Raw genomic sequence first — 550,066 nt, forward strand, 5'->3', positions numbered from 1 at the left:
CAGCATGTGGGAGCTGTGTGGTGATGGAGTATGTTCACTGCAGATGCAATCATTGAAAATAATGCAGCCTCTAACAAATCTCGCCTGAGCAAATGTGATCTGCATTTTTTCAGAGGTTTGTAATCCTATTCTAGGGAGCCGCTGAACAGTTTTAGCTGAAACTTTCCAAAAAAAGGCAGACACCCTGCACAGAAAATTCCAGCTTGAAGAGTCAAAGTTTGGCAAAATTATAAACAATTGAAACAGGGCCTTATCACAGAAATTGTTAGGCTAAATTAGCCAGTTACCAGTGCTACCTATAAGCAGCTGAATGCAAACCGAGGCACCTAACAACCTTTTGGATGATTCCTAGATTAAAGACAATCTCCAAAATGGTAAACCTGTGATACAAACTCTGCTCCTATATATGATTCATGCTATTTAAAGGGAAAATATATCTTCAGCCCTGTGAAATGAGAGACTGACAATTTTATGTTAGTTCTAAATACATTTTTTTCGAAGACCAAAAAGTAAACGCAAAGATCATACATAGTCGTCTCTTTGTTTCTCTGCTGGCCTCTTGCTGGATGAAAGCCACTATACAGATGTAACTCGTTATGATCATAATAACCACCCAGAATGGGAGTTTTCAATGGAAACACTGATGCAACAGAAGAGACAGATTGTGACTTTTAGGCCATGGTCCATACTGGAGAGAACACAAAGGGGCTGCACTGCAGAGAAAATTCCTTCTAAGAAGCACATGCTGTAGCACCAGCTCTCAGCGCTTGTCTATACACTTAGTTTGCAGCAAACTGGGCTATAAATATATACTAGCCTGCCGTGCCCTAAAAGCTCCATAATGCACTTTTATCTACCCTGCCCTGAAACTGGCATAGATTAAAGCGCACTACTGAACTTTTAGTGTGTGGCAGCAGGGTCCACACAGACACCAAGTGTACGACAGGTTAGTGTGGGGTAGAGATACACCCCAGCCTGCCACAAACTACGTGTGAGTGTCGACAAGCCCATAGCTGTATTATAATAGCAACTAAAGGTGCAAGGTGAGAACAGAGCCTCACTGTTAGACACTGATGCGTGTGCGAGAGAATCCCTGCCCTAAAGAGCTTACAATATAAATCAATAGACAAGACAGAAAAGGGCGGGAGGGGAAACAAGCACAGAGAGGTAGCTGACTTGCCCAGAGCCATACAGCAGGTCAGTGACAGAGCCAAGAAGAGAATCAGTATCTCCTGACTCAAAGTATGTCCACAGTGCAATCAGAGGTGTGGCTGCAGCACGCATAGACCTACCCAAGGCAGCCTGAATCTAGCTAACTCAAATAACAATAGCAGTGAAGCCACAGCAGCACAGGCTGTACAACCCCACCTGAGACCTTCGGTACGTACTTGAGTGGCTAGCCCGTACTCTGCGTCTTCACCGCTATTGTTATTCCAGCGAGCTACATCAAAGCTAACTCGGTACATCTATGACTACAGTCACACCTCTGACTGCAGTGTAAACATACTCTTCGAGTCCGGTGCCCTGGTCATTAGACTGCACTAGATTCCCACTCTGCAATCCCTCCTCCAGTGTTAGGTTACTTCTGCTGGCCACTGATACTTGCCCCCACCCTCACTGACACACTCCACCCCTTTTGGGGTAACTAATGTCTTCCTCCCCTAAGACGATCGTGGCTGTCTGCAGCACAGGGGTTGAAAGTGGGGAAGTTTGTTGTGCCATCCTAATGGTGTCTCCTTATGTTTCCTCCGACTGTTCCAGAACATCCACACAGGCACAAGCAAAAATCAAACCCTTAACAATGGTTATCAACATTGAGATACACAAGGGAAAGTGACTCAGGAGTTCAGATACTGTGGTGTTGGGATGCATAGATGTAATTTGGTGTGAAGAGTCACCACTTTTCTACAGCACGTTTTTTTTAAGAGATTATTATAGCTCAAAAAAGGCATTGAGGCCCATTATTTATCATTGTGCAGACTGGGCCAGATCCATCCCAGAGTCAATGCCATAGGAACCAATAGGTCTATTTGGCCCACCATTACAATAGGAGAGTGTGTGAATGCCAAAAAGTTTTCTTGTGCCTTGAAAACTGTTTGTAAAAAAGCTACCAAAAGAGCTGATGTTTGCTGACCTTTATTTCAGTATTACCAAATCCTGAAATTCACTGGCTTTTGGAAGGAAAATCTACCATCAACTGTATTTTGCACACAGGTTTTAATGCAGGAATGACTTACCTCCCAAAAGTGCAGCAATGTGAATGGTTTTGCAGGAGAGGAATGTGCAGACATGGAACTCAATAGCAAGAAATATAATATCAAGAATACATTTTTTTGCACTTTGATGTTGGTAAGCAAATCATTTACACTCTTTGCTTTGCACATAGGTCTCAGTGCATGACTGCCATGACAATGAACAAATGCATTAACAGAATAAATTGAAAACTGAAGATAAATGAAAATGGAGTATCAGAAATAAAGTATGCTAATGTCTGATTTAATAGCAGGAAACTATTTCTCCATATGGCTTATCTTCACTTTTACAGTATAAATTGACCACACACTGAAACATCAGAAAGCCTACCCACGGCCAAAATTTACAGATCAAAGATCCCATGGAATACAGAGGGCCCCTGCCTGGCCAAAAATTCTGAGATTCAAAGGGCGGGGAACAGACTGCCTTTCTTAAAGGATGTTTATGCACAGGATTGTATGCAATGAGTCAGATCCCAGCCCTGGCTATAGCTCATTTGTACAACTCCAACAGTGCAAAAAGGCTGTAAATCTGCCCTATCCATGCAATTGATTCCAAGGCAGATATAGCGGGCATGCCTCAGGAGCGTATGCACACAGGTTTGTGCTCTAAGTAGCCCTTGCTGCTGTATTGGCCCCTTTAGGCTGTTACCAGTTGCTGCGAGTCAGAGCAGCCCTGAAGCAACTCTAACTTGTGTCAGGAGCAAACCAGCCCCTACCTGACCCTAGGGGCTGCAACAGGGGCACTGGAACAAGGGGACCAAGGGGTAGGGTTGCCAACTTTCTAATTTTTCAAAACCCGACAATACAGGTCTCCCACTGGGTCTCTTCCCACTCCCTCCCCACTGCCCCGATCATTCACTTCCCTCTCCTCCAGGGCTCACCTGCCACTTCCAGAGCTGGGCTGGGATGAGCTGACATGGAGCCTGCCCAATCGTGGCGCACTAGGGGGAGGCAGGAGTTGGTCCTCAGAGTGAGGGGCCAGAGAGAGCTGGGGCCCTGGGAATCAGAGACAGCAGGATGGGCCAGCACAGGCAGTGAGCCTGGCCACCAGTCCCAGTCCTCAAATGCCACACATTGTCAGGATCCCTCCCCTGGGCGACACCAGTACCTACCTCTCCGCCAGAGCCAGTTCCTCAGACTAAGCTTCTCTCCATCAGCTGAGCTCCTTCAGCAGCAGCTGCTCTTCCTGCCCTCCCAGCAGAAATGGCCGATTGTGGTTACTGCGGTAACTGGACTTTTGGTGTCCAGTCAGCAGTACTGACCGGACAGTGCACAGGTCCCCTTTTGACCAGATTTTCTGATCAAAAACCGAATACCTGAAACACTACCAGGGGCCATGGCCCCCTCACTTTTAAGGCCATAGGGCGACCAACAGGGGAGGGGGCAGAGAGGAGTGAGTGGGATGGTGGGGTTTTGGGAAAAAGAGGCACGGGGCAGGATCTCGGGGGAAGGGGCAGCACATGAGCAGGGGCTCAGGGAGAATGGGCGGCGCAAGGGTGGGGGCTCGGGGAGAAGAGGTCGTGAGAGGGCTGGGGTGGGCAGTGGAGGGGCAGGGCCACGGTTTGGGCACTCATGGCCCCTCCACTTTTAGGGCACTTCCACTGCTCCTGGTCAGGGGGTGTAAAAGTGGCATAAATTTGTACCCCATACCCATCTCCTCTGATGCTACACAGAACAGTCAGGCAGACTCATGCCTCCCTACTTGCTGTTCCCCCAGTGGATCCAGAAGAGGAAGCAGCAGCAGCAGCAAGCAGAACCCAGAGACAGGTGAGGAGTCCAACTCTGGCCTCAGGGTCCCTCCCCCAGCAGCAACCAGCTGCCTGCCACCCAGCACCCCAACCTCAGCTCTCCTGGAGCAGCTCCCAATCAGTTACCTCACCCATCGCCCAGACACCCATTACTGTCCAATCAGCTTCTGCCCAGCAATCAACTACCTCCCCAGACAGCCTCTAGTCATCCACAGTACCCCTCATCTAGACACCCCTCAGCCACCTGTCACCTAGGTACACAGAGATTCCCCACATACTCCCCACCAACTGTCCCTCCAACAGCAATCACACCCCTCCCCCAGCCACCCTCCAGAACCCACCTGCCACAGCTGCCAAGTCCTGTGCAGATCCAAGTGCTAGAGCCTCCATTTAAGCCCTCAGGACCATATTCAAAGTTGCAAGTAGGGATTTAGCTGAGCTACTTCCACTGACAGATGGGAGCTACGCTACTAACATGCCACAAAACTCCTTGAACAGTCAGGGATTACTGAACTGGACTATTTTCTTCATACTGATTTGTACGCAACAGCAGTTTTCAGATATAGGCTTTTTTGTTAGTCTTTTTATGAGTCTCTTAGCCAAGCAGACATAAGACCACATTTTCTAAGAAAGGCTCCTCAGTAGCTCATGCAAAATATGCACGTGGATTCAAACAAAGAATTGTATATGTGATCACCGCAGTCGTGGTCAATACACAAAGGAATTACCAAGGACCTTAGAGTCAAAATCATGAGCATCTGCTGCTTCAGCTGTACGGCAATGCACAGCCTCTGTGGTTCAGGCAGGAAAGCAACACCACTGGACAGGCCCAACAAAGAAAGTAACAGAACGCCACTAGCCGTCACCTTCAGCCCCCAACTAAAACCTCTCCAACGCATCATCAAGGATCTACAACCTATCCTGAAGGATGATCCCTCACTCTCACAGATCTTGGGAGACAGGCTAGTCCTCTCTTACAGACAGCCCCCCCAACCTGAAGCAAATACTCACCAGCAACCACACACCACACAACAGAACCACTAACCCAGGAACCTATCCTGGCAAAAAAGCCCATTGCCAACTCTGTCCACATATCTATTCAAGGGACACCATCATAGGACCTAATCACATCAGCCACATTATCAGAGGCTCGTTCACCTGCACATCTACCAATGTGATATATGCCATCATGTGCCTGCAATGCCCCTCTGCCATGTACATTGGCCAAACCGGATAGTCTCTATGTAAAAGAATAAATGGACCCAAATCATACATCAAGAATTATAACATTCAAAAACCAGTTGGAGAACACTTCAACCTCCCTGGACACTCAGTTACAGATCTAAAAGTCGTAATTATTCAACAAAAAAACTTCAAAAAGAGATTCCAATGAGAAACTGCAGAACTGGAATTAATTTGCAAACTGGACACCGTTAAATTAGTCTTGAATAAAGACTGGGAGCAGATGAGTCATTACACTAACTAAAAACTATTTCCCCATGATAATTTTTTCCCATACTGTTACTCACACCTTCTTGTCAACTGTTTGAAACGGGCCATCCTGATTATCACTACAAAAGTTTTTTTTCTCCTGCTGATAATAGTCCATCTTAATCACTTAGTCTAGTTAGAGTTGGTATGGCAACCCCCATTCTTTCAGGTTCTCTGTATATATATCTTCCTACTGTATTTTCCAGTGCATACATCTGATGAAGTGGGCTTTAGCCCATGAAAGGTTATGCTCAAATAAATTTGTTAGTCTCTAAGGTGCCACAAGTACTCCTCGTTCTTTTTACTGACCAGTGGGTTACACATTCATAACTGCATATTTTGTGTGCACATTTGTTTGTCCTTCAACATGCATATTTAGGCTTATTTAGGGGAATTTGCCAGGAGATGGTCATAGACCCAGTGCATATATCAACTTCTGTGTCTTGTAAAGGACCAAAATGTCAGATAGAATAACAGATACTCACTAGAAGATAACTCTTTAGCAGCCTGAACTCTTGATCTCCATGGATACTAGCCATACATTGCGAGCTATGTTCAAAGGCACAGCAGAGAGCTTGACATCCAACTCGTATTAAAAAAAGTCTGGGAGGTAGCTTGGTAGAGTTTCATTTCACATCCAAAGCAGTTTGACACCTAAATCCCCTTTGTGCCATTGAAAGTCTCCCCCCTCTCCGAATAATACAATATAGATGGTCATGCCACCTATAAAGGTTACTTAACACTTTCCATTATACGACCCTGTTTTCAGTTGCTTATAACTTTGCCAAATTTCAACCACTTGGACTGAAATTTCCAATTCTGTGTGTCTGCCTTAGGCTGAATTTTTTCAAACATTTCAATAAAAACAGACCAACTGTTTCTTAGAATGAGGTCAGAGAAAAATACATTATTTTACCCAAGTTAAAAAATTCTTACAATTGCTTCATTGAGAAGCTCTAGTACCCCCATGTTTTGGAGCTGGGACTTGAAATTTGCAGCAGGTTGCCCTAGTGTCGGGGCTATGCTTTTTTCTGCCCCATGAAAATCTGTCCAAATATGCAGAGTTATAAACTTCTGTGAAACTGCAGTTTGCACATGCTCAGTAGAAACTTGTTTGAGTTTGGCAGCTAGATTACCAGGAGAGCACACCTGCATTAAGCATGCTCCAGCCCAAGTTCTGCAAGAGCTGAGCAACCCTTTCCCTGCAATTGCTGCTACTGTCCGGGGTACATAAAGTGAATGCAGAAAATCTGTCTGTTCCGTGCTCACAAAGCTCTGGCTGCTAGCGCCCAGGAGATGGAGGAACCTAATTTACTGGAATGCAAAGAGATGACAGACAAATTTCCTCAATCCCAGACCAGTTCCTTAAGCACAAGGCCATCTTCCTCCTGCATTATGCATGTCTGTGGCATTCTTGTGACCAGAATTTCAGGGTCACTTTCACTTCCACTGAAGTCAAAGGAAGTATTTCCATTGACTTGAATGGGAGTTGGGGGCAGGGGTTATTTAACTTTAAATAATAAAAAGACTCTACATACAAGGCTCTTGGTGCCATACCACATAATTAGTAGTACAACACTACAATTTTAAATTCTCAGAATTCTCAGTGTATCATTTTGATACATTTGATACATATTTTCTGCTAACAAGAGAGGAGCAGACCAACAAAACAAGATGGGAAACTCAGCATGCTCATGTATCACCTGCAACCCAAACACACACTGGCAGTGAGTTCTTTAGCCTACCAATTCACCAGTTTCTATTTAATGTTTAATTGTTTATAGTAAGAATGGCAGGACCTTGAAAATGCAAGCAAATTCCACAAGGCTAAATAAATGATATAATCAGAATTATTATTTCAATAAATTTACATGAACTCACATCAACACATACAGTTCTGAGCATACAATTACTGACAGCAATAACAGATGCATTTCTAATTACACAATTTCTTTAATTGGCTCCTGCCAACTCATGTTTGTATCAATCGGCAGGTCTGGCAGCTTAGCACCATTTTAAAATGGTAATTGATGTAATTGTACCTATTTTTATTGGGGAGTAAAAAGTCAGGAATTCCAGTTGCTGCATTTCTGCATTGTATATTGGAGGCGGTTTGCTGTAAGTTATTCACTTGCAGAACATCTCTGGAAACAAATGAGAAATTAACATGTCAGTATTTTCAGCTCCAGGGAACATGGGATATTTCACTAACCAATTAGCATTTATACAGCAGCAGTGTAATTATATCTTTGTAACTTAAGTGAAAATCCATTTTCACACATCACAAGTGGTATTGTTAAGTATTGTCTGAGATTGTACATCAGAACAAATGGCTTACCTTGTACAAGGCTGAGAGCCTCAAAATTGCCTCTGATGGACAAGGATACCCAAGAGATATGGGTGATGACTCAGTAGTGATGACTCAAAAGCAGGATGAAACAGAGAAGGAGAAAGACATACCTACAAAGACATCAGATGTGACCTTATTGTAGTTAATGGGAGTTTTGCCATTGACTTTAATTGCACCAGGATTGCCTCCTATGTGAAGGATTTCCACTGCTTAAGAATTAAGAGATAGTGGTGCTGGTGGTACAGAAAGAAGCAAACCAACATTCTTTGCTGTGATGAGTGAACAGGTTAAACAGAGTTTGCATGGTTATCACCCCTGAAATGTTTTTAAGGGTGCATCATGTATAGCAACACAGGGATGATGCAGTCCTTGAGGATAAATCAGCACATGCAATAATTCACCCTCTCCAAAGATACGGCTACTTTGCTAGCATCCCTGTCACATTATATTTACAGCCTTCGGTTAGCATTAGCTCTTCTCTGCTACTTCCTACCAAGTAGGATTTCTGCTCTCACCAGCTCCCTCCACATCTGCATTTCTTACCCATGTCAGCAGAACCCCGAACCTATTTTCTGCTGCCTGTCCATGTGAGGAAGGCTGTGAGAACTGCTCATTCTGAGATTAACAGATGCAAACCCTTCTAGGGAATAACAGCACATTTATTGGGGGGCTTGCAGCAGATAGAAAATAAGAGATTCACAAAAAGAAAAGGAGTACTTGTGGCACTTTAGAGACTAACAAATTTATTTGAGCATAAGCTTTCGTGAGCTACAGATCACTTCATCTCACGAAAGCTTATGCTCAAATAAATTTGTTAGTCTCTAAGGTGCCACAAGTACTCCTTTTCTTCTTGCGAATACAGACTAACACGGCTGCTGCTCTGAAAAGAGGTTCACAGACGCTGCCGCCCTGCAGTTAAGAAGGCAGTGGCAAACAAACAAGTGATGGATGAACATCAAGTTTTGTCCATGTAAGCCTCTAAAATACAGATGTTCATGGCATGTAGTGTTACTATGACTGCTGGTGACACCTCATGGTTGGCATCAGGAATTGCATCAGATAAGGAAAAGGATGCAAGAAGGCAGAGATCAGGTCCAGTTATTCTGTGTGTTTGCGTAGTGCAGGACCCAAAGTTTGTGAGCAAAGGTTTCTTACAGACATCCTGTAAGAATAGCCAGGGTCAGATCACTCCCCAGCATATGTTAGAACAGTGTCTCTAACTTACATTGACTGTCAACTGCTCGCAAGGGGCTGACTAAGCAACTAAGGATCTCCAGAGCCCAGAACATTCCAGCCATGCCCCTTCCCACTGCACCTCCTGTACATGGAGGGGACTGCATATAGCCAGCACACCCCACTCTGCATCAGCTGGGGTTTCCCACATGCTGAAGGAATCCCCAGTTGCTTTGTCAACTCGTGCTGCAGGAGTGGGGTGTGTGCATAGCGGGGGAGACAAGAATCTTGCCCACTCTGTGCCATTATTCTGAGCTAATCTCTTATCCCTGTAGTCTAGCTTTCATGTTTAAGTGTTACTGTAACATTACTGTAATAGTAATAATAATAGATTGGTCAGCTTCATATTCTGTTTCATTTTCATCTCTCATGCACTGCTACAATGATCTTGTGGTTTAACTTTCAGTCCTACGGAGCCATATTTAAATTCAAAAAGAAAAAGCAAACTAAAATCTTTTCTCTCGTGTTTATTTTTAAAATTAGTCAGTTCCCCATCTGCAAAATGGGGATAATAAAACTGCATTTCTTCTATACTTTTTCTGGTCTATTTAAAGTATAAGCTCTTCGAGGCAGGAATTCTCTCTTACATCTGTACAGTTGCTTATCACAATGGGATCCCCATCTTAAGTGGGATTTCTAGGTATGGATTCTAATAATTAAAAGCCAAATTCCTATCTGGGTTTGTAATGTGAGTAGAATCACAACTCATTGTACTTCATATATCTTTTCAGGAGCATGGGTTACCATCTCCGTGGATGAATAGGTCAGCAATGCACTTCAATTACAATTCTCTCTTCACAGCCAGATAAATGAGGAAAGAATCTTAACCAAAATCTTGGGTTCCACCAGACATTAAAGTAAAGTCAAAAGACTCCCTAAATCTGCAATACCCTCCCATTGGTGAACAGTGGATTTCCCTTGTTGATATTGGACCCTGGTGGAATATCAGAAAAGGAGCACTGATAAAAGAAATCAATTAGCAAATTAGCCACTCCTTCGACTCTCTGCTTTGGAACCATACTTTCAGGATCCTTTGAGAAGGAAACTAAATGCTGCCACGTCAGCCCCATGTAGATAGCAGTTATCTCCCATCACACAATGTACATAATTAAGCAGTTTTCTTTAGCAAGTAACATCTGCTGATTAAAGAAATGTAAGTCTCAGCTAATCAAAATGCCTCATGTGCCTAAAATCATGGCTTCTTCAAGGTTATAGTTTTAAGTTCTGAACAGAGTTTCTATCATGCTCATCAGTATAAACTGTTATATATTTATTCAGAGTTACCTAACATGTATGTACCTCTGGGCACATGTATAAATAAAATCCTTACAATATACACATTGGATCAGTGTCCAGAACTAAAAGCCTCCCTAAATATCACCCAGACTAAGTCCCTGATCCTGGAAACCATGCATAACTTTGCTGGTGTGAGCAGTCCCATTTAACACAGACAGTGGGACTGTTTGTGTGAATAAAATTAAACATATACTTCATTGTTTGCAGGATAGGGTCAAAGACTCTCCACATCACCCATTTCCATCTGCTCAGTACCTCACCTCTGCCCCCAGACAAAGCCTGGACAAATATATACGCCTGGTAATTTGATCTGAAGGTCAGCAAGTTCTGCTACCCTTATTGGTGCCATACTGGAGAAAGGTGTTTCAGAGTCAAGTTCTGCTCATTGAAAAAGCCCTACCTCTAGCATTCTATTATTTAAACTGGAGAGCTGCTTGCTTCACCACCACAGTATCACACAAGCAGTTTTGCTCCAGTACCAAAGTCCAAAGCCATTTAAGACTGGATAGACTTAAAAACTCATATCTAGAAATGCCCTGGAAGTCAGTAAGGATCAAAGATGACAGCTATAGCTTGTGCCTGGTGGGAATAATCACTTACCGAGCCGGCAGACACATGCTGTGCCACTGAAACTTCCAAGCAGATAAAGTGTAAACCCCCGTAGGGCAGATTGCAGTAACACAGGCTGATGGAGGTGACTGCAGAGATAATGGCAGGAAGGTCCACACAACAGACATTTTCTTTATGTATATGGACCTGTCCCTGTTCTGAAAATAATGGAGTATTAACATATGAAAATGGGTAGAACGTCCTTTGAAACTTAATGGGCCAAATTCCAAAGAGACAATGAAGTCTAGTGGATCAGGCACTGGACTGGGATTCAGGAGCCCTGAGCACTCTAGTCCTGGTTCTGACATGTGCCTCAGTTTCCCCTCTCACCTTTTGCCTGTCTTGTCTATTTAGGCAGGAACTGCCTCTCTTACATACAATGTGTATGTACAGTGCCTAGCAAAACAGGGTTCTAATTTTGGTTGGAGGCTTTAACCTGCTATAATACAAATAAATAATAAATTCATTTCTGGTATAAGAAGGCATATCTCCATTAAAGCTACTGGAATTGCAGCTGCTTATGATTTAGTCCAAAGACCACAAGCTTGCTTACTTGAGAAAAGGCAGCAAAGTGAGATTTATTTAAAACAAGCTGAGCTAGCGAGAAATCCCTTTTTTACAATGGGTTGTGAGATTAAATGTCTCTTTCCTTTGTACATACGTTTAACTGTGTTATCTGTTAACTGCTGGGATTTAAACAGTGTCTGTTTCATAAAAAGACAAGTAATTTTTATTGATCTGTTGGACTCTTCTATAGTTGCTGTATGTCTGTGGTTCATTAATCCAATGTAAACACTTTTGTTGCAAAAATTAATTTCACATAAATTAAGTAATATATTCTGGAGTATGGAAGAGGCTGTTGTCTTTGTAATTCATTTACATCATATCTGTAATGTTTTGATACCTGGTGGTTTAATTATTTAATCTCTCTGCCACATGTATTTCTATAGCGCCGATCATTGTACTATCTGAGCTCTTCACAGTCTGCCATATTTATCCTCACAACCCTCCTGTGAGGTAGGGCAGTGCTATTATCCCATTTCACAGATGGGGAGCCAAGGTTCGGCAAGACTGAGGGATTTGCCCAAGATCGCACAGAAAGTCTGGTGGAGTGGGGAGATGAACATGGTCTCAAATTCCCATGGTACTGCCCAAACCACTGCACCATCCTTTCTGTTATTTTCAGATCCAGTCCTTCAATGAGCTCCATGCAGGTGGACCTTTGAGCACAGCACAGAGTTCATTACACCATCATGCCCTTCACCAGTATGTTGTCCTTGCAAAATGTATACCTCCTAACAGTGTTTTCCATTTAACCCTTTCTGGATTGAATTGAGGTTCAATCTTCAAACATTCAGTCAACCCTATTCTACTCTTATTTTGAATAAAACTGTTGATTTACCACTGCAGTATGTTTGCTGCTGAGGTTTTAAAGAAACGGGAATCAAATGTATACAATTAATTTATTCCCATTTTTATATCAGTTGTTTTTTTCATTAGTGTGTCACTCACCACACAAAAACAACAATGAATACTTGTGGCACCTTAGAGACTAACAAATGTATTTGGACATAAGCTTTCGTGAGCTAAAACCTACTTCATCAGATGCATGGAGTGGAAAATACAGTAGGCAGATATATATACACAGTACATGAAAAGATGGGAGTTGCCTTACCAATTAAAAGTGGCAATTCTTCAACAAAAAAACTTCAAAAGCAGACTCCAACAAGAAACTGCAGAACTGGAATTAATTTTCAAACTGGACACTATCAAATTAGGCCTGAATAAAGACTGGGAGTGGATGGGTCACAAAAACTAATTTCCCCATGCTAATTTCCCCCTACTGTTACTCACAACTTCTTGTCAACTGTTTGAAATGGGCCACCCTGATTACCACTACAAAAGTGATTTTTCCTCCTGTTGATAATAGCCCACTTCCACTTTAACTGAATTGTCTTGTTAGAACTGACCCCCCACTTTTTAAGGCAATTCCTATCTTTTCATGTACTGTGTATATATATCTGCCTACTGTATTTTCCACTCCATGCATCTGATGAAGTGGGTTTTAGCCCACAAAAGCTTATGCCCAAATAAATGTGTTAGTCTCTAAGGTGCCACAAGGACTCCTCATTGTTTTTGCTGTTACAGACTAACACAGCTACCACTCTGAAACCATTAATCACAGAGTTACACTGAAACTAACACCCAGCAATTACAATAACTGAAGAGGGAGGTAAGAATCTGCTTTATTTCCCAGGGCAGAGCTACTGCTCACCTAGCAGCAACCAATACATGCAAGACTGGCTAACAATGCTCCTCCAACAGGTAGGTATCATTTACAAGGAGACACTAAATTTACACTCAGGACACCTGGGTCCAAATTCCTGGCTCTACCACATCACCCTGTTTGACCTTGGGAAGGGTCACTAACAGTAAGTTTACATGGAAAAAACAACAACAACCCTTTAAATGCTCGTGTAGACAAGCCCCCCAGGTCAGAACATCTTGTTTTGCCTGTTGCACATCTATTAACCTGGCTGGTGTCTTTATAGCTGTCCTTTCATTTTCTCCTAAGCAGCAAGTTTTCACTAGTGTAATGGTTTTCATTCTGTGGTATGCGTACCCCTGATGGGGAGAGGATTCAATGTACATCATCTAGCTAAGAATCTACTATAGTTACTCTGATTACAATTATGAAGGCAGTATTCAAAGTGCTTTTAAGACTTAGATGGGATATGCTGGGTCTTAAAGTTTAAGAATTGCTGCACTATTATTATTTATATTATTGTAATATTCAAGAGCCCCATTGTGCTAGGCACTGTACAAACAAAAAAGCATCCCTACCCCAAAGAGCTTACAATACAGACAGGGAAGTGCAAGGAAACAATGAGACGCTATTGGTCAGCATGACAGGCTGTGGTCTCAGCACACCAGCAGCCCAACCATTATCAAGTTTTTTTAAGGCAACAAGGAAAAGGAGAATTTTAAGTACGGATCTGAAGGAGGCCAATGAGAACACTTTGTGAATGTTTACACAGCTCCTCCCAAGCATGAGGCGCAGCACAGGAGAAAGCACAAGGGTGCTTGTTGGAAAATTTAACAAGTGGGAGATGGAAGCTGGCTTCATGGGCTGATCAGAGGTGGAGTAGGTCTCTCAATTTAGGGAGCAATGATAGGTAGGATGGGGATAGGCTGTAATGGGGCTTGAAAGTGAAGACAAGTAGCTTATGTTTGATACAATAAAGAGGGAGTCAACAGTGGAATAAAAAGAGAGGGTGACATGATCAGAGCGACTGGTTATAAAATGATCTTTGCAGCTGCATTCAGAATTGATATGTGTGGGGCAAGATTGCATTGGTTGATACCAGACAGAAGGATGCAGTTAAGATGACCAGATGTCCCAATTTTATAGGGACAGTCCCAATTTTTGGGTCTTTTTCTTATATTGGCTCCTATTACCTCCCACCCCAGTCCCAATTTTTCACATTTGGTGTCTGGTCATCCTAGATGAAGTAATGAAGATGCGAGATGATGAGCCTGGAGAAGAGTTTTAGTTGTGCAGATGAAGAGGAAAAGCCGTATCTGAGGGATAATATGCAGAATGAATTGGCAAGATTTAAACATAGCCTGAATGTGAGGACTGAGGGCAGTCCAAATTGAAGATGATGCCCAGGTTATGGGGCTGAATGAGAGACAGGATGGTGGTGTTGTCCACAGCAATCAAGAAGGGAGACAGAGGAGAGGGCTTGATGGGGAAAGATTAGGAGCTCTGTTTTAGCCATGTTCAGCTGGAGCTGGTGGCTAGACATCCACAAGGAGCTGTCAGAGACAGGCTGAGACATTAGTTTGCACAAAAGGTCTGGAGCAGAGTGGCAGATCTACATTGCTCCAAAGGGATGGTAGTTGAATCTTGTCAAGGTTCCTTCCCCACTATGAACTCTAGGGTACAGATGTGGGGACCTGCATGAAAGACCTCCTCAGCTTATTCTTACCAGCTTAGGTTAAAAGCTGCCACCATCAAAGTGTTACACAAAGAACAGGGGAATTGCCCACTTGGAAATGTGTCCCCCCCAAAATATCCCCTCAAGCCCTACACCCCCTTTTCTGGGGAAGGCTTGACAAAAATCCTCACCAATTTGCATAGGTGAATACAGACCCAAACCCTTGGATCTTCAGAACAATGAAAAAGCAATCAAGTTCTTAAAAGAAGAATTTTAATTAAAGAAAAAGTAAAAGAATCACCTCTGTAAAATCAGGATGGTAAATACCGTACAGGGTAATCAGATTCAAAACATAGAGAATCCCTCTAGGCAAAACCTTAAGTTACAAAAAGACACAAAAACAGGAATATACATTCCATTCAGCACAACAGCCATTTAAACAAAACAGAATCTAACACATATCTAGCTAGATTGCTTACTAATTCTTTACAGGAGTTCTGACCTGCATTCCTGCTCTGGTCCCAGCAAAAGCATCACACAGACAGAGAAAACCTTTGTTTCTCTCCCAACCCCTGCTTTGAAAGTATCTTGTCTCCTCATTGGTCATTTTGGTCAGGTGCCAGAGAGGTTATCTTAGCTTCTTAGCCCTTTACAGGTGAAAGGGTTTTTCCTCTGGCCAGGAGGGATTTAAAGGTGTTTATCCTTTCCTTTATATTTATGACAAATGTGTTCGTGGCTGAGCTTACCCAGAGATAAGGTGTAGGAGGAGAAGAAGGTACTGTAAAGATGGGCATAAAAGTCTTCATCTATTTTGTAAACTTGTTTTGTTTGGAATTAAACCATGCCTCTTCTCTCCTTGCTTGCCAGAGCAGCTTCTCTGTCTTTTATTCTGAGTCTGTCAATAATTCAAGGACCTCATTTCTTCTCTTGTGAAATTGTAGTTTAAGCCAGTGGAGAACTTTTTCCATTTTCATGATAAAAATCACATTTAATTGGCCTCAGGGAGTTGCAAGTTGTTTGGGGCAAAAGGAGGTAGGATGAAGATTGTTATTAATGTTGTTTTAGAAATTTCTGAATGCATGCCTGGAGTCTCTCTCTTGGCATCTTTGTTTTTTAATCCCAGAGGTCATTTTAATAATCATCCTCATTATTGCTTTATAAGCTTCCCATATATTTGTGGCTTCCCCATCTTTATTGCTCTCAAAACATTTCTTAATCATCTCCTTCAAAGGAGTTGAAGATAAATTTCATCTTTCATAAGGCCAGTATTTATTTTCCACCTCTTTTGCATTCCCCACCTGTTTAATCCGATTGTCACCAATACCAGGGCATGGCCTGTTCAAATCAGTTGGTCTAGGTCTCCTTCAACTAGAGCTGGTCTCGGGTAAGAAACTGGACAACTGATCCTTATTTTTCTATCTGAACCCCTTAGTGCTCTATCTTATCATAATTACATTCTTTGCTATTCTTCTGAAAGTCAGTATGTCACTGGTGGCCTTCAGATTACCAGTTGTTGCCATATAAACATGCCGGAGCAGGGTCCTGAACATGAACAGAAGGCTAAACTTTCTTTCCCAGCTGTCACTTCCATTGTGCTGTATAATTGTATCCTTACCATAACTCTTTGATACAGTGCTCTTACATTCTACACACATGCAATCTAGCAAAATTGGCATCACAGATTTTTCTGTAATCATTTCTGCATTGGTGTACAGTTAATCTGCTGGCTCCTTTGCATGGAAAGTATGTTATTTCTTTATGTTATTATTACTATGCTATTTACAAACGGTAGTAGCCCCAATGTGATGGCTGCTTTCCAAACAGAAAAAAATCAGTACTTGTCCTGAGTAGCTCACTTTAATTTTGGCTAAGAAAAAAATCACACCTTAAAGAACACTGCTTCCCAATTTGTCACATTCAGGTTTACAGTACTTTGTCAGCTAAAGCTATAATCTAATACTGAACCATAGATATACTTATTAAAACATAATTCAAGATTTGCTCCTCCAGCTGCCAAGTACATCACAGGTGTAAATGTAATTTGTGTCTTTGTTGCTCTAGCTGGAATAAATAGCCGTACAGGAGGAAACCTCAAAGGAGGTACTAACTTGCAAAGAGGACTTACATTGAACAAGTTGAAAAAACTATTTTCTTAATATTGTTTACAACTATAAAATTGGCATAAATAGGGCCCTATCAAATTCTCCAGTCATAGGATTTTTTAAATAGTCAGTGTCTTATTTTCCCATGTTTACATCTAAAATTTCACAGTGTTGTAACCACAGGGGTCCAGACCCAAAAGGGGATGGTGGGAGGTCGTGGGACTGCCACCCTCACTTCTGCACTGCTGCTGACGGGGGTGCTGCCTAAAGCTCTGGGCGGCCAGAGAGCAGCAGCTGCTGGCAGGGCACCCAGCTCTAAAGCCAGCACCACCACCAGCAGCAGCGCAGAAGTGAGGATTGTAGGGTACGCAGGGGTTGCCACTTTTTGCGGGGGCAGGGCCAGCTTTATGGGTGGGTGGCCACCCAGGGCACCATGGTCAGGCGGTGCCAGGGTCTCCCCATTTCCAGCCAGACCAAGATCCCTTTAACCCCCGAGCACTGGACTCAGAGCCAGGGAGGGGCAGGGCTACGGGGTTAAATCGTGTGCCAGGATCCAGCTGCTACTCCCAGAAGGGCTGGGTAGAGACAGGACTTCCTTTTCCCCTGAACAGGCCACTCCCAGGGCCAGGTCAGACCCACCTCCAGGGAAGAGGAAGTCCCATCCTGTCCTTCCCCAGCCCAGCCAGGACTAGCAGCTGGAGCCTTGGGTACATAGGAGCCCCCTCCCCTACACAAACCAGATTTCACAGGGGAGATCAGATTTCACAGTCTATGACTCATTTTTCACAGCTGTGAATTTGGTAGAGCCCTAGCCATAAAGTTAGAAAACCAAACATGCAAGCAAGAGCGCACAGGGACCCCCTAAGTTATAGTTATGAGGAAGGTAGGATAGTTCTGAATCACAAAGAAGTTTGGCACCAAGTGATAAAGGCTGTACGATAAAGGGCCTGATCTCAAGTCAGTTGGAGTCTTTCCACCAACTTCAATGAGTTTTGGGTCTTGTCCTTAATACTTGGTGGACTATCTGCAAATGTAGGTCAATGTATTATCCAGTCACAGTAAAATCCCAAATGCAATCAATGAAGGAATATATGAACAGCAAGAGCTAGGAGACAGCATGAGGGCTACCCAATATACTACACAAAGCACAGAATTTAAACCTACTTCATGGATTGACTTCTGAGTCATTCTGCAAAGCACAATGTGGTTTTGATCCTGATTGGGGCATTTGAACACAAGGCTAATAACAAGGAATTAATAATTGCCTTCAGGCAAAGTGGTGCCTGTATGCATCGGGTACAAGCAACCCATGGCTTTCAGTGCCAAATACAGCATCTTGAGCCCAGAGTTGCTGAACTGGAAGACCAGAGATGGCATTATGGAAACCGTATATAGAGGCAATGAGGAGTAGGTCTACTTCAGAGTAAGATCAACTGAGCAACCAGTTGGGACCCTATTCTCATGATGGGAGTCCCAACGTATAGTATAACGGTAAAATTTTTGGAGGAAGGGATGAAACCAGACTGCTGGCACAGAAAATTAATATGGTTTAGGAGATTATTTAAACTAGAAGCTGTAGGAAAACAACTGGTTTGGAGGAGTGCCCAAGTCAAACATTGCATTGCTAACTTCATTAGCAGATGTCATAGTTAGTCTGAATCAAGTATTGAAGGATAGGATAGCAATCACTGCTGAAATAGAATGACAGGATGAGATCAGAGAAAAATTATTCCAGAAAAATAGCATTGACAGGATAAAGGAGTTACATTGTGAATCACAATGTGTAAAGCTTAAAGGCAAATGCAGGTGAATTTAAACTGCGGGCAATGGAAGGAGGATTTAGACATAGAAGAGGCATTTCTGAAATAAGGTGGAATGACAAATCAATGGGATATTTGGAGCTGCATAGGAAGGGGAGTAGCAGCATACCTGAATGATTCTATGGAGTCTAATGAGAAGTTCTGCATGGAGAGGACTTCAGCGATACAAGTACACTGTACAAGTATACATATACCAGAAGGTTTATACTACTGGCCTCGAGAGCTGGAAAAGGGATTAAAAAGACAACCAGGGATTAAAATAAGGGAAGAACTTCCCCTCCTCAGCCTTGGGTGAGCTGCACCCTCCCTCTATGCAGGCTGATGAGGACTCAGCACCCAATGATTCTGAAGTGGGAGCAGCAGGAACATCTGCTGCTTATATGGGGATTTCACAGGTCTCTGTGGAGCAACACTGGTATCTGATGAGAGAAGTATTGCTCAAGCCAGCCTCCCTTGTACAAGTTCTCTTCCCTCTATAGACGCAGAAAGGTTCAGAGAGAGACCCTGTCGCTGGCTTCCTCCCTTCTAGGAAGGATGCAGGGGAAACAGAATGGTGCTGTCAGTTCTTTCTAGCAGTCATGGGCAGGTGCACGGGGACAGGTGGCTGGGAACTAGAGCTGTTTCCTTACAGTATCCAGCAGGTGCATTGCTATGCTCTGGGCACAGCAGGGTGACAGCCACCTTCTGCTGTCCAAAGTCCTGGATACTGACAAAGACAAATAATTTAGGATTAATTTGCAAAGCCCGGGACTATGCCTTAACTACAGCCTATGCTAAACTGTTCTATGTTGCTGTGCAAAGCTAAGCAGCTACTGCGCCCATCCAACAGACTGCTGCACTTCAAAGGTCAAGTGAAATATGTTTGAGACTCTTTGGGGATATATACATATTGGCTATTACACTGCCCAGATTTTTCAGTATCAATTATTCAGGATCACTTTATTCTTTTATTGACTACAGAGTTACCAACCTATACTCCTCCCAGATACAAATATCTGGCCTGTATAAAATCAGTGTATTTTGCTACACACAATATAGCAATGCCTAGTGACAATCACAATATTCTTAAACTAGAAGCAGTCTATGGCAGTAGCATTCTTTGCACTGTGGAACAGGAAGTTACACTAAGTGACTTGGCACGATGAATGAGTTGCATTGTGCCGCCCTGGTGGGAAGATGATAAATGCTGTTTTTTCTGAAAAGAAGGTAGTGGTAGATAATTACTTACGCCAGAGAAGATAGAGGCTGCTAATGGCATTTCTCTAATTTCTACTCATGGTCTAGATGCATTCTCTCGAAAACAGTTGCCATTAGCACCAAAGGAAACGCTTATTTTATTCATGTAACATAGTAACTTATCACAGCCAATAACAGTTTTTTTCCAAAAAAGCACAGGAAGAGCTAAATAAATGTGACTATTTCCCAGGCCTGTGCTAAGTAATAGAACCAGAGTAAATATAACTTTCCTCATGTTTCCAGTCAGCCTCTGCACACACAAAGGGTGAGAATCTCAAGAAAACTCAGCGCCCAACGGGCTGTGCGACTTTGAAAATCCTGTCCTCGGAGCTCAAATTCTGCTCTCACTTACTCAAGTAAAAGAAGGCAGAGAGTCTTGTGGCTAATTCTCTGAACTGGGACTCAAAAGATCTGTGTTCAGTGCCCAACTTTAGCACAGACTTCCTGTGCAACTGGGCAGGTGTGCCTTGGCTCCCTACGTGGAGAATGGGGACACTTCTCTGCCTCACAGGGCATTGTCTGCTCTTTGTGAGAGGCTCAGATGCTATGGCGAGCATCACAGAAAACTCTATAAAATAAAAGAAACACTACTAAAGCCACTGGAGCTGCACCTATGTTATTGAGAGTGGAACGGGGGTGGGTCAGGCACTAACCCAGGCATGCGTTGCTAGAATTTGCCATCCAGGTGCTTTTCACATTCTGATAAGTACCTAAGGAGAGACTCTACCCTTAAAGACACAGTGGCAAGGGGTCTTCCGCTATTTGCACGTGACTCTAAGGCTGTGATATCTTAGATGGTCACTTACCACTTCTGCAGCTTTCATGACAGATTAACTGGAGATTCTGGTGTCAAATTACTGAACTACAAATTGGATCATGAAAACTAGCTGTCTCACTACCAATTAAAGAGATGCTGATTGAATTCCTATTGCAAGGGGAAAGAGGACACCAGATATATCTTCCAGTGAAGACTTCAAAAGGCAAAGCAGATGTTGAAGTGGAGAAAATGGAGAGAATGAAGGTTTAGCGTTTAGAAGAAAAACCTTTAATGAAACCTGCAGTCATTTTGCTGCCAAGTCATGTGAGTGGACCCTGCAGGACCAAGATGTAGATCTTTGTGGAGCAGCTACTAGAATCAGAAAATAGAATCAGACCTGCTCCAGCATGTGATTATTTGCTAAATGCCAATAGTACACTAACAGGCACATTGCTAGAGGTATGAAAATAATGGGTCCTCTTTGACTTCTAAGAAATTATGATGATTTACACCAGCTAAGGATCAGTTGCAATTAAATTGCTTGCATGCATGTTCTCAGGCAAGTTTAGAGTCAGTTTCATTGGTAGGTTTCTTTTTCAAACATTCCTTGGAATTTCACATACATGATTGCCGTGTTGGCAATCTCTTTTTACCCCTTTCCTTTGATATTAACAAGCATTTTCCTTTTAAACTGTTCTCTTCCTGGTCACAAGCTTGTTTTATAGAATACAGTACAGTTCTAATTTGCGTAATGTGATCAGCTACCTCATGACACCTTATCTTCTTTTCCCCAAAAAACTGATGTGCGTGTATAGACTGTTCTAGGGCCAGATCCTCAGCTAATGTAAATCAGCAGGGCTCCGCTGAGGTCCATGTATGCCAGTCCACACCAGCTGAGGATCTTGCCTGTAACACCAAAAGAAAATTGTAGGAATAGATTGAACCCCTCTAGGTACCAACAGAAGTGGTGTGTGTAAATAACTCACAGGAGCCCATTTTCAGCAAAGGAGGAAATGAACATATTTGAGTATAACCAATAAATTACAAGTTCCCAAAAACTGCGTGTTCATTCCTGCTTGTGCAAACACTGCTCTGGCACTGATCCAGCCAGGAAAAGACAGCAGGGTGGATTGACTTTCACAAATGTAAACCCTTCAACATTTTCTGGCAGGAAGTGTTTACATCAGTCAATAACAATTCTGCCAGGACTTCTAAACATCTGGTGAGAGTCCACACAATGAGTTAAGTTAATGTAAGAGATTCTTAGTGGAACGACAGAGACGAGCAAGTATACACATCAGGATTTCATTGGAACCACCAACAATTTTAGTGTTGGGCAGTTAAATCCACGTTTAGACACCTATATTAAGTGGCCTGATGTCTGTGGTGCTGAGCACTCATGACTCCCAGTGACGTCACCAGCATTAGAAGGGCAAAGGTATTACCTATCCTGCATAGGCTCTGCCAAAGGTGTCACCTATCCTGCATAGGACTCCCTGGTTAGCCCTCCACAGCATTGTGGGTTAATAGCTGCATGGGCCTAAGGGAACCCTGGATCATCTCCTACAAAGACTTTATTAGCTATTACACCACCATGCTCCCTTTTGGGGGTTGTACTGAAGCAGCAGCAGCTCGGGGAAGCCCTGGCACCACGGAGCCACAGAACTGAACTTTCAGGGGGCCAGAAGTGAGAGCAGGAGGTATAAGCACCTTCATGGAGACACAAGCAATCCATGGGAATGGCTCTGGCATCCTGCAGTTCCCCTGGGATTTACATGGCTCCTCAGGGGAGCAGTTGGTTTGAGGGGAACTGTTGGCCATTCTATACCCCAATCCTTCCTGACAGAGGAGAAAGCTCCCCAGGGGAGCTGGACTCCCATCTGCTGGGGATTCCCACAGGAGAAGATCGAGAGTGTCCAGAAGTCGATCTGGGCTCTCCCTCACCAGTGCTGGAGTCCTAAAAGAGAAGTGATGAAACAGAGGGAAGTGGAAGGCTGTGGGAGGGTGCTAGGAGTCTTGGTGGGGCTGAGAGGAAATGGAGGCAGTGGGGGAGCTAGGGAAGACCCAGGGGAACAGGGGGTGGATTCCCTGCAGAGCCCATCCCCACCTCCCTCCACCTGTGCTTGGCTCCTGCTCCCTGGGGGTGCAACCCAGCTCCTGACATTGCCTGGCTCCAGCTCTGCCCTGGGCTCCGCACAGCTCCAGCCCCCATGCTCCCCTGCCTGATCCCAGCTGCAGCATCCCTTGCTCCTTCCATGCTTCCACTGCTGAGCAGCCCCCATCAGGGCTTGGCACCAGCACCTGCCAGTTCATAGGACAATCTGCAGCTGGGGAGGGAAAAGAGCCACCTGTTTGGGCTCCTAGAAAAAGTGAGGGGACAGTGTTCTGGAACACTCCAGCACTGCTCGACCGATGCCTTCACCAATTACGACCAGGCCCAGAGGACAAGCCGGAGAGATTTTTAATTTTAATTAGATGAGGGAGGTGATTTAGTGATTTCAGTGGTGCTACTCAGGAGAACAAGATTGGGCCAGTCCAAGGGTTTGTAAGACTGGGTCCTTGACCTCACATTTCTCCCAGGGAGGATGCCAAGCCAGCACCAAAAGCAAAACACACGGTTGCTTTGCTGGATAATGAATAACTCTGTCAAACACAAATGTAGTCAAAGTGCACTATTCAAGTTTCAGCTTGGTATCTTAAAGGCTCAGTTTCACTGTGGGTCACTCTGGGACAAATACTTAATGACTACGTGGGAGCTAATAGTGTTTGCAATTTAAAGACAATACCAGTCACCAGTTGGATGAGAACTCCTGATCCCTTCTGACCTGGCTCAAATTCCAAGGTGAAACTCCCAGTACAGGGAATTACTTAAATCCACCACTGGAATATAGATCCTTGGGGAGGAGGGTGGAAGCTCAAAGGAATGTTCAGAGATGGACCAGCGTTGCCTCCAGCTGACAAGCAATATATATAAATATCTGATCTCCCTGAAGGTATTCAAACCATAGGTGCTGACATGGTTTTTATGCTTTCCCAGTAGTATCCTCTCCAAAAACGATACCATAAGACAGAGCATCCACCAATCCTTCCAATGCCTTAAACAGCATTATTTCTAGTGACACCCACAAACTTCATATTTAACTTGGCTATGTAAACGCTGTCTGGAGAGGTACAGGGCATGTCAATCTATTTGTCCTGTTACAATTTTTATTTCAGTAGCTGCTAGGGAGCACTGATATCAGGGGCCCATGGTGCTAAACACTGCACAATCATTCAGACAATCCCTGTCCCAAAGCACTTACATTCTAAACAGGCAAGAAAAAAAGAGGAATGTGGTGAGTGGAGAATAAAAGTATTTATCCCCATTTTACAGCTGGGTAACTGAGGTAGAGAGTTTGCCCAAGGAAGGACAGAAAATCTGTGACACGGCCAGAAATCTAATCCATAACCACCATGTCCTACTGCAGCGCCTTATCCACAAGACCATTCTTTCTCTCTGCTTTGTGCAAGAAAGCTGCTATCATAGAAACTAACACTTCAACTCCAAGAACAAGTAGTTAGTTACTGACCAAAGTAGTTAGACTCCACAAATAGGCCGGTGTACATTTTCCTAAGAGAGTTCGGGGTGTACAGGTGACATGCCATTTCAGTGTCAGATCTCTTTGCCATCATCAGCAAGTGACCTAAAAGGCCTCTATCTTACACAATTGGATGAAGTGACTGTATGTGCTACATTTAAATAGGAAGTGCTAAGGTTAGTGGCTGGCTGGGTCTGCTGATAGCATTTTTTTTAACATGCATAGCGCACAATAAGAACAATTCAGAGCAAGATGAAAATAGCTCTCTATCAAAGGGGTTGGAGCCTTATTTTGCCTCCAAGGGCAGATGAACATGCTGGTAAATCAATTTTTCTTGTGCAAGATTGTAACAGGGGCCCACTCCACACATACCCCCCTTCTTTTTCCCTGCAGAAATTACACAAGTTCCACCAGGTGTGCACTCAGTGACCTTTTATTTCTAGTTCCCTCCACCAATATCTTCACAGTCCCCATGAAACAGTCTATTTACAAGGTTAACTGAGCTTTTGGCCCTTTCAAAAGGACCTGAGGGGAGCAGAGGTATCCCTACTCTGAGCCCTCTGTGTGATTAGCCCCAGCTAGCTCTGTTCCCCTCTCTCCCCCTCTCCCTAAAATTCCTTCCTGTGCCTCTTTTTATCAGCCGTGGGCTGATGGGGCCAACTGAACGTTTACTTTACCCAGCCCACCAGCCTGATTAGGTCATTACCTACCGACTCACCTACTCACTCCCTGTGCTCTGTCCCAAAGTTTCAACAATTCTCCATCAGATACAGACTATGCCAAATCAGATGCTGCCAGTATCAATAGCCACATCAGGGATCACATATTTTGGGGGGAGAATATTTTTGTTATCATTTGACTTGGTTCACAACTCTCAAAGTCTAGCTATGTATAGCAATATTGCTCTTCCTTCCTTGACAGTGGCGAAACTTCCCCATTTGCTGCACAGCTCCTGTTTCTTTTCCTGCAACTCCAACAATTGTTTTTAATTAGTGTCCTAACCAGCTTTTTTGCCTTTGGTAAAAGCCACTGCTTCTGTGTCTCGACATGGACGATACAGTTTTGCAGCTGGCACAAGTAAAATACTCAAGCTCTTCTTGTAGCTGAGTGAACAGGTACAGTAGTTCCAGTTATGCCTTCTTAATACTTATGGGAACTGGGTCAGACCTGGCATATGGAAATACACTGAATTCCTTCAAATGAACATATGCCTAAAGGAAACAGAAAAAACATGCCTGGGGATGGACAAACTCAGAGGTTTGGTTCAGATTTGAAGTTTGTCCAAATTTACCTGAACCTATTTTGTCCTAAAACTTGAGTTCTGGTTCTTTCAAACTGTCCAAATACCCTGGCCACCCAGGTACGTTAGTCTCAGCTGGGCCGTGGGGGGGAGGGGGAGAGAAGAAGGATGGAGATGGAATTCCCCCTCTCCCTCCCCTGAATGGAGCAGATGGGGCTGGGTCAGATCAAGTCCCAGAAACTTCCCCTGGCTGCAGGAAGCTCTGCGCTGTAGGGGGTGGGGGGGTTAGGATCACGAGGGGGGTTGGGTGTGGGGAGGGTCTGGATGCACGGGGGTTGGGCAGACACGGGGAACAGCTCCCTATACAGTGACCCCTCCCCCCACCCATGCACCCAGAACCCCACCCCCACCAAGCCCCCTCTGCATCAGGAGCCCCCTGCACCAAGAACCCCCTCCATCAAGCTCCAAAACCTCTACCCCTCTGAGCCTTACCCTCTGAATCAGGAGCCCCCCACACCCAGACCTCTACCCCACTCAGCCCCAACCAGCTGCATCCTGACCCCCACTCCAACAAGCCCCACTCCTGCAGCTCCCCTCACCCCCTGAGCCCTAACCACCTTCACCGAACTCCCCTGCAGAGTCCCATTCCCACTGCATCCAGACCCCACACCAAGCTCCCCACACCCACACACAGAACCCTGGTACTCTTGAAGGAATTTTGCACCAAACAATTAAAATTTTGCAAAGTTCTGCATCTTTTAATTGTCAAAACAACCCAGAAACACAATAACAATATAATCACAGCATTTAATTATTTTGGTAATTTATTTCAAAATACTTGTCAGCAAATAATTTAACATTGTGTGGTTATACTGTGTTATTTTGACAAATAAAATATGCAGAATTTAAAATATTGTATGCAGAATGTTTAATTTTTTGATGCAGAATTCCCTCCAGAGTACTATTTAGATTGTAAGCTCTTTGGGACAGGACAGCCTCTGTGTTGTAAAAGGATCAGTACATTGGGCCACAATTTTGGCTGAGTCAACATCATAACACAAATAACTACAACACCTACTACCATCAGAAACAGTCGGAGAAAAAACAGGCTTTGCTGGGTGTGTCCTGAAGACTCGTAAATCCGGACTAAAGGTAGAGAGAGTTTGAGAGTTGATGACCCTCCACAAACTCTGTCACCAACTCCCTCCCAATTTACATAAGTGGTTGACAGCTCAAACACCCAAACTGATTACAACTCCTGTAGCATCTGAAGGGAAGAGAAGCTGTCTCTAAAGTAGCCAGGTCCCAAACCAATTTGAACTCTAAGTAGTTGTGTTTCATGTAAAATCTTCACTTAGAAACCAACTGGAAGCCACTGTGCTGCCTGAGCTGGCCCCTAGATTATAAGGATCACCATAGGGAGTAGCTAGATAAAGGAGACGATGTAATGCTAGCATGGGAGTAACTCTGAAAAGTCCATGCTCATTCCACATTGTAAAACCAATCTACAAAGTTATACGAGGCTGATAAACTGAGGCAAAACTCATTCCAAATCTAGTCAATAAGGCTCTGAAAGCATTGCTGGAAAACTAGCTGGCATTGGGAAGACAGACGTCAATGGGCAATTTACCTTTAAAAAAGTAATCACCAATGAATGCATCACCCAGAATCCAACGTACAGTGCCAAAGATACAGACATTATAAATTTGATAAGGAACTACACAAAACATATATATTTTAGCAGGCCAGTAGAAGATCAGCACTAGCAGAAAATAATGCTGAAGAATATTAAATGTATGTAGTGATGGACATGCTCATTATCACTTCCAAATTAGTAAAACTATCTGGTTTACCAGACTTTTTCTGGTTATGCACCCAGATGTCTGGATAGACTGATAATAGATCTAAAATCAAAGAAAAAAATATTTGCAATGTGATCTTGTGCCCACCAAATTCAGGATCTGAGACTGCGTAAGATGGAAAGTTACAAGGATGGGGGTGCTCAACTGAACACCCAGCTGATAACCTCAGTGGAGTCCCAAGCTCTGCCAGCAAAGTCACCCAAATTAAATGTCACTAATGCCTTGAATTGCAGCCGGAGTACACACTCACACGCACCATCGTGAAGGTAAGCCTGTTTTCTGCACAAAGGTTGATGCTTCCAGAAGCTCTCTAGAGCTGCCCCATTAGACAGAATTGGTAAATACCAGGGCATGGGGAACAGTGGGCAGGTCCGCATAAAAAAAGGTCTCAACAGCCTCCCCAACCCAGCCCCAGATAGAAAGTCATTACAAGACATCACTGCTATCTGCAGATTCATAATGGAAAGGTACTAGCAGGAGAACCAAAAGCTGCAAGCTATAAAGGGCAGAATGCATAGACTAGGCAAACTTTTTTAGATGTAAAGTCTAGGATCAGTTTAGGTTTTGGATAAAGGTTTGGACTAGTTTTTTTTTCCATAGATTTTAAAGCAGGGGAGGACCATTGTGATCATATAGTCTGACCCCCTGCATAACAAAGGCACTTCTTAGTGCATGTTTCAGAAACACATGCCATATAGAGTCACTAATTAGCTAGTCACTGTGCAAACATAATAAGTGACAACCCGGCCCCAAACTGCTCACAAGCCAAGTGTTCATTTTCCAATCTTTGTGAAATACACAATATAAACAGACTAGTCAGTGTCACATAGTTTCTCCTAGGTTAATGGAATGCTACTAATGTTTGCCTTGCAAACACTGTAAAGGAATGTTTATTTATTAAAATAGAATTGTTTGTTTGAATTTTAAATTAGTGTGGGGAAACTATTGGGCTTTGTTTTTTTTAAGACTAGAAGGATTTTGCAAAAGCTATCTAAATTTCAAACCAAATTAGACTTGGCCCTTAAACACGGGTGCAGGGCATATCATTAGTTGCAACAAACTTGCCTTTTCTTAGGTGCTCAGCAAGGAAAGACAGCCTGCCATGAATATTGGGGGAAGGGTAGCAACCTTTATGTATGCCAGCCCATTCAGTAGCATAAAATCCCTCCTTGACAGCTGTACTGGATGGCCTTACCTGTAAAGGGTTAAGCAGTTCAAATAACCTCGTAGGCACCTGACCAGAAGGACCAATGAGGAAAGAAGATACTTTCAAATCTGGGGGGGGGAGGATTTGTTTGGTTGTTCTGTGTGTTGTTCCCTCTCCAGATGGAGGGAGAAGTCAAGCAGGTACAATATCTCCTGAAAAATATACCTGGAATAATCCATCTAAATCCACAGAAACCATGAGTAGGGCAACGAAATGTGTTAGGTTATCTTTTGTTTTAGCTTATGAATTTCCCTATGCTAAAGTGGTAGTTTCATTCCTGCTTTTGTAACTGTGAAGCTGAGCCCAGAGGGGAATCCTCTATGTTTTAAATCTTTTTATTACCCTGTAAAAGTTACCTTCCACCCTGATTTTTAAGGTGTGATGCTTTTACTTTTTTTTATATAATAAAAGTTCTTCTTTTAAGAACCTGAATGATTTCAGTGTCCTGAAGACAAAGGGTCTGGTCTGTACTCGCATTGCTAGGCAACTGGTTAGTATTTTATTCTCAAGCCTCCCCAGGAAAGGGGGTGAAGGGGCTTGGGGGGATATATTGGGGGGATAGGGATTCCAAGTGACCCTTCCCTGAATTTTTGTGTAAATCACTTTGGTGGTGGCAGCAATATACCATCCAAGGACAAGGGAAGGAATTTGTACCTTGGAGAAGTTTTAACATAAGCTGGTAGAACATAAGCTTAGGGGGTCTTTCATGCAGGTCCCCACATCTGTACCCCAGAGTTCAGAGTTGGGAGGCGGGGTACCCTGACACAGCCCATGTGCAAAACCTGGAGATACTGATCCCTTTTTAGGTATTATACCAAAATATAGCATTATGCAAAGTAATGTGGGTATTCTGGTTTAGATCTACTTAGAACATAATGGTATCAAGCTGCATTGTTAACTGTGCTACTGTCCAGTTGGTAGAGGATGGGAACCCAGCAACAGGAAGCCCTCTTCAAACTTCCTGTAATCTGCCCCGTACACGAGGCAGAGGGATAGAATTCCTCCATTGTTGCTAGGCCACCGTGCACTGCATCCATGCATGTACTCAAGCCATCATCAATAATTGCATCTGTTTGAAGCCGATGCCCAAAATAAGTGTGACTGACATTGCCTTTACTGCTCCTGCCTGTCAGTGCAAACTATCTCCTCTGCCCCCTCGCCAGCGCAGAGCATTCCCATGTGGAGAAGGCTGCGTACCTTCCTGGATATGGTGATAAGCTGTTATTAAGCATCTGTAAATTTATCATTTCTGGGACTTTTCTTTTCGATGAAAACTGGAATCCCCTTTTGGGGGGGAAAGGGGAGGTGCTCTGACAAGTCCTTTTTAGATCCCCAGCTGATGTAAATCAACACTGAAATCAGACACTGATCTCACCAGACCCTAAAACCTCCCAGGTTTGCTTTATCAATTCATTCGTTTTTCTCATTTTCCCTCCATTTTTCCCTTTATCTAGTTGCCTTCACTTAATTAATGTTGCTTTCTCAATACACTATCCCCTCTTCAGGGCAATAGCTTGACTCACAGGTGCTGGAAACATCTGAAACAAACAGCAAAAACTCATGTGGGGATTGAGCATGCCATGGACAACATTAACTTAGATACTAATGGATTCCTTATTAAAAATGGCCTTGCCACACATATGTTACTCTGTTAATTATTTCTGATTATTAGTAAATATTCCACTAACATTTTGAATCCCATTCACTCACAGATGGAAAATGAGAGCAGCTCCAGTCTCTGAAGAAAACAACCTCGAGCTTCTGGAACTTGTTGCCTGATCTTAGTGGTCTTATTTTTGACTAACTTTTTCTTGCAGCCCTATCCCCTACCTTGAAACAGTGCCAGGGTTACAGTGGCTCCATGGAGCTGGGCCCATGCTCAGAAGGGGCCCCGGCCTGCTCTACTTGCACTGCGCCCCGAGACCCCGCTGGCTCCCCCCGCCCACCACTTGCTCCTCTCGGCCTGCCCGCCGGCTGGCTGAAGGCTCTTCTCTGCTCCCTGCTCCCACCCCCCTGCTCCTCTCTGCCCCCTGGCCAGACCCCAGTGCACTTCCGGCTCCGGGCAGTCTCTGCTTCCCACCACCTGTGGGGCCTGCCTGTCTCCCCGGAGCTGAGCCGCCTGGGAGTGGTGCAGAAGCCTGGCCAGTCTCAGCCAGGTGTGGGGGGGACAGGAACAGCGTGGGGGGCTTGGCTGGGCCCCTCCAGGCAAGTGCGTCTTGAGGGAGGCAGGCCCTGGCCTGGCTGATCGTGCCACTCCCAAGGGGCCGGAGCAATTCCCGGCCCTGGGACCAGCCCTGGCTGCGCTGCCGGCTCAGCCTGGCCGACACAGTGGCCTCCCTGCAAGGCTGGTGAGTGTGGCCAGGGGGCAGGGCTTGGGGGAGTGGATCTGTGGGGAGTCTAGGGGGGTGCTGGGCTGTGAAGGGGTGGGGAAGAGCTATGTGTGTTGGGGCACTAGGGAGTGGGGATTCTGTGGGGGGCTGCTGGGCAGTTGTGCTGGGGCTGAGAGCAGGGGTGGTGTTATGCAGGGTGCTGTGCATTTGTGGGTGGGTCTGCAGGGGGCACTGGGAATAGTGGGTCTGGGGGTCCTCTCGCCATAGGGAGTTAGGAGGTGTTGGGTGGGGGGGCGCAGTGTGGCGTTGCATGGACCCATCCCCAAGGGGAATGGGCATGCTGGCAGCACAGGGCTGGGCAGGCCACTGTGCTTCTGGCAACTGCCAATAGTGCCCTCGCACACCATGCCCCGTTTCCTCTGCCTGGCCCCTCGCTCTGGGGACTGACCTCCCCACGCCATGCTCCATTGCCTCCATGGGGGCCCAAAAATATGTTTGGTGCTGGACCCACAAAAGATTAATCCAGCCCTGCCTTAAAATCCTCCACTTTCACTCACCACTTAGAGCAAGATTCTGCTTGGCCCTTAAACAAGCATGCAGGGAAAGCACAAGGACCTTTCTCCCAGTGCAGATCCAGGGTAAGCAGCAGCTGGCACAACAGCAGTCCCACCGCCACTCAAAACAGCACAGAGGTTTGTCCATTTCTATTCCCCTACAAGTGCACAGCCCTGCAAACAGAGTTGGGAGAAGACAGGTCATAGCCCCACCTCCTCACACCACAGCTGACTCAGGCGTAGTGAGTAAGCTGCTCCCTGGAAAGGGGGGTAGTTGCAGGTGCACTGTGTGTGTGCGCCAGGAGACATCCTGAATGCCTCTAGTGCTCCCCAGGTGCAGTTCCACATCACTACTTACTCTTTAGTGCCTACCAGTGACAAACCAGCCCTGACAGACGACAAAGACCCATGGCTTGATTTTGCCACCCCTGCCCCAGGCTCTTGTAGAAAGGCCACTCAGCATGAGTTAGGAAGGCAGAGCCCAGGCCCAAAGGGTTAAGGAGCTTCTGAAAGCACTGTTGGAGTCTTGCAACTTCTCTGCAATAGGCCGGAGGATGATATATATGCAACTAGATTGTAACTCAGCTCTACCAAGCAAGGCTGTTCCAAGCTATAACTCTTTGCTGCCAACAGCACAAACCAACTGAGGGAGCTGGACTGATGTTTTTGGCTTTTGAATCTGTCATGGGAAGCTCAATAGTGTGTACAGTCAGCACAGGTTCATATTATTCAACCTAACTCTGTATCACTCCAGTAGTCACTTCAGAACGAGATGTGGGCCAGATCCTCAGCCATATCAGTACGTTGCAGTCATTAAGGCTATGCCAGTTCATAGCTGCTGAGGGTCAGTACTGGCTGGTCCATCTATAACACTGGAGACATTCTGTGAGACTATCATTTACATATGATGCAGTCAGAGGATATTAGAGTTATACCTTTATTAACTCTGTTTTCAGGGCACAACTCTCACAGTGGAAGAAATGTGAAATCCGCAACAAGCAGATCACTAAAACTCTAGGAAGGTGTGTCCATGCAATTGGAAATCTTTGTGAAAGAACTTTTCATAGAAAATACTAACATCCCTAACTAGGAATCCTTTTCCTATAAGGTGCCCGCAGGAATCATTGCAGCAAGGGTGTGACACGAGTGCTGTTTAGAGGTTGATTTCTGTTTCTGTACCCCCCACCCAGTCACATAGCATAGATCAGGGTTACAAAAGGTTATGCCCTGTCATATGAGAGGGGTCAACGCCCACTCACATCAGCACCTACTGTTAAATCTCTTTTCCCTTGTTTGAAAATTAAATGCAAATAACCCTCCCTTCAAACTAGTACAACCAATTAATGAAACATGAATAGCATCATCTATGATGGAGGTCAAGGTATTCAACCCCTCAGTAACTTTCAGTGTTGCCACATCTTGCAACATAATCACAAGCCTCGTGATAGTTGAGTCTCATAAAGCTTTAGCACCTAGAGTCAAGTGACCAGATGAGAATTGCTGTTTTCATTTTTAAGTTTCTAATCCTTGTGGCTATGTAGAACAGCTAGAAAATGTGACAGGAGCATAGCCTAAAGCCTTAAACCGGAAGGCAAAGAATCCAAAAATTGGATAACTTTTCATAAGTCTCTTGCTTTGGAGGGACTGACTCATGATTTCTGAATGCCTGGGATTGGCAACACTGCATCTGGTTTTCAAAACATGTCCTTCAATAAAGGCCACAAATGTAGATTTGTCACCTGCTCCCTGTCTCTGCAGCTCCGATTGTTTCACTACGAGAGGCTAGGTGGGCTTGCGTTGCTTCTGTCAGTGCAACAGTCAGTAGCACTTTGGATGGCTCATCAAACAGGAGTGGTGCTGACCTTTGACCGATGCCTGTTGCCAATCATTTGTCATTTAACTCTCCTATTTGCCATAGAAGTACCTGTTTAGCGCTGTTGTCACTGGGTGCGTCTACATTTCAAGCTGGGGTGGGATTCCCAGCTCATGGAGACAAACCACACTAGTGACAGCAGGGGCTGGCCACCCCAAGTATTTACCTGGCCCCTGACGTGGACACACTCAGCACTCCATAGCTACACTCTAGTGTTGTAGTGGCATGCGCTCTAATCACGCAGGCACACTGTCTCCTCAAGCTGGGAATGACATGCCCAGCTTGACAGGCACACATACCCTTACCATTTCTTCCATCAGTGCCTCCCCGCCTTCCCAGATTGACAAATTCCACATTTTGACAGCTCTTAACCCCACACCCTACCCCTGTTTCTGGCAAACAAATCTAGCAACCTTATTTGCACCACCCAGACGTTTGAAACAGAAGACTAGGGCCTGACCCACAGCCCCGGAAGTCAATTAAGAAATATCCGTTGACTTCATTGTTTTTTAGATCAAGCCCTAAATGACAATGGTTCTGTTCTGGAAGCTGACCTGCTACACTGTAGCAATTTTAAGAGGTTACTGTGGCAAACTGGCCCAGACATCCACCATACAGTCACCAGGCTGTTATGAGTGGACTCAGTAGCTGGGTCCACAAGTTTCAAAGCCAACTTGGTCTGGTCTACTCACTCCTTCTAGCTCCAGGATCCGAGGGCACACACCTAGGACCCCCAGTCCGATACCCTTCCTTGGGATATGGGAACCTGAAACCAGTGTCTGAGACCACCAAAGGCCCCCACTTGCTTACACACATTCCCTCATTGTTCCATCTAGGTTGAGGCATTTGTGCTTCCAGTTTAACTCCTTCAGAGACACAGGCTTAGAAGAGAAATTTCTTAACCACATTGACTTTGCTCTGAAAGCATTCAATTCTCTGAAAATACCAAAACCCCTGAATCGCATTTCAGGCAAGGCCTTCCTGCAAGTCCTCCTTCCATGTGACATTTAGCCTGCAGCACAGGGCAGCACTACACTCTTAAAGAGGGCCTCCATCTCCATGCCACATGCTTCAGCTGAAGTTCCATATCCACCAGTCATCCTTGCCCCGCATTTACAGGCCCCTTGTGCCATGGGGGTGGGCCAATAGTTGAGAATCAATGTTGATAACCCCAGATTGCAGCCTTGATGGCGCTCAGTGATGGTCCGGCAATGCAGTGTCCAACTTTCCCAAACAGGGCAGCCGTTTGGCATGCAGCATAACAGGCTGCCCCCGGGCAAGTCCAAACTACGGTGGCCACTTACCAACATTCCAAAACAGACTTCATGATTTAATAGTTAAATCCCACTTTGTCAGTTCCACTGTACTTCAATTTTAAATTGCAATTGACTATAAAGGAAAAATGGGAAAGGTAGGCATTGTAAAGAGAAACAATAGGAAAACACCGCATACAAGAACCTTCTGCCACAAATATGTGTGCACCCATAAGTGCCACACCCCTTGGCTTCGAGGAGTTTCCATTATATGCAGGGTTTACAGTTTGGCTCTCAGCACCCACCACATACACATGGTTCCAGAACCCCTGTGTGCACATACTTACTTCCTTGCCTTGCAAAATGCAGTGTGCACCCAGAAAGACAAAAAGTAAAATAACAAACAAAGCATGTCAACAACAACAAAATCAAAGTCTCAGTTCTAGCCAGGACGTTTCAAAACATGTGCAGAGAAGCGGTTTCTGGCCTGTGCATCATGCCTGCTGCTAGCTGAGTTAACAGGTTCACCTCTAGCTACTTGCACATCTTAACTGTATAAAGGGGAGGGCAGCCCTTTTGCCTATATTTCACATTCCTTCTTAGACTCCTTTGGGATATATTGTGCAAAGTGCAGGAGGCAGATGATGTAGAAAACACTAGTCACTAGAGGCTTGTCTTTACTGCAGCGTTAACTTGAGTTATAACTCCAGTGTAAGGTTGCCAAGCGTCCGGTTTTCAACTGGAATGCCCAATTAAAAAGGGACCCTGGTGGCTCCGGTCAGTAAAGTCCAGTTGGCCACAGCAGCTGGCTCCGCGCAGCTCCTGGAAGCGGACAGCATGTCCCTCCACGCGCTGGTGCTGCCCATGGCGCAGGCACCGCCCTGAGCACCAGCTCCGCAGATCCCATTGGCCGGGAGTCGTGGCCAATGGGAACTGCAGGGATGGCACCTACAAATGGGGGCAGCATGTAGAGCCCCCTGGCCCTGGCTGCCCCTACGCCTAGGAACCGGAGGGACATGCCAGCCACTTCCGGGAGCTGCCTGAGGTAAGTCTCTCCTGGAGCCCACACCCCGAACCCCCTCCTGCATCCCAACCCCCTGCCCCAGCTCAGAACCCTCTCCCAGCCCCAAACTCCCTCCTAGAGCCCGCACCCCACACCCACTCCCGCACTCCACCCCTCTGCCCCAATCCTGAGCCCCCTCCTGCACTCTGAACCCCTCAACCTCACCCAAGAGCCCCCTCCTGAACTCCAAACCCCTCATCCCTGGCCCCACCCCAGAGCCCAAACCCCCAGCCAGAGCCCTCACCCTCCTGCACCTCAACCCCCTGCCCTGGCCCAGAGACTCCTCCCATACCCTGAACTCCTAATTTTTGGCTCCATCTTGGAGCCCTCAACCCCAGCCCGAGCCCTCACCCCCTCCCATACTCCAAACCTCTCAACCCCACCCCACAGCCCAGAGCCCCCTCCTGTACCCCAAACCCTTCATCTCCAGGCCACTCCAGATCTCAAACCCCACAGCTGGAGCCCTCCCCCCAACCCCCTGCCCCAGCCCAGTGAAAATGAGTGAGTGAGCAAGCGAAGATGGGAGAGACCGAGCGATAGAGGGAGGGTGGATGGACGGAGTGCGCAGAGTGCGGGGCCTAGGAGAAGGGGAGGGTGGGACAAGGGTGTTTGGTTTTCTGCTATCAGAAGGTTGGCAACCCTACTCTAGTGTCTCCCCTAACTAAAATCCTGTCCACACACAAACCCTTTAACTTGAGTATGGTGATGCTTTTAAATCTAGCTGGCTGGCCCATCAAGGGAGTATAGATGAATCCTTGAGTTAGTGCAATTAGTCAGTTACTTATGTAGCCCCAATAGTGTAGATGCAGGCTAGCTCCACTCAAGTCCTCCAACACCTTGCCACAATTCCCCCCTGTGCTCAAAAAGGACAGACAAGTTCTCCCACAATTGACTGGGAAAGAATTCATGCAAAGAACCATGAGATATGGCCCCAGAAGTCTTAGTGCCATGCATGATGGAGTGCAGCAGCAGTGTGGACAAAGCAGCTCAAACGTTATTTCACAGTGTGTCTGCTATTGCTCAATCTACAGTAATTGGATTTTCAGATGAGCTCAGCTCCCAGTCAAGCACCACAATAAATGGCCAGATTTTCAAAAGGGGTCATTACATTGGGTGCTGAGTTCTCTTGAAAATCTGGGCAGAAGTGTGACAAGAGGAGCTGCTGGATTCTGAGCACTCTGGAAAACTTTGCGCAGTTGTGGATGCTGACCACTTGAAAAACTGGCCCCAGAAAGGCTCGGTGCTACAAGATGCTGAGTACTCCAGCCTCAATCCAGCAATATATTCATCCACTGACTTCAGTGGGACCACTTGCATGCTTAGAGTTAAGCATATGCTTTAGGAGTTTTAGAGCATATGCTAGTTCAGGACCAGAGTGCAAAGCACCTTGCAGGATTGAGCCCAGCATAACTCTGTTTGCATGGCATCTCTCAACAAACCAGACACAAACTTGGGATATGCCACAGACAGCAAAAGCTTGTGCAAAACTGACATGGACCTCACTTGAAATGAGCCATCAGCACCTCACAAACATAATTAAAAACTAAAGCAAGGTGGGGAAGGACTGAGGGTAGTTAGCTTCCCTGAAAGGAACACAAGCCACTACTCTCAGACTCTGGTAACCACTTTAGACTGATTTACTATAGGAGGACCCAGGTTACGAGGCTATAGCTTGCAGAGAGCCTTTGCCTGATGCTATGAAACACCATCCCAGAATTCGAGTGGTGACAGCAGCAGTCACTAATATTGTAAGTAAATCTTTAAATAATGAGCCAATTAACTTGAAATAAGTGGAATTTTTATAGAAACTCTTATTGCACCCACATTAATAACAAATGAGTGCATTATAATTAATATTAGAGTAACTACCAAAGAAATTAATGATTAGGCCATTATATCTATGTAACTGGGTTGCCATTAATTCTCACATTTGAATGAGGCAGATCATACAGTGACAATAGAAAAGAACAAGGAACTGCCTCGCTTGTATTACCCTAATTCCTTAGCTCATACCAAAGGCATACACCCAAATTCCTACTAATAAATATCTTGCTTACTGCAGAATTTTCTTTCCCTTATTAAGTGTAAAACTAAATTTACTGCTCTTATCACAACTATACTCCACTGGAAGATTGATTACAAAAAAGGGAATTCATTACATAATGCCAGAAGAGACACACGTATGGTCATGGGTGGTGTTTTGGGGCCCCAGTTCTAAAAACAACTTAACTTCAGACACAAGTAGTCCCATTGAAATCAATGGGGCAGATCAAACATGAAGTTAAGCTTGTGCAAGTCTTTGCAGGTTTAGGGCCTTATGAAAAGCAAAAAGGCAAATTGACCTCATCCCATACACTATCAGTATAGTGCCTGTAATCTTTAAATGGGCATAAGCAATATGGTTTTGATAGGAATGTATCCTAATTACCAGTTATAGTATTTGACGTACATCAAAAAAATGTAAGCATTGCTATAACATCAGGAAGCTGAAAAGCTGCCTATTTGGGAACAAGGGATCAAAAATTAAGATGAAAACATTTATCAGTGTTGCAAAATCTCCCCATTTTATTGTGAGTCTCATTTGTTTTTCTTAAAGCCACAACTTCTGGAGTCAAGTGAACACATGGGAATCTTTTTTTAGAAAAAAAGAAAGGTTGAAAGCTTCTAGCCTCCTGGTTTTAGAGAAAAACTTGGGGGATATAGACTATAAAGCTTCAAACTGGAAGGTAAATCAAACCCAACATATTTTTAATCTCTTTATTTTTGAACAGTTGGGGTTCATACTGCTGCTTTATTGAGCACATGCTACTGCCTTTAATTAAGTCATAAAAATGTTACTACATAAACATCAGAACTTGCCAGAGATCATAGAATAGAATCATAGAATATCAGGGTTGGAAGGGACCTCAGGAGGTCATCTAGTCCAACCCCCTGCTCAAAGCAGGACCAATCCCCAATTTTAGCCCCAGATCCCTAAATGGCCCCCTCAAGGATTGAACTCACAATCCTGGGTTTAGCAAGCTAATGTTCAAACCACTGAGCTATCCCTCCCCAACAAAATCCACACTTCCGAGCAATGCAGTTAAATCTACCTAACCCCCAGTATAGACAATGCTAGGTCAATTCCTAGAATATCAGGGTTGGAAGGGACCTCAGGAAGTCATCTAGTCCAACCCCCTACTCAAAGCAGGACCAGTCCCCAATTTTTGCCCTAGATGGCCCCCTCGAGGGCTGAACTCACAACCCTGGGTTTAACAGGCCAATGCTCAAACCACTGAGCTATCCCTCCCCAAAGGGACCTTAGGAGGTCATCTAGACCAACCCCCTGGTCGAAGCAGGACCAATCCCCAATTTTTCCCCAGATCCCTAAATGTCCCTCTCAAGGATTGAACTCACAATCATGTGTTTAGGAGGCCAATGCTCAAACAACTCAGCTATCCCTCCCCGACATCACAGCCACATTTACAGGCAGAGTGCTATCAGCTAGTACTTTCATACAAAGTGTAGATGAATATTTTCCAGATACCAAATTTTGTTTGTGCTTATAATACATGTTGCTGTGGTGCAAAGGTTTTGGTGGCACAAGTTTGGGATGATCACATTACTGACAAGTGGCAAAGCTTTGAATTTTTAACATCAATGCCCTAAATTGAAGTCAAAATCACAACCCTAATAGTGAAAAATGTCAGTGTCTGTTTCTGTGTCAAGCAGAGACGATAATGGTGGTGAATAGTCAGTAATTTTCATTTTTAAAAGTTGAACACTTGTACATGGGCCCCAATTCAGCCAAGTGCTCAACTGCATGCTTTACATTAAGCAGACAAGGAGTCCCAACTGAAATCACGGGGATTATTCACCTGCAGGAGGACTTTACTTGGTTAGCACTAGTATGGTCAGCACCTTGCAGGACCAAGACCTACACTGTCATTTTCAAACACTGCAATAGTGTCATGAGAGATTGGGTTACAGACACAGACTTGGAAAAGGAAAGGCAGAAAAAATGGATCAATTTTAAATAGAAAATACATGGGCCTGTAAGTAAATATTGCATTACAAAGAACAAGTAACATGAAAGTTTCCACTTCCCAGCCTAACCAATATGAAGTCCTGAGATCACCTCTGGAATCCCTTGACTCCATGGCTTGCTGCATTGAAGAGGGAGGGAGGGGGGGGGGAAACAGGAAAATATTTCCTCAAAAATACAAAGGGTCGAATTTCAACTAGTTGCAACTTTGGAAGTATATTGGGGGCTGGCCCTTTAAAGAGGCGATTCCAGGCTCCATTGCCCCATTCTGCGTTCACTTTGAAACAAGAAAATTCTGGGAGGTGTCATTCCCAGAGGGACCTTGGAAATTACAGGCTGTTGCATGGCATGCTGAGGAGTGCCAGAAATGTACGCCTCAGTCTTATCTCAACAGGGAGAGATGGGGCTTGCTGTGGGTCCCTCTGCAGAGGAAGGAGGGACTAGATCTGGAGTGGCTCAGGAAGAGGACTATAAAGGGCTAAGGAAGAGGAGGGGCCCCTGGCAGGGCTATGTTGTAGTAAGTTAATACTGTGAGCTCCACATTGAGGGATGAAGATGCAAGAGCTGTAGTGAAAGCAAGAGAGAGACAGTCTGAGGTGAGATGAGATGAGAGATGTGCTGTGAGTCTGAGGTCCAGGCATATGCTTACCCTCTTCTGTAGGAGTCTGAGATCTAGGCATCCCCAGAGAGGCTGGTGGCCTAAGGAGAGCAAAGGACTGTTCTGTTTCATTGCTCATCACCCCCTAGAAGGAGAGGACATTACGCTTAGGGTGGAGAGCTAAGCTATATCAAATTCCTCAAGACCAAGGTAGGACGACTGAAGCACAGCTGCATCCTGATGTCAGAAAGGCAGAATACTTGATGAGGGCCATTGATGAGGGAGGCTTACTTGATTGCAAAAATGCTTCAAGATGAAAGATACTATATAGAACTGCAATTCCGTGAAAAAATATATTTACTCCTACAGTAAGGAAAGCACTTAAAGAAATTACAGAAGCAAAATCCATCTAACATCATAAAACACCCCCCTCATCTGACTCTTCTATAGCTGAATGCACACTGCTGTGTGAGAGATGTTCACTGGGCGAATACTACTAGCGAGAGATGTTTCATGAGAGATACAGATAAGCTACAGCAGCCTGAGATTGTTCAAATTGATGTAGGGGGCCACAACAGCCCTCAGGTCCTTCAGCCCTATGGGCTGAAGTGGGGACTCTCTTTCCTCCTGTCAGCTGCTCCTCTGAAGATTCATGGCACACAATCCGGCTAAAGGTGGCTCCTACTTCCAAGAACATTCTGAATTAAAGTTCCTCCAGGACCTTTCATCCTTTGCTCCCCTCTTTCATGGGCAGTGCTACACAGAGGGCACTTGGGATCTCACTCTGTCCTAGGACTCTCTAATTAAAGCCCCATATGTGCTGCATATGTGCTTAGCGGGGAGCGGTTACAGGCTCAAACAATTTCCATAACTTTTGAAAATCTATTTATATTCTGTCTGATTCGAAATCATTTAACAACCATGCCGAACACAGCAGTAATGAACATGTGGCAACATGGCTGCTGTTGGGGATAGTATATAAAAACAAAAACACAACAGCTTGTTTTTCATAAGATTCAATCAGCACGGCCGAGAGCAGGAAAAGGAAGCTGAAAATGTGTATGTTTATTACGCTAGCAAAGCCACGAGTCTTTATCCTGCAATGGGAAAGGCCTTTTGGGGGGGCTGTAGGTCCAGCAGCCATTGGGGAAATGCTTGTCATCATGATGGGCTTCCTAGATGTCCTTCAAGGATGGGACTGGAGAGAGCAGGTCAGGATCTGGTATGAAGACATGATGCCTCTGCATGGTACTTTTTATACTAAAGCAATTTAAACACTACTGTTGCAAAGTTAAGGGCTCAGGCTAGGAAATGCCAGTAATAAAGGTGCCCCCTTGTGCATTCTATTCAATATTTTGCTTCATTCTAATAGTTCAATGTGTAACACCATGCCTGATTTAGCACACATCATTCAGAGCCTGCTGTGAATATAGAATTTTTTTATTGGCTATTCTATGGTGCTCAACAGTGTAGTATCTGAGTTCCGAACACACATTAATTGTTATATTTACACCCCTGGGATGCAAGATATTATTCCCATTTTAGAGATGGGGAACTGAGGCACAGATTAAGGTCAAAATTCCCCAGTAACTTCAGGGGTCCAACTTGAGCTGCTATTGGCCTAACTGTTCAGAATACTTAGCCTTTTTATAGCCCTTAATATGTTCAAAACACAGCTCCTATTCTCCTGTAATTGGGGGCTCAGCACTTCTGCAGATCAGGTCCCAGGTGTCTCAAGGTGGGCACCTATAATATGAGGAACACACAATTTGTGGCCACCTAGGCCATCAGCATTACACAAGAATTCTGTGGCAGAACTAAAATTCAGTTCTCCAAGATAGCATTCCACTGTCTTAACCATGAGACCACATTCTCTCTTCCTGCAGTTCCCTGACCTGTTCACTACACACCCTCCAAATTCTGCAGCAAATGAGACAAGGGGTCTTTCAGACAACAGACTCATTCACCTCATTCCCTGAGCACCATCCACTCTACTGCTAGCTAAGGAAGGCCCACATATTGCTAGTGGGTTGCTCATTAGGTGGTATCAAGTAAATAGGCTTAATAGACAATTATAAAAAAAAATTTTACTTGGGAAAAACACCGTTTCCTTAATCTTTTTCTCAGCAGTGGCTGAACATTTTTGCTGAAACTTCAAAAACATTTCACCTGGAGGCAGAGACAGTCCAGAAAATGCCAGTCCAAACTGTGTCAGTTTGGCAAAGTGATGAGGTCTGTAAACGAGGTCTCATAATGGGGAGTGTTAACAACCTTAACTTTAGGAGGTGCTGACAGTACATCCTATGATATGGCTTGCATTACCACAGTATCTGAGCTCCTCACATTCTCTAATCTATACATCCTCACAACACCCCAGTGAGATAGGAAGTATGATTATCCCCATTTTACAGATGGGATCCATACACAGACAGCCCAAGGTCACACAGGAAGCACAGGCTGGAGTCGGGAATTGAATCTGAGCCTCTGAAACCCCAGGCTAAAGCCCTAACCACTGGACCATCCTTTCATTCATGTGGCTGGGACTGAATCCTCTATATAGATCATAGTGGAACTATTGATTTTAGGAGCAGAACACTGCTTCTGGCTGGGTAAAATCCTCCTCTCACCCCTTGCAGAATATAAAGGGAAATACCTTAAGAGAAATCTTACCTTCTTGCCCCCTATGCAAAGGGCATATGGGACAATATGGTCCCAAGTGAGTAATCCACCAGTACCAGATCTTTTCTGTGCTGCCCAAAACTTAGCCAGCTGTACTGGTTTCATTTTGACTGCAAAGGCAAAACTATTATACTCTGATAGAGCTAGGGTGACCAGATAGCAAGTATGAAAAATTGGGACAGCAGTGGGGAGTAGTAGGCACCTATATAAGAGAAAGCCCTGAAGATCGTGACTGTCCCCATAAAATCGGGACATCTGGTCACCCTAAATAGAGCTACTGTATTTATATTCTGACAGGTTTCAGAGTAGCAGCCGTGTTAGTCTGTATTCGCAAAAAGAAAAGGAGTACTTGTGGCACCTTAGAGACTAACAAATTTATTTGAGCATAAGCTTTCGTGAGCTACAGCTCACTTAGCTTATGCTCAAATAAATTTGTTAGTCTCTAAGGTGCCACAAGTACTCCTTTTCTTTTTGTATTTATATTCTGTGAAATTAAGCACTGCTTTTATATTGAGGCTATACTGCCAACCCGTAAAAAAAACTAATCCATAAAAAAACAAAGTTAAATATACTTATGATTTGAATTGAAAGATCAAGTACTGTGATTCAGGAAATTCCAGAAGTTAAAGTTGCTCTGGCAATGCCAACTCACTCACACGGCTCAGCCAGTATATTTTGGGCCAGACATGGCTCCCACTGAGTTCTGTCATTGACTGAAGAGCATTATTTCTGATTAGGAGTCAGAAATGAGCAGGAGAAACACCATATGGCGTATCCTTTACTCCTGCAGGAATAAACTATCTTTCCTCTCCTCATAACTGGCTTTTCTGTAGCTGTACACAAGTACTGATTTTCACACTTTAATAATATACAATAGGTCCTATTAAAAGTTAACAGTTGCCAAATGTTACCATAGATCTCCTTGTGATGTTGCACTCCATATGTTTATGGAAATATGCTTATGAATGTAAATATAATGTAACTGGAATATACTTTATGAAAAAGGTTTCTTGTAAGGTTTAATTACAAAGTTTATAATCTACTGAGTGTGTTTATCCTATTTGTATGAATGTATCATTCTCGTATCTGAAGCTAGAAATATGAAGTATTACTCTGAAGTCCTATTGCAACTATGCAAAGTGTGGGCCATTAATGGTGGCTTAGGATCTTAATGGCTCCCATTAACTAGAACAATTGGTTGTAAATGGCTCTGTTTACTTGTTAGCCTTCCTGTGTTCCTCTGAGTCAGGCCGGAAAGAATGGAGGCTTGGGGGGTCTCACAGGACATGTGACCATGTCACCTGGTACTGGAATCCATCTTAAACCTGGTGCTTTTCCATTTAGAAAGAGGGGTGGAACAAAACAAAGGGGGCTGCCACTCATGAGAAATCCCCTAGTTACCACCTGAGCTGGAACTAACAAGAACTGTACCAGGGGAAAGAATTGGGCCCAGACTAAGAAGAAGTCTAGTCTGTGAAAGAAATTTATTGGAACATCTCTGAGGGTGAAATTTACCTGTATTCAGTTTCTTAATGTATTAGGCTTAGACTTCCGTCTTTTATTTTATTTTGCTTAGTAACTTATTTTGTTCTGTCTGTTATTACTTGAAACCACTTAAATCCAACTTTTTATACTTAATAAAATCACTTTTGTTTATTAATTAACCCAAAGTAAGTGATTAATACCTGGGGGAGCAAACAGTTGTGCGTATCTCTCTATCAGTGTTATAGAGGGTGGACAATTTATGAGTTTACCCTGTCTAAGCTTTATACAGAATAAAATGGATTTATTTGGGGTTTGGATCCCATTGGGAGCTGTCTGGGTGCTGGAGATAGGTGACTCGCTGAGTAGTTTTTGGTTAAAGTCTGCAGCTTTGGGGATGTGGACAAGACCTAGGTCTGTGATGCAGCAGGCTAGCGTGACCAGCTCAACAAGGCAGGGTTCTGGAGTCCCAAGCTGGCAGGGAAAACGGGCTCAGAAGTAATTCCAGCATGTCAGGTGACAGTCCCAAGGGGGTCTCTGTGACCGACCCCTTCACACTCCAATTCTACACATGGGTGTGGAGGGATGGGGGAGGAATTATGGTGTATTCGGATGCCGCTGTGTGGTAATGGTTAGGAAAATGTTGATTTCTTAATGGTGGGAACCTGGGCTTTGATCCTGCAATGAGTGCCACATGAATTATTGCAAAAGCAGGTCTATAGTCTGTATTTAAAACCTGCTTTACTCTCTGAAACACTGTGGTGCCCTAGTATTGCAAAGGCCAACTTTGTTGCTGCAGCTCCTACCTGATATTTTGAGGCTTCCACTTGCTGATCTTCATTTACAGGTCACAATTCATATCATTATTTTGGGCCTGGGTCTTGTTCACAACCTCCTCTGGATCAGACCACAGGGCAAAGTAAGTCCAGCTGTGTGCGAGGACTATCTCCGTCCACCCTGGTGCGAATTTATGGGTGAACTGAAAAAACTTCACTCACTTGAGTGAGTGGTGTGAGCTGGTGCACTGGGTCACTATGCCACTGAATGACCCTGTGTAGCAGGTCAAAAAGACACTAATTCAAATTTGGCTGCCCCATGACAGAGGAGCAAGTAGGCCAGATCTGAGTAGCGTTGTGACCCCATTTGCCAGGTCACAATGCCAGTCACTCACTTAAGGGAGTGAAGTTCTTTCAGTCTGTGCATAAATCCGCATCGGTATAAAAAGTTTGGGCAAATTTGGGCCCCAGGCACGGGCCTAGTTTGCCTGTGTGTTAATCTGGCCCTAGTCATGCATGACCAGTTTGTCCAGGCACAGCATATAACAAGATCACCAAACAACTACAAAGAGGAAAGCAGCAGGCTTTGTGCAGTACTCCCGCCAACACACAGCAGTAGCTGGATGCAACCTGACTTCATATGTCCCAATGCTAAGTTCCTCATAGTTTCCAGGAGAAAAACTCTTTTTATTCTGGCTTTGCTCCAGGGTAGAGTGATATCATTTGATTATTTTTTTTACAAAAACATTCATTTACATTCAGGTTCTGTGAACTTCAAAAGTTTTGCTATGGAAACACTTGGGCTACTGAAACTTTAGTTCATTATAAACTGTAATCTAAATCATAAATGCTGTCGGGAGGGGGAAGGGGTTATATGCCAGTACTGATCAAGTATTTTATAACAGTTTTGTAAATTTCAGATAGAAAAAAAGCAAAATATCAAAAATTAAGCCTCTGATCTTGCAAACAGACACATAACTTTCATCACATTAACAGCCCCATTGTGGGACTATTCTGTTTAGAATTAAGCATGTGCATAAGTGTCTGTAATACCAGAGGTTAAAACTGTGTTTAGTGGCATAAAATCTATTACTTTAAAACAAAATTGCTTTAGTGTTAAAGAAAAGTTCTTCAGAATTTCAGTACATTAACAAAGTTGTTATAAACTGTTATACACACAGGCTGGAATTTTCAAAAATAAGAATCTAAAGTTAGGATACTAAACAATTTAGCATCACAAATCCCATTGATTTCAGACTGCAAACTCTGGTGAAGTATAATCTGGCTGCAACATTTCAGCTTCCTGAACTTGTGGAAGCTCAGTGTATCAAAGTGATGGTGATTGCAGATATAACACACACTATTTTCTTTACATATGTGTTTTGAGTTTGTGATAGTCACAGAAAAGGAGAACATCAAGATCTCACTATCATTTTAGGCGTGAAACTTCTAAGGAGAAAGAATTTCTATGTAAAATCTTAAATTATACTAACAATTGAGGAAACTAGTTAAAGAAACAAGAACAATGCATCCACTTTAGCAAATTAAGACTACAAAATGGGAAGAAAGTAAAGAACTAGCAAGATGTAAAAAATATTGGATGCAAACTTTTACAAATCCGTCCTCCTCTGCTCACAGGCTCAGAACTGGGCCCTTAGGCACTGGCTTTTATCATTTAATATTAAAGATGCAACTGAAAGTGACATCATGGTTAAGGCCAAGATAGTGAAGACTCCTACTGGGAAAATGAGTTGATATAGAACTCTTAAAAAATCTTTAGAGATTTATTTGGTCTTTAGGGATTAAAGTCCCTAAGCGACCTATCTCTATCTAAGGAGCAGTCTGAACACCAGTGCTCTTTTAATATCTTGATTACTTTTCTGACTTCATCTCTACCTGCTCTTCAGAACCCCTCTCTCTTTTTTCTAAGTTGATTTCATACTGTTGAAAGATTCCAGCAGATTGACGTCCTTAACCCAAAATAGGTAACAAACTCACAGGTCTGACAACGCAGGACCCTGACTGTGTCTCTCAGTCTGCCTCAGTCCTAATTTCTAGGGCTAAGAAAATAGGTCTCAGTGCCTGTTCACTCATTGGCCTGTTAGCTGGGAGTGCCAAAAAGGGGGTCAGCTATAATATAATAGATTATAAAGTCCTGTCCACTGGGAACTGGTTTGTGCCCATCAACTCGAAAATTCCATAATTGAAGCAGTCATAGTTCGTATGTGTCATGGTATGATCTACATGTGCAATTCCGTATAGCTATGATTAATCAAAAGGGATCACTTGGGCTATTTGTTTAAAATTAGAAAACAGATAAATACTAAGATCATAACTGAAATATTCAAATTCTAAAGACATATCTCATGGTTATGCCTCCATTTGGTTTTCAGAAATGGATGGACGTTGAGAAAGAGAGAAGCACATCTCTGTGGTGCTTGCCATCTTTTGAGAGGTTCTGACAGAGGTGAAATGGAGAGAGGTAGGGGGAAAGCCCAAGATTTCTTGATAAAAGTTCACTGGAAAAGACTTCTTTGCTTTCAGGAGGCATTTGTCTTTTGTTGTGAAAAATATACCCCATTTGGATTTCCTTAAGACTAAATCATATTTCCCTAACAAAAAGGAATTCCAAGGAGTGGGAAAGAAATGAAGGGCCTCTAACCAACTTCCAAAAAGTCCATTCTCTTATGTCCCAAAAGTTTTCAAGCATAGTGCAACCTCTGGGCTAATTGGTGACACCAGCTACAAAATCATGTTTCTGTCTACATTGTTTATCTACTGTGACAAGTAACACCCAGGGCTGGAGAGAAAAATATTGCTTTACTATGTGATTATTTTATGCATATGATGTGGCTTTATGTATAGTCGGTTTCATTGTTTCTTTTGTATGTATTTAGGCTCTGATCCTGAAAAAGCATGTGCATACCTATACTGATATGAGTGGTCCCATGGTGGAGCAACTCACATGCACAGTTATGCAAATGATTAAGCGTTTGCAGGACCCGGGCTCTAATTTTGTCAGATTGTCTCTGTTTATGTAGTGCTTTCACAGAGCAGCAGGAGAGAACATTTTAAGAATGGGAGAATATGATGGTAAACCCACAAAAATTGCAATGGGACGTTGGGGCAGATTAGAAGGGAAACATGGGGCTGAAACTGCTCGTAAATCATTCTTTATCAACTTGAAATCAAATCAAACAGTTCCTTGATGTAAAAACATATGCTGGCTGGACATCACTGTCTGGGTGTTTGCACGTATTTTACATAGATTACCTCTTTGCACGTGTATGTACCCTATAACAAAATTCAAAAAAGAAATCCCATCATTTACTGGATTAACCAGAGTGGATTGATTTAAATTACTGATTTTAATCATTATGTAAATCAGCAAGCAGGAAACCTTGATTTAAATCACTGATTTTTAATCTTGTGTTGCATTTGTACTTTTAGTTATTTTCCTAAATAATGGTTGATTCTCATGGTTGGTAACCATTAAAACATGTTGATTTGCAGCTAAATATAGCCTTTACACTAAATTAGGTGCTTCTTTTTGCTAACCAGGAGGATATACTTATCTATACACATTTATTTAAACAATCATATACCTTAACTTACATTTATTCAAATTCTTAGTTTTTACATTTTTCTTCTGTGAGAAGATGTGGAATGATGGATTTCTTATTTATTAGGTGATTAATTTTTTACTTGTGATTTGTATCAAGCTCTATTTGGATGGAAATTCAAATTCAATTAAAAATACACAAACCAATCATTTTTAAATTCTTTTTGTATTAAGTCAATACAACTACCTTAACTGTGCTGAACACATAAGAAAAAAGTTATCAAACCATGTTTTGCATTTAAAAATAATGGATTTATTAAACAAAGGAAGATCTGTAGTTAGTGAATTGAACGGATTGATTCTGGTCACCATGTCCTTCAAGATTTTAGAACTAGTAGATGTCATCTTCTCACACTAAGTTTTAATTCATAGATTGGAAGACGAAAACAAGGTTTCCTGCTTTTTCAACTCCCCATGTGTTTCCTAACTTTGAGTGAACTAGACATTAAACTGAACTAGTTGAATAAACTGAAATGAAGAAATATTCTCTCTGCACCTGCAGAAGAGGCTACTGCTGTCAAAAGCTGGTTTAGTGCTTCGACAAACTCTGGTTCCAGTGGCTTAGCTAATGATTTAAACCACTTCAGTGGTTTGACTCTCCTTAAAACTTGGCAGCAAACATGTCCTGCTTAATATTATTTTTATTTAAATTAAATTATTTTAATAGATTACAGTCAATTTAGGTTTTAACATAGGTTGTAATCATTTCACATTTAATTTTAAATAGTTTTTTTATATAAACCTGTATCAAATCAATTATTATTATTTTGTTTTGTAAATCACTGATTTTTATCCACCCTGGGATTAACACACAGCACAAACCACATTGCACAACATTGGCTAGTTATAAGCAAATAGGTCATGAATTAACTGTCTACAAGAGTGATGTAAACTCTGTCTCAAATTACTTTTCGACTCTGTCCTGTAGTTTGTAACTATGTGTTACAGTTAATGGGGACATGAAGCTGCAAAAAGTGCATGGGCCCAAACTGCACAAACATTAGGAGAAAATTATGTCAGTTTCTTATAACAATGCAATAATCCTGGAGGATTCCTTTTCTCTCTCCAAATCAGAGAGCTAAAGTGCCTGCAGCAGTGGGAAGCTTCTCCCTTTTTGTACTCCCAAGACTCAATTCCTGAAATTCTGCAGAATAAAGAGAGATCTTAAAATGCCTTTCTAATCTCCTTCTAATCTTACTGCATCCAGTTGCATACTTCCATTGGCTCAGTAGGGAGAATGGTTAGTACACATTCAACTAAATATTTGCATTCTGATAGCCCGCAATAGGCTGTGGGCCCTATTGTGCCGGGTGCTGTATGAGCACTGGATTGGAGTGTGACTTTCCCAGGCTTCCCCACATGCTTAGTAAGAAAGTCTGGAGGTCGTTAAAGGTGAAGCTGACTGGGTGGGTGGAAAAGTGGGAGAGTGTTGGCAAAGCAGGGGGGGTTGATGTTGCTGCTGAAGTTATTGAAGCAGCAAGGTAGGGTAGAGCTAAATTGTGAAAGGGCTGAAAGATTAACAAGCTTTTGTCTGTGTTGAGGCAAAGGGGGAGTCAGTGGAGGAGCTGAAAGAAGGGGTTGTGGTCAGAGCAATGTGCAAGTAAGATCTTAGCAGCAATATTCTGAATAGACTTGAGAGGAGCAAGGGTGCAGGAGCCAAGGCCAGTAAGGAGGAAATTGCAACAGGCAAGATGTGAAATGAGGGCCTGGATGATAGTTTTTGCAGCATCTTATGCGTTTGGATCTCCCTCCTACAGAAGGGAATCTTCTAAAGCATCTGCTCTCCAGGTACTAGCCGCTGCATAAATGTGATGCATCTTTAAAATACCCTATTTTCACAGATAATTGTAGTGGGGCTCACTTTCCTTTTAGGCCCGTACAGAACAGATCATTCTAGGAAACTATTTTTGAAAATGTACATTAAAGCAGTTTCAGTTACTATGACTTTCTTCTTGGCACAAGTGACTCATACAATGTGGTTAAAGTAGAGAAAACCATTCTCATGACTAAACAGTGACCAAAGTCTTGAGAATGTCTGTCGGGTAACAATAGCCCCACTGCACAATCAGCTGGTATAAACAAGTTATTTAACTGTCACTTTCTAAACTGTCCAATAACTGTAGTCTAGTCCTATGCCCTGTCTGAGCTGATACAAAGCCGTGGTACCAGCAGCTGATGTAGTTTTAAAAACAGTTTGACACTTTCCTAGCATAGTCTTGTTTGACAACCTGTAGCTCTTGGCATTTCTCTTCTAGTCTTATAACATCACTTGCCCTGCAAAGAGTAGGAATCAGTTAAATCAAAGTAAGATCCCAAACCTTCATCCATTCTTCAAACTGCACCAAATTATTTCTGACATTTAGAAATACCAGCCCTTCACTTCCCTCCCAGAGAGGAAAATATGGCCTATATGCTTTACCACTACCTCCCACTTACATGTGAGTTTGGGGTTGTTTTGAGGATGTAAGCCAGTGGCCTCCTATTGCACTCTGCTTTGATATCAGTTTTCTTCAGAGGATCTCATGACATCCTGATCACACAACACAGATCTTATCCTCTAAGCATACATGTGGACTATTTCACTGCACCAATGCACTAATGCCAAGTAACACATTCTGTGCTCCCATTCATCTGCCACTTTAAATATTAAAATGCACTCTGGTACACCACTCTTGTACCCCACAGTATTGTGAAATCCCAATCCATCCCTTTATTCTTGTCAGGCTCTCAGTTATCACACAAGTAAAGGGAGGGTACCTAGGTAGACAAGGTTTGGATAATGGATACACTTCTGCTAAGCATCCAATCACTGGCAGACATACCAAACCCATGAAAAAAACGCAGAAATTGGGCTTGGTTTTGGCTTAATTGGCTTGTGATTTGCTTGTTGGCTAGTTTTTGGCTTGTAGCTTGTTGTTTGTTTGGCTTGTTGTAGCTTGTTGCTTTTTTTTTTTTTGATCGGTTCCCGGCAAGCAGGGGCAAGAGGGGGAGAGAGTCAGGGGTGCACAGCAGGCCCACCACAGTCTAAGACTGCACGCCGGGGGGATCTAGTCACACAGAGTGTTTGGGTTCTTAGGGATTGGTTTGTTTTGGCCTTGTTTTGAAATGGGATTAGCTTGGTTTTTGGCTTATTGTGAAAGTCGGGGTGCTTATTTACTGCATGAAAGTTGGCAACTGTGCCACTTGGGTTCTTATCAGAACTAAACTCAAGCGCTGAACCATTTGAGGTTCACCCAGCACTAGTAAATAGTCTGGTCTCTCCAACAAGATCACATAGCAAATACTTCAAACCAAAACATCTTTCCATCAACTGTGCTGATTTTATAAATAGCGAGAAGCAGTTTCCTGATGAAATATGTAGTCTGTAATTCAATCTTGGGGACTGGTCCCATTCCTAAAACCCCATACTGATGACTTATTACATATTGACATGAACCGGTGCCAGCCGAAGAGGATTAGGAAGCACAACTCTAATAGGGTTTAATAATCATTTTTCATAAGTGATTAGAGGCAGGAAGGAGGGTTAATTCTATTTTCAGCAAGCCTGGAGATTTAGGTAGATGGAGCATTTAAATTGGGGTAAACTTGCTTTAAAAGCCAACAAAGTAGCCAATACTTGGCACTGATCAGAATTCAGGACAAATCATTCTCTGCACTCTTAGCAAAATCACATTAGTTTTTCAATCACAAATGGGTATTTGAAGCCAAAACACAACAAGCAAAGAGATGCGCAGGCAACTTACTATAGATATGCCCAAATCATCTGCCATGCTTCAGTTTCACTCCTGGAAACGTTGACCAACATTTTAAATCTTGAGTCCCCCCTGATGCGAGGCACCTAAAGTCGTATTTAGGCCTGAGTTTAAGAGGTGCTGAACATGTGCAGCTCCCCCTGAAATCCCAGACTGAGGTATTGCCTGCTACAGGCGAGGACTTCTGAGACTCACCCAGGCCATTTTAGGAATCTAACATTCCCTGTACGCTCGGAAACGTTTAATAAGCACTGAGAGTCAGGTTGTTTGAACAGAAGGCTCCGCATTTCCCTTAGCTGCATGAGCACTCAGCTCAGTCTGACTCCATGAAGGCTCCTGGAAACTTTTAATCTATGCTGTGCATGCTCATCTGCATTACCATAAACATACACATCGTATTAGCATAGCGATTCCTGTTCTAGCAACTTGATTCTTTTTATTCATTGTGGCTGTGGCTGAACCACAAACGGATCTGAGGCTTGTTTGGAAGAAGCACCCAGAAGCTTGGGACTGTCTGACCCACTGGAGTGTGCAGATTTGGCCATATGAGAAAGGACTGTTTTATGATTAAGGCAGGGATGGGGATGCAGGAGATCTAAGTTCAACTTCTAACTCTGCAAAATGGGGATAATACTCCCTTTTTCCCACCTCTTGTCTAGGTAGATTATCATTATTAGCTGGGTAAAATCTTGCTATGGACCAAATTAAAACTTCACTGAGATTCCTGGGTGTGAACTCTCCCTTCAGCTAACATAACTGTAAAGATAAATTAATCACAAGCCCCTACTAAAGACCAAAGGGGATTGTGAAGCTGCCCAGGACTTTGGACTGAGTGGGCGGAAGGGTCTGGCTGACTATTGTCAGTGTTTGGGGGCGGCGGAGGAGGAGAGGGAAGGCAGAACACACAGAAACTGAGCGAGACAGAACAGAGAGAGAGGCAAAGGCAAAAAAGCAAGAAAGCTGTGGAGCAGCCTGTGAGCACACCGTGACCCTGGAAAAAGCTAGAGAGAGCTTTTGGGTATGGTGTTGGTGAAACAGGCTCAGGGACTGTAAGCTACGAATCTGTTCCTTTTGTTCTTGGCTCCTCCTGCATTCAGAGACGCAGAACTTTGTACATTCCTGGTAAATAAACAAGATTGCATCAAAGAAAATACCAGACTCCATCAATTTCTACTTTCAACTGGAACCCCGGGGCCCCGAACTTTGACTAGCTAGTTCGGTCAAAAAGGAGCAACACTATAAAGTCCTTGCACGAGAACTCATATACTATGTTTGTACTGTGCCCAGCACAATGGGGCCACAATTCAGCTGGGTCCTTAGGCACTAGTGTAATATCAATAACAAAAAGGGTTCACAGGTTCTTTCCTGGAATAGCCTGTACATCCTGCTTCCTTTAAGCCACAAATACCAGGAGCACACCCCTCTTCACCATATTTAGTACTTACACCTCTGGCTCAAGGTGGAACCAGGAAATACAGACCCAGGCAAAAATGGACAAAAAAATCACAGGGATGGGATTAGCTGAACTCCTTCAAATTTCAGAAGAAAGTGTGTGGCAAAAGTTCAAGTCTGTGAACTCCAATCCATTTTACTTACTGTAACCTTTCTGTACATTTTTCAGGGTCTGCAGCATACTAAATAGCCTTGTAGTTTATCTTAAACAGAGCTCCTTGCGTGTTTTAATGCACTCATTAAAAGCAAGGAAATGCTGTTTAAGAAGTGAGTGGGCAGGGAGCTTGTTTGCAACACTCTTGAGTGTTCTTGACTATTCCAAAGGGAGCAAATTCTGATGGAGCTCTCAGTAGCATATTGCATCAGAAAATTAATATTGCTGCCATTTTAGTCTAAGAGCATAAGGAAATAGCCTTAGGGCTGAGACAGATGTTTCTGAGAAGTGCCTTCTTCTGGGAACAAAGGAGAGGCAGGTGAGGCCAGTCAAAGGTCAGCTGAGAAGAGTTCTAAATGCCAGGAATGGCATATTGATTTTGTATTTTTTGCCTTAACCAAGTAAAACCATTCTTAATGTGTTCTCTCCAGTCACTGACAATGCTTATTCTAATCACTGTCTGGAGAAAATGAATGTGAAACCCTATCAGAGAAACTTGCGATGTGGAAAGTAGACTCTTCTTTCTTCAAGGAAAAGAGGGTTTTGATAGTAATGATTAAAGATTTCTAGTGCGTTGGTTTCTGACAGAGTGGTATTCTGGTGCAATTTCTAAAGATCACTTTTTAAATTAAAGCATCAGTAAAACAAAGCTACCGATGTCATTCTTCTATATGGCATTGTTCTGTCATGAAATAAAATATAAACTTAAGTGAGTCCTGTTAAATGAACGCTTTTGTGAAATACAATTTGTGTTATAACATTCCAGGTGAAGAAGTCCGTTACTGTTTCAGGAAATACAGGGCCAAACAGCCAGAAATGCATAGATCTTAAAGCCAGAAGGAACCATTGTGTTCATGTAGTCTGGCCTCCTGCATAGCAAAAACTATAGTGTCTCACCTAGTGATTCATGCATGAAGCCCAATAGCTTAATGTGATTGAACTAGAGCACCTCTTTTGGGAAGACATCCTATCCTCGGAGCACACATTTATACCACCCAGCCTAAATAGCCCACACATATTCATAAGCTGAGGTTTGTAGGTGTACATAGCTATACTACATATGTGCATATACACCAGCTTGTGTGCATGTCAGCTTTTAAAGACTATAAGGTCTTGTCTACACTAGGTATGCTACAGCAACACAGCTGCAGCTGAACTGCAGTAGCACTTCACTGTAGACACTATCTATGCTAACAGGAGAGGTTCTTCCGTCAACCTAGCACTGTCTACACCCAGGGTTACGTCGGCTTTCTACGTTGCTCAGGGGTGTGGATTTTTCAGACTTACTGTACTATAGCTTCAGGTTATGAGCAGGGTATTCTGAAGACCTTTTAAGATTTATCTCTTCTCTGTTATAAAATAATACGGTTTAGTGGAGGAGACCCAGATCTCAGGGATCTGACCTGAGGCACAGAAGGGGATGAGTGCTGGCTCAACAGGGTCATTCCCTTTCTTCTTGTGATGGTAGGCCCTCCTGATGATGCTGCATGGGGATTGGGATCAGTGGGTTTGGAGAGATAGAGACCAGAAAGAGCACTAGAACAAAGGATGCTATTCCAGTTCTTATGCTGGAATAGTGTCCGCAGAGGATCTGCAACCTAGAAGTGATTGATCCCTCCACCATATCTTTTGCCCCTTCTTGCCACCAAATTATTTATTCAGCCTGAGAAGAGAACAAACCGCTTCTTCTCTTGCGCTAAAGCCTGGGTTGGGATTAAGGAGTGTTGGATACCTGCACTTTCTCCATCCACTCTCTCTCAGCAAAGAACTGGGAAAACCAAATGACTTGCCCACCCTGTGCAGAGCCAGGAATCAAACCCATGTCTCCTGACTCCTCAGTAAAGTGTTCAAACAGGTAAAATCCAGCCTAGCATAGTGTCTTTTGGAACCATATTACCACTGATAACCTTGTCTTGTTTCCTAAGCCTGATCCTACTCCCACACAGAAATCGGTGACTAGATTCCCATTGACCTCAACACAGTCGGACAGAAACTACAGGCCAAATTCTGCCTTGACTTACACCCCGTGCAACTCCATATCTTTAGACATCTGTAACTGAGTAACAGTTATAGCTTCTGATCATTACTAGAAAAAATAAATGTTATGCTTCACAAAATTTGAGAGTAGGCAAGTGTAACGCTGACAGACCCTGGTCCTCGGTGGGTGGGATTGAACCGGGGACCTCTGCAGCTTAGTGCATGACCCTCAACCGCATGAGCTGAAAGTTAACTGGCTGTTAGCTAAGGCTGTAGAGCAGACTCATTTAACTCTCCCTAAGTAGTCTCGGTGCCACCAGATGGGACACAACACCACACCCGGAAGGTGTGTGGGTTACATAGTTCCCCTAGCTGAGGAAGTGAGTCCCGAGCTTCAGAGTCTTCCCAGTTGAAATCTGGGACGAGCCCCCACTCGTAACACCAACAAACCCCAGGCGTTGGCTCGCGGGATTGAACTGGGGACCCCTGAAGTTTAGTACATGAGCCTCTAGTGCATAAGCTAAATCCAACTGGCTATTAGCTAAGACGGTAGAGCAGACTCATTTAACTCTCTCTAAGTGGTCTCAGTGCCACCAGATGGAATACAACACCACACCTTGAAACTTCATGCTTAGCTGCAGAAGACCTTGACTAAATGACGGATAGTAATGAGTGAAGTTTGGTTTCAACCATCTATAAGGGTGGGTTGAGTGAATATGTAACTAAGTAGCAATAAAGGGTATTTTAGTAGATTACAGGAAATTTGAAGCCTGATTCTTGCAGCTGTGAAAACTTATCAATTAACTAGATAGTTGCTAGCAGCTATGAAAAACCTGGGTTCAAATAAGCTAAGAAATAGGTTTAAATGATTATCCTATGCTCAAATGCTCTATACTCAAATGACCCTGAATTCTTTGTGTACCTCAAACGTCCATAAATGCCAATGCAGAGTTTTAGGTGTGAAAGAAATGCAAAACTAGCCTTAATTTAACTGTAAAAGTACAAGTAAAAACTTAACATATAATTGTACTCTGAATCAGCCTAATGGTGCCTCCATTGTCTTAGTATTGTTGGTGCCTAATGGAATTAAATATTTCACTTACTTTCATACCTTCAAAGGATAACTCACCCCATCAGCACCTTAAACTTCATAATCTTTTTTCTTTAAATTGCACAGGGAATCATTTCTCAGAAAACTTTAGCTAAAATACTGCTCTATGCTTTAACTGTTCTATTACTGTACCTAAATTTACACTAAGGGCCTGATCCTGCCGCCAACTGAATGGCAAAACTCCCACTGACTTCAATGGGAGCAGTCACGCCCTTTGTGTAGCTGATACTATAAATGTAGAAGAAGGAGATGGAACTCCTGTAGAAGTGTACATGGCCTGCATGTTTGATAATCAGTGAGTTCCAGACAACATGTTACTGATTAGACTAAAACGTTCAAAGGCTGTAAGAGAATTATCACTATATTTGGCAATTCTGTTTGGGTTTTGGAGTGCTGAGGTTTCTTTAAGTTCTTTTGTGGGGTAGGAGGTGGAGGGGGACAACCAAGAATCTCTTTAACGGAATCAGTTACATGTGGCTTGAGAAGCTATCAGAACCCTGATAAATTATGCTTGCAATGAAAGCAAGAGATTCACTCCCAGTGCATTACAAAACACTTCATTGATTCTAGTGTTTGAATATCAAAATTATCAAACTTCTGTGTAGGCTATGGAAATTTACATTGCAAATGATGCCATGTGAGAATTATTATGCTCTACCTAGAAAGGTGAATTCAATTTTGTATTTTAGAGATCTCCTGTGATTTGTGATTACCCTGACAGGGGTGTCTGTCTTATAGCCCTCCACAAAATCAATGAATAGTACCCCTTTCTTACTATTTGTTCATGTGCTTTCTTTCAACAGCATTATTTATTTGCCAGATGTATTTAGCCTAAAATTAACTGTCCTAAAACTGTTACTAATTTCCTTTAGTGCCACACAACCAGTAGGTAGGATTCAGGATTTAATCCTGAATTAGTTGTTGTAACCACCAAACAAGAAATCACTCCTTACATTTATTAAAATTCACACAAAAGGAAAACCTTTTAAAACTTAAAAAACAAATCACAAGTCTTTATTTAACCCCTTATTCCCTCTATATATTCATGTAGAGCCTTTCAAAAGGGGAAACTCTTGCTTTAATAGTCAAAAGCAATAAACAGATCCAGAGCAACAGTGCCTATGTGAATGGAGAATTTGTGGAACCACTCGTTCCCCTTTCCCTCCGTGCTCACAGCCAGTCTGAGAGAAAAGTGAGGGAGCAAGGGAAAGAGACAAACAGAAAAAGAGAAACATGGATAATACTCTTTCCCTCTCTCCTGGGGGCTTCTTGGCAGCTGAGGCTTCTAAAGAGAGCTGACGTTCAGGGAGCTATCAGATGGAATCCTGGCTCCCAGTCAGGCAAGTCTGTGGCAAGGAGAAGTACTTGTGGAGAAAACAGGTTAACAAACCGTCACACTGAGTTTAACTGTCTAAATTGACCCAATCAACTTCTTTTTGAGCATAGAGTGTTCCACTTGAGTGACAGGCTGGCAAGTGCTGACCTCATCCATTTGCCTTCATTAGAAGATTGTTGTGGTGGGTCGGTGCTCCAGAACATCTGGTATCTCCAGACTTGCCTCCTCTTCTCTACCCATTTCCCTTTCATCACAGGACACAGCAAGGTTACCCTGCTGCCTTCTGGTATCTACCACCATTTTAGAGCCTCATGATAACAGTATGATAGTACCCTGTTGTGTGGTAGGGCATAGAGTACTGCCAAAGGGGAGCCTGGGTTGGTACTCTAATGGCAAGATCCAATGAAGATGTGACTGCATCCTTGTTGAACCCACGCAAGGAGGGCACAAATTATGATTTATATTTCTATTACAGTAGCTCCTAGAGGCCTCAGCCAAAATCAGGATTCCATAGTGCCACACTGTCCAGAATGAGAGGCTCTTTTCACTCCCACCGAGCTTACCATCTACAAAGGTAAGCAATAAAGGTTAGAGGGGAAACAAGCATAGAAGTGAAGTGACTTGCCCAAAGTCACTCAGTATGTCATTGATAGCTGGGAACACAACACAGTTCCAGTCCAGTGCTTTATTCACTAGACCATGCTGCCTCCCATATTTCAACTTGTTACCCCTCCTTTCCTCCCTGATACTTCTGGGATCGTCAGCCATTGTGTATGTTCAGTATTAGGATACATCTGAGTAGCTAGTGCAGGAACTGACAGCTGCAATCACTAGTTTTCACTCTAATGGCTGCTGGTACGTTATTTGGGTTTTAATGTAAATTTCCTAGACTCTGATACCTGGGGATCTATTTGGAAGAGTGATCCAGGTTTTAGAGACAAGACAGCACAATGCAGCATGGCTGGGAGAATCTGACCATTAGTATTTCTATTATACTAAGATGAGAACTACTAACTTCTTTTTGAAGCATAACAGTCCTGCAGGAAGCTTGCCAGAAGGGTGTGTTCCTTCCCTATTCCCACTTCTCATTATTTATTTCTGCAGATAAATAGATATTGGATGTGCAACTAATGTTTTAAAATTCTCCCTCATCTTGGGAGGAGTGGGGGCATTGCCAAATCCTGCACACCAGGGGGAGAGTAGGGGCCAAATTGTGTTCTTACACAGTTCTACACTGGTGTAAATCCAGAGTAACTATTTATGACTGTAGAGTTGCTTTGGAATTAGACTGCTGTAACTAAGAGCATTTTCATACACAGGAGACTGGCCCTTGTACATTCTGGAACCCCAAGGGTTGCAGGCACATTTGTGAACGTCTGTATCAGTCTGCCCTAGAAGGAGAAGAAATTACTCTTCTCATTCTGACTCTGAACATTGTGCCTGATAGCAAAGTGCAGAATGACCGCTGTTAGCTTTTTAAACTTACTGAAAGGTAGTGGCAAGTCCAGTTCAGTGAAACCTACCCTGAAAACCACCTCCATTAGACAACCTCCTGTACTATGCAAGCACTTTAAAGTGCCCTCAAATTTTCCATTGCAAATCTGGACCTTTAGTTAAAGGCTCTACAAATCTACTGCTTCTTATTGGTCCCTTGGGTGATCACCTAAGACAAGTTTTAATATATCTTCAAATAAATTTACTCAAAGGTAAGGCTGGGGTCTCCATCTCTTACCTCCCAAACAAAGGATATCAAATACAAATATTATGGGAAGGAAAAATAGAGAACAAGTGACCTCCCCCCAAAATGTATGAACTTCTCTCCGTTACTCCTATATTCTCTTCTCTTCCTCCTTCACAGCACACTCAGAATGGAGCAAAGAGGCAGGGAATCACAATGCAGGGACTGTTCAGAGGAATCACTTGCAGAATGGGATCCTGCTTGGACCAGGAAACTTGCCCTCCTCTCCAAGCCTAAAGGGCAAGATTAAGGACAACCAAGGTCTAGTGATTAAATTACAGGGGAAGCTATTTGGGTAAACTGGGTTCTATTCCTGATTCTGCCCTGACTTCCTATAACACTAGGTAAGTCATTTCACCTCTGCCTTATTTTTCCTGATCTGTGAAATGGCAATAATACGGCATTTGGCAATATGGCAGCAGCAACCAATGACTGTAGCATAAAGGGGCCAAAAGAAAGGCTAGGCAAGCCCTCCCTTGTCCTCATTTCTTGTGGAGTGAGGACTTTAGGGGTATGTCCCTTTCCAAGAGGCAATGACTTGAAGCCTAAGAGCCCTGATGATCATAGAATCATAGGACTGGAAGGGACCTTGAGAGATCATCTAGTCCAGTCTCCTGCTCATGGCAGGACTAAGTATTATCTAGACTATTCCTGACAGGTGTTTGTCTAATGATGGGAAAGCTGCACTGGAAAAAGGGTGCTGCACTGTGATTAAGGCAGTGCTGGGTTTACTTCCTGGTTCTGCCACAGACTTCCTATCTGACTTTGGAGAAGTCATATAATCTTAGTGCCTCAGTTTCTTAACTAAAACAGTGTGGTAATACTCTGTCTTCTTGAGGCAGGGGTCAGCTCTCACTATGTGTACATGCAGCACCTAGCACGCTGGAGTCCTAATTGCTCCTGGGACCCCTTAGCATGACTGCAGTATAAATAATAAACAACCAGAGATTATGGCAAGGTGTTTTGCAGGAGCCAGTGAAAGGGTAAAATCCATTCTCTACGATTTAGAGAGAGGAAAACCTGGTGCCTCTTTGTAACTATTTATTGCTCTATATCCATTTTAATATCTGAGAAGCTTCATTTCATTGAATATAAAATTATATACTAGCCACCTATTTTGAAGGCTGTGCTGGGAAGTACGTGTGCTATTTACAGTAACGCCAGAGGACATGTGATTATTATTAAATTTAATTCCAAATGAATCAATTACCTGCCAGTCTCTTTCCACTCTGCCACTTTTTTATAACGAAAGACTCCTCTAATTTGTGTTTATTCGTAGACTAAAAATCTGAGTCAATAAATGTATTTATTGACTTCAACAGAGATCAATATTTGATTAACATTAAAGCGGCTGGATTAAGAGAGGGCTCTGATGAGAAGTGACTGTGAACACTATAAAATGAGTAGATAAATGTTTGTGAGCTCTAAAGTGCTGGTGGAAAAGACTGTGTGAGATTTAATCTGCTGTGTCTTGAATCTCCTATTGCCCTAGGGTGTGATTCTCTTAACTCTCTACTCCACCCTGCCTTTCTGTCCAGTGGCTAAGAATTTTCAATTCCGTATTTTACTCCCTGCCATTAACTCTTTTGAAGAAAGTGAATTTGTCACATGTGACAGTTATGGGAGTTTGAGCAGTAGATTATGAAGATATTTTAGTAATCTACACGTCACTTTGGAAGCCGATGGCTGTAGAATGAACTCTCTCAAATATGGGCTGGTGTCCACCGAAAACTTTCATTGGCATAGCCACATCTCTCAGGGGGAGAGATGTAGCTATTTTGATCTAACCCCAGGCATAGATAGTGCTAGGTCAATACAAGAATTCTTCCATCAACCTAGCTACCGCCTCTTGATGAGATGGATTAACTCTATCAATGGGACTGGGAGAACCCCTCCCCACTGCTGTAGAGATTGTCTACACTGAAGTGCTACAGCGGCACAGCTGTACTGCTGTAGCATTGTAATTGAAGACAGACCCTAGGACTATTCTCCAGGGGCAGCTCTGATCTAGGATTTCACCACCAGCTAAATTTTCAAGGTCATCATGTCCCAACGCACAGCAGCATGTGTAATGCTGATTGTTTCTCGCACAGCATTGCTTCTCTGGGCCTTTTGGCAGCTCAGAATAAAACTTCCAATCTCGTGTTGGTCAGCTATGCTGGCTGAGAACAACGGAGAGACATGATAGATTGAAGAACTGTGTGTCCCTGCCCAGGCCAGTGGAAGCTGTAAGGTTTAGAGCCCTGGAAGGAGTTAAGGGGCAAGCGGAGACAAAGAATTGTGTGCAAGTAGCCACACTGTGTGTTGGGAGCTCTTCTGGGAGGGGATGGAAAGGAATTCTGCTCATTCACCTCTATCCCCAGGCCCACCTCACAGGCCAGGGAGTTGCAGTGGTCCACAGAGCAACCACTTTTGCAGCCTCAGCTCCCATTTCCTGTCCCCACAAGGAGAATAGTGGTTGAATTCATGTAACAGCAGGCCCACCCCACATTCCTCCCCTGCCCTGCTCCCTCCGGTGGTGATGCAGAACCTCATGGATATTGGCCCCACATAGGGCCCCAGACAGCAAATGTGAAAAATCGGGACTGGGGGTGAGGGGTAATAGGAGCCTATATAAGAAAAACACCCAAAAATCGGGACTGTCCCTATAAAATCAGGACATATGGTCACCCTGGCCCCACACCACACCACATCCCTTGTAAGCTGTCAAGACATCCATTCCACTGTTCCAGGGGACATCATTAGTTACTCTGCAGATAGGTTCCCTTGGAGGCATGGAGGGCCAAGATTTGCCCCAGGATGTTTAGGTCTGCTAGCAGTTCTAATATAAGGGCTCAGATTCTGCAGTGTGCAAAAGGAGCCACTAAGGGCCAGGAAAGAATTCCTCAGTGCAGGAGCAGCATAGAGTCAATTTCAGTACCCCAAGCTGCATCCCTCAAGCCCAAAGTAAAGGCAATGGTACCATGGCATATGGAGTGGCCAATAGTGCTTAATGCTGCAGAGGCTTTGCCCCTTTAAGTAACCTGGGCAAAGTTGCTGTAACTTCAAGCCATCGTTTGTCCTCGGGGTGAGGCTTCCATGCAAGATTTCTCAGGAGATGCACTGTGCAGTCAAGCCTAAGATTGAAAAACTGCTCTCTGTGGTAGCAGTAAACGCAGGCTGCTGTACCTGTTATCTGGTTAGAGTGGTTTTGGTTATGTTGTGGTGGGTGAATTTACACAAGCTGGTTACTGTAAAGCTGTTATTATCAATACAGTGGTTCCACACACTAGCTAGGTGTCAAAGTTGATGAAGAAATAGCTTATTAAAATTAATTCCTGATATGACACTCTCCTTAAAGGGCTAATCATTGCCAGATAGCCTCTTCAAGCCCAGGATCTGCTTTGGAAAACACAGCTGCTGCTGCTAGAAAAAGTACTGAGACTGGAGTTCTGAATATCAGAACCTTGACCACGGCTTTTCTCTTTTTTCGTTGTGAACAGGATCCGTGAGCACAAGGGGCCAGGTCCTGTACTGCAGCCATTTAGTATCACACCACCATCGCAAAGCAGCCCTAACACCCCACGGAAGGCTTAGTCCCCACGTAGAGGGGTATTCAGTAGCACGGGGCCAGCATGGCTCCCCCTCAATATTTCTGACTTAGAGGTGTCGCGGGAGTGAAAAGGATAGCATAGATCATAGATTTTTAAGGTCAAATGGGATCATGATGGTCATCTAGTCTGACCTGCTACATGACCCAGGTTAAAACTTCAGCCAGTAATTTCTGCATTGTGCCCATAACTTCCGGGTGGGATTTTTATAGTACTTTACAGACTGACCGAGTCACCTCTTAAGCTTCTCTTCAATAAACTAAATAGATTCAGTTCCGTAAGTCTCACTGTAGGACTGGCTTTCCAGCACTCTAATCTTTCTTGTAGTTACTTTCTGAAACCTTTCCATTTTGTCAGCATCCTTTTTAAAGTATAAACACCAGAACTGGACACAATATATGGATAGTGGTCTCATTAGTGCCATATACAGTGGTAATAAAATCTCGCTTCTACTTAATATTCCCCTGCTTACACATCGAAGGACCATATTTTTTCTTAGCCACCACATGGCTCTGGGGATGCACATTAGTTCATTATGCACAGTGACCCCAGGTTAATTTCTGATTCACTGCTTTCCAGAATACATGCTGCAATCCTGTAAGGGTGCCCTGTGTTCTTGGTTCCTAGACATGACCTTGCTTTTAGGTATATTAAAACACACATGTACAAGCGAGGCAGCTTATCATGTGACCTATATCACTCTGTAGAACATCCCTGTCCTTATCAGCTCTGTAGGAGCCCCAAAGTTACCTGTATGCTATTCCCACTTCATGTTAGTTCCCTACATTTTTTCTGATTTGCAAGAGCTAAAGGTGGGCAAGGAGCACAACTCTCCTTCCTGTGTTAAAAGCAGAGGGGAGTTTCCACCTCCTCTCTCTGGTTTAGGTAAGTAATGCTCCCTCCACAGTGTCCCTGCTTCCTGATCAGTGCAGTCAGAATTCCTTGTTTGAATCTCCTTTTAACCCCTGCTGGGCTCTATGAATTGGAAAAGGGCTCGTTAAGTTTCAAACTATAAAATTCTTGTGCCATTTTTATCAAGAGCAGAAACTTTTGTTAGCCAATCAAATTACACTCTTATTTCAGCCTTAGATTAGAGGATTGGAAAGTCAACCTTACAGTGAGAAGCTAATGTAACAGAATCTATTTAGTTTATTCAAAAGAAGGTTAAGAGGTGACTTGATCAATCTATTAGTGTAACTATTCTGTGGCCACCTAAGAACCTTATGTACAGAACCTAATTCAGCATGCTCTGAAAGTACAGACCTCTATTTCTGCTAATGGAGATCCACCTTCAGCTATTAGCTTTATGAGGCCTATGACACACAGCTGAGTAGTTCTGACTCCTTTCTGCCATAGGTACTGGTATTCGGACAGACAAGCCAGGTCATGACAATAGCATCACCATATGCTGGCATATCTTATTGTTTTAATACATTCAATTATGTTATTCCCATTTAAAAAAAAAGATGTATTTGTGTTTCAATTTTGGTTAAATATGAGGCCCACAACGCTATTTCAGCAAGGCTACAAATATTATTCTATGGCACATTCTCCATAGCCATCTTGACTTAACTGACCCCTGCTATAATTGGATCTTGAACTTTCATTCCACTGTGTCAAGTTAGCCCACTCATTCTCAAATGTCACCAGCCTTCATTCCCCTTGCTGTTTGCCCTCTGAATTTCAAGCTCCTCTCTCAAAAAAATATAAACTCAGCTCCACCTGTTCTACAGCTGAAGACACTGATGAAGACCTGCTTTTTGAGAGTGCTAGCATCCAACAACTGGAGCTTCTTTAAAGAGCAGAGCTCACATTTAGGCAGCTAAATGGAGTGGCCAGACTTTCAGAAATACTCAACACTCTCCAGCATCTCATTGAGAACAACAGGGGCCGCTGAACGATTTTGAAAGTGTATCGACTTCATTTAGATGCCTAAAAGGGGCTGTTGGGTGCTGAGTTCTTTTAAAAATGTGGCTGTCCATGTGAACACTATAGAGCACTTGCCAATGCAGTTGTGCAGAAGAAATCCTAGTTCTGCCATTGAAAGTAAGTACTGTGAATTATTTAGAATTTACAGAACTAGACTTTTCCAAAATACTGTCAATTAACATGTAATTTTGTACAAAGTTTTAAAAAGCTGACATTTCTTAAATACACTCCATTTAAAACAAACTTGCCTTTGATTCTAATAAACTGGGACTCAAATATGAGAAGAATTCAAATTACTAACGGCCATCTCATGCGGCTCACTGTAGAAGGGGAATATCCCCTGACCCACGAGTCACCACCACAGGCAATTATGGAGCAGTAAATATGCTGTTTTTCTACACTGGGCACACCTAAGAACTCCAGTCCTCTACTCTCTTCCTAAAAGCTTGATCAAAAGCTCATTGAAGTCAGTGGACAGATGACCATTGACTTAACTTGGCTTTGCATTAGGCACTTGGAATTCAAAAGAAATGCGATGCCTTTTCCCACACAGCAGCAGCCCATTCAAATAGGAGAAGAAAATGCCACCAGATGTGGCTGCATTTGCCCATCTTCACCCTTTCCATCCCTAATCTTTCTTGTATGAGTCCATATGCATGTGTGATTGATCGTGCGTAGCTATGGAAGTTGTGGAAGTCATGGAATCTGTGACTTCCAGCAACCTCTGTGACTTCGGCCTGTGGTGGTTGGGAGCTGCAGGGTCCCCCGTCCCCTGCGCTGGCAGCTCCTCTGCAGCTTCTGGCGCCAAGGGGTACACCACAGTTGCCGCGGGCAAACCCCCAGAGCTCCCGACAGCCAGGTGCAGCAGGAGAACCCCCAAGTTCCCATCTGCTGTGGGAGATGAGGAACCCCCCACCTGCAAGGACTCCCAATCTCCCAGCCACTGGGAAACTCCCAAGCTCCTAAGCAGTGGGAGTCCCCAAGCTCATGGGCCACCATGGGCAGTGTGGGAACTCCCAAGCTTGTGGGTGCCAGGGCAGCTGGGGAACCTCAAGCTAACAGGCAGCGAGGAACCCCCTAGCTTGTGGGTAGTGGTGGCAGGGGAACTCCCAACCTCATGGGTAGCAGGGGAACCCACGAGCTCCCAGCGGCCCTGGGTGGCGGGGAACCCCTAAGCTCATGGGCAAACCCCCAAGCTCATGGGTGGTGGTGTTGATGGAACCCCCCCCCCAGCTCCCAGACACTGGGGGCCCCTGGAGCTGCGGGCAGCAGGGGTATGCCTCAGCTCCCAGCTGACATGGGAGGCGGGGACACCCCACAGCTCCCAGCCCCCACAGGCAGCAGGGGACAACCGGAGCTGCAGGCAGCAGGGGTAGCGTGCAGCCCCCAGCTGCTACAGGTGGCTCCTAGCTCCTGTGCAGCTACCCTGCTTCAGGCAACGTGGGGATCCGCAGAACCCCATTTTGTCACAGGTATTTTTAGTAAAAGTCACGGACAGGTCACGCCTTCCCTGAATTTTTCTTTTTTGCCTGTGACCTGTCTGTGACTTTTACTAAAAATATCCTTGACAAAATCTTAGCCTTAAACATGTGTCAAACTAACAGAGATGAAAAGGGAATGTGTTTATTTTAAACAAAAAGTGGTTCCTAGGTCAGAAGGGAATTCTGAAATGTAAGTTCCCCACCACAGTGTCTCAGGAGTGCTAACTTCTGTCTTTCCCACCTCAGCCAGGAGGCTTTCAGTTCCCACATACCTAGGGGTTATCATATTTCAAGTGCCCAAATAAAGGACATTGCTGGGGGGAAGGGGAACTGTAGGGGGAGAAGGGGCAGTTTCTATTGTACAGTTTCTTTCTACTTTGAATATCTAACATTTATAAATAGCAAGTACAGTGGCCTCAAATGCATCCGATGAAGTGAGCTGTAGCTCATGAAAGCTTATGCTCAAATAAATTTGTTAGTCTCTAAGGTGCCACCAGTACTCCTTTTCTTTTATTCTAAAATAAATGTAAATCAAATTTAAATGTACCTTTTTGCATGCAGTCAGTCTTTTCCTATTGCACTGCTTCCTGTTGTACCCATGCATATTTCTCTGTAGAGTGTATCTTTCTCAGCAAAAAAGAAAAGGAGTACTTGTGGCACCTTAGAGACTAACAAATTTATTTGAGCATAAGCTTTCGTGAGCTACAGCTCACTTCATTGGATGCATTCCGAATATAGTCGAATACAGACTAACACGGCTGCTACTCTGAAACCTCTTTCTCAGCAGTGGTTGATTGCTCATCAATTAGCTATGAAAGTCTTTGCAAGATGTGTGCCTGAAGTTGTAGTGTACAAGCCTGATCCCTTTCAGTGACTCAAAAGTCAACATTATACCATCCTTACCTCTGTGCTGCTGCTGACAGCAATGCTGCTTTCAGAGCAGGGTGGCCAGAAAGCAGCAGCTGCTGACAGAGCACCCAGCTCTAAAGGCAGTGCCACTGCCAGCAGCAGCACAGAAGAATGGGTGGCAAACCACTAAACAGGCACACTCCTATTAGGGCACGCTGAGAATTGTAGTTCTACCAGAATTGATGTTGGAAAAAGGACAAGTAAAGAAAAATCACAGACATTTATTCATATTTCTAAAATCTGCCTGGATGGCGATCAGAGGACCAAAAAAGAGGTCATGTCCAGGAAAACCCAGACATTTGGTAACCCTGCAGGGCTGTAATGCTGAGGTGAAGGCCAGAAATATCCTTCCCTGGTTCTCATATTAAACAGAATTGAGGTCCTAATTCTTCCCTTTTTGCAGGAGACACTTCACACAGTTAAGTGTTACCTCTTCTGAGTATCTTTTTTTAGCAGCTCCCTGACCACTTTGCTGTTGAGGATCACTCCTGTGCTGACATAGTTGTATGGGTCTGGTGCCTTATGATTTTTCAGATTCCTGTGACAAACTGCATAATGGGTCAAATACTTATTCCCTCTTTCCAACTGTTTAACCCAGGAGTCGGCAACCTATGGCACATGTGCCAAACACGGCACGAGAGCCAATTTTTAATGGCTCGCTGCTGTCTGCCGGACCTGGGCAGAAGTAGTGTGCCACTAAAAATCATGCCCAGCCTGGCCTGCTCTTTTCCTCCCCCCGCCCACTGTTCTCTCCTTGCAGGGCTGGCAAGCTTGCCCCTCCCCCTGCCTCTTCCCGCAGCGTGCTGGGTTCCTGCCCCTTCTTCTCTCCCTCCCTGTGGCCGATCAGCTGACGGCCCTGGCTACGGAGGGGGAGAGGTAAAAGCAGAGCCGCAGTGCGTTCTCTGCTCTGGGACCTTGGGGAAGGGGGTGGAATCAGGGCATATCCCCTCCAGCCCCCTGCCATAAGCCGCTCAGGGCAGGGGTCTGGGAGCACCCCCACGACCCCAGCCCATATCCCCAGCCCTCTGCCCTGACCCCTGCACCCCCACACACACCCCAGCCCTCTGCCCTGACCCCTGCAGCCCTCCACACACACCTCCAGCCCTCTTCCCTCACCCCTGCACCCCCCCACACACCCCAGCCCCGTGCCCTGACCCCTGCACACACACCCCACAACCCCAGCCCTGACTCCGGCACCTCCCACACATACCCAGCCCCCTCCAGCCCCCTGCCCTGACTCCTGCACCCTCCTCACACTCCTCCAGCCCCCTGCCCTGACTCCTGCACCCCGCATACATACCCAGCCCCCCCACACCCTATGCCCTGACTCTTGCACCCCCCACATCCCCACTCCCACCCTGAACACCAAACGGGAGCTCCTGCATACACACACACCCCCATTCCCACCTGCACCCCTCACACCAAATAGGAGCTGCTCAGGTAAGCGCTCCACACCCAAACCTCCTGCCCCAACCCTGAGCCCCCTCCCTCATTCTAGCTCCTGGCCAGACACTGCACCCCAACCTCCAGCCTGCTCCTTCACCCCCAGCTCTGTTCTCAGCACACTCCCACCCTCATCTCAGTGCAGAGAGAGGAAGAGAATGGCTAGAACCAGGGAGAAGTAGGTACCTACTCTATGTGGACAGGGCCAGGACTCCAGACCAGCAGCAGGCTGAATGGGGCCAGCAGCCAGGACCCTGGCTGGCAGGAGCCGGCGGACAGAACCCCAGACAGACAGCGGGCTGAGCGGCAGCAGGCTGAGCCGCTCAGCCCACTGCCAGTCTGGGGTCCCAGCCGCTGGCCCCACTCAGCCACTGCCAGTCTGAGGTTCTGGCTGCCTGCCCCTTGCCAGCCAGGGTCCAGGCCGCAGGCCCCACTCAGCCCGCTGCTGGCCTAGGTGAACGTTCCTGGAACCCCAGGCCGGCAACGGGCTGAGCGGGCCAGCGGCGTAAGATCAGCATTTTAATTTAATTTTAAATGAAGCTTCTTAAACATTTTGAAAATCTTGTTTACATACGACAATAGTTTAATTATTTATTTATAGAAAAGGAGTACTTGTGACACCTTAGAGACTAACAAATTTATTTGAGCATAAGCTTTCCACTGAATGCATCTGATGAAGTGAGCTATAGCTCACGAAAGCTTACGCTCAAATAAATTTGTTAGTCTCTAAGGTGCCACAAGTACTCCTTTTCTTTTTGATAATAGATAGACTTATAGAGAGAGACCTTCTAAAAAACATTAAAATGTATTATTGGCACGCGAAACCTTAAATTAAAGTGAATAAATGAAGACTCGGCACACCACTTCTGAAAGGTTGCCGACCTCTGGTTTAACCCATGATATAGCCTGCTCTTGGGACAGTATCACTTGAGTCTAACAGTACATGGGGTTTGTTCTCTGGTGGACCCAAAACACTAACAAACTTCATTGCTTACCAATACTAAATTTTGTATTCTTGTCTCTCTTTGGCAACTATCCCACCTTTTTTTGCCACAACTGTAGCTCAAGAATATCACCTTAGAAACAAAAGAAAATTTGGGAGTATACAACTATTCCTTCTAGTTATTGTTTTCCTTTATTCCATGCCATAAATGTTGCCCTCTATCACAGAAGACTATAATAGTCCTGGGGAGAGACTCTCTGCCCAGCTTCACAGCCTTAGCACAGCTCAGTTGCTGCACATGGAGTGGACACTGGGTTTCTCTCCATTGGGAGGCGAAGGGGGGGGGGGGGGAATTCTCTGAAAATGGAATCTCCAGCTGGCATGTAATGGGGGTGTTAAGATGTGGGGAGGGTGTGGTGCTCTGCCTGTCATAGATGGCAGTGGTCTGTTGGAGACCTTTGCTAGCTGGTGCAAGTTAGAGCAGCCCATAGGCTGCTCTTACTGACTCAGTGGCCCGGTAGGTAACTGAGAAGGAATAGCTGGCTCTCTAACAGGGGCTTCCTGATTCCTGGAGCATAAACTCTGTGAAGCTAAGAATCTGGCTCACATTTTAAGTTTTCCTTCAAAACACTGTCAAGTTAGCTTCCCAACTCATTTTTAAACAGAGAAGCAGTTTGAAGTTTCCAAGAAGGTCTTACAAACAATGGACATGGCCCCTAAAAGCCATGGTTAAAAAATAAAAATATTTGGCAGTTGCCATTTAAACAAGCCCACTTTGCCAAAATGTGGTCACACTCCATGAGCCTGAAATAAGGATTTAATTTAAATGTAATGAGACAGGATTTTGTACACTAATTAAATACAAATTGATGATTAAAAATATATTGAAGTTTAGCAACGATGCCAGAAGAGATGCACTTATAAAAAGAGATGCACTGACATAGCTTTTGAACCTCAGTGACTAAGTTCTTAATCAATTGGTAGTTATTTCATGTTCAATAACTAAAACTGACTTAATCTAAATTAAATGCAGAATTCAGTCTATTTAGAACACATAATCTAACGTGCTTCCCAAAAATGTTTTTTTTATCAGAACTTCCCACACCCCTGGTGTTCCTTTGGACTGAACATGATTAACTTACTGGGGTTGTTTAGAAAAAGGGGCTGTAGAAGCAGCACAAATGGTGGTTAATTTGATGAAATGACTTGATTTTTTTCTTCTCTGTGTCTATGGCAGATAAAATTGTGGGACGGATATGATGCTTAATTAACCCTGTAATTCTTACATCTGTGCTAATTAGCATATAAATTAGGATTTCTTTTGGATTATGTGCCTGATGCTGTAGTCTGTTCTTGTATGCAATTTATTCCTCTGGTGGCAAGATAGTGCTGCCAGCTCAAATGGATTGATCATATTAATATTAAAATAATACTAGGTTTGCATTCCGCCTTAAATCCAATAATATGTCTACAGGGACCTATTTATGCAGAGTTCCACCTACGAAAGAGCCCATGCTTGGAGGATACATATTACCTATGAACATCAATGAGTTTCTCTGGTGGGGTTTGTTCTCTGGTGGACATGGAGTTTGTTCTCTGCAATACACATGGAGTTATTTCTGAACTACATGAGTAACTGGATGTGGTCACTTAAGTGCTCTGCTGAATCAGGGCCCAAATCCCATTGAAATCAACAGGATTAAATACATACCTTGCTGAATCAGTCACTCAAAGCAGGTGTTTTTTAGTCATTCAGAGCAGCTCTCCCTATTCTTATATTCACTGTCATGAGCTGTCAACTTAACAGTTAGTTTCTCCATCTGTGATCTTATACTGTACCTATTCAGCTTATTAGCGCTAGGAGAATTTGAGGAAAACCTGACTGGAAAGCAAACGTGGGTTTATATTTTCATAAGCCCCTAAAAACATTAATTATGATGATCTCACAGACATGATTAAGTACTTCCAGAAATGAAGTTTGTGCTTTAACACCTTTACATCAAAATATGAAAGATACTAGGGGATATTTTGTATATTTAAGAGTCATACTGGTGGATAAATAATATTGTTAAAATGCAACTACCTTTTGTCCTTAGCCATTACGGTGGTATATGAGTATTGCAACTTTTAATGCATTTACCCTTGGAACAGCTCTATAAGGTAAGGTAGAAATATTATCCCCATTTTACAGAGGGAGAACTGAGGCATAGAGAGAATAAGTAGGTGTAAGGTTACCAGGAAGTCTGTGGCATAGCAGAGAATTGACACCAACTTTCCATCCTGGTGGCCCAGAGGGAGTTATGAGAGGGAATTAAATGGATTAATCCCGCTACTTTAGCCTGTGATCTAAGAGGAGATCTTTAAAAGTAATCTAAGTGAACATTTTTCTTTTGTAAACTTTGTCTAAGGGTACATGACCTCAAGAAGGATGACAGCCTTGTGCTTAAGGCTCTGAACTGGGACTGAGCAGGCCTGGATTCAAGTTCCAGCTCTCCTACAGACTTCCTCTATGACCTTGGGCAAGTTACAATCTCTGGACCTCAGTTCCTCATCTGTAAAACAGGGATAACCATATATCCCTTGCCTTGTGTACTTAGATTGTAAACTGTTGGGGCAGAGACTGTCTCTAGGAGACCGTCCTTACCTCAGTGCCTAGCACAACAGGACCTAATCAGATGGTGTCTCTAGGTCAGGGGTGGGCAAACTTTTTGGCCCGAGGGCCACATTGGGGAATGGAAATTGTATGGTGGGCCATGAATGCTCACAAAATTGGGGTTGGGGTGCAGGAGGGGGTGTGGGCTCTGGGGTGGGGCTGGGGATGAGGAGTTTGGGGTGTAGAAGGGTGCTCTGGGCTGGGACCAAGGTATTTGGAGGGCGGGAGGGGGATCAGGGCTGGGGCAGAGGTGCAGGAAGGGGTACAGGTTCCAGCTGGGGGTGCGGGCTCTGGGATGAGGCTGGGGATGAGAGGTTTGGGGTGCAGAAGGGTGCTCCAGGTTGGGATCGAGGGGTTTGGAGAGTGGGAGGGGAATCAGGGCTGGGGCAGGGGTTTGAGGCATGGGGAGAGGCTCAGGGGGTGCAGGCTCTGAGCGGCGCTTACCTCAAGCAGCTCCTAGAAGCAGTGGTACATCCCTTCTCCAGCTCCTACACAAAGGCATGGCCAGGCGATTCTGCATGCTGCCCCATCCGCAGGCACCGCCCCTGCAGCTCCCACTGGAGCACATAGGAGCCAGAGCGGAGCCATGCCGCAGCTTCTGAGAGCTGCGTGGTGCAGCCCCCAACACAGCGCCCTGGCTGTAGCAGGGACGAGCCGCGTGGTGCGGCTTGCGAGCGGGCTTAAAATGGCTCGTGGGCCAGATCTGGCCCGCAGGCCATAGTTTGCCCACCGCTGCTCTAGATACCATTTTAATATAAATGTGCATCACCTACCCAGTTACCCCCACCGCAGACACCAGACCTGTAAAATGCCCTCCATGGGGCCCAAGGAGATAATGCCCCAAAGATCAATGAGCTGCTCTCTAGCCTGGGCCCCCCACGCATGGATCTTGGCAGAATGATCCAGGCCAAAGACAATTAAATATCAGACAAATCTCTGCCTGGTGGGAACGGGTTCCCGCCTATCTACAGCTCTTTAAAGATAGTCTGTGTGACTGGAAACAAATGGAGGAATATCCTTTGAATTCTTTATTTATGGAAGTGCAGAAGAGTCCCCATGGTTCTTCCTGGCCATGCAGTACTCTGTTACAGGCCACCGCTCTGCCTATCTAGTGTATTCAGGTATTTGTGCTGCCCTGGTCAGAGGTATCTGGGAAAGATACAAATAAATCTCCATTCCTTTGCTCTGCCATTGAGGCTGTCAATATATATAAGCTGTAAGTCATCAGATGGACAATCAACCAACACAAGTGAACAGTATGCAATGTCCCTAAAGCTGAAGAGAGCAAAGCTTAAAGCCTGTATATGTCTCACTTGCTGCAAGGAGTGCGGGATTCTTTTCAGGAGAGCTTTGGGTTCCTCTGTTTGGAATGAAACTGTCTGTGAGCTCTCCTTTCTAATGAGCCCCTTGTGTAGAAACTCTTGGCCTAATTTCCCTCTGTCAGCTGGCAGGCCTGCACCAAGCCTGCTTTTGAATCAACTGAGATGTGGTGCGTTGAATGACTGCAAGAAGCTGGAACTCCCAGAGAGGAGATGAGCTAGCAGAGAGGAAACTATCTGTCACTCGGCTTAGAGGTTTACACTGTTCCAAGAAAGGAGGGAGGGAGGATTTCTGCTCTACTTGGATGATTTATGTAAATGTCAGCAAACCCCTGAAAATTAATCTGGTGGCCATGATGCATAAGTGATACAAAGAGCATGGAGCAAGTCTGAGAAATCCCAAACCTAGAGAGGGGAATGCTAAGAATGCCTGTCACAGACAGGTTTCAGAGTAGCAGCCGTGTTAGTCTGTATTCGCAAAAAGAAAAGGAGTACTTGTGGCACCTTAGAGACTAACAAATTTATTAGAGCATAAGCTTTCGTGAGCTACAGCTCACTTCTGTATTTTCCACCAAATGCATCCGATGAAGTGAGCTGTAGCTCACGAAAGCTTATGCTCTAATAAATGTGTTAGTCTCTAAGGTGCCACAAGTACTCCTTTTCTTCTTGTCACAGACAAGCGTTGGCTGGCTGGATGATGCTTGACACTTGGTCAGACTGGGAGTGGTTGGGTCACTACACAAACTAAACTATTTCCCCATGTTTATTCCTCCTCTCAACCCCACACTGTTCCTCAGACGTTCTTGTCAACTGCTGGAAATGGCCCACCTTGATTATCACTACAAAAGGTTCCCCCCCAGCCCACCCCCACTCTCCTGCTGGTAATAGCTCACCTTAAGTGATCACTCTCGTTACAGTGTGTATGGTAACACCCATTGTTTCATGTTCTCTGTGTATATAAATCTCCCCACTGTATTTTCCACTGAATGCATCCGATGAAGTGAGCTGTAGCTCACGAAAGCTTATGCTCTAATAAATTTGTTAGTCTCTAAGGTGCCACAGGTACTTCTTTTCTTTTAAAGAGAAAAGGGTTTGAAGTAATGAAGTCAGAGAATTTCTCAAAATGGCCCCACTGAGTGAGGGGGAAAGTGTCATGGTATGAAGGATGACTGACTTAAAAGCCCAGGCTCCTCTCTTATAAAGGGAAACACAATTGTGAGGCAGAAGGCAGTTAGCTCTGCTCAGTGTCAGAGCTCTCATCCTCACTCACTTTACTGATTCCCCATTAGCAAACTTTACCTGGTCACAAAGAGCTTTTTCAAGTTCCAGGGATTGACCCATCTGTTCCCCCCAGATCAGCACAGCTGTGAGAGAACATAAGCAGCAAGTGCAAAAATGAGAGACAGTGATGCTCTGGAGAAATATTTTCCATCTTTCTATCCTATTCCATGCTTCCTTGTTCATAGCAGATTTGTGACTTGGGCAATCCTAGTGTTAGGTGCGAGTTGCTGTCACTTTGCACCCAGGAAAAAGATGGAGTTCAGAATCACCGTTGCCACCTTGAGCAGCACTGTGCAATTGCGGACAGCACATTCAGCGTGCAGGTAGCAGCAAGCTTGCTGCCATGCTCAGGGAAACCAGCAGAGTCTGAGGAAAACCCTTCACCAGCTTTTGAACTTCATGGAAAGAGGGAAAAATGAAGCATGGGAGGAGCAATCTAAGAAAAAGGACAAGACGTATTGAAAAGAACAGGAAGGGGGAGGATCTTTCAGGGTATGTCTATACTACGAAATTAGGACGAATTTATAGAAGTCGGTTTTGTAGAAAGCATTTTTATACAGTCGAGTGTGTGTGTCCCCACACAAATGTTCTAAATGCTTGTAGTCAGCGGACTGTGTCCACAGTACCGAGGCAAATGTCGACTTCCGGAGCTTTGCACTGTGGGTAGCTATCCCACAGTTCCCACAGTCTCCACCGCCCATTTGAATTCTGGGTAGAAATCCCAGTGCCTGATGGGGCTAAAACATTGTCACGGGTGGTTCTGGGTACATATCATCAGGCCCCCGTTCCCTCCCTCCCTCCGTAAAAGCAAGGGCAAACAATCGTTTTGCACCTTTTTTCTTGAGTTACCTGTGCAGATGCCATACCACGGCAAGCATGGAACCCGCTCAGCTAACCATCACCATATGTCTCCTGGGTGCTGGCGGACATGGTACTGCATTGCTACACAGCAGCAGTTTATTGCCTTTTGGCAGCAGACAATGCAGTATGACTGGTAGCCGTTGTCGACGTAGTCCTAGGTGCTCTTTTAGCCGGGCGCCTGGGCAAACATGGGAGTGACTCAGCCGGGTTATTTCCCTTGTTTCGTCTCATGGTGATTGAGTCCTACCGGCAGTGCACTGTCTTTTAATTTGCAGCCAGCAGAAGACGATGGCCAGTAGTCATACTACACCGTTTTCTGCCGAGCACCCAGGCAGTGATGATGGCTAGCGGTCGTACTGCACAGTCTGCTGCCAGCATAATGTATAAAGATAGATGAAGTGGCTCAAAACAAGAGATAGACCAGATTTGTTTTGTATTCATTTTCTCCTCCCTCCCTCTGTGAAATTGATGGCCGGCTAAACCCATTTTGAGTTCTATCCTTGAGGTTCTGAGTTCTATCCTTGAGGCAGCCATTCAGTTTCTCGCAAAGCCACCCCCTTTGTTGATTTTAATTCCCTGTAAGCCAACCCTGTAAGCCATGTTGTCAGTTGCCCCTCCCTCCATCAGGGCAACAGCAGAAAATCGTTCCTCACCTTTTTTATGTGCAGACGCCATACCACGGTAAGCATGGAGCCCGCTCAGATCACTTTGGCAATTAGGAGCACATTAAACACCACACGCATTATCCAGCAGTATATGCAGCACCAGAACCTGGCAAAGCGAAACTGGGCGAGTAGGCGACGTCAGCGCAGTGACGAGAGTGATGGGGACATGGACACAGACTTCTCTCAAAGCATGTGCCCTGGCAATGTGGGCATCATGGTGCTAATGGGGCAGGTTCATGCGGTGGAACACCGATTCTGGGCCCGGGAAACAAGCACAAACTGGTGGGACCGCACAGTGTTGCAGGTCTGGGATGATTCCCAGTGACTGTGAAACTTTCGCATGCGTAAGGACACTTTCATGGAACTTTGTGACTTGCTTTCCCCTACCCTGAGGCGCAAAAATACCAAGATGAGAGCAGCCCTCACAGTTGAAAAGTGAGTGGCAATAGCCTTGTGGAAGCTTGCAACGCCAGACAGCTACCGGTCAGTCGGGAATCAATTTGGAGTGGGCAAATCTACTGTGGGGGCTGCTGTGATGCAAGTAGCCAACACAATCAAAGATCTACTGATATCAAGGCTAGTGACCCTGGGAAATGTGCAGGTCATAGTAGATGGCATTGCTGCAATGGGATTCCCTAACTGTGGTGGGGTCATAGACGGAACCCATATGCACCGGAGCACCAAGCCAGCGAGTACATAAACCGCAAGGGGTACTTTTCAATAGTGCTGCAAGCACTGGTGGATCACAAGGGACGTTTCACCAACATCAACGTGGGATGGCCGGGAAAGGTACATGACGCTTGCATCTTCAGGAACTCTGGTATGTTTCAAAAGCTGCAGCAAGGGACTTTCTTCCCAGACCAGAAAATAACCGTTGAGGATGTTGAAATGCCTATAGTTATCCTTGGGGACCCAGCCTACCCCTTAATGCCATGGCTCATGAAGCCAGACATAGGCAGCCTGGAGAGTAGTCAGGAGCTGTTCAACTACAGGCTGAGCAAGTGCAGAATGGTGCTAGAATGTGCATTTGGACATTTAAAAGCGCGCTGGCGCAGTTTACTGACTCAGTTAGACCTCAGCAAAACCAATATTCCCACTGTTATTACAGCTTGCTGTGCGCTCCACAATATCTGTGAGAGTAAGGGGGAGACGTTTATGGTGGGGTGGGAGGTTGAGGCAAATCGCCCGGCTTCTGGTTACGCATAGCCAGACACCAGGGCACTTAGAAGAGCACAGGAGGGTGCGGTTCGCATCAGAGAAGCTTTGAAAGCCAGTTTCATGACTGGCCAGGCTATGGTGTGAAAGTTCTGTTTGTTTCTCTTTGATGAAATCCCCCGCCCCTTGGTTCACTCTACTTCCCTGTAAGCTAACCACCCTCCCCACCTCCCTTCGATCACCGCTTGCAGAGGCAATAAAGTCATTGTTGCTTCACATTCATGCATTCTTTATTAATTCATCACACAAATAGGGCGATAATTACCAAGGTAGCCCTGGAGGGGTGGTAGAGGAGGGAAGGACAAGGTCACACAGCACTTTAAAAGTTTAAAACTTATTAAATGCCAGCCTTCTGTTACTTGGGCAATCCTCTGGGGTAGAGTGGCTGAGTGGCCGGAGGCCCCCCCACCGCATTCTTGGGCGTCTGGGTGAGGAAGCTATGGAACTTGGGGAGGAGGGCGGTTGGTTACACAGGGGATGTAGCGGCGGTCTGTGCTCCTGCTGCCTTTCCTGCAGCTCAACCATACCCTGGAGCATATTAGTTTGATCCTCCAGCAGCCTCAGCATTGAATCCTGCCTCCTCTCATCACGCTGCCGCCACCTTTCAGCTTCAGCCCTCTCCTCAGCCCGCCACTTACTCTCTTCAGCCTGCCACCTCTCCTCCCAGTCATTTTGTGCTTTCCTGCACTCTGACATTGTCTGCCTCCATGCATTCGTCTGTGCTCTGTCAGTGTGGGAGGACAGCATGAGCTCAGAGAACATTTCATCGCGAGTGCATTTTTTTCACCTTCTAATCTTCGCTAGCCTCTGGGAAGGAGAAGATCCTGTGATCCTTGAAACACATGCAGCTGGTGGAGAAAAAAAAAGGGACAGTGGTATTTGAAAAGACACATTTTATAGAACAATGGGTACACTCTTTCACGGTAAACCTTGCTGTTAACATTACATACATAGCACATGTGCTTTCATTACAAGGTCGCATTTTGCCTTCCCCCACCGCATGGCTAACAGCGGGGAACATTTCTGTTCAGCCATAGACAAACAGCCCAGCAGGAACGGGAACCTCTGAATGTCCCCTTAAGAAAAGCACCCTATTTCAACCAGGTGACCATGAATGATATCACTCTCCTGAGGATAACACAGAGAGATAAAGAACGGATGTTGTTTGAATGCCAGCAAACATACACTGCAATGCTTTGTTCTACAATGATTCCCGAGTATGTGCTACTGGCCTGGAGTGGTAAAGTGTCCTACCATGGTGGATGGAATAAGGCTGCCCTCCCCAGAAACCTTTTGCAAAGGCTTTGGGAGTATATCCAGGAGAGCCACAAATGCCAGGGCAAATTAATCATTAAACATGCTGGCTTTTAAACCGCGTATAGTATTTTAAAAGGTACACTCACCAGAGGTTTCTTCTCTGCCTGGTGGGTCCGGGAGGCAGCCTTGGGTGGGTTCGCGGGGTACTGGATCCAGGTCCAGGGTGAGAAACAGTTCCTGGCTGTCGGGAAAACTGGTTTCTCCGCTTGTTTGCTGTGAGCTATCTACAACCTCATCATCATCGTCTTCCTCGTCCCCAAAACCTGCTTCCATGTTGCCTCCATCTCCATTGAAGGAGTCAAACAACATGGCTGGGGTAGTGGTGGCTGAACCCCCTAAAATGGCATGCAGCTCATCATAGAAGCGGCATGTTTGGGGCTCTGATCCAGAGCGGCCGTTGGCCTCTCTGGTTTTCTGGTAGGCTTGCCTCAGCTCCTTAAGTTTCACGCGGCACTGCTTCGGGTCCCTGTTATGGCCTCTGTCCTTCATGCCCTGGGAGATTTTCACAAATGTTTTGGCATTTTGAAAACTGGAACGGAGTTCTGATAGCATGGATTCCTCTCCCCATACAGCATTCAGATCCCATACCTCCCGTTCGATCCATGCTGGAGCTCTTTTGCGATTTTGGGACTCCATCATGGTCACCTTTGCTGATGAGTTCTGCGTGGTCACCTCTGCTGATGAGCTCTGCATGGTCACCTGCAGCTTGCCACACTGGCCAAACATGAAATTGAAATTCAAAAGTTCGCGGGCCTTTTCGTGTCTACCTGGTCAGTACATCTGAGTTGAGAGCGCTGTCCAGAGCGGTCACAATAGAGCACTCTGGGATAACTCCTGGAGGCCAATATCATCTAATTGCATCCACAGTACCCCAAATTGGACCCAGCAAAACCGATTTCAGCGCTAATCCCCTTGTCGGGGATGGAGTAAGGAAATCGATTTTAAGAGCCCTTTAAGTCGAAAAAAAGGGCTTCGTCATGTGGACGGGTGCAGGGTTACATTGATTTAACGCTGCTAAATTCAACCTCAACACCTAGTGTAGACCAGGGCTCAGAAAAGGAGAGAACGGACCAGCTAGAGAAAGGACAAACTAACCAAAATCCCAGCATGGGCACAGACTGAAAAAATTAGGGGTGGGATTGAGGGAGGAAAAAGGGCATGTGACACTCTATACCTCAGGGGGAGCGCCCTGTAACTCCCATATTCATCATTTATATATAAAATTGTGATATTTCATATAAAGCAGGCCACGTGAGGTATCAGGGAAAGGTTATGATCCGCTGAAAGCCATGGTTCTATCCAAATATGTGTATCATTAGTGCATATGCACTTATTGATTTGAGAATTGTGTTGTATGGTTGTCACTAAAACATCCTGTGAGTTGGGGAATTGCCCAGTTATTAGATCCCCATAGACAAGGACTAGGGAGCTAACCAATGTCCAGACTGGTGTCGAACAACCATCAACAGCCATTGTCCAGCAAGGGAGTTACAATGCAATAACTCACTTGCACAAAGCCACACCAGGGGAATTGCTCAACCTAGCCTGGGGATTCAGCAATGCCCACCAGACATGCCTGGACTTGTCTTCTCCAAGCACATGGACTAAGGGTATATAAAGGAACACAGTGCCCCCATGCTAGGTCTTTCTCCTCCCCCCACCTATGCAGCAAGCAACAAGGACACTGAGAAGACTGAAGACTACCACAGAGGAGACTGGCCCAGGTTTCAAGGGTGAAACCTGTGTACTATGAACTGCAATATCCAGTGAGATGAGAAAAACTGCGTAATCTAGATGCTGCCCAATCTAATAGGGTTGAGAGTTTAGACTGCATGCTTATAGATAGATAGATAGATAGATAGATAGATAGATAGATAGATAGATAGATAAGATTATTTGGTAACCACTCTGACTTTTTGCCTGTGACTTATAATCACTTAAAATCTATCTTTTATAGCCAATAAACTTGTTCTACTGTTTATCTCTACCAGTAAGTTTGCCTGAAGTGTTTGGTAAATCTGCTCAAGTTTACCAAGGCTGGTGTATATTCGCTTTCCATCCATGAAGTGGTAAACCAATTAATAAATTTGCACTGATCGTCTTGAACAGTGCAAGACAGTATATTCCTGAGGTACAAGGCTGGGAGCTGGGGGGATTTGGCTGTAACCTCTCTCTGTATGATTCATGAGTGGCTCCGTGAGCATTCATGCAAGCTAGCGGGTGTGGGGCTCCACATGCGGTTGTGCTGAGTGATAACAGCACCTGGAGGGGTTTGCTGTTTGTCACTAGCAAAGCATTGTGACAGACAACCCAGGCTGGAGAGTTAAGGAGGCACAGTGGTCCCACAGCCCCAGGCTGCACCCCAGGGATCCCATCACAGGGCACTTCAATTTGTTCCATGGCCCTGTATATTCTGTCTGTCGCCCAGCACCTAGTCCCTATCCTGGCTACGTAGGCTCCAGTCTGCAATTCAAGGAGACTCTTGTCACTACTGTAAAACCAGTCAAGCTGTCATTCCTTGTTCATAGCCAAGATGGAAGTCAGGAGAACAAGACAAAGGAGAGGAAGAGGAGGAAAGACTCATTTCCTCCTTTCCGCACAGCAAGCCCTGAGTCAAGTTGTGTAGACCTTTCAGAACAAGACCTTGGAACCAGGAAGATGCAGTTCTCCCCTGTTCTAAACTTAATCCAAGTTTACTAAAAATACTGCTGTAACTCTTCAGTGAATCTGGGTCATTCCCTCCCCATGCATGCAGGGAATGGATTTAAATCTTCCTCAGGAACAAAAAGAACAAGGAGTACTTGTAGCACCTTAGAGACCAACAAATTTATTTGAGCATAAGCTTTCGTGGGCTAAAACCCACTTCACTGGATGCATGCAGTGGAAAATACAGTAGGAAGATATATATACACACAGAGAACATGAAAAAATTGGTATTGCCATACACACTATGATGAGACTGATCAGTTAAGGTGAGCTATTATCAGCAAGAGAAAAAAACCTTTTGTAGTGATAATCAGGATAGCCCATTTCAAACAGTTGATAAGGTGAGAGTAACAGTAGGGGGGAAAGAAGCATGGGGAAATAGCTTTACTTTGTGTAATGACCCATCCAATCCCAGTCTTTATACAAGCCTAATTTAATGGTGTCCAGTTTGCAAATTAATTCCAATTCAGCAGTCTCTCGTTGGAGTCTGTTTTTGAAGTTTTTTGTTGTAATATTGCAACTTTTAGGTCTGTAATCGAGTGACCAGGGAGATTGAAGTGTTTTCTGACTGGTTTTTGAATGTTATAATTCTTGACATCTGATTTGTATCCATTTATTCTTTTACATAGAGACTGTCCAGTTTGGCCAATGTACATGGCAGAGGGGCATTGCAGGCACATGATGGCATATATCACATTGGTAGATGTGCAGGTGAATGAGCCTCTGATAATGTGGCTGATGTGATTAGGTCCTATGGTGGTGTCCCCTGAATAGATATGTGGACAGAGTTGGCAATGGGCTTTGTTGCAAGGATAGGTTCCTGGGTTAGTGTTCTTGTTGTGTGATGTGTGGTTGCTGGTGAGTATTTGCTTCAGGTTTGGGAGCTATCTGTAAGCAAGGACTGGCCTGTCTCGGCTAGTGGTGTTCTGTTACTTTCTTTGTTGGGCCTGTCCTGTAGTAGGTGACTTCTGGCTCTGTCCATCTGTTTCTTCACTTCAGCAGGTGGGTATTTTAATTGTAAGAACGCTTGATAGAGATCTTGTAGGTGTTTGTCTCTGTCTGAGGGGTTGGAGCAAATGCGGTTGTATCTTAGAGCATGGCTGTAGACAATGGACCGTGTAGTGTGGCGTGGATGAAAGCTGGAGGCATGTAGGTAAGTATAGCGGTCAGTAGGTTTCTGGTATAGGGTGGTATTTATGTGACCATCACTTATTAGCACTGTAGTGACCAAGAAGTGGATCTCTTGTGTGGACTGGTCCAGGCTGAGGTTGATAGTGGGATGGAACAAAGACGATCATCATCCAAAGTGATTTCAGATCTCTAATGCCCAACTTAAAACATGTAGTGCCTGACTTTTAGGGGTACAGTCCCCACAGCTTTGATTGGCTTTCTTTGCTCTGTTCTTCTCGAGAATTAATTAATAATAAAAATTCAAAAGCTTTGCATGGGAGGTCCCCAGTCAGTACATAACCAGAATGAGCCATAAACAGAGGCAGGGAGGTTTCTCTAACAATGTTATGGTGGTGCTACACTATGAGCTGTGCACATGGTGCATTTAGAATATATATAATATTTGAAGGTTGTAATTGGCTTATTGATGTTTGCAGTACTGTTTTAATCTGCTGTTTTCTGAAGTGCCATAGGATGTTAAGGACAATGTTTATTCTCCCTGCAGACTGTCCAGTTGGTGGCTGTCCATGGTAGCAGACTTATAATATAACCTTTGAGCATATTTTGGATAAATACCTATTTTCAAGGGTCTCTGTTGTGAGTGAGCCTATTGTCCTCTTTGTAGGAAAGGGGACTAAGATTAAGTAGATCCCAGCCTGCCTTCTCCACATGATCTCTGCCTTCCTGTGACTTTCATAGAAGCCCTTTGAGAGAAATATCCAAGGGTAAGGCAGGGGAACAGGTTGATGTTGGGAGGGGGCAAGAAAGGGCAAGGCTGGAGGGGCAGCTGTAGAAATGGCAGCATACCCCTTCTGTAACTCGTGGGACTTTGAAAGCCGGTGTCCCTGGCACCTCCTGAAGAGAGCTCCTGGCAGCTTCACAGAGCAAGAGTGGGGAAAAGCAGGCACCCAGCATAGAGATACAGGGTTCCTGGAGGAAATGGATGGCCTTTGGTCTCTGCAGATCTTGGCATATGCAAGATTAAGGTTAGGTTATAGCTTTTAAGCCACATCCCCATATTGAGGGCAGTGTGGGGTTGTTGTGGTCCAGGAAAAGTACCTGGAGAACATACGGGAGAGAATATCAGAGTGCTGTCCCTGAAGCACTGGTTGTGTTCTGCTGGCCAGCACAGGGCCATGGCTCCTCTCTTCCCCACCCCTTTTTGGAGTCCCACTCTCCAAATTCTGTGGTTTTAGTGTGATTTTCAACAAACTGTCCCAAGTCCCAAACCCAGTTTCTCTCTAATCTAGGTGCCACACAGGGATGTTCCTGCATCCCTAGAGCTGTAGAAACTCTTGTAGGCTGCAAAGTCATAACAAGAAAAGGGATGGCATCCAGGACTGTGGACCATGGAGCAGAAAAGGCAGGAAGCTGTGGTGTACATGGCTATGACTATTTGGTGCTTTAGCAGTTCAGTCTGCCTGCGAGCCAGGGCACAGGGCTGTGGGAGTTCCCCAATGGTGCTCCTTACAGGATGAGGGACAAATATTTTCTATCTCCAATGAAGGTTTTATTTGCTTTTTTCCCTAAGTCTAAAGTGTCTTCTGGGCAGGAAGTGTGATAGCAATGGACTTTTCTTTTGTTCTGGATCTTTATTTCCATAATACTGTTGCCCCTTCTTCCAACACCGGTGGCCTGTACTGACACCAGCATCACCCCTCTGCAGAGCGGTACTGGATGTCTGGGCCTTGCAAGTCATCTTTCCAATGGAAGAGAAATCAATGTCAAGGAATCTGAGTCTATTCTAAGCATAACTTTACTTGCACAGACACTCCAGTCCTGGAACAGAGATGTAGGTACTCTCTCCTTCTAGGAATTTCAACCTAACACCAGTACCCAGTTCCCAGGACACAACTCTGCTCTCTGGTCTCTATTAGAGTTAATTATTTTTGTCAACTCTCCTGCCATTCTCATAGTTTCCTCTGCCCAGAACCTTTTATAACAAAAACTAACACCACCACAAGCATTTCTTCCAAGACTAAACACTTGCTTGCACACTTAGTATTTAAAGACTATGTAGTCATACCAGCTGGTGACACCTGCTACCATAACATTTATTTGCTGAGACAAGGCAGTATTTTCTGCACGTTCTCTACCTGAAAAAGGTTGCAGTCTGAATGCTTTTTACAAATGTGGCAGCCATCTGTAAATATGACACAGCTGATGGAACCTGAAAGCTACACCTTTTCTCACATTTATAAGCAGATCCATTACAAGCGCCAAAAAATGATAGGAATTCAAATGTTAAACATATAAAAATTGAGGTATTTTGCTACTAATCCATTTTCCAAACAAAGTGCCAGCGAAAGATCAAACTTCTGTATTGTGTCCAGGTGGACTGTCTGTAACAATGATTATAGCACAAAGGTTCCTGGAGCCAACTTATGAATTAATTCATTAACAAAGCATCTAGTTTCACAGCACAGAAGAATTACAAAGGCCAAATATGTAGACTGGTTTCCTACCAATGAGGAAGCACAGCCTCAATTTGCATTAATGGTGTGGTTTTCTGAGTGAAGAGATTTTATGCACCAAGTTCCGTGACTAAAAGGAGCCTTTTCTATCCTTAGTAGCTTACCATGACATGTGTCTAATTTCAGAACCACATACTTCCAGACTTGATGATTAAATTAAGATCAATGTCTTGCAACAAAGATTTTTGTTTCAGCTTATCTAAACTATAATAACCAAAACGAACATACACAGATACTGCAAAGACTAAAACGAAGGTGCTGATATCAACTGAAAATTGCTTTCTTACTGTATCTATGGAAAATCAGCATTTCTTAATGCATTATTTATCATGGACACATTAACTCTGGATGACATCACAGCAATTCAAGAGCAATTTGGTGAAAGTATTGTCTAGGAATTCATGCATCATTCCCTTCAACAACTGAAATGAAATAGTTTAGCTGACAAATACGCAACACATTGACTTTTTTATTTACTTTTCTAAAACTGATCAAAAACAAAGCTGCAAAATGTGAAAACTGAGATTAATCTGTCTAATATACAGGAAAATAGTGCATGGTATGAAAAAAGATATATATGTGTGCATATTACTTATTATAGGCGAGCCTGGGAGCACTGCCTTTTATTAAGGTTGCTTGACACTCCCTATTATAGAACTCTATTTTAAGTTGCTTATAACTTTGCCAAACTAACTGCCTGAGCTGAAATTCTCCATGCTGGGTGTCTTCCAGAGGCTGAATATTTAGTAAAGTTTTCAGTCAAAATGGTTGAGTCATATCCAGGAATGAGGACAGGGAAAAATACATTGTGCCCATTGTAAAAATTTCTGGCAACCTTTTCTTTGAAAAGCTCTTGCTCCCACAAGCTTTAGATCAGGGACTTTGTTAAGCATTTGTGTCACAGGTATGTCTTTCATCTTCCCCATGAAAATCCACCCAAATGTGGCCAAGTGATAAGCCTCTGAAAATTGCATTTTGCACATGCTCAGTAGAGGCTTCTTAGATTTTAACAGCTAAATTCTCTGACGATTCCATCTGAATGGGGTGTGCTCCAGCTAGGGGCTGAGTGGGATTTTCCTTACAATTGCAGCTCTGGGTTGCTGCAGACTATGCCAAGTCTGGACACTAAAAAAGAGAGCCAGGAGCTTGTCTTTCCTGTGCTCTCAATCAGTACCAGGTTTACAATGGTGCCAGTGGCACCGGGCCCATGCTCAAAAGGGTCCCCTCCCCCCGCCCCGATACTCCTGCGCTGCACCCCAAGCTACTCGTTCCTCTCTACCCCCTGGTCCCGCCCCCTCCACTGCTCGCTCCTCTCCGGGGCGTCTCTCCACCTCTTGGCCCCGCCCACCAGCTCTTGCCTGCCGGCTCCTCTCTGCCCCTGGTCCCTGCCCCTCACCAATTGCTCACTCCTCTCGGCCAGCCGCCGGCTAGCTCAGGGCTCCTCTCACTGCCTGCCAGTGACACTGGCAGAGAGGAGGCCTCAGCCTCTTCTGCTCTGAGCCTCCGGGCCGGTGACAATCCGCTTCAGGCTCATCTCTCCCTGCCACTCTGCAGAAGCGACAGGTTGGGGAAGTCAGTGGCTCCTCCTGCCCCTTCAAGGGGATGCCTCATCTCCATCACCAGCGCCAGGCAGGCAGGGCTGGGTGGGGCCCAGGGAAATGGGGCCACAGCCATTCTATGCTCCTGAGCTTCAGCAGTCCTGTCCCCTAGCACTATGCTGGGAGGAGTTGTGTTTGGCAACTGCCAGTTTGTAAACAGTGCCCTTGTGCTGGGCGGGGCAGAGCGGGGCTGCCCCTGCCATGCCATGCCCCACTGCCCCGGCTTGCCCCTCGCTCTGGGGACTGACCTCCCTGCGCCATGCTCCTTTGCCCCCATGGGGGCCCACAAATATGTTTGGCACTGAGCCCACAGAAGGTTAATCCATCCCTGCTCTCGATGAATCCTCCTCCCCAGCAGCATGTAGGAGGAAGCTGCCTAATATGAATGCAGAGGGGACAAGAGCTGAATCTGCAGGGGAGAGTGCACTGGGACAAGGACCTGGTGGAGGGAGAGATGGGGAATAGAAACTGGTTTGGATAGAAGGGGAGGAGGAAACTGGGAATTGGAGTGGGAGGGAGACTGGGACTGAGAATCAGTAGGGCAGGCAACGAGGTAAAGAGGGAGGTAGATCTGATGGGGCTGGCTGGGCAAAGAGATGGGCAAGGAGCTAGTGTAGGACAGTACATTGAGACTGGATAAGGAGCCCGGGAAGGGAGATTGGGACTAGAAACCAGTGGAGCTGGGGAACAAAGCCGAGGTGGAGGAGAGACAAATCTGATGAGAAGTCAGAAGGGGAGGAACTGTGACTAGCTGGGCAAGGAGACAGAGACTGGGATGAGAAGCCAGGGTGGAAAGAGACAAGACAGAGACCAGTTCAGGCCCCAAGGAGGCATGGTGCAGATTGGATCACACTTGGAGGGAATAGACAGAGAAGTCTATACTCACTAGAGCATACTACTCTGAAGACCCTGGAATGGAACCAAGGATGCCTGAGTTTCACCATTCCTCTGCTGTCAGCATATATCTCTGAAACTCGCAGGCAAAGTACCCCATCCTTCCTCTAGTGCTGGTCCACAGAAGATGACAACCTACTATTGCTGCCATTAGCTCAAGTGGCAGAGGTCTGTTTGGTAGATATAAAGGTTCCAACCCTGCTCATGACCTATGTTGGTGTCAATATGATGCCACATGATGGAGTTTGTTTTCAGCTTGCTTTATTGAAAAGCTAGGAAATTACACATGCAGAAATACAGTTAAAAGAACATTATTAAAGTTGCAAAGTCAAGCACACAAGTTAGGAGATGTCAGAATTAAGGTTGCTCGTGGAATCTGAAATTCAGATTATTTAGCATTATGCAGCAGTTAATGTTCAAACACAGTCCCCACTGACTTCAGTTATACAGCTGGACAAATAATTTGTTTTTATTTTTTTATTTGGGCAGAAATATGAAAAATCAGGGAAAATACTCAGTTCAAAACATTTTTTGAACTTGTCAGCAAAATGTGTGCGTCTTTGTAACCCCTCTCTGAATCAGGCAGAAAGAAGATTTTAATCCACATCTCCTACCTCTTGAGTGAGTACCTTGATCATTAGGCTAAAGAGTCATTCTTGGTTGCTCTCTTTGGCACAATGAATATTTAAATATTTACACAAAGTGGAACAGCTTCCACAGGAGAGATTAAAAGCAACCCAAGAATAGTCTATAGCCTGGTGAGTAGGATGCTCATCTGGGAAGCAGGTAATCTGAGTACAAGTCCCTACTCTCAAGTGGAGGGTCTCTCACATCCCTGCACAGTGATCTTACCAATGGGCTAAAGGTTTTAAAGACACACACACACCCTCTGTTGCCCCTGAATAACTAGCAGGTCAAATTCACCAATAGTTTCAGGTTGACCAAAACTGCATTTTTTGGGAAATAAACTATTTGTCACCCACCTCTATTCAGCCACAGCTGTGAGTGTTCAGCACTTTTGCAAATCAGAGTGTAGGGTCTCAAAAAGAGGAATGCCTGAAAAAGAGGAACATAAAGCTAATGACCACCTGTGAAAAGTTTAGTTTAAGTGACTTGTCCAGTCCAATTCTCAAAGGCAGCATTCAACTGCCTTAACAATGAAACCATCTTTTCTCTTCCTGCAAATCCCAGCACACACCTTCCAACTTCTGCAATAAATGAGGCGGGGGTCCTTAATTCAACCCCCTCACGCATGTTCGTCATGATACAGTCTTTAATTGCCTTGATACATACTGTTTTTCCACAGGCCCTCGGCTTCATTCAGAACCCACGATGGACTACACAACTCTGATTCATCCCCAGAGCAGGTCCATTTTGTGCCCCAAGTGAGGCAGGGTTCTTCTGGCAAAACAGTATGTGATCATGTAATTAAAGACTTTATCATAGAGCATCTGCATGAGGGGGCTGACCAAAAATAACATTAATTCTGGCATTCCCTAACTTAAGTGCTTGACGTTGCAACCTTAATGTTCTCTTATCGTAGCTGGTTGGTGTGCTTGTGTGTACGGTGCATAATAACAGAGGTGCCTGGACAATCTCAATGAATCTAACTATTCCCAGACTTTGAAGAAATTCATGTTCAGATCCAAAATGTAAACAAAAAGAAATCAGCTCTGATCTCTGCAACTCACTTACCTCCCTCTCATAGAGTGTCTACCTGCACAAAGGGTCCATAAGCCATCCTAAACTGAAGATTTCCTCCAATGGGGGGAATCCCAGGTGGTATATGGCTAGCTACAAAACTCCTGCCAGGGTTCCCTATCTGTTTAGGGGTGTACTAGCAGGATGTGGCTGGAGTGCTGCTGTATTCCAGCAATCCCCATGAGAGTCCTCACCAGCTGCTGTCAATCAGAGCAGCTCTAAGGACTAGAGAACCATGCATGCCAATCCCTACTATGAGTCCTGTACTCAGCATAGCTCAGCTGGATCTGAGGATTGGGCCTATAGCTTTCCTCTCCTTCTATTGTAACTCTGGAGTTCTAATGTTGTGTTTATCAAATGTAAATGATGCATAAATGAGTATTGTCACAAAGAGTGGGAAAACATGCATATTAGCCACACATTAACTGCTGATGTAGAGCACAGTGGGCCAGATCTTACGCTGGTGTAAGTTGGCTTTGCAATTCTGAGGTCAGTGGAGCTACATCACCTGACTCCAGCTGAGGATGTGCTCCAATGGCTATAGAAGAGAAACATAAGTGTCAGATGAATTATGTAAGGCTTCAGATACTGTCTCACATGACCTTCTCATAAGCAATCTAGGGAAATGTTGCCTAGACAAACCTACTATAAAGTAAGTGCACAATTGGTTGGAAAACCACACTCAGAGAGTAGTTATCAATAGTTCACGGTCAAGCTGGAAGGGCATAAGGAGTGGGGTCCTGTAAGGATCTGTCCTGGGTTTGATTCTGTTAAATATCTTCATCAATGATTTGGATAATGGCATAGACTCAGACTACACTTATAAAATTTGCAGACAATACCAAGCTCGAAGGAGTTGCAAGTGCTTTAGAGGATTAGAATTCAAAATAATCTAATAACAGGTTAAACAAACACCTGTCTGGGATGGTCTTATAGATAATACATAGTCCTGCCTCAGTGCTGAGGACTAGACTAAATGACCTATTAAGATTCCAGTCCTACATTTCTATCATTCTATGTCAAATAAAAATACATAAGTGAAGGGTATTGGGATATAGCTAGCAATTTGAATGGGTGGATGCTGCTTTGTCTTTCTTCCACTCCAAAAATATCCATAGTTCTTCAGCACAGACGTGAGTGAACCAAATTCATCTCTGATGTATCTCCACTTAAATCAATGGCCAAGATTTTTTTTAAATGCTGACTAGTGATTTTGGGTGTCTCCATTTTTGGGTTCCCAACTGGCAATTCTGAAAAATCAGGCCCTTTTAAGATATCTTTGGTTGGGCACCCAAAAATATGTAGTCCCTCCTGAAGATCATAGGCAAAATCAAGCCCAGGCATGAATTTGGCCCAAGTTGGCGACACTAGCACAGCCAATAAAAATCAGACAATGGCCTAGCATACAGCTATTGCTATAAATAAATAGCCCAATTCTTCAACCCTTACTTAAAGTGAAGCTAATAGGACTACTCCCAATAAATATTAATATCTATATCTAATACTATTTCATTATAAAGGACACAGTAAATAAAGCTATTGGACAGATCCTCAGCTGGTATAAATAAGCCTCTCTACATATGTCTACACTTCAAAGACCCACAACATGGCTGTGTCTGGCCTGGGCCAGGTGACTCGGGCTCAGGTTCCAGGGCTAAAAATTACAGTGTAGACCTTCAGGCTCAGACTAGAGCTCAGGCTCTGAAGGAGGAGGTGGGTCTCAGAGCCCAGGCTCCAGCCCAATCTTTAACATCTACACTGCAATTTTAGCCACACAGCCCATGCCCTGCGAGCCTGAGTCAATTGACCTGTGCTCTGAAACTTGGTGCTGTGGTCTTTTTAACACAGTGTAGACATACCCTCTGCTGCAGCTGAGGATCTGATCCTAGGGACATTAGTTTAGGTCTAGTACTTTCACACAGGAAGTAAAATGAAAGGAGATAGTGCAAAAACTTTATTTTCCTCTCTAGGATTAAAAGGAAATATCCAAGTCAATCCATACTCTTGGGGGCAAGAGGGCTAAAAATAAAGTTCAATCTTTTGGCACTGCCATCTTTTCACTCTGTAATTATTGTATAGTCAACACACACAGAGGTTCCAATAAGGTGCTAGTGCTGTGGGTTAGGGTATTTAGGCATTACCCAGACAATGGTTTTGATGTGCTGAGACTCCTTCTGCATCTTCCTCAAATGCTGCAGAAAGACTTGTGCTGAAAACACTCTGAGCTGCAAAATGAGCATATACATGTCATGGGCATTCCCCATGACCACTTTCTTATTCCAATTTTTTATTTAAATGATACATGCATTAAATCTGGCATGCAACTGTGCATGTGAATCAGTGGGAAGATAGAACACCAGCCACAGCAGTGAGCTATACAGCGGATCTACTGCAATGCCAACATATTATGTGCACAGATCTACAAGAATGATGGTTTGATTCTCCACCAGCTTACACCTGGCATAGTCATCTGAGCATAAATGGGTAAAAGACTACTACTGGAGTAAATGAGAATTCTGATTTGGTTGTTTTATACCCACTTGGTTCAGGTATAAATGACTGCATGAGGTGCCAGGCAGTAGAGAATCAAGCCCAGTGGATCTGATTCTTTGCTCACTTACACTAGTGTAATACAGGAGCAACCAGTGAAGTCTATGTAGTTATGCTGGTGTAAGCAAAAGGAGAATCACACCCACAGCCTTATCCTACCGATTTTTGTAGGTAGTGCTTGTTACACTTGGAAACAGGAAGGATCAGAATATACCTGTGCAACAACACATCACTAGCTCATTGTAGCATTTGTTAGAGAGCTAAAGATCCTGCCTGCTAAACAAGTACTTGCCATGAAAGGGGAATTCAATATGAAATATTATAATAGACTAAAATATCCATGCTCTTAGCTACACACTGAAATTCCTTTTTCTTTCAGCTTAGCGTGGAGTTCAATGGAGTTTGGAATGGAGACAGAGTACATTAGTTCTAGATTAGGGGTCCTCTAACAGCAAACTTCACTGTGAGGGAACACTGTACTTTTCTCCATTCATTTTAACAAAGGGGAGAAATTATTTAGGCCACATTCATCTACCCATCTCCCTTCACCTGCTGACAGAGTTTTGCATTCTATCTCCTTTTTCGTTTAGTGATTTTTTTTTTGTTCTGCTGAGAGAGACACAATATTCCAAATATCCAGGTAGTACAAAGGAAAGCTGATCTTGCACTAATTTTTTAATCCTTTATGCTCTGCTTTTTAATTAAAGTTACTGAAATAAAGACTTGAGGATGAGAGAAGACCTGAACTTTAAAGGAAAGTATCTGCATGAACAAGGCACAGTTTCTTCTTCCTTTTCCCAGTTCAGACGGAAGGAAATTGTTTGTTTGATAGGGTTGTTGGGGGGAGGGGGGAATCAAATTCAGAGATGAGTCTAAACTAGTGTAATTTATGTGCTGAGGAGGACAGAAGAAGATATGAATGATGAGTTTAGGTTTCTTTCAGACTCACCAAGGACTAAATCACCAGCCATAACAGGTCTCCATTATGTTGCTGTGGTGTCACTGGGGGAAGGAGACCAAAACCCTGAGGTAAGTGGGGAAGTGGGATACCAGGAGGAAGCACGAGCAGGAGCGCGCGAGAGGGCAGGCCTCCTTCCTCATACTGAGAAAGAGGGACAATCAGCTAATTCTCAAGTGCCTATACACAAATCCAAGAAGCCTGGGAAACAAGCAGGGAGAACCGGAAGTCCTGGCACAGTCAAAGAATTATGATGTGATTGGAATAACGAGACTTGGTGGGATAACTCACATGACTGGAGTACTGTCATGGATGGATATAAACTGTTCAGGAAGGACAGGCAGGGCAGATAAGGTGGGGGAGTTGCATTGTATGTAAGGGAGCAATATAACTGCTCAGAGCTCAAGTATGAAACTGCAGAAAAACCTGAGAGTCTCTGGATTAAGTTTAGAAGTGTGAGCAACAAGGGTGATGTCGTGGTGGGAGTCTGCTATAGACCACCGGATCAGGGGGATGAGGTGGACGAGGCTTTCTTCCGGCAACTCACAGAAGTTTCTTGATCACAGGCCCTGGTTCTCACGGGAGATTTCAATCACCCTGATATCTCTTGGGAGAGCAATACAGCGGTGCACAGACAATCCAGGAAGTTTTTGGAAAGTGTAGGGGACAATTTCCTGGTGCAAGTGCTGGAGGAACCAACTAGGGGCAGAGCTCTTCTTGACCTGCTGCTCACAAACCGGGAAGAATTAGTGAATGGGAACCTGGGAGGCAGTGACCATGAGATGGTCAAGTTCAGGATTCTGACACAGGGAAGAAAGGAGAGCAGCAGAATACGGACCCTGGACTTCAGAAAAGCAGACTTTGACTCCCTCAGGAAACTGATGGGCAGGATTCCCTGGGAGAATAACATGAGGGGGAAAGGAGTCCAGGAGAGTTGGCAGTATTTTAAAGAATCCTTATTGAGGTTACAAGAATAAACCATCCGAATGTGTAGAAAAGAATAGTATATGGCAGGCGACCAGCTTGGCTTAACAGTGAAATCCTTGCTGATCTTAAACACAAAAAAGAAGCTTACAAGAAGTGGAAGATTGGACAAATGACCAGGGAAGAGTATAAAAATATTGCTCGGGCATGCAGGAGTAAAATCAGGAAGGCCAAATCACACCTGGAGTTGCAGCTACCAAGAGATGTTAAGAGTAACAAGAAGGGTTTCTTCAGGTATGTTAGCAACAAGAAGAAAGTCAAGGAAAGTGTGGGCCCCTTACTGAATGAGGAAGGCAACCTAGTGACAGAGGATGTGGAAAAAGCTAATGTACTCAATGCTTTTTTTGCCTCTGTCTTCACGAACAAGGTCAGCTCCCAGACTGCTGCACTGGGAGCACAGCATGGGGAGAAGGTGACCAGCCCTCCGTGGAGAAAGAAGTGGTTCGGGACTATTTAGAAAAGCTGAACGAGCACAAGTCCATGGGGCCAGATGCGCTGCATCTGAGAGTGCTAAAGGAGTTGGCGGTTGTGATTGCAGAGCCACTGGCCATTATCGTTGAAAACTCATGGTTATCGGGGGAAGTCCCGGACGACTGGAAAAAGGCTAATGTAGTGCCCATCTTTAAAAAAGGGAAGAAGAAGGATCCTGGGAACTACAGGCCAGTCAGCCTCACCTCAGTCCCTGGAAAAATCATGGAGCAGGTCCTCAAGGAATCAATTCTGAAGCACTTAGAGCAGAGGAAAGTGATCAGGAACAGTCAGCATGGATTCACCAAGGGCAAGTCATGCCTGACTAATCTAATTGCCTTCTATTACGAGATAACTGGCTCTGTGGATGAGGGGAAAGCAGTGGATATGTTGTTCCTTGACTTTAGCAAAGCTTTTGACACGGTCTCCCACAGTATTCTTGCCAGCAAGTTAAAGAAGTATGGGCTGGATGAATGGACTATAAGATGGATAGAAAGTTGGCAAGATTGTCGGGCTCAGTGGGTAGTGATCAATGGCTCCATGTCTAGTTGGCAGCCGGTATCAAGTGGAGAGCCCCAAGGGTCGGTTCTCAGGCTGATTTTGTTCAATATCTTCATAAATGATCTGGAGGATGGCGTGGATTGCACCCTCAGCAAGTTTGCAGATGACACTAAACTGGGAGGAGAGGTAGATACTCTGGAGGGTAGGGATAGGATACAGAGGACCCTAGACAAATTAGAGGATTGGGCCAAAAGAAATCTGATGAGGTTCAACAAGGACAAGTGCAGAGTCCTGCACTTAGGACGGAAGAATCCCATGCACCGCTACAGACTAGGGACCAAATGGCTCAGCAGCAGTTCTGCAGAAAAGGACCTAGGGGTTACAGTGGACGAGAAGCTGGATATGAGTCAACAGTGTGCCCTTGTTGCCAAGAAGGCCAATGGCATTTTGAGATGTATAAAGTATGGGCATTGCCAGCAGATTGAGGGATGTGATCGTTCCCCTCTATTCGACATTGGTCCAGCGGAGGGCAAAAAAAATGATTAGGGGACTGGAACACATGACTTAGGAGGAGAGGCTGAGGGAACTGGGATTGTTTAGTCTGCAGAAGAGAAGAATGAGGGGGGATTTGATAGCTGCTTTCAACTACCTGAAAGGGGGTTCCAAAGAAGATGGATCTAGACTGTTCTCAGTGGTAGCAGATGACAGAACAAGGAGTAATGGTCTCAAGTTGCAGTGAGGGAGGTTTAGGTTGGATATTAAGAAAAACATTTTCACTAGGAGGGTGGTGAAACACTGGAATGCATTACCTAGGGAGGTGGTGGAATCTCCTTCCTTAGAAGTTTTTAAGGTCAGGCTTGGCAAAGCCCTAGCTGGGATGATTTAGTTGGGGATTGGTCCTGCTTTGAGCAGGGGGTTGGATTAGATGACCTCCTGAGGTCCCTTCCAACCCTGATATTCTATGATTCTATGATTCTAAAACAGCCACAAAACTGTCCTAAATGGGCATCAGTAGGTTCCACAGCATGGAAAAACACCCTCCCACCACCACAGCACAGGGGAGTGTCAGGGGCATGGGGAAAAGGCATGGCCACAGCACTGCTTCACTGTGGCAAACGTTGCCAAGTGTTGCAAAGGAGAACAGCCCTGAGGATGTTCTAACATGCATTGAGGACTACACATATCTGCCCAGGATCACAGAGGTGTAAAGACCCCTTTCCCTGCCCCCTACCCCACAATTGCACAGATCTTGTGCCAAACACAGCTGGGTTAACATCTAGCAGTTAGAAGGAAGAAAGGAGTTTGCCAATGATTTTTTAAGACAAGTTTCATTTTCTTTTATTCCGCTGTATTTGTAGCTCATTAGATACACTATGATTAAAAAAATGCACTGGCCAGAATAAGTTTTGTTTTTTGACTATATTCTATGCCAGTACTCTAGGCAGCATACATATTCTTAGAAGCTTTTCATTATGTACCAAAACACAGGTGTTATAGCCTTATGGTCAAAGCACAAACTGGGACTTGGGAGATCTGCATTCACTTCTTATCTCTGCCATAGACTCCCTGTGTGACCCTTGGCAAGTCTCTTAATCTGTCTGCCTCAGACAAAGGAGTGTTGTAAAGAGGATGGTGATCAATTGTTATCCATGCCCAGTGAAAGTAGGAAAAGAAGTAATGGGGTTAATTTTGCAGCAAGGGAGATTTAATTTAGATATTGGGGGAAACTTCCTAACTATAAGGATAGAAAAATACTACAATAGGTTACCAAAGGAAGATGTGGGATCCTCGTCATCGGAGGTTTTTAAGAGCAGGTTGGACAAACACCTGTCAGGTATGGTCTAGGTTTACTCAGTGCTGGCTCAGTGCAGGGGGCTGGACTAAATGACTACTCAGGGTCCTTCCAGTCCCACATTTCTATGATGCTGTGAAAGGGTGGGAAATAAATAGGATCCTCTTTTTACAGATTGGGACTAGTTTTGTCCCTTTAAATTGTAAGCTCTGCGATAGTGACAATCTTGCAATATGAATGTACAGTGCCTGACAATGGTCCCCAATTTTGGTAGCAGCCTCTGAGTGCCACTATAACAGAGTGGGGGTTAACCTCTCCCTGCTAACACTAAACTTCCACTGTTCTGTCCAGGCTTGGTTTAAGTAACTAGTGGAAGTTTCTCCTACTTCCCTTGGGAAGTCTGGTTATTTTAATAAGATGTTATTTAGCCACAGCAGGAGAAAAGCTGATTCTGGAGGGAACAAAGCAGAGATCTATGTCCTAAAAAACACTAATGAAAATGGTTTGATAGAAAACCAAACTTCTCCTTGCAGGACATCCTTTGAGCTTGGTGACCCGTTTGTGTTGGAAATGAAGCAGCAGCAGCATTGATACCAACATCACAGCACCCATCTAGAACTGCCCCCAGTACTGACTAGTCCATGTAGGTGCTCCCTTCAGCTGTCCCAATGCAGCACTGCAATTAGTCCCCAATTCAGAAAGGTACTTAAAGTTAGGCATGTGCTTAAGCATGCAAGAAGCACCATTAATCAAGGGGCCTCCTCACATGCTTAAAATTGGGTATGTGCTTAAATACCTTCCAAACTGGGGCTTTAGAAGCCTAATTCCCTCTGTTCCATTGGGAAAAAGGTACTATCCTTGAGGTGATGTCGGCATAACTCAGTGCTTTTGGACACAGTCTTATCTTTAACAGTGAGTTTCTTTGGGGACAAATCCTGGGAGTACCTGAGCAGCGGCAGAGAGGTAGCAGCTTCCAATGAAGTCATGGGGAAGTCAAGAACTCTCATCACTTCCTGCTATCAGCTCCTTGCTGAGCAGTTGGACTATCGCTCTATAAACCAGTCAGAGGGCTGGGGCATTGAATTGCTTTAAAAAAAAAGACATTATGCCAATCAGATTCTTAATAAAAGAGGAATACTACTTTTGATAAATGGGTAAGCACAGCAGGTTTGTTATTATGGGCTCTGCCACCAGAATGGGTTATTTCCTGGGCCAAAAGTTAACAGTCTAATTAGAACCCCCATGCAAAAGGCTTGGTAACTGTTAAACTCTATGGGCTAGATTCACAGTTGTTTTACGTATGCTTGGTGGCTTAACCAGTCAGTTATGTGGGGTTTACAACTCCTTTGTAACAATGCATAAACGTCAGTGTGTTGGTGAATCTGCCCCTATATTTCTTTATGAAAAATATTCCTAATGGGTAGAATGTAATCTGCCAGAACCATCTCTCTCCTCTGAGGGACTTCTAGTACAAGCCAGCATCTCTTGAAAATGGATTCCAATTGGGTTTTGCAATAGATAATCACTTCAGCCTTATTCCCTTTTTAAGTTAGTGGGAACATAGCCATTGACTTCAGCAGGAACAGTAACTAGTCATAAGTTTGCTGGTTTGCAATCAAACTTGAAACATTTTTCTTCAACTGTGCCAACCAAATGTATTTAAGCCCTAGAAATACATTCGGTTGGCACAGTTGAAGAAAAATGTTTCAAGTTTCAATATTTCTGCTTATTGATTTGATTGTAATGGAGATTCATTCTGTGCCTACAGTATGTCTACAGTACATAGCTGTATCTTCAATATAACTTTCCCTGCCACCTCCTTGCATCATTCTTCTGAATTCAATCTTAAAGCTTTTGATACAGCAAATACATTTTTTATAAATATGAAGCAAAAGCTCTCTAGGAAAGGACTTTGTTTCCTTCCAGCTGACAGATTTTTGTTCAGTAGTTTTTATGGGACTGGCTTAAGAGTTCCTGGCGCACACACATATGACCTATGGGACCACAGTTGCTCACATCTTTTGAAAATAAGAAAAATGAAGAGAACCTAATAGTCCATTTTATTACTGTAATCACATTACGGAAAATTCATTGCTGCTCTTACTATATATCTTTCTTTTGCATGAACAATAAGGGGCAGCGCTGTATGTCAGAGGGTAATAAATACTGATAAAACCCTTAGTCTCAAATTAGCTAATGCTTTTTAACATTTTTATTAAATAAGCGTGAGGTGAATGGTGAAGGGATGGGATATGAATTCTAGTGCAAATAAGCCTTGGTTATAAAAACTGCGTTTCAGAACTGCTGGCTCTGCTCTGCAGCAGATTGTTCCTTGGTTTCCACATGCAGTGCAGTATTTTTTCCCCCCTGTGACTTTTTGTTAAGCAAATAACAACATATTCACTTGCCAAATGTCATTAAGTTTGAAGTGTTTAAGATGCAGAGATATGCATGACAATGTGTTTCTATGTTTTCCCACCCAGCACAGACATTTTATAATATCAGCTATATACATAATGCTCAGGCAACTGCTGCAATAAATATTCCATCCTGCAAAACACTGAAGGGAGGATGATAGAATGGGTGGGCTAGCAGGAGACAAATTTTGGTTGTATAGACTCAGACAATAATTCAGGTTTTTAGAAAGTAAGTTAATTATCACAAACTGTTGTTTTTTCTTGGAGGACAGACAGCCAAAAATTGAGGCATTAGCTTTTTAGGCATTGGTGCTCACTCCAAATGTCACTTTAAAAGATCCAATGTGTTAAACCTTTAAATAAAGGAACATTGTCAAGCAATAAAGCTAAAAACAACAACATCAGGCACTAGAAACAACAATTTTGGCTCCAATCTTGCCATCAGCTACACAAAGGCAAACCTACTAACTCTGATGGGACTCTGTAGAGGTGTGGGGATCTACCCAGGCAGATCCAGCTGCAGAATCAGAGCCTCAGAACAGTATGCTTGCAGTTTCCTTGTGGTGTAGATTCAATTTCTGGGTCTGATTCCTATGCCCTAACCCAGTGCTGCAGGGTTTGGGTGCAAATGTTGCACGGAACATTTCAAACAAAACCAAAATCACTTTTGGTAAAACCCTTTATTTAAAGATAAATCCTTGACACTGTCCAGAATCCTTGACACTGTCCCTTTAAAAAAAAAGAAGAAGAAAGAAGAAGAAAAGGAGACCCACAGGGAAATGAAGGGTTTGAAGTTAACTGTATGAACACCACAGGCTTTTTTCCAGGTTTCTGGATCTCCCATTAGGAAGAATAGGCCTTAGCATGCTGCACAGCTTCAGAAAAACACTGCATGGAAATGAATCTGCCCCCCAAGATTAGAGGCACCTCTCATTTTAGCTCTGGCAAGCTGTATCTGTGCTTCAGCATTAGGCTATATCTACACTACACAGCTTTTAGCAGCATGGCTGTGTCGCCACAGCCGTACCACTAAAAGTCAGGCAGTTTAGCTGCTGTTTGTCCGCTCTCCTGCCGACAAAAAACTTCTGCCCACAACGAGCGGTGTTTGCATTGTTGGCAAGAGAAGGCTCCGGCCGACAATGCGTTGTTCACTCTGGCACTTCTTGCAGCAAAACTTTTGTCTTTGGGGGGGAGCAGTTAACACCTCTGAAAGACAAAAGTTTTGTCATTCAGTTGCCAGTGTAGACATAGCCTTAGACTGGAGCTGTTCATCAGCCTGCAGTGCCATATTCCTAAGATGTAGGTGGTTCTTATTTTAAAAGTTAGCCCCAATCCCCAACTGCAGTCAATGAGCACGCAGTTCAAAAGGATAGAAAGTTCAACCGTGGCCTTAAGGATCCTTTTGCATTCCTCTAATCCGGGGCCAGGTTAACGACATTGGTCCATAGCCTTACTTTAGAGCAATCCACAAACTGCTCTAAATGATGCCAAAGTTATGTCAGCTTCCAACAGCCCAAAGGGGCCAGCCATTATAGTAGCTCTAGATATCCAAGGCACAGAGCTCCAACCTGGCCCTCTACAACCACTGCAGCACCGCATGCAGGAGTCATCATAACAGTCCTATATTGGGGTGATCCTCTTAAGAAAAAAAAATAGTGGGTCCCCAGCACTCACTGGCAGCCCCACGGATCAGTTCCTCCCCTTCCCCCCCAGCACCTGCAGGTGGGCCCCACCATTCAGCTCCTTCCCGTCCCTCCCAGTGCCTCCCACGATCAACCATTCAGCAGCGTGCAGGAGGCATTGGGGCAGAAAGATGCAGGGCAGGAGGCAGAGCCGGAATGGGAAGGGGCAGAGCAGGGCAGGAAGAGGCAGGGTGGAAGAGGAGGCTTGGGGGAAGGGGTGGAGTAGGGGAAGGGTCTGGGGCAGAGCAGGGGTCCAGCAGCCCCTGGGAAATCACACCCTCTGCTAAAAAGGTATAGGAAAGCCTGCACCAAACTTTCCCCATATCTGTCCTGAGAGGGTCTGATCCAGAGTTTGTCCCCTGACTTCAATGGGCCTTGATCAGGCCAAGAGGATCCATCTTTTCTGCAGTCATATGGTCTTAGATGTATAGTAGCCAAAGTTGGAATGGCTTAAGGTAGCCGGTTGGAGAGAACAAGGGAAATACACAGACCAAAATCCTCAGAGTTTCCAGTGTAAGTTAAAATCTTGAACTGTTCCCCTCCCCAGTGCCTGCTAGAAAAGTCTAGGCCTGAAACCAATAATTCACTGGGAGAGTAATTTTAATGGGAGTTGTATGGTTAAGCCCCCATTGGCTTTGAAAATCTCATCTTTTGTTCCTGGAACTACAAATCTGTTCAATCGCACAAACAAAGCAAGCAAAGCAGAGAATCCTACCAAAACAAATGTAGAAACTGGAATTAAAATAAAACTATTTCTGTGTCTGAGTTGAGCCAGGGTGTATACACAGAATGAGAAACAGAACGCAGGGAAACTGGAGTCCTCTATTTGTTTTCAGGGCCCTAGGCCAGACATTCTGAGGAACGCTAGTATTCCATAGAGTGTTTTTCACAGATTCCAACCATTTACAGAAACATGAATTATGAATTGGCTCCTTTCTATCAGAGTGTGTGTGTGCGCACACATCTCAGCAAATACAAAAGCATTTGTAAACCATTGTCATGATCCTTTTATTACCATGAGTGGACGGTAGCTTTGCTTTCCTCAGATCAGTGAAGATTCAGTTCTATTTTGTACTGTCTTTCTCAGTACTATTTCTACTAATGTCTTATACACATTTTTTCCACTGGATAGGAACCCCGGTACCTGTTTGAAGGACTAAGTCTATAGCCTTCAGTTCTAGAAATGACAGAATTGTGAAGTGCCAGCTAAATCACACTGAGATCAGTATGGAAAATCTGGCCCCAACTGCCTACTGCAAAGATTTTGGGGGAAAACTTACAAGACTTCCAGCGTATGGAGCTCTTTTGAAAATCTCTCCACTTTGATGCCTTAATGAGAACTAAACGTTTTTGAAAATTTCCCCCTACTTGTAGATGCTGAGCTCTTTTGAAGATCTGGTCCTCAAAAGTCATTGCACCTCAGTGTATTTGGATTTTCCCTGAATTCTCTTTCTAGTGAGCTTTGTCTGTGGAATAGAAACTTACTGGCCAGCATCCTAGGAAAATCCTGTTTTACCAGAAAACAGGGGATCTGCCTATCTTCAGATGACCCACTCCTGAGATCCTTGAATGTTTTCCCAAAACATCTTTTTTTAATTTTTAAGCAACTGATCTTTGGCCACAGGGGAGTTAGGTTTGGAAATTCTTTATGTAAAACAAAACAATCTTTTTCTGGGCTTGTTCCTCAGTTCTCCTGGGAACTGTTAACTCAAGGCTATAGCCATACAGAAACTATATACAATGCAGAAATGACACACAATTAGGATTCAGATATCCAGATCCAGACCATGGTGACACCTTTCCTCTATGGGGAAGAAGCAACTCTGCTTCCACACAGACTTTGCTGGATGTGGGGCTTGAACTCCAAGCTGACAGACGGGGATGGTGGTTAGACTGGGAAAGCCTTTGTTCTACCATGTAAAAGTTTCAGGTGCCTTTTAAACAGTATTTGATCATTTAGGTTGGGATTGTCAAATGGCCTGGAAAGTGGGCATCTAACCCCTTAGGCCCTACTGCAAATCCTAGCCATAGCCTTATGGCCCAGCTAGCAAAGCTGTCCTTAGTAGTTGACTAGGCAGGTTTATTTTTTATCTGTTAATATTGTCACTCTGTAAATTGCCTGCACAGTCTGTTTTCATCTAATGCAACATGGCTGGAGTCTGGAAAGCATTCACTGAACAATTAATACATTGCTCAGAGTGAAAAGGCAATCTGGGGAAGTAGGCAATAGTTTGGTGCAAGCAGCAGGTAAGGACTTGGTAATCTTGGCAACGACGGAGACCAACATCTCTATCACCAAACTGTACGGCTAAGTGGCTGGTGTGAGGTATCATGGGCACAGAGAAGAGATGGATACTAAGCTGAAGCTATTAGGCCCAGTTACAGATCTGTAAAACAAAATCTCTTTGCATATCCCATCACTCCCGTTGACTAGTATTTGTGTCTGGTTTGGGGGCATTGGTATAGTCTCCCTCCTAGGAATGAAAGAGCCTATCTAGATTACTCAGTTGCTCTGTCACCTCTGATTAAAACAGAATTAAAGAGATCTTTGTCCCCACAGGGCTACTTTAGAGTGTCAGTCTCTTGAGGGAAGCATAAACCCAAGAGGTCACAAGCACTTTGAGCAGTGAGACCAAGCAGGTTTGCTGTTGGATCTCTCTACTGCCCACCCATACCTGGGGAGGTGAGCTTTTGCAGTTCCCCCACACTAGTGTACTGTCCTCTGGTTACACTTTTATGAAGAACATGCTTTTTCAACAGTTGGTTTCTCAGTCGAGCTGATTCTCAAATTCCCCTACAGTCAAATTACACTCCCCATGTGGCAGAGAAACTCTATTTATTCCATGTTAATCCCATCATCCTTAATATCCTGTGTTGTAGCCACCACCCTTCTAGAGGAGGAGATGGACAGGATTCTCTTTGGAATTTAGCAGTTCTGCTACACAGGGACTGATCACCCTGTGCCCTGCAAACGAAGGACTGGGAATGCAATCCAGAATCTCATGATGCCAGTGTAGAGTCCTATATCATTGAGCTACACTACAGAGCCACTGTATATTCTAGATCAGAAATCACTTCAATTAAAATATTGGATTTTCTACACACATCATCCCCCTACTGGTTAGTATTAGTTTGAAGGCATGACTGAAAGGGACGATTTTAAAACTTCTGAAGTCCCCATTGCAACTTCTCAAAAAATTAGAAAAAAATCGGTGCTCCTGCCCATCCCTGCATCTGTCAGTTTAATTATGAGCATGTTACAGAGACAGTGATGTTGTTCCCAGCTGGCTGCTTGGAGTCTGGAAGATACAGAAGAGCAGTCTGCAACAGAGGGCCCAAGTTTACCTAAGCTACCTCTTTTAGAATTGCCAGAGGGCTTCATAATGAGGAGGTGGGCGAGGAGCCACAGGACAAGACAAAAGATGGGAAGAAGGGAGGGTGGTATAATTCCTACTTTACAGATGGGTAACTGAGCCAGAGATTAAGTGATTTGCCCCGTGAGTCTGTTGCAGAACCAAAAATTGAACCCAGATATGAGACCAAGTCCAGTGCCTTAATCAGAATTATTCTTCCTTGCTCTCAGCTCACATTCTTGGGTCAGCGACCCATCTTCTCTGCTGATAATTGGAATCTCTTGGATAATGCCCATCCAAAACATAAAAGAGGTATGGGTCTCATAGTATATTAAATAAAGGGAAATGTGTCAATATTGCTCTGTATTGACGGGAAGCACTTTGTGAGGTACTAGCAAAGCATGCCCTGAGAAGCCTCCACCGACTTGATAAGAAACTTAAAACAAGTATAATTCCATTCTGACGTGTCCCACATAACCAAAGCTGTGCACGCATACTGGAATCAAGCAAGCACATATGCACAGCTGTGTTTATAGCTGGTAACTTATCAATAAATCAGGATCTTATTTTTAAATACCATGCTGACAGGAACAAGGTCAAGGGAATCCTCCTCTTCATACTTACAAGGAAGAGTCTATTTTTAAGATGTCACCTTCAGGGCTTGTAAGGCAGCTAATATTTATTCCTCATGGAGGGCTAGGTTCTGCTGCCAGGGCAGTTAATGGGAGTCTTGCGTTTAGCTTCAGGATAGCAGGAGAGAGTGCCAAAGCAGGAATACAGGATTGACCAAGCCCTTCAGTCCAATATTCTTCCAGCAGCGGCCAGTTCTCATTATACTGAACAGTGACCATTTTAATGGCCTGATTTCCCATCTCCCGCACCCCCTTCACTTGTATGCACACGAAAAGGTGCATGCACACAGACGCAGGTGCAAACAAGATTTTAGCCCAAAGAGGTCTTCAACAAGAGACAGACTGGGGTGGATTATCATAAAGCAAAACTGATAACATCTGCTAACTGGCTAACATCTACCCAATATCCACCACAGATGACTTAATGGCATGTTGTGGTCAGCAAAGTATGGGCCCAATCCGGTACTTCCTGCCAACTGTCCTCATCTCCCATTAAATGTACTAGGAGTTGAAGGCATTCAACGCTCAGGCAGTATTCAGTGTATTGAAAGATTTGGCGATCTACACGCACTATTGATAGCACCAAGGAGCACAGAGATAGTTTTGGTTAGGGATTCTGTGACGTCAATCTTTTTAACTGTAGGAGGTTTCTGCTCCTCTCTTACGGAATGAACAATGGACCCTGGCCTCGCAGAGGCTAGTGAAAAGGATGGATGCATTTGCTGTAGCTGTCAGGCTATCAGCAATACAGCCATTGGCTAACAGCATGAGACTCTTTAGAAGGCTTATCCAAGACAAATGTCAAAACTAAGAAATACCATTTTGGTATAGCCCAGTGTCACATCTGGGACACAATGGGGAGTGATTAAATTAAAATGGAGGCAACCAAAATGGAAGCTAGTGGAACTACAGTAGAATTGTAATTATTTTATAAATCTGCTGCAATATCCCATTCTCCCTAGAAAAGCCCTCAGCTTCTCATGGACTTTAGAGATGAGAAAACCCAGGAAAATGGCATAAAAAGCCCCTAGATTCTCTGTCCATATCAAAAGATCTTGGTAGATCACTGCTTACGAACCCAGGTGTAAACTGAACTGAATTTGTGTTTGGACACTACTTCCCACAGCACTAGCCTGTGCCCCACTAACTAGTCTGCCTTGTGTGGCAAGTGCAGAAACTCTAGCCTTATTTATATGGAAGGGAGCTTGAAGTTGTGACTGACTCCTCTGCAGACATGATTACATTGCTTGCATGGGGCGAACACTGAAATACTATTTTCTTTTTCAGCATTTCTATTCCAAACTGACCCGTGTAGCAGGGCAAAACACAAACATGGATGGGCTTCCATTAAGAGCAGCTTAGATGCTGCTCAACATAGTCTTCTGAGTGTGAAGGACAGAATGCAGTAGGGCCACAAAAGAAAAAGGTTGGAGGTGCGGTGAAATGTTTGGTTGGCTACCTGGTGGCGTCATGGCAACCAGGAATGCAGGTAGTACTACATAGTCCCATGATGGTTGGGTGGGCAGCCACCTCCACACATACTCCCATAAGGGGATACTAGGGTCAGAGATGGTCAGGTAGCTTTGAAAGAGGCGCTATTGCCATATAATATGCAAATCTATTGCTGTAGTATTAGAAAACAACACTGCTCGATAACATTTCTAAATTAAATAGATTATAGGGTTAATATGGACACTGAATGTTTGCAGAACAGCTACAAACAGCTAAATAAAATATTTATCATGAACTCATGGCCTAGGAGAATTCAGGGTGGGCGGCCACTTACACAGAGCAAGAGCAGAGAAGTTTGGCAAAGAACTCTTATGACTGACCAGATTTTATAAAAAAAAAAAAAAGAAGAAGAAGAAGAAGAAAGGAGGAGAAGGAGAAAGGAGAAGAAAACAGTCACTGTAGTCATGGCTGCCTTATTTGGAGCTAAAAATAACTAACCAACCAGGACTCTAAAAAATTGCTTGTGCTGTGTTTACTAGCTTTCCCCCACCCACTCCAGAAAGCTGGGCTTTTAAGTACAGTGCCAGGTTTGAAGATTGATATTTTTACTGTACAAAATGGGCTGTTCTAAAACTTAAAATAGGATGTAGGGGAGGGATGTAAACTTTTTGGTGGGAGGGGATGAATCTGTCATATGCAGTTGCTAGCTAGCTCTTCACTATACAGTAGGATGCCAGTAGGCAATGCAGCTTCATCACTACTGTGAAGGAAAACATTTTAAGATGAAACAATACCAAGAGATGAGCTCTCGGACAGGAAGGAAGGATTGTCCAGTGGTCGGGTGCTAGCCCAGAACTCTGGTAGAGTAGGGAATTTAACATAGATTATCAGACTTCCACTGTGCAATTTAGTCTGTGCCTCAGTTTCCCTATATTTAAAATGAGAATAATAGCACCACTCTGTCTCGCAGGGGAGAGAAGAGGATACATACACAATAGCTTGAGGCACTCGGATACTATGATAATAGGATCCAAATACCAACGAGAGACAGGTGCCAGCACTGGTTAATTACCAAACAGAAAAATCCAGGTAAAAAACTGTCCCAGGCAGCAAGCAACATGCATTGAAATAGCTATACTTTACTTACCCAAGTGATACACCTGCTCTTGGGAGGGGGATCTGACAGTGAATAGAATCTATCCATTTCCTGCCATAGCCTTCTGTAATGTCTCCATTTTTCTGCCTTCTTCCCATTTGGAAGGAAATGACTGCCATATTTCACCTCAGGCTTAAAGAAACCTCAGCAAAAAAAGAAATTGGAAATACTGAAATAGATAAAAGTATAGTTCTTCAGCACTGTTTTACACCTGCAGCCCATGGAGATTTAGTACAAAGCCCCCCCACCCCCACCCATTAGAAAGCCATTTTACCTTCTGAGTGTAGAGAAGTCTGAGCTACGATTTGATTCCCCCCCTCCCATAAATTCAAGACAAGGCGAATGAGAAAGGTGAGAAAGCTTAAGTCTCTCTCTACAATACTGGCCTTGCAATTTGCAGATGGGAAGAAGTTCTCTTAGGCCTTGTCTTCACTAGGAAATACGGTGTTTTGACCACCATGCATTGGACTGTAAGGGTGCATCAACCCTAGGAAAAAGTATTTAGCACAGGCTAAATGACCTTGGCCTTTCAGGGCCCCAAAAGGAATCATGTTTTACTATTGTTAGTCCTCCATGTAAGAGTTAGGTAGCGTAAATATAGATGGGGTGTATGGTGTAAAGGTTTTAATCAGCAGCAGTTTGGGATGACCAGCCAATCCCCCTCATGAACAAGCTGCAAATTCCAACTAGAGTCAATAAAATGTGTTGCACTCTTGTGTTCTGTATATGAAATGTGTTTTCAGGTTAGGTTGGGGAGTTTCTACACGTTTTATAGCTTTTGCAGACCTCTTCTAAAGCCAGGTACTACAGTGACCAGGAGGCCAGATCCTCAACATAGTTTGTTGATGTCAATAGAGCTATGCCAGCTTACACAAGATAAGTATCCAGCCCCATCTCTCCAACTGTACAAGACTCGGGGAGAGAGAGAGAGAAGTAATCTGAAATCTCTAAAAATATTGACACTTGCTCCCACAGAAAAACTAATTTAAGTAATTTAAACCCCAGTCACTCCGGCTTTTCCATGGCTGGGACCAAGTGCTGCATCCTCTGCTGGTAAGCTGTGAATCTCCCTTTTCCAATAATAATGTTTTAGCCCTGCTGGTTACAAAATACTGGGCATTAAACTGCGCTTTAAAAAAAATTCCACATGCAGATTTCAGACTTATCTGAAAACTTACTTTATTACCAAGGCAAGAGCTATTTAAGGACCGCTGCTGCTGTCAGCTGCATGCTAGTTCAGCTTGTGTTCCAGTAGGGCACAGTGGCCTGCAGTGTAGGAGTGATAATGCCAGATGGGATGATGAAATTCTTGGAATAACAGCAGTTAAAATGTTTGTGTAGATTGGGTAAGTAATACCCATTGGCACTGAAAAGAAATCTGGTGGTAACCACAGAGGCACCATCTGATGCCCTAGATACAACCCCACAGGAAACTTCTGTCACCTCACCCTGGCACTGCTCTTCTTGGCGCCAGTCCCCTGCTGTGACCACAAACCTCATTTGGGAAGCTGGAAGCAGTGACCACCCACATGAGAGACCACTGCTATGGCAGCAATAGCCCACCACTAGTTTTCAAATTGGTCAGAAACTCTCTCCTCTTTGACCCATGGCCAGCCTTCAACCAGAGAAAGAACAGCAGGACTAGTCTTTCACTGCCTTTCTGCTGGGTGGGCTTCAGTTTCCCTCTTCTCCAGCTTATTGCCTTTGAGCAGGTTGAAGTCCATTTATGATGCACAGGGCCTCCCCACCCCACCCCCCCAGATCCAAGCAGAGGACCTTGTGTTGAGGGGGCGGGGGGAAATCCCATGCTTGCTGAGGCAGGGACTACATTCATGGTTTTGCCCTGCCTGGATTTGCTAATTGCTAATATAACAAGTTCCATACAATAGTTAAGTCCATTAAAGCAAAGTGAAGATGAATCTTCAGAGAACTTAGCTACCAAACCTCTACTGAGCAGATACAAACAGATACAGCAGTGGGCAGATCTCATAACTCAACCAGATTTGGGTGGATTTTCACAGGGACAGCACAAGATCCTTCCTTGACCCTAGAGGACTCGCCTCACCCTTGACAAATTTAATGTCTTGAAACTCTAGAGCTGCTTGTCAAAACATCTTTAAGAATTTAACACAGAGAACATTTTCCCTACCTGCATTTTTTGGAAACAGGTGAACCAATTGTGCTGAAGCTTTCCCCCCCCTCCCCCAAAAAAAATATCCAGCCTTGAAAATGTCAGCCCATACAGTTAAAAGTATACGGAAAAGGAGCCAGTCTTACAATGGAAAGGGTTATGAAAGCTTAACTACAGGCTTGATACAACTGAAAAATCCAGTTTTCCTGACCTGTAATTAAAAATGATGCAGCTATTATCTTTAATACTTTGCAGCTATACAGTATACCTTTCAGCCAAGAAACAGAAATTGCTTTACTAATTATAATTCTATATAGTCTCAACATCCATTAAGTTATAAGTTTTATTTTAGCTACTTTAGATAGGTAAACTGAGGCAGAGGGGTTAAGAGATGTTGCCAAAGACTGCATAGTGTATCAATGGAACAGCTGGGAATAGAACTCAGGATTCCTGGCTCCCAGTCCTATAAACCCTAAATCACACTTCCTCATCTACACAAGCAAACTTGTACATAGGGCTGCCACCGGCTGGTGCTGACTGGGCTGTTAAAAGTCCGGTCAGTGGGGCAGCGGGACTAAGGCAGGCTCCCTGCCTGCCCTGGCTCTGCTCAGCTCCTGGAAGCAGCCAGCATGTCTCTGTGGCCCATATGCAGAGGGGTGATCAGGGAAGCTCTGCACGCTGCACCCACCCCCAGCGCCAGCCCCCATTGGCCAGGAACCACGGCCAATGGAAGCTGCAGGGACAGCACTTGAGGGCACGGGTGGTGCGCAGAGCCCCCTGGCCCCTCCACCTAGGAGCCACAGGGATATGCTGGCCACTTCCAGGACCTGCATGGAGCCAGGGAGCCTGCCTTAGCCCCACTGCACCACTGACCGGTAGCTACCTGAGATAAGTGCCGCCCGACTAGAGCCCATGCCTTGATCCCCCTCTCACACCCCAACCTTTGCCCCAGGTAGGAACCCCCTCCTGCACCCTAACTCCCTCCCAGAGCCTGAACCCCAACCCCCTGCCCCAGCCCTGCACCCCCTCCTGCATCCTAACTCCCTCCCAGAGCCCGTACCCCTGCCCCAGCCCCTTCCTGAAACCTGCACTGCACCCCACCCCACCCCCCGCACTCCAACCCCCTGCTCCTGTAGGAGTCTCTGCCCAGGCAGGGGCAGCGAGCTATCTGGGCCCGTGGTGCCCGGGCTCCGGCAATATTCAGGGCCTGTGGTGCCCAGGCTCCACCAATGTTTGGGGCCGGGTCTCTCCCCTGGCCCCACCTGTCGCCCCCACGCACCTCCCCCAAGTGTCCCCCAGCTAGGGTGATCAGATCACAACAGTAAAATATCAGTATCAGGACACATTGAGGCGCCGTCAGCCCTGCCCACAGTTCACCCCCGCTCCTCCCAGGCTCCACCCCCACTCTGCCCCAGGTGCCACCCCCTCCCCACTTGGGCCCCTGGGGCCCGCCACTGCACCCTTCCTCATCCTCTAGCCTGCCGCTGGCTTGGTGCATCCTTCCTCAGTCCCCAGCCATTGCTCACCTCCTCACACCCCCTGCCCATCGTGGGCCAGCCGCTCGCCTCTTCACCCTCCCAGCCCCCACCTGCCACTCGCCTTTTCACCCCACCGCTTGCCTCTTCACCCCCCTGCCTGCCACTGGCCCGCCACTCACCTTTTCACCCCCACACCCACCGCTCACCTCTTCACCTGCCCCACGCGCCACTCGCCTACTATGGCACCAACTTCCCCTTTGCCCGGTAGGTTCTTGCCCACCCCCCCGTCTCTTCCTGCCCCTGCAAAGACCTCCCCCCATTCCAACCCCTTCCCCCAAAATCCCCACCCCTGCCCTGCCTCTTCTCCACCTCCTCCCATGAGCGTGCCACATTTCCGCTCCTCCCCTCCCTCCCAGAAAGTCCTAAGCACCGCCAAACAGCTGTTAGGCAGCGGGGGGGGGGGCAGAAGCGCTGTGGGGAGGAGGCGGCAAGGAGGTGGGAGCTTGGCTGCTGGTGGGTGCAAAGCACCCGCTAATATTTTCCCTGTGGGTGCTCCAGCCCTGGAGCACCCACAGCATCGGCGCCTGCCTCCTGCTTGCCTCCTTACCTGAATATCAGGACAAATGGGGTCCTGATCGTTCATTGATCGGGATGCGGGACAAAGGGTTAAATATCGGGACATCTGGTCACCCTACCCCCAGCCCATACCTGCCGCCTGTGTGCACCTCCCCCAGGCCCCAGAGCATCCGTGCTTCAAGCCAGCGGCTGCCCCCTGCAGCTCCGCACTGTGCTCCGCTCTGCCAGCTCCCGGTGTCAACTGCCCCCACAGGGTCCTTCAACCACTAGTGCCAGGGCAGGCTGACTCTGCCCTGCCCTTCTGCTTCAGACCCTTCCCTTTTCTGATAGGACCCACCATCAGCACAGGGGACACCCCTGCCCGCAGTCACCGCTCCTGCCCCAAGCTGGGCAAGGGCAGCCCCATCCCCAACCCGCAGTGAGGGTACAGTGAGGAGCAGCAGCAGCAGTAGGGGAGGAGGCACCTAGGAGTACGTGCAGTGACAGTGGTGCGAGGTGAGCGTGCTGCCAGGTAGGGGGGAGAGGGAGGTCCCTCCCCCGGAGCTTGCTGCTGCCAGTGGGGAGAGGGCTGGGGGAGTCCTGCTCTCGGGCCCCAGCCCTGGGGCAGCCGGCCTGCATCCCAAACTCCTCATCCCCAGCCCTGCCACACCTCAGAGCCAGCACCCCAGCCAGAGCCCTCACCCCCAGCCCTGAGCCCCTCCCACACCCCAAACCCCTCATCCCCAGCCCAAGCCCTCATCCTCCTGCCCCAGCCTAACCTTCTGCCCCAGCCCTGCCTCCCTCCTGCATCATGAATCCCTCATCCCTGGGCCACCCCACAGACCCTGCACCCAACCCTCTGCCTGAGCCCCTCCCACACCCCAAACCACTCATCACCAGCCCCACCCAAGCCCTCACATTTTTACATTATTTTTAAAAAAAATCTATATCGGCTTACAAGGCAGGTGTGCGGAGAGACGGGGGGGCAGACTTGGACCTGTTTGGGCACCACCAAAAATTATACAAACCTGCCACCCTTGTGTCCAGGGTCCCTGCGGAATGAGAAGTGAATTTGATCTAGAGGGTACAACTTTGCTTTGTAGGGTGTATATTAGTATTGTGATGTAAAAATATAGTTCTAGGTATCTGTGGTTTACTGAGGGCTAGACTATGTCCTGGACTGCACAGCTGGGGAGGCAGGTGTCAGAACACCCCTGAAGCCTCATGGCAGTCTCGCTGGACCTCAGCGTTGGGCCTTCAGGAGAGTACCGGCCCATGCACATACTATTCCCCCTTGTACTCTAAAGTCAGTGGGTGGGCAGTGGGCAAGGCAGAGCTAAGCCTGTGCAGAGGGGAAGTTAATTTGCTACTGGTCTAGAACAGCAGCAAGTTAGTTCCTTTCCCCTGAAGCAAAGTGGGGGGGGATGATCAGGGAGGGATTTTTGTCTGAGGAACAATTCCTTCCCTGAGCTGCACTGTCATAAATATAAAAGGAAGGGTAACCACCTTTCTGTATACAGTGCTATAAAATCCCTCTTGGCCAGAGGCAAAACCCTTTCACCTGTAAAGAGTTAAGAAGCTAAGGTAATCTCGCTGGCACCTGACCAAAAATGACCAATGAGAGGACAAGATACTTTCCAATCTGGAGTGGGAGGTGCGGGGGGACACAAAGGGTTTTGTCTGTCTGTGTGATGCTTTTGCCGGGAACAGATCAGGAATGCAGCCTTACAGCTCCTGTAAAGTTAGTAAGTAATCTAGCTAGAAAATGCGTTTGATTTTCTTTTGTTTAATGGCTTGTGAAATAAGCTGTGCTGGAGGGAATGTGTATTCCTGCTTTTGTGTCTTTTGTAACTTAAGGTTTTGCCTAGAGGGATTCTCTATGTTTTGAATCTGATCACCCTGTAAGGTATTTACCATCCTGATTTTACAGAGGTGATTCTTTTACCTTTTCTTTAATTAAAATTCTTCTTTTAAGAACCTGATTGCTTTTTCATTGTTCTTAAGATCCAAGGGTTTGGGTCTGGGTTCACCTGTTCCAATTGGTGAGGATTATCATCAAGCCTTCCCCAGGAAAGGCGGTGTAGGGCTTGGGGCGGGGGATATTTTGGGGGCAAAGATGTCTCCAAGTGGTCTCTTTCCCTGTTCTTTGTTTAAAATGCTTGGGGGTGGCAGCAAAGTTTGTACCTTGGGGAAGTTTTAACCTAAGCTGGTAAGAATATGCTTAGGGGGTCTTTCATGCAGGTCCCCACATCTGTACCCTAGAGTTCAGAGTAGGGAAGGAACCTTGACATGCACCAACACAGTCTCTCATGCACAGCGCTTGTGGCAAAGCCATAGCTGTTTACATACAGCGTAAGGAGTAGACTGTGCAGTCCTTGAATGTTGGTGAGCACTTGGACACATGAGTAGTCCCGCTGTAGGTTTACTCTTGTGGTCACATGCTCTACCAGATCGAGTCAACACAGCACTATCTAGGCCTAAGAAGTGCTATCTGGCCGGACTATCTGGCCTGGGAACATAGGAAAGGGGAACTCACTTCAGATATCACAGGGGCTCAGTAGTCTCCTAAAGGTCCAATGCCTGGAGAATCTTGTTGTAATTATTGACTTAAAAGGTACTTAAATAAAAAGTAGCATCATGCATTTGTTGAGCATTGACATGGGCACATGATCTATGACAGCCCACAGGAAATCCAGTCCCTGTCTTCTATCAGCTACAGGTCTGTTGACATCGGCAGGAATTGTGAGCATACTGTGCCTTGTAGGGCCCTGATCCTTTAAACATCAAACACAAGTCACTTTACTCACATGAGTACAGTGGTTGTAGAACTGGGGTCAAAGGGCTTAACGGGCGGGCAGGTTGAACAGCCACAGGCATATAGTCATACCCACATGGCTATTAATTCTAGAGTTCAGTATGTTGAAAGGAAGGGTGCTGTCATTTTGGTGTACAGAGATTGTCCTATTTTACCTCCATTTTAACAGCAACAGGATTTGGTCTGATTAAATAAACTCCTTAAATTGAGGGAGACACATACTGCAAAGTCTATCCTGCTGAAGACTGTGTTGGAGTAAAAATCCCAACCTGCCCATGTTTTAACTTATCGCTTTGTCCAACTGCTTGAGTTGGACCTTCTTCTGAAATGTGTTGCTGAATTACTGGCAGTGTGATCAATTACAGGCAGACTCCATGTGCTTATGATTTGATTAGGAGGGTTTAAGTAGTGTGGGGTTTACTACCAGAGGCTCTCTTGTCAAACTTTAAGCCCATTAAAAGCACTCCAAAATTATCTTTGCATTCTTACCAAATGGCAAATTAGATTTTATTTAGCTGCTGTTAAATCACTTTCAACTTCTTGATTTAATAAAAACTGGAGTGCTGCCATGTTCATAAATATGCTGGGAAAGAAATCAGAGCAAAATGCTAAATCCCTACAACTGTGCAGCAATTATTCCTTTTGGAGAGTTAGCAGCACCTCTTAAGTTTCACTTCACTGCTAACACTAAAATTCTGCCTTGTTTACGGCTGACAAAACATGAAGCATGTCCTGTCTCTACTAGGTCATTTGTGTACAAAGAGATTTCCAGTCATTGTTAAACACCAGTTCAGATCCACCAGGATTAGTAGTGGGGAGAGCCCAGGAATAGACAAAGTTCCCATCGCTGCCACCACAGTGTCATTTAGACCAGCTCTGAGCCACATTACTAGCAATAGTAAAGGCACAGTTTAGACATCACAGCTGGCATTTCAAAACTGTACCACTGTTTGCAACTTTGAGACATTTTTATTAGTGCTAGGGAACACAGTGCTGCAGCAAGTGCTGTTTCAAAAAAAAAAAATCAGAAACTGTGGTCCTCACCAGCGTGTTAAAATACTATTGCGTGTTTCACAAGGGTAGGCAAGTCCTGGACAGTGTCTAATGTGAGCCATTGCATCCTGCTTACCTAAGTCCCCCTGCAATTGTCATTGGATGCTTCAGTCCCTGACCTAAACTCTAATAATGCTGTGGCATTGTTCAACTCCATATACAGTGACACTTCAATGGCCGGTGAAGCACTTACTGTATGTCCAATTGGTATCAATTACTTTGGGAAGAAAGGCATAATGGTAGGGTAAGAGGATTCAGAATTTCTGAATAGATCAAAGTGTAGACACCTACTGGATTATAAGGAGTTTAATCGCAACCCATCATTTAAAATTCACTTTCCCTTAAGTTTGCACTATGTTTTTCACCACTCAAGAGATATTATTGATCTCCTTAAATATTACTAATAACCTAGTCACTGTGTACTTCACGATTCCATGGCAGGAACTTGCCCTTTGTTAAACAACTGTGCTGCAGGATCTCATCTTTAATTTTCTCTTTAAATTACATTTCTATTCATCCTCATAGTTGGGCAGGGGAGTTGTGGGGTGCTTGAATATGTAGACCAAGTAACCAACACAGCAATGGCTTTGAGAACTTGCAGACAACCTGACAATAGCTGTGAAGCACTCCATGCACCTTACTGGATCATAAACTCTGAAGCCTAGAAATCAGTCAGAGCACAATGAAAAGAGAAAATGTGGAGAGTGTATACAATTAAATTGAATTAAAATATACAAGGGCTACTGCAGCAAAATGTATTAGTTTTTAAATATGCATCCAATAACCCACATTGTTTAACTTCATCTGAAGCTGCCACAGAATTAGGTCCACTTTGCCATGGTACACACGTCCTTGTTAGTGGATGTGCTGGCACTAACTCTATAGCTAAGGTAGTGCTGAGATTTCCATTTTTATTCAGGTTCTTATACCATACCTCACAGTGATGTCAGAGTCCCTTGCGATAGCCAAACAATTCTGCAACTTCCTTGGTACATTTTCTAGTATTTGACTTTTACAAGTGGAAACTCAGTTAGAGCAGACTTTCTAAAATTCAACTTAGCATACATTACATTTAAATCCTGCATTGTGACAGATCACCGACATCTGAACCCTCATGCAATAGTTGCATGAGCGGTTGTATCATGACTGAATGTCACGTGAGTGCTCCATACCAGGTAAAATCTACTAAGCAAACAAATCATTTTAAGGAATAAGCTTCTCCAAAGAGTAAACCAACCACATACTAAACGTAGGTACTGAAGAGTTCCTTATTGTAATACCATTAATGTAGTACCTAGTAAAAATCAGATAGCTCTACCATAGTCCATAGGGCACTATCTTAATATGATACGTGTGTTTAAAAATTAAAACATACTGATATATTACTTGTTTTTAAGAATTGTTAGTCATCAAGATCTTTGGTTTTTCCACAAACTTTCTCCAGCATCCCTGGGTCAGCCTTGAGGATTTCTCCCCCGGTTTTCCAATAAGCCATTGATTTAATTAGAATCAGGATGAAAATGGCTCAGGAGATGAGCAAATGGCCTCCCAAATAACTGCCATGCCATCTTGTGGCAACTACAAAGAGCCTCCCACCGCTTACTGCACAACACAAAAACAAAAGTCCTACTGCATATGGGCAAACCAGTTCATTTCTAATGTAAGAGAACTAGTTATAACCATTCAATATGGTATACACTACTGGACCCTATCACCCTTTAAAAAAGTACTATAAATTAGAGTGGCAGGTATCCGGTTTTCAACCGGAATGCCCAGTCAAAAAGGGACCCTGGAAGCTCTGCTCACTGGGCCGTTAAGAGTCTGGTTGGTGGCGCAGCGGGGCTAAGGCAAGCTCTTTGCCTGCTGTGGCTCCGTGTGGTTCCTGGAAGCAGCGGCATGTCCCCCCTCCAACTCCTAAGCATAGGGGCAGCCAGGGGGCACCACATGCTGCCCCTGCCCCAAGTGCCAGTTCTGCAGCTCTCATTGGCTGGGAACCATAGCCAATGAGAGCTGTGGGGGTGGAGCCTGCACACGGGGCAGCACAGAAAGCTGCCTGGCCGCACTGCAACATAGGAACTGGAGAGGGGACATGCCACTGCTTCTGAGAACTGCCAGAGGTAAGTGCCACCTGAAGCCAGCACCCCTGACTCCCTCCCACACCCCAAGACCCTGATCCCCCTCCCATCCTCCAAACCCCTTGATCCCAACCTGAAGCACCCTCCTGCACCCCAAACCCCTCAGCCCCAGCCCCACCCCAGAACCCACACCCCTAGCCCAGAGCCCATACCCCCTCCCACACCTCAACTCCTGCCCCAGCTTGGAGCCCCCCCCCGCACTCCGCATTCTGAACCCCTCAGCCCCAGCTTGGAGCCCCCTCCTACAGCCCAAACCCCTCATTTGCAGCCCCACCCCAGAGCCCGCATCCCCAGCCCAGAGCCCATACCCCCTCCCACACCCCAACCCCAGCCTCAGCCTGGAGCCCCCTCCCATATGCTGAGCCCTCACCTCCTCCTGCATCCCAACTCACTGCCTCAGCCTGGAGCCCCCTCCTGCACCCTGAAATCCTCATTTCTGGCCTCACCCAGAGCCTGCACCCCCACATGGAGCCCTCATCCCTTCCTGGAGCCCAACTGCAGTGAAAATGAACAAGCGAGTAAGAGTGGGGAAAGTGAGCCACAGAGGGAAGGGGGATGGAGTGAGTCGGGGGGGGGCAGGGCCTCGGAGGAGAGCCAGGGCAGAAAGTGGGGCAAGGGTGTTCAGTTTTGTGCGAGTAGAAAGTTGCCAACCCTACTACTATACTGAAAGTCAGTTAGGACTCTGGGGAAGTTAGAGAGACTTGATCATCAACTTAAAGGGCCACTTGGGTGCCTGAAGAGCTTCAAAAATTCAGGCCCCAGTTTTCAGTGGTCTAGGCATATTTTTTGAATGTCTTCATTTGCATCAGCAGTATTTTACTGTTCAATGCAATGTGATCTTGCATTCGTTCAGACCACTGGTTATAACAGAGTCGCCTGGCTTTCAGCATCGCTCTTGCCAAGTGGCTGTACCATAATTTAATCATTTTGCAAACTGCAGACAAATTTTAGTTTTGCTTTTGGTGGGATTGCAAGATGCATGTTTCATTTTGAGAGAGTTTAAGAGCAAGATTGACATATAGAAACAACGCAAGATAACTAAGCTTGCTGCAAGGGCACATGTGATTCTCCAAGAGCTCAGACTGTCCCTGCAAAGAGTCTGTAGATAGATTGGCTGCACAGAATGCCTCAGAGTGTTAATTCTCATGCTAATAAGTCAGTTGCCCACTCGAGATTTAAACTGGTACTACAATGAAAATTTAAAAATAGTTGAAATACCAGAGATGTCTCATTTCAACTTAATCATTTCACAAATGAAGTGCAGAATGGATTTAATACACATGATGGCATTAAAAAAATATTAGAGATGTGTCTAATGTGGTAGAATGCACCTTTGATAGTTTGTTCCTAGTTAGCATTTATGCCCATGGCACATGAAATCCAAGTGATAATGTATGACATTTGTGGACAGCGTATGTCACAGCGTATGTCACCTTTGCACTAGACCTTGAAGGATAGTATTGAAGTGATTAGATAGAGAAATAGTAAGATGAGATAAGTTTCCACATTTATTTTCTTAATTCTTGCCTTGAAAGAGACTATCGCAAATGGATTAATGACTTCCAATGGTTTAAGTGCATAAAAACTTATTTATTTACTAGCATAAATATGGCAAAGCATTTTAATAAGATACTATTAGAAAGCTCAGAGAACAGGGGGAAAGATAGATTTAGTGAGCATATTCAGGAATCTAATTTGTTATTTGACCAGATACTACTTCTATTTGCTTTTCTATAACTGTTTGGCCAAGAGCTTGTGTTTGCACAAAGACAGGTGTTTTCATATGTGAACAGTGTATTCAAGCTGGGAGTGCTCATCTAGTCACCTCTGTACACTAGCTAGATCTGATCAGGAGTGAGATCTTGTCTTTGTCTTCACTGCATGCTAACCTTGAGCTCAACCCCAGTTTTCCTCCTCAACATGGTACACAGTCACATATCCACACACTGCTATCAGTGTTGCCTTGCAAGGCAGCCATTCTGAGTCATAGGGCAGACCATGAGATAATTTTTAAATGAATGTTACCACCATGAGGTTAATGCAGTTATGGGCACCCACAACAATCAAGATATCATGGTCCCACAATCCCTTCCCAGAAAAACCCTCGGCACCCATTCGTGTCTATGATCTTGCCCTCTGTGTTCTAGTGCCTGACCAGAAATGGTCTAACTTCATATCTGTCTGGTCATCATACTTGCAGGTTTTCCAACTTCACCCATCTCTGGTATTCAAGATAGCAGACAATCCCTGGATAAATCCATGTATCAGTTATAACCACCTGGCTGAATGAAGACACCAGAATCTTGGTGCAGCTTTGGGCTCATCCCATGACTGGAAGAGTACAAAAAGAGGAATGTTCAACTATATGAAGATATATCCGAGCAGCCGCTGGCTGGTCGCTTGGTCCAGTGGATTGGACAGCAGTGCAGTGAGAAGACAAAGGCAATCAAGGCAAGCTACCAGTAGGCAGGGATAAGAAGAAGAAATCCAGTGGTAACAGAACAATCTGTTTTATGATTAAATGGGCCACGTTCTTAGCAGCTACACCCAATAATTTCAGGAAAATCTCCAACTTTGACAAGTCTCAGGAATGGCACTGCATTAGTTACTTTGCAAACCTCAGTGACCACTGCACCAACCATTTCTCAAGCCCAAAGTGACTGCCAGCAGATCAGCAGCAGTCTGGGGTTACCGGTTTCCACAAGGCGATAGCAATACATTTCTGGTCTGCTATTGGGCCTCTCGTCCAGGTGCTCTGCTACTCAAGTGCCAGGGCAAACTCCACACACAGCTCCAGGAACGTCAGTCTCTTCATGTGAAAGTTCTGGGTCCCGCAGCATGGTCCCACCAGTGTGTGGGTGTGTTCCTGGTTCAGAAGTTGTAGTCTGTGTAGGGGTCATTTGCCATTAAAAACAGCATCATCTGAGTGCTTCCCTCCACGTCCACATGATCCCCTTCCACTGCTGTTGTTGTGCTACTCCTAACTACAGACTACTAGCCCCCAAACAGATTCTGAAACCACTGCCAATGTCACAGGCAGCAGCTTCTTGCCAAGGGCTGAAAAAGAAACCGTGCCACCATAAAAAGCAGCAGCATGCAGTCCTGGTAATTACAGAGTGCAGGATCTTTGGCAGGTAACAGCACACCACCATACACCAACAGCATGGCTACTGCCAGGAAGTGAATTTTGCTGGCTGGATCACCACAAGCCCCACCCTCCATCTCAAGAGCAAAACAGACAAATTGCCCCACAACACCCTGCACGTGAGCCTAGAGTGACGCAGTGAGTTGTGGCACTATGAATCTTGGACTACAAGCCCAGAGTGCTTGTCATGGCTACAAACCATACCAGTGCAGACACAGAGCAGGACAACAACATGCTAACACCAACAATGCAGTCGCACAGTGTGGGGTAGGCTACCACACGCTGACAAGCAGCAATTATTTACCCTGCAGTTAGCATTCAGTGAAAACAAGGCCTTACAGGCAGGAAGATGACAGAAGAACAAGACAGTGACAAGCTAAACACAGCTCAGCATGAGTAGCAGTGCGGGAGCAAGGAAGGGCAGAGATGCTAGATCAGCAAGTGATTTTTTTCCTGGAGACTCTGAACACGTTTAGCCCCAGAACATGGCAAAACGTGGCAGCCGTGTGGCCAGATACCAAGGCAGGGCAGAACAATGCTAGGAGATAAATACCTCATGCAACATCCTTTATACATTGCACAGGGCTGTGATGGTTCTTTCGCCACTCAGCACAGCATTCGAGGGCTGATAGGAGAGAAAGGAGCAACGAGAAGTGGGATGGCATCAAGTAGTAGCGATAGCACAGCAACAACCCCCTTTGCTACTAGACAGACATGACAAGAGGTCACAGAAGCGAGACCTCCATTTTTCCATTTTTCTCTACTCCCTTAGTCAGAAAGGAGGACTGCAGATTTTTAAGTCTGGGGTCCATATATATATAGCCAAAGCATTCTCTCATGCAGTAAAGGACAGGAAGAGTTTTTAAGTGTCCTAAAATTTCAGAGATCTCCCCCCTCTTCTCCATTAGATATTCAGTAGCCCCGTGATTTCTGTAGGCATTCTTCCTGTTTATGAATAGTAAATCATCAAATAAGAGGTGGGGAAAAACATACCTTATGTCATAGGTAACTAGAGACCCCATATCAAAAATTCCAGATAGTCACTGTTGTTAACAGTTCAGGAAAGTGACACGGCCATGTATTGTTTGTAAAGGTATTAACTGAAGATATAAAAATATTGGACTCCTGTAAGTATAGTCTGAAGAAAATTCACAGGCAGAATAAGAGAGCCATATCCAAATAATAAATTAGAGCTGTTGATTAATTGCAGTTAACTCACAGGATTAACTCAAAAAAATTAATTGTGATTTTAAAAATTAATCACCATTTTAACCACACTGTTAAACAACAGAATACCAACTGAAATTTATTAACTATTTTTGGATGTTTTTCTACATTTTCAAATATATTGACTTCAATTACAACACAGAATACAAAGTATACAGTGCTCACTTCATATTGTTTTTATTACAAATACTTGCCCTTTAAAAATGATAAACAAAAGAAATAGTATTTTTCAGTTCACCTCATACAAATACTGTAGTGCAATCTCTTTATCAGAAAGTGCAACTTACAAATGTAGATTTTTTGTTACATAACTGCACTCAAAAACAATGTAAAACTTTAGCACCTCCAAGTCCACGCAGTCCTACTTCTTGTTCAGCCAATCACTAAGACAAACAAGTTTGTTTACATTTACAGGATTTAATGCTGCCTGCTCTGATTTACAATGTCCCCTGAAAGTGAGAACAAGCATTCTCATGGCTCTTTTGTAGCTGGCATTGCAAGGTATTTATGTGCCAGATATACTAGCATTTGTATGCCCCTTCATGCTTCAGCCACCATTTCAGAGAACATGCTTCCATACTGATGACGCTCATTAAAAAAAATGCATTAATTAAATTTGTGACTGAACTCCTTGGCAGAGAATTGTATGTCTCCTGCTCTGTTTTACCAGCATTCTGCCATATATTTCATGTTGTAACAGTCTTGGATGATGACCCAGCACATCTTGTTCATTTTAAAAACACTTTCACTGCAGATTTGACAAAATGCAAAGAAGGTACCAATGTGAAATATCTAAAGATAGCTACAGCACTTGGCCCAAGGTTTAAGAATCTGAAGTGCCTTCCAAAATCTGAGAGGGACGAGGTGTGGAGCATGCTTTCAAAGTCTTAAACGAGAAACATTCAAATGCGGAAACTACAGAACCCGAACCACCAAAAAAGAAAAATCAGCTTTCTGCTGGTGGCACTTGACTCAGATAATTAAAGTGAACATGCATCAGTCCACACAGCTTTGGATCATTATCGAGCAGAACCCATCATCAGCATAGACACATGTCCTCTGGAATGGTAGTTGAAGCATGAAAGGATTAATTAATCTTTAGCACATCTGACACAAATATCTTGCAATGACAGCTTCAACAGTGCCATGCAAACGTCTGTTCTTACTTTCAGGTGACATTATAAATAAGAAGCGGGCAGCATTATCACCCATAACTGTAACAAACTTGTTTGTCTGAATGATTGGTTGAACAAGAAGTAGGACTGAGTGGACTTATAGGCTCTAAAGTTTTATATTGTTTTATTTTTGAAATCAGTTACTTTTGGTACATAATTCTACATTTGTAAGTTCAACTTTCATGATAAAGAGATTGCACTACAATATTTGTATTAGGTGAATTGAAAAATATTCTTGTTTTTTACAGTACAAATATTTGTAATTTTTAAGATATAGATATTCAGGCCTGTCTCTAAAGGCCTATACTTTAAGAATGTAGGTATATGTTTATCATTTAGCTAGTTATAGAGGTATAAAAGAAAGAATCTGTGGAAGGACCTTTTCTTACTGTGACAGTCTGAAGCCCTGTTCTTAGGCTAATGCCTTTGGCTAAGCAGCAGAGGCATCCATAAATTGAGAAGCATGAGGTCACAGCCTTACATTCCAAACTAGTCACATTGAAATAAGGTGCTCTTAGGGTGTTAGAAATACAATCCTGTCCTGATAATGCCCATCATCTCCAGATAAAGGGAAGAACCTAGAATATGTAAAAGGAAACTTAGTTTGATAGCATCCTCTCTGGTTGTATGTTTTATCTTTATGTCTGGTTCTCTAACTGTTTCTGTCTGCTGCATAATTAATTTCACTAGGTGTAAGTTAATTAAGGTGGTGGGATATAATTGGTTGGATAATCATGTTAGGATTGGTTAGTTAAATTTCAGTAAAATGATTGATTAAGGTATAGCTAAGCAGAATTCAAGTTTTACTATATAGTCTGCAGGTTTCAGAGTAGCAGCCGTGTTAGTCTGTATTCGCAAAAAGAAAAGGAGTACTTGTGGCACCTTAGAGACTAACAAATTTATTAGAGCATAAGCTTTCGTAAGCTACAGCTCACTTCATCGGACGCATTTGGTGGGAAAAAAAACAAAAAAAAAAAAAACAAAAAACCACCAAATGCATCCGATGAAGTGAGCTGTAGCTCACGAAAGCTTATGCTCTAATAAATTTGTTAGTCTCTAAGGTGCCACAAGTACTCCTTTTCTTATATAGTCTGCAGTCAGTCAGGAAGTGGGGGGGGGGGAATGGGAACAGGGAATGGGAACAGGGACACAGGCAAGGCTCTGTGGTGTCAGAGCTGGAAAGGGGGACACTAAGGAAGGAAATTGGAATCATTGCTTGCCGGAAGTTCACCCCAATAAATATTGAATTGTTTGCACCTTCAGACTTCGGGTATTGTTGCTCTCTGTTCATGCGAGAAGGACCAGGGAAGTAAGCGAGTGAAGGAATAAGACCTCTAACAGTAATAAAAAATAAAGTGTGTACTGTACACTTTGTATTCTGTGTTATAATTGAAATCAATATATTTCAAAATGTAGGAAACATCTAAAAATATTTCAATAAATGGTATTCTATTATTGTTTAACTAGGTGATTAATTGCACAATTAATTGTGATTAATTTTTTTAATCACTTGACAGTCCCAGAATAAATCCTTCTGTTGTCTGTTGGCTTGCATGTGGGTGTGGGTGTCCTTTCCGTGTGCTGTCCCAGCTCTGTGCAGATAGCTGGTTCAGCAGACCTTGATAGTGCTACACAGTGTGGCTAAGTGCTGGAGGCTGAAGTATCAATGCCTTGGTAGCACTGTTTAGGGTGCTCACTGCTTCTGTCCTTGAAGCTTCAATGTTCTTAGTAGATAGTGCAGCGTGTTAGTTCAGCCAACCTTGATGTTACTCAAACTAAAAGCACAGGCATGGTTTGGTGGTGAAGATGCTCAGCCAGATTTATTGTCAACAAAGCATGGTGCTAGCTCCCTGGATCAATGTCTACAGTTACACTAACATATGTTGGCTCATTATAACGGACACAACTCAGTCAGTGGTGGGAGTTTCCGCTTCCCCTTAGGTTGGACAAAGGGCTCAGACGAAGTACCCTGACATCTATCGGCTGAGGCAAGCAACTGGGATACACAATTTACACACCACCTTACATATTTTAAACATCTATTTGTTACCTCCCCTTGTTCCGGATATCTGAGACAAAACATCCCTATGCATTACTTTGTCAAACCATCCTATCTTGTACTAGATAAAATATATTTATGTAAATATCTAATACACTAGCAACAACTTTGCCAAGTTCATATACCAGATAGTGAATTTGTAATCATCTGCTTTACTACATGGCCTGATTTTGGTTCATAGCCTCTTGTTCAAGCCTCAAATCTTGCACCAGGCCCAGTGCTCCAGGCTCTCTACTAAACCTTCAAGCAGCTCTACTCCAGTGGATTAACAATAAAGTATATTATTCTCCATCTACCAATTGCAAACTATAAGAATAAAGAAACATAGCTCATCATCTTACTGCAAAATCTCTTTTCTTACACATTTTGCAGGGTCCATCTAAATGACAAAAAGCTAGGTACAGGTAGTTATGCTGTCAACATTTTTTCCAGTTGTTTATCTGCAAGGACCTTGATTCATGAATTCTAACTTCAAGTCTCACATATACTGCTGCAGTTGACCTTTTGTCACCACTAAGAATCTCATGACAAGCGTCTCTGCTATTAGACTGACAACCAAGTGTCAGTGAAAGGTGAGTGAGTGGCAGGAAGAGCTGATAAGCAGCATATCAGGAAAATGAAATGTTGACAAGGATTAAAGCCACTTGCCCTCCAGCCCTCCAGTTCAGAGGGTTATTCGGTCAGAGACTGCAAGCAAAGTTCTGCAGTTCAAAGGAATATTTGTCACTCAATAGCAGGTATGAATTTGTTAATTCCATTAACTTTTAATGGAATGATGTCAGATTGGAGGGAGGTCTCAAGTGGGGCTCCACAGTGATCCGTTCTGGATCCGGTGTTATTTAACATCTTTATTAATGACCTGGATGTAGAAATAAAGAGCCTACTCATCAGATCTGCAGGTAACACAAAGCTGGGGATGGGGGCTGCCAAAACTTTGGAGGATAGAACTAAAATTCAAAGGGATCTTGATAAATTGGAGAACTGGGCTATAGACAAAAAATGAATTTCAACAAAGACAAATGTAAGGTGCTACACTTGGGGAAGAAAAACCAAAATACACAAATACAAAATGGAGGATAACCGGCTTGGCAGTGTTGCATTTGCTTTTTTGGGGGAGGGGGGCAATTTTAGGTTGCATTAACAGAGGCATAGCATGCAAGTCACAGGAGGTAATAGTAATGCTCCACTTAGCGCTGGGTAGGCCTCAGCTGGAGTACTGTGTTCAGTTTTGGTCACCAATGTATAGAAAGAATAGAGAGAAATTGGAAAGGATCCAGAGGCAAGTGAGAAAGATGATTAAAAGGATGAAATCCAAGCCATATGAGCAATGGCTGAAGGAACTGGGTTTGTTTAGTTTTGAAAAGAAGACATTAAGGGGGGGGTACATGATAATGATCTTCAAATACTTGAAAGGCTGCCATAAAAAACATGGGGAAAAGTTGTTCTCTCTTGCCACAGACAGGAGGACAAGAGGCAATGGGTTCCAACTACAGCAGAGCAGATTTAGATTAAATCTCAAGAAAAGCTTCCTAACTGTAAGAACAGTAGGATAATTGAACTGACTGCCAATAGGTTGTGGAAGTTCCTTCACTGGAGGTTTTCAAAAGGAGGCTGGATAGCCATTGTTCCTGGATGGTTTAGACACAACAAATCCTGCATCTTGGAAGGGGGTTAGACTAGAAGACCTTTGTTGTGTCTTCTAACCCTAAGGTTCTATGATCTCTTTTGGAATAAGTCTCAGCTTTGATGGATGCCCTTCCAATACATCTGTCAATCAGCAGGTCTACTTCTCAGAAACTTCAGCAAAAGAGCAAAAAGCAATCAACTAACTGGAGAACACAAGCCCAAGAGGCACCATGGCCTAATAGACTTGGTGCAGGATTTGGAGTCAGGGAATTTCTGAGTTCTAATCCCAGGCCTTCCAAGAGCTCACTGAGGGCCTTGAAGACAATCATTTACCCAGTCTGTTTTCCCATCTTTAAAATGGAAATAATACACATTATTCCATAGGCAGTTGAGTAGTATCATGCATAAAACTCTATATACTGGTAAGTATCTGTCCACTCCCAGGACCGTACTTGGGGAGTTTCTCTGGGAGATTAAGCCCACAATGAATCCCTCCTCTTCTCAGCCCTGTGTGGCTCTAACTCCCTAGTCACCTCCTGTATGTAGAGGGCCCTTGGACAAAGGAGACAACAGTGGGGGAAGCCAGCATGGTGGGGGGATTGGCCCAGGCTGGGCCTACACTCATCCTATCCACCTTCCTCAAAGACACTAATACAGTTATGTCCCAGAGCCATTCTCTAGGCCCTCCCCAAGAACTTCAAGAGGTTGGACCTCCTTAGTCACCAGTGGGGTGAGCAATGAACTTTCACAGCCCAATGGAAGCTCCCTGTGATGGTAAATGAAACTTCCTGAATGGCGGATATTTGCAATGGTGACTTGGAGTGGCGGGGAGGATGTGGCAAGGTGATTAGAAGAGTGGCTAGGGTGTTGTGAGGGGAAAACAGGGGCAGAAATTTGGGGTGAAAGGAAGCCTGGGGCTATGTTGGGGGGGCACTTTCACTAGGGTATATGAGTGTTTAATAAATAGTTGCAGACTGAAAACAGGGCTTTTGAGTAATAGGTAAATGGCAGAGGACTGTGAGTTAGGATCAGTGAGGATTAGGCCATGGTTGAGAGCTGGCAGGAATATTACAAAAGCAAATGGACTAGGGAGGGAAAGCATGTGAAATATCTCCCTGGTCTCTCACTCTCTGCCTGCCAAGGACTACCATATTTTTAGGCCTGCAGTGGGGCAGACAACTCCGCCTCCCCCCACCGCACAGCAGCCAGACCCAGGATAAATAACTCCTGGGATTGCAATCAACCCCAACGTAGGTACTAGTGAGGCTTGTAAGGGAGCCCTTTTTAAAAAAAAAAAAAAAAAAAAAAAGGAAATCAGTGTTGTTGGGGTGGCACTCAGAAGCAAGGCAACCTGGGCTCAGAGCTCCCAGACTGGGGCCTCTATGGCACTAACTGACCTGTGGCTGCCCAAGCCCTCTGAGTAGAAGCATGGGACCGGGCTGGTTTCCTTTGTTGAAATACCCCCCTAATTAAGCACTAAGATGTATTCACACGGAGGAGCAGGAACTGAGGATGCCTGTGGGGCCGGAGAGAGACTGCTCTCTCCCCCTTGCACAGGGAAGGGGCTCAGGGAAGTATTTTCCTTTAGTTGGACAGCTTTACATTCCCCAACAGGATGTGGCCTCACTAAGAAGCACAGCCAGAGGGCTCTATCCCGAGCCCCAGAACCAGATCACAGGGTTGCAACTGCCCAGAGAATGGCATGGGCTAAGAACAGGCATCTCACTGACCTTAAGGAGGCAACCTAGAGACATTAGTCTTTGACAAGGTGATTTTTAGACGTAGTTGTAATAATAAAATGTCACATCTTTAAATAGTCTTATTTCCATATAAACTCTCTCTGGGAACCTTCCATGGCTGGTACTGCCCAGGTTCAGGAGAACCTAGCTAATAGCAACATGGCATTTGCTGGAACACAGGTGATTTTTTCAGATCTGGTGGATGGGGGCAAGGAAACCCCCCCAGTATATTCTGCAGATCCCTAAATCTTTCCCCCTTGAGGGGATACTTCATGGAAGTGCCAGCTTCTCAACTTCTGAGATTTCTCAACCTTTGGCGTCTTCTCATCTTCATGGGAGGGACCATTTGCAACCAATGCAGAAGCAGACCAGAAAGAGCAAAGGCCTCTGTCTCCAGAGCCCATCTCTATTTGTAATTAAGGTTTTGTATTTTTTCTTCCCAAAAGTGGAAGTGAGGAGATAAAGCTATCTTCTACCAAGGTCCATTTAGTGCAAATAGTAGTCACCCAACCTCCGAAATGCTTGTAGAAACTATACAAGGTAATAAAGAGTTCAGAAGTGATGCAGTGGGTAACTAAGGTTATTCTATCACTCTTATCAATGGTCTGCAAAGGCAGGGGAAATGGCTTATGTGTCACAAATGGCTCATACTAGAACTACTTTGGTGGTATGATACCACAAGTGTAAGCCGTTAATTGCCACTGCAATATCACTATGTTCCCATTATAGAATATTTTTATAATGGAAGCTGGCATTTAGAATCCTCTATCTATTTCTAACCTTGTGTCTTCTGCATACAGATATCCCTTGTTTGGTACATAGAGACTGAGACTACAGCTCACAATGTTAACTGAAAGCTTTACCCAAGACCTAACTCTAGTTCTGGACAAAAAAGTTTCTAAAGGAGAATGAATAAGTAAAATTAACAGCATCTAAACTCCAAGTATAACCCAGTTTAATTCAATGGCTTTGTTTCAGAACACACATTAAGTCACTTCCAAGAGGATACCATACCGACAACCAATTTTATTTAGTTAGATTAATTCCATTTTAATATTTCCATTAGCCACTTAATTCATTTTAAACTTGGCATTGCAAAGTAATAAAACCATTCAAATATTGACAGATAGAAAAGTAAATGTCACCCAGCCATGGCAATCTGTTTTTCAGCCTACCTCCTGGAGACAGAATGGCCACTATCATAATTTATTTATATATTAATAAAAGGCCAGGTTTTATCACCAGTTTCTCTCTTCCAGCAATTAAGGCAAAAATGATAAAATTTCCACTAAGTCAACATCTTTGTTTGTTAACTTTTTTAAATTAATAGCTAAAATCTTGATCCTCTTCTTCCCAGCCTGCAGACCATAAAGTCTCTCTTGTAGAGCATGAGAAGGAAGCAAAAAGGCAAACAAAAGAAATGGATTTTTTTTAAGTTACCCCAGAGCATTAACACAAGTAGAGCTCCACTCAATTACTGGAAGTACTTACAGGGTCAGCCCACACTTTGGGGACTGTACTGTCTTGCATCACTGAATTAAAAGTACCCCATTTGAAGTGCTAGTGTAAAGCCCTGGAACAAGCCACAAAGCAATGCATGCTTTATCGCTCCCTCCCAATTAGACTTTGTTGCGCCACCTTGTCTCAGCTGATAGAGGCAATCCCAACCACAATTCTGAGCATTCTTGCTGGGATTTAACCCCCCAAAATGTAAGTCATTGGCAGGGAGTAATGGAACAGAGCTTCAGAACACACTCCATGGAACACCAAATGGCCACAACTCCTCACATCCAGCATGGCTTCATTGACAAGGGCAATAGTTAGTGAGAATGCCAGTGTCAAGAGATTTATTTATTTTAGTAGGGACTACACCACTAGTCACCCAGAGAGTGGAAGCATGGCATCCTGCCCTCTCAAAAGGAGGCACTGACAATCAACGAATAATGGCCCCAACATCTGGCTCCTAGAGCTTGCTGTCAGTGCATCAAAATTAAATATCTACTATTTTAATATTTTTTGTATTTCTTACAATTATAGAGATTTTATGAATCATATATATTTGAAATATGGAACATGTTCCTGAATGCCTAACACTTCCCTGGAATTGCTCAACTATACATTTAGTACCAGATCCTCAGCAGGTGTAGGTCAGTTTATCAACTGATGCCAGTGAAGCTACACCAATTTACACCAGCTAAATATCTACTTGTATGATGCTTGCATCTAAACTACTATATACCACAAGGGGCCACAACAATGGTTCCCGTAACCCACCCAGCAATATTGTTAATCTATCCAACTATACTCTTAGCCCAGCAGAAGAATCTGTCCTATCTCGGGGCCTCTCCTTTTGCCCCTCCACCCCCACGAACATGATACAGTTCTGTGGTGACCTAGAATCCTATTTTTGACGTCTCAGACTCAAGGAATATTTCCAACACACCTCTGACCAACATATTAACCCACAGAGACCTTCCTGCCAACACTACAAAAAGAAGGATTCTGGGTGGACTCCTCCTGAAGGTCGAAACAGCAGCCTGGATTTCTACATAGAGTGCTTCCGACGACGTGCACGAGCTGAAATTGTGGAAAAGCAGCATCGCTTACCCCATAACCTCAGCCATGCAGAACACAGTGCCATCCACAGCCTCAGAAACAACTCTGACATCATAATCAAAAAGACTGACAAAGGAGGTGCTGTCGTCATCATGAATAGGTCGGAGTATGAACAAGAGGCTACTAGGCAGCTCTCCAACACCACTTTCTACAAGCCATTACCCTCTGATCCCACTGAGAGTTACCAAAAGAAACTACAGCATTTGCTCAAGAAACTCCAGGAAAAAGCACAAGAACAAATCCGCACACACACACCCTTAGTACCCCGACCTGGGGTATTCTATCTGCTACCCAAGATCCATAAACCTGGAAATCCTGGACGCCCCATTTTCTCAGGCATTGGCACCCTGACAGCAGGATTGTCTGGCTATGTAGACTCCCTCCTCAGGCCCTTCGTTACCATCACTCCCAGCTATCTTCGAGACACCACTGACTTCCTGAGGAAACTACAGTCCATTGGTGATCTTCCTAAAAACACCATCCTAGCCACTATGGATGTAGAAGCCCTCTACACCAACATTCCACACAAAGATGGACTACAAGCCGTCAGGAACAGTATCCCCGATACTGTCACGGCTAACCTGGTGGCTGAACTTTGTGACTTTGTCCTCACCCATAACTATTTCACATTTGGTGACAATGTATACCTTCAAATCAGCGGCACTGCGATGGGTACCCGCATGGCCCCACAGTATGCCAACATTTTTATGGCTGACTTAGAACAACGCTTCCTCAGCTCTCGTCCCCTAATGCCCCTACTCTATTTGCGCTACATTGATGACATCTTCATCATCTGGACCCATGGAAAAGAAGCTCTTGAGGAATTCCACCATGATTTCAACAATTTCCATCCCACCATCAACCTCAGCCTGGACCAGTCCACACAAGAGATCCACTTCCTGGACACTACGGTGCTAATAAGCGATGGTCACATAAACACCACCCTATATCGGAAACCTACTGACCGCTATTCCTACCTACGTGCCTCTAGCTTTCATCCAGATCATACCACTCGATCCATTGTCTACAGCCAAGCTCTACGATATAACCGCATTTGCTCCAACCCCTCAGACAGAGACAAACACCTACAAGATCTCTATCATGCATTCCTACAACTACAATACCCACCTGATGAAGTGAAGAAACAGATTGACAGAGCCAGAAGAGTACCCAGAAGTCACCTACTACAGGACAGGCCCAACAAAGAAAATAACAGAACGCCACTAGCCATCACCTTCAGCCCCCAACTAAAACTTCTCCAACGCATCATCAAGGATCTACAACCTATCCTGAAGGACGACCCATCACTCTCACAGATCTTGGGAGACAGACCAGTCCTTGCTTACAGACAGCCCCCCAATCTGAAGCAAATACTCACCAGCAACCATACACCACACAACAGAACCACTAACCCAGGAACCTATCCTTGCAACAAAGCCCGTTGCCAACTCTGTCCACATATCTATTCAGGGGATACCATCATAGGGCCTAATCACATCAGCCACACTATCAGAGGCTCGTTCAACTGCACATCTACCAATGTGATATATGCCATCATGTGCCAGCAATGCCCCTCTGCCATGTACATTGGCCAAACTGGACAGTCTCTACGTAAAAGAATGAATGGACATAAATCAGACGTCAAGAATTATAACATTCAAAAACCAGTTGGAGAACACTTCAATCTCTCTGGTCACTCGATTACAGACCTAAGAGTGGCTATCCTTCAACAAAAAAGCTTCAAAAACAGACTCCAACGAGAGACTGCTGAATTGGAATTAATTTGCAAACTGGATACAATTAACTTAGGCTTGAATAGAGACTGGGAATGGATGAGTCATTACACAAAGTAAAACTATTTCCCCATGTTATTTCTCCCCCCCACCCCACCCCCCACTGTTCCTCTGTTATTCTTGTTAACTGCTGGAATTAGCCTACCTTGCTTGTCTCCATGAAAGGTTTTCCTCCTTTCCCCCCCTGCTGCTGGTGATGGCTTATCTTAAGTGATCACTCTCCTTACAGTGTGTATGATAAACCCATTGTTTCATGTTCTCTGTGTGTGTATATAAATCTCTCCTCTGTTTTTTCCACCAAATGCATTCGATGAAGTGAGCTGTAGCTCACGAAAGCTTATGCTCTAATAAATTTGTTAGTCTCTAAGGTGCCACAAGTACTCCTTTTCTTTTTGCGAATACAGACTAACACGGCTGCTACTCTGAAACAAGTAAAATGATTGTTACTGCATGTGAATCCACAGAAAGACAGCTGCTGCTTGGTGTTAGTACACCTACCTCAAACATACCCAGACAGCCTACACTCACAAAACACTCTGTTCTGGGATTTCTAGCCTGTGCCATTCGCCCTTTCATCAGCCCTATGAATGCAGTCATTTTTAATGTTTACATATACAGTATTGCTCAATACATGGCTCTTTGCCCACTACATGCCATTGTCTGCAGAAGTAGATATGCCATTATTCTTAACTATTGCAAACACAGCAGATGCAGCAAGATATAAGTATCTAACCTTGTGCTAATAAAATATCCTGGTGAAGAATCTAAAACCTGCTAGTCACTATTGGTAAAACTCAAAGATTCAGTATGATTTTTTGTATATGTGTTCTTTAGAAGGCTTACATACTTAAAGTTTGTCTGCAGTTGGAGCTGGGGTTGTGATTCCCAGGAGACACTCATGTTACCTCTCATTGAGCTAACATGCTAAAAATAGTAGCATAGAGGTAGTAGCATGGGCAACGGAGAGCTGTGGGAGGGACTAGCCAAGTACAAACCTGTCCAGACCCCAGGGGTATGTACTTGTGTGTGGCTAGCCCAAGCCACTGCCTGTGCTACTGCAGTTATGCTACTATGATTAGCTAACAGAAGTGTGTCTTCCCAAACTGGGAATCAAACCCCCACCTCCAAGTATAGACACACCATTAACAGCTAGCTGTTAAGGGTCCAGTGGATTCATGTATGCTGTGAAGGAAAGGCGTTTAAGTGCAGACTCATTGCTCTATTAGCAATTTTCTAGATTTGTTATCTACGCATTGGGTCCTTAAATTATCTCAAGAGGCCCTGCTGACATCATCTTCAGAATTAATGTGGCTCTGTTTAACCTGAAAGAGTTGCAGCTAGCAAAAAAAGTAAAGATTTTTTTAGCCAAAAAAGAAGTTCATAAATTTTCATTAAACTACTTCATGGTTGTAATTTATGATTAAGCCACAATGGTTCAAGCCGCTGTAGAACTATGAAATGCCGTGTGGAATAGGCTCAATAAAACAAAGAGTGACTGAAGTGTTACTTTGATAATTGTGTGATTCATCTGAGCACTAAGACAATAGGGCTTGCATTATTCCATCATAATAGGCTACCTCAGGGGCATTATGATGGTCTTGTGCTTTCAACCACTCAAGCAGCACATTAATGGTACAATAAAGCATGCCCTGAAGGACATTGCTGCAATTGTAATGTGGGTTTTTGTTGGAATTGTTTTCATTTTGAGATACACTATGTTACTTTACTGAAAACATTGCTCAGGGAACAATTAGGCACAAATATCATCAAATACAGCCTTATGTGAAGCCAGCCTTAAGAAAGGCCTTGGGAGAGAGAATAAGAAAAGTAGAAATGTTTTACTCATCTCTGACATGTATACCTTTTTAAAAACTGATTTATTCAATTGCAAAACCAAAAAATAGTGTGCAAGACATTTACATAACCCCAATATCAGGATAAAAAGAATTATGCATGTAAAAATGCGCTAGGCATTTGACAAACATTTCATCATAAAGACCCAAAGAACTTAGCCTATATGTGGGGTTTTTGTACCAGTGTGGCTATACCAGAATAGCTACACTTGTGCACATTTCCCTAGTAGGTAGGCTCTGAGGCCCTGATCCTCCAAGACACTCATAGGCAGATTCCTGCATCCACACAGTTTCATTGACTTCTGTGGGGCTCCATGCAAACTGTATTGCAGGATAGGGCCCCAAGGCCCATTGGGTTAAATAGGTCTTCCTGCATGCATAATATTAGATGCGTTTGTAGGATCAGGGCCTGATCACATATCATCTCCTACTTTGCACCTGCCAACTTCTGTCCCCACTTTCTGTTCGTTTTACATTGTCAATATCACTTCATGATTTAACATTCTATTTTCCACTTTCTTGTTCCCCTTCTGAAGTGTTAATCTTCCCCCCAGGCCTTTCACAGAGCGACCCCATAGCCCTTGGCTCTTCCCTTTCTGCAGGTGAAACCCTAGAAGTCAGCTTCTACCTTTCCTTCTCTACTGATCCCCTTTCCCTGAGGAGACGCACTAACAGCAATGGGCTGTGGAGTCAAACTGCTGCTCCTACTGACCCCTAGGGAGTCAGTCTCCCACATGACAGCGTTCACCCCAAGGGAAAGGCTAGTGTGCCTCCTACCCCACACAGTGCCAGCATGGGGAAAGGCTCATGGGCGCTGGGTTTGTTGTATTTTTGGTGGTGCCCATGCAGAGCTGCCCCATCCATAGGCTGAACTAGGGCAACCGCCCCGGGCCCTGTGCTTCAGGGGGATGCAGGGTCCAGGGCAGCCTGGGGGACTAGCGGGGGGCCTGGCACCGGCAGCAGCGAGTGACCCAGACCAGCCCGCTCTACTCCACCCCTTCCCCCGAGTCCCCACCGCTGAGCAACGTCGGGAGCCAGCAGGATGGAGCGGGCTGAGGCCAGGTCACTTGCTGCTGCCAGCACCAGGCCCCCCACTAACCCCAGACCCCGCATCCCCCTGAAGCGTGGGGCAGGAGTAGGCACCACCATGTTGCACAACGGACACTTGACAAAATTACCGGACTTAGTGATGAACATTGGGGGGTGGAGGGGAGATTATGTCATTCAGCACACAATTTTCCACACTGGAAAAATACAAACAAAAAAAAGTAAGCTAGCTAGCTAATAATAAATAATAAATCCAACTCATAATTAATGAAAAATGTGTGTATACTGTATATGAGATTATTAAATGAGAAATGAAAATGAGCTTGCTTTGGGATTTTACAAGGCACTAAACACATTTGGTACCCTGAGTAATAACACTTCTTGCAAATCACATAAATAGGGAATCCATGGTCCCCTTCCCTCACCCCCATTGCAAAGGCGTATGGGTTATTTCTGGCTTCCCTAGGGCGGCAGAAAACCCTATGGGCAAAAACATATGGAAGTAAGGGGATCAATTTATACAGAGGGCTGAAGGGAGACTCCCAAAGTGCATTAATTAACACTTAATAAATACATCAAAATTAAATACATTACAGAGATAAGAACCCATAATGACAGACTTTACTTCATGAGAAGCTCCAGAGAAAGAAGACCCAGAGGGAGTAATGGTAGGGAGAATCCTAGGAAGGCCAAAGGGGTTGGTAGAGGAAGCAGACAGAGAACAAGGGTAGAGGCAGAGTCACTGCAGGGTTGACCCAAGGAGATACGTTGGGCAACTCTCCCAAGGTTGTGTGTACTATTTAAATCTGTAGCAGGAAGTCTGGGAAGATTCTAGGCTAATGCTCTGCAGTGAAGCAGAGTGAGAATCAGACAGTTTTAGAGTTGATACCATTTCCCTAGTCCAACAAAGTTCCTTGTGTTATACCCTCAATGTCAATTTCTTCTGTCTTCACTACCCGTCGGATCAGCGGGGATCGATTTATCGCATCTAGTCTAGACATAATAAAATCAACCCCTGAGTGCTCTCCTGTCAACTCCTGTACTCCAGTGCCATGAGAGGCACAGGCAGAGTCGACGGGGGAGCATCAGCAGTCATCTCACTGCGGTGGAGACACCACGGTAAGTCGATCTAAGTACGTCAACTTCAGGTACATTATTCACGTAGCTGAAGTTGCTTAACTTAGATCGATCCCCTGCTCCCAGTGTAGACCACAGCTGAGTCTAACATTATCAGATAATACCTCCTTCACCTGATGCTGGGGAGGGAGGGGAGCCTGATGTTCCAAAGCTGTGCCCAACTCCAGCTAGGATTTGAGTGGTGGTGGCTGGCAGAGAGCTTGTTTGCAATGTAAACATACATATCTGTTGTTCTGTGCCACTGGTATTCCATAGGCTTCAGCACAATGCTGGAATCTAAAGTAGCCTTATGGTTTCAGAACCTTTCTCTCTAGTATCGGGGTTGCTGTTGGCAGCATTTCACTTATAGCTGTCCCAAAGATTTTTTAATTTATGGTGCAAAATTTTGGAAAATGGCCTATTATGACAGGACATAGTATGATTGCTGTACCATAATTGCACAGCTATTACTTACCATCAGCCATGCATATTGCTCAGCTTTGCTAATGGCATTTTATAATTGAATAAAAAGATACAGCAAAGTTAGGCATGTGCTCTTGAGCTATAAAAGCTATGATCTCATAACAAACACTCCTTTAGAAGTTCGCACTGTTATTAAAAAAAAAAAAAAAGAAGACATAATTGTGGGAAAAGGACTCCTGGCAAGAGATGAATTTGCAGTTAATGCTGCTGAACAGTGAAATCAGCAGGCAATTGCATACATTAATCTCGCTTGAGAAATCTGTTTCCTACCAAGATTTTGTGGTGATAAAAAAAAGTGACAGTTTGGGGGAATTTTAGTGGGAGCAATGGTGGCACTGCAGACTGGTCGCTGGTGCTCCATCAGTTGGTGGTTGACTTCAAAATTCATGCTCAACTTGTAGGAGATTTACCAGGCTATGTGAGGTTTTCAGTACACTGGGGACAGATAGTCCCTGATCTTGCAAATGACTCCAAATGGGTGGATCTCTCTGCCATTCCTGGAACCCCAGTGACTTTAGTGGGGAGGTACCCACACACAAACAGCTGAGCACAGATAAGTAGTAATTTATACCTCCCACCCCACCCCCCAACACCACCTGGCAGCAAGGAGCCAACATGAGAAGAACTGTGCATGAGCGGGATGTCTTGAGGCACAATACTCGCTGCATAATCCTCTCCACAGCCCAGCTGGGCTGCCTTCTTGCTGCCCAGCCCCATTCTGCCCTCACCTCTTCTTCCCTCAAGCCCACCTCCAATTCTACTGCCTCTCCTGTTGTCATACCCAGTTCTACCGCCTCCTTTCGCATAGCACACAAACCGAGCTCAGGCCTCTAAATCCAGCTGCTAGCTCTGAGCTGTGAGCCAGCATAGGCTGGGCCCAAGTTGTGCCCACTTCTGCTCACTTTTGGAAACAGGGGAGCTCAGGGCAGCCCAGAGCTCTGCTCCCTTTCATTCAGGGGGAGGAAAAGGCAAGCTGAAAACCAGCCTCTCTCCCACAAACAGTTTGAAGCCAGCCACCCTGCTTGCAGGCCAACTTCTGAAGTAGTAGTATTGTGATTACACCTGGAGGCCCCTACAAAGGATCAGGGTTACATTGCACTAGGTACTGTAAAAACACAAGGACAAGATGCTCCCTTCCCCAAGTCTGATAATACGAGACAATAGGAGGATCCTTAGATGGGGGAGCACAAAACAGACATTCATGACTGAGGTAGTAAGCAGCAGCCACTGTGTATTAATCATTAATAGCATTAGATTGAAGAATGTGAGCCTTGGTAACACAAGAGGTGGGACAATGAATCCCAAGAGTCCTCAGAGCCCCCTGGACACTCCACGTTGAGGACACGCCCTGAGTTATGCCTTCAATTGACTTTTATTTTTATGCAGGCTAAGGCTTCCATTCTGACAGATTGGAAAAATCCAAGTGTCATTAAAATAATCTAAAACAGAAAATCCTAAAGACACGGAAAGAATCTGGAACTACAGTAAACCTGGCCAGGCCTTTATTTTTGATCACTGTACATCATTAACTAAAACTGTTTGCTGTCCCAAAACTCCCATGCAGCTATACAATTGCATTACATTTGAACTCCCTGAAAGCTTTTTGCAAAGCGAAGTCTTTTCTAAACAGACATTTCAGAAGACTTAATCAGGCAGGTTAGAAGGCCTAAATCAAGTGTGTTGTATGACAAAGATGGATCTGAGCAGCATGTTCTCAAGTGTTCCCCATAAATCATCCCAATGGAAAGTCATAGTTATTCTTCAGGCGGGGGAAGGGAGGGGGGAGATTTACAGTGTTGGAGGCAGGGCTGATCACAATACTTGGCCTTTCCATTGCTGTGCTTTTGGTATGATTCTCAATCTAGGACACTCATTATCAATGCTGGATTATTCCTTTAGAAATATTGTCTTCTAGGTAACTGTCTTCTCACCATCTAGCTGCTCTCAATTGCCCATAGATTATACCAACTGTTCTCTCTCAGCCTCGAGCAAGTGCCTTACGGGATGTTGTGAAGCAGAGGAATTATTATCCAGGAACAAGTTGTGCCTAGCACTGGGTGGATGCACAAAGGAGGAGGGGTCTCCAGGAACCACCTCTCGCACCCTCCACAGCACAAGCCTGCCTAAGGCTACTGGTGCTGCTGTGACACTTGCCTTAGCTATTGTCTGCCTGAGTCTGCAGACAGCTTGATACATCCCTGCATCCATTTGTGCTATGTTCTTGTGTGTGTGGAAGGGTTTCTTCCTCACACAAGAGCTACAAAAATGGAATCTTCAATTCTGGAGCATAATTCTATGGCAAGAGAGTCATGCAGTAAAACCTGCAGCCATGGCCTCAGTGACAAGACTCCAATTGTTAAATTATTAGTGTCGTGCACGGTATTGGAATTTTTCTCTCATGAGAGTGAGAAGGCCCTCATAACTCTCATTGTGAGACATATATGCAGCCTTCTTGGACTAGAAGAGGTCAGAACTAGAATAATCCTATTCCACTAGTTAGTCTTGGAGGTGGACAGTAAGACTGTAGCCCCAGTGGCTAAGTAGACTTCCACCTGTGACAGGACAGGAATGCCAAGTATTGAGATGTGAACTCATTGCTTTTCCAACTGAAAAAAAAAATCTAATTCTTTTTCAAGATTTCCATTACAATAACCTAGTTACTGGGACAGTGAGTTTGGTCTCTTCACTGTATATCAGTGTTTTTGAGAAAAATTTGTGTGTCAGTAGTTATGGAGAAAAAACCCTTTTAAAATAAAAAGAATTAAATAAGGGACATGTGGATTCATTTCTCCTCCCTCCTTCCCACCAGAAACTCCAAGTCATATTCCAGGGGCAGCTATCAAGTTACTCTACAACCTCACATTCTGCTCTAGTCAAGGAAAACAAAGATTGAATCCGACTTCACTTACACCGGCAAACACCGAGATTAATTCTATTGATAGTATAAAACCTGCATAACTGAACAGAACCAAGCCCCAAGTGTCAATATCATCCAGTTGGCAGCAGTCTTACTTCTTAATCAGAAGAACAGAAGATTGATGGGAAGACCTCAGCTCATACTGGATGCCAGTGTTCCAGTGCATTACTGGAGGCGGGTCTGGGCTGCACAGTTAGACACACTGTCTGGGAGAGTTTCTAAGCCAGTATCTGTCTGGACAGCTACCCCAGAAGTCAGAATAGACATCAACAAATAAATCCTCTTTGACCATTTTGAAAGATGTAAAGAATAACTCTAGTGAGCTGTTTTCAGAGTAGCAGCCGTGTTAGTCTGTATTCTCAAAAAGAAAAGGAGTACTTGTGGCACCTTAGAGACTAACAAATTTATTAGAGCATAAGCTTTCGTGAGCTACAGCTCACTTCATCGGATGCAAAATGCATCCGATGAAGTGAGCTGTAGCTCACGAAAGCTTATGCTCTAATAAATTTGTTAGTCTCTAAGGTGCCACAAGTACTCCTTTTCTTCTAGTGAGCTGGTCATCTTTGCCTCTCTCACTAAAACAAGAGCTAGCGTCCAAGACTTTGTGTAAGCTATTGCTACGTGCACAATGGCTGCATACATGACTTGTCCCCAGTGTTACTGCTCTGCCAGTATTTAAATTCTTTGCTTTATAAAAAGCCTTGACCACCCAAGTACGGAAGGTCACATGTAAAATATTACTTTAGCATTGCCACTGTAAACAGCTGATAATTTGACCGAAAGATTTTCGTTTAGATTGTTTCTCTCACTTATCACCCTCGCACATTCCTTTGTTCAGTTTTAGATATGCAAACAGCCTTCCAGCTGTTATAAACTTAGCATGGTTCCCACTGGCTTGGCCAAAGGAAGGCTCCTTTTAGGATTCCAGCCCCTACTAGCTGGTTAAGCCTGCCCTAGGGTCCCCAGTTAGTAGAAACAATAGGCAGAATATTAAAGAGACACAGTCTAAACAAACATTTTATTAGAAAAGAAAATCCTCATCCTGATAGACTGTTCCAGGGGTTTAAAAAAGAGTGCTGTGTATGTGATGTTTATTGCAGTAGCACATAGGAATATCGGTGAGGGATCAGGATCCCATTATGACAGGCATTGTACAGACAGACGTTACAAAAGAGAAACACCACACAAACGGGGACCAGGGTAAGAGCAAGACAACTAACATTGTGTAGTAAGCAGTAGGCAGTGCATTAAATGACTAGTCAGTGTTGCAAGCAGTAATGAGACCTGTTACTGACACCACCTTGGAACATTAAAAGTGACATTTCAAAAGATATTTATGCTGTTTATGTTTTCACTTAACTTAGACAACAAAGCTAGCCACAGAACATAGTCCATTGGTCCACTCTGGTATATCAATTCTTATCTAAATCCAGTATCTGTTTGGCAGTAGCCGGAATCAGTTGCTTTAAAGGAAAGTGCAAGAAGCCACATCATGGACAATTATTGAACAATTTGCCCACAAGGAAAGCTTTTTCCAAACCCTTAGGCAGTTAGTGGTTGGCTTATGTCCTTGAGCATAAGGATTTAGATCTCTTATAATGTTTTATCCTGTCTCATATAACTGGATGTCCTCATTTCTCATAAACTATTTCTTTTTTGAATCCTGCTAAGCTCTTGGCATCAGTAATTTAGCCACAAATCCCTAAGAGAGATGGGGGTGGTTTCTGGTCCCTGACTGAAGCAGCACATCTCCTAGAACCAAGTTTCTGGTTCATCTACTTGTACTTACAAGTTCATAGTTAACTTTTATCAGTTTTAAAGTTATTACATTTCTATAGTTTGTTGCCTTTTCATTGGGTCCTAGTTGTAATGTTATTGGGATGCTCTTGTGTTCTGGTTTCCAGCACTAAAGAGGAATAATTAAGTCAAACAAACCTTCTTTTCCTAAAAAGTTTAAATATTAAGAGAAAAATTCTATTATTTTATATTAAGTTTTGTAAGCGTCTTTGAGTGAGATTTTTCAAAGCCACCTTGGATGTCCAATTCCTAGTCAAATTAGTAAAAAGTGGGTGTCCAATTCCCTTAGGCAGTTTTAACTGCCACAGGGATTACTACCTGGATAGAAGCACAAAGGGGAGAGAGACCAGCATGAAATTACCACTAATGCATTTTCCTAGCAGAAATCTCCATGGCTAAGGGGAGAAGGCCACAGAGCAGCTGTGCTCCAGTGCGAGCCCACTACAGAACCAGACTGTATTCCAGACCCACGAGATGGCTTCTGCAGACACCTGGGATTGGCAGGTAGGGTGACCAGATGTCCTGATTTTATAGGGACAGTCCTGATATTCAAGGCTGTGTCTTATGTAGGCGTCTATTATGCCCCCACCCCCGTCCTGATTTTTCACACTTGCTATTTGGTCACCCTATGGGCAGAAGAGCACACCATTAGGTCATTGCTCTCTCCCATCATGAGTTTTAGGGACTTCCTTCTCCCCTCTGTGGTGCAGAACAGAACAAAACATTGGGCCCTATCTCACTCAACTTAAAGAAATAAATCTAGCTGCCAGAGGTACTGTATCGTAAAGGATAACCAATCACTAAAGTTGTATTGAGGCAGAGATGACCCATAGCTACCGATAGTCGGCGGGGGTGGGCACAGTGAGGACAATTGCTTCAGCAGATGTTACTGAGCATGTTCAATCCATGTGAGCATGCTCAGGACAAGCCAAGCACAATGCTCGGGGGAGGGGGGGACATAACCCTGTGTACCCCTCACACACACACACCCCCTCTGCCCTGAGGTATGAATATCATCTCATTATGACATTTCAGTAAGGGCTTGACTAAGGCCTTGTCTACACAGGCAAGTTTCTGCACAGTGAAGCGGCTTTATGCGCTGTAACACACTGCCAAGCCACTTAGTGCACAGAAACTGCACAGTTGCAGTGCCGTAAAAAAACCACCCCAACGAGAGGCGTACAGCTTTCTGTGCCAGGGCTACAATGCCACAGTGCCAGTGTAGACACCATGGTTGATTACAGTGCTGTGATTGGCCTCTGGGAGGTGTCCTACAATGCCTGTTCTCACCTCTCTGGTCATCAGTTTGAACTCTACTGCCCTGCCCTCAGGTGACCAACTGTCAGCCCCACCCCTTAAATTCCTTGGGAATTTTGAAAGTCCCCTTCCTGTTTGCTCGGTGATGCGCAGAGTGGTCTCAGCACATCTTTTCAGGTGACCATGCCTGCTCCACACACCAGGCGATCACCCGCTCAGAGCAATGCTGAGCTGCTGGACCTCATCAGCCTTTGGGGAAAAGGAGGCTGCCCAGTCCCAGCTGCACTCCAGCCGTAGGAATTATGGTACCTACGGACAGATTTCACGATGCGTGACAGAAAGGGGCCATGACCAGGACACATTGCAGTGCAGGGTCAAAGTGAAGGAGCTGCAGAATGCCTACCATGGGCATGGGAGGCAAATCGCCACTCAGGTGCTGCGTCCACGAGCTGCCAATTCTACAAAGAGCTGGATGCGATACTTGGCAGTGACCCCACCTCCACTGTGAAGGCCACTGTGGATACTTTGGTTGCTCGCATGCCAGTCAAGAGTGGACCAAGCCAGGGGGAGGAAAACTTGGACGAGGAGGAGGAGGAGGAGGAGGGAGACCCAGAGGCAGAGAACGACTCGGAGGTCAGAGATGCATGCAGCCAAGAGCTCTTCTCTACCCTGGAGGAGGCTAGCCAGTCACAGTTGTCGGAGCTTGGCAAAGCACAAACAGGACAGGAGGCCCCTGGTAAATGGCTTTGATTTTGGGAATTGCTGAAGCGAGTTGTTGGGCATGAGTGTTGCAGAAAGCAGGCTCCTAGTATGATGCACTTACCACCACTTGCTTAGTCTGAGTGGTGGAACAGTGTGTTGATTGACTCCCTCACGTCACAGGAATCTGCCTCAGATCTCCAGGAAACTCTCATGGAGACACTGGGCAATCCACTGTCACAGGTTCTTTGGCAGAGCTGCTTTGTTTCTTGCCCCATTAAGGATAACTTTCCCACACCACTCTGCCATCACTGGGGCAGGGACAGACCATTGCTACACACAGACGAGCCAGGGCGGAAACCACAGTCTTGGAGAAGACCCTCTCTTGATTCCCTGCTCACCCTCATCAGTGAGGTATCTTCCATAATGAACACAGCCTGTGGAAAATGTGGGGACAGGAATGATTATAAGGCCCACTCTCTCCCCAAGAACCATGTGCTCAGTGTACAGTAGGGTCCAGGAACACTGATTTCCCCTGCCCCTGTGGCTACTCACCATTTTGGGGGTCTTGTGGCTCATGTGTGCTTGCCTGGGGTCAGCCAGTTCGTGAGAAGTATGTGAATAGTGGCTGTGTTTTAAATCACTGAATCAGCGGTCTGTGTGTTGCAAACAATACAGCTTCTGTAAAATGTTGTGTTTTGGCTTCACAGATATGACTTTGGGAGCCCAGCCTCCCTCTCTGTTATCGCCAGTTGAGTGGCTGTGCAGAATTAGAAAGCGGCCACGAAGAACTAAAGAGGACTTTCTGCGTGAGGTTATGATGCACTCCACTGCCAAGAAACAGGAATTGAAGGAGTGGCGGGACAGCAAGAAGAGGGACCGAAAGGAGAATGCGTTGTGCCAGAACAAAGGGGCTCTTAAATGTTACGGAGCACCAAACAGACATGCTCCAGGTGCTCCTAGCACTGCAAACCGAGCAGCTCCAAGCCCGCCCTCCCCTGCATTCACTGTTGCAAAACTCTTTCTCATGTGCCCCCCAGACACTGCCAATACACTCTTATCAACCTCCTGGCTCCAGTCTGTACCCACTGCATTCCACTCCTGCCCCATCACAGTCCAGCCCTGTGGATTCCTAGTACCCACTGCATCCCACACTAGTACCGCTGCAGTTTAGCCCTTCTGAAGTACAGTACACACTGCAGCGTACTCCAAAGGAGAAGGTTGGATAGGATACCTGGATGACCACAAATCTTTAACCATCCCTGGACTCCACCTCCTCCTGGGACCCTCCCTTCCCCCATCCCCCTCAGTGCTGATGTGTTTTTTTGTCTCTCTCCCTCCTCTGGTTGTTGTTTTTTAATAAAATAATTGTTTTGGTTTGAAAGCAATCTTTATTCCATTAACTGAAAGGAAACAGAGCCCTGCAAAGCAATATGCAATTTTCTTACACCTTCATAATGCATCATCTGCGCCAATCACAATCACCTCCTGGCATTACAAGCACTGCACTCCCAAGCATAGCAACAAATATTAGTGTCTTTCAGCTTCAGATTGCTGCCTCAAAGGATCCCGGATCCTTATGGCCCTGCGCTGCGCCCCTCTAATAGCCCTGGTCTCTGACTGTTCAAATTCAGGGTCCAGGCTCTTAGCTTCAACGGTCCAGCCCTAAGTGAAGCTTTCACCCTTCCTTTCACAAATATTATGGATTGTACAGCACATGGCTATAAGCATAGCAATATTGTCATCAGCCATGTCCAGCTTCCCATACAGGCATCGCTAGCAGGCTTTTAAATGGCCAAATGCACACTCAGTCATTCTTCACTTGCCAGCCTGTTCTTGAACCGTTCCTTGCTGCTGTCAAGGTGCCCCATGTATGGCTTCATAAGCCATGGCATTAAGAGGTAGGCAGGGTCTCCCAGGATCACAATGGTCATTTTGACTTCCCCTACAGTGATCTTCTGGGATGGGAAGAAAGTCCCTGCTTGCAGCTTCCTGAACAGGCCAATGTTCCGAAAGATGTGCTCATCATGCATCTTCCCGGACCAGCCTGCTTTAATGTCCATGAAATACACATGGGTGATCCACAAGCGCCTGGAGAACCATTAAGAAATACCCCTTCAGATAAATGTACTTTGGTGGCTAGGTGGTCTGGTGCCAGAATAGGAATATGTGTGCAATCTATCACCCCTTTGCAGTTAGGGAAGCCCATTTGTGCAAAGCCATCCACAATGTCATGCACGCTGCCCAGAGTCATGGTCTTTCGGAGAAGGATGCGATTAATGGCCCTGCACACTTCTGTCAACATGAGTCCAACGGTCGACTTTCCCACTCCAAACTGGTTAGTGACCAATAGGTAGCAGTCTGGAGTAGCCAGCTTCCACAGTGCAATGGCCACGCGCTTCTTCAATGACAGAGCAGCTCTCATTCTCGTGTCCTTGTGCAGCAGGGCTGGGGCGAGCCCATCACACAGTCCCATGAATGTGGCTTTCTGCAACCAAAAGTCCTGCAGCCATTGCTCGTCATCCCAGACGTGCATGATCATGTGATCCCACCACTCAGTGCTTGTTTCCCCAAGCCCAATAGCAGCATTCCACTGTGGTCAGCACCTCCGTGAATGGCGCAAGCAATCTTGTGTCATAGCTCGTACACGTGGCAAGATCAATGTCAAACTCCTCTTGCCTTTGTAGTTTAAGGAATAACTCCACTGCCACTCATGACATCTCAGGGAGAGCAAGGAGCATATTAGTCAACAGCACACTATCCATTCCTGCAGACCAAAGAGGCAGGGCATGCAGTACACAAACAGTTGAAAGATGGCACCAAATGTGGATGGAAGCACAGGGATTGCTGGGATGCGAAGCAAAGCATCACGAGGCATTGGGACAAGACCCAGAATGCCCTCTGCTTTCCCACAACTCTTAGTGGCAGAAGAGGAAGAGATGCTCTGAGGGATAGCTGCCCAGACTGCACTGCTCCAAATACTGCTGCAAGTATGAACACACTATTGCACAGGCAGCTGACAGTGTGAATACACAATAGCGGTTTCCCTTCAGCGCTCTCTGAGCGGTGCTGTAGCTGCTGGCTCTGTAACTCTGCCAGCATAGACATACCCTACGCCATATGCAGTGGCAGTGCTTCATTTATATAGTGCATTTCGCCCAAATCTTCCAAATAACCTGACCAACATTAATTAAACCTCACAACTCCCCTGAGGTAAGTAGGTATTTTATAATCATTTTAGGCAAGAGTGAACTAAGAGCACACAGTAAGTCAGTGGCAAAGCTGAGAACAGCACTCGGGATTCCTGGCTCCCCATCTAACCATTAATCAACACCACCTTTTTATGTGTTCTATGAAGAGGCAAGTTTTCAACCAGCCTCCAAAAATGCATGTACAAGACATTAAAACTAACAGCTTACATTGCACCTGGAAGCCAGGGTAGGTCATGGAACTCTGGTGAGGCAGCCTTCCTAAGAGAAGCACCGCATGTCAAAGGGCTTCAGTTTCCAGGTGGTTGTAAGGTTTAGCCCCACACAGAGCAGACTGCAATAATCTAGTCTTAAGGTGAAACAGGCATAGAAAACATGTTTGGAAGCAAGATCTGTGTCTGAGAGATTAGGTCATAACCTCTTAGCCAAGCACAGATAACAGAAAACTTGTAGCCACTGTTCTACTTGGATTTCCAGGATCAGCTGTGAATACAAGAGCTACACAGATTTGTAACTGGTCAGAGAGCTGGGAAGGGTAATGAAAGAAAAACACATCCTTCCCCTAAACTGAGAGTGCACATTTCCCCCAGCCTACCAGAATATCCTTAGACTTGTCTCCGATGAGTTGCAGCCAGTTTGCCTCCATCACAACCCTGATCTTGACAAAGCACTGAGTAAGTCCAGCATTAGGACCAGATCCTCATCTGGTGTAAATCAATGTAGCTCCAATGAAGTCAGTAGAGCTCCACTGATTTACACCAGCTGACGATCTCTCATAACATCTAGGATAAATATTTATTTGAGCAGGGAGGGGAAAAAGCTGACAATAGTGATTAGTAATTGCAGGTAGGGAAAACATGAGAAGGGACATTAAACTGGAAAAATCCATCCATCCCCAGAAGGGTAGGACAACCTATTTCTCTACCCTCCAGGGTCCAGGCAGACCCATCAGCAAGCACAATTTTTAAAAAGTGATTTTTAAACACACATTGGGCTAAGTTCATCCTTGGCATAACTCCTTGACCTCAGTGGTGTTACAATAGGGATACATTTCACCCATTTTTCTACTGATTAGATGCTTGCTTCTAAAAATCTGCTGACTCTAGCTATAACTGGCAACCACAGAGTAAAACGGTGTATACCACCACCCTGCAATGCTAGCCAACAAATTCCATGAAACCTACTGCATCAGCTAGCCATAAGAACAAATGTGCTACCACTATATGGTGACTTTTCCCTCCGTCCTTCCCCTCCACCCCCTTTTTTATTTTGGAAGGGAGAAAGGAATTGATTGAAGAGACCCATTTAGCTACCTCAGTGGCCAACTAATTGAACTAGTCAATGTCTGCACTACTGCTGCAGAACAGAGTGATAAGCAGAGCTGAAAGAAACGGAGTACTTGTGGCACCTTAGAGACTAACAAATTTATCTGAGCATAAGCTTTCATGAGCTACAGCTCACTGCATCCGATGAAGTGAGCTGTAGTTCACGAAAGCTTATATTCAAATAAATTTGTTAGTCTCTAAGGTGCCACAAGTACTCCATTTCTTCCTCTTTTTGAGGATACAAACTAACACCGCGGCTACTCTGAAAGCAGAGCTGAGAAATCCCAACAAGAGCAGAATAACTCAGCTAGAAATAATTGTTATTGCATACCTAGTACATTTGGGGGAAGGAAGGGATAACCCAGATATGTGTAGTTCTCTATTATCTATAGAACAAAGCTGTACTCGTGAGCTGAACAGATCCTTTTTTTTTTCTGATGAGATCCTTGCGTGCCAAATGTAACTTGTTTCCTACTGTATTCAAAATGATTGGTGTGAAACTTTTTTCATAGCAATGAAGTCATTTGCTTGTCACACATCCAGCCTTTCAACTGGAGACTTATGACTCTAGGGGCATCTCAATGTGACTATAACTGCCACCAGGAATCCTGGTTGCAGAAAGTTTTGGCAGCAAATGTTCAAGCATTAAGCTCTCATGTGACAACAAACTCCTCAGTGTCATTGTCAGAGCTCTTTCCAATCACTGAAGCACCAAGAAAAAAGTCTGTATTTGTGATAATTACATTCTATTCATAACACATCAGCCAACATCTGCCTCCAAATTTTGCATTTCAACAGTTAAGGTTTGTCCAGCATCAGTCCAGCCCGATCTGATGAAGTGGTCTTGTGTTTAACGCACTGGATAGAGATTCAAGTGAACTGGAATCAATTCCCACCTCTGCCACACTCTTCCAGGGCAAATTTAGGCAAATCCCTGTTCCTCATCTGCAAAATGGTGATCACTGCTTCTCTCATACACTTTGCTTTCAGTATTTGGATTGTGAACACTTTGAGGAGGCACTTCCTCTTTCTGTGCTTTACACTGCCTAGCACAATGGGGCCCAGTCTTTAGTTGTGGTTTCCGAGAACTACTGTAATACAGATTGTGTGTTACAAGCCATCCACCCGCTTCTTAAAAAAACAAGAACACTGGACTGTCTCTTTCTTTTTGGTTTTAGTTCAATTTATTGTTCATGCAAGTGGAGACTAACAGTGGCTACAAGCAGAAAATGATAGCTGGGTTTTATTATTACTTTTGGAAAGACATCATTGGGAACACTTTAACACTTATCAGTGGAATATCAGATTCTAATATAAACACTAGGAACTTTGTCTCTAGATATTCAGTTGCACCTAACCCAATTCCACTTCCCCCCAAAAATGGATTGTTCATGCCATTTTGCATGTTAGTTAGTATCAGATGCAGAATAGGAATAATTTTGATTCTAGAGCATATTAGAAGTGTCCTATTGAACTAAAAAAAAAAAAAGTAAAAATGGGGAAATAGCCCTGAAAGCGCAGGGAAAGGTGTTAAACTCCAGTTTCAAAACTATCCCTTGTCTGAGAGTCTTATTAACTTAGTATCCAAAAAAAACCCCAAAACAAACTCTTTTACAAGTCCCATTGCCACTTAGTCCTTTTGGAGCACACCAAACTCTGTTGCTGCATGCACGCACATACACACACACACACTGTCCCCTTTGACCTCCTCAGCAGATCTTCACTCCTTAAAAGCACAGGTAAATAACACCTTGGCATTCCCTTATGAATGCTACAAAGGCGATAACATTGAAGAGAATTAATTGAATATTGTCCAGCCTATGAGACTGGTGCTATTTCCTCCCATCTCTTTGCTCCTGTAAGGAGTGAGGACAGAGACATGAAGCACTCCTGAAATTCCGCTACGACACTTCTCAGGGTCTGCCAATGAGCGAGGTCAGTCTCTCTAATGGCACAAACTCACTGCACTGATCTCGCATTTGACTTATGCCAGCAGATAATCCAAGCCAACACAATTTTGTAACAGAGTCCCTCATGCTATTAGGCCCCCATCCAAACCCCATCGAAGACACTGGGACACTTTCCATTGAAGTGAATGGGTTTGGGATTGGGGCCCTGATGGGAAGTATTTTTAAAGAGTATATTTCCAAGCAACCTGCAGGATTGTGCTATGCTATAGACTGTGGCACTAGCCCAACACTGCAGTTTTTAACTCCCATTCAGAACTACTTGTTAAATAGTATGCCAAGGAGAAAATCTTTCATATGCTAGTAGCATTATTGTTAGATACTAGGGGCCTGATCAAAAGCCTGTGGAAGTTAATGGGAATCTTTCCACCAGCAAATGAGTTTTGGATCAGGCTATAGAGGTATTTAAATATAACTCAGTATAGAAAAAGATGACAAAAGGGAGGGCATGAGAGATCTGGATCCTGATATTTCATTCCTGATGGGATATACTCCCATCTAGAAAAAGTTCTACAAGGAACTCTGCCCACAAAACATGCCAAGGACTCAGGCCAACCAGTGAGAGATGTACCAGGTGTAAGCCAGCCATAAATAGTCTCTGCAAAATATGTTCCCTCTTTGCCATCTGCTTTTCATATCTTTTTAAGGAAAACGTTCCACAGAATCTAAGCATAAGTATCAAACAGAGTGCACAGGGATGTAGTATTTTACTGCAAGCATTGGCAAGTTTGCCCCGTGTTTTATAAATAACCTAGTTCCCAGCATGTTGTGATAGTTCAGAAAGGCACCAAGGGCTAAGTCCTGCTCTCCATAACGCATGCAAATCCCCTCACAGTCCAGGGGAATTGCACCTATATAACAGAGCACCCAAGTCTGGAAAGTAATTCAAACCCTTTGACACTTGTGCTCAACACCTGGCCAATACTCCACACCTCACAGTAGATGCAGACACAGATCAGGCATTACTGCTGCTAAAAGAATCATTAGCTTTTTTTCAGAGTAGCAGCCGTGTTGTAAGTATCCACAGGGCCTCATGAAGAACAGTTGTTCCCCAGCCAAACCATTAGAACACTCTCATTGCCTAAGTAAGATCAATTGCATGGAGCTACAGGAGGGAGAGGGGAGGTTGCGGCCTCCTCCCACTTTTTCATGCTTTAAACTTTATCTGCATGCTTTTGGCTCTTCTCTAGCAAAGTAAGGTAGGCATCAGGCATTTATAATGGAAAGCACTCACAGTTGCATCCCCACATTGCCTCCCACCCCAAATGTAAATTCTAATGCAGAAAGACAGTATGGAATCTCACACTCCTCCTGCTTAGGGTATGTCTACACTACAAAATTACGTCAAATTTATAGAAGTCGGTTTTGTAGAAAGTGTTTTTATACAGTCGAGTGTGTGTGTCCCCACACAAATGCTCTAAGTGCATGTAGTCAGCGGACTGTGTCCACAGTACCGAGGCAAACGTCGACTTCCAGAGCTTTGTACTGTGGGTAGCTATCCCACAGTTCCCGCAGTCTCCACCGCCCATTTGAATTCTGGGTAGATATCCCAGTGCCTGATGGGGCTAAAACATTGTCGCGGGTGGTTCTGGGTACATATCATCAGGCCCCCATTCCCTCCCTCCCTCCGTAAAAGCAAGGGCAGACAATCGTTTTGCACCTTTTTTCTTGAGTTACCTGTGCAGATGCCATACCATGGCAAGCATGGAGCCCGCTCAGCTAACCGTCACCATATGTCTCCTGGGTGCTGGCGGACATGGTACTGCATTGCTACACAGCAGCAGTTTATTGCCTTTTGGCAGCAGACAGTACAGTATGACTGGTAGCCATCGTCAACGTAGTCCTGGGTGCTCTTTTAACCAGGTGCCTGGGCAAACATGGGAGTGACTCAGCCAGGTCATTTCCCTTGTTTTGTCTCATGGTGATTGAGTCCTACCGCCAATGCACTGTCTTTTAATCTGCAGCTAGCAGAAGATGATGGCCAGTAGTCATATTGCACTGTCTTCTGCCAAGCACCCAGGAGGTGACGATGGCTAGCGGTCGTACTGCACAGTCTGCTGCCAGCAAGATGTATAAAGATAGATGAAGTGGCTCAAAACAAGAAATAGACCAGATTAGTTTTGTATTCATTTTCTCCTCCCTCCCTCCCTCCCTCTGTGAAATCAATGGCCTGCTAAACCCAGTTTTGAGTTCTATCCTTGAGGCGGCCATTCAGTTTCTCGCAAAGCCACCCCCTTTGTTGATTTTAATTCCCTGTAAGCCAACCCTGTAAGCCATGTCGTCAGTCGCCCCTCCCTCTGTCAGGGCAACAGCAGAAAATTGTTCCGCGCCTTTTTTCTGTGCAGACGCCATACCACGGCAAGCATGAAGCCCGCTCAGATCACTTTGGCAATTAGGAGCACAGTAAACACCACACGTATTATCCAGCAGTGTGTGCAGCACCAGAATCTGGCAAAGCGAAACCGGGCAAGTAGGTGACGTCAGCGCGGTTACGAGAGTGATGAGGACATGGACACAGACTTCTCTCAAAGCAGGTGCCCTGGCAATGTGGGCATCATGGTGCTAAGGGGGCAGGCTCATGTGGTGGAACGCCGATTCTGGGCCCGGGAAACAAGCACAGACTGGTAGGACCGCATAGTGTTGCTGGTCTGGGACAATTCCCAGTGGCTGCGAAACTTTCGCATGCGTAAGGGCACTTTCATGGAACTTTGTGACTTGCTTTCCCCTGCCCTGAGACGCAAGAATACCAAGATGAGAGCAGCCCTCACAGTTGAGAAGCAAGTGGCAATAGCCCTGTGGAAGCTTGCAACGCCAGACAGCTACCGGTCAGTCGGGAATCAATTTGGAGTGGGCAAATCTACTGTGGGGGCTGCTGTGATGCAAGTAGCCAACACAATCAAAGATCTGCTGATATCAAGGATAGTGACCCTGAGAAATGTGCAGGTCATAGTGGATGGCTTTGCTGCAATGGGATTCCCTAACTGTGGTGGGGCCATAGACGGAACCCATATCCCTATCTTGGCACCGGAGCACCAAGCCAGCGAGTACATAAACCGCAAGGGGTACTTTTCAATAGTGTTGCAAGCACTGGTGGATCACAAGGGATGTTTCACCAACATCAACGTGGGATGGCCGGGAAAGGTACATGACGCTTGCATCTTCAGGAACTCTGGTCTGTTTCAAAAGCTGCAGCAAGGGACTTTCTTCCCAGACCAGAAAATAACCGTTGGGGATGTTGAAATGCCTATAGTTATCCTTGGGGACCCAGCCTACCCCTTAATGCCATGGCTCATGAAGCCAGACATAGGCAGCCTGGAGAGTAGTCAGGAGCTGTTCAACTACAGGCTGAGCAAGTGCAGAATGGTGCTAGAATGTGCATTTGGACGTTTAAAAGTGCGCTGGCACAGTTTACTGACTCGGTTAGACCTCAGCAAAACCAATATTCCCACTGTTATTACTGCTTGCTGTGCGCTCCACAATATCTGTGAGAGTAAGGGGGAGACATTTATGGCGGGATGGGAGGTTGAGGCAAATCGCCCGGCTGCTGGTTACACACAGCCAGACACCAGGGCAGTTAGAAGAGCACAGGAGGGTGCAGTGCGCATCAGAGAAGCTTTGAAAGCCAGTTTCATGACTGGCCAGGCTATGGTGTGAAAGTTCTGTTTGTTTCTCCTTGATGAAACCCCCTGCCCCTTGGTTCACTCTACTTCCCTGTAAGCTAACCACCCTCCCCACCTCCTTTCGATCACCGCTTGCAGAGGCAATAAAGTCATTGTTGTTTCACATTCATGCATTCTTTATTAATTCATCACACAAATAGGGGGATAATTACCAAGGTATCCCAGGAGGGGTGGTGGAGGAGGGAAGGACAAGGCCACACAGCACTTTAAAAGTTTAAAACTTATTGAATGCCAGCCTTCTGTTACTTGGGCAATCCTCTGGCGTGGAGTGGCTGGGTGGCCAGAGGCCCCCCCCACCGCGTTCTTGGGCATCTGAGTGAGGAGGCTATGGAACTTGAGGAGGAGGGCGGTTGGTTATACAGGGGCTGTAGCGGTGGTCTGTGCTCCTGCTGCCTTTCCTGCAGCTCAACCATACCCTGGAGCATATTAGTTTGATCCTCCAGCAGCCTCAGCATTGAATCCTGCCTCCTCTCATCATGCTGCCGCCACCTTTCAGCTTCAGCCCTCTCTTCAGCCCTCCACTTAGTCTCTTCAGCCCGCCACCTCTCCTCCCGGTCATTTTGTGCTTTCCTGCACTCTGACATTGTCTGCCTCCATGCATTCATCTGTGCTCTGTCAGTATGGGAGGACAGCATGTGCTCAGAGAACATTTCATTGCAAGTGCATTTTTTTTACCTTCTAATCTTCGCTAGCCTCTGGGAAGGAGAAGATCCTGTGATCCTTGAAACACATGCAGCTGGTGGAGAAAAAAAAAAGGGACAGTGGTATTTGAAAAGACACATTTTATAGAACAATGGGTACACTCTTTCACGGTAAACCTTGCTGTTAACATTATATACATAGCACATGTGCTTTCGTTACAAGGTCGCATTTTGCCTCCCCCCACCGCGCGGCTAACAGCGGGGAACATTTCTGTTCAGCCATAGGCAAACAGCCCAGCAGGAACAGGCACCTCTGAATGTCCGCTTACTAAAACCACCCTATTTCAACCAGGTGACCATGAATGATATCACTCTCCTGAGAATAATACAGAGAGATAAAGAATGGATGTTGTTTGAACGCCAGCAAACATACACTGCAATGCTTTGTTCTACAATGATTCCCGAGTATGTGCTACTGGCCTGGAGTGGTAAAGTGTCCTACCATGGTGGATGGAATAAGGCTGCCCTCCCCAGAAACCTTTTGCAAAGGCTTTGGGAGTATATCCAGGAGAGCCACGAATGCCAGGGCAAATTAATCATTAAACATGCTGGCTTTTAAACCTTGTATAGTATTTTAAAAGGTACACTCACCAGAGGTCCCTTCTCCGCCTGGTGGGTCCGGGAGGCAGCCTTGGGTGGGTTCGCGGGGTACTGGATCCAGGTCCAGGGTGAGAAACAGTTCCTGGCTGTCGGGAAAACTGGTTTCTCCGCTTGTTTGCTGTGAGCTATCTACAACCTCATCATCATCGTCTTCCTCGTCCCCAAAACCTGCTTCCATGTTGCCTCCATCTCCATTGAAGGAGTCAAACAACATGGCTGGGGTAGTGATGGCTGAACCCCCTAAAATGGCATGCAGCTCATCATAGAAGCGGCATGTTTGGGGCTCTGATCCAGAGCGGCCGTTGGCCTCTCTGGTTTTCTGGTAGGCTTGCCTCAGCTCCTTAAGTTTCACGCGGCACTGCTTCGGGTCCCTGTTATGGCCTCTGTCCTTCATGCCCTGGGAGATTTTCACAAATGTTTTGGCATTTCAAAAACTGGAACGGAGTTCTGATAGCACGGATTCTTCTCCCCATACAGTGATCAGGTCCCATACCTCCCGTTTGGTCCATGCTGGAGCTCTTTTCTGATTCTGGGACTCCATCATGGTCACCTCTGCTGATGAGCTCTGCATGGTCACCTGCAGCTTGCCACACTGGCCAAACAGTAAATTGAAATTCAAAAGTTTGCAGGCCTTTTCCTGTCTACCTGGGGGTCAGTGCATCTGAGTTGAGAGCGCTGTCCAGAGCGGTCACAATGAAGCACTCTGGGATAGCTTCCGAGGCCAATACCATCTAATTGCTTCCACAGTACCCCAAATTCGACCCAGCAAAACCGATTTCAGCGCTAATCCCCTTGTTGGGGGTGGAGTAAGGAAATCGATTTTAAGAGCCCTTTAAGTCGAAAAAAAGGGCTTCGTCATGTGGACGGGTGCAGGGTTACATCAATTTAACGCTGCTAAATTCGACCTCAGTGCCTAGTGTAGACCAGGGCTTAGTTAAGGGTTTCAGGTGTACTGAACTGTGTTTAACTGAAGAGACTGCTTCTCTTCCCCACTGAAGACCTATATTCCTGTATGAAGTTACACATACCTCATTTCCATAATACACAGTGTGTAAGTTTCACAGGTCCACTCACCACTAGGGTGCCTACTTCTGGCAGCATCTGGGGATTAGCTCCACTCTGGTCCAACACACCCTATTACTGCATGGTCTGCCACCTTCTCTCTCTCAGACTCAGGCAGCTTGCTCTGTCTTCATGGCTGGATTCACAAGCCAGGTCACTGTGTCTTTCCCCCCCACCATCTGGCATATCACAGTCTCTTTCTCCAAGAGGGCATGCTGCCCAAACCATGCCACTTCCCCAGCAACTGGTAGGGGAACCCAAGCCCACCCTCTACTCTGGGTTCCAGCTCAGGGACCCTCTAATAAGCAGCCAAGGCTTGTACCACATTAAACCTTGCCACCTTTTCCTATACCCTCTCTACCTAGTTTCCCTTCTTTCCCTCTCTACTGTCCAGAGAGTAGTTACAGGTTCCCTTGCTCCAGTCCCATTCTTCTGCCAGCTTCCTGGCTTGAGCCTAGCTCTGCTTATTCCTTCTCAGCTGGGTTCTATCATTATCCAAGGGTTTCTTAGACTAATTCCCCTTAACTGCAGCCTATCCAGTTAATTGGCCTCTCTTCAGCCTCATTAACCCCTTCTACACTGGTGCGAGGAGAACACCCCCATCACAATAAACTATGTATAAAAGAAGGGGGTTGGTCTTTTTGATCTTGATTTAAGCAGAATAATGGGTAAGAAAGTGTTGTGATGGAATAAAGTATTGCATGCATCAAAAGTGTTTGGCATTGCAATAATCTGGATTCTAAAAAGGGTTTGAAGAACATGCCCATGTTTACTTGACCAGTTAATTTAGCAGTTACATGGAGAAAGGTAACTTTTGCTGTTTTGCATAATTTTGCACAACCTTCTGGCAAATATACTTGGTGGTAACAAGCCTTAGAGAAAAGAGGTTAAATTGTGTATTCCTTCAACTGTCTTTCTATAGATACATAAGGCACATCTGCAATGGTGTCTCACTGTTCACCTGAGATGTTGTCATAATTCCGTGGCTTGATATTAGTTCTGCTCATTTTTAACATTTACATAGACTAGCACTGGATCTCAACATCTTAATGCAGTGATATTCTTTCTCTTATTTGTTGCTCCTATAGGGGTTTGTAGTGGTTTTGATGACCAATATAGTGTGTGGGTTCAAACTGGTTCTAGTTACAGAAGACTTTTCGCACACAATGCTCTTGCAAATTGGTATAATACTTTTTTCAAATGTTAACACTTTCCTTAGCACTACTGGAAAAGTGTTGATATGAAATCAGCAATACAATTCAGTACATGAGCAGTTTGGTGCACAGATCATTCTTTAGCAGATCCTTTCCTTGCCTAAGTATTAAATTATACTTAAATATTATACTTTGCCTCCCTTAGGGAAGGAGTGTTTTCATCATAAGTTCCAAATAATGACAACCTTGGAACCCACAGAAGAGTTTGTACCAACACTAGTTTCAAAACAAATCTAGTGAAATACAGTATCAGCTTTCCACTGTGGCACCTCCCCCCAGGGCTATGCCATTTATTTCAGATCAAATAGTTTACAGTACATTCTGGATGTGCTTTGTGCAGATGTAGAAAGCCATTTGTACTGTGTCAAAGAGTTTGCACTGCACTGCTGTATACTTCTTATTAGTAAAATCAGCTTCAATGCATGCTGGGATATATGGTGAAATATGGCCAGCCCCCAACCAGCCAGAGTAAATGGGCTTTTTACAGATGTTCTGCAGACGGCCTCAGGGAGACAAAATCCACTTTTCCATCCCGGTGCATACCATATATTTTCAGGACAAACTGCAGTCTACTCCAGCCTGTAAACTGGAGGAGGAGCTGCTGTCCTTCCACGGCCACTTTGCAAGTGTCTCCTCACAGTCTAGATCTGCTTAAGTGCAGAGGCTCCCTACACTGCCACACCAACCCATCCCCATACAAGTGGGGTTCTGCAGGGCTTCCACTGCACAATTCTACAGGGGAGTGAATTTCACCCTGTATAACGTTCCGCCCTGTGCAGACAGCTCTGCACCACTTAAGCCCTCAAAATAGTCCTTGAGCTGACCCCTCTGCTGCAGACGGGCAATTTTCACCCATATGTAAGGGGACTGTTGCACCTTTACTAACATTCAGTGGCGGTGTTTTAGTTCCTAGCTCCCAGTTCTAAAAAGGGGGAAGGGTCGATGGGGAATCAGGACCCTGAGATTGACAGCCCCCAGGAACACTGGGGAGGGGCCAATGCTCTAGGTCAGCCTGAATGACAGAGTGAGCAAGCCAATCAGGGAGTCAGGAGGCCAGGGAGGTCCCATCCTCCCTGTGAGCTCAATTTGCCTCGGTCAGACAGAGTGGGGCCGAGCTAAGGAGAAAGCAGTGACCCAAACTAAGCTGGGGAGCAGAGCTGTGCCAGATCCAGAGGGACCAGAAAAGCAGCCCAGAGAGAGCAGACCCTGTCCTGGGAGCAGAGCTGCAACCCCAAAGCCAGAGGCACAGGCCAGAGAGAGCAGACTTGCCCTGGGAGCAGAGCTGCAGCAACCAGAGCCAGAGGGTCCAGAAAAGCAGCCCAGGAAGCAGGTCAGTGCTGGGAGCAGAGTCACAGAAGCAGCCTGCAGAGCAGACCTGTCCTGGGAGCAGAGCTGTAGCAACCAGAGGCAGAGGGGCCAAAGAAGCAGCCCAGGGAACTGGAGGCGGAGCAGCAGCAGCAGCAGCGCTGAGACAGAGTGGTGGAGCCGGGGCTGGAGCAGTCTGGAGCTGGGTGCGGTGAGCAGCTGGGGAGACCGAGGGGGACCCTGGGCAGCGGGCCCAGCACAGGGAGATGCCTCAGCCAAGGGGCTCTGCAGGCCAGGCTTGGATCGTAACCCCGACAGGGCGGGGGCGACACTGGGCAGAAGGGTCCTACCACTTAGAGCCTGAGAGCGTGTGGCCACCACCAGACCAAGTGTCCAACCCACAGCATCCCTGCAGCACAGCCAGGGCCTGAGAAGAAGGCCTGGGACTTACAAGGAACAGCCTGTGAACTGCCCTGACATTCCAGAGACACTGTTTGTGATGTTCCCTGCCACAGAGCGGGGTGATGTGTTTCCTTTAACCTTTCCCATTTTTCCTTTTTCTATTTAAAATTAATTGTTGATTAAATAACTTGCATTTGCTTTAACTTGTATGTGATGGTCAGTGGGTCAGAGAAGTGCCCAGTGCAGAGAGAGTACCCCGGAGTGGGGACACCCTAGCCCCTGTCTTAGGTGATCACAGCAGGGTTGGGGGTCGAGCCCCCCAGGAATCCTGGGCCCAGCCTTGTTGGGGTTACGAAGACTCTGCCAGACAGGAGCGTGGAAGGGGAGCCCTCAAGGGCAGGGAGGCCACTTGGTAAAGGAAGTGGGAGCGAGGACTCGGATCCTTTCGCTAGCCCACTTCACCGGGGTAGTGCAGAAGCCAGGAGTGTTCCCCACAGTAGCGGGACTATTCCCCCGCTTACACATAGGTAGCGCAGTGTGAAGCCCAAGCCTCTTTAACACCGTGCACTTCACATCAAGAGAACTCAGGCCCTGGCTTTTCACAGTGGCTTTTTGTTGGATGCTGTACATAAGGCTCAGAAAAGGTTAAACATTCTCTTGTTCCTCGACTAAATTCTCTGGTTGAAATGAAAGATTTTTCCTTAATTTCTATTCCTCCTTCTCCATCACTAATTGAGTCATAATTTCATGGCTGTGGCCTTTAAGTTGGCCACAATATTTAAATTAAGCAAGATAAGGAACAAAAAAAAATTAACACAATATTGAAGCTTTTCATATCTCTGCTATGAACATATTCCTTAGGGCATGAATTATAGGATCTGATGAGAATTATAACAAGATCCCATTTTAAAGCTACAAGTGACCAGAGATTCCATGAAACCATGAAAAATGCATCACAGACGGTCAAGATTTTTAACCTACACAGCAGGCAGAATTACTGCTGTATTAAGAAAAATGCAAATGGCTTGAAATATGCAGATTTATTTTGAATTAGTGTTACAAAAACTGCCGATCGGATAAAAAGTAGAATAGACTGTAAAATTAGAGAGAGCAGGTGTACGGCATAGACAGCTCTTACTGTGAGAGCAGGTGTGCAGTAGATCAATTGTGAGGATAGTGTTTGAAATCACACTGAATGAAGATTCGTAACACATTAGAAAAATTGAAACAAATATAATCAGTTTTGCTAATAATGTGTGGGAGCTGGAACACTCAGTCTTCCACATTTAACTCAGTTTGTTTTATATCTTAATTCTTGTACAGAAATTAAGGATCTAATCGTGAGGTTTCCAGAAACAAAGGATTTAGGAGCATAAATCCATGGAAGGTCAATGGAACTGTGGAAATCTCACCATTGGATCTAGGAACAGGAGGAGCTGGCCAAGCACTCCGCCTCACTGGAGCTGATCTAAAGTCCACTGAAGTTGACAGAAAGATTCCCAATAACTTCAATGGGCTTTGGATCAGTCCCATAGCAACAGACTGGAAGCCTATTGCAACACGCTGTCTCACAAGACTTTGAAAAGTGCAGAGCACAGCTCTGACACAGAATCTGGTGGTGCACAGCTTAGAACAATGGCAGAAATCCCCACAGTAACCAAAATAGTCATTAGAAATGCATTTGTGCACTTCACAAAGGTCACAGTGCTTTGTAGCACCTAGTGAAGCTTTCAGCTCTATTTGTGAAATATATTCAGGGCCAAATCTTGGTCCCTCATCTAAGGCTGAGTATCCCAGACTTTCAGGGGACAGCTATGCAGGGACACAGACAGGGTTGCCAATCCTCCCGGATTGGCCAAGAGTCTCCAGGATTCGGAATCAATCTCCCACTATTGAAAGCGATCCAGGAGATTTTAATAGGCAGCTAAAAGTCCAGCCAGCAGCACACCAGGGCTAAGGCAGGATCCAGACCTGCTCCGGCTCTGCGCAACTCCCAGAAGCAGCTAGAATATCCAGCTCCTAGGCACATGCGTGGCCAGGGGTCTCTGCACGCTGGCCCAGTGCCGACTCCGGAGCTCCCATTGGTAGGAACCGTGACCAATGGGAACTGCATAGGCGGTGCCTGCAGGCAGAGCACAGAGCCGCCTGGCTGCCCGTGAGTCTAGGAGCTGGACATGTCAGCCGCATCTGGGAGCTGCCCAAGGTAAGCGCCACCTGGCTGGATCCTGCACCCCAACCCCCCTGTCCCAGCCCTGAGCCCCCTCTCACACCCAGACTCCCTCTCAAAGCCTGCACCCTGAACCTCCTCCCACACCCCAACTCCCTGCCTCAGCCCTGAGCCCCGTCCTGCACCCAAACTTCCTCCTAGAGCCAACACCCTGAACCCCCTCCTGCACCCCAACCCCCTGCCCCAGGCTCAACCCGGAGTCCCTCCCACATTCCAAACCCTTCAGCCCCAGATCAGAGACCGGACCCCCTCCTGCACTCCAACCGCCTGACCCAGCCTGGTGAAAGTGAATGAGGGTGGGGAGAGCGAGCAACAGAGGGAGAGGGAATAGAGTGAGCGGAGGGTGGGGCCTTGGAGAAGGGACATGGCAGGGTGTCAGGAAGGGGTGAGGCAAGGATGTTTGAGTTTGTGCAATTAGACAGTTGGCAACCCTAGACACGGATGGGGGGGACAGAATCCTCACTCTAAACCAGCTGGGCACTTAAAACACATGCAGCTACTCTGCAGAATCTAGTGCAGCCTATAGAATACAGTTGTTCCTGCTACTCTCCATAAATAGGATTTGTCAGTGAATCTGCATAGTTAATTCAGACCCCATCCCTTGATGCCCCAATACCGTGGAGGTCAGTTGTATATGTCCGGAGAGTGCAATCTACCTATACAGTCTTTCCATGTCCTGTTCCCTACATTCAGCAGATGTGTGGCATGTCCACTGCATCTCAGGCCTTGTGCAGCTGCAGAGGTGGGGAGAAGAACTAGGTCCTGTGTTGCAATGTTGCCAACTCACGATTTTATCATGAGTATTGCAACACATGGAGTTTGTCTTAAAGGCCCAGCTCCTGGAGTCATGTGATTACATTTCATTAAATGAGTTTCTAACCTTTGTGGCTTCAGAGAAAAGCTTGAAACCATGAACCCTCCTAAGGACTCAAAAACCAGAAGGCAAATAAGGACCCAATATTATTTAAATTCTCATTATTTTTAAGCTAGTCTCATGACTTTTGGGGGGCAGTGTCATGATTTTTTCAACACCTGGGGCTGGCAATAGTGTGTTGCCAGTCAGGATTATTTTAGCCAACATTGCCTCTCTTTGCCATAATAGGTTAAGAAGATAGAGATTAAATAAACCAAAATAACTTTGAAATAAAAAAAAAGACTTAATAAAAGATTTGAAGTAAATGCATGCAAGGTGTTCACTAGATCCAAGATGAGTGCTAATCTATTGCTCTGTTACTAAAGCGCTGCAATTATACAGCAGTGTTGATTTAGCGGGTCTCGTGAAGACATGCTAAATTGATGGGAGAGCGCTCTCCCATCAATGTCTGTAATCCTCCTCAATGAGAGGCGGAAGCTATCTTGCCGGCAGCACATCTCCTGTCGACATAGCGTAGTGTGGACACCACGGTAATTCAATCGATGGTACATCAATTTAAGTTACGTTACTTACTAAACTTAACTAGCATAACTTAACTATGATCAATTTACAGTGTTAGCGTAGAGCAGGCCTAACTGGCTAATTTAACAGGAGGAAGAGCTTATCTAATGTTTGCTGGAGCCTGTGTGCATTATAGGCTCAAACATGAGGAGGTTAGAATCCTGTGAACTGGAAAGAGATATTAGCACTATGTAAAAAGGTCTTAGAGCATGTGCAGTAGACATTGTACTCTCCACTCAAAAGCCATATGTTACTCTAGAGGATCAAGCAAAGTATTTGGTATCTCAGGGACAAGAGCAATCTAACTAGGAATTTGTAAGCAGACTTAAGAAAAGCTTCTGGAATCTACAACTCAGATCTAGATCTAGAGTCAGCAAAAATACACCTCTAAGTTCTGTGCAGAGACACAAACATCCTGGAAAAGGACCTATAGCTCCAACCCTGCAGACACTTAAGCACTTTACTCATCTGAATAGACCCATTAAATGTGACTCAGTGCAACTGCTTATTTAACTACAAATGTGCTTTGAGCCGCAGACCTACAACTGGATCTGTGCAGTTGGGTTCCTGTGTTGGGTGTTGCCAGTCACAGGATCAGGACCTACATACATGCTAAACTCAGGCCTATTTGCGTAGTAGTTTATAGTCTGGACTGGGTTTCCACAGCGTGGAAGGGGGGCAAACTATATTATATTTGTTATTATTATTAGTTTTCCCTTGATTGGATATTGGTTTTTCTATGATCAGATATGGTGTTACATGTATTCCAAGCAAAGCCCACTTGATATCTAACTCACACATATATTTCTGGTTTCAGAGTAGCAGCCGTGTTAGTCTGTATTCGCAAAAAGAAACTGAGTACTTGTGGCACCTTAGAGACTAACAAATGTATTTGAGCATAAGCTTTCGTGAGCTACAGCTCACTTCATCGGATACGCATCCAATGAAGTGAGCTGTAGCTCACGAAAGCTTATGCTCAAATACATTTGTTAGTCTCTAAGGTGCCACAAGTACTCCTTTTCTTTTTACATATATTTCTAACATTTCTATAGAAGTGTTTCCACAATAAATCCAGAATAAACCTTCAGGGGAAAAATGTATAACCAAAGCCATAGCCAACAATATCTCAGATAGGATATTAATCAAATATTAATTGGGTTGGAGAAGCAGAAAAATAAAGTATGCTTCATCTCAGTGCCTGGAAGTTGTTAAAGCAAACAAGACACTGTGAAAATGAAGTCTTGACAGACTAGATCACAAATGGAGAGATCATACACAAAGGCTCCTATACAGAAGGCTGCTAAAACCTTATCAAGGGAATGATGCACATGCAGTGTTTTTGACTAGTTGTGAAGTGGGAGACCAGGACGCCCTGAGGAGGAGTAAGCCAGACACAAATTATACATATGTTTGCGTGAGATGCCAAAATGACAAATATTGCAACCATGTGCAGCAACTTTGGGAACTATATTGTATTTGATGGTTAAAGCATGAAAACCTCAAAAAGCCATTATATTGAGATGGGACAGATTGTATGAGATGTAGCATAGTCACAACCCTTTGTATAAATACAAGTGATATGTGTTTGTCTGTTCCTAAATGAGGGTGACTGGGGGTGGGTGATCTGGCAGAATCTGAAATCCTTAGGAGGTGATTAATGCAAAATCCCAGGGGCTGCTATGTAAATTCCCAGCTTGATCTCCTGGGGAATAGGAGGAGGAACTGGTTTTACCTGTTTTCAGGAGGCTGAGGCTGGAAGAAAAAGAACTTTTGATAGAAAAGGCTCAGTTTAAACAGACTTAGGGTTCTTCCTTCGGATCAGCAAATGGACAGGGCATTGGTTCTAAAGAGACTCCATCTCTTGCTGAAGGGTCGGAAGGGAAGCTTCCTTACCAGACTCCCACGGGAGACTGCTGTATGCATATATGAATGATTATTGTTTTTATAGGTTTTCTCTGGGATGCTTTTGCCCTAAGAATAAATTAACTTTGCTTTGTGAAGGTTGTTTGGAAACTGGTGTACACTGTTGTAGCCCCTGGAGAAAGAGCAACCCAGGGGTGCTGGACCCCAGCAGACCTGTTGTAGAAATCAGGTGCAGGTCTCCACTCAAGAGAGTTGATGGCTGGAAGCCTGAAACCTTAAGTGAATGCCCTCAAAGAAAACCAAGTGGGGAAATGTGGGAGGAAAGGGGAAGGTCAAAACTGCAGCTAACCATGTAAATGTGACAGACAGATCTTATCATCACACCATTCTGATTAGCATCTTGCCTTTCCCTCACTTATTTTAGTACTGCCAATGCTACAATTGTTAGATTCAGTGCTGTGAACTATGTGAAAGCATTGTATAAAGCATTAGACACAAGATTAATGCTAAGATTTTGGGAGAACTCTCAGGTTGGCAGAAGGATCATAGCTGTGCTTGGATGGGGAGGTCCCAGGCACCTGCACAGGGGTGAGCAACAGTTCCCCCCCCTTCTCCCAATATGCTGTGCCCCATGACTTCCACATCCATTTCCTATTTACTGCTTTCCTGGTGTCTCCCTCCTATTGATTTGATTATTGTTTCAGATTATTTTCCTCACATATATTAACTTGGATTTTCTCAAGCTGAATGCCATTTGCCTGTTTCCTGGTTGTATTTCCAACCTTTCTAGGACCCTTCATATTTCTCTCTCATTGGAGGTTAAAACAAATCCGACTTTTGTCTTGTCAAGGTGTCCTGCAGTGGCTCAAGAGCGAGGGTACCAAGCTCAGGGAACACTGTTAGGAACCAGGGCACAAACCCCAAATTGATTGTAAGTTCTATACTTAGATTTCACCAACTGATTATCAAGTATAAACTTCTCAGGCACTATAAAAGCCTAGCCACTGAGTTACAGACAGTTTCCTTGGGTACTCCGATCTGTCTTGTCACCTAGGCAAGCTTGACTTTGTGATAGATGGCCCCTTACACCAAAGATCACAGCAATATTCACATTTCTCCCAGTCCCAAGGGACCAGTCACTTACCCCAAGTCATTCAGAAAAAGAAAAGGAATGTGGCACCTTAGAGACTAACAAATTTATTTGAGCATAAGCTTTCGTGAGCTACAGCTCACTTCATCGAATGCATCCGCTCAAATGAATTTGTTAGTCTCTAAGGTGCCACAAGTACTCCTTTTCTTTTTGCAAATACAGACTAACACAGCTGCTACTCTGAAACCCAAGTCATTCAGATCTCACACCAAAGACAATACTTTTCCTATAAAAAAAAAAAAGAGAGGGAGAGAGAGTTATTTACTAGGTTAAAGCAGGTTAACACAGAAACACAAAAATGAGTTCTAGTCTTAAATTGCAAAAAGTACTCGAAGCTTCAGTAATATGCAAGTTCTATATGTTCTTTAAGCCTAACCTAGGCTAAGTACTGGGAACCTTTTGCTTATGTTTAGTAATCCTTGCTCCTCGGAGTTTAAGCAGTAAAAAGATACAGTTCCTCCTTGATAGGGCTTTTTATTCACTTCTCTCCTTGTGCTTTGAGCTGCAAACTCAGTTCATGGAAGGAATTCACTTGCACAACACCTCTTCATGGAGGAGAGGGAGAGAACAATCAGCAAAGTCTTTTGTCCTCCTTGATGTTCCACAGTAGTTCATCTGGTGCCGATGGGCCTTCCCTGTGGGGCAGGACGTGATACCTTCTGTTGGAGATCAGCACTTTACACTAATTAATGTCTCTCTCCTGTCTGGTGATTTACATGGTCACCAAGGTGTATAATACAAACATTTAAATATTATCTTTCAATATGGGATACAGGTGTTAGAAATGAGATTAAAGCTCAGTTTACAAGCATTCAACAAAGTCTGAACGCTACGCACACTTTATCATTCTAATAGCTATTTTAACCATGCTAACGCCAGGTGAGCCAGACTGGTTCCACCTGTGTATTTGTCAGTCTTCTACTGAGGCCTGGGGTCCTTGGCATGAGCTGGCACCTGCTCTGCCAGCATCACATGTATCATCTGCAAATTTCATTATGGTGAAGAAAAGCAGAGAGCCTTCGACTACATATGTTGTACGCAGTGCAGCTGTAGCCATGTCGGTCCCAGAATACTAGATGACAAGGTGGGTGTGGTAATATTTTTTATTGGGCCAACTTCTGTGGTCTCTCTCACCAACAGAAGTTGGTCCAATAAAAGATATTGCCTCACTCACCTTGAGACTACATATGTCAATTCATTTAGTGCTCTGCCTTCTCTCCCAAGATGTTTTGGGGCTTCTCCCCTCCCTCTAACCTAACAACATTCTCATTGGGGGGGAAATGCTTCTCTGCATTTTTTGGACCTCAAGGCAAAATTAAACCCAGCACCATACCATAGTTTTTGCACATTTTTCTAGAAAATGATTTTGTGTCCCTACCTATTAACATTATTTTTGCTATGTGTGTTTCCACCAATTACAGTATTCGGTTTTATTTAAGCATATTTATTTATGCTCATTGACAGAGTATCAAAATTACAGTAACATTCAGTGTCTTTTAATCTATGTGGTTGCTAACCTAACAACACACACACACACACACACACAAATCTTGGTTATACTAGGGTAAACAAATCCTTCACATACAGTCAGTTTCCAATGCTGCCGACAAACAGAGCACAACGGCAGTGGCGTGGGCTGACTGGCGAAAGCTCTATCAAAGGCCTAGGCTACACTTGCGAGTTAGAGCGCATTAAATCAACCCCGGACGCCCTAACTCCTGAGGTGTCCACGCTGGCAAGGCACTTTTAGCTCCTGGACTCTGCAGCTGGAGCACTCCTGGTAATCCACCTCCACGAGAAGCATAAAGCTTGCTGCGCCCTAGCTGAAATGCCTGCGTGTCAGTGTGGATGATATGTGCATTACTGCGCTGTGATTGGCCTCCAGAAACGTCCCATAATCCCTTGAAGTCATGTGGCCACTCTGGTCATTGTTTTGAACTCAGCTGCAGGCATGCGGATATCCCCTTTCAAAGCTCTGTTTCTGACAGCCGGCATGCTTATCTGCTCCGGGACAAAGCAACCATTACTGTGGAATGCTGCTGCTGCCGAGACAGGCATGTGAGGGAGGAGGGAGTGCTGATGTCGGGGTTTCCCCCTGCTGCTGTCTGAACTTACAAGACAGCATGCTGACACACTCTCTGCCCCCCAAACACACTGTCTCTCCCCCCACATACACACAACACACTCCCTGTTACACTCCATCCCCCTCCCCGATTTGAAAAGCACGGTGCAGCCACTTGCACACTGGGATAGCTACCACAATGCACTGCTCTCTGTGGCATTGCAAGAGCTGCTAACATGGCCACGCCAGTGCGATTGCAGCTGACAGTGTAAACACATGGCAGTGTTTTCCTTGCTGCGGTCTCCGAGGGCCGGCACTCTACATCTGCAAGTGTAGCCATGCCCAAAGGAACTGCAACATTTGACAGGAAAAACTTTACCTATCCTTTTCCAGGGCCTTTAAACCGCCCTTTTAAACAGCAGTTTATCTTTTAATTGGTTTGACCTCTGATTCACCTGTTAATTAAGGGAGTTCATCTCTTTGCCCAATCTGAAGAGTAAAAAGCTATATGGTATGCTGCCTGAGCTCTCACTTGGGAATGGTTTTACTCTATGTGAATTGGGCTTCGTTTTAATTCCTGGACAACATGCTGTTATAGCCAATGCAAAAGCCTCTACAACACCATTATTAAAGGGGTTTTTTAGATCCTTACAAATTAGAAATAGAATTTGACTTTCTACAATATTTAAGGGTAAGTCAAAGATATTAAAGCATCACAGAAGATAACTGTTTTAAAAAAAAGAAAGTACGTACTGTGCTAGATAATCCATTTAAAGACGTTCAGAAAGGATTGATAATTATCCTGGCATTATAATAGCTTAGTTTCTACAAGCTTTGCATCTCTTAATTTTACATTACTTTCGCAGCTACTACTTTGAAGTATTTATTTTAGGGTAATTTTTTGACAAGACTTCAAAGTCTTGTACCTGATAACCAGCCTCTGTAAATCTAAATGGGGATGTAATTCCCAATGGGAGGCTTATTCTAACAGACTCCACATGGTACTGTCTTAACCAGAATTTTTCACTTCATCTGCATAAACATGTGGGAATGTCAAGCCTGTGTCTCACTTTAACCAATTCACTGGCATGGGGAGTGAAGGAATTAACTATTGAGCGATAAATTCCTTCTTCATTGGGTAGTGTGAGCTAAAGGCCTGACATGTTGACCAAATCAAAAGCTGCTTTGATGTCAATATATGCCACATGAAGTGGGTGGTTAAATTCTTGGTGCAGCTCAGACAGAAGCTGGAGGGTAAGAACACTGTCCATTGTGGACCATGCATCAGTGAAACCTGATTGTTGAGTATAATTATGTCCATTAAGGAGTATCCTACCAAATGGAACATGAGCAAAGACCTTTTTAGGGACTGATGATAATGAGATCATCCTGTAGTTGCCATACTCATCCCTCTTCCTGGAGTCAGTAATAGCAAGAGCTTTAATCCTGGTTCTGTAGTCTCTGTGGTCCCGATGTTCTGCTAAATCTGGTGCACAATGTTCACACTAGTACCGATGCAAGTGTGCATACTGGTTCAAGGCTTTTGCTGCATTTCTACACAACCTCAGGTGCGCAGCAGGGATGCATTCTTGCTCCAGCATTTTTCTGTTAAGCTACTGACTGGATATTAGGACTTGCCTCTCTACACATCAGAATCCAGGTTGGCCAAGAAGTGTTCACCGACCAAGACAATGCCAACAATACTGTCTTGCTTGTAGAGAAATCAGAGACTTTCAGCCCCACCCTCCAACGTGCTGCCCACTCAATGAAGTTGAATGTCTCATGGTAGAAGACCAAGGTCCAGAACCTCTGAGTTGGGCCACAAGAATCCCCACTGCAAGTGGACTTGAGTACCGTGGAGAGTACTGACAAGTTGATCTACCTTGGCTGCAAGCGGAGTTCAAACAGTCACAGGAAACAAGATGACAGGTTTCAGAGTAGCAGTCGTGTTAGTCTGTATTTGCAAAAAGAAAAGGAGTACTTGTGGCACCTTAGAGACTAACAAATTTATTAGAGCATAAGCTTTCGTGAGCTACAGCTCACTTCATCGGATGCATTTGGTGGAAAAAGCCTGGCTTTTTCCACCAAATGCATCCGATGAAGTGAGCTGTAGCTCACGGAAGCTTATGCTCTAATAAATTTGTTAGTCTCTAAGGTGCCACAAGTACTCCTTTTCTTTTTAGGAAACAAGATGTTCTTCAACAAAAATCGTAGATCGTGCCAAACCAACCTAATCTCCTTTTTTGAAAAGGTAACAGATTTTTTAGATAAAGGAAATGCAGTGGATCTAATTTACCTAGATTTCAGTAAGGCATTTGATACCGTGCCACATGGGGAATTATTAGTTAAATTGGAGAAGATGGGGATCAATATGAACATCAAAAGGTGGATAAGAAATTGGTTAAAGGGGAGACTGCAACGGGTCCTACTGAAAGGAGAACTGTCAGGTTGGAGGGAGGTTACCAGTGGAGTTCCTCAGGGATCAGTTTTGGGACCAATCTTATTTAATCTTTTTATTACTGACCTTGGCACAAAAAGTGGGAGTGTGCTAATAAAGTTTGCAGATGATACAAAGCTGGGAGGTATTGCCAATTCGGAGAAGGATCGGGATATTATACAGGAGGATCTGGATGACCTTGTAAACTGGAGTAATAGTAATAGGATGAAATTTAATAGTCAGAAGTGTAAGGTTATGCATTTAGGGATTAATAACAAGAATTTTAGTTACAAATTGGGGACGCATCAATTAGAAGTAACGGAAGAGGAGAAGGACCTTGGAGTATTGGTTGATCATAGGATGACTATGAGCTGCCAATGTGATATGGCTGTGAAAAAAGCTAATGCAGTTTTGGGATGCATCAGGAGAGGCATTTCCAGTAGGGATAAGGAGGTTTTAGTACCGTTATACAAGGCACTGGTGAGACCTCACCTAGAATACTGTGTGCAGTTCTGGTCTCCCATGTTTAAAAAGGATGAATTCAAACTGGAGCAGGTACAGAGAAGGGCTACTAGGATGATCCGAGGAATGGAAAACTTGTCTTATGAAAGGAGACTTGAGGAGCTTGGCTTGTTTAGCCTAACTAAAAGAAGGTTGAGGGGAGATATGATTGCTCTCTATAAATATATCAGAGTGATAAATATAGGAGAGGGAGAGGAATTATTTAAGCTCAGCACCAATGTGGACACAAGAACAAAGGGGTATAAACTGGCCACCAGGAAGTTTAGACTTGAAATCAGACGAAGGTTTTTAACCATCAGAGGTGTGAAGTTTTGGAATAGCCTTCCAAGGGAAGCAGTGGGGGCAAAAGATCTATCTGGTTTTAAGATTCTACTTGATAAGTTTATGGAGGAGATGGTATGATGGGATAATGGGATTTTGGTAAGTAATTGATCTTTAAATATTCAGGGTAAATAGGCCAAATCCCCTGAGATGGGATATTAGATAGATGGGATCTGAGTTACCCAGGAAAGAATTTTCTGTAGTATCTGGCTGGTGAATCTTGCCCATATGCTCAGGCTTTAGCTGATTGCCATATTTGGGGTCGGGAAGGAATTTTCCTCCAGGGCAGATTGGAGAGGCCCTGGAGGTTTTTCGCCTTCCTCTGTAGCATGGGGCATGGTTGACTTGAGGGAGGCTTCTCTGCTCCTTGAAGTCTTTAAACCATGATTTGAGGACTTCAATAGCTCAAACATGGGTGAGGTTTTTCATAGGAGTGGGTGGGTGAGATTCTGTGGCCTGCACTGTGCAGGAGGTCAAACTAGATGATCAGAATGGTCCCTTCTGACCTTAGTATCTATGAATCTATGAATCTAAAAAGGTTTTGCCATCTCATGCATGAAGTCCATCTCTCACTTATGGACACAAAAACATCTTCGAGCTGAGACAAAGTTCAGGAGCTATCAAAACCTGTGTACTACTCTATTGCTATAAGGGTCAGAAACCTGGACCTTCTCACAGGCAGATTTGGAGTTGCTAGTAGCATTCTATATGCACCATCAGCACCAAATCCTGATCATATAGTAGTTTGACTTTATGCAAAATGTCATAATCTTTCAGATTTGACCTTCCTCTAATCACTCATTATATTCAAAAGTGGCATTGCATGCTTTTTGGCCATGTCACCAAGATGGACAAAAACACCCCAGCATACCGTGCTCACAAGCTCTCCATTGACGCTTAAGAGGTTCACAATCTGACCCTAGCTGGGGCTGCATGCGGGAGCACCCTAGAGATTTGTGGATTCACAGGATTGAGCCAGATCTGGGAACTTCACAAGACAATGCCTGGTGTGATGCCATCAACAGCTATTCTGGCTGTCACAATGGTCCTCAGTAGACTGTGTGTTTGATGCATGTTTGATATATTGGCTAGGACAGCAATACAACTTGATACTAAGCTTGCAAGAGCAGACCTTGGATATGATGAAAGGTCAATGTCTTGCAACACTGGAGTGTGACTGTTGGATTAAGAGTCATGTTTGTGAGCTCATAAAATGGAACCAAAATGAAAAGTGTGCCAAATGGTCTGGAAACAGGGCCCCAAAGCTGTTTTTCATTTTCCATTCTCCCTTGATGGTACAGTCGTGCAGAGAAACTATACACTTATTTCATGCAGCGGTAAACAAAGTAAACTTTGCCTTATCTTTCCAGACCCAGAGTTAAGGACGAATAAGTGCAGGATTTGTTTATGTGCAGCCTACAATACCCAAAACTGGAAAGGTATGGAGGAGAGCAATAGAGATTCAAATGGTGGCAAATCTGTAGGCCTGACACTTTTGGACAGCTTTTCAGCTTAAAATTCATCTTATTTGACCTTTGGTAATCCTAAAAGTTCCCAAGGCCCAATTACGTTTCTTTGCTGCTCAAAAAGAAATGAAAAGCCCCTTCTTGTCTCCTAGCTCACTTCTAATGGGACTGGATGGCTCAGGGAATGGTAACAATTGCTTCCAAGCAGGTAGTTAAAAGAAGCTACCATTCTTTTATCCAGACAGAGACTTCTTAGGTCTAAAGCAAGAATTTGTTGGCTCAGATAGAGCAAACAGTGCCAGAGGAATGACCCTATGGCAGCAGTATTTGCTCCATCTAATATAAGGAGTTTCAGGAGAGCTGTGACTGCAGTGTGCCAAGGCCATGTTCTCAGGTCACTCCTCTGGCTAATTTGTCACTTAGGCACACCAGAGGTAACGGCTTCCAGTGCCCTTGGCCAAGGGGAAGTTGGTCCAATATGGAGCAGCTTCTGAACAGAGTTCCGCACCACCACTAACACGACTGGAACAAAGAACTCTGAGAGCGGCTGACAGGAGAAGGACTATATAAACATAGTATCAGGGTTCTGCTCATATTATGCCAGGGATCCCTTATCACATTTGCCCTGATTATAGGAAGAGTGGCTGTAACAGCCAGATCCGCGGACTCAAGCTGGGATCTGAAAGTCAAGATAGGGCCTTTCCTCCTTATGCATCATCCCCAGTAAGGAAGATTGGGCTGCCCAAATAGAACTTGTGCTACTCCCACAATCAAAGCTATGTCCTCAATTTCACCTGCGCCATAGTTTACATCCTAGGGCATAATTTATAGACATTAAAGTGTAATTTAGGACATACTGTAGTCTCCAGGCTCTCCGATCACATACAAAAACCACCCCGATTCACTTTTAGATCCCAGGCAGAGTTTGCACAGTTGCAGTTAGAAATTAAAGATGGGTATTAGTAAACTGCACAGGGCACTCAACTGACATTACTTCGAGACCCACTCTGAGATCAGGGCCCTCCTTGTGCTGTAAACTGTACAGACACTACGTAAGAGAGATTTCCTGGCCTGAAATGCTTTAAGTGTTAATATAGCACTGATCTTGTTGAATTGAAACACCATCCCATTAGGGTGGTAGTTCATGACCACCACAGCTTGTAAGATACTCTGCACATTAACTTATTCAATGCTGAAGAAGTTTTGTCCCTTATCATTCATTCAATGACTGCAAAAGCAGCTAAAAGCCAGTAGGGTGCAGCATTTCAATGAGGGCCATATTCACTTGGAGACTCTTACCTGAGTATTTCAGAGTAGCAGCCGTGTTAGTCTGTATTCGCAAAAAGAAAAGGAGTACTTGTGGCACCTTAGAGACTAACAAAGATATTAGAGCATAAGCTTTCGTGAGCTACATGCATCCGATGAAGTGAGCTGTAGCTCACGAAAGCTTATGCTCTAATATAGCTGAGTATATAGTTAGTTTATCATGATAATAGGTTTCAAAGTAGCAGCCGTGTTAGTCTGTATCCGCATCTTTTCACATGATAGTAGTTCATGAGTGCTCTATGCGAAAGGCATGATAGCTATTTTCATTCCCTTCTTTCCTCCCAGGCGGCCTAAAGTCCTTGTCACTTGGTTGTATCAGCACCAAAATTAAAGTTCAAAGTTTTCCTGGGGAGGCCAGGTCCTTTCCTTTTATATAAACCAGATTTTGCTATTTTAAATATATCGCATGAGTAGAGAAGGGGGGAAGATGCTGGTCACATGCCACGTTGGGGCACGTTGTGCATATGCAAAGAAGAAGTAGAAAAGGCAGAAGTTTCTCCCCGCCCCCCAACATCTGGAATTGTCCTTTTTGGAAATGACTCTTATTAATACTGCCTCTGCCTTTTTATGGGTGGCAAATAATCCTCATCCAATAACTTAATGGAATTAATGGATACTATTTTTACTAGCGGAGTACAGCTCACCTGAGCTGAAGCATTTTAGGATTCAATCAGATATTTTCAAAAGCAGACAAAGGTTTATGTGTAAAAGGGGAGGCCCTATCATTTCAGTGTTTGCAGGAGCCAGTATGCATTAAAATCTCAGAGACCTTCAATTCAGGGCAGAATGAATAAGTGGCTGCAGTAATGGACTTGCAAATGTAGATGAGACTCATGTTGATTTATGGATTAAAAAAGAAAAAGAGAAGTAAAAGGAATGTTGGCAAAAGCCCGAGGAAATAGTCAAGCACAAGATGCATTTAGAGGCACATTTTCATTCTGCCGACTTGCAAACTGTCTCTCTAAACATGTGTTCAGTCACTTTTTACAGGGAGTAATTAAAGGATAAATTTACCATGCAGCAATGCCACTTGATTTTAAGCCAATTACTGCAGTCTTCATCACAATCACCTCACTCTGCTTTCTCTCTCTGCATGAGAAATCCATTTAAAGTTGGGCACAAATCTGAAGTCAGGAACTTAGCTTATTAATAGTCATCTGTGTGAAAGTCTCAGGTAAGCCACAAACTTGCTTTTCTATCTGACCACTAAAGGAATGTTCCTGGGTAATTTGTCTGGCACCAGCAAGAAAGGAACCTGAGCTAGGCTCCTGGTCCTGCCTGCTCCAGCTGACGGGTCATAGGACCTCTCAATTCACATAACTCTCTCTCTCTCTCTCTCTCCTCTTAAGGCCTTCTGATAGCCATCCTTTTACAGAATGGTTTTCCTCCACGCCTCCCAAGTTTACCACCCCAGTAATCAGGCCCACAGTGCTCTGCGCTTGTGCACTTGCAGGTAATCTTGCTTCATTGTCTGCCACAGAATATAGTCCACAACACAATGCATCCATGGGGCCAGCTCCTCCTCTGAGAGAAGCAAGGTCACCAGGAAGCTTAGGGCAGCCAGCTCCTTGCCCTTCCTTGGAAGCAGCACAATGTTAGGGCTAGGAAAGCTAGGTGTACACCACTGCCTTCTTTCCAATCAGTTTAATACCATCTCCAGTGGGAGCTGATGGTGGCTTGCTGCCTCCTTTCTCTGGTGCTGGGGAGGGGTCTATGGGAGACTGCTCCCTCCCTCTCACTCAAGTGGTAGCATGTTTGCAGGAGATGGTGGGCTGCTTCTCCACCCCATCTGTAGAGCACACGGATGTTTGGGCAAAGCTTATTCCCTCAGTACTCTCCAGAGAAGGAGATAAGGGAAGGAGAGGCTCTCAGTCTTCTCTCGCTTCCTGAGGATCCCACTGCTAGAGAAGGCGGTGACTGGCCGATGGGCAACCTCAACCCCTTCCTTCCTCCAGAGCAGTAAGATCTTTAAGAAGGGACAAGCCTCTTTTCTTGCTGTTCAAAAGGTGGTAGGGCCATGGCAGCATCCTCTCTTGGCATTAGCAAGATCATTGAGAGGGGTCTGGCTGACAGCAGCTGCATCCTGACCTCCTTCCTGAACACCACTTTTTTCCAAAGAGGTGGCTTTCTAGCAACATGCAGCCCATTCACTCCCTTCATTGCTGTGGAATTCACTGGTGTATTCAGTAAACTTGATCTCAACCTCAATAAGCCCAGAGATGCCATGCAGCACTATGAACCCTGGCTATATAGAGCATGACAATAGGGAAGAGATATCAATATAGTAATAGGAGAGTTGGAGAAGAAGCCCTTCTCCATCACCATTTCCAGTCTAGCCAGCTCATCCATTCCCCCTGCCACATGCAGCTCTGTACCCTGCAAAGAGTCCATGGAGGTTTATTTTGATTCAAGTACTCACTTTGCTGAGCTCTGACTGCTCTTCCAGTCTTGTATGCACTTAAGGTTTCCCCAGAATCCATTGTCCTGACCCCACAAGCGATGAAACTCACTATATCTGGAAGCAGCTGGTCAGAAGAGATCCCCAGATCTGCTGAGAGGGAAGATCTATTAGGGTAAAGGGAGTTGGACATTCACCAGAATCTTTTCTAACTCTTAAGAAGAGGGTATTTTTCTGCATCCCTATGGAAATGCAGTGCCCCAGAAGTGACACAGACAGCCTGCTCTTCATCCATTGAAAAAACTGCTGAAGTGCACATAATGCATATAACCAAGATGAAGACAACTGTGGTAATGCCTCAGACAGCAAGAGCTTGGCAGATGGCACTTGGTTTCACATCTAACTCCAGTTCAAACACTTTCAGCACTAGCTGTGGATAAGACTAAAGAATGGAACAGTGACTTTCACATATTGGATGCAGGGAGTAAACGTAGAAGCTTTTTCCTAAATAACTGAGATAGTTCAAATACTCTGTGCCACCCACAGCTATGTGCCAGTGGATGTAGCCAGTCTCCCTTTTGCTACCTGAAGGGACTTGCGTGAAACTACTGCCGAAAATTTATTAGCCAACAAGTTTAGGCTCCTCTGCCAGGCATGGAGAGCCACTTTGCACGGCATGTCATATGCCTGTTGATTGCCATGGGAGGGCTTCAGAGGAGGATTTTTTATAACAGGAAAATTCCCCATCAAGTAAAGCACTTCATTGCTCTCTTTACTTCTGCCCCAGCATTTTAATTATGCATCATCCATCTATTGACACCAATGGAGCCGTACCAGGGATGAATTTGGCCACAAAACCTTACCTACCAGCTTTAAAAGTCATCTTCTATTAAAGGGCTACATTTGCTAGTGTAAGCCCACTCCATTGGTTTCAGACAGTTTGGCCCAGTAAGTCCTTATATATTTCACCCAGACAATAGGAAGACAATATTTCACCCAGACAATAGGAATTGGTTTACCCAATTACTTGCACAGTATTTTAAAAGTGTGGGCTGACTCTTACTATCCATTTATTATTGTTCCATATCAGCTTATTTCTTATGATCTCCTTCTCTTCTCTCTCTGGCACTGAGATAATAGATTTGCTAGCATGACAGGTTGAGTTAATGGGAAGCTTTTCAAAACACTGTAACGAGAAAAATTTCCTCTCTTCTAAGTTTATAACCCCCCTCAGAGGTCATCTCCAGTGGAATTATATGATGTCACCTCATAAGCAGTTCAGACGTTGGGTTATAGACAGGCCGCAAAGCAAGAGTGAATGCCATTCTCCTGTTGTTTGAACTGTCAATGAGGCTGCCAGTGACCCAGATGAAGCTGAATAGCAGAGTAGTTTATAAACTTATTATGAAGTTCACCAAGAAGAACCAACTTTTGAAGAAGTTTTTCCTGGTGAATAACAACATTCCACTATGCAAGGCCCCCTCTGACATCTGAGGGCATCAAGCCCAACAGGAGAGTTGACTGGCTGAATGCTCCTTCATGATTTATACTTTGAGTTATTATAGGCTGTGGCTACCCTTTAACTTGTGACCACTAAAGCCATCATCTGGGATACAGGCTGTGTTTGTGTTGTTGTGCTGCCAAATGTGGTAGCCAAGTGAAGGCTAAGCATACTGAATTTGGCAATGCCTTTAACCACACATCCATCCCTGGTGTTTGTAATTGGATTACTGTTCCTTCACAAACACTCTCAGGAAACATTTACCTCTGCCATTCATAAGAATTTTCACTTTAGCATCTGCAACAGTGAAGAAGAAAAATCCATTTTCTCATTTTTATAATGAGAGGAAGGATACCGTGCACAGGAAACTGCAGGGCATGTAGTGTTCACTTTGGACGTCCCTAACCTGCAAAACCTGGCAGCAATGAAGTGGGAAGATTTTGCACCTGGGAAGCTCTAGGTTGTTTGTTTGGGGCCCAGGTCACTACTCGGATGACAGACTACAAGGAAAGCTTGAGGAGGTGGTGTTGGTGGATCAGTAGCTAGTATTCTTCTCTCAGAGAGACAGTTCAGTTTAACCCCAGAGAACAGCAGACAGAATGGGAACCCTAAGAACCCCAAGTCACTGCACCCTTGGCTTTTTCTTAGGCCAGCCTGGGGCAGTGGTACCCTAGGAAATGCCAGTCTGTTTCCATATACTCAGACTAAGAGGCAATTTCCTGTGTGCAACCCCCTATGCATGCTGCCTTCTCAGTACTTTAGTGTAAGGAAAGCACAAGAGACAGACTGACTTTTTAAGCTCAAAGTCACATACTGTACTGGGCGGGATGCAGTAGACTAGCCAGAATCCAATCTATATGGAGTGATTTATAAATATCAGAGACATGTCAAACCCATCCAAAAACAAAACTCGGGCTCCAGCCAAGAGTGAAATGCATGCACTGGCCTCCAAGTTGTGCAGATGCTTATCCCAGTCTCCCTGCTTCAGCTAACAGCCCCCATCACTCACACTACATACCCACACCAAGGGGTATTCTGTGGCAGATGGGAGAAACATTTTGAAGTTTGTCACACCCCATCCCAAATACTAGGCACTGTCCCCCCACATTCTCTCATTGGAGAGCTAGGTATCAAATGGTTACTCCAAGAACAGATAAACTGAGGATGGCGCTGGTGAAGAGGGAGGAGGTCTGATCATGACCACTCCCTCTAAAGGTCAAGAATGAAGGGACTTGTTGACAGTTTAATGCCACTCTAGATGTCCCTCCCCTCCCAGCTTCCCTCTTTGCAGGCAAGCAGACTTGACTTTTGTGCAAGATATATTATGCACATACATGGCAATTTTCATTCAAGAAGCTCAAAGTGCTGTGAAGAGGCAAAGTTTATATAAGCCACCTGTGGAATGCAGCACAGCAGCTGTGTAATTGTTCCATAGTATTGCTGTGTGCTGTTCATTGTAGGATATGAAGGATACTGTAGCCATCTGAATTGCAAGGGAGATTTAGTAGGCAGAAAGATTTCCTAAGCTAGAAGTGAACCATGGCACTATGGCATCATACTGTTACTAAAGGTACCATGGCACTTCTGTAACCTCAGGTGGTCAGAACCCAAGTTCCTACCTCTCATGACAGCAGAGGCCCTCAATAACATGCTGGGGCACGGGTTCACTACTGAACCAAGAGGAGGAATGCCACATACTGTACTACCAACACTACTTCCTGCATCACTTAACAGGTTCCTCCCACAAGTACCTAGAAGCCCAAGGCTGCTTACCTTGCAAAAATCTATTGGATGCACAAAATAGCCAATTTCCAGGCAAGATATAGCTATGTGGTAGTAAGATGTATTTAATGTTACTTATCTGTACTACAACTTTGCAGGCTATAATTAGAGCAGCCTATGGACTTCCATCTCTGCTTAGATGCTTGTGGACAGTTGCATGGGTTGCCTTAATGAAACTACGTAAACCACAGGGTGTGTTTCATATGCATGTCAAGTATGATCAGCTAATCAAGTAGTACAATAATCTCAACACCCCTACAGTTTTGGTTTTGTTTTTTTAAACACACAGTGGACACTGGAAGACTTCTTTGGACAGGGAAGAGCACATAAGCAATTTGTTGAATATTTTATTCCTCAGCCCAAGGATTGGGGATTTCCAGCTAATCACTTACACTGTAGAGTTCACAAAGTCCCTGAGAAGCTTTAAGAGGAGGAGAAAAAAATAGTTTTGGAAAGTTGTGTAGCATTTAGAGTCTCAGGTTATCAGGAACTGTCTGCTGCCAATTTTCACTGCACTGCCCACACAAAGCTATTTGTTTTGTAGGACTAAACATTCCTTCTGTATCTGTGGGGATAAGGCAGATACAGCACTTCCAGCAAAGAACCTATGTACTCCCATGAGCAAACTCCTGTTCCATACCAGCCTGTGCATCCATTGCCAGAGCCAAGCACAGCCTAAGCCAGCAGTAACAGCTGCAGCATGGGAGTGGGTGTGTTTGGAGGAGACAGGGATTTTGAATGGGCTCAAGGGCACCCATTCTGCATCCTGAGCAGGACCAAGCACCTGAGTACAAGCCATATTGAGTGACTGAAGATATGCCTCTGCAGATGCTGGGAGTATGTCTGGAGAATATACCACCTGTAATGAGGGATCCAACAGATCCAAAAAACCTCAGAGCCCAAAGATGAGACAAACCTACCTGGTGGAAGCCCTATTGGGGGCTACACCTCAAGTAGGGCCAAACCCTCTGGTAAACTAGAGACACTCTCTGAGAGAGAGCTCACCCTCCTAGACCCAAGAGCCTCCTCTTCCAGGGTCAGAAGTGTCCTGTTCTACTCTGCAAGAGGGAATAGACTGACAGGAGGCATTTGGGGGACCTGTCAGAGATCCTGAGCATCACTTTCAGGGAAGGCAGCATAGGGGGCGTGATAAGAGGGAGGTAATGGAGACTGGATAGGGAAGAATGGTTAGGGTTGCAAGTGTAGTTAGCTTGGACAGCACGCCTGAGCTATACACCGTTATTCCCAAGGTAGCCCTGTTGTGGGACTTGCACTCAAAGGAGCCCAGGTTTGTTTGGTGGAGCACCTCTGGCATCTGAAGTCAGATGTGACCAGAATAGCTATACTACCGCCAATCTACTTTGGCTCCTACTCAATGCACTCACCTGGAGAAAGTGGCACTAGTAAAACAAACACACACAGAGCTGGTCTCAATAGTAAAAGCAAAATCAGTGTCCTCATCAACAAGGAAGTCATAGGTGCTGGCAGCCTTAGAGCTTGTCAGACTTATTCCCTGCAAACAGTTGGTCGGATGATTTTCCCTCATTTTTCCATTAGTTGTTCATATTATTTGCAAGTGTGTCAAAATTATTCAGTTAGCTTTTACAAGTGTATTTGAGTTACAGTTGATTTGTGTAAATTGTGCATAATGAATATTCAGCCAATGTTAGGGGTCTGAAATTTAGTATTCAAGTTTTGCATGTTCTTGTTTAAGTTGCCTGATTGGATGACTAATTTCATAAAGCTACTTCTACTTCCACCTGAAGGTAGTTTTGTTTCCCCATGAAATTAATTGAACTTCTTAATTAACCTGACCTCCATTATAGGCCTGAAGTTTGAACACCCAGTACATGTGAGCGAAAATATCAGTTTTTTGAATGTTTACAAACAGCAAATAAAAAGATACAAACAAGCCAACTCAAAGCCAGTTCCAAATGTTGTGCAAGCAGTTCACATTATTCTAACAACTCCATTAGAGACTGGTAGTACAGATCAGTTGGCTGACAACCAACATTAAGTTTGCAGCAGGGCACACCCCATCCACCCCAAACCTTGAAAGCTATGGAAATAAGGTAGGGGAAAGACCTGTGCATTCCTTTCCACCTTTAGTTTGCCTGCAACCACGTCAGTATCACTCCAGTGCTTCATAACACTCTCTCTTTCATCTCCTACCTATCAGAGCAGTACATATACCAATTTCAGACTTGCACTCTAACATGAAACCTTGACAGTGACCTTGTATGCTTTTATATCAATTAAATCAACAGATCAGCACAAATGACTGTCACAAATTCCAGACATTTGTGAAGTTCTGTACCACAGAGGTCATAGTTAAGGTTAAGCCTCTCAGAAGTGCATGATGGCATTCGCACAACAGCAGATTTGTCATCAAATTAATGTTTGTTAGGGTGGGTTTGCTGTGGCACACTTCAGAATGGCTGAAAAGATAGTTCTATAGATGATCACCACCTATAACATTCTAGGAATTGGCATGTGAGGAGCAACAATGTGCTCAAAAGATAAGTCCCAAACATTTAAGTCTGGCAAATGCAGTTCAAAGAAAAATTAGATCACACAGAGGAAAAAACAAAAAACAAACACCAAAAGGAGTGATTTTTTTATTTTTATTTTTGGAACTTACAGAGAATCAATAAGTTCATATTTCATCAAGCCACCACAAAAAACTCAATCAGTGCTTAACATTTATATTCTATGTTTCAACTTTTGCCATTTCAATGAGCTTTTTACAAAATAAAAAGTGCTGTTAAACTTGAACTCTAAAAACCATAACTATGGTGAAGCTATTGCTATTGCTATTGCTTCACCATAATTATCAGAGTTATGTTTGAAAAATACTCTTCCTGCCTGAACGCTTAGGAAAATTACAACTGGGATAGAAGAATTCCCATTCTTGCACCTATTCTCGCTCTTCCACTAGTGCACCTCAAATCCCCAACAGAGTATCTTCCATTGAGAATCAGAGAAGTCTGTGGCAGGGGTAGAATTTTTCAGCCGGGTTTGGATTGAGTCAGACAAGCATTTGGTTATAACACATTTAGATACAGGGGACAATTCTCGAAGTTTCAGAGTAGCAGCCGTGTTAGTCTGTATTCGCAAAAAGAAAAGGAGTACTGGTGGCACCTTAGAGACTAACAAATTTATTAGAGCATAAGCTTTCGTGAGCTACATGCATCCGATGAAGTGAGCTGTAGCTCACGAAAGCTTATGCTCTAATAAATTTGTTAGTCTCTAAGGTGCCACCAGTACTCCTTTTCTTTTTGCGAATTCTCGAAGTGAAACTTATTGTTTGATTCTGTTGTGTTTGTTTGTATTTTATCTGTTAGGACAGGCTTCTGTGTTCTCTTATCTGCTCCCTGCTCTATGCGTGGGATCAGAAGACAGAGAAAATGTGGTTTTACTGCATAGATTTAAATTTATCTATTTAAACTGTAAGAAATCCTTTAGTCATGGGAGACAAACTAAACATGCAGTGCTCACATGAGCTTTTTTATTCATCAAGCGTATGTAATTTGTATTGTTTCTGCCAGGGCAGCCAGCATTTTTCCCACAATCCAGGGGCATTCTGGTAGTCTGCAAGGGAATGGCTCAACACACCTAACTCATGAACATTTTTTCAGTATTTCCCTTTTGCATGAGCTGCAGTCACAAGATGCTCACAGCAAACAGGAATGCTATTTTCTTGGCTGCACTCGGCTTTCTTTTTTGAGCTGCATGCTCTGCAAGAACTGAAGTGCAGGTTTGGAGAAATTAGCAGATGGCGGCTTCAAATACTGTGAATTCAAAACATGTTGGCCCCCTGTTCACTAAGCAAGCTTCCAGTACTTTTTCCATTCAGTATTGGCTCTCTCTTCACTTCTCCCTTAGTAAGGAAGAGTAGTATTACAGGAAAATTGGCTCACTCTTACTTCAAGAGGGACTGAACTTTGTTCTGTAAATCAATGTCTGATTAAGCTTCTCTCTCCCACCCCCTGACAGCTGTGTAGTATTTCAGTTGGAAAGTACAACGTAGGCCCTTCTTCAAAAGTCATTTTCAATAAGCCATACTATTAGCATTTTACAAGTCATTAAAACTGTCTTTTAGAACTCTTGAACAAAGTCTAGCCACAGAAGTTTGCGTTAGTAGTAGTAGTAAACTGTAGCATCTAGAGGTCCCAATGGAGCTCAGGGCCTCCATTGTGCTAGGCATTGTATAAACACATTAAAGACAGTCCCTGCCCCCCCCCCAAAGAAGTGTGTGTGAGTCTAAGTGGACAAGACAGACAAGAATGAGAGAAAGGAAGTATTCTGATTCCCATTTCATAGATGTGGAACTAGGGTTACTGTATTTTAAGTTCCCAAATAGAGGACACTGCCAGGGGAAGGAAGAACTGGAGGGAGGGGGTTCAATGAGGGGTGCTGGAGGGAGTATTTGGAGGGTGCTGGGGGATGTACTGAGATGGGAGGGGCCATTTGGGGGGTGTTGGAGGGGGCACCTGCAGCCTCACACTCAAAGTGGGGGGCAGTGATGCACTCTCAGCCACAGTGGCAGGGCGGCTAGCGCTGGCTGGAGTCACAGCGCCAGCCCATCAGTCACTGCCTCCCTGTAGACCTTTCCTCCTCCCCAGGGCCTGGAGTCGGGACCTGGCCCTGTGATCCATCCCAAACAGGTTCTGGAGCTCCACGGCAGGGCAGGTGGCCCGGCCAAGAGGTGCTTGGCGAGTCCACTTACCTGGCAGGCTGGGCTGGGGGGATCTGGCAGTTGTGAATGCAGGGGAGGGATTGATCGGGGCTTGGAGATGCACAGCCATAATCAGGATGGGGCGAGCGAGGCAGCCGTCTAGGGCACAAAGCCACAGGGGCGGAGAAATGACGGGGACTCAAGGCAGGGGGCACAAGTATGCTTGCTCAACCCAGGTGCTGAAGAGCCTAGTTACACCTCCACGTAGATGGTTCTTTCTGATTTGCGACAAGCAAGGAAAAATCCCAGACATGTCTTCACATTTCAAAAATCCACACAGATGGAGATCAGAGAACCAAAAAAAGAGGTCATGTCCGGGAAAACCCAGTCATAGGGTAACCCTAACTGAAACACAGGTTAAGTGATTTCTTCAAGGACCCAGGAAGTATGTGGCAGATCCAGGTACTGAATTCCAATATGCCATGTCCCAGTCTTAACCACATGACTTCACTTCCATTAAGCCACTGGGTCCCTCTAAACTTGGCCTTGTGTTTCTAAAGATGCCAGTCAGATGCTCCGAAATCACGCAGCTCATGTTCCATGACTAGAATTCATGCCACAGGAGCATGAAGAAGTTAGATCAAACACACAAAATAAATTTGTACCAATGAATACAACTTTGTAGCTGCAGACACAGAGCTTGATCCTTATAACAGGGTTTACTAACCTTGTCCCGTTGCATAGCGGTGCTGCAGTTTCCCTATATCCAAATGCACTCCTGCATTGCTGTGTGGCTTGGCAAGTTTCAAGGCGGGGTAAAGGCCAGATATCGCACTCATTGAAGACAACAGAGTGATTTCAGTTGATTTCAGCAGGAGCTAAATAGGGCCCTAAGAGAGGAGTATGTGGCTAAGGGCCTTCTGTGCACATTGAAAATAGGACTTAAATCTATATTACTGTGTCTGTTGACGCAATAGAAACCTTTGTTTTTAAGATACTGCTTTCTCTTTCCTTCTTTATCCAACTTGTATCACTCTATTTGTGTGGCGGCCAGGGCATCCTGACTTATTGCTGTGGCCACTAATGCTATCAGAGGACCTGTGAAAATATTTTTTATTGATCAGTCAAAATATGCATGTAGATAACTTTGGACTCTGCTCTAAACTCCCACCTACTTCAGTGGCATTGCACCTGCTGATACTTGACTTTGGCCGTATTGGGTAGATTCACCAGTGCACTCTAACCACTTCCTGCCAATGTAGCTGTAAACCCAGCTTTTAACTGGCCATTTATGCTGGTTTTATGGCTGTTGTGTTACAAGAGCCGCACAACGTGGCTGACTCTGACAGGTGTGTCTAGTGCTATATTTTAATGTCTGAATGATAATTATATTTTCCTTCTAATTTGACCTGTGTAACTGTGAGATTTTTTCATATAGTATGTGCTAACTGTGAGTGGCATGATAATTGAGCGTTGGTACCCGATGCTAAAATGTAGTCCTTGTCGTTATTAGACTCTCTCTCTGGTCCTCCAAGAAGTCAAAATCCAGGGCAACTACAAATTCCATCTCAACATCTTTGGCCATCTTGTTAGATTAACTGGTACATTAGTATATAAGCAAGTGATTAAAGAGACAAGTAGAGAATTCATTAAATTCTGCAGCTTCTGCAAGAGCATGTCCAAAGGTCAGATGTAAAACAGGAGCTCTTGCATGAGAATTCTCGTCTATGTTTGCTATTTTGATGTGATGCCTGTGTAAGGTAACAAGGTGGTGGAGATTTTCATGCTTGTGAAAGAAAATCTTTTCTAAAAGTGTTCAGCCATCAATGAAACTTTCTATAAAAGTGGACTGATCCTGAAAGTCAGTGGCAGAGCTACAATCAACTTCATTCATGCAGGATTGAGTTTTAACTGGCAAAAGTAAAAAAACAAATTGTTACCATATAAGTTTGCCATAAGTGTCCTTTTCACTTTAGGCTACATCCAGAGAAGCCAAAGCAACATTAAACTATTCTACCAAACAACCATAAAGATATTTGACAAGTAGCTATTAATACATGCTATGAAGATGAGAGTAGTGTTGAAATGATTTTTTCCAAGCCAGTTAATCCTTCCCTACCTAATTCTGAATGTGAAAAATATCAGATGTTTAAAGTGTTATGACCTCTCCAATATACAAAGCTCTCTGTATAAACTACATTGAAGCTTTGATTCATGACTGCCAGGATGTTATTTCAGTCCCCTGCTGTGTGAATGTTCTGACAAACATGCAAAGACTGATATCTTAGTTAGCTCAATAAACTGCTAGCCTTTTTTTTTTCATTGTACTTCACATCTCCAAAGTACATAGGAAGGATTAATATTTGTAACATCCTTGTGAGGTAAGTTATTACCATTTTATGGATGGGAAAATGAGAGGTCATGTGATTTGCCCAAGACAACAGGAGTTGTGTAGAAGAATCAAGGAGTCTTTGCTCGTAGTTCTGTGCTCAGACCACAAGCATTCCCCTCTCTTTTTGTTATGTTGAAGAATTAATGGCAAAAGTGCATATCTTTCAATGGCAGTGGAAATATTTCTATTGCAGTTTCCAAACAGACATCTTCTATTTGTGTGTACTGTAGAGTAGATCTGAAGACGAATTTTGGAAAATAACTCTGTTCATGTTGAACTGTTAGTCCTTGGTAATATTTAAAATGGCAGATCTTCTGCCAAAAAACAGAGAAATTACACTCAAAGCAGTCAAACTAAAGTAGCAGTTCCTCAGGCTTCGGGATATATTCAAGCTTCCAAATCCTTTGCTATTTTCCTGTGCTTGCCAGCAGAACTAGAATCTGTCTTGTAGCCCAGAATTGGAGATGGGCTCCAGCTGCAGAATTCTGATCCTGATCTGGATTTTTGACAAACCAGAGTGGTGGGGTGTTTGTGTTCATCCCTGGGCTTTCCACAATAGGTGTTCTTTCCTGACATATTTGTTGAGCATAATACAGAATCTGTACTTTCATTTGTAAATCCATAAACATCTGCCAGGTGGATGAAAACTTGACATGGGACAGGTTTCAGAGTAGCAGCCATGTTAGTCTGTATTCACAAAAAGAAAAGGAGTACTTGTGGCACCTTAGAGACTAACAAATTTATTAGAGCATAAGCTTTCGTGAGCTACAGCTCACTTGAGCTGTAGCTCATGAAAGCTTATGCTCTAATAAATTTGTTAGTCTCTAAGGTGCCACAAGTACTCCTTTTCTTTTGACATGGGACAGTATCTGCCAAGAAGGCAATCCTGTTGTTTTATAAATTCCCTTTTACTTCCTTGCAGCATTAAGGATACTACCTTTTTTTTTTGTACAGATCAAAGACTTTGGAAGGAGGTGAATGTTGCCATCTGAGTTTGCAGCCTGAAAAGGATGCAGTGTGTTTGTTAGCATGATCCTATGTTCTCATGAGGGTCACTGGTAGCATCTATCTCTAGCACTGGAAGCATATGTTACCCAAGAATGCAGTCAGATCTGACCTCCTGCATTCCTAAAAGCTAAGCACTGTAGCTGTGTACCTGATTTTGATGCATTTCTTGTATACTGCTTGGCGGCTGATCCATTAACCTTGGTAACTGTAGGGATAGTGAAGCCAGCTATCCCAGTGTGTTTTCATGGACAGTTGCAATCTGTTCCCACTTGAGCAGCACCCTGCTCAGAAGCATTAATTTTTGCCTTTCAAGACACGTATGCAAGGTGGCAGTCAGTCTAGATTTCTCATTCACCCATGAGTGACTCCTTAAGGAGCTGATTTTTTCTTATAAAGTTTCCCCAGAAGGAAAGAACTACTAGAGGGCTAGAGCCTTAGCTACTGTAATTTGACACTGTGACACTGCTTTTGTTGGTGCTCTAATGACTTGCATCAGCTGAGGCTCTGACCCATGAAACCCTGAAAGATTTTCAAAGGAGAGGATGAGCAAGTCACAAAGATCAATAGCATCCCTGTGTGCAGGAGGATTTTGGCTTTAGTTCCTTGTCAAATAACATTGTAAAGAGTCCTTGCATGAGGACTTAGGACACTGTCAAAGTCACCTATGTACCTTCACAGCTATTACAGTCTTCTAGGAACAGTAAACTGGCCTATTTCATAATGAAAAATGGACTAACAGCTGAGTTCACTTAGGAGCTTTGGGTGAGTCTGTTCATCTTGCCAGCTCCACAGGTCTGAATAGTGTGCACTACATACGGCACAGCTTCACACACTGAGCAATGAGGTTAAAACAAGATATTGAATAGCTGCTTATTCAGTGAGCACCATCCATTCTGTGCAAAAGTCCTGTGGAAACACTGTGATGTAATTACTGTATCACAATGCATATGCACAAGGGGGCCAAATTAAGGTTGTATAGGCAACCTGAATTCTGGAATTTCCTAACTTGTGAGTGCTTGACTTTGCCATCTTGGTGTTCTTTTAATGTTATCTTGGGTGTGTAATTTCCTAGGTTTAAAAAAAGCAAAATGAAAACACAGAAATTCCATCATGTGGCATTGACACATGGGTCATCAGAAGGGTTGGAACCTTTAGGCCCAATGCAGAGACGTCGGCCACTTGAGGTACTGGAGTATCTGACAACAATAGGAGATGGTCATCCTCTTTGTTAATTTGTGCTAGAGGAGAGTGGGGTACACACTTGAACAGAGGGTTGCACAGACATTTGCTGACAGCACACTATCGGTGCTACAGCAGCACAGCTCCGGTGCTGATGGGGTACTACTGTAGTGCCATAGTGTAGATGCTTGCTACAGCGACAGAAGGGGTTTCTCTGTTGCTGTAGGCAATCCATCTCTCTGAGCAGCAGCAGCTAGGTCAACAGCAGGATTCTTCCATTGACCTAGCCATGTATCCAAAATGGGTTAGGTTAGTATAGCTACAGCTCTCAGAGGCGTGTAAAATTTGTGCTATAGCTACATCAACCTAACTTTTAAGTGTAGGCGAGGCCTCAGAGACCTTGGGTTCCATTCAAGGCTCTGGAGGGGAGTATTCTCTAGTGGTCATAAATTCTTCTGCCCATTCCCCCTCACCAACTTTGACCCCTTCTGCCTCATCCCCTCCAACCTGTCCTGTCTCTTCCCCACCCTCGGTTCCTTATCCCAGTTTCCTGGTTTACCCTGTCCCAGTCTCCACTCCTCAGGCTTACCCCAGCACCAGCCTCCTTGCCCAGCGAGTCCTGTTCCCCAAACACACACCCCTCTCCCCCTGAACTCCTTGTCCCCAGTCTTTGCCCAGCCAGCCTCAAATCTGCCCCCAGCTCCTCATCTAATATGTCTCTCCCCTCTTTACCCACTGGTTTCCACTCCAATCTCCCACTTCCAAGCTCCTTGTTTCCAGTCTATTTCTCCCCTGGCACTCCAGCTCATTGCCAGCTCTGACTTTCATTCCCCACAACTGGTTCCTAGTCCCAGTCTGCTTGTCCAGCTAGTCCGAGTCAACCCCTTCCTTCCAGCTCATCTGATCTCAGTGCTCCCTTTCACCTCCTAACATACAGGACAGTTTTTCTGGAGAAGCACTATCTAAACAGGGGCCCTGTGATGGGGTGAATCGGCCCCGCACTGGTACAGAGGGGGTTAATCCTTCCCTCCTAGTAGAGGAAGCCCCACCCCTGAGGCTCTGCTGGGCATGCTCCACCTGGAAGTCAAGTATAAAAGCCTGCCGAGCAGCTCAGTCAGGGCTGACTGCTGAGGAGAAAGGACACTTGGTAGGGGCTCCAGCCCAGCCCAGCCCAGCCCAGCCCAGCCCAGCCCAGCCCAGCCCTTACCTGTGAGAGCTGAAGAGCCAGAAACCTGGACCAGAGGCCTGCTGCTATTGGAACCCTAGGGAGTGTCTGGTGCTGAGGAGCCTGGTGGTCCAGATACCCTATGGACCATTGCTGCAGGAGAGCTGGTAGGAAGTGACCCAGGGAGGGTAAGGGAGTGGTACCTCCCACCCTTATGAGGTCAGCGCCTTTTGGTAGGATTCCTCACTGATGCTGTGGTGAACCCCTCTGCTGTGGTAGGGCCCTGGGTTGGGGCCTGGTGGAGTTGGGTGGGCCTGGGCCTCCTATGGGGGGCTGCCACCCCAGCCCCTAGACCCCCTGTTTTTGCCTCCAAAGGTGGCCCTATTGACTCTGGCTGCTAGGCTGTGCTACTGCACTAGGGGAGGGAGAATTAGGTGGACTCTGGCCATTGGGCTGTACTGCCCTAGGGGCACATTGAATGGACTCTGGCTGCTAGGCTGCATTACCCCCCTGGGGAAGAAGCAGTAGATGGACCCTGGCCATTGGGCCACACTGTGCTGACTACTGGCTTGGGTGGTCTTAAAAAATGGACCTAGGCTTAGAGGCAGGGTTACCTCCTACCCTCCTGACTTAAGTGGTTGATGAGGTACAAAGCCCACCACAGGCCCCTAGTGGCATTATGTCTGTATAGGGGATGTGCACACAGGGGTGTTGGGGCAAACCCATTTGGGAGAGAAAATAATACTATCTATACCACAGGTGCAGCCTGTTTTTACCCCAGCTGTGAAGAATGAAACTTTATTAGCATTTGGGCCTTACTATAAGTCATCAAGAAAGCAACTTTTTTTAGAACTCAGATGTTTAACTTTTCCCATCTAGATTGATATTTCAGAAGTCAAGCTGCAAGAACAGTTCTGAAGTAGAAAGGCTACTATCATTCTTTGCCAAAAGAATAAGAACACTTCTTTGTGCTTAAAGTAAGAAGGGGAGTGTTTGATGGGTCTAGTTGTTAGCTACCTTTTTCTGCTTCTAGATCTCACATGAGAACTGACAGAACCACAGACACCCCTGTGCTAGCTAAACCCATCCCTTTGGGGACCTGGAGAGTGCAGGGGAAGCCATAGTGCAGGCATCCTGCCTAGGCAAACTAAAGAAAGGGGGTTCCAATTCCCTCTCTAGCACACCCCTGCACAGAAACCATCATTCAGACTTCAGTAAATAGACATATGAATGAGAGTAAACCACTATATAACAGCCATTAAATAGTCAGACAGGATAACTGTGGTACCATTAAATAGTAACATTTTACCCATGTTACACAGTCCGCACCGTTAATCTAAGTGTGGATGCATTGTTTCAGGAATTGTTTCAGTTCATCCCCACCAGAAGATCTTTTTCTGGGTAATTCACATTGTAATATAATCCATTGTACAAATAAGGAGGTTAAACTAGCCCATGAGCCATATCTCCCATTGCAAACAAATACCTTCATTTCAAGGCTCTTATAAGGCTAACTTCCAATTACTAATATAACTTAAGGAAGTTCAGTATATAAACTTTACTAGAAAAACACCTCCCAAAATGGTTTCACCCAGGGCATCCTTATTCAAAGAGGGCATTAAATAGGGATGGTGAAAAGTGGTGAGGTTTCTCCTGCCACATTAGCAGCAATTTATGCTTGTAAAGTGTTGTACATTGGTTGTCTGTCTTTTCTTCTAGCAACCTTCCAGCTGCAGCTTTTAGACTGTCTCCCATTATTAGTACTTGATATAACTCCAAATCCCTACTGCTAAAATGCAGTGTTACAAACCACTGTGCTATGAGCTGGCCCAAATTATGCAAACGCAACAGCTGTTGCTGAACAGTTAGCTTGGCATTGGAGCCCAATTAAATACTTATGCCAATGTAAAACACCTCCCAAAACTCTGACTTTTATGTACAAAAACGGCTTTCATTTAAACCAGAAATAAGCTTGGAAGGGAAGGCTGAGGGAAAAGACTTGCATGCAGATGCTGGCTTGAGCCCAAGGAAACCCTTGGCTCTTAAAATTGCCACTAAGTTCAGAGCACTCCCATTGATGGGGACTTTATCACCTTTCTTGCGGTAACATTATCTAATGTTAAGGAAGTGGCAGGGTTGACTCATGGCTGATGCACCCTCTCATGACTTGGTGTGGCTGCTCTTTCCTCATAGTGGCCCCTGCCAATCATCTTTCCAGCCCTGCAAACTGTCTTTTTCCCATGACTTTGCCCTCTGACCAGAAACTTTAAAGTTTTTCCCCTTCCAGGGCATCAGTGTGCACCACAGACAGCTTCCTATGCACCCCTGGTCATCAATGACATCTTCCACTCCACCAGGGCCCCTCTTCCAGTTCACTCTTCTCTGAGTAGCAGCCCCAGGGCTTCTCCCTGAAGCCTTTAAACCAAACTCAAAGCAGAACACAAATTACAGCAAATGCAATTTCTTCCCCCTCCCTGCAGCAGAAACTTTGAAGCAATCCTGAGGGTTCCCCACCAGCTTTCTTGTCTTCTGCAAAACGCTGGGTCTCATGAGGCAAGACTCCAAGGAGGTAACTCTACTCCACTGCTCCGTTCCTGTCTACCCCAAAGGCCACCTGCCTGTAGGTTGCTCTTCTCTCACCCCTACTGCCTTTTCCCATCAAGCCCCAGAGAGCAAACTACCTGCTGAAGCATCTTTTTAGAACACTTCCATGGGCTTCCTCCTTGAAGGCCTAGTCCTGCCCTTTTGTCATGGCTTATAGCCAGAGCATGCTCAACCCCCATCAAGTAGTTCTCCAGGTTCACTACTGAGTGAGGGGCAGCTGAATTCTTTTCCTCTCACCCTACAGCCATCTTCTACTTTGCTTCCCTTTTTTATAATTGCCACCTAGTTTCTACCCCAGCTGGGATTCATCTTTATTTAGGCCTGGCCCACCCTCAAGTGCCTTAGTCTCTCCAGTTAGACACTGGCATGAAAAGAGTTAAAAGCCATTTACCAACAAGAAAGAATAGCTGGTGCCAGAAGGTTCCCTGCAGGTTGGGCATAACTGGGAGAAAGTCACTGGAGGGAAGACAAAAGAGTGATAGCAATGGGGCTTCCTTGAATGGAGGAAAAACAGTGATCAATGGCACTGAATGTCTCTGTGCCTTGGTCCCCTATTTGTAAAATTGGAATAGCACTCGTTTTTTCTCAGTGTGTAAGTGCTTTGTGGCCTGGAACAACAGAGCCCTTGATCTCAACTAAGGCCTGAAAATGCTGTCCTACTAATACATGAGGAAAAGTGAATATGATGGAAATATGCAAGAGTACAAGGGAAAGTGAGTTAGAGAGGGAGTAGACCACTCGAGAGGAACTAAATGAAGTGTTGCATCTGGAAGCAGGGGACTAATCTGAACCATTGCATCTTACCTTTGTGTAAACTACTTCTCCAGGATGGAGGCAGGGCAAGCAAACCTGAAGTGGCAGAACAGCATAACAAAACAATTTACATTATGCTACAATCTTTGAAGTGACAAAATGCAATTAAAGAAAGGACACTGGATTTTCTGATTATTTTAGTGTTTAGGAATTTTGTAGTATCCCTTTAAACAGCTTGAGTCCTCCAGTGCCCTCGCCATTTTACATATTAAGGGTTGTCTACATGGGAAAGGTATACCAAGGTAAGTGTGAATTATAACTGATACTGTTATAACCCCCATGTGGATATTCTTATTTCAGTATAAAAACAGGTTTTTCAATTTAATCAATTGAAGAAATTTTAAACTAAATTGAAAAAACAATCTGACATGGGAGTAAGTAGCCAGATGGGAGGCGGCATATTAACAAGGTGGCTTAGGCTTAGGGTGGCAAGATTGCAGGGGCAGCAAATTTATATTAGCAACCAGAGGCTGCTTCCCCTGGTGTGGGTTCACAGCCTCTGCCCCTGGCCCCAATTCCCCCTTCCCACCCCCTCCCTGCCCCTATTGGTCCCCTTTCCCAAATCCCCACCCCAACCCAGCCTCTCCTGAGCGCACTGCATTCCCACCTCCCCTTCACAAACTAGTTTCGTGGACTAGCACTGGCAGGGACTGGGGAGAAGCAGGACCTGGAGGCATGCTCAGGGGAGGAGGCAGAGCAGAGGTGAGCTAGGGTGGGGGACAGGGGCGGCAATTATTTCAGGGCCTAGGGGTAGCAAAATCATTAATCCGCAACTGCGGATGGGAGTTTATAGCAGGATGACAAATCACTTTTTAATTATACCCATGATCTGGTCAAACTTTTTTATGTAGTCAAGCCCTCAGGAGCTGCCAGAGCAGCAGTGAAGATGTAAAAGGAGGCCTTGCATGTTGTATGTATTTAGTAAAACACTGTTTGGAGCCCACCATGCCTGTGTAGATTCTTTGTGCTACTACTTATATAAAGGACAAGACGCAACATGTGTGTTCATTTAAGGAAGGAGTATTTAAGAGCTGGCCAATACTTTTAATATAAACTTAATGACATGATTTTAGTGAAGTGCTGACGAAGGTTGGTCTTGGAGTCTGAAAATCTGCATTCGATTTCTCATTCTGCCAAAGACTCAATGTTTTGTCTCTGCACCATCTGTAATATGGGGAATGCTCCCTTTATTTTTTTCTATTTAGATAGTGAGCTCTACAGGACAGACTCACTCACCAGGAGTTTGTACAACTGAGCTCCATCTCAGGGTCTCTAGGTACTTCTAGAATACAAGTAACTAAAGCTTTTGAAAGTGAGGGGAATGATCGGTTTCTTCTATGTGAGTAGATAAAGACAGCCAGTTTGTAAATTCTGTAGCTGTGACCCCTTTTCACTAATGGGGATATACCTGGTTGACTCTCACAACCCAATTCACAGCACCAGAATTTACCTATCCAGAGAAGCTAAACTGAGGATCGTGTACATTCTGAGTTAATTGCCATTAGTGCCTGCCATTGAAGAAAGGCCTCTCTCTTGAGAGGAAGCCGTGAAAATAGCAGATGTCTCCAAATGCATACTGAGCAGAGCAATGCACACTGAGGAATGTCTAGTGAAAGAGGGGCCTCTACAGTATTTGAACAGTGAATGTTGAGGGAGCAGACTGGATTGGCTTTTTGCTTCAAAAGGCTTTAACTAGGAATAATGGGATGTCATTCAGGGAAGAATATTGACTATTTCAAACACTATACTAGGACCACTCAGCCACTGCCAATTGGCATCTTATTGCCATGGTAGCCAATATCCCAAACTGCTACCTCCTAAATTACCTCCACTGTGGAATTCAAGTCACATTCCACTGGCAACCTGGCCAATCCACCACTAAAACATAAGCTTAAAATTAGAGCTGGTCAGAAAAGTTCCAAGGAAACAAAGTTCCATCAGAACTTGCTGATTCAGTAAAATCAATGATGTTTAGTTTTTTTTGGAGACTGTCCAATGTTCACTGAAATGCCAATGGAACCTAGGCAGGGTTTGGAACCCTGGCTGGTATTCTGCCAGCTCACCTGCTTGACTCCTCAAAGCCCTCCTGGTCAACTGCAAGGGTCCCCAGGGCTTGTAGGGTCCATGGCAGCCAGTCAGGCTGCCCCAGAGCCAGGGTCCCCTGCGTTTCCAGGATCTGCCTAACCCACTAGGCAGGCTACCTTGGAGTTCTGTTTGAGTTCACAGATAATTTCAGAACTTTGTTTTCATTCCTAATGTGAAATGGCATTTCCCTATTCAGCTCTACTGAAAATAATGAAGTTCTCCCTTGCATGACAATTCCACAATACTGCTAGTTCACTTCTTGTGGTGGTCAACGTAAATTTTCTCTTGCTTAATTCCATCCTGTACACCTAGTTTAAATTTGGGTTACCCTGATACATTATCACTTACACCCTTCAGATACTTGTTAGATAACATATTCACCCAGCTCAGCAATTACATAGCTCTACAAACTTGACATTAAACTCTACCATCCATGGCAAAGTGCGGTGCAGAGGCAAATTACCCCAGGAGGTGATCCTTTCTCTAATTCCAGCAGGATTTGGTGCCATATATAAAAGTAGCTTTCTCAGTATATGAATGTGTATCATTTGACAGCCATGGGTTAATCATATATTCCACAATCATGGGCTTTGTCAGGCCCTTTGAAAATGTTAATCAAAATATACTGGCATCTTGTTTATGCTAAAATGCTACTGAGTTGACAGGTGATATGTTTTGGGAATGGTGGTCTGACTTTCTCTACTCATTTCTCATGTAGCTCCTAACATCCTCAGTCTCTAGAAGAGAAATAAGCTAAAGAGAAAGCAAGAGTGACACCCACAAGTAACCAGGTTGTAACTAAACTTATTTGTCTCACACCTAGGTTAACTAAACCTAGGGCATTGTCTACACTTAAAATACTGCAGCAGCACAGTGGTAGTGCTTCAGTGAAGATGCTACCTACACTGATGCCTACAGAGAATTCTTCTGTCAACCTAGTGCTGTCTACACTGGGGATTAGATCAGCATAGCTACATCTTGCAGGGGTGTGGATTTATCTTCCCCCCCCCCCCCCCCTTGAGACATAGCAATTCTGATGTAGAAGTCTACTATAGACCATGCCACAGCTAAATACAAGGTGGAACAGACTTTAGCATAAGTGAACACACATTCCAAGGGACCATTCATGGGGAAGTGGCCAGTTAACACCTCTCCACTATAACCCCCTCACAGTTCCTCTCCCCAAACCCTGATACTTGTGAGTAGAGACTACTGGCTGGGGTTGCAGGATCAGTCTGTAAGTGGCATAAATAATTCTTTGACTTAGTGGTGTGTGTACTAAAACACAAATTTTTTCTCCCCCCCTTTCATTTCAGTGGCTGAAGGGCAGTCCCATAATGAACTCATTTGAGGCCCAGTTAATCTTTTCCTAGATATTAAATGGTCTGAATATCGAACTACCAAATATGCTCCTTTTTTAAAAAGGGTTTACTGATCATCTGGGTAGGTGAGGAAGAGGACCTCAATCTTCTGGTATAGTAATGATCTTCTTGGATGTGTAAATTGCCCATCACAGGCTAGATTTTCAGCATTACATTGAACAGTATGTAATGGAAAGGAAGAGACACTTACTGTAGAATATTATTCAGCCAAATCACAAACTAGGAGCATATTCCATTGAGAAACTAAGGGCCAAATTTTCAAATGATGTCAATCTACCTATTTTCATTATTTTTTAAATAGCTGTCTGTTTCTACCTGTTGAGAATTTAGCTCTAAATCTTATCTTTATGGGGGAATTAAAGCAGTTTCACACATTCACTTCCACTGAGTTTCATTCCTTACTGAGAATTGTAGTAGAAAAAGTTTAAAAATTTATTAACTTCAGACAAAACATGATTTAAAAAAATACATTTAAGGAGAGGCTGATCATAGGACCAGTGACTTTTGAGGTATCCTCAGACTTATCAAGTTGATAAAGACATTGATGGAAAATTAACTGACTGTTGTAAGCTGAATTTAATCTACAAACAGTATGTATCTTCAAAAGTGAATTATGATTAAAAAAAATCAAGATAAGAGTTCTTTTTGTAAGGGGATACTGTTGAAAGATAAAATGGAACAATTTCAAAACATGAAGAGATCTTAAGAAATGGAATTTTTATACTTTAAAAGAGGTATAATACAAAATAAACTTGCTACTAATCCCTTGGACAGAAGTCCACTGGCCATCACGTACAGTCCTCAGCTAAAACCTCTCCAACACATCAGTAATCTACAACCCATCCTGGACAACAATCCCTCACTTTCACAGGCCTTGGGAGGCAGGCCAGTCCTCTCCCCCAGACAACCTGCCAACCTGAAGCGCATTCTCACCAGCAGCTACACACAGCACTATAGTAATGCTAACTCAGGAACCAATCCATGCACCAAACCTTGCTGCCAACTCTGCCTACATATCTACATCAGTGACACCATCACAGGACCTAACCAAATCAGCCATACCCTCACTGGCTCATTCACCTGCACGTCCACCAATGTAATATATGCCATCATGTACCAGCAATGCCCCTCTGCTGTGTACATTGGCCAAACTAGACAGTCCTTACATTAAAAAGGATAAATGGACACAAATCAGATATTAGGAATGGCAATATACAAAAAGCTAGCAGATTCAAAGGTAGCCATCTGGCAGCAAAAAAACATCAGGACCAGACTTCAACGAGAAACTGCTGAGCTTCAGTTCATTTGCAAATTTGACACTGTCAGCTCAGGATTAAACAAAGACTGTGAATGGCTAGTCAACTACAAAAGCAGTTTCTCCTCCCTTGGTGTTCGTACCTCAACTGCTAGAAGAGGGCCTCATCTTCCCTGATTGAACTAACCTCGTTATCCCTAGCCTGATTCTTGCTTGCATATTTATACCTGCCTCTGGGAATTTCCACTACCTGCACCTGACGAAGTGGGTATTCACCCACGAAAGCTTATGCTCCAATACATCTGTTAGTCTATAAGGTGCCACAGGACTCTTTGCCGCTTTTACCAATCCATATTACAGAAACACCCAAAAAATGTAACAGTCAAGCAATCTAGTACTGAAATGCACATGCTTTCCTTATTTCAGTGGCCATAATCACTAAAGATGTCTTAATCATAATTGCTATGGATTTCTTTTTGGAAAGGGAAAATGATTAATGAGGCTTTACCAAAACACAATTGCCTTAGACCATTTCTGTTCTATTACAAGAATTAAACAGAGGATACTAGAATGAATATCAGATAGCCTGTTTATCAGGAGATTTCCACAGTCAGTTATTTGGGCCCTACATTTATTAATAGAGAGGGAAAAACTGACCTTTATAGACAGGCAGCTGAAAGGAGCACATCTAGTGACAAGTGAGTAGAGTTGTCCCATCTTCAGGGGTACTGAAGCCTATAGGACCAGTGTAAGGATGACAATTTACCTTATTTCTTAAAGTAACAATTCCCCCTTACCCCTCTTCTCCAGAATTTAAGACTTAATCCATTTCAATTCCTCCATGCCACAAAGTTCAAAGCCCAGATTTGGTTTCAAACATGCAAGGTCTGGAGCTGTTTGGCTCCAAGGCTTTGGTTCAGCACACTACACAGATAAAAACCATTTACAAAACTCTCATCTGGCCTGAGCATCCCAAATTTCAGGAATGTTTGGATCAAATTTGGCTCAGGCTCATCTCTAATTTTAATGGAGGTAAGAAGTGTGGCCATATTTTTCTCCACAAATGCCCCTATGTATAGTTTTCAAGTTAGCTGGTAAGTATGGACTGTCACCTTCAGGATATTTCAGTAGATTCTACGCTGAAGTTAGGTTTCAGAGTAGCAGCCGTGTTAATCTGTATCCTCAAAAAGAACAGGAGTACTTGTGGCACCTTAGAGACTAACAAATTTATTAGAGTATAAGCTTTCATGGGCTACAGCCCACTTCATTGGATGTATAGAATGGAACATATTGTAAGAAGATCTACACATACAGAGAAGGTGGAAGTTGCCATACAAATTGTAAGAGGCTAATTAATTAAGATTAATTAATTATCAGCAGGAGAAAAAACTTTTTTAGTGATGATCAAGATGGCCCATTTAGACACTTGACAAGAAGGTGTGAGGATACTTAACGTGGGGAAATAGATTTGATATGTGTAATGAGCCAGCCACTCCCAGTCTCTATTCAAACTCAAGTGAATGGTATCTAGTTAAATTAAGCCAACATACAGCCCTTGCAGTAATTAATTCAATTTTTAACATTCACACTATGCTTCTTCTGTCACCAGTGTGCATCCACAGCAGGAGTGCTTGCACTAATTTCACCGACAGTGTGGGGCACTGTGGGGTGCTGACAGCCGGAGCCCCGAAGCCTGGGCTTGGGCTCAGGCTCAATCCCTCACCATGAAGCAGCCCAGGCTCTTTCCCCCAACCCCCGGCCAAATCTCTCACTCGGCAGGGCTCCAGTTGTCGGCTCCAGTTGTCAGCCCCAGGCAGTAGAGCTCTGGTTGTCAGCCCCAGGTGGCAACAGGTGATGTAGCAATGCAGTGTCTACACCGACACAGTGTCAACCTAACTACATTGACTTAAGCGCTACCCTTCTCACAGAGGGAAGGGGTGGAGTGGGGGCGGGCCCTGGGCTGAAGCAGTGGGGGTTGTCCCAGGCCCTACATCCTCCTAGGGATGGCCCTGCTGGGTGATAAGAGCTTCTAGAATGCTTTGTTGAATTTTTCCTATGGAATATTTGACATTCCTCAAACAAATTGAGAATCATTATCTAAAACAATCTTTTGCTAACCCTTGATCATTTTGTCTGCAGAAGTTTGTGTGCTACTTTGGGGCACAAAGAATAAGCATCAACCACAACTTGCTCACTCTCTTCTGAAAAATCAATATGTAGTCTTTGCCAAGATTTAGTGGCTCATTTCCATCGATGATGTGGAGCATTTTATAGCATGTTTTGATGGCTGCATGGACATAGTTCACCTTTTCTAACTTCGCTTTCTATATCATGGGCTGTCTGGCCACTAAACCCAATTTGTCCAAAAATAACTTTCACTATGGCTTGGAATTCAACTAGCACTTTTGCATGTAAGTTTTAGTATTACTACTCTTCTACACCATCGTAAGTAATCCTGTACTGCTGGAAATTCCATTTTCAGTCCTTCGAGAACTAAGGACAAAGAGTCAGATCCTCTGCTGATGTAAACTGGCACAGCTCCAGATCTGGCCCCACCTCTTTAATTTAAAAAAAAAAAACTTTTACTCTCACAGTAACCAGTTTTCATGACACTTATTTAGCCCTGATGTCTCTGTCTCTAGTTGAAAGGAACTTTTCATAATGTTCTGCAAGAAATCAGTATGATTTCACTTATCAGTCTTTACATACCTGATAAATGATGATTCTCACCTCTAGCAATGAGGCATTACAAATCAACAGCAGTGGAAGAGAAAGCTATGGATTAAACTGCACCATCAACACAAAAATTTCCAAGCTTTGCTTTTGCTTCCACAAAAACCCTAATTTTGCCTGGTTTGAATTTCAATGTTTAATAATGCTAGCATCTAGCTGATTGACAATCTGTTGGCATTTAACTTCTGTAATAGTTTGACATTAGCAAAAAGCCCTAACTTGGACACATGCTTAAAAACAGAAAACAGGCACTATCAAGGATGTGGCTCTCTCCCAAAAGTGGCTTCCACTCTACACCTCTGCTATTCCCCAGATAAACTAAGGGCTTGTCTACACAGGGAAATTGACCTGAATAGCAAGAGGTATTTCTGAATAGTGCCCTGTATGGATATTCTGTCTGGGAATTAGGCTTGCATAGCTGTTTTCAGAATAAAACTGATTTTATTCCAGAATAACTATTCTGCTTTGGAAGTGCACTAATTATTCTGGAATAGCATCCATCTGAGGGCTATTCTGACATAGCTATTATGGATTAAGGGATTCCACAATAGCTATTCCACCATACCTAATTCTGCAATGGCTATTCCAATCAATACCCCATTTAAATGAGCCCTAATTCCACCTGGAAGGAAGAATGCTTCTGTTTAAAACCATATCCCATATTTCTGCAGCTTTGTAGCCCTGAACACAAGTAGCTTCTGGGGTCACTTCAGCACTAACCAGTCTTTCTCAATTCAGGGATTCTTGTCCTAGACATCTCCAAAGTCTTCTTGAAACCAGTTACCAAAATAACAGATAACTGGAAAGTATTAGTCATCTAGGTAGAAACAAAGGTATTTTTCTATCTCCTCTCCATTCAGTTCCTTAGAAGTGTACTTTTCAACTAAGTTTGTGTTTGGCGCATAATAGAATCTTAAGCACCTCTCACAAGTCCTAGCTTTCCCGCTTGATTAGTTCCTATGGAAAACACAGGTCTGCAAATATCCATTTCAAGCAGGTAGGAAAACTGATCTCTTACCACTGGCTTCAATCGTATGAAAATTCTGATCAAGTCTATGAACCTAAGTTGAAATTTATCATATTTTCCATTCAAATGGACACATTCCATAAGTGGCTATTTAACCTTTTCTCTTATTTTAAGCAGGAAATTTCTTTACTTCCTTTTCCACTTTTGTGTTTGTAAAAACATCCGTGTTACCAGAACTCCTGTAACACTTTCCCATATACAAGGGCAACCACATTCTTTTAGTTGAAAGTTGTTTAATTTTAGATGAAGGAAAACAACAAAACAGAGTTACGTCTGTGGTAGAGAGCACTGCATGTGCATCAACTCCCCCTCACAAACTATTATGCCTCCACAGACGACAAATTTAAAAGTCTAGCATACAGACCAGAACTACATACTCCATAACGTGAATGAGAAAAGATCCTGGAGCAGAGACTCAGTAAGCGATGGCACTACTGGCCCTTGTTTGTTCTGTTACTCAGTCATAAATCTGACTGATATGAAAATGAATGATGATTAATATCCTGTATTGCAGCAGGATCTAGAATGTCCCCTCCTCCCCCAATCATTGATCAGGACCCCACTGTGCTGGACACTGACCAAAGGGAGAACAAAGAGGCTGTCCTTTCCCTAAAGAATTTACAAGCTAAGTAAGGAAGTTTATTTGTAATGGAGTAAATTGCTACCAATAATGAAGAAACTCAAGGGACAGACCTGTTAAAGGATTAATGTAAAAAAGGATTTTAGTTGTATTAAAGCCCTTTATTGTACAATTAAAGTCTCAAAGGGGATAGTGGAGACTGGATTACCTCAGTCGCAAAGTGAAAACTCTAGAGCTAGTTTATTTTTCCCTAGCTGTCCACGTTAAGAGGAAATAAACCTGGGTCCTTTTACTTCAGGGTACTATTGTTTTCCTTTAAAAACAGGAGAAGTCAGTGCTATTTGCTGGTGATTGTTGGGCTCCATTTTGCACCACACGACAGGCTGGGTTTTCAGAAATTTGGAGGGGGGGCTACTGTTTACATTTTTATGCAGCACCATCTAGTGCTAGGAATACAGTTCTTCAGAAAAGGTTGCACAGTGAGTTCCCAATGGGAAAGGAGTGGGAAATGACTCCATAGTATGTGATCTATAATACTGACTTGTTAGCTTAATGTGCTAGCAGAGTAAGATGGGAAAGTGTCTTACTATAACAAAAAACATCAAAGAAGGGGAAAAGTGAATGCAGTTGGCTGGATGAAGCCAAAAGGAGGGTGGAACCAAAGGGTTAAAGTGTGTCCCAGCCCATAGGAACTCAGTAGAGGTCAGGATTCAGTGCAGTTTTGACAGCAGCTTCGGTTTTCTAGGCAGATGCTTTCATACATGTCAAACTAAGGCTTACAAGGGGATGATTTTTCACTTGTTAGTGGAAGTTCATAGGTCAAATTAATATATTTTATGGTGTTTTAAAGTAAAGCCCACTATTTCTCATATTTACAGTGCACTCAAGACTTCTTTCTGTCTCTCCTCTCCTCGTTGTTCTCATGAGTCTTCAATCTCTGTCTCAGGTGACAGCTATAGTGTGACACTAATACATATTATATTATTTTTAGAACTTTTTAAAAAAAGCAAGAGGTGTAAGTCCATGCCACAAGATATCACTGATGTCAAGAACATCATACATATAAAAAAAAGAATTAGCCACTTGCACAGTATAGATAGTGCCTACAGTTACATAAAACAGGTAACATGTATGAGGGCTGTAAATTTTATGCTTAAGTTAGAAGCCAGCCACTACCTGGGGCGAGGATGTAATTTACCCTTATGTGGGAGGATTGCAGAACTGTTCGTTGTGGGGTTTCTTGCACATTCATTTGAAACAACTACTATTCGGCACTCTCAGAGACATGATATTGGATTTAGATAGGCCATTGGACTGATCTGGTTAGGCAGTTACTATGTTGCAAAGTTCAAAAAGCAAGACTGAAATAATAGCAAGGTTCAAACAACCCACAAAAGCAAACAAATTTGGAGTGCACTTTGAAAAGCAATCTAATGGTACAACCTTAACTCACTTCACTGGTCTCTCTCTCCGCCCATTCCCTTTTGAATTCCAATCAAAGTTAGCTAGTCAGCTGGCATTTCCTGCCTTCCCTCTTAATTTCTGTGCTCATGTGGCTTTAAACTAAACTCTTAAGGCTCCTTTAAGGTAGATGTCTTGGGTTAATTATAAATTATCAGGATTTTAATTTTGATCTTGCAATCCTCTTAAAATTCCTTTTCCCTAGTGTCACTTTCTTGATTCTCACGCTTTGATTTTACATCTTTTATAAAGAATGTTGTGATAAGATGCTGACAATCACCATGAGAAAACAAAGTGTGGAAAATCACATAATTTCGTAATGTCAACTGGGCTGTACGTGTATCTGTGCTACTATTGACAGTGCTGCCCCCACACACCCTAAACTAACATTGCACACGTTTTGAAGTTTGAGGAAGCCTCTGAGATTGATCTTCTGTTTCTCAGACAAGCAGTTTTTATTACAAAGAGGAAGCTGGCAGTCAGAGTTTTTTCAGTCTTTTTCCATGAGGTACTTTCAGGGGTCATACTAAAAATACAAAACGCAGATTTTATTTCTGAGGCATCTATCATTTATAGGAACATCTATATTTTAAATCCAAGTTAGCAGGATATATTCTTGAAATAACTCAAGTTTCTAAACTGCTCTTAAATATCAAGGCTGCAGCCTCTATATTAAAATGCTTATAGAATGAGCATTGTTGAAAGGTTTCAGAGTAGCCGCCGGGTTAGTCTGTATTCGCAAAAAGAAAAGGAGTACTTGTGGCACCTTAGAGACTAACAAATTTATTAGAGCATAAGCTTTCGTGAGCTACAGCTCAATTCATCGGATGCATTTGGTGGAAAATGCATTTGGTGGAAAATGGATGCATTGTTGAAAGGTTTCACAATGAGACTCTGATCAGGACACAAAGGCAGAGATGTTACAGCAGGCTGCTGGTTTCCTAAACTGGGATGCACTAGCCAATTGTTACTGCAGTTAAACTGGATATATTAGCACAGTTCAGGTGAATTACTGCATTTTCATGACTTTATTGCATCTGAGCTGTACTGATATCCAGTTTAGCTGCACACCTAGTAATGTGCAATTGTTTATATAGTCAAAGTTTATTATACTGCTTTCAGGTTAATTTCATTACATATTTTCCTATCTTTTGGTAAATAAAGATAAGACTTCTTGAGTAGTTCTTTAACCTGTGACTCCAGTGGTCCTCTGCTCACTCAGTTCACTCTTTTCAGCTTACCATTAAAAGCCACAAACAAGGGCGAGTGCTTTTCTAGTTAGCTTTTATTTCAGAGAGTCAGATGTACAAGTCAAAATCCTGTGAATGCATCTACCTTAGCATGCAAGCCCTGAGCCAGTTCTTCTCTCAGGACCAAGGAGTTGATTGGGTAAAATGCTAAGACCTACTGTACACAGCAATTAGCACCCCTGGTACCAGATAGCCATTATAGCCTCACCACCTGCATGGGTCACCAGAATTCTCTAAACACAGCTGAAAAGGAAGGTAGCAGACTAGAGTCACCAGTGGGAAAAGACCCTTTCTGAATCTGACCAGCTGGCAAAAGGACTCTGTATGAACCTATGCTTCAGAAGTAAAGAGGACAATAATCCTTCTAAAAGATTGGCATCTTCCAAACACAATTAAAGGAACTTCCTCAGTTGCAAGTCACCTACAAAACTTGAAATGATTCCTCTCTGCCATAGACTGCACTTGATATCAGCAACTTTGACTACCGCCCACCTCTAACCTCACTTCCTAGGCAAGGTTACCAAGCAGTTTGTAGTGAATTGTCACCAGCAACATTTCTTGACATTCTAGAACCTACTAAATGGCTGCAGACCAGATCGAGGCACGGAAATGATGCTAGCTGCAGTGATTTCCTCCAGAGGCTGGACAGAAGTGAAATTACTATACTGATAATTTTAGATTCTTCACCCACTTATGATACCACCAGTTACGAGGTACTGCTGATCCCTCCTTTATGTCCTAACTAGATGTTACAGAACTATGAAGAAATGATAACACTTGTTCCTTTCTAATGGCTCTGTCATATTAGGCAGCTGCTTCTCTGTGTCTAAGAAGACTTGGGGAGGAGTCCTGCACAATGCAATTCTCTCACTGCTCTTATTTAATCTTCATGTACAAATGGGTGATGATGCCAGCAGTATGCTGATGACACACAGATCTGTCCTTTTTCATCAAGCCCAGACAGCATGGACTCACAGCTGTTGCAATGCATGAGCTTGGATGAAGAACAGCTGGCCCCCCTCCCCTAGAAGGGGTACTGCCTCAGGATCGCCACATATTTCAATCACAATCCCAGACCATGTTAAAACCTGTAGTCTTTTGTATGCTTCAAGAGCTCAGTTATCATACTACAAAATAAATCAGTGTTATATCTGGTTTGGGAGATACCCATGTTTTATCTGTTCCCTGACTTGGTTATAACTGTAGTGTAGACTGGCCCTTATAAAACTGGGAAATAAAGGACTGAGTCCTGACCATAATCTTGGTTTTCCTGCTTTGCAGCATGATGTCATTATACAGAAGTCCATAAATGCTGCTTTGGTGAGCTGAACTTTGTGCAAGTGTATAGATTTATTTGTATCTTCAGGATGCTCTGGGGGATTAACTAAGGTGGTTTTCCTCTGATTGAATCCTGCCTAGACTTGCAGTGCTTAAAAGATACCAAGGACACACCCAGCACTTCCTAGTGGCCCTGTGAAACTGTTTCAGGGCAAGAACCTAAAAATATAGCTGCATCCTATCCATGGGGCTGGCCTAACCTTGTAGACTTTAGCATGGTTCCAGACATGGCTCAAGTGTTGTCTGCACTACAAATGGAACCAAGCTGTAACAAGGTCAGGGAACAACAAGGTTAATTGTGTCAACTGGGCCTTAGACATGGGCCATTCCAAAGCTAGCTGCTGAATGCCAAGCCTTGTGCCTCAGTACCACTCCCTTGCCAGGTGTTAATACAGTTACATAGATAGTAGCAGCAATTAAAGGAGTCATAAGCCCATCCTCCTTAACTAGGTGAAGGGACTGAGAAACAAAATTCCAAATATGAATAAGCAGAAAGTCTCCTGCCAGCCTAGGTAGAAAATTCTGCTCTGAAGAACAGGTAAACAAACAGCTCCTTCCCAAAATGGGGGGCAGAAGAACTTTTTTAAAAGTGCCATTCCTGATGCTGAAGATATTTTGGGACTTGTCAAAATACAAAGTTGCATCAGTTTAACTAAAATTATTTAAAATCAATATAATTAATTGGTGCAAAAGGCTGTGGATGCTCTTCAACTGCTCTGGCTAAAGTCTGTTAAGAACAGAAACAAGTCAGTCTTAAACCAAAATGTATGTTCACAGATGACTTTGCGCTGGCTCAGCTAAATAGTTAACTGATTTTGGTGCAACTTCTGTGTGGCAGAAGTACAGAATACCCTGCTTACTAAAGCTAATATTTAAATGATTCCAATTAAGCTTTGAAATTAACTCCTCACTGAGGAGTGTGCATTTCAGGGAGTGATGTGGTATAGTTCATACATTTCCTGCTGCTGTCTGACTGCTGTTTTCTCAAGGACAGATTAGTAGGATTGCAATGATGTACATTGTATTCTGCTGTCATCTTTGGCTTTTTCTTCACTGCAGAGTTCACTTAAGCTTCCATCACAAAAACCTCTCACTTGAGTATAGTGGGGCTTTACACCCAAGCTAGCTGGCCTGTCCTGGGCCATAGGCTAAAGTCTGAGTGCTACTTGCAGTCAAGCCAGTAACTCACCCATTTTGCAGTAAGGATGCAGGCTAACAGTCCTCCAGTGCCTTCCCACAATACCCTCTGTGTACCCTGAAGGACAAAACTTCCCCACAATTCACTGGGAAAGAATCATAGAGTGGCTCATCTTACTGCAGTGCTAAGAACCATGGGATATGGCCCCAGAAGTCCTAGCACCTCAGACGGATGGGTGCACTACCAATATGGCTGCACTTGAGTATAACTCTGTAGTGTGGCCGCTCACACCCACGCTAGGCCAACCTGGATGCTTGAGGTCACGTGCCGATCACCTGAGTTAACTCTGCAGCAAAGCCTTACCCTCTCTGGTGGGAAAAGCAAAACGTGCAATTGCTTTTTTAAAAATAACAACTAAGAATTTGCAGCCAGCAGCAAGAAATGATTAAGTGCTTTCCCACTGCATTTGAGAACATTTTATTACTCCTTGCTGTCAGCTGCAAAAAGATCTCTCCTCTTCCTTGTTTGACCCCACCACTGTCTTTTATCCTGAATAACTCATGAGGCTTACCCTCCTTGGTGTATCCTGAGGAATTAAAATGGTTGAGTTTAAGTCAAACTTAGGTAACACTTGATCTAAACTCAACCATTCTTCCTAGTCAAGAGAAACCCCCGATCTCCTTACTGATGAAAACCAACAGCATATCACACTTAAGGGGAACTATCAATTTTAAGACCCTACATCTGTCTGAAAATCTTGCCTACTTTAGGACCATTGACCTCGTACTTGTGTCGAATTTGATGATATAATATAGCTCGTCATAAGAAGTAACACCTAAAATCTCAAACTGAAAGACATGGGAAGAAAACATTTTTCTCTTGCAGTTCACTTTGTGCATATGAAAGCACTTTGATTTTACAGTAAAACTACATGTCCAGTCAGCCACTTTTCCCCCAGTTTGCGTGTCTCTTTTGCAGCAATAGGGAGGAAACTTTTTTTAAAGGGCAAAAATTTTGCAAAACCACTAAACCCATAAAAAATGGGCAAAAAATGCATTTTGTAAAATTGACTAGATATCCGTATTGCCAACCTGCAGCATTCAAAAATCATGAAATTTGCATAAATACACCAAATGTAGCAAGATTCAGGATACAATATACAATTTTGAGTTTTTCCTGTATTTGTCAGTTATTTTTATTTTATTTTGATCACTTATGATAAATAAGGAATAAATACATCTTGCCAGAAGAGTTTATCAGCATTTTCTTTTGTCAGCAACAGATACTAATAACACTTCTAGTTTGCTGTTCCACATGCTCCGTTAAAGACTCTGAAAAAGGTCACCTCTGTGTCTCAGTTTCCCTTCTGTGAAATGGAATACCACTTGGATGTTGTGAGGCTTAATTTTGGTGAGGTGATGTGCCCAGGGGACAGAGCTGGAAATAACACTCAATAAAATGCTTAGTCCTTACTCATCCAAAGCACTGTGCAAGATCTCCATGCATGTGATCCAGATCACCTAATTTCAGTCCTGTGCTTTATCAGCTTAGACCATGCTCTCTTGTGCTGTATGCCTTGACACCATGAAGTTTTGGTACCTGTTACAACTTGATTTATACTCCGTCACATACATGCTGCTGGCTTAAATGCGTTTGTGGCAAACGATAACATAATTACAATTACCAAAACAGATTAAGTAGGTCGGTTATCACAAATATGGATTTATATGAGGAAAGCTACAAAAAAGGATAGACTTTCAACTGTGATTCAGGAACTCAAGTCTCATTGAAAAATCAATGGAATTTTTGTTCCTAAATCAACTGGGTTCTTTTGAAAATCCCAGCCACAATCTCTGTGCTTGCATGGATTGGGCCAAATTCTTCTGTTACACTGGCATAAATCAGGAGTGACAAATAATTAAATATTCCAGATTTACACTGTAACTGATAACGGTTTAGCCCGCTGCTTAGCCTGTTCAATGCTGTCCTAGTTATGAGTTTTTGTATTTTTTTTTAAAACAAAAAAATATACATTGGTCCCATGTGCAAGATCTAACCTCCCAGAATCCAAAGATGTGGTGGGTTTTATGTGTTTTTTCCCCTCCAGCCAATATATAATGCTGGCCAAGTGTGCCGCAGATTTAACCCAGTATATGATCCTTGCTTGGGGAAACTCCCATTGATGTTGGGGGTTTTGGCCCAGGCCCTCAAAGATATTTAAGTGCCTAACTCGCTTTGATTTCAATGAAGTGTAGTTGAGTGTGGGTCCCAGGATATTAGAGAGACAAGGTGGGTGAGGTAATATCTTTTACTGGACCAACTTCTGTTGGTGAGAGAGACAAGCTTTCAAGCCATGCAGAGCTCTTCTTCAGGTATTCTTCTCGCCAACAGAAGTTGGTCCAGTAAGAGATTTTACCTCACCGACCTTGTCCCATTGATTGAAAACATAATCCCAATTATACATACAAAATGATGGGGTCTAAATTAGCTGTTACCTCTCAAGAAAGAGATCTTGAAGTCATCGTGAATAGTTCTCTGAAAACATCCACTTAATGTGCAGCGGCACTGCGGCAGTCAAAAAAGCGAACAGAATGTTAGTAACTATTAGGAAAGGAATGGATAATAAGACAGAAAATAGCATAATGCCACTATATAAATTCATGGTACACCCGCACCTTGAATACTGCATGCATTGCCCTATCTCAAAAAAGATGTATTAGAATTGGAACAAGTACAGAGAAGGGCAACAAAAATGATTAGGGGAATGGAACAGCTTCCATATGAGGAGAGATTAAAAAAGTGTGAATGTTCATCTTAGAAAAGAGACAACTCAGGGTGTTATGATAGAGGTCTATAAAATCATGAATGGAGTGGAGAAAGTGAATAAGGATATGTTATTTATTGCTACACATAACAAGCACCAGAGGTCACCCAATGAATAATAGGCAGCAGGTTTAGAACAAACATAAGGAAGTACTTCTTTATACAACATACAGTCAACCTCTGGAACTTGTTCATGAGGATGTTGTGAAGGCCAAAAGTATGACTGGGTTCAAAAAAGAATCAGATAAGTTCATGGAAAATAGATCCATCAATGGCTATCCATCAATGGTCAGGGGCACAACCTTATGCTCTGGGTGTCCTTAAACCTCTGACTGCCAGAAGCTGGGACTGGATGACAGGAGTAAATCACTTGTTAATTGCCTTGTTCTATTCATTCCCTCTGAAGCATCTGACTCCATCCACTGTCAGAAGGCAGGACACTGGGCTAGATAGACCATTGGTCTGACCCATCATGGCTAGTCTTATGTTCTTATGCATTTCAGAAGTGTACAATAATTCCTTATACTTCCAGTATGTTCACCATTCTGCAATCCTTCTGGATGAAAGGTGCTATAGTACCGAAAACACAAGATTTTCAACTATATCTCTGAATTTTCTTCTGTGGTTGGGTTTATGTTCTTTAAATTATATTTTAGTGTATTCTATCACAAAATAACATATGGTACGCTCACCACAAATAAAAACCAGTAATAGAATCTAATGGAACATCTCCACCTTTACAACTTTTCATGAATCTATCATAGCTAAACAAAAATTTTAAAATATTCTCTGTCTTGGAGTTACCATCAAGTCATTAACAATAAATAACCCATGTAACTGGAATTAACACAACGGGCTATTTCTACTGGTTATAGTCTTATACAACCAGAGACAAACATCAATACCAAGAACTGCTTTGTAGTTTTTATGATACAGCGTATATTCCAACCACTTATATAAACCATCACATAAATGCCCATATTTCCAAATCAAAATATAAATTTCAGACCTTAAACTGAGTTTATACTACATTTGCAGATGCTGCTAAACACTGCATATAACAATGACATAATTGTTTCTGGAGTTTCTAACATACATGAAAAGGGAAAAATCAGAAGCAGACTTTTAAAAGGAATTTATCAAACAAAATAAATGGCATAAACACAATATATGAAGCAGTGGGGTGCTATAAAGATTTTATTGTTACTTGTTTGGGAAGAGCTACATAACTCACTGTGGCTCTGCAACTAGTGAGTAATGCAGTCATCTCAAAATCCAGCAGATTTATTGGTAATACTGTTCAGGCTAAGCTCTTGTATCTCATTTTCTCCTTACCCCTTATAAATAGGACCCAGCTCTTTGCAAGATGTGACCTACATTTTATTTCTTTACACTTTATATAAACTTGGTGTCTATTTTTGGTGGAGGAAAAGAACTAGTGACTCTTTGAAATTTAGTCAGAACATAGTTAAATTAAACGGCCAGTGGAAATGCATGAAAACATAGAGCATAGACATAATTACAGAAAATAAAATATAATGAGGCATTTTCTGGTATCTGGGACTCTGCATCGAGAATAACCTATTCCTAGGTTGGATACTTACATGATTCCCATCACATTAGTATCTAAGTGTCTTACAATCTTCAATGTATTTATTCACACAACACCCCTGTGAGGTGAGGAAGTGCTTTCATCCTCATTTTACAGATGGGAAACTGAGACGCAGATACTAACTGACCTGCCTGAGGTCATCCAGGAAGTCTGTGGCACAGGAGGTAATTAAACCTGGGTTTCCCAAGCAAACACCGTAATCACTAGACCATCCTTCCTCTGGTATGGGAAGGAACTCCTCAAGGTTTTCAAGCAGTGTTTATTTTATTCACTTAGACCCTGTTTAAGGTGTTTAAGCATTTGCCTAGCTATAAACACAATCCTACTTTAGTCACTGAAGATTACTTGCTTATTGAGGAGTTTCCTGCAACTTCCTCTTGAGCATGTAGTGCGGACCACTGTCATATACAGAATAGGAGGACTTGTGGCACCTTAGAGACTAACACATTTATTAGAGCATAAGCTTTCGTGAGCTACAGCTCACTTCATCGGATGCATTTGCGGTTTTCCACCAAATGCATCCGATGAAGTGAGCTGTAGCTCACGAAAGCTTATGCTCTAATAAATGCGTTAGTGTCTAAGGTGCCCCAAGTCCTCCTTTTCGTTTTGCGAACACAGACTAACACGGCTGCTACTCTGCAACCTGTCAATATACAGAATAATGCACTAGGTGGGCTATGATTGATCCAGCATAGCCATTCCTAGGTCCCCTGACTATTTTTTAACCATGCTGGGAACTATTATGTTGTAACTGGATTCCCTGGCAGGGTTCATTTTGAGCAGGCGTCTTTGCTGATAACTGCAAAAGCACTCTAATTACAAATGCTTTTCCGTCGATACACACATCCACGGACTTTGCTTTTAGGCCAACCACCTGTTGCCTTTTGAAAAAAATTACAGGGCTAACAAATGAAAACATCTCCCCCTCCCCCCCCCCCATAAAGTTTATCACACATGCTTGCTCTTTCTTTCCCACCCACAGCCATCAGAAGCCTCATTGAGACATCAGAATAAAGTCTGCGGCACCCAGTTGTGCGACATCGGAACAAGGGGCAGACCGATCCGGAGAGCACCACTCCGTTTTCATGCAAATGCCCTTCGGTGCTAATGATTTTGCGGAGGTGCTGGGAGCCACTGACCCAAACTGCAATCCCTGTGTATGCTGGATCCACTTTAAGCCAGGGCACCCCGGTTCCAGCAGCGCCCGTGTCATTGTGTGTCGAAAAGGGAGGAGAAACATAGCAACTCAGCTGTGCCAAAGCCCTCTCATTGCAGGTGCTTACAAAGGCTCTCCCTGCAGGCATGCTTGCATTGCAGAGTGCTTCCGCGAGACCTTGACGGCCTCCCCCCAGTTTTCCCTCCTGCCTTTGAAATCTCCCTTATTTAAATGGCCACAGCTTAGCAGCTCTGGCCTCGGTGGGGCGGGGGCAAAGGGGTCCGTCCTGCGGCTCCCTGAGGAGAACTGTAAAAGTCTGGGCGCCCGGAGAGCTCCACAAGCGGAGCCGACGGCTGTGTGTGGGAAGGGGGAGGGGGGGGGGAAAAAGGCTGCGGGCGGGTGCTTGCAACCTGAGAGCTGAAAGGGCTGCGGGGCTTTGCTGTCTCTCTCTGCCTCACGCTGCTGCTGTGGGCGCGAGCCTGCCGCGGAGAGCGGAGCGGAGCGAGCGGCGCCGGCGCTGTGCATGCTGGGCTCCGATCATGGTGGGCTCGCGCTAGAGGCAGGAAGGGCTCGAGCCAGTCCCGGGCCGAGAAGACACCGAGCGGGGAGGGGGCTGGTACCCGCCGGGCGCTCGCTGTGCCCCGCACCGCAGCGCCCCGGGACCGCTCGCCGGAGGAGGGGGGACGGGCTTGCCCCGGCTGCCAGCCGCTGCGGGGGGACGGGACCGGACCGTGCCCACCCCCGGGAGATGGTGACACATGCGGCGCGCTGGCAGGAGCATGGTTGAAAGGACCAGCAAGTTCTTGCTGATCGTGGCCGGCTCGGTGTGCTTCATGCTCATCCTGTACCAGTACGTGGGGCCGGGGCTGAGCCTGGGGGCGCCCAGCGGCCGCGCCCCGGCCGAGGAGCTGGACCTCTTCCCCACGCCGGACCCGCACTATGTCAAGAAGTACTACTTCCCGCTGCGGGCGCTGGAGCGGGCGCTCGCCTTCGACATGAAGGGCGAGGACGTGATCGTCTTCCTGCACATCCAGAAGACGGGCGGCACCACCTTCGGCCGCCACCTGGTGCAGAACGTGCGGCTCGAGGTACCCTGCGACTGCCGGCCCGGGCAGAAGAAGTGCACCTGCTACCGGCCCAACCGCCGGGAGACCTGGCTCTTCTCGCGCTTCTCCACCGGCTGGAGCTGCGGGCTGCACGCCGACTGGACCGAGCTCACCAGTTGCGTGCCCGGCGTGCTGGACAAGAGGGAGAGCGCCGCGCTCAAAACCCCCAGGTGAGCGGCACCCCTAGCCCAGCCCGAGGGCACGCCTTGCATCCCGTGCACGGGAAACCCCCGCTTGCCCCCCATCCCACCCCCCCCCACCCCCCGGCCGCCTCACGGTGAGCGCTGCGCCGCCAGCCCGGGAACTCTCCTCTGCACACTCACGGTGAGCACTGTACTCCCCTCTGTACCCCCAGCCCAGCCCGAGGGCATGCCTTGCATCCCCAGCATGGGAACCCCTCCCTGCACCCTCACGGTGTGCGCTGTACTCTCTGCACCCCCAGCCCTGCCTGCGGACATGCACTACGCTCGCCTAGATCCCCAGCCCGGGAATGCCCCTCTGCACCTTCACAGTGTGCAGCTTATTTCCATCTCCATCCCTCTCTGCATGCCCAGCCCGCAGCATGCACTGCACCCCCAGCATGGGAATGCCCCCTCCCCACACTCACAGCATGCATTGCATCCCCCTTGGAATCTCCTCTGCACCCCCAGCCTGGGAACCCCCTCGGCTTGGACTGTACTCCTCTCTGCATCCACAGCATGCACTGCACTCTTTTGCACCCTCAGCACCCCCTCTTCACCTCCACAGCATGCACTGCACCCCCCTTGGCACCTCTCTCTTCATTTCCACTGCATTTCTCTGCACCCTGAGCCTGGGCACCTCATCTGCACCAGCATAGTGTGCACTGCATCTCCTGCCAGGCATTCCCATGCATGCGCTGGACTTCTCTCTACCCCCAACCTGGGCATCCCTCACTACACCCCCCTTTGCATGCTCACTCAGGGCACTGTACTCTGCACCACCAGCCACCTTCTCTGCACCTCCACAGTGTGCATTTCACCCCCAGCCCAGGCACCCCTTCTTTATGTGCTGCACCCCTCTCTCTACCCCCAGATCAGGCACCGTCTTTTGTACCCCCAGAGCATACACTTCACTTCACTTCTGTAGGCACCCCCAGCCCTGCCCATGGCATTCACTGCACTTCCCTATGCACATCTCCAGCCTACCCCATTGCATACACTACTCCTGTCTGCATCCTCAGCTCATCCTACTGCATGCATACCCCTGTCCTCTGCACCCCAGCCTGGCCACCCACCTGTGCACCCCACCGCATGCACTGCACTCTCCTCTGCACCCTCAACCCAGACACCTTCTCTGCCACATCCATGGCATGCACTGCATCGTCTCCCCCAGCTCAGACCACCTGCCCTCTGTACCCCCACAGCATGCATCCATCTGCACCCACAGCCCCTCACCATGACATAAACTGCACCTGCCCTCTGCACCCCTAGCCCAGGCACCCCCTCTGCCAACATTGTTAAGGTACCGCACCTCTTCTTTGCACTCTAGCTCACCCCATTGCATTCTTTGAACCTCCTCTCTGCACCCCCATATCCCATCTTGTGCACCCTCCACTCCTCAGCTCAGCCTTATTCTTGCCAGTGTAGCCTATATGCCTACCCTACTCTGTGCATCCCTGATCCTCCTATACCCCAGCTAAACCCGTACACCCTCAATCGCAGGCAAGAGAGATGCAAGATCACCAATCCCCTGCACACTTAACCCCCCTTCCTGCATGTACGCGCACAGTCACCCCCATATTCCACTTTGAATACCCCTACACCCACTCTATCCCCCTTTCAGTTCCTATCCTTTTCCTTGCACAGTGCGTGGTGTTTTCAGCTAAGGCTTTTGAAGCAGTACATTTCTCCTGCAAACCTCAACCTACATCCCTTTATCTCTCTGTCTTCCACTTGGACAAGAGAGAGAGCATCACCCCAAAATCCCAGGCAAGACAACTTGGTCAAAATTTCATCCTTGCACACGCCCGATCCGACCCCAGCCCCTGTCACATGGACACCAAATCCCATTGCATTCCTGTCCTCTTGTATCTTTCATTCCACTGCCCCAGTCTTAACTTGCTCTCAAGATGATAATTTTATAATAATCTATGTAAATTTAAATTGTTTAAAAGCATCTCCAATTGTTCTTATTCCTGCTTCCCTAATTTAACATATTTCTATGTCTTTGAGTCGAAGAGATCTGGTAGTTTTTTAGCTGATCCCTATCATTGGAAATACCATGCACAATCTCTTCATTGAATGTAAATCACTGCTGTTATTACTATCCCTTGTATAATTTTTCTGTAAGTTTAATTCTCAGAGCTATGCAACACTTCATGCAATCATTTGTTAATGCCGTGTGCTGTATATATGTCTCTAATAGCATACGTAATAATCCCTTTAGTGAACGGCAGCCTTAGAGCAAGTCTGTGTTTTAGCATCGCTGTTCTTCTTTCTTCTGCATTTTTAAACCATTTTAGTTGGTCTTGTCCTCGGAGTATGCAGTTATTAGTGTGTTTTTATTGCCTCTGTTATGATTACTGTTCCTTTCAACGGATCTCAGTCAGTTTCAGTGTTAGTCATCCTAGTTCTATACTTGAGTCACTGTCATGCTGGCTGACCTGGGAGCGGCAAATCAGGGCATGTAGGCAGAGGGATTGAGTCCTCTCAGGTTTTCCTTGTGATCTTTTATTTTTAAGGCACTTGTAAACATTTATAAACAAAATACCTTTCACCTGTCCTGTTGCTGATGTGGTTTAGTGAAGTGCTGAAATGAAAACTGCTCAAAGTTCAAATCTGGTAAAAACCTGGTCTGTGAACCCTGGCACCCAGCTAGCAAACTGGTAATCTGCCATAAAGACAGATTTATGGATCGATCCAGACACCTATCTGCTCAGGAGCCTCAGTTGTACTTAAACCTATTCTACCTTCTTGCTTTTTCATACAGTTAATACAGAACAGCATAATGCTGTTGTAATGAAACTCCAGATTGTGAACATATAGTAAGGGTCTTATTACATGGTTGCTCAGTTACCTTTAACCTTAAAGGCTTAATAATTAGTTCTTACGGAAAATGTTCCACTTTGGAGAATGGATTCTGTGGAAGAATTCTCAGTGTATTTTGTAGGCACTTCAGAACCAGCTACTAAGTATTGCACCTTTTCAATAATTTTTGAATGAAGTCGTTTTCTCTAGCGTTTTTTTTTTTTTTGTTTGTTTTTTTTTTTAAGATTTAGGGCATTTGATGCTTTTTAAACTATCCTTGCTCAAAATATATTGAAAAAATAATCTAGTCCCCTGGTGTATCCAGGAGTGGATTTATCATGAAACAAACTGTGTAGTGGCATGGGACCCCCAATGACGGGGGGCCCCCCCAAAATGCAGGACAAATCTCATCTGACAACCTGCCCCCGAGTCCCCGGCTGGCGGCACAGGAGGGCGCAGGCAGGCAGGCTGCCTGCATGCTGTGGCTGGTGGTCCCACGCCACTCCTGGAAGTGTCCGGGTGCTGGCATGTTTCTGTGCACCCCTGGCACAGGGGGGAGGAGGCTCTGTGCGTTGCTTCTGCCCCGGGCAGTGCATGGAGACCTGATGCCCCTCTCCCCCCCAAGGGGTGCGCAGAGACGTGCCAGCAGCAGGGCTAAGGCGGCTCCTTGCCCGCTATGCCTCCCTTCCTCCCTCCCTCCACGCCGTTCCTGGAAGCAGCTGGCATGTCCCTGCGGCCACTGGGGAGGGGGTGTTTCTCCATGAGTTGCCCCCGCCATGAGTGCCGACTCCACAGCTTTCATTGGCTGGGAACTGTGGACAATGGGAGCTCCGGGGGCAGTGCCTGCAGTCAGTGGTGCATGGAGACCCCTTGCCCCCACTGCACCCTCTGCGTAGGAGCTGCTGCCAGAGGGGGGTGTGCGCTGGTTGCTTTGGGAGCCACGCCACCCAAGGTAAATGCTGCTTCCCTCTCACACACAACCCCCTGCCCCAGCCCAGAGCCCCGACTGCTGCACCCGCTCCCACACCCCAACCCCCTGCCCCATCAAGGTACCTTACTTTATTTTCATTTACTTCCCATTACTTTTAGGAGGAGGATGAAGAAAAAAAGAATGTTCTTTTTCTTGGCTGGGTCCTGAGGAGGGCCCCCACCCCCCGAAAAAGAAGCTGCACACAGGGCCCCACTAACTCTAAATCCACCACCTGAGGTTATTCTAATTCTGGTTGTGGTCTCTTTGTTTCTGTTACCCCACAGATTAAGTTGGATTAGGACTTGATTTTCAGAAATGTTGGGGCTATGATGTGGAGGGTTAAGTAATCTGATTATAGTAATCTTGGTTTGTTTATACACACTGTGCTTGGCCTTTCATTAATTTTGAACCGGGGATGATTTTGGTACAATAAACAGCTACCAGTTGACTTTGTAATATTGTCCTAGCGCAGTGCTCTATTGTAATGAAGTATAGTTCATTGTGTTCGTAAGACATCTTCAAAAAAGATAATATTTCTCTGTCTTGTAATTAAATCAGAATTCATAAATGAGAGATGTTTGTTTAAAATCAGTGATGTAGTGAATTTCATTTGTTCAGATGAGAAAGGATACCTTCTTGCATTATTTCCAGTACGCTAGCAATCCTATCACTTCATTTCTCTGCTCTGAATAATGTATCTTGGCCATCAAAACAGTAGCTTGTTTTTTATGTGACCTGTGCATTTGAGAGAGGCTAGTGTTGAAATAGGATTTGACTACGAAATTCTCACTTGAACAAGCTCAAGACAGAACCATCTGGGTCTGCTTGAACGCAGTAAGACTTCAGAATTTTAAAGTTACTTTTACAGCTCTTCTGCAGTGCAGACATGAAATTCACCTTTTAGAACATTCATTCCTTCCTTTAATCCAGCCCCGTCACTGTACATACTGAATATAATGCAGGGGCTTTAGGGGCTGCAGCCTGGGGCCTCAAGCTAAGAGGGGGCCCTGCAGGCTTGATGCGGCCCACTGCTTCTTTCCATCCGGCCCACGGCAAATCTCCATGCTGTGGGCCAGACACCGGTCCCCGAGCATCCCAACCCCCTGTCCCATCCCTGTCTCCACCTCAGAGCCCACCCCTCCAGATAGAGCTGCACCCTCTCCTGCACCCCACTCCTAAACCCACTCGAAACCCCCAGGGGACCCACAAAATCTAAGAGCCCCCGGGCCCAGTGGAGAGTTAATCTGGGCCTGTACAGTGAAGTTTGACAACGTTGCTCTTTCCAGCTATTGCATCAGCGTTAGAGTGCAAAAGCGATGTTTGTTGCCCAAAACACAACGGTTATCATCTGATTAAAAATCTGTCTAACATTGTGCATTCCAGTAGGTCTTGGAAAGCTTGAAGGTCATTCAGAAATGCCCACATATACAAATCATGAACTAAAAGCTGTTAACTTTGAAAGGAATGCAGCTTTATCACTGTGTAGTGCCCTATTGCATTGCATTCCATAACCTAGGCATGGTACATAAATTTACAATGCACTTGGCTCTTTTTATTGTTCTGCTGCTCTGAGCTGGCCTTAACGATGGGGAGTGCTAGAATGTCCAAAGACTGCAAATTCCTGGGTTTTTGTTTTGGTTTGGTTTTTTTTTTTTTTTTTTTTTTTTGCATTGATATGGTAAATAAGAGACAGACATTTTTAGCTCCAGTCGGTCAGCGCGCTTAAAGTTTATGCTGTTTTGTTGTCTTTGAGTGATTGTTTACCATGCTTTGTATATAAAAGACACTTGTAAATGATTTTTGGGCAAGCATTTCTTGAAGTAAATGTTTTGTTCACATGCAATAAAAGGAATAGATTGACTTCTTTCTTCTGTGCTTGTAACATTTGGAACTAAAGTGAGCTCCATTGTGAACCAAAAGTGTACATTATCTACAATCTTTAATTTATCTCAAGTTAAGCATCTAAAATTGAGATGCCCAAAATCTTGAGTTGCTTTTTAAAATCTTCACACTGTTATATTTTGCATCAACTCAGTTCTTTAGCCTAATTGTCACTATTAATAGAATGTGCAAAGTAAGCCAGTCTTACTTTGACTTTCTCCACTCAGGACTTGATCTAAATCAGTAGTTTTCAACCTGTGGTCCGCGGACCGCTGGGGGTCTACAGACTATGTAAAAGATTTCCAAAGGGGTTCGCACCTCCATTTGAAATTTATTTTAGGGTCTGCAAGTGGGGAAAAAAAAGGTTGAAAACCACTGATCTAAAGCCCTTGAAGTGAATGGAAAGATTCTTGGATGAGCCCCTAATGCAGTGGTGCCCAAACTTTTTCTGTCACACCCCGCTTACCAGTAATGGAATCTGTCCTTGTCTTTCCCTCCCCCCCTCCATTACTGAACAGTTGGCTCAGCAGAGGAGCTGGGGGGCAGAGGCAGAGCTGGCCTTGGGGTGGAAAGGGAATGATGGCAGGGCTGGGCTAGGGGCAGAGCAGGGGGTGGAGTTGTGTTGGGGAAGAGTGGAGCTGGGTGACATTCTGTCCGCACTCTCTTTGGGGGCTGACCTGCCCTCCCGCCCCCATGTGCCCCACCAGATGTTCCTCTATGCCCCCCTTGGGAGGCGTCTCCCACAGTTTTGGGGACCACTGCCCTAATGGCACTGAGTGCAACAGGCAGAGTGAAACACCAATCACCCTCTGTGCCAAGGACTGTGAAGAGTTAGAAGTTCTCAAGATCTTCTTGTAGGGCACTTCACATGTGAGCCTGTTGCCTCCCCTTTTTATTTGTGTTCTGTGGGAACAATAAGGACATGAATAAATTTAAGCTAAGGGAGATCCATTCCCTTATTCTCCCCACATCTCCTCACGGAAAACAATCTTTATAGCTATCCTTACTGGTTCATTCTTCTTTGTTTCAAAACAAGAGCATGTAAACTGGTTATTTTCCTGAAGATTCATTGTTCACATGGAGATGGTTTATAAGGCATGTAGCAGCTTTAAATATCCATTCAGCTCAAGCTTCTAGTTGCTTTAGGATAGGCTGCATATTTGGCAGAATACTGGCACTGTATTGCTCTCCACCCCTATTTAATTTCTGTTTCAAACACTGTGTGGATTGCTTCTTTTATTTTCTTTTTTAATGAGCCTCCTCAAGAGGCTAACTTGATCTTGGCTTTGTGTATGCGTTTATATGCAAATCTGTCACAGAAGTTCACCTGCTGAGCTCTTAATCTACATTTCACACTATGCTCAAGAAATTGACAAACTTTTTTTCTGATCACAAATACAAAAAAAGAAAACCCCTCCCCACCCTCATCTGGATTTGAATTCTTTACAAACAATAAAATACCATATAAACGTTAAAATGCAAAATCCCAGATGTCTATTGTAGGTTTTCGGTAACACCCATAGTTAAGCAAATCCATTTGCCTGGATTCTGGAGTCTCTCGGGCAAGCTGTTTACAGTGTTTGTTTTGTGCAGGTTTTTATTTTTTTTTATTAAAAGAAACAATTCACAGAGCCCAGCAATATGGAGGGTTTTTGCCAGTTTGATTTTTCTGAAGTGTGAACTTTCGCAGTTTCATATTGGATGTGTGTATGCAGAGAGCTAGGGGCATTGTTCACATGTAGGCTACACCAGTGTGGCTCTGGAGTAATTCTGCTGAAGGCAGTTGAATGGTAACAGGGTAAAACTATTGAAAGTGAGAGGAGAGAAAGGCCTTTGGAATGTGGGAAACTGAATTCCTTTGCTGTCCAGGTATGTTACAGCCAGTTGGCCAGATATGGAACCCCCTACATGTTGCATCCAGTTGCCCTGATTTCTGCAGCCAAGAGTAGGGTGACCACATGTCTTGTTTTGGCAGACACGGTCCCCTTTTTAAGCCCTGTCCCAGCCATCCTGACTTTTTGGCAAAACTGGGCATTTGTCCCGTTTGCTCTTGCCGAGTTGATCAGTTGGCAAGAACAAATGGGACAAATGCCCGCTTTTGTCAGAAAAGTGGGGTGTGGAGGAATGTGCAGGGGGGGGTGAATGGAGATGCTAGCCCTGCACAGGGGGGAGGGAGAAATAGGGTTGGTGAAGGAGGCAGCGTTTCAGCATGTGGGGGATGGCACAGGGTTCCAGCAACCGGGCAACAGCTTTGTGTGTGGTGGTGGGGCTTGGGAAAGTGACTGGGGGTGTCCCATGTCCCCTTTGGGAAATATGGTTACCCTAGCCAAGACAGATGGATCTTAAATATGGTCAGTTCTCCACAGCTGAGACTGTTTTAGCTTGGTGGATTGTAAATCATTGAATTAGGTTAGTCATTGAGGTCAAGGTTTTGGCTAATTAAAAAAACAAAAACAAAACTGCTGTCTGAGAATTAAGGTGCTCTGTTCACCTGAGTCAGCTAGGGCCCTTCTAATGTCATACATCAGGCTTAATTATTATTGGAATGTCTGGTCTTTGCTGACAAAGTGGGAAAGATGACTCCCTAGGTTTGTCCCTGCTTTACTGTCCACTTGGGTTAATCTGATTTTGAAACACTGCATTGGTTTAGTCCTTTTAATTAAACTTGTGTAAGAACTATGATTTCCCCCCCCCCATTACATATCCACAGGTCGTCTTTGTTAGTTTATCCTCACTTCGATTCTGCCCCGACCCTTTCAAAGCCAGCAAGGGGTACAACCTGTAGACATGTGATATTAGAAATAAGACACCGGGCAATCACAAATCTTTTAACATGAAAAAGAGAACATTTCAGAGATAAAGACTTTTGCTAAAAGATTTTAAAATTTGAATCTTGTTGACTGCTCAGTGGTGTGTATTGCATGTTTGAAAAGTAATGCAAATGTAAAGAGACTGTTCCTGTATAGTGGACCTTATGTTACTTATAATTGTCACACCACAAGTGCATGCAAAATTTCCATAATTAATCACTTTCATTCCACAGAGAGCCCTAGGTAGGACATCCTGGTCCACTCAGTGTAATGTCATATTGGAATGTCCCTGACTGGGAGTGGTTAGACCTAAGGAAAGTGGAGTGACAAATCCTGCAATATATACTACCACCGAAAATGATGCACGCATACCTATTGCAAGCTAGTGCGGCCCTGATCAATACTAGCTTCAGATCTGTCTATGCATGCTTGTGTGGGGGATCTGTGACTAAGAAGCTTTGCAGTGGCTTTAAGTTAACCTTTTATTAAAGTGCATGCGCCCAAAGTGACAAAGGCCTGATAAAGCAGCTGCGCACTTACCTGACATGACCGAGCAGTCTCTCCCTGAAGGGGAGGAATGAAGGATTTTTGTTTCATTGGTAATTACCTTCGTTCTTCTCTTTAGGAAAGCACTGCTGGAGGAATCTCCCCTTGTAACCTAGAGGTTCTTGTGACTCTCTCTCTCTCTCTCTCTTTTTGAGCAATCCAATCACCTCCACCCCAAACTAGGGAGAGACTGGAGACCTTTTCTTGTGAAACTTCCACTGACTTGCAGAAGTGGGCTCTTAGTGAACTTGCAAGCTCTGTACAAGTGCACTGGAGACAGCTTAAAGCCTTTGCTGGCACACGCATTGTGATGCAGGATTTCTGCGATTCGCTCTGGAAGGATGTTTGTAGCCGAACAAAGCTGAGTGGAGACCCAGTCTTCTAAAAGAACATAGTTTTGTGTTGTGTCTGCGAGTGTGACTTATCGCTTTGATCACTTCGCTTTCTATGATATCCCCATCTGCTGACCGCTTGCCCTATCTGAACCTTGTTTATGGCTGCTGCCGCACATGGTCATGGATGATGGCTTGTTAATCTGTTTCTAATACATTTGTTCACAACTGTGACTAGGTTTGTGATATTAGAGAGACAAGGTGGGGGAGGTAATGTCTTTTATTGGACCAACTTTTGTTGGTGAGAGAAACAACCTTTTGAGCTTACACGGAGGTTTGAGATGGATATTAGTCAATAGTTGTGTGGTTGTGGTATGACAGCTGTTTTTGCCTGGAAGCAGTTTGACTGTTCAGCTGTGGATTGATGCATAAAAAAGAAATAGCTGGTTCAAGTTCAGGTAGGCTTATATGATTCGTTTTTAGTTAGTGCAGTGGTTTTCAAACTTTTTTTTTTTTTCTGGCAACCCAGTTGAAGAAAATTGTTGATCCCCACGACCCAACGGGAGCTGGGGATGAGGGGTTTGGCGTGTGGGAGGGGCTCAGGGCTGGGACAGAGGGTTGGGTTGTGGGAGGCGGTCAGGGCTCTGGACTGGAAGTGCAGGCTCTGGGGTGGAGCTGGGGATGGGGGTTCAGGAGCGGGTTTCTGGCCAATGGGAGTGCGGAGCCGGTGTTCGGGGCGGGGGCAGTGTGCGGAGCCCCGTGGCCCCCCGCCAATGAGCCGGACCTGCTGCTGGCCGCTTCCAGGGCGCAATGCGGTGTCAGAACAGGTAGGGACTAGTCTGCCTTAGTTGGGCATCACCACCAAAAGGACTTTTAACAGCCCGGCTGGCAGTGCTAACCAGAGCTGCCACGACCCAGTGCCTTACATTCTGCGACCTGGTACTGCGACCTGCAGTTTGAAAACCACTGGTTTACTGTGTCCTATCCATCGTGTTTGGTGTGTTTGCCTGCCTGCTACCCATTTTGCTGTTGGATTACCTTTAATGGGCACCATGGTGCTTGTGGAGTGGCATCATCAGGCCATTGGCTTCAATCGCTTGCAGAATCAGGGCTGTTGTTTGTCTCTCCTTCCATTTTCCCATGGGCGGTTACTTGTTTCAAAGTACTAATAATATTACCATACGCATGGCAAAAATTGTAATTGAATGTTCTAGGAGTAAACAGAACCTCTATAGGGTGTGTGTGGTTACTTCAAAAAGCCAAATGGCATATTCCTCTTGCCCCAAACTTTGTGTTTCCATAAAGTTGAGCCCTGGTTGCATTTAAATTCCTTAGAAATATTAGGATGGGGGGAGGGGGATTTTCCTTGGTTAACTTAGAATTGTTCTTCATGGAGCAAGGCTACTTGTCATGTTTTCCACTGTTAATAGTCGCAGTGGGTATAGCTGTTGAGTCAGGATTCTTTAGTGGAATTTTGCTTGGGGTTGGGATGGAAGGAAATGATACTGATGTTTCTGATTCAATAGAAAAGTGGGGGGAGGGGGAAAGGGGGATACAGAAGTGAAGGAATCCATTGCAGATTCTGTTGGCTCTGAGATGGTGGCTGTCTGTAACGGCTTTTTTGTTTTGTTTTTTCCTTCATTCCTAATGGACTTAGAACTCTTGATTGATCAGTGGAATTTCTGATTAGTGCAGTTCTAAGGTGACACAGACCCTGTAATTGCACTTCCATTGCTTTTTGTGCATTTCTACCCTCCTGCTATCCCTTCAGTACAGAAACTGGATTCTATACAGAGTGCTCTCTATCCCTGTGCATAATCCTTAGGGAATTATTGCTGTCAAGAGACCCAGGACCTTAATCACTCTATTCTACAGCACTTCAGGTTTTGGGTGTGAATTGATGCTATACTTGGTCTGGTTATGATATCACCAAACGAGGGAGCACTCAACAGCTCCTAGTCCTTGTTGTTTGTCTCCTAACAATCTAGTCTCTGCTGAAAATAAACAACCTATGTTAAGAAATGGTGGTGCACACTAAACATGGATTTTAAAAAATCCACCCTTAATGGGGTTTGGTTGTGATTATTTGTGTTATATGCTGCACATAAGGGCATAATTTAAGGGTAGGGCCTGAGGTTGTGTTCTGTCTGCTGTCCTGCTGCTGGAAACTTCTGATTAGAGGTGTGAGACAGGCAGTCTTTCTAACCCTTATGCTAAAAAGATGTATGAGGGCTTCTGTCTTGCACCTCTAGCCCTAAGGTGAAGTCATTGATCACAGCAATTGTGTAGTGCTTTCACTATACACAAGGCACCACAAAGGTTGTTGAGCATTATCCTGCGGAGGGTCAGACAGCTGCTGGTGTTAACCTGAAATAAGTCTTGAGTGGGAACTGTCTGGCACCTCTAACCTAAATCTCAAGATTATATTTTTCATATATATTCCCTACCTGCGCAGCCATTCTGTTGCCTCCAGAATCGGCTGATGTGTTTTTATACAGATTTCTTAAATGCATCTGAACATATTTTTCCTGCTGCTCTGTCCTCTACCCTTGGTTCATGATAAACTTGTCATAATACTCGTCTGCCTTTTTATAGAGGAAATATTTGGCAATTTCCTGCCATTTTAAACAATAAATTGGTGATTTGCAATTAACTTTTTTGTGATCTGATGCTACATTTTGTTGCATAACTCTTCTCCAGCTTAACTGGAAAGTCTTTGATTACACTTCATCGCAGAGTACAGCATTAGCATGTCTTTTGCTGCACTGTGACTTATTAAAAAACCCTGTCATATTTTGGGTTAGATTTTACTAGAACTTTTTGGGCCTTGTTTGTGTTTTTGTCTGTATAGTCTTTTCAGGAAAATTAGTAATGCTAATCTTGAAGTATTAACTAAAACTTCTAAACTCTTCTGCCAACAAAATAGACCGTATGGTCTCCATTTTCAAAAGTGACTAGTGATCTTTGATGCCTAACTTGAGACTCCTTTCGAGGGCCTGACTTTCAGAAAGTGCTGAACACCCTCCCTTTTGGAAATTGACTTTGTCTCAAGTTAGGCACTCAAAATCATTAATTACTCTTGTTAATTTAAGGCTTATAGCTCTAACATTATTAGGAGTAAACAGGTATAAGACAGGTGACTCCAGTAAAATCCTCAAAAAGATTTGTTGCAAGTTTTCTTGTAAAATCTGCAAGATTCTTTTTTTAAGTCTGTGTTCCATTGTGTCTGTTCTCGTGTTCTCTCTCTCTCTCTCTCTCTCAAGAGTCATTTTTGTGTTTGTTTGTTTTTTTTCTCCTCAGGCCTCTTGGGAGGTGGGGGTAGGTGGACCCAAACAAATACTATAAAAGTTGAATTGACTTTTTTTATGTTTAAACTAGAAGCTCTTGCTGTGTGACTCTCTCACCTTCAGTAAAGATTTCAGTTAGGGTAACAACAACCCTGTACAGCAAGTATTTGGAAAAAAAATCAATGCTCCCTAGGGCAGACAACAGCAGTAGCTTGCTGACTCATCAGTTCACTGAGATCTTCATCGGATGCATCCAATGAAGTGAGCTGTAGCTCCTGAAAGCTTATGCTCAAATAAATTTGTTAGTCTCTAAGGTGCCACAAGTACTCCTTTTCTTTTTACTTGTGAAGACGCTGGAAGAATTAGGGCACAAGGATCATAAACTGTAATCATAATCGGTAAACCATCTCTCCTGTTAACATGCTTTAAATTGGAAAAGATGGGATTACTCTTCTGCTACCTTTTTTTTCATCTCCCTTAACTAGGTCTCTCCAAAGCAAAGAGACAGATGTAACTCATGTTTAAAGAAAAGGAGTACTTGTGGCATCTTAGAGACTAACAAATATATTTGAGCATAAGCTTTCGTGAGCTACAGCTCACTTCTCATGTTGTTGCACAAGAGGCAAAAATGAATAGATTTATGCTGTCTAATTTGGCTTAATCAAGTACAGTAGAGTCTACTTAAATGAAAATCTGTGTAAAGGAAAATACTCCACACTCCAGGCCCCATACCAAAGCACGTACACAAATGCAAAGAAGCCCTTTCGGAGCTGATGGGCCTTTGTGTAGGTCTTTGAAACCTCTCTTTTCTCACTCCATCCAAACAGTAATGACTCTACTACACTGAGTGCACATCACTGGGCATGTGGTTGACTTTAGGATATTTAGGATGGTGTCAGCTAGAGTGCTGTCAGCGAGTTCTTTGCAGTATCCCCAAAATGAGCTACCTCCGGCTTGTCTACGCTGAAGGTTTGCCCCAATTTCACGATTTCAGCCAGTTATGACCAGCTACTAGTATAGGTTTAAAAATACACTTTTTTTTCCTACTGTAGACATGGTCTAAGGCAGTTTCTGCACTAAGCTTTTTTTGCCACAAAATCCAAACTCTTGCTACCACCAGTTCAACCCCACCAGTGACAGCAATGGTGGAGCACTAGTACAAGTGGTGTTTGCAACAGAGGTGGGGCGAGGAGCTGCTGGAGGTTACACTCATGTTGTCTGACTGGCTCAGAGTTGGTGTATCTGATGGGGCAATTACAATGCCAGCAGCACCGTGGCTATAATAGGGCTCTTGCTGAACCAGTGTTGCTGAATCAGTGGTAGGGATGGTAATACCCTCTCTGATCCAGATTTCACCCCTGGCACTCCATGGAGACCGTTCTCACCAAAGCATCTAAAGATTCGTTCCTGGCCATACCTCTGTATCAGTCCTCCATCCTCATCATCCTCCAAGCTGTCAGCTGCATTTGACACTGGGGACCATGCTTTCCTTCTTCTTGCTTTGTCCATCCTTGGCTTTTGTGACTCAGCCCTCTTCTGGTTCTCTTCCTGCCTCTCCAACTGCTCCTTCAGCATGTTCATCCCTCCCCACTCCATCTTTCTGGGGAGGTGGGACTCCCCTCAGGGCTCTGTCTGTGGTTCCCTTTTCTTCTCCCTCTGCACTTTTTCTCTGGGTAATCATCTCTGTAAACACAAATTCAACAACCATCACTATGCTGGCAAATTACAGATCTACCTCTCTTCTTCAGATCTGTCTCCTTCAGTCCAAACTAAAATCTCGGCCTATCACTCTGACATCTCCTCATGGTTGTCCATCTGTTGTAGCTCAACATGGCCAAAACAGAGCTCCCAGTGTTTCCCCTCAAACCTCTTTCCCAACTCCTTCTCAATCACTGTGGACAACACCAGCATCCTGCCCATCACTCGGGTCCATAACCTAGACATTACTTAAATGCTGAGTTCTTTCTAGGGTCTTACATCCAGGCTATGTCTAAGTCTTGCCAGTTCTTTCTGCATAACATCGCTATGAGCTTCCTGAGACCTTGTCTTTGCTTTCCATCCACAGAGCTAAAACTCTTGTCCAGGATTTCGTTCTCTTGCGTCTCCGTTACTGCAACATCCTCTTCTCTGGCTTTGACAAATGCATTCTTGCTCTCCTCATGTCCGTGCAGAATGCTGCTGCAAAAATGGTTTTTCTTAGCTTATTGTTTTGACCACATCACCCTCTCTTTGCATTCTTCCATTGGCTCCCATTCTCTGTTGCATTAAACAATAAGCAACTAGTCTTCCATTTCAAGGTCCTTCATGACCAAACCTAACCCTGCCTATCTCTCATAAATTATTGAGGTATCGACTTCCATCTCTGGTCTGCCAACAAGGCCAACTTCCATCTCCCACTGATTTGAAAATTTAACAAGCACCAACATACTTTGTCCCAGGCTTCTACTTATGTATGGGAGAAACTTCCCTTAAACATCTGCAAAGCTACTTAGTTGTCCTTCATCTCCCTCCTTAAAACTTGTTTTTGCTGTGATGCCTAAAAAACTATCTGATGACGGTTAGGCTGCTGGTGCACTGAGATCTCTGCCTATCATGTTGACAAATAGTGTGTCGTTTCCTTATCCTCTCCCATCTGTATCCATCTGGGTCTCTTGTCCTATACTTAGCTTGTAAGCGCCTTAGGGCAGTGATCCTCTTTTTATCCTGCTCCATGACTAGGGCTCTTATGTAATAAAAATGATTGACAGTAATGGTAGAAATGTTTGGCAAAGAAACTTAATATAGGTAACATAAGTAACTTGACTCGGCCTTCAGAAAGAGTCCGTGTCAGAGCTGGGATTGGAATACAGGAATCCTACTATCTGCCCAATGCTTGGCCTATTAGAGTAGGTTGCCTCTTCTGTTTGCTGAGCTGCCTGCCTCCAACTCCTCATTGCAATGCATCTGGGCCAGATTCAAACTAGCCACCTAGAGGTGAAAATTTCTACAACTCATTACAGGTACTAAGCACCTGAACTGTTCAGCCCCCCTCTAGGGGCTTGTACAACAAATGCGTGTTTGAGAGAGTTCTTGGGAAATATTGTGCCACAAGATTCTGCAAGGTTTCAAAGTAGCAGCCATGTTAGTCTGTATTCGCAAAAAGAAGAGGAGTACCTGTGGCACCTTAGAGACTAACAAATTTATTAGAGCATAAGCTTTCGTGAGCTACAGCTCACTTAATCGGATGCATTCAGTGGAAAATACAGTGGGGAGATTTATATACACAGAGAACATGAAACGATGGGTGTTGCCATACGCACTGTAACGAGTGATCACTTAAGGTGAGCTATTACCAGCAGGAGAGCGGGGTGGGGGGAGGGGAACCTTTTGTAGTGATAATCAAGGTGGGCCATTTCCAGCAGTTGACAAGAACGTCTGAGGAACAATGGAGGGTGGGGGGAGATAAACATGGGGAAATAGTTTTATTTTGTGTAATGACCCATCCACTCCCAGTCTCTATTCAAGCCTAAGTTAATTGTATCCAGTTTGCAAATTAATTCCAATTCAGCCGTCTCTCATTGAAGTTTGTTTTTGAAGTTTTTTTGCTGAAGTATTGCCACTTTTAGGTCTGTAATCGAGTGACTAAAGAGATTGAAGTGTTCTCCAACTGGTTTTTGAATGTTATAATTCTTGACGTCTGATTTGTGTCCATTTATTCTTTTACGTAGAGACTGTCCAATTTGACCAATGTATGTGGCAGTGGGGCATTGCTGGCACATGATGGCATATATCACATTTGTAGATGTGCAGGTGAACGAGCCTCTGATGGTTTGGCTGATGTGATTAGGCCCTATGATGGTGTCCCCTGAATAGGTATGTGGACACAGTTGGCAATGGTCTTTGTTGCAAGGCTAGGTTCCTGGGTTAGTGGTTCTGTTGTTTCAGAGTAGCAGCCGTGTTAGTCTGTATTCGCAAAAAGAAAAGGAGTACCCGTGGCACCTTAGAGACTAACAAATTTATTAGAGCATAAGCTTTCGTGAGCTACAGCTCACTTCATCGGATGCATTTACTGTTGTTTACGGTTCTGTTGTGTGGTTGCTGGTGAGTATTTGCTTCAGGTTGGGGGGCTGTCTGTAAGCAAGGACTGGCCTGTCTCCCAAGATCTGTGAGAGTAATGGGTCGTCTTTCAGGATAGGTTGTAGATCCTTAATGATGCGTTGGAGAGGTTTTAGTTGGGGGCTGAAGGTGATGGCTAGTGGCGTTCTGTTGTTTTCTTTGTTGGGCCTGCAGTGAGCTGTTACACTGTAAATCCTTTATCCCTTCTCAAGAAAGTCAGGTGCCTTGTTAATTTGGGTTAATCCTGGCAACAAACAGCAATTTGTGATTTTGTCCTCTTATCCAAGTGAGAGGCCGAGCCAGGTGATTATCTCTCTCCCCACCTCTTTTGTCCATTCAGCTTTCATGTGAATTGTTTCTAAAAGCTGCCAGACAAGCAGCCGGGGTGTGTGTGTGTGTGTGTGTGTGTGTCTGATGTGCTATAGGTAACTAAACATGGGGTATGATGGGAAGACAGCAATGCCACCCTGACTCAATGTTGGGCTAGTCTTGGAAGGGGTCACCTTATCCCAGTATTGTCAACCCAAAGTGATCAAAAATCATGAGTCAGAACCTATGACATTTAAAAAATAAAAACAACCCCAGATCTGTTTAGTTGGCATCTATGTTCTAAGCTTTTGGGGTGCATGTTTTCAAGATTTGTTCCACTATCATGAGGGCTAGAATCTTTTTTCCCCTTTTAAATGAAAGCTGATTTTTCTCATGTAATCACCCAACCCAGGAGCTGGGGTTTTAAGAAGACCATCAAACATTGCAAGACTCGTGATTTTTAAAAAATAAAATCATGTGTTGTAATCCACTTTGCTAGCTGTGGTGATGGAGTTGTGTGTGGCAGGTAGCTCTTGCCCCGAGAAGCCAAACTAATAACTGTTGGGTTTTTAAAAACAAAATCTACAATGGATTTCTAATAGTGGGCTAAACCTAGCTTGTGATCCTGTGTCATAACATGTGGTGTGGCCTTCAACATAAAGGGAAAATCAGGAGGAATTTTAATATGAAGCCGGGACAGAGCTTAACTGCTGTTTGTTATAAGTGGTACTTTTGAAAATGGGGACAGGAAAGGAGTGATTTGATCCATCCATGGTTTGGAGGACAACGCATACGTGCGCACGTACATGCATCTCGGTTTGGGTTATAAACACTATAGTTAGCATTTTGCCAAGTTGCTGAAAGAGAATGTGAGTACCAACTTCCCTGAGAGCCTGCTTCTCTACCTATCTCCTTAACGATCACTTAAGCTAATAGTGAAGGCTTGCATAAGTGTAAGTTTCTGCCCTCTTATTAGGGGAAAAAGAAGTATTTTGAATGTGTTAGCTAATACGTGTTGTTATCCTGTTCATAAGGCAAGTTATGGCTTTAACACATTAACCAGTTGAGATAAAAGTTAGCTCCCTTGACCCGTGTTTAACCAGTGTTAAAACCATACATTAGGCTTTTGACACCTGCTCACATGTATTTTAACATGTTGGTCAACACCTTTCTTCCTAATGTAGACATGACCTGAGTTTCGTATCCTGACCATAGCAAGACTTGAGCTTTTCACAGTTTCCTTTCCTTGGGAGATCTGTAGCTCAGGATTTGCCTTTGAGGCCTTGCCTATTTACTATTTAAAGGTTGGTATTACAGAAGGGGTGGGAAAATTTTTTGGGCCAAGGCCCACATCTGGGTATGGAAATTGTACGGAGGGACATGAATGCTCATGAAATTGGGGTGGGGGTGAGGACTCTGTATGGGGTGGGGCCAGAAATTAGGAGTTCAGAGTGCAGGAGGGGACTCCAGGCTGGGGCAGAGGGTTGGGGTGTGGGATGGTGGTGGTTTGAGGGCTCTAGCTGGAGGTGCGGGCTCTGGGATTGAGGGATTTGGGGTATAGGAGGGTGTTCCAGGCTGGGACCGACCGAGGGGTTTGGAGGGCAGGAGGGGGATCTGGGCTGGGGCAGGATGATTGGGGCATGGGTGGGGGGGCGAGGGCTCTGGCTGGGGGTGCAGGCTCTGGGGTGGGGCCAATGATGAGGAGTTCAGGGTGCGGAGGGTGCTCTGGGCTGGGATTGAGGGATTTGGAGGGTGGGAGTGGGATGAGGGTTGGGGCACAGGAGGGGCTCAGGGGTGCTGGTTGCGGGTGGCAGTTGCCTCAAGCACCTCCTGGAAGCAGCAGCATGTCCCCCCTCCAGGTCCTATGCGGAGGCACGGCCTGGTGGCTCTCCGTGCTGCCCCGTCCACCGGTGCTGCCCCTACAGCTCCCATTGCCCACGGTTCCCGGCCAATGGGAGCTGTGAGGGCAGCACTTGGGGCGGGGGCAGCGTGCGGAGTCCCCTGGCTGCTCCTATATGTGGGAGCCAGAGTTGGGACATGCTGCTGCTTCCAGGAGCTGTGTGGACCAGCTGCCGATCTTGCTCCCCGACTGGAGCATGGGAGGGGGGCAGCAAGCCCCAGGCTCCACTCCCAAGCAGGAACTCGAGGGCCGGATTATATCTGCTGGCAGGCTGGATGCGGCCCGCGGGCCATACTTTGCCCACCCCTGTGTTACAGTGTAACACATTGGAACTAACATGTTTGAAAAAAGAAAAGGAGTACTTGTGGCACCTTAGAGACTAACAAATTTATTAGAGCATAAGCTTTCGTGAGCTACAGCTCACTTCATCGGATGCATTTAAATGCATCCGATGAAGTGAGCTGTAGCTCACGAAAGCTTATGCTCTAATAAATTTGTTAGTCTCTAAGGTGCCACAAGTACTCCTTTTCTTTTTGCGAATACAGACTAACACGGCTGCTACTCTGAAACCTGTCATGTTTGAAAAGTCTTTAGTATGGACTAGGCAGTTTAATATTTAGACTTTAGCTTGACCAGTGTAACATGTGTCAAAGGCAGGGTGTCTTATCTGCAGTTGACTTCTAAAATATGTTAGCTGACATGCTAACAACATACTTCTGAATTAGAGTTTCAGCAGAATGAGCTGAAGGTGTAAACCACAAATGCTTTAACGTTGCTAGTGAAGACATGCCCTATATCTACGCTTGAAATGCTACAGCGGCACAGTTGCACCACTGTAACAGAGTAGACACTGCCCTTGCTGTAGTTAATATATATCCCTGAGAAGAGGTAGCTAAATCAACTGAAGAACTCTTCTGTCAGCCTAGTGCTGTCTGCACTGGGGATGAGGTCAGTGTAGTTAAGCTGATGAAAATTTTCAGCACAGACCCGTCCTGGTGATGCTGGCTTTGAGTATTGTGGCAGGGTCAGCTTCTACAGCTCCCTTCTGGACAGCTCTCTCATAGAGTGCTGACCCTCTGGACTTTGTCCATGGAAGCCCAGTTCCTACCCATGCCACTGACCTGGAGTCAGAGACACTGTCAAACCTGTGCAAAATAGCTGGATGTTAAATGGCAGCTGCTGGCAGGATAAGGGCCTCTGGGGAGGAAGAGCAGCTGTCCTGCATGAGTGTCTGACGTCTGTATGTAAAGCAACCCTGTCTATGCCTGGCAGGTCTCACAGCTCGGCATAAATATTCCACCTCTCTCTCTGACCAAGAGTTCAGTGCACCTCTCCGTTTCTATCCCATGACATTCTATAGAGCCCAACCAGCAGGTGCCTAGAATAGGACAGGCCCAACAAAGAAAATAACAGAACGCCACTAGCCATCACCTTCAGCCCCCAACTAAAACCTCTCCAATGCATCATTAAGGATCTACAACCTATCCTGAAGGATGACCCATCACTCTCACAGATCTTGGGAGACAGGCCAGTCCTTGCTTACAGACAGCCCCCCAACCTGAAGCAAATACTCACCAGCAACCACACAACAGAACCACTAACCTAGGAACCTAGCCTTGCAACAAAGACCATTGCCAACTGTGTCCACATATCTATTCAGGGGACACCATCATAGGGCTTAATCACATCAGCCATGCTATCAGAGGCTCGTTCACCTGCGCATCTACCAATGTGATATATGCCATCATGTGCCAGCAATGCCCCTCTGCCATGTACATTGGTCAAACTGGACAGTCTCTACGTAAAAGAATAAATGGGCGCAAATCAGACGTCAAGAATTATAACATTCAAAAACCAGTTGGAGAACACTTCAATCTCTTTAGTCACTCGAATACAGACCTAAGAGTGGCTATTCTTCAACAAAAAAAAACTTCCAAAACAGACTCCAACAAGAGACTGCTGAATTGGAATTATTTTGCAAACTGGATACAATTAACTTTAGGCTTAAATAGAGACTGGGAGTGGATGGGTCATTACACAAAATAAAACTATTTCCCCATGTTAACCCCCCCCCCCCCCCGCACTGTTCCTCAGACATTCTTGTTGACTGCTGGATTTGGTCCACCTTGATTATTGCCACTAAAGGTTTTCTTCCTCCCTTCTCCCCACCCCCCCGCTGGTAATAGCTCATCTTAAGTGATCACTCTCCTTACAGTGTGTATGATAAAACCCATTGTTTCATGTTCTCTGTGTGTGTATATAAATCTCCCCACTGTATTTTCCACCAAATGCATCCGATTAAGTGAGCTGTAGCTCACGAAAGCTTATGCTCAAATAAGTTTGTTAGTCTCTAAGGTGCCACAAGTACTCCTTTTCTTTTTGCAAATACAGACTAACACGGCTGCTACTCTGAAACCTAGAATAACTATGGATTTCTGGGGTTGTAGAAGTTAGAGTGCTGCCCTCATTGGCTACATGAGAGAGGTGAACGCAAAATCCTGTTAACCAGTGCTCTGTTCTGACTTGCTCATGCAGGTTCCTAGGGTGCTGTATTTGAGTGTGGTGAGGCAGGGTTCAGGTTATTTGCACAGCCAGCTCTTGTGTTCCTAAAACAATGCCAGGTAATGTGAGTGGGTGCTTGTTTTCTTTAGCTGTTTAGTGCAAATTTTATAAGCTGTCTGAACTGCCGTTCTGTAGAGTGCAGGGACTGCTTCAGGCCTCAGGGGCACAGCACACCCCAAAGAAAGGGAGCAGGAGGAGCCTCAGTCTCCTATGTACCAGGCAGCGTGGACTTTGAATGGCACAGCCCTTCTCTTGTTTCAGAGTAGCAGCCATGTTAATCTGTATTTGCAAAAAGAAAAGGAGTACTTGTGGCACCTTAGAGAGTAACAAATTTATCTGAGCATGCTCGGGGGGGTCACATAACTAGTTAGCATGCCAGAGTCTCGTTCGTTATCAGAATTAACCAGACAAATCGCTCCACCAACTAAGAACGGCTATGCACCACCACGCACAGAATCGAGAAAGAGCTATCAATCTGTCAATCCTTTCCGTGTCCAGGCCAGGTGAGGTTTCCCGTGTTGTTGTCCTAGTTATGCGACCCGCCCCCCCCCCCCCCAGCATGCTCAAATAAATTTGTTAGTCTCTAAGGTCACAAGTACTTCTTTTCTGTTGATGTAGGATAGTAAGTATCCTTTTTTATAGATAAGGAAACCAAGGCAGAGGTTCAACGATTTGCATGAGGTCACAGAGGGGGCGATGTGTGGTTAGAAATCAGGTCTGCTTGGCTCCCAGTCCGGTGCCCCATCTGCTAGATTATGCTTCATCCCCAATCTAATTTGGGTGGTAAGGGGAGGGCAGGACAGTACCTTAGGGAGCAACAAGGTGTCGCCTCTGGCTCTGTCATGTGGGTGAGTGTTGAATGGGCCCCATAGTGAGGGGACTGGGGGAAGAATCAATCTGATACTATAAATAGTTTTCCCAAATCAGTTTTCCAAGTATCCTCAAACAAATGTGGAATTAAATCCCTTGCTGCAAGCTGCTGTCCACTGTGACACCATTTCTATTTGGAAATGATCTCCCCACACTCCCCCCGCCCTGGCTTTCCAGTGTGAGTGTTTCCTAATAGGAGTCGTTCTCCTTATTGTCCTCTTGCTGCTGGTACCGGAGGGGTTGACACTTGAGGTGTAGTTGGGCAGTAATGATATCATAAATCACAATAGAAAAGAATACAGCTGTAATTTTATAAAACTCTAGCACCTTTCTGAATGATGAATAGTTCCTCCCTTCTGCTGCAGAATACTATGTTTGGATAGTAGTTGGCTGTGAAGAAAGAGTCTGTTGTCAGTGTAACACTTCAATGGAAACCTTTATAGACTTTGAAGGATGGAATCCTTAAACATTACGGAGTTGTAAGTGAGACACTTGCTCCTCAAAACATTTCAGGCAGCTTGGATCCCCTCATCCTCCTTGGGTGTTTCCTGGCTCTGTAGACTATTAGGGATTGTTGTGAGAGGTCTCTCTTTTGGCTGAGTTTTGGGCAGTCCTAAATCTGCAAGTGAGTGCTGATGGAAGCAGGGGGAAAAGGGGCTACTGGGTTGTGCATGTTGATTTTGGGATTTGGTGGACTATTGCCTACCCAGTGCTGACAGTAACAGGACCAGAGAGAGCCTCTTTCCTGTGGAAGTCAGTGGAGCTACTCAGGTACTGAACTATTAAAGTATCTGAGGACCTTTGACCTTTTTGCTATATTTAAAATGTTGCTCACTGGACTAGCCTCATAAGCATTGCCTCATTTTCATGAGGGTCCTGTAGGTGTTTTGTGCTAATATTTAAACCGTTTAAGGACACGGTTTGATGCATTAAATCCAAACAGATTTCCATACCATTGTTAGTAATAGCACCCGGATTATTCTGAAATTGATTTTACATGGTCCCTTTAAAGCACAAGTACCCTCACATAAAAGTTACATGTTTCATAACAACTAAGGGATTCCAAAGATATCTTCTGTTAAATCTTCATAAGCATCAGGATCTGCTGCATAGATTCTGCAGAGAAGCGTTTGTATAAATAAACACTTCTTCAATTCCTAGAGGAAAGGGAAACTTCTCTAAGTGATATGGTCTCTGGGATGCCACTGGGCAGGTCATATGGGTGGGAGGGGGAAGGAGAGAGCATTAACCTCCCATGGGTTGGACTACAAATAACCCTACTTTCAAACAAACCCAGCTGCTGGGTTTCAGCAGTGTCTCCAAGTTCGAATCCCGGTTGATTTCTGCACATAAGGATACAGACTTGCTGCTCAAGGAGAGGTTTCAGAGTAGCAGCCGTGTTAGTCTGTATTTGCAAAAAGAAAAAGGAGTACTTGTGGCACCTTAGAGACTAAAACATTTATTTGAGCATAAGCTTTCGTGAGCTACAGCTCACTTCACAAAAGCTTATGCTCAAATACATTTGTTAGTCTCTAAGGTGCCACAAGTACTCCTTTTTTCTTTTTGCTCAAGGAGATGCTCTGAGTTTCAGCAAGTGTATAAAAAGTCAGTTCAGAACAGGAGCTGGTTATTCTAGTTAACTCTGGTTATTGGCCTTCCCCTACCCCTTCCCATTTATAACAGTCTTAAATATGTGACTAACAGCAAAAGCCGAAACTACAGTGCAAGGAAGTACAGTATTTTACACCCTGGCGGATGATGCAAGTCAAAACAAAGCCTTAGTTGTTTTGGCCCCATTTGAATGCCCTAAAAGCTCACTTGCTTCGAAGCCATCCTTTTAAATCAAACCTCTGAGCCTGGAGGGGTGTGTGTGTGTGTGGGGAAGTTATGGGCAAGTTTTGAAAAGTTTGTTCTCTAATTCCTCTCAGCATGGGGCTGGTGAGACTCAATGGAGGAGGGGGAACAAAGGAGTGGTAGTTGAAGATGAGTGCTACACATAGGTAGGGAGTGGAGAAGCTAGGGTAGCTGAAGATGAATGCTACACAAAGCCAAGACTGGTGCCTCGGTGGATATGGAGCCTTTTACCCCCAGGTCATTGGATCAATGCAGACCAAGTTAGTAATGACTGAAAGCTGTTAACCATCTGGTGGGTAATATCAGTCCCATTCTCGGAGGACGGATGTCCACTCCACAAGTGTAACCATCCAATATGGCACTTCCGGCATCCCTATTCTTTTTATTATTTTTTTTCCTTTTAAATTCTCAGCAGAGTGCCCAAAAATTGAATAGACACGGAGAATGAACCACCTGATTGCATGCTGCTTTGTGATGTAATACAGATCCCTTGACTGAGTTCTGATTTGATCAGTCGGCCACTGTATCTGTGTCCAACATACTCTCTTGTCCTTTATGGATAAAGCAGTGGAGGTGATGGGAAGACATGTACAGGATGCATAATCTCCATTGTGATGCTTCCTGTTTTTGATAGCAGTGTGGGAAAATAATGGTCTGCAATTCTGGCTTCCACTAATCAAATCCCTCTGGCTCTATAACAGAAGGGATGTAAAATGCTGCTGCTCAGCTTCTTGTCACTTATAATCGGTGTCTCAATCAGACAGAGTGGCAGTAGTGTGACCTGACTTTCAAAGTGAAAATTCAGGACACGGGTAGCAGGGGGACAGCTGTGTGTTACCTGGCCTTCCTGTCCCCTCCCAGAAGCAGCATAGCAAGGCTAGTAGCATCTCTGAAGAGAGTTTACAAAGACAGTTGTTTTTGTAAACCTGTCCTGGCAGCTAGAGCAGCCCTTGAAACCTGTGAAATTCTTGTATTTCTGGGTCATCTGGCTACCATCTTCCTATTCCTAGTGGGGAAGGGTTCAAAGGCTCTGGGAGTCTTTCAAGTTAAAACCAGAACTCTACATCCGTGACAGGAGATGTGCTGTCAGAGCAACAGAGTAAGAGCAGGTGCAAATTTTTTATGGAGCCTAAACCAATATTCATCAACTTGGTTTCCTTTCTCCTAGGGCAGAGAACTTTTTCCCTTTTTCCCCTCCCCAGTTCTTCACACCAATAATAATAATAATTGCTAACACAGACGCAATCTTGTAAACTTAGCCTGCCTTACAACCTGAGAGAGAGAGAATTGGTTTACTTGGCTTAAAGCCACGGACGCTAAGTGAACCTATCATAGGATTCTTAGCCACATAGGAGGAAAGTCTGGTTTAGTTTGTGTTTTATTAATGTAATCCAAGCATGGATAACAGTTGCAGCATGTGCTCTCAGGAGAGGCCAACTAAAAGATTTCATTTTCTAGTCCTCTCTTCATAGCTCTTGAAGTGGTAGAACTGCTCAGAGCCAAGGCAGTTCACTGTCTCTCTCTCAGCCAGCTGCTCAAGAGATCTGATGTCAAACTGAACATGGCTATTGTAACATTGATCTGATTCCGGGTGGCCAGAAGCACTCCCATCTCTGCAATGGAAAAGAGGGTTGGGTTGTTCATGGCAACCCACGATATGGAACAGATGGCTCCACTGGTAAAGGATGGATGTTCCTGTGCAATATTTGTCTGACCTTGTGTGAATATGTCAGGTTTATGTCACGCATCCGGTTGCATCCTAGTAATAAAGAACCACTGAGAGGGCACCAGCCGTGCAGCATGTAGCTCAGTGCCTTGGTTGAGAGTCTCCATTGTCCTTGCACTTACTGTGGATTAGTGTTGCATGTTTCCAGTAAGGTTGCTGTGTTTTTCAATTACATTTTTGTGATGCAACCTCAGACATGTTGTTGTTTCCTGGATTTTGCTGGTCTGTGTCCAACTTTCACGCTATTTATTTAAACAAAGAGGTGCCAGAAGTTTGGTATTTGTGAAACTCTGATGGATTCTGTTCACGTGCCAAAAGTTTGGGGAAAATAGTAAAAATCTGAATTGTGAACATCATTTTGAGCAAAACCCTCTTGGTTGCAGCAGAACTAGAATCTTTCTGTTCTGAGAGGCAGCTGGGAAAGACCTTGCAAGGCACTGAGCTCCCATCACTTGGTATGGAGGGGGGCGGCTCAACATCTTGCAGAATCTAGCCCCCAAGGCCCTGGTGATAGACAATTAACTGTTTCAGAGTAGCAGCCGTGTTAGTCTGTATTCGCAAAAAGAAAAGGAGGACTTGTGGCACCTTAGAGACTAACAAATTTATTTGAGCATAAGCTTTTCGTGATACTCAAATAAATTTTAGTCTCTAAGGTGCCACAAGTCTTCCTTTTCTTTTTACAATTAACTGTGTAATTGCTAGCAAGAAGCAGCAAAGGTACTTTCCAGTGGTTTAAGGGTCAGCGTAGCTTTTGAATAGCGAATGAGGCAGGTGCATGACAAGCAGGTAGTGATGACACTTCATAAATAAGAGATTTTTGTTTTCTTTTTAAAATGGAAATTGGGGAGGAGCAAAAGTTTGTGGGGTTTTTGCTTCAAAACATGTAAGCTGGAGTCATGTTTATGTGATTCAAATAGCTAGAGGCTTGATTTAAGCAATAGAATTATGCAAAAAAGGGCTGTATCCCATTTAAAAAAGTGTATTAATTACTGGAGAATGCTGACTTGAATTTCTAAACTTTTGTGGCAGATGAGGATGAAATGTATTGTTATAAATGTGTTGTCCAAAGTATCTGTAATAGCAGCATTTAATTATGCTGGTAAAATGCTCCAAAAAGTTTCTGAAGGTTCAGTCAAACACAGACAGCAAATCTATTGGATTGTCAAATGTGAACATAGTTGCTCTCCTGTGCAAACTGACATTTTGGGAAAATAAGGAGTGTGTTAGATGGGGGCGAGTGGGTGAAAATGAAATGAACAGCAGTTTATAGACACCATCAGAGACTATTTCAGAATGTAGCATGCCACCTTTTCCATAGGGATTTGCTTATGGCATAATGTGAGAGGGTATCTCATCATTGACAGAAACTAAGCGGATACAGCAGTATTGTTAAAGTGTGTGTGTATGCATGTGTAATGACTGAGATGGGTTTAAATGTGTTCTGTGTTCTGCTGCCTACGAACAATTCAAAAGGGCAATAGTCTACATAAAGCAGCTGTCCACTCAGGGTTAGAGGACACATTCTTCTGTTTAGTGACTCCCTGTATCATCTGCTTTTTTGAAAGTTTGATGCGATAAACTGCTTCAAAGAAACCTCAGCTGAGATTGGCATGGGCCTGGTAGATTTGGGGGCTCAATGCTGACTGCTACCAGAATATAAAGATTTTTTTATTTCTATTGGTGTTAGATTTTAGTAAACCCAAATTTGGCGCCTAATTTCAACCAGCAGCCTTCTTTCTACACTGCATACAAGCCCTAAGTATGAAGCCTACTGTGCCAGGATGTCCCATGGGATAAGCAAAGGTCTGATGTGTATTTCCCACACAGGTGTCACTCCACTTGTGCATGAATGCACCACATTCTCCTTTCTGCGGGGAGCTTATCGGTCTGGAATCTGGGCCTCTGCTCCTTGTTGCCTTGTTAAAGGTTTCTTCCCTCCTTGCCTGGTTTCTAGAATTTTGTCAGTCAGCGTTGCCCTTCTGCCTGCAGTCATTTCTCTCGCTGTTGTTGTTTGTTACCTCATACTGCGACAGAAGCTCAGCTGAAGCACACCTGTGGTGATGGCAAAGGCAGTGGGGTTAGAGTGGAGCATATGTCACAAAAGATCAGGCCTGATTCATTCTGTGACTGTCCCCTCCTGCTTAGCTAATCCCATGGGACCTGAGAGGGAGAGGGGTCCCTCAAAGCAAACCCTTAGACTCCTGCACTGAAGGCAGATAAGGAGATCAAGTATCCCTGCTTTTCTCCAAGCAATAGTGCCCTTGGTGGACCTTCTCAAATGCATGTTTAAGGAGTCTAGATGGGAGGTGACCCATGCTCTAGTTCACCAGTTGGCTTCACCACATCTGGCTAGGGCCCAGGTAGATAGACTGGCCAACATGGGAAGCATCCATCCAGGCCAAAACCTGAAGCAAGGCACTGTTGGGAGTAGGGGTCTGAAAGCCCCCTGTTTTGCTATGGCTTTAGTATTCCCTCATTACTCTTTGAAAGGGAGAGTGCCTCCTCCATCTCATGAATGAGCTAGAGAGTTCTAGAAAATGAAGGGAAAGTACTATCTTTAGCCAGAGAAGACACAAAAGAGGTATACGGGTCTGAGGTCTGAGATCGTGTTTACTCTTACAGTCCAGCACTCCCTCCTCTGCAAGTCTGTGGTGGTTGGGAACTCGTTTGGTCTCCTGGACTGATTCCCTGGTGGACTTGCACATCCAAGTGTGCAAGCGGTGGAAGGTGTCATGGTCCTCAAGCAGTGTTGGGCCATTCAGGCAATACGGTGGTGTCATAAACACACAAGCAGGATGATGCCAGGAGCAAGAAGCTAGCATGAGAAGCCATGATGATGATGGACTGGTCAGAAGACTACTTACTATCGCTCAGGACTCCCCTGGCTGGCATGCTCAATCCTTAAACAGACAGCCTGAGTCAAAAGGCGCTCCCAGAGGAATGGGAGGTGAATGGAGAAGTTACATCAAGTCTACAAACCTTGGGGCAAATTGTCAATGGGTCTGTTTGCGACAGCCAAGAATGCTAAGTTCTCTGGCTTTCTAGTCATTGCAAAGAGGACCTGATGACCACTCTGTTCCTTGTTCCTCTATTATGGTAGCTTGTAGAGCCTTCTGCTGAGATCAGGTTCCCATTGTACTGGGCACTTTACAAGCTCAGGGCAAGTCCCTAACAGACAAGAAGTAGAGAATGTATACCTGGGACCCAGAGAAATTCAAGGCAAAGCTGATGTGCTAGGACACTCCAGAACTGGAAGAAACTGTTAATGTTACCTCTGCCTTTCTGTAGATTTGTAATGTCTGTTTGCAAACAATCGCCAGTACTTTGTATTTAAAAATAATTGTCCTCAGTCACACTGGAACATTTATACGCAATGTGCGAACTCTCTTGTCAGTGCCGTAATGACATACGGCATGGCACATCTGTGCAGATCAGGTGGCATTTGGCTTCAATCCGGTGCCTGGTTTGATTTCCTGAGGCCATCCAGCTTTTACTTGATGATGGATCAATGGGTCTGATTCTCATCTAGTGTACAGCAGTGTGAATGAGGCATGGGTCTATTGAAGCGAATGGAGTAACATCTCTAAGTGAGGAAAATCAAGCCCAGTGTAAGTGGAGTTCATCTTTCTCAGACATTTAATCATGCTAACTTTCTTTGCCCTATTTAAATTTCATGGCATTTAGTCCTGTTTCATTCCCTTTCTGCACATGTAGTTTAAAAGGTGATAAGGAGCTTGACTGCCCAGCTCGAAACGGAGTCAAACAGCTGCCACTCATTTATTTAGCATTTTTGATCACTGTGTCCAACAAAGTTATTTGATACTCAGTTATCAGTGCAAGTACATAGTAAAAGTGCACTAAATTTGTTTTTTATTTCTAAGTGTACATTACAGGTGTTAAATATATAAAACACAGATGATGTACCTATTTTTTTCTTTTTATGACTCCTGCTGTATGTCTTGTATTTAAATGGAACAGCAGCTGCTCCTTCCTTCCCCTCCTCCCCAGCATTATTTTATGATCAGTTTGCTCCTTGCTGGCAGAAAGATGACAGTCCTGTCATGGAAGGGGGTGGGAGGACACGGTCCAAGCTAACAGAAGCAGCAGCAGCATTTGGTGCCTGCAGCCATGTCTTCTTATTTTAAATTAAATCCATTTATTGGTGCTGGAACAAAATTATTGTATCACCCTTGGTTCATATTCAAAAGGTTAGAATTTTCGTTCTATGCATCCGATGAAGTGAGCTGTAGCTCACGAAAGCTTATGCTCAAATAAATTTGTTAGTCTCTAAGGTGCCACAAGTACTCTTTTTCTTTTTGCAAATACAGACTAACACGGCTGCTACTCTGAAACCTGTCAGAATTTTCGTTCAGTATCGAAATGAGTGGAGATATGCAAACTATGTAATGGGTGGAAAAACATACTCTATCATGAGATATGGAAACTAGAGACCTGATCCAAAGCCCATTTAAAAAAAAAAAGGTAATCTTGGGTTTGTTTGTTTGTTTGTTGTTAACAGAACTGTTGATGATAGGCCCTGTCTTGTTCCATTGAAGTCATGGGGAGTTGATGGCACCTTGCTGCTTAGTAACTGAAAAAGCTGCATACATTGGTGAACTTTTTTCTTCTTCGCTTTCATTTTCTTTTCTTCCCCATGAGAACTTGCAGTGTGAGGTTGTTGCTATTTGATTTCTTCACCTCTTTCACTTATCAATTTCCCATCCAAAAAAGGAGAGAAACTGACCCCCAGAGGCAGAAGAATCAGGAGCAGTAGGGTTAGCTGACAAATAACCTTCCTACCCCCAAACAAAACTCTCTGTGGCAGACGTTGAATGCTTGCTTTACTGGATGCCTGCTAGGCTGAATGTATTAGTCAATGGTGTGACATTGCACTCCATATGTTTTATGGAAATATGCTTATAAGTGTGAATATGGTGTGACTGGAATATGCTTTATGCAAAAGGTCTTTTGTAAGATATCATTACAAAGCTTATAATCTACTGAATGAAAAGGAGTACTTGTGGCACCTTAGAGACTAACAAATTTATTAGAGCATAAGCTTTCGTGAGCTACAGCTCACTTCATCGGATGTATTGCTTATGCTCTAATAAATTTGTTAGTCTCTAAGGTGCCACAAGTACTCCTTTTCTTTTTGCGAATACAGACTAACACGGCTGCTACTCTGAAATCTACTGAATATATTCCTCCTATTTGTATGTATGTATCATTCTTGTATCTGATGCTAGAAATATGAAAAAAGAAAAGGAGTACTTGTGGCACCTTAGAGACTAACAAATTTATTAGAGCATAAGCTTTCGTGAGCTACAGCTCACTTCATCGGATGCATTTGGTGGAAAAAAACTAAAAAAAAAAAAAAAAGCTGTAGCTCACGAAAGCTTATGCTCTAATAAATTTGTTAGTCTCTAAGGTGCCACAAGTACTCCTTTTTCTTTTTGCGAATACAGACTAACACGGCTGCTACTCTGAAACCTAGAAATATGAAGTATAACTCTGAGGTCCTATTGTAATTATGCAAATTGTGGGCCATTAATGGTGGTTTGGAAGCTTGATGGCTCCCATTCACTAGGTCAATTGTATGTAAATGGCTCTGTTTACTTGCAAACCTTCCTGGGTGCTAGTGGGCCAGCCCTGGAAGAATGGAGCCTGGGGACTCACAGGACATGTGACCGTGTCACCCGATACTAGAATCCATCTTAAACCTGGTCCTTTTCCATTTAGAAGGGATGGGGGGGACTTGGAGACACAAAAGATTCCTGCCTTGTGCCAAAGCTATAAAAGGGGGTGGAACAGAACAAAGGGGACTGCCAGTCGTGAGAGAACCCCTAGTTACCACCTGAGCTGGAACTAACAAGGACTGTACCAGGGAAAGGATTGGGCCCCGACTAAGAAGAAGTCTAGTCTGTGAAAAGAGCAGGAGTATTTGTGGCACCTTAGAGACTAACAAATTTATTTGAGCATAAGCTTTCGTGGGCTACACCCCACTTCATTGGATGCATAGAATGGAACATATAGTAAGAAGATGTATAGATATATGCATACAGAGAACATGGAAAAAGTGGAGTAAGAGACTAGCCAATTAAGATGAACTATTATCAGCAGGAGGAAAAAAAACTTTTGTAGTTGGCTCATTTAGACAGTTGACAAGAAGGTGTGAGAATACTTAATACGGGGAAATAGATTCAATATGTAATGACCCAGCCACTCCCAGTCTCTGTTCAAACCGAAGTTAATGGTATCTAGTTTGCATATTAATTCAAGCTCAGCAGTTTCTCATTGGAGTCTGTTTTTGAAGCTTTTCTGTTGCAAAATTGCCACCGTTAAGTCTGTTACTGAGTGGCCAGAAAGGTTGAAGTGTTCTCCTACTGGTTTTTGAATGTTATGATTCCAGATGTCAAATTTGTGTCCATTTCTTCTTTTGTGTAGAGACTGTCCGGTGTGGCCATTGTACATGGCAGAGGGGCATTGCTAGCACATGATGGCATATATCACATTGGTAGATGTTCAGGTGAACGAGCCCCTGATCACGTGGCTGATGTGATTAGCTCCTATGATGGTGTCACTTGAATAAATATGTGGACAGAGTTGCATCGGGCTTTGTTGCAAGGATAGGTTCCTGGGTTAGTGTTTTTGTTGTGTGGTTGCTGGAGTGTATTTTGGAACATCTCTGAGGGTGAGCTATTACCTGTATCAGTTTCTTAATGTATTTGGCTTAGACTTGCGTGTTTTTTTGCTTTATTTTGCTTGGTGACTTACTTTGTTCTGTTTGTTATTACTTGAAACCACTTAAATCCTATTTTTATAGTTAATAAAATCACTTTTGTTTATTAATTAACCCAGAGTAAGTGAGATGTATCTGGGGGAGCAAACAGCTGTACATATCTCTCCATCAGTGTTATAGATGGTGGACAATTTATGAGTTTACCCTCTGTAAGCTTTATACAGAGTAAAATGGATTTATTTGGCGTTTGGATCCCATTGGGAGCTGGGTTTCTGGGTGCTGGAGATAGGTGACCTGCTGAGCAGTTTTTGGTTAAAGTCTGCAGCTTTGGGGGCATGGACCAGATCTGGGTCTGTGTTACAGCAGGCTAGCGTGTCTGGCTCAACAAGGCAGGGTTCTGGAGTCCCAAGCTGGCAGGGAAAACGGGCCCAGAGGTAATTCCAGCACATCGGGTGAAAGTCCCAAGGGGTTCTTTGTGACTGAACCCGTCACAAATGGTTAATACAAAAGGTTATTAAGGTGAAGGAGCAGTGCTAGAAACCTAGTACCGTGCTCCCTGATCATGCCTGATCCCTACTTGAGCAGGATATCCTACCTATAGGCCTCTGTGTTAGTAGGAATCTGCTCACATTGATCCCTCAGTCTCTGGAAGAGGGAATCTTTCTAGCACTCCCTTTTACTTCTGCACCTCCTGGCGTCTGTGATGGAGGTGGAGACAAACCCATGCTCTTTCCCAAGCCTCTGTTTTTTGGTTTATCTTTTTTGTGCCCAACTGCAATACTTACTTGTGCTCCTACTCATAGTTTCCTCAAAGCAGCAGCATGAATCAGTAGTTCTTGTCTACATGATTGGGGTGAGGAGAGGTTGATTGGCATAGCTATTCCAGTAATAATTTAGTTATTCTGGAATAACTCCATCACATGGACACTCTATTCTGGAATAACAGTGATTTTATTCTGGAATAACTAGTCTGCTTTGCGAGTGGAGTAATTATTCTGTATAAAGTCACTCTTCTTGGAATAGTATCAGTAAGGGGAACTATTCTAGAATAGCTATCATGGAATAGCTTTGTCTAGGATTGAGCATTTCACCAGTTCAAAAATAATTAGTCAATTGACCGGTTAAATATTGTCAAAAATGGTCCAATAGTTCAAAGCAGTAACTTATTAGAAAAGTAAAGAGAAACAAAGAGTAAGTCTTTATGATTTCAGTAGGTTTAGTCTGAGATACTTATGCCTAATTAAAAAAAATAAATTAACTTTACATTTTTCTTACGTTCTAAAAAATGAAAGAATAGCACCATGAAGCAATCAAAATGGTAGGCTGCTGCTTACATTAGGACATTCTTGCTGGAATATTTCACAATATTTGACCATGGTCAAATAATAGGCTGTCATTTGAGTGGTCAGTTGACATTATTTGATCTCTTTCCTTCCCCCCCCGCCCCCCTGAACGACACAAGTTTTACTGACGAAAAGCACCGGTGTGAACAGCACTTTGTCAGCAGACACGCTGTCCTGCCGACAAACAGCAGCTACACTGCACGCCTTTTAGCAGCATGGCTATAGCGGCACAGCTGTGTCACTAAAAGCTGCGTAGTATAGACAAAGCCTTAGTCTGCAGTAGTTATGCTGGTCAATTTTCTCATGTAGAGAAGTTCCTAGTAACTTGGTTCTGAACAGTAGGGATTAAAACTGGCTAGAATCTTGTTAATTTCATTCTATATCTTTTTAGGAAATCTGCGAGCAGCAGCAAGGTCATTGGAGGAGCTGCAGACTCAGAAAGGCAACACTGCATTGATTTGCATTGGGTTCACATTTAGACAGTTACTCTGGGAGTTATAAGGGCTAGAAACTGAAACTTTGTTTGTAAATTAAAGTTTCACTTCTGCAGAAACTCATGGCTTGAGTTCTTATGCTCACTGAGGAAAGCTTTCTACTTGCTCCTGGTAAATGTAGTACTCAAGCCCTGCTTTGAGGAAAGATGCTGAGAAATCGCTTCTGGTTATTTATGGGAGTCGTGTATAGAATGTTAGTATTTCTGAATGTGTCCTTTTAAAATAAGATTAGAGTTGCAGTAAGGGGGTTTTGCCAATGGGGGGGCAAGGGGTGGGAGGAGGGAAATGCATGGAGTTGAAAAGTAAGGCAAGAGAATAGGGAGAAAGGACTGAATCATTAAATGTGGGTGTCTCATATCTCACATACCAAATGTTCTCAGACTTTCATCCTGCATGACAGCAACCTGTGTGTCTGTTACCAGGGAAGTCTGCATACTGAAAAGAAATTCTAAGAACTTTTAATCATATTTTAAAGCAATGGATAAAGTTCATGTAAACACCATCTAAACACTGCATCTATTGTAGTTATGTGCAAAAAAAGGAAGTACATTAGAGCAATTCTGTTGCAAGTGACTAAAATATACATAAGTATGGCTATACTGTTACACTACAAAAATAAATCCATGGTAATTCATGTTTGTTCTAATTAAAGACTTGTAAGAGCAGTACATTTATTACTAAGTACATAATTACGTGATTCAAAATTCTGTACTAAATCCTTTACAGTTGTTGTGGATTCCACAGGCCAGACTGGTGAAACTGCTTTCTAAACTGTGCCCACAAAATGCATGCACGCATCGGCTTAGTGGACATGAGGACAGGCCCGGCTATGCTGGTGTCAGATTATATATTCCAAAATAAGGGTCTGGGCCCATTTCACAGGCATTTTTTATGTTGCTTTGAAAATTTGGTTTCTAAGCCCCTATTTTGAGTTAAAAGTTGCCTACTCTATAGGCCAGACTCTCAGCTGTGTCTGGTGTCAGCTGGGTGCAGCTGAGAAGGGAAAATACAAAGGCACTGCTTGTGATTCCCTAATTTTGGGGCAGTTCTCCTCCACTAGACTAGAGGCTAGTACACCAGCAGAGCACAACTGGAGTGCAGTAGTGCTCTGTCCACGTCTCTCTTTTCCTCAACACAACCCCTGTGCAGGGGTAATATGGGGAAAGTGCAACAGCTGTGTTTGCATTTCCTAACTTTTACATGTTTCACTGTAACCTCATTGTACTCATGATGTTGTAGTTTGCATAAGAATGTAACGTGCAATATAATCATCATTATGTATTTGTTTTGGTCTGTCTAGAATGTTTTCTAGCATTAGTCACAACTCCAGTGCTATGCCTGCGTGTATAGACGTGCATGCACTAGATTGCTCAAAGTATTTCTTAATATTTTAAAATATGTTTTAAGGAGACTTAAATTTGTTCCTTAAATTCAGCAGCAACTATGAAGTCAAAACCACTGGTTGAATGGTCTTCGTTGGAGATTGGCACAAAGTTAGGGAAAGTAACATTCATTGGCACTCAAGGTAGCTAATATATCTGCTCTGCACGCACAGAGCAGCTGGTTAGGGAATTGCAAAGGGCCAGCATCAGATCCACATTCACTAAATTGGAGGAGGCGATTATTACAACAAAATAACCACAAGTATATAACGAGCTTACTGTGTGCTTGCAACCTCTCAGGAAGTGTGGTTTATCTTCTATAACCAAATGACTGCGAATGATTTAAAAAACATAAACAAGAAAGGAAACACCCCTTTGGCTTAGTAGTTTTTTCTGCACGGTACATATTTTCCAAGTGTAATGAATACAGTGCGTGAAAACCTTTGCAAAGTTATCTGCACTATCCCATCTGCTCTTTTGCTCCATTGCCGTGTGTCTCTCTGTTAGAGCAGCATGAAACAAGCGTTTCCATATTTTCCTGGAGTTTTCCAAAAAAACAGTTTCATTAACAAGGTGATGCTTTGTTTTCCAGCATTCTCTTATGGAATGCTTGATTTTTGGAGAGAGGAGAAGCAGTTTTGCTTGGTGAAAACTGGCTTTCACTTATAGTGCATGCATATAAAACTACTGGCAAAAAATCATAGGGCCAAATTCTTGGCAGGTGTAAATTGGATTAGCTCCAATGGATGGAGCTTTGCTGACTTAAACCAGGTGAGGATCTGGCACTGTGTGTGGGCTGTGAATATTTCTCTCTCTCTCTCTCCAGATTTGAAGGACTATGCATCAAATAGCATGGTAGAATCTACAGATTTGTTGGTAGCTGAGGCTTTGTTTACAGTGTGGTGAAAATTATATGTTTTCCAGCTAAGTGCCCTTTCAGCCAAAAATACCCACAGCCTGGTAAGCTGTCCTACCCCCAAAGGGAACAGACGCTGACTAAGAAGTGTGCTAATCTATCTAGAGGAAAGGTCAGGGCACTGCACAGGGCCAGAAAGTGAGGGGGAGGAATATTTACAGCAGAGAATTGAAGAGCGGAGCTCATGAAAACTAACTTCCAGATTCCCATGCTTTGCAACGCAACTAATCACAATATGCAGTATAATTGTGGGGAGATGCATAGATCCTGGATCTAACTTCCATAAATCCATATTGATCACTTCTGGGGATGGAGATTCCCACTCTTCTCTGTGAGGGGAGCAAGTGGGGTGCCCCCTTTCCCAAATGTAATGGGACCCCATTTCTGTTAGACTTCATTCTCTCCTCCTCTATCACTGTTGGTGTGCTGTTGAATCATTGGCCAGTGGGCTACTTCGCTTCTCTTGAGTTGAGCTCCAGGCTGAGAGTTCTTTGCCAACATGACTTTGCTCTTTGGAGTTCTACAGCCTCTTTAAAACTTGGTGGCTATTTGTCTCTTAGACAAGGAGAACTCACTCCTGCTTTTAGCCATTGGGGGCACATTGAACAGGACTGAAGACAATGAAATTTCCTGATTTTAATTAACTTGTGTTCCTAGAGACCTGTGATTTATAAGTTCAGGTAACGAGGAAACGGAGAGTGGCTAAGGTGAAGCAATTGTCTGTGCTGTGACTCTTGTCCGCCAATTAAAATCTCTCGCTCTCGCCGCTTTTGTTTGCAGTACTGTGTGACTGCACTGCACTCCTGTTGTGAAATCTACGAGTAGAAGAACAAGCAACCTCTCGCTGTAAGGCAGCTTCCTGTTTACAGCACACAACGTTTTGATGAAACGATTAGTGGACCCTTAAGCAGCCTGTTAATCTGTTGAGTTTATTTTCTGCCTTTCCTCCAACTTTATTCTAATCAACCTAAGTCTAAATGAAAACAAACCATTATTTCTTTAATCACGGTGGCAGTGCAGGAGCCATAAATCGGGGAGACAGGTAACAGAGTGGCTATAGGAAACACAGATGAGTGGAAAAGGTTGGATTTTTCTTTAATGATATTTTAGCTGCTCAGTGACCCTGAATGTGCTAAACTTTCACACAGGAGGGATAAAAATTGAAAAGATTACCCAAGAAGGAAATCACTATCTTTATAAAACCACACACATTGATTCTTTTAACTGTGTGCAGGACACTCCGTCTCAGCTGCTTCCTTCTTCTCCATGCATGCCCTCCCCTTGCTACCTCTCAGGAATTGAAAACAGACTGTCTGAAGTGTTAATGGAGCAGAGTCCTTGTTCCATAGGAGATGTCAATGGAGTTTGGAGAGAGACAGAGACAAGTGGCTTTTATGTTCATAGTCAATAGACTGTAGGTACCTTTTCATTTTTCTTGGGCAAACAGGAACAAAGAAAGAATCAGAAACCTCATTGTTGCATTCCCAGATACTTTTCTTTAGACACAGATTTAAGCTCAGCAGCCGCATCCAAGAGAGAACTGGTGGAAGAGGACTGAACTACAAAATGTTTTTAAATGTAGGAAGGACGTGCGCTCTCTCAATTTTTTTTTTAATCACTTTTTTTTATTGTTAGAAGAGAGGGGAATGTGATCTGGGATTATTACAGGAGGCGGCTGGGAGCTGATGATTCCTAGGCTCTATTCTCTGCTCTGTCACATCTGTCTGTGCGTGATCTTGTATTTTCAAGAGTGTCCTCATTTTGGGCATGTCCATTTTTGACTGCTCTGCTTGGGACACCTAGGGCCTTGTTTGCAGAGATGTTAAGTACTCGGAGTTCTCCAAGATCACTGGGAGCAGTGTCTGCTCAGCGCTTTCAGACTCGAGGTGTGTCTCCTTTGAGCATCCAGAAAGGGAACATCCTAAATGTTGGCCTTAATTTCTGTCTGCTTCAATTCCTCAGTCTGTAGAATGTGGACAATAATACTGTTGTTCCCAATTTCCAGAGTTAGATTCATAGATATTAAGGTCAGAAGGGACCATTATGATCATCTAGTCTGACCTCCTGCACAACGCAGGCCACATAATCTCACCCACCCACTCCTGTGAAATACCTCTCACCTATGTCTGAGCTATTGAAGTCCTCAAATCGTGGTTTAAAGATTTTAAGGAGCAGAGAATCCTCCAGCAAGTGACCCATGCTACAGAGGAACTGGACTGAGTTCGAAAAACCTCCAGGGCCTCTCCAATCTGCCCTGGAGGAAAATTCCTTCCCAACCCCAAATATGGCGATCAGCTAAACCCTGAGCATATGGGCAAGATTCATCAGCCAGATACCCAGGAAAGAATTCTCTGTAGTAACGCCAATCCCACCCCATCTAACATCCCATCACAGGCCATTGGGCTTATTTACCATGAATATTTAAAGATTAATTAATTGCCAAAATCATGTTATCCCATCATACCATCTCCTCCATAAACTTATCGAGTTTAATCTTAAAGCCAGATAGATCTTTTGCCCCCCCCCCCTGCTTCCCTTGGAAGGCTATTCCAAAACTTCACTCCTCTGATGGTTAGAAACCTTCGTCTAATTTCAAATCTAAACTTCCTGGTGGCCAGTTTATACCCATTTGTTCTTGTGTCCACATTGGTACTGAGTTGTTGATGAGAGACTTGTAACGTCTTTGGAGGGTAAGTGCTATAAAAGGGCAATGTATTAATTAATTTTTTTAAAAATTCAAATCTCTCGTTACCAAGTGCGTTGATTACCGGGCCCTCACCTCCCCCAAGCTTGACCATTACATGCATATAATTGTGGGTGAGCTATGGGTGCTGGGCTGCAGTGTGTGTGTTTTGGCCCTTTCTTTTTGGAAAAGTATTGAAGCATCAAGGGTGATGTGACGAGGTCTTAGAGATTGTGCTCTCTGTAAGTACGTTTACACTGCAGACAGACACCTGCGGCTGGCCCTTGCTAGCAGACTCGGCCTTGTGGGGATTGGGTGAAGGGGGGCTGTTTAATCGCGGTGTAGATGTTCGGTATCGGGCTGGAGCCCAAGCTCTTGGACCCTTACACTTCACAGGATCTCTCAGCCCAAGCTCCAGCCCGAGAGCAATATATACTGCAATTTTATAGTCCTGCAGCCCTGCCCCGTGAGCCTGAGTTAGCTGACACGAGCCAGCTTCATGAGTTTTATTGCAGTGTAGACGTACCCTTAAGCTTTTATGAAACCCAGCTGTGGATCTCAGCAGAGCTGATAATCCTTTTGGCTCTCGTCTTCAAATCTCCTGAGTTCCATTGTTTCCCCAGGAGTAGGGAGGAATGCATTTTAGAGGTGCTCTGACCCCAAAGAAGTCCTGGAACATGTGAAATTCTGAATAGAGCAGCAGGACATCCTGGTAGGAGTGTGCCAAATCTAGGCAGTGCCTTCCTATTCCAGTGAAATCTCATCCTGTGGTGGGAGATGGAGGAAATGGAGTGGGGAAGGAAATAGTCCAGTGTGTGCATGCACACGTGCATGGGAAAATTTAAATAAGTTCAAATAAACACTAAGGATCTGAACTTCCACAGAGACACAGGCATGAAATCAGTGTAACTTCACTGAAATTCATGGAAATCAATTAGAGCAGAAATTCAGGCTTCAACCCTGCCAACACTTACGCATTTACTTACTTTTAAGCATACAAGTAGCCCTATTAAAGCCAATGCACTGGTCTTCAAAATTGGGGTCTAACTTTTGGGGGAGCCTAGAGTCCAGAACCAACCCTCTGTCCTTCAGTAGCTCCAGTAAGAGGTTTGAAATCTGGTGAGTACAGGGTTGCAATCATAAGTTTTCTCCAGTCTTTTCTTCTCAGTACATTTCCTCTGTAAACATCATATAAGTTCTGCTTGAGTGAAGGTTGTATTTTTTCCTTTAAAGCCATTTGATTTCCTGTCTTCTGTTCAGAGATTCTGCCTTAATGCTGGCAGGTGACCTGACAATATTCTGAAAACTGGATTTAAAAAAAAAAAGATTGATGCTTTCAACATTTCTTAAAAATTCCTTCACATTAGTCCATTTTAACAGCCAAGGCAATTTTCCACATGGTGGCTTTATGGAAATGGGCTGCAGCTCTTGCCAACCATGACTAGAACATTATAGGAAATGTATTTTCATGGAAGATTTGTTGCAATTGCCAAATGGGAAAAGGGGGTGGGGGTTTGTTCTGTTAATGGACAACTGCATGTCATGATGCAAATCCCTTCTATTAAATTAAATTGGCTGCATTTCCCATCATTGCCAACTCCTTGCTGAAACAAATAGTCACTGACACACTTCCCCACTATAAAGGTCCTGTGGATTGACATGGCAAGACATCCTATGCTGACATGGAGTGGGCAGCAAACACGTTTAGCTTGCTGGCTGAGATAAACTTATCAGGTACAAACAATCGGAATATTTCTGTGGGGTACCTTGTTCAAAGATGGAGCTAATGGAAATCAGCTTTTCAGATTGAAAACTTGTGAGCAGTGATATTTTATATAATACATAAATAAAAATTCAAATTAAGGCCCCGATTCTGTAAACATATTTGCATATGCCTAGCTTTAAGCCGCTACTTAAAGTGACGAATATGCTTAAGTCATGGCAGTTCAGGTGCCTTTGATGCTTGAAGATATATTCTTGGCTTGCATCCTCCACTGCAGTATTACTACAGATCAAGGTCTAATATTCCTTCACTATGAATAGCAGTGTTCAGTGCCTCAGCTGTGAAAATGTGATCCATGTTGAAACTTTGCCTCCCTCACAGAAAAATACCACTGCATGACTATTATTCTACACTGGCAAAATACCTCCTTGCCAATAGATAGATACACCAGATATGATATTTGGTGTTCAAATTCCACTGTTTAGTGGCAATGAGACTAGGGTGGTGAGCAGCATGAGGGTGCCAAGGTGAGAAAAGCAAACACATTTCCCACCTCCCCTCAACAGACCCCAGACTCCTATCCTGCAAAAAAGGATCGCTCAACATAGATTCTTAATTCCCATGCAGAGTCCCACTGACTCTGACTCATAGGTCCCAATGGACCTACAGCTGCTATAATTTAGTTTTCTTGCAACTCGACTGCAAACCTCTGTTTTCAGGAATTTAAAGCTGGACCATACAGTTTTATGTTGGCCTGAGACTGTCCATGCACAGTTTTTTTTTTTTTTTCTGTTAGCAAATTTGACTGAATTATTTAGGGGAAAAATTTAGAAGGTGGAATCTTCAGAAGCACTTAGCTTGGCCTGGCCCTGCTCTCATTGAAGTTGCTGAGTTTTGGGAATCCCACCCCAAATGTATAAATAGTTATTTATTATGTTTTTTAAATGATTTTTGGAGTTTAGCTTAGATAAGTGATAACTAAGGGAGGAAATGATAGCGGTCTGTAAAATCCTGAAAAAAACAGGGTCTCCCATTAGTAAGTAGAAAGTTTAATACAAACAAATTAAATTACTTTTTCTCACAACACACAAGTTACCTGTGGAACTCTTTGCCAAAGGATGTTGTGATGGCCAAAAGTATAACTGGGTTTTAAAAAAGAACGGGGTAAGTTAATAGATGCTAGGTCCTGAATGGCTATTTGCCAAAATTGTTGGGTGTAATCCTATGCCCCAGAGTGATCCTAAACCTCTGATTTTCAGATGCCAGGAAGGGAAGATGGGTGGATCACACTGGAATTGCCCTGTTCTGTACACTTCCCCCTGAAGTGCTGGTATGGGCCACCGTTGGAGACAGGATGTTGGGCAAGATGAACCATGGTGTGAACCAGTATGGCAGCTTTTGTGTTCTTACAGAGTTCTGTTTTTTGGTTTAATTTCATTCTAATAACCAGCCTGCTAGTTTTTAATGGAACCTAGGTAATTCTGATAACTAGCTGAGTATAGGAGAGAGGGGAATAGGAATGGCTAAGTAATACTAATTTAATATAATTAGCTCTGAGTGTACCATCGATGCAACACTTGACAAGTTGCCAAACTATTTCTCTCAGAAAAGTCTCTCGTTATGAGTCCCTTAATTCCTCACGCTGTACAGGAAAAGATTGCTCTAGCCCTGTTTGCTTACCAAGCAGAAAAACTGAGATGATCAATTAAAGTTGCACACTTTTGAACAGATGGCTGCATCATTTTTAATTAAGTGTGTATATTGGACTAATAGAGTTGGTATCTCTGATCAGGTATTACGTTGTGTCTAAAATTTATTTGCTTTTTAATCTTGCTCTTAGCATCATTCTGACAATGTTGCGATCTTCTACTGCATGTTCTCCTAGCCGTCTCCTATTTTAATGTGAGGGTCATTGTGTTAGATAAATATTTACAATAAAATGGGAAAGTTACCATGAAGGGCTCTCTGCCTCAGGGGATAGGGCACCTGACTGGCACTCAGAAGAGCAGGGTTCTATTTTGGGTGGCTTTGGGCAAATTGTTTCCCTCCTGTAACTCAGTTTTTAAAATGATGATGATAATACCTATTTCCTTTGTAAAGTACTTGATGATTTGAACTTGAGAAGTGCTATATGTGCAGATGACATCATTATTTTATGTGGCACTCTTTTTCAATAGCTGGCCTTCACCTGGGAATTTGGAAACTTGTGGTGAAATCCTGACCCTGTTGAAGACCGTGGCAAAATTTCAATTGATGTCAGTGGAGCCATGATTTAGAAACTCAGGAACAACTTTCTGTCATGGCCTTTTATTGATCGTTATCTCCTGTAGGGGTGTGGTAAGACTGTCTATTTGCAGTGGCATAGAAACAAGCAAATGGATAAACAAAAAACCCATGTGCCCTTTAAGGGTTGTGTATTTAGTAAATATTTGCAATGAATGACACCACCAAATGTGTGCTATGTGATTTCCCACCAGTACTTTGGTTTTTTTCTTATTGATGGGTAGCCACTCTCCTCAGTATAGATGTTTAGAGTCCAAACATCTTGCTTTAAAACTAGGAGCTTGATAAAGCAGTCATTTAAGACACGGTGAAATTGTGCAGTCATTTTACAAATCACCTTTCCTATTGATCACTGTGTCCATCTGACCGAAGAGACCAGTTTGCTAGATTGAGTATGACGGACCAGCTTGTAACCCAAAGACAGTCATCAAACAAACTTAGCCCACCTGCTTTTTGTCCTGAGTTTTTAAGACATTATTGCCAGAGTCACTAGATATTGACTAGGACAGGAAAAAATACAGTCATTTGTTAAAAGTTCTGCCTTCCTGTGCAGGGTGGCTATTAAACACCTGTTAAATGTCACCTTCTTAAAATTATGATTCAGCACAATCACATCATAATACTTATTGTGCACTGTCAAGCAACTACAGATCTCTCCTTTCTAAATCCTGTTCTGTTGGGGACTGGAGCTACCAATGAAAGAGAGACTATTCCATCCAACAAGATTAAAATGATGTATTCCTTTGTCCTGTGATAGACAGATAAGGCAATTTTCCTCTAAGCATCTTAATCACATGGTCAATGCCCTGCCTTGAGTAACTCTGTCAGAGGTAAGTGAGCAACATGCACCTGATGTTTGAGACTGTGATCAGAATGACAGGACAGAAATCCTCCCAGCCAGCAGCTCATTCAGCTGATGACTGACTGTGTTTATACATGTCTACATACTTTTTTTGGGCGACAGTCTTGCAACCCATGTTCTGGGAATAAATACATTTTGAAACTTAATAAATCTCACACAATATAATAGAAATGACATCAAAAGCTTGATGTAAACTCGCAAAAGCAGGAAATTCAGAGTTAAAGGTGGAGTCTCAGTTTATCCCTTTGCCTCAGATAGTACAGTATCTAAAATGTATATAATAATCTCACTTTGTGAGAGAAAGAGATGCATACACATAACAAAAGCCATGAAAATCGCAGCTACAGAGTAAATCTCCTTACTTGACTTGTGTGGATATTGCAGGTCTTCAAAGAGTGGGCTACACTGATATTTTTGCATGTGTGGACACTCTCTCTAAGATTACCCCCACTATAAAGAGACCAATGATACACGGACAAAAGGGATGATCAGGAATGGAGCTATACCGTGTATCCTGAAAGGCCCTGGCTCTTATGGCTTATACTAGATATTTACTGTACAGTATTGTTGCCTTGTCTTAATTTCTAGTTTATTCACTCAGTCTGCCATGTAGATAGGGCATCTAACCATAAAACAATGACCTAACATGCTTTGATAGGCTTGCTAATAGGACTTTACAATGAGGCTTTTTTTCAGGGGGTTGGGATTTGTTATGTTTGGACCCACCCTTCGGGGGGGGGGGACGGAGGACATGGGTAAACAATAGTAAGCTGTAATAGAAAAGTTACTGAGTTGGGCTTCCTGTTTATTTAAGCTATAAAAGAAACCTGCACTGATTCAAAAAAAAATCCCTGTTTGCTCCTTGCCTCTTAAATGAAATTATAAGAAATAATTCAACAAGCGCATTCTTTAGATATAAAGTAGCCAGCCCAGTGGTGAGCTGGAGCTGGTTCTCACTGGTTCGCACGAACTGGTTGTTAAATTTTGAACCAGTTTTAGAACCGGTTATTAACCTGCTTCCCTGCAGGGGGAGCTGAGGCTTTGATGGGATCTGGTCAGGAAGTGATGTAATTCCTCCTCCGGCTGCCAGGGGCGCTGTGCTGCGGGAGCCATGTGGGCTGCCACCTGGCCCTGGGCACAAGCCCTGTTGCTGCTGCTGCTCCCCTGGCCCTGGGGCTCCCGCTGCTGCCTGGTGGGTCCCCGGCTGCTCTGCTGAGCCTGGGGTGCTCATGGGGAGAGCAGCAGGACGCAGCCACCACCCTGCTCGCAGCCAGCCCCTGCTTCCAGCCACCCCCGCACCCCCTGCCCTGCCTCCAGCCTCTGCCATACCCCCTGCCTGCAGCCAGCCCCCGTCTCCAGCCACCCCCTGCCCGCAGCCAGCACCTGCTGCACCCCTTCCCCTGCCTTCAACCACCCACTGCCCTGCCCGCAGCCAGCCCCTGCTGCACCCCCTGCCCTTCCTCCAGCCACCCCGCACCCCCGCCTGCAGCCAGCCCATCTCCAGCCACCCCCGCAGCCAGCCCCTGCTGCATGCAGCCCCTGCCGCATGCACCCCCTGTCCTGTCTCCAGCCTGCCCTACACCCCCTGCCTGCAGCCAGCCCCTGCCGCACCCCCTGCCTTGTATTCAGCCAACCCCTGCCGCATGCACCCCCTGCCCTGCCTGCAGCCTGCCCCTGTCTCCGGCCAGCCCTGCACCCCCTTGCCTCCAGCTAACCCCGCACCCTCCTGTCTCCAGACAGCCCCGCACCCCCTTGCCTCTAGCCAACCCCATGCCCTCCTATCTCCAGCCAGCTCCGCATCCTCTGCCCTGCCTCCAGCTAGCCCTGCCCCACGCCCCTGTCTGCAGCTGGCCCCACATCCACTCGTGCCCTGCAGTTCCCAGGGCAGTAACCTTGCACACCTGCTTCAATGAGGGGGGCAGGGAGCAGCTGGGACCCACACATGTGCACACCCTAGCAAATGTGAAAAATCAGGACAAGGGTTGGGGGGGTAATAGGAGCCTATATAAGAAAAAGACCCCAAAATCGGGACTGTTCCTATAAAATCGGGACATCTGGTCATAGATTCATAGATACTAAGGTCAGAAGGGACCATTCTGATCATCTAGTCCGACCTCCTGCACAACGCAGGCCACAGAATCTCACCCACCCACTCCTACGAAAAACCTCACCTATGTCTGAGCTATTGAAGTCCTTAAATCATGGTTTAAAGACTTCAAGGAGCAGAGAATCCTTCCTGAAGTGACCCATGCCCCACGCTACAGAGGAAGGCGAAAAACCTCCAGGCCCTCCCCAAGCTGCCTTGGAGGAAAATTCCTTCCCGACCCCAAATATGGCGATCAGCTAAAGCCTGACCATATGGGCAAGATTCACCAGCCAGATACTACAGAAAATTCTTTTCTGGGTAACTCGGATCCATCCATCTAATATCCCATCTCAGGGGATTAGGCCTATTTACCCTGAATATTTAAAGATCAGTTAATTACCAAAATCGCATTATCCCATCATACCATTTCCTCCATAAACTTATCGAGTAAAATCTTAAAGCCAGATAGATCTTTTGCCCCCACTGCTTCCCTTGGAAGGCTATTCCAAAACTTCACTCCTCTGATGGTTAGAAACCTTCGTCTAATTTCAAGTCTAAACTTCCTGGTGGCCAGTTTATACCCATTTGTTCTTGTGTCCACATTGGTGCTGAGCTGAAATCATTCCTCTCCCTGTCCTGTATTTATCCCTCTGATATATTTAGAGAGAGCAATCAGATCTCCCCTCAACCTTCTTTTAGTTAGGCTAAACAAGCCAAGCTCCTCAAGTCTCCTTTCATAAGACAAGTTTTCCATTCCTCGGATCATCCTAGTAGCCCTTCTCTGTACCTGCTCCAGTTTGAATTCATCCTTTTTAAACATGGGAGACCAGAACTGCACACAGTATTCCAGGTGAGGTCTCACCAGTGCCTTGTATAATGGTACTAAAACCTCCATATCCCTACTGGAAATGCCTCTCCTGATGCATCCCAAAACCGCATTAGCTTTTTTCACAGCCATATCACATTGGCAGCTCATAGTCATCCTATGATCAACCAATACTCCAAGGTCCTTCTCCTCTTCCGTTACTTCTAATTGATGCGTCCCCAACTTATAACTGAAATTCTTGTTATTAATCCCTAAATGCATAACCTTACGCTTCTCACTATTAAATTTCATCCTATTACTATTACTCCAGTTTACAAGGTCATCCAGATCCTCCTGTATAATATCCCGATCCTTCCCTGAATTGGCAATACCTCCCAGCTTTGTATCATCTGCAAACTTTATTAGCACACTCCCACTTTTTGTGCCAAGGTCAGTAATAAAAAGATTAAATTAGATTGGTCCCAAAACTGATCCCTGAGGAACTCCACTGGTAACCTCCCTCCAGCCTGACAGTTTGCCTTTCAGTAGGACCCATTGCAGTCTCCCCTTTAACCAATTCCTTATCCACCTTTTGATGTTCATATTGATCCCCATCTTCTCCAATTTAACTAATAATTCCCCATGTGGCACAGTATCAGACGCCTTACTGAAATCTAGGTAAATTAGATCCACTGCATTTCCTTTATCTAAAAAATCTGTTACTTTCTCAAAGAAGATCAGGTTGGTTTGGCACGATCTACCTTTTGTAAAACCGTGTTGTATTTTGTCCCATTTACCATTGACTTCAATGTCCTTTACTAATTTCTCCTTCAAAATTTTTTCCAGGACCTTGCATACTACAGATGTCAAACTAACTGGCCTGTAGTTACCCGGATCACTTTTTTTTCCTTTCTTAAAAATAGGAACTATATTAGCAATTCTCCAATCATTTGGTACAACCCCTGAGTTTACAGATTCATTAAAAATTCTTGCTAATGGGCTTGCAATTTCAGGTGCCAATTCCTTTAATATTCTTGGATGAAGGTTATCTGGGCCCCCCGATTTAGTCCCATTAAGCTGTTTCAGTTTCGCTTCTACCTCAGATATGGTAATATCTACCTCCATATCCTCATTCCCATTTGTCATGCTACCATTATCCCGAAGATCCTCTTTAGCCTTATTAAAGACTGAGGCAAAGTATTTGTTTAGATATTGGGCCATGCCTAGATTATCTTTAACCTCCACTCCATCCTCAGTGTTTAGCGGCCCCACTTCTTAGTTTTCTTCTTATTTATATGGCTATAGAACCTTTTACTGTTGGTTTTAATTCCCTTTGCAAAGTCCAACTCTACTCGACTTTTAGCCTGTCTCACTTTATCCGTACGTGTTCTGACCTCAATAAGGTAGCTTTCCTTGCTGATCCCTCCCATCTTCCACTCCTTGTATGCTTTCTGCTTCTTCTTAATCACCTTTCTAAGATGCTTGCTCATCCAGCTTGGTCTACAACTCCTGCCTATGAATTTTTTCCCCCTTCTTGGGATACAGGCTTCCGATAGCTTCTGCAGCTTTGATTTAAAGTAATCCCAGGCCTCCTTTACCTTTAGATCCATAAATTCTTCAGTCCAATCCACTTCCCTAACTAATTTCCTTAATTTTTGAAAGTCAGCCCTTTTGAAATCAAAAACTCTAGTTGCAGATTTATTTTTGTTAATCCTTCTGTTCAGTTTGAACTGAATTAGCTCATGATCACTTGAGCCAAGATTATCTCCTACAACCATTTCTTTTATGAGGTCCTCGCTACTCACCAAAATTAAATCTAAAATGGCATCCCCTCTAGTCGGTTCAGCAACTACTTGATGAAGGAATCCATCAGCTATCGCATCTAGGAAAATCTGAGCCCTATTATTATTACTAGCACAGGTCCTCCAGTCTATATCTGAGAAGTTAAAGTCTCCCATGATCACGCAGTTTCCATTAGTATTTGCTTTATTAAAAACATTAAAAAGGGCTCTATCCATATCCAGAATAGATCCCGGAGGTCTATAGCACACCCCAAGCACTATCGTAGGAGAGGCTCTACTAGTTTTTTTGCCCAGACGGACTCTGTCTTATCCATTGCATCGCTTCTTATTTCTTTACATTCTACCTCATCATTGATATACAATGCCACTCCACCACCTTTACCTTTTATTTCTGTCTTTCCTAAACAGCACATACCCTTCAATACCTGTAGTCCAGTCATGACTACTATTTCACCATGTTTCTGTTATCCCTATAATATCTGGTTTCACTTCCTGCACCAGTAGCTCTAGTTCCTCCATTTTGTTACCTAGGCTCCTCGCATTGGTGTACAAACATCTTAATTTTTGCAGTTTGGCCTCGCTCACATTTTGTACCCTATTAGGCACAGTCATTCTACAGCCAGTGTAACCTATTAGACTAGAATCCACACTGCCCTCGCTCCTTATATACATTCTCCTACCCACGGCTGTAGCCTTTCTTACTTCATCTTCTTCCCTCTCAGTGCTAAAATCTGGCGTGGAGATTACCTGGACATCTCCCAACCATCTCCACCAAATTCCTAGTTTAAAGCTCTCTCTTTATCAGTTGTGCCAGCCTCCATCCTAGAAGTCTATTTCCTTCCCTACTGAGATGAAGTCCATCCCGAGAGAACTGTCCTCTGTCCATGAATGCCTGCCAGTGGCCATACATCCCAAAGCCCTCCTTATAGCACCACTGCCTAAGCCATCTGTTGACAGTCATAATCTTGTCACACCTTTGTTGCCCTTCTCTAGGAGCAGGCAGGATCCCACTAAAGATCACCTGAACCTCACCCTAGCACACCCCCAGCGAGTGGCGGGGACCCACACATGTGAAACAGAGCTCATCTCTAGTTCAGGCCCACCTTCTTAAAAAAGAACTTTAGGCAGGATTAACATGCATCCGTATTTTCCCGGACAGGTCAGGCTTTTTGGCTCTTAAATTGCCGTCTGGGAGAAATCTTTAAATTTTAAAAATTCCTCCTGAGAAAATACGGACATATGGTAACCCTGTTGGTACAAAAAATACATACTGGGGCACATCCCTTAAATCAGAACTTTTTATAGGGAACCAGTTGTTAAGATTTTGGCAGCTCATCACTGAGCCAGCCCTTGTGTTTGGTGACTGTCTGGTGTGAACGGACCTTAAACACCCTTAAAGTGGCTTGCGAAGGATCAATAATGGTTCTGACTTATGCACAGACAGACTATGATGAGTTATTAGTGGACAGGACTGTATTTTATCCTGTGTGTCTGGTTGATTTTGTGTTTTGTGATTAACTCTGTTGATAAGGTATCTTGCTAAGGCCACTGAGGAGACGCTGTTGTGTAGAGGAAATCTTTCATGCGGGTGGTCTTTGAAATCTTGACAGCTGTAAAATCCCATTGTTTATAGTGTTCCTGTTCAATCCTTCTGCAAGCAATGGAGAAATCTGGAGATGAGCGTTTGCAGTTAATGAATTCTCATAAAATAAAACAAAACAAAAATCTCCAGTCAGAGGGACGGTGGCACTTTCTCAGAGGTAAGTTTTAGCTGATGTTGGGAAAATAAAGCCATGGAATGATCATGTGGTATTGGGAAGATATGCTTTCAGACCTGTCAGATACTAAATTGAACTGAGTGCACAGAAAAGCTGATTTCCTTTAGCCACATTTGGTCACAAATGGTCTTGGGTCAGTTGTTGTGTCGGAGGAGAGAAGCATCACACTTCCCTGAAGTGGCTGAATGTCACTGGAAGCTAAGTTGAAGTGGGGCCATTTCAAAGGTCTGTTGGTTTTCTCTTTGCTCATAGTCACCATGCTTTTTGAGCTGGGTACGTGTGATGGCAGCTGAATAGGAGCTGGTCCTGTTGCTTTGACTTCATAGGAAATCCAATGTGCAGCATCTCGGATGGGAACAATGTTTGGCACAAGAGCTGGATTCAATCTGCTGAAACATAAAATTCAGCCTTCCTTTGCCTGTGTCAGTAGAAGAGGTTTAAACTAATCAGCTGCAGATTAGTATTGTTGCTGAACAACCTGATCATCGGTAAAGGCAGGTAGAAGGATGAATGTGTTTTGCTTTGGCTGCTTCAGAGAAAAAGGGCTAGTTCCTCATCCATTGTCAATTGGAGTAGTTCCATTGCCATCAACAGCTATGCCAGTTTACACCTGCTCAGGATCAAGCCCGTACATTTTATAATCAAATTAGGTGCGACTCTTGGCAAGAGACAATATTCCAAAAGCAACCCTCAGTACTGCAAAGGTTGAACATTCAGTGGCTACTTTGGGCGGCATATTGCATGAATGCAGACTAGCATGGGTCATTTGTATGGATGTGGTTATTAGCATGAGAGTAGTCAGTAATTTTTGCTTTAGCACACATTTACTCTTGCAATTCAAATAGGAACAGAAAGTGGCAGGTTCATATTAGAATTACAGGGGGTTACAGTCTGTCCCTTGTAAATAATGCTTTCAACACTACTTAGCGGGATGCAATGCCTTGACTTATTCTGCCTACTTATTTTAATGTAAATAAAATTGTGGGAAATAGCACTTGCGTATCTTGCAATTTCAGTAGCTGCTGCTGTTTTAAGGAAATGTCAGTTATGGTTCAGAGAAGCTGTTTTGGTGCTAGGGTTGTAGTGACTTGGAGCTAAAGTTAGATTTCACAAAATCCCCACCTCCTTCTGTTTCAATTAGGGTGACCAGACAGCAAATGTAAAAAAATGGGACAGGGGTGGGGGGTAATATCCAAAAATCAGGACTGTCCCTATAAAATCGGGATATCTGGTCACCCTAGTTTCAATAACTGTTACCCTTCAACAGCTGCAAAGGTATCAAACTGGTGTAAGCAACAGTTGCAGGGGATAATGATAGAGACAGGCTTGGTCAGGTTTATCATACTGAGCAATATCCTTTCTCTCTGAACCTGCTTGCAGGGATTTGATTGCTGACCAAGATACCTGTTCTACCCAGAACCCTACTGGAGCAGTTGGAACCAGAATTCTCAGCGTGTGTCTGTATTTCATGGTTCTGAATCCACATGCCAAGTGGGGCAGGTTTCAGAGAAAAAGGACTGGTGAGGCAGAATCTACCATTATTGCAATGATGCCTCCAAATTGGGCACCTTCTCTTGGTAGGGCAGAGAAACATGGATAGACCAACTGCCACTGCTCATGGGAGAACCTTTTTATCTCTTCTCCAAAATAATAAATGCAATAAAAAGCTTGCAAAAAAGAAAAGGAGTACTGGTGCCACAAGTACTCCCTTTCTTTTTTGCAAATACAGACTAACACGGCTGCTACTCTGAAACCAATAAAAAGCTTCATTAGTTGAATTTCTTCCTCTGGGCAGCAGTTGATTGGCAATTACTGTTACTTTTTTCATTGGGGGGGAAGCATATCCCCCCCCCATTTCAATGTTACTGATTTCATGCATGTAAATAAAGATGTTTGTTTACTTTTGTTATAAGGTCCTGTGCCTTATCCTGTTCCTGCTGAAGTCAGTGACAAAGCTCTCACTGTTTTCAATGGGAACAGGGCTGTTTGCTAGTAGTGAACAGAAATCCTGTAATCAGACTGGTCTGTAACAGTGGGAAAAAAATGCACACAGCCAAGGAAGTAAAAACAACCCACAGAAGTGTGGAAAAGCAGATTACAAAAGCATCCTAATATTAGAGCAGTGCTATCTGGAAATAATTTTAGGAGGAAGTAACAATAGTAGTTGACTTTCAAAACATGTAGCAATCAGTGAAAAATACCAAAGGCCATGAAAATATCCCTCTCTGTGGAAGGAACAACTTCCTTTAAAATAATAACAACCCCACCCTCCCACCCCCAGATTTGGCGAGTGTCCTGAAACCTTCTAGTGTGATCTGAGAAATTATACAAGCACAGGTGCTGGCTTTCTCATTTCCCCGGGGGTGCTTAACCCTCGCACCGCCCGCTCTGCTCCCTCCTCCCAGCGTCGGGTGGGAGGCGCTGGGAAGGAGGGGGAGGAGCTGATCAGTGGGGCTGCCAGTGTGTGGGAGGCACTGGAGGGGAGAGGGAGGAACTGATTGGTGGGGCCCGCCAGTAGGTGCTGAGCACCCACTGTTGTTCGTTTTTGTTTTCTGTTTAACATGAGTGCTCCAGCCCTGGAGCACCCGCAGAGTCAGTGCCTATGGATACAAGTGATATTTTTCTTGTTGACCCTGTAAATGCTTTCTAACCTTCCCTTGAGTAACCCTGAGATGTCCTGGCATTTGAGAGCTATTTATTTCAAATTTAATGTTACGTTTTATCCATTTTGGCATGTTTTTAAAAAGTGCCTTTTCATCTTCAGTGTCCATCTCTGTTGAGACCACCTTCAATGGTGTATACACTGCCCATTCCAGTGTTAAAGGAGAGCTGGAATGATCGATGGTGCTGTAAAAGAATAATTAGTCATCTTTTCCCTGTTACCTTAAATTGAATTTTCATTCTGTGTAGTATTGACTTTTAACAGTTTATTGAGAGAGAGATTTGAGAGAGTCTGATTCTCGTCAGACAGGCTAATCAGTCAATTGCTAATAGACCTGTGATGCACCACAGCCACTAGCTGATAGATTTTTCTATTGTTGTTTCATTTGGGTTGATCAGATAAGATCTTTCAGTGGCTGAGCTAAAGCATGGACAGATGGGGGCTCACAGCTCATCAAGATCCTACTGTCTTCTCACAGGATGTGTTCACTTCATTCCTGTGTCCGACATACCTGCTGCCCACCTGCCTTAAAACTAGTGCTTAGGGAGCATATGATCATGGAAGGTGCTGATCTGGCTGCAGACTGAACTCCTCTCTTATTACCCATAAAACAGTTAGAGGTTGGGAAACAGTAGGGCATGTTTCCTCATCCCATCACACCATCTCATCCCATCCCATCTCATCCCATCACAACCCTGACCTGAGAGGAACATTATGGGGATGAGAGTCTACTTCTCTGCCAACCTCCACCCTAGATATGGCCGCATTTTCAGTGGCAGCTGAAAGGATTCATGCCTATTCCTTTCTCTTTAGGACCCAAAGATACAAAAAGATTTGCTCTTGTGGATGCTTGCTCCTGTTCAGGGTGCTGTTGACTTCAATAGGACTCTGAACAGGAGTAAGGGTCCATGTTGGCAGATCTTTTTAGCAGTATTGGGCCCATAGTTTGTAAAGCATTTTGAGATCCTGTAATGTGGCAGGTTTCAGAGTAGCAGCCGTGTTAGTCTGTATTTGCAAAAAGAAAAGGAGTACTTGTGGCACCTTAGAGACTAACAAATTTATTAGAGCATAAGCTTTCGTGAGCTACAGCTCACTTCATCGGATGCATTTGGTGGAAAAAAAAACAAATGTGGCAGGTACCATCTGACCGTAACAATGGTCTGTCATCGATGGATGCTATTAACAAATAACATTAACAAGTACTCCTCATTCTTTCTGCTGATACAGATTGACACGGCTACCAATCTGAAACCATTAACAAATGAGTTACTGTTAGTAAGGCATGAAAGCAAAGCAAAAAAGGGAGTCGTTGGTAATGCCTCCCAATAAATAGACCTCTGAAAATAAGTGTGTGTGTTTAAGAAGGCAATAGTTATAAGTATTTTGTTGGGGGTTCTTTCTCCTAAAATATTGAGAGAAAAATTACTTTTCTTCCTTTTTCTGAGTTGTATACAATTTTCTATCAAAACCCACCATTTTCTCTTTGGGGAATGAAAGTTTTTAAAGCGGTTATCGAATGCTACATTCCCTTTGATCTTTTGGTGCTATTCACATGCGTCTGTGAAAGCAGGTTTTGCATAGTAACTAACTGGTGCTTGCTTCACATATTCCTGAAATGTGACAAAATGTGATTTTTTTTTTAACCTTCATTTCCAGTGCATATATTATAAGAGAAAATATGCCACTTTTCCAAACAATGTTTTTAGTTACTTACATAAGGGGTATTTTTCGTAATGTTCATAATTATAAAAATCTAAATAAAATAATAATAAAGGGCATTTAAAGAATGTGAAGATTGTCAAGTGAAGCATTAATGGCAGGAAATGGCAGTTAAGATTACCTGCCCACTCTTAATTCTGCCCGCTGTGTGTATGAATTATGATACAGTCTTTAATTGCTAAACATGATCACATATAATACTCTTCCTCATCTGCTGTTTGGTAGATTTCTACTACAATAATCCCCCTGTTTTCACCCAGCCTGAGGCTGACTACTCCAAACCTAACGGCTTATTCTCTATGGACCTGATCCAGCTCCCAATGAGGGCCATGGTATTAAACATTGAGTTATGGTGTGGATCAGGGATATTGAGAAGGGTCATAGGCCCCTAAGGTGATTTGTTCTCTTAGCTAACATGAGAGAGTTGGAGAAACATGCTCTAGGTTAGGAACCTTCCCCTGCTTGAGTCTAGTCTTATTACAGTGAGGACTGCAGAGACAAAATGGGGACCAAACCCTCCTTAAGAAGATAGATATAACCTGTGTGCTCCCAATAGACGAAGGGGAAGGAGGCAGCTTGTATACCATATCAAAGTCTTTTTCAAACTGGTATCATCCCACAACTTTGCATAGAGGTACTGTTCGGAACTGAGATTGATCAAGTTTGGAGCATTCCTAACCCTGGAATGTTGAAGGCTTTTATTACCATTTCACTCTCCTGAAGAATGAAGTTTTTAGGTAGGCTTTGTTAAGAAGCTAGCTCTTTGGAAAGTGGTATCTCCCACTAGCCCTGCAGCTGGGCTTTCCCTTTCTATTGTTCTTTGAGTTAATGACTTGAAATGGATACATAAGAACATAATTCTCCCTCAATAAAGTATTTGGGGGTGGGGGCAAGGGGGAGACAGGGACTTTTTCCAAAGGGCTGTTACTTTCAAAAGCAGGAAAATCACTGAAATCTGAAGGAGACATTTGTGTGCAATGTTCAGTGCACATGACTGATCTTGTTAATTTGGGGATTGTGATATTGTTTGAACATCTGGTCCGGGATTCTGTGGTGTTAATAGAAATCCATTATCCTTCTGTAGTTAAAAAGCAGAGGATTCCCATGCACTCTTGTAGCACTGCTGATGGAATGCATTACCTGAGGGGGACGTACCAAAAAAGACACTGGAAAAGGGACCTGATCTAAAGGAAAGGTGCTATGGTGCAGTGAGGGGAGTGCAGATAGTCACTCGGATTAGAAACCTCTTAATGCTAAAATGAAGTTACTCCTAATCCTCTTCTTTGCTCACTTCCCTTTCATATTTTAAAATGTTCTTTTCTTAAAGGCATTCAGACAGTTTAGTTTTGCATATTAGAGAGCATGTGATATGGGGTCATCATGTAATATGGACTCTGTGGACCCTTCATTAACCACATTTTATGAAACCTTGTGTAAAACCAGATATTGAGGAAGACTAAATCTTTTGTAGCCAGCTATCATCTTTCCTACTTATTTGGAATCCATTTTGTGTTGTTAAAGTCTTGTTGATACCTCATGAGAAAATGTTGAAAAACATTCCAGTCAGACATAATGGTGTGTTTAATTTTATCATGTTTCTCTCCTCTCTCTGTGTGTCTGCACTTCCCTTTGAGTTACTGGATAGCTTTTTTTTTCTTTTTTCTTTTTTAAAGTTGTCCTCTATTGCTGACATCACGGCTGTGTATTGGTGATTATGATTATTGTCAAAAAGAGTATGATCTTATGTAGGGAGAAAAAAATCTGCAAGGAGCAACCTTTTTTTGTGGAAATGTTCTTGATAACGAAAAAAGGGAGCTGGCAAAGGTGAAAATCAGAGAGATGTCAAAAGAACTGTCTTTAAATAGGATGTTTTTCCAAGTGTTCTTTAAGATATCAATAGCCTTGTGAGCCCATAGGCATAAAATGTACAGACTGTTCTGCCCAGTTTGACCCTTGAAAAATCATCACAGCACACCTCAAGTGAGTGAAGAGAGGAGAATTTTAGTGTGAAACTGTGCGTATGCAATTCATAAATGCTTCCTAATGCAATCTGCCTAAACATTTTTAACGTTTGAGTGTTGGTTTGAGTGACTGTACATGTTTCTACTTAAGAAGACTAGGATAGTTTTGTGCTTCAGGCACAGGGCTGGTTGTGTAGATATCAGGATTCTATTTCCAGCTGTGCCCATGCTTAGCCCCAGATTTCCAAAACACGGATGCTTTAAAAGATTTTTGAAAACTTCTGAGCACTAGTATGTCTCGTTCTTGTCCATGGTACTCAGCATCTTTGAAACTCAAGCCACTTGTTTAGTTGCCTAAACATTGTTTTAGGTGCCTTTGTTAGAAATAAAAAGGAAAAACAAAAAAAGCTCTGTTCCTTAGTTTAATCCATATTGTTTTAATGGAGAGTGTGAGGATTCCTTCATTCGTGGTTTTAAATCACTTTGAGATCTCCAGGTGGAAAGCACTATGTTTAAGTGCAAAGTTATTTTTTTTATCTATTACTAAGCCAGGCTAAATTGTTGTAAACTATACTGATGGACTGTACCAAGCAAAATCCAGGTTGTACATCTGGGCCTCAGTCTTTTCCCTATTGAGCTCAATGCAGGGGTGGGCAAACATTTTGGCCAGAGGGCCACAACTGGATATGGAAATTGTATGGCGGGCCATGAATGCTCACAAAATTGGGGGTTGGGGTGAGGGAGGGGGTGAGGGCTCCAGCTTGGGGTGTGGCTCTGGGGTGGGGCTGGGGATGAGGGGTTGGGGTACAGGAGGGTGCTCCGGGCTGGGACTCAGGGGTTCAGAGGATTGGAGGGGGATCAGGGCAGGGGTGGGGGGTTAGGGTGTAGGAGGGGGTCAGGGTGACAGGCTTCAGGTAGCACTTACCTCAAGCAGCTCCCAGAAACAGTGTCATGTTTCCCCCTCCAGCTCCTACGCGGAGGTGCGGCCAGGCGGCTCTGCACTCTGCCCTGTCTGCAGGTGCCGCCCCATGCAGCCCCCATTGGCTACGGTTCCCAGCCAGTGGGAGCTGCGGGGACGGTGCTTGGGGCGGGGACAACTTGCGGAGCCCCTGGGCTGCCCCTGCGCATAGGAGCTGGAGTGGGGACATGCCGTTGCTTCTGGGAACCATGCAGAGTGGGCAAGACATCAATCCCGCTCCCCGGCTGGGGTGTCGGAGCAGGACGAGCCCCGAACCCCACTTCCCAGCAGGAGCTCGAGGGCCAGATTAAAATGTCTGGAGGGCCAGATGTGTTCCCCGGGCCATAGTTTGCCCATCCCTGGTTCAATGGGACTACTGGTGTGTGTACATTTGTCTAGGTATGTGAGTATTTGCTGGGTGTGCCCAAAGTCTGGGAACTCTGCTGTATTTAAACAAATTTCTCTGTTGTGGCACTATAGATATGGGAGCTCAGAAGAATTTACATGTTCACTTCTGACCTGAGAGATGGCTGTTGTTCCAGAAACCTGCATTTGCAAACGCCCCCGTGTGTGTGTGATTGATGCTACCAGCTCCTGACATAGGCTCTTACTGTTGGCTGTGTAGATGCAGTAGTCTGAACTCGAAGGGCCTAATCCGAAGCCTGTTGAAGTCAAAAGAGAATCATTCCATTGACGTCAGTGGACTTTGGATCAGGTGCAAAGGGTATGGCTACACCACAATTGGAGGTGTGATTTCACTATCTGTAGACTTAGCCAAGTTAGATTAAATCTAGCTAGTGCAAGTACCATAGCAATGTAGCCACAGCAGCATGGGCTTAAGTGCAGGTTGTACACAAGCTCATCTGAGCTGGGTTGTTGGGCAGCTAGCCCACAGTTGAAATCTGGGTTGCTACGGCTCTTGGTACATGCAGTAGGTAGATTAAAGCTAGCTCAGGTTTGTCTACACGTGCTGAAATCATACCTTCAGTTTCAGTGCAGACATACCCTAAGTGTGTGTGGGGAGGGTCTTTTCTTTTTCTTTCTTCCAACACATTATTTTTTTTTAACTGCATTTCTTTTCTCCTGTTGAACCTAGTGATAACCTGGCATTTTTAATACATGAAGGAAAAAGAAACATTGTGTTGATTAGTTAATACCCAGTCTCTCAATTGCCTGCAAATCAAATGTGATCGCTCATTTTCACTGCTCATAGGCATTTGTTTGGTCATTTTTGTAGTGTAGTTTTAAAAAGAAAAGTTTACTTCAAGCTTACCTTTATTGAAAAGAGAAAACACTTCAGAGACAAGTAGTCCCACAGCACCTGATGATAAATCAGCTTCAACCACAAGATGTTGACATAAGTTAGATAAAACCCACTACATGGTCAGAGCCTGGAGTCAAAAGGAAGAGAAAATAAACGGATCCCGATAGGCCTCCTCGCAGAAAGATGACTGATAAGGGGAAAATAAGAAGCAGAAGCTTCTAGGGATCTTGGAGAGAAACAGTTTTATGGCTAAGAGATGCCTCAGAGAGGCTCTAAAAGTTCAAGAAGGAAAAATAGCTGTGTCCCTGGCTGTATATTCTCTGGATATGTTATAAGGCAAAGATCTGTAACAAGTAAACGAAGATGTTAGGTGGCAGTGCAGATACAGGAATAGAAAACAAGGGTCAAAAAGAGCCAAAGGATTGGCTCTGATTTTTTATTTTATTTTTTTTATTTTTACCATTGTTTCATGGGTCAGACTTGCAGAACAGCTTGGCACCTATCATCTCCCATTGTGGCACTTTTATGACAATCTAGCCACTTAACTTAGCACCACAATGCCACAGTGGGAGCTGAGTTCTCTTTAAAATCTGGCCGTATGTGCTCTGGATAGAAAATAAAGCCCTTTGACTTCTTCAGTTGGACTGCTCCGTGTTTAAGGTTAAGCACCAGCAAAAATAGTTTTGCAGGACTTAGTTGTTTCTTAGCTAAGTATTATTGCTTTCCTATCTGAGAATAAGGATTTAACCACTTCAGTGAGTGGCTAGAAAAGTGATCCAGTTTCACTGTATCTTCTCACGTTTCTTCTGTAGAGTGTGCTGCAGGGATCCTTAAAAGATCAGTGCCTGCCCTACTCAAGTGTTGAAAGTGAACTATGGATCCAAGTGGTGGGACAAAGCTCTGATCCTGCAGCTGCCTGGATAGGTGCAGATGGAGTTCTGTGCTGAGCTGTGGGACTCTGTGGGGGCTCAGGAGTCTACCTGTGTAGATTCAATTGCAGGATTGGAGCCCAAGTGACTAAGAGGCAGGAATACACAGAGGGAAAACCTTCATTGCCCCTTCAGGCTCATTAGTAAGCTAGCTTGCTTTCTCAGCTTTTTCTTCAATCCCCTGAGGGAATGTCTGAGCTACAAACCTAATTTATGATTGGGCAAATATTAAGAAAATGGTGGTTGTGTGTGGGGGAAATCAGTTAAAATATGTTACAAAATATACCTGCACCCAGGAAACAGCCAGTTGCATTTTATACGTCAGCCATAACCTTTTTCTGAAAGCTTTTTTTAAAGTCTGAGAATTTCCTTTGTAAAATTCACTTTTTGGTCCCAGTTGAACTATTGAAATGAATGGAAAGGCTCCAGTAGCACAGAGATGGCTTTTGTATAAGAACCTAAATAGAGGGTAGTGAGATCGGGCCCTTTATATTATGACTGTTGTCACTAGGGGCAAGAACAGAAAAGGAAATACAAATATACAGATATAATATAATAAAGGCAGGTTTTGTGCCAAACAGACAAATGTAGCCAGATTAATGAAAGAGGACGGGGCTCCCAGCCTACGGCACAAAGCAATTCATGAGGGCTCCAGCAACAGCTAATATTCAGATTGGTGCTTTCCCATCAAACACTGAATGTGGTCTTGAGGGCACCTACACCTTTATGGCCCCAGCCTTTTTGCTCTGTCTTTGTATACAGCAGTTGGTTGGAGGAGTGAGGGGTGAGAAGTGAAAACAGAGAGCTTATTGTTAAAATTCTGATCAGAGGATTCTTAGCCATGGTAGGAAAGATAAGAAAGTTAGCAGCATGGGAAAATCATTGAAACAGTGTTTTCAAGGTTACTGGCTTGCAAGGAAATGACTAATTTGAACCAAAGTATATATACACATATTTTTATTCGGAAAAGACCATCTGGAGAAAGAATAGTATTGATCTGTGTACAGGTTTATTGTCTACTTCCAGATAATGTCAGCATCATGAGCTGCACATTGGTAAATTATACTGGAATGTCTTAAAGCTAAATTTTTAGAGATTTTGTTGCAGGGTATTTTTATGTATTTATTTATTTGCATGAGAAGTACAGAAATATTTTTAATAGTAGCTGACCTATGATAATATGTATCAGTTCTCGTAGGGTGTGTAGTTGTGTAGCACGTATATGTTTGCTTATGTAGTAATAATAGGCCAGATTTTCATAAGAATGGCCATACTGGGTCAGAAAAAGTGGTCCATCTAGCCCAGTATATTGTCTTCTGACAGTGAATGGTGCCAGATGCTTCAGAGGGAATGAACAAAACAGGGTATTATTGAGTGATCCATCCCCTGTTGTCCATTCCCAGTTTATGGCAGAGGTTTAAGGACAGCTAGAGCATGGGTTTGCATCCTTGACCATCTTAGCTAATAGCCATTGATGACCTATCCTCCATAAATTTACCTAATTCTTTTTTGAATCCAGGTATACTTTTGGCCTTCACATCATCCCCTGGCAATGAGTTCCACAGGTTGACTGTGCATTGTGAGAAGAAATATTTCCTTATGTTTGTTTTAACCCTGCTGCATATTAATTTAATTGGGTGACTTTCTTGTTACGAGAAAGGGTTAAATAATACTTCCATACTTTGTGCATGCCATTCATGATTTGATTGACCGCTAGCATATCCTTCCTTAGCCATCTCCTTTCCCAAGTTGAACATTCCCAGTTTTTTTAATCTGTCCTCATATGGAAACTGTTCCATACCCTTAATCACTTTTGTTGCCCTGCATCATACCTTTACTAATTTTATTACTTCTTTTTTAGAGATGAGGTGACCAGAACTGCTCACAGTATTCAAGGTGTGGGCATACCATGGATTTAGATAGTGACATTATATTTTTTTTGTTTTATTATCTATCCCTTTCCTAATGGTTCCTAACGTTCTGTTGGCTTTTTTTGACTGTCACTACACATTGAGAAGATGTTTTCAGAGACCTATCCACAATGACCCAAGATATAGTTGGGATTATTTTTCCAATGTGCATTACTTTTGTGTTTATCAACATTGAATTTCATCTGTCATTTTGTGACCAAGTCCCCCAGTTTTGTGAGTCCCTTCGTAACTTTTCACGGTCCGCTTTGGTCTTAACTATTGTGAATAATTTTGTATTGTCTGCAAACTTTATCCTCTTTTCCAGATCACTTATGAATATGTTGAATAGTGCTGCTCCCAGTACAGATCCTTGGGGGACCCTGCTGGATGTCACTTTCCTTTGTGAAAACTGACCATTTGTTCCTACCCTTTGCTTTCTATCTTTTAACTAGTTACTGATCCATGAGAGGACCTTTCCTCTTATCCTATGACTGCTTACTTTGCTTAAGAGCTTTTGGTTTGGGACATTATGAAAGGCTTTCTGAAAGTCCAGGTACACTTTATCAACTGAATTACCCTCATCTCTATGGTTGTTGACACTATCAAAGAATTCTAATAGATTGGTGAAGCATGATTTCCCTTTACAAAAGCTGTGTTGACTCTTCCCCAACATATTGTGTTTGTGTGTCTGATACTTCTGTTCTGTTCTGTAGTTTCAACCAGTTTGCCTGGTACTGCAGGTAGGGCTTATTGGCCTGTAATTGCCAGGATCACCTCTGGATTCTTTTTTAAAAATCAGCATTACGATAGCTGTCCTCCAGTCATCTGGTACAGAGGCTGATTTAAGCGATAGGTTACATACCACAATTAATAGTTCTGTCGTTTCATATTTGATTTCCTTCAGAACTCTTGGGTAAACACTATCTGGTCCTGATGAGGTATTACTGTTTGATTTATCCATTTGTTCCAAAGTCTTCTGTATTGACACGTCCATCTGGTACAGCTCCTCAGATTTGTCACCTAAAAAGAATGGCTAAGGTGTGGGGAATCTAACTCCTATCCTCTGCAGTGTTAAGACCAATGCAAAGAATTCATTTAACTTCTCCTCAACAGCCTTGTTCCATGAGCATTCCTTTAGCACCTCAGTCGTCCAGTGGCATCACTGGGTGTTTGGCAGGCTTACTGCTTCTGATGTACTTAAATAAAAATATGCTGTTAGTTTTTGTGTGTGTTGCTACTTGCTCTTCAAATTCATTTTTTGGCCTGACTTTTTATACTTTCACACTTGACTAGCCATATTTTATTCTTTCTATTTTCCTCAGTAGGATTTGATTTTCAATTTTTAAAGGATGCCTTTTTTGCTTTTAACTGCCTTTTTACTCTGCGGTTTAGCTGTGGTGGCTTTTTTTTTTTTTTTTTGGGTCCTCTTACTGTTGTGGTGTGTGTGTGTGTGTGTACGTGTGTGTGTATACCTACACATACATACATTTAGTTTGGGACGATTACTCACAACATGGGCTTAAGTGTCACAACGACAGCTGTTGGGTACTGAGCCCTTTTTAAATATCTGGTCCATAATGTATAGAAGTGAGGTCTGCATCTATATTTGTAGATATAGTTCTGATCTTAGGAGAGGTAGTGCAACAAAGATGTGAAAAATTCAAGGTTAAAAAAGGATAATTTTAAGTACAAATCGGGAGTGGTTTGTGTGAAGGGGGAATTGGGTGGGAAGTATACTTTGTCCACTAAGAAGCTTTAGGACACAGTACCTACCCCTTAAACAGAAATGCCACCCTCTTGCCATCATGTCTGGCCCAATTCAAAAGCATTAGTGATGGGAGCTAGTGTCCCTGCAGCACTGTTCATCTCCTCCCTGCCCACTCCACAACTTCTGTAAATAATTTAGAATCCACAGGAAGGCATCAGGACTGAACATCTTATTTCCTTTCTATCTTGGAAAAACTTCCCCCTCTACAATATCTGGAAATTCTGGCTTTAAAAAAAAAAGTGTTCTGGGTAGGTCTGGGGTTTGGCAATGTGAAAATGTGAAGTTTAAGCTGGGGAATTCTTGTTTGTGTGAGTGCAGAATGCATGCTTGCTTTTGGGAAGATGAGCTGGAGTCTTAAACTTCATTAAGGAATAAGAAAAGTGAGGCTAAATAGACTTGTAGTAGGCAAAATTTAGTGCAGGTTTTTTAAAATAAGAAAACACCAGAATTACTGCTACTTTCTTCTTCACAGCACGTCTGTATTAAATAATTATGCAACAGTGGCCTCAAACCCATTGATCTGAAATTTCGCATGCCACGTTTTATCCCAGGGTACAGCTGTCTTAAGGTTTGGCCTAATCAGAGACGGCATTTTGAAGATAAGGGTGTTCATCCCATGAAGTGAGCTGTAGCTCACGAAAGCTTATGCTCAAATAAATTTGTTAGTCTCTAAGGTGCCACAAATACTCCTTTTCTTTTTGCGAATACAGACTAGCACGGCTGCTACTCTGACACCTGTCATTTCTGAACTGTTTCTCTAGGGTTTTCTTTTTTTTTTGGTTCACTGTGGGCCTAATCCAAATCTTGTTAAGGTCAATGGAAAGGTTCCCGCAGACTTCAGTGAGCACCGGATCAGGCCCATTTCTCCAAAATTGCTTCAGTGACTCTCTTCAAAATGCACCCTCTTAAGTAGGGGCCTTTAAAAATGGAAGAGGAAAGAATTTCAGAAAGATGACAGAGTAGGAGCAGAGCATCTACCTGGTTCCCTGTAATCCAGCTGGAGAGATGATGACAAAACAGGGGGGAGCCAGGGCTCACTGGACACAGGGTTAGTTGTCTGAGTCACAGGGCTTAGCAGGACCCCACCTTAGATACAGACAGACATCCAGACTTCATGATGCTTCCTTGAAACAATAATTACTCAGACCCAAGTTGGGAGATTTGACTGCTTTGCTTTGTTTTTTTGCAATGCTGCATTGTGATGAGACACCACCATGTATTGTTACAATGGTATGATGCAGAGAATACAGGTGTTTATAGGGATTTGGTCTGGTAGGAGAGCAGACTTCTAAGAATAAACTGAAAAGTTTCTGTTTTGAGATCCTGATTGTCATAAAAATATAAGCTGAAGCGCAGCAGATACACACAACCCTCCAGCAGCTTGTCTGTGATCATTACCCTCCTTAGACATTGGCGGAGTTGTCAGATGTTCACATGGAATAATCAGGAAGTACTTTCTGTGTGTCTGTGTTTGAGATCAACCACTTGCTTTATCCCAGTGCAAAGAGATGATGCAGTATGGTGTAGTGGATGGAGTTCTGGACTAGGACCCAGTATGAATAAATTTGTCTAACTCTGGACAAGTCACTTCCTGTCTCTGAACGTGACTTCCCTCCCACCATTTTGTCTCTGTCTCGTTTATTTTAACTGTAAGCTCTTCAGGGACTCTCTTTTACTACGTCTCTAGTTCAGTAGGGTCCTGATCTTGGCTGGGGCTCCTATGTATTACTGTAATACAAATTATTAATATTTAAGGTGTGATTGGAGAAAGTGAGAAATGTTTAGCTCTGAATGCAAGTAGGAATCATTTTAGCATTCTGTAGCTATATAAAAATCTATATGCTCTGTTAGAACATAAAAGTAATTTTTATGAACTTTTTGTTAGTAACTTTGTTTTTTAAAACTGATCAGACAAGATATTTCACTGATGTTGGACTTTGAAAAATGAGTTATAATTGTCTTTTGTAGAAGTCCAATGCTCTTGAAAGTTGTATCGCAAAAAGTTTATCATTGAAACTTATTTTATTACATTATCTAATGTATAGGGCTGTTTTTCAAAGGGGAAGTTGAAGACAATTGTATAGTTATGCCGAAGGACTTTTGAATCTCAAAATGATCTGCTAGGTCCTGGTAGGCTTTGTAAAATTCTGCAGATGTGGCGTTCATAAGTAAGTTCCATCAGCCAAACCCTTAGAGTTGTAGAAGATACAAATTCTGCTGAGAGACTATCTGATTTTAATATTCCTGTATCTTTTTTGTTCAGTTAAACAGCATATATCTTTACTCTCCATAATTATAACAAAAATAGTACTATTGAAAAGACATTCATGAAACTTTGCCATAAGATGTAACGCACATGTGTTTCTAAATTGTTTCTAACAAAACGAAGAAAATTCCTCCTAAAAAACTCAAAACATTGATACATTTCAACACATAGACTTAATTATTTCCTTATTATATACTCTTCCATAATTAGTCTTTGTTTTTGATCCCTTTTTAATTCCCATCCACTAACAATCCCTTCTCTAGTGATTGCTATAGTGCCAAATTCCTATCCCCCATCTGTAGTTCCAACGGAAGTTCCAAAGTGCTAAACTACCTTACTCTAATTACAATGAAGATGCAAAGAAACAGGGGGGAGGGCACTTTCAAAGGCACAATTGGGATTTAGATGTCAAATTCTTTAATTTCCCCCACCCCCCCACAATTGGGGCCATAATTCAGGTGGTCTATACTAGCATTTTTGTCGGTATAACTTATGTTGCTCAGGGGTGTGAAAAACACCCCTTGAGCGACATAAGTTGCACCGACTTAAGTGCCTATCAAAGCTAGCGCCGCTTGTTTAGGTGACTTTATTATGTCGATGAGAGAGCTCTCTCCCGTCGGCACAGAGCAGCTCTGAGTGATCTTACAGCAGCGCAGCTGCATCGATACAGTTGTGCCGTTGTAAGCTCGCTAGTGTAAACATAGTCTCAGATGTCTCCCCATCATGTTAGCGGACAGTAAGCTGTTGTAATGCTGCTGCTTTCTGAGGAACCTCAGCTGTGAACTTCCTGACTTTGTGTTTCCATGTTTTCAGATATTTAAAAGTTTAGGGTTAAATTTGAAAAAACACTTTTAAAGAAGACAATATCTTAGAAGGATTCAATTTTGTGCATAAGGCTCAGCCTGACATGGGAGTATTGCAGGTCTGTTCTGCCCTGGGGAAGCATTAGAGAGGCATTCTGCCTCTGTATGGAGAGTGCCTCCTGGAGCTGCCAGAGGTATGGGGTAAGTGCACCTGGTGCGATACCCCTTTCAGAGATGTATCTTCTTTACCCCTCCCTCTGAGAGGCCAGCTAGCTCTGTTGCCCAGTGCTGGGGGGAGCCATTACCCCCATGTCCCTATGGAGGAACTGGGCATCCTTAAAATATAGAGAAGGAAACGGGAACTGAAATTGTGCCTGATCCTTATGTGGACTGCACAAGGCCAGGGAGAAAAGGCTCCTTGCAACCTCCTAAGATCCAGACATCATCAGTCTCATTATGTTTTAATAGACCTGATACCTGTTTCCAACTTTAACTGCATCTTAATGACATTTTTCTGGCATGAGAATAAAACAGTGCTGAAACCCAGTAAATAAATGGATAGGAAGCCCATGAATTGCAAGACCTTGTTTGCAGCAGAGAGAAATGTTTAAAGAAACTCTTTTTTGTGATATTTTTGTGGTGTTCACTGATCAGCCTAGTGCCTTAAGCTTAAAATTTATTTTTTTTCTTTACAGTTCCCTCCCTCCCCTTCTTTGCACATACATTGGTTTGTTACTGTAGGGTTGCTGATGTATCAATCTAAATCTAATCTACGGAGGCACTAATACCACACTCAGCACCATGGTATCTGAGTGCCGTTGAATACTGGAATGCATTAGTTCTTATTTCATTTTGAAAAATTGAATTAAAGCCTTTGGTGTGGTTTTTTGTTTTTTTGTTTGTTTTTTTTGTTTTTTTGGTTTGTTTTTTTTTTTTTGCGTGAACAAAAGAACTATGTGGACTCTGCAGGGAGATTAAAGCTAAAGTAGGTCAACATTTGACTTCTCAAATTTTGGACAGTGCCCTTTTTATTAACTATGAGTATTCAAACCCCATAAGAGACACTTAGCCCTGGTCTGCACTACGAGTTTAAGTCGAATTTAACAGTGTTAGATTGATTTAACCCTGCACCCATCCACATGACAAAGCCATTTTTGTTGACTTAAAGGGCTCTTAAAATCGATTTCTGTACTCCTCCATGACGAGGGGATTAGCACTGAAATTGACATTGCCGGGTCGAATTTGGAGTAATGTGGATGCAATTTGACGGTATTGGCCTCAGGGAGCTATCCCAGAGTGCTCAGTAGTGACTGCTCTGGACAGCACTTTCAACTCAGATGCACTGGCCAGGTAGACAGGAAAAGGCCCGCGAACTTTTGAATTTCATTTCCTGTTTGGACAGCGTGGCGAGGTCATCAGCACAGGTGACCATGCAGCCCCAGAATCACAAAACAGCTCCAGCATGGACCGAACGGGAGGTACTGGATCTGATCGCTGTATGGGGAGATTAATCCGTGATTCAGAACTCCATTCCAAAAGATGAAATGCCAAAATATTTGAAAAAATCTTCAAGGGCATGAAGGACAGAGGCTATAACAGGAACCCGCAGCAGTGCCGCGTGAAATGTAAGGAGCTCAGGCAAGCCTACCAAAGAGGCAAACGGCTGCTCTGGTTCAGAGCCCCAGACTTGCCGCTTCTATGATGAGCTGCATGCAATTCTAGCTGGTGCCCCTACCACTACCCCACCCCTGTACGTGGACTCTTGCAAGGGGGGAGTCTTCACGCAACAAGGATGAGGATTTTGGGGATGAGGATGAAACCATTCTCCCTGACAACCAGGAACTCTTTATCACCCTGGAGTCAAGGCAGGCTCCCGGACCTTGAAGGCAGAGAAGGCACCTCTGGTGAGTGTACCTTTGTAGATGGTTTAAAAGCAGGTGTGTTTAATGATTGATTTGCCCTGAAGACTTAGGATGCATTCACAGCCAGTACAGCTACTGGAAGAAGTCTGTTAACGTGTCTGGGGATGGAGCGGAAATCCTCCAGGGACACTACCGTGAAGCTCTCCTGGAGGTACTCCCAAAGCCTTTGAAAAAGGTTTCTGGGGAGGGCAGCCTTACTCCGTCCTCCATGGTAGGACGCTTTACCATGCCAGGCCAGCAGCATGTAGTCTGGAATCATTGCATAACAAAGCATTGCAGTGTATGGTCCCGATGTTTGCTGGCATTCAAGCAACATCCATTCTTTATCTTTCTGTGTTATCCTTAGGAGAGTGATATCATTCATGGTCACCTGGTTGAAATAGGGGAATTTTATTAATGGGACATTCAGAGGTGTCCGATCCTGCTGGGTTGTTTGCCTGTGGCTGAAAAGAAATCATCCCTGTTGTTAGCCACGTGGTGGGGAGAAAGGTGAAGCGATCATGCCAGAGAATTGGGGGTGGGGGGGTGACCTTGTACCGAAAACACATGTGCTATGTAAAGTTAACAGCTTGGTTCACCCTAAAAGAGTCTACCTGTTGTTCTCTAAAATGTCTTTTTAATGCTACTCTCCCTTTCTTTCCTCCCGCAGCTGCAAATGTTTCAACGCTCCCCCTCTCATCTCTGTCCCAGAGGCTAGCGCAGATAAGAAAGCGAAAAAAATGCAGTCGCAATAAATGTTTTCTGAGCTCAGGCAGTCCTCCCGCACTGAAAGAGCTCAGCGGAATGCGTGGAGGCAAGCAATGTCAAAGTCCAGGAAAGCACAAAATGAACACGAGTACAGGAGAGATGCGCGAGAGGAGAGGTGGTGGGAGCAAGAGGACAGGTGGCGGGATGAGAGGAGGCAGGATGCAATGCTGAGGGTACTGGAGGATCAAAGTGATATGCTCCGGCATATGGTTGAGCTGTAGGAAAGGCAGCAGGAGCACAGACCACTGCTGCAGCCCTTGTGTAACCAACCACCCTCCTCCCCAAGTTCCATAGTCTCCTCACCCAGACGCCCAAGAACTCGAGGCGGGGGGCCGCTCTGGGCACTCAACCACTCCACTCCAGAGGACTGCCCAAGCAACAGAAGGCTGGCATTCAATAAGTTTTGAAGTGCAGTGTAGCCTTGTCCTCCTCCACCCCACTCAGGCTACCTTGGCAGTTATCCCCCTATTTGTGTGATGAATAAATAAAGAATGCATGAATTTGAAACAACAATGACTTTATTGCCTCTGCAAGCGGTGATCGAAGCAGGGAGGTCGGTTGGCTGGCTTACAGGGAAGTAGAGTGAATCAAGGGGCTGAGTTTTCATCAAGGAGAAACCAACAGAACTGTTACACTATAGCCTGGCCAGTCATGAAACTGGTTTTCAAAGCTTCTCTGATGTGCACTGCGCCCTCCTGTACTCTTCTAACTGCCTTGGTGTCTGGCTGCGCGTAATCAGCGGCCAGGCGATTTGCCTCAACCTCCCACACCGCCATAAACGTCTTCCCCTTTACTCTCACGGATATTGTGGAGCAAACAGTAATAACAATGGGAATACTGGTTTTGCTGAGAGCTAAGTGAGTCAGTAAACTGCGCCAGCGTGCTTTTAAATGTCCAAATGCACATTCTACCACCATTCTGCACTTGCTCAGCCTATAGTTGAATAGCTCCTGACTACTGTCCAGGCTGCCTGTGTATGGCTTCATGAACCATTTCAACATTCCCAACGGTTATTTTCTGGTCTGGAAAGTAAGTTCCTTCCTGCAGCTGTTCAAACAGATCAGAGTTCCTGAAGATGCAAGCATCATGTACCTTTCCCGGCCATCCCATGTTGATGTTGGTGAAACATCCCTTGTGATCCAACAGTGCTTGCAGCACCATTCAAAAGTACCCCTTTAATTTTAAGTACTGCCTTCCAAGGTGGTCTGATCCCAAGATAGGGATATGCTTTCCATCTGTTGCCCCACCACAGTTAGGGAATTCCATTGCAGCAAAGCCATCCACTATGACCTGCACATTTCCCAGAGTCACTATGCTTGATATGCTAAGATAGCAGCAGCTCAGTAATGGAGTTGGCTACTTGGATCACAGCAGCCCCCACCCTAGATTTGCCCACTCCAAATTGATTCCTGAGTAACCGGTAGCTATCTGGCGTTGCAAGCTTCCACAGGGCTATCACCACTTACTTGTGAACTGTGAGGGCTGCTTTCATCTTGGTATTCCTGCACTTCAGGGCAGGGGAAAGCAAGTCAGAAAGTTCCATGAAAGTGCCCTTACGCATGCGAAAGTTTCACAGCCACTGGGAATCATCCCTGACCCCTCAACACTATGCGGTCCCAACAGTCTGTGCTTGTTTCCTGGCCCCAGAATCAGCATTCCCTGGCATGAGCCTGCCCCATTGCCACCGGGATGTTCAAATTGCCGGGGCCCATACTTTGAGAGAATTCTGTGTCCATGTCCTCATCACTCTTGTCACTGCACTGTTGTCGCCTCCTCTCCTGCTTTTGCAGGTTCTGGTTCTGAATATACTGCAGGATAATGCGCGAGGTGTTTACAATGCTCATAACTGCTGTGGTGATCTGAGCAGGCTCCATGCTTGCCGTGATATGGCGTCTGCAGGAGAGCAGAGTTGCAGCGGAAGCGGTGGCTGACGACGGATGCCACGAGAATAGATATTTATAGAGAACGACCAGAGGACTTGAGGGGGATTCATGAGCGGTGGCTGACGACGGATGCCACAAGAATAGATATTTATAGAGAACGACCAGAGGACTTGTGAGGGGGATTCATGAGAGCAGAGTTGCAGCGGAAGCGGGAGCCCATGACAGCCAACATGGAGAAATTCGCTATTGAGACGAGCAGGAGAGCAGAGTTGCAGCGGAAGCTGTGGTTTGATGACGACGGTTAGCAGTCCTACTGCACCGTCTGCTGAAAGCAGTATGGCGTCCACATGGAAAAAAGGCACAAAATGATTGTCTGCTGTTGCTTTCACAGAGGGAGGGGCGACTGATGATATGTACCTAAATCACCCATGACAATGTTTTTGCCCATCAGGCACTGGGAGCTTAACCCAGAATTCTAATGGGTGGCGGAGACCGCGGGAACTGTGGGATAGCTACCCACAGTGCAACACTCCGAAAGTCGACACTAGCCACGGTACTGTGGATGCACTCCATCAACTTAATGCACTTAGTGGGGACACACACACAATCGACTGTATAAAATCGCTTCCTAAAAAATCGACTTCTGTAAATTTGACCTAATTTCATAGTGTAGACATACCCTTAGAAAGGGAACATAGTACATTTGAGCACTTATTTCATTTTAAACCGGTGGAACTGAAGAACTAGTTTTTGACAGCAGTCTTTACCCAGGTTGCATTACTCCATATCTATGCAGTCACAGTAACTGGTTTCAGCAGCTAACATGTCACATGATCACATCCCAAAACGCAAAGCTGCCCATCTGCCTTTCGTTTTCCCTGCCCTCTCTGTATATCATCAAACCACATCCATGAGGATGGCACCCTATGTAATAACCAAGTTGGTGATGGTAAATCTAAAATTTCTCACAGAAGAGAGGCAGAATTTTAAGCCAGTTTGGAAGCTAGACTTCAAGTTCCTTTGGTTCAGTGTTGAGAAAATGAAGATGGATTTCTAGAGAACTCTCATTGATAAATCTGTACAGGGAAAACTGCCACAGGACATTGTTGGATAGGGTAAACTGGACACAGGGAAATGTTTTATGGCAGAAATTCCTTGGAGTTTTCCAGGTCAGCCCATTGGGGAAAAGTTAAGAAAGGTCCCTAGACCCATACGTCAGAAGCTTCTGGTGAAGTCATTGGTCTGCTAATACTTGTTTATGAGCAGGGGTTAATCAAAGAGGCTGCTGGCTGACACTCGGAATAGAACTGCTCTGAAGGCGAAGGAGTTCTTTATTTTTATCAGGGAAGGGTGGACTGCTCTCATATTCCAGTCCTCCTCCTTGTGGTAGTTGAGAAAGGTTGGCTCTTCTGGGAACCATGGTTTTAGATTTCATCCCTTAGTCTGGGAAACAAGGAAGCTATTATTTCATTAATCATCTATCTAGATACTTCAGCACATTATATGGATGCTGTAGTTTATAAAAGGAAATTTCCCATTAAATGGGTAATAGCAAAAAAGGGGATGGGAATCAACACTCCTGTGTCCATTAAAGTAGGTTTCCTTTAATTTAAAACAAAACAAAACAAAAAAACCCCTTTCATTTTCCTTAATGAATTTATCTACAAAGAAAAATGAATACTGAGTGCTCCTGCGTGTTTCTGTTGGGGTGTGTGTGTGTGGGGGGGGGCTGCTGGAAGGGGAGTTGTAGGCAGTGCAACTTTGAGATAGTTCATTAGTTCTTTCTCATCTGGACTGTGGGAAAAGTCTAGCATAGAAGACGTTTGTCACCTGAACCTTAGTTAATTTGGTCAGATTTGGTACAAGGCCCCCATGGAGTCTGACAATTCCCTTTATTTCTGGCCCTCTTATTCTTTAAACAAATTAGCTTCTCTAACTTAATTATTTCTAATTGCTATGAACCCAGCTATGAGCACGCTGGCCCTTTAAAGTGCAAGATAACTAAAAGTGAAAAAGCAAGACTTTCTATGTGAAGGGCCAGTCTGGCTTTCTGAAAAGGCACCGTCACCGCAAGATAATGTTTGTCTTTTCTTATTGTTGTAATCAGCAACACTAAGTAGATACAGAAAGTAATGCTTGGATCCAGAATATGGTGCATACCTTCATATGCTGATTAATTGTTGAAAATCAGAGGGCTATGTTTCTTAAAACAACAAGGTTTGTTTTTTCAAAGCTGGGGCTGTGAGCCATTGCATTAATTCAGCGGTTCTCAAGCTGTGGATTGGAACCCCAAAGTAGGTCACTACCCAATGTTACCTCTAATTTTTTACATCCATGTGCAGAATGAATTTTGTTATGTGCACCAATATGGAGGTGATGTGTGGCGGGGGGTGGGCTGAGGGGTTTGGAGTGTGGGAGGAGGGGTCAGGGCTGGGGCAGAGGGTTGGGATGTGGGGGGCAGGGGTGAGGGCTCTGGTTGGGGGTGCTGGCTGGGATGGGGATGTGGGGTGCGGGAGGGGGCTCAGAGCTAGGGCAGAGAGTTTGGGTGCGGGGGGAGAGGGGGAGGACTCTGGCTGGGGATGTGGGCTCTGCGGCGGGGCCGGGGATGAGGAGTTAGGGATACAGGCTGCCCTGGGCCTGTGGTGGGGAGAGAGGACTCCCCCGACACTGCAGCCCAGGGCTGGGGGAGAGGCGTCAAGATGGCCCTTAATAGCCTTCTGTGTAGCTGCGTGGCCTCACAGCTTAGAGGGAATTTAGGTCATGACCCGGTTTTAATGGGGTTGCCAGGATTGGCTTAGACTTGCTGGGGCCCAGGGCCAAAGCCCAAGGACTTCAGACCTGTGCTGCGCAGCACAGGTTGGGCTTTGACTTTGGTCCCCCCGCCTGAGGCGGTGGGGCTCAGGCTTTGGCTCCCCCCCGCACTAGGGCAGCAGTGCTTGGGTGCGCTCAGGCTTTGGTCCTCCCTCCTGGAGTTGTATAGTAATTTTTATTGTCAGAAGGGGGTCACAGTGCAATGATGTCTGAGAACCCCTGCATTAATGGATCCCGATGTATTTGTGGCTGTCTCTTGTACACCCTTTTGAAAATGTAAGCCAACATGTCGAATGAACAGGGGTTCTCAAACTGGGGGTCAGTACCCCTCAAGGGGTCGTGAGGTTATTACATGGGGGTCGCGAGCTGTCATCCTCCACCACAAACCCCGCTTTGTCTCCAGCATTTATAATGGTGTTAAATATATAAAAACATGTTTTTAATTTATGAGGGGGGGACTCACTCAGAGGTATGCTATGTGAAAGGGGTTACCAGTACAAAAGTTTGAGAACCACTACACATCCCGTTGTGGCTTGTAAGAAAAATATACCACTTCCACTGTGCAATTCTATTATAAATGTGCCTTATGGGTCCCTTGAATAACCGTTATCCACATGATCCAGAATCTTTTCTAGAGAAGGAAGGGATTGAGGGATAAAGTGCGACAGAAACCAGAAAGGTGGACTTGGAATCGACCAAAGTGACACAAACATATCAGACCTTGTATGCTTTTTGTACTTCTTGAAATGTATTTTCATTGCATTGCCTGACTGTAACATGCAAACCACTTTCCTCCCAAGCCAAGGTTCACAGAAGCCCTGTATTGGCAGAGAGCTGCCTTGAATTTTTGTATGGTCTCTTGAAACCAAGCCTTTTGTGGTTTCTACTTCCTGCGCGTTCACCTGTGGGTAATTAAGCTAGAGATCACTTAGGGGAATTTTGCCTACTGAAGAAATAATGAAATGCAACCTGCTGGAAAAGTACTGTTTATGTTGGATAATTTTAAAAACTTACCACTTGGCGGTTAGGGCCACAGCTGCATGGTGAGGAAAATCTGAGGCACCTCAGTGATTTGTGGAATATAATTTCAAGTGATTTAATTGGTTAATCTCTTATTTTAGCCCTTTTGACTCCACTGCAATTGTTACATACATCCTCCAATTGTAGATTACTTTACAATCAAGTCTGTCATTTTAATTACAACCAGAGCTCCAGTATCGACTTGGAGTTTGTTCTAAAACTTTGGAAGTGGCAGAGAAGAGGGCTTTTTTTTTTTTTAATAACTCCAGTTGGCTTAATTGGATTTGGACAGAAATTTAGCACTCATCGGGGTTTTTTCCTACACCAGCCCCCAGCTTATGTGGAGTTTTGTTATGTTCCAGTATTGGAGAATAGAAAGCATTGCTTGAAAGGAAGAGGCACTCGGTCAATTAAATTTTTATAGAATTACCAAAAAGTACTGGTCCAAACTGAGGACCAAGTTTTAACAAACATTGTAAATTGACTGTATCTCCTATTATTCTGTGTAATCTGTGCATTTATATTCATGTATTTGGAGACCAGTAAAGTTGCATGGTGACGTGATACTTTGTAATAGCCTTTTAATAAGCAAAAACAAGTGGCTACGCTTCAGAACTTCATATGTATTGCTCATTCTATGTGTACCAGCTCCAGAGTCATCTTGTTAGGAATTATCAGGTTCTGGCTAAGGACTGTTACGAAGCAAACTAAGCAAGCTCTATTTGGAAGGGAATGTCTTTTTGTTCTGTGTATGGTGCCTAGCTTCAAACTGAAGGCTTGAAATTGCATCAGGCGGTTGCTCTGTTGTACATCACATTTTATCCCAGCTTTTCTCTGATTTTTATCTCTGTCACTGACCTTGCTCTATGACCTTGGGTGAGTCTACTCCAACCCCAGCCCTCTTTTCCCCCTCCCCCACCCTTTGTCATGTCTGTTTAGACTGTAAGATCTTTGGAGGCAGGGAAGTGTCTCGCTGTGCGTGTGTATGGGCCCCAGCCCAATGGGGTGCCAGTCTTGGGTTGGGGCCTCTAGGGAATACTGTAATACCAATAATAAATAATAATCCTGTAAGTGTTCACTGGCTTCCCATGAGGTAGCTTCAGTTCTTAATGTAAAACTTTTTCTATAAATTGAAACATGTAAAATCACAATACAAATACAAGAGTACTCAGATATAAATAAAAGAAATTAGCTCTCTGTAAGGAATGCTCAACATTTGAGTTACTGTAAAGAAAAAAGAGGCTAGAATTATATTAGGCTCCCTGAAATCACTGTCTAGAAATAGGAAAAAATGTCAAATATGCACAAAAATCTCTCAGCCTAGGGGGTGCGGGGAGGTTGGGAATTGAATGCATTTTTCTTTTTTCTTTTTATCAACTAGGAGAGACCATTTGCTTTCAGCCTCACCTCTAATCCTGATACAAGAGTTTATTGAACTCAGATGCTTTTCAAAGTGAATTGAAGGGCATGCTCTAATTTTATTTCTCAGAGAAAGTCGAAATGATGATGGTGCCTTCACAGTCTCAATTTCCTCCTTGGAGTTTCAAAAAAGCCCCCCAAAACCAAGTGACGGTATTTTTATTAGCTGTGTTTGTACTTCCATGCCCTCTAGTAAAGTAACAAGGAATTCCATACAAATCTGTTATATGTCTACAGTTGCTCAAAAGCATAAGGGAAGGACATATTCTGCTCCCTGCTCACATCTCATGCAGAAATTGGAGCGAAAGGGCCGGTGAAAGATGTAAGTGTGAAAGGGAGTAACAGAGACTGAAAGCTCCACATTTATTTACTGGATTGTGAATAATGAAATGGATTTAAAACAAAAATACAGCTGTGTTTTAAAAGACTAACATTTATCCTTTGGTTGTTTGTTCTTTTATAATCACAGGCTTCTAATGAGCAACGAATAACAGGACCAGGAGAAACTGTCAGAATTTTGGGACGCTAAAAAAAACTCTTGCATCCCATCAGAGGGCAGAGTAGGGGTGTGGGCCTGCCTGGATAATGCAATGCATGGTAGAACCTTATCTCTTCGCTCCCATACACCCCTTTCAATGAATGCCTGCTGACTAGGTTCAGCAATGGCCTAGAAGAACTGCATCATGCCACTGAAGATGCCATCTCTTGGCTAGACGACTATGCACATGCTAAATAAACCCTTTTCAGCACCCCATGAAAACCAAATAAGACAGAAGAGCATTTGGGCACGACTGTAGCTCTTAGTTTGCTGAATTTGTTTATTATCCAGCTCTGTAAGGTTAGCGGTGTGTGATTTGAGGAAGATAAATGGGGGCATTAGCTGGCACATCTTTTGCTGCTGCCATTTCAGGCAAGAAAAGGGATACATTCTGTCCCTCCTCTGGAATCTGTATGGAAAAGCTTTGCCATGAACATTTTTTTTTTCCTTTTAACGTGCTGGGAATGCTTTTATTTATATTTGCTCTCCCTTCCCGTAACCATCCCCATAAAAACTCAGTGGAGGATTCAAGAAAGGATCACCATAAAACTCAGAATTGTTGTCTTGGTCAAACCGAGGGGGTATGTTCTTTGTTGTATTGGCTTATTGTTTGAAACAACACTGATGGAAATAGAATTACAAATAACCGCATGCATGCAGTAATGTGGCCTGTGTGTGTTACGATCCTTTGGAGGATTTTAATGATTGGAAGTCCTGTGACCCTTTCTCTTTAACCTATACAGACAGCACTGAACAGGCACTCGCTTTGCCAGTCACCCTGTACATACTGCAGTATTTTTGTTTTTAATAGAGGAAACGGGTCGGGAGAGAGAGGAGGCTGTGATATCAGCTGTCCTTGGTAGCAGAGTCTATTTTTTGTGTAGACAGGAACAAGAACACAGGTCTGTGGGTTTGGTTGGTTTGTTTTCCCTCCGTTTCTCTGCCGGTCACTTCTGAAGGAAATTGTGCTGCTTCCATGTTTACTCTCCCTGCCTTACACTCAGCTGCCTATTGACAAAGCTGACCTAAGGGCTTGTCTACACAGAAACCGCTACAGTGGTACCACTGCAGCTGCCCCACTGTAGTGCTTCAGTAGGGTGACAAGATAGCAAGTGTGAAAAATCCAGATGGGGTGGGGGGTAATTGGCACCTATATAAGAAAAAGCCTCAAATATCGGGACTGTCCCTATAAAATCTGGACATCTGGTCACCCTATGCTTCAGTGAAGACACTACCTGCGCCAGGGGTCGGCAACCTATGGCATACGTGTCGATTTTTAATGGCACGCTGCTGCCTGCCAGGGTCCCAGCCGCCCAGGCAGCAGCGTGCCATTAAAAATCCTGCCTGCCCCGCCCGCTCTTCTCCGCTGCGCCCCTTCCCTCCCCCCCTCCAAGTGCAGGGCAGGGTAAAGAAGCTTGGTCCTGCCAGCTACTGCTGCAGGGCAAGCAAGCTCCCTCCTCCCCCGCTTCTTCCCCCAGCACGCTGGGTTCCTGCCCCTCCTCCTCTCTCTCTGCCGCTGATCAGCTGATGGCCCTTGCGAGGGAGGGGGAGAAGCAGAGCCGCAGAGCGCTCGCTGATCGGGGGAGGAGGCGGAGAAGAGGTAAGGACGGGGCCTTGGGGAAGGGTGGTGGGATCAGGGCATATCCCCTCCAGCCCCCTGCCGTGAGCCGCAAGGGGCTGAGCGCACCCCCATGACCCCAGCCCACACCCCAAGGCCTCTGCCCTGACCCCCTGAACCCCTCTCACACACCCTCAGCCCTGACTCCTGCACCCCCACACTCTGTGCCCTGACTCTTGCACCCCCCACATTCCCACCCCCACCCTGAGCACCAAACAGGAGCTCCTGTACCCCCCCCCCACATTCCCACCTGCACCCCTTGCACCAAATGGGAGCTGCTCGGGTAAGTACTCCACACCCAAACCTCTTGCCCCAACCCTAAGCCCCCTCCCTCATTCTAGCTCCTGGCCAGACCTTACACCCCAACCCCCAGCCCTGTGCTCAGTGCACTCCCACCCTCAGCTTAGTGCAGAGAGAGAGGAAGAGAATGGGCTAGAACCAGGGAGAAGGTAGGTACCCACTCTGTGGGCAGGGCCGGGGATCCCAGACCAGCAGTGGGCTGAGCGGGGCTGGCGGCTGGGACCCTGGCTGGCAGGAGCCAGCAGACAGAACCCCAGACTGGCAATGGGCTGAGTGGCAGCAGAATGAGCTGCTCAGCCCACTGCTGGCCTGGGGTTCTGGCTGCCTGCCCCTTGCCAGCCAATGTCCCGGCCGCAGGCCCCACTCAGCCCTCTGCCGACCTAGGTGAACGGAACCCCACGCAGGCAGTGGGCTGAGTGGGCCGGCGGCGTAAGATCAGCATTTTAATTTAATTTTAAATGAAACTTCTTAAACATTTTGAAAACCTTTGTTTACTTTACAAATGACAATAGTTTAGTTATATAATATGTAGACTTGTAGAGAGAGACCTTCTAAAAAACATTATTACTGGCACGCGAAACCTTAAATTAAAGTGAATAAATGAAGACTTGGCACACCACTTCTGAAAGGTTGCCGACCCCTGACCTGCACCAAGAGAAGGGTTCTCCTGTCAGCGAAGGCAAACCACCTCCCCGAGAGGGAGTAGCTACAGCCGCGCCGCCGTGCAGCACAGAGCACCGGGTCAGGACGGGCTCTGCAGCTGTGCTGCCCCAGGAGCTTGCAGCTCCACCGGCGGCGCAGTGAGCTGAGGCTGCGGGTGAGGGGGAACAGCAGGGGCGGGGCTGGGGGCTAGCCTCCCAGGCCAGGAGCTCAGGGGCTGGGCAGGAAGGTCCCACAGGCCAGATGTGGCCTGCGGGCGGTAGTTTGCCCACCTCTGAGCTAGGTTGATGGGAGAATTTTCCTGTTGACCTAGCACTGTCTACACCAGAGATTAGGTTGGTTTAACTGCATTGTTCAGAGGTGTGGATTTTTCACAGTCCTGAGAGACAGTTATACTGACTTAATTTCCTAGTGTAGACCGGGCCTTAGTATTAAACTTGTTCTGTGTAATGTTAAATATGGCTTTGTTCTTTTCATTGGCTGACTGAAGTAGCAAATGTAGAAATGACCTGTGTGTTGGAGGTTCTTTCTTTCTTTTTTTGGGAGCATGGTGATTGGAGTATTAAATAATAGAAGCCTCGTGTTTGTGTAATCTGGGTTTTGGGAACACTGATAATTTCTCATTTTATTTTAATTGTTTATTTGCTGAGGTAAAAAAAAATTGCCAGCAACCCTTTCCAGCTTTGTGAGACCAGCTATGTGCAATAAACTCTTCAACTGCCTTGGTAAAGACTATGGGCCTAATCCAAAACTCATTGAAATCTAATGGGAGTCTGTCCATTGACATCAGTAGGATGTGGATCAGGTCCCTGTATCATTTCAATCTCTCTGATAATATGGCACAAGCTATTGCTGGGTGGTCTTTTACTCTGAACAATTACTGCTGGTCCATCTTCCTTTGTTCAGTGGCTAAAATTTAAGAATTGCTGCTTGCTCCTCCGTAGAGTAACTTCTGATTGTTATTTTTTGTTAGTTCCTGGAGGAGAGGATGGTGCAGTTCAAGTTTCTGCCAGTGAGAAAAGGGTAATTTAATTAATCAGCTAATAATTGGCAATAGGAAATGTCATTACCCCACTTTAATGTACTTAGGTTACCTACCCTGACATTTGTTTCCTGTCCGGTATTCGTGACTTGTGAATCATCCCTTTTCTCCTAATGGGTTTGCTACCTCACAGTTCAGTTGGCCTGTGCAGTAAATTCCTCTTTTGCACTGCAAGTTCCCTTTCTGTATTATGCATGAATCTTCCCTCTTTTCAAGGCCTCAGGGTCTCAAGCTCCATAAATATTCCATGAATCGAAAGGCCTTGATTCTGTCCCCTTGGAATGGAAGTGATTGAGGAGGGGAGGTGGCAGAAAGAAAAAGATGGGCCAAGCACTCAACGACCGATCAATAAAATATCAATTCGATCCTAGTATCCTTTCTACCTCCATCCTGCTTCGTTTATTTTATGGCCAGAGCAGTTTTCAAACTAGGTTTTGGGGTGGAGTGGGAGTTATCTAGCTGCTTACACTTCTGATTTCCTTGGAACAATTTTGGGGACAGTTGCCCCGGAATGGAACAAGGACATGGAGTGAAGTATGATCTTGTTTTTAATGTAACACTGTTGTTTGTGTAATTAGCCAATGGAGATTTGTTAATGAGATGACAAAGGCTATGTCTACACTACGAAATTAGGTCGAATTTATAGAACTCAGTTTTGTAGAAAGCATTTTCATATAGTCGATTGTGTGTCCTCCCACACAAATGCTCTAAGTGCATTTAGTCGGCAGAATGCGTCCACAGTACCGAGGCAACAGTCGACTTCCGGAGAGTTGCACTGTGGGTAGCTATCCCACAGTTCCCGCAGTCTCCACTGCTCATTTGAATTCTGGGTAGAAATCAGAATGCCTGATGGGGCAAAAACATTGTTGCGGGTGGTTCTGGGTACGTATTGTCCAGGGACCACCCCTTTCCCTCCCTCCCTCCGTGAAAGCAATGGCAGACCATCGTTTTGCACCTTTTTTCCTGGGTTATCCATGCAGACACCATACCATGGCAAGCACGGAACCCACTCAGTTCACCATCACCGTATGTCTCCTGAGTGCTGGCAGACACGGTATTGCATTGCTACACAGTAGCAGCTCATTGCCTTTTGGCAGCAGACTATGCAGTATGACTGGTAGCCATCGTCTCCGTACTTCAGGGTGAGGTCGGTCGGGGCGCCTGGGCAAACGTGGAAGTGACTCAGCCAGGTCATTTCCCTTTTAAGTTTTGTCTCATGGCGATACAGTCCTGCAGGCAGTCCTACTGCACCGTCTTCTAAGGAGCAGCCAGGAGATGGCGATGGCCAGCAGTCATACTGCACCATCTTCTGCTGAGCACCCAGGAGATGACGATGGCCAGCAGTCGTACTGCACCGTCTGCTACCAGCAAGATGTATAAAGATAGATGAAGTGGATCAAAATAAGAAATAGACCAGATTTGTTTTATATTCATTTTCTTCTCCCTCCCTCCCTCCGTGAAATCAACGGCCTGCTAAACCCAGGATTTTGAGTTCTGTCATTGAGGGGGCCATTCTCTTTCTCCTTGATGCAAAGCCACCCCCTTTGTTGTTTTTAATTCCCTGTAAGCCAACCTTGTAAGCCATGTTGTCAGTCGCCCCTCCCTCCGTCAGAGCAATGGCAGACAATCATTTTGCGCCTTTTTTCAGCGCAGATGCCATAGCTCTGGGAACATGGAGCCCGCTCAGATTACCATGGCAATTATGAGCACTATAAACACCACGCGCGTTATCTAGTAGGATATGCAGAACCATAACCTGCAAGAAAAGTGAAACCAGGCGAGGAGGAGGCGACTGCAGTGCAGTGACGAGAGTGATGAGGACATGGACATAGACTTCTCACAAAGTATGGGCCCCTGCAATGTGCACACTATGGTGTCAATTGGGCAGGTTCATGGTGTGGAACGCCGATTCTGGGCCCGGGAAACAAGCAGAGTGGTGGGACCGCATAGTGTTGCAGATCTGGGACGATTCCCAGTGGCTCGAAATTTTCGCATGTGTAAAGGCACTTTCATGGAACTTTGTGACTTGCTTTCCCCTGCCCTGAAGCGCAAGAATACCAAGATGAGAGCAGCCCTCACAGTTGAGAAGTGAGTGGCGATAGCCCTGTGGAAGCTTGCAACGCCAGACAGCTACCGGTCAGTTGGGAATCCATTTGGAGTGGGCAAACCTACTGTGGGGGCTGCTGTGATCCAAGTAGCTAACTCCATTACTGAGCTGCTGATATCAAGGGTAGTGACTCTGGGAAATGTGCAAGTCACAGTCGATGGCTTTGCTGCAATGGGATTCCCTAAATGTGGTGGGGCAATAGACGGAAAGCATATCCTATCTTGGCACAGGAGCACCGAGGCAGCGAGTACATAAACCGAAAGGGGTTCTTTTGAATGGTGCTGCAAGCACTGGTGAATCACAAGGGATGTTTCACCAACATCAATGTGGGATGGCCGGGAAAGGTACATGATGCTTGCATCTTCAGGAACTCTGATCTGTTTGAACAGCTGCAGGAAGGGACTTACTTTCCAGACCAGAAAATAACCGTTGGGAATGTTGAAATGCCAATAGTTATCCTTGGGGACCCAACTTACCCCTTAATGCCATGGCTCATGAAGCCATACACAGGCAGCCTGGACAGTAGTCAGGAGCTATTCAACTATAGGCTGAGCAAGTGCAGAATGGTGGTAGAATGTGCATTTGGACGTTTAAAAGCATGCTGGCGCAGTTTACTGACTCAGTTAGACCTCAGCAAAACCGATATTCCCATTGTCATTACTGCTTGCTGTGCGCTCCACAATATCTGTGAGAGTAAAGGGGAGACGTTTATGGCGGTGTGGGAGGTTGAGGCAAATCGCCTGGCCGCTGATTACGCGCAGCCAGACACCAGGGCGGTTAGAAGAGTACAGGAGGACGCAGTGCACATCAGAGAAGCTTTGAAAACTAGTTTCAGGAATGGCCAGGCTATGGTGTAAAAGTTCTGTTTGTTTCATCTTGATGGAAGCCCCCCCCCCGCCGTTTCACTCTACTTTCCTGTAAGCTAAGCACCCTTTCCTCCCCCCTTCGATCACCGCTTGCAGAGGCAATAAAGTCATTGTTGTTTCAAATTCATGCATTCTTTATTTATTCATCACACAAATAGGGGGATAACTGCCAAGGTAGCCTGAGTGGGGTGGAGGAGGAAGGAAGGACAAGGCCACACAGCACTTTAAAACTTAGTGAATGCCAGCCTTCTGTTGCTTGGGCAATCCTCTGGGGTGGTGTGGCTGGGTGGCCGGAGGCCCCCCTCACCGCATTCTTGGGCGTCTGGGTGAGGAGACTATGGAACCTGGGGAGGAGGGCGGTTGGTTACACAGGAGCTGTAGCGGCAGTCTGTGCTCCTGCTGCCTTTCCTGCAGCTCACCCATACGCTGGAGCATGAGTTGGATCCTCTAGCAGCCTGAGCATTGACTTCTGCCTTCTTTCAGCAAGCTGACGCCACGTACCATCTTCAGCCTGCCACCTCTCCTCGTGGTCACATTGTGTTTTCCTGGACTCTGAGATTGTCTGCCTCCATGTATTTTGCTGTGCTCTGTCAGTGTGGGAGGACAGCATGAGGTCAGAAAACATTTCATCAGGAGTGCATTTTTTTTCGCCTTCTAATCTTCGCTAGCCTCTGGGAAGAAGAAACATATGCAGCTGGTGGAGGAAAAGAAAAACGGAAGAGTTAAAAAGACTTTTTATAGAACAATGGGTACACTCTTTCATGGTAAACCTTGCTGTTAACATTACATAGCACATGAGACCTTGTAATGAAAGCACATTTTGGCTCTTATTGAGGATATGCCAGTTTGGTGTGAGAGATGACTCACGCAGGGCCGTGCAGCACATTTCGGCTTGCAGGCAGCCATGGTAAACCAGTCTTTTGGCTTCTTTAACCTTCATAACATGTGGGAAAGGTTTCAGACAACAGCATCCTCATTTCCTATACGAAGTACCTGTTGGGTTGGCCATTAAAAATGGGTTGGCAATTTAAAAGGAGGGGCTGCGGTTTCCGGGTTCACGTGCAGCAGAAACCCAACTAACACCCCCCCCCCCCCACACACACACACACACAATTCTCTGGGATGATGGCTTTATCCTTCCCCCCACTGCGTGGCTAACAGTGGGGAAGATTTCAGTTCGGCCACAGGCAAACAGCCCAGCAGGAACGGGCACCTCTGAATGTCCGCTTACTAAAACCACCCTATTTCAACCAGGTGACCAAGAATGATATCACTCTCCTGAGGTTTCAGAGTAGCAGCCGTGTTAGCCTGTATTCGCAAAAAGAAAAGGAATACTTGTGGCACCTTAGAGACTAACAAATATATTAGAGCATAAGCTTTCGTGAGCTACAGCTCACTTCATCGGATGCATTTGATGGAAAAAACAGAGGAGAGATTTATATACACACACAGACACAGAGAACATGAAACAATGGGTTTATCATACACACTGTAAGGAGAGTGATCACTTAAGATAAGCTATCACCAGCAGCAGGGGGGGGAAAGGAGGAAAACCTTTCATGGTGAGAAGCAAGGTAGGCTAATTCCAGCAGTTAACAAGAATATCAGAGGAACAGTGGGGGGTGGGGTGGGGGGAGAAATACCATGGGGAAATAGTTTTACTTTGTGTAATGACTCATCCATTCCCAGTCTCTATTCAAGCCTAAGTTAATTGTATCCAGTTTGCAAATTAATTCTAATTCAGCAGTCTCTCGTTGGAGTCTGTTTTTGAAGCTTTTTTTGTTGAAGGATAGCCACTCTTAGGTCTGTAATCGAGTGACCAGAGAGATTGAAGTGTTCTCCAACTGGTTTTTGAATGTTATAATTCTTGACGTCTGATTTGTGTCCATTCATTCTTTTACGTAGAGACTGTCCAGGCTGGCCAATGTACATGGCAGAGGGGCATTGCTGGCACATGATGGCATATATCACATTGGTAGATGCGCAGGTGAACGAGCCTCTGATAGTGTGGCTGATGTGATTAGGCCCTATGATGGTATCCCCTGAATAGATATGTGGACAGAGTTGGCAACGGGCTTTGTTGCAAGGATAGGTTCCTGGGTTAGTGGTTCTGTTGTGTGGTGTGTGGTTGCTGGTGAGGATTTGCTTCAGATTGGGGGGCTGTCTGTAAGCAAGGACTGGCCTGTCTCCCAAGATCTGTGAGAGTGATGGCTCGTCCTTCAGGATAGGTTGTAGATCCTTGATGATGCGTTGGAGAGGTTTTAGTTGGGGGCTGAAGGTGATGGCTAGTGGCGTTCTGTTGTTTTCTTTGTTGGGCCTGTCCTGTAGTAGGTGACTTCTGGGTACTCTTCTGGCTCTGTCAATCTGTTTCTTCACTTCAGCAGGTGGGTATTGTAGTTGTAGGAATGCATGATAGAGATCTTGTAGGTGTTGGTCTCTGTATGAGGGGTTGGAGCAAATGCGGTTATATCGTAGAGCTTGGCTGTAGACAATGGATCGAGTGGTATGATCTGGATGAAAGCTAGAGGCATGTAGGTAGGAATAGCGGTTAGTAGGTTTCTGATATAGGGTGGTGTTTATGTGACCATCGCTTATTAGCACCGTAGTGTCCAGGAACTGGATCTCTTGTGTGGACTGGTCCAGGCTGAGGTTGATGGTGGGATGGAAATTTGTTGAAATCATGGTGAAATTCCTCAAGAGCTTCTTTTCCATGGGTCCAGATGATGAAGATGTCATCAATGTAGCGCAAGTAGAGTAGGGGCATTAGGGGACGAGAGCTGAGGAAGCGTTGTTCTAAGTCAGCCATAAAAATGTTGGCATACTGTGGGGCCATGCGGGTACCCATCGCAATGCCGCTGATTTGAAGGTATACATTGTCCCCAAATGTGAAATAGTTATGGGTGAGGACAAAGTCACAAAGTTCAGCCACCAGGTTAGCCGTGACAGTATCGGGGATACTGTTCCTGACGGCTTGTAGTCCATCTTTGTGTGGAATGTTGGTGTAGAGGGCTTCTACATCCGTAGTGGCTAGGATGGTGTTTTTAGGAAGATCACCAATGGACTGTAGTTTCCTCAGGAAGTCAGTGGTGTCTCGAAGATAGCTGGGAGTGATGGTAACGAAGGGCCTGAGGAGGGAGTCTACATAGCCAGGCAATCCTGCTGTCAGGGTGCCAATGCCTGAGATGATGGGGCGTCCAGGATTTCCAGGTTTATGGATCTTGGGTAGCAGATAGAATACCCCAGGTCGGGGTTCTAGGGGTGTGTCTGTGCGGATTTGTTCTTGTGGTTTTTCAGGGAGTTTCTTGAGCAAATGCTGTAGTTTCTTTTTGTAACTCTCAGTGGGATCAGAGGGTAATGGCTTGTAGAAAGTGGTTTTGGAGAGCTGCCTAGTAGCCTCTTGTTCATATTCCGACCTATTCATGATGACGACAGCACCTCCTTTGTCAGCCTTTTTGATTATGATGTCAGAGTTGTTTCTGAGGCTGTGGATGGCACTGTGTTCTGCATGGCTGAGGTTATGGGGTAAGCAATGCTGCTTTTCCACAATTTCAGCTCGTGCACGTCGGCGGAAGCAGTCTATGTAGAAATCCAGGCTGCTGTTTCGACCTTCAGGAGGAGTCCACCCAGAATCCTTCTTTTTGTAGTGTTGGCAGGAAGGTCTCTGTGGGTTAATATGTTGGTCAGAGGTGTGTTGGAAATATTCCTTGAGTCTGAGACGTCGAAAATAGGATTCTAGGTCACCACAGAACTGTATCATGTTCATGGGGGTGGAGGGGCAAAAGGAGAGGCCCCGAGATAGGACAGATTCTTCTGCTGGGCTAAGAGTATAGTTGGATAGATTAACAATATTGCTGGGTGGGTTACGGGAACCATTGTTGTGGCCCCTTGTGGTATATAGTAGTTTAGATAGCTTAGTATCCTTTTTCTTTTGTAGAGAAGGAAAGTGTGTGTTGTAAATGGCTTGTCTAGTTTTTGTAAAGTCCAGCCACGGCATTCCTACAACTACAATATCCACCTGCTGCAGTGAAGAAACAGATTGACAGAGCCAGAAGAGTACCCAGAAGTCACCTACTACAGGACAGGCCCAACAAAGAAAACAACAGAACGCCACTAGCCATCACCTTCAGCCCCCAACTAAAACCTCTCCAACGCATCATCAAGGATCTACAACCTATCCTGAAGGACGAGCCATCACTCTCACAGATCTTGGGAGACAGGCCAGTCCTTGCTTACAGACAGCCCCCCAATCTGAAGCAAATCCTCACCAGCAACCACACACCACACAACAGAACCACTAACCCAGGAACCTATCCTTGCAACAAAGCCCGTTGCCAACTCTGTCCACATATCTATTCAGGGGATACCATCATAGGGCCTAATCACATCAGCCACACTATCAGAGGCTCGTTCAACTGCGCATCTACCAATGTGATATATGCCATCATGTGCCAGCAATGCCCCTCTGCCATGTACATTGGCCAACCTGGACAGTCTCTACGTAAAAGAATGAATGGACACAAATCAGACGTCAAGAATTATAACATTCAAAAACCAGTTGGAGAACACTTCAATCTCTCTGGTCACTCGATTACAGACCTAAGAGTGGCTATCCTTCAACAAAAAAAGCTTCAAAAACAGACTCCAACGAGAGACTGCTGAATTGGAATTAATTTGCAAACTGGATACAATTAACTTAGGCTTGAATAGAGACTGGGAATGGATGAGTCATTACACAAAGTAAAACTATTTCCCCATGGTATTTCTCCCCCCCACCCCACCCCCCACTGTTCCTCTGATATTCTTGTTAACTGCTGGAATTAGCCTACCTTGCTTGTCACCATGAAAGGTTTTCCTCCCCCCTTCCCCCCCACCGCTGCTGGTGATGGCTTATCTTAAGTGATCACTCTCCTTACAGTGTGTATGATAAAACCCATTGTTTCATGTTCTCTGTGTGTGTGTATATAAATCTCTCCTCTGTTTTTTCCACCAAATACATCCGATGAAGTGAGCTGTAGCTCACGAAAGCTTATGCTCTAATAAATTTGTTAGTCTCTAAGGTGCCACAAGTACTCCTTTTCTTTTTACTCTCCTGAGGGTAACACAGAGAGATAAAGAATGGATGTTGTTTGAATGCCAGCAAACACCGGGACCGTGCACTGCACAGAGAGATAAAAAACGGATGTTGTTTGAATACCAGCAAACACTGGGACCATACGCTGCAATGCTTTGTTCTGCAATGATTTCAGACTACGCGCTACTGGCCTGGCATGGTAAAGTGTCCTACCATGGAAGACGGAATAAGGCTGCCCTCCCCAGAAACCTTTTGCAAAGGCTTTCGGAGTACATCCAGGAGAGCTTTATGGAGATGTCCCTGGAGGATTTCCACTCCATCCCCAGACATGTTAACATCCATCCCCAGACATGTTTTCCAGGAGCTGTACTGGCCGCAAATGCCAGGGCAAATTAATCATTAAACACACTTGCTTTTAAACCATGTATAATATTTACAAAGATACACTCACCGGAGGTCCCTTCTCCACCTTCAGGGCCCGGGAGCCTGCCTTGCGTGGGTTCGGGGGGTACTGGGTCCAGGTCCAGGGTGATAAACAGATCCTGCCTGTTGGAGAAACTGGTTTCTCCACTTCCTTGCTGTGAGCTATCTACAATCTCCTCATCATCATTTTCTTCGCCCCCAAAACCCGCTTCCGTGTTGCCTCCCACTCCTTGGACGGAGACAAAGCACAGGGTTGTGGTAGTGGTGACTGCACCCCCCCCAGAATGGCATGCAGCTCATCATAGAAGCTGCATGTCTGGAGCTCTGAACTGGAGCGGCCGTTTGCCTCTCTGGTTTTTTGGTAGGCTTGCCTGAGCTCCTTAATTTTCACGCGACACTGCTGCAGGTCCCTGTTATAGCCTCTGTCCTTCATGGCATTGGAGATTTTTTTCAAATATTTTGTCATTTCGTCTTTTTGAACGGAGTGCTGCCAGCACGGATTCCTTCTCCCCTGTTCGGTCCATGCTGGAGCTCTTTTGCGATTCTGGGACTCCATCATGGTCACCTCTGCTGATGAGCTCTGCACTCACCTGCGGCTTGCCTCTCTGGCCAAACAGGAAATTAGATTCAAAAGTTCGCGGGCCTTTTCCTGTCTACCTGGCCAGTGCATCTGAGTTGAAAGTGCTGTCCAGAGCAGTCGCAACTGAGCACTTTGGGTAGCTCCCAGAGGCCAATACCGTCGAATTGCGTCCACAGTTCCCCAAATTCGACCCGGCAAGGCCGATTTCAGCACTAATCTCCTCGTTGGGGGTGGAATAAAGAAATTGATTTTAAGAGCCCTTTAAGTCGAAAAAAAGGGCTTCATCGTGTGGATGGGTGCAGGGTTAAATCGAGATGATGTTGCTAAATTCGACCTAAACTTGTAGTGTAGACCAGGCCAAAGAAGGTGATCTCACAATTATAGAGCATCAGCGATAGTAGGGGTGAAATGTTTATGCCTTATCCTTGCCTAATTGGTAGTTGTGATTTAAAGTGTTGTTTTACATTTCCACATGTTATTTGGTTGATTTGTTATTTTTAAGTGGCTTGGTTATTTTCTCGCAGCCTTTATAACTCATAATCTCTGTTCCTATTGCCAGAGCAGCACCTGCTGGCTAAAATTGATATAATTGGCTTCTTTAGCTGGCAGATGAATTCTGTATGGCTAGGTTTCTTTTAGTGCATCACTCTACCTTTTTCTTTCTCTTCAGTTTAAAGTGATGTCAGTTGCCAAAGCAGATGCACGTGACCATACCCTTCAGAGTGAACCTTACCTCCCTATATCAGGTGTAAACCAGGCTGCAGATATGGGGATACATCTTACACTGTTGTCTGCTCTGAATTACAAGTGTTGGCTACTCGACCCTTAGGTTCAGATTCTGTCTTCGGTCTTAAGTGAAAAATGACTTTGGTGTCCATCTGTAGTCCTAAATGAAAATGAGCCCATGTCTCCAAACCAATGCACAGTTTGACACTGATGTTGGTGTCTGTCTGCTCAAGAGTTGCCACTGGATGGAAAAGAGGGATGGGGCTGCTGGAAAGTTGTTCAATGGGAAAGTGTGCAGGGAACTTGTACAGCAGTTGGCTACATCATTGTGCAGTCAAGCTTCTAACAAGGGGCTCTCACTAAAATTTCCTTTCAGCATATTTGCTGGCAGAGAAGAGGAGTGAGGGACTTCAGACTCTATTCATTTTTCATATTTTAAACAAAAAAACAGGGAAAGAGGCAATGCCACTTTTTCAAGCAAACTTCTGTTGAGCTCCGTTTGCTGGAAATATGAATACTTGACAAAACGTGTAGAGTATATAGTGATAGGGCAGTGTCCAGCTGGAGTTTTAAATGGTAAGTGTGAGTGTGAACGTTTTGTTGGAGGGTAGGTTATAGACTCCTTACAGACACTTGAAATAAAGCAACAACAAAAAACCCCAAACCAAACCTGTCACTTGGTGCGATCCGACGCATTGCAAAAGGGACAAATGCTATTCAGGAGTAGCTTTATAAGCCACAGGGAAAAGTCTTTTATGGTAGGAATGATTTAACAGTTTCTACAGAGAGAGAATGAACTCCATTAGAAGCCAGAAATCACCCCAGCCCTCCCTTAACCTGGGCAGAGGAATTTTAACAAGAGGCTAAGATTAGCCCTCAAGGGACCCCTCCAGCACATCATTTCATTACCTCCACAGTGCCCTGTTCAACTCAGGGCAATTGCTCACTAAATAGACTCAACAATTAAAGATTCATAAAACAATGATTTATGTGCTGGTACTTTAGTGAGCTTGGCACTTCAACTATTGAATCATCATTTGTACAGCCTAGAGATTGGGGCCCCATCGTTCGGGGCACTATGCAGGCGTAGAGAGACACAGCCCTTATCCTGAAGGGCTTCCTATTTAATTAGACCAGACAGGACAGGAAACTGAGGCATGCAGCAGTGTAGTGGCTTGCTCAGGGTCACACAGCAAGTCATCAGCAGAGCTGAGACTAGAACCAGGGTCTCCTGACTCTCAGTCCAGTGTGCTATCCTGTAGACCACATTCGCTGCCTCTGTCAAATCACAAGTGGCTGCAATACAGCTGTTAAACACTGGCAGTATTTGAATGGATGGTTAATAGTTCTCAAATAAAAACTAGGTATTAGAAACAACTCTGATCACAATCCCCATCCCAAGATTATTGTTGAGGGTGAACAGGAATTGAATCTTGTGTAGAGAGATGGGTCTTTACTTTTAGAGACTCCAAATCTTTATCTTGCACTTCCTCTCACAAAAGTCCCCTTGTTTTCAAGTGAGTTTAAGGTAACCATTTCCTGTTACTCCTGAGTCTGAAACATCAAATCCTCTACAAAGTAGCTCTTCACATTTTAGAGTTGTGTGCAGTGACTGAAAAGTGGCGCCCAAGATTCTAGAAATGAGTTTGTCATTCCACATCAGGGGCTGGCAAATTTGATGTTCAGCTGTTTAACAGCCTGGAATTAAAACAAACAAAGCAAAGTAATGTATTATTATTCATCAATATCACTTTAAGAACAAAAAGAAGTGGTGCTCTGAGTAAACTAAAACCTCCTTCTCCCATCAATTAAACAAATATTCTTTAACTTCCTTGGCATATGAATTGATTTGTTTAAAATGATGCTTAACAATTTGTGGACATAACTGCACTCTACAATGTATTTATTGTATTTTGCAATATAGGTGCTTGTTCACAAAATGGGAAGGAAGAGTCTGATACTGGGTTTTTACAGATCGTATCATTTTACTCTTTAATTTTAAATTATTTTGTCCATCTGCACACTGGGGACAGGGAGCTTTTTCAGAGGCGAGCTATAGCATGAGGGAGGGGGAGAGGAAGGAGAAATGTATTCTTTATTAGGAATGCGGGGTTAAAACCTCTTTCTTCCCAGCTTTGTCTGGCATGGCCCAGACCTCTGTAAATTCTAGTGGTGTTCAGGAATGTTGTGGAATTTACTCTCATTTGAAAATTCAGATTTTGAGCTGGAAATAATTTGCTTGCGCGCTCTCCATCTGCCAGCTGAGCAACATTCAGGAACTGTTTGTGACATTTAAAATAGAATTGTAAATAGAATTAAAGGGGAGATTTTAATACAGCTGTGAGCAGGCTCATTTGCTTTGGAATTCGTATGTCCAGCAGCTATGTACACATATATGGGGACTGTTAGGTCTCATGAACAGGATACAACAGGCTGTCCTGGGTAACTAAATCATTCAATTAAGCTGTCTTAGCTGGAAAGCTAGTGATAGCCATAGGTTGTATGAATGTTTTCATTATAGCCCCCTGTTTTCAGTTCCTTGTAATTTTCTAAATGTTTTACCTGCTAGGATTCAGTTTTCTAGAGCTGTTTCCTATCTGTAGCTGACATTTATTTGGAAAATCTGAGTAAAATACAGTTGTCCTTTTTGAGTGAGGAACGAACTTTTCCCTGTGGGGAGGGGAGAATTGCAACTTATTCTAATACCTTTTAAGCATTCTGGTTCTAATTGGCTATGAGTTGGCTGAGTTATGAGGATTTGAAAGTTACATCCCCTGTCCACAGTATGATTTTTTTTTTTTTTTTTACATAATTTCTTTTCAGCTTTAACAGTGCAGGTAGGCTATGCTGTGCATGCCTATGTGGCTAATATAGCAGTATAGTTGCTCACTGTGTACTGTGAGGTACATAATTTCACATTAAAACAAAGTAAAGATTGCATGGAAATGGGGAAATGCAAAAGTTTAGTTGTAATGTGCACATTCATTCTGCATACAGTCCTGTTTGACATTCTAACCTACTATTTCTCAATTGATAAGAGATATACGTTCTATGACATTGCAAAGAGCATGATGATGGAGGCAGGATGTTTTGAGATCCTCAGTGAATGAGGCAAACAAGGCCTCTGCTGAACAAAAGCTCTGTTTAAAACAAAAAACAAAAAAAAAACACCCTATGGAGCATGCTCAGATTTTTTTTTCCAATATCTTTCTCTTTGCTCTTTCAAATGTGACAATAGGCATCTTCCAAAAGGAGCACTTGATTTATATGCCCAGTTTCAAATCTGAGTTGTTATGTATCCGGCCTTGCATAACTCAGAAAAGGCTGAACAGATTGTCCTCAAAATTTAACATGCCCCCCAAAAATCCTCCTTTCAGCTGAGACCAAGTATAGAAAATTTCAGCCCAAATGGAGAATTTTAAGAAATGAGAGAGAAGAAATAGGGATTTATAACTGGAACTAATGTGCAGCCTGATGCATTTGCTCCTATGCAATCACAGTAATATTGTGCACAGTACAAAAATAAACAATAAAATAATGGCGGCAATTACTACTTAAAAAAAAAAGTCTAAATGTTACTTGTCATAAATAACACTGCTCTGAGCCAAGCACAGTGTACACATGTAGATTATAAAATCCCCTCTCGCACAGCTCTAGCAGAACACCTCCATCCTGACCTGCTGCACTCTTCCTGGTCCCTCCCTGAGCAGAGATTGTCAATTGTGCCAACTGGTGTGGTTTTGTAGGAGCTAGGAAGGGAACGGGACTAGTTAAATTCTTTTATGCTTGTGACTGAAGCCAAAACTAATACTTCTAAAACACAGAAGCTGTATCCTTGTTATGGAAAACATTGCTTTTGTAGACTTTTCTTTGTCTCTCTCTTTTTTTTTAATTTCCCCATCCTAAACAGCAGCCTCTAGCTGTCCAGATACCTGCAGGCTTTTTATGTTCTACAGTCTATAGTAGAAAGCAAGTTTTATTGATGCAGAAATCCAAACTTTTTTCTTTAATGGAAGGGGAAAGCCAGGTAAAGGATTTGTTAGTCTTAGGAATTTTAGGCTCTCTGCCATTTCCTTTGGGGTATCAGCAAGGAGAACATTCAGCTTCTAGGGCTACATAATTTCGTTCCTGCTTTTGAGCCTTCCCCTTTAATTTTAAGCAGAGTACAGAAAGAATCTGATTAAATTTGTATAACATCAATCTCCATGTTTTCTTCGCTTTTTCCTTTCCTTGTTTTTTTAGTTCTGGTTTTTCCCTTGGATTCCTATTGACTGTCTTGTTTAATGTTTTCTTGCATAAAACCAATGCTGTGGCTGCAACCTGGGTCCCAGCGCAATAATAAATCACGCCCACTGCTGTGAACTGTGAAGAAGGCTGCTTTCAGTGAGGTTGGGGCTTGTGATGCAGATTAACAGTTTCAGGGTCTTTTGAGAATGCTGGAGAGAAAAGGGGGGAGGGAGAGCTGTCTCTCCATTCAGGAGCCCTCTTTATGTTTGTAACTCTCTTTTGTTAAGTCTCAGCGTGTTGATTAGGTCACACATTTGCACTTGTTCTGAATAATGTAGAAGCACCCTTGAGAAATTCCATTGCCAGAAAGGGGCTGGGGCAGCAGGGGAGGGGGGTGGAGGAGAACTTGGGGAAAGAAGTGTTCCTGGTTTTAGGAAAGCAGAGAGAGTAAAAACTATAGCTCACTGAGTATGGAAATTGAAGGTCAAAGGTCTCCTGTGACCTTGGTCTGCCTGATTGACCTTTTAAACCAGCTGACTGTGATGATTTTGCTGCCTGCTGCTGCCACCAATGGATCACTAGCATCGGAGAACATTCCAAGAGCAGTTAGGCACCTGTTCGTTTGCTACTGACATTTCATTAGACAGTTTGTAGATTGAGGCCAAACAGCATGGCTAGTGTACTAAATGGCTTCCTCCCACTTCCAGTCCTCCTCCTGATTGGTCCAGGGAGAAAGCAGTGATGGGGAGTTGCAGACTGTCTCCTGGCTCGCCTCATCCACATACAGTGAAATAACACTCTTCCTTCAGCCCCCTTGAAACAGGAACAAAACACTCTTCTCTGCTTACTTTGCTGCTGGCAGTGTGGTGATCAACTGTAGGCTGTTGTTTAAATTTTCCAGCCTCATTCTGCACACTGCGTGGCCACAGTCTCACCATGCTGTTGCCAAGCGTGGTCCTGACCTGGGTCATACCCTGTGACCATCCAGCCTTCTAAACGTTGTGGTTACACCTCCTACTGCCTTCTCTGATCCTTTCTGGCTCTAAGGAACAGGTTCTTTGCCGGATAATATGAAGTCAAGAAAGGGTCCCTTTTGATGAATTCACCATCTAGCTTGGTGCTGACTGTCAAAGAGCATTACTCTGTTCTACTGTCTCACGCCATGGCAGATATAAAAGAGGGAAAGGATTGGCTCAAGGGAATGGCTGTGGCAGTCCAGGCTAGGAGAAGTGAAGGTTGACACTTATGCCAGGGACATGGCTGCCGTCATCTAGGAGACAAGGGTGCCATACTAGGTAGATTACTGTATTGATTTTTGTGGACTGGCAGTGCATAACAATCTCCTGTCTCCAAATTCCTCTAAAACCCAGTTAAATTCAAATGGGTAAATATCCCTCCGCTTTAGTGGTGTTTGTCTAGGGTTTGTATGCCTTTCACATTTTCTTACATAAGTGTTTATGTCGGGGGAGAGGTGGGGGAGAGGTCAGAAATGTAGTCTGCTTCAACCCCTAGTAAATATCAGCACTCAATGAAAAAATAGGCTCACTTTACTTAAGAAATTTGTATGGTCAAAAAAAAAAAATGTCTGTATAGGGCCAGATGACCATCATAGTATCTTATGATTCAGGTTTTCTGGGGATTCCTCCTTCATGTATAGGGGTTTCTGCAGACTCTCAGATTCTGTAAAAAGCTGGGTTACCAAATCTAGATCTCTCTGTATTCCCAAAAGAGCAAGTAGGATTATCCAAATGGCAGCTGAAGAGGAGTGATGGCCCTGGAGACACAGGAGCAGAGGAGCTCCTGGCCGCCTATATTTTGTCTTTAACTTATGAAAAGCACCTCTAGTTGGATGCCTTTGACAATCTCTTCCAAACAGAAAATCAAAATGTTACCAATTTAGAGTTTTGCTGGAAGATTATCTGCTGAGTTGCATTTTACGTTTAGAGAAGTGTGGTCTTTTTGTATATATAATGGCAGAGGAGTACACTGTGCTTTGCAGCCAATGAATAAATGACCAGTCTCTGCACTGAGGAGCTGAGTCCCAGACATTTCAAACATGCTTAGTGATTTTGAGTGGCCAGTTTGAGACACCTTAAAGGGGCCTGAATTTCAAAAGGTGCTGAGCTCCAGTCCTCTGAAAATCAAGCCACTTTTAGACCTCTGAAGTTGGGTTCCAAAATCACAAGTAACTTCTGAAAATTTTGGCTTTACAGTGTAAAAGCCTGACTGAAAGGCCACTGAAATGAATAAGTCTCTTTCTATTAACTTCAATGGGTTTGGGATAAGGGCCTAAAAGACCTGCTTGTCACTGATAGAAAATGCAGAGCAAAGTCTGTGCTCCTTGACTCTGTGTTGTTTGATTGTATCGGTGTAGCGTGCTCAAAAAGAATTTAAAACAAAATGAAAAGGTCCTTGGCTGGAAAACTATTTCAGCCCTGGGGAAACAGTTGTAAGAACCTATTATTCCTTTCATCTCTGATACAAAGGGCAGTATTTATATATGAGCAGCATTTTCATTTCTGGCTGTGACTGGACCATAAATCACTTTGACATAAAAATGGTATTTGGACTGTTACCAGATTTGCCTGTTACTTTGGGGTACACTCATTTATTAGGGTTACTGTTGGGGGGGAGGTCTGTAATTCTATCACTGTACTGCTTGTGTCACTTGTGTTTCCATACTGAGCTCTGCTTCTCCCTTCTGCAAGTTCCCTCCCAGTGGAGCTATCCTGCAGGATGTGGTCAATCAGCACGCCCAAGATGACCCCTTATATGTCCCTGGACTCGGTAGGCTGGCTCAAGCAGCACTTCCAAGCTGCCACCCTCCTATGCCAGAGGTTCAGCATGTCCTTATCCCCACTTTCACATTACAATTGTTCTGGTAGTAACCCACTTGATGAGCAAACCCCACAGGATTTTTGGGTGCTACAGGGATCTTTAGCTTAGGTAAGAGGAGTGCTGTGGCAGAGTAAATGGGGAAACCAAAATTACGAGAGAGGGAAGGAGGGAAGCAACTAGCTTAATGATAGAAGTTATTTATTGCTGGGTAATAACCATACAAGGAGAGCCAAACAAAACAGTTGCAATATTAAATCTATCTTAAATTTGACTACAAAAGTCAAGTTTAGAAAACTATAACTGATTACACAAGTCAGGGTTAGAAAGCTATACCTAGAGTAAGGGGGAGGGGGGAAAACGAGAGGGAGGGGGGGAAGGAGAGTTTGGTTCTCCGTGAAGCTTTAGCCGGTCAGGGTTCCCAGGTGGTGGTGGTAGCTGAGGGTCTGGAGTGATGGAGACAGGCAGAGCCCCCAGCATGATCAGTCAGGAGAAGATGAAGTCCCAATAGATCTGATTCAGATTTTGGATCCAGGCATCAGAACACTTGAGTGTGGGTAGGGGTTTTTTGTATGGAAGCAACAATGGTTCAAGGGAGAACACTAGATTTGTTTATGGGTAAACTGATGGCTCAAGGGAGTAGTTTTGTTGGCTCAAAGTTGTTTCGTTCAGGGTAGACAATAGGAACTGATCATCCCTGGCTATGGGCGGTGTTTCTTCCAGGGAGCTCTCAATGCAATTAGGCAGCTTCAGTATTTTGGATACCAATAAAGGATTTATTACTAGAATTGGTCTGATAACTACAGAGCTGGGTGTGTACAGCTGTGAGTTCATTAACATCTGGAGTAGAGATCCCCCATCATGCAGTGCTTCCCTGCTTTTCTGGTCCCAGAGTTCAGTGCAGTTCTTGTTTGGAATCTCTGTTCTCCATTCTGTATGCTAATGGAGATGCCTCCCTGTCCCATCTTTGATGCAAATGAGGCTGGGGGAGTTTCCTTAATTCTGTCACCCTTGTCCTGAGGGGTTTAGGTGTGTCTCCCTCTTCCTTTTCGTTAGTCTTTCTTCTGATCGGTTTTGGTTCAAGTAGAGGCTGGGGGGTGAGTGGGTGTGTCCTTTGTGAGTTACAGGCTGGATTCTGTGCCCTGGTTCTCCAAGAACACAGAGCTGACAGGTAACAAGTCCTTTAAAAATGCATATCTTATGTAATTACTGTTCCACCACAAAATCAGGAACGTGTTTGGCAGAAAGCCTGCAAACTGCTTAGACTCCCCTGCTTTTTTCAGCTCCTGTTTTACGTATATCCATAAATCTGTTTTGTTATGAGTCTGTTTTTATTCCCTTTCCTTTAGGATGTTGCTGGTTCTTGTGGGCTCTTCCTTGATTCAGCTGCCACCTCCACTGACGTGGGGTGTGTGTGTGTGTGTTCCACCTTCCTCAGGAGGACATTGGTCCTGTCCAAGTATAGGCATTAGAGCTTTCACCTCTGTCCACCCTTTCATTATCTTTGTCTCTCTTTCCCTGCATAGAGCAGATGCACACACTAGGGTCTTGTACACACTAGCGCTTACTTCTGTATAACTTATGTCGCTCGGGTGTGAAAAGCCACCCCCCCCCCCCCCGAGAAACATAAGTTACTTCGACCTAAGTGCCAGCTTTGTCAGTGCTATGTCAGTGGGAGAAGTTCTCCCGCTGACATAGCTACTGCCACTCTGGGCAGTGGAGTAATTATACAGATGGGAGAGCTCTCTCCCCTTTGGGTATAGAGCATCAGCTCTACAGCGGCACAGCTACATTGGTACAGCTGTGCTGCTGAAGCGATTCTAGTGTAGATTAGCCCTTAGTTGCATTATTAACATGATGCTGATCCTTTAGCCAAACAGGGAAAAACTATAGCCTTAAAGGAAGCTGTTCTGTATTTTACAGTCAGCCACCATAGGCAGTTAGATAGTAACTTTGACAGAACTAGCCACCCTCCTTCTCCTAAGAGTTGATTATGATTATTGCCTATCCTCAGAACTCCTGCTGTCTTGTGGTTCAAGCAGCAGGCAGGCTTACTGTGGTTCTCGGTTCAAGTTTCCTTTTTTCTGAAGACACTCATTTCCCCCCTGTAAATATAGTGAGCCAAACTCATAATACTACAAAGATCTTTGATCGCATTTGAGATGCAAGAAGAAGTGAACTGCTCTTCTGCCATAGGACACCTTTGGGGATGACTTTCTGCTTATTACCATGAGAACATTCAGGGATTGTATCCACCAACCTCTTTACCACTGCGTGGTCAAATAACCGAGTCAAAAAAAATATCATAGCAGACTAATACTGTTATATGATGACACCGTGCATTGAACACAAGCTCCTCCTTCCCCAATAAATAGCCTTTGGAGCAGCTTACCCAGCATTGTGGTAGATTCTCCATTAATAGGGAATTTTTAAATTGAGGGTGCACATCTAAGATGGGTATTAGTTCATGGAGTCTCAATCTGATCATATCAAGTAGGTGTCAGGGTCACAACTACCTTGCCTTTCCCATATGGCTAAATAGGAATGGGTCCCAATGAGATTTGAGGAAGGGGTCCATTGTTGAAATAATTGAGCCTCATTTTGCTCTAGTTCAAGTACAAGTTATAGAGCTGGGTGCAAAAATCACAGGGTGAAAGTGTGTGGTCAGGCTAGATTATTATAGCTGGTACCATCTGCCCTTAAAAACTGTCACGCTACTTTATTCTTGATATACTAGTAAATATGGGGGGGGTTAGATAATTGTTGTCTGTGTCTGACTGGCAATTAGTTGCATCACTGAAGTGTTTTCAGAAGTGAAGGCAGGAGGAGGAGAAGAACCTGGGATAAAGCTTCTGAGGAAGTGTGGCAAGAGTTTGGTAACTTCATAATCCAGAGATTGAACTTGGAACTGAGTGTGTGTATGTGTGTATGGGGGTGTGTGTGTGTATGTATATATAATATTAGAGCTGAGGTAGCCTTTGTTAAAGGGATCTGGCAGAGTCTTTTCTTAATACTCAAGGTTAAAAATATTTTTTTGGGGGGAGGGGGGAAGATGATTTAAGGTTGTTTCATTGCATGAATTTCTGTGGGAAATCCAGAGCGGGAATTGAGCTGCTCGGGTGAATGGGAGGTCTGTGAGAACAGTCAGAGTTATTCTGTGCTCAGCCCATGAGTGGAGGGCTGTATTTTAGTATGTGTTTTTTTTTTCCCCTGCCCTTGTGGTTGTAATGAATGTATCCATGTGTGTATTCTTTGTGCATTATTTTAAGAAAGATCTGTTTGATGTACAAGTTAATGCTCCCAGGGGCTCTCCATGGCCCTTTTGTTGTGTTTTTTTTGGTAGTTGCTGTTCCTTAAGGGGTTTTTGTCTTGTTACATGTTGGCAAGTCTGGCACCAAAGTTTGGATTCAGCACAGAGAACTGAGGGAAAGAAAAGGCAGCCTGCCAGCTTTGAACATTGACCGTGTTGACCTTGAATTTGTAACAACAGACAGCAAGTCGCTCTAGTTGGACCACAGCAGAGAAGTCACCCCACTCCCCGAAAGTTCACCTTCATCCTTTCTATCAACATCAATGGTCTTTCCAAGCCACAGAGAAGTATATGTAGGGCAGAAGCATTTACTTCCATTTGAAATAAGAGCTGCTATTGACAGCTTTTGTGGGGGATAGTGACTGATTCTCAGGAAAAGGCAGTTCTATGGGCATTAAGACAGTCTTGCCTCATTTTAATTTTGCCAGTCCAAGGCTGTCACCTCAGTCATAGGGATTCCAGGAAGAAATATATGGTGGTTATCCCATAAATTGTATTACAGTGGCATATATAGGCCCTAACCAAGATCAAGGTCCTTTTGTGCTAAACAGTGTACGCACATATATTGGGAGACAGTCCCTGCACTGAAAACCTTCCGATCAAGCAAAGAGCACAAGAGGACACAGAGGCATAGAGAGGTGTCTGGTGTCAAGGTGCCTACTTCCTCTCTGCCCAGGGGGTGCTTGACAATCCCTCTCTTTCCCCCCCCCCCGCTGTCCTAGGTCCTGCCCCTACTCTACTCTTTTCCCACAAGCCCCCATCCCCGCTCGACTTCTTCCCATCCCCACTCCACTCCTTTCGCCCAGGCCCCACCCTGACTCTTCTCGCCCCACTTCTTTTCACCCCTTCCCCAGGTGTACCCTGTCCCCGCTCCTCCCCCTCCCTTCCAGTGCCTCCTGCCTGCTGTGGAACAGTTGATCACAGCAGGCAGGAGGCGCTAGGAGGGGGAGGAGTTGATCAGTGGGGCTGCTCATGGGTGAGAGGCGCTGGAGGGGGGAAGAGCTTGACTGCCAGTGGGTGCTAAGCATCCACTAATTTTTTTTTCATGGGTGCTCCAGCCCTGGAGCACTCATGGAGTCGGTGCCTATGTCCGCTGTCACACAACAGGACAATGGCAGAACTGGCAACGGAACCATGGTCTCTTGATTCCCAGTCCAGTGTCCTATCCACTAAACATGTGTCACTTTGCTTTCATTCAAAACCATTGCATTGGCCACGGTTCCCATCACAGCCCTTAGTTTCAGAGACCTCATGGAATAGCTGGAATATCAGAAGGCCGAGTTTTTGGAGATCTGAGTTCAGCTCCCAGTTCTCAAGAACAAACTGTGTTCCACTATATAAATAAACTAACCAAAAAAACAAACAAACAAAAAAAAAACCCTAACAAAAATTCTTGAGTAGTGTAGAAGGTCCTATGCTAACTAGTTAAAGCCAAAAATATGTGCTGTGATTACTGATCAAAAAAGGGGCTTGGTAGTAGCACACCTATAGAGAATTACTCCATCCAGAAAACTCTGAACAAAGACAAACAATATATCCTTAATTTATTGCCCTGAATGACATTTTGGGGGAAAATCTGATTTTTTTCTCAGCTTACTAAATATCCTAAAGTGTTGATAAGTCTCAAAGCCTAACACCAAACGCCTTTTAAGTGTGTGGGAGAGAGGAAACTGTAATTTTCACAACAGCCTATAAAAAGAAAATGTGAACCTAATTAGCTTCGTACAATAAGGGAGAGTGAAGATCTTTAGTGACGATTAGCATCAGTACTGTTTCATTCTGCGCAATCCTTTTTATGGGGCATACAGAAGAATGTAAGATCTACCATATGGATTAGTCTCACTGAAACGTTAGTTGCTTCTGGAAGTTGTGAAAGTCATCCACGCTTTTGTAAAATGTCATTTTTAGGAACAAAAAGTAAGAATGTTACTTCTTTCTTTGTTCCTATTCTGAATATAAGATGGATTGTTTGAAATAATGCTTCTGAGGTGTACTTCTGTGAGCCATCAGTTTTTGGTTTCTATTCCTGGCTTTGCTTTTGGTGCTCTGCGGGGCTTTGGACAAATCACTTAATCGCATTCTGCACCAGTTTTTGCCATCTATAAAATTGGAATAATACCTCTGCAAAGTGCTTTAAGTTGTGACAAAAAGCACTGCCTAAGTGCAAAGTGGTGGTGGTATTTCCCAAAACAATTTAAACTAAAATAATTATTCTAGTTGTATTTCTGCGTCACCAATGCCCCAAGGTGTCTAACTAAAAATACGTTGTTTAAAAGCCAAAATAGTGAACTGTCATCTTGGCACACACAACTAATCCCTGATCACAGAAAATAGTAGGTTGCCTGTTGCTACATTTCAAAAGAAGTATCTTGGACTATCACATTCATACCCAGTGAGATGATTCACACTAATACTTAGTGAATCGATCAGACTAAGAAGCTGGCCAGATCTCAAAAGACTTCTTCGAGATTCCAGGTTCAGCAAAAAGGAGTTTCCTACTCACTTCAAATGCTATCACATCCCATATGGCCTTACATAGAACTTGAATAAGCCTTTCAGCTCTGTGGTCAAAACTGAGGTTACAGAGGAGTGGCAGGCTCCTAGCATGGATTCAAACCTGATGGCTCTTTTTTCAGGGAAGGAGCTGGGCCAGGCCATAAAGCTTATGAAAACGGGAAAGGCTCCAGGCCAGGATTATACACATATGAACTTCCTTCTTCACCTAGGCCAAAAGGCAAAAAGTTGGGTGCTTTGGTTCCTCAATTGACTTTTGTAGGACAACTGTATCCCAAAAATCTGGTACAGGGCAGAGATTGTAGCAATTGTGAAACCAGGAAAATACCTGGCAGATCCCAAGAGCTATCTGCCCATTTCTCTCCATTCTGTCTCATACAAGCTTGCAGAGAGGCTGATTTTGATGGGAATCTACAAGGTTCTGAAGCCACAGTTCCCCTTTCTTCAGGCTGGCTTCCAATGAGAATAGCGTATCCAAGATTAACTAATTTCATCAGGCTGAATGTGGGTAAATACTAGTGGAGCTAATAAGTGGCATAGTCTTACTTTCCTTAATTTGGGATGGATTTAATATCCATTGTACTAGGCTGGCGGTGGTTGCCTGAAACCCCAACATTTTTAGCAGGTGTTGAATCTATGGGGAAGTGTTAAGAGGGAGTGTTTGCTATGTACTAGAACAGTTAGCATACAGTTGGCTCATCTGGATGTGAGACTTGGGTAGCCCTCCAGCAGAGGGAATGTGGAGTGTGGCAGATAAGAGGAGATGATTTAGGCTGACATTTCAAGTAGTACTATTTGGGGGACTATGTTTTTGTTAATAAGCCAGGCCCTAGGAGGGATGATTTCTTTTTATTGGAGGTGTATGGTTTTCTTTGGCTCTGGGTGAGGATTCCACCCATTGACAGTCATCCAAATGAGCTACCCAACACAGGCCCCTTAGCTCCGCCAAGACAACCTAACCTTAACTAATGGTATCCCCTGCTATCCAGTGCTGGGATCCTACATAGTTTTGTTGAATGTGCCTCAATCCCAGCCATCAACAATCCCAGGCTGTTCCATTCCTGAAACCCTTCACTGCTCTGGCGCATGGTCCTGACTTAGGAAGATTGAGATGTATCAACAGTCTTTATGGGGACCCAGGTCCGGAATAGCTGCAATGCCAGAGGTCAATACTAAGGTATAGCAGCAAAGCTGTGTAGGGTGTCGGGAGTGAAACAGCTAGGGATATTGCTGGTCAAGACTAAGGTGCCTTGGCAGAACCAAGTGATGGGACATTTGTGAGTAACTTGCCTGCACAGCTGGGTTTTGGCCTGTGCTCAAGAGTCGCTCATTTTATCTGGTATTACATTTCAAAATTATGAAAAAGTAAAGAAAATAATATAGCTCTGTATGCAGCTTGAGGCAGTTTCCATGATCCCTCATAGCTTCCTGTCCCCCATGGTCACTTGTCCCCACATTTCCTCCTTCCCCAATGTTCTCCTCTGCTATACCACATACCGCTGCCTCCTGCTTCCTACCTATCCCTGTTGCAGCTCTTCAGCTACCTATAGTCCCCTGTCTTGCCCTCTAACCATAGAGTGGCAGCCATTTTCTCTGAGTGCAGTTTGACTTCAATCACACTGAAAACAGTGAGAGTTGGGAGCCATTTGAATAGGGAAATTTCACTGGATATTTCACTCCCAGGTATAGGGAGATAATGTGATAGTATTATATATATTGTGAGACAGATGATAAAATCATGGTCTGATTTAGCATGCAGTGGAGGCATGGTGTAAACAAAGCATGTCCATTTCCATTCACCACTGATTGCAATGGAAATGGTGGGATCTAAGTGACCATGGCCGGTGCTGCCAAGCACTAATTATTCACTTAAAAAGGCTTTGTTAAGGTTGCTGCCATGCAACAAAATTAATGAATGGGGCTCCATTATGTTAAGTGAATCACTGCATGCTGCAGGAGCCTTACTAAGAAGGAACCAGTGTAAAATAAACAAGGTATTTTGAAGATTTCCACTTTTTTAAAGACCTAGGGTTTTTTTCCCCTTTGTGACTGTCTCCTCTTGAAATTTGCTTCTGCCTTAGCATATCCCAAAACCAAGGGGCCCAGCAGGGAATCAAGTTGTGAAAACTGCTCAGTTGAAATCAATGGGCATTGAGGGCACTTAATATCTGGCATTGTCAAGCCTTTAGCAGTCTCACCACAGATTTTATATTAAACTCCTCACCTTAGGCAAACAACTCCACTGAACCCGGCAGGAATGATTATATTTTCCCAGCAGTGTGTTGATTTCTTGACGTGCATTCTCCCTTCTTGTTGACAAGCCCTCTCCACCTTCCTCCTCCTCATCTACCCACCATGTTGCTAAAGGTAGAAAGCAACAACACCAACAAAGGCAGCACTGAATGGAATTGACATTATTAAATCCACAACACAGCTTTTAAGATCCCTGGGTCCTACACATGCCTCTCAGAACATGTAGTGTACCACATCCAGTGTACTAAATGCTCTAATAACCACTATGTGGGTGAAACACAGACAATTACATTCTGGAATGAACTCTTACAGAAAAATAAGACAAAAAACACCTACCATAAAACCTGTGGGTGAACACTTTTCAAAAAAACCCATCACTCCGTAGCTGACCTCTCAGTCTACATCCTCAAAGGAAACCTCAACACCTTCAAAAGATGAGCCTGGGAGTTTAAGTTCATAACTGCTAGATGCTAAAAATCATGGACTGAATAGAAAGATGCTAGATTTATGGTTTATTACAACAGTCTGTAATGAATTAATCACCCTTCTTTGCCCCATAACTGCAGAGGTGTTGATTGGCCAACTTCACCTTGAATGGTCTCTTACAGTATGTGTTAGTTGCTTATGCTAAACAATCTGTTCCCCCTTGGTTTTTAGCTGTGACACTGAGTACCTTTCCCAGACCTGAAGAAGAGCTCTGTGTAGCTCGAAAGCTTGTCTCTCTCACCAACAGAGGTTGGTCCAATAAAAGATATCACCTCACCCACCTTATGTGAAACCCAGCTCGTATGCATTATATAGTAAAGTTAGTGACTGACCAGTTTGCCATACAAAAAGCAAGCAGTACAGCTATTTATCCAACAGTCCCTAAGGGAGCTTGGGTCGTCTTTAGCTTTTTTTTTAAGCTAATTGGAATTGTATACCTCTGAACTAATTTATTTCCTCTCTTTTCCTTTTCATGTTTTCTTGATGACTTCCCCCGAACCTGTCTTACCATTTGATGCATTTAGGTAAGTCTGTATGCTCTGTTGTTGTCCCTATTTGTTTATCATGTAGTGATTCCAAGATGTTTTCCCCAGTGGTTAGAAAGCAGTTGTTACAATCTGCCACTATAGTGGTCATGGGCTTTGAATCTGAGCCCTCTGGGTCCCTTCAACTCCTGCTTGGAAACAGAGATGATCTCATACTCTTCTGCGACTATGTTATCAGCAGTTGTCCAGGCTCACTGGGGTTATCAGTTCCCCACTGGGGGCTTTCTAAATGTGACATTCAGTATAGTTGCAAAGTGATATCCTGTGGGGCTGACAAATTTACAGTATATAAGAGAAACTCCGTTTGGGTTGTTACTAAAGTGACAGTCTTCAAGGTCCAGATTTTCTTAACTGAGCCTCAGTTTTTATTTTGCATCTATAAATCAGGGATCATAATCTATGGTGGGGTTTTCAGAAGTGCTCAGCATGTATGTCAATGGGAGCACAATTAAATGGGTGCAACATTTGTAAGAAATTTACTTGTGATTTTAGTGCCACAATTTGGTGTCTAATTCAAGACAAGATTAAAAAAAATCCTTATTTTTGAGAGGCTGGATTCTCAGCGCTTTCTAAAAATCAGGCCCCTTTATAGTAACTCAATGCGAGCAACAAAATCCATTAATTGCTTCTGAAAAGGCCAGTGTGATCTAAGCCAGTGTTTCTCAATGACCAGTCCGTGGATACCACGGTGCCAGTTCCTGAGATCTCCCTGACTCAATTTCGGAAGGCAGCAAGCCAGTCCCTGCTATCAAGAAGGTTGAGTTAGACTGATCTAAGCTGCTGGTAAAAACCATCACCCTATCTGAGAAACTGTCTATCAAACGTGTGTGTGTGTGTGTGTATTAATCGCACTGTTAAACAATAATAGAATACCATTTATTTAAATATTTGTGGATGTTTTCTACATTTTCAAAGATATTTATTTCAATTACAGCACAGAATACGAAGTGTACAGTGCTCAGTTTTTCTTTTTGATTACAAGTATTTGCACTGTTAAAAAAATAGTATTTTTCAATTCACCTGATACAAGTACTCTAGTGCAATCTCTTTATCATGAAAGTTGATCTTACAAATGTAGAATTAAAAAAAAAATACTGCATTCAAAAATAAAACAGTGTAAAATTTTAGAGCCTGCATGTCCACTCAGTCCTACTTCTTGTTCAGCCAATCGCTCAGACAAACAAGTTTGTTTACATTTGTAGGAGATAATGCTGCCTGCTTCTTGTTTACAATGACACCTGAAAGTGAGAACAGGTGTCTTCGTGGCACTATTGTAGCCAGTAACGCAAGATATTTACTTGCCAGATGTGCTAAAGAGTCACATGTCCCTTCGTGCTTCAACCACCATTCCAGGGGACATGCGTCCATGCTGATGATGGGTTCGGATCGATAACGATCCAAAGCAGTGCAGATCAACACATGTTCATTTTTATCATCTGAGTAAGATGCCACCAGCAAAAGGTTGATTTTCTTTTTTGGTGGTTCGGGTTCTGTAGTTTCCTCATCGGAGTGTTGCTCTTTTAAGACTTCTGAAAGCATGCTTCCCACCTCGTCCTTCTCAGATGTTGGAAGGCATTTCAGATTCTTAAATCATGGATTGAGTGCTGTAGCTATCTTTAGAAATCTCACATTGACACCTTCTTTGCATTTTGTCAAATCTGCAGTGAAAGTGTTCTTAAAACGAACAACATGTGCTGGGTCATCATTTGAGACCTCTATAACATGAAGTATATGGCAGAATGTGAGTAAAACAGAGCAGGGGACATATTATTCTCCCCCTAGGAGTTCAGTCACAAACTGAATTAACGCTTTTTTTTTTAAATGAGAATCATCAGCATGGAAGCATGTCCTGTGGAATGGTGGCCAAAACATGAAGGGGCATACGAATGTTTAGCATATCAGGCACGTACATACCTTGCAATGCCGGCTACAAAAGTGCCATGTAGATGCTTGTTCTCACTTTATAGTGAGATTATAAATAAGAAGAGGGCAGCATTATCTGCTGTAAATATTAAACAAATTTGTTTGTCTTAGCGATTGGCTGAACAAGAAGTAGGACTGAATGGACTTGTAGGCGCTGAAGTTTTACATTGTTTTGTTTTTGAGTGCAGTTATGTAACAAAAAATGACATTTGTAAGTTGCACTTTCAGACAAAGATTGCATTACAGTACTTGTATGAGGTGAATTGAAAAATACCATTTATTTTGTAATTTTTACAGTGCAAATATTTATAATAAAAAATAATATACACTTTGATTTCAATTACAACACAGAATACAATATATATGAAAATTAGAAAAACATCCAAATATTTAATTTAAATTGGTATTGTGTTGATTAACAGCGCAATTAATCTTAATTAATTTTTTGTTAATTGTGTGAATTAACTGCGATTAATTGACAGTCTGTGTATATATATATATATATATATATATATATATATATATATATAAATATATATTTGAATATTACAAATTTATCAAAACAAAAACAAAATTCATCTTTCTTTTTTTTTAACCCGCTAAGATTTTTCTTTATGGATGCAAATATCTTTCTTGTTTATATATGCTTTGTGTGTAAATATGTTTGTGTATTTATGATGATTGGGGAACGCTGGGCTCTTGGAAAGTATGGGGCTTGAGTCCTTCAGAGACTCTAACCTTTTAGAACGTGGGAGTTTTTCACCAATGAAATAACAGATGTGTGTTTTTTAACCTAGAAGAAAACAGGATACAGAAATGTATCCCTATAAAGGGCAGCATTTTATTTCATTACACTGAGCTCCAAATTTTGCTTCAATTCCAGTGTAAATCCAAAGTAACTTCAGTGAATTCACTACTATAGATTTTCACTAATGTATGTGAAACAGAATCTTCCTGCGTATCTACATTGGAAAGATATCGCCTTACTTTATATAGTGTTTTAGAGACACTGAATGTGTATTATGGGATTTAAAGTACAATCCCACATGTTTATCAAGAGGAATGTATAAAGTATGGCTCACTTGTTAAGTTTGCTACTTAGGTAACAGAGACAATTTGTGGATTTGAAGCTGGGACCTTCTGCAGTCTCCAAAGATCAGTAATTATCCAGTTTGCTCCTGGTAGGCTGAGAGTGAAAAGCAAGTAGGAAAAGAAAGCATTCCCATGTGGGCCAGCCCCCAGACAGTCAAATGCTTTCTTTGTGGGATAGACTAGTTTGGAATACACTCCTGAGAAATCCCAGCCTATCACCAGAGCTGCTGCTCACAAAAACAGATGGCAGAGCTGCCCCAAACCTACAGCTTAAGGCATTTCCCACTCCAGTGCTGCAGTCTCATCACTGCTGACCTCTGAAGTGAGCATGTGGAGAAGTGTGCATGTGCGTGTTCTGGCAAAGGCAACCAACAATGCACAAAGGGTGAGGAGACGATGAACACAATCTTCCATTTAGCACCTTGGTCAGCGCTAAATCTCTGGGCTCCAGAAGAAGGATATGTCAGTGCCAGTAACCATGCAGAAGAAAGGAAGTGGCATAGTCTGCTTCCCTGCACAGACTAAGCTGGGAAACCAAAAATGAGCTAGCAGACCAGCTGCCTCTAAACAAACAGATAAATCTTTAATCAACTGTGTGTTTATAGTATCTCAGGGAAGAACCAAGACTAATTCCAACGACATAGAACATTTTTGCACAGACTGTGCCACTTAAACACTTACATTTATCGTGCATCTGTGCTTAAATTAAAAGAAGGAAAGGAGAATGGCCTTGTCTTCACTCGAAAAATTTTGCATCCTAGCTCCCGTTTGGACCCTAGCATGTCTGACACATCACGCATCCATGCATAAAAGTTCCCCTAGTTACACTGATGGGTCATAGTTCCATGGTGGTTGCACTTTCTTTGAATAAAGCTAATCATTGTGTCACACACCACCATGTCACACTCCACCACTGCAGACGCAGCTAGGGCTGCGTCTGCTAACCCTGATGATTCAGATAGTCCGCTGTTTCATTGGCTCACCAGTCACAATGTTAGATGGCCAGGTTTGTCTAGATTCTGTACTCTACTGGTCCAGAAGCCCCTTGCCTGGACACACAATATTGTGCACACAATATCTTATTACATGCTTTTCGTGCCCTCAGGCACTTTTTAGTCATCACTGTGTGTTTTTTAGCAAGCCCATTTTGGGGAGTGTGTTTCTCAGAAGCCATCTTACAAGCATGCTGCCAGGTGGCCTGAGGTAGTTACGTTGAAAGCTTGTGGATAACTTCTGAGGAGGAGGCGATTCAGTCACAGCTGAGCTCTGTAATTGGCAAAACCCTGGTCTACAACAGGAAGTCTGAACGCCCATCTAATTATCACCTGCCCCAGGAAGCAGGGCCAGCAGGAAATAAAAGGGCTGAAGCTCCATTACAACGGGGTTGGGAACAGAAGCCACTCTGGGGCATGGAGGAGAATCTCTTTATTGGTTAACTGGATCATATTCTTGGTACTTGGTGGTCTGTGGAGCCCAGTGTACTTTTGAGCAGTACTGAGGTGCCCAGCACACAGCTGATGAGGGACCAGGAAGAAAACACTGCTCACACTGTGTCCAGTCCAAGACCCACTGTGCCAGGATCCCACATCACCATTCGGGGATTCCAAGCTCCAGAGACGGAAGCGGGGGACTCTAGGCAGAGAATGCCTTTGGAGAAGTTTATTCTTATTACTTATTTTTGTTGTGGTAACACCTAAAGAGCTCAGCCAGATTGGATCCCATTGTGCTAGGTGCCTAACAAACATATAATAAATAACAGTGCCTGGTCCAGGGAGCTCAGCTTCTAAAAGACAATATGGTAGATGAGACAAACAAGCATGAAGGGGTTTGGTTGGGGAGAAGAACAAATACAATAAAATTCTTGGCAGTCAGTAGTAGTGATCTGCCTTCTGCCAAGTGACTGGCCCTCTACCTAAGGGATACAGCTTTTTGTTGGTGGTGCTCTGGTGGGATGGTTCTTCATGCTTATATGTGGGAACAGCCTCTTCCCTGCACACCCTTTGCCAAATTCCACACCCACCCCCTATCTCCGGCTCTGAAGCCACAGCAGAACCCTTCCCTGCCTGTCTAGGAAAGCCAACTCCACTGCGTTTGGAAGTCCCTGCTGAAAAGACCAGACCAATTAAGGAAGCGAAGAAACATTGTTTAACATAACGAGTGTCGACTTAGGGGCAGGAGGAAAGAGTTGAGCAGGGCTATCTGAGAGAACATGTGTAGGAGCAGACACCTAGCTCTCTTCTACCATCAACAAACCCCCTGCACCTGTTCAGGGTGTACCACCTCTTCCATAGACTTCCACGGTACAGATCTATAGCTGTTCTGATTGAACTTCCTCATAGTCACTTCCTCCCTCCTGTGCATTTCCATGGTGCTCCACACCCCCACCCGTGAGCAGAGCCAGGGGAACTGGAACCCCAGGATGTGTATTTCACATCCCTGTAGTCTTCAAACCAAATTTGTTTCATGTTTTGTTGTTTTGCAGCTGGCCAGCATGTTTGTATGTTTTAATAAAGTTGATTTGCAGCATTTATCTCTGGGTTTAAGAGCCCATTTGCCAGCTTTAATGTACTCTCAATACATCACCACTTCACTACTCCATAAACTCCTGCAACCCGCCAGACTCATATACATTGAAATAAATTATCATACAAAGAAAATCATGCCTGTTTATACCCTGCTGAAACCCAGCACCAGCATGGGAAACAGTGACACTTAACAGAAGCAAATGCTAACATTTAATACTCCCCGTTTCAGACTGCGGTTTCTTCCATCCCCCCCAAGCACCCATGCACTGGCAGAATATGCACACCAAGTGTAGCCAGTTTGGCTCCCACACCTTCTGCAGGCTGCCTTCACATAGGTCACAGTCTTAGGTGGCATTGCTTGTCATTCTAGCTCTACATTGTCTCGCTTGCTATAAGGCCCATAGTCACAGTCCAGAGCGTATTAAATACCTCACCCTTGCTTCTGTAAATATTGCGTAGAAAACAGGCGGAGATTATGACACACACACCCCTGACTGATAGTGGATCATTAAGTACCTTCCCCTTGCTTTGAGCCTTCCAAATGCACACTTCACTGCCATCCTGCACCTACCAGACCATAGCCAAATCACCATCTGGCTGCTGTTGTGTGATCAGAGTATAGTTTTGTGACCCGGAAAAATAGTAAGTGTTCTGGATCTCTGAGAATCCTGAAGGGTGTGGATGCCTATTGATCCCTCTGTCCATTGTGGAGTTCCCAATTGCCCAGTAATTACCCTGAGTAACCAGCTTTTCTACAGGGTGACTCATGCTGTCTTTTTCCCGAGGGGCAGTCACCACTCTCTTTCCTAGTGTGAGCAGACTCTCATCCTGGATTGAGTGGTCAAGCAAGTGATCCTATATCTTCATAGCACCACATGGGGCTAGTTAGTCCGGGGATGAGGAGGCATTTCAATGCCTCTTGCAGACCTGAAGCATGAGCTCCAATACCTGTGTTACCCCTCAGTGCTCCTTCAAGGGCACCCATGTAGGGTTTCTCGCTCCCAGCAGTCACCTCTCTTGGGCAGAAACCTGCATCTCTCCACTCCTGACTGGGTTTTTTTTAAGGCTGCACAGCTCCCTGTCTTACACTTTGGTATCCCCAGCAAGTCATACAACCTAAAGGCCAATGCCTGTACTTTGCTTTCTCTCCAAGGACCACAAACAGTATACTGCCACAAGGCCCAAGTTACCACACAACTTTTTCTAAGCAAGCACATTTTTCTTAAAGGAAAAGCATTACAGAAAAAACATAATACAAACAATAAACAGATTTAAACGTGCACTAAACAGACCAGGAGTCACCCATCAGTCTTATGGGGCCCTGGTAGGCCAACGTCTTTCCAACACTTTCACAAGGGTCGGGGTCCTCTTGGACACGTGGTCCTGTCTGTTGCATCAGAAGGAAACCACTGCATCAGTTTAAACTCAGCCTTTTTCGATCAAAAGTCCTTTCTTTGTTTGATTGTTGGAAACCCCAGTTTGAACCAGTATATGCAGGTCTCCCCCAGGGTGCTGTCTTTCTGGCAGTGTTTACTACCTGAATGCTTCACTTTAATCACCCTCCACTGTTTTTGGTTCCTGGAGGAGTTGTGGGAATCCTCCCCACTGGCATTGCATTCCATTGCTGGCCCACAGTGGTACATAAACTTAATGTTATGTGGTCCCCAATGATATTGGACGGGATTACAGTATTGGCATTGGTTGCTTTCTGTCTGTGTGTACTGCCAGCATACCCTCAACCGGTTCTCTTAGGCTATCTGAGATCCTTGGTGATTACCCTTCAGAAGCTTCAGCAGAAAATGTGAGAGACCAGTGAAGGCCCTCTAGCTGCTCATCTTGGCCTCCATTTTCAATGAAGAATGTCATGCAAGTGGGTGTGTAGATACTAGGCAATTGTAGGAGTTTGACCCCTTCTTGCATGATCTCCTTGTGCTACTAGAAGGTCTTACTAAATCTTCTTGTGCTACTAGAAGGCCTTCCACAAGGCACAGCTTCGAGGAGCAGTGCTGGGAACTGTTGGGTATATACCTAGAGGACAATGTCGCTCTGATGGATGAGTTAAGAGCTGTGTATGGAGAGGCAGGGCAGAACAGCATCAGAAACTGGTTGGCTAGTGAGGACAGACAGCATCATTGCTATTTACATTTCTGTTGTCCAGAGGATGCAGTTCTTTAGTATAGACTCACCTTGGAGAACTTACAAAGGGGTGTCCACGGAAATGATGAATGTGCAAGAGCAGGTCCAAAACAGACTTTGAACCAATAATTTTTTGGAATAACTTTTCTATCTCCTGCTCTAATGTTTTGTTTTTAATACTCGTTATATTCTCCTGTCTCTCAGTGGAACAATTAAGAAAAAATTGTATTTGTAACAAGGAGGTGAAAGGGGCTGTTTGTTCAGCTCATGCTGCTATAGTAATGCCAGGTCTGCTCTCTCTAGCCTTCCAGATAATGTGTTCTTTCCTATTACAGTCACTGCCGGAATGTTTGAGACTAGTACAGATACAAAATCGATAAAAGCTCATTGCTGCCCATGTAATCACATTGAGATGCTGATGGAAAAGGTCTCTGAAGTTTTATATCTAGGTACCCTCTTCAGTGATGTGATTTTGGGGCTCGCACCCCAAGACACAATGAAAAGTAGCATTCTGTTAGCCGCCATGGAATTAAAATTGTTAAAAAATATATAGATGCTCCCTTTGAGTCATAATAGAATATTAATCTTACTGTTATATAGGCAGATCTGTCCTTTAAAAATCAAGCAAGCCAGGCTTTGGAAATTTCAGCATTAATGTTCCAGTTGGCTGGTCATGCTGCAACCTAATGGCAATAAATGAGTGATCCCATCAAATGCACTGAATGTGTATAGTGTAAAGGGAAGACCATTTCCTCTCTCTTCTGTATCCTACCCTTTATCCTGCAGATTGTCAAGTGGTTATGAGACACTGACAGTTCTCCAGGTACCCAGGACTGAGAGTCACCTTGTTACCCTCTAGCCTACCACCCTAACACCACCAACCTGTTAGCCATTCAAGCACTTGCCTCTGGGCTATGCCATGCCTTTGCCTTTCAGGTTAACAATAGGTGTACCCCAGACCAATGTTCCCTCTAATTTTTTACATCCATGTATGGAATGAATTTTGTTATGGTGCACATAACAAAATTCATGAGGTGGAGGTGGGGCCGAGGAGTATGGAGTGTGGGAGGGGCTCAGGGCTGGGGTAGAGGGTTGGGGTGGGTGCTCTGGGGTTGGACCGGGATGAGGGTTTGGGGTTCAGGCTGCCCTGAGGCTGCAATGGGGAGAGAGGACTCCCCCCAGCCCTCTCTTGTTGCAGCAGCTTGGAGCTGGGGGAGAGGCCCCCCTCTGGCTGCAGCAGCTTTGGTGGTGCTGGGCTGGGCTGAGGGAAGGGCTCCTCTCCCCGGCAGCTCTGGGCCAAACTGAGGGAGGGGCTCCTGTCCTCTGGCTGTGGCAAGGCTGTGGCAGACCCATGCTGGGGCCGGCGGGTAGGGGTGCCTCTCCCCGCCGGAGCCCCTGCGCGGGGCTTAATAGGTGACCGCGCAGCTTAGAGGGAACTTAGCCCCAGACCCTAAATCCCTTTTCATTTTTTCCCCTGTGATATCTAGCCGCTGATGCTGGCTACTCAGAGGAATCCCAGATCCTCTGACCCCAAAGGAAGGGTGTGCCCCAGTTTATTAGTTTTACCTAAAATCACCACTCCTGTAAACCACACAGCACTGGTAATAAAACAAAAGTAGGTTTATTTAAGAAAGAACAGAGATTCTTCTAGAAATGAGAGCGTGATAGGAACAAATGCTTATAATACAAAAGAAAATCATAAAATGCAAACCTGAACTATGCTTATTAATAATTGTCTTATCTTCCATAGTAATCGAGAAGAATTGTTTGAATTGCTCATTTAAGAGCGTAAATTCAATCTAGTTGGTATTACTGAAACCTGGTGGGATGATTCTCGTAACTGGAATGTTAAAATCACTGTTATAACCTGTTTAGGAAGGATTGAGTGGGCAAAAGCGGAGGGGGAATGGCATGCTAATATCCGTTTATAAGTCACTGATTACTTGGAAGAAAATGATCTTGAATGCTTGTGGATCAGTGTCCTAACAGATAAAGCATAAGATGGGGTATTAGTTGGTATCTGCTACAGACCTCCAAATCACGGTAGGGAACAGGATGACTGCCGCCTCATGCAACTATCTACAATCTGTAGGAAAAAAGTTGCATGATCACAGGGGACTTTAGCTTGAGTGACATATGCTAGAGGTCTCATGCAACCAGTACTAAAACATCCTTGGAATTCCTAAACATACTACTTGACAATTTGCTAACTCAAAAGTGTTGCAGCCAACACAGCACAATTCTATATTAGGCCTTGTCCGAACAGATAAAGAGGAACTGATCACACAACTAAAATTAATGGTAGTTTAGGTACAAGTGATCTTGACTTGATCACATTTACAATGTGCAAGCAGAATAAAACCTGACCAGAATTATATATACTTGGTGCTTTTAATAGGCCTGTTTCACAAAGCTGAAAACAATTACGAGCCAAATCAGCTGGGAGGAAAAAATTAATCAAAAAATGTGAATGATAAATGGGAATCGTTTAAAAACAACTTACTAGATGCCCAAAAAGCCACAGTCAAGAAAGAAAGCTGTGCTGGTTAAAAAATTGACCTTGTTTAGAGGGGAAGTGAAGGCAGCCATAAAAAATAAAAAAAAACCCTACATAACTAATGGAAGAAAGGGGAATTTGACAGTGATGAATATAAATCAGAAGTTAGGAATTGTAGAAAATTGATAAGGGAGGAAGAGGGAGGACAAGGAGAAATCTATGGCCAGCAGAGTTAAGAACAATAAGAAGCAGTTTTTAAAATATATTAGGGACAAACATAATCCTGACAATGGTATTGGTCCATTGCTAGATGATATTATGAATAATACAGAAAAGGCAGAAGTGTTTAATAAATGTTTCTGTTGTATGGGGGGGGGGGGAAACAGATGATATAGTTTGGATATAGGGATGGAGCAAGGCTAGACAACAGAGCATTGCATTGCATTGCTGGCTAAACTGGGAGGGTGACAACTCCCTCCTGTTTGAATGGGCCCTTACCCTGACACATTATCCCCTGGTAGTAAGAGACTGGGGTTGTAGGTGGTCATTCCTAGTGGTTGGAGTCCAACTTCCAGAGTTAAGTCAAAGTCAGGAATTGGAGCCAAGCGTCAGAACCCAGATTATGTGGAGTCGGGTAAGGCAGGAGCAGGGCTGGTTCCACAGCAGAAACAAGGCTGCGACAGGACTAAACGAGGCTGGGTATAGGGTAGGGTCTCGGCTGGAGCAGTGCAGAAGTAAGGCAGAAGCAGGGCTTCGAGTGATGAGCACAGAGAGACAGAGAATCTGTGGCTGTGTGCGTTGAGCAGCCACTGATCCTCTGCAGCTGCTGGGCTTAAGAGCCGGCCACTGACTGCTATAGCCAGTCAGGTGGCTCTGCTGTTGCCCAGCTGCACTCATTGACTGCCTGTTGACATGTTACCCCTTAGGGATAAATACCTTGCAAGACTCATTTGGTGTAATGAGTTTGTCAGGTCTAAGATGAGTTGTTTGCAAAGAACAGGGGAACTCTTTGCTAAGCGGCCTTTGTGTCATAGGCACAAGTCTTAAGTGATCAGGCTTGAGGGCTCTGAACTCTTTTACAGGGGAACCCCCTTCCCCTTCTAGCAAAACCAAAACATTAAAAGGTGACTGAGTTTATTTGGGGGCTGGGAGTCATTCTCTTTCCTTCAGTTCTTTCTGAAAAATAGAGAGTAGATGATCTTGCTTTTTATTTATAAATTTTTTCCTATCTTTTACAGACATTTTAAAAGATGAAAAGGAGGCCAGGAGTTGGCATTATAGAATCAGTATTATATTTATTTTGCTTCTAATTTCACCCAAATACATGTGGACTTTTTTATAGGGTCAGACTTAAACGGGGAAGATTTCCTCATTGGAAGGCTTGGTTTAGATGTTTTCCTAGAAGAATGCCGCAGACACCCATCTTTCAAACACACCCGTTGCAGGAGGCCTTTCCCATGACCATCATTTCAGATGTCCAGTGCCCCAGACTGAGATCTGCGGGATTCTGTGTTGCCCAGAAAATGGTAAATAGGGAAGGAATGCTGATTACACAACAGAAGTTGAATAACTAGGATAGGTAGGAGGAGGCGTTTTTGTGAGACCATCTGCTACTGTGAGCTGGAGTCACAATATAAAATCGTGGCCCAAGCTCCAACGACGGTTTAACAAAAGCCTTTAAATAGAGTAACTAATGGGTCAAACGTATCCTTGCTTGTAAGGTTAAGACCCACAAATTTTCATTTGTAAGAAGCTGGGGGGTGAATTGGTCTCTGGAAGGAAGAGACATTAAAATAAATGTGATGTTGCTGCCACATGGGACCCCTTAATAGTGCCTCAGTATTATTTTTTCTTAATGAAATGCAAGTTAATGCAGTCCCACCCCTTCCCCCAGCAAACCTTGACTGTGGCTTTTTGAAGGTCTGTCATGTCTCCACTGCCTTATAAATGATTCCCCGCATCTTCCGCTCTCTGCAGCTTTCTTGTCATTGAATGCCCATGATTTTTGACATAAACAAGGGAGCGTGTCAGTGGGAAGCAGGGGCTGTCACGAGCTTCACTTCTGGTTCTCACTTCATTGCTTTTCTACGATCAAAAATTGGTGTATATGAGGTGGGGAGGGAGCCGGCAGTGCATTAAAAATGGAGATGGCAGAAGTGGAAAAACCTGTGGAGTATAAAATATGAATGGGGATCTGGGCTTCTGGAGGTCACGCTCAGATGGGTAGGGTTTTACTTGGGGAACTTGATTGAGCTTCGCCCTGGGTTCATCTACTGCTCAAGAACCGCTTACTCTGAGAGAGAAGGCTGCTATTTTGAGAGCAATAAGAAGTAGTAGGTCAAATACAGGGTACCTTGGTTGCCTTATAATGCCATACTGGGGTGACTGGAAGGATTCGGAGTTTATTTAATTATGGCTCTTTTGTAAGACTGAAAGCCCCAGACCATCCTAATAATCTTTGCAGGGATATATGTTTTAAGCATTGTGGAAGCAGTGAATGTCACAATTACCCATCTATGACTTCTGACAATGAAGCACTACTCTCTTTCTGTGGTGTGAGTGGTTCTGACTGCTTAGTTTCAGACTTTAGTCTCAGTTTCTATTTAAACTGTCTCATTTATGTTTAATCAGACTTTTTTTTAAAAGCCCTCCCCACCTGATAGCTTCCCTCTCTTTCTCTCCTTCTACTCTTTCTGTCCTAGAGATCATCCATTTCCACCATTCTGTCCTGTTGAGGGGGAAAGAGCTATTCCCCTTCCCATTCCCTCCTGTTCATAAAGGCAAGAGATAAAAAGGAGCATAAAGAGAAGCCGTGGACCAGTAAGTAGCCTCTTCCCCAGATCTGCCCAACTTTTGGGAGGCATTTACATGCGGCTTTTAATATTGCCAGAGCTGCTGCCCCTACTGGTTGGGCAGATCCCGTGGCTATTGTCAGTTCTCTTCAGCTAGGCTCTTATCTGTAGGAGCTGACTCTATAATCTATTTATGGCCCCCCATCAATGTATTATCTAGGCCTCTAAGCCCCTCCCACCTCCACCATCATCCTCTCGTCACACAAGCCACACACATTTTCTTTATGCTGCTGTTGGAGCTGCTTCTTGTGCAGTCCTGTGAATGGTTCCATCTCCTAGGGGGAGAAGCTTGTGCCTTAACCTTAAAAAGATTCAAAATAGAGAGAGAAAAATGAAACCCAAGAAACGGTGTGATTAACACAGCTAGTTTTTGTAGTTGGCAAAAGTGAAGCTAGGCTGGCACACCTTGTCGTAACTGCAGCACCGAAGCAAAGTCTTACATTCCTAGAGAGAGTTTTCTTTTTTTCCCCCATTACTTGTTCCGATCACCAGTCTGGCAGGCAGCACATCAGACACAACCTCTGGTTTCTGTACTAAACAGCTTCTGCTTCTGCCTTTCTAAGTGTCGTGTTCTCCCAATTATAATCTCAGATCCTTTTGATCTTAAAAGTGATAGCTTGCTGAATAAGATATCTGGAATCTCCCTCCCCCCTGAGGTGTTTGCGCAGATGGCCTCTCTGAGATTCATTGTTTTATGAAATGTCATTATTATCTGCATTATAGTAGTAACTACAGGCACTAACCTAGATCAGGCCCCATTGTGCTAGATGAAGTACATGTACATAGGGAGAGCCTCAAAGGACTAAGGGCGGAAGAAAAGTAGTATCATCCCCATTTTACTGGAAAGAAACTGAGGCACAGAGATTGAGTGACTTGCCCAGGATCACATGTGAAGTCTGTGGCATAATAGCACCTGTTTTGAACACCATTTATTGTTTCATTTTCTTTCTCTATTTTTATTCTCTTTAATTAGATCATGTAACTGTTAGATTGTTTAGAGGCAAAGGGCCTTTAGTTTGAATGTTCTTTTAAAGGAAAGAGACCAATATCGACCTCTAGTTAGAAGCATTTGGGAGAAAACGGTATCTAAGCTGTGTCACCCAGATAGTGGTTGTGCTCATAGGGGCATGCGGAAAGTTGGTTGGCAATGGGGAGTGCCAGGAAGAGAGGAGCAGAGCTGACAATATAGCTTGAAAGATTTTTTTTTGTTACCGCATAAGTGTGTAAGGAGGAAAGTTAAGGAATTTGACACTTAACCAAAAGGAAAAATATCTCAACATGAATACTACTAAATGTCCCATTATAAAGAGATCTACATTGCCATCTGTACTGCTGTCTTGCTGGACTACTTTGCTTCTCTGCTGATCACATGCACTCATTTTGCATGCACATAACATGTTTAATTAGGTGAGCAGCTGACAGACCATAAATTGGGGAAACTATCATCATAGTAGTGGAGAGCCCTGCAGAAGATATAGAAAAGGTGTGAGACTTTAAATAGGTCTTGGATTCTTTCACATATCTCACATGCTGTGTATGTTTAAGTCTTAAGAAAACAGCTGAACGTTTTCCCCCTCTTCGCTGAGACTTTAAAGTAACAAGTTGCTTCTGAGAACTAGTAATTTAATTTATATGTCCATATCCAACACTGGAACTGATTTTTTTACCCTAGCTGGTACCTTAGCAGACTGAATGTAGATGAAGATCTTCTTAGCCCTTCTAGTGGTTGTGGTAGGGTTTTGCTTTTATTTCCACCTGCAAGGGTACTTGGAACAGCTGCAAAACGTGAATTTCCATGTTTCACCAGCAGCCTCAGCAGTGTCCTTTAAAGATCCATCTCCATAGCTCTCCTTAGGGGAAGTTGTTTTTAGGCTCCATGTGGGGTCCCACTAAATAGAGGCTCCTGTTTATGGCAGTTAATAATAAATTGATTTCTCTAGAGAGACCCCTGAGGCTGGGGACCCTCTGGTCAATCCTATATTGGTAACTTAAAGGTGAAAAAGCAATGAATTAATCCATTTAAGCATCCTCTCTCAGGAAACAGAATGTGTCATATGTGATTTAAATAACAATCCCATTCAAGGTTTCCAAGAATAACGAGCAGCAGCTAAAAGAGGAAGCTTCAATAAAGATTAATAATCCACCGTGCTTCTGTAACATGTTACAGAAAGGCGAAAGTCCTCAAGGTTATGGTGAAGGAGTTGTAACTCCCAACATCTCTTTGCTGAAGGATGGCTGTTAGTCTAGGTGGCAGTGGTAGGTCCTGAGGCATTAGGCTTGGAGTTCAGATAGAAAACATATTGCAACTTTATACATGAACTTGTTTTAAAGATAATCCATTTGTGCATAATTTACAAGCATCTTAAAGGGGGATTTTCATACTGGGGTAAACAAGAAGATAATTTATACAAAAAGTAAACTAATTTGCAGCAAATTCTCTGCACTATCTGTTTTCATTAGATCTTAACTTCCTCAACCCAAAACTAATCCTTGTTGAACTTATAGTGAAGTCATGATCCGGTGTTTGATGTCACCATCTGTTGCCATGTAAGCATCTGTGATGTTGCAAATTAGAGATTATGACTTCGGTGCTAGATAAAACCATGTATCTCTGACCTCTTGCAAAGGTAGTAAGGAAAATTCCACACAAAGGGCATAACAGGTTTATATTTTGTCTAAGACTAATATTAGAAATGTTTTCTTCAGAGTAAATGTGCTTTCTTCATGGATGGAAAGGAGAGTTTAGTAAAAAGAGTGGTTCTGCATCAGCCGACTGTATGAAAGGTAAAAGAATCAAAAGGTGGATACCAAATATGAACTGAAACTAGAACAGAAGTTTAGCAGTGACATTTTTATTTGACAGAAACTTTTTATTAAAAGGTTAGCATGGTTATGGACAAGATTCATGTACAGTGGAAACTATTTAAAAGTCAACCACTGAGCAGCTATTACTATTCTATTAGCACAGATATTTCCTATTTTGAGAGTAGGAAAAGCTGTTGTAATCTCAGATAGCAATCTGTGATAACGATTGACAATGACTGTTAATAGTGGCAGTTGTTTCAATTGCAGTAGCACTGAAGGATTGCAGTCAGGAATTAGAGACACTCATACTGGGCCTTTGGGTAAATTTGTTCTAAAGCATGTAAGTCACTTAGGAGCCTATGTCTAACAGATGATTGATGGAATGAAGGCTTCTAAGTGACTTAGCTGCTTTTCAGAAATCTTCCCCTTCCCAGACAGGTAGAATGCTCCCTGCCCCAGTGAGCTTGCAATCTGGATTTTGGCTCCGTAACAGGAGAATAAACACACAAATGTGGGGGTGTGGGAGGGGAGGTAATGCAAAAACAGGTGCATTTGCACAAGTTAGCCACCCTGGTCTCAGGACTTACAATAGCTTCTAATGCAATAGTGGTGACTGCAGTGGCACACCAGCAGAAAGAGGTTTTACGGAACGCTAGTCAGGAAGCAGGAAGAGGTTTATTTTCCTCTGATAGTGCGGGGCAAATAGGTAGATTTAGGTACATAATTTCCATGTGCACCAATGGGGAAAATAGCTGCACAGAGTCTTAAACTAGGAACATATTTTTTTTAATTAGTCTCATTGGCCCCAATCGGTTTTCTGTCCCACTGCCAATCATTTCTTTAAGTTATGCTCTTCTAGTAGTTTGTTGTTTGTTTGCTGTTTATTCCGCGCCCCCCTCCTTAAAAATGCATTGAATTTCAATGCAGTGTTCTGTCCCCTCCAACTCTGAGTGCCCTAGATTCCTCATTTCACCTTCACGGGGAACTTTTGGCTGTTGCAAGCAAATCTTTTTACCAGATCAGTCCTGAGTGACCTAGTGATGCTAAAGAGGACTCTGAAAAGTACTGATAATCTGATCCAATAAAGCCCTCCTCATAGGGAAAGTAAAGGTTCCAAGCTGAGTTTCAGATATCAAAAGATTCAGGCTTCTTGAAGCTTTTCATTCATAAAGCCACCTTAAACTGGTTCCCTTCCTCTTTGGAGTGAAGTGTCTTCTACATCTCTCTTAGAGCCTTGACAATCCTTTCCCTTCCATATTTAATAGACAGGTGCAGGCTAGAGTGACTGTAGGTCCCAGCCTGCAGTGCTCCCTGAGCTGAATAGGGACTGTCTCAATGGAGAACTCTGACATGTATTATGCAAGGCATCCCCCCAACTTCAAAACAGAGTTCACAACTGTGGCCTACGGGCCAATTGCATCCCTGTTGTGATAGTTGATCCCTTAGTGTGACATATTGCAACACCATGCAATAACTTCGGGAATAATATTGTATTAAGTTTGTGTGTCACTGTGGGCCAAGCATTTTGTGCAACTTCAGTGGACATGGTTACCGTAGCTCTAGGAACCAAAACCAGTGAGAAGTGACTATCCCCAGAGAGATAGTAACTACTCTCAGAGAGATGCCATCCGTAGGAAGGCTTGCATATACTGATTCAGAGACCGACAGACGAAGGGCTTTTGGTATAAAAAGGCTGGGTTTAAATTGACTCAGGGCCTTCTTACTGATCCAGAAAACAGACAGGACCTTCTGTCGGGCTGGACCCCAACCCTTATGGAAGGGTTGGAAAGGTGTTGGCTTACTAGGGCCCCATGAGACTGATGGGTGACTCCTGGTGTGTTTAGTGTGTGTTTGTGTTTTGTATGTTTTCTCTGTAGTGTTTTTCCCTTAAGGATAAATGTGCTTAGAAAGACCTGGGTAGTTATGACTGCTGGTACAATAGGCACCAACTTTTTGCAACGTCGGTGAGTGCTCAACCCCCTGCCCCCAACCTTGCCTCGCCCCCATTCAACCCCTTCCCCAAAGTCCACGCTCCAACTCCCTCCCTGCTCCAGTGGACCCCTTCCCCAAATCCCTGCCCTGTCCCCGCCTCTTCCCCGAGCACGTCGGGTTCCCTCTCCTTCCCCCTCCCTTGCAGCGCTTGCCGTTGCAAAACAGCTGTTTCGCGGCAGGAAGCACTGGGAGCCTAGGGGGAGAAGTGGAACCACAGCGTGCTCGAAGGAGGAGGCAGAGGTGAGCTAAGGAGGGGAGCTGCCGGTGGTGCAGAGTACCCACCAATTTTTCTCCGTGGGTGCTCTAGCCCCAGAATCGGCACCTATGGCTGGCACTACACTGTGCCTCGCCCTCGGGAAGAAAGCAAAGCACAGGCTGGCTTGCTGGGGATATCACAGTGTAAGGGCTTGTCTATGCTGGCACTTTACAGAGATGCAACTTTCTCGCTCAGAGGTGTGGAAAAAAAAACAACCCCTGAATGCTGCAATTTTCAGCACTGAAGGTTTCAGAGCTGTAACATGGCAGTGTAGAGAGTGCTGGGAGCTATGCCCCTCATGGAGATGGTTGTTTTTAGAGGGCTGGGGGAGCTCTCTCCCAGCACTGTGCTACGACTACACAGCCACGTTAAAATGCTGCCGTGGCAGCACTTTAATGTTGCCAGTGAAGATGTGCCCTAAGGCAGGGAGATGTGCAGCCTGAGCCCCCATTCAGAGGGAGTGGCACAGGATCCTTATCCAGAGACAGGTGATGGATGCAGTCCTATTGGGAACTCCTGGAGCAGACCATGGAGCAGGAGGATACAGGTGCAGTTGGCCTGAAACTGTGACATGCCGTGTGGAGCAATATTCTAGACTTAGTGTAATTGTTAGGCATACTGGTGATGGCAGCTTTCATAGCAGTGTTTGTGTTTGAATGAGTGCATGGCACCATTCTGCACCCTAGTTAGCCTGAATATGTCAGGGAAACAGGCATGGGGTGGGTGGGTGTGTACATACACACACAAAGACTATTAGGATAACGGTGGATCATAGCTGGCTTTTCCCAAATATGTTATTTTCAGACTTTTGTAAGCAGTATGAGCAGACATTGTGGTGTTTAGGGTGAAAACAACAAAGTCTATTGCAGTTTTTTCAATAGAGCCGTCTCTAAAAAGTCCCAGAATCATGGGAAAGAATAAACTATTAGTCCACCTATTTCAGTGGTTCTCATCCGGGGTACATGTACCCCTGGGGTACGTAGCGGTCTTCTAGCTCATCTGGATATTTGCCTAGTTTTACAACAGGCTACATAAAAAGCACTAGCGAAGTCAGTACAAACTAAAATTTCATAGACGATGACTTGTGTACACTGCTCTGTATACTATACACTGAAAAGTAAATACAATGTTTATATTCCCGTCAATTTATTTTATAATTATATTATACAAATGAGAAAAAAGAAAAGGAGTACTTGTGGCACCTTAGAGACTAACAAATTTATTAGAGCATAAGCTTTCGTGAGCAAGTGAGCTGTAGCTCACGAAAGCTTATGCTCTAATAAATTTGTCAGTCTCTAAGGTGCCACAAGTACTCCTTTTCTTTTTGCGAATACAGACTAACACGGCTGCTACTCTGAAACCTAACAAATGAGAAAGTAAGCAATTATTCAGTAATACTGTGCTGTGAATTTTTTGTATTTTTACGTCTAATTTTGGAAGCAAGTAGTTTTGAAGTGAGGTGAAACTTAGGGATACACAAGACAAATCAGACTCCTGAAAGGGGTACAATAGTCTGGAAAGGTTGAGAGCCACTGATCTAGTTCACCTCACTCACACTGGGGGGAACAATCCTGTATTGGCTGTTTGTCACAAAGGTATTTAGAGAACACATTTCTTGGTTATAAATGTTGTGCTCAGATAAATGAGCATATAGGCAACTGGACTTATTTTAACATAAGAATGGGGTGATCTTTTCATTAAGGCACTAATTTTGGATTCCCCTGCCACCTCCTCTCTCACCTCCACCTCTGAATATCTCTGTAGGTGCTTAAAGTCAAAAATGTCATCCCCGGCTCCCAAGTGGAATTAGATTTACTCTAAATGTAACACATGCTGTATTTCCCTGGAGCAGGTCCCTAATTTTGTAGCTTTTTCAGACTTTTGTGGCACGGTGATTGATTTGGTGGAGGTGGAGCTGCCTCAGTCATTATTTAAAAGGTCTGATAAAGCTGCACAAACATATTAAGCTGATATCAATCATCCGTGTCTTTCTCCCTCAGGCCCCATGTAAAAAAAGAAGGCTGCGTCTCGCCTGCAGTCTGTCAGTGTTTTAGGGCCCCACTCCTCTGTCAGGGTTGCTGTTGGTACCCGAATTCTGACCAGATGATTAATGGGGAGAAGCGTCCTATCTGGCTGAAACGTCCATCCTATGCTTTGAGTCTCGAGTCTCAACCAAAATCACCGTAGCCCTTATGGAGGCACGGTTGGATCAAAACATAGCTCCTTTGCTTTTCCTTACAAGTGGCACAGTGCATTGTCCCTTCTCACTCTCTCTTGTCTATTTTTAGTGGCTGTCTCCACAGATCCATCATGTCACACTGTTCACATTGATGGCCGAATTTCAGGATGTCAGTTTCCGCTCCTCCTCCAACCTGTTCTTCTCCTTTCCCTCTGGTAGGACTTAATTGGTTTTTGGAAATCTCTTTGGTGTGTGAATGGCATTTCAAATCCCTGAGTCATTCAGTGAGTCTGCCGGAAGCAGGCACAAATATCTCTTGATTGCTTCAGGTTCTCCCAATATTTTTTATTTTATTAAAAAAAAATTAACACAGGTCCTTTTCCAGCTTTGGTAGTGCTCACTTTCCTGCATGGCTTCCATGGGCAGTGTACTGCATACTGATTTGGTGCTCTGGGCTCATTTTTTATCCTTATCATTCACAGCTAAAGAATGGGCTCTGAAATACTCTCACTAAAAAGCTGTAGACATACCAGTAGCTTGGTCCTATGGTATCGAGTTCTGAAGCCTCTTTCAGCCAAACTCTGAAACCTTGGAGGGTATTCTAACCCCACTGTAATTAAAGGGGTACTGCAAAGCATTTGACTAATATCTCCATGTAGGTGATCACAAATTGGAGTTCTATATTATATCTACCCTATATACATATCACAACATAAGAAGAAGATTGTTGAGCAACAGTCTTCTTCTTAATTGGCAGGTTCGTCATGGGGTGCTCATGCTCCAACTTTGTGGATGTCAGTTCTTGCCACCTCGTATTCGTTGGCAGAGTAGTGTGCACCAGTTTAGAGTCACACGCCAAACTGGTGGATACGCAGTTACATGCTGCTATGCGTGTCATCTCCGGCACCCTGCGTCCGACTCCACTCCTATGGCTCCCAGTTCTGAGCAATATTGCTCCTCCTCATATCAGATGAGAGGTTGCCACTGGCAGGTTACTGGAGAAAGTACACGCCAACTCAAGCCTGCCGCTGCACAATGACCTTTTTAAACCACCAGCTGCACGTTTGCAGTCACGTCGCCCATTATGGTCTCATCCACCACGCCAGGATGTTAGGGCAGAACCCTCTGGCGAGAGGAATGGATATCTGTTATAATCCCCAATCAGACCCTTGTCGCTGACCCCAGAATTTGCCCGCCTGGTTTTGACGTGCCCCGTCACCAATGGTCCCTGTTGGACAGGTTCCAGACCGGGCATGGTCTTTCTGCAACCAACCAGTATCGCTGGGGCCTTTGTGACAGCCCTTTGTGCAGCTGTGGTGCAACACAGATGTTGACGCACATTGTCGATGAATGCCTGCTGACTAGGTTCAGCGGTGGCCTAGCAGAACTGCATCATGCCTCTGAAGATGCCATCGCTTGGCTAGATGACTATGCACACACTAAATAAATAAATCACAACATGATTGTCCTCCAATTTGGCTGTCACTAAGCTGCTATTCAGGTACTGTGCTGATGTGTACTAGACCCATTGGTATGGGGTGGCCCTTGTCTTAACTAAGCTTTCCTGATTTTCTGAAGTTTCAGTTTTGCCTTTTGTAGTCTATAGGAATAGGGTAGTACCCCTTTAAATAATCTGAGCCCTCTAGGGGTGCTCACTGTGTTCTATATTTTACAAACTATTTTACAAGCCAGTATGTATGGAGCCAGGCCTGGCATATTTGGCTCATGTGGTTTCTTCTCCTCCTCCTTTGCAAAAAGAAAAAAACACACCTTTGCTGCCCCAAAGCAGGGGTAATTGAAGGGCATGGTGGGGTGGTTGAAAGCTCTACCTTAGCTGTGCATTTGCTGGTTTTTAGAGATTTTGGTTTCGGGCTGTCCACGTTCACATTCTGGAGGAGGATGATGAGACAAGGCACCCGCAAGCAACCAGATCTCCTGTTTGACAAAGTTTTTGGTTTGAGTACTGTTTTTATGTCTGTGTTGGGGTTAGACTCTCCCCTAGATTCATAGCCTGTACTTGGGAAGGTGTTGAGAAACTCAGTGACATGGGGCTGAAAGCACAAAGGGTCTAAGAATTCAGATGTGCTGGTAGAGTAAGGGTTAATTTTGTTCCTAACAGAAGACCTAGATGTTAAAGGAATCTCAGTTTTCAAATAGCCTATTGTTTAGTTTTATTCTGTTCAGGTTATTAAGGGTTCAAACAAACTGATGTATTAGAATAAGATACCTTGTGTGCATCTCCTACTCTTTTTTGTCCTGTTGGGTTTTTTTTATACCACATTCACTGTTTCACAGTCATGTACCATTTAGGTGGATTGGTGAACAGCCTATGTCAAGGTGCTGTGCTAAATTTAATTTAAAAATTCCCTTGAATTGGTTACTATTGTTTGTTACACTGCTACAGAACAGCAAACATTTCCAGGGATGACATTGTCAAGTTGTTTTTCCCCCCCAAATTTCTCAATCTATTTTATAATCTTCTTGCACTTTGAAACTGAAATTAGAATGCTTTTTTCACAAGATTCACATGCACACTGGCTAGTTTATTGTAGGGTTGCTCAGGAGTAGGCCTGGCCCAGCTACTTGTTACTAATAATATGAATTCTCATTGTAAATTTCACCCTTTTTAGAGTTTATCCATCAGTTATTAACTGATCTGACTTCTGCAAACATACTCCTTATTCACAAGGTAGTTTGGACAGTTTTCATCCTATGGGTTTTATATGAATTGTTCATTTTGATTCTTTTCTACTCAGTATTCATCCTGGGTGATTGGTCTCTCAAAATCACATGGTATTGTTTAAATCATTCAGTCAGGTAGAGGGATCTTTCAAAGAGGAGAATGAGCAATAGAGAACAATGAATGACTAACCAATAATGAATAGTCTTGTTTGTGCATGTATACCCTATCAACTCTGGGAAAAGCAGCCATTCCCCAAACATTTATACAAACAAAAAAAAACCTGTTCACTTAAAAGTTAATGAATAATAAAGTCATGAACATTGTTGTATCGAAGAGCTGTTCGGTGTGAGCAACTGTTTGCAGACGCTATTCTGCAATGTTTGCCCAAGAGTAAGGAACATTGAAACACTTCTGACTGGGAATATACAATCCATTAAAAAATTACAAAGGCTTTGGGCACAGAGATAAGGTGGGAAAGGTAGGCTGTGTTTGGAGCTAAGTATTTAAACATTCGTATTTAACTGCTTATATTCTAACACACATGCACAACGTAGTGCTTAATTCAGTAGAGCACAGACCTCTTAACAATTCCTGTTTGGTGAAGTTCTTAAAACAAAAAGGGGAGGCTTCATAAAATGTCAGTGTAATTAAAGCAATTCATGGTAGGCTAGTGAGATAATCCTTAGGACATGACTGTCAGTGCTTGCAAAACAGGCCAAAGACTGTGTAGATGAGTGAGACAAAGTAACAGCTGGTTGAGACATTAGAAATAGTACTCACAAATGTCCCTAGGTTTAAGAAAATCTTTAGGCAGCCCACATGGGATGTGCTAACAGATGTTGGAGCAAATATTTGCAAATCTTTACATTAAGTAGCTGTGGAGCATATTACTGGATCTTTGGTGGAATTGGATGTGGTTTCTTGGGGTAACAAATGAGAGCCACCTGAAATGAGTAATGAGCAAGTGGAGTATTGGGAAAACATGGCTGAGTGAGTGTTAGAAATGCCAGTGGATGGTACTTTAAATGTTGACATTTGTGTGTGTGTGTAACAGATCTGACCATTTCAGTGACCCATTACTTATTCCTCAAAATACCTATTCCCAGGATGGCCGAAGTGTGACCCAGAAAGTTCTGCAGTGATCACCCTCATCTTGAACGCAGAGGTGTGAACCACAGAAACTTCAGGTCCCACCATGCAATGCTCCATCTTGTCTTGAATGATTCTTCAGATCAAGGTCACGCTTTGCATACTGGGATCTGTAGTCCCCTCGCCTCCCTATTAAAGTTGAGGGAAGAAGCTGTCCGCTTCATTTTATGCAAATTGCCCCTCTGTGTCCTGGCACATTGCCAGTGCAGTGTTTGATTTGGCAAAGTAAGACTGTCCCTGGTCGAGTGTAATAATAGTAGTGTATCTGCATATAGGTAGCTTCTCTTGGAAAGGTTAATTCAGAAGTTTCATTACTGGCCAATAGCTTGGAACTCTTTTCCTATTCATTACTCTGTGCAGTTAAAGTTTGTTACCTCACCATGTAATATGCTCATTTTGCCTTGTCGGGAGGTGCTCGCAAGGCCGTGTTTACAGCAAGGGGATTAGGTTGGCAGCTCTCCAGTGATGCTGAAAACCACCACAGTGAGCCTTGTTTCAGCTGAGGTTGTCAGTGCTGATTGATTTTCACGGTCGACAGAATTCTAAATGCTTTCAGATCGCGATTTCTCATAGGGGCTGATTGGGAGGGGTGAGAGATTTTTATTATCATTGTTAATAGCAGGAGTACTATTTTCTGGTTACTAATGCAGATCTATATTATAGGTGCAGAGTGCTATGAGCAGTGGGCATCAATCTCAAAGCCTGGCAGGGAATAATCCCATCAGAAGTTGCTGTGCAAAATATAACCTGTCCGTGGCCCTCCTGTAGGCTAGATGAAAATTCTGCTGAGGGGATTTTTTTGATAGACTTGAGTCTTTTTATTAAGAAGAAGCAGCAGCTCCCAAAAGTAGGCATTCTTTTGGGGGGGGGGAACTCACTGCCTTTTGTTTTATACCTGCCTCTGAAATTTCCACTACATGCATCTGACGAAGTGGGTATTCACCCATGAAAGCTTATGCTCCAATACGTCTGGTAGTCTATAAGGTGCCACAGGACTTTTTGCCACTTTTATAGATCCAGACTAACACAGCTGCCCCTCTGATACTTGCCTTTTGTAAATGTATTTTATAAAATTGATACATCCTGGTTCTGATGGGGCAGGTGCAGTGCCATTAGGAGATGGGCGTTTTGTTGCAGTGTTTGCAGGGAGGGGGGTGGGTTTGGTGGGGTTTGAGCTCAATAGCTTGTGTTGCCCAAGTTGAGTAGCTGGGGTCTGAGGGACAGCGTCACTCTTGGCAGGTGTAGCACATTTGCCTTTTTTCTTTTGCAGGTGAAGGGAGTGGATGGAAAGTTCAAATGCTCTCTCCGCAGGGCAGATGCTGCTGCTTGAGTCTGTGTTCACTGTAGGGCTTCTTTTAAAAGTGTGTGTTTTTGCTGAGAGCAGTCCCCTCCCTCCGAGCACCACTGGGTGGGTTTGACTCTGCTTTATTCACTTATCTGGAGGTGAACTGTGAATCCGTATAGATGGCCTTTCTCCCACTGTTCTCTGTGCTTGAGGGTAGGATGTACTGTCATGCCTGCCAACCACCAAATGAGACCAGTACAGCAGATGCCAGGTCAGCCTTCATCTTTCCAGTACACATTCATTTAGCCTTTCTTGCACAAGAGAAGCCTCCTGAGTCCAACTCCATTGACACAACTGAGGTCATGTGCATGTATTGTTGGGGTAGAGAACGACATGTCCTACATCTAGGACTATATTCTGGGAGGGATTCTCTCTGACTCAGCCATCTGTCTTTCACTGAGCTCCCAAGCAGTCCACACTGCCATACTTGCCGTATGCCTTTTGGAAAAAGTACAGCGTACTCCGTCTTGTGCCTGCAGCCAGACGCTGATGGCAAAGTGGAATGGGCAGGAGCCATGACCCTGCCCTTAGCCTAACCTTTACAGGCACCTAGCACCACTGGGACCACTAAGAGGGAGCAGAGATTATGCTCCCTGCTGGGTTTTTGGCCAGAGACTACAGGGAAGCAAGGGATAATCTTGCACTTTCCCTCTCCCCTTCCACATCAGTGCAGGGACTGGCCAGAATTTAACCCATAGATAGCAACATTCCAGCCTCCGCCTTGCCAGACCTAATTGAGTGATTGTCTTCAATAAAATACTCTGAAAGGGCCTTATTAGTACCTATATTCTTAAGTTAGACCATCTTGAGCCCCAGCAATATGTTGATGTATATGGCATGTCTTTCAGTTTCTTCAAAGGTGGCACTCCCAGGTTGGAGACGTTTTTGTAACAGCAAAGATAGAAGCACTTGACTCATGTTGTCTGCAGCATTGTGTTGTATGCTATCCTGCTGCCCCGCCAGATATCACAAGGGGTAAAACAGCATATTATCTGCCACTTTAAGCCTACTGCATTACTTGTCGCCTCTTTCCGAACACATAGGCAAGCTTTCTGTACACGCTGATGTACTCACTCTTGAGAACAGGCGACTCTTTTATTATCATGTTTCACTTTCACATTTGAATTTCTGAGATTTCAATTCACTTGACAGATGTTTGTCTAGCTCCCTCTTCAATGAGTCACTAATACATTGCTCCTCAAGCATTCCTAGCTCAAAAGCATATCCAGACACGATTTATATAGAGTATGAAAAGAAGTGATGACAACTCCTCCAACTGCTGAGTGTGCTGAAGCTGCACAATGACCCAGCTTTGTTCCTGGCCACATGAAAAACCCTACTTATCCTAGTTTATTTCTTCCATAAATACTGTAACCTCAATTAAATAGAAAAAAATCCACCACACGCTCTAGTGTGATACGAAAGCATAGAGTTAAGGTTTATATTTAAAATGTGAACATCTGTTGTCTTTGTGCTATAAAAGACAGCATATACTAATGCTTTGAAATGAGCATGGTTACTGTTAGGAATAACAATAAAAAAAAAACAAAGGATGTCTGATAAGAGCACTGATCTCAAAAACATTCTGTTGTCTGTGGCAAATAGATAACTCATGGAAGCAGGAAATCACAACTGCTAATGAGAGGAAATCTTAGAGTTGAAGGTGGCTGGTCTGATCCACTTAAACAGATCACTTCCTTTATCTGTAGGAAGGTCCTTTTGAGTTCAAGGCTGAACTAGGCTACCGTTCATACTACCGGGATGTTTTTCTGCTTACAAGCAATAAGGAAAAATAATTGCTTATGGACCATTTAATTTAGGGCTGCAGCCTTGCAAACACACACAAGGTATGCACTATATTCCCCTTGAGGTCAACTGCTGACACCTGTGAATTTACTACACTCACAGGTGTAGCCAGATGGGTATTAAAATCCAAGACAAGATTTTACCTGTGATGGTCACGAGTGACTAGTGTTTGCTAACGAAGTCTGTACTAATGTCAGACAGCTTTGTCAGCCCCTTAGTGTATGTCTTACCTTAGGGTATGTTTACGCTGCATTGTAAACCAGGTCTGTGGGTCCATGCCATGATCAGGCTCTGACCCACCCCCCTCACATGGTTCTAGGACCAGGATCCTGAGTGCTTGCTGACCCGAGTCAAGCTGATTTGTGTGTGGATGGAAAGAGGGCTGAAACCTGAGTGAGAGTCTGGGCTTAGTGTGCAGCATAGAGAGTTTGGGTACATCTGTGCTAAAAGAAAACCACCTGCAGCAGTGAGTCTGAGTCAACTGACTAGGGCTCGCACTATAGGGCTAAAAATAGCAGTGTAGATGTTCCCATTTGGGCTGGAGCCTGGTCTCTGAGATCCTGCCCCTGTGCACTGGGTTTCAGAGTGCAGCCTCCAGCCTGAGCGAGAACATCTGCACTACTATTTTAGTCCCATAACATGTGCCCAAGTCAGCTAACCCAGGCTCTGAGACTTTGCTCTGTTGGTGGTGGTGGTTGTTTTTTTTTCCAGTATAGACATACCCACATTCTACACAACATATGAAGCCCAGGCTCTGACTCAGGTTTGAGCCCAAGTCCCCCTTCCATCCACACAAATCATTCTGACTCTGGTCAGCAAGTACTCCTAAGACCCTGCTAGGAGCCCAAGTCCCACTGTAACTCTGGTCCAGTCCCTGTCATTTTGCAGTATAGACGCAGATCAAGCCACAGACCTGAGTCAGAAGGTCTGCAGTGCAGTATGGACACACTAGAAGGGCGGTGAGACCCGAGCACAGCAATTGTAAGCCCAGATTTACAGTGTAGTGTGGCTGCTCAAGTGCAGGCTAGGAAACAGTGCCTGCAAGCACACACCCAGGTTTACAATGCAGTGTAGATCTTAGCCTACTTGAAATAAAAAGGAGATGATCCATGACTTGGATTTCTGTTCTGTGCCTTCATGAAACTGACTTTGTCTAATGACCCTTGGCTATATTTTTTTTCACTTTAACATTGTTGTTGATACCATATCACGCTGGGTTCACAGACGACTTTGTTAAAATATCCATCAGCCACTCTTTGGCTGCAAGTGGAATGCTGACCTATAGTAATAGCAGTTAATGATGGAGAATATTTCATTGGTTCTCTATAAGGCTATGCTTTTGTCATGGATATTTTTAGTAAAAGGCATGGACAGGTCACGGGCAATAAACAAAAATTCATGGCCCGTGACTTGTCCATGACTTGTACTATATACCCCTGACTAAATCTTAGCTGAAAGGTTGGGGAAGGGAGTGCTGGTCTAGGGGTGTGTGAGGGACTAGGGACCAGCGACATGGGTGGCTGTGCGCCACTGAGGCCAGCGGCACCAGCTGCCAGGGGCCACCGAGACCAGCGGCTGCTCCAGCCACCCAAGGGCTGCCCACCCATCACTGTCCTGGCGGTCCCTGGGGCCAGCCAAGCGCCTGGCTGTGCAGCCGCTCCAGCAATGGCAGGTGTGGCTGGCCCTGGGGCTGCCTGAGCAGCTGGCCCCCAGGGCTAGGTACTTGGGTGGCCCTGGTGTCAGCCAAACCCGCTGCTGCAGAAGTCATGGAGGTCACAGAAAGTCACGGACTCTGTGACTTCTGCCACCTCAGACACGGAGCCCTAATTATCTATTCCATCTCCCTGAAACAGACATAGTCAGCAGACAATCCAGAAGTAGAAAAAGGTGTTTAGTATTATCACTGCTTCATTATCAAGGAATAGTGGTGACTCTAATATCCCAAGGCTATACAGTCTATACTCTTTTGACAAACCGCAGTAAATGCCTTCAGTGCAGCTTCAGGCTCTAAGTTAACTTCTTGAAATGTTTCCTGCTTCCTGCCAGAACAACTTCTGTCTTCCCTGGGTTGAACTTCAGCCAACTTTTTCATACTAGTACCCATCTTTCGCAGGCGATGGGTGTAGTTGCATCATCATGGTGTAGATGCAGAGATCAATGCTGTAACCATGATGGAATCAGAAATGGGGTGGTAGTTTGCCACCTGGTGTTCGTTTCTTGAAATCTTCAGACTTTTGCAGGCTTTAAAGATAGAGGTAGGTTGCCTTCTTTGAAGGAAATATTTATGGATTCTGGTCTGTTGTTTGCTTTTCACCAAGCATATTTGGCAGAACTCTGAATTGTAGATCTCGGCCAAGATGGCCGTCAGACCTTCTGCTTTTGTAGTTGGTCTAAACTCTGTCAGGGAAGACAAGTTGGTTCTTGATCTTTCCACTAGCTTAGAATTCTTTCTCCTTGAGAGACTTGCTTGTGGTGGGTTAATGTGTTCAGCAAAGTAATGAGTTCTTTGCGATGAATGGTGGTTGTCTCTGAGATTTGGATAATACAGTTTGGGTTTGTTAATCAGCTGACTATTCAGGATAGTACAACTAGTCATGACTTAGTAGAGTTCTTAATGGAGGAACAGAGGGCTCTCTGGGCTTCCTTCACTGCTCTAGCCTATTTCTGTATTCTCTGTTGTTGTGCTGCTCCTGTAGGGGATGTCGTCATCAATGTTCTGCCACCTTTACAGTTCATTGGATGTAATTCAGTGAGCAAGTGTGATTGGTGCAGAAGCTGCAGGGGGTCTTGATTGCAAGTGTTTGTTTTGTTCCATTAGGTCATGGGGCCTGGTCTTTTTAGTTATATTGTTGTAGACTTCTAAGGGAGATACAGTTCCGTAAGTACTTGGGAGGTGATTGAATCTGTATCTGGGACAGGCTACCCACAATGTGTGACCATGTCTTATTGAATCATGACTGACTGGAAACTCACAAATCAGAGGGACTGGGGAACAGAAGCCCCTTCTGTCAGGGGGACAACATTATTTTTTTTCTAGAAATAAATATCAAAATGTATTTTTGACAGAGCAGGGTGTACGGTAAATGTTTTAATAATAAAAGGTGGTCACATCATATGTAGGAGAGCCTCTTTCATCTCTGAAGCTAGCAGTTGCCTTTTATACTAGCATTAGAAAAGATTCGGAGAAGGGCAACTAACATGACGAGAGGTTTGGAATGGGTCTCATATGAGGAGAGATTAAAGAGGCTAGGACTTTTCAGCTTGGAAAAGAGGAGACTAAGGGGGGATATGATAGAGGTATATAAAGTCATGAGTGGTGTGGAGAAAGTGAATAAAGAAAAGTTATTTACTTGTTCCCATAATATAAGAACTAGGGGCCACCAAATGAAATTAATGGACAGCAGGTTTAAAACAAATAAAAGGAAGTTCTTCTTCACACAGCGCACAGTCAACCTGTGGAACTCCTTGCTTGAGGAGGTTGTGAAGGCTAGGACTATAACAGGGTTTAAAAGAGAACGGGATAAATTCATGGAGGTTAAGTCCATTAATGGCTATTAGTCAGGATGGGCAAGGAATGGTGTCCCTAGCCTCTGTTTGTCAGAGGATGGAGATGGATGGCAGGAGAGAGATCACTAGATCATTACCTGTTAGGTTCACTCCCTCTGGGACACCTAGCATTGGCCACTGTCGGCAACAGGATACTGGGCTGGATGGACGTTTGGCCATTCTTATTGTGAAAAAGTTCCTGCTCTACCTTGGTGGGTCTTGCGCTTATTGGCGGATTTGCTCATCTTGGAGCTTCACAGCAGCCCTCAGCTTGGCCGTTTTTCTGAATTCACAGTCCAGGTTGACTTCTCCTGTGTCTGATAATGCTTGTACACCTCAGTCCTCCAAGAGTCCGCGTTCTCACTCTCAGCTCCTAGTGCTGCTTGCTTCCAGCTTCTCTCACGCACACCACAAACTGAAGTGAGCTCCTTTTTAAAACCCAGGTGCCCTGATTAGCCTGCCTTAATTGATTCTAGCAGCTTCTTGATTGGCTGCAGGTGTTGTAATCAGCCTGTCTTAATTGTCTCCAGAAGGTTCCTGATTGTTCTGGAACCTTCCCTGTTACCTTACCCAGGGAAAAGGGACCTACTTAGCCTGGGGCTAATATATCTGGCTTCTATTACTCTCCTATAGCCATCTGGCTGACCCTGTCACATTATGTTCTTATGTTCTTTCATGGAGCAGTTTCTATGAATATAGGTATTGCCATGTAGGCACAGACCAGTGCTCCTTAGTCATGTATCCTGTCTCAAACTGTGGAAAATGCTGAATGTTTCAGATGAAGGATTAAACCCTCATTATGCACTTACTTGTGCAGTGCTTTGGAGTGGGAGATATTTATGACCCCCGAGAGTCATGAGTTCATGCTCTGAACCAGAGGCAATGTGTGGGGAGGGGAGGCATGTGGGGTCACGTCCCTCCCCACAATTTGCTGCTTGGCTTGTACTGAGCATGCTCACTAACATCTGCTGAAACCACTGCCCTCACTCTGCCTCCTCCCCCTTCCCCCACCCCCCCCGTGGGCAGGTACGGGTCATCTCTGCTCTGAACCATGCAGATTGATATTCTCTATAATTGGATTCTTGCTAGAACAGCACCAAATATTAATTCATCTAAGTCCCTCAATAATACCCTATGGCAATGAGTTCCACAAGTTAATTATATATTGCGTAAGAAAATATTTACCCTTTTTGTAAACTTGTTGCCTTTTAATTTAATCAGATGCCTTCTTTGTCCTTTTCTTTTGAGATGGTAAAGTGTCCAGTTAGTCTTTTCTACACCATTCATTAATTCATGTAACTATCAATTCTCCTTTTATTCTTCTCTTCCAAATTAATTAGTCTTTTTATTAATCTCTCCTCATATGGAAGCCCCTCTCTAGTGTCCCTTGCGCTAGAGAAGAGACAGGAGTCAGGGGTGGTGAGCTATATTCATTCTTGAAACATGTGGCACTCTCAGACTTTGTGGGTCTCGCTGTATCTCTGGCGTGCCTATTAAGAAGCACATCCTTTTTGCACACTTGTCCCCACAGGGCCTGCCTAAATCCTGGGATGGATCCGGTAACCATGGAATGGATTGTTGACTACGCTTACTCACATGCCTCTAATAATTTTATTTTTTTGCTTTTCTCCTGGACCTTTTCTACTATGCTTTTTTAGATGAGGAGACCAAACTAGATGGCAGTATTCATGTAGCGGAAATATCATCGATTTACCCAATAAAAATATAATACATTCTATATTATTCTTTATCCACTTCTTAGTACAAGCGGATACTTTAATTGCATTTTGCCTGTCTCTGCACGTTGGCCAGTAAGCTGCCCATAATGATGCCTGGATCTTTTTTCTGAGAGATTACAAGAAAGAACTCATCAGATCATAAGAGAATCTTAATTCCTTCCCATTTGTATTACCTTGTACTTGTCTATGTTGAATTTCATCTACTAGCATGTTGTCTAATGACCTATTTTTGTTAGGTTCTTCTGGAGTTCCTCAGAAGTTTGGGAGACCACCTAAATAACTTGAGCATCAGCAAACTATCTCACTATTCACTCTTCCTTTCAAATCCTTAAAGGCCTGATGCTATATCCTAAATGGCAAAGCTCCCAATGACTTCTACTTCAAAGAATACACTAGTAATAGAATAAATATATTCAACATTACTAGTCCTGGTCAACAGTACTGATCTCTCAGACATCACATTATTAACCTCTTCCGACACTGGGAAATTAATATGTAATGCTTGGCTTCCAGTGTATTAACCATTCTTTAATCCATGACAAAACTTTACCTCTTACTCCTGGTTCCCTTTATAGCCTTTTGTGATGGTATTTTATGAAGAAACTTCTGAAAGTGCAAATAAAATTATAATTTCTGGTGGCTCTTCATCTATTGTTGGGTATACAAAAATACTGTAGTATAAATATACACAGGGAATACTCACATATTGCAACTGAAAATACAAGCAGAGTATTACACAGAGACAGTTCATAACAAATTATTATCTAAGAACTCTCATTTGCTATTAGTGATTTATAGAGGTACCAGTTTGGTGCTCTGATACCATCAGTGAATAGAGAGGAAAGCAGAGGAAGAGTTTTGTCTCTGGTCACTATTGCAATTCCATCACAAGTACGGAAGTGACAAGATCAGTAGAATAAAACCCACTTCTAACCTCCATATTAGATTAAATCTGTCAATTTTGTCCTAACGTACAAAGGGAATTTCCGCACATTGTGCAATGTCCGGTAAAGCGTATATCCACATTTCATAGATTTCCGTTTCTAGTTCCTCAGGATTATTGTTTTGGCAGCAGTTGTAACCATCAAGAATCAATTATTTTTATTACTGGCTCAGAAAATATAGAGATAAGAATGGAGATAAGTTGGTGGTCTCCAGTGGCAAAACAATTAATCTTACCTTTGCACTCCAAATGGCTAGTCTTAAATCTTATGCAGGATTATTGCATATCTACTCTACATCTTCAATATCTATGCAGATAATGCATAAAGGTGGCATACCAATGCACCTTGTAAGCCACTTGTACTGAATTACCCTGAACAAAGCGTGATTCATGGGGCAACACTAGCTATTATGACTGTCTTTACACAAACCTCCTGGGAACTTGCATTATAAGGGAAAATTCTTGGGGTATCTTTAAACCAACATTTGGATTTTGTTGTCTTTTCAACAATTTATAAATCTGAGGCTAAATACAGAAGTTTTGAAGCTCCGTGGAACATTCATTTCCCTCAAGAACACTACGTAGCAACTCTGCAGTTGCAAAACATAATGTAAAACAATATCATGATTGAGAATTTAAATGCATTAAAGGCAGGATATTTAAAGAGGCGGTTTCTATATTACCCTTACTATTACCAGGCTTCCTTGAGCATGTTGTATGTTGTGTTGCTGTATGTGGTGTTAACTTAGTTAGATTGCACATACGTTGAAGTAGGGATAACCAAAAGAAATGTCTACTGTTTTGGATGAAAAATGCCTTTTTGAACTATACGGGTTTTTTGTACAATTAAATTTCCCAATTTTCAAGAATGACTCAACTTTTTGTTTGTGTTCTGTCAAAAAATCTGGATGTCAGGAAAATTTTTGATATAATAACTTAGTTTCTTTCTAAATTTTTCACAGGCTGTTCTGGAGAGAGATTTTTGTAATGCTGCTTTCTTCCTAACATTGTCAGTGCAGTCTTGCCAGGGTGCAGCTTCAGCTGACTACTCTTCATCCAGATTCTGATTTTGGCTAGATATTGAGAAAGCTAGGAAATGGTGCTGGATTTTGTCTGGGTACTGTTAGCACATCAGCCCATGTTGTCTCATAAGCTCTCCCAGTGGTTTCATATGGATGTTGGATAGAAGAACCTTGTGGGGCTCCCAATACCCCTAGAGAGCAGCAGAAACCATGAGCAGCCAACAGCGGGAGTTCATGTAGAATAAACCTTGCCAGACCAATCCTATTGCTTTGTTTGCTAGAATTACAAATCAGTGGGTGAGGAAAATACAGTTAGATGTAAGGGTGTAAAATGATAAGGAGGGAGAATAATTATTTAGAGTGGAGCCAGGGGCTAATGAGATGAAACTAAGGAAAGAAAAATTCTGATAGAATATCAGGAAAAATATCCTGATGATGAGATGGATATTCAGCTGTGGAGCAGTCAGTTCCCAAGAGAAGTGGGAGACTTAAATTGGGACTTTAAGGCAAGACTGTACAAATCATAGTGAGTGTACTGTAAAGAACAGTCCAACAGTGGCAGAGAGATGGACAGAATGACCTAACAGGCCTGTTTCATCTGTTGTTAATCACTGAAAAATAGAGGCTAATTTTCCAAACACATTTGCTGGCCACCTTTTAAGGCTGTGAGAGTCCAGTTATGGACTTAATGCATGTTATCTACTTTTCCTTCTGATTATCATGACTTGTAGCTTTCATCTTGACAAATCAAGCCTCTGTAACTTGAAGGGGTAAGATTGATGTTCACACAGATACCTCTCTAGAACTATTGCATTCCTATGTTGCTAGATTAGCTGAGTGTGTATGTCTTAGTACTGTCCACTTTTAAAAGCAGTGTAAAATGGGGGGGGGGAGTGTTATGTTTTTAATCCAAGGTGGTATTGCTATAATAACCAGAGCACACCAGCAGTCTTGCAAAATGCTGAGAGGAAACCACTAAAAAGCTCACATGAGGAAACACAGATTGACAGATGCCTGATCTGGCTTAGAACCTAGCAAATTCAAATCTTGCAATCTCCCAAACTGCAGCCAGAGGCAATACTAATAAACCTCAGGTGTGCATCATCCTGTTATAGCAGGGGTGGCCAACCTGTGGCTGAAGCTGTATGCGGCTCTTCAAAGGTTAATATGCGGCTCCTTGCCTAAGCATTGATTCCAGGGCTGGAGCTATAGATGCTAACTTTCCAGTGTGCTGGGGGCTGCTCACTGCTCAACCCCCTGCTCTGCCCCAAGCCCTGCCCCCACTCCACCCTTTGCCCCAAGACCCCTGCCCCTTCCCTTGAGCCTTGCATGCCCTCGCTCCTCCGCCCTCCCCACGTAGCCTCCTGGTCATGTGAAACAGCTGATTGGGGGGGGCTGCCGGCAGGCGGGGGGGCCTGGGGAGCAGATGGGGGGCTGCTGATGTATGTGGCTCTTTGGCAATGTACAATGATAAATTCTGGCTCCTCAGGCTCAGGTTGGCCACCCCTGCATTACAGCATAAATGTGTGACTGTAAGGGCCATGATAAGTATGAGTCCATATTTCATTCTTCCCCTAGTGCACTGTTAGAAGGATACATCTGTATTATTAATTGGGCAGTATGATTTTTTTATGAGTAATTTGAGTGATATTTAAGTGTGTGAATGTATGATCCTTAAAGACATACACACCTCTGAAGGAGTAATATTTTTAAACCTGGGTCAGATTTTCAAAAGCTCTTGGCACCCAAGAGCTCCCATAGTTTTGTCTTTGTAAATTTGGTCCTCTCTAAATTAATTCATATGATATGTCAGATTTTCTGTGTTTTTTATTATGTAGGGGCACATGCATTTCTCTTTTGGGTGGTAGTTGTTGTTTTTGTACTACATAGGGACATACATTAAGAGCAGATTTATAATTTCTCTAAAGTTCATTAGCCTCGGATGCTTATTTCCTACATGATGTCATAATCTGTTTGACATCACAGTTGGTTGACACAGAAAAGTATTCTGATATGGAGAATTCTGACTGCAGCTGAGGAATAAGCAGATGAGCTTTTCAGTTATTGTGGGTTCATGCTGATATCATTCATTGTACAACAGGAAGACAATACATTGAAGCACATTCTCTTTAGAACTTACTTCATCAATACAGTGTATATATCATATCTTTCCATGTTTTCTGTGATGCGTCAGGAGCTCTTAAATACCTCTGTTAGAATGTTTTTAAAGTGGCAAATGAGAGTAATGATTCATCAGTGCTCTTGCCACAAGAAAAGTTGGTGAGCATTATCCTTGACTTGTTCATTGCATCTGAGAGACGGATTTGAAAGGCTGCTCCTGTGCTTGCCATTATGCTCATTGTTGTCTGAGTATTGGGTTCAGAACCTCTTTGAAACTTTCCGATCCTCCTGGAGCCTGGATCTTGACATTTGAATCCTGGCTGTGGACATTTGAAATTGATGGATAGACTCACCAGGAACATGGTATTTTATATATAGGCAAGCAATTGCCCTCCCCAGCCATAGATCCTCATAACGGCCCTCCTGTGTTTGGCCTGTCCCTTACTATCATGCAGTATGTGGCATGAGTCAGCTGCCAAATGCATTTCCCGAATGTGACAACAGGACGCATAGTGTGCTCCTGGCTAGGGAATTTACTTGGCTGTATTTCTGGATTATTACAAGGGCTCCTGCTGTGGAGTCTGTGGCAAGAGAGAGGCAAAGTCTCTCAGGGAAGAATGTTTAGCATCTGACAAACAATGGCATGACTAGTAACAACTTAGAATATACAAGTGGTGCTTTTTCCTCTCCTCAAATGTAGTTAGTCCTAAATAGAAAATTTGAGATACCATTGTTTTTTGTGGGTTTTTCCCCTAAATAAACAGCCCAGTATCATGAGAGGATGTTTCACTGAATACAAGGGCCTTGTTTTAGATTTCCACATTTGTGCAACATATAAGTATTCAATCCCAGAAGGTCCTTTAACTTGGAAATTGTGCTGACCTGTTGTCATTAAGATTAGAATGACAATAGGGAAAGTGATTTTTATTAACTTGAAGTGGGCCATTTTGAGCTCATCGAAATCCCTAAGCTTCTCACTCTTCACCTTGACATCTTAAAGGGACACCACCAATGTGGAATTTAGTCAGCTTCAAAAACTGTGTTTTAAAAACAGGTTTCAAATACTACCTTTCTCTCTCTGCCAGTGTTTGCAGTCCATTTCCTATTTTAAACCAAGTTTTTCCTCTCACCTGTTGTTGTGTGAAAGACCTGCACAAACAAAGGAAACTGACTATGTACTGTGCAAACAATAAAACTGACTGTGCACAAAGAGCTGCCCAGGGAAGAAAGGTTGAAAATCAGCCCTTTGCAGAGGCTCAGCAAAAGGTCTGTGCACCCCTTAACTTCCACTTACATTCTAGCAGTACTATGCAGTGTAGATGTAGCCTTGTTGGTCCCAGGGTATGAGCAAGACAAGATGGGTGAGGTGATATCTTTTATTGGACCAACTTCTGCTGGTGAGAGACACAAGTTTTCAAGCCAGACAGAGCTCTTTTTCAGGCCTGGGAAAGGTACTCATAGTATCACAGCTGAATCACCATCATAGATCCAGTAACCACACCCCAAAACACCAAGCAGTCTAGGATATACACTATCACACTCAAAACCACCTTCAGCAAACAAGAACACTCCACCAGAGAAATAGATGGCATCATGGAGCAGGCCATCCAAATACCCTGAGAACTTGCTTCAGTACAGAAATAAAGCCTCCTCTGGCTGCACACCCCTATTTGTCACCTACCACCCCACACTGGAGCCCATATAGAGTATCATCAGACAACTACAACCCATACTCAATGGGGACCCAGTCCTGAAAGAAATTTCATCAGAAGTAAGTTCCTCACAGACCAGGACACACCAACAACAAAGCAGCACCAGGCCCTGCCAGAACAACAGATGCAAAACCTGCAGACATATCTCTGCTGCTACAATGATCAACCCACCCCACAACACACCTTTCAAGATCCATGAGTTCTCCACATGCCCATCACAACATGTGGTGTACCTCATCCAGTGCACTGAATGCCCCAGTAACAGTTATTTGGGTGAAACCAGACAATCATTGCATTTTCGAATGAACTCACACAGGAAAATAAGACAAAAACACCACATCACCTGTGGGTGAACACTTTTCACAAAATGATCACTTTGTGTCTAACCTAAGTCCTCATCCTCAATGGAAACCTGCATAACACTTTCAAAAGACGAGCCTGGCAGCTTAAATTCATAACTTTTCTAGACAGTAAAAATCATAGTCTTAATAAAGACCCTGGATTTATGGTTTATTATGATAATCTGTAACCAATTGATCCTTCTTTTTGTCCTATGACTGCAGAGTTGTTAACAGCCACTTCACCTTGAATGTTCTATTAAAATGTGCACTAACTACTTATACTAAACTCTCTGTTCAGTCTTGTACTTAGCTGTGACACTCTGAGGGCAGGTCTATACTTAAAGCACTGCATCGGCGCAGCTGCAGTACTTAAGTGAAGACACTCCCATACTGACGGGAGAGCTGCTTCTGTCAGCGTAGTTAATCCACATCCTCAAGAGGTGGTAGCTCTGTTGACAGGAGATGCTCTCCCACTGGCACAGCGCTGTCTACACCAGGGGTTAGGTCGGTATAACTAAGTTGTTCAGGGGTGTGAGAAATCCACAGCCTGAGCAACCGTAATTACACCAATATGTCTGTAGTATAGACCTGGGCTGAGTGCCTTTTCCAGACCTGAAGAAGAGCTCTGTGTAGCTTGAAAGCTTGTCTCTCTCACCAAGTTGGCCCAATAAAAACTATTACCTCACATACCTTGTTTGTCTAATCCTCTCATTAGGGCGTAAGAGGGACTTCATTAATGGATTGGCCTTGTGCTGCTGGGCCTCAGCACACTGGTAAATTTCACCCAAAATAAACAAACCAGAGAAAATACAGGAAAAAAATCTTTGTTTCCCTCTGCTCTTTCACTTACAGCAATTCTAAGCAATTTGTTGTAACTGTAGGTTATAATCAAAGAAGTTGTGGTATTTTTAGCTGATGTCCTTTTTAAATCTGCATGCAATTTGCTTTGGAGTTGCTTTGTTGCTATGATATCCATTACCCCCTAGAGGATAGACTAAAAACTATCAGCACTGCTATTTCATCCTGAAAAATTAATTAACTTCTTGTATTTGCATGATCCATGTGATCTGTGGATGGTGGGATAGAGAAAAGGGAGGGAAGGGGTCCCCTTCTCATCTCACTGGATTTTAGCCAATATGACTGGCAGGGAAAGGATTGCTCACCAACTGGAAAGCCCAACAGGCCCAACCTCTGTGAAAAATGGTGGTTGGAAAAAATTTCCAGTATTTTCCCAATCTGTGGTGCTAATGAGGGTGCAAAACAACAGCTTTCCCCTATAGTTTTCATGGTTTCTCGGTCTCATAAAGCAAAAGTAATGCTCTATAAGCCAATGAGAATTTGTCTTTAACCTCAGCAGATGCCTACTTAGAATGCACTGGGGTCTCTTTGGCCCTTTCCGCACTATTGCTTGTAATCACGTTTGAAACACTTTTCAAATACAGTTACTACCAAGTACAATTGTAACATGGTTTGTGTTCCACACTTCACATAATTGCAGAGTTACAACCATGTTGTGGACATGCTAGGAGGGGAATTTAGAGTATGCTAGCCTTGTTGTTTCAAAAATAATAATTTCCCTGCCCACAATAGACAGCAGAACCAAGTTATCTTGCAGAACTGCCCTAGGAAATTGCTTTTGAATCCAATTATAATGTGGTTCTGTTCTCATGGTTTCTGGTTCTGTCACTTTCTTGTCTCACTCTTCACAGAGAGGTGATTTTCTCTCCATAGTTAGTTGTTACATCCCGCCATGTACTTTTCTTTCTGTACTTTAATACAGTTGAACAGACAAAGGGCTTAGTTCTGATACTAACATTACCTTCTGAGCTTAACTGTCCCAGTTTCCCTTTATTTTCCAAAGGCTAGATTTGGATGTTAGGAATTCATCTCTCTCTAAAACGAGGGATGAATCTTGCCAATTGTCTCACTGTTCATCTCCTCCCCACCTCTCACTCCCATTCTTGGTTTACTGTTGGTCTACAGTTTACTGTTGTCAGCTAGCTCTTTATATGACTCTGTCTTTCACATTCACAGTTTCCATGAAAGATTATATTGAATTGGAACAACTTTTGGTTATAGGCACAATAGAGGGATTTTCCCTTGGGCTACTTGTTTTTCTAAATTAAATTGAATTATATCAGATTAATTAAGGAAAGTCTCTCCTAAGCCTGAGCTGATCCAGCTGCTTAATGGAAAGGCAAGTTACTTTTGTTATACCAAAAAGCAAAAAAGCAATGAGCGCAGAGGTTAATGATTCGGGCAGTGCTGATATGAGGGGGCAGTTCAAGTCCCTCTGTAATACAGTGTTCAGAAATAAGTCCATAAGGTAAAAATTGTAGAGGGGAGTTGCACAGAGAGGACCAGCCAGATGGCAATGTAAGGTTGCCAACTTTCCAATCATACAAAACCGAACACCCTGTCCCGCCTCTTCCCCGAGCCCCCCCCCCCATCGCTCACTCTCCCCCACCCTCACTTGCTCATTTTCACCGGACTGGGGCAGGAGATTGGGGTACAGGAGGAGGGGGTGAGGTTGCGGGCTCCAGGGTGCAGCCAGAAATGAGGGATTCAGGGTGTGAGGGGCTCTGGGTTGGGGCAGCGGTTGAGGTGCCGACTCTGGGGTGGGGCCAGGGATGAAGAGTTTGGAGTGCAGGCGAGGGCTCTGGGCTGGCACTGAGGGTTTCGGAGTGTGGGAGGGGGCTCCAGGCTGAGGCAGGGGGTTGGAGTGTGGGAAGGGGTATGGGCTCTGGGCTGCGGTTGCGGGTTCTGGGGTGGGGCCAGAAATGAGGGGCTCAGTGTATGGGAGTTGGCTCCGGGTTGGGGTATGTGAGGGGGAGTGGATTCTGGGAGGGAGTTTGGGTGCAGGATGGGTCTCCAGGCTGGGGCAGGAGGTTAGAGTATGGGAGGGGGTGCAGGGAGCAGGCTCTGGGCAGCACTTACCTCAGGGGGGCTCCCTGGAAGCAGCGACATGTTCCTGGCCAATGAGAGCTGTGGAGCTGGCACATGGGGTGGGGGCAGCACACGGAGCCCCTCTGGCCACCCCTGTGCCTAAGAGCCAGAGGGACTTGTCACTGCTTCTGGGAGCTGCATGGAGCCAGGTAGGGAGCCTGCAAGCCCCATCAACCAGACTTTTAATTGCCGAGCCACCACTGTATTTTCCCCTGAATGCATCCGATGAAGTTAGCTGTAGCTCACGAAAGCTTATGTTCAAATAAATTTGTTAGTCTCTAAGGTGCCACAAGTACTCCCTTTCTTTTTGCGAATACAGACTAACACAGCTGCTACTCTGAAACCTTTTTGACCAGACATTCCAGTTGAAAACCGGACCCCTGGCCACCCTATATGATGAATAGTAGGCTATGGGGCCATTCTCGTCCCTGTCACCAGTTAAAGCTGACTGGAGTTGGAAATAACTGAGAGTCATCATCTGACAGCTGTTTCGTAGCATGACTGAAATTTGGTGAGTGATTTTAAGCCAGTTAATAGGAGACAGGTGTCCACATCCCGAAGTCCACCACCATATTTGGGATTAATGACCTCCTCAGGCCTCAGTTGCACTGCAAAAAATGGGGAAGTTTAAACACAATTTTGAAATGTGATTGTGAGTGGGTTTTTTTAGAGCACTGCATTTTTACCGTGGTTCTTTAATATGATTATAACATGTTTTCTTCCTGCCCACACATGGGCAAGGGAAAAAAAAACCTGATTAGTCCGACTGTCAGTCTGTCCATATTGTAAAAACAGCCTTTGACTTCATGATTCTCACTGTTGTCCTCTCAGAGGGCTAAAATGCAGTTACATCTCGCAGCCTAGAATTGGATCCCTAACTGGGGTTTAATCATGTCTCTGAAATATGCTTCAGCCCTGGTCTGTCCCAGGCTGCAGCATGGTTCTGGGGCAGGTCTGAAGAGTGGTAATAGTTCCAGTCTATACTTCATAAGACACAGCGCTGCTTTAACCATGTTGGGAAAAGGTGTGTGGTAACCAACTCCCCCAGCACAGGTTTTTTTAAGGTGTAGTTAAGTCCCGTGTTTCACAAACTGTGTTTAAATGCAGTTATGGAGACTTGAAGCTCTGTGGGGCAGCGGCAGTCTTTTGTTACATCTGTGCAGTGCTTAACAGTGAGAGGCTGTCATAAATATAAAGGGAAGGGTAAACACCTTTAAATCCCTCCTCACCAGAGGAAAAACCCTTTCACCTGTAAAGGGTTAAGAACCTCGCTGGCACCTGACCAAAATGACCAATGAGGAGACAAGATACTTTCAAAGCTGGAGGGGGGGAACAAAGGGTTCTCTCTGTCTGTGTGATGCTTTTGCCGGGACCAGAGCAGGAATGCAGGTCAGAACTCCGGTAAAGAATTAGTAAGCAATCTAGCTAGATATGTGTTAGATTCTGTTTTGTTTAAATGGCCGATAAAATAAGTTGTGCTGAATGGAATGTATATTCCTGTTTTTGTATCGTTTTTGTAACTTAAGGTTTTGCCTAGAGGGATTCTCTGTTTTTTTAATCTGATTTCCCTGTAAGGTATTTACCATCCTGATTTTACAGTGGTGATTCTTTTACTTTTTCTTTAATTAAAATTCTTCTTTTAGGAACCTGATTGCTTTTTCATTGTTCTTAAGATCCAAGGGTTTGAGTCTGTGTTCACCTATGCAGATTGGTGAGGATTTTTATCAAGCCTTCCCCAGGAAAGGGGGTGTAGGGCTTGGGGGGATATTTTGGGGGGGAGATGTTTCCAAGTGGGCACTTCCCCTGTTCTTTGTGTAATGCTTTGGTGGTGGCAGCGTTTAACCTAAGTTGGTAAGAATAAGCTTGGGGGAAGTCTTTTATGCAGGTCCCCACATCTGTACCCTAGAGTTCAGAGTGGGGAAGGAACCTTGACGGGCTCTGAGATGTTTAGGTGCTACCCCTGTAGCAGGGCTTTAATCTCAGCAAAGAGACCAACAACTGAGCCTCAATTGAACATGGTGACTATAGTAATCTCATTTGAATGGTGGCCCCTGGTAGATGGCATCAAAGCATTTTGGGGCATTTTGAAGACATCTGCTGCTGCTGTAGTCTTTACTGAATCTGTCCTGTGGATGAACAGGGGACTTCAGTCTACAGAGCTATCATTCGAGTACCTTTCATAACCACCCCACTTGAATTTAAGGTTTAAAAGTGACTTCCTGTCAAAATTTTAAGGTTGTTAAAAGAGAATCCTAAATAAAATACTTCATGTGCTGCAAGAGTAGCTTATTTTCCCATGTAAGAATTATTGCGTTTATCAGACCAATTGATCCACTGTATATCAGTGTGTCTCAGTATTATTGAAATCTCTTTGAAGCTTGGTGGCTTTGGAAGTTCTCCCGAGGCTGTCGGGGTGCCAGTACTGTGGAGATAATCTGCCATGACTGTGGGAGACAGGGCGTGGTGTGACATAGAGACAGAATCCTTTTAAAATTCATTGGGCACACCAGGGATCCACTAAGGGGCAGCGGGAGGAGTCTTTTATAAATGGTCTCCTAGCTGTATATTAGGAAAATATTACTCAGCTAGGTGTTTTACACATGAATATGTAGACAGGATAAATATAAAGGGAAGGGTAACCACCTTTCTGTATACAGTGCTATAAAATCCCTCCTGACCAGAGGCAACATCCTTTACCTATAAAGGGTTAAGAAGCTAAGGTAACTTCGCTGGCACCTGACTCAAAATGGCCAATGAGGGGACAAGATCCTTTCAAATCTGGAGCGGTGGGGGGGGGAATGCTTTTGTCTGTCTGGGTGATATCTTTGCTGGGAACAGATCAAGGATGCAAGCCCTCCAACTCCCGTAAAGTTAGTAAGTAATCTAACTAGAAAATGCGTTTAGGTTTTTTTTGTTTTTGGCTTGTAAATTTGCTGTGCTGGAGGAAATGTGTATTCCTGTTTTTGTGTCTTTTTGTAACTTAAGGTTTTGCCTAGAGGGATTATAGGGATTCTCTATATTTTGAATCTGACTGCCTGTAAGATTATCTTCCATTCTGATCTTAGAGTTGTTCTCTTATCTTTTTTTGTTCTTCTAATAAAATTCTGATTTTTAAGAATCTGATTGGGGTTTTTGGGTCTTAAAAATCCAAGGGGTTTGTGCTCATCTTGTTTATTCTCAAGCCTCCTCGGAAAAGGGGGTATAAGGGCTTGGGGGGGATATTTTGGGGGAAGACGTCTCCAAGTGGTCTCTTCCTGGATTCTTTGTTAAATCGCTCGGTGGTGGCAGCGTACCAGGTTTTAACCTAAGCAAGAAAGAAATCTGTGCCTTGGGGAAGTTTTAACCTAAGCTGGTAAGAATAAGCTTTGGGGGCCTTTCATGTGGGTCCTCACATCTGTACCCTAGAGTTCAGAGTGGGCAGGGAACCCTGACAGCGTCCTTACTTCTGTGCTGCTGCCTTCAGAGCTGGGTGGTTGGAGAGTGATGGGTGCACCCCATTCTGAAGGCAGTGCCCCCACCAGCAGCAGTGCAGAACTAAGGGTGGTAATAGCATACAATGCCACCCTTACTTCTGTATTGCTGCCTTCAGAGTTGGGTCAGGACCCCTACAGTTACCAACACCATGAAATTTCCAATTTAAATATCTGAAATCATGAAAGAGAACCCAGGGAACTACAGACCGGTCAGCCTCACTTCAGTTCCCGGCAAAATCATGGAGCAGGTCCTCAAGGAATCCGTTTTGAAGCACTTAGAGGAGAGGAAAGTGATCAGGAACAGTCAACATGGATTCACCAAGGGCAAGTCATGCCTGACTAATCTAACTGGCTTCTATGACGAGATAACTGGTTCTGTGAGGGATGAGGGGGGAAAGGCAGGTGGATGTGATGTATCTTGACTTTAGAATAGCTTTTTGATATGGTCTCCCACAGTAGTCTTGCCAGTCAAGTTAAAAAGTATGGATTTGATGAAGGGACTATAAGGTGGATAGAAGCTAGGCTAGATGTCTGAGGCTCACTCGGGTAGTGATCAACGGCTCGATGTCTAGTTGGCAGCTGGTATCAGCGAGAGTGTCCCAGGGTCGGGTCTGGGGCCAGATGGTTCAACATCTTCATTAAAGCAAATCTGATGATGTTCAACAAGGAGAAGTGCAGAGTCGTGCACTTAGGAAGGAAGAATCTCATGCACTGCTACAGGCTGGGGACTGACGGGCTAAACAGCAGTTCTGCAGAAAAGGACCTGGGGATTACAGTGGACAAGAAGCTGGATGAGAGTCAGCAGTGTGCCCTCGTTGCCAAGAAGGCCAATGCATATTGGGCTGTATTAGTAGGAGCATTGCCAGCAGATCGAGGAAGTGATTATTCCCCTCTATTGATACTGGTGAGTTTTGGGCCCCCCACTACAGAAGGGATCTGGACAAATTAGAGAGAGTCAGCGGAGGGCAATGAAAAATGATTAGGGGGCTGGGCACATGACTTACGAGGAGAGGCTGATGAGAACTGGGGTTACTTCGTCTGCAGAAGAGAAGAGTGAGGGGGGATTGATAGCAGCCTTTGAGTACCTGAAGGGGGTTCCAAAGAGGATGGAGCTTAGCTGTCCTGTGGTGGCAGGATGATGGAACAAGAAGCAATGGTCTCAAGTTGCAGTGCGGGAGGTCTAGGTTGGATATTAGGAAACCGCTGTTTACTAGCAGGGTGGTGAAAGCACTGGAATGGGGTACCTAGGAAAGTGGTGGAATCTCCATCCTTAGAGGTTTTTAAGGCCAGTTGACAAAGCCCTGGCTGGGATGATTTAGGTGGTGTTGGTCCTGCTTTGAGCAGGGGATGGGGACTATATGACCTCCTGAGGTCTCTTCCAACCCTAATCTGTGATTCTATGAAATTTACTATTTTTAAAATCCTACGACTGTGAAATTCCCAAAATGGACTGTGAATTTGATAGGACCCTAGTCATTCTATATAGGCAATGTTCAGATTCCATTGCAATGGGCAAGTATATGAAAATAGATCATGAAACAAAGGGACCAGAGCAGGAGCGGGGTAGGATGGAGCCATAAGCAAGGATTTGACTAGTGGAAATTAGTACACAATGTTTCCTCCCAGCTGCCCCCTCTTATTTTTCTCGTCTTCTATTTTTAACACTTCTTTGAAGTCAAGAATCTGTCTGTATAGGTCTCCTGGCTAGAACAAGTGTTCTAAGTAGGGAGTGAAGGTAAGCTGTGTAAGGACTGAGAGGTAGAAGAGGGAAGCATCCCCATTGGTAAAGTAGTCAGAATAAAGGATTAAACTTCAACGAATCAAACTGTTCTCATTCCCCCTCACACTGACTGCTTGCTCAACCTAATAGAGTAGGGTATTTCATGCAAGGTTATTTTCATCTGCCAATACCATGTAAGGGTTAGGACTGAGTGCTACTTTATGGGACAAAATAAGTGTCAGTCTCTTGTTTTTAGCTTCAGCAGTTTAACACCTCTGCATTAAGCCTGGAAGCCATGTCACACTTCACAGTTGTTGCTAAACAAGGGAGGCTTTCACTTCCCAGTGGGAGTGGGATGCCTGAAGGCAGGAGGATGGGAAGCTGCTGCAAAGAGAAGAGAGCTCCTGGCAGGAATAGAGCACTTCTGGGTAGCCTGCACTGAGAGAATGGAGAAGGCTCTTGCGTCAGTGAGCAGGGTATCATGGAGGTTTTGCAGTGTAGAAGGGGCTGAGGCTGTCTGACTGGGAATGCTTGAACTAGCAGTAGGAGACAGCTGTTAAGGGGAGAGGGAATCCAAAGGCAGCAGTCTGACAAAATTCTGCTGATGGAACAGTACAGCTGTGGGTGATCTATGTGTTTTGCCACATGACCAGGAGGAGTGCATCCAACCCCCCTCCCCCCAACAATCCTTGTTAGAAGTCCCCACACATACAGCGTCCCGGGTCAACTGAAATCAAGGACCGGGGGGGACAGCACCTTGGATTCGTGGAATGATTGTAGGAAGATCTGAAATATGATGCATGATTTTTCATTAAGAAAAGTAACTAGCAGCCCTTTCTTTTTTCCCCCTATTCCTCCCCACCCTTTCTTCTTGCATTTCAAGGCAAGATTAAAATAGAGATACCAGCCCATGCTTCTTCAAACTGTTATTTCATTCACTTTTCATCCTGCCCTAGCTCACGAAAGCTTATGCTCAAATAAATTTATTAGTCTCTAAGGTGCCACAAGTGCTCCTTTTCTTTTTATAGAGAGGACAGAAATTTTCTGTGGGTTCTGTCTGCATTGCAACACAGATTCTTAAAGGGCAGTTTTGTTTACCATTCTAACAACAGCTACTGAAAGTGCTCTCTTTAAAATCCTTGTCAAAGGTTTTGAAGGTGGTGATAGGATGCTCAGGAGAGTGAGGAGAGGAGAAAAGAAGACACTGGCATCTGTTGCCTGGTAAGCCAATTAATTGAAAACAGAATACTGCTGGTGCCAGAATGAACAACACTGTTCCTAATTAAACTTAGGGAAGCAATGGCTGGTTTTAATTGAGAACAGCATCCCTCTTAATGGTGCTAGCAGCTAAAAAAGGCAAATAGATTCAAAGCATGAAGCACATGCAAGACAGTGGTGACTCTTCATTATGGGGTTAGAGTCATCACGCCACATCTCAAAATCCCAACATATAGTTTTGAGGAATAATTGGATTCCCATTACGGGCAGAGTCTGTATGTCCCCAGTTTAGGGAGCTGCCTATTGAGACAGATTAACAGCCATGTCTTCCAGGAATGGTCATGGGCGGGACAGGGGAGAAGGGGTTCCCGGTGCCTTGCGGGCAAGAGGAAGAGCTGGAGTGCTTTGCCTATGGCAGTATGGGTCCAATTAGTCTGGCTTTCATATTTGAAATGCTTTCTGTCCAGGTTGCACAGAAGTTCAGATTTCTGGTGTGGGCAGGTTATTGCAATCCCAGTTCCATTAATTATCCATACTTCTCAAAATAATAATAATAAAAAAAATCTTTGCATTGAAATGCTCAGAAACCACAAGGCTTTGGGCAAAAAAACCCCAACAAACACTACACCACAGGTTTTCTGCATCAAATTTTGAATTGTTCATGCTGAAAAAAAATCATTTAATTTCCCCATACCTGTAGTCACGAGGTTTGTCATTGGCCCAGCCTTCTATTTCTGCACCCAGTGAGAAGCCATGGCAACTGTACTCGCCCTCTGTTCTCTTTTAGCCCATCCATCTTTCAGCACAACTGCCAGTGTCACCCCCTGCGCAGTGTGTGGTGTTCATCCCCTCCTGTGCCTGATCCACAGGAGATATGAGTCTTTTACAGCCCCTGCCTCCAGAGCCTAGTTCTTTATCTCAAGCTGTAGACAGATTCCTGCTTTCTGCTCTGGAGGTCCTTGGTTTAATCCCTGGTGTTGGTCAGAAAAGTAGTTGTCACAGTTCCATGTTTAACTGCACTTCTTCGCCCTCCATGGTCTGTTTAAGGATGCTTCTTTAGGTCGCAGACCTCTAGCTATTAATGTCCTGAAGTGAGCTGTAGCTCACAAAAGCTTATGCTCAAATAAATTTGTTAGTCTCTAAGGTGCCACAAGTATTCCTCTCCCTGCAGAGGGTGAATCTAGGTTTTCAGTCCCCCTGCAATTTGCACACAAGGCAGTGCTCACCTAGTACTGCTTTCCAGCAGTGTAGGGGGCAGCCCTACATACCTGAGGTGAGCCTACACTGATCTGCTACTGATAAAGAGCCATCTGGTAACTGGGTGACCCCATACTCTGCTGGCTGAATCATTTTTGTAAGTTTGTAATGCATAGCAATGCCTTGTTTGGCATTACATTTGATTCTGTCTGTGATATTTTTGTTGGAGTGGAGCACTCTGGGATGCTCACAGGGAAGGGTGCTGGAAAGAGTGAAAATGATTGATTAAATAATGAAATGAATTAAAATGAAATTAGCGCCTCTGGTAACATTGACTTTTAATTTTCAGCATTATCTAAATTACCTCCCTAAACACACAACTATAGACAGGCTTTAAAGGGAGGGAAAAAGTAAGCATGGGCATTGACTGATGGAGAATTTGCCCTTCTTTATGTGTATTCATATTCTTTATATTTCTACTTTATCTGTAAAATATAGATAAATTCAGGGGAGGTGGTGTGATCTGTGGATAGGGCAAAGGACTGGCACTCAAGAGATAAGAGTCCTATTCCTTGCTCTGCCACTGACCTGCTGGGTGATCTTGGGGAAGTCAATTCACCTCTCTGTGCCTCAGTTTCCCCTCCCACCCTTTGTCTGTCTTGTCTAATTAGAATGAAAGCTCTATGGGAGAGGGACTGTCTCTTACTCTGTACGGTGGCTAGCACAGTGAGGCCCTGATTTCAGTTGGAGCTTCTAGGTTCTACTGAAATCACAATAATTGTAAAACATAATATACAAAAATTCGGCATGCTTTCAAGTCTACAATTGGCATTGTAACGAGCAACGTTGCATGGTGTAACCATTCTGTATGTGAGAAGCTAGATTGCACAACATTGTCCCTTTCATTCACATTCTGTTTATTTCTAGGTTTCAGAGTAGCAGCCATGTTAGTCTGTATTCGCAAAAAGAAAAGGAGTACTTGTGGCACCTCAGAGACTAACAAATTTATTAGAGCATAAGCTTTCGTGAGCTACAGCTCACTTCATCGGATGCATCTGATGAAGTGAGCTGTAGCTCACGAAAGCTTATGCTCTAATAAATTTGTTAGTCTCTGAGGTGCCACAAGTACTCCTTTTCTTTTTGTTTATTTCTAGTTGACCTAGAGCAACTCTCTCTTTTAAGACAGGCCGTGATGCTGAATTGAAAATCTGCTAGCCCATAATCATTTGGTATGTTGCAACAAGAGCAGGGCAGCCCCTTCGTTGTCCGTTCTCATTTTTCTTCTCTTCCCCAAGGCAAAACCACACCTCTCTGTTCCTCGACCTTTCTCTCCTCCCTTCCCCAGCTAATATAGCTAAGCTGTTTGTTCAGACTCACTGTATGAAATGACTATAACCCCATCACCAGCACTGCCAAATCCCCTAGCCCTCCAGTGTGCTTTTTAATGGAGTTCTCAGAAAGTGAATTCTTTCTATTTGGGGCTCAGATGTACAATAGGCTTTCTGCACTCTCCTCAAGGGGACAAGCTTGTCAGTCACATTGTCACAGACAATAATTACCCCCTGCTTTATTCGCTCTGTCTGTCTTCAGAGCAGTCAGTTAGGGCTATTGATACAGACAAGCTGTTCTTACCAAGTTAGTTTTCAACCTAATTAAAAGGACCCTGTCACTGCTTTTCCCCTACCCCTCAGGCCTCTAATGGCTTCTTTTTGTTTACAGGATGTGGGGGACTAAAACTCAGCCTCAGCCTTGGAGAGACAGTGCTCCGTTAAGGAGGATGCTTTCATCATGTAGACATTTTTCCAGAGTTATGTTGAAGCAGAGTGGGGGGAGTGGGGGAAGTGGGGCTTCTAGTACAGATATTCCCTACAGTGGTTTTATCCAGTGTTTAAAATGAGTGCCATTTGGGGAAATGCAGCAGGTGTTACAGATGGTTCTTTCCTTTGGACGATGGATGCTCTTGCGACACTGAAAGTTATTTTCGTCCCAGTTCCATACAGCATTCACAATGGCTTAAACATCCATTTTGTTCTCCCGCCACTGGGGTGGTGCTCCAAAGATAGTCTCACTGCTGCCTTCGTTGTCGCTGCTCACAGTATCACTGTTTCTATTTGTCACAATTACTTAAAAGGTGAATTCTGTCTCCTTTTATCTTGTTAGAGTTAAAATATCTGATTAAAAAATGCTGTAAAACCGAACAGTAGCCCGAACATTGAAAAATTCTGATTTTAACAGCTCTTTAGCCACTTAAGTGAGGAGCTGTGCAAAGGTTAAATACACATGTAAAATGCATTTATGTAAACTCTCGTTACATTGTGCATGCTACCATTTTTAAAAGCACAAAGGTTAACAAAATACAATCAGTGCATCATAGAAAGCATGTTACAGGTCCAACTATCCCAGCTATAACCCTGAAGTATTCCTAAACACTGAGTTGGGATCCTATAATGGCAGGATTTGTATTGATCCATGGGGGGAGGCGTGTAGTCTTAGATTAAAAACTACATTAAATTGGTGTTGCTGTTGAGTACATATCAGCAACATAAAGGTACAGGGATGTTGTAACTATCCCAGAAAAAAGCATTATACAGGCTAACGTTAAATTTAAAAGAAATGTAGACATGTTATGATCTGAAGATGCAGAGCTAAGGCACTTAAGTAACCGTAGCTTTGCCTTCTACTGATCACCTCTAATTGCTTCATTCCCCAGCTGCTTCATCCAGCCATGTGGTTCATAAAGGCTCCCTTTCTGCACATTTCCTAGCCTCTTGGCAGCAGTGCTCCTGGGCTAGAGTGCAAATAAACATGCATTGGTTATATAGGTTCACTTTATGGAGTACATTTAGAATTACTTCCATGACACCAAAGGTTATCGAAATAATTTATAATCATTGCTGCATAATTCAGAGCAGCTCTGCCCCCACCAAACTTAGAGGCCTTCTCCTCATTTAGGTTGAGTTGTGCCTCATAGAGCTATCCAAGGGCTCTTGCTGTAAGGTCGCTGCTTCCCCTTTCTGCTGGTTGTCAAATGTGATATTTCTAACCTAGCTCTTGTAATACCTTTTGAAGGTCAATGAGATCTGTATTCTTTTTTCCCCAAGGTTATATAGAACAGTTATTTTTCTATCTATATCAAAGTCTTGGTGGCAACAAATTACTTATGTGACATCAAAAATGAATCTCATTGGAATGTCCCCCGGAGGTCCTTTCCCAGGCAGCAGGGGTGTTGTAAGCCCTAGTTTGGTCATACCATGCCAGTAGTTAGCAAACACATAGCCCATGTAAACAGTTGTCTTTAGCTGCTATGCCAACCATGCCATTGCTTTTTCTTATTTAAAAAAAAAAAGCAGTAATAATTTTGAAATAACTAATTTCAGAGTGACCCTATTGCCCTGACACTTTATATACCACATCCCCCTTCTTACAAATTATAGCATTGCAAAACGTGATTAAAGGCAGATGTTCAGTAAGTCTCAAACGTAGCATGGAAATTCCAGTATAAGGACTTCAGAGAGAGTGGAAGAATCGGGCAAGTCAAGTCAGAAATCTATCTCGCCCTCTCCTCCTCTATAGGAGTCTTATCTCACACGGGCTTTGTCTTCCTTCTGCCAGGTCACAGTGGAGATTGCTGATTTACATAGCACTTCCTGAAAAGCAGATATTTTTTCTTTCAACTTAATTCTGCTTGAAAATGAAAAGGACTGTTTCAGATGGAGTCGTTTAGAGACTTACTCTTATACAGGCAGGGTTCACTTAATTATGAGTTTAGGAAGGCTCCCTCAGGGAAGAAGAAAAGAGAAAGTCAAATGAATTCTTTGGGTGTTGGAGAAGTGAGGTAATGTTGATGGTACCATACTTCCCCTTTCAAAAAACATGCACACATTGAAACCCGGGGAGGTAATCCTTTAGAAAGGAAAAGCCAAATTCTAGTTGACATTTTAATTCAAATGTATTATCTCAAGTTCTGTAATGAGATATGAACTCTTTATTATCCAGCCTGGCCTAATATACCACTCAAAGGGCTTCCAGAATTCTGTGCACCATTTTTGGCAAACTGTGCCTTTGGGATCTTAATATTCACCCCCTGTCATATACAATAATTGTCCTGTTTGGAATGGAAAGTCCACATTTTTAGCAAAAAAATGTTCACAGTTTTCCGCGTTCTGCCTCACCAAAAATCCATTTGCTTCTCCATATTTTTAAGGATTTTAAAGGTGTCTCCCCTCTCTGTCTTCTCCTTCATTTGTCCCTCTTCAGCAGCTGGCACCCAATGTACATGAAGCCAAATTTAATTGAAGCAAACTTTCCTGTGCCTCTGTAAGGTAGTACCCTATGCAATAGAGGGCCTGTGGTACTTCAGATGTGTAAAAGCCACAGATGCTGACACACACAGGGGTGGGATGGGATGGGGAAGGTGGGTGATAGGGGGGAATTAAATCAGATTTAGCAAGATGAGCTGAGCAGGGCCTTTCTGAATCCTGTGGTTCTGAGTTAACTTTAGCATAAAAGACAGGGACAAAATAGATCAAAGATGTTTACTCCCTGCTTTATTTATTTAACTTTTCATTTTTCTTCTTTTGTTCTAAACAATTCTAGTCTCCCCCCTCTAGCATCTTACTTTATTGAGATTTAGAGTGCATTTGCTACAGTAATACAGGAGCACAGTATCATCTGTCTTGGTTTCAAGGCATATCAAAAGGTACCGACATCTCTTTGAAGTGAAATACTTGACTTGCCAGCTCAGATGCTAAACTATGTGTGTCTGTGTGTGTTAAGTACCTCAGAAAAATTAGTTCATAACTTTCAACATGAAAATTTATTAAGAGTTACAGTTTTCTTTATATTCCCTTGTATATGTCTGATGTTAAACTTGGTTGACGATAAACTTGAAAGATAAACTGAATATTCTGTGGGTTGTCAAGTTATTTTAGCATAGCTGGTTTAAGTTTTGGGTAGATGTAAGGTAGTAAGGGGGAAAAGTATGACAATTAAAGAGAAACATCAGATTCTCTTCAATTCCTGGCTTCTTTTTTTTGCTTCCCCTCTCCCCCTCCCCTTTACTCAAAAGCTATATATAAAGTTCCGCATACAACATTCCATACTGATTTGTGGGGTGACCAGTCATGCTGTCTTTACACTTTCTAACTTATTTTTTTCACTGTGATTGGAATTACAGTTTCCATGTTCAGTAATTAAGGCTGAGCTTTTCAAAAATGCCAAAGGGTTTTAAACACAAAGTTCCAATGAAATTAATGCAAACTGAGCACCCAGACTCTTTGAGTCTTTGAAAATCTCTGCATACAACTATTTGGAATTTTATTTTTTGCTTCACTAGAAGCACATGTCACTGTATCAGAGGAATTTACTATAAGTGGGTTCAACTATACTCTGTCTCAGTGCCTCAGGATTTGTGTCTAATTCCTTATAAGTTTGAGATGACAATATATCATTTAATAATAGGTTTTCTTCTGAGCTTAGTCCAGTGTCCTTATCTGCTGATTATATATACTAAATTCAGAGTGCTGAAACATATGTGGTGAGTGGTCTGTAGGAGAGAAATATGTTTCTAGAATGGTTACATTCTAAGTTTCAGTGCAGCAGAATATTGCTTTATGCACCAACTAACTGATCTGGCATATTTTTACTTGAAGATGTCAGTCATCTCCGTGTCAGAAGTAATGGGCTTCTCCCTGATGTCTTGTTCTATATAGCATTCTTGTGACAAGCAACTGAAGAGTTCTGCTTTTAGTCACTTGAATGAAAATAAAATTGCCAGTATTTGGCTCCTTAAAAAACAAACTTATGTAGAAGTAAACTTTCTTCCTTTTTTTGTTTTTAAAGAAGATGAATGGGTCATAAGCCTCCTCATGCCTGCTTAAGACTGAAAGACACAAATGGGTCAGAGTCCTTTGGGAGGTTATCTAACCATAAATAAAGGAAACCCTTTAAATTAATGGTTCCTATTATTTTCAGGCAACTTGCACCCATTGGAACAATCAGGAAATAAAAAGAGGAGAAAAAAAGAACAGTAAAATGATGATCTATATACCGTACTTGCTGGGAAGCTGAGGCAGGATATCTTTAGTTTCTCTGCAGCTGTTCCATGAATTCAAATGATAAAGGAATTGGAGGACTGGTTTCTATTTCTCTTTCACATTATCCCCTTCCTTGCCCCCTTCCCCGTAGGGAAATGTCGGAGTCTTTCCATTGATTTCCTTGTGCTTTGGATCAGGCCCCAAATGACTGTAGGTGAGACATTTCCTCCCAGTTTAGTTTTTTTTTTCTCCATGGTAAATAAATTGTAGCCCATTTTGAAATAAAATGTAACACTGGGGAAAATGTGTGAGGGATGCTGGGGCCATAGAATGGAGAATGGCTGTTCTGCATTAGAAAGACAGGGAACTTACTCTCCCCATTTCTTACTCCTTTCTTCCAGTATTTGCTGTGGCTACAAGCTGCAGAGATAACACACACAGGAGCAAACAGCCTCACAGTTTGTGTTGCTTGAGAAGTGGGGGGAGAGGGAGATGATTAAATCTGTTGAACAGATGCTTAAATAAACAGAATAAGCTTTCTTTATAAGCCTATTTCCCTTAGGAGCTGAGTGGCTCAATATGGCTCCAGAGACACACAGCAAATCACCCCTCCAATTTTGCCAGCAGACAAGGTGTTTAGCTGGAGGACTTTGGTCCTTTCATCCTCATAATGTAGTAGGGGGAGGGAAGTAGGAAGTGTTGCATCCCCTCTGAACCTTTTGGTATATGTCTGAAATATACCGTGTAAAAACAGCATGGTGTTTTTTGCTTTGTAATTACATAACACAAATGCTTTATTAGGTCAAATGAAAATTGTTACACTGCAAAGTAGTGTCGTGCTAGTGTAGTAGTTACTGCTAGACAACTCTAGCTTCTGTTTTGTTTTTCCTGGCTGCCCTAATTTTAAATTCAGTGCTTGTAGCCCTTGCATAGAGTAGCACTTTATGTCCCTCTTGCTGGAGACCAGTGCATGCCCACACAGTAGTATAAAAGGGGAGAACCGTGTGCTCTGTGTCCTGGGTTATCTTTTTGCTTCTCCAAAATGAGGCTGCTCTGTTTCCACAAACCTCATTTTGGAAAGTTTTAAAACCAGAGAAAGTGCAAGCTGAGTAAAGCTGCCTAGTTATAGATCAGTGATGTGGTTCTGCCCTTCCTCCCCAAGTACTTCCTGATGAAGATAATGTCATGCAAAGCCTGGAAAGTTCAACCCCTGCAGGGTTTCATACTGTCTCAGAAGGCCCAGTTTAAAAATAAAGCAGTGGCCCATTAGCCAAAACCCCAGGATATCCCAATGCTAAGGTAACTTTGTCTTTGGAAATATTTATTTTGTGAACCAAAAGTGCTGCCCACAAGTCAGGTTAAGCCTCAGTGGATGCAGGATTGGTAACTGGGTTACCATGCTGTGTTATTTTTCAGTACTTAAAAACATTGCCCTGGATAAAGAAGGGAAAGGATGTAGTTCATCCTGTTTTCTTCCTCCTCATTTCTCCTCCGATCCCAAACTCAACAAAAGGAGACTTGAGGCTCACCTTAGGTCAGAGAAATTAAATGTATCCATGGTCAAAAATACAAAATGGAAACCCTTCAGACTGCCATCAATGAATTTGCTAGTCGTTAATGACGGATGAAAGAGCAATGGGCCTAAATGTCTCTGGCTTACATTTACCTCCCAGAGAGAAACTTGCAGAACCAGAATCTCATTTCCAATTTAAATTGGCATCGTCCCCATTCTATGTTTTTGTGGTCCTGAAGGTTGTGACTGAGATCAGGAAGCTCCTGGCGGCGAAGTGGCTAGAAGAGAAAATCCGCATCTGGTCATGTTTAAACTATTCCTGTTACTTCTGGAATTTTTTTTGCACAAATCGATGTTCCAAGCCTGAATTAGGGAAATCAAATGGGTGTATTTTCATGCAACAGATTCAATACTTTGTTCAGCTGTTTATAGCATTTTTCTAACATGCTAATGACTGGCAAGCGTCCTCTTCAGATTTAGGATTCTACAATCTCACCAAGAGCACAAGCAAAATTATTACACACAGATGTGCAGTCTCCCAAAATTGCAAATGTTTGATCCCACTGCGCAGCCAAGTAGTGGCCAATCTTTCCCCTGTCACTTTCTCTTGCTCAAAAAACATATAACACAGAGTCTGGAGTTTCTGCCCAGACTTGTTGGCAGCTCAAAAAATGTCCAGAACAGAAGTGAGGATCAATATAAACCATCCAGATTAAAATCAGTGGGCCTGATTCTCTGCTTATTACACCAGTGCAACTCCATTGAGTTCAACTGAGTTATACTGGTGTAAAGCTGTTGTAACGCAGTGGAGAATCACACCCGTTACTTTTAATTCGGGAAGGCTTATATTGGTCTTTATATTTGATGTTTCTAGCACATGCATTTTCCCTCTGGGGATCGTGACTCCTAGGGAGTGCCAAGCGGATGTCAGGAGATCACTCACCCTACCCTTTCCATACTGCTAAAGGAAAGGAGATGCCTAGCTGTTTAGGAAATGTTGAGCACTGCTGCTCTGAGCACCAATGCATTATTACAGTTCTCACACTGATCAGATTCTAACAACGTACGCTTTTTCAATCATGTGATCCTCTAGTCTCTTGTAAAGCCTCCTTTTCTCTTCCTATTACGGCCATCATAATCAGGCAAATAAAACCAAACCATGTTTCTGCAATTTTCATAGCCCCATATGGCAAGAAGATCGTAATTTGACCTGGTTCTCCTTGCTCCAGAGACCCAGGATCACCTCCTCTCTTCTCTCCATCCTCTTTCCTGAAGTGTTTTCTGCCTTAGGGTGGGCGGCTTGTCTTCCAGGGCTAATGTGAATTAATGAAAAGAGGAGTGTTATAACTTACCAACTCTGACCAGGTCCTTAAAAGCAAACCTGGCTGACACGACAGTGAGTTTTTATGGTTCTATTTACCTGTATTCTGCAGTGGTTAGGTTTATCAGTAAAGACTGAAAGTTTGAAAATGAGTAAAACCATCCAATGAGTTACTCTGTTGTATTTTACTGTGTGTGTGTTGCAGTTCCATGGAGGCTGGTAATTATAAGCTTCCCTGGGTAAAACGGGCAGGGATAAAGATAATCTGGAAGATACAGAAGTCCATTCAGTGCAGAGGGAGATTTACTATGTGGCCTGAAATTGTTCTGGTAGCTGTTACCACCCTTCATAGACTAGTACAATTGACTGATACTAAAATAAATTGTGGGCTTTTTTGTTGTTGTTGTTTTTTAAAGGAAGGAAAACCTGATTAGCTAAAACTACAAAGACCTTTTTACATCTTTGGCAGAAGTAGAGTTTGGCAGTGTTGCCAGCAGTTCCTGTTTTGCAGGGAATTTCTATTTAATGACTTAGTTAAGACACTATTGAATATGGGTGCAAACTGCCTTGCCTGCAGCACTTATGTCTGCAATTTTTATATCCTTTTATTGAACCTTGACTTTTTTTATGATATGGTCAAATAGTTTCTTGCATCCAATCTGTTCTGTTCTCCTGGGCAACTCCTAATTTAAGCATATTTCATAGATGATCTAACCAGGTATAAGCCTATTTCAGCACTTATTTACTAGAAGGCAATAACAGAGTCAGCCTCACACCATATTTGTCAGGGGTCTGGCTCAAGAGTTTAAATCACGCTACATTTACAATGAGTCTAAAGCTGAGCTGTATTTTGTTCATGTCACCATTTTGGCCTTAAGAGAATAGCTGCATGCCCACTGAAAGCACGAGCATTTTCTCTTTAAAAATTACAAATCAGTGAGGACCTGAAAAAAGAGAGAGAATTATGAAACTTAATTCCTATGGCTGATTGGGTGAAAGATTCTCCACTTTGTACTGAATTGCTTTCTGTTCTCTGAGTTGCAAAACTGTTGCACTGGTACTTTCTATAGCAAAACCAGGATAACTTCAATCAGAGTTTGCCTCACCTCTTTTCAAAATCACAAATGTTGGTTGCTCTACAGCATTACTGTGAGACTTGGGTTGTCACGATTAGGTGACAGAAGCTTACAGTCAGGTCAGTGCTTCCTTCAGGATTCCAAATCAAGCCTCTGCCCCATAGTTTTAGCCAGTAAGGGCTGAGAAGTGACATGGGAAGGAATAAAGGGAATGAAAACCTGAAATAGACAAAACTTATGTTTGGGAGGATCCCTGTTTTTAAAATCAAGTCACTGTGCATTTTTATTTCCTAAACAAACTTAATCAGCTTTATAGATGAAACTTAGAAGGTAACAAATAAGAAAAAATATTTCTTCCTGAATTGGTATTTAAAGAATAGCACATTTTCTCTTTTAATTGCTAGGTGATTGGACTAAGTTGGGGGAATGGTGGAGGATAAAGGTGAAAGACACAGTTTCAACTGGCTCTTCCTGTTAGATTCAACTGCCAGTGAAATAAAGTACAATTGTCATGGAAATCACAATGTCTACTTGAGAGAGATTTCAGAGTAGGAGCCCTGTTAGTCTGTATTTGCAAAAAGAAAAGGAGTACTTGTGGCACCTTAGAGACTAATCATGGGGTTTGGGGCCATTCTATTCAGCATAGGGTAACGTTTGAGGGACACACATTTTCTGTAATTTCCTTACCGTTGTTAGAATAGAATCTGAGATATTGTCAGACTCTCTCTATTTCTTTTGCATCTGTTCTGAAAAGCCAGCGGAGAGAATGTTCTGAATGGAGCAAGGACAGAGGTCAATGATTAAAATAAACTCTGAGGAAAATCTGTTTTATTTAAAAGTACATACAGCATTTTTTTCTTCCAAAAGTACTATTTTTCCACCTGATGGGTACTGGACTTAGTATTTTGTAGGAACTACAGAACACATATATCCCTGGTGTAACTCCACTGTCATTATCCCAGTGGTGAATTGGGCTCTGCATTGTGGGAGAATTTGCCATGAAATTTTCTTTCCAGAACACTGTGCAAGTTAGCCACATCCGGTCATTCAATACACAGGTAGAAACTGCGGTGTTCTGACAGGCTTTGCTTGTTAATTATTCCAATTTAGTTTTAATCAGGCATACTAAAGAAGGTTTAGGTTCCACAGGTGCTGTGGTGGAGGGAAGGAAAAGCAAACACACACATTGCTAAGAGACTATATTAGAACTAGCGATAGACCCAAAATATGTTGTAAACCTTTTAGTTACAGGATTCATTAATGGAAGAAATTTTGTGGCCTCAGCACTGTACCCATATTCAGAATCTGAAAAGATTTTGAGGAGCATGAGAACAGCTGCTGAGTAAAGTTTTTGGTAAGACTGCAAACTGAAGGGAAAGGTGGAAGAATTTTTTTTTTTTTTACCTCAGTTACTAGAGTAATTACTAACTCTTGGGATTCTAGGCAGCATATGTATGGTAAGTTGGAGCTACTTTCCTTTCCTCTAAAGTGCACTACTGATTTTATCCAGCAGAAAAGCCTATCCCCCTGCCAGCCTGATCACACTCCAAATCTGCTGCTTTGTGCAAAGGTGCGGAATTTGTCTGCAGCAAAGAACTTCAGGTTGCACTTCAAACCAGGTATTTCATCCTGGGATTGCTTCAGGCTCAGTTTTCAAGAGAACAGCTAATCCCTGATGGGTGAGTTCTGGTTGCTAGAAGTGGAGAGAAACTGGGTCACCCTCTGTAAGGATTTCAAATGACTTTTTAAAAACCAAATACACTGTGTTTTTAAAACAACCAGGGGTTAGGAGATCCTAAAATGTCAAGCTTGTAGCAAGAAGAAGCAATAATCTAAGGTTGCAATATGGTGTCCATTAATGTTACTTTTGGGATCTTCCAAATAAGCCACTGTGTTCTGCTGATGAACAAACTCCTTTTACAAGTGGGCATAGGAAGAGTTCACTGCATGGCTTAAAACTAGACCTTCACCAGCTTTGTGCTGGATACACAAAGAAGAGAGAAGACGCATTTTGGGGCACACAGTGGGGTTTCACTCTGTGAGAGCTGAAGCCTGAAGGGTTGGTACATTGTGTAAATTGGAATACTGATGAGTTGGATGCCATATGGGCTAACGCTTAGAGCAGGGGTATTCAAACTTTGTTCAATCCTGCTGGTAGCTTTCCAAGAGCTTGACAGCTGTGCCGGACTTCAGTCAAATGGAGTAGAAATTGCAGCCCCACACCAATGTTGAACATTTGGGTGTGGCCCTAAGAAACTGCAAATTGGGTACTTTAACTTGTGAATTTAGGCAAGTCAGTTGATCTTGTGCAGGCTAGCACCAGATCTACAAATGGGTTATTTGCCCTTTCCTATTCTCAGTGGATTTTTTTTCCTGTTTGGTGGTGGTTTTGATTATTTAACACAATATGACTTAGTTCAGATGCAGTATCTGTTTCTAAATGAGGCATGCCAACTTTTTACCCACTATATGCCTCAGTTGATTATCTGTTACTACAAGTCCAGTACAAATTAGCAGGTGATTTTCATCCAGCAGACTCTGGTGCTGTTTCCTGTCTGACATAGAACAAAGGCAGCCAGATAGGTACGTCACAGAGAATGGAACGGTACTCTAGTGGGAGGGGAAAATTTGTATTGATCTGCCTGTAAACTGTGCACTGAAGCAAGATCATGGTACTAATAATGCTGACAGTAGCATACAGTAACAGCTGTTTTGAGGGCAGCAAAACATGCAGTATGGAGGGTCTCTTAACAGTATCACAGTTTTAGATGTATTTTTATGTTCACATTTCTAAATCCTTTACAAATATTGCTTTAGGATTCTTTTTTTAAATTACTTTTTACATATCTGTTTAGTAGTTACACAGTTATCTAATAGGCCACTATTTCATTTGCAGTGGATTTCCGTGTATAACAACATTAAAAACTGGTGCATATAATTGCTTATATTATGGTAGTGCCTAGAAGTCCAAACCAATTTCCAGTGTAAATAGAGAGATGACAGATAAGTTGGAAGGGAAACAAAGAGGTGAAGTGATTTCCACAAGGTCATACAGTAAGTCAGGAGCAGAGCTGGGAATATAGCCCAGGTCTCCTGACTCCCCGTCAGTCGTCAAACCACTAGACCATTCTGCCTGTTCTCAATGTTTCATGTGTCTATTCTCAGTGTTCAGCTAAAGTTCTTACAGCACTGAAAATGTATGCAATTGCTGGCCTATACAATTGTTTGCTTACAGTGGAATGTAATGGAAGAAAGACCATAGTATTTGAAAGTTGGCAAACATAAAACAAACTTCTGTAAAACTGAAGCACTCTGCTCACAGGTAGCGAGGCTGGGTAAAACTGGAGATATGTCTGTGCTGCAGGGTTGGGGTGTGATTCTCATTTCAAGGAAACACACGTGCACTAACTTTGATCTAGCTAGCCTGCTGTAGAGAGATCCTCTCCTGTGCTATACGCTGTGTGCCTAAAGTATGTGCCTGTAGCCTCGGACAGGTGTGTAATTGGAACAGCTATTCCCTCCCACTGCTGAAGCTGCTTCAGCTACGCTGTTTTTAGTGTACTAGCTCAATCAGAGCTAGCAGTGGATGTCTCCTTGAGTTGGGAATCGTACCCCCAGCCCAGAGAGTGAGGACTGAGCTGCTGTCTGCCCTCCATTGAATTTGCCTATTAATTGATTACTGCTTGTGTTGCATCCTAGAGTGGGGGTGGGAGAGAATCTGTGTTAGTGGGCTTCAGTAGACCTAGATACCCTTTAGAAAATGTTTTCACTCATGCTCTGTCATGAGGCTAGTTTGAGGCTCACACCCAAATTTCAAAGGCCCAGCAGCTGAAACACATTATTCAGAGTTCCTGTAATTTATATTTACAAGAGGATTGGGGTCCAAATGGAAAAATATTAAATTTCAGCAAAGGTTTTAATTTATTCCCTGGCTTTAAAAACAATAAGGTAGTTGCTGGGGTGAGGGGGTGGCAGGGGGAAGAAGACTGAAACATGACTGTAATTAGCTGTGGACAAGAGGTCTGCAGATTGGGTTCGATGCCTGCCCAAATCTCTCTGATCGGCAAATTGAGCTGGTAATCTTGACAGCAGCCTTTCTTTTATGATATCCAATGCATCTTGAGTGGTTTCCTGCCTCATTCATGGAATCTTAGTATTTCCACATCCAACAGGAAGTGCAAGGAAGTTTATATTTTGGATTTAAGTTGCTTTCATCTGCAGTTTCTCACCTGTAGAATGGTGGCAATAAAACATCACATGGCAGTAGAGGATTAATTAGTCAATATTTGTAAAGCATTTCAAAGATTTAAAATGCAACTCAAATGGGAAATGTTTGTTTTGTTTTTGTTTAACAAACTTAGTCAAACCTTAAAGAAAAATTCTAGCTCTGAATGTTGGGTGACAATGTTGGGATCAGTTATTTTATCTATGCTTGTTTACTCATCCTTATCTGTTAGCTCTTGTGCTGGTGAGTACAGTGCAGAGCTGGTCATGAAGAGCCCAAGCTCTGGGTCACCCTGTCTATTAATCCTTTTTAAACTCTCCACCTTGTTTTGTGTTGCATGATGTTAGAGCCAAAGCAGGAGTTGAGCTCAGCAGGCAAAATTTTCAAAAGTCCCTAAGTCACTTTGGAACCTAACTCACTTGGGCGCTTTTGAAAATTGTACCCATTGTAACTACTTGTGGTTGTTTTGAAATTCTACAGTCTAGTACTTTTACCTGAAGAACTGAGCAATAGGTATGTAATGATAAGGAATCCTCATTGCTTTCCTTGAAAATACTGTAGGACGGCTCCTCACTTGATGAAAATCAGCATAGCCCCATTGACTTCAGTGGAGGTAGCTGAGGATTTGACATGGAAGGAGTGGAATGATGAATAAGGAAATTTGTAAATTAGCTGTTACAAATTAGCTCTGTAACAGCTAATTACAGAGAGTTCCAGTTTATATGCCCCTATATGTCAAGAAGGACCCTGTTTAGTAGGTCTGTGCCTGTGGGGTTATGTCCCATTTTATGTATAGCACAGGCAGCCCCAGGAGGCTTCCTTCATTCTGCACAAGTTTCTTTATATATGTAAAAAATCTGAATTACAAATAACACCATGGTGCGCGCACATATATATACAGATGTGTGCCATGGTGCTGTTTGTAATTCAGATGCATACATGAAGACATGGCTGCATTTGAATTACAAACAGCAGAAAGTGGGGACTGACTTGCGTACTTTTCAATCACCCACAGGAATAGATGTCTCTTCTACTTTGAGAGGGAAGATGCAGACTCTTTCCTTGAAATATCCCCCTCCCATCTCAATAGCAGCACAAGATTAATTTGCCCGACTCACTTGAACCAGTTATGTATTTTTCCCCCTTTTTTTCAGCCTCCTATGGGCACGGAATCTTAGAAAGGACTTTAGTTTAAAAATAACATCTTTGTGCTGACATCTGTTCTGAATGCAAAGAGGATATTCCACCTTGTCTTAGACTTTAGCATCAGGTCGACCAACATAATCAGAGCATTTCCAGCAGGACCTCTTCCATGCATAGCAAAGGCTTTGTCATACTGTCTGCAGAAAGCTGTACTATTCCATGCTAGCACTGAGTCCTTGTCTCTGATGTGTGTTTTACATTTTTAGACTAGATGGAGGAATATGCTCTGCTGAGGTCTCTGCAAATGTCACATCCTGCATTGTCATGGGAAACTTGTCAAAATCATAATCTTAAGAAAGTAGAGAAATCCAGCCTGGGATTTATCTGGAATTTGTTGGAGACAATGATATTTTGCATAAATGTCAGACAGGTGCTGGGGCTGGGTGGATGACTAAGGCCTTGTCTACACTGCCACTTTACAGTGCTGCAACTTTCTCGCTCAGGGGTGTGAAAAAACATCCCCCTCAGCGCTGTAAAGTGGTGGTGTAGACCGTGCACCAGTGCTGGGAGCAGCTACTCCCATCGTGGACGACGGCAGCACTTTAACGTTGCTAGTGAAGACATACCCTAAGTCTCTTCCACTTGGACTTACGTATTAGCGAACATTTGAACTCAGCAGTAAAACCCAAGATGATTTTTTTTTTTTTGTCCTGGTCCCACTTTCTCACCATTTCCCTTCCATCCCCAACCCATCTCCAGAATGGACTCTGCCACCTCCTGTGAACAGAGTCAGAAAAACTCAGCTACTGCTGTTAAAATTCTGAGTCAGATTCAGTGATTGGGGGGGGTCACTCTCTTGCTTGCCTGAGCATGAAAGGGAAGGACTCATTTTATTTGGGGGAGGGAGTTAAGAAATGGTTACTGGTCCCCAGCTTCCAGAATAAGTACTCTGCCTTCCTTACAGTGATAAAAAGATTTTCAGAACACCAATGAAGTCCTTTCCTTGCACAGTCTTGCGTAGTCTTCCAGTGCTTGAAGAAATGAGGTACTTTCACATGCCGCTGTGCTACTGCCCTTTGAGGAGGCAATGCCTTTGGACACAAGCGCTACCATTCATACTCCATGCAACAAGTTCTGGTGACATTCACAGGATCGCTGTAGATAGACACAGTGGGATCCAGGGACAAGGGCGCAAGGCTGAGACTCAGAGACCTGGCCACTCAACTTCTGTTTGCAGCTCTGCCATTGACTTGCTTTCTGTGACCCTTAGGTAGATCATTCCACCTCCCTGTGCTGCTGTTTCCCCTCCCATTCTCTGTCTGTCTTGTCTCTTTAGACTGGAAGTTCTTCAGGGCAGGGATCGTCTTTTACTCTGTCTGTACGGTGCCCAGAACATTGTGGCCTCGATCTTGTGTGGGACTTGGAGGTGCTGCTGCCCTACAAATAAGTAATAATAATAAATGAGTGCCCAGCGTGAACTTGGTAGTCAGGGGCTCCAAGTTCTACCAGCCACTCCCAGTGATTTCATTTGGAGTTGCAGCTGCTCAGGACTCCTGAAAATCAGATCTAAGGTATCTCCAGTTAAACGCCAAAAAATTAGGTCCTCAAAATTAGTGGGCTCTTTATAAAAAGGGCCCTGCTTTCTTATCCTCTCCCTTCATCACAGCTCAAGGGGAGGGCTCATGGTCAAGAGAGTTGAAAACCTCAAACATGTTCAAGTATATTGAGAATTGTAACAAGACAGGCTAGCAGGCATCAAGATATACCTGTCAGGCAGAATGACAGATTGAACGCACTCTGTGAAATGCAGGGGAGAGTTTTAAATATGTAAAAAAGGTGGGTTTTTAACACAGTTTTTATGCAGCAGGAGCAGAGCAAAAAGGGCCCGTTTCAGCGTGAAATGGTCATGAAAATACGTTCATTCAAATGTGAAGAATTTTTAATTGTGGGGGGGAGGGACTTGAACAGCTCGCCTTTCAGAAAACACCAGAGTGAAGCAGCCCAGAGAGTGAGGAGGTGTGAGAGAAAGGGAGTGAGAACACAAGTGAGGTAATGACAGCCCTTAAAGATGCATTAAACTGCAGGGATTCTAAAGTAGGCTTAAAGATGAGCCTAAGTAACTAGGACAAAGTCTGCTCAGCAGCCACAGATGGGCCATGGCTTTCACTATTTCACTCTGCTTGGAATCACAAAGGGGGGAGTTTAAGGTGCTTTTCTGCCCCCTCCCCATTTGCAGTGAGAGAAAACTATTGTTCATTTCCACTTCCACAGGAGAGGTAAGTGGTGGGGGGAAGGGGGGGAAATAAGAGAACAGCCGGGACTAGTAGCTGTGGGGATCAGCCTGTACTGCATTCTTCTATTCTGCCTTTGCCAGGCAGGGTGCTAATGTGGCGTGAAAGCCGTTTAAAGCCCCAGGCCTCTCTTTGAGCCAGCAGGGTGTCCCTTGCAGGCCAAAGTCCCCAGTGGGTGGCTGTCAGTGGAAGTTCGGTCAGTTAGGCAAAAATTTATTAGTATTATATTTTCCCCCTTTTTGTTCGAGTGGCAGATAGAGTGCAAGTGACAGCTGTATTAGGAACTGAAATGCCTCCGAATGGGATCAGAAGACATCAGCAGAGGGGTTTCTGACAAATCCTTTTTGATGTGCTTTAGTAGCTTCTAAAGATTTCATGGGGGGGAAATAAAAGAAGAGAGGCCTTACTGTTTCTGTGGGGTTTAGTCTCCTACATCTTTTTATTTGCATGTTTGTTTATACAGCTCTCATTCTTTTCCATCCTGCAAACAATTCAGGGAGCCCTTTTAGTTGGAGCCACAACCCAACTGAGCGGCATGACACCTCTCCTCCCTTTTGTGGCTGCGCTCCCATCCCCCCCCCCCTTTTGTCTAATTTCCAAACATCATGGAGTGGAGGCTTGGAGGGGGAAAGAGTCTGAGTCATGTCTCAAGGCAAATCTCCCACATGGCATTACTTGGCTCTGCTGCCACCAATGCTATCAGGCCAGCCAGAGATACTTTAAGACTCCAAAATGTCTTTGTATTTTTTAATCTCTCCCTCCCCTGACCATCCGTCCCCCAGATCCCATCGTGTTCAGCTCCATGGCTTGGGAGAAAAATAATGCAATAGCTTTTATCATTAACCTGCTCAGCTGCAAATCCTCCCCTCCCCCCAGCAAATTCGCACATATATTTGCATATGCAATAGACTGTATTCTTTATTTCTATAGTACCTTTCTTATTAGCTTCTCTCAAAGGGGCTTTCCAGGAAATAAAATCAATAGAGATTAAACATGAAAGGTCTGCCTTCCATGTTAGAATATTACATTTTTGGGAGGGTTGGGGAGCTAAGTTAGCATTTTGTCTCATCACTAAAACTGCTAATTTTCACATCTGCTACCCCTTTGAGATGGGGCATTTGAACACAACTCACCGGGTTCTGTTTCAGTAGCTGGAGGCAGCCACGGTGTATTCCTGATCCTAATCCTTCATTATCTTAAAGGGTTTTACTATCTCAGACTTCTGATTTTTTTTTTCAGGCTTTGAAGTAAAGTAAAGGCCAAAATATATCCATATATTTTTAATAAATGTTTCAGGGGGCTTCATCCCCCTCCCTCCAGTTCTGTTTATTTCATTTCATATAGGAACCAGCACATAGAGCCCTGCGGTACCTGACACTGTAAGAGTGATGCCTGCGGGTAGGTTACTTATCTACATATATGTTTCTTGTTGCCAAATTTGGCAGCTGTTCCATCACTTGCACAGTCAGCCTGGGATGATGATGTGTGTATCTGTAATATATACTACTTCAACTTTAAAACACAGACTTTTTGAGAATTTGGATAAAAAAGGAAAGGTCTGAAATGAATGATAGGGCTAAAATCGGCTCCTATTTTCACCTGTCCTGTCCTAGCAGAAATTGGCCCATTTGGCTAGAAACCTTTTTCATGCTCATTAGTCACTGTGTTGCATTGTCCTGGATACACACCTTCATTTGCTGAGATTCTGTTTTCAAATCTGTGCTGATTAAATTTGGAGCTTTAAGTGAAATCTTATAACAGAAAAATTCTGAGCTATAAAGGCTTTTGTATTCGTTAAAAGTGAATTTATACCAAGTTTTAGTGAAATGGAGAAGCAAGAACTACTTTTCCACAGGACCATAGGTAGGTGGAACCAGTTGTATTTCATATTCCGTAATCTGCATCCAGTATACTGAACATAATGTATGCCAAATGTTTACAAAGTGGGCAAGTGGAATTCAACATTGTGATTGGCCTTTAAGAAGAGTCAGTGATCTCAAAGTGCATATACAAGGAACTGGCCAGAAAGATCACTGCTCTCAAATAATTTCTCATTTAAATTCAAAACCTCAGTGTTCAACTGCAAAATCATGATTTTTGTGCCTAATAAATACTAGGCTACAATCACGTACGATGGTAAGAGCTCACTGTGATACCAACAAGAAACTCAGCACTAATCTTTATTCACTTTCTCTGTAAACCAAAATAAGCTGTGTGCATAAACACATCCAGTGATCTGCTGAGGCAAACTCCTCAGACCCTAGAAGGCATTAGGAATTGTTTTGAATTGTCATGTGTATATTTTGGAGATTTAAATTGCAGTAAAAATCACAAGACCTCAAAATGTTTTGGAAAGTTTATGGAATTAAGGGTTAAGAAAAATTAAAGATAAATGAAAAGGGGTATTGTGAAGAAGTCAACTCTTTCTCTCGGGCTGTTTTTGTAACTTAGTATGTACTGTGCTTACCAGTTTATTTCTCTGTAATCTGCATCTAAGAATAAATACTCGTTGTTGGTCAGTCCCAGTGAGAGTTACTACTGAATCAGTGAGAGAGTGAATACCAGGTTCTTAGTCGTGATGAGATGAAAGTTAAATAGTTCACTATTTTAAATTAGTCAATTTAAATTAAAACATGAAAAGATTAATATTTGAGAGTGTATATTTAAATAAAAACTTTTATCATCAGACACAACTGAGCAAGTTACAATCTTCTATTTATTTTGGGTCCATCTGTTCTCTTATTTATTGCAACATGTTTTATGGTGGGGGTTTTTTTTGTTTTTGGTAAACGGAGGTATTTACATTTGCATTTTATGGCAAAAGTGATAAAGAAATAAGCTAAATTGATTGAAATAAAATAGCTGAAATGGAATTAGCAGAAGTCAGCAAGCCCTGTAGCTACTCAAGTATCCTCTCCTTCGCTGGTCATTTAGGTACCTTGACAGCCCTTGCTACCTACTCTTTCAAAGGCAAAGGCCTTTTTGGATGCACTTTGTCTTGCCAGATGTATTGCTCCTTCACTGAGAGTTGGTTTTGGTGACTAGGTCTCTGACAGCCTTTCAACACACAGGCTCTTTAATGTGTTCAGAAGCAGAGGTAAGAGCTAGACAAACCACACGATTGGGAATGATGATGGGGGGGGGCAGCAAAAGGAGTAACTGTGACTGGTAGAGGGAGGTGTTGAAAAACAGCTGCTTTTGCTGGAGTGGGGCTGCATCAGTGAACTATAACCTTTGCACTTGCATTTGTCATCAAAATATTTCTTTCTCAAGTATAAAGACCTGTGAGGAATACAGTATTCTGCATCTCCAGCCACTCCTTTCTCTCCCTGCAACTGAATAATCCATCCTTAGTGTCCATTCTTTCGCAGCCACTCAGAGCCATGACAATATTATTGTCTGCAGACTTTTTCATCTTTACAAAATGCAGCAATCCCAACCCTATGGAGTTTACTGTGTAAATCAGTATAGGGAAGGTGGCTGTAACATGTGCCTCTGGTTTTGGTGATGGGATAGTAAAGAGGGGAATCCCTATGACCTCTGCCATGCTCCACCACAAATGATGATTTCATCATTAAAGAAGATGGCTCTTTGATCAGGTAGCCTTCAGTTTTGTAACAAACATGGGAATTGCATGCAATTCCCTGCCCACCTGCATTTATCACCATTGCTGCTGTCATTTGAGAGATCAAGGACTGAATAGGTCTGGAGCTGGACTACTATCTCCTCCTTAAATAGGATCCCTCTAGGTCAAGCTAGGGTACGTCAGCCGGGCAGTGCTGCGCAGGCTGTTCTGCAGTTGCCTGTGTTGTACCTGTTCAGTGGATTAAGAGAGGAGTACAGACTTCAGGGCTGTCAGTCTGGGATTTTTTACAAGCACTAAATTGAACTTTAAAAAAACAAGATGCGCTTTCCCCTCTCTCATGCTCTCCCTGGAGTTTGATAAGCAGCCCTATGGCTGGATCTGCTCCAGAAATGTTGGTGGGTGAGAGAGAGAGAGAGAGTGAGTGTGTGTGTGTGTGTGTGTGGTTTACAAAAAAAAAAAAAAAAAAAAGTCTTGCACTACTGAAAGCTAAGCATCATTATTTTGATAACTTTTTTCAAGCTCTTCTAAATTTTAACTTGTACACACTATTTCTTATTTACAGACTCAGGCTGTGTCTGAAGTACAGCTTATAAAGTCACTCCGGGGTGTGAATAAATCATCCCTCTGAGCAACATAAGTTACACCGACATAAGTGCCGATGTGGACAGCGCTATGTTGGCAGGAGAGCTTCTCCTGCTTACATAGCTACCGCCTCTCACAGAGGTGGTTTTATTATGCCAACAGGAGAAAGTTCTCTCCCATCAGCACAGAGCGTCTTCGCTAGATGCGCTGCAACGGTGGTGCTGCATGGGAACAGCTGCAGCGCTGTATATGTAGACAAGCCCTGAAGCTGCACTGTTATACTATCCAAGGGAGATAATCAGATAGATTGTTCGAAAAGGGGGTGAGGTAGGGGAGTTATTATGAAAGTAGCTACAAGTAGGGCTCAGCTGTAGCAATGCTTTTAGTAGAGAGTGTTTGAGCAGAGTCCCCTAACAGAGGTAGTAGATTTATTTTTCAAGACTGTCAGCCTTTCTCTGAAAGATAAGTTAATGCTGTGCCAATATGTTCAGTTTAATTCCCTCATGCTTGTGCAAGTCCTTTTTGCCTAAGACTTCCTATATTCATAAATCATCCTTTGCATTTCAGTACAGAGAGTGCTGGGTATTTTCTAGCTGCGCAGGCGTTGTCAGGACAAATTTTTTGGTGGCCTCAGAGTGTGGCCACCAACTCTTGCTGGTGGCCGCTCTCATGCTTTTCCCTAAAATACTTAATTAGCTTTAGGAAAAAATAAATATGCACATATGTACATCCAAATCATTGTAATTTATTGCTAGATAATAAGCCTGTTGTGAAAAGTGATATTAACAAACATACAAGTATCACTTCACAGCAGACTTACTCAGACCCAGGCAAGCCTGGGGACAAATTAAGACCTGGATTGGGGGCAGGGGGCGGAGAAGGGCTGAAGGAGGCGGCAGGGGGCTGCAGCTTGAAGCCCCATGGATGGAGTCCAAAGCTCCACAACTGGAGCCCAAAGCCCTGTGGCCAGAGCCTGCCACTCCACCACCCTAGGGCTGAAGTCCAAAGCCTGAGCCTCACCGCCTCTGGGAAGGTGGGAAATTCGCCGGCTGCCTGCTCCTCCACCGTCATGCCCCAGGTGTCTCTCGGGAGGGGGGCGGGGCAGGGCCGGGCCCAACCTCCTATTGGTGGCCCCAGCAACCAACACCAAGGCAGTGTATCCAGGAGCACCAGCTTGGGGAAAGAGCCGCTGCTTTGCTCCCCCTCCCTGCGCACCTAACAGCCCAGGAGGATGTGGCCATGGTGGCCGTATTTGAGAAATGCTTAGTGGAGCTCCAGCAACTTGATTTGGGGAAATGGTGCACCCAACTTGTGAATCAACTTATCTCTTGATCATAAACTCTGTGTGAACCCAAAGCCTAGTCTAAGTGTGTCCGTCTCCCCTGCCCCACTGCCTAGATGGTCTTGTGGGAATGGAGGTAAAAAGAAACGAACATGGTACAGGTTGAACGGGATAAAGTAATAAAAGGAAAAGATCTTCCATCATTTGAGAAATCAAGTTTCAGAGTAGCGGCCGTGTTAGTCTGTATTCGCAAAAAGAAAAGGAGTACTTGTGGCACCTTAGAGACTAACAAATTTATTTGAGCATAAGCTTTCGTGAGCTACAGCTCACTTCATCGGATGCATTTAGCTGTAGCTCACGAAAGCTTATGCTCAAATAAATTTTAGTCTCTAAGGTGCCACAAAGTGAGCTGTAGCTCACGAAAGCTTATGCTCAAATAAATTTGTTAGTCTCTAAGGTGCCACAAGTACTCCTTTTCTTTTTGAGAAATCAGGTTTGTCTAATTTTTTCTGGGTTAGCTGTTGCAAATAGTAACAAATCACTGAATTATAGAGCCTGGAATGTCATACTGTACGATCTGTCTGATCATCCTCTCTTCCCCATCTCTCTCTTTCTCTCTCTCCCTCCCCCCCCCCCATTTCTCTGGGGCGGTCATTTGGGGCCTGATCAAGTGCTCACTCTAGTCAGTAGAAAGGTTCCCATTAACTTCAGTGGGTTTTGGATTAGGCCCTGGAAGGATAAGTAGCACACGTACAGTAACAGACATACATAAATGAGCAGAGGTAGGTCTTCTTTATTTGTTTTTTTTCTTGTTTCAGGTGCATTTTCACCAAAACCTAACACTCTCTCTCTCTCTCTCTCTCTCTCTCTCTCTGGATTTTTGAAGCCCCTTTCTCACGTTCCTTTTGTCAGAAAGGAGCCAAGGTTTGATTACTAATGATCCTTTTTGTTTTCCCCTGCAACAGAAGGAAGAGACTGAAGGTCAGCATTGAACAACGCTAATAGGGCAGAATCCCAAAGGTCCCACACTAAATCTCCCATTAGCCTCACCCCGAAGGTCAGAGTGAAGAGTACTAAAAAGGAAAAGTCTTGAAAGGGCCATTGTTAACATCCCTTCCTCCTCAGCATCCCATGCCCCGAGTACACAAACCACAACCCCAAAGACAGTTTGAGACCCTCACACATCCGTTTTTAAGAGTAAAATTACTCACAACAGTGTCAGATATGTTACTGGCAGATGCCGTGGCTATTTGCACTCAAAATAGATTCATGTCACAGGCTGTCTCTAACCATGAGGCATATAAAAGTGATTACATTTAAAAATTAGGATGGATGGCAGCAGTTCAAATATCCCTTGAATAAATGTTATTGTGCAGAGCAGCCATAAATCTCATCAACAAGCTGGTCCTGAAAGGCCCCACTTAAACAGAGAGAAACCAGTTGCGCTTCTTGTTTTGAATGTAAAAGACAAAGTTCAAAGGTGTTTTTTGAGAGAAAACAACAATAATGCAACAGCAGGAATGTGGGGGGGGGGGAGGATGGGGTTGTTGGCATTCCCTCTGTGTGAAATGCTGTTAAGGGGTGCTCAGTGGAAAGCAGAAATATGCCCTCTACTGCTAGGGTCCAGCCATCTGTGACAAATGACACTGCGGGCACCAAAGCCAGAGGTGCCAGAAAATAAGAAGAGGGGGAACCCTAATGAATTACAGATATTGGAAGGCATGTTCCATTTCTTTTAACTGGTGTGAGGAGCGAGAAGAGAATTTTATTTCCTTTGTTTATTTTTAGGGCTATCAAGCGATTAAAAAGATTAATCACAATTAATTGCACTGTTAAACAATAATAGAATGCCGTTTATTTAAATATTTTTGGATGTTTTCTACATTTTCAAATTTATTGATTTCAATTACAAAACAGAATACAAAGTGTACAGTGCTCACTTTATATTTATTTTTATTACAAATATTTGCACTGTAAAAAACAAAAGAAATAGTATTTTTCAGTTAACCTAATACAAGTACTGTAGTGCAATCTCTTTGTCATGAAAGTTGAACTTACAAATATAGAATTATGTACCAAGAATAACTTCATTCAAAAATAAAACAATGTAAAACTTTAAAGCCTTCAAGTCCACTTAGTCCTACTTCAGCCAGTCACTCCGACAAACAAGTTTGTTTACATTTGCAGGAGATATTGCTGCCTGCTTCTTGTTTACAATGTCACCTGAAAGTAAGAATGGCACTGTTGTAGCCGGCGTCGCAAGATATTTACGTGCCAGATGCGCTAAAGATTCATATATCCCTTCATGCTTCAACCACCATTCCAGAAAACATGCATCCATGTTGATGATGGGTTCTGCTCGATAATGATTCAAAGCAGAGCGGACTGATGCATGTTCATTTTCATTATCTGAGTCAGATACCACCAGCAGAAGGCTGATTTTCTTTTTTGGTAGCGTTGGTTATGTGGTTTTCGTATCTGAGTGTTGCTCTTTTACGACTTCTGAAAGCCTCATCTCTCTCAGATTTTGGATGGCACTTCAGATTCTTAAACCTTGGACCAAGTGCTATAGCTATCTTTAGAAATCTCACATTGGTACCTTATTTGTTTTTTGACAAATTTGCAGTGAAAGTGTTCTTAAAATGAACATGTGCTGAGTCATCATCCAAGACTGCTATAACATGAGATATATGGCAGAATTCGGGTAAAATAGAACAGGAGACGTACAGTTCTCCCCCAAGGAGTTCAGTCACAAATTTAATTAAAACACTATTTTTAATGCACATTATCAGCATGGAAGCATGTCCTTTAGAATGGTGGCTGAAGCATGAAGAGGCATATGAATGTTTAGCATATCTGGCACATAAATACTTTGCAATGCTGGCTACAAAAGTGCCATGTAAACTCCTGTTCTCAATTTCAGATGACACTGTAAATAAGAAGCGGGCAGCATTATCTCCTGTCAATGTAAACAAACTTGTTTGTCTTAGCAATTGGCTGAACAAGAAGTAGGACTGAGTGGACTTGTAGACTCTAAAGTTTTACATTGTTTTGTTTTTGAGTGCAGTTATGTAACAAAAAAAATCTACATTTGTAAGTTACACGTTCACGATAAAGGGATTGTACTACAGTACTTGTATGAGGTGAATTGAAAAATACTATTTCCTTTATCATTTTTTACAGTGCAAATGTTTGTAATAAAAAATACTATAAAGTGAGCACTGTACACTTCGTATTCTGTGTTGTAATAGAAAGCAATATATTTGAAAAGAGAGAAAAACATCCAAAAATATTTAATAAATTTTAATGGGTATTCTGTTGTTTAACAGTAAGATTAATCATGATTAATTTTTTTATCACAATTACTTTTTTTGAGTTAATCGCATGAGTTAACTGCAATTAATCGACAGCTCTATTTATGTTTCTTTTTAGCGTATTTCCCAACAGCAGCATCCAGGAAAGATGCAAATGCTTCTCTTTGGCTTGCTGCATTAGGCTAATTGGGAGGGGGAGACATCTGTGTACTACTTCAGTAGATATGGGGAAAAAATCAAAGTTCATCCTAGAGTGGACACTGCCATCAATCATAACGCATCAGTGAGCAAGATGAAACCCCCCTCCTTCTGCTGGCAAACATCATAGTGGAGTTCATTGTTACAAAACCTGTTATCAGAATAGACATGCTGCAAAGACATACTTAATCCACAGGAAGCTTTAACAACGCTGTATGTATTGATCACACCAGCTTAATCAAGGAATAATTATGAATGAATGTGCTGGTAACAGTAAAGAGAGACTGCCTAAGAAGACCTAGAAATATTTTGTTTTATTTAGATTTCTAGAATGTTTGCCAATCCTATTTGCTGGATGCATTTACAAAATGTTACAAATATAATTGAATATAGTTGACCTATCATGTAAAGAAAAGAGCTCTCCCTTCTTCCTAATGTTGACTTGCCTTGACAGTCCAGTGGGCCATGCCATTTTGGGTTGTAATCTCATCAGATTTTACAAGTTTAAGCAAAGTCAACCCATATCAGATCTGCCAAGAAACCAGACTGCTCCAAGAATGTGGTGTTGATGATTCTGTAGGGGGCAGTCTTTCTGAGTAAGTATTAAATCAATACATCATCACAGTGCAATGTGGTACTGAGCTATTCAAGATGTTGTTTTTTCAGGTCCAGTCTTGAGATAGAGTTCCTGACCACTTGTGGTCATTAATGTTTCTGTGGCACTTTTTTGCAAGAGTGTCCTGGCGAAATTCTAGGAAGATGCGATGACTGATCTAGACCCTGCAAACTTTGCCTACAATGGGACTCCCACTATTTTAACTGAATGATGGTTATATTCATGAGACTTTTTTTAATAAACAGTTTTCCTCTCTACATGGATAGGGGATGCGGGTCCTTTAGCTCTGAGTTTATAGTCAAACTTTTTTTTTAATTCAATCTCTATAATAATTGAAGCCACCAAAATTCTCTTGTTCTAGTGGCACGGAGGGGCTGCAGGGGACAGCCTCACAGTTGTCATGTAAGCTGCGGCAGGTTGATTACCACAGCTATATTTCCCCCCCCCCCCCTTTTCTAGGAATACCATCTGTTTAGTCATTAGCCCCATCAGCTCTCATTAACTGAGTCATGTCTCATTTAGGCTGCTGTATTAGCTTCTCATTGTTCCCCAGATAGGGAGTCACAGGCTTTTTGCAGATGTCTTGCTTCCTGTTGAGCTCTGTCCAAAGTCAGGTGTCAGCTGGAGAGCACGCATTGGATCCAGATCCAGATTCAGTTTCTCTTTCAGATCCTCATGCCAAAATGCCAGCCTATTCCTTCAGGGCACCAAGTGCCAACTTGTCTATGCTGGCCCAGCTTTGCAGAGTCATGTGGAATATACAATTGCCTTGAGGAAAGAGAGGAAGCCTTCTGTCTCTGCTACTCCCTTCCCCTTTATTTCTTCACTTTTCATCATCTCTGTTCCAGGTAATCTTTTCTCTCCCACCCCTCCAATGGGTACATCTAAGTACCAAAACCCTGATTCAGAACTCAAATTAAGAAGAAATCACCTGGAAGGGAATGACCAGCTTACATTTCAGTTAGTGCACTTTGGTTACACACAATTTGTCCTGTGACAAAACTGTATCAAGAAAGTCTCTAGAAAAAGAGGGATGGCATATGAGGGAGAAAAGGAGCCATCCAGTGATGTTAAATTTGAACATGGGAGGGTTTAGTGTTTGTTTTAAAATCTTCTGTTTCACTCTGTTTCCAGACTTGCAGTTACTACTGTTAATTTTGTGACACTTGCTGACATTTTTTAAGGGTGAATGGAAACATTATAGTGCAACCCTTTAATATTTTTTTAAAGCCATGTTTGAGTGGGAGGATGTGTTGGAGATTAGCTGGTTCTCTGTGAGATGAATGATTGTTCAGACAACCAAATGTGGGTGTGAGTTTGCAAAAGCTGCCTTCCAGCGTTATTAGGAAGGTGCTGAAATAATGAAGGCTATTTGGAGTGTTTTATCGAGAAATGAATTAATTAGAGCAAGTGGTGAGCTCACACTTCTCCCCCCGTGACCTGCTTGAGTTATGCACTTCGGGGGCTTTACATAGTATTCCATCCTTAACCATTTTTAAACCCTTCTGCCCTACGGAGTAAGGGTAGGAAGGAGAACCGCTGGAGGAGGAGCTTTACACAAGCTTCTGATTGCATCTATTTATTTTACAGAAATATTTTGATGAATTACCTCTGAGCATTTTTCCCACCTAACTTAGCTCCAAATAATTAAAAAACAACAAATTCTGCTTCCACCCCTTAACATCTCTTCTTTCCCCCACCTTCTTTCATTTTATTTTCAGTTTGCTGAAGTGATATGCATGCAGTCCCTAGGACTTCCCCTACATCCCATCAGGGGCTCATGTCTGCCTCCAACTCCCCAGCTAAATAAATGTAAATACGTAAAGTAGAAAACCTTTGGGAAATTTTAGCTTCTGCCTGTGTGTTGTTGACCTCCAGTGGTGGATAAATAGGGATTTGATTTGTTAATTCTGGAATGACTTAGGCCAGGGCTGAATTTGGCCCAAGGCTGGGAAAAACAAATGACTTTCACTGGAGACCTAAACCAGCTTTGGACCTGTTGGCTGCCATATCCCCTTTCCTCTACACGCCTAGCTAAGTACAGTGTTTGCTTTGTCCTGACATCTTATGCATTCATAGCCAAATTTAGAGGAGGGTTTACTAAGCAATAGGAAGTTTTAAGCCTAGACAGTGTAACGTACGCGATATAGCCCTTCAGTTTACTTGTTACTCCTTGCTTCCTGACCCGCATGCTATAGCTGGGCTAGACAAGCTATGCCTTTTCCATCCTGGTTGCTTCTCCCTGTTTTCTGCCACCACCTCTTTATATTGCTGCTTTAGTTAACCTGCCTACCCTAATGTGGAACAGTAACAATTTATTACAAGCTGTTCGTATTCTGTGTCTTTGTATCCCCTCCCTTCTGACACCAGGAGGAAAAACACACAGATGAAGTGAGCTGTAGCTCACGAAAGCTTATGCTCAAATAAATTTGTTAATCTCTAAGGAGCCACAAGTACTCCTTTTCTTTTTGCGAATACAGACTAACACGGCTGCTACTCTGAAACCTAACACACAGAAAGGCACTCTTCCTCAGCAATGACAAAATAAGGTTGACATTGTGTATAGTGGCTAAGGGTCCCATTGTGATAGGCATTGTATAGATGCATAACAAGAAGATAGTCTCTGCCCCAAAGAGTTTACAGCCTAAATAAAGAAAATGCATATGGAGTTTGTAAGCCAAGACTGAGTTTGGAGAGATGAGACACTAAAAAATGGTGGGGGTGTAGGGGAATTTAAAAGTCTTCATTGATGACATTCAACCGGTGTAATAAGGAAGCTAGCTTCAGACTTAATGGTGGAGAGGGTACTGGCTCCCGGTAATACAAGGCACCCAGAGCATAGGATGGCCACCTATGTGCAGCTTTACAAATAAAATAAAGAAATTAATAATTGACATACTGAAGTGGTGTTGGGCAGTACATGTGATTCCCCAGGGAGGGAAAGGAGCTGAGGGCCAGACCCTCAAAGGTATTTAGGTTCCTAACTCCCAAGCATCAAAATACCTTTAAGGATCTAGGCCTGAGTGAGCATGTAAGGTCCTTATATGGCTGGCTCGGGGGACCCCGCATGAAGTCTTCAGGTGCCAATGGAGCCCGAATATGGTGTGGGAGGTGCTCAGGATTTGCTCCTTTGAGCCATGCATGTTAGCCCCTCTGCATAGGCCCTGCTATGTTTTTTTTCCCTTAGTGATGACATTTGAAAGCAGTGGGGCTGGCAGCAGTTATCCATGGAGCCAGCAAAGCTTGTGCTCCATCCGAGGTTTAAAATCAGCTTGTCAGAGTGAGCCAGATACAGGCATTTTTGCAAGCATCGTTTGAGTAGGAGAATGACTGAGGATGGGTGTTTGCTTCTGAGTATCATTTCTGGAAGCTGAGCAGCTTAGTAGATTAATCTTCCTTCTGGGACTGTGGATCAAGATGAAGTGCAGGGCAGGATGATTATTAAGACTGAAATTCTCTGTCAGTTTGTTGGCAGAGATGGTTCCTCTGCATCAAAGCGGTAGCAATCAGAGTGTCTGTGGCAGTGCCTGTCCTCAGAGGGGTCAGAGGGAGTGGGATTGTCTGTGGTGGAAGCAGGTATGCAAACGTGTATGGCACGCTGCATTCTCGAGGCATCTGTAGTGTACCATCGTATCCAGTCTTCCCTGTTATGTTTTCACTTTGTTGTTCTTCATAAGATGTCTGAGCAAATCCCTTGCCAGATACCCCTTGTAACAAGGAGTTGTGTTGGATGGATCATGTCTGACATGTTTGGAGGCCTGAATCTTTTTGTTTTTGTTTTTTTGTTTTTCCTGAAGCCTGGGAGAGGGAGGAGGGTCCTATGTATTCCTGTTGGGAGCCCTGAGATTCCTTCTCTATTAATCACAGGTTTCAGAGTAGCAGCCGTGTTAGTCTGTATTCGCAAAAAGAAAAGGAGTACTTGTGGCACCTTAGAGACTAACAAATTTATTAGAGCATAAGCTTTCGTGAGCTACAGCTCACTTCATCGGATGCATCCGATGAAGTGAGCTGTAGCTCACGAAAGCTTATGCTCTAATAAATTTGTTAGTCTCTAAGGTGCCACAAGTACTCCTTTTCTTCTCTATTAAGTCTCCAGATCGGAATGGTACTAGCAATCAGCTATTGAGCAATTCAAGATACCTTCCCTTCTTCCTCAGGGACATGAGCACAGCCTGACTAGCATTCTGATTCCCGGCCCCTCTTCATCAGGGAGACCGAGGAATCAGGCCTGAGAGTTGAATGTGGGTCTCTCGCATAGCAAGTGCAGAGGATATAAACTGGCCCAGGACTTAAGTCTTTGATTTTATATTTGCCATGGTTAGTTTTCATACCAACTGAGGTCCTGAGTCAGGAGGTCACTTGAGTATGTGCTTAAGTCCATTCCTATTTACCAACATTTACTTAAGTGCTTTGTTGAATAAGGATGTTTTCCTTATTTATTATTTGTACTATCAGAGTGTCTAGGAACCCCAGTCATGTACCAGGACCCCATTGGGCTAGGTGCTGTACAAACACAACAGAAAGATGCTCCCTGCCCTAAAGAGCTTACAGTGTAAATATAAGAGAAAAGGTTGCTACCAGCAAACGGGAGCCCTAGGAGACAATATTGGTTATTATGATAGCCACAAATTGCATTAACTCCTGATCTGGGGCCTGAGTTGCGAACAGAATGAAATTAAAATGGACCTTCCTGCTTCTATGATACTCTAAAAATGCCCTTTTAGACTTGCATTGTGATTGCAATGGGCCACATTCATTTTTTATTACTTTTATTTTTGAAACAAGTGGCCTGCTGAATTCTTGGGATTGCTGTGGGATATTTTAAAAAGAATCTTTTCAAATATGAATTCACGATGGATCAAACAGGCTGAAGGTGTGAGCCTCTTGACAGGCCAGGGAGATCTGCATAGCAGCTTGTCCGTAGGTGTGTTTGTGTCTTTGGGCAAAAAAATTATTTGTGGGAGAGGTTTTTTTAAGTTTTAAAGATAAATATTTTTTTTAAAAATGAAGCCACAGGCATTTATTTTCAGAAATGTCTTCACCAAGCAGGGCCTGTTTCTACATGTTTGTCTTCTTTTAATTAAGGGTAAATTAAGCTTCTCGATGGGCCTGGTCTTTCTTTTCATGTTTGAAGCACATGATTAGCAGATTGCCAATGCTCCAGGGGTACATCTGTTTTGCATGCATTTTTAATGCAAGTTTTGTTTTGAGGGATTTCTTTTATTGATTAATCAGTTCTATCTGCTGCTTCTGTTCACCCTCAGCTAGGTCTTATAGAATAATCATAGAATACCAGGGTTGGAAGGGACCTCAGGAGGTCTTCTCCGTTGGGCATTGTGGGGAAGAGAGATATGTGTCTGAGTGACCTTGGATGAGCCCTACTACAAAGTTTTTTTTTTAGTCGGGGACGTAATCCTTTTCATGCCTCACCTCTGTGCAATCAGGGCCAGCCTTTTTGAAGGGTGGTACAAGTAATTATTTACAGGCAAAAAAAGGGGCCTCTATTTAAATTGACATGTTCTGGGGTTGCCTGGGTTCCCTGCATCCATAGGTTCCTTAATATAATTTGAGCATTCCCTTGAAATTTTTCTGGGGATGATAGTTGGGGGGTGCCGCCTATGGATGGACACAACACAGAAGTTGCAAGATATTCAGTGCCAGTTTTTAAAAAAACTGTGGTTGAAAACACTGAGGCTGACTGTGGCTCCAAACCATACATTTAAATGGCCATTTGGCATTGAAAGTGTGAAATTGGGGACCTTTTCTACAGTTTCCTTATGTTCCCCATTTAAGCTGTTTGTATTTTTGATTTTCCCAACAATTTTTTTTTAATCTAGTAGCCAGTTTTGAAAATGTAAGTAACTAACACACAAATGCAGATTCACCTCAGAATCCTTTATGCCAGTTCCTTTGGCACTTCATAGAAGACACCAATCTCCTCCACCCCACTCCACCCCCCCCCCAGCACTTCATAAGAGAACCCAAGGGAATGGACACAATGGTTTATGGGGTGTTTATATCATCTAAGGAAGATTGGTTGCAAGCCGATTAGCAAATTCACTTCAGTAAGGAGGCACAGAGAATGAGAAAAGCAGGTTTGCAACCCTCCAGTCAGCTACTGTCTTTCTACCTTAATAGATTTATCTGCCAAGTCTTTGTTTTTCCTGGTGACATGAGTCAGGTATTTTAACTATTTCGGTGCTGAAGGAGCTATCCAAAATAAGGGAGAATTGGCTGAAATCCAGGTTGTTATTGTTCAGAGTGCACCAAGTCTTTGGGCCGTGGAGTGCCCTGCTAGGCGTTTTGGTGAGGCCTCCCTTGGGCGAAGGGTTGCTGAAGATCCCAGTGCTTACCAGTGAACTGTAACCTGGCAAACCCTGGGTGAAAGCCCTCGCACATAAAGCAGAAAACGATTAAAATTTTAGGCTGAAGCGTGGGTCACATCTCTAATGTTTTCAGCCACAGCCATTAAACCCTTAACGTTGGGCTTTGGAATGTGGCCACAAGTCATAAAATGTCTGAACAGGCAAGAGTGTTAGTAATGTCATAAATAATAATGACACTGCTCTGAGAACATGCATGAGCAGAGCAAGAGAGAGAGAAATAAGGAGCAGAAGAGATACAGTGAGATTTATTAACCTTAGCAGATGTAAGACTGGATATTTCCTGACAAAAGCAAAGCAAATACGGTAGGGTCTCCAGAAAGTGGAAGAGAAAAGGGAAGGCTCTGGTAAAGATATTTGATGTTGCAGATATAAAAAAGAACAACAGTGATACAGAAAGAATTGTGCTGTGTATCAAAACAAAATATTGCGGTACGTTGTTATAGTTTAAAGTTTATATTTTTAAAGTGCAATGTTAGGCAGAGCAGTTGCACCATTTTTGTGAAGTTCAGCTCCAAGGAATAGATGCTGCAGCAAAGGTCCATTCATTTAATTTTCTTTCTTTGTCACAAAGATGCACTGAAACATTGTTCTATTCAGGGGATACCTATTCTGGGTATCATCATTAGAAGATGTTGTGTTGTATATAAAAAATACCCAACCTCTATATCCTTTTGTCATAAATTAAAAATAAAGCAGAAAAAAAGATAAGATTAGTGTCCCAAACAAAAAAATCATTGATTAAATCAGACCTGAGCAATACTACAGCCATGTTAACAATCACCAGTCCTTATGCTCCTTCCTCCATAAGTAAATAGCTATGCTGCAAGGCATATCCTGTAGGCAAAAATCTGGATTATTTCAGATGCAGGTGGGAAGTAAACTCCAAAGTTGAGGGTCATTCATGGAAGCTGACCTACTGGCAGCCCTCTTTCTGTTATGCTGAGGGAGCATTAGCTTGAATGCCTGTGCTGGCCACTGCTGTGGAAAGTTCCAAGTCTTTGGGGGTTTTATCGAACAAAACCAGTGCCTTCAATTCCATTTGAAAACCAATAGGCAACCAGTGCTGAATATGATGCACTAGCGTTATGTGCTGCTAGTGAGATGTACAGTTTAGTAAGTGAGGCGCTGCAATCTGCATTCGTTTCATTATAAAAACAACAAAGGCATGGCTGGATTCAATGGTAGTGAGGATCTGCATCCAAAGAAGGAGGTCACACTCTCCAGACAAGACGAAGAGAAAAAAAAAAAGTCTTCCAGGTCACTTCTACTATTACCTATTATCCAATAGCATCTGAGGATGCCAGACTGAAAGTTCTAGTAAGCAATGATGGGCGCACACCCTCAGGAAGAGGAGGAGGTGGTATTTTGGCTATATCCTCCATTTGCTTTCCCAAAACTACTACTAATACCTCTGTCTTACCCAGGATTAAGCTTCAGTCAGCTAGTTCTCAGTCATGCCCCAATTTCACCCAGCCACTGGATAAAGCATTCAACAGCACTACCTGGATTAGATGAGAGAGAAAGCTGCGTCATCAACATATTGCAGGCCATACCTCTTCATTAACCCTCCTTATAGCACCATCCAAAACCAACCTATGGGAAGGCTCAGCAAGGAAGGAACAGAGCCACCCAGGAATGACCCTCTCATGTCCCACTACAGCCCTCCGGAAGCTTTACCAACACCTCAGGATCATTGGTAATGAAGGCAGCTGATAGATCTATCAGTATCTACATGGACATCTGATCTTCACCTACAGCTAGGAGATTGTCATTTAACATCACCAGGACATTCTCTGCGCTATATCTAGGTCTGTACCTGGATTGGGGTGGACCAAGGAGGCTTTTGGATTGCTACATCACTTTAGGATGTCCCATCTCTCCTGGCTTAGTTATCAAGACCAAGAGAGGGTTTAGTGAGATGCCTGTATCACTGTGACCGGGGTCCCAACGGGGAGCCAGCTGTGATCACTCAACTGCAAAGAGTGGGGCAGACAATCCCCATAAAGCTGGTGGATATTCCAATACTTAGATTCACTAAGCCAGCATAAAACAGCTTCTTTATTACCTGACTGGTTACTCAGAAGTCCAAACATCACAGTTCCCTTAAAGTGATCCAGTCTCAGGCCTCCATCCAGGTACACACGTTAAATATGATGAAAATTTCTGTAAATCTTATTTCATCACATAAAAGAACAGGTTCTACCAATCCCAAAGGATCGGACACATTACCTCCCAGGTTAATGAATGTTTCAGATCTTACCCAAATACACGCTACAGCCAATTCTTATTAAAAGATCATTATACATACAGACATGAGTTCAATTCATTGAAGTTCAGATTCATAGCAGAGATGGTGAGCTTTGTAGTTGCAAAGAGTTCCTTTAGAATTCAGTTTATAGGTCATAGTCCAGTGTCCAAATCTCATATTCAGAGCATACCAGCATAACTGGGACCTCAGTCTTGTGACTCAAACTTCCCCTGATGAAGTCTAAGCAAATCTGAGATAACAGAATCAGGACCCACTGATCTTCTATACAATTTCATGTCCTCTTTCACAAGTTGGGATTTCCTTGGGGAATAAAAGGTAATTAGGATGACTTTGAAGGAGGTCCATCACCGGTACTTAGCTATACAAATTAACGTAAGGCCATTTGCTTGTTTCTCCACCATTCACAGTACATTTCAAAGAGAGATGAATACCAAGATATCCTGTGTTTACAATTCATTTAAATGATAGGATGTTCTTTTGACCTCTGAATTATCAGAATACAGCATAGACGGGGACTGTTGATTACATTGTCCACCCTACTCATACCTATGTAAATACACAAAAACACAAACATAATCTCCCTAGGTGTTTAAGGGTTATTTATTTTGCAGGATGTTTAACCTTTCTAGCTATGAGTCACAATCACTCAGCAACATTGAACTATCTGGACACTACTGTGCTAATAAGCGATGGTCACATAAACACCACCCTATACTGGAAACTACTGACTGCTATACTTACCTATATACCTCCAGCTTCCATCCAGGACACACAACACGATCCATTGTCTATAACCAAGCTCTAAGATACAACCGCATTTCCTCCAATCCCTCAGACAGAGACAAACACCTACAAGATCCCTATCAAGCGTTCTAACTACAATACCCACCTGCTGAAGTGAAAAAAATAGATTAACAGAGCCAGAAGAGTACCCAGAAATCACCTACTACAGGACAGGCCCAACAAAGAAAATAACAGAATGCCACTAACTGTCACCTTCAGCCCCCAACTAAAACCTCTCCAGCACATCATCAAAGATTTACAACCTGTCCTGAAAAATGATCCCTCGCTCTCCCAGATCTTGGGAGACAGACCAGTCCTCACTTACAGACAGCCCCCCAACCTGAAGCAAATACTCTCCAAGCAACCACACAACAAAAACACTAACCCAGGAACCTATCCTTGCAACAAAGCTCCACATATTTATTCAGGGAACACCATCATAGGACCTAATCATATTAGCTTACGCCATCAGGGGCTTGTTCACCTGCACATCTACCAATGTGATATATGCCAGCAATGCCCCTCTGCCATGTATATTGGCCAAACCGGGCAGTCTCTATGCAAAAGAAGAAATGGACACAAATCTGACATGAGGAATCCTAACATTCAAAAACCGGTAGGAGAACACTTCAACCTCACTGGCCACTCAGTAAAAGACATAAGGGTGGCAATTTTGCAACAGAAAAGCTTCAAAAACAGACTCCAGTGAGAAACTGCTGAGCTTTAATTAATATGCAAACTAGATACCATTATCTTGGGTTTGAATAGAGACTAGGAGTGGCTGGGTCATTACACATATTGAATCTATTTCCCCGTGTTAAGTATCCTCACAGCTTCTTGTCAACTGTCCAAATGGGCCATCTTGATTATCACTACAAAAGTTTTTTTCTCCTGCTGATGATAGCTCATCTTAATGAATTAGCCTCTTATGGTTTGTATGGCAACTTCCACCTTCTTTTCTTACTATATGTTCCATTCTATGCCTCCAATGAAGTGGGTTGTAGCCCACGAAAGCTTATGCTCTAATAAATTTATTAGGCTCTAGGGTGCCACAAGTACTTCTGTTCTTTTTATTGAACTATCTGAATCTTACGGTGCTCTCTGCTAAGGCTTTAGCTTGTCTTTCAGGCTGAGATGACCACATACCACATTAATGGCGTGTGTGTGTGTGTGTGTGGTGACAGAGTGCACAGCAAGCTGAAGTGTACATCTGCAGTGCTCCAGGGTGCTGCGCAGCAATTAGTCAAAGAGCTCTAAGGAACTTTTAGTGCACAGCAGCAGAGTCCACATGGCCAGTTAGTGTGCAGCAACTTAGAGCAGAGGTGGGCAAATTACGGCCCATGGGCCACGTCCAGCCCACAGGACCATCCTGCCCAGCCCCTGAGCTCCCAGCCGGGGAGGCTAGTCCCTGGCCCCTCCCCTGCTGCCCCCTCTCCCCTGGAGTGCAGCTTGCACCTGCCCACCTCTCAGGCTTTCCAATAAGCCTGTCCTGCCGCTCTGAGCGGCATGGTAAGGGGACAGGGTGGGGGAGTTGGATAAGGGGCAGGAGGTCTCAGGGGGCAGTCAGGGGACAGGGGGCGGTTGGATGGAGCGGAGGTGGGGGGGGTTAGGATACAGGGAGCAGAGGGCATTGGATGAGAGTGGGTTGGGGGCGGGGGTCCCAGGTGGGGGTGGTCAGGGGACAAGGAGCAGGGGGGTCAATAGGGGGTGAGGTTTGGGGCGGGGGCGGTCATGGAACAAGGAGCAGGGGGGGTTGGATGGGTCAGAGGTTCTGAGGGGGGAAGTCAGGGGGCGGGAAGTGGGAGGGGGCAGGGGCCAGGCTGTTTGAGGAGGTACAGCCTTCCCTACCCAGTCCTCCATACCATTTCGCAACCCCGATGTGGTCCTCGGGCCAAAAAGTTTGCCCACCCCTGCCTTAGAGCATTGTAGATTTATACTAAGCTTGCTGCGCGTTCTCTCACCACACAGACAAGCTCTAAGAAAAGTCGGACTTGCAGAATGCTGATGTTTTGTTTATGTCAAACATCATGCCAGATGTACCCATGAATCCATTGCTCCAGTCGTGCTGTCTGACATATTTGATAATGTTCTGGCCGTTCACTGGAATGAATGATCAGTGGAAAACTGAGCTGTACATGTGAGCAGGCAGCAACAAAGAACCAGTCTCTTTGTTAATCCAAGGAGTATGGTCCCAAGTGGGTCACTGCGGAATACATTGCAATGCCTTTTATACTGAACATTGGGAACTGTTTTGAAAGATGCATACTTCCACAGGAGTGGGCGTGGGGGGGAATGTAGCACTGGACATAAATTGGAGAGAGCTTGGACTTATTGGCATTACAATATTGATAAAAGCCACTTTCCTTCCCAGAGCTGTAGCAAACAAAGTGGAGCTTCTTGGCTCGTCTCTGGAATAGAAATGGACAGCAGAAGCAGCATGTAGAATAATCAAACCAATATACAATTGCAAACTCAGATAATCTCTTTAGCCTGGTTTCCTCCAGTAAGCGTTGGCTCTTTGAATCACTATGGAGAGATTTAGAAAGCACCCCCTGGAGCTATGCTGCAGGAAGCTCGCTTTTTCTGACTTCCAGGCTGCCTTTCTTTTTTTAGTTTTTATTAGTCTCTCCCCCACATCTCCCTCCCCTGTCTTCGCCTCTTTCACTATTTTTGTCTATGCAAACATTATAAAAGGCCTAAAAGTGGATACGTTTCAACTTCTAGTGTAGTTAAGTGGGAATACCATGCAGAGAATCCCCCAAGACAGCTGCTTTGGTTACAGGCCAAGCCTGCATCAGTACTAGAGGGAATTAATTATAATATATTAATATATATAATTAATTATATCTATTGATTTTTTTCCCATTCATTGATGTTATGTTTAGTAATTATAATGCTTTACACTTAAAACACTTTCATCTGAGGAGCTCAAAGCACTTTGGCTACCTTAATTCATTTATATACAAAATACCCTGTGAGGAAGGGAAGCTTTATGATGCCAATTTTTAAACACCCACTGCAAGAGTACTTATTTGGGAACCTACTATACAGTGTATCCTGATCAGACTGTGAGTACAGAACATTCAGAAAAATTGTTTAGTGCTTGTAGGCTTCAGGAATTACTTCTTGGAAAGCATTTCATTCTGGCGTGCTGATGAGAAGATAGGAAAGTGAAGTGGCAGAAACTTTATCCTGTAACATCAGAATACAGGATAGAACGGATACCTTACTGGGAAAATATGGAAATGGTTTAAGGAGTCTCTTAATCCTTAATGTAATAAAAAGGAGAGGAAATTTAGACCAACCCATTTTATTCTCTTTTTCTGTTATCTAATGATGGAAATTAATTTTAATACAACAGATCATCTAAGACTAACAAACAGCGTACCTTCTTCTTCAATTTAATCTGCTAATTAAGGGCTTTAAACTGCTTTGAGTCTTTCTGCCTCACCGTCTTAAGTTATCTGCTGTGATAGTTTATAGAGGCAAACCCCAAAATGCAAATAGTTTACATGAAGAAAAACTACCTCACCCAAACCCCCGATATCACAAATTGGATTTCTCCCTCACCGTCACCCTTTTAATAATAACCCTGGAGCAGAGAAGTAAATAGCAGCTCTTGAACTAGTGTCATTTTATTAATATTTTATTAATGTATTGAGTTAAACAACATGGGGATTGCTGGCGATCCATGGAGGGATCCTGGAGGTGGTTCTCAGGTTTCCCCGCAGTGCCAGAGGCAGCAGCGATTGTCCCTGTGTGGGCCCCGTGGCTGGGCTGCGGCGTTGGTGAGATCAGAGGCAGGAGGCGGGCGGGAGCTGAGTACAGGGGGGAGCACAGCCGGGCGGGGGCGACCCATGGGCTGGGACCTTCCAGCCACATTTCGCAGCGGTCAGTGCTGCCCTCCTGGCATCCCTGACCCAGTCCTCTGGCAGTAGAGTCGCGGGAAGGCCCTGACTCCGGGAGCCTGTGAGAGGACCCTGCTGTGCAGGGCAGAGGGCTGGTCTGGCGTGCCGGACCCTGGCCCTAGTACATGAGCTCCCAATAGGGGTGCAGAGCAGCTCGGACACTGGCCCCCAGCTAGAGGGTCCATGCACAGCTCAGTGGACTGCCTCACGGTGAGGTTTTTTTTTAATTATATGAACTTCATTATAATTATGCATAAGAACGACAACATAATATAACTACATTATAATTATACAACTGGGCGCTGTCAATATTTAACCTGCAGCCTGCAACTGCCCTTGAAGTTCACTGCAACCAGATTTCACCTGTATAAAAACTGTTAAGGGGGACCCATACAGGCTTATTTGTCCAGGGCCCCGCACCGCGGTGGAGACAGCCCTGCTCAGATAACTAAGTCCAAAGCCACACAGGGCTTTTAAAAAATCACCACCAAAACCTTGAATTGCATTCACGCAAACGAGACAGTGAAGGGAATCACAGGTATTGTTTTTTAAAAATCATGTAAATAATGCCCTAATGTATGTAAATACTTTATAAAATGCCCCCATCTTGCAAACACTTAGAATATCAGGGTTGGAAGGGACCTCAGGAGGTCATCTAGTCCAACCCCCTGCTCAAAGCAGGACCAATCCCCAACTAAATCATCCCAGCCAGGGCTTTGTCAAGCCTGAACTTAAAAACCTCAAAGGAAGAAGATTCCACCACCTCCCCAGGTAATGCATTTCAGTGCTTCACCACTCTCTTAGTGAAAAAGTTTTTCCTAATATCCAACCTAAACCTCCCCCACTGCAACTTGAGACCATTACTCCTCGTTCTGTCATCTGCTACCACTGAGAACAATCTAGAACCATCCTCTTTGGAACCCCCTTTCAGGTAGTTGAAAGCAGCTATCAAATCCCCCCTCATTCTTCTCTTCCGCAGACTAAACAATCCCAGTTCCCTCAGCCTCTCCTCATAAATCATGTCTTCCAGTCCCCTAATCATTTGTGTTGTCCTCTGCTGGATGCTTTCCAATTTGTCCACATCCTTTTTGTAGTGTGGGGCCCAAAACTGGACACAGTACTCCAGATGAGGCCTCACCAATGTCGAATAGAGGGGGAATGATCATGTCCCTCAATCTGCTGGCAATGCCCCTACTTATACATCCCAAAATGCCATTGGCCTCCTTGGCAACAGGGCACACTGTTGACTCATATCCAGCTTCTCGTCCACTGTAACCCCTAGGTCCTTTTCTGCGGAACTGCTGTCTAGCCATTTGGTCCCTAGTCTGTAGTGGTACATGGGATTCTTCCATCCTAAGTGCAAGATTCTGCACTTGTCCTTGTTGAACCTTTTTGTCTAGGTCCCTCTATATCCTATCCCTACCCTCCAGCATATCTACCTCTCCTCCCAGTTTAGTGTCATCTGTAAACTTGCTGAGGGTGCAATCCATGCTATCCTCCAGATCATTAATGAGATATTGAACAAAACCGGCCCCAGGACTGACCCTTGGGGCACTCCACTTGATACCGGCTGCCAACTAGACATGGAGCCATTGATCAATACCCATTGAGCCTGATGATCTAGCCTGCTTTCTATCTACCTTATAGTCCATTCATCCAGCCTGTACTTCTTTAACTTGCTGGCAAGAATACTGTGGGAGACAGTGTCAAAAGCTTTGCTAAAGTCAAGGAACAACACATCCATGGTTTCCCCTCATCCACAGAACCAGTTATCTCGTCATAGAAGCCAGTTAGATTAGTCAGGCATGACTTGCCCTTGGTGAATCCATGCTGACTGTTCCTGATCACTTTCCTCTGCTCTAAGTGCTTCAGAATTGATTCCTTGAGGACCTGCTCCATGATTTTTCCAGGGACTGAGGTGAGACTGACTGGCCTGTAGTTCCCTGGATCCTCCTCCTTCGCTTTTTAAAAGATGGGCACTACATTAGCCTTTTTCCAGTCGTCCGGGACCTCCCCCAATCGCCATGAGTCTTCAAAAATAACAGCCAAATGGCTCTGCAGTCACATCCGCCAACTCCTTTAGCATTCTTGGATGCAGCGCATCTAGCCCCATGGACTTGTGCTCATCCAGCTTTTCTAAATAGTCCCGAACCACGTTTTTCTCCAGAGAGGGCTGGTCACCTCCTCCCCATGCTCTGCTGCCCAGTGCAGTAGTCTGGGAGCTGACCTTGTTCGTGAAGACAGAGGTAAAAAAAGCATTGAATACATTTAGCTTTTTCCACATCCTCTGTCATTAGGTTGCCTCCCTCATTCAGTAAAGGTCCCACACTTTCCTTGACTTTCTTCTTGTTGCTAACATACCTGAAGAAATCCTTCTTGTTACTCTTAACATCTCTTGCTAGCTGCAACTCCAAATGTGATTTGGCCTTCCTGATTTCACTCCTGCATGGCTGAGCAATATATTTATACTCCTCCCTAGTCATTTGTCCAATCTTCCACTTCTTGTAAGCTTCTTTTTTGTGTTTAAGATCAGCAAGGATTTCACTGTTAAGTCAAGCTGGTCGCCTGCCATATTTACTATTCTTTCTACACATCGGGATGGTTTGTCCTTGTAACCTCAATAAGGATTCTTTAAAATACAGTCAGCTCTCCTGGACTCCTTTCCCCCTCATGTTATTCTCCCAGGGGGTCCTGACCATCAGTTCCCTGAGCAAGTCAAAGTCTGCTTTTCTGAAGTCCAGGGTCCGTATTCTGCTGCTCTCCTTTCTTTCTTGTGTCAGAATCCTGAACTCGACCATCTCATGGTCACTGCCTCCCAAGTTCCCATCCACTTTTGCTTCCCCTACTAATTCTTCCCGGTTTGTGAGCAGCAGGTCAAGAAGAGCTCTGCCCCTAGTTGGTTCCTCTAGCACTTGCATCAGGAAATTGTCCCCTACACTTTCCAAAAACGTCCTGGATTGTCTGTGCACCGCTGAATTGCTCTCCCAGCAGATATCAGAGTGATTGAAGTCTCCCATGAGAACCAGGGCCTGTGATCAAGTAATTTCTGTGAGTTGCCGGAAGAAAGCTTCGTTCACTCATACCCCTGGTCCCGTGGTCTATAGCAGACTCCCACTATGACATCACCCTTGTTGCTCACATTTCGAAACTTAATCCAGAGGTTCTCAGGTTTTTCTGAGGTTTCATACTAGAGCTCTGAGCAGTCATATTGCTCTCTTACATACAGTGCAACTCCCCAACCTTTTCTGCCCTGCCTGTCCTTCCTGAACAGTACTCCAGTCATGTGAGTTATCCCATCAAGTCTCTGTTATTCCAGTAACATCATAATTCCTTGACTGTGCAAGACTTCCAGTTCTCCCTGCTTGTTTCCCGGGCTTCTTGCATTTGTGTATAGGCACTTAAGATAACTCACTGATCATCGCTCTTTCTCAGTATGAGGCAGGAGCCCTCCCCTCTCGCGCTCTCCTGCTCGTGCTTCCTCCCAGTATCCCACTTCCCCACTTATCTCAGGACTTTGGTCTCTTTCCCTTGGTGAACCTAGTTTAAAGCCCTCCTCACTAGGTTAGCCAGCCCGCTTGCAAAGATGCTCTTCCCTCTCTTTGTTAGATGGAGCCCTTCTCTGCCTAGCACTCCTGCTTCTTGGAACACCATCCCATGGTCAAAGAATCCAAAGCCGTCTCTCCAACACCACTTGTGTAGCCATTCATTGACTTCCACGATTCGACAGTCTCTAGAAAGACTTTTCCTTCCACTGGGAGGATGGATGAGAACACCACTTGCGCCTCAAACTCCTTTATCCTTCTTCCCAGAGCCAAGTAGTCTGCAGTGATCCGCTCGAGGTCATTATTGGCAGTATTATTGGTGCCCATGCGGAGAAGCAGGAAGGGGTAGCGATCCAAGGGCTTGATGAGTCTCAGCAGTCTCTCAGTTACATCGTGAATCCTAGCTCCTGGCAGGCAGCCGACTTCTCAGTTTTCCCGGTCGGGGCGGCAGATAGATGATTCAGTCCCGCTGGAGAGGGAGTCCCCGACCACCACCACCACCCGCCTCCTCTTGGGAGGAGTGGTTGTGGAACCCTCATCCCTAGGACAGTGCATCTCATGCCTTCCACTTGACGGAGTCTCCTTCTGTTTCCTTCCATCAGATGAATCATCTAGTCCACTCTCCACATTAGTACCTGTGGAGAGAACATGAAAACGGTTGCTTACCTGTATCTGCATTCCTGGTACATGGACGCTCCCCTTTCTTCTTCTGGAGGTCACATGCTGCCAAATTTCTTCACCATCCTTCTGTCCCCGCTGCACAGCCTGCTCTGAATCTTCAGAATGTTGTGTCCATAGAAGCATATCTTGACGTCTGTCCAGGAAATCTTCAGTTTCTCTTATGCAACGCAGGGTTGATACTTGTTTCTCCAGACCTTGAACTTTCTCTTCCAATATGGAGACCAGCTTGCACTTTGAATTCAGTGAGGTTAGTTGAATACATAAAGTTACTTACGTGTCTGCTTTGCACACAAAAGCACATAGAACAGGAGTTGTGACATGCTGGGCACTGGGAGAAGATGAACAGTTGCTGTACATTACCCTCTCTGGTGTCTATTGGAAGTGACCAGTTGGGTTTGTGCCCATGTTTGTTTCTTTATGAGGAATAAAGAAAATATTATTTTTAAAAAATTGGTTTTACTTTACCTTAGACATGTCAGGTATTTTATATTCTGGTCTTCCCAGGTTTCTTTGAAGGACTTCCAAGGTGTCTCAGCAATGAGTATTGTGAGTTCCCATGCATTCATTGAAAGAGTGGGGCTGCTGAATCTTCAACAAAGATGTCCTTTCTCAAAAATGCTCATTAAGCATTGAAGTTAAAGGAAAGTACCAAAGAGTTTTAATTAGTTTCTTACAGGTGTCTTCTCCTCTCAGTTGCTCAGCATTCATTCTCTTGGTTCTTTTGATGTTCATAATTTCACTCGTTTTCCAATCACCATAGTCTTCCAGGCTAGCCAAGAGCTGGATTTCTAGTGTAAAAAAGCAGGAAAGAAAACCTTACACAAACAAACCAACAAAACAAATCCTTCCCATACACACACACTTTTGGGCTTTATTTATAACATTTAAAGTGTCTAAAGAGAGCACAAGCCTAATGTTTTCTCTTTACAAATCACCTGTAAAACAAAGAACACAACTTCTGACAGGCTGAGCCAGCCAACCAGCCCTGTAAATTCCTTACTGACACAAGTATAAAATAAGTAGGCTTGAGTCCCTCAGTTCCCGTTATTTTCCAAAGTTACATTGTCATGAGGCAGAGGACAAAGCAGTACTGAAGAGAGATTAAAGAAACTACTAAAACGTTCTAACCAGAAAAGAGGCCTAGCTAAACGTAGTCTTAGAAATTAATTATCGATAATATTTTGAAATTATTTTACACTGATTGTGTACATGGGGCATCTCTGTGAGCTCTAGCAATGTCTTATGGACGCCTCTCATTCTTGTCTGTCAGACTGCAAAGTTACAGCAAGCAATTCTGTCCCAGAGAAACAGGGTATCGGTTAAAAGTGAAAGCATATTTAAGAACGGCTGGTTATTCAGCATGAGGAACAGTGCAGAATTATAGGGTGACGAAAGTTCAGCCGATCAATCATCTTGATCTGCCGATAGATGGTGTGGTGTAATGAACTGGGGTACTAGTTGTGTGACCAGATGTCCTGATTTTGTAGGGACAGTCCCGATTTGGGGGCTTTTTCTTATATAGGCTCCTATTATCCCCCATTCCCATCCTGATTTTTCCACACTTGCTGTCTGGTTACCCTAGGTACTAGTCTCTTCCCCAATAAAAAACAGAGGTAAAATCCTTAGCTCACAAGTCAGATTGACCGGATGGATCTTGGTTCCCATTGGATAGTTATCCACCTGGCACAACCTACCAGTCATTTTGGCATAATTAGGCATCCTCAACTCAATGAAGGCCCAGAGTTAGAATAGCAGAGGGTCTTGCAGATTGAGACTGAGGTATGTTGGCAGATGTTGCGTGAGGAAAGTTTCGCAGAACCAATTGTCTGTGATGATTTCAAGCCAGTGATCTTAGTCCTTACCTCTTGTAAACTCAAGGCTAGTCTACACTAGAAGTGCTACACTGGCACAGCTACATTGGCTGTAGCCCATCTGGTGAAGAGAGCTCTACCATCAGCATAATAATCCACCTTCGTGAGAGGTGGGAGAAGCTCTCCCACTAACAAAGCGCTGCTCACACCGGCACTTAGGTTGGTGTAACTTGCATCAATTGGGGGGTGGCTTATTCACACCCCTGAGCAACGTATGTTATACCGAAGTAAGTGATAGTGTAGACCTAGCCTCAGTCCAATTACAATACTTGCAAAGGAGAAGGAGCTTGCCTAGTGTCACAAATTGCTGTTTTCCCACCAATAGCTAGATGTTGACTGTTCATGTGGCAGGACAAACAAGACTGTCTATGAAATGAGACCTTCAGCATGTATGTTTAGTGTAATTAAAAGGAACACCAATAAATTGGAGGGGTGCAGCTTGAGAGCAAACTTAGTAAAAGTGAAAATGGCCTGGAATCATTCTAGGGATTTGTTAGGCAATCTGTAGTCTATTTGTGCTTTCAAAAGTATATTTTTGTAAAATACAGGCGTTAACAGAAAATGATTCTAATGACTTAAATTTGCCACTTTTCCCTTCATATTCCTTTCAGGAGAAGCCATCAAACACCAATAATTCTAATCTCTTACAAGTGCCTAATGGCTCCCAGCCAAGAAGGGTTTTAAAAAATAAATAGGAGCTCTTAATACAATGAATTTCAGTTTTGCCTAATCTGTGCAAATTGATGACTTAAATCCCTTTGCATCTCAAACCCACTTTGTTGATTTGCATGGCAATTACTTCAGTTTTCATAATTCCCCCTCCTCCCCATAATTTTCTGTCATTTCTGAGGAACAAAAGCCTAATCTCTCCAGCTGCTGTCCAGAGTGTGTATGTGTGATAGGTGTTGCAGTTTTAAAAACTTATGTCGTTACATATTTAGATATTTCACAGTCACAGATAATTTATGTACATGAACACGGGAGACCAAACTTTTCAACTGGCCTTGATGAGTGTCCTCTTGTATTTGTGGACACATCCATTTCCAGGAGCAAAAATCCACAAGCCTGATTCAACAAGCAAATGTGAGATTTGCTCCCTTGAATTTTGCAGACGTCTTAATTGAGGCTGGTTGAAAATTTGAGCCATACTGTATTAATTTTTATATATTCATATGTAAATTTCATGTTTCTAAAAATAGATTTTAGCTATAAGATACGCAGGAAATGTATATACTATTATATATTACAGGTTGAGACTGTGTGTGTGTGTTTGTGTGTGTGTGTAAGTAATATAGTTATGTATTAATGTGGTGCATGCTGTAGTGAAACCTGAATGGAGAAACAGGTTTCAGAGTAGCAGCCGTGTAAGTCTGTATTCGCAAAAAGAAAAGGAGTACTTGTGGCACCTTAGAGACTAACAAACTTATTTGAGCATAAGCTTTTGTGAGCTACAGCTCACTTCATCGGATGCATTTGGTGGAAAATACAGTGTGGAGATTTATATACACACACAGAGAACATGAAACAATGGGTTTTATCATACACACTGTAAGGAGAGTGATCACTTAAAATGAGCCATCACCGGGGGGAGGGGGAAGGAGGAAAACCTTTCATGGTTTTCCATGACAAGCAAGGTAGGCCATTTCCACCAGTTAACTTTCCTCCTTCCCCCCTCTGCTGCTGGTGATGGCTCATCTTAAGTGATCACTCTCCTTACAGTGTGTATGATAAAACCCATTGTTTCATGTTCTCTGTGTGTGTATATAAATCTCCCCACTGTATTTTCCACCAAATGCATCCGATGAAGTGAGCTGTAGCTCACGAAAGCTTATGCTCAAATAAATGGAGAAACAGTTTCAGTAAGCATCTTTCTGTCTTAAAACAACTACTTCAGAGTGTGTCCAAGGCTTCTAGTACAAAACTGTTCAGTCTTTAAGTTAAAGACCATCTTCTAAGAGGCAACTATTTTTTCCTCGGTCTCTTATGTGGCTGGGTAATTGAGGTTTTGGTGTATAGATCTCTCTCTCTCAAACACACTCATGATATGGCAAGATATATGTAATATTCATTTATTTTTGAGTTTACGTTGACCACGGTAGTTATGAGAGGGATCTGTGAACAGTTAAGCACTGAGAATGTACATTAATAACCTAAAATTTCCAGGAAAGAGCATACTATTTTGGAATGCTACACTGTACCACACTCTCTAGTGTTGTTGTTTTGGCTTCATGATGTGTAATCACTCATTTGTGTTATGTATAGGAAAGATTTTGACTAGTGTAATATGCAGCACTATCCCTGCTTTGTGATGATTAGCAACTGTGGAGCTGCTATCATTACTATATCTTAAGCCTTAATGCGGTTTTTAAATTTTTATTTTCATCTACTTTTTCATCATAGCTTTGTACCACGCTAGTAGATAGACATATGTACTATGAGTACCTATGTACATAATATGAATAATTTGTTATTTTTATAGGTTCTTTACAAATAGTTATGAATTAGGTAAATACCTTAATCACCATGCTACAGAAAGAAAAGCTGTCTGAAAGACTAAACAAATTGCTCAGGGACAAATAACAAGTCATTGTCAGAGCCAGGATTAGAACCCTCCTATGATATGTTTACTCACAGTGTATTGTTTGGTCACTACATGTCTCTGTGTATAGAATTCCATACAAGGTCCCTAGGAACCAATAAACAAAGCAGGAACTCAAGCTCTGTGGAAATCTGTTGTTTGTGCCCGTGTTTGTAGCTGTTTTCTTTAATAAGCTTCTCCTAAGAGGAACTATGATACCATATATTGTGGCACTTCCACTTGTGTATGTTGTCTACTTGATCAGAATGCTTCCTGGGCAGCCACTTAACATTTCTGAGCCTCAGTGTATGAATCTGGAAAAGGGGCATAATACTGTGACAAGCTGGTAGCGTTTGAAACGTCCCACTCTCTTAGCAGATGTTTATCTTGCTGAACAAGTGTTGTTAAGAGGGGTTACTGTCTGACTTGTGCAGCTGAGTTATTGGGCCCCCAGGTATAAAAGAGGTGGGAATAGCCATTTGAAAGAGAGGGCTGGGATTTGGGACAGATAGTTTCTGGGGGCAGGAACCCTAGGAGCAGCCCAGCCTAGGGAGAAGTCTTAAATTGGGGTTTCATGTGATATTCTTTTGGAAGACCTTGTGGTTAATAAATCAGACCCCAGGAAAGATGATTTTTTTTTTTTTTTACTTACAACATATAGTTTGGTTTGGAGCTAGCTGTGGATTCCACCCATTCACACACACCTACCTACTGCAGGGGATGTCTTTAAATACAGTAGGTGGGATTCTCCAGTCTTCTGAGGCCCCTTGCTTCCATTTAAACAACACACAGTGGGCTTAAAGAGCCCAGTGGAGAATTCTCTGCTGGCAGAAAGCTGAGAGAGGCAGCTCCTGTACCAACTGTCCCACACCAGGCAGAAAAGGAAGGAGAGGGCATCTCAAGGGCATTGTGGAGTGGCCAATGTGGGCAGTATGGAGAGGGGGCACAGTGGAGCAGAACTGTACTATGCCAAATTGGCCGCTGACAAGCCAGCGGTGTAAATCAGAGTTGCCCAGCAGCTTTAATTTACGCTGGGATCAGGTGTCTGAAGGTCAAACTCCCTTGCGGTGCCCCCCCCCGGTTTCACCCATGCTCCAGAATGTGGAATTTGCCCCCGTCTATTTGGAGATTGCACGAATGTGAAATATAATTGATCCAGTTGTTCAGGTAGGAAACCAGGCAAAGAGAGGGCATGTGACTTTCTTGCAAGGCGTTGTATCCTAGCAGCTCAGGCATGCAGCTAGAATTCAGGAGGGCTGAGTTCTAATCCTGTCTCTGACACTGAATTGCTTAGTGCCTTTGACGCTTCAGTTATCTTCTCAGTTTCTGCTGTGTAAATAAATACCAAAGCTGGTCTGTTGGGGGTGGGGGAGAAGTAAATTTCATATAGCACTGTTGGGAGGTCCTGGATTGAGAACACTTGAGGATGAACATCTCTGTTTAGCTAAAAAAATAGGTACAGCACTGTGAGTGGAAGAGTAATGTTTATACACACGTGCACACACGCACACATACAGCCCTGCCATTGTGCCTTTGTTCTTGATCTGTATGCACATAAAGTGGTAGCTGAGCGAATGCCCTAAAAAGGGGCCTCTCCAGACCAAGAGAGTAATTCAGTCATATGCCTCTCCAGTTCTTAGCCTCTCTGCTGGCTCTGCCAATTACTGTATACAGTTGTGGTGGGTTTTTTTTAACATGGGCACCTGTTAACTAGGACCTGGATTAAGATGGCCTCATTTTATATAGGGCACTGAACAGCTGTTAGATGGAAAGATCTTTCAGGGTTTGATGTAAGGCCATGACCTTGGGGTGAAAGACATTGTATCTCATTACCTAGACCCTGAGCTACATAGCCTTCCCCATGTGTGTAATGCTAGAGTTCCCGTATTTTCCATAGAAGAGATTCCAGTCAGCCTTTGAAGTTACTTCACAAATATTTACATAGCACATGACTCAATTCTTTTATACTGTAGACATTACATGCACTCGAAGTCATGTATAATTGTATCTCTAAATGTGTGTGTACAGTATTCTTTCTATGTTTGATCTTGCCTTAAAATACTTTGCCATTATGCAGTTCATTACCAACATTATTTAATTACTGAAGTCGGTAAATGTCATTTTATAGTTAGACTTTTAAAACCTACATACTAGGAGCCCCTATCCACTATTCATGGTGTCCCCTCCAGAATTTAAAATGACACAATATCAACAATGACATGGAACCAGTGGAGTCCAACCATACAGTCATCATCCATTCCTAGACCATACCTTTTGTTATACCACAATTAACAAATTAACCTGTAGAGACTCGTATTCTAAATGACACAAGGGAGGAGGAAATATGAATACAGACATTTTTAAACTGACTTCTCCCATTTGCCCGAATAACGTACAAGTTACTGAGTTACCTGACTGATTGGTCTTAAATTGTAACTGTAAATGGAGAATCATCATCAAGTAGGTGTATTTACAGTTGAGCCCTGCAGGGATTGGTTCTTGGCCCTGCACTATTTAACATTTTTATCAATTACCTAGAAGAAAACAAAATCATCACTGATAAAGTTTTCAGATTACACAAAAATTGGGGGAGTGGTAAATAATGAAGGGGACAAGAACAAGTCACTGATTCAGAATGAATTGGATCACTTGGTAAACTGGGTGCACCTAACCTTCCCCCCGTAAACCGAAGACATAAGTTAGTTATCATTTTTTACACATTTTTTATTTCTCATTCTTAGATTGAGGTAAGAAGTTAAGAAAAACTGATTTCCATAGTCAGGGAAGTAAAAGTGGCATATACACATATGATATCTCCATGGTGCTATATAACTCCTTTCAGACAACATTATAAAATTGGTAGCCTAATTGTTATGCATGTTATATATTGCTAAGGCAATCTATTTAATTATAGCTTCTAAACCCCATATGTTTCTCGACAGCGCTGAAGCAGGAGAGTTTCTTTATGGAATAAATGTGTTTCACAGTTTGTAAGGAGCAAAGTCTCTCTCTCATATGATTATTATCCCAAGTTAATAATTAGTGTAGTGCAGCTTTTAACTTGACAGTAGGGAGGATTTTCTCCCAGTTGAAACACTGCTCTGTCTGTCAGTGTATCTGGTGGAAAGCTACTACTTAGTTTCATTTGAGCGATTTCCCCAGTTTATCTGCTTAAAAGCATTACTTGGCAAGGCTGGAAGATTTCATAAAGCCATTTGTCTGGTATTTTTCAAGCAGCTTGCTTCCTGTTGATAGTAAATTGATGTAAAATGCTGGGGTTATAACAAACTGTATCTGCTCGTCCACAGCAGATTGGCACAGTTGTGGCTGGTTACTGGGACTGCATACCAAGCAAGTTAGTTTATATTATTTATTTATTATTGTTTTATTATTTTAAACAACAAAGGGCAAAACTAGACAAGCGGTCAGTTTATTCCTTCCCAGAAAAAAGTGGTCTCTCATTTTTATGCTTGCCAATGTTTAGTTAAGGGGTAAACATGCGAAGGAGTCAGCATAACATGGAAGTTTATGCAACTGCCCTGCAGGCATTGTGACCCTCAAAACTGCTTGGCTAGAAATAGTTAAGCACAGATTTTATATATAAGTTGTCAACATTTAGTTAGGGGCTAAATGTATAAAGGGGTAAACTTGAACTTGTCCTAGAGGTCTATGCATAACTTGCCTAACTTAAATGCTGGGAAGTACAAAAGTGATTAAGTATTTACATCTGAGTAGCTTACATCTGTGCTTGACTACTACTTGTTAAATAGTTTTGCAGAACAGCTGCTTTAAAAGATTTCCTGGGAGGAAAGGAGAGTATGGTGCTTTATGACTCTACGCTGCCGTATTGGTGATCCAAACTTCATTCCTGGAGTTGCTCCCTAAGGCCTGCAAGGGCCAGGAGGAACATTTGACTGCAAAAGAAAGTCTCTAACTCCACCTTTAGAATGGTGCAATAGTGTTCACCTTCTTGAGTGGTGCATGGATGTGAAGGGGAGTGGAGGAAGAGATTAAAACAAAGCCCTGTCAGGCATGTACAGTAGCTCTCCCATCCTATCTGATCTAGAAGAAATGAATTGGGTACAATAGCAGCAGCTATATATATGCAACTGCACAACTCGACACCAGTGATAACTTAGCAGTTTCAGGAGAGATTTGGTTTGACTGTACTTAGGACAGGGCACATGAATTAGAGGCTACCCATAAAATGAGAAGTGAAGTAAACCACATTAGCTGCTGGGGGCTTTCAGAGACTTTGTCTATGAGTATGTCTACACTATCGTGGTATGAGGAGGTGAATAGTGGGAGCAAAAACCAACAAAATATTTTTTATAAACTTCAGTTTACTAAATACCCTCTGACTGTGTACAGAACTAGTCCATCTAACCAAGTGTTTCTTATTACTGACACTCTGTCATCCTTCCTCCCTCATTCCTGCCAATTGTTTATTTACCTCAATTTATTATGACCTGTCTTGTGTTAGTTGGTAAGGTGTTTGGGCTAGGGAATGTCTTAACTATGTGTTTGTACAGGGCTTAAGTGCTTCTGTAATATAAATAAAAAGAATGCGCTATTGCACAGGAAGCAAAGATTCATATGCTGAAAAAAGTATTCGATACCTGCAGTAACAGTCTAATACATTGTGCTAGGAGGGGTTAATGGTGGCCATCAATCACAGACCTGGTAAAACTCAGTGGATGTACTGAGCACCTTTTATTCAGGCTAAATGAGGAAGCAGTTAAATTCCCTTTTGTTTTGTGATCGTTGAAACAATATAAGCTGTCACCCAAGGTGATTACTAGGCCTGAGTAGAAGCTAAGCCATGTGGTTTCCTTGGAGGCTGATTGCAAAATAGGAGATGAGATATTGTTTGGTTGAAGCTGTTTGTGCCTGTGTGTGAGACAAAACAACCAGAAAGCAAGAAAGACAACAGGAGAAGCAGTGCAATATGGCCCTGGGAGGAAGGCAAGAGACATAGCTTCTTGTGGACAGAGTACTTGCTGAAAAGACAGACTTGGTTTCTGAATGAAGAAACTGCCTCCTAATGTTTGTTTCCACTACACTCCGGGAAACAGGACTTTGTGTACATTTTTGGTAAATAAACAGGATTATACTGAAGAATTACCTGATTCATATAATCAATTTCTTCTCCTAACGGAAACAATCTAGCAAGGCCTTGAATACTGGCTAACTGTTCAGGCTAAAAGAGGCAACAATATGATTCATTTTAATGAGTTTGAATTTCTCTGTATGAATAAAACTGAGGAAGCAACTTAAAAGAGCGTTAGAGTTACCTCTGAAGCTTTCAGAAGAGATAAAAAAGCAAAGAATTTAAAATATCTCATTAAAAATCAATCCCAAAGTTGTTTGAAGCTCAACCTTTTGTCCTGCAAGCTCAGCAATATTCATTAACTTCCCCCTGAAGATTGTTGAACAGCTGGATCCAATTTCTAAGGAGATCATCATGAAGAAATTAGATTAATAGTCTTCAAGTGGAACAATTGAAGATCAGTTGTGGCAAGCTCTTTTATATGTAGGATGTTGTTAGCTATTTCCCATGTGAAGATAGTTGCTGCAGTCCTGAGAGGAGTGGAGCCTGTTTCTCAGTGATACAGTTATCATTTCTCTTGGACTGTGAACATAGTAAGTCATAGATAAGCGAGATTGCTGCGGCTCCCCATCTTTCTTATCTGCCAGGTCTGAACACATCACCTCTGTGACATATACGCATATTTCCTGGGAAGAATCACTGCCGTTTAGGTTTCAAATACAGTGTGCTTGTGACAGGCCAGTCAGAGCAGGAAAGAATTTCGCTGGCCTAGGTGAAGACTGAGTGCCTTTGTGATGTGCTTTTTAATGTAATATGGAGAAGTAAGTGTAAAGAATGACCTGTCCCTGTGGCACAATCACAAATACTAGCAGTATGGTTTTCAGAAGCACTCAGCATTGGCCTGACTCTCTCTCTTTTTTCCATTGAATTCAGCGGTAAAACTTCCATTCTCTTCAGTAACAGCTGAATTACACCAATGCTGAACGCTTCTGAAAATCCCACTCAAGGATTTCCCTCTGCCAAACTCTGCAATTCGGTTTGCTTGGACCAGGTTCTTCCACGGTGAAGCAAGGCAGACCTTCCTTTGTCCTTTCACCTCTAGCTCTCTGTCTACAGATCCTGACTCTCACTGTTAGTCCTCAGTTCCCCACAGCATGTCCTTCTCATGGTCTGTTGGAGGTAATTTCTCACAGCTGGTACACCCTGCTATCTTGCACATCCCTGTTCTGTGAGCAGACATCTATAGTCCACACTCTAGCTAGAAGGGCAGTTTAACCTCTTCCCTGGAAATCTCTGAACATAGTCTATACACCATGCTGCTTAGTAAAATGGGTTAGAATCACCACATATTTTAGCTCTGTAATGTGTGTCTAGCAAATGAATACGTTTCAGAAAGTAGATGTAAAATCTGCATGTCTGATTTCTGTGCACTGTACATGTTCTGGCAAGAGTCCCTTGTACACAGAACAGACTAACAAAATTATAAACTTAAAGCAGAATTGAAATTACAAATGCACATTTATTGGCACAGAAGCTATCATTTTTATGTGTTAGGGGTGTGTCTTGGTACATCCTTGGTAGCCTGAACGTGCTCAACTTTGCTCCGTGGCTTTCTCATTGTAAGGAAACATGAGAGTCATTCTCAGATCCAGAAGTCTGTTCCTATTCATGCATACATGTGTAGAATAAACAAATAAACCTTTGAACTTCATTTTTTTGGGTTATATGACCAGAAGTAGTTTGTGACATTGTTCCCAAATCGGTTCATAGTCAGTTTACCAGCAGTCTAAAAGTAAATCCTCAGAAGCACCTTCCTTCCCTCATCCTTTTCCATTCTACAGTCAACATAATAGCAGACTAGTTCTTACTAACTTCATCTTCATCATTCCCAAGCAAGTGTCTCCTTTATACTGGACAGTACTTTCTCATTCTGTCTGTAGCAGCTGTTCACCAGTGCCATGGCTTAAACCTGTGCCTAAATTTAAGCATATGCTTACATGCTGGAAAGGGATGAGCTTCAGCACATGCTTAAGTGCTCTGCTAAACTGGGGTCCAGGAGAATTCCATTCAAGTGCATCCTTCACTGATTGGAAGTCCACTCAGTTTGGGGAAAGTATTGTAGCAGAATGGAATGGGCCTGGCATGACTTTTGACAATGATGGAGGACAATCTAATACCTGGAAGCATTGCTCTTTTCCTTTCCAGTCCTGTGGGGATTATTTAAATATATTGACATAGAAAACTGGGCTCCTTTTTTTTTCTTTTATGAAATAAAGTTTAAGTACATGTTTAAAAATGTGGAACTATTGTCTGGATTTTTTTTAAAGGGAAACATAATTGCCTCCAGGATTGACTTCCAGAGGGAGATAATGCTGTAGCCTAGGGAGCTTCTGGCACAATGTATTTGGATATGATTTCACCCAGAGACCAGCCCCATTGTATATTATCCATGTGCATGCAAGTATTTCTCATTAATTTTATTATAACTTTAAAAAAATCCAATTTCCACATAAATAAATCCTCTTCACACATTTTCTGCAATATAATTATTAATTAACCCCTGAATCCTCCCCAAAAGAAAAAAACAACAGAGTGCCACATTCTCCCTCCATCTCTCCATGACTATCTGTTGCAGAGGGGAGAAGAATGGGACCTAAACGTGCAGAAGTGGGGAGCTGCACTCCTCTATATGGAACAGCTTTTAATGCCCTAATCCTGCTAGTATATCTTCTCCTCGCTGCAAAAACAGCTCCTACCCTCTCTTTATGGGAAACAAAAGCTAAGAATCAAAAGCATTCAGATCCCAGAAGAGGACTCAGATACTACAGTGGTGGGCATGGTGTGAGAACCTAGCTAGATATATGGTCACATAAAGACCACCCTATATCGGAAACCTACTGACCGCTATTCCTACCTACATGCCTCTAGCTTTCATCCAGATCATACCACTCAATCCATTGTCTACAGCCAAGCGCTACGATATAACCGCATTTGCTCCAACCCCTCAGACAGAGACAAACACCTACAAGATCTCTATCATGCATTCCTACAACTACAATACCTACCTGCTGAAGTGAAGAAACAGATTGACAGAGCCAGAAGAGTACCCAGAAGTCACCTGCCACAGGACAGGCCCAACAAAGAAAATAACAGAACGCCACTAGCCATCACCTTCAGCCCCCAACTAAAACCTCTCCAACGCATCATCAAGGATCTACAACCTATCCTGAAGGACGACCCATCACTCTCACAGATCTTGGGAGACAGACCAGTCCTTGCTTACAGACAGCCCCCCAATCTGAAGCAAATACTCACCAGCAACCACACACCACACAACAGAACCACTAACCCAGGAACCTATCCTTGCAACAAAGCCCGTTGCCAACTCTGCCCACATATCTATTCAGGGCCTAATCACATCAGCCACACTATCAGAGGCTCGTTCACCTGCGCATCTACCAATGTGATATATGCCATCATGTGCCAGCAATGCCCCTCTGCCATGTACATTGGCCAAACTGGACAGTCTCTACGTAAAAGAATGAATGGACACAAATCAGACGTCAAGAATTATAACATTCAAAAACCAGTTGGAGAACACTTCAATCTCTCTGGTCACTCGATCACAGACCTAAGAGTGGCTATACTTCAACAAAAAAGCTTCAAAAACAGACTCCAACGAGAGACTGCTGAATTGGAATTAATTTGCAAACTGGATACAATTAACTTAGGCTTGAATAGAGACTGGGAATGGATGAGTCATTACACAAAGTAAAACTATTTCCCCATGGTATTTCTCCCTCCCCCCCCCCCACTGTTCCTCTGATATTCTTGTTAACTGCTGGAATTAGCCTACCTTGCTTGTCACCATGAAAGGTTTTCCTCCTTCCCCCCCCCCCCCCCGCTGCTGGTGATGGGTTATCTTCAGTGATCACTCTCCTTACAGTGTGTATGATAAACCCATTGTTTCATGTTCTGTGTGTGTGTGTGTGTGTGTATATAAATCTCTCCTCTGTTTTTTCCACCAAATGCATCCGATGAAGTGAGCTGTAGCTCACGAAAGTATATGCTCTAATAAATTTGTTAGTCTCTAAGGTGCCACAAGTACTCCTTTTCTTTTAGCTAGATATTGGCTTGCTCATGCCCTCCCCCCTATTTGTTACAGTTTAGTATCCAATCAGGGAGGAGAAATAATATCATGTGACTAAGGTGACTAATCCTACATCAGCAATTACTAACATGCACAGTAAACAGTATGTGAGCAATCTATTTTGAAATTTCTTTGCATGAAGCACCTGTTGAATAATTTCAAATAATGAACAAATTAATAAAAATCCAATTCTGTTCATGTATAATTTGCAAACAGAAAAAGAGATGAAATTCATTAGTTAAATTGTTCACCACAGATAGCCCATTTTCAAGGGGTAGTGTTTGTATTTTGTATATTAGAGTTTTGTACACACAGTTATTTTTACAGTGCTGGATTTCAGTAAACATTAAGCCAGAGTAGTTGAAAAAGAAAAAGCAAGAACTACAGAGTGCATTGCTTATTCTTGTAATTTGATCATGAGTGTTGCAATATATGCTGTTTTGTTTCTTATAGCCCCAGCTGCCGACATCATTTTATTACCTGTAAATCTCAGTTTTCATGTAATAAAATAAAAGCATGTTTCTAACCGTCGTGGTTACAAAGAAAAGCGTGAAAATGTGACCTCTAGAGAGGTCTCCCACAAAGGAAGGCATATAACAAGAATCCAACAATTATCATTGTTAAAACCTTGTGATTTGAGGAAGGGGTGCAACTCATTTAGTTTTAAACACTTGTGGTTGGTAATACTGTTGGTTTGAGAGAGGCAGGGGTCTAATCAGCCTAAATTCTCATTGAAGTCATTGGGAATATATGATATAACTGAAGGCAAAATTTGACCCAGTGCTTATAATGCCACTGTATCAGATCATGTACAGTGGCACAAAACCAGCCTATCGTATTTGTATCTTGTCCCCTGCTTTGTAAAATTAAAAGGTTTGGAGGGTTAAAGTGACAAAGCTCCTTAACACACAATGTATTAGCAGCAGCATTATTGTTACCACTATTATCTACTGCAAACTCAGCCTTACAGGCTTCTGAGAGGAGATCAACAGCAGTGAAAGGAACAATGAAACAATAAACTCAGCAGGAGGGGGAACCCTAACCCACAAAACATCCACCAGTACCCTCCTGGTCTTCCTTTGGCAATGGACCACTTCCTTGTTTCTGGGGGACTTAACATCAGACTGGGATTCCAGAAGCAAGGCTGTTGTATAAGTGAAGGTTGGAAGGCAACCAGAGAGAAGGCACCAAATGTAGGCACAAGGACTTTGAACATAGTAGGATATAAACATTCTCTGTTTTTCCCCTTTCCACATTCTCTCCCTCACCCGCCCAAGGGAGGGCCAAGTCATGTGAGACATGGTTATTTTTATTTAGATAGCACCCAAGATGAGCTAAGTACTTAACAGAGCATGTGGAAGACACAGTCCCTGCCTCAGAAAGCCTGCCATCTAAAGAGAGGCATGAGCCAGGACAGTGCTGCTGCCCCAGCACTCAGCATAGGGTGTCCAGGTGGGGAAGGATGTGTGGCTGGAATACTGCTGCACACTAGTGATTTCTGGCTGCCAGAAACTGCCCTTTATGGTGGGGGTTGTTAGAGGAGCCCAATTGCTCTAACATGCACCGGGGCCAAACTAGCCCTAGGATTGGAGGGTCATAAAGGTGGGTCACAGCCACTTTTGCCTCCCCACCCTCAGGTCTTGGGCTGAAGGCAGCTTGGCCTGACTCCGGGATTTAGCCCATTGCTTTCTATGTGGTTTGCCTAGGGTTGCCAACCCTCCAGGATTGGCCTGGAGTCTCCCAGAATCGGCATCCATCTCTTGGTGACCATTGAAAGCAATCCAGGACATTTTAATAGGATATTTTAAGAAAATGACAGTGTCACGTTGGGGGGAAAAAAAAATCTCCCAGAATAATTTCCATCAGACTTGGCAACTCTAGTTATGCCTAACATATGATTGAGCTGAATATGTCCCTTAATCTTTATTTTTCTTTTTTTAAATGATATCCTCTTGTCTCTAACTCCCGTCTGTGTGGACAAAGCCACATGAAATCACATAGCACTGAGTCCAGCTTCAGATTCCTGTTGGCACTCCTTAGCAAGGCAAAGGTTACTGCAGTGGCAGCTCTTGTCAGAGCCATCACGGTTAAAAGTCTGTCATTGTTGGGCTTTTTTTCCCCTATCATCCATCTAGGGTTGAAATCTGGTTTACAGCAAAAAGTGTCCAGCTCTTTATTTTGTTTTAAGTTGGCAGCCACAATGAAAAGTGTGTTTGTTTGTTTAGCGGGGGTGATTTTTAGATGGGCTGTTCCTTTCCTTTCCCTTTTATTTATTTATTTTTTAATTTTATGAGTGATTTTTTTCCCCAGTACTTCTAAAAGTGGGGGATCTATAACCCTAGCCTGAGCCAGATGTTGAACATGACAAATGATCCAAAATTCCTCCTCTCTTTCCTCTCCTCTGTCAGAACATCTCCATTTTCATCTTTATGCCCCTTGCTGTTCCCACCTTTGGCCCCAACACGTCAGTCTTAGTGCACAATTGACGTGCACCATTCCTGTTGTTCCAGTCCTTGGCCCCCTGCCCCCCCATCCTACCACCAGTGGTTGGGTCATTCTTACTTGGGGAACTCTCAATAAAGTCAACAAGAACTTCAGAATCTAAGCTTTTGTGAATTGTGTGGCAGGCAGATAACCCCACTAGACGAGACTGAATTGGCAAAAATTCGTTGTCAGCCATGACATAAATTAGGGCTTCAAGAGAAGAGGCTAATGTGATATTTTGTCTCCTGCTCTCTAGCTGGAAAAGGCTTGAATGTTAAAGATGAAAGGCTTCAGACCAGAATGGGTTCCATGCTAGAGCTGGGTACTTACAGGGGGAGGAATGCTTATTGGTTTTAAAAAGTATTCTTTTGTACAGCAAAGTCTATATCAAGCAATTGTACGGGGTCAAGCATGTTTGTTTGCATCACAGATGTGTTATCGGTGTGTCAAGCCAGTCACATTTCAGGTCTACAGAAAAGTTTGGGGGATGTGCTATTGTGAGTTGTGTTAAAGTAGCTTCAGAAGACCCTGATCAAGGTCCTGTTGTGCTGTGTACTGTCCAAACAGGAAGATATGGCCGTTGTCCCCAAAATATCCCCATGTAGACCAGAAGTTCTCAAACTTTTCTTTTTTTTAACTAGGCCCTCTCCCCGCCCCGATAGCTAAGAAGGATACTGCCTGGCACACAGGGTAGCAAAGCTACTCAAATTTGGCTCGGCCACCCCTCCACCATGATGGGCAGGTGTATGTAGAGAGAAGTGCGCTTGAGGCAGAAGTGTGGTGAGGTTGCAGGCAGGAGGCCTTCGGGACAGAAGGTGGGGGCCCCTCTCGGCATGGAGGGCAGGTGTGCGGGGGGAGGCTGAGTGTGGGTATAAACTCAACTCTTGTTTTTAACTGACTAGACGTCAAGATGGCAGCAGGGTCCTTTATCCTCCAACAGAGGCTGGATATGGCGCTCCCACTACATTCCTTCAATTCCTGGGACGGGATGGGGCCTGATCCCCTGTATACTAGAGCCAGCCTCAGCTTAGAGCTCAACCTTGAGGCCCTGTGGAGGCTGGCACTGCCAGGGCTCCCCAACTCAGCCCCATGCCCTGCAGGGGAGACAAGCCCCAGCAACCCCTGTCTCCCTGGCCTCAGTCACTGGGGTCTCCCCAAACCCGGCCTTCAGCACAACCAGGCAGCTGTAGAAAGTGAAGTCCTGGGGCTATGCAGAAATCATTGCTGCACAACGGGCCCAGCCTGGATCACTCAAGGGAGGTGAAACTGCATCGGGGTGAAGGCCAGCACTAGGAAGGCCGAATGCAGGTAGTAGCATGGAGCCAGGGCAGTGAGAGGGACGAGATCCCAAAGGAGCCCAGACCCATCGTCCTCCTTGTCCGCCTCCACCTACTTTGGGTCATGATGGAGGCGCAGCTGGGTCAAATATGAGCAGTGTTGCAACCCTGCATGCCATATGACAATGCCACTCACTCATAAGAAAATGTTAGATTTCATTATGGGCTGTTTGCAGTCTTGTGAGCACAAGTAATTGCAGTAATTTTAGCCTGTCATCATCATCTACGCTACATAGGGCCCCAATCCTAAAAACACTTGTGCAAGTAAGTAATTTTACTCATAATCTTAGTCCCACTGAATACATTTTTGTGAATAAAGTTACTCATCTGCATAACTGTTTGCAGGACCAGAGTCCTTGTCATGTGTACATTTGAGTCTCTGACAGTGCCTGAAAATCTGGGATTTCGATCTAAATTGCCCGCTCATTTGTGTCTGTGACCACATTTTAGAATGTGTTTGGAAAAACTGGCTCATAGTGCATAATATAAGACACCTCAGACTGTGGTACCCTAAGGATTGAAGGATGAGTTGCACTTGTCTTGATATCATTTTCCTGCTTTAAGTCAAAACTTCAGCACCAAATTCTGTCCCATTGGTCTCAATGGAAGCAACACAGGTCTATCATAGAGCAGAAGTGTCCCCTTAAAGAAGTTTGGATATATATTTAATGGCGTCCTTTCCTTCCTTCCTCTTAACCTGGGAACTCTGTGTGTCTGTCTCCCTAGAGCAGTGGTTCTCAACCTTTCCAGACTACTGTACACCTTTCAGGAGTCTGAAGCCCAAGCCCTGCCATCTGGGACTGAGGCATGTAACTTAGCTTCATGGGGGGCCCCCGTGGCATGGGGCCCTGATCAGTTGCCCTGCTTGCCACCCCCTAACACCAGCCCTGCACTTGTGATCCCCCTAAACCCAGGTTGAGAAACACTTATCTAGATGAGTTGACATATCCTCTAGAAGACCTCTACGTAACCCCAGGGGTACGTGTACTTCTGGTTGAGAACCACTGCCCTAGAGATCCCTCTAAACTTAAAGGCCCATCACTGTTTTTGGCTCAGAAGGACTGAATAAAGACTCTCTTCAGAGCCACATAGCTTTCTCCTCATTGAATGCAAACAAATAAAACATCAGTGTACTAATGGTGAAGGGATGTATTGGAAGGAGGTGGGGTAATGCGCAACCTCTCTTGCTTTTCACCTCCTTCTCAGGTACAAAGATCAATGTGCCATTGTTAGGATTCAAAAAATTGCTGTGTTTAAGAAAGACACACCCCTCACTTGTTCATCTTGCATTCTGGGGCATATCTAGGCGTATTTCCCACAGGCACATACATCTAGCATTCTCCTCCTCTCTATGCCCAAGGCTGGAATCTAGAATGCTATCCTAGTGATAAAACATCCCTGACCATCCTTTCACCATCCCCCCCCCCAATATGGCCTGTTGTCTGAGTCAATCTGCCCTTTGCGCACTAGCATGGAAGACAGGGACGAATGGGAATAGCCTAATGTTGCACATGCACAACTCCTCCTGATTAGAAAATGCAACAGGCATTGTGGACCAGAACTCTGTATTGACAGCCAGATGTAGGAATTGTAAAGCAATGCAGCCCATAGATTGATCATAGCACTGTTACCATCAGTGGTGTATTAAGTATTAACTGCAGCTGTGTTGAATTATTCATTATTGCATAAACACAGTGAGGTTTCAGAAGGCAGCTGTAAGATGCATTTGAAAATTGAAATAAAAGCCCTTGCAATTAAAAATAATTAGTAAACTTCATTTATTTTACTTAGTTTCAATTTCTCCCAGTGTGATGATTATTAAAAGTTATTATTTTTATTGATTTTTCTCCTCCCTCCCTCTTCTCCTGCCAGCTAATGAGAAATAAGTGGTTTTGAATTAACAAGCAATCCTGTTCTCCTTAGACAATTGGACCATAGTCTCATCCTGACCCACTGGAAGAGGATTTGCTGGAGTAGCTAATATTAGTGCTGGCAGGAGTTCAGCACACACATATGTACACACTAAAAGGAAATAAGCTAAAAGGAAATCTGGTTTTTGATACATTTGTATCTCAGACAAACTCCTCAAATCTGCATATGGTTTTGGAATCTGGCACATGCTCAGCAGGTTAGTCACTGGAGATATGCTATGATATTGAAGGACAAAATCTCAAATCAAACAGATGAAGTTTAATTCCATACAACCAACATTGTTTGTAAACATTTCAGGTAACAGTACTCATTTTTATCCATTGTGTTGGGCTTTATTTGCCAGTTGATTGTATACAACAGCATTAGTATTGGGTCTCAATCAGAGCATCTTGGAAACTCACAGGGTACAGGTTTTCTTATTTTTGCACATGGTGTTGTTGTATGTGCTGACCGCCATTAACAGCAATGAGATGCATGCTTTGTAGTTCCTATCAGCCCTCAGTTTGAAATGCAACTCCAAATGTCTACTTAGGAGACAATAACATAGGGAAATCTTGCAGCAGCTCTTGCAAAACCTTATGGTTTCCAATGGTCCAGCCCCCTTTCCTCTATCCCAAAGAATATTGGTTTTCCAGGATTTGACTTCAGACAGAATTGAGGAAATTAACCCTGTGCACAAATCCCCATATCCTCTTGGGTTCTCCCACCTTACAAAGCTGTTATTTCCATTTACAACAGTTGTTGTTTTCTCTTTCAGTCTCACCCTCTTTCCCACTCAGTGGGCAATTCATGAGTTATCCAGTACTAGTGAATCTGATATGTCAGACAAAGACAAGAGGTTAGCAGGCACCCTATTAACAGGTTCATGTGTTTTCTGGAGAGAGTCATGGGTAGTTTATGGTCCTTTTTACTCTGGTGACCCTGAGAACCCAACAAAATGTGCATTTCATTACAGCCCCTTTTTCTCATATCTCACTCATCAGTTTTTCTAAATAGTTCTGCTAGAATGAGATCATAACTGGAGTTTATTTAATGACTGTGTGCGCTCCATTCTTTTGGCTACTTTCAGAGACTGACTTTATCCAAGATTTTCTCTCCCTCCCCTGTTTCAGCATGTGCCGTAGTATTAGCAGAAAGAGTGGATGGAGGAACCTCAGTCTGAGGTTTGCTTTCACAAATGCATCACTGGAAAGGTCTAGGTCTTGTTTCTTCACTGCCTCACACCAAACAAGAAGCAAGGCATGCTTCATCTGTGATGTTGAAGGTCTGCAAACTTTTCATGTCTTAAATGTGAGTTTCTCGGCACTAGAGCCACACTAGATTAGGACAGGAGAAGAGTTTCACACTGTCATTCACTGTTAGGATTCTCAGCCACCTTGTAGTTGCTCCCTCCATTTATTGTTTCCATCTGTTATCTTCTGTTTAGATTGTAAATTCTCTGGGGTAAATAGCATTTCTGGGGTAAATAGCATTTCTCTCCGTGTGTGGTGGGGTTGGGTAGTGCTAGCACAATAGGACCTACTGGCACTATAGCAATACAAATATGTATAAACAATAAAGAAATCCTATAATAATCTTGTTATGATTGCTTACTAATTTATTGCAGTGGTTCACACAAAGCCAGACTGATGAGTTATGATTCTTGTGAAAAAAAGACTAGGGGAAGGGAAAGGAGATATTTTTGTGATTATTTTTTTTTCTGTTTATCATCAACAAAAAGGGAAATTATTGTGAAACACTGGTAAAATTCACAGAACAATTTTAACCTTTTTCCAACAATAGCAAATCCCTGAAAGCTATTTGTGTGTGTGTATGTAAGTTTCCAGTTTATTTAGTTTTTTCTTATTTATAATAATTTCTTTAGCAGTCTTCACCACAGTATGATGACACCTGTGAAAAGAACCCTAAAGGAATCAAATTCGCTGCCCAACCTTCAGTAGCAATAGAAATCTTTCAGTTCCTCAAATGGGTTCCCTGGGCAGATCTTAGAGTTTTCCGAATCAAGTCTGGCTTTCTTTTCTCTTAAGTAATCATTAAATCCTCACCTGTTCATTTCAATGATGCTTTTGATGTTAACAGATGTTTGTTTTAGTTTTAACAGGCTTTATCTTTCGTTTGAGAGTAAGTAGTAATGGTAATGGTAAAGAATAGTTATTGAATATTAAAACGACACTTTGGATTCTGAGAAAATATGCCAACTTCATCAATGGCCTGGGCTTGCATCATTGAAGTTTTACCAAAGGGAAATATTGTTTGTGTGTGTAGACAAATATATTGATACATGGCATTCCTATTGTGTGTATCTGCACTCATTTCTTCCCATTTCTTTGTTTTTCCTTTGATGACAGCAGGCAAATGTCGCAAAAGAATTATAATGAAAAATTCCTAGAGAAATTTTTTGAAATTTTTATCTACTAACAAAAGCTCTTTACATCACTCTCTTTCATTTGTGCTCTTGTTTCACTGTTTTATTTGATTGAAGAAAGCAAAATAAATCTGATTTATACTTTTGTTTCCTGTTTAGTTGACATGCTCATAATGAAATATAAAACTAATTATATTTTTTTTTCTTTTTCCTCCCTTCATCTGATCTGCTTTTGTCTTTCCGATTACTTTTATCTCCTTGTGTGTGCCTTTATTCTCCTCTGGATTAAAGGTAAGATCGTTATTTTCCTAGTCAATATGATACGAATGTCTCAGGTCTTTCTCGTGATGTGGAAATATCACCTGAAAGCCACGTTGAAGAGGTCTGTAGGGAGGCAAAATGATTAGTGGCCAGTTGACATGTAAGCATTCAGATGAGGTAGCCAGTTTTATATTAGTTATATTCTGTGACTTCACTAACCATTGACTGTGTGAGGGGATGCACCCAAAAGAAAAGAATCTTACACCCTTCGGAAAGTGTTTTCTTTGGCAACTCCCTTTGAATCCATTCTCAGTTTTGCCAGGTTGTGCCAAGTCTCTCTCCTGCATTCCATGTCTCCTGTCCGTCTCTGTATACAACAGAATAGCAAGCAAGAATTGAGATGGGGCAATCCAGCAGCCAGTTCAGGACCAGTAAGCAAAACAAGCTCTAGAAGGTTTGAAGGTGCCCAAACAACTTGGTAACCACCCACCTCAGATTGTGGTAGGGCTCTGGGAGTACATTTTCTCTGCTTACACAGGATTCAATGAATTAAGCTGCTATAATTATTTATAGATTTAAATTACGTTAGTGCCCAGAGATTCCAGTCAAGATCAGGACCCCATTCTGCTAGGCACTGAACAAACAAAGACATTATCGCTACCCTAAAGAGCTCACCGCATTTTCACTCTAACACACAGCTACAAATAGACTGTACTACTTTGCCTGTCTCCGGGTGCTCCCAAGTCCGAGGCAGAATTGTTCCAGATGCTCTTTACCGGAGCGCGTGCTTTCTATGATCTTTTAGATGCTTTTTTGTCACTGATTTCTTACACAGAAATCAAGGCGTTTTCATAGAGGAGCCAGTTCTGTCCCATCTTTCCCAGCCAGAATTCAGAAGCACTGGTGGGTGGAGATGTTCTTAGGTAGGGTCTAAGTCCTCATGTATTTCAGACAATTTCCAGGGTTACTTTAGAGTCTGAAATGAACAAAGCTTTGCTGAAAATAATTATAAAAAAAAATAAAATGGGACTTGTTTAAAATAAACACCTATTATGTGAACAAATAAGGGATACATGTGGTGTAGTTCTGTCTCTCCCTGCCCTTCCCTGAGATCCTTTAGGTCCCTGTCAGAGCCCTGAAGATCCTGTTATTTTCCTGCACTTTGTCTCCCAACCTTGGGTTGCAACACTATTTATGATAGGACACGGGTCCCCTCGTCAGTCCTGCTAAAGTTTGGCTATATTCCAGAGAGTGACTGAATGGATTGATACTATAGTCTTGTGCTTCTGTCAACAACAGAAGGCTGTTCCATGCATTTACATAGTGACAGTGGAGTCACAGAAGACGTGATGAATATAATTAGTAGGAGCGAAAAATGTGTGTACTCGTTATGTAAAACATGTAAATTTAACCCTTGAAATGGAATAGTCAGGGACGCACTGACATGCAGGATGCCAGCGTTATAGGCAGAATTACAGCAACTGTAAGTGTGTTACAAGAAATTCGTGCAAATATGCTACATTTATTGGGTTTTTTCACACCACATTATAGAGTAGAGCCCTGTTATAAACATTGATTTTCCCACAGAAAACTGCCCTTTTAAGCAAGATGTGTACAGTACATATAAGAAAGGTAATTGATAGAAGCCTAATGAAACATGCAAGGAGGCAGATTGGAGTTGTACCAAAGTGCATGTACAGAGTAAAAGGTTATAATAAACGTTGCACAGTGTGTGGCAACCACTGGAATTTGCCACCCTCTGATGTGCTTTACAGTACCAAAAATGGCTGTGGGGAAAGTTTACCTACCCAGTTACTGAAAATGTTAATCTACAAACCCTCAGGCAAATTACATGATGGTAGATTCACTGTGGGATGCCCTGGGGTCTCATTCAGCCTCATTGTGTATAGTGTGTGACAAAGAGTCTCACAATGAGCTTTAGACTATTATTTTCAATAGGAAGGGAAGGGACTTAACCCTTCTGGACCCCATCCAGAAATGGATGTATAGCGGTACGCACAAAGAATTTTTAAGAGTCTTTTTTAATTGTTGCCTCTGTTGAAGAGCAAGAGAAGTGTCTCTAACAGCTCTGAATATTACATCTGTGATGTGGTAAGTGAACCTGAAAGACTTGTATCCCTGTGGTCAGCATGGCACTTGAATGTAATCAGCAATAGTGCCTCCAGCTCAAGATGAATGGCACACCAGTTCAGGGGGGCTGGGACGTACCTGCACAGCGTTTCTTTGTTTGCTTGGATAAAACTTTTGTCCATAAATATGTTTGTGATAGCAGTGAAGAGGTTAACAAGGTCTGGCAGCACTGAGAGGACTGATAGGGAATGTCAAATGGCTAATCAGCTGAAATAGAATTTAAAAGAGAAATGTTTCAGCAGTGAAGGAAATAGGAAGACGGGACAGGCTGCCTTGATTTAAAGGAGACACATTCTGCTGTCGTTTATTTTTTCCAACTTTGTCTATGGCTTTAGTTTATTTACTGATGGATTCCAGATTTATTATTTTTTATTATTATTCATTCAAGAGCTGCTTCTATTAAGCCAGGACTTCCTTATGTTCTCTGGGGATTGCTTTTGCGTGTAACACAGTTAGTTCTTTTTGGTGATTCACACTTGTGCTTCAGAGTAGCAGCCGTGTTAGTCTGTATTCGCAAAAAGAAAAGGAGTACTTGTGGCACCTTAGAGACTAACAAATTTATTAGAGCATAAGCTTTCGTGAGCTACAGCTCACTTCATCGGATGAATCTGTACTAGAACATGCCTCAACAGCCTGCTTCCAAACAGGGCTATATGGTCTGGGGCCTGCAGAAACTGACTTTCCTCAGCCCTGTTTGAACATGACTGTGCAGGGTCCACCCACTGTGACACGGTGGCGTGCCCCATGAGAGCCTGAGCCATGACTGCCTGGGGTGAATCAGGTGCTCCCAGGCTAAAAAGATCAGAAAGTTGCAATGAAGGGGGGAAGAGCCCAGGAAACTGCAGCTCGGTCTGTAGACAGAGAAGGGAGCAAGAAGGCTCTTGCAGGGCCCTGAGTCTGTGGAGGGGGAGAAGCAGGAGAGAGTATAAGAGAGCTCTCCAGGAAGGGAGTCCTGGAAGAGCGCACACACACACGCCCCGGCATACAAGGAGGAGAGAGCCTGTAAAGGCCAGCTCGAGCAAAGACTGTCTGAGTTTGTGTTTTGTGGGTTTTTTGGATTAATCAGGAGAGAGCCCCTGAACTGCTTGGGGCCTAGAAGGCCAATATGTATCAGAGGAGTAAATAAATGGGATTTGTGGGGATTGTGTGAGCCATCTTTGAACAGAGAGTTCTTAAAAGGCCCTGAAGAGAGGGGAAACAGAGGCAGGGCGCGGCACAGTGACCTCTGGCCATGAGGGAGTGCTCAGGAGGCAGCTGCACAATATTACACCCACACATTCCCCAGAAAGTCCTCCCGGAAGAGGCAGGGCCAGAGAAAAGTCTGAGATTCCCCTGTTTGGTTGCTAACAGTTGGCTTTTCTAAGGTGACACTGTACGCTGTGAAGCTACGGCCAGATTAGACATTAGGCACAGTCCTAAGTATTCTTTGCTGACTGGAGTATCCAACTCTAGGTTGTTAAGAAGGTGGTAAGGGAATATGTCCTCTTTTGCTCTTTAATTTGGGGATAGAACTTGTCAAAATGTCAAGAAACATTTCTACCACATTCCCCCAGTCTCATGAGGTAAAATAGAGCAAGGAGTCAGGAGGGCAGCATGTACAAAGGAAACCAAGAAATGAAAGCTGTGTGACTGAAAGCCCATTTCTTAAATCTGTTACCAATGTCCCCTTCCTGTCTGTGGCTATGTCTACACTTTAAACACTACAGTGGCACAGCTGCAGTACTTCACACCCACTACAGTGATGGGAGGGGTTCCGCCTCCCCAGGAGGCAATAGCTAGGTCAAGGGAAGAATTCTTCCATCGACCTACTGTCTACACCGGGGGTTAGGTTGGCTAACGTGCATCCTCAGAGGTGTAGATTTTTTATTCCTGAGTGTGACGTAGCAGGGTTGACCTAACTTTTCAGTGTAGACGGACCCTAAATTGCCTCTTCTCTCTTGGTATCATCCAGTCTACCCCTTCCCACAGGAACCATGAGATTGGCACAAAAATTACATGATTTTTAAATTGAAAAAATCATAAATTTGAGTTTCTTTTTATTGGCCTTCTGGTTGCCAAAACTTTAGTATACATTCAGGTCGTGTTCTCATCTCTCTTCTCTGCAACCTTGGTCTAAAAACTTGTCAAAATTGAAAGCTGAGATTTTCATGCAATGTCGTGATTCCAGCAATTAGGAGACCTAAGAAAAACACCAAATATCACAAGACCCATGATAAAATCACAAGAATTGGCAACACTGATTTCACTCCTCCTTCTCAGCATTCCCTCCTATCTCCCTTCAGCTCCTCCCAAGAAAAGTATACTTTTCCATGGAAGTACATTGAAGTGCTGTGACTGAAATAAACCCTCCCCCCTCTCTCACCCCCCCAAAATGTATGTGACAGGGCATACACAACGGGGTAAATAAAAGCACTGAGAGAGAGAGAGAGAGAGAGAGAGAGAGAGTTGGCAGAGATCAGCTTCAATCTAAAACAGGGGTGGGCCACATGGACCACATCTCGGTATGAAAATTGTATGGCTGGGGCAGGGGATTGGGGTGCACAGTGGGGATGAGGGCTCTGGGATGCAGGAGGGTGCTCTGGGATGGAGGGGGTCAGCGGATGGGAGGAGGCTCTTGGCTGGGATGGGGATTGGGGCACATGGGGGGTGAGGCTCCGGCTGGGAGTGCAGACTCTGTGGTGGTGCTGGGGATGAGAGGTTTGGGGTGCAGGAGAGTGCTTCAGGCTGGAATCAAAGGGTTTGGAGGTGATCAGGCTAGGGCAGGGGTTTGAGGCATGGGGGGAGGTTCAGGGGTGCAGGATCTGGGCAGTGCGTACCTGAAGCAGCTCCTGTAAACAGTGGCCTGTCCCCCCTCCGGCTCCCATGCGGAGGCGGGGCCACACCGCTCTGCGCGCTGCCCCGTCCACAGGCACCACCTGCGGTTCCCAACCAGTGGGAGCTGCAGAGCCAGTACTTGGGGCAGGGGCAGTGTGTGGAGCCCCCTGCTTACCCCTGCTTCCGGGAGCTGTCCGGAGCTGCTGCATATGCAGAGTGGAGCAAGGCAAGTCCCTGACCCCGCTCCCCAGCTGGAGCACCAGAGCAGGGAAAGCTTCGAACCCCGCTGGGAGCTCAAGGACCAGATTAAAAGGTCTGTCGGCCCAGATGTGACCCGCGGGCCGTAGTTTGCCCACCCCTGGTCTAAAGTAAATGATAGTCTGAATGGTTTATGCATGCATTACATCTCTCCCTACTCATCTATATGTCCCATGATCTCCATGCTGGAGAGGATTCTGACACAGAAATGTCACATGTATATGATTTTTTTTTTGGTTGGAATATTGCTTTATTTTCACAGTTCTTGATGTCTGTGTGAAAGCTGAGGCAGTTACAGGTCAGAGATATTTAACTAGATCGAGGTCAGGATTATTCCAGTCTCAGATCACCATGTCAAGTGCTGCTGTTTGCAACAATAGTTCGAAGGATTTAGCTTCTTAAAGTCTTCAGTTACCTAGGGAATGAGCATGGCTTGCAGTAAGACAGTCTGGCTCATTCAGAACTGCATGGAATCATACTGTTATGTAACTTGCATTATAACTCAGGAGGAGTGAAGAATGACATCAGTGAAAGTTAAACCAAGTAGGACTGCTCCCTGCAAGTTGTACCTTCTGCCAGGATGGGGGCAGTAGAGGGTTCATACTCTGCCTACTTATTGCCATGTGACAGCCTGCTTCTTCTTCAATTAATCCCTGTGCCCCACCAGAATTATGCAGACTGTGGCACTTTTCTGTACTCTGGCTTCAGTTTCCATTGCATGCATCCTGTCACAGTGCTTTCCTATCCACAAACAAATCTCACCCACACGCTTCCTTCCTGGGGCTTTTCTGTCTGAGAATTGTCCTGACCCCACTCTCCTGGTTTACCACTGCTGCCAACAGGCAGCTGTGGCACAATAGTGGAATGTGCAATCCCTTCCATCATTAATCATATGCCAGAGCTTGTAATATGGGGGAGCGATTTGCCCTTCTTCCCACAAACCAAGTATGGTATTTCTTCCAGAACACATCTTGTCTGTGGCATGTGGATTTCAAGGTCACCAAGTGTACTTCAGAGGCCAAAGATTGGGGGGAAGGGGCTGGCTGAGCCAAGATAACATTTTCAAAATGAGTCTTGAGTTTGTGAAAAGTATCAGAGCTGATAGCACTAGAGACTAGGGATGAGCAAGATCATTTTGTCAAAATTTTAGCCAGCTTGGACATTGTGGGTTTGAGAGTTGTCTTGTACTTGAACATTATCGGGCTTGTGCTCTACTTAGAAGAGGAATAAGGAGAAAAGTGGGGAAATGCCAATGAAAAGTAGGGTGAAAACCTAGCTGACAAACAGATACTGCAGTGGGGAGAGCAAACACGCTGGGTGAAAAAACTGAATAGAGAGGGAGAGTACACTCTTACACCTTATGTAGGGCATTACCACATGCAAGCCAAGCTTTTGAGGGGATTCTGTCTCATTCCTACCTCAGATTTCCCTTTGGTTTGAAAAATATTTTTAATTTATTAAATTATATCTCCTTTTTAAAAAAATGGCACGGAGGGATTATCCCCTCAAGAGTAGTACAGGGAGGGGACTCTGCATGTCGTGTTCCCCACTCCCATGTAAAAAAAAGAGTCAGCCCCTTCCCCCCACCCCACCAAAAAAAGTTGACATTTGCAAAACCCTGAACTCCAGGAGCAGGGCCATCCTTAGGATTTATGGGGCCCTACACAGTATTATTAAACTGGTGCCCCTATGCCCAACTTGCTCTTAGCAACACAAACATAAGCTTACAGTATTGGAAAACTTGTCACATACACTTTATTAAAAACAGTTTAATTGTGCCACCTTCACCCCTAACCTCTTCACCCGTAGCCCCTGCGCTTCCCTACCACCTGTGCCCCCAGCCCTGCGCTGCCAGCATGCCCCAACACACCTCCCCCTTATACCCAGCAACCCCCACGCCTGGTGACCGCTCACCTAGAGATCTCCGCACAGATCCCTATGCCCAGTGATCTCCCACCTACAGGACCCCCCCATGCACTTCTCACAGCCCCCCTTCTCCCCCAACTGCCCAGCACCGTGACGGGGGCTGGCCCCAGGCCTCTGGCGGGGGGCAGGGGAGAACCGCCCCTGCAGCACTCACCAGCAGCGCAGCTGCAGCCAGGTCGCTGTACTTCCCACTGCTGGGGAGTTCAGGCCTGTCCCTACTGCAGTCCTCAGGGAAGTGGGGGCGAGGCTGGGGTGGAGCAGGGGCTGGAGCAGCACGCAGCTGCACAGTGCAGTACGCAGCTGTGTACTTTGCGTATGGGTAGGGGTGGCCCTGACTGGGTATAACTCGGCACGTAGTTTCAACAATGCTTCAACAGTGGGGCTGGAGCCATAACCAGCCAAATCTCATTTGAACAGTGGCTCTTGTTTTGGATTATTTAAGGCAGTTTTTAAAGGTCTTTCCCATGTGTGAGGAAGAAGGTGCTGCATTCTTGAAGGGACCTTTAAAATCCCACTCAACTCTGCATTGTTTAGAACTCTCCCTCGTTCAACATGCTACTAGCTTGAGAGACAGCCCTGGAGATACTTGGATCCACATGAAAAAAAATCATGTCCCTTTTCCTTAAATAAAAGTTTTCAGCTACTCCAGCCTTGTTAAGTGTGAGTCCATCTTCCTCCACAGCTAATAGGTCACTCCCACTCTTGCATTCTGTAGTGCTGTTTGCTGCTTTTCTGCTCCAGGTACTGCTCCCCCTCCTCCTTTTGTTTTAGTGTCAGTTTCCTCCTGTTGACACTGGAATATTGTGAATGGGCAGAAAAAGCAAACACCACCATCTTTTATTTTCCTTCAACTTTCCCTCCTCCCCAGCTAGGTTGTGTGCGCACACGCGTGTCTCCCTCCTCCCAGCCCTTGTCTGCTGCTGATCCCTGCTGGGGAAGGGAGGAGAGGAAAGGTGATGGTCCAAAGGGGATCATCATAGAATCATAGAATCATAGAAGGTTAGGGTTGGAAGGGACCTCAGGAGGTCATCTAGTCCAACCCCCTGCTCAAAGCAGGACCAATCCCCAATTTTTGCCCCAGATCCCTAAATGCATCAGGGCTTAAACTTCGGACAAGAGGGAGGCAGAGTGAAAAGGAGACTAAGAGAGAGATCGCAGGGAGTTGCTGGTGGGGCAGGGCATGTGGGGAGAAGAGGGGAGAGGTGCAGGCACAGTGTGAGGCTGCTTGGAACAGCTCCTCTCCCATGGAGCCACCAGCCTGCTCCCCGGGAGGCCCTAGCTCGTTCATTGCTCGCTCACTGAGCAAGACAAAGAGCCCCCCTGCTCTTTTCCCTTCCCAGCCCGGCTCCCCCAAGCCATCCCCAGCCCAGTTCCTCCTCCACACCCCCTCCCCCCCGCGACTCCCCGAAGTCCTGTGCCCATCTCTACCCCCCGAGCTCGGCTCCCCCCTCTCCTCCCAATCTCCGGGTATTCCCCACTCTGTTCCCAGCCTGGCTCGCCCCCCTTCCTCCACCCGCCAGCCTAGCCTGCTCACTCACATGCAAATTTTTGCTCCTGGCCCCATGAGGCCCTGCCCAAGCCGGAGCCCTCAGCCAACCGGCTGAGGAGTGAGTGGGTGGAGGGGAGGGGCCATGGGGGGTGGGTTGGAGGGGCTGGAGAGGAGAGGAGTCCACGTCACAGCCAGCGAGGGTGGTGCCCCAAATTTTCAGGTGCCCTAGGCAGCTGCATATGCCTAAGTAGGCCCTGTCCGGGGACTCACTAAGTCCAAAGGGAGACTGAACTCTGTCCACACAGCAGATACAGCATTGGCAGTTGCCGTGTAAGCTTCCCTAACCTGGACTGAGGCAATGACCTACTTCTGCACAGCCTGCTAAACAGTCAGTAACTGCTTTCAGTCACGACTCATCCAGTACAAATTTAAACACTTGACCTAACTGTGGAAGTCGTTGTGTCTCATTGCCTGTCTTGTAAGCCATTCTGTTCCCCAGGGTTATCTGATTTTAAAGTTTTGACTTGGAGTTCCAGAGCTGCTTTCAAAGATGGCCTTCTTGCCCAACTGACAGTTTTAACACTAATAATGTGGGATCCCAGTGTCAGAGAGCAGAAACTAGTATCGGTGTTCCCAACTCACATGATTTTGTCATGAGTTTGATCATTATTGTTTTCCTTAAAGCCCAGGCTCTTTGAGTCAAGTGGATATGTGCTGATTTCAGCCTTCATTTGTAAAGAAAAAGTAAGTTTCTAGCTCTCATGGCTGTGGAGAAAGCTTCAAAATGTGACCTCAGTGCACCCTAAAGGCTCCAAAAGCAGATGGCAAATAAAAAGAATATCAAATCTATTATTTTTACAAAATCTCATTATTTTAAAGCCAATCACATGATTTTTGGTGAGCCGGACTCATGATTAAGGCTATGATTTAGTCATGGGTATTTTTAGTAAAAGTCATGGACAGGTCACAGGCAATAAACAAAAAGTCATGGCCCATGACCCGTCCATGACTTGTACTATATAAATACCCCTGACTAAAACTTGGGCGCTCTGGCAGACGCTGTTGCTGCTCTGGGGAGGGCCCCTCTGGCAGACACTGCTGCTGCTCTGGGCAAGAGGGGGCGGATTGGCCCGGGGCCCCACCACTGCTGTTCCCAGTCTGCTGCTCCATGGCAGGGCCTATTAGCACCGGCCAGTGTGGCTGGCCCCGGGGCCACCCCAGCAGGGTGTTCCCATGCGTTTCAGTAATGCAAAACATAACTGGCTCTTGGGATAGAGACATTTTTCTTATATGATTTATCCATTAATTGGGTGTAGGGGAGAGCCCATTTCACTAGAAATAATTTCCTTTCCACTTTAGCCAAGAACCCACAATTCAGAAGCTCCTCCCTCTTAAACCTTTCTCCCAACTTTGTTCTTTCTGTAATGAGATAACCCAGCTGAACCATTTCAAACATGAGGTAAAAATAATCTATCCTAAACTAGCAACCGGTTTGTGCACACTGCCTTGATTTAGTGAACAGATCATGCTGCCCATGAAGCTGCCAAATCAGAAACATTTTTTTTTCCTGCCTCAGAGTCAGAATTTCTGATTTTCATTTTAAGACCTTAAAGTAACAGTGACAGTCTGTGCTTGACATTAATTACCTCTTTCTGCTTTTATTAGTGTTATCCCTCAGTATTACATTGTGGGGATGTCTTTTTTTCTTCACAACATACAAGATTTTTAAGCAAAAAAAGAAGTGACAGCGACTGTCTTAAAATTTATCCCCATGAATCACCAATAAATCCTGACCATGATCCGAATATTCTTTTTCTTATTGTTATTATTTAGTAAACAAACAACTTGGTGGAAAAAAAAGTCCATGGACTGTTCTGGGTATTTACTTCCTTTTCTTTTTGCTAAGCTTCCACTAATTTGCTTGCTCAGTTTGCTTTTGGAAAGCTACTGTTGGGAGTGCTGGTACTACAGATTAGTGAGCTGAGAGAGAGATTTCAGTAAGGAGATGGAAAAACGGGGAAATTCGATTTTTGGTGGGTGTGTGTGTGTGTGTGTGTGTGTGTGTGTGTGTGTGTGTGTGTGTGTGTGTGTGTGTGTAAAAAAGGGGCATATCCGTTCAAAAGCAAAACAGTAGAGCATGCAGTAAACATGAAGCTCAGGGATGTTAAGTGTTATAATGAGAATGATAGATATTGCATGGTATTTCAGCATCAGATGGGCAGTGCATTCTGTTCTAACCTTCTACCTTGTTTGCACACAGACGTAGATCCTCTGGTGTGGTGCAATCATTTTGCACTGCATCAATGGCAGATTGTGGACTTAAAGCTGGCATAATTGGCCACAAGACTGTTTTCGTAGTGTAAGGGGAATCCTCTGGCATCACAGAACCTACATAGTGGCTCCTGTGCCATTCCCCTTCCTGGGTGTGGAGTGCGGTTGGGTTTCCTCATATCCCACAGATCCCTGACTGTTGTACAGACTCCTTGGGGTTACTGGGGAATGTAACTTTCTGCTTTCATACTGCCCAGGCAACCAGATTGGTTTAGAGCAGGCTCGAGATAGGTGGAGCTCAAGGGCCATCTTTGTCCCCATCTCAGCCCACCCTGAACTGTGCTGTGCACTCTTTGGCCATAGCAGCAGCAGATGATATTGCACATTTATCTTACTATGGTTCCTAGAGGTGAATGAAGCTGGTGCCCCATTGTGTCAGGCACTGTCCAAATGTACAGTAAATGGCAGACCTATGGACAGTTGCCTTCCTGGACTTTGTGAACCAGAGGTTTATCAACGGGTCAAGATCGGTGCCAGCTGCAAGACATAAACCCTGTAAACTGTCTGAGAGAGGTTTAGTTGTACTTCTTAGTGCTTATATTGAGCTTTGGATGTCAGTAAGAGTCTCTACCCTCCCCATCACACAGACACACAACAGTCTATTTTTTGGAGTATGAGCTGTTCATGTGCGGGTGGTCAGTGTCATTGGTTGACATTATAAGCCATGTGATATAGTCCATTGGTTACAAAATGTTTTTACTTCCTAAAATAGAGGTCCCCCCGTGGACACCTCCCTTTCCAGGTACCCATTCTCAGTTTCACACTTAGGGCTTGTCTACATTACCCGCAGGATCGATGGGCAGCGTCAATCCAATGGTGGTTGATTTATTGCATCTAGTCTAGATTCAATAAATCGACCGCTGCCTCTCCTGTCGACTCCGGTACTCCACCGGAACGAGAGGCGCAGGCGGAGTCAACGGGGAAGCGTCAGCCGTCAACTCACCACAGTGAAGACACCGTGGTGAGTAGATTTAAGTATGTCGACTTCAGCAACGTTATTCATGTAGCTGAAGTTGCGTAACTAAGATCGATTTCCCCCCTCCCCCCAGTGTAGACCAGGCCTTACGTTAGAAAATAATGTTAGGTTAGTAGTAAAGTGTGGATCTACTCAGATTACAGGTAAAACCTTTTGTATGTCCTGCAAATACAGCCTGGGGTCTGAAAATCAAGCCAGGTTCCTTCCGGCTTGTGTATCATTGCCGGTCGTAAAGATTCTACAGGCCAAATTATGCCCCAGTTTCACCTGTTCAAACCCATTGTCTTTAAATAAGGTCCTCATTTAGACCTGTGCAACCTTACTGTGGCCACATAGATGCAATTAGGGACAAAATTTGGCTCTGAATTTGGAACTTAATTAACAATTCTGTTGATGATGCACAAGTCAGGGTAGAATCCAGCTCACATTCTCATAGTAGTGGTGGCTCTCCAGTGCTAACAGGAGTAAAAAGTACTTAAATAGCTTATGTTAAAGTCAGCAGACTTGACACTAAATGCATTCAGAGAGCAAATCTGTTGAGTAATAAATTGCTGCTTTTACAGAAAAGAACTGCAGTCTAAGGAGTCTAGATCACACTAAGCTTGTTTTAGTGCTATGAGTGCTGCTGCATGATTGTCCCCTCGTTTTAAGGTCTCTGTTGTTTGTTTCCTCTCCCTAGGCATAGGATTCCCAATTATTTGAATCCCTCCAAGTTATTTAGTAGTTTGGTTCTATCACCTTGTGTGTTTGCAGACCCTCTGGGTCATCCAAAAATTGATCACATCAAAGAAACAGTCAGACAAGAGAGAGACAGTGCAACTGTGCATGGAGCTGAGAGATTGGGATTCTTGGGTGGAGTTAGGGGGTTGGAATTACTTTTAAAATACCTCCAGAAACCCTCCAGTAGTCCTGGACTGGGCTCCAACCAACAGGACACATGATTGCTTGGTAATGGACACATGTTTCACCACTAGGAGTACCCGTGGCACCTTAGAGACTAACAAATTTATTAGAGCATAAGCTTTCGTGAGCTACAGCTCACTTCATCGGATGCATTTGGTTTCTGCATCCGATGAAGTGAGCTGTAGCTCACGAAAGCTTATGCTCTAATAAATTTGTTAGTCTCTAAGGTGCCACGGGTACTCCTTTTCTTTTTGCGAATACAGACTAACACGGCTGCTACTCTGAAATGTTTCACCACTGTGACAGAAGCAGCCTCCAGTTTGAAATGCAGTAGGCAAGTGTTTAGAAAAAGTGACTTGGAGCCAGGAGGACCCTAAATTCTAAGGCCTGTATGCTCAGAGAGAATTGAGTGGTCTAAGATCCATTTCATGGGATGTGATTTTGTAGCTGTGCTCATGATTTTCAAGGGGCTGACTCATGGTTTTTGAATGCTACAGAGCTATCTGACTTCCATAAACTTCAGCCACAAAGATATGAAACCAACACCAGGGTGTGTGGAATTGAGGGAAATTAAGGTCAAAAGGTAATACATATTGGAGGGCAGACTAAGAGGCTCTGGTGCCATCATGAGAGGGAAGAGACTGAAATAAGGAAGCTCAGCTGAATACTAAGATTTTTATTTTCTACGTTTTGTTTTTTGGTAAATAACCAGCGAGAATTATTTAACTCGCTTGCCTGGCTGCTGAGTCACAGGTAGCCCCCAACTGCATTTGTATACTGTTTGGGATGAGATCATCTGTCTGAGTCCCAGTTGGCAAACTGGTTACAGAAGGTTGACATAGGCACATAAGACATTACTACAGAGAGGACACAGTATTTTATTCCCTAACCAGATTTTGAGGGTGTTTTTTTCTGAAAAGTTGTCCTTTCAAAGGATTTGGGTCACTCAGAGAATTGGTGGCACCATAAAAGCATTTTGTCACTAGATTACTGTTCGAATCCAGCTCAGATAGGTAATTTTCAAAAGTCACTATCATAGGCTTAGAGGGTGAGATGAAGCTGTGAGTTCTCAGCAAACACACCTGCACTTCGCAAAAAAGCACCATCACAATTGGGCTCCTTAGTGTCAGTGTTGGCAGAAATGCCTGGCACTGAAACATCATGGAGACTAAAATACTCTTCCCCCCTAAAGATGGTCCCTCTGGGTTAGAGTTGAGGCATACTAGCGGGCAGGTCTGGAAAATCTTGCTGACTGAGTCATACCTTTGAGCATAATCCCTGTTTAAAAATGAGTCAAACACAAGTCCCTCAACACCAGTTATGACTTGATTCCACCTAGTCTGGAAAGTAGATTTGGAAAGTAATTTGGATCACTCTTTGGTCTGGTCCACACCACCCTACGGACGCTTTCTGAAAGAGAGATAGGAACAAGAGATAGTAAATTCCCCGTGTGTAGCATGGATGTATGCTTTTTCCATTTCTTATGGCAAACTGTAATCTGAGATGGCAATAGTCAAATGTGGAAAAAATGATATTGCAACATGTGATGCATAAGCATCTTGAAAGTCTAGATGGGGCATTTGCTTTGGCTTCAGGGAAAGCAGTTGGTAGATGGGGAGACAGGGCCTGATCCAAATCCCATTGATGTCAGTGGGAGTCTTTTTTATTGACTTCATTGAGCTTTGGATCATGCCCAGAAAGGGGAAAAAAATTGGCAAAACAATGTGATATAGTGGGTGTGACTTGGGAATCAGACAGGCTTGTAGCAGAAAAACAGAAAGGGCTGGAAAATGCACATGCGTCGTGATCAGTTCTAAGATCAGTGCAAGAGGCCGAGCAATGAAGAATGGAAAAGAGTGGGGGGGAGGTCAATATCACTTCTAGGAAAAATATTCACAATTATTGCATTGCCACATATGGTGTACGTTTGTGCAGTGTATTAGAGGTGATGATGACTAGTGACGTGTTCAGCCTTTAGATCAGAATAAAGTGGAGTGTTCAAAATTCAGCCATATGAATCGTGGTAATTTGAAAAGTCTTGGTTTTTCATTTTGGAGGGGGAAAGAATCTTTTACGCAAGGCCTTTGAAGCTTTATCCAAATAAACAAAAATACAAGATAAGATTGCAGTAGATACAGATCTAAAAATAAACCCTTTGGATCTTAACTGTAGCTATTGTACATGAGGACTACCTCACCCCAATTAAACAACAAAAGGAAACTTAATTTTGTCACTTGCAACCAGAACATATTCTTCTGCAGACATTGTTTTTAAGGGGGAAAATAACTAATATTTTCAAAGCCAACCCTTTATTTCAGAACCAGATTTACCTGCTTCCCGCTGGGATTGTTTATCTTCACTCTCATTTACTATAAATAAATTGTAGAAAACCCAAGGCTGGTGAATTCTAGGATCTGCATATTTTTGTTAAAGAAATATAATCCTGGCTCACCTCCAGCTTTTCTCTCCTTCTTTCTCCCTCTGCTCTCCACACCTCTGTGTGTTTGGTTGTGGGCATTATTTCACCATTTCAAGAACATTTCCATTGGGCAGTATTTTACAATTACTGACCTTCAAATCAAACCTTTTGTTATGGTATTAAAAATCACAGCCCTAAGAGAAATGTATTATTTAGAATTGTTAATTCCTGTGTTGAATATTGTTAGTTTGTAAAAAGAAAAGCTGAGCAGTCACATATACTGAGCCCACCTCTTGCTATGAGCACTGAATAGGCATCCTGGTAACCATACATTGAGCTGAAACTATACTATGTAATCACCTATAGATAGCCAGTTAATGGAGAGACACTCCTGCAAACATCCTGGGGACAGACTTGTTTTTGACCAGTGGTTAGCACTGCGCATCTTGATCTTCCAAGGAAGAAATTCTGTCAAACAGTCTGGTCCCGCCTCTCTTTTGTCACTTTGACTTAAAAAAGAAGCAGTACAGGATGAGTTGTGTGTAATTCTAGTAGTTGTGAGTGAATTCAGTTCAGCTTGGCTGATATACAGTGATGGCAAAACTCCAGTGCTGTCTCAGAAACCTCTTTCATGTCAAAAGAAGCACAGACCTTGGAGCTATAACTACCTTTTTCCCAAACTGATGTGTCTAGTCTTCAGAAAGTATGTGTGGGTTTAACTCACCAGTCCCTCCCCCCAGATGGAGGAGACCAGGCTGAGTACCAAGCAGGGGACATCTGCTTGGTAAAGGTACCAATGGATAGCTAGTTTTTTTGAGACTGATGGTACAGTACAGTATTTGCAGTGAGAAGAAGTTGCACTGGACCTTCTGTCCCCGGCCAGAGTGTGTGCGCATGTGTACATAGTGATGGCTGCTGCAGTAGCAATGAGGAAGGAAGATCCTGCCATCTGTTTACATTCATTCTGCACCTTTGGACAGTCCTTTTGTACCAGTGCATAATGATCTCGCATCATTGTGTCTTGATGCCACCACCACCACCACTTACTGAAGCAGCACAGTGTCATTGCAAGAGGAATACACAATATCATCACAGTGTGACATTCCATCATGATCCATCACTTTCAATGTTGAATTAAATATATTTGGAATAGTGTAAATCAGTTTGGAACAGACCCAGTTCAGGTCCCTGTCAAGAAAGCATCCCTATGCAGAAAAACATTTAAACATACTTAAGTCCTTTCCCATATGAGGGCAAGATTCTTCTTTGAGTGCTTGTTCACATCCATTCCACATTAGTTGTGCACATGCCGCATGCACAAGCGTCGGAAACATTTTCCCTTAGCGGCTCTCGTCGGACCGGCAGGGCCCCCCGAGTGGCACCACTGTGCCGTGCATATATACCCCTGCCGGCCCAACCCCCTCCACTTCCTTCTTACCGTCCGTGGTGGCGTTGGAACAACCTCTCTCTCTCTCTCTCTCTCTCTCTCTCTCTCTCTCCCAGAAGAGCAGTCCCTTAGCCTTTAGAGTAGCTTTTATCAGTTCGTTAACATACCTATTGTGGACACTTAAGTCATTAGGTTCTTGGAGGCTTCCAGCACCCGCCACGGGGCATGCCGCAGGCCCATGGCTTCAAGGATTGCACCATGTGCCGCAAACTATGCCAGTTAGTGACCCCCACGACTCGTGTCTACGTTACCTGGGGGATGGACATCAAACTGAACGGTGTAGGATTTGCAAGGCGTTTAAGCCAAGAACAAGGAAAGAAAGAGACTTTCGTCTAAAGCAGCTCTTGATGGAGGCCGCATTGCAGCCGCCGAGCCTGGTGTGCCTGATGCTGGCTCAGGCTTCCTTGGTGCGTAGTGCCCCGGAGCCATCGAGAGACCCGGCACTGGCTGAGCACCGTAAACTGTTCGCCCCAGAGCGCCAGACTAGGCCCCGGCACCGCTCGTCTTCCCTGGTGCGGCCCCTGGTGCAGCCAAAAGGAAGGTGCAGTCGTTCCCCACACAGGAAGCCGGCGCCTCCCAAGGCACCAAGTGCCAATAACAGCTGGAAGGCTGTGCTACCAGCGCTGACACCGGCGGTCCCAGCAGCACAAGCCCCACCGAGTCCAGACCTAAGTGGGCTCAGTGTGGACAATGGGCTCGAGGGCATAACGGATCAGCCCTCTACGCCTGGCACCTTTGAGGCTGCAAAGGACCTCATCGACCTGTCGGCGGCAAGCCCCCTCCCGTATGGGGAGAACCCTCTGGCACCCATGTCTCGGGTGCTTTCGAGGAGTAAGCCGGCCATGTTGTGCCGCTCAAGGACACTGTCCCGGCACCGCTCCCAGAGTTGGTCCCGGTCAAGCTCTGACTCCGCAGACTCACAGTTGCCAGCAGCCCAGAAGGAGGTTGCAGCACCGGCAGTGGGTCGGTGCAAGGAAGCAGCAGAAAGGGCCCACCACTCTCCGGCACCACCCAGAGACCGGCACCGGGAGGAGTTGAGACAGGCCTCGCCAGAGGACTCCCGCAGATGGTCCCGGTCCAGATCCCGGTCCCGGGGATACCGCTCCCGCTCAGCCAGGAGCCGCTCATTCTTCCGCCAGCACAATCATTAGCACCACCATGGCCTTCACAATCGGCATCCCTGCAGTCCAGCACCGACTCTGGCTGCTATAGCTACCTGCACCGGGCCCCGCACAGCAGGGACCCTCAGGTGGGCTGGCAATCCCAATGGGGGCCACCAGGCCATTGGCCCTTCTGGACCCCCTGGGCCTATCAGGAACACCAAGGGGCCCCGTCCAGGGCAAGTTACTCGGTACGCTGCCCTCGATATGAAGGACACGTACTTTCATATCGCCATCCACCCAGCACATTGGTGGTTCCTATGCTTCACCGTGGGCCAAGAACATTACCAGTTTGCGGTTCTCCCATTCGGTCTAGCCGTGGCCCCACGGGTGTTCATGAAGTGGTTGGCGGTGGTGGTGGCCTTCTTATGGAGGCTGAGAATCTGGGTGTACCCATACCTCGATGACTGGCTCCTGGAGGGCCGATCTGAGGCAGAAGTGCATGGCCATGTGGAGGTGGCCTGGAGATTGTTCCGCGAGCTAGGGCTCCTGGTCAACATCCCTAAGTCCACGCTTGTACCCACACAGAGAGTGGAAGTTATAGGGGCGGTCGTGGACGCGGTGCAGGCCAGGGCAAGCCTTCCAGGATCCCGATTCCGGGCTATCCAACAAGCAGTGGCCTCCCTGCGCCAGTTTCCAACTACAATGGCCAGGTGCTGCCTGCGGCTGCTGGGCCACATACCAGCATGCGCTCACGTGGTCAGGCATGCCAGACTGAGACTCAGGTGTACCACCCAGGCAGGGACCCCCTGGACTTGGTAGTGACAGCCTCAAGAGACGTGCTGCACTCCCTGCTGTGGTGGCAGTCCCAGCCTGTGGTTTGCAAAGGCATCCCCTTTGCCACCCCACAACCGGACCTTACGCTGGTGACGGATGCATCAGACCACGGATGGGGGGCTCACCTGCAGGACCTCATGACGCAGGGGTTGTGGTCCGGAGCAGAGCAGTCGCTCCGTATCAACGTGAAGGAGTCAGGGCAGTTGGTCTCGCCTGCGAGACCTTTTATGCCACTCGGAGTGGTCACAGCATGACAGTTCTGACAGACAACGCTACTGCCATGTTTTATATAAACAAGCAGGGCGAGGCTCGTTCCTCACCACTCTGTCGCAAGGCTCTCCTCCTGTCGGACCTTTGCATAGCCCATGCAATTCACCTCGAGGTGTCCCATCTCCCAGGGGTATGGAACGAGTTGGCAGACTCCCTCAGCAGGTCATACAGCATGCATAAGTGGATGCTCAGGGCGGACGTCATTCTTTCGCTCTTCTGCAGGTGGGGTTTCCCAGATAGACCTGTTTGCCACCGGAGCCAATGCCCGCAGTTCTGCTCGTTCCAGGGCCGCAGCCCGGGCTTGCTCGCGGACATGTTTGCAATCCCGTGGAGAGGGGGCTTGATGTATGCCTTCTCCCCGCTCCCCTTGGTGCACAAGGTCCTGCTCAAGGTGTGCAGGGACAGGGTGCGGTGATCCTCATCGCCCCAGCCTGGGCCCATCAGTACTGGTACACATTGCTCCTTGAGCTGTCAGTGGAGGCCCCAGTAGTCCTGCCCCTACACCGGGACCTCATTACACAGGACGGTTGGTGGCTTCTCCACCCTGACCTACAGACACTGCACCTGATGGCATGGAGGCTCTGTGGCTAAACGCCCTAGAGAGCCAGTGGTCCCTTCCCATGCAGCAGATTCTGCTTGGCAGTAGAATGCCCTTTACCAGGGCGGCCTATATGGCCAAGTGGAAAAAGTTCTCGTGTTGGTGTGAACCCCAACAGGTGCGGCCGTGCCAGGCCCCAGTGCAGGCCATACTGGAGTACCTCCTGCACCTCAAGCAGCAAGGGCTAGCCCCGTCCTCGCTTAGAGTGCACCTGGCGGCCATCTCCGCCTTCCATCCCGGGTTCCCACCCAATGGTGGGACGGTTCCTTAAGGGGTTGGAGAGGGTGTTTCCGTACTACCACCCCCAGTCCCTCCATGGAACCTCAACCTGGTCTTCTCTAAACTCATGGGACCCCCTTTCGAGCCCCTCGCTACCTGTTCTCTCCTCCACCTTTCCTGGAAGGTGGAATTTCTGGTTGCCATTACCTTGGCCAAAAGGGTGTCCAAACTGAGGGCCCTCACCTCTGAGCCACCATATACAGTATTTCACAAGGGCAAGGTGCAGCTCCGGCTGCACCCTAAGTTCCTCCCTAAGGTGGTCTCCCAATTCCATTTGGGCCAGGACATTTGTCTGTCAGTGTTCTTCCCGAAACCCCATACGGACCCGAGTCACAGCAGCTTGCACACTCTGGATTTGTGTCGAGCACTGGCATTCTATTTGGAGCACACCAAGCCCTTTCACAAATCCGCGCAGCTGTTCGTGGCCGTAGCCGAGAGGATGAAAGGCCTCCCAGTGTGGGCGCAGCAGATTTCATCTTGGATTACAAGCTGCATCCGGGTATGCTATGAGCTCGCAGGTGTTCCGGCCCTGGCGGTCATGGCCCGCTCGACCAGGGCGCAAGCGACTTCCACAGCGTTCCTGGCACAGGTCCTGATCCAGGAGATCTGCAGAGCAGCCACCTAGTCCTCAGTGCACACCTTCACGACCCACTACGCAGTCAACCAGCAGGCCAGAGAGTACGCGGCAGTTGGCAGAGCTGTCCTCCGAGCAGTTGTTCCCTCCTCCTCCAGAGGTAAGCTTGTGATTCACCTAATGTGGAATGGACTTGAACAAGCACTCGAAGAAGAAAAAACGGTTACTTACTTTCTCGTAACTGTTGTTCTTCGAGATGTGTTGTTCACATCCATTCCACCACCCACCCTGCTACTCCTCTGTCGGAGTCGCCGGCAAGAAGGAACTGGAGGGGGTCGGACGGCAGGGGTATATATGCATGGCGCAGTGGCGCCACTCGGGGGGCCCCCACCGGCCCGCTAAGGGGAAAAGTTTCCAATGCTCGTGCACTCAGCGTGCGCACGCCTAATGTGGAATGGACGTGAATACACATCTCGAAGAACAACAGTTACAAGAAAGTAAGTAATCATTTTTTTGGTCTGTCCCACAGATTTGGGGATAAGAGGGAACTTTCCCTGCTGCAGGTAGGGAACAGTGGTGTTAGTAGCTGCCAGAATGGGAAGCTGAGGTTTCCCTTTATTCTGATCAGAGAGAACTTTTTTTAAGTCAGGTAGATGAGTAGAAAATCTTTATTTTCATAGCTGCGTTTTTGGGGTTAGGGTTTCATAACCAATGTGACCTCAAAGATTCCCCATTTTTTCTTTCCCTCCTCCCCCACAGACTTTTCCCCTCCTAATTTCTTCCTGCCAGGTGTTGCAATCATCTTTCTAACTAAGTTTGTCAACATGTCCTTATTCGCCAGAGGGATTGCTGATGAGTCTCATAACAGTTCTGACCTCCAGTCTCAGCAGGAGCCATCACCACAGTACTCCCAGCTGTGGGGACTGAGTGAGTAGGACTCAAATGTGGAGAACATTCTGAAGCAATAATTTTGCTATGTGAATTGTTCTTGGCTTTTGGTTTTTTGAAAGGGAGCCAGCTGTCTTATGTTGCTTTTAACATAAAATAAAATATATTAAATCATTCCAATATTTCAGTTTTTAAGGAAAATCAGAGTTTAAAGGGTCATCTCCACCGCAGATGGATCCAAATCTCCATTGACTTCATGTGGATGAAGGCCTGATTACGAGACATAGGCGTCAAGGGGTCTCTTCTTGATGTTTGCACAGAATCTAGTAATACAAGTAGGAGTTGCGTATTTATATGGGAGGGAACAGACACGTAGGAAATAGCAGTGAAGCAGCATTACTTTGTTTGGGGCTAGATAGTGGGAAGCTGAAGTTGCCATTTTTAGACACTTTAATGCAGAATAAATAAAACCTTTATGTCACTGCAATGCAGTGTCCATTTGACACAGGCCAGACAGCATGCAGATCGGAAGGAATGGTTCGTTTATTATTCTAGCCAAGTTAAAGTCCTGCATAATGGTGTTATAGGATACCAAATGGATGCTGGGAGATTGGGGTGGTTCCACACCTAAGGAAAAAAAATTCTGACATGGCTCTTGTAAACCTCTCAGTCTGTCTGTTCTGGAACCCAGGGGCATTTGGAACCATCACTCTACAAGGGCTGTGGTCCTTCAACTCTCCATGCTTTTGAACAGGGGAATCACAGGAGAGAAAAAGGGAATGTTAAGGAGTTTTTAGATCTACTCTTTCCCTGAAGAAAAGAGAACATTAAAGTAAGTCTTCAGAGTGAGAGGCTTAATGTGCAGTTGGCTAAATTTCTAATATAGTCCCTAATGGGAGCATGCCCAATGGACTTCCTGGGAAACTTTGGAACTTGAAAGATTTCTCCATATCTGAGCAGCATTTACAACTGGAGAGATGGGTCCCCCCCGGCCATCATCAAACACACACACACACACACACACACAGAGCGACCAAAATATTTTAATGATCTACTTGAGGTAGAGGTGTCTACCTAGGGGAGGTGGGCTTTGAAAATCTGCCCTGTGAAACACAGAGGAGACTGGCAGGAATAGCATGTATGTCCAGAGAGAGATACATATATGTTATGCTGACAGGCCTAGCATATTTGTCCAGAGAGATCTGCGTCAGACCTAGCAAAAAAAACAGTTATTCTCTATCATTAATTAACCCTTTTCCTGCCCTGACAAAAGAAAATAGGACCCATGATCTCATGAAAAGGAAGTGAATGCAGGGAGTCCCAGCTTTTGCTGCACTGTTCCTGTGTATCCACCATGTGAGACAGTGTTGAGCCTGCTGGGAGATTCTGGGTTCTGCTGATTCACCATTGCAGGTGCCTCGTTAACTCCACCTAGATAAAAGAAAAAGAAGGAATCTGGCAAGTGAGAGGACCTGAGTGATCCTGAGATAAAGCTAAGAGAAGCCATGCCAAGTGAAGAGTGCAGGAGGGGTATATGTTTGGACTCTGCTCAGGAGTGGGGTGTTGGAGGGGAAGGGGGATGGGAAAGGCACCAGGTTATTCTCTAACCCTTGATGCTCTAATTCCACAAATCAGCTACTGTACATTGCTGAAAGCCAAGTAGGCATCAGTTTCCAGAGAAGAATCATACTAATGAGCAGCAGTATTAGCTGGACTGAACCTTCCAGATGAAATATGTATTGCAGGAGGTTACCCCAGTGAGGAAAATCCAAGATGAATCGTTTACACACAGATGGGCCTCGGCTAATTTCTGAAATGCAGAGGCAAGATGTGTTTCTGTTTGAAAACAGCCATGCTTACTCCTCTATCTTTCACATAATATGGAAGTAACAAACTGTTTCCAAAGCAAAAGGCTCCACTGTTTGTTTCCACTGAGCATTTTCTCTCCCAAACAATGTTTTCTGCCCCTAGAGTCTAATTATCACCTAAAAGACGTTAACAGCCCGATCACTGAAACTTCCAAAAGGTTTTGATCAAATACGAGTAAGATATAGTTTGTATTTTGCTGCCCTGTATTCCAGAAGCAGCTGGTCTCCCGAGGTAGCAAGTGTGGACCAAAATAATGAATTTAAATATGCTTCTGTTAGATCTTTTAATCATGAATGTAATTGCAACTGGTAGTCTTTTTAATTTTTAAATATAGAGTCTGTGATTGGATTTTTTTTTTTTTTGTAATGTGGTGATGCCATTTCTTCCTGCAGGGAGTCCTCTAGCATGAGGACCTTGTTCTCATGAATTGTGCATTGTGAATCTCTGCTGTACTGATTCTGTTAATACTAATTTCTATATTAACTGCCCCCTTTCCATCTCTCCCAGTCTCTGCTTGTACTCTTCTCTTTGTTACCTCTGGGCTGAGAATATACACGCAGTGACCGGCACGCCCAGCTCCAAGCACTGATTGGGAGATATTTACCTTTGTTTTCATCTCAGGCTCAGACACATGCATTTCATGCCAGCACTGGTGCTTGTCTGTAGGCTAACTGGAATAGCAGGAGGCATCCAACCCAGTTTTTCACTGACAGAAGAAAACACTAGTAAGGGGAATTCCATCACTCCCAAATCCTGCAATTGACTAAGTCAGATGGCACTTTTCTCTGCTTGAGTTAATTGCTGCAAAGGGGAAACATCATCAAACTAAACGAAGCAAACCAAGGGAGTGTTGCCTACATATTCTGTGATGGTGAACATTTTCCAGGTTCCCTCCTTTAATACATATTCCTTGTTTGAGATGAGAAAATTGAGATGTGGGGTTCTAAAAGCCTATACAAATATTCAGAAAAATGGATCTTAATGATCCTGCTGTCCCTCAGCTTCCATTGGTCTAAAACTCAAAGACAAATTCCTATACAGAACAGACAATTAGGGGATTGGATGACTCGGGGAATTAGTGACATGGCACATGTAGAGCTTCTTATAACAAGATCATCAGCTCATAGCCAGCCCAGGCTGGTAGAGACTGAAATCCATTACAGTCTCAGCAATTTGGTGATATCTGTGATGATCTTAGCCCACTAGGACCCAGTGGGCATGTATTCACATCACAGAAAGGGCTATGGATGTAAACCATTATATTATGACAAAAACCACCAATTCAGGGAGGAATAGTTGTTACCTTTCTTAATGGTTTCAATAGAGAGACTAAGAATGGAGCCCATACTCTTGTCACTTCTGGAGGTGATCTTTCCAGGTCAAGGTTGAGCCAGAAGACTAAGGTACAAGACACTGTAGAAATAGAACCCAGCTCTCTGAACTCTTAGATCAGCATGTTCTAATTATTTATATACTATATTTACTCCAGGACAATAGGAATTTTGCATGGCATATTTCAGCAAGAACTGACTGTGTCCTATTAAATTGGAAATGTTAACATAATTTGAATCACAGTGGCATGTACTAGAAGTTATACTGGAAAGGAGACTCTGTGCAGAGAATCACCCTAGGAGGATGCTCTTGTCTTGATTGGAGTGCCTAGCCTTGTCAGCAAAGCCTGCTATTGGTACCCAGGTGTGCAGTGACTTGGATGAGCATCCATGCTGATCTCTGTCGGATGGCACTCTGGCAGTGCTATCCTGCAGCTGAGACCAAGAGAGGAAACGGAGACATTCAAAATTGTTTTTTTTTTCCTGCATCCAATTAAATTAAATCCCACTTGTGACCTTAATATGTAAGACACATAGCAAATCCCATGAGAAGTGAAATAAATGTATTATAAGAAGGAGAGATTCTACTCTCTCTTGCTCTGTATTGAGTACTACAGTGTTGTCAGCTTCAAGAATTCAAAGGAACAAAGTGCCCTCTAGTGGATATCTGGTGAAATAATATCGTTGCTGACCAATGCTTGAATTTTAGATCTGTACTTTAAATGCACTGTTCATTATATCTGTGTGGGAGAGCTAGGTTTTCAATTTACGCTGTAACACTAGTGTGCTTCTACCATTGTAGAAGCAGGAAAAATAGTTCCTTGTGCACTTTTTCCGGAGGAGGCAGAGCGCTGTCTGCAGTGAATCACTGAGTGGAATTGCTTTTTAGAATTGAAAAATTAACTTTGAAGCACAGGATTTAGAGGCACTTAATGGAGATCCAGGGGAGCTAGATGATCTTTCAGTCAAAGTATCAAAGCAGTTCCCATTTGAACAGCAGGTTAAACTGTAATGTGTGTTTTTGTTTTTGTTTTTTTTTAAATCTGTTTCCAGGACATTTATTGATTACAAAGTTATTTTTTTAAATCATGCAGACCCCATCAGGCATGCAGCTGCTTTCCGTGGTAATCACTGTGAAACATTCACAGCAATACTGAATCTTGAACTCCGTCAAGCTGAGTCTGACTTCCAGGACCCATGTTTGTTCTGAACCTGGAGAGAGGTGTTAGTTCACCCAGCAGGGAAATTCTATTGGAATATCTCCTCCCTGCTGTCCAACTAGCCAGTCTGCTCTCCCTGCCCAATTGTTGACCACCAACTGGTTCTGGACTCCTTGCTGACTGGTGCCTCTTTTCCTCTCATCAGTGGTTGTCCAGCACACGACTCTTCCCTTGCAACTTCATACAGTGTGTTGCCAACTCCCATGATTTTATCACAAGTCTCAAGTTTTATGGTGTTTTTCTTAAAGCCTCAGCTCCTGGAGGCAAGTGAAAACATGAGAATCTTAGCTGTCTTTTTTTTTTTAAGTGAGTTTCTAGCCCACGAGGTTGAAGAGAGAAGTTTGGGAAACGGCTCCAAAACCAGAAGGCAAAGAAGAAACACCCACCAAGTATAATTTTTCAATAATCTCATGACACTTGAACACATGAGGATGGCAATGCTGCTCCTGAGTCCTGGCACTCTTGAGGCCCAAAGGAGGGAGGCTATTTGGTTCCTTCCTGAGTCTTTAGCTCCCAGTCCCAAGAATTACTACAGTACCAGAAAGCAGAATGATCTGCCCACCAAAGGGCAGTGGTAATGGCCCTCCTCTCCTACAACAGTTCTGAGTAATCTACACAGGATCAGGGAACTCCCCAGAAACCTTAGAGAGGGAGCTAAGATACCTCACAGCTTCCATGCCACCTGTATGCGAGGCATTGTGGGGCTTCACTTCCTAGCACATAGTTCATAGGGAGCCTCTGAAACATATAGTAATGTCCAGGCCTAATGATGTGCTGGCCTGCCCCTGCAACTCTTGCATCAGGTAGTGGGGAGTATGCTGCCTCCTAGTTCTCACCTGTCAGGAAACTGGCATTGGGTAGGGTGCAGTGGCCCTGTTTGGCAGCTACCTAAAGATTATGATAAATCAGATGAGCCACTAGCCAGCATCATTCCAATAGGACAGAGATGAGGAGGCCACTAGGCCATTAGAGAAGGCGAGAGGGCTTCCTGAAGATGGTAATAGTGCATAGGGAGGTTTGTGGACATGCTACCTGGGTGTCAGCAAGGTGAACATTGAGCATGCAGGAGAGACAGGCTAAAGAGAGATGAAAGAAATCATGGTCAGTCCCAGCTGCTGAGGTCTGGCGCATGTTCCATGCAGATGGAGTCTCTGAAGACTTTAGCTGCCAAAGTCTCTATTCAGCTTGTAGAAACTGAGATATTTCAAAGGTTTACAACTTGGTCTAATTTGGGCAGTTTGTCACAGAAACAGCAAAAAGCATATCACTGGCACCAGGGGAATACCCTGCCAAATTTCAAGTGTCTTCTCCAAAGCATGGAGCTTCTCAATGAAACAATTGGAAGTTTTTTTTTTAACCGGAGCAAAGCAATGTTTCAGCCAATCTCAGAAATGGCTGAACCATTTTTGCTGAAACTTGCCCAAAAAAAATCCAGCCGTTAGACTTCGTTCAGTTAAAGTGCAAATTGCACAAAATTACTAACACAACAGAGGTCCTTTACCCAGGTGGCTATGAAGGGCATTGGCAACACGCATATAAAGAAATTAAAACCTTACTTAAAATTAAAAGAAACATACAGATAAATGCAATTGCACAATATATTTGTGCTGACTAATTTACGGAGATCATCAGAAGTAAAGATAGAAAGAAAGTAAGTGGAGAGCATCTTAAGAGGGATGTGACAATACAGGCTTCTGCCTTCTTGTCACCCTGATGTCCCAACTAAAGGTGGGATAACCACATCTTTTATACACCTTTTCTTATTCCACCCACCTTTGTCTGTGACCGTATCTGACTAAGTTTGAGCCCTTTGCCCGTGTGTGGTATTTTGGTTTACCTTAATTAGATTTCCCACTGTTGACACAAGCAAATCATTTGCATCAATCATTTTCCCAGTAGTTTTGATACATCAATAAGGTTAGCTCCATGGTTACCTTGCTGCAAAACGTACCTAAAATCTGTTGTTTTCAACTTACTTATGCAATTTTGCAGTGTACTTATTCTTTTGTGGTTTGTTTATTCCAAAGCACACATTACATTTCATGAATTTAGGCCAAGCGCTTATGCCAACTTAAGCTAACAACCAGGCCTCGCTAGGCCTTATGCTAATTCTTAAACCTTAATACCTATAGCAAAGCCTAATATACTTAGTCTTTAGTTTCTTCTACTTGTATTAGAGTTTCTATAAGCATTCTTAAGCATTTGTAGCATAGAGATGATAGGTTAGTCAGAAACATACCCTTTGGGTGTGGCACTTATACGCTTATTAGAGATATGCCCCTTCCAAGATCAGGTCAGGGGTTACAGGTTGATGAGCCTAAAGCAAAAACCCAGCATGGAAAATTGCAACCTGAAAGATTTAAGTTTTGGCAAAGTTGTACACAACTGAAAACAGGGTCTTGTAATGGAAAGTGTTGGGCAACCCTGAAAAAAAGCAGCACTACTCACACACATATAATATATCCCTGCTATGGAATCCTGTAGGGTAGTTCTAAACTGCAGCAGAAAAGAGATGATCATCTATTAAATTCTATTGGGCCTTAGTTTTATTTATACTCGGGTCCTTTTGCACCACTCTGGCAGTGCGAAAGGACTTTGATATGGATTTAAATGTGACATTTTAACCTTTTGCTGGCAGAGTTGTGTAAAGGGGCCTTCGCCTTAACACAAGGCCTTAGAATAAATTTAAAGGTTGTTAGACCTGATTCTGGATGATTTTCTGTAGAACTCTATTGTGGAGTAATATTAAACAGCAGTCAGTATTTCCTGGTCTTGTAGATTTCTTCATGCAGCTGAAATGGGTGAGATCTGGGCAAAGCCTATAGTCTTAATATGAAAGATTGTGAGGTTTCAGATGTGGAGCAGGAGAGTTCAGTTTGGCCAGTCTGGGAATCAAATGTAAATTCACGAAGAATCAAACAAATTATTTTCCACCCACCCCTTCAAAAATGTGCGTTCTAGCATTTAGTGCTTCATATTTTCTGGGAGACTCATATTCAGGTAAAAGATCCCGTCTCCCAGATTCCTTTTAGGTATGTGAGGGGGAAGGGGAAACCGGGCTTGAGTTACTCTACAGCAATCCCTGTGACTGATTTAGGGCTGGATTGTGACTAACACTAATGTGTCTGCACAGTGTCTGTCCACCCCCCCCACCCCCCCAACACACATACACACACACACACATACGTGCAGCCTCTCCTCACATCGTGTCACAGATGCAGAAGGAAGAGTAGTGGTGAGGAGTGGGCAGAGCTAAGGCTCCACCTCTCCAAAATGTGCTGGCCAGTGGAGCTGAGACAAAATGAGAGGGTGCAATAGTCTACATATGATAAAAACTTGTAGCAAAGTATTTTCCCCTTCAACTCCAGGAGCAATGGGGAACAGGGGAAGAATTGTGACTCCTTCATTCACAGTCCCTCCCTGGGTTTCCTCACAGAGCACCACAAGTACACTTTACCCCACACTCAAGGCTTTAAGCCTCAATCTAGTCCTCCTGGAGCAGCATTAAGAATCTTGGAAGACAATCCCATGCAATCTTCACATGCAAAAAAGGTGGCAGAAATGCAGGGTGTGCACAGATGGGCAAGTGATATAGGGATCCTTCATGGGTGCAGAGAATTTTTCAACAATGAAACAAGATCAGAATCCAACCCAGCACAGCTTCTTCAAGAAGTCCTGTGAAAGAATGCAAATCCAGTGTGAATTTGATTGTTGATTGCCTCAGGTGAGCTGAGGAAGAAACTTCCTAAGGGCTGGTATCCTGTAAGTTCTTACTGCAGGGTTTCTTTCACCTTCTTTTGAAGCATTGGGTTCTGGCCCCTGTCAGGTGCTGGGATAGATAGATCACTTGTCTGATTTAGGATGGTTATTCTGATCTTCCTAGAATTGTGTAGCTAATGAATTTAGCAGTCATGTTAGACAGTTCCCTCAATGTGGTGATTCACTCACTGGAATGATCGTTTTTGTTACCTGGTTGGTTACTGTGATAGTTTCTGCTGGCCTGCTTGAAATGGATTGTGGCTACCCAAGTTGGCAGACAGAAATAATGCTATTTGCTGTAAAGTAATTATACCTCGTGCTCAATATTCTTCTTCCTTTTTTTTTTTTTTTTAAATAATTAAAACCTTAATTTCCAGCTCAAATCATGCTTTGATGTTTTCAGGCTAAAGCAAAAGAAGTTGAAACCAGGAATTGACCTACTGTTTCAACATCAGCAATTTGTGAAAAATAAGTAACGATGCCCATAAAGTCTCCAGGCGGGTTTTCAGAAAGCATTGGGTATTAGTTGCTCTAATAGAATAATGAATAGCGTGGCCACAATCAATCTGCAGTCCTTCCTGTGTGCCTAGCAATCCCATTTACAGTTTTAAGAATAAATTGTTAACCACACTTTCACCATCTCTGTAAATGTTGTGCCTCATACAGAGTACTGTCCTGATGTAGGATCGGATGTTGTACAGTACATGTCCACTGATGGATCGTTTATATAAGGCCTGGGGGTGGGGAAGAGGGGAGTGTTCCTTCATCCTAGGAAATAGTACCTTTTAGACAGAAACTGTCCATTTTCTTACTCCGGCCACTGCAAAGAAAATTATTTTCTTACTATTAAAGACTTGGACAGGGGCACACTATAGCGGGTAGCATGTCTTTCAGTCTTGAAGACAGGGTATTCTTATGGCAATATAGGGATATTTTATTGTGCTGGAGACAGACTTTTTTCACCAACTAATCCTGGTGCCTACAGCTGCTGTCTAGCTATCACTCTCTAAAAAGCAGGGAAGGAACTTCTCAACATCTGTAACAACTACATTAAGTGGTGTGGTTTATTGTAGAATTATGGATGATGATGGCTGGATTACTAAATTGTAAATCAACCAACTGCACGCTGACAGTATCCTAAACCATGAGAATGAAACAGAAACAAACAGTGATTGGCTGAACCAACTGGTGAGCTCTCTATCCCCAGTCATTTTTCTTTGTTATTTTGAGAAGATTTCAATCCTACATAAAAATAAATTTTAAAAAAATTGATGTAAAGATCATTTTTTGTTGCTGTGAATAGTGACACTGATGTTCTGGGGTACAATTCAGACCAGTGAGTGGTTATGTCACTGCCTGCCTCGTAACCTAGGGTGCTTCACAAAGCTTTGGTGTTGCAGCTCACAACCTGGGCCTACCAGCATGCAGGTCACACCCTGAATTTCTATGTGCTGGACAGCCTTGGGTCGGCAGCTCTGACCCCAGCAGCCTGCCCACAGCCCCACTCTGTCTTCAATTTGCAGGGTGCCTCCAACACACCCCCATTCCCGAATTTCCCCCAAACGGCGTGCTCTGCACTGTCCTGCCCTCTCCTGGACAGCTCAGAGAAATAATATGGTAAGTTTTTCCTCTGAAGACACAAAACACATCACAGCTTATTAACTTAATTGGGAATAAACAGACCTTCCCTTTAAACTTAGCACTGTGTTGGTTTGTGGTAAAAATGAAATAAATGTAGTAACAACAGGACATAGGTTAAGTGATGCTAAGGAAAAGGAACAAAATTAAAAAGGGTTACACTCAAAAGTCTAAAACTTAATCTCGCAAGATCCAGGCTTGTTCAAGATATTGTCTCTCACAAGTCATTTTTCTTCCCAGCCATGGCTGACTTTCCCTCAGTCAGGACCTTTCACAAAAGCACCAGGTGCTGGCTTCCCTTGTCTTCATAGGTGAAAGGTCTTTGCATAAATAAGTTTTTTACCTATATTCCGTTCCAGAGACTTCAGCCACCCGCTCCATTGAAAGGACCACACAGTACCACCACTGGTATCCAGGATTTTGCACACCGAACAAGCAATCCAGTTCAAAGGTTTTAGCTGCACAGACAGGATTTAGTTCAAGTTGTATAGTTGATTATTTTGATCTGGTGTTTAAGTGCTTTCCTGTGTAATTAATTAGAGGAACAGTATTAGACAGTGGCAGCTCAAAGTGATCTTAAAGGTAAAAGTGATTGATTAGCGACTCTGCTTCCGTTGGGATTATCTGATGGCTGTTTGTCGGCATCAGCTGCTCCCGAGCTCGAAAGCATTAATGAATTGAGAAGAAGGTGCTCTGATCCTCTCCCTAGGCCACACCATCATTTTGTGCAAGAAGAGTGAACAACATTGCAACATCACTGTGCTGATTTAGACAAGGGATCTGTGTGAGGGAAGGAAGGGCCAAGCGTCTTGCTTGTTGTTAATAAGTGCCTTTAATTTGCACCATTTGGGATGTTAGTTCAACTGTAAATTGCATTGCCGATCTGGGGTTGTTCTGTCTCACTAGCAGCCCAATGCTGCTAGCAGGTGTCATGCAGCTGAGCTCTTTGGGTTTGGGTTCTCCTAGTAGATTGCACTGTATGTGGTCTCTGAATGGGTTGCACTGCTCATTGTGATCTCTGTATTGAGAATACATTGGTTTTGTGTTATTCTGGCTGGCTGGGAGTTGTAGTCCATTGAGGGTGATGGATGCTTGGTGCTTTTCATTCTTATTTTTCAAAGCTGTATCAGCATTTTGAGTCTGTTTCTTGAGTCTTCTCCAGCACTGTCACCTGGGAGAATGGGGTTTGGATTTAAAGCACTTTGCATTTTTCTTCCTACTTACAGCTCTTTCTTATATGGTAGTAACTTCCTTGATTGTCCCTTTCCCTCCGAGACTAAGAGCTTGATTCAGCTTTCGCTGAAATCAATAGACAGTCTCCCATTTACTTTGAGGGGAATTGAAACAGTTCCCAAACAACTCTAAGAAGATACAAAAATTTGAGGCATTTGCATTGAAGCCTCCTGATACAAAAACTGAATCCCTTCAAGTTCTGACAGGCAGACTGCTGTACAATTATCCTATCTAAGTTGTAGCTTTACATTGCCTAGTCTTCCAGCCTATCTTACTACCCCCTTTCTTCTTTCTCCCTCCCTCCCAAATATTTCATCATGGTTTATCCATAACACTTCATGCAGAAACTTTTCTTACCCATTGCACTGTTGCTCTAGAAACGTTCCTTGAGTGTCTCTGCCTGTGATCTATGAGTCACTCAGAGAGAAGGGCTAACTTGCAGTTCAAAGGAGAATGGAATTTCCAGTGTAGCAGCTTTGTTTGTCACTGATCTAGACAAGGTACCTTTGTATATTGCATGACTTCTGCTTCCTCTTCATTTTTGCATTATTTCAGCTTGCTGCTAATGTGCCTTCTCTGTGGCAGACTCTAGAATGTGCATCCCTCTCATAGATTTATAGGCCAGAAGGGACCATTGTGATCATCTGTCATCTAGTCTGATTACACAGGCCATAGAACTGTCCCAAATAATTCCTAGAGCAGATTTTTTACATAAACATCCAATCTTTATTTTAAAATTGCCAGTGATGGAAAATCAACCACAGGCCTTGGTAAATTGTTCCAATGGTTAATTACTCACTGTTAAAAATGTACATCTTATATCCAGTCTGAATTTATCTAGCTTCAGCTTCCAGCCATTGGATTGTGTTAATCTTTCTCTGCTATATTGAATAGCGTATTATTAAATATTTGTTCCCCAAATAGATGGTTACAGACTGTGATCAAGTCTCACCCCTTAACATTATTTTTGTTAAACTAAATAGACTGAGCTCCTTGAATTTATCACTGTAAGATGAGTTTTCTAACCCTTTAATCATTCTCATGGTTCTTCTCTGAACCCTTTCCAATTTTTCAACATCCTTTTTGAGTTGTGGACACTAGAATTGGATGCCGTATTCCAGAAATGGTCGCACCAGTGCCAAATACAGAGACAAAATAAACTCTCTACTCCTAGTTGCGATTCTCCTGTGTCACACAGGGAGCTTATGTTCAGTCAACAGTCGTCCATGACCCACAAATCTTTTTCAGTCACTACTTCCCAGGATAGATTCCCCCATTGTATAAGTATGGCCTATGTTCTTTGTTCCTAGATGTGTGCATTTACATTTAGCCATATTAAAACACATATTGTTTGCTTGCACACCAAGCAAACTACATTGCTTTGTATCAGTGACCTGTCCTCTTCGTTATTTTCCACTCCCCCAGTTTTTGTGTAATCTGCAAACTTTATCTGTGATGATTTTGTTTTATTCCAGGTCATTAAAATAATGTTAAATAGTATGGGGCCAAGAACAGATCCATGTGGCAGTCCACGCGAAACACGTCTGTTCAGTGATGATTCCCCGTCTACAATTACATTTTGAGACCTATCATTTAGCCAGCTTTTAATCCATTTAAAGTTTCCCATGCTCATTTTATATCTTTCTAGATTTTTAATCAAAATGTTGTGTGGTACCAAATCAAAAGCCATACAGAAGTCTTAAGTATATTAAGTCTTAAGTGATATTACCTTTATCACCCAAACTTGTAATCTCATCAAAAATGTTTCAAGTTAATTCGAGAACTTTATTAATTTTAGTTTCAATAAAACCATATTGATTGACATTAATTGCATTACTCTCCTTTAATTCGTTATTAAAGAGTCCTGTATCAACTGTGCCATTTTCTTGCCAGTAATCAATGTCAAACTGATAGGCCTATAATTACCCAGGTCATCCTGTTTGCCCATTTTAAATATCGGCACAACATTAGCTTTCTTCAGTCTTTGGAACATCTCAGTGTTCCAAGATTTCTTGAAAATCAATATTAATGGTCTGCCCAGATCCTCAGCCAACTCTTTTAAAACTCTTAGAAGTAAGTTATCTGGACCTGCTGATTTAAAGGTTTTTAACTCTAATAGCTGCTGATTATTATCCTTCTATGATACTAGTGGAATGGAAAGAGTGTTGTTACCCTATGATGAGACTACATCATCTATGAGATATGCCACAATGCAGTGCTGATACTTAGGATCACCTATGGATCCCTGCCCACTAACTTCAGAAGCCTATCCAATCTTGTGTCTTGGCTCCAGAAAGACAGCAGACCATCCTATTGTCCACTTGTTCCTTGCAGAATGTTCTTTCTAGTCTTCTGAGTATTGAATCCCCAGTAAGGATCATCTGTCCTTCTTGGACGGTAGGAACACTCTTTGTGGGCAAACTTGCTTTTCTTACAAGTTTGACCAAGCTGCCATCCATGCCTGTACTTCTCTCCATTCCCTTGAACTAGCTGGATCTTGAGAGGTATATTCCACAGTTTCCACATTGAGGACCTGATGTCATTTGGAAACTTATAGTTGTCTAGAATTCATCCTGGTCCTCTTCTCTCTGATGGCCACAGCCTGCCCATCCTCATGTATCTTCAGCTGTGAAGAATGCCACTGTGACCTCTTCTTTCTGGTAGTTTCATACTGCCAGGCCTCCTTTCAGATCTTTTTCTCTCTCTCTCTCTCTCTCTGTCTCCTTGGTGGCCAGCTCTTTTCTTTCTTGAGTCAGGGGTATTGGTGTTTCCTGAATCCGGCAGTCTGGGAGCTTCTCTGATTCTCAATAATGTCTCTAGTTAGCCCTCCAATCCAAGAATCTTTTCCTCCAGCACAGCCACCAACTTGCTCTTCGTGCACAGAAAATCCCACCTGGTCTCAGGCAGGAAAGGAAACATGGCACATCTTTGTAGGCACTGTTCCATCTCTGGCCACCTTAAAATCACATGTAGAGCTGAACTTGGAAGGAAAGCATCTCACACGTCCTCCAAAACTCTCTTGTTTCTGTTATTCTGTTTGCAGCTCTTCTTTCTGAAATGTGCCAGTATTAAATGTGAAACACTGTTTCAGCACACAAAGGGTTAATTTTATTTGTCTAATGTGTATTTATCAGTTTAAATGTATCTATATCTGGCTTGACAGCCCAGGAAGCTGGAGCCCTAAAGTTGTTGTTCTTTAAAACTGCTATAGCATGGTTGACAGTGCAGATTTCCCTGCAGTACCCTCCCAGTGTGGCTCTGTCCTGATGGAGAGGAGGAGAGAGCAGTTCAGCCTTTCTGCAGAGACTGCAGCTTGTGATGGCATGTTCTGTGATGTGGACACTTGCTCCCGAGGCGCTAGAAATGAGATCCTCAACTCATTCCAGGAGGATCACTGGACAGACGGTAACTACTTTCATCCACTGCCAATCAAGTGTGAATTCAAATTGCTGTCACAGAGGTTGAAAAACTCTGTGGCTCATTACCAGTCATCTAAGCCATACAGTGTTCTTCGGGGGTTGATTTATTTTTTAAACAAGTCTAATATAGAAAAAATATGTATACAAAAGCCTGGTAAACCTCTGGTCACACTGCTTTAGAATTAGCAGGGCTGTAATTAGTTTGTAAAAATGTTAATACTGTCACTTCGTGTAGTGCTAAAATTAACAGAAATGAAAGCCTCTGTTATACAGCCACTTAAGCGAAGGCAGTGAAAATATTTTTACAGCGAATATAAACATTTTTCCACCTGAAATTTCCCATCTTATGATAGGGAGAATATAATAAAAGCTGAAAAATGCAAAGAGTGGAAAAAGAATTCTCAGATTCCCACAATCTGTCCTGTGCCAAAATAGATGAGATTCTTCTGGTGGTGAAACTTTCTCTTGCAATCTGTCAGCATTCAGATGCGCTATTGATCTGCCAGTTTACGAAAGTCATTCAGAGATCACATCAAACTTCTTGAGACCTCAGAAATGTAATAAAAAGAATGCAGTTGGGTATTTGATTTGTAACTTGCCATCATCTTTGGTGCCTGGCTTGAATAGAAGACACCATTTCCGAAGTGTGTGAGCAGTGATAAAGTAACAAAGGACAGCACTTGCTCAGAAACATTACAGGTAACATTAGCTTTTAGTGGGTTCTGAAGCTCCAGAGGATTTTGAAATGCTCTCCCCCTCACTCTTTTGTGTGTGCTTGTGTATGTGCGCATGCACTTGTATTTTGCCAATTCTGATCACATCTGTCACTTTGACAAATGTACTTGCAATTCACTCCTAAGGTTCATAACAACTCATGTGTGTTTTTGAAATGAACTCCTTTTAGAAAGATCATGCAAAAGGAACTCCTGTGCTTTCATAGCAACTGAATTAATATTTTCAAAATATCCTTGTTTTGTTTTTAACCACCTATCCATGTCCATTTAGTGTAGATAAATTAATTGAACTGTACTAACTGAGTTATAAAATAGTCATACAATGCTAGGATACTGCGAACATCAAATACCTAGATAGATAGATAGATAGATAGATAGATATTAGTATACTCTTAGCAAATCTAAACTAGAGATGTATGTAGGACAGTATATTACCTACAAGAGCTCATTAATACTCCATGGCATTGAGATCCTAGGTAAAGCTGTATCCTTACTTCATATAAGATGGAAATTACTTTTCAAGCTTCCATTCCTGATAGCTTAGGAGGAATTAATATCCAGCCATTCCTGTATTCAGGATGCTCCAACTAGTAACTAGAGTAACATTCTGCCAGTGTTGCCAAATCTTCTGCCTTTTGAAGGAGTCTCACTTTTGCCCCACAACCCTGAATGGTGCAATGCCTCCTGAATGTCAAGACTGGCTAGATATTTTCTCCATCCCCTCCAGTAGAAGCCCATGTTCCAGCCACCTGTTTCCGGGCTCACTCCAGCTCCTGCACTCCAATTCTTCAGCCCTTAAGAGTTCTGCTGAACAGGAAGGAGGAAGTGTTATAGAATTGGGCACTCGCAGTTTAATCGGAGAGAGGAGTAATGACTGTTGGCCTGCAGCACTGTCAGCTTCCCCATCTCTCTCGCTCTCACTCACTCACACACACACACACACACACACACACACACACACACTCTCACTCTTAATACTGCAGAGGGTGAGGTAGGGATGTGCATTGGAATTTAAATTTGACTGCTTTTGGGGTGGGGGCACATTAGAGCAGCTGCCAAGGGCTGGAGCGGCGGCTGGGGCAGGGGCTGGACCAGAAATACATATTTTTAGATTAATACTGGGGGGCACAGTGCCCCTCCTTGTCCCCCCTTGTGCACGCCCCTGGGACCTATCCGGGGAGAGCATGTGAAAGACGGGAGTGAGGAGGAGGAAGAGAGAGCAAAGTGGGGACAGACATATGAGCAAAGGCAAAATTCCAGGCTTTCTTTATTATACATGTCAGACGAGCAAAAAGAGGCACAACCCAACGTTTTTCCCTTTGCAGATCAGCTTGCAATAGGGATCACTCACTCTGAGCAGTTATTATCATGTAACAACTGTGTATGCAGATACAAGGAATGTATCATGCACAGATGCACATTTTTCCTACTGCCAGATTCAAAATTCAACATTTGAGTATTCCAAGTTACTGCGACCCTTTCCCTCACTTTGGTTGGAACAGAATACTTATGGCAGTTGGCCCTCTCTAAATCTGTACAAAGTCACATGGAGGTTTCTGTTGGTTTGGTTTGTGTAGAGTTCTCGCCATAGCCATTACAGTCTTCTTCGAAGCAGCCTGACCTTTTTTAAACTGTGGCGAGGTGCCTATGTACCCTTTCTCATGCGACATCACAGGGGGAGCCAATTTGGAACAATTTGTGTAGGTTTGTGGGTGGCTGAGACAGATGAAAAAAATGCTTTTAAAAAAATAATTTTTCCTTTTTCCTTCTTCCCTTCTTTTTTTTTTTTAAACACTAAATTGTGGTTGCTTTTTTGCCTCCTTCCTTGTGCTCTCAGCATCTGCTATCCTTTCTGCAATGTTTGCGAGGAGGAAGCCTTGTGTTCAACACATTGTGCCATCTCTCTGGCATTCCAAAGTGACTTCTCATGTTGAAATGAAGGCCTGTGTCAGTAAGGCCCACAATGCATTGATCAGACCTTGTGAAATAAACAGGAAAAAACAGCTGAAGGTGTATGCCTTTCCTTTTGTGGTTTCTGTGGTTAGCCAGAGATAAATAGAGTCACTGAATAGGTAACTGAAACATCTGTGGTATTTAGATAACAGATTTTAATTGGTTGTAAAATAAGGAAGTACAAACATGGATACTCACTGTAACAAGCAACTACAGCTGTTGAGTCAGCTCTTCCATTTTTAACTCTGTTCCTTTGTTCAGTTTTTACATGTCCATAGCAATTAAAATGTGTGCTGAGTGGTGGCATCTATGCAAGGTCACAGCCCCAGCATCCAGCTATATGTATATTCTGCCAACTGTACAGCCGGTCCATTTTGAGGAACTATATTGCTCAACTTATTGCCTTCTAGATGACTACAAATCCAGACAAGGGACCTGATGCAGCTGTCTATGCTAAATCTGTTCTGTGGCTAAATAGAACCTCTGTCTCCAGGGCTAGCAGATGTGGGCCATTCACAGACTCTAAAATTCACTTTTTAAAACATTTAAAAAAAATCAGTTTGTTTTTAAATTCTTTTTAGCCATTACACAGGAAAAAAAGTCACTGTGACATAATCCTTCTATTGTCCCTCTGTGTTAGCAGGTTAATTACTACTGACTCATTGGGGCAGGTCTGGCTCATTAGACTGCTCTGAATGGACCAGAGGTAAGAGAAGTTTTATGAAAAGAGCAGCTATGATCTGGGATTGACAGGTCCTAAGGAAAGGAGTTTTTGGAGCAGCCAAGCCAAGGCTGGAGTTTGTGATTCTTTTTGAGTCACTCCTTTTGATGGTAAAACCCAGCTTCAGAGGGAGGTGATTTTTCGACTCTTTACGAGTGGGAAGTTAGTTTGAAACTAGGGGGATGGATTCTACCTGCTTTATGTCACCATTTTGTATTTATAAAACTATGAAATGTCTCTAATTTTGAAAAGCATACCTGTGAACCTGATTTTACCGAGGTGATTATTCCATAATAGTCCAATTTCTTGTTTTGTCAGAAATTTTTTTTAAATTACTATATTATGAGAGCATTACTTTCCCCATTCCAGCTTCCCCAAAACTGAAATGTTCCTAAAAGCATTAGATCTGGTGCACCTATAAGCACCAAGTCAATGGACCGTGTATCTGCTGGATTAGTGTACAGTATGTAATGGGATGCTATCAAGCATCATTGAGTCAGTGACCTGTGAGCTCAGAAGAGTGTATATGATGGTACTGAGTAGGTCACATCATAAAGAATTCTACCTTTTTAAAAAATAAAGGTCTCAAGAGCACAGGCAAAAGAAATCCAGCTATGCAAAATGAATGCAGGTATCAAAGCACGCTTTGGCTTGATATGTAGATGTGGTGGTCTACTGAAAAAATAATAAAGCTCTAAGTATGTATTTATATGAGATGAGGACAGAGTATTGACCTTAATAATGACTTTCCTGGCTTTGGTTGATGTGTCGCAATTTTTATTTAAACATAGGAGGGTTGGTTTGTTTGCTTTTCTTTTTGTCTATGACTTTAAAAGGGCTCCAGGAGGTTATTGTATGTGAAATGCAGGAAGTTTAAATGAACACCATATGGGAGGAAATAGACTGAGGAAAATTAGACGTATTTGCTACCAAAGGAAGTGATCATTATATATGTATTAAATTACAATTTCTACCAGAGAGAGCATGTTGTTATGGAAGAGGTCTGATTGTAGAAGAAAAATAGAAATTGAACAATATGGAGCTGGAGAGAACCCTAAAATAGATGGGTAGAGATTCCATTTCTTGATATTTAAATAAATTGTAAAGCACTCAGGAACTTTCATTGAATCAAGTGCTTTAATTGCCTAAACAGAGAGCGTTCTCCAGTTAAATGCTTTCCACAACAAGAGACAGTTCCGTTATGGCTCTAGGGGTAGGAGCAGAATACAGCTTAAATCATTATTTTTTAAAAGTTACTTCTGGTATCACTTCATAATAAATGTATAAAGCACTTAGATATTCAGCTTCATTTAAAATGCTTGCTACTTCATTTATGGCTCAGGGATCACCAGGGAACCACCACTCAGTCCAGTATCCTCATTGCCTGAACTGCTCATTAGGAGCCATTCTGTTTTCAAGGGAGGCAACCTTGGCAAACGAAAAGTAATACTTACACAGTAATTCCCGTAATTGCCTCCGTGAGGTGAGAGTTTAAATGGTTGATGTATGGAACAAGAGTTTTTCTTTCTTTTTTTTTTATAAACAAACACTTCTTTTTGTAGGATAAACAGCAGTGCAAACAAATTTGTTCTGTACACTCCAAGCCCAGTCTCCTTTTCGTTTGATAGACGGGAGGCAGGCTCACATAAGCCGTTTACAGCAAGAACTGACAAACATTATGGATTGAGGAACCACCATAAAAGTCTTTTAAGTACAGCGAGGATACACATGGCTTTTGCTTACGTAGAAGCCTTCTCCCCTACCACGTCCCACATTGTACTAGCATTTCGTTTAAACCAAGCAAAGCATTCTCAGTCTTATAAGCCAGCAGGCTCCCTGTTCAGTTCAGTTAGTTCATCAAGAACACAGGGGGGGCTGGAGCCTGTTTTGTTTTGCTTTAAGGAAAAAATTGTAGCCCTAAGGCATGTTGCCCTGACAGATTGAGGTTATATGGCTAAAGTAGACCCCTGCAGCTTCCTTTTCCTCCCCCTTCTCTGGCAGGCAAGATGAAGCACTTATGAGTGGAAGCAGCTAGGCCTGGTGTTTATCTGGCTGAGAGCCACCAAAGGAAACAAGAAGGGCTTGCAGTAGTTTTGTGGGTTTAGCACAAGACCATTTTCCTGTGAGGACTCTTGAATGTTAAGTGAGAACCAGCAGAAAAAAATAATAAAGTGCCCTTTTCAGCTAGATGGGGGAAATGGTTAATCTTAACAGCAAAGAGGGGATTGTACTGAAGAAGGTCAACATAAATGCTTCACTGAAATAAGATTAGAAACTTCCAGCACATTTTAATGACCAGCAGTGAGAAGCAAGAGGTCTGTATCAAAGTGGGGTTGGGGAATAAATGTAAATAAAATGAATGGAGAGAACAAGTGTCATACATAGAAGCTATTGCTCAGTTGCTAAGTCGTGTTGGCTGCTAGATAGCAAGAGCGAGGGAGGAAAGTGTCGTTTATAAGATGAAGGTTTTCACTTCCCATTAATGGCACAAAGGGTTTCTTGACAAAATTGGCTCAAGGAATTATTTAACTATTATTTGTGCTATAGTAGCACGTAGAGGCCCCATCCCAAGATCAGGGCCCCTTTGTGCTAGGAGGCTGCACGTACCCATGGTCAGAGACGGTCTTAGCCCACAAGATAAATAGACAAGATGGACAAAGAAAGCATTGTTCCCCCTTTCCAGATGGTGAACTGAGCACAGAGAGACTGACTTGCCTGAGGGCAGTTCGGAAGCCTACAGCAAAGCCAAGAATTGAACTCAGGTTTTCTGAGCTCAGTACAGTGAGTTAACCACAGGACCATCCTTCCTTGGTGTAATGATGATTCTTTGTTTTCTCAAATTGCAGTTATAAAACTTGGTTGTTTTACCAAAACCATGAAAATTCAGATTTTCATTTTTTTCAAACCTCTTTCCCAAGGAGGTGTACAGAAGGGGAGCCCCCAAGAATAGGGACTGTGATTTTGCCTTGTCTGCCTCTGACATGGGCAAAAAAAACCCCAAAGTACCTTACCAGATATGGCTTCCATTTTTTTGCTGGAGCTGTTAACTCCAAGAAGGTCAGCGAGGCCTGGTATGCATCATCAAAATGAAATGGGTTTTTTTTTGAGGCAGTGTTGAATAGGACTGTCTGGGTTAGAAGAAGACCACAGTTCTGAAGTGAGCAGTGCAGTCTTTAGGCATATTTGAATTAAGTAACTGCATAGGGCATCCTGCTGAAAGGAAGGGGCACTCACAGAGGCATGTATGGTATGGGTTTATTTTATCTCTGATGACAAAAGAGAAGTTCGCTAATCAAGTGTTTCTTCACGAATTTCAAACTGCTGCTGACAAGTGGCAATGCCTGTATTTTTAACCACATGGAAGAAAAATTCTAGGCTTCAGACTTTCTTATACATTGTTGCTATGGTAATAATAATAATACCTCTGCCACCTCTTGCTAAAAGATGGGGCGTGCTGTATGGCTAACTTTTCTTTGAAGTTAAGTGTAACTCTAAAATGTCTGTTTGGAGAATTTGAAAATCTTGGGTTAAAATGTTCATACTTGGATGCCTAAATCCATCATTATTCACCTAGATCAGGGGTTCCCAAACTTGGTTTGTGTCTTGTTCAAGGTAAGCCCCTAGCAGGCCGCGAGATACTTTGTTTACCTGAGCATCCACAAGTATGGCTGCTCACAGCTCCCAGTGGCCGCGGTTCACCGTTCACAGCCAATGGGAGCTGCGGGAAGCGGTGGTCCACTTTATAATTCTCTTTGTCTCTCTGTACCCTTTGTGTGGCTTTTTTTCAAGCTCCCTTTGGTGGCCTTGCTGCTTCTAGGACTTTTTCCTCAGCTCAGCATAGTTTCTGAATGCATCACCAAATACCTAGTCCTGCTGCTGGTATTCCAGTCCCCAAAGGTGCCTCCTCCTTCCGCACCAGCAGATCAGCTTCCATCTTTTGAGGAGAAGTGGTTGCTACTTCAATCTTCTGCTGTGCTGGAAAGTGAGCCCTCCAAATCTTCCAGTATCATTGGTCTCCTGTGCCCACCATACCCACGATGCCACCCATTGCTGGAATCTTAGCGAGAGACCACACATTGTAAAATATTTGCTAGTACTCCCCCTCCATTAAAATAGCTTTTACAGTAACACGGGGGAGAAGGGGATATTGATTTTTAATCCTTTCACTTCTGTGCCCTACTGCAGCTTTTGCCCGGTACCAGGATGTAGCATAGTAATGCTGAAGTGCTAATTTTCTCGGTTTTAGTGGAATGTTGACATTTCAAGGCATTATATGGGGCAGCATCTGGAATGTTAGTTTTTCTTCATATACTAGGTACATTTTATCTCTGCAGTTAAGAAGTTGACCAGTAGATGGTCTTGTGGTAAAGGCACTGCACTGTGGCTCAGGATATTCAGATTCAATTCCTAGCTCTGCCATAGACTTCCTGCGTGACATTGCCCAAGTCACTTAATCTCTCTGGGCCACACTTCTCCATATGTAAAATGGCCATACTAATGCTTCCTTTTTCCCCACCCTTGCTTACTTAGATTATAAGATCTTCAGGGCAGAGACCATCTCTTCCTATGTCTTTGTATGATACCTAGCACAATGAGACCAGAACTTGATTGAAGCTTCTAAGTGCTACCGTTATCCACATAAGATACAGTTTTATAACTACTTCATGAAAAATGCCCTTTGGATTCCATGGCAGTAAATTTAAAAAATAAATAAAAAGTCCACTACAGTTCACAGGTCAAAAAATGTGAGCTGTGTTTAGTGTCAGGGTCTGTTACTTGAACATCTGGCATCCATTGGGGCTTTCCTGATCTTTCCACTGTCATATTTTATCCCCCTCTGTTAGAGGTTTCTTAGCACTGCTTATATAAACCAGAGCTGCATCCCAGTCAGGGGAGATGAATCATTATTATGGGTTGCAATGTAAAAGGAAGAGAGAGAAACTTAAGGGAAGTTCCTTCCCTCCCCACCCCCATTCTACTAATGTTTCTGGAATGGGGTGAGGTTGAAAACCTCCGGTGAATAGCCAACATTCTTACCAGCTGTGGTCACAAAAACAGAAAGTGAAAGAGTAATTGGGGCGTGATCCAAAACCCACTGAAGTTGATAGACTCTGACTCACAGTTGTGGGCTTTAGAGAACTAATAGGAAAGTGGGAAAGAAAACATTCTTTACAATTAGATTTCCTGGGCAAGGTCTTTGATGCGTTTTCTTTAAATTAAATTGCTCCATCTCATACAGCAACGTGCGTGACCATTAGGAAGCATAATATTGAAAGTGTTGGGAACGTATAAGCGTGCACTAACTTTAGCCAAGACAGAATTTTTACTTTGCGTTTTTATTTTCTCTAAAAACAGTGCAGTGCCCCATATAACCTGCCCTAATGTCTGTCACATTTATATCTATCTAGCCGTCCCAGTAATGCAGCAAGCTGTAGCAGCATTCCACAGATGCTTGTTTAGCAAGAAAAGAATTCTGCTCCTCTCCTCACACTACATCCTTCTTGAAGGGCAAGATACAGAGTATCCCATGTCTCATGTTACTTCAGTAAAGCCCCTTGTGCTCCTACCTGGAGATGACATCACATAGCCAGATAAGCCTGGGGCATCTCAGTGGATCTAATACCCTGCCTTCTTTAGTTTTCAGAGTAGCAGCCGTGTTAGTCTGTATTCGCAAAAAGAAAAGGAGTACTTGTGGCACCTTAGAGACTAACAAATTTATTAGAGCATAAGCTTTCATCCGATGAAGTGAGCTGTAGCTCACGAAAGCTTATGCTCTAATAAATTTGTTAGTCTCTAAGGTGCCACAAGTACTCCTTTTCTTTCTGCCTTCTTTAGGAGCTAGAAGCCTTTCACACCAAGGATCTGATCGAGTGCCCACTGAATTCAGTGAAAACTCTAGTGGGCCTTGCAGTCAGGCTCCAGTTAGAACTGATAATTGGCTACCCTTATTATGAGAGACACAGAACATTTGGGTAGCCACACGCACCATGAACTGAGGCTGCAGTGACTCTTTGCACACCATAGGGTATCAGACATACAATTTAAGATGCCATTTGCATTTTAATACACTCCACTACACTCGGAGCTATGAAAATATATTCTATCACTATGTATGTTGTTCTTGACTGCCTTGCCTTTGTACACATCCCGCTTGCATATCAGAATTTTTCTCCTGTTTCGTTTGCATTTGTGTGGGTCAGGTGAAATGGGAGCTAGCAGGTGCTGGGGGTAGAGTCTCTCTCTCTCTCTCTCTCTCTCTCTGCTTATCTGTTTCTACAAAGAGTGTGTTTTCTTCCTGATTTCTCATTTTAAAAAAATATTTTGTGCTGCTGCTCCGTTTCTCAATGCAGACTGCTGAGTTCAGTGTGGCAGTGAGGTAACCGAAGTGCTAGGTGGTCCACTCAATAGGTTGGTGCAGTGATCAGGATTGGGTCAGTTTATAAATAGATCAGTTATTGGCCAGTTCTACAGCGTGAGTCTTGGCTGATTCTGGAGGGGCATGTTAGTGTGAAAGGCCAGTCAGACCCTAAAGCCAAAGTTGGTCTATGAGGCTGGTAGATCAGTTGAATCTTGATGATTTGTTCTGACATTGCTGTCTGTTGCTGGAAAGTGATATCCCAGAGAGAGAGAGTTTTGAGTTGGTGTGACTAAAATGGAAAAGACGAGTTATGAGGAGAACATAGTCCTGGTGTCACTCAGATTGCTTAGCAGTACAGATTCTAGGAAGAAAAGAATCTGTGAGGTAAATTAAATGAATGTTGAGACACTGACTATTGCTGTTCTGTGCCATAGATTCCCAGCTTGCCACATTACAGTTTGTCACATGCTGAATATTTTTTTCTTCTTCTTGTAGAAAATTTTACTACATCACGCTGCTGAGAGACCCTGTGTCCCGTTACCTCAGTGAATGGAGGCACGTCCAACGAGGAGCTACCTGGAAAACTTCCTTGCATATGTGTGATGGTCGGACACCAACCCCTGAAGAGCTGCCATCATGCTATGAAGGCACAGACTGGTCAGGATGTACGCTGCAAGAGTTCATGGATTGCCCGTATAACTTGGCAAACAACCGCCAAGTGAGGATGTTGGCTGACTTGAGCTTGGTGGGCTGCTACAACATGTCTTTTATCCCCGAGAACAAGCGAGCACAGATCCTGTTAGAGAGTGCAAAGAAGAACCTTAGAGATATGGCCTTTTTTGGCTTGACAGAGTTCCAGAGGAAGACTCAATACCTGTTTGAGAGAACTTTTAATCTGAAATTCATCAGGCCCTTCATGCAGTACAACAGTACAAGGGCAGGCGGAGTGGAGGTGGATAACAACACCATACGGAGGATTGAGGAGCTCAATGACTTGGACATGCAACTCTATGACTATGCAAAGGACCTTTTCCAACAGCGCTACCAGTACAAGCGGCAGTTGGAGAGAATGGAGCAAAGGATAAAGAATCGGGAAGAGAGGCTTCTTCACCGGTCCAACGAGGCACTTCCCAAGGAAGAGACAGAAGAGCAAGGACGCTTGCCCACTGAGGACTACATGAGCCATATTATAGAGAAGTGGTAGCCTAGGCAGACTTTTATACTGAATGGGATTCTAGGGTTTCCTGTTAAAAGATCATGGAAATAAAAATACAAAACCACCACCAACAAATCTTTTATTTAAAAGCAAGTCCGTAAAACAGAAGGTAGAATTCTTCTTTAAGCAATGGGTCTTTTTACTGTTTCTTACAAGACCAATGAGATTCTTAAAAAAATAAATAAATACCTAAAAAACAAAAAAGGGGCAACATTATAACTCAGATTTAAAAATGCACAAATTCAGCCACCCACTTATGAGGCCAAATACAATGTAATGTTTCTTATCCTCCCAAATTCAGAAACAGACGGCAGAGGTAGGATCTTTTTATTAATCTTTTTTCCCCTGAGTATAAAGACAGATATACAAACACACACGTGTATATAGATAATTTTTTAAAATCAAGGTTTCCCTTTCTTTCCCTTTTTTGTGGGGGAAGGGTAATGAGGGGTTTTTTTTGTTTTGCTAAAGTAAGGATAGTAGTGGCAAAGGTTGATTGCATGCTCAGCTATTAGGGTATGATCTAGCCACAGGGGCAGCTGCTCAGACTCAAATGGCAACCACTGTCGAGAAAATGGAGCAGAATAAAAATAAAAAAAGAAAGACAGCAGAGGATAAGAAACATTAAAGCAAATTGACTGTGGCCTAGAACATATACTTAGCACAATGGTTTTGATACATTGCACTGGTGTCACACACGTATGCCACTTTACCATAGTAACAGTAGTTAGTGAATTCATGCACAAACATCCTCAGCTTCTGCTTCACAAAGAAGTTCCAAAAGCCAAATAAACGCCAACCAAATTCCATGTAGAATCACTCACGTACACACAGATGGAATCTTCTCACCCCTTCCCATGTGCAGTACATTCTTTAATCAATGTAACCTGTAAACAGCGCATGAAAATCCTTTTCTGTACATGAGACAAGCCAAGCAGAGAGAGAGAATAGCATCACTCTCGCATGCATCAGGAAGAGTTCCAGTAATACCCCACGAGTACTCAGTTATCGATGAAGACATGTTTATTTTGCTGGGGTGTGTGTGTGAACTGAGATCTTAATTACAGAGAACACACGTACTTACACATACCTAAATTTCCAAAATGCTATTTTTTTTTTTTTTAAGATAAATTATGTTCCCAATCCTGCTCCCACCAAAGTCGATAGCAAAATTTCCACTGATTTCAAAGGGAGCAGTCTGGGACCTTGCTCCAGGGCAATAAGATTTCCTGCTATTGGTCTGAATTAATCTGGTGACAGTGCATGCTGTGTTTTGGCAGAATGGCCCTTTCTGTAGATCATATTTTAAACAAGGTGCACTCATAAACCTGGAAAGGGAAATCAATGGTTATGGTTTTTAGTCTCAGGCCCTGATCAGACCAGCACCTTTCTCATTTTTAGAGAGTTTGATAACTTTCATTCCCCAGTCTGGTGGCAGTCTAACCAGTGTCTGCCTACTCACATTGATTCAGAGAACAGCAGTGGATTGTCACATTTCCCCCACACTCCGTTTAAATCCGTCTATTTTTTGTTGTTGCTGTTGCTATTCTAAGCACTTCTGCGTTGGTCTGAAACATGGAAAAGAAGCAGGTTTTGTCTGCTCCATGCATCACCCATTGTTACTTGGCCCCTAGGATCTGACTTGGCTACTGTTTTGAGTGAGGTATGAATCAAATGGGAGACACCTTGATTTTCAGAGGCTGTGTTAACTAACTGCAGATCAAATATGACAGTGAAATCACAGGAGGAGAGGCAGAGAGATGATATATTCAGTTTCAGCATGTCCTTTCTACAGAGTTGTCTTTCCCTTTACAGGAATTCACTGAAGTGTTGCTCGCTTTGTATTTTAATTCTTTCTCTGCCTTTGCACACTGCTACCAACACTGTAGAATTCAAATCGAGTTTTGCAGGGGAGTTGGATGCCCGCTGCAGGAGCTGCCTGATTTCCATGACATAAACTCTGAGCAACACAGCTTGCTTTTGTAGGTGCTCTTCCCTAAAAAGAGAGGAAAGATGACAGAGCGTCGGGACAGAAAACCTGAGCAACACTTGGGGTTAAAACATAACCCTATTATGGCTCTGATCCAAAGCCCATTGAAGTCAGTGGGAGGCTTTCGTTTGATTTCAGTGGGCTTTGGATTAGGCCCTCACAGCCTGGGCCAGCACATCTTAACTTTAACCATATTGAGACATGCTAAAGTGCTATGTTAGATCAGGATTATCAATCAACACCTGCTCGTGTTGTTCTCTTTCAGGGTCTGTCAGTATTTCCACTAAGAGCCACTCCCGGTTTTCAGAGATGTATAACATGGCCATAAATATTTGCTCCAGGCTGAAATGTGGAAGAAAAACTCCCCCCTCAAAGCAATTTGGTTTGGGGGCAGAGGGTGTTACAACCCATTCCTTCACCTCTAAATTCCAGGATTAGGAATAACAATGTTTGCTAGTTCCCAGCGCTTGTGTGTGTTGCTGTAACTAAAGAAAACATTGATTTTTACAAATGCAATTTTACAGGCTGTTTATCCACAAAACTATACATGAGCTATAAAAAGCAACTGTTTTATGTGCACACTATCAAACTTTACCCAAATGCTTCTCACTGCATTCAGTGTTATGGATCCATAATGCACAAATAGTTACTAAACTAATCCATATTCAAAGTACGCATCCAAACAGCTCCACAAGAGAGTATTCTGTGCATGCTCATATAGTACTATAAAAACTGGTACAGTACTGAATTCTGAGAACAATTATTATACTGAGGGCCAAATTCTGCCTTCATTTACACAAAGGTTGACAATGAATGAAGCTGCCCAAGCAAGGTTGACAGTAGAATTTGGCCCAGTCTGTCTAGGTTATTTCTGCATTATGTGCTGTAAATAACTGGCTGAATTTTAGTGGATCTGTCTACATGGTTCAAAATTAGAAGGAACCTCTGACCTCAAGAGCGTGTCAGTGGTAGACTTTTTTCAACATTTGCTTTGTAATATATTACAGTAACCAACAAATGAAATTAAACTACACAATATTGTTAACAGTTCACTTAAACCCACAAAAGGAAGAAGAGAGAGGTATGATGATTTCTAGTGGTCTAAGCTCAGTCCAGAGAGTCAGAAATTTCCATATTCAAATCCTGGCTCAGCCACATCCCTTCAGCTCTGCCTCAGTTTCCCCATCTGCTCTTTGTTAATAACAATACTGCGAAGAGGTGTTGTGAGAGTTAACTAGTGCAAAGTGGTACAAAGATAAATTCTAAGTGTGATTAAAGGAAACAAAGGTTACCCAGCCCGCTATGCCCAGCTGTTTGACCAAACCTTACACTAATTTATTCTTAAGGGCTGGGTGCCAGGCAGTAAGCTGTAGGATACATCACTTGTCTGACACAGAATTTTCCTTCTTTAGTGGGCTTAAAGGAGCTTCTTTGACATAATGTGAATGTAGTTTATTGTGATTTATATGTACTACACTTTGGAGTGGTACCAGTTTTTAGGAGCAGATTATTTGATGCTACAATAACATGGAAAATGTATGTGTAGTTTTAAAATTAATAGACACCATCTGCTTTACGAAACTCCAGTGGAATTATTGGCCAGATATTTTGTTGTTGTTAAATATGTGCCCCTCTCCTCCAATACATCTCCCCTCCTGCTCCCTGAACTTTCTATACATTTAGAGCTTCTTATGTACAATCCTTCTTCATTAAGCAAGGAAATATTTCATAACGGCAGTAGGTGTAGTGAAGACAATTGCGAGATTCTGACAAAGACTCCCATTGAATTCAGTGGGAGTTGAATCAGGTCCCAAGTCAATATAACACTAACTATTACATTGTTTTCCTGCTATGATTGCAGGGAGCTTCCAGGGAAAGTCTTCACTGCTGTTGGGATCTTTATGAAGTGTTTATGGGAATTTATCCAAGCAGTAATGCGTAGTGTGAATGGTTGCATTGGAGAGCTGCATTGTTGGCACTAGTGAAAGACCATGGCCTGACTCTCCACTTTCTTAGATAATGACAGGTTTCAGAGTAGCAGCCGTGTTAGTCTGTATTCGCAAAAAGAAAAGGAGTACTTGTGGCACCTTAGAGACTAACAAATTTATTTGAGCATAAGCTTTCGTGAGCTACAGCTCACTTCATCGGATGCATTTGGTGGAAAATACACTTTCCACCAAATGCATCCAATGAAGTGAGCTGTAGCTCACGAAAGCTTATGCTCAAATAAATTTTAGTCTCTAAGGTGCCACAAGTACTCCTTTTCTTTTCACTTTCTTAGAGTTTGTTGTCATTATACCTGTGCAAAAAGAGATGTGACATGCTCCCACCAGCGTGCAGAGAATTCTGATCCAGTAGCATGTTGCTTGCCCTTTGCACAGCTATAAGTGCAAGAACCAGGCCCCCGTGTGCTTTTAGACTCCTGAAAAGAGAAACATCACTGCTTGAAATTTGGTGTTGCTGATGAGCCTGAATCTGAATAGTTATACTGAATGAGATACCTGCCCACACAAACACTAGCCAGCCAATTAGATGCCACCTTTTATCATGCCCATTGAAAAATGTGCAGTATTGACTGGAAAGGATGCTGTGTCCTGTAACTTTTTGCCCAGTCAGTCATATCTTACATTGTGGCAGAGGCAGGCAAAACATCTCACAACAGAGGATTCTTTGTGAACGAAATACCATTAAGTACAGGTCATTTTTCTGGTCTTTATTTCCTTTCTTCTCAGGCTGGTCTCTTCTCTTCCATAGCATCCCTGCCCGAGTTTTTGTTAGAACACTTCGAAAGCAACTTTTGGAGTGAATTTAGTGTGATTCAGACTGTCTCACTCTTGCAAGCTGCAGTCCCATGCAGGGGTGCTGGAACAATTTGTGTAGTGGAGGTGCTGAGAGTCACTGAACCAAACTGTAAACCCTGAATATGATGGAAACCCCACTTCAAGCTATGGGGTGCGGCAGCACCTCCAGTACCCCAAGTTCCAGCACCTATGGTCCCGTGTCTAGCCACAAAAGGACGGCATAGGTAGTAGCATCAAAAGCCTCCAGTGTGCTTTTCGAACCTTTCTTACAGTTCCGACTCCATGGTCATTCGCTTCTTAGCTTTGTTCCTCTGCTGGCATCTCAAGCAAGAAAGAAGTACCACTGTCAATGTCTATGCAGACACTTGCACATTAGAAAATAAATTGAGGCATGGCGACCACCTGCTCACTTGACCACTGAACAGCTATCAGATGGTATTGACTGTGTTATTACTGAGCAAGGTGTGACTTTTATTTGTGACAGAGTTAAAAGGCTCCATTGCCCTTTATTACCAATTCTTTGAGCCAGCCTCCCTCTCTGGAATTTTTGAAGGTAACAAATAGGTAGCACTACAGTAATCTGCACACAGGCTTACTAAATGTAGTCTTTCAAAGGATATGTTTCAGCATGCAGTCCAGATCATTTGCTTCATTCAAATCACAGTGCTACTGGGTTAGCTTTTGTTCTTGTTTTGTTAATATTAGCATATCATGTTCCAGTAGCAGAAATGAACACGAGATTTGCTGGCTGAATGCTAGGAGAGCCAGGCCTTTAAAGCACAGCTCAGTTAGCAGTAGTTCCTGTTAAAGCAATGATCAGCGGGTCCCTCACACACACAGTTATCTGTGGCTGCCTGTTTGTCCTATCTACAGGAACTCTAGCAAGAGGAATGTGGTCCTTATAAGCACGTGGGTATTAAAGCTTGCTTTGCCCACCCTAAGGGTGGTGGTTTTCAGTACAATTCTTAGCCATGCAAAATGAAAAGCATGATTTGCAATCAAGCCTTTTTCTCCCCCCAAGTCCCCACTTCCTCAGCCCTCCCCGGTGTCCCTTCTACATACTGGATTGAGAGAGCTGTACTATAATGAATAATTTTATATTAAAATGGTTTCTGAGCATGATTTGTTTTGTACATATTGAAATATGTTTTAACTTATTTTTATTGCCCCTTTTCATTCATTTTAATTGCTTAAAAAAAAAAAAACCTCAAATGTGAAGTTTCTATGTATGTGTAGTCTGCCAGGCAAATGAACAGCAGCCACAGGATTTACCACCAGTTTTATTGGTAACGGATCTGATTTTGTGTTGATGTCATTTGCTTTTGTCTGAGGTTTCACTTGTGTTCTCTTTAATTTCCACTCTGCTGTACAAGGAGTACAGCAGAGGTAATAGACAATGCAGGCAGAGGATTCATTTCCTTCCCCTTTCTTGTGTGTTTTATCTACCAAGGAACTCCGTTCTTATCTCTAGGAGTTGTGTGACTGAGGGTAAAAACTAGAATTAAAATAAAAACCTTCACTCCTGTTTCCCCCCAGTTATAGATCAAACAGATTCAGCTTCTTTTAAAAAAGTGTTTCCATTGGGCTGAATCTGTATGGTTTGCACTTTCATTTCAGGAACTAAAAAAACTGTTTAACTTAAGCCAAGTACCACTTAAAGCTTTATATATTTATTTATAGCATCCTACAAAAAGAAGTGATACGGTTTGTTTGTTTTTCTTTTCTTTCCACAACAAAAAAAAATTGATTCAAAATAATAATCAAATTGTTTTTGTCTAGATCAAGAATGAATGTTAGCAGATGAAATAAACCCTAAAACCGAGCCTCTGTTGTGTGTGTTATCCTTGCCATTGGCCTTTTGGAACCTGTATTCTCCAGTGATTTAGCTGCTGTTTTGACAGTGTGATATGTCTCACCAGGGCTGCCCCTACCCATATGCAAAGTACGCAGCTGCGTGGGGCACCCAAATGTGTGTGCTGGGGGGCAGTTTCCCCCTGCCCCCTAGCCAGCCCCTCCCTCCCCCGCAGAGGCCTGGAGACAGCCTCGCCCCCTGCTCCGAGGCCCTACACTCCCCCCCCGTGGGGGAGGGGCTGCATAGGGCCCCAGAATAGTTAGGGACGGCCCTGTGTCTCACTCTGCTGTATTACATGGTGATAAAGCTGCCAGTGGGCCTGATAGAGGGGCCTTGGTTTCAGATTTTCGGCACAGAAAACTTACACTCCTACCAAGGAAACAGAAGCAATACAGCCCATTTATTCTTAGTGTGACACAAAATGTAGCAAGAAAATCCTGCCACTGTGCATTCAACTTACTAAATGAGTTTATTTTAACTCTGAAAATTCATGCCCCTCTCCTACCCTCCTGTTTGCTTTTCAAACATATTCTGGAGTACAAATTTATAGGCAGGAATGTTCAGCAAAACAGTGAATTTTATGCAAGTATTGAACATTCACAGGAAATTGTCTTATTAAAAAATATTCCCAACAAACTGTATTCTGAGTTACTTTTCCAAGCAGGAAATAAAACTATACTGTGTTAAATAGCACAGCAACCATTTAAAAATATTTTATTTTATTTATTTATTGGGAAACCAATTGTAAGGTTTAGGAGTAAGAGGGGAAATGATATTCTACACAAGCTCCTTCCACAATCCCAAACTCCACTTACTATCAGAGAGTGGTCAGATGTTTCTGCTCAAATTGCCACTGGTGCAATAATTAATAAACCTGGCATTTATACAACCATCACTAGACTTAAGAGTTAACATCACATACAAAGCACTATAGCTTTGTACCTTAAGAACTGTAATATCTGATTTTCCTCTCACACAATAGGTAAATCAAGACTTCAAAACTGATGGGAGTGAGTGGAAAATCAGTCCTTAATTTATTTTTGTAGAGTCAGGACAACTGTATTGCACCAGTTCCCGTTCAGAAGGATTTACCCCTCCCCCCAAAAAGCTAGATTTCAAATTATGTTCTGCAGACACTGATGGAGTTACCAGATAAGTGGTAATATGGAAGTACCATCTCAGTCTGCGGTCTAGGGAAGCTGAAGTAAACCGAGAATAAATAATTTACTCACAGTCGTGCAGAGAATCTACTGCACATCTAGGGTTAGAACCCAGCACTCCCGATTCTCAGTCCCATGCTCTAACCACAAACTCATGCTGCTTCCTGACTGGAGATGATTAGGTTTAATCCTTCACCTCTTTTTTTCCTGTTGTGTTAATAAATGGTTGAAAAAATCAGCAATGTGGGTATTGTAGTTGTTAAAACGCTTGTTAGAGATCTTGTAGGTGTTTGTCTCTGTCTGTGGGGTTGGAGCAAATGCGATTGTATCATATAGCTTGGCTGTAGACACCTACAAGATCTCTAACAAGCATTCTAACAACTACACTACCCACCTGCTAAAGTGAAGAAACAGATTGACAGAGCCAGAAGAGTACCCAGAAGTCACCTACTACAGGACAGGCCCAACAAAGAAAATAACAGAACGCCACTAGCCATCACCTTCAGCCCCCAACTAAAACCTCTCCAACGCATCATCAAGGATCTACAACCTATCCTGAAGGACAACCCATCACTCTCACAGATCTTGGGAGACAGGCCAGTCCTTGCTTACAGACAGCCCCCCAATCTGAAGCAAATACTCAGAAGCAACCACACACCACACAACAGAACCACTAACCCAGGAATCTAGCCTTGCAACAAAGCCCGTTGCCAACTCCACATATCTATTCAGGGGACACCATCATAGGGCCCAATCACATCAGCCACGCTATTAGAGGCTCGTTCACCTGCACATCTACCAATGTGATATATGCCATCATGTGCCAGCAATGCCCCTCTGCCATGTACATTGGCCAAACTGGACAGTCTCTACGTAAAAGAATAAATGGACACAAATCAGATGTCAAGAATTATAACATTCAAAAACCAGTTGGAGAACACTTCAATCTCTTTAGTCACTCAATTACAGACCTAAAAGTGGCAATTCTTCAACAAAAAAACTTCAAAAACAGATTCCAATGAGAGACTGCTGAATTGGAATTAATTTGCAAACTGGATACAATTAACTTAGGCTTCAATAAAGACTGGGAGTGGATGGGTCATTACACAAAGTAAAACTATTTCCCCATGTTTATTCCCCCCCACCCCCCACTGTTCCTCAGATGTTCTTGTCAACTGCTGGAAATGGCCCACCTTGATTATCACTATGAAAGGTCCTCCCCATCCGTCCCTGTCCCCCCCGCTCTCCTGCTGGTAATAGCTCACCTTACCTGATCACTCTCGTTATAGTATGTATGGTAACACCCCTTGTTTCATGTTCTCTGTGTATATAAATCTCCCCACTGTATTTTCCACTGAATGCATCCGCTGAAGTGAGCTGTGGCTCACAAAAGCTTATGCTCAAATAAATTTGTTAGTCTCTAAGGTGCCACAAGTCCTCCTTTTCTTTTTGCGGATACAGACTAACACAGCTGCTACTCTGAAACTTAGCTTTATAGTCACTTGGTTCTGCTTACTGGATTGTTTTAGCCAATCAGTTGCCACCACCTCATTCTCTTCCTCCATGCAAATATCCTTTTTTTTCTATGTATATTTTCCCTATTAAAACACTTTCCCACCTTTTTTACTTCCTTCTGGGCAGAAAAGGGATCCCAGCAACAAACCACCATTATAAACAAACAAAGCAAAACCAGTAAATTTGTAGCTCTTCTTTATAGTGGTGTCAACCCCAAGCCATCATAAATCCTGCATTATGCCCAGCACAGTCATGAGATTGGCTTAAAAATCATAGATTTTAGAAACAATCTATTTGCCTTTCTTTTTATTTGCCTTCTGGCTTTTGAACCTGGAGGGGTTAGGGAAGGGTATCTCATATTCAAGCATTTCTCCACACCTGATAGCTAGAAACCTGAGATACTATTATATTCACCTGCCTCCAGGTTCTAGGGCTTCAAGAATACAATAAAAAAAAAATGGGACTCTCAATAAAATTATGAGAATTGCCAAACCTATGACTTAGGCCAGGGGTGGCCAATCTGTGGTTCCGGAGCCACATGTGGCTCTTCAGAAGTTAATATGAGGCTCCTTGTATAGGCACCGATTCCAGGGCTGGAGCGACAGATGCCAACTTTCCAATGTGCGGGGGGGGGGGGGTGCTCACTGCTCAACCCCTGGCTCTGCCACAGGCCCTGCCCCCACTCCACCCCTTCCTGCACCCTCCCCTGAGCCTGCCATGCCCTCGCTCCCCCTTGCATGCCACGAACAGCTGATCAGCAGGTGGGGGAGGGAGAGAGAGGCTCTCATCGGTGGAGCTGCCGGTGGGTGGGAGGCGCTGAGAGCAGGGATGGGGGAGCTGATGGGGGGCTGCTGACGTATTACTATGGCTCTTTGGCAATGTACATTGGTAAATTCTGGCTCCTCAGGCTCAAGTTGGTCACCCCTGACTTAGGCTTTCCACTCAATGGGAAGCAGCAGTGCTGTCGCCCTTCAGTACTGCATTCCTAACAGCAGATGGTGCTGTGTGAAGGTATAAATAGCAGCCTGCAAACAGCTGCTAGCCCATTCTCACTCACTTTGGTTTGGTCCAAAATGGAGTCCAGCTCTCAGCAGCAAACATTGTGGATTCCCTGGTTCCAGAGAAAATGGTGGCAATAGAGCGGCCCCCAAGTAAAGAATGGCCATGTGGCTACTTTCCCAGCTGGAAGGAGCCAGTTTACAATGTGTACCCTGGTGGCTGCCCTCCCTGGAAACTGTGTAATTCAGTAGAGGGCAATTAGTGCAAGTAATTCCTTGTTAGATGGACTCCCCAAAGCTGCCCTGTGGCTGTCTGCATTGCCTGTGGCCAATTGCTCCATCTCAGGTTCACTCCACTCTTTCCTGCAACTTTTTTTAGCTACTCCAGAGTAGGGTGCAAGGGCAGGAGCGGAAAGAAATCTGCCTTCCCTCTAGGAAGCAATGGTGCAAAGGAAGCAAATGGGAGGAGGCCATTTGCTTTCAGTGGCATAAATCCAGGCGCAGGCCCCAGAGAAATGAGTTTGGCTGGGCTTCGGTTTACAGGGTATCACAGTACCCAAAGGGCAAAATAGGAACTGTGCTATTTCACAGGCTCTGATCAGGAATGCTGTCTGGGGCAGGGGCTGCTTTTGTTCTGGGTTTGTGCAGAATGGTATCCTGGTCTGTGAATGAAGCTCCTGGGCACTACAGTAATACTATAGAGACTGTTACCTATTAGCTCTGTGTTCTTGGGGAACGAGGCCACAGTACTCAGCCTGTCTGACTCACCAAAGACCTCTCCCCGCCTCTGCTTGAACCCAAACCAATCAGAAGAAAGACTTACAAAAAGCAATGAAGGGAGAGACACACCTAAACCCCTCTGGACCAGGGTGACAGGATTCAGGAAACTCCCCTAGCCTCATTTGCATTGGAGATGGGACAGGGAGGCATCTCCATTAGCATACAGAATGGAGAACAGAGATTCCAACCAGGAACCGCATGGAACTCTGGGACCAGAAAAGCAGGGAAGCACTGCATGATGGGGGATCTCTACTCCAGATGTTAATGAACCCATGCCTGCACATACCCAACTCAGTAGTTTTCAGACCAATTCTAGTAATAAATCCTTTTTTGGTATCCAAAATACTGAAGCTGCCTAAGTGCATTGTGAGCTCTCTGGAAGGAACACTGCTCATAGCCAGGAATGATCAGTTCCTATTGTCTAGCCTGAAGAAAACAACTTTGGTATACTCCCTTGAGCCATCAGTTTACCCATAAACAATCTAGTGTTCTCCCTTGAATCATTGTTCTTTCCCTACAAAAACCTACCCATGCTCAAGTAAGTGTTCTTCTTAGAGTGATTGCTCATGTATTCCACAATAGGTATGCGTGCTCGCCATGTGCACTGGTGCAGGACATTTTCCCCCTAGCAGTACCTGTAGGGGAGCGCCCCTAGTAACCCCTGGAGTGGCGCCTCCATGGTGCGGTATAAGGCTGCACTGCCCCCTGCCCCCAGTTCCTTCTTGCCTCCAGTGAAGGTGCGTCAGAACTGCTCTGCTCCAGCTTTGCTGTAGCTCGTCCCCAGAACTCCTTGTTCTTTCAGTGTTGGTATCTGTAGTTAGTTAGTTGTTTAGTTTAGCTAGAGTGCCTGGGCTGGGACAGCCCTGTGCCCTGGGTTTTAAGTCATGTGACATTTGTAAGCAATCTGTGCCAGTGAGTGATCCGCACATGGACTGTTTACGCTGTTTGGGGGAAATCCATCTCAACGATCGCTGCAAGATTTGCAAGTCGTTTAAGCCTCGGACCAAGAGAGAAAGGGACATTAGGCTCCGGGCTATTCTAATGGAGTCGGAGCTGATCCCGGCTCTGGCACATCGCTCCAAGTTGGCACCAGGCACCACAGTGTCAGTGCGTGGCGACCCTTCAGTGCCATCAGCTAGTTGGCACCGTTCCCCGTCCACGGGATGCATCAAGAAGACTAGGAAGAGGCCTTCTTCGTGGCGGCACTGGAGTAAACCTGGGACAGAGGCTAGACCCATGTCGGGCAGGCCTCGATCCCCACTGGCCCCTAGGCCTCTGACTCAAGTTGAGCAGATAGTCTAGCCCATTCAGAGAAGGCCTCCCCAGGTATCCAGATGCCCTCCACACTGGAGGCCCTGCAGGCGGCCTGGGATGTCATGTCCATGCCGGTACCAGGAGCACTGCCGATGTCGGCACCGCACTCCAGAGGCAAGCCGCCGCTGGGATCTCCGCAGTCACCCCCGGCTCGGTATCGGTCTCGGTCGAGGGAACGTTCCCGACAAACTGTTCGCCACCCAGCGACCATTCAGGACAAAGTCCATGTGGATCGCCCTTGACGCCCACCAGGCTGTCTGGCTGGGTTCTATCCGATCGGGACTCTCAGCACTGCTTTGCCTAGAGGAGCGAATACCGGTGGACCGAGGCAGATGACGCCAAAGGTCCTCACCTAGGAGGGGCTATCACAGCTGGTCACGGCATGGACGTCGACGTCATTCCCATTTTTTGTCCCACTCCAGGACCTTGCCTCGACACCACCTCCGCAGCGCCAGGTGTTGATCACCGGCATATCGCCGGCGCGGGTCCGCCGCGTCGGAGCCGATTGCAGAGCAGCTGTTACCTACGGTACCGGTACTCCACATCGGGTTCGCAGTCCCGTAGTCGGCACCACTTTCGGCACCACCGCTCCTCCCATTCAGGGACAGTGGCGAGTCGTGTGTCAACCTGGCCTCCCTTCATAGTCGTCCATCAATGGGCCAGGCCGAACAGCCGGTTCCCCCGGTGCCGCAGCAGGTGCAGTGGCACCGGGCCCCGTGGCTGGCCCAATGGTACCATTGGGCACCATGGCCCCCAGTGCAGCCCTTGGTGGGGGCTCGTTCAGTGGCCAGAGCCTCAGAAGGACCATTGGCCTCCCTCTCCAGACCCCTGAGGAAGGAGTCAGTGGGACATACATCCTCGGCACCATGCCCGGAGACCAACCAGATGGTAGACTCTCCGTTGCCAATGGACATGCAAAGTACTGCACTGGCCTCCTCACCTTCACCGGATGAGGTGATTATGGCCCCTCCTCCCTCCATCCCACAGGAGGACTTTAGGGCCCACCAAGAATTCTTAAAAAGGGTTGCATCAAGCCTCCACCTCTAAGCAGAGGAGATGGAGGAGCCCTCGGACTCCCTGTTTAACGTGCTGTCATCCTCAGCACTGGGCAGAGTGGCCTTGCCTCTCCACGAAGGGGTTGCAAAAAGTTCAAATGCCCTGTGGCAAACCCCAGCCTCATTGGCCCCTGTCAGGGTTCCCTCCTGACTCTGAACTCTAGGGTACAGATGTGGGGACCCTCCTGAAAGACCCCTGAGCTTATTTTTACCAGCTTAGGTTAAAAACTTCCCCAAGGCACAAATTTTTATTTGTCCTTGGACTGAGGTATGCTGCCACCGCCAAGTGATTTAGACAAAGAATTAGGGAAAGGACCACTTGGAGTTTCTATTCCCACAAAATATGCCCCCAAACCTACACCCCCTTTCCTACGGAGGCTTGAAAAATAAACAAGGTGATCACAAACCAGACCTTTGGGTTTGTAGGACACTAAAACCCAATTAGATTCTTAAAAAACAGAACTTTATTATAAAGAAGAAAAAAAAAGTAAAAGAAGCACCTTTGTAAAATCAGGATGAAAGGTAATTTTACAGGACAATCAGATTTAAAACACAGAGGATTTTCCTTTAGGCAAAACTTACAAGTTACAAAAAACTTGGGATAAACCTCCCTCTAGCACAGGGAAAATTCACAAGCTAAAACAAAAGATAAACTAAAGCATTTCCTTGCTTTACTTACAATTTTTGTAATTTAGATGCTTAGTTCAAGTAGGGCTTTGGGAGATGCATTTTCCCTGTCCTGATTCCTTGCTGACCCAGAGAGAACCAACAAAGAGAACAAAGCAAAAACCTTCCCCCACAGATTTGAAAGCATCTTCTCCCCTTATTGGTCCTTTTGGTCAGATGCCAACCAGGTTACCTGAGCTTCTTAACCCTTTATAGGTAAGGAGGGATTTTATTATACCTTTAGCTGTATGTTTATGACAGCCCCCATCTCTAAGAGAGTGGTATGTTGTACCCGCCAAGGGGCATGAATACTTATACATCCACTCTGCTCCTAACTCCCTGATGGTCGAGTCTGTCAACCACAGGAAACGGCAGGTCAACCAGCCCCTACCCTGAAAAATAAAGATTCAAGGAGGCTGGACTCATTTGGAAGGAAAATTTATTCATCCTTGAGCTTCCAATTACAGGTGGCGAACCACCAGGCTTTCGTGGGCCGGTATGAGTTCAATCTGTGGGGCTCCCTGCCCAAGTTCGAGGATTCCCTCCAGGAGCGCAACAGGAAGGAGTTCAAAGCGCTGGTGGAGGAGGGCATAGCGGCTGCCAGGGCAACCCTGCAGGCAGCTTCGGATGCAGCAGATATGGCCGTGCTGTCAATGGTCTCTGCAGTATCCATGAGACGGGAGTCGTGGCTCCTGCTCTCTGGGCTGTCCAGCGAGGCACAGACCTTCCTGCAGGACTTCCCATTTGACAGCAAAGCTCTGTTTGTGGACAAACGGATACAACGCTGCATGGCCTGAAAGACTCCTGCATGACCCTCCAAACCTGGGTCTCTCTATTTCAGATCCAGCCAAACCTAAGTTCAAGCCGCAGCAGACTCTGCTCCAGCCACACCTTCCAAATACAAGACTGCTTATAAGAAGTCGCGGGACTATAAGAGGCACCCGCAGAGAAAGTCTCAGCCCGCCCCTCAGCCTGGGTCCTCCAAGGGCAAACAGGCACGGAAAAGGCAGTTTTGATGGGATGCCTGGGGCACCCTGCCAGTTCTCATCAGGGATCCACCCTCAATAAAGTTTTCCTTCTCCAATCGGTCGTGTACTTTCCTCCCAGCGTGGTCACGGCTGACCTCAACACCATCTCCCGGGGCTGCCTACACCCTCCAATTTACTTCCTCCCCACCCCAGCCCCGTCCCTCCTGTGGGACCCCTCTCATGAAGCTCTGCTTGAGCAGGAGGTGGGGCAGCTCCTGGGCCTAGGAGCGGTAGAAACGGTACGGGGGGAGTTCAAAGGCAAGGGGTACTACTCCCACTATTTCCTTATCCCTAAGGCCAAAGGGGAGCTCAGACCCATCTTGGACCTGCGAGGCCTGAACCAGTACATGGTGAAGCTCAAGTTCTGCATGGTCTCCCTAGCTCCATCATCCCTTCCCTAGATCCCGGGGACTGATACGCTGCCCTTGATTTGCAGGACGCGTACTTCCATATTCAGATATTTGAGGGACACAGACTCTTCCTCTGTTTCACGGTGGGGTAGAAACACTACCAATTTACAGTCCTCCCATTTGGCCTGTCCACTGCCCCCAGGGTATTCTCGAAATGTATGTTGGTGGTGGCGGCCTACCTCAGATGCCGGGTGGGTCCAGATCTTCCCATGGTTGATCAATGGCAGCTCCTGGTCACAAGTGCGGGATCACATGGTGCTCCTTCTGTCCACGTGCACCACTTTGGGCCTGTTGGTAAACAACACCAAGTCCACCTTAGTCCCAGTACAACTCATAGAGTTTATCAGGGTGGTCCTGGACGCCTCGTCGGCCAGGGCTTTCCTCCCACCGGACAGGTTCGAGACCCTGAAGGGGCTCATCGACACGGTCACAAGGTTTCCAGTGACAATGGCCAGAGCCTGCCTCCAGCTCTTGGGTCACATGTTGGCGTGCACATATGTGGTCCGCCACACCAGACTCAGGATGAGGCCTCGCCAGCTCTGGTCAACCTTGGAGTTCTCCCAGGCCAGGGACAGGATGGACAAAATTCTCCCAATGCCCTGTCACTGGAACTGGTGTCTGACTCATCGGACCTGGGATGGGGGGGCCCACGTGGGAAATGTTCAGATCCAAGGTCTGTGGTTGGCTCAAGATTTGACCCTACACATAAATGTCAAGGAGCTCAAGGTGGTATGGCTGGCATGCATGGCCTTCTGCTCACACCTGGAGGGCCGGGTGGTCAGGGTCCTCACGGACAAAATGGTCTTGATGTTCTACATCAACAGGCAAGGCGGGGCCAGATCCTCTGCCCTCTGCCACGAAAGCCTCAGGCTGTGGGACTTTTGTATAGCCAACAATATCTGCTTACAAGCCTTCCATCTGCCGAGCGCCCGGAACATGCGGGTGGATCACTTGAGCAGGGACTTATCCTCTCAGCACAAGTGGTCTCTCCACCCAGAGGTGGTGCACAGATTTTTCCAAGTGTGGAGAACTCCCCAGGTGGAAATGTTCACGACTCGGCAGAACCGTCACTGTCCCCAGTTCTGCTCTGGGGGTGAGGCTGGGCTGGGGCACTATCTCCGATTCCTTCCTCTTGTCCTGGTCAAGCCAGTTTCTCTATGCCTTTCCCCTGTTCCCACTGATTGGCAGGGTCCTAGAAAAGATAAAGACGGACAAGGCCCAGATCCTTCTGATTGTCCCAGCATGGCCCAGGCAGCATTAGTACGGGACTGGTGGTCGCCCCGCCGTGGCTGTTGCCGTCCTGCCTGGACCTGCTCTCCCAGGACCAGGGCTGCCTCCTTCACCCTGACCTAGTGGCTCTCCACCTCATGACGTGGCTGCTCAATGGTTAGGTAGGGAGGAAAGGATGTGCTCGGAAGGGGTTCCGTGCGCCCTCCTGGAAAGCAGGCGGCTCTCCACTCACTGCACCTACTTGGCAAAGTGGTCTCAGTTTTCCAGATGAGTGGACAAGGGGGGAGTTTCCCCTGTGGCCTCCCCGATCTAGCTCGTCCTGGACTACTTCCTTCACCTTAGAGCCCAGGGCCTAGTGCCCTCATCAGTCAAGGTGCACCTGGCGGCCATATCAGCCTTCCATGCACCGGTGCAGGGCCACACAGTATTCTCCCAAGCTATGACTGGCTGATTCCTTAAGGGGTTGGATCGTCTCTTCCAGTATGTTAGGCCCCCAGTCCCGCAGTGGGACCTGAACCTGGTGTTGGCCCGCCTCAGAGGCCACCTGTTTGAGCCGCTAGCTACGTGCTCCTGGTTGCACCTTTCATGGAAGGTGGCCTTCCTGGTAGTGATCACGTCAGCTAGGCGGGTCTTGGAACTCAAGGCCCTGACTTCCGAGCCCCCGTACATGGTGTTCCATAAGGATAAGGTCCAGCTCCGCCCTCACCCTTCGTTCATCCCGAAGGTGGTCTCCGCCTACCACATGGGTCAGGACATTTTTCTGCCTGTCCTCTGTCCCAAGCCTCATGCTGCCAGTGAGGAGCGCCACCTCCACACGCTGGATGTGAGACGGGCTCTGGCTTTTTACCTGGCGTGGACTAAGCCATTCAGGAAGTCCTTGCTGCTGTTCATCACCTTGGCCGAGTGCAGGAAAGGTCAGCCAATCTCCACTCAGCGGCTCTCCAACTGGAGAATGCATCCTTACCAGTTATGACCTGGCGGGAATCCCTCCGCCGTCGATTGTGAGGGTGCACTTGACTAGGGCGCAAGCCTTGTCGGCTGCCTTTTTGGCCCATGTCCCCATTCAGGACATTTGTAGGGCTGCCACATGGTCTTCAGTTCATATATTCACCTCGCATTATGCGATTGTCTCCCAGACCAGGGAAGATGCCAGGTTCGACAGGGCCGTACTCCATCCTGAGAGTTTGTGAGCTCTTACCCACCTCCAACAGATAGAGTTTGGAATCATCTGTTGTGGAATACATGTGAGCAATCACGCCAAGAAGAAAAGACAGTTACCTTTTCCGTAACTGGTGTTCTTCAAGATGAGTTGCTCATATCTATTCCACATCCCGTCCTCCTTCCGCTCTGTCGGAGTTGTCTGGCAAGAAGGAACTGAGGGTGGGGGAGTGCGCAGTGCCCCTTATAACGCACCATGGAGGCACCACTCCAGGGGTTGCTAGGGGTGCTCCCCTACGGGTACTGCTAGGGGAAAATCTTCCGGTACTGGTGCACATGGCAAGCACGCACATCTATTGTGGAATCACATCTCAAAGAACACCAGTTAGGGAAAAGGTAACTGTCTTTTCTGAGGCCTGTATCCAACATCTGCATCTGTTCCATTGAGACTTCATCTTCTCCTGACTGATCATGTGGGGGCTCTGCCTGTCTCCAGTACTCTGGACCCTCGGCTACCACCAGCACCTGGGAACCCCGATCGATTCAAGCTTCACGGAGTGGTGAGAACCCAGCTCTCTCTCTCTAGCCTTCTGACCATGACTTGTGTGATCAGGAAAGGAAAGTCCTCTCTGAAGGAGAAAGCAAGACTGGTATAAAAATCAAGCAGAACTAAGGAAGAAAGGGGTTGTGGGAGGTAACAGACAGGTGGCTCAGAGAATAAGATCAGGATAAAAGAAGTAGGGAAAGTAGTTACCAAGGTAAGAGAAGGACGGGCTTCCTGAGGGGTTTTTCTGTTTTGGGACCCGGTCCCACTGAAGATTATTCAATACCCATATGTATCCTTATTCTTCAGGCCAGAATGTTGGCAGATATCCTGGTCCTATAATACTTTGTTCGATTACACTATTCAGTGCCTGCTCTGGGGAATTTGCTGCCTCAGATTAATTGGAAAGTGCCCTTCCCCTGTAGCCCCCCACTTTCCACATCCTGCCATTATTCTAACAATAAACAATCCCTTACTGTGGTGCCCCAGGTGACAGGCTGCTCTTCCTGTGTAGAAAAGCTGACCCTGACAACACCATCTCAGAAGAGGTGCTGATGAGCTGCTGTCAAGGGTTTGGTTCTGTCTCTGTCATGGGCTACTTTAACCCTGTCTTTACTTTCCAGTCCCTTTCTAGCAGTCCTTTCCCCTTTGTATCTGTGATCAGACTGAGCAAGACTGTTCCAACACCCTGACACCAGTGTTGCTCTATTATAAACTGACTCTCTATGAACAGTGCAGTCCCCCCTTCCCCTGAGATACAAGTGAGGTGAGTACCCAGTCAGGGAGTTAGATATGGACCTAAATCACATCTTGCTCTGTTAATAGACCCATTGACTCCAATGAGACTACAGGTGTTGTTAGATACTTACCAGTGTGAGTCAGGGTGACAGAATTATTCCTATGGAATTTGTAAAAGGAACAAGAGGCATTTGGAGGAGAGAGCTTGGCATTCTGTTTCTTTGTATCACACCACCCTTTACTTCAGTGGCTTATTTCATAGTAGCAGCAGTGTTAGCCTGTATTCGCAAAAAGAAAAGGAGTACTTGTGGCACCTTAGAGACTAACAAATTTATTAGAGCATAAGCTTTCGTGAGCTACAGCTCACTTCATCGGATGCATTTGCATCGCATTTGCATCCGATGAAGTGAGCTGTAGCTCACGAAAGCTTATGCTCTAATAAATTTGTTAGTCTCTAAGGTGCCACAAGTACTCCTCTTCTTTTTTCAGTGGCTTAGTTAGAGATGTGCCCAGATCAGAATCTTGGATCTGAACGCAACTGAGCCTTGGGGATATTCACATCGGATCCAAACACAACAGCTCGGGCCCATCTCTAGCTACAACAGAGGAAAACTCAAACACATTAATGCATACACTGAAGTGAGAAATACATTGCAACCCCTAATCATAGAGTCATTTGGGGTTGTGGTAATTAATATTTCATGAAATTTCATATACAGGCGAGCACACACAGTGAGATAACAATCATGAATTGCATCAAATAAAATAGTATTGCACATCATCATACATGGGTTAAAGCAGCTAAAGGCTCTGCAAAGTTGGTCAGTGACTGGGGTAAACAAGAATTTCAGGCAGCACTTTCCACTCAGTGACAGATCTTGGAAATAATGAGTTTTGGAATTAATCAATAAATGCTAAATGGGTTTCTAGTGTACATGTATTATCTACACATAAAATGGGGGAAATAAACTGTTCCTAATAATATTTAGACCATTCTCTATGTGAAGATTTGAGTGTTTAACTCTGTAGTATTGTTGCTTAGGTCTGTGATTTTTCTGCATATGCTTTTGATAATGTCTGGTTTTGAGAGTGTTGTTTTTGAAAGCCTTCCTACCATGGCACTCTTGCCATGAGTGCAGGGGATTGGACTAGATGACCTCTCAAGGTCCCTTCCAGTCCTATGATTCTATACTCTGTTGAGAATGACTTCTGATATCCCCACGCCTGAATCTATCTCATGTTACTAGTCATGCTATTCAGAGACACAGTACCAATCATTGAGAGGCACTATCATGTTGCCAAAAGTGACCTCACTGTATTCTTTCGATGGGCCACAAAGTTATCTTGGCACTGTACCAAAAACTGCTAAAGCAATAACCCAACTGGCTACTATAGAGAAAAGATGAGTATCTATCGTCCTGCAGCCAAGAAGAGATGAGTGATAGCAAATGCTTTCAAAATGTTTAACAAGCAAAATTTTTCCTCATTGTTCTTCTCACCGACAGCATTCTTCCCTCAGCCTGTGGTTATGGAATCCAGATGTTTGGTTAGCAACTGAATATTAATGTTAAAAAACTGACATGCAACTCATGCTGCTTTAAATGTCCTAGTTATTACTGGATCCCAATTAAAACATCCCTCTTTCTAGCAACCTAATCCAAATAGTATACTCAGTGGTGCCATAAACAGTAAAAAAAATTCCATGTGGCCTACCCTAGTTAATTCATGCTACCTGATACCTGAAATGAGTAAGTGGTAACCAGTCATAAATTTTCTGGCATGTGTAATGACACCACATGTAAATCTTATGCCCTTTGCAAGAGCATGAATCACTTCCCCTGGAGTTCTCAAGGTTAGGGGCATGTAATTACCACCAGCCATTGTTTTCAGAAACAACAACTTGCAGCCAAATTAATGAATGGTCAGACATATTGCATAACAGAACAGTCCCCTTTAATACATGTTACCACCGAACATATGTTCTTGTGATTTCTTAATCTGAAATATTTTGACACTAAATAGGAGTTGTTTATAAACTGATTCCAATTGGCATGTCTTCTTGCAGGCTATTAAATATTTCAAGATAATCCTATCATCCAACCTCCAGTTAAAATTACAGAATTTGGCCCTCAGTGATTGCAGAAAAGAATGTGTTTTGGAGAGAAACAAGTTTCTCTATAGTAAATTCTGCCACTGGTGGGGGAGTGAGTTTTAATTGAGAATGGTTAGGAAATAGCCACCAGAGGGAAATAAACCACAGAAATCAAAGCTGTCTGCATATCTAAACTTTGAGAAACTGCCTCTGACTATGGGAGTCATGTGAAAATTAAGGAGTCAGCAAGTTTGTCAGTGCCTAAAACCCTGATATTTCAAAGAAGAAATTGTGTAGTCTTAATAGGAGCCTAGAGTCGTTCCCAGGCCAGTGTTATCACACTTGCTGAAGTCTGTCTGTCTTAGGTACTTGTATGGCCGCTGTCACCGTAGTATTTGATTCTCTCACAATCTTTAGTGTATTTCTCATCAAAACACTGCAGTGAGATAGGGCAGTGGTATTATCCCCATTGTATAAATGGGAAACTGAGGCACAGAGAGTTTAAGTGACTTGCCCAAGTCTGTGGTGGAACCCTGGTCTCCTAAGTCCCAGGCTAGTGCCCTAAACACTGAACCATCCTGCCTCTTTGCAAGAGGCGAGGCTGGAACCTGTTGTTCTCGTGTGTGGCAGTCATTTTTTAGCAAATGTTATGGCTTGTCTATCTACTTTGGTAGCTTAAAAAGATCACTTCATCCTCCTCTGTGAAGGACAGGGAGGGCTCATGCTGTTTGATTGTAAATTCATGCTAGGTATGTTCCACGTGCTGAGGGATGTATAGCAGCAAAATGCACATCTGTGTCATGTCATCAAAGAGGACTCTCGAGTGGTTGCATCTGCAGTGGGGTGGTGAAACAGTCTGCAGGGTTGTTTTCATCATCTTTGTGGGTCATATGGAACTTGGATGAGTGGAGTGGAAGTGCCCGCCATTTCGTGCGTGCTGGCAGCTTACATTGGGGGTTGTTGAGTGGCTGTCCAAGAAGTTTGTGGTCTATGATTATGGTGAGTGATGCTCGGTATAATTATAAAAGGCAGTGTTCACAGCTTCGGACAATGAAAGAGCTACTTTCTCTGTCTGACACTTTTCCTCTCTGTTTGGGTTTAATGGTGGCGATGTTCGATTTAAGGGGCTATAGCCCTTTAAGGCCAACTCCACACTCAGCATGGCTGCTGGAGGAGTCCTGCCTTGTTTGCAGTGCTCTGACAGTTTCAAGATGGCAGATAGCTGACTTCCCGTGCTGGTGTAGAGGTCTCTGCCACTTACCCAAGGGTGGCTTGGGTGGGAGAATAGCCTTGCCTTTCGTTGCAAAAGGGTTTGTGACATGACTCTTTTTCTGTTGTGAGGCTCAAGGCTCCATCTGTGGAGAACAAACAAACATAGAAGATGCAGTGAGCTGTAGCTCACGATAGCTTATGCTCAAATACATTTGTTGGTCTCTGAGGTGCCACAAGTCCTCCTGTTCTTTTTGCGGATACAGACTAACACGGCTGCTGCTCTGAAACAGAAGATGTGATTAGCCTGGGAAAAGCAAACACCCCGCCTGTGCAGGACAAGTGAAGCACGGGGAATGCCACTGGGCTGAGCTGGTTTGTACTCATGTTTTTCATCGGCCTTTCTGCTTTGAACCCAAACGACTGCGATAAGAAGATTTTAAATCCCCTTCCCTTCTCAGCTAGGCCTGTAATAGCATGTGTTTATGTACAGCTTCTTGGGTCTCAGTATTCTGGTTTACCATTTTTATTTTCCTCTGGCAACTGTTGTGCTGGCTCTGAGGTTGTTTTCTGCGTTTGTTGCAGCTGCATCTATGTGGCCTTGTTGCTAGTGTAGTGTCGCTTGTGCTGGAGAACAGGGGATTTGGGTACAATAAACAAAAAGAGGATTGTGCCAGTACTCGCGATGTGGGACTCTCAGAGACCTTGTAGCTTTTTGGCTCCTTACTTTGCAGATTAACACAGTTTGTACTGACGCATTGCCACATAGGCTCTGCCTAAAGGCTTGTCTATGTTAGAGACTGCTGTATCAGTGCAAACCCCTGGCGTAGATGCACTGCATTATGGTAAAAAAAGGACCTGCACAACATGGCTAAACAGGGATACACTGCACCAACATGGTCTATCTGCCCAGGGGGGTTGTGCCAGTGCAGTGCAGCTACACTGGGGACTTGTACCAATGGGCAAAAATCCCTGACAGACAAGTGCTAAATCCTGGCATAGATTAAGCACTCCTGGAATGGATTGCTGACTACACCACAGATTGCCCCCAACAAAGGTCTCGGCTGATTGGCACAATGATCAGTCAGTTTTGCAGATGTCATGCATGTGATCCCATAGTAAGTCCAAAGAGGATTCCCCTGTCTGAGAATTGTAGTATAAAAGTGGCTATGTGTTTCATATTCCATCCATCCTCATGGGTGGAATAGAAAAAAATGCTTTAGAGTTAATCTTGCAGCCTTGGTGTACATACTAGACCCATGCAAAGATTTTTTTTACTCTTTTATGGTTTACATAGAGCATAGGCTTTAACTTTTTATTTGCACATTTAAGTTTTTTGCAAGAAAATCAGAAGCCATAAATCTTCCGGGACAGTTTATTGTGAAAAACAATTATTTTGATAAATAAGGTTTCAGAGTAGCAGCCGTGTTAGTCTGTATTCGCAAAAAGAAAAGGAGTACTTGTGGCACCTTAGAGACTAACAAATTTATTAGAGCATAAGCTTTCGTGAGCTACAGCTAAAGCTTATGCTCTAATAAATTTGTTAGTCTCTAAGGTGCCACAAGTACTCCTTTTCTTTTTTTGATAAATAAAGCTCTCTGCACGCATGCCAACTAGCGGCCCTTACCATCGCCTCATCAAATGTTATTTCACTAGTTAACAGTTGCTTGTTAGAGTCTGTCTCCTTTGGGCTCCTACTTGTTTTTATGTATGCATATATTTTAGTTTCTCTCAGCGTGGGAGAAGAACTATATTAAATATAAGCACTTTAATTCATAATGTCAGTAACATCTGTTGGAGGATCGGAACTAGAAGCTAAATCAACATATTTTACTAATTATTTTTTCCATTCCCCCCAGCCCCCATTTGGGAATCTCGTTAGCTGAGGTATGTTGTTTTCAGTGGCTTCTTTATAAAGGTTAATTGATGGCTATGTGCTTCTCTACTAGTTCTCTGTGATTCTTCCTCCTTCTCTATATAGGGAATCTAAGAGTATGTCTACACTATAATGTAAGCCCAGGTTTCAAACTCAGGCTCAAGCCTAACTCTCTTCCATTTACACTCAAATCACGCTAACCCAGGGCTACGATGCAGGGTCCCTGGACCCCATGGGAGTGGAGAGTCTGAACCTGAATCAAGCTGGGACCCAGGGTTCAAGCCCTATTTCTTTGCAGTATAGGCACAGCCCCACTGGACTCATGCTCTGGGAGTCTGCCAAAAGTATCCCATAATCCTATGGGCTGACTTTCCTTGTCCTCTGGACAGTCAGCTTTGGTGGACCATCAGGTTCTCCCATACTGCACCATGAACAAAGGATTAGAGCAACCACATTTTGGGAGGGTGCTTTGAAGTCTGAGATATGAGTGGTTGGCTCAGGCCCACATAATTCAGTGTAGAAGCTGGAGCCCCAGGGTTCAACAATTCCTAACCTGGAATTACGAACGGGTGTAGATGCTCAAGCCCTTGATTGCAGACCCTGGGTTTGTTAAAGTTCTATCAGCCCTGGGCTTACAATGCACTGTAGACATACTCAGTTAGCTGAACATTAGTTACTGCAACATGAGTTCAAAGAGATGGTTTGCATTGTTCTCACTGCAGGTTGGGGAGTGGGTAGGAAATGCATCTTCCTCCATCCCCTATAGCATCTCTTGTCTGGAATTAGTCGCTTGACAAGGGAGTCCAGTGTTGCCTTTTGTGAATTACAGTCTTCTCTGTGCCAGAAACAATATTTTAAAAGGCTTTCTTTCTTCAAATGCCAGTAGTATTCCTGAGACAGGGTGGGTGAGGTAATATCTTTTATTGGACCAACTTCTGTTGCTGAGAGAGGCAAACTTTCTTGCTTAAACAAAGCTCCTCTTCTTCAGAGCTCTGTGTAAACTCGGAAGCTTGTCTCTGTAACAGAAGTTGGTCCAATAAAAGACGTTACCTCACTCACCTTGTCTCTCTAATATTCTGGGACCAATACACAGCTACAACAACACTGCATACAATACAATTCCTATTTATTAAAAATGTAGACATATTATAGGAGGAGCTGCTAGCACTGCCTATGCTTAAGGTTGCCTGAAACTTCTCAGTGTAAGACCCTGTTTTTACATTGCTCATAGTTTTGCCAAACTCTAACTGCTCAGAATAAAATTTCCCATTCTGTGTCTGCCTCGTGCTGATTTTTTTTTTAAAAAAGTTTCAGCTGAAATGGTTCAGGGACTTCTGAGAATGAGGTTGGGGAAAAGCATTGCTTTGTCCATGTAAAAAAAAAATTCTTAGAACCATTTAATTGAAAAGCCCTAGAACCCCCATGCTCTGGACCATAGCACTGAAATTTGGCGGGGGGAGGGGGAAGGATAACCCTTGTATCAGAGATGCCCCTTTTCCACCCCTGTGAAAATTAGCCCTAATTTGGCCAAGTTATAAAACTTTTAAACAAAATCTGTTTGCATATTATCAGTAGATACTTGTTAGGATTTGGCAGCTAAATTCTCTGAAGATTCTCTCTCTAAGGTGCCACAAGTACTCCTTTTCTTTTTCCATAGAGACTAACAAATTTATTAGAGCATAAGCTTTCGTGAGCTACAGCTCACTTCATCGGATGCATTTCGCTCACGAAAGCTTATGCTCTAATAAATTTGTTAGTCTCTAAGGTGCCACAAGTACTCCTTTTCTTTTTGCGAATACAGACTAACACGGCTGCTACTCTGAAATCTCTCTATGGAGAAAGCAAGAGCAGAAGATTCTGTGCTCCCTAGAGCTGTTGTTTTCAATCTGTGGTCCTTGGACCCCTGGAGGTCCGCAGACTGTGCCCTAAGATTTGCAAAGGGGTCAGCACCTCCATTTGACATTTTTAAAGGGTCCGTAAATGAAAAAAGGTTGAAAACCAGTGCCCTAGAGCAGTGCTACTCAAAGTGGTGGTCCGCGGAAATACTATCAGGACTGCTAAGGCTGCAAAGTCAATCACTCAAACTTTAGGAAATGCCACTATGTTCAATGTGTGGACCCCATGCCTTATTTACTGCACACTGTTCAAACCGTAATGTGAATACAGAATGATTGCTTTCTCATGTGCTGTTCTAGGCTGCTCATCAGTATAGTATGAATGCTTCACAAACAATAATGAATTTATTTTTACAACGCCTCTGTGAGATGAAGGGGTGTTACCACAAGGAGGGATAGCATGTAGCAATAAATAAATTGCCAGCTGTCTCAATTTATAGATAACTGCCAGGTATGAGGTAAGAAAACAATTAAAAAATGTTTCCCAGGAAATCAGTGATTTTGTTTTTAAATTTCTCTTGAGTTTTAACAAATAGGATTCACTGATATGTTTTAAAATTTGGAGAATAGAAAAATATCTACTATTGCCTCTAATAGTATGTATCATGACCTAATGAAATGTACTGGGAATAAGGGGAGCTGGGCCAAGATTTTAAAAAATGACTAGTGCTTCAATTTTTGTGTCCAATTTCAGACTCCTTTGGGGCCTGATTGACAGAGGGTGGGTGCTCAGCACTGAAAATCAATCCCCTGAACAGTTCTCAAGTTGGGTGTCCAAAACTGAGGCACCTGAAAGAACTAGTCACTTTAAAAAATCTTAACATTTTAAATTTTATTCCTTGTTCTGCATTAACTTGTGTGACTTCACTTCATTTCTCTGGGCCTTGGTTTCCCCCTCTGTAAAATGCAGAAGCTGGTTCTTAACTGAATTCTCCAAAAGTATTTGAGATCTGTGGATGAAAAGTGCTGTGTGACCCCTAAGAACTGTTACAAATCTAAGCCTTGTGCTCAGGAAAAATCATGAAAGGTACATTAGGCAATCACCTAATGTTCTGTCTATTTGATGAAGATCCCATGCTCGTGATCGTGGTAAATTGTAGTGTAACTGCCTTTTATATTTCAAAGTAGTGGGCACTCCTCCTTTTATCCATCTCTGGGCCTAATCCTGTGAGCTTGCCTTGACAAATTGGACAATTGATCTGAAGTTAATAAGATGAAATTCAGTAAAGACAAGTGCAAAATACTACACTTAGGAAGAAAAAATCCAGTGCACAACTACAAAATAACTGTCTAGGTGGCTGTACTGCTGAAAAGGATCTAGGGCGTTGTGACGTTATTGACATAATCTGGAACCATATAGATCATTGTTGCAACCAAGGTCCCGTAGTGGCACCAAATCTTGTATAAAAGGGGTCAAATAAGGTGTCTAAGACAAGGTTATGGTTTGCTGGTTATGATTATGCTGTCTATACGTGTGTAGCATTTTTGTAGTTAAAGTTATGAATATTGGCTCTATATTGTCTGTATTTCAAATTTATGCTAAGCTTCTGGGTGAGACCCCAGACAAGTTGGTGTCAGCTCTGCCTAGCCTGCTTGATGGCCCATTAAGGAACATCAGCTATACAATTGACCCCACTGAGAGAAGGCAGACACTCCTTGTGACTCAGCAAGGTATGCAGGGACTTGCCCGTGTGACTCCAAACTCCATTTTGCTGTAATTTTCCACAGTAAGAACAAAGAGGTGTCCTTACACCTGGAAAAGACTATAAAAGGCTGATGCCTCATCTCCTTCTTGTCTTCAATCCTGCTTCTTACCTCTGGAGGGACTTTGCTACAAATGGAAGCTCTACATAGAGGACTGATGACCCATCCCAGCTGTGGATGTACTCCAGAGACTTGATTTGAACCTGCAGTTTATTCTATCACTGCTACAAGCCTGAACCAAGAACTTTGCCATTACTGTATGGAATTGATTCGATTTAACCAATTCTAGCTCTCATCTATATCTTTTTCCTTTTATGAATAAACCTTTAGATTCTAGATTCTAAAGGATTGGCAACAGCGTGATTTGTGGATAAGATCTGATTTGTATATTGACCTGGATCTGGGGCTTGGTCCTTTGGGATTGAGAGAACCTTTTTTCTTTTACTGGGGTATTGGTTTTCATAACCATTTGTCCCCACAACGAGTGGCACTGGTGGTGATACTGGGAAACTGGAGTGTCTAAGGGAATTATTTGTGTGACTTGTGGTAAGCCAGTGGGGTGAAACCAAAGTCCTCACCATCTGGCTGGTTTGGTTTTCCTTGGTGTGTATAGAAATTCCAGCCTTGGGCTGTAACAGCCCTGCTTTAAGCAACTTGTCCTAAATTGGCACTCAGTTGGGTCCCATCAGAACCAGCATCGTTACAGACTTATAGTGGATCACAAATTGAATATGAGTTAATAATGTGATGCATTTGCATAAAAGGCTAATATCCTGAGGTTTCTAATGTATATAGGAGTGTTGTATGCAAGAGTTAATTGTCCATCTCTACTTGGAAGTATTGTGTCCAGTTCTGAGCCCCACACTGGCCATCCCTACGCTGCCTGGCCGTCCTTTCACCTAGGAGCTGAGGGACATGTTGCCGCTTCCGGGGAGCCCCCCAAGGTAAGCGCCAGCCGGAGCCTGCTCCCTGCACCCCCTCCCACATCCCAACCCCTGCGCCAGCCCTGAGCCCCCTCCCACACCCAAACTCCCTCCCAGAGCCTGCATCCTGCACCCCGTCCTGCATGCCTGCCCCAGAACTGAGCCCGCTCCCGCACCCAAACTCCCTCCTGGACCCCGCACTCCCTCCCACATCCCAACCCCTGCCTCAGCCCTGAGCCCACTCCCACACCCAAACTCCCTCCTGGAGCCTGCACCCTGCCTCTCCCCACACTCCTGCCCCAGCCCAGAGCCCCCTCGTGGACCCTGAACCCCTCATTTTTGGCTCCATCCTGGAACCCGCAACCCCAGCCCAGAGTCTGTACCCCCTCCCACACCCTGAACCCCTCATTTCTGGCCCCACCCAGGAGCCCACACCCCCAGCTGGAGCCTCACCTCCTCCCGCAGCTGTACCCCAGCCCAGTGAAAATGAGTAAGTGAGTGGGGGGAAAGAGGGTGGAATGAGTGGGGATGGGGCCTCAGAGGCGGGGCAGAGGCAGGGCAAGGGTGCTCAGTTTTGTGCAGTTAGAAAGTTGGCAACCCTACCCATGGATCATCAGTGACACTTTCTGGGGATACCCAAAGATGTGAGGCACTTCATTACCCTCTACCTGTAGCATGAGGAAGCCTTGTCTGTGTCTGGCAGAGGTCAGCTCCGCAACTCCAGCCACACAAGCACTCCCTGCTGGGCCTCACTGTAGCTTTGCAGGTTAGTGATAGGCACTCTCCAGCCCCTGAGCCCTCCGAGCATCTCCCTGGAGCATCCAGCTCCTGGCCCACTGGACACACACGGTATTCACAGATGTGGCTGTTTCCAAAGAAACAGCAAAGCCCAATTTACCAGTTCCACCTCGGATCACGGCTCCACTTAGCTCACAGCACTTAGATGTGTTCATAGTGAAATCAAGTGTAACTTTATTTAACAAAGCAGAGCAATTTGAGTAATAGCAGGTAGAAATATTGGAAACAAGTAGTTAAGTATGTACTAAAGTCATAACATTCATTTTAGAGCCTCGACTTAATTAACAAGATAGTCTCATGTCTAACCAAGTATTGTTCCCCCAACACCCTTGTAGCGATTTACAGCCAGGTTGGCTGGGACCCCCCTTTCATTAGACAGACACACTCTGTCATCTTGCTTCCCAGGTGAGGGATTCTGTGTGTTTCTTTGCCTTCCAAATTCTATCAATCCCATCCTTTGTCTTTATTCATAAGCAGGATGAATATGCTGTTTGTTTCATCTTCCGTATTTCCTCTCGTGTAGATTTTGCAATCTCTTCTTTTTCCTGTGGCTCAGTATGCAAATAGTAGGCCTACACTGTGAGGCATACAATACACAGATGACCAGACAGGGTGATAGGTGTCTGCTACCGCCTTCCTGAAAGGAAGATTTCTGATGTATGTCACCTCCTGGTGACCCACCTTAATTCCAAGCCAATACATTTAGTATAGATACATAAGTCCTTAAATATTATCTGTACATACATTTTGCAATGATTATGACAACCAGCAGGTTACTGGCTGTCAGTAGAGACCTCCCGTGGCCCCCTTTGGTGAACTGTTATCTATATACCTGACCCCTGTGTAAAACCCTATACACCTCCTGTGCCCTCTGTTATTTGGCACCAAGAGGTCCCTTGGTCGCACCATCCTAGCTCATATTTTTGATGGCTGCGAACTGGAATATGAATTGTAGGAATCTTAATATTTTGCTCATAGAAGTATTTGTGGGGACTTACATTCTCCAAGGAGTGTGTATTCAGTGAACTTATAGTTAATGAATGTAAGATCAGAAGCAACTTAGAAGCATACCAAATCCACTTCACTTATTGTGATTGATGATGATGAGTGACATGAAATCATAACTAGTAAGAGACTGATACATCCTAATGGCAGAAAAAACTGCCTCTGAAAAGGGCATCTGTGGCCTGAATGACACATTGAATACTAAGTATGAGAAGTTCCAGTTTCTCTTCGAGTACACTGTAAACTGCCTGCTCTTGCCCAGAAACATGGCTGGTGGCCAAGAATTCTCACACTACCTATGAGTAAGACTCTCTTAAATTATGGTGTACCAATGAATTCTGGCTATGGTGCCCTATACCATACCGTGGCTTCCTATCTGCTATCCCTGTCTCCTAAATACTTTGACCTTACCCACTCTTCATCTAAATACTGTCTCCAAGAACCATCGTACACCCCAGTCCTTCAAGCTACTCCACCCGAAGTCAATGGGACTGATATGGAGCAGTTAGCAGGACAGGTGCTCTAGTCTAGTCTTTAACCTCCTCTTTCCATATGCCCATGCAGAGAAGTACACTAATACCTCTGAATCTTGTACCTGCATCAGAGGCTGCACTAGTACCTTGTGAAGAGAAAGTTCAGGATAAAAGAATACCATCACAAGTGCCCATTTATGCCTTTCAATGGACTTTTCCTTGCTCCTTCTAAGTGAAAGGAAAAGTTATATTTGCGTTATATACTCCCGTTACGATCCTAGTACTGAGTACAACAAGAATGTGAGAAAAATAGCATGTTATCCAGTCATAGTTATATAAGAGGATCTGTCACCTTAATCCTCTACTTCTTTTCCTATGATTCTCTTCTGCAGATTCCTTAGTGTATGATTATGCCGTGTGAACATGCTGACATCTGTATATAACCCAATATGGATTATGAACACACGCTGCTGGGGAGAGGACTGAAACCAAATGATATTCATAGTTGCTATGATCCAAACCATGCTGCCTATAAAACTAGTCGTATAAAGTGCCATAAAGGAGGGTAGTTGGACACATCTGTTGCTAATTTGGAGATATTAAGAAGCAGACTCTTATATGTATCACATGTGGAAGTGATATTCCTATGATGAATTGGAGAGCTTTTTAATTAATTGTTCTTTTATGCGCTTTTCACCATCTCACCTGCACTTTAACCATTGATCTCTCTGTTCCCTGGGACTATTTCTAACCCTCCAAATTTCTGAGACACTTCAAACAACTGACTTTTTAAAAAGCATGTGGGAGAAAGAGTGAGTGTAAGCCAAATCTTTGTTCCTGTTTACTTCTCTCTTATGGTACTTTAAACCTGCTAAGGTGTTGTCCTGTGGTAGTGGTAGAGCATCACAGAAAGATGCTTTCTTCTAACACTGAACAAGGAACTTGCTTAGAATAAGGAAAACAGGGTTATCCTTAGAACTACTTTGTCCCTTATGGTTTTGCACTGTAGAGCTTCTGCCTAGGACCTCTCAAGAGCCATGCTGCCTGGCAACTTGATACATATTTAAAGAAACAGTACACATATCCTCACATGTAGCAGTGGGAGTTGATTCTGCCCCACCACAAGGCTACATTATAGACCATTATCATTAAGGGTAAAACTAAGAGTTTCTGGCTTATAACATTTCAAAGGCTGGCAAATTTTCCTCTTTACAAATGAAGTTGAATGTAAATCCAGGCTAAAGGAAGCAGATCCCCAAAAAGCTAGTGTTAATTACATCAAAAGAGTTTTCTTAAGCACTTTTTAAAAACTGGTTACATTTGTGAATGTCAAATGTAGACTTTCATTAAAATTATCTTCAGTCTGCTTAAATACCTAATTAATCTATAATGCTCTCCTAAACTACAAAGCAGAGAATGAGTTATAATTTGTGAGGGACAATGATTTCATGACACTGATGAAGAAGACTGAACTCTCAAACTCCATTAGGGTGAATGAATCACAAGATTTTCCTCATGAGTTAATTAGAAAGTCATTTTTCCTAATGTAATGAAGTTCTGTCTTTGATTCTGAGATTGCTGCCGGTTGTCAGATTTATTATATCTCCAGATGGTCTGTTTTTTCTCCAGAGTTTTCTTATCATGTTATAAGGTGGGTTTTATAAGTATATAAACTATTAGCTGCTTTACTTTGATTAGCAAATTTCCCAGGATTACATTTCACTTATTTTTAAAAAAGAAAAAAAGGTGAAATTCTCCAATTTGAAAATGATGGGCTGTGATTTATAGTCTGACAAGAAGCTATTAATTAATATGGCCAGAGGATATTACAGAGATAACCCCAACTAAATATTAGAATTACTGACTTAAAAATGGTAAATTCTTTGTAGGCAGCTGATCAGTGTTCAGACCGTTCTCTATATGTCTCAGAGTAGCAGCGGTGTTAGTCTGTATTCGCAAAAAGAAAAGGAGTACCGGTGGCACCTTAGAGACTAACAAATTTATTAGAGCATAAGCTTTCGTGAGCTACAGCTCACTTCATCGGATGCATTTGGTGGAAAAAACAGAGGAGAGATTTATATACACACACACAGAGAACATGAAACAATGGGTTTATCATACACACTGTAAGGAGAGTGATCACTTAAGATAAGCCATCACCAGCAGCAGGGGGGGGAAAGGAGGAAAACCTTTCATGGTGACAAGCAAGGTAGGCTAATTCCAGCAGTTAACAAGAATATCAGAGGAACAGTGGGGGGTGGGGTGGGAGGGAGAAATACCATGGGGAAATAGTTTTACTTTGTGTAATGACTCATCCATTCCCAGTCTCTATTCAAGCCTAAATTAATTGTATCCAGTTTGCAAATTAATTCCAATTCAGCAGTCTCTCGTTGGAGTCTGTTTTTGAAGCTTTTTTGTTGAAGTATAGCCACTCTAAGATCTGTGATCGAGTGACCAGAGAGATTGAAGTGTTCTCCAACTGGTTTTTGAATGTTATAATTCTTGACGTCTGATTTATGTCCATTCATTCTTTTACACAGAGACTGTCCAGTTTGGCCAATGTACATGGCAGAGGGGCATTGCTGGCACATGATGGCATATATCACATTGGTAGATGCGCAGGTGAACGAGCCTCTGATAGTGTGGCTGATGTGATTAGGCCCTATGATGGTATCCCCTGAATAGATATGTGGACACAGTTGGCAACGGGCTTTGTTGCAAGGATAGGTTCCTGGGTTAGTGGTTCTGTTGTGTGGTGTGTGGTTGCTGGTGAGTATTTGCTTCAGATTGGGGGGCTGTCTGTAAGCAAGGACTGGTCTGTCTCCCAAGATCTGTGAGAGTGATGGCTCGTCCTTCAGGATAGGTTGTAGATCCTTGATGATGCGTTGGAGAGGTTTTAGTTGGGGGCTGAAGGTGATGGCTAGTGGCGTTCTGTTGTTTTCTTTGTTGGGCCTGTCCTGTAGTAGGTGACTTCTGGGTACTCTTCTGGCTCTGTCAATCTGTTTCTTCACTTCAGCAGGTGGGTATTGTAGTTGTAGGAATGCATGATAGAGATCTTGTAGGTGTTTGTCTCTGTCTGAGGGGTTGGAGCAAATGCGGTTATATCGTAGCGCTTGGCTGTAGACAATGGATCGAGTGGTATGATCTGGATGAAAGCTAGAGGCATGTAGGTAGGAATAGCGGTCAGTAGGTTTCCGATATAGGGTGGTGGTTATGTGACCATCGCTTATTAGCACCGTAGTGTCCAGGAAGTGGATCTCTTGTGTGGACTGGTCCAGGCTGAGGTTGATGGTGGGATGGAAATTGTTGAAATCATGTTGGAATTCCTCAAGAGCTTCTTTTCCATGGGTCCAGTATACCTTCAAATCAGCGGCACTGCGATGGGTACCCGCATGGCCCCACAGTATGCCAACATTTTTATGGCTGAGTTAGAACAACGCTTCCTCAGCTCTCGTCCCCTAATGCCCCTACTCTACTTGCGCTACATTGATGACATCTTCATCATCTGGACCCATGGAAAAGAAGCTCTTGCTCTCTGCTATTATGCATGGAGAGCTGGAAAAATGGCCCAGATTATGTCAGAGGTTTGTGGAGAGAGTTGAGCCAAAGCCAAAATCCCACCCTCTTCCTTCTCTCAAATCTAATGGAAGTCCCTATTCAGGACCTTAATGTGTTTCGCACTCTGTAGATTTTAATGAGGTGTAGCTGGGGAGGAGGGTGGCTTTTCACAGCATAATACCCCTCCAAGTGCATAGGGATTTCCCCCATTAAATAACATTGACCCTGTCAACATTATCTTCGGCATCCTCCCATGCTGCACTCTTAAAACCTCTTTTCCAGGAGGTCTAGACCTAGGACTTGTTGGGAGCCTGATCATGGTAGGCAGTTTTATAACAATGTAATGACTGGGTGGGGTGCTGGTGGTGGTGTCTGTTTGCAGTGTTGCCAACTCCTGTGATTTTATCAAAAGTCCTGCAATATTTGGTGGTGTTTCTTAAAGCCCCAGTACCTGGAGTTGTGTGATTCCACGAGAGTCTTTTTTTTTTTTAATTCAATTTTTAGCCCTCAAGTTGGCAGAGAGAATCTGAACCCTAAAGGCTTGAAGACTAGAAGGCAAATAAAAAAAGTCCCAAATTTATCATTTTTAAAAAAATCTCAATGATGTTTGAACACTTGGGACGTTGTAAATACTGCTTGAGTGCATGATAATTAGATTCTTCGCCACAATCCATAAGATCCTCCCTTGTAGACATCTTGGTAGTAGTAGGTCTTTAGGAGACATTTGAATATGGACCAGCTCAGGAAGAAGCATGCCATGGATAATTTTAGCATTGTGGACAATGGTACTGAGAAGCTTGTGAAAGGAGCAGATCGTTAGCAGAGCAGAGGATACGGTGTGACATGAAAAGAGGAAAAGGTGGATAAGCAAGGAGTCAGAATTATGCTTGGCCTTAAAGGCAAGAACAAGAAGTAGCTTGAATTTGGTACATTGGAGAAGGGAGAGAGATAGCTGGGAGATTGAAGGGGGTTGATGTGGTCAGATTGATTGAGAAAGTTTATCTTTACAGCAGCCTTGGAGAGGAGGAAGAGGTGATTTTGCTAATCAAGCTGGGAGGTGACTTGGGCCTGAACATCAAGTGTTTTAGCTGAGGGGCTAGAGAGGAGTGGATGGATCTTGGAAATGAGGTAGAAGGAGAAGATATGTTAAGTCACCCTCTATTTCTTTTAAAGAAAAGGAGTACTTGTGGCACCTTAGATACTAACAAATTTATTAGAGTATAAGCTTTCGTGAGCTACAGCTCACTGCTACTCTGAAATCTATTTCTTTTGTAAACACAGACTAATTGGCATTCAATACATGACTGTTCACTAGTGACAACTGCTAAAGGCTCAGGTTAGCTCTGCTTGTAGGTTTGGTTTGCAAAGGATAACACCTAACCGGGAGAATATAGGTGTGGTATATGTGCACCTTTTTAACTTGACTCTGAGAGATCTGTGAGCCTTTCAAAGGTAGCCAGTCCTATAGCTTGTTGATGTACCATGGTGACATCATTAATTTCCAATTTTTTCTCATCAAATAGCATGTGAGGGAATATCTCTAATGCTCATTTCTTTACACCTTCGGAATCCTGGGTTTGGTTGTCTATTGCCCTAGATTCTATGCATGTCTCAGAATTATCCCACCATTTATCATGACTGGCAGGCTCCTCCAGACTCCCAAAGGTGCTGCTGGTCAGGTTTGAGGTTCATAAACACAGCTTTGTGGGGGCAGGAGAAGTTTGAGCAACACCTGCATGTGACTAGCTCAAGGTGATGCTATTAGAATCTCACTTTAATGAACAATAAGCTCCCTAAAGGCCGGACCTCCCTTGCCCCCTGAGCAGCGGGGAAAGAGGGAGGAAAGACTGTGTAAGGATCAGGCACAGTTGTAGTCCTTGCATTCAGTGGAGTGCACAGACCACTCCATCTGTATACCCTGGGGGTGCACAGCACCCCCTTAACTAGCAGAGACATGGCCTTGTCCCTCCACTCCTCCTCACTGCATTGGCCCATGGAGCGTGTATGGTGTGCAGGGGTGTTATGTAAATAAATGATATAGCAGCAAGGATGTACCAGGGGAGCGCTGGGAAGCATTTCTGACACCTGTGCTATTTACTTCAGCAGGAACAGGATCTTAGATCAAGATTTTCAAAAGTAACTAGTGATTTTGGTTGTCTGGTTGAAGACCTTAGAGGAACCTGATTTTCAACAAGTGCTGAGCACCTGCCTGTCTGAGAACCAGGCCCCTTTCAGGCGACTCAAGATGCAAAAATTGGGGCACTTAAAATCACTTCTGATCATTTTGGCCCTACTGGCATAACTGGGACATAAATAACTAAATTAAAAAAGGAAACTAGAGCTTGCAAACTGATCATGCCTGACTGGATTCAACTCGTGGGGCGGAAAGGAAGGGAGACTCTTCATTCGGAGCTCCAGGAAAAAGCTACTTTGATGTTTTTGCTACAAACACCTCTATTGAGTGGCAGTGAATTTGTTGACTGTTGATGAGGTGATGCTGGAGAGGGCTCACTGTTAAGCAGTGACCTCCCTTAGGTAAGTCACCGATGATGGGCTTTGATCCAGATTGTCTCTTCAAAAGTCTGATGGAGAATCTACATATGATCTCCGGGAAAATGAACTGACTTTCATCTTGGCCTGTTATCAGAAAACAGCAGGAGCAAGGGGTAAAAAATCAAGAATGGGTTTCAATTGGTGATGAATATTCCTTGTTTTTCTATTTCAAAAGGACTCAGTATAGGTATCCAGATCCTCCCCAGTGTGACATCTCATACATAAATATGGTCAATTCTTGACGGAGCTGCCATGTAATGATGCAGTTAGTTGCTAGATGTTTGCATGCATGACTTCCCCTTGCCCTTCAGTCTGAAAGGGAAAAAAGCAGGTTTGTTGAAGGGGGTGGGGGGAAAGGCAACTTCAATACCTTAATAGCTTACTACTTTATGGCTGTCTGTGTACTCACAGACTGCTGTATAACTGTGGTATGATTCCCTTCTCACCCTAACTTAGACAACCTTATAACCTGGCCCAAGAGCAAGAGAAAAGAGTCATGGAGTCAAATACAGGAACTAAGAACCTCAACCTGCCTATAAAACTGACTCTAAGTAAGTGCCTAAGTAGGTCCAGGATTGTATATGCCATGTAATAACGTGCCACTCAGCAAGGCAGAATAGAGCCTTATATGCATAGTGTGTGCCAGGTTAGGGTTGTTGTATCTTTTCACTTTCTCTATCACCCATTTGGAAATGTTCTTGATATATTGTGTAAGTTCTTAGACTGAGCTAGAGCATTGGGATAGTTTAGATCCCTCATCTGGTTCCCCTTTTAACTGGGTGCCATTTTACTGAAGAGGCAGCATCAGCTGTGTGTATACGTTTGGTCTGGACACTAAAGCCATGTCTACACTACCGAGCTTACAGCGGCACAGCTGTACCGATGCAGATGCACCGCTCTAAGATTGCTCATGTAGCTGCTCTGTGCTGACAGGAGAGAGCTCTCCTGTCGACATAATAAAATCATCTAAACAAGCAGCGGCAGCTATGCTGGCGGGAGAAACTTTCCTGCCGATATAGCGCTGTGCACACAAGTGCTTATGGAGGTGAAACTTATGTTGCTCAGGGGCGGGGGTCAGGGGGCCATAGCCCTTCCACTTTTTGCCATTGACCACTCCTCTCCCCCCCCAAGGCCCCACCCCTGGCCAGGCCAGCAGCTGGTAAAGCCCGACTAGGGAGCTGGGGCAGCTGTGGGGAGCTGCAGACCCTCCACCTGCCCTGGGCAGGAGGCCCGTGAGGCAGTGCATGGGCTGGGGGCTGCTCTTGGGGGGCCCCCCATCCCCAGAGACTGGGGCTGATCTCCCCAGTCCTGCTCCAGCTTCCAGCTGGGCCAGGGTTGGGGCCTCAGGGGGAAGAAGAGGGGCCTTGGGGCAGGTTCAGGGGGCCTTGGCCCCCCCCTATTTTTGGGAAGGTTCCACTGCCCCTTTCAGAGGGGTATGTTTTTCACACCCCTGAGCAAAAAGTTTTGCCAACAGAAGTGGTAGTGTAGACATGGCCTTAGGGTCTGATCCAAAGGCTATCTACATTAATGGGAGTCATTTCATTGACTTCAAAAGAGCTGTGGATTGGGGCCTAAAAAATGTCTATCCATAATTGCTTGAGGCAATAAAACAGATACAAATGTAATCCATCAGACTTTGTAGAATTCCAAGAGGCAGCTGGCACAACTTTCAGCCCAACAGTGGGTGAAATTCCCATCACTGGTTCTCAAGCTTTTTAATAATGTTGACAACTTTTTGAACTTAGGATCCTCTTGTAAGCACCTCCCTTTCCCCACCTCTCAAGCCAAATCCCACACCTTGCTATGGTGATCGTAGCACTTGTGTGAGATGTCTTTAGTGTCTGGTTCATGTAGAGAACAAGATTCCACAGCAGCAATGGGAGCTGCTCCTTTGCCTTGAGTGCCGGGGGATTCTGCTTTTGGTGCCAAAGATCCTGACTTCCATCCCCACCAATGAAGTTGGTATCTGGGGGTTTGAGCCAGTTCCCACTGATCTCAGTGAGAGCTGGCTCAAGCCATGTATGTATGTGGCCTCTGATTTATTACATATTGTTTGGTTAAATAGTAATACCAGGACAGTATTAAGGTGACAAGCTGGAGGTTCACCTATTGCATTCAGGGGAGTTTACCTGAGGTGTTTGTTTCCTCTCCCTGTGTATTGATTATTAAATAAATGTCCAATTCTTTCAGACTGAAAGCGCTTCAAGATGAGGTCTCATCTCTTCTCGTGTTGGGGAAGTGTCTAGAACATGTAGGTACTAATAGCACCACAACATCAATGAATTTAAAGTAAGATGAATAACAGGGGGAGGAGAATATGACATCATTTGGATTATTCATGTGCTTAAAGTATATGCTTACGGGCTTTGCTGAGTTGGATCCAGAGTACTCAGCACCTGGCAGGACTGGGCCCTATATTTTTATACCTCTTTCTCATGACCCCATAAACCCAGTGTCTGTTGTCACCACTTGTTCTGTTTTGGCTAATTTAGATTGTATGCTCCTTGTTGCATGAGTCTGTCATTTTTATTCATCTGTGAAGTGCCATGCACACCTATGGCACTGCGAGTATATATTATTTATTTTGCTATATTATGGTAATATAGTCTCAGTATCAGATGACACTTTTAGAACATAATCCACAATTAATGAAAAAGAAACTTCTTAAGGACTCGTCGTCTTCAGTGTTGTTTAGTTTTATGGTGAAATTCCTCTGTGCAGCGAGACCGCACAAGACCTGTACACCGGTCAAGCCCTCAAAATAGGACGGAAAAGTAGTGTATGGGCCTGTGCTAGCATCCTACACAGTGGAGGAGAAACTCACCCTCAGGGATGAAATCATGTTTTCATTCTTTATCTGATTAACTCAGACTTTAAATTGAGAAGGAACCACCGTGATCATGTAGTCTGACCTCCTACACATTGGAGGCCACAGAGCCTCACCCACTTACTCCTGCAATAGACCCATAATCTCTGGCTGAGTTACTGAAGTCCTCAAATCATGATTTAAAGACTTCAAGTTACAGAGAATCCACCATCTACTCTAGTTTAAACCTGCAAGTGACCTGTGCCCCATGCTACAGAGGAAGGCAAAAGAACAACAACACAATCCCAGAGTTTCTGCCAATCTGACCTGGGGGAAATTCCTTCCCAACCCCAATTATGGGGATCAGTTAGCTCCTGAGCATGTGGGCAAGACTCCCCAGCCAGACACCTGAGAAAGAGTTATCTGTAGTAACTCAGAGGCCTCCCCATCTAATGTCCCATCACCAGCCGTTGGAGATGTTTGCTGCTAGCAGTTGCAGATTGGCTACATGCCACTGTAGCTGGTCTCATCATACCATCCCCTGCAGAAACTTATCAAGAACTGCTTCATTTGGTTCATTTGGATCATTACTTTGCAGTTCTTGGTTAGACTACACTCCGTCCTTTATGACAGCCTTTTTTATAATGAAGAAAACCATGCAAACCAAGATTTTTTTTTTGGATCAGTTCCTCGATAATGCCAGAAAATGGATGCCTGTTAATGCCAGTAGTAATGTCTGTCCATGTAGTTCCTCTGTGTTCTCATGCAAAACATTTAGCTCAACCACAAATTGCTCCTTTGTTGACCTTTGACAGATGCAGGACCCTGAAGTCTTTTTTAGGATTCTCCTTTGCACCTGAATTCTTAACTGTAGATATTGAAAGTTGGACTCAGCTCAAACAGTGGCCATGTACGCATGCAACGGTTTGTCATAATCCTTTGTAGTTCAAAATTTGCTGACAACACTGTGCTTAATCTTACTATTTGCTGTGCTCTTCATTAATTAGCTCACAATTCAACAAGTACCTTTAGGAGCCTTCCAATCGTTGCATTACGTTGCAAAATAATGATGCAGTTATGGAATATCCTTACATTTCGCTGTAGTGTATTTAAAGGTGCTTAGATAATAAACAGTGAATGCTCAGTAAATACTCAGGTTAAGAATATATTTTAATGAATGTTAGGAATGTGCAAGGAACTGTTTTAAGTGACTTATTCCTGACTTTAATGGAACTAATGACTTAAAGTGTGGTTCAGCTCTGATCCATGATTCGGCTTTGGCATCTTGGGGTTCTATGGTTATTTTCCCAATAACAACCACATGGTCATTTTTACAAATAAAATTATGGCTTTAACTAATTGCCCAGGCTGATAGACTCTAATTGAGATGGGACAACCAGCATGGGTTATTTACTTCTCACACTTCCCTAAATAAAATCTATTCCAGACTAGAGTAAGCCCTCAGCTGTGCAAATCCCTATGCACCCTGAGCTGTAAATCCACACCATGGAATGCCATTTCCAAGAATGTAACAATAAGATTCACAGATAGAAATGTGCTATATTACTTCAGATTGCACAATATAAAAGCTTAGTGCTGCAAACTCTTCATGACAAGAGTAATCCATATATGAATATCCTTGTGTCAATTAGTAGCGTCTATTCACCGGAACAAGGCTTGCATGGTCAGGCTTTTAAGTTGCTTCTTGGAGAGGTATTGATAAGGAGTAGGGGAAATTGTTTTACTTTTTTTTTTAACCCTTTAGGTAGATGTTCTTCAGTTGAATTTACTTGGTCATCCAGTGACTGGTTGTTATAGTTACAGATAATATATTCTTTATGGAATTTCCAGCAGAGTGATTCTATGTCCTTTGTTCCACATTAAATGGGAGTAGTCAGCATTTAAATTGTTGATTATTGACTACTTTTCTTGTTTGGTACTTCTCCAGAAATGCTGAGCTGCAACATTGTATTAATTTCCAAATATATTATTAGATGTTGTATACATTGCTCTGTTGTATATAATTCACAAATGCCTTTCTCATAATAAATACCCACCACAGCATGCAGACAGATGGACACAGATATAGAATTTCATTGGGCTGACTGTGGATACATTATTCATTTCCATGAGTTATTAATGACCTCGTAATTCACCAGTGACATGGCAAATCAGAGCCACAAGTGAATTATGAAAGGACATAAATAAAGAGTCAAAATGAATGTATCCCCCCATCAGGCCATGCTTATTTTGTTTAAACTATAGTGTTTTTCTTTGCTTCCCCCTTCCTATTTCAGGGATTCCCACCCTTAATTGGTCACTCTGCATCCTGCCACTTGATTAGTTGCAGCAGGTTCTGAAATATGTTCTGTAATTAGATGGTGCATTAATTCTTTCCTGTCCTTTCCATTCTGCTATAGATATATATTATCAGATAGGAACAGCTACTGATTTTAACAAGGCTTTGTTTATTTGATTATTATTTTCATGTCATGTATAGACTGAGAATATACAACAGATTAGTTTTGGAGATTGGATTCATATTTATGACTTTAGACACAAACTTTTACTGGAGAGAAAAGGTGGTGGAGCGGGATTGTTTCAGTTTGTAAAACCACCTTATGTAAATTGGTCCAGATTCAGATTATATTTCCCCAAGCCCCCGGAATATGTGTTGAAGGAAAGATTTGGAAGCTTGGATCTCTTTCTGGCCCCTCTGTGATTGATGCGTAATGGGGTTTTGTTTTGCAAAACCATGAACCCAAGCGAGTGGGGTTTGGATGCAGACCTCATCTGCCTGATATCCATATCCCAAAAGTCCAGGTTGGTATTCTATAAAAGGTTCCAGTTTGGGTTTTTTCGGTATCATGCTATTAAAAAAGGAAAGGAAAGAATAGAGAAGTGTTTTCAGGACTTGGCTTTGGTTTTCTCCAGCTTCCACATGTACAGTGACTTTTGCTGTCTGTTCTCTGACTTTTGCCAGAAAAGTGAGTGCCTGGAGTCCAGTTCTTTTGTGAGCAAAATTGGTGCTTGTAATTACTATCAAAATCAACAACCCCCTGCCTGACTCTTACACTCCCGCCACACTGCAGATGAGACCACGAGTCTGTAACTACTTAGGGGCTCAGTCGGTTAAACCAGTTAGAAGTTTCATGATTTTGTTTGTATCCCTGCATTTCTGGCACCAAAGACATGTTTTATGTGCTCGCTTAGTATCCAGTCTAACTGTGTCTTTAGGAGCGTATTATAGGATATGCTGGGCAACTCCCATAAGGCCCCAGCAGCAACTGTTTGCACTAAGGACTGTAATTTTGCAGGGCCCTCCCTTCCATCTTCCACATAGGATTATGAGATTTCTGACACAAACCCCATAATCCTCTGCATCGGGAGTCACAGTGGTCATTTCATTTTATGGAAGCTGCATCCTCTAGATTTTAATGCTTCCAGGGAGAAGTGGAGAAGGTGTTACATATTTTGTTAAACAAGAGTAGGGGGGGAAATGGGTGAGGTGGTGCCCCAAAAGCCACCTACAGAGGAGGATATCTGCTGAGAGATCTCGCTCCACATGCAGCACCACACCCTTCTTCCTGTGACCCCCCAGAAGGCATCTCCAGGGAGATAGGATGTGAGTGAGAGTGTGCACTGGGCAGCACTGGATTGGGTGTGAGCAGGGCCAGATCAACTTTTTCTGGGCCTGGCACCAAACATGTTTGTGGGCTCCCATGGGGCAAGGTGCAGGGGGGTGGGATGGTCAGTCTCCAGAGTGAAGGGCAGGCTGGGAGCAATGAGGCACAGTGCAGCGGGAGCAGCCCCGCTCCGGGCAGCCAGCAGGAGGGCACTGTTTACAGACCTGCAGCTGCCAGATGCACACTGGCCTGCCCACCTCTGTGCTGCCAGCATGCCCCTTCCCCTGGAGGGCAGGCCTGCACCACACTGCCCTCCTGTCCAGCGCCCTACCCTTATGCCCAGCACCCCCTCGCCCAGAGACCTCCACCACAGATCTCTATGCCCAGCCCCCACCCCTCCCAGAGACCGCCCCTGCTGACTTCCCACCACAACTGCACAGCACCTTGCACACCACACAGCTTGCCCAGCGCCCACTGCCTTCCTCACAGTCTCACAATCACAGCTGCACGGCACCCCATATTCCTGAGGATATTCTTCACCAAAAAATTAAAAATTCTGTGCACAATATTTTAAAATTCTGCAAATTTTATTTGTCAATAAAAAAATGTGGAGGATCCAACATGGCAGTGGGGAGCACAGGCCACTAGTTGCATGGAGGTGGGAGATTACCCTGCAGCCTCCCCACACCCTACCCTAGGACAGGGACTCGGCAGTGAGGCTGCACCTGACCCTGACACAGTGCAAGGGCCAGGCTTGCCCCAGAAACATCCTGGAGCCCTGCTCCCATGTGCCAGGCGCACAGGTGTGGGTGAGCAGGCTCAGCTAGGCAGCAGGATACAAGTACAGAGGGACTTAGTGTGGAGGGATCCAGGTGGGGGTAAGAGAGTTCTCTGTGGGGCAATCTGGGTGCGGGTGGCTCAGTGAGAGATCTGGATGCACAGAAGCTCATTGGGGGGTTCCAGGTGCAGGGGCAATCGGAATCTGCAAGGGATCCAGGTGAAGGTGTTTGGGGCTCAGCGGGGGGGGGGGGTCTAGGTGCAGGGGAGTGGGGTTCATTTGGGTGGGGGTCCAGGTGCAGGTGGTTGGGGCTCAGTGGGGAGGGTGTCTGGGAGTGGGGCTCATCTGGGTGTTACGGATGCAGGGGAGGTGGGGCTTGTCAGGGTGAGGGTTCGATGGGCCTGCTTAACAGGGGAGCCCCAGTTTCTGCCAAGGGGATGCAGCATGCTGGGCTCCAGCTTCCCCCCTGCCCCTGCTTCCCTCATCCCCTTTCCCACTCTCTTCTCTTCCCCCCATGCCCTTTCCCCACCACTCCATCTTCTCCCCAGACTTGGGGGGCACGAGAGAAACCATCCCACAGCACGAGCCGGCAGAGTGAAGGGGATTGGGGACAGGTCACTCCACTTCCTGCCGCCCCGTGATTGCAGGGCGGACCTGGTCCTGCACTCACGGGACGGCGGGAAGTGGAGTGACCCAGACCCAGACCCAGCCTGCTCCGCTATGCTCCGCTCCCCTGGCTCCCAGCCTTGGGACTTGAGTGGCAGGGGGGAACTGCCCCCCAGCATTCACTGGTGGCATGGCTGGGAGCTGGTGGAGCAGAGCAGGCTGGGGCTGGGTCGCTCCACTTCCCACCACCCAATGAGTACAGGGCATGCCCGACCACCACTGCAGTCCCCCAGGATACATAACTCAGGGGACGGGGCGGAGTGGGGGTGGGGGTGGAGCAGAGCAGGGGTGGGAAGAGGCAGGGCAGGAGCAGATTTCCTAACAGGCTCAGCCGGCCAGGGGATCGGGCTGGCCAGGGCCCCTTCTGACTGGCGCCATGGTAAACCCGGTATTGGGTATGAGTGGGTTGTGAAAAAGGCTGGGTGCTGTATTGGCTGCTTCTCACAAGGGGTGCCAGAGGTGACTGCAACCAAAGGGAGTCACTGGCCTCCGAGTTCCATTGGCGACAAGCTGCCAGGGGCACAATGCTGGTGTGTGTACACAGGACCTCTGTGAAGCTGATGGATATCTGCTTGGATCTATCGAAGCTTCTTCTGTGACCCTCATTACCACTGGTGGAACTCCTGGGCTCACTGCATTTCATGAGACCTGTCACAATTCAAACATTGGCACAAGACCATCTGGCTTGTCTACATGTAGAGTTGCAATGGTAAAACTTAAGATTTGGTGTTTAAGCCAGTGTAGTGAAACTGATGTGAAAAATTGTGTAGATATTCCTATTTCTGGTATAGCTTTCAGTCAGTTAGGAACAGGTAGGTTTTGTTAACTGAAATAAGCTACTCAGACTGAAATAAGCGTATTTACATTGGTTTAATTGAACCAGTTTAACTAAACAGATGTAAGCTTGTGTGTAGGTAAGGCCTCACATGTCAGCCTATCTATCTTGGGTACTTACATGGCTGCCATTATTGTACTGTCCAAGTGCCTCACAATCTTTGATGTGGTTACTCTGACACAACACCCTGTGAGGCAAGGCAGTGCTGTTATCCCCATTGTATAGACGGGGAACTGAGGCACAGAGAGGCAAAGTGACTTGTCCAAGATTACACAGAACATCTGTGGCAGAGCAGGGAGCTGAACCCAGTTCTCCCAATTTCCAGATTAGTGCCCTAATCACCAGACCATCCTTCCTCATAGTGAAAAACCCTGAGGATGTCCTGGGTTTGGGATGGGCCACATGGCTCATTGTTTTGGGGGACAGTAGAACAATCCAGAAGAAACTTTCCAAGGGGTTCATCCTCTCAAAGTCCCCATCCTTCTTGGCTCCCTTCTGTGAATTTTATCTCCGGTCCAGTCCACAGGCTTTAAAAACTAGGAACATTTCTCCAGATGCTTCCTTTTAACTCCAGTGGCATGTGGTTTGGTTACACAGGTAGGCCTTGTTCCCTTAATCTAGGCTGGGCCTGAGTGACAGACTCCCTTCCACCCTGCCTTGCCTGATTCTGTCATTCTCCAGTTTAGCACCTCACTTGTCTATTGCTCCTGGCGGCTTCCAGCATGCTCATTACCACACCAGCTCTGATGGTAACACCAGAAGCTGAAGGAGCCTTGTCTCTGCCAGGTGCTGAGCACCAGTGGGGGGATTTTTTGCTAAATTTCTCCCATGTAGGCAAGGCTGAGATGCTTAGAAAGGAAGAAAGAGACTTTTACATTGAGTTTAGCTGAATATGGTGGTAGCTGTCTCAGGACATCATGATGAAAAGCCATCACCTCTTTTCTCCCCCCCCCCCCCCCCCAGCAGATCTGACACCCACCAGAACTGACTGTTTTAAAACATGGGCCACTGTTACAGTCATGCGTCTGAGCCACATGGGAACACGTGTACAGGGCCACTGTTTTGGTTAATGTGCCATGCAACCATTCTGATTTGAAACGTCTGCAAGACAGCAGCCCTGTCTAGTTTTTTGCTGCATGGACATTAAACTTTACAACCTTAAAATAAATGAACGAATGAATGAACACATTGGACAGCTTTTAAGTCATTGCAAGGTCAGGCCCTTCTGCAATGAGACTTTGAAAAAGTGAAGTGAAGCTGTCTAATATCTCCTTCCCCATACCCTGCTTCCCAAAATACCTGTGGTTTGCTGAGACAGCTTTAAAAAACCCCCAAAGATTACAATATTTGGCTCGTGCTTGATGGGGCTGAAGCTGTTTTGAAATCACTTTTCCGCTTTTAGAGCACAGTTCTTGCTTTGATCAGCAACACAAAGTGATCAGGGACATTTATTATTCCACAGATATGAGCTGGCAAAGGGCTCCTCATGCATCAGCTCTCCAGCAAATGCAGAGTGAAAGCAGGCAAAGGAAGAACTTCAGAGATCAGGGGGAGGGAAAGATAGCATCTTAGCTTAGCTTAATGTTTTTCCCTCTCCAAATTCCCTTCTCTCTGAGGTTTTTTTGTCCCCAGTGTATCCAACCATGGAACTAAGCAGAAAGAGACTTAAAGACACACTGTAAGAGAGCCTCTGAAGGCAAACAGGGAGCATAGTTTTAGTTCAAGAAAGCTCCGCAGACATGCTGCAGTAATATAAATTAGGACTAGATTTATAAAAAAAAAAAAAAATTAAACCAAAATTAATCTGTGCTGGGGGTGGGGACTTCATGAAACTTTTGGTGTTAGCCAAACAAAAAAGAAAGCAAAAGCTTCCTCCAAATCAGTGAATGGAATTAGTCTTTAAAATAAATGTGAATGGTTCAAAGAAACACTTTTTAGGAGCCTATTTCTGTTAATATTAGCCATACAATTGTGCTTCACCAAGTGGATGGTAATGAGAAATGCTGCTTTATATGGCAGCTTTATCCTGTAAATGGAAGGGATGTAAAACTCATGCTTAAGGGCATAATTCAGTCTCTCAGTGGCAGAGGTCAGGAAGAAATATCCTCTTTGGGCTGGTTCTTATTGTCCTCTACATTGTTTCTTGCATCTTTCTCCAAAAGAACTTGTCGTACTTACTGTCAGAGACAGGGTAGTAAGCTAGGGGGACCTCTGGTATAGCAATTCCTGATTTCATGGGTGGCACATGAGCCCCTCCTTCAGGGAGGCTAGACACGCAGCTCTGCCTCTTCTGCCCAAGGCCCCACCCCTACCCCTATCTGTTGGAGCCTTGAGCACCCTACCCCCCATCTGCGGCCAGAGGAGCCCTGGCCGGGCCACCACCCAGCCTCAGCACTGGGCCCCAGTGCCGGGCTGCTGTTAGGGTTCCCAACTCTGACTGAAGCTATTCTGAGAGATTTTCCCCCCCAACATGACATAATGTCATTTTCTTAAAATATCCTATTAAAATCTCCCAGATTGCTTTCAATAGTCACCGGGAGATCGATGCTGAATCTGGGAGACTCCAGGCCAATCCTGGAGGGTTGGCACCCCCAGCTGCCACCCAGCCCGAACGCCAGGCCACTGCCCAGCCTCAGCATTGGCCCACTGACCTCCATCCTGTGAAGGAGCTGAGTTCCTACCGGCTTGGGGTAGAAGGCAGAGCATGGGTGGGCTCAGGGCTTGGTTTAGGGGAGGCTTAGCCTCCCCTATCCTATTATACCCACCGCCTATGCCTCAGTTCCTGTCCAATAGTTAAGTACTTTGCACAAAATCAGTCAATTTTGATAAAAAAAAAAAAAGGCCAAATTCTGCTGTTACACTAGGATATATTCAGTTCCCCCACTGAAGACAATGAAGTAACTCTGGAGAGTCAAGAGTAAGAGTAGAATGGGGTCCAAGACCACTGATTAAAAAACATGCTGCAATGGTTTTACATGCGTCTGATATTTGCCGCCTCTCTTTCCCAGAGAGCAGAAATAAGAACTCTCTGGGCAGCTATTTTTAAACCTAATTGGCTGGCCTTTAATCTTCCTTTCATATTTAATAGCAGATCTATAAGGTGCAGTGAACTTTGATGGAGGTGATACTTCGCTGCATGTTTTCAGCAGGCATGCAACGGGAGTGGTACAGCTACAGAGCTGAGAACGTGTGCTTCCCGTTCTAGGTTGATTTGGAAAAAGATTGCCATGTTCCAATTTCTTTTTTGTTTGTTTGTTTTTTAATGGGGTTTTTTTAGCTGAATATCACATCAGACCACATGGAACAAATACGTTTCCCCGTTTAAACATTGCTGGGAATTACAGTGCATAAGGAAGCTTAGTTGTAAGTGCACAGTGACTTTCAACAGTGCAACTGCTCCATCTACAGGTCAGAAAACCTAGTAAAAAAATGCCCACGGATAACCAAGTCCAGTGTGCACTGTAGGTTTGCCAATTTTGGTTGGATGTATTCCTGGAGATTTCATCCCATTACATAATCTTTAATTTCTGGAGACTCAGGCCAATCCTGGAGGATTGGCAACTGTATGCACTAAATATGCCCTAGCAATGGTTATGTTGATAGGAGATGCTGTGGTTCTAAGCTAGCTCAAACGTTCAGCCGATCTAAATGGGAGTAAGTTGTTTCAAGTAGAAAACCACGGCCTTTGCCTTTGTGGGTTAGATTTTAATTTGTGCACATTCAATCATGTTTAATTTGGTTTCATGGCTTCCAAAAGCCCCATGCAACTTTGAGCTCAGGATCAGGACCTGCGCTAGATGGCGAATAGGCAACTTCTCAGATAACTGTTGATGCAAACTCTTGCCCTGTGTCGTATCCTAAAGCTTAAAAGGACAAAGGTGTACAGTCTTATTTTGGTTTTGAAGCGAATATAGTGCTCATGAAAGGAGCCAGATTGACAGGCCCTTAAACAGAATATTTTTGTTTTCATCCACAGATAAAAAAAATAATCAACAGCAGTGCAAATTCTTCCCATGCAACCCCACCAACATGCCTCAACACAGAGTTGGAAAGACCTCTTTGGGATGAGGAAGAAGTTCAGTCTCTGTCCATCCATTAAAAGGCCTCTCTCAAGTTTGGAGCCAATAAGGCCTTGATTATCCTGGGGAAAAAATGAAATGTTTGAACAGGTTTTAAATGCAATTCAGGGCTAAGAACAATAAGGAGCTAGAGTTGATAAAATTGTTAATGCTGATGCAGAACAGGCAGAAGTGTTCTCTAAATATGTATTATTATAAATGTGCAGTTGGAAAGAAGCAGGATGATGTGCTTGTATCCCATGGGGATGACTAAGTACCTTCCAGTCCATTAGTAACTAAGGAGGATGTTAAACAACATCTGCTAGGGACAGTCATGTTTAAATTAGCAGACCTGGATAAGTTGCACCCAAGAATCCTAAAAGAGTTAGTTGGGGAGATCTCTGGTCTGCTGATGTTAATATTTAGTCTTGTAATACCAGGGAAATCTCAGAAGACTAGAAGAGTTTGTTGTTCTTATTCTTATTCTTATTGTTTGTTTGTATTAGCATAGTGCCTCCAATACCCAGACTCAGACCAGGACCCCATTGTGCTAGGCACTGTACAAACACAGAGCAAAAAACGGTCCCTGGCTCAGGGAGCTTACAGTCTAAGGCAAGAGACAACAGATGGATACACACAGATGTGGGAGTACAGGCCAATGATCAAACCACTGAACTATCCCTCCTCCAGAGGCACAATATCCTTTTACCTGTAAAGGGTAAAGAAGCTCAGGTAACCTGGCTGGCACCTGACCAAAAGGACCAATAAGGGGACAAGATACTTTCAAATCTTGGGGGCGGGGCGGGGCGGGGGGGAAGGCTTTGGTCTGTCTGTTCTAGGTGCTTGCCGGAGAGAGATCAAGAAAGCAAGCAATCCAACTCCATTAGAATTAGTAAGTACTAGCAAGGAAATGTGTTAGTTTACTTTTGTTTTGGCTTGTGATTTTCTCTTTGCTGAGAGCAAGGTGTATTCCTGGTTTTCTTTTTGTAACTTTAAAGTTTTTGCCCAGAGGGAAATCCTCTGTGTTTTAAATTTGATTGCCCTGTGAGATTAGCTTCCCTTCTAATTTTACAGAGGTGCTTCTTTTACCTTTTTTCTTTCTAATAAAGTTCTGTTTCTTTTAAGAGCTTGACTTATTTCTCTATTGTCCTAAAGACCCAGAGGTTTGGTTCTGTGTTCACTTTGTAACCAATTGGTTAGGATATTATTATCAAGCCTCCCCAGGAAAGGGGGTGTAAGGGCTTGGGGGGATATTTTGTGGGAATAGGTACTCCAAGTGGCCCTTTCCCTGATTCTTTGTTAAATCACTTGGTGGTGGCAGCGTACCCTCCAAGGGCAAAGAGTTTTGTGTCTTGGGGAAGTTTTACCCTACGCTGGTAGAAATAAGCTTAGAGGGTCTTTCATGCAAGTCCCCACATCTGTACCTTAGAGTTCAGAGTGGGGAGGGAACCCTGACAGCATCCTTGGCTGACTAAACAGGATTAGTGAGTAAGAGCAGGGAGGTAAAGTTGTGATATTCACATTTTATAAAATGGTGTTGAAAAATTGAAAAGACAGCAGAAAAAAAGCCACAAAAATTATTAGAGGGCTGGACAAAATGCCTTATAGTAAGAAACGTGAAACAGATCAGTCTCTTTAGCTCAGCAATTCTCAAACTGTGGGTTGGGACAAAGTGAGCAAAGTGAGTCATGACCCCATTTTAATGGGGTCACTAGGGCTGGCGTTAGACTTGGTGGGAACTAGGGCTGAAGCATGAGCCCCGCTGCCCAGGCCGAAGCCCAAAGACTTTAGCTTTGTCTCCCCCCCCCCCCCCCACACACACACACACCCCACCTGAGGCGGTGGGGCTCGGGAAAGCTCAGGCTTCAGTCCTCCCTCCTGCGATCATATAGTAATTTTTGTTGTCAGAAGGGGGTTTCAGTGCAATGATGTTTGAGAACCCCTGGAACTAGCTTATGCAAAAGATTGAGAAGTCACTTGATACCTTGAGAGGAGAAAATACCAGGAAATAAAAGGCTCTTTAGTTGAACAGAGAAAGGTAGACCCAGACCCAGTGATTGGAAGCTAAAGACAGACAAATTCAAATTTGAAATAAGGCATAATTTTTTTAAACAATGAGACTGATTGATTGGAACAAACTACTAAGGGAAGTGGTGGATTCTCCATCTGTTGATGTTTTCAAATCAAGACTGGATGCCTTTCTGGAAGATATGCTTTAGTTGATAAACAAGTTACTGGGCTCAATACAGGGGTAACTGGGTGAAATTTAATGGCCTGTGACATATAGAAGGTCAGACTAGATCAGTGGTTCTCAACCTGGGGCCACTTGCACCCAGTCAGCACACAGTGCCATAACTAGGGCAGGGCAGAGTAGGAGTGGCACATGCCCCAGGTGCAGAGCTGGCAGGAGGAGTGTGTGAAAAAATGGGGTGGAACAAGATCAGGTTCATCATCAGACCACCCCCGGTAGGATTGGGCCGAGAAGCATTGGCAGGAAGCCAGGGTACTCTGTGCCCCCTCCCACTCCCCAGGATCACTGGTCCAGTGACCCTGGCTTGAGCAGACTCCATGGCTCTAGGACTGCAGCAGCAGGTGGGCAGGGCGGGCTGCACGGCTGAGCTACCTGCAGCTGAGGTAGGAAACCAGTGGGCATGGGGAGAGGGTTGCAGGAGGCTAGGGCCATGGGGAGGGGATGCAGCTGGTGCATGGGGGACATACTGTAGATGGAGGGACTGGTGGTTGGGGGCAATCCCTGGATGGGGGTCTAGATACTGGGGCACAGTCCCAGGATGGGGTGGGGGTTGAGAGCAGTTCTTGGGGAGGGGGGCTGGGGGAAGTTGGGGGGGTCTGGATGCTGGAGGAGACAGTCCCTGGGGCAGCCATTCTGCCCTGGACAAGGCACCCTATCTCTGCCAGCCCAGAGTTGAGGGTCTAGATGCTGGGGGGACAGTTCCAGGGGGGTTGGGTAATGGGGAGCAGACCCTGGATGGCAGCGCTGTGGGAAGTCCCTGGCTGGGGAGGTGCCCCGCGCCAGGCAGGGCTCCCCATCTTTACAGGCAGGCTCCGCAGCTGCACTCTCTGGGTTCTCAGTCAAGCCATGTTGCTAGCAGCAGCGTGGAAGTGAGGGTGGCAATACATCCTGCCATGTCACTCCTACAATAAATTAATTAACCTGAACAGTTGTTTTGCTAATTTAAAATGGTCTTGTAGACATTTGCCAGTGTTGAAATGAAATATACTCTATCGATTTCAATTGTATTGCTGCCATATAACAAATACTAAAGCTTATTTTTTTGGTAGATGCACAGGTAGTATATAATCTTGTGTGGATGCGGCCCACATAACAGATACAGATCTGCGTGTGCAGCCCATACTGGTAAATAGGTTGAGAACCACTGCACTAGATGATCTAGTGGTTCCGTCTGGCCTTAAACTTTATGAATCTTCGAAAACCTGGAACATAATATTTCAAAAACTGGGTTTAAATAGATAGTTGGGGGTTTAGGAAAAACAGTTTAAAGTTAGTTATGCCCGGATAACAATGGCCAGGCAAATCATATGTGCCTGAATAAGTTTAAAAAAAAAAAAAAGTCTGTTTTCCTCCCAAATGATGTAGGTAGGGTCCTATTGGTATATAGATAGCTTTCTAGATGGTGGACACTTGTTGATGGAGCACAGAGTATTGCACTGAACTGGTCACTATTTTCAGTCAAAAGTTGTTTGGTTTTTAAAAGAGTTGTAATGAGAGCACTGGATAATGAAATGGGAAGACCATGCACTAGTTTCAAAAGATACCAGACATCTCTGTGCTTGAGCTTATTTTTTGGAAGCCTGTTTGGTTACCATCTGCCTTTGGGGCTGCCCCCAGGTGAGATGGCTGGCTGGCCCTAACTGCAGTTTATAAAATATATTTGAGATTATTTATTACTAGCCCTTACACAGAGGAAATATTTTTCATTTCCCACACCCCCAAAGTTAGGTTAATAGTGAACAACTTCACTGTGTTCAAAGCACAGAGCAATATGCTTGAGCAATGATCCTAATAAAGTCCAGTCAACAATAAACCCCAGTAGTCAGAAACAATTTTGCTTGAGTTTCCTGATTGGAATCTGGATAATTCAAAGGAATTTGTCAATGAGCAGCTGGCACACATGCAGCAGACAGAAGTGGGGGGAGAGGGGGACTTCTTTAATTATCTTCAAGTCAGCAAAGATCAAAACAGATGGAGTGCATACAGGACCGGATTAAGACCTTTAGAGGCCCTAAGCACTGAAAACATTATGGTGCCCCCCCATATGTAATTCAAAATAAAAAAAATACTATACCATAAAATAAAATTTTATTTTTTGAAATGACACAAAACTTACATGTAGGCTGAAATTAAAATAACTTCTTTCTAGATTTTCTGATTGCAAAATTCTGGATAAGTTCATCAAAGCTGACTCGACGAAGCATGTCCACTTCCGTACCCAATAGGGAAAGTGAATCAAGTCTGTCCTGACACATTGTTGTTCTCTGAGGGTTTTTTATTCTTTTCAGCTGAGAAAAAGAGCGTTCTGTGGAGCAGTTCGTATTTTTCTAACATTGATGATTACTTAGTGTGATCTCTACATTTGGAAATGCACATTGTATTCTGTCTTTCAATATTGTGTCATGAAGATCAATATGACTGAATTTCATTTTTCCTGTTTCATTAAACTTTGCACGCATATAACAGTGGAATGCCGTACTTCTCCACAGAGATTCATGTTCAAGTCAACAGGGTATGAGTCAACTAGCTTTTGGGATCCTTGTGAATATTGTTTGTCAGATAAGTCCATATCATTTAGAAAAGAAAGTCTACTTGATACTTCTTTGTACACTTCACCTCTCCTCTTCATATGCGCTTCAAGTGTATCAATTATAGCGTAGTAAGTAGATACACAAAATTTGTCTCTAGGATTCAATGCTGTTGCTGTTTCTGTTGCACTGCTATCATTTGCTTGTTTTTTCCTGATTCACTTGCGGGACTGGGCTTCTTTCTAGTTAGTATCAGGCAAGATATCTTTTGATACGTCTTCAAATCTTTCAAAATCATTCCTCAAAGTCTGTAAGTGGTCTGCTAATGATTGATAGAGGTCTGCACATGTTTTCAAATCCAATTCTTTTTCTTGGAGAGCTTGACTTGTGTGATAAAAGTGTTGTAAAATTTCATTCCACGTGGTCAACATGAATACAAACTCTAGTTCTTGCATCTTGTTTGCAATGTTTTCTGCCTTTCGTATAGTTTCTCCCTTTTGTGATTGGTCTTCAGCTATACTTTCTACTTTGAGTAGGACTCCAGAATTGCACTTGTTGCCACTGCATGTACCTCCCAGCGAGTATTAGAAAGAGATTTCAACACACGATCATTGCCCAAATATGTTTTAAGAACTGTCCATCAGTGTGTTGAGGCAGAGAAAAATGTATAAAGTAACTGGACTGTTGAGAAAAAACTTACTGCCACTGGACAACAATCCATGGCACTGCAGCCAACAAGATTGAGAGAGTGTGCAGCACATAGTATGAATATGGCATATTTGTTCTGTTCTAAATGCTTCTTTTTGTGGACAATATCTTGTTTGTATGCCATTGGTAAAAGTCCGACGCAATTTCTCAAATGGCCCAGTGTGGTGTTGACAGTCATTTGGTCCACGATCTATCCAGTAAGCTACATCATCGATACTGAAATCAACCCACATACCAGGATCTTTTCTCCTATTATTTACAGCATGAGCAGGTTCAGTCTCTGACACATCCACACTTTCTAGAACAATGTCCGTTTTTCTACCAGGAGTAGGATGATCAGTTACAGTCTCTGACACATCCACATGTTCTGGAATGGTGTTTGTTCACCAATAGAAAAAGAGTCAGTCTCTGAAACACCTACAGGTTTTGGAACAATGTCTGCTACTGAGAGAAGATGCTGCTTCTGATGGATTCGCTTTGAAAAATGATGTCAGCTTTGGAAGATTTAAGAAAATTTCGCTAGTGTTTTGTTTCTTTTCTTCTGCCAGTTTACGTTTCTGTGCTCCTCTCAGTTGGTTACGTTTCATCCTGCCCCTTATCTCAGTTATCTGAACTTAAAAAAAAACAAAAAAACAAATTACACATTGTACACTATTTTTATGTGTGTGTGTGTGTGTGTGTGTGTGTGTATATATATATATGGGTTTTTTTCCTTTCTCGTGTGTGTGTGTGTGTGTGTGTGTGTGTGTATATATGTGTTTTTTTTCCTTTCATATATATATATATATATATATATATATATATATATATATATATACACACACACACAATCAAGTACGTATAACTCAGAAGAGTATATCAATAATAAAACATAAATTTATTGCAGTACATGACAGGATCTGATTTCCTCGCATTATTTTGATCTACGTTAGTAGGATGTCCCCCTGGTTTAGGTGAGGATAGGTAATAAAAAGAGAACAGAAAAACAGGGAAGTGTGTGTAGTGGAGTGTAAGGAAGTCTAACAAAGTTCTGATTTTTCCCATGATGATTACTTCGATGCTTTTTTTTTTTTGAAATATCAAATTTTTTCCAGAAAAAAATCTTTTTTTTGGTGCCCCCTGCTTTGCTGGAGCCCTAAGCACGTGCTTAGTCTGCCTATTGGGTAATTCAGCCCTGAGTGCATAATCTGACAGTAATACTTGTGATTGGATAAATACAGCTATGTGGCTGAGAACAAGAGGGCAAAACAAATGCTAATAGAAGAGGGAATTTTCCCATGGGCTGGCCATGTTGACACTGGAATAGTTATACTGTAGCTGCTAGCTAAAATGGAAATGGGAAAATTAAATGCAGAGTAAGCGATCAGTCACCCTTTGTCTTTTTAATTTTAGACTACCATAGCAGCTATATGTTGAGGGGCTAGTTCTTGTGTAACGCTGCCTTAGCCCTGGTCTACACTAGGCATTGAGGTCGAATTTAGCAGCATTAAATCGATGTAACCCTGCACCCGTCCACATGAGGAAGCCCTTTTTTTCGATTTAAAGGGCTCTTAAAATCGATTTCCTTACTTCACCCCCTGAAGCACTGAAATCGGTTTTGCTGGGTCAAATTTGGGGAACTGTGGAAGCAATTAGATGGTATTGGCCTCCGGGAGCTATCCCAGAGTGCTCCATTGTGACCGCTCTGGACAGCACTCTCAACTCAGATGCACTGACCAGGTAGACACAAAAAGGCCTGCGAACTTTTGAATTTCAATTTCCTGTTTGGCCAGTGTGGCAAGCTGCAGAGCTCATCAGCAGAGGTGACCATGATGGAGTCCCAGAACCGCAAAAGAGCTCCCGCATGGACCGAACCGGAGGTATGGGACCTGATCGCTGTATGGGGAGAGGAATCCGTGCTATCAGAACTCTGTTCCAGTTTTTGAAATGCCAAAACATTTGTGAAAATCTCCCAGGGCATGAAGGACAGAAGCCATAACAGGGACCCGAAGCAGTGCCGCGTGAAACTTAAGGAGCAGAGGCAAGCCTACCAGAAAACCAGAGAGGCCAACGGCCGCTCCAGGTCAGAGCCCCAAACATGCCGCTTCTATGATGAGCTGCATGCCATTTTAGGGGGTTCAGCCACCATTACCCCAGTCGTGTTGTTTGACTCCTTCAATGGAGATGGAGGCAACATGGAAGCAGGTTTTGGGGATGAGGAAGACAATGAGGAGGAGGCTGTAGATAGCTCACAGCAAACAAGTGGAGAAACCGGTTTTCCCGACAGCCAGGAACTGTTTCTCACCCTGGACCTGGAGCCAGTACCCCCCGAACCCACCCAAGGCTGCATCCCGGACCCACCAGGTGGAGAAGGGACCTCTGGTGAGTGTACCTTTTACAATACTATAAAAGGTTTAAAAGCCAGCATGTTTAATGATTAATTTGCCCTGGCATTCTTGGCTTTCCTGGATATACTCCCAAAGCCTTTGCAAAAGGTTTCTGGGGAGGGCAGCCTTATTCCATCCATCATGGTAGGACACTTTACCACTCCAGGTCAGTAGCACGTACTCGGGAATCATTGTAGAACAAAGCATTGCAGTGTATGTTTGCTGGCCTTCGAACAACAGCCGTTCTTTATCTCTCTGTGTTATCCTCAGGAGAGTGATATCATTCATGGCCACCTGGTTGAAATAGGGTGCTTTTCTTAAGAGGACATTCAGAGGTGCCCGTTCCTGCTGGTCTGTTTGCCTATGGCTGAACAGAAATGTTCCCCGCTGTTAGCCACGCGGGGGTGGGGGGGAGGCAAAATGCGACCTTGTAACGAAAGCACATGTGCTATGTATGTAATGTTAACAGCAAGGTTTACCGTGAAAGAGTGTACCCATTGTTCTATAAAATGTGTCTTTTCAAATACCACTGTCCCTTTTTTTTTTTTCCTCCACCAGCTGCATGTGTTTCAAGGATCACAGGATCTTCTCCTTCCCAGAGGCTAGCAAAGATTAGAAGGCAAAAAAAAACGCACTCGCGATGAAATGTTCTCTGAGCTCATGCTGTCCTCCCACACTGACAGAGCACAGACGAATGCATGGAGGCAGACAATGTCAGAGTGCAGGAAAGCACAAAATGACTGGGAGGAGAGGTGGTGGGCTGAAGAGAGGGCTGAAGCTGAAAGGTGGTGGCAGCATGATGAGAGGAGGCAGGATTCAATGCTGAGGCTGCTGGAGGATCAAACTAATATGCTCCAGAGTATGGTTGAGCTGCAGGAAAGGCAGCAGGAGCACAGACCGCCGCTACAGCCCCTGTGTAACCAACCGCCCTCCTCCCCAAGTTCCATAGCCTCCTCACCCAGACGCCCAAGAACGCGGTGGGGGGGCCTCTGGCCACCCAGCCACTCCACCCCAGAGGATTGCCCAAGTAACAGAAGGCTGGCATTCAATAAGTTTTAAAGTGCTGTGTGGCCTTGTCCTTCCCTCCTTCTCCACCCCTCCTGGGCTACCTTGGTAATTATCCACCTATTTGTGTGATGAATTAATAAAGAATGCATGAATGTGAAGCAACAATGACTTTATTGCCTCTGCAAGCGGTGATCGAAGGGAGGTGGGGAGGGTGGTTAGAGTGAACCAAGGGGCGGAGGATTTCATCAAGGGGAAACAAACAGAACTTTCACACCGTAGCCTGGCCAGTCATGAAACTGGTTTTCAAAGCTTCTCTGATGCGCACTGCACCCTCCTGTGCTCTTCTAACTGCCCTGGTGTCTGGCTGTGTGTAACCAGCAGCCAGGCGATTTGCCTCAACCTCCCACCCCGCCATAAACGTCTCCGCCTTACTCTCACAGATATTGTGGAGCGCACAGCAAGCAGTAATAACAGTGGGAATATTGGTTTTGCTGAGGTCTAACCGAGTCAGTAAACTGCGCCAGCGCGCTTTTAAATGTCCAAATGCACATTCTAGCACCATTCTGCACTTGCTCAGCCTGTAGTTGAACAGCTCCTGACTACTCTCCAGGCTGCCTATGTATGGCTTCATGAGCCATGGCATTAAGGGATAGGTTGGGTCCCCAAGGATAACTATAGGCATTTCAACATCCCCAACGGTTATTTTCTGGTCTGGGAAGAAAGTCCCTTGCTGCAGCTTTTGAAACAGACCAGAGTTCCTGAAGATGCGAGCGTCATGTACCTTTCCCGGCCATCCCACGTTGATGTTGGTGAAACGTCCCTTGTGATCCACCAGTGCTTGCAGCACTATTGAAAAGTACCCCTTGCAGTTTATGTACTCGCTAGCTTGGTGCTCCAGTGCCAAGATAGGGATATGGGTTCCGTCTATGGCCCCACCACAGTTAGGGCATCCCATTGCAGCAAAGCCATCTACTATGATCTGCACATTTCCCAGGGTCACTACCTTTGATATCAGCAGATCTTTGATTGCATTGGCTACTTGCATCACAGCAGCCCCCACAGTAGATTTGCCCACTCCAAATTGATTCCCGACTGACTGGCATTGCAAGCTTCCACAGGGCTATCGCCACTTGCTTCTCAACTGTGAGGGCTGCTCTCATCTTGGTATTCTTGCGCCTCAGGGCAGCGGAAAGTCACAAAGTTCCCTGACCGTGCCCTTACGTATGCGAAAGTTTCGCAGCCACTGGGAATCGTCCCAGACCTGCAACACTATGTGGTCCCACCAGTCTGCTTGTTTCCCGAGCCCAGAATCGGCGTTCCACCGCATGAGCCTGCCCCCTTAGCACCATGCTGCCCACATTGGCAGGGCCCGTGCTTTGATAAAAGTCTGTGTCCATGTCCTTATCACTCTTGTCACCGCGCTGATGTTGCCTTCTCGCCCGGTTTCGCTTTGCCAGGTTCTGGTGCTGCATATACTGCTGGATAATGCCTGCGGTGTTTAATGTGCTCCTAAATGCCAAAGTGATCTCAGTGGGCTCCATGCTTGCCGTGGTATGGCGTCTGCACAGAAAAAAGGCACGGAACGATTGTCTGGTGTTGCCCTGATGGAGGGAGGGGTGACTGACGACATGGCTTACAGGGAATTAAAATCAACAAAGGGGGTGGCTTTGCGAGAAACTGAATGGCCACCTCCAAGGATAGAACTCAAACCTGGGTTTAGTAGGCCGTCTATTTCACAGAGGGAGGGAGAAGAAAATGAATACAAAACTAATCTGGTCTATTTCTTGTTTTGAGCCACTTCATCTATCTTTATACATCATGCTGGCAGCAGACTGTGCAGTACGACCGCTAGCCATCGTCACCTCCTGGGTGCTCGGCGTAAGACTACTGGCCATCTGCTGGCTGCAAATTAAAAGACAGTACACTGCCAGTAGGACTCAATCGCCATGAGATGAAACAAGGGAAATGACCTGCTGAGTCACTCCCATGTTTGCCCAGGCACCCGGTTAAAAGAGCACCCAGGACTACGTCAATGACGGCTACCAGTCATACTGCATTGTCTGCTGCCAAAAGGCAATAAACTGATGCTGTGTAGCAATGCAGTACCGTGTCCGCCAGTACCCAGGAGACATATGGTGATGGTTAGCTGAGCAGACTCCATGCTTGCTGTGGTATGGCGTCTGCACAGGTAACTCAAGAAAAAAAAGGTGCAAAATGATTGTCTGCCCTTGCTTTTACGGAGGGAGGGAGGGAGGGAACAGGGGCCTGACGATATGTACCCAGAACCACCCGCGACAATGTTTTAGCCCCATCAGGCACTGGGATTTCTACCCAGATTCAAATGGGCGGTGGAGGCTGCAGGACCTGTGGGATAGCTACCCACAGTGCAAAGCTCCAGAAGTCGCCTGTTGCCTCGGTACTGTGGACACAGTCCACCGACTACATGCACTTAGAGCATTTGTGTGGGGACACACACACTCGACTGTATAAAAACGCTTTCTACAAAACTGACTTCTATAAATTCGACCTAATCTCATAGTGTAGACATACCCTTACTTACAGTGTTGCTCTCTATCCACCTCTAGTGGCTGCATCACAAAGAAGATTGAGTCTGTACAGCCTTCTAGCTCTAATTCAGATCTAGAGGTCCTGGGTTTGATTCCCTCTACCCATCCTAGGGCATTGTATTACACTTGGAACCCCACTACCATGAATGCAAAACACTCTAGAGAGGTTAGGCAATGCCCCAAAGAAAGGAAATCTGAGCAGGAACTCAGGCCATACTGAACAAGTTGAGCAATGGATAGGTTTTGGTTTTGAGATGTTAAAAGAAATAAGAACTTAGAAAGTGTGAAGAGTGGAATCAGCTGTGAAGTCGGCTATGACCTGGTCATGTAGCTCTAATTTACCTGCTCAGGCCTACAGCCCCAATCTTGCAAACTGATCGGTGGGGAAGAATCGGTATGCACACATAAAGTCCCATTGAAATAATGCGGCTACGCATAAGCACAGGTCTGCTCCTAGGGGATCAGGATGCAAGAATAGAGCCTTAAATGCTATGGTAATGGATGTTATAGCATATGCAGTAGCTAAACAATGCATTCAGATGAGTTCTAATGCTCTTAACCAGCAAAGAAGATTTCTGCTTCTGCAGCTCATTTCAGTTGTTGTGTCTATTCTATATACTTATGTATTCTACATAGATTCTTCTACTGGCTCCTAGCAGTGTATCAAGCAAAAAGACTAATCTGTTATGTGTGGTTTGTTCTTTCACCCTCATCCTCTTCCCACAGAGAGTTGTATGTGAAGTGTAATTTTTTATTTTGGTAAGATTTTGCTTTTGGGTTTTTTTTTTAAATTATGTACACTCTGCTGTGTTGCAGGAGGCAAATTGAAAAAGTGCACCTTGTGCCTGGAGGAAAAAGTGATGAGGTTTGTGATGGTACGTAGGCTTGGTCTACACCTAAAACTAAGGTCGACCTAGCTATGTTGCTCAGGGGTGTGGAAAAATTAACTGAGAGATATAGTTAAACTTACCTAAGCCCAGGTGTAGACAGCGCTAGGTTGACAGAAGAATTATTCCATTGACCTAGGTACCACCTCTTGAGTGTGTAGATTTACTGTAGTGATAGAAAAACCCCTTCTGGCACTATATCAAGTGTCTAGACTGCAGCTTTAGCACTTGTAGTGTAGACGAGTGACTCTCAACCTTTCCTGACTACTGTACTCCTTTCAGGAGTCTGATTTGTCTTACGTACCCCCCAGTTTCATTTAAAAACTACTTGCTTACAAAATCAGACAAAAATACAGGAGTGTCACAGCCACACTATTACTGAAAAATTGCTGACTTTCTCATTTTTATCATATAATTATAAAATAAATCAATTGGAATATAAATGTTGGACTTACATTTCAGTGTATAGTACATAGAGCAGTATAAACAAGTCATTGTCTATGAAATTTTAGTTTGTACTGACTTCACTAGTTTTTTTTAATATAGTCTGTTGTAAAACTAAGCAGATATCTAGATGAGTTGATGTACCCCCTGGAAGACCTCTGTGTACCCCTAGGGATACACATACCTCTGGTTGAGAACCATTGGTGTAGACGTACCTTTAGTTCCTGGGGGAGTTAATTCCACAGCCTCAGACCAACTTCTGAGAGAGCTCCATTTCCTGCACAGCTGAGATTTATCCTTATTGTAAAGAGTTCCATTGTGCCAGCAGAGCAGAGTTGTTGACCACTAACTTTTAGAGCGCCTGAACCCAGGCCACTGAGAACCTTGGCTTCATATTCTATGGAAAGCAAGTGTAAAAAGTGGAGGACAGGCATGATATGCTTGCAGTAGCCTGTGTTGCTGAGGAGAGATACTGTGGTGTTGTGTATTAATTGTGGGAGGTGACAAAGGTATGGGTAACTGCAAGGTTCTTTTGGATGATAGGGTTGGGGAGAAGATATTGTTACTGCTTCTTCTAGATCTTAGTTTCTGTTCTATCACTAAGGCGTACAGGCATGGCTCTTCTGCAGCTGCTGTCAATGGCATCAATCCTTGTTCACCTTACTGTGGAGTGAGAAAAAACTCAGCCAAATGATACTAGCAATTTTTATCTGAGATGACATTTTTATTACTGTGCATTTACATAACAACTTTCACCTAATATCTGAAAGTCTCTTACAAGCACAACTTCTCACAATACCCTCCCCTGAGGCAGCTGTTACTGCACCCATTTTTGCAGCTGGTTAACTTGAGGTGTACAGGTTAAAAGACTTGCCTAAGGGTGTGAATGAGCCAGTGGCAGAACTCTCTCTGGAACCCAGAAGGTGCAATTCTGAGACCTGCTTCTTTCCCATGTGTAATTCCAAATTCAGTAAACAGACTTTTCTACAGTGTGGGGCAGGAGGGAAGAGGTACAAACTTGGTATGGGGACACTGGGTGAGCCGGTTTGGGAAATCAAATGGAACATGCTGTACCTAGGATGGGAGTTTGAAAATGTGAGGTGTTCACAGTCACACCGTTTTAAAGGCTAGGGCATAGCAGTTGTGATGGGCTCTAATTCATAGGATGGGGAAGTAATGTGCCCTAACCCTATGCTGCAGCGACAACTTCTGGAGTGAGAGCATAGCTGGATCTGCTCTCCCATTCTACCCTTCATCTAACTGATGACACTAAAGCTAAGGTGTCAGC

General features: G+C 44.0%; 1 protein-coding gene and 2 long non-coding RNA genes across 4 annotated transcripts; 1 reads left to right on the forward strand and 2 right to left on the reverse strand.

The window, feature by feature from the left end:
* Window positions 1–215,355: 215,355 nt before the first annotated feature.
* HS6ST1 (heparan sulfate 6-O-sulfotransferase 1) lies at window positions 215,356–487,347 on the forward strand. Of its 2 annotated transcripts, XM_043491788.1 has the most exons (3): window positions 215,356–216,219; window positions 259,636–259,713; window positions 485,205–487,347. In XM_043491788.1, the coding sequence occupies exons 1-3, from the start codon at window positions 215,702–215,704 to the stop codon at window positions 485,911–485,913; spliced, it is 1,305 nt and encodes a 434-aa protein (XP_043347723.1). In that variant the 5' UTR covers window positions 215,356–215,701; the 3' UTR covers window positions 485,914–487,347. The 2 variants fall into 2 exon arrangements, with proteins under 2 accessions (XP_043347723.1, XP_038272922.1); XM_038416994.2 differs by lacking the exon at window positions 259,636–259,713 and having other exon boundaries at window positions 215,358–216,219.
* Window positions 238,060–259,466, reverse strand: LOC122455659. The gene is made up of 3 exons (XR_006274024.1): window positions 259,456–259,466; window positions 244,370–244,376; window positions 238,060–238,212 (listed from the first exon to the last, which is right to left on the reverse strand). It is a non-coding gene; the product is annotated as an uncharacterized LOC122455659 (long non-coding RNA).
* On the reverse strand, window positions 244,385–252,452 carry LOC122455660. The gene is made up of 3 exons (XR_006274025.1): window positions 252,416–252,452; window positions 251,122–251,189; window positions 244,385–245,761 (listed from the first exon to the last, which is right to left on the reverse strand). It is a non-coding gene; the product is annotated as an uncharacterized LOC122455660 (long non-coding RNA).
* Window positions 487,348–550,066: the final 62,719 nt, after the last annotated feature.

Source organism: Dermochelys coriacea, chromosome 9 (genome assembly GCF_009764565.3).
Source record: "Dermochelys coriacea isolate rDerCor1 chromosome 9, rDerCor1.pri.v4, whole genome shotgun sequence".
NCBI classification, from domain to species: domain Eukaryota; kingdom Metazoa; phylum Chordata; order Testudines; family Dermochelyidae; genus Dermochelys; species Dermochelys coriacea.

Excerpts from the sequence above, each read along its gene's own strand:
- HS6ST1 (XM_043491788.1), top strand. The coding sequence starts at position 215,702 with ATGCGGCGCGCTGGCAGGAGCATGGTTGAAAGGACCAGCAAGTTCTTG. Across the intron at positions 216,220-259,635 it reads GCCGCGCTCAAAACCCCCAG|CTGGCCTTCACCTGGGAATT; the intron begins GTGAGCGGCACC and ends CTTTTTCAATAG. Across the intron at positions 259,714-485,204 it reads GTGGCAAAATTTCAATTGAT|AAAATTTTACTACATCACGC; the intron begins GTCAGTGGAGCC and ends TTCTTCTTGTAG.